This window comes from Lonchura striata, chromosome 4 (assembly GCF_046129695.1).
Source record: "Lonchura striata isolate bLonStr1 chromosome 4, bLonStr1.mat, whole genome shotgun sequence".
Lineage (NCBI taxonomy): Eukaryota > Metazoa > Chordata > Aves > Passeriformes > Estrildidae > Lonchura > Lonchura striata.
This window is the reverse complement of record NC_134606.1, coordinates 16426212-16913798: the sequence shown is the minus strand read 5'-3', so window position 1 is coordinate 16913798 and position 487587 is coordinate 16426212. Positions and strand designations below refer to the sequence as shown.

The following is a 487587-nucleotide window of genomic DNA, read 5'->3' as shown; positions in this document are numbered from 1 at the left end:
AAAGATTAGTGAAACTGAATCCCTCTAAAGAATCATATTACTTGCTAGAACAACTGTCAAATTGCCATTTTTATAATCACTAAAGTATTAGGATAGACTCAAATTGCCTTTTCCTGCAGTGTACTGTATTTCTAAGTAGTTTTCTTAGTTTTGGTATAAGTTCATCTGAGTTCATAATGCACAGACATTTTGAGATGTCACTGCCTCTAGGTGTAATTATTCCAAGTCAATTCCTTCTTCAGATTTTCAGCAAGGAATACACTAGATTCAGGGTTGGGTTTTATTCTTTTTTTTACCAAATATTCTTTGCAACAGATGTTTAATTAAAGGCTGCTAGACAATTTAAACTTATCAGAAGAATACAAATAAAAGCTGTTAATGAAGTAAATATCTGTTTAATTTACAAACATCAGTAGCATTACTGATATCAGTCCAAATATGACAAAGCACACTGCATTACACATGTACATCTAACTCTTTTGTAAAAAAAATAATAAAATAAAATTGAAAAAAACATCTGCATTTTTACAGGGTACCCTGGGTTTTGCTGAAAGAAGAACACAACCCACTATTGATTACCAGTTCTACATTATAATTTAGCAGCAACATGTTAACATGGGGAACATTAGGGCAGTAAAGTAGTTTTATTATTTGGGGAAAATCACAGTTTTTGATAGCACAGCCTTTTTTTCTTTTTTATAAAAAAGGTAAAGAGCTCCATGGGAATATTAATTTATAAAGATCTATCTTCTAATGGAATTTTCTACACTCCATCTTATTTTCTGTAAGTACTGTATATAGGGAAAATTAACTTCTCTACAATTGCCATCTAGTGTAAAGACATTTTCTGTAATATATTACAGGCCCTTGGAAGGTGTCCTGAATATCAGCTATATGTGAAACTGCAAATTGTCACCACTTTCTATTCAATGACACCAAGTGGTCAGATTCTAAGGAAAAGTAAAAGGGAATGGAAAGGAAAAAACAGACTGAAAACATTTACCCCAAGACGACATGCTACGTTAGTTCTATTGCAAAAAAATCCTGATTTTTAAGTCCTTTAAAAAAAATTACAAAAATACTGGGACAAATATAAATTAATATATATTAAAGCATTGAAAAACAGTAAAAGGGATGGCCTAAAAGGGTTAAGTACAATGTACTTTGATACAATAAATATTTCTCAATGAAACCCAATACTGTATAGAGTTGTTTAGAACTCATAGAAACAGAAATCCATATTATTACTAATTTATCCATCAATAATCTATTTTATCATCCCCAGAACATTTATATTACAAAAAAATTAATACTGTAAAAGGGAAGATAAACAATTTTTTACGCTTCTTTTGCTAACATGCTGATATAAAAGTACACATCATCAGGAGATTTCAGGATTATAGTATATTCTTGTATCTCCTATTTCCCATTCATTAAATGAGACCCCATCTTCTCAAGATGCTTAATAATTCCAAAAGACAAAATGTGTTTCGAACAATTGTTACTTCTGCATAATCTGATTCTTTTTGCTCATAAAGCTTCCTCATCCATAGGTAAGTGATTGGACTGGTCTGTCAAGACAATAAAATAGACTGATACGAAAGTGAAAAAACAAGCCTCGTGTTCTGGTCAGTATTTCATCTCTGAGCTGTTAAGTTGAAAGTCACATGTGTATAGTGTCAGTGTATCTTCAGCATGTTATAAAGAAGAATCCATGTTAAAAGCTGTTAAAGTTTCCCATTTCTGCTGCAATGTTACCAGGTCTTTTTTTTTTTTTTTCTTCAAAGCTCCTCTTGGGTATGAGAAGTCTCAGTTCAAGCACTTGAATCTTTTTTTCAATGAAGAAAAAGTCTTTATTCTCATAATAAAAATAAGTCTGTTCTGTATTTTACAATATATTTCAAATATTTCCACTATGAAGCATTAATTAGTCCGACACGGTCAATAAGTATACAACATTTTCAAAAGACAAGTGTGACAGGGACACTTAGGAGGGACAATTTGTACAGCCACACTTCACCACTTTTTCCACCTCGTCCACAAACGACGACCCGTCAGTGCACTCGAAGGAGTATTTCCGCCGCTTGCTGCGCAGCGGCCCGCAGCACTGCCCGGCCGAGCACCCGCCTTTACATTCTAGTCTCGAAACCTTCTTGGTCGTCTGGCACGCAGCATAGCCTTGCTGCTTTTGGTAGTAATCTCGGATTCGTTCCCCTCGACAAGAGATTTCTGTGGGAAACAACATTTTAAAATAAGAGATACAATTTTGAGACACAGGTCAAAGAATGTGTAACACAGGGAGATGTGTTACTATTGCAGTTGGGATCGGCATTTTAAATTTTGACTGACACTTTGTATTGGAAACTAGTGGTTCTTCCAAACGTAATGTGATTAATGCTGGGTTTCATTCCCTATACCTCCTATTTTCGGTAAAGCTTATATTATGTATATGTAAACCATAAATACGAAGGTATTACAATGACAAGAAAATTGGAAGCTTAAATCTTTTCCTCTTTTATAAAAATACACATCTTCTGTTGCTACACTGCTTGCAGCTGGTTCTGTTTACCATAGGGAAATGTTTCAGAGCGCATGCAATTTAATTTATTAGACCTGGAGTTTAATATTATTCAAACTCTTATTTAATATAAGTTACATTCCGCTAACTTCATAAATTACTGAGGTATAAAGGCAGCTAAAAATGAGACATCTGTTAAAAGTTCTACAACCATATTCTTCTATTCACATCTATGTACAATACAAAATAAATGCCATCTGGGGTAAGGGAAAAAGAGGGAGAGGGAGAGCTTTGATAGACAAAGGAAAAAGAAAAAGGTAGGGGGAAAAGTCATCCTGTTTTCATCCATCTCACCTGCATAATTCGCTGTGATAAATCAGTTGAAGCTGAGAGGTCAAAAGTAGAGTTTGTGATAAAACTAGGAGCAGAATCATTGGATTTGGCTTCTCAGTTGCAGAAGGTAGAGAAACAATAAATACAGAAAGATACAGCAGGTAAAAGGTAATAGTTAAATATAGTAAAAATGTGTTTCTGAATAAAGGCAAAAAAAAAAGAAATGTTTTCACAGCAAAACGTTTGATGAAAAAATCCTCAAAATGCAAACAAATGGGAAAGGCTTGGTTTTTCTCTCATCAAGATAAATTCATATGGTAGAAAAAAAAGCAACAAATGTGTGTGTTGTGGAAAAAAAAAACTGATCATGTTTTTGGTTGTTCATGTGTTTGGCTGCTCATGTTTTACTAAAAAAGCCTATTTTCTAAGACCACAACAACATGAATGACTTTTTTTTACCTTTATCACAACTGTCCCCCGTGTATCCGCTGCTGCATTCGCAATATGGTTTCCCAAGTCCTGAAAGCCTACATTTGCCATGTTTACACTTGATGGATTGGCAGGGGTTAAGCAGCATTTCCTCTTCATCACAGAGGACTCCCCCATGTCCCTGCAGGCATTTACAACTGTATGAAAATGCATTGATCGGCAAGCAGGTACCATGCACACATCTACAGGGGAAACAAGCCCAAGAGAATAAAAATAAATTATTCATCAAAGTTCAGGCTAAGCAACATTAACTACAAATACTTTGGACGGTACTTAGAAGAAATTGCTTTTGTTTCTAATGGACTTTTTCAGTGAGATGCAGTGAAGTGGTTTATAATTGGTATGCAGGTTTATACAAAACAAGCTGCAGTACAGAATTCCCTCTCACCAGAAAATTGCCACTGTAGATGTGTTATGGAAAAATTTTACAGGCCACTGTTATTAAAAACATTTCCTGTCTACCTAAATTTTCAGCATGCTTTTGAGAAGAACACAGCAAAATCAAGCAAAAGAAAAAAGAAACTCACCTGAAATTCTGGTTCGTTTATCATTTAAAAGAAACTCAATATTGTCACTTATGAAATACAGGGCTCCCAGCACAAAGACAGGTCAGGCACTTCCTAAGAAAAACTATTCTGACCCAAGCAATGGCAGTTTCAAGTTGAACATGTGTTTTCCCTTCAATTATATTAGTCTGTGTTGCCAACTGCAAGTAGCAGGGTATTGTAATGTCTGAGGCAGTTCTGTGCTTCCCTGCAAGGCAACAGCACTCCCCAGAATTCATACCAAACCTCACCCTAGGTGAGGCTGTGCATTGTCAAGTCTCACCCAAAGTAATTAAAGCAGCTAATTTCCCAGTTGAGCTTTGATAAACATTTGGGGCAGGCTCAAATCTTGTTAATACAAAAAAGATTGTGAATTAATCTGCATCTGCTAAGTTTTGATGTACAGTATGGGAACACACAGCTGGTCTTACTTCTCTTGGAGAGAGAGGTGGTGCTTCCCAAAAAAAGGATGCTTAATTATCTGTTCCTAGCTGTAAACTGAGCATCAGGGGATTTCATCTTCTGAAACCATCACAAATGACTTGGAATAAAATTACTTCCCTTTCCACATTTGGCAGCACAGGATCAATAACTTCCTTCCAAAAATAATTCTACTCTCTTTAACCTTTGTTTCCATAGAAAAAATTTCTATCTAAATACTGTTTCCTAGGGAGATCACAGTGAAAATTCCTCTGTGGGGAGGAATGCAACCCTAACATACAAATCACCCTTCCTGATGTTTGTGCTCTCAAATGTTTTTCCTCTCTGTAATGTACAACTCTTGAACTCACAACCTCCTTATTATGTTATGACAGTCACCTAAATAAATAAAAAATATAAAAATCCTATTTGATCTAAAATAAAATAATTAATTTCAATTTGAAGCCAGCAAAAATTAAGCTAAAATTACATGTCATCTTAAAAGAAGAATTCTATTAAGATACAATATCTCATTTTGAAAAACACAACATCTCATTTTGAAATTTTTAGGATAACATAACCAATCTGGGACTAAAAACTGCAAATATAAAACTATTAGGTTAAGCACCTCCTACTTCTCTATTAGTCTGTATTTTGAAGCAACTACATTCTCTACAAAAATTAAAAATTGCTCCTGTGGTTGAAGTCTGGTATTTCAAAACTGTTATTTGGCAATTCAAAATGGAAGGCTTAGACTGTATCATGGGGCAGATAGCTTTTGTTTATTTTTCATTATGTTCAGCATAAATGTTTTCACCATTTATAAAACATCCACTTTTAGGACATCTGATCTACAAAGTTACTCAGCTGGCACTGACATCCTGCTATACTCTATACAGACATTAGATATCAAAGCAATCTGTGTCAAGATCTTTGGTAAAATTTTGCTTTGACTTACAAGATGAAATTTTAGCTAATGCCAACTCTCATACTTTTGTTTCCACCTTCTCTTTGAAGCTCTACATTTCATCTTCAGACTGTACTGAAAGGAACATCAAGCTAAGTGCAAACTCTCAGGCACAGTTTCATCTCATCTAATTTTAGGTACCTGTGTCAGGCACTCAAGTTGGATGTATAATTGCCATAAGCTCCAGACACAGTCAGTCATGAGGAGAAATGAGCTTATCTAGAGGATGATTAGACAACCTGAGGTCTTATTCATTCTTTTGAAATGTGCTTATTCCTTTACTGACTAGAGAACAAACTTTGGTCACTATATTTTGCATTCAAGCACCTAGATGTAGGTGCTTGAATGCAAAATATAGTGACCAACATCTCTAAAAGATCACCTGCATTTTGAAACAGAGATCACAGTGACAATTCTGTTGCTCAGATAAAGCAGAATGTCAAATGGTATTATATGGAAAAAAAAAATTGTCTATTCAATAGACAATTTAGATAAATCAAGAAATACAGAATGAAAATCCTCAGGAAGTAAAGAACAATGAAGCCCTCCTCTACTCCAAATAAAAAAAAAAATTGGTTTGCCTTTCTTAAAAGCTCACAGCACTGTATAGAACTGAAACAAATCCAATACTTTAAAGAGCAAAAAAAAAATTAATATTGTGCTCACTTACTTCTGTCTTTGATACTGCTTACATTTGCTACTGATACTTTCATATTTTGCTGCAAAAAAGCACTCGGGTTGGATGATAATGTGCAGAGTTATAAGAAACAATGAGAAATCTAATATTTCAAGGACAGTTTAAAGAAATTCTCTGGCTTTTCTGACAATAGAACTTGTGGATACAGTTTGATGATTTTTTTAATCCTGAAGTATTGAAATAGAAAGTCACATTTGCCTTTTATAACCTGCTGTGACTACCTTTCTTAAAAGTCACTGTGAAAGAGGACAGCTTAAAAAAAAGACCAATAAAAAATTAAATGCTATAATGATATCCTTCAAAACCTGACTGCTCTAGCTCTGGGAAGAGTTCAAAACTTTAAAGGTACTGAAAGAGTCTATAACCAATATAAACAAAACTGTGCTGCAAAGCATGCTAATTGCTGTATAAAACTTTAAAGGGTCAGACTGTCCACTCACTATGTGAAAAGATGATTCAAACATCATTTTATATGGGAGTTGAAAATCATCTTATTAGAATCTCTTAGAAAACTTAAGGCCACTGGTCCTAAAAAGTCAAAAATTACATAGGCAAATGCTGCACTAAAGAAGCAGCAGCCAAAAGACCCAAGCAGGCTTGCTTTAAAAGAAAAAAAAAAAGGGAAAAAAAAAAACCCAAAAAAGTTTAGCAAGCTGTAATAAGGACAGTGGTAAGGGCAGACAGAATGGCATCTTGTTGCCCAAGATCAATAAGCACAAAATAACTTTGAAGTTCTGAAGTTTCTGATCTTCTTGTGCTGGGAGTCCATGGACCCAAATAGAATCTGTCTCTACAGTAAATATGAAAGATTAATATGCATAGAAATCAATACTATCATACACACAATTATATGTAACATATATATAACATATAATATCCCCACACATTTATATACAAGAATCTTTCTATAGACATATATAAATATTTAAACTAAAATTTTCTGCTCAAATCAGTAAACAGAATTGCCACATTCAGACTTAAACAGAAGTTCACCATAAAGACTGGAATCTATTTTCCTCCTAAAACCTGGGTATTCTGAAAATATAAAATATTAGGTACGTACATTGTATCATTTTTCAAAAACAAAGTAGATAATATTATTGTTATGAATATTAATGGTTTAATTACCTCATTCTTTAAAACTGAAAATCAGAAAATAGGGTTTTTTTCCATTTGCGACTACTTCAAAATTATTTTTGTACCAAGGGTCATACCCACAGTTGGATCAGTGCATCTCATTACAAAAGAAGCCCATACTGAAGTATGCAAGAGCACCTCCCAGGCTTTAGGCAGAACTTCAGTGGGATATGTGAATCTGCTCCCCTGAACTGGGGCCTTTCCCTCATTAGGTTTATGGAAAGAATATATGCTAAAACCTGGATGCTGTTTTCACTTTTACATGCCCAGGTTATGTTGCTTCTTGCAAATGTGAACTTTTATGAAAAAAAAAAAAAATACACATAACAGGAGACGTATGTGCATATTACACTACTACTTTTTCTTGAGGAAGGACATACTTATTTCCGATACACGGGTCGTTCGTTTGCTGATCACACAGTGGTCCGGTCCATCCTCCTTCGCACTCACAGGAGAAGCCTGACTGGCTGGTAGCATGGCATGTGCCATGCACACAAACCTTCTTATGGCAAGGCTCACACCCTGGCAGAATTCCCACTTGCAGGGGCACATTTCTGAAGTCCTGGAGTTCACTGTTGATATACAGATTACGGATGCAACCATGGAAGCTGGTGCCATTCTGCCCTGGCGACTGGCGCAAAGCTGCTATATTATTTTTCACAGGCATACCTAGGAAATTAATAATAGCAAATAATAATCACTGTAATAATCTCACAATTTTCTATACCATTTTCTCCATTTTTAAAACACTTTTAAAGGACTGTTTCTTCTAAATTAATTATTTTTAGCTATTCAAATTAGAAGCAAATTCCAAACAATTTTGTCAATTTTGTTTGTTTTGTCCAAACAAAATTGTCCTGGTTGTCAGGCATGCATATAAACCAGCTCCAAAACCTTAAGTCTCTAAGTCATGCTTAAGAGATGAATATAAGACTTCACCAGAAAGGAAACTCTGAGCTGTGAAAAGGTCAGCTTTACCTGGTTTTGACCTAGTGCATTTAAGTTCAGGATAGCACACAGCTTTTGAATCCCAGAAAAACAAAGGTTGTTAAATTTCAGCAGCTGATATGTCATTTTTTTATAAGCTAAGATACTCAAATCCAGAAGAATTTAGTAGGACCAGCTCATCAAAAGGGAACTAGCATACACATTTCAAATGTGAAGTTTTGCTATGGAAAATTTCTTGTAAAGGATAGTTTAACATATTGAGGTTCCAAAAACAAAAATATTTTTGTTTAGCATGTCGCAAAACCAGATTAATAAAACTAAAAGCCATTCACAGTTTGCCATTAGAGTCTAAAACAATCAATTAAAAAAACCAAAACATCCAACTACCATGTGTATACACTTTTAGATAATGCAAATGTCCCCGGCGTTGACATTTTCAGAGTAATTCCTCTGTCACAGTCTACAGTTGTTACAGGTGTAATTAGAGCAGTAGCTGTATGTGATGCACTTATCCTGCTATAATAATTTGAGAATAATTCAGAAGGAACATTACTATAAAACTTTTTCTTGTAAACATGAAGTTCTTCTGCTCCTACCCTCTGCTTTTTATTTTCTTTTAACTTATTGCCAACATACTAGCCTATAGCAGATAGTCCTTAAGATAATGCTTTCTAATAATGAATACACAAATGCCCAAATGAGTCCTGAGGTTCTCAAGTAAAAGAAATCAAAGTACACTGAGCCTTAAAAAGGATCTGTTTACCTGAAAATAAATATTCTTATTAGTAGCATAGGATTATTCCAAGACAAAATCAACAATTTTCATTCTGGTACTTAAATAATGACAAGAAAGACACAATGTTCTGCATAGTTGCTCCTCAACCATGTAAACTGGTTCTAATAACTTTCTATGTTCTTCTAATAACTTTCTATATTACTCTGAACAGTTAAGAGTCATGAAGAAATACTGTGTAACCTAATGAAGTCGACCTGCCTTTCATTTAGAGGTTATTGTATTTCGTTGTGCTAGGCTTCAGTGATTAAAGAAATGAACAGTATCCATACTGTTGAAGAGCCTAATCTTCTTTGATCTTATCAGTTAAGTGTATGGGGTTTGTGTGGCCAGGCTTCTCCGAGAAGCTGCCAGAAGTGTCCAGTGTCCAAGAGAGCCAATGCCAGCTGGCTCCAGGATGGACCTAAGTCTGCCTAGGCCAAGCCAGTCAGTGATGGTAGCAACAGCTATGTGATAACCTATCTATAAAGGGAAAAAGCCCAAAAGAGTAACTGTGTAGATGTGGCCAGAGAGGATATTTGAGGAACAGCTCTGCAGACGCTGAGGTCAGTGAAGCAGGAGGGGAGGAGGATCTCCAGGTACTGGAGCTGAGGTTCCAATGCAGCCCACGGTGCGGCAGCTGTGCCCCTGCAGCCCATGGACGTTCACAGGGAGCAGAGATCCACCTGCAGCCCATGGAGGAGACCATGCTGGAGCAGGTGGATGCTTGAGGGAAGACTGTGACTCCATGGGAAGCCTGTGCTGGAGCAGGCTTCTGGCAGGACCTGTGGAGAAAGGGGCCCCCACTGGAGCAGGTTTTCCTCGGACTTGTGGCCCTCTGGGGGACTCATGCTGGAGCAGCCTGTTCCTGAAGAACTGGACCCCATGGGAAACAAGGAAGCCGTGTAGAAGCAGTTTGTGGAGAACTGTCTCCCATGGGAGGGACCCCACACTGGAAGGACTCCTTTCTCTGAGGAGGAAGCAATGGCAGAAACAATGCAATGAACGGACTATACCCATATTCCTCATGTGCCTGCATTGCTTGTAGGAAGGAGATAGAGAGCTGAGGGGGAAAAAGTTAAGCCTGAGAAGGAGGGAAGGGTGGGGGGAAGGTTTCATTAAGAAATGTTTCACCTCTCCTTATCCTACTGTGATTTGGACTGGTAATACGTTAAATTAATTTCTTTAAGTTGAGTCTGTTTTGCCACATCAGTAATTGATGAGGCTTCTCTCCCTGTCTGCATCTCAACTTAAGAGCTTTTATTGCATTTTCTCTTCCCTGTCCCGTTGAGGAGGGGGTGATAGAGTGGCTTTGGTGGGCACCTGGCACCCAGGCAAGGTCAAACTGTAAAATAGGCTTTGAACTATTATATTAAAGGACTTGGACTGCAAACAATAATGAGTTTATATTTCTTCACATCTACTTGCCATATTCTCAAACCAGGGACAGGGCAGAGACATCAAGGCCCCTTCACCCAGCTTTCTCCCTTGAAAGCCACACTCAGCTAGTGTTCATCGAAAATGAATCTCAGCAGAAATGTATCTCAGCAGAATAGATGCACTGAAATTAATTTTTGTAAAAATACAAGGTTCATAAAACTAAGCACACCAATGCAATGATAAACTAGATGTTATACTTGAAAGTGTCAGGAAACTTAGATGTGATTTCTGGGAACCATATAAGCACATATGTATGGTACCAGGCAATAGGTGGTATATTACACATGATTCAGAATTTTTTGTCTATTTTCTCTAATAAGGGAGACATTTGGAAACACAATGCAAACATATGCACAAGCTTTCAGCCTATACACTTTTGCTTCTAGCAAGATACCAAATGTCAGAAGTCCAAAGTGTGTGTAAAACCTGCTTATATTCTTTAGCAATATTTCTTAGATAATTTTTATATCAAGATTCTTTACCAGTTAGGAAAAAACTAACACAGAAACAATAGAGAAAAATATTTCAGATCTATTTTTGGCAAGGTAAGAGAGTAGTTCCCCACCCCCTTTTAAGCTTTTGGACACTGAAATTACTGTTCAAGGAGATAAATGGTAGGAATCTCTCTTAAATAACAGTTACCCAGTAAAACTGTCGAAACAAGTACCTAATTCTAGAAGCTGCCAGAACAGAGCAGGCACAAATGAGAAGCAGCTGATACTCTACCTGTCTCAGAAATAGGGACATCCATGAAAGAAGGTGCCACTCTCAACTAGTAAAATATGCTCTAATTTCCAAGAGAAGAATGTGAAGTATCAGTGATGTCTATGACTCCTTTGAAGAGTTTTTGAGAAGAAACAGATTGTCCCTTAAGAATTCTTATACAAGCCATGCACTTTCAGTATGATTTACTAAAATGTGTTAGAAAAAAACTGCAAAAATAATAAGCACATGTATTCTGACCACACAAAAGAGCCATACACATGGAAAAGGCAAAAAACTCCAAAAGGTATAAATCAATAAGCTCATGTTTGGTAAAAATAATGTTAAATTACCCCTTTCAAACCAAGCTACATATTGTGACCCAAGAGTAACATTAAAAAAAAAAAAAAAAAAAAAAAGGGGAAGGCAGGTACAGAGGGAATGAGAGAGAATTACAGCAGACAGTGTACAAGGGCTTGCTGTTAAGTCTGAATTTCAGTCTGCCAGCTGAGGAGATGCTTATCAGAAATGCCATTTTAGCAGGAAAGTGGTAAGAGTAAGTGTAAGCTGCATGATGATTTAGGTGTCAAACTAAGACTTTGGCAAAGACAAAAATACTGCATAAAAACCTAGTGAGAATTTAAGTTCTTAACTGATAAAAATGCGTAATCAAATTCCCTAAAAAAATCCAGATATAGTTGGATAAGGAAAAAAATCATTGAATCTCAAAAAGATGGGTGATACAAAGACACAAGAGAGAAAATTACCCATTTTGAGAATTTTAAAAATCATAAACAGATAAATTAGATAAAGAAGAGGAAAGTTTAAGAGCTGAATGTCAACCTACTGGGTTTTTTCCTTTATTTTGTTACAATGTGCTTCTATGATTGGTTTTAATTATTTTTTGGATCAACATTTTCTGTGACAGCAGAAATAATTGCCTGTTTGGAGCCTGAATGTGAAGAATTATAACAGAATAAACATGAGAGGAACATGCATTAGATTGCAAAAGACTGCTGCTCTTAAGTATCAAACCACTAAGAGAAAATATTATTTCCAAAAGTTATTCTTCTGATCGTTGCAGATGACAATGCAGATTAGTATGGTTCTCCTAATGGAGATCTGCAGGGTGAAGAAGCAAGGAAGTCACAAATCAGCATCACAGTGGTAAGAATGTGCCCAGAACAAATGTTTACAGTTGGCAGCCTGTCCTCATTTCATCAAAAGGTGCTTTTAACAGACAGGAGGATTATTGTTCTGCACTAAGCTCAGCTTTCAAGTAGTACAATTAGCCTCAGCAGTCATTAAACAAAGTGATGTTGACAATACAAGTAAGCAAGCACGCAGTGTCCCATCAGATTCTAGGAGCCCTTCTTCCAAATGTGGCATAGGACACTATGTAAGCAGAAGTGATACACAGGAAAAAATGCAATTTGCTTCTACAAGCCAATCCTTGTTTGAAGGCATCAGTACATCCCACAAATGTACTCCTGATGGCACAGTTTTTTGCAAGGAGGCAAGATGCTTAAGTCTAAGGTTAAATTAAGTAGAATATTTTCATGTTCTACCATATGTAGCATTTAAAAAGTGTTTTAAAACCATGCTGAATCTCTGAACCCTAAGAACTTAGACTTGCTACCAAGTAAGGAGGCACTAAGTGTTGGCTGAATTTTCTGACTTTTACCTAGATTGCACAGGCCCATAGAAATCCATCAGGAACTGCTAGTGTTTGAACAATGTGTTTGAACTCATAGTTCTACAGAGTAAAATAGCATCAAATGATCAAAACTTTTCAAATACTTTAGCTGCCCAATTTAAACGATTAAATAAACAATTATTTCTTTTTTTTTTCCTCAAAACAAACAAAACCCAAGCCCTGACACATACAGGGAGGCAACTGTCTGGGCATATTCTTACCTAGTGTCCTAACTCTTATCAGCACTAAGCAGTAAGATCTCAGACATAAATTATACTTCATGGCTTTACACATTGCTACCATTTCCTGCAGATATCAGTACAGGGAAATAGGAATGTAAAATGAGCAAAACAGAATGCTACAATTCTACACTTTCTGAATGGGCATTACTAAATCTTCATGCAGCTAAACAATGTTAAGCACACTTATTTGGTATAATAAAAGGCTAAATAACAGTAGAAAATTACAAAATTTTACAGTCATAAAAGATAAAAATAATTATAAAAATGCAATCAGTGTAGTTTGAGGATATATTATTCCTTAAAATTGAAGCTATTGACATTAACTGCCAAAGTTTCATCTTAAAAGTGTTATGTCAATGTTATGTCAATGAATGAGTATTTAAGAAGCACAAGAATGTGTTTTGTAAAGCATGTTACCACTGTAAATTATCTATAGTACCTCTAGTAAGAAGCAGTAAAATCCTCTTACCTCCTACATACAGCGGAGAATCAAAATTCAGAGTTGATTGCTTGGACAAATTGGTAATTGTCTTGGGGCTTCCTCCATCAATAGATAAAGATAGAATCTGATCCATAGCTAGCAGTTCCACAATATGGAAATTGCCATCATTAATTGTTTCCACACTGCAAAATAAACATTAATAATAAATAGTTGATAGTCAGGTTAGAACAGTTTTTCCTTTTTCCCCTTTAAGAGTTCAATATGGTTTCAGAACAGAACTTCTCTAGGAGTGCATAGGAGTGTAAAGACATGCACATATGCTTAAAAGCCAAAACAATACAACATCCCTTCTTCTGGACTAATGATGACAAAGCTGGAATGCCTTTTCTATGGAGACAGGCTGAGGGAGTTGGGGTTGTTGAGCCTGGAGAAGAGAATGCTCTGGGAAGAGCTTAAAGCAGCTGTTAAATATTGAAAGGGGGCTTATAAGAAATATGGAGAAAGACTTTCTATCTGTAATAACAGGACACAGCCCAACTGTTTTAAAGTGAGAGAGGGTAGATACAGACCAGACAGAATCTAGTAAGTAAAAGAAGTGACATAAAAAAGAGTTCTTTAATATGAGGGTGGATTAATATGAAACACCGGGACAAGTTGCCAGCGAATTTGTGGACTTGTTACTGGAAATGCTCAGGATCAGTTTGGATGGGGCTTTGTACAACTTAATCTAGTGGAAGCTGTCCCTGCCCATCACAAAGAAGATGGAACTACATGATTGTTTGAGGTCCCTTCCAACCTAAACCACTATGTGATTCTAATGTTACTTACAGATCACATTTGCATGCAAGTCTGTGTGTATCTTACATTTTGCAGAGTATTGGGTTTACATATCTTGCAAGTATGAAGGTCTGAGTCAACTCCACTGATACATAAATCTATTTCATGGAATATGGACCTACATCTAACTTTACTCTTGCCAGAAAAAATTGTATTATTGGTCCAGACAGCTCCACTGACACTTGCAATAAAGTTATTTGTTGTCTTTATTGGGCATGGTTACTTAAGTGTGTTCACCTTCTGGCTAGTACAGTGAACGTGAATGTTGTGGTTTTTTTCCCATCCATTTTTTTTCCCATACCATTTCCTTCTGTTTACTAACAAGATATGAACTCGCTAGTAGGAGAATGCCTGAAGGTTCTCAAGGTGAAAAGGTTTGTTTCAAGCATGGGACTTACCCTGCATAAGGACAAGCTAACTCACGCTGCTAGGCACAAATAATGGCTGTACTTATCAGCCTCAATATCTATGTAGCAAGTGCTTAAGTGCAGGAACTACTCTGCACTTGAACACAGTTTAACTACATCAGAGAAGGAACAATATCATTATTCAATTCTGGAACAGAATATATCACTGTACTTGTATAACTTGTAGTTCAATTTCCACTGGAGAAACAGAGCTGAATATATGCATGCAAGGTCTGAGCTGTAGTCCAGAGACCAGGCATTAAAAGCATACCCATTAAAGCCTTTATTTGTTTCAGGGCACCATCAAATAAGTGAGCTTAATCCTTTGAAAAAAGTTATTTAAATGAATCAGTTGTATGATAGCCTGAAATGGACAGTCACACAGTCAATTAGCTCTTCTCATTGAGAAAGCAGGATAACTGGAAGGGATTAAGTTCCTAAGTCTCAAGGCAAAAATCAAGCAAATTACCTTAAGACATCTTTAGTGATGTTTTAATTAATCTAACTGCTTTTGTCCTGGAACAGATCAGCAGCACACTTGTTTGTTCACAGCTGTGACACATTAAATAGCTTCTTAGCCATTTATTACCAGCTCTGTGAACAGCCTTTGCTCACTGTGGATCAAAGATCTGCATGGTAGCATGCATTGCATGCTTTACATAAACCCAGCTCTAGTTGAGAGTGCAAACACACGACAGAGCAGCCACTGGCACAATAAACACTTTATGGGAAGGGGACTGCCAGTTTCCATGGGGGGAAAGGGAATGGTCAGGCCTTATCATTCCTACAGAGAAAGATTTATTCCAGGTATCAAGAGGTTTGTTTGATCTGATCAAGCAATACAAAAGATGCTATGATTAAGTTATTAAACGCATTTCAATGAATCCAGGCAAAAAAACGTGCTAAAAATCAAAGTGCAAATAACTTCTTGACTTCAGGAAGCAAGAAACCCTGATGTAGTCTTCTTGTTTCAAGGCAACTTATCTTACAACTTCTAAACCTTTTACTCAATAATATTTAGAAGAATAAGAGCAACACAGAAAATGCATTTTTAGAACAAGGGGTCATTCCAGGGGTATAGAAACCATAATGTGTAAAGGGAATGTGTCCCTGATAAGAGTGATTATTAGAAGCCTCTGCTTTAAACTGTTTCAATGGTAAAAATTTACTGCAGAAAGAGAAGCCCTCCTAGGTAAGTGTGGTTTAAATTGAAGAGGAAATAAACTCAAGGCATATCTGCAATATTTCCTGCCAATGCACTTACATTACTTCTAGCCCATTTCCCTTTGGAGATATGAGAGCTGAATGCATATATCGTAATGAAAAGCTGTAAGAAAAACTGATTTAAGGCTTTGGGTACTCTGTAGAAGAATAATGATCTGGGAAGAAATAGTCCCACATTTCCAATAAATATATGATGAAAACTAGTTTACAGAATGAAAAGATTTTTTTTCCTTCTTTGTTAACGTTTAAAAATGGATGCCCAGGCAGAATAAAACACAAGTGGATCTAATTTTTCCAAATAACCATCTCTAAAGAATTACTATTATTTATTGGCCTTGGCAGTGCCATCATCTTGTTTCTCTGATTGACGACTGCATTTGGGATGATGGCTCTTCCTGCAGTCAGTTCCCATGGACTGGGAGGACAGGACGGAATCAAAAGGGAGGGAGAAGGAGGGACTGGAAACATTCCAGGAGACAGTTTTAATAGGTAACAAAGGTACAGAAAGACAACTTCAAATGAATGAATAAAAAGAAGGTAAAGACCTTAAAAAGTGCAGGAGATATGACACAGATTCTGGGAGGGTAAAACAGTAAGAACTTGAAATAATGAAGGGATTTGAGTAAAATGTGTAAAAGATTATGTGCTACAACATAATCCTTTCTAGAACCTGAAACAGAAATTAAACAGTACACAATTTGTAGAGCTGTCACTAGAGGCATGTATATACCTATACACAAACTTGGAAATATAGAATGATGAAATCACAGACTCATTTAGGTTGGAAAAGACTCTTAAGATATCAAGTCTAGCAACTAAACCAGCACTGCCAAATCCACTGCCAATGTCCCTAAGTACCACATCTACACTTCTGTTAAATACCTCCATGAACGGTGACTACACCACTTCCCTGGGCAGTCTGTTCCAATGCTTGACAACCATGTACGTGATGAAATTTTTCTTAATATCCAATCTAAGCCTCTCCTGGTGCAACTTAAGGCCTTTTCCTCTTGTCCTATTGCTTGTTATTTGAGAGAGGAGTTTGACCTCACCTGGCTACAGTTTTCTTTCAGTTGTAGAAAGAGATGAGGTATGCCCTCAGCCTTGCCTCAACAACAGAAGACTTCACTACAGTTGGACTATTACACAATAGTTTTCAAATATCTCAGAAACTCACCATTATGCTTATCAGAAATGAAATGGAGGTTAATAACAATAACAGAAACAAAAATAATAACACTAATAGTGTGTATCTGCTTCACTAAATAATTCTGTAACTGTAACATGTCACTACATTTCCTGTCCCTTTCTTTACTACACTTGTATCCTTCATTTGTCACATAGTTGAAAAGAGATAATCAACTATGTAGGGGAGATGCTTCTTACTATTTTGTATCAATAACCTAATTGGGACTCTTGCTAATTGGTCACTTTGTTATTAACTCCTTCCATGCTTATGTTTAGTTTTTTTTCCTGTGTGAGTACTGTTTTTCAATCTTTCTCTAGATAACTATAATTGATAAGTGTGAATTACCAGTATTTATTATATTTCAATAATGCCAGAGAAAGCATTAAATTTATGAGAAGGAAATATATGTTATGAAAGGGAAGAAGTATTCTAAATAGATTAAAGAAATGGGAGCCAAAATAACTTGGAACTATATATGACCCATCCTACTGCTTCTTATTCTTAGAAAGATGTACCTATTGAAATCAAAATTAACAAAAATAATTAAACTGCTGAAAAAAGAATCTAGATTTCTTGTGGAGTCCTAACCCATATAGAAAAGTAAATTAGTATTATTTTGAATGGGAGTAGAATAATTGATTAAAATAGTTTGTTTTCGGTGAAATGTCCCTAATAGAATGCAGAACAGTGTCACTATTACAAACTCTAGAAAGCAAATATACTTATATATAATTTTACAATAAAAGGTGTAAATAGAGTAAAAAGAAGATTCAAGCAAAACTGATTTAATACTTCCCCTTTACTTCTGAAAGTAAAGGGGAAGTATTACTTCTGAAAGTAATTTTAGCACCAAGAGGCAGTCAAGGTCAGGAAGTGATGCCTGTCATCTTTCTGCTCACTCTTGCAATTCCTGTTTACTAATTCCTGTGAAGTTATACAATACTTTACTGTGAAGTTATACAATACTTCCCAAAAAATTTAGGTGGCAATTTTTCAGAGAACCAGAGAAATATGATTTAAAAAAAAAACCTTCAAAATTATGCTACAGAAGCAGCTGTAGATTCTTTCTCTTAATGATTTTGAAAGCAAAAGCCATTTCTTTTTCAAAGGTAGGGCCTTTTTTCAGAATCAAATTTTTAGCTTTCTCTTCAGTTGCCAGGGAAAAATCCCACATTATATGACTGCCTGAAGAGAAAAGAGAAGAGAAGAGAAGAGAAGAGAAGAGAAGAGAAGAGAAGAGAAGAGAAGAGAAGAGAAGCTTCTATTTAATTTCTGCTTATGCAGTGTAGATTTTCATGTTACTCAGAACATTAGGAAATTATTTGGCACTTACAACTAAGAAAAACCTCTACTGCTACATGGGAGCTTTACATATGTATAAATATTCTGCTGAAAGCTAACTCTTATTCTGTTTTAATGCATCAAATAATATATTATTTGTCTGACAGATCTGCATTAGAGTTACTTGCCAACCAAATCACATCTTTTGGCAAGAAGTTTTAAGTGTCTGACAACACATTAATTTGCATATATTTATTTTAGCCACATATTGAAAAATGTGGCTTTGGTAGAAGTAATGAATGTAGGTTTTGTTTCAGTTACAAATGTGTTTCATCCAGGTTCACCTGTAAATAGCAGAGGCTGGATATGATCCTGTGTCATAGCTGACCCTCACTCTACCCCGGTACAATTCCACTGCTATGTGATCTTTATCGCCTTTGTACAGCAGGATCCCACTGTCTTCATCTGTGGCAATCTAATCAAAAGATAGAAATATTTAGAAACCACAAAAATTAGGTATTTAATCAAAATGAGGTCTTAAGTGAACCTCTGAATTTACTGCCATACTCTGTTACTTCATTATAAAATTCTTTTTTGAAGGACAACCTGACAAAATCTTTCTCTTCCTATCAATAAGCTCATCTACTTCAATATGAATTGAAGTTATTGCATATATGAATAGAGTTATTGCATTAACTCTTCTAGATTTTTAGCTCAAACTGTGAAAAGCTCTTTAAGTGAGCCAATGACAACTTTGGGTCATTTCCCACATCATGAAAAGTCATTTACGCTCTTTTCCAGAAAAGAGAATCCACAAAACAAGCAAACTTACCTGTAGAGTGATATTGGTTTGGGGGCGTATCTTAGCTGAAGGGATTTGCAGATAGGATTCTTTGTTGATGAAGTTTATACTAATCAGCTTTTCACATTTCTCACCCTGGTAGCCTGATAAACACTGACAGATTGGTTCACTTTCTTTTATGATACACTGGGCCCCATTTTGACATTCATAATTATCACAAGGGCTGGTGCGAGGTAGAACCATTGGCGGCGAAAATTCACAGAACAAGCCACTAAATGAAAACAGAAAACAATCAGTATTTCCAACAAAAAACAAGTGTGACAGAAGACATCCATGTTTGTACTGCCTTAGGATCTTTCTCACCTGTACCCTTCTGGGCAAACACATGTATATCCATTCACTGCGTCAGTGCACTGCGCTCCGTTTTTACATTTGTTGTCCTGGCAGTCGTCAAAGTCAATATCACAATGCTCACCTACATATCCAGGTGTGCAATCACATCTGTAAAACAGGACAAATTGGATAGCGCAGTATGTTTTAATAACCAAAGTTAAGGAACTACTGTATTGTTTAAAAATCAAGGGGAAAAAGGCATTACTAATACTTTGTGTGCAAAGACTTTATAGCTTCATCATACTAATAGATGGGGAATCTACATATGCAATGAATACACGTTTGCTAGTTAAAATGTTTACACACCTGCCATTATATTGAAGAACTGTGTGCAAATCTAGAGAGCCCTCATGAATAATTTAGGCAGTTTTGTGAATTTATGAGCAACACAGAATGTTACAGGATGCTATACATGGCTGCAAACACTAAACATAATCAATATGCTTGGCTGGTGAAACCAAAACAAATATTCTGAAGGTTGTATTGATGGTTATGAACAGCTGAACACCTATGAACAGACCAATGGCCCATTTATGCAGTTTAAAGGTTATATATAATTTGTTTGCTCCTAAGGTTCCACCAGTCTGATTTACTAAAAATAGCTCCATGGTTGGTGAACTAACAGAAGTCTCAAAACCCATCATCTGTCCTCCCTGAAGCCCCACTGGTCCAGAAACAGCCCATCCTCAGGAGAGTATGTAATGATTTTTGTTTCTTAGTTTGTTTGGCTTATTTTTTCCATATGAAACTCATTGCTAATGCTAGTGGCATTCCTTCAGGGAATTCTCATATATAGGACAGAGTGAATGCTCAGAACTCTGTCAAAAATTAATGGAAAATATTACAAATCCATGCACCCATATGATATTTTTTAAAATTAATATGTCTTTAATTAATTTCATTTGATCTTGTAATTCCCTCCTCAGTGTTATTTCTTTTACTATCTAAAATTTTTTCTAAGCTGGAAAGAGTGATTTTAAATAGCCATATAGCTAAATAAATAGCTAAGTTTAAACTTAGCACTTCAATCAAATATGTTTCATGTTTTATTTGACAACAGGTATGAGCAAGATAAGGGTAAAAGAATATAAAGCAACCTAATAAAAGTCTGACTGAGATACATCTTGAGGTATACTGCATGTGCTATTTTATGATTTAAAAGTAAAGGAAAGATTAATGACCTGGACAGTAAAGTATAAGACACTAAACTAGGTGTATTGAAGTGATATTAAAAAAACAAACACAATGCACTACAGCAGAAACCAAACAATTTTTTCTATTTTCCAGTTGGAAGCTATCAACTTAATTTCACACTCAACTGAATATTTAATATTTTATGCGATAGTTTAAATAAAATGCCATTTCATAAGTAGTGGGAATGACAATCTGATTTTAGAACAAAAGCATGCTGTGCATAAAACAGGCACTTGTGAGAACAATTTGAATCTGCAGGTTTTCTGTATTTATTAACCTAAAGCCTATTAAAGCAACTTTCAATTGTGCATGCTAATTAATCATGAAAAGGATATGGTGTAATTAAAGATTAGCTTTCCTGGGGAGGGACTTCTTTACTTTATACCTTTCAGTCTGCCTTCCTAATAATCTCTTTCACAATTACTTCTTTAAAAGCAATATAATTATTCCACTTCAATTAAATGCAATTATTTTCCTACTGCTCAAACTCCTATAAGGGTTTTCCACAGACCATCATAAAGACTACCCTGTGTTTCTATTTAAAATCTGGTTGCAATTAGACCTTTGAAAAATCAGTGAAATTCAGTAAAACATACTTAAGATAAAAATGCAGCTTTACATGAAAATAATGGCCTGTTCTGCCATAAGGTTTAATAATAATCAAAATTAGTACTTGGAGAATAGAACTGGATTCCACTTAAACAGAAGGAAAGGAAACTAAGCTGGATAGAAAAATACAAACTTTGATTCAGTCAGACTCTAATAACATTTCAGACTCACTTGTATCCTTTGGGTGTTAAGATACACTTTGAATCATGCTGGCAAGGATTCAGGTTTTGGGCACAGAAATCTAATTTCTCCTCACAGAGTTCACCTGAAATACAATGTATGTTTTCAATTCAGTGAAAATATCACAGTGACCTGAAAATAGCAATGAACAGAATTTTAAAAGCAATGGCTATAAAATTCCTTTGCTAACTTTAAAATATGCATACTTCTTTACATAGCAATAAACACCTTTATAATAAATATTAATACATAAATAAATGGCAATACAGAAATAACAAAAATAAATAATAATATACCTGGTAACTCATTTATAAACAGTATCAAGTACAACTTCAATCATCTATATGTGGATATAAATGGTAATTTTATAATTATTTTTCTTTTACAATATTTATCTAGCTCTGCTATATAGCAAGACTAGTGATTGAACTCACTAGAACAAAAAGGCCATCAATATGCTTTTCTTTTTCTTATTTCTAAGCACACAACACAGATATATCCAGATTTGCACTATCACTATAAGTAGTCTATTACCTGAAAAAAACCTGTTAATATCACTGCATGTCAATACAATTCCAATTATCCAAAAATGAAAACTTGTTTTCTACTTTTCCTTAAATATGACTCCATTTTTTGCATTTGTTAATGTACCATAATTATCTATAATCTGTTCTGTGAAAAGAAAAGAAAAAGAAATCTATGTAAAATGTCTATCCTTCCCTGCTGATAGAGGCAGTGGCTCTAATTTCCAAAATGGTCTTATAATCCAGAAAGTATTTTAATATGGTTAATTTTTATTTTTATTTATAACTTTATGAAAAGGAAACACAGGTTTGTAAACAGATCAGCAATATCTTGTTCCCTGATTAACTTATCAGATGACACCATGGATTGTGCACTTCCTAAACTTGTACTCACTGGTTTTTAAGGTCAGCAAACTTATTCCAGCATCCATATGAAGAACATATGTGTAATAAACAGGTATAAACCCTGTGCTTACTGAATTCAGGGACTGACTGGTCTGTTAAGACTCTGAAACTATGGAAGGAGTAGGAATGTCCCTGTCCTTTATTTCCTTTCAGTAATAAAATATGAGCTGGCAAGCAAAAAGAAGTAGAGCTGTACATTGCAATAACAAACAAAAGAGCAGAAGAAAGGAGGGAATGATCAGACACTTTCACTGCTCAAACTGAACTTGCTGTCAGAGGTGATATTTGGCATCCCTGTTTTACTGAGCTGAGCATGGCAGTGGCTTACAATATAGCAGACAAATAAACAAACAAACATAAAAAGCTGAGGAACAGTCTATATCAAAGCAAGGATAGAGAAAAAAGGCAAAACTGAAGCAGGAGCAAAGACAGTTATTGCCAGTTAAAAACACAACTGAAAAATGTATACTAAGTGCAATAAGACATGGGACCTCTACATCTTCAAAAATGAGAGGACAAGCCAAAAAACAGCTAGACAAATATTTTGCAGCTTTTCAAAAGATCCAGACTGGTTCTACACAAAGATTTTTAAAAAAAAGAGCAATAAGTAAATAAATAAATAATTAAATAAATACTACATTCCTGATTTACAAGTAGTGTGTTTTCTCTACAAACCAAAGGTTTGTAAAGGTTTAAGATAACATAAGAAAATAGCCCTCATGAACAGGTCACTTAATAGCCTCAGGAAGACTGTCAGTAGCAACATGACTTAGTCAATATATGTAGGAAATTGAATGGAGATCAATTGGAGACCACTGAGGATGACAAATACAAAGGATTATAATTCTACCCTCAAAGCCTCTTCAAGCTCTCAATAGAATTATTAGTCTGGAAATCTGCAACTGTTATGACTAGGTCAGTGCACAAAGAATCCTGAAATACCAGGGATTGTTAGCATCCCATGATATATTAAACAAAACCCAAATCCCTTTCTCTTTTCAAAGGGTTTTGTCTTCACATAGGATTTAGTCAATTTGCAGAACTTGTAAAAGCTGAAATCTCTTCAAAGAGCAGCAGTGTTTAAGAGTGAGATGTAAGTATGGGAACAATGAGTTCAGATTTTAAGGATCATGGGAGTGGAATAAGCAAAAATTACTATTGTTTTAACCTAGTTTGTGCACATTCCCATAGTTTAGATACACACCTATAAAATAACTAATTATGGCATATATTGTATATTAAATTACATCCAGAACTGAAAACTACATGACACCCCAACTACAAGTAATAAAAAATGTGGTTGTACAGTACTAATAAAATTTCTATAGAAGCATCTCTAAATAGTCCCAAGATTATTAAATATGACAGCTTATCAGAGAGCTTCTGAAAGTGACACATTGAGCCTATCCCCCAAGCAGGGCTGGAGCTTGCTGTCTCTTATACATTCACAGAATTGCTTCAGTGAAAAAAAGATCAAACTACCTAGAAAAAGGCAATTTAGGAGTGGCATGATAGGAACAAGCATTCTTACCATTCCTGTCAATTTATTAAACTGATTTTGCTACAGGACATTAATTTGGCTTAGATCTATTTTCATTGGCACAGATTTCTGAAATAACTTGAGTGGCAAACAGTTTTACTCAGTAGTATCTAAGTCTGAACATTTTTGTAAATCCTCCCCCAGGTAAAATACAGGATTAAAATAAAATACAGCATTTCTTAGAGCACACTGCATTTTAGTATTCATAGGTTACTGGCCCTAATATCTTCAGAACTATACTGAAAGCTGAATCAGCTGAGGAGTGCTCAGGGGCACTTGAAATCTCCTTATTTCCCACTCTTTCTTGGCTGTGAATCCTACTGAATTATTTGGCATTTAAGTTTTAAATAGGTTTACTGTTTTGAAAAATGTTCACTTCAAATTATAAAATCAGTGTTACACTACCAGGCATGCTGCAGCCAAATGGCTTGCAAACACCATCAAACATCACCAGGCATTTTTGAGATTATGGTCAGAGTTTGATCTGAGTACCCTGTAGAAAAACACACAGAAGCAGAACTTTTTGTGCTGTGACAGCAGGAAAGTAAGGAAACTTTTCCCTTGCATTTGCAAATTGTATTGTGAATCATATTCTTGGAGTTTTAGTTAAACAGTCAGTAGCAAATAGGAAACAGGATGGTGGCCATGTAGCAGAAAACTAATGTAAAAAATACTATGACCATAAAAAAGTTAGCTTTACTTACAGTACAACCTTCAGTTATTAAAAAAAAGTAGCATTAAAGACAGACTTGTACACAAGATCAATAAAGAAAAAATCAAGATGGAATCCAAATATGTACATCAGATACTCAATTTCTGAATGAAGATGTAAATACCAGAATAACAAAGCAAGATAACCCAAATGCAAGGTGTTGTACAGCTAATAGATAATAACTGCTAATATTAATAAATGCTAATAGATCTTTTTCTGAATGGAGCATTCTCATGGCCAAAATAAAACTGTTTCTGAAAAAGTTAATAAAAAAGGTAAGTGAATTATGTGATATGGAATATGAACCACTGAAAAAATATAGTTTCATGGTAAAGAAACTCCTCCCTCAGCATACTGAACCACCATTGTGTTATTAAGAATTTAAATGAGACAAGGTGAAAAGAAGTGGTTAATTTTGTTGAAATGAAAAGATAGTGATGGAAGTGAAACACTCACTGGACAAAAACCCCACAGATTTACCAAGTTAGGCCCCTTGGCTTTACTGGAAGGAAATATTAGAGAGTTTTCCGATTTGAGAAACATTATACAATGTTTAAAGTGCATACTTCAAAATAATCAGAAAAGGTTGTGGAAAAAAGTCTCAATTCAAGGAAGCTTGACACCAGTGCGTGAGAACATTCTTTTATTCATCTAATAATATTGAAACTGAGGCCTCTGTAAGAGTTGGGCTAAGTAATTATGTTTTTGAAAGATGGGAACATTTCTATATGTAGGAGAATAAGGAACAGACTAGTTTGTTTAAAAAAATGTAGTGGATAAAGTGTCAAAAAACCTGTGAAAAGCTTCCAAAGTTTAATTAGAACCAGCAAGAACTCTTTTCACAAGACATCTGGCTTAATTAATCTAAGGAAGTCTGAATTCTGGTATAGAGTAGCATTGAAACCAGTGGAATTATGAATGAACGTGACCCTCCAAGCTCAAGACAAATATTTACTGAGATTTTGCATAGAGTATGATGTAGACTTAAACAGTCAGACAACATCATGAAATACTGTTATACAATGATGATACTTTAGATAGGTAACCACAGCTGTATGCTTGCTAGATTCAGTTTGTGTTTCCTGTGTGTGTTAATTCACTCTTATGTCTTGATAAGTTTATAAATCAGTAAAAACTTAATCACAGAATACCAGGTTTATCCCTCAAGGATCATCTCCTGGAAAAAGCAGAAGAGACAAGATGTCCCAGCACCCTTTCCAGCTGAATCCTAAAAGTGTCTGTTGGAGAATCCACCACTTTCCTGGGAAGATTATTCCAACGGCTCTGTGTCCTTATTGTAAAAACTTTCCCTCTTTTTTAATTCTAAATGGCATCTCCCCAGGAGTACCTTGTACCTGTTACCCTTCCCTTTTCCATGTCTCTCCTTGCAAAAAAAGGGAGTATCCATTTTCCTTGCAGCCATCCTTTTAAATACTGGAAGAGAGTGATAATGTCTCCCCAAGACTTCTTTTCTAAAGGTTGAACAGACCCTTAATTACGGATTTTCCATTATATAGATACATAGTACAACAAATAATGAGTAACAAGGCAATGAGGTGAAAAGGCTGTACATCTTTCTTATTTTGAATAATTGGCCAATAAATTAAAAAAAAAAAGCAATGTCAGTCATTACATTTCTGAATGAAGAGGACAGCTAGCTCTAACAAAAATGGACGTGGGCTTCTTAAAGTAATAGCACATTGCTAATTACAGGCAAGAAAAGCTGAGTTTGATATTCAAAAACAACAACAAAAAGCTAGACAGAGAATCCAAAAGCAACAGTAGTCAGTCAGTTTTAATTATCAAAAGCCAGGTTTTTCCTAGAAGACTTATTTCCACTTCCAAAGTCAAAATACCAAATATTTTGATACCACAGACTAGAATAGAAAAATTTTATGTGTGTGCTTATATATCCATTTCATCTTCTGAGCTTAGTTAAGATATATTGTGAGTCTGCACTGTTTATGTTTTATTAATTAGGTGTCACTATCTGAATCTGTGACTGGAGGTCTCACTTTAATACTGTGACTCAAACAGCCAATAGAGTGGAGAAGGGGTTGGAAAATGTCAGTGCCATTTAACAAATTATATACAGAAAACTGCTGCATTTTTATTAAGTCTTGAGTTTGATGTGCAGTATACAACACAAATTATTTTAGGTCTCAAGCTCATTATTCAGAAAATACAGACAAAATATTGACTATATGAGGGACAAAATTTCTTAGAATTAGCAAAAGTTCGCAGTGACAGTAGTATGCAGTTTATAATCATAATCTGAATATTTTTTGTAATTTAATTTTACAATCAAATTGCTGGACTATTCCCATCTTTCACGATTGCATTAAGTAATTTAGCTATCTCCAGTGCTTGTGGGTCTCAGTATAAGATGAGGCTTTGTTTAATTTAGTTTAGTTTAATATTTCCATTTGTTTTACATTCACTGTTCACAGCAAAATACCAGTAACTTTTAGGCAGGTAAGCTTTAAAAGACAATTAAAATAAACAGAAGGGTGGATCATCGACCTGAATGAGTAAAGACAGTGATTAAACCAGAAGCAGGTTGCTCAGCTTGCCATGAATATCATGTATATTTCCCCTTTATGCAAATGCAGTAAAATTATTTCAATACTTGAGCTTTTAATATAGAATAGTAATTTAACGTATATTAAGCTAGATGAAATAGAAATTTTATGAGTGATAAAAAGCAAGAATAACAAATGCATCTCTTTATTCTACGAATCTGTAACACATGCAGTTCTTACAAAGATAGAAATTATGATCTAATTTGATGAAATTACTAAACTTTTAATCAAGTTTGGTATCACATGATTTGCACTTGATAAGTTGCATGCTTAAATTTCAGGAAGGTGCTTATCTGATTACCAAGTGAATTCAAAGTACTAATGCAACTCCTTTATTGCAGTGGCAAGAAGGTTGTGTCTAAGGCTTGCATAAACTGAGATAATTGCTTGAAATGGCCCCTTTTCCCCCTAATACTGTAACAATTCAAAAGATGTCTTGCATGATAAAACTGACTGATGCTCCAAGTACCTTGTAGACTATCAGTAACTTTCATGTTCAGTTGTCAAGCGAATATAAACATGTATCACATATACATCTGCTTAGTTTTGGACCCAAACTTAGTTCACATCCCCTGGATGTTTGATAATTTGTGAGGAATTTGTTCTTTCTATAATCAGTAATTTTAATATGTTACAGTTCACACTTGATAATAAACAAGAAAAACAGCAGACTATTTTTGCTGTCTTGATGAGTAGTAATAAAATGCAAATACAGCAACATATCTAAATGGAAGACGGCTTAAGCATGGAAAACTTGTGGCTGGAATAATTTTCTGAAAATATCTTATACTCTGCTTCAGTTACAGAGAAAATTTACACTAGGAGTTTAAATTGTAGGAATTATTCATCAGATATCTAAATTAATCAACATAGATGTTATTAAGCAATATAGATTATATAACTGCAGTCTTGCACAACATGTGATTTCATGGATAATTAATATACTTTTATTACCATATGTAATATATTATATTGCTTCAAGAACTGAAAATATATGTATCAAATTAATGGCAAATATACCACAAAAATATTAATTTGTTTTTAAAACTAAATATGCAATTTTATAAACATGCTGCCATTGATTATGCTAGATCTCAGATTGTATATATGATCAGATTGCAGAGAAAATGGTTTATCTCTGTTAGTGCGATAGGTGCTAAGCAGAAACTTAAAAAAAATTAAAAATCAAACACCCAAAGTTAGTGTCATAAATCTCTTCAATATTACCTTTCTTCTACCATAGCCCCAGATTAATACGGTCATTTCATTTTCTTTAGATATTTACAGCAAATAAGAAGCCACAGAATTGAGGAGCAAGATGATTGCCATTTGATACTCCAGCATATTTTCTAGTAACACAATCTACTGAAAATATTAAAGCAGAACAGTGCTGTAAGACAGAGAATATATTAGCACAGAACCAAGGGATGGTTTTAAGGTGAGAAGAATAAGGATTTCAGAACACAATAATGTAAGCTCTTTTTCAGTCCTATATCAATGTCTGCACAAATTTTTAATACATCTGAACAAAAGACATTGAATGCAGTATTAAAGTATTGCTGCACAGTGATCTGCATCTTTGACAACATTTTTTTGACATGTATTCACAGCAACAGCCAAGTGCCTAATTTCAGGATTTGCAGTGAGCTTTCTAAGTTATATCTATATACAATTTGGTAATTTGTAATAAATTAAATCCATGCACCTTTAAGAAAAGGAAAGTGAGAAACCAAAGTAAGTGAAAATAGGCTTAAAAGACAACTGACCTTTCTCCACTTCATTCAGATTAGCAGCTTGCAGTGACAAAGACAGAAGAGACAAAAGACTTTTTACATTGTAATACAACAGCATAGCACATTCAGCTAATGCACAACTATAGCAGCAGAGAGGTTGATATAGCAAACAAAGCAAGCTTCAAAGTCTCACCTCTAGCAGAACAAAACAAACAGAAAGATAAGAAGTACATGCCACCAGTGGTGTAAGAGAGGTTTTACTTCTGGATCAGTTAGCTCTGTGATCTAATGACTGACGACAATGAGCAAGAGAAATGATTATCTGTAATCTATAGAATGTACATAAAATGACCTGAAGTTTACTAGACTGGGGGTAAAATAAAGGAGATGGTAATGTTAAGAGAATAGCAAGATTAAAGAGTGCAGGACATAGTGAGGTATTTTAAATGTTTTATTTCTCCAGGTTCCATCAGAAACCCTGAAAGTCTGTTGATTCCATTTGCTTACTGTTGTGTCACAGTTACAGTCTATGATCTTAAGAAAGCTCATATTATAGTGCAAATACCATTCTTTGTCTTCCCACTTGTAACTGTGGTTGCTGTAAAACTTAACTGAGGCAGAGCAAAAGAGATTCCTGATTCTTATGCAACAAAATAAGCTTTCTAATTGCTTGTTTTAAATTATACAATATAGCTGAGAAGTGCTGATTTTCACGGGATTGTTAGAAAAGACAAAAGGAGATTGTTAGGTTTTACACTGCAACATCCTTTGCAGTTCATTTTGGATTCTAACAAATCCTCCACATAAAAATAAGACTTTATAGAAGAATGATTTACATTTCATACCAGCATGTTTCAGGTGTTTTCTTCCTTATACTGTGCTGCTGAAATGTAAAGCATATTTGCAGGTTCACCCAGGAAAATATTCTAGGCTAGTGCAATTCCATGTTGAGTACGTATATGCTGTGACATGTTGAACAAGAACAATTGAGACTATTTTCAACTTAATTAAAAGAGTTTAGAACAAGCCTGCAGTAATATTTTCCTGGTATATACACTGTGCCACTTATGGCTCAGGGACTTTCTGAGCTAGAGATCAATACCTCTGAATTTAAAAATCTTTGTATATACTGAATATTAATATATAGCCTGTTTTCCTGATTGTTAAAGAAGGGAATGAATTAATTTAGTCAAAAATCCTTTCATAAAATGCAAACATTAGAAATATGCATATATGACTTTAACCTGTTAGAACAAATATCAAAATCCAAATGTTTACAAAGTTCCCCATGAAAATCACTCTATACATACTTGACAGGGATTCTGTTATTTATCTTTCAACTCGGGTTATAGGTCAGAGAAAAAGAAAAGTTCTACAAATTATTTGATAGCTCATACACACTTGAGGAAACTGTACAATTACTTTATATTCTGAACATTACCCTTTTGACATCCTGATGTGCCCAGACTACCTTCAGTCTAATTCTTAGTACTAAAGGTTATTTATTATGTAAGACTGTGGATGAGAGATATGAGGACCCCTTGGTTAGTTCAATGTTTTACATTTTCACCTTAAAACTAATTTCAAAAATCATTTAAGATCTCACACATTGTGTCCTATTCTTAGATGGTTTGTATGGTAGATTGCATGGTGTACTGTAGAATTTTGTACTTTGTGTAATGGAAAACCTAAATTTTTGCTACAACTACTGTAAAATGAGTTGAAGCTCTAGTGATGCATTTAAAAAAAGGTGTCCTTTTAAAAAATAGTGTTGAAAAAAGTCTGATGAGCACATTCTCAACAGTTTTTAACTGGAGGCTTAAACTTACTGATTAGAAATAGATTGTTTTGATTTCTTTTAGAGCTGGTGAGAAGACTCTCACCTACTCACGTGTCTTACTGACTTCAGTGGATATTATGGCAGGCATTATAGCTGTAAAACTCATTGTATGATTATAGTAAAATTATGCACAGATAGGAAAAAATTAAAAAATATATGTCTTGTATTTTGACTAAAGAAGCACAACTGTAATACAAACATCATCCCATGGCATACTGTGAATCCAACAACAAGACTCTAATAGTTAAAAGCACCTAAAGTAAGGCTGAAAATGTAGAAATGAGCAACACAGGTAAAAGCACCTGCAAAGCTGCAGAGGAGGAAATCACTTCCAAGTGAATCATCTACTATGAAATAGGTATATGAAACCTCTTAGCGTGAGGACACTGAAGAGCAATACTGGACTGATGTGACCTTGTTTTGCATTCTTCCAGCCTACACAAGAGAATACCTGAACCCATTCTTAAAGAAGACAGCAACTGATCCCAGGGGAGCTGAACCTGAGTCATGTACACCTGAAATATTAATTGTAGGAGAACTGCTGTTTCTACTTACTGAGGCTGTTACCTGTTATTCCTTTCCAAGGCTTGAATTGTCAGTTGCACTTAGGTATTAAGGTATCGGTACTTGGCAAAACAGTATTTTTTCTTACAATATTATGTCTGTCCTTCCACATATGGATCATCCACGTATTGTTTAGTGGATTTTTGGCTTTTGTATTGCTTTAGATATTGTAGCTTATCCTGCATAGAGGAATTTCTATCAAAAATTTACCCAGAATAAGTGCTGGATCAATACCTCTATGCAAATTTGAAGCTGTATTTCTTATGCTTGTGTTTTAACATTTTCACTTGCTGTGCACTCCCAATGTTTAAATACTGACTTTAAATTTGAATGCCCTGAAACAGGGGAGCAATCCAACAGTCTGTAGAACTACTGATGGAAACACTTTGGATGAGAAAGGACTTAGTTGGGTTTTCAATAAAGAAAATTAATTCATGCATTTACCCCTCCTTACAGCTTCCCAGAACTCAAATTTGATTGATTAAAGTAAACATATAGAATGGTTGAGTAGAATTAATTCCCAAGTTGTGGTAGATTTTACATTTATTTTTTATGTATTTCAAATCATAATGAATTCAAACTAAATGTTCTTCTAGTGGTCATCTATCTGATAGAAAATAGATCTAATTAGAAGTGCTATAAAAAATACCAATGCAAACAATAGATCCTACTTCCTCCATGCTGCTGTTCCAACTATCCTCCATTCCCACAGAGACCATGACAGCAAGCAAGAGATCCTCTGTCACAAAGAGAAGGATACTCTTTGGCTTGGCTGCCAACTGAAAGAAACAAAAGACTCTTGTATTTTTATTCTGCATAGGAAGCGTCACACTTGGTATTAATATTTCTAGTGGAGTACAGGACAGCATCCAGGGGTGCCAAATACAGTTCCCTAATGGCACAGACAAATTCTTTATAGTAAAATGGGGATTAAGTAGAAAAGCAGATTATTTTTCAGATTTCTACAGCTACAGAGGTCCTCCACTGGGGTGTCTAGGCAAAAAGTAAGGAGGGGCATATTTTGAATAACATTTAAAATACAAAAATGCTGTAATTTCAAAACTAAAAAAAAAGGAATTAATCAGTGGACATTAAATCTAGTTTTGACTACAAACCATACAGGAGAAAAATATGGAAGGACACCTGATATTAAGTCTGTTGTAGAGTAACTACTAATACACCTGCAAAGTGAAAATATTACTCTTCTGCTAGGAATTCTTGAATTATCTGTGCTTTCTCTTATACTCCTACCTGTATATTCAGGTGGACAAAGGCAAGTATAGTTATTAATTCCATCCACACAAGTAGAATTGTTTTCACAGTCATTGTCTTCACAGTCATCAACATTTACTTCACAGTTTTCACCTTCAAATCCATCTGCACAAGTGCACCTGTAATACAGAAAACCAAATAACCACATTTTAGGTGAGGAATCCAGACAAGTAGTTCTGTAATTAATTAAAGTAGTTCTGCAATTAATAGAATTACATTAGAATTATAATATTTCACAACAGAACATGGTTGATATAATGTAAAAAGCCCTTTTATCAAACAATCTCAAAGCAGATTTTGTGTTTTAAATTACAGAAAAATGCTTATAAAGTCATATCTTAGTCTTTAGTTTTAGGACCCTGATAAATTAAATCATGGAGGATTACTTTTGAAAAGCATTCTTCATTTACATTGTGAGATTATATTTCTTATGGAAAGTGATTATTTTGGTTTTTTAAAGTTAAATGCATGGAAAATATTGTGGAATCAGCGATTACCATGTAATAGTAGTTTTCCATAATCATTCAGTTAAATGCACCAATAGAAAACTCTCTTTAATATACATACATTCATATGAGAAACCAAAGCCTACATAAATTCGACAAAGCAGTAATTTATTTTTTTGCTTGTAATCATGTTTCTGCAAAACAAATACATCAAAATAGACAGTAAATGTAAAATACATTTTCATGTACTTTGCACTACCTATAATTTCTGAAGCTTTCACTATGAGATTGCTTTGGTTTTCAAAATATGTAGTGATCAAACAAATAAATGAAAAATATAAAATTCTAAGGCATGACTATGTCAATTTAAATTCTTTAGGTATAGTATTAAGACATATACACTTAATTTTTAATAGAAGACTATTTAATCCTTGGGCAGTATTTGGATTAAAAGTAAGAATAATGTCATAACAAATTGCAGGATAATGAATCGTATCTTTGTGAAGTGTCATTTCTAACAAGCTTGAGGTGTAGATTATTAAATGACTAATAATCTCACATAAGAATGCTAAAGAACTTTATTTCATAATTCATGAAGTACATCTGGAGTAATTGTACTGTGTGATTAAATAACTCAAGATTAAAAATGCTCACAGCATGTTTATCTGCTGGCATAGTGAGTTTCAAATGAATCATTAATTTTCTGTTTCACTGGGATTTACATTTTATCATTTACATGCTGTCTGTTGAAGTAATACACACAACAACAGATGAATTATGAGATTTTTTCAGCAGGGATCTAGCTAGCTATTAATTAACATAATGGAGTCAATACTATGCTGTCTTGACCTGATATGCCTCAACAAATCACAGTAATTTGTTATTGCTTTTAACAGATCCAAAGCTCTAGAAGCTTTCCAAGGATGACAACATGTTCTGAAAACATCTGAAGTGCTAAAATCTGTCTTTGTGGTGCTCTTACCAGCAAACCTAAAGATTAACATCAACATTACTTTACCATAAAAATCTCAGTAGTTTTTATCCTATTATTACAACTTAAAAACCTACCAGAAACCATCTTTTTCTCCTTCTTTCAAATGACAAGTTCCACCATGGTTGCACGGGTTACTAATGCAAGCATGAATGGGAATATCACAGTCTTGGCCCTACAATTATACAAGGGAACAACAATTATAATTTAAGAAGAAAATACAGACACTAGTGGAAGGGAGACAATGAATACTTAAAGGTTTTTAAGGATAAGCTTACATTTCAGTGAGCTTTTTTCCTTTTCATGCAATACCTACCTTGAAACCATATGGGCATGTACATCTATAGAACTCAACTGGGTCATTATTACAGGTTCCATCGTTTTTACATGGATTTGATAAACAGGGATTACACTTTGCAAGAATATTAACATCCACGGGCCCTTAAAAATACAAATTGGTAAGTCAGAAACAAGCAACTATTCATTTACATTGGACAGGATCTATCTGACATTGATTTAAATTATAAAATTTATATTTTTGACTTTATGGTGTTTCTATATTAATCAAGTGCTGAATTGCCCTCCATTCTTTTGATGGCCAGATAAAAATGGGATTGGATTTTTGATTGAATCATCACTTTTTAGTTTTTGTTAAGAGACTGACACCATATGATTCCCATATCCCTATCCTCTGAAAGCTGTACAGTTTTGATCCATGATAATTGCATTTCCTTTGTATTAGCAAAATGAAGAATAAAATTTCAGCTTTTGTTTTGTTATTATGTAGGAATTGCCAGTGAGAAAATGGGCTATCACAGTTTTCAATCCTTCCCATGATGGTGTTACTGAGAACACTTCTTTAAATGCATTTTTGCTCTAACATATTTTTTATCTGCAGCATCACCTAGATGGCAAAATGAAATGGTAAAATTACCTGTAAATTCCTTGAACATCTGCAAACTGCAATGTAAATTGCATTGTCCAGGCTATCTCATCATAAATAGATCTATACTATTTCTTCCTTATGGGTCAGCCATAGTTCTGTGCATTACTTTGTTAGTTGAGCCCACAAATAATAGACTGTACCTCAAACCTATGTGCAGTCTAGCTTCTTCTATTAATGATTATAATGGAAGAAATCAGAAATGGAAATTGACAAAATCCTAAGTTTCAGAACCCATACTTGAGCTTTGACTTAGACAAATCTTATCTCTGTTATACAGATATTTTTGGGGTTTTTTTCCACTGTAGTTTCCCGGTTTTACAGCCACTTTATGGTGAATTTTCAAGTTAGGAAGCTTTGTTTTTTTGTGTCAAACAACTGAAGAAATCACCGGTTGCTTGTTAAAAATTAGAAAACACCTGTCTGTGTATGAATAATTTAGCGAAGTTTGATTACTGTAAGAGAAAATGGGTGACTTTGTCAAATGCCTATTAAGAGAATGAAGATACATTCTATATCTCCAGCTCTATGGCCTGGTGAAAATACTGCCTTCAGTTTGATTTCAGATTTCCCCTACTACAAAGAGGTTCACAGATGAACTGCACCTTTGAAGGAACAAACAGTGATTTCTTCTAAATGGAAAAAAAAGAAACCAAAAAAAAAAAACAACTCCTGGTGCTTATTAGAGCAATTGTCTGATTGCTCTATAACAGGTTTTACAGAAAATGAGCCAAACTGCAGAGTTTTCAAAGCTAAAAAGGGCTTTTCTTAGATATAGGGCTTTGTTCTATTTTTAAACCTAGATTGCATAACTTTCTTGTTTTTCTCTGCAAATTAATCTCACATTAATTGTAAAGGAGCTGGTCTGGAAGGAAGCCATGTGATTGTATGGATTCAGTAGGGAGTGTTAGACAAAGAGTGGGTGACCTTTTAATTTTTTTTTGAATCTGCAGTTGCTGGTATCCTTCTGTGTCACAGCTTGCACACAGAACATGGTAATATGTGATGACACACTTATTGCCAAAGCCATAATTATTATGGACTATTAATTTTTTTTCTCTTCAAAATAATGTAAAATTATAAAAATAATTTTACATTATTTTGAAATAGAAAACTATACCTGGTCAAAGTATCTGTTAGATCAGCACACAGGAGAGGTAGAAAAGTTGAAACAAACATCATAGAATCAACAGCTAGAAAATCCTAACTGTACTCTAGACTATTGTTGATTATTGAGTATATTAAGAAGCTCTGTGAAAAAAAAAAAATAAATGAAAGAGGCATAGACATAGAAATTTGTAATACTGTGCTGTAGCCTGGAAGTCAATCCTTCCTTCTATTTATTCTGAATATTATATCCTCTTTGCAACTTTTCATGTAATAAAATGCTAATTAATTGGCACAAATTAAAAAACATTCAGTAACTAAGCTTTTGTTCCAAATGGATTAGCACTGTAAATTTCACTTCCAAAACAAAGGCAGAAAATGGGAACTCAAGTCTCAAAAAAGAGAGTAAGCAACATTATCAGATTTTGTACTTGATTTATTTCAAACAAATATATATGCAGTGCCAAATATGAATTAATATTTTGAGTTATCATTCTTCAGTTGTAAGATCAAAAAAAATGTAAAGGTAGTTTTGGAACCTATTTTCATTTTCACTATGCTGTTCCTTTTTTCTTCCTGCTTGCATGTGTTAAAAGACTTGTATATCAAAAATAATTTGGTTTATAACCTTTTGGTTAGTTTAGTTTTTCAAATTGTAGATATCTATGTTCCTGAGTAAGCTCTGAGGAAAAAATTCTTTTGTAAACCGAGAAAAACTAGCAGTATTTTATTAACATAGATATATACACATAGCTAAGATGTTTTAAGAAAAACCATGACACAAACAATCTCAAACCAGCTTCTAAAGAAACCTGTTGCAGGAAAAACTTTGAGCTCTGGCTCTCTTGCATGTGGCCTCTAAAGCAGTATTTACACTGATAATGAAATCACCAGTTTTAGTACAATGCAACGGAAGTAACAATTTCAGTTAGATAACTCAGCTTTTAAACCCAAACTTTTGAATTAAAAAAACTGCTCATACAATGTACTAATGATATATCATGAATAATCATCTGTAAATTCATCACGGGGGAAAACGAACAGTATGCATGCATGTCTTAGGAAAGAAGTCTGCTTGAGGTACACAAAAGGAAGGTCAGAAGGTCTGTTCTTAAGCAGATCACCCATTCCAGATCTACTTATAACCTTACCTGGTATCAGAAAACCACAAGGCCCTGGAATCTCTAGAAGCAGGGCAAGGATGATAAAGAGGTAAAAGTAAAACATTGAGAAGCTGTTAGAGGCCACATTAAAAAAAGGAAAGAAAAAACCCTCCCACATAGATAGAAAAAACAACAGGAAGAAGAAAATATTAATGGATGATTCCTGCAGTAAAAGAATTCATAAAATTAGAGTAAGGTAAAGTGATTTTTGTCAAGCTTTACGACTGAGATGAGACTTCATTGTAAAATGCCATTTGCACTGGGAACTATTCATTACGTAGGTAAAATTCAAGCACTCAATTCATTATCAGTTGTATGCATGGATAGTGGTAAGAGGGAATTGCACATTACTCTTCTGTAAATGCATATACAGTAGCAGACCATCAACAGATATTCTGAAAACAGCCCTTTTATTCATAGGCAAAAATTTTGGTTCTAATAGGAACATAGCATCTTCTAAATTTCTATTATTCAGCAGTTCACTTGTAGGCAAAAGATAAAATTACTTATCTTTGATCAACAGACTCAAAGTGCCTTACAGAACCATCATGTCATTGAAAAGCTGCTGATTTGCAATCTGTAATTATGAGCATCTTCACAGAACAGTGGCAGGAAAATTATTTTCTTTCAAAAGTATCCATAACACCAGATCTCCATTCTTGGAAGTGAAACAAATACACAGCTCTTACCCTGCACAAAATATAAAGGATCTTTTCTGATGGGCAAGAGGGAGTAAGATATAATTTCTGGATTGTCTGACAGAAACATAACAATAATTGTAGAGAGATGTGATACAGTTTGTAAAACTGACAAAGCTGGAAAATAATTAAACAGGTTCCTCAAATCCATGCAAATATTCTTTCAGTTGTATTCCTACGACAGCATATCTACAATACTGTTCAGTGGACACTGGTAAAGGAAATGATCAGACTGGCCAGCAAATGCCCTATCTAAAATGAGGCTAAGAGACTCAGCAACAGATGAGTGTCATATGCAATGAGCACTGGCATGACCTCAGAGATGTACTGCTTCAAGAAGGATTTCAAGAGGGAGAAAATTTCACTGGCATCACAAGTAACAAGATAGCTTCCAGTGGTATTTATATTAAAAAAAAAGCTTTTTGACAGGAAGTCTAAAGAGAAAAGACTGAATAGATTAAATATGCATTCAAGAACAATTTTGGATAAGACAAACTCTGACGAAGTCCCACTGCTTTGCATTTTTAAGAACAAAATGACAAAGGGATAAAGTTCACCTTTGAAGATACATTAAAAGATGAATAAGTCAAAACAGCTTCAAGATTACCTAGACACTGAGAATAAGTTACTTCTACAAGACTAAAGATCATATTCATCTGATGCCTCAGAAATCACAATGAGCTTAGTAATGGCTTACAAATATAAGAACACATATATATTTTTTTTAATTGGAGTTTCAATGTTTTTAAATCAGGACCATGAAAAATAAAGACACATGGAAGCCTTCTGTGTTTTCAAGATATTTAAGAATGGATGAATCAGTGGAATAGAGGAAGATTTAACAGCAAACAAACCAAGTTCTCGCTTGATGTAAGTAAAAGGGTACTTTTCTAAAAAGTAGTAGTACAGTTCAGAAAAAGAACTTGGGAAGTAATAGACAATAATATAAGTTGTGATATAAATGCCAGCAACACTGGTACCAACATGAACTGAAATGCCCTGAGACATTGCCTTTTTTGCAACATTTTAGATCAAGACCTCTATAGTGGTTATCACATTCCTTATCTACCTTTATCTTGGTTAGTTTTTGGTCTGGTTTTGTTCATGCTTTCTTCTGAAATATCAGAGACATATTATACATTTAATAGCAGACTGCAAGGATTACTGATGTATTGAGTTTTTATGGTGAACAGCTTGCAGGAAAAATGCTGAGGGAAGTGTACATGTTTAAACTCTATTCATGACTGAGGCAGTACAAGGCAGTACCTGTGTACATCCTGTACTTTGATGTACTATGTACATCATGAGGAATACTGTACTACAAGCCCAAAGACTTTTTTCTCTACTTATTTTAAAAGAGATAGGAATTAAAATCTTTAAAATAAATACATTTCCTGAATGGAACCAATGGCTATATCCTTAAGCATGAGTAATAATAATGACAAGGCTGAGTCATTAAGATACTATAATAAATGTATTTTGAGTACAAAACACTCTTAATTCACAGCTCAGCTATTTGTAAAAATTAAACACTGACACTTTGAAGAGAAAAAAACCAACAGTACCTTGGCAAGTAAATTTCTTAGAAGGAGTTGTGAGAAGAAGTTTATCTGCCATTTCTCCAGGACCAGCACAACGTGCAATACCAGGTTCTTTGTATTCTGATTTTACCCAGTCAGATAGCCACTGCATATTACAATCACAATAAAGAGGATTTGCACCAATAGCCCTATGGAAAAAAGACAAATGAAAAAGGGAATCAAGTTTTAAATGTCTGCTTTTTAAAAAAGCCAGAAAACGGGTGGCAAAAACTATTCAAGACAGAAACCTGCTCTCCCATGACAAAAATGTCTGGTACAGCACTAAGTGTTTGGATTTGGGTTCTAGATCAAGAAGTAATAGTTTTAGTAGAAACACAGTCCATAAATGTAGATATCCTTAACAAAACTATGTGTGAATTTTGGTGACCTAATACCAACTAGCTCTATTTTACTGTTGGTTTGAAACGGTGAAGATCAGCTGCACCAGCCGAGTGAAACTGGGCAATTTAACAAGATAACAAGAATAAAGTATTTCTTCTGAAGTAGTCAAGAAAATTCCACAGAATTCTGCCCTGATATTTTTCCTTTTCAATTTATGTCTCTCAGGCTAGTACAAACCATCTGTTTCTAAGCTTCCAAATTGATTTAATTATTTCCTCTTTGGAGCTGTCTCACTGAAGTTACAAATCTGTGCAGAATTCTGTAAGAGTTTTCTGCTGCATAAGTAAATAAAACCAAATTATCCTAGCTTTGTGGTAGTTACATAAGAACTGCTTAATTATGAAAGCAAATCCATTTCTTTAAATGATGATCCTTGTGATTTTTTTAAATTAAAAAATTAACTAGAGATTTTTAGAATTAATTTCTGTAACAGATTTTTAAGTGTTTATTTTCTCTGCTAGAAACTGGAAGTACTCTTAAAACTCTGAAAACAATGAGACATTGTGTAGTTAATTTGGAGGATTGAAGCCTTGTGCTAGTCTGTAAAGATGTACTCATGTTCCTTTCAAGAAATACAGTAATCACGTAACTTTTAACAAATAATCTCAACATGTGCAAACACTATCAGATGGCTGTATTAGAACATCCTCCTTCTCCAGATGTTTCAATACTTTCCACAGCTTTGAATCAGTGGGTCTTCAAGAGATACAAGAAAGTCTTTGGCAAGCAAAAGCAGTAGGAACTATCAGAGCTGAAACACTCTTTTCTGCCCCACTGAGCAGAAAGCCCTCTCATATTAACTTTTTAATACATTCAAGCTGTACTCGAGAAAATATACATATTTGTTCAGTCAGGCTTAAGTCAGAGCAGCAAAAAAAGGAACTTCCCATGCAAGCTGAAACACCTAGAATTTGTCCATTCTGTGTCTGCAAAAGTGGACGTCAGCCTGAACTAACACAATTCTTCTGCTAAAATCAAAACATTAACAAGGATAACTGGTATCCATAAAGATAAAAAGCCAAGCAAATCTATCCAAGTTTTACTGATATTTCATGCAGATAAATTGGTTTAATAGCAGAATTTGAGTGAATTATCAATGAGTGAAAGCTTAATCAGTATGAAATTTCTGAGAGCTAAATGTAAATGTCCAATACTGAATGAGAAACAGATAATTAAGTTTTTAACAACTTCTGCTACTCAGAAACTTAAGCCCCCAGGTATATCTAAAGGCACTAGTCAACATACTCCTCAAAGTCTTAATTATCCATAAACACCACAAGATTTGCAGAAGGTAGCTTTTTATAATTTAGGTTCACAATGAAAATTAAAAACTGGAAAACTATTGCCTCAAATTATGTTCTGAAATCAGATGTGATGTCTTTAGTTTCAATTTAAAAAGACACTGACAGAATAATAGAATCATTTTCATCTATTCTCACCCTCTGCACAAAGCAGGGCTACCTTTGGCAGTCACAGTTGCCACAGGGCTGTTTCCAACCGAGCTCTGAAAATCTCCAGGGATGGAGATTCTCCTGCTTCTTTGGGCAACCTGGCTGAATCATCCTCACAGTAAAGAATCTTTCATTATGTTCAATAGAATTTCCCTTGTTGCAGATTTTGATGCTTTACTCTCATTCTTCACTGTGCACCTCTGAGTCTCCATCACTGCTGTAATCGTTAGAGGCTTGAAGAGTTTTAGGTCTCTCATTGGCATCCCTTTCTTCAGGCTGGATAAGCCCAGTTCCTGTAGTTTTTCCTTACAGCTCATACAATCTAGCCACCTCCCAATCCTGCTTGCCCCTATACTCAATTTGCTGTAGTTCACAGGGATCTGCTTTTAAGGGAGAAACTGGACATACAGTCCAGATGTGGCCCTAGGAGGGCCAAGGAGAAAGGACTGATCAGTATTCTCAGTCCCAAATTTAGCCCAGAGTGTCTTTAGCCTTCATTGCCATAAGGACACAGGGCAGACAAGTTCAAATTGAAGCCCAAGCAGCAGGCCCAGGATTTTTCTGCTGAGCTGCTGCCAGCTCTCTGGCCAGTGGACATCCTCTGCACAAGCAGAAGCTTCTTCCAGAGAACTTCTTCACATTATGTCTTTGTTTGGCTCTATGAAATTGGCTAAGCATAATAATAATAAAAAAAACCACTACAGTATACCAGCTGAATACTCACAGGTGTGATAATGCTGAAAGATCATTAAAGGCTCCTTCAGGAACAACAGAAATATCATTGCCATGTAAAGACCTTAAAGAGAAAAGAAACACAATAACATCAATGCATAAAAAATCATCAGAATAACTTGGCAAATTTCATCTTCTTTCAACAGTTTTCATCTTTTCACATATTTTTTTCTTCTAGTTCCTCAGTGTTTCCAACTGTTTGTAGTTTCATTTTTTTATAAGCTCTAACTGGCAGCCTACTTGGCATTTGATTTTTTTCACCCTGGGTCTTCATAAGAAATCCAAGTAAAGTAATTATTTTAAAATTGAAAAATAAGCACAATTATACAAAGTAATGATTTGATTTAGAGATAGCAGAAGAGTTTCTGATTTTTTCAGCATCTCCCTGAAATTTGCATTAATTATGTTCATATGATCTTTTTAATCTTTAATGGATTCACAGAACATACAAACATTGACTGTTAATAAAAGTATTAACATTTTTGTCCAAATTTGATAGTAGAGATATAAAATGAAAGACTTCATTAAGCATCACTACTGTTACTGATATTTCTTTTGTAAAAAACCTGCTGGTTTCATCAGCCACATAAAGTTCAACAGGGGCAGGTGCTGGATTCTGCATCTGGCATGGGGCAATCCTGGATTCAAACGGAATCCAGGAATGAGATGCTGGAGTGCCAGGAAAGGCATCTGGGCATCCTGGTCAGTGGGAAGTTAAACTTGAGCCAGCAGTGCCCTGGCAGCCAGGAGAGCCAGCCCTGTCCTGGGGGCATCAGGCACAGCATGGCCAGTGGGCAAGGGAGGGGATTTTCCTGCTCTGAGCTGGGGCAGCCTCATCTTGAAAATTGTGTTTTTGGGTGCCACAGTATAAGAAAGATGGAAAGCTAATACAGAGTGTCCAGAGAAGACCAATGGTGGTGTGAAGGGCCTTCAGAGGAAGCTGTATGAACAGGGGCTGAGGTCACTTGGTCTGTTCATCCTGGAGGAGACTGAGGGGAGACCTCATTGCAGTCTGTAACTTTCTCATGAGAGGAAGAGAAGGGGCAAGCACTGATCTCTTCTCTCTGGTGACCAGTGGCAGTACCCCAGGAAATGAAGCTGAGTTAGGATATGTTGAGATTGGATATTAGGAAAAGATTCTTTACCCAAACACCAGAGGTTGGTTGGGCACTGGAACAGGCTCCCCAGGAGTCACAGCACCATGTCTGGTGGAGCTCAAGAAACATTTGGGCAATGCTCTCAGGCATATGGTGTGACTCTTGGGGATGATGCTTTGCAGGGCCAGGAGTTGGACCTAATGATCCTTGTGGGTCCCTTTCAACAGAGCTCATTCTGTAGTTCTGTGAAAAGTATCTCCATTTTCTATAAATTAAGTCATTTACATGAATATCTAACATGTACAGAATTACAGTTCTTGAAATTATCCATATTGTTATTGAATAACTGAAGTTATGAAAGCACACTTAAATAATGCCATGCTTTAGGTATTTAGTCCAAACAAGTACTTAAATGGTTTTAAATGACACACATGGAGGCAAAAATTGCATGTTCTACTGTGGACTTTTGAAAATAAATTTTTACAGGCTTTCTTCATAATGGCTAACTGAAACTGTAAATGAGACTGACTGTTCTTTATTTTCCTGTGTCCATTTTTTTGCCCTGTCAACCATGTTTTTCCTAGTGGTAAAATGGAAAGTTTTCTTGCAACCAAAAAGTAAAGTTACTGATTTTCAATACTTAATCATGACATCATGGATTTCGAAATACTCCTACATTAAATAAAGAAGACAAAGAAATTTACTGTTGGAATATAAATATTCAAAATTCAACTGCAAACACCCCTGATATATACTAAAGGAATGTATGCATATGGCATTTTTGCTAGACTTGAATGCTTACGACAGGGAAGAATATAATACAAAAAAAGAAATACAACTAACATTAAAAATCAGAAAAGTAAAAAGTGCATGTCTTAGATTTTTAAGGCTACATAATTATCAGTTCTGAAATGTTTGATAGGTTTTATAATCTGCCAACTTCCTATGGTTCTGCTATCTTCTGTACACAAATAAAATTATGGAAAATAGCAATGATTAAAAAATAATACTTACAACAACCTAAGTGATTTCAACCCATCAAAAGTCCGTGCAGGAATACATCTTAGGCGGTTGTAACTAAGAATTCTGAAAATACACAAAAATGCTGTCAGCAAGTGAATCAGTTATTCAGTAAACTATGCAGAGCATGACCAAAATCAGCTTTTGCACATGTAGCTAGTTAGGAAACAAGTTATTTTACAGCCTCCAAACCAAGCAAGTTTTAATATCAACTAAGCACCCTTTCTTTCCAAGACAAAAAAACCCCACTGTAATGCTTCCAAAGAGTCACTGTTAAACTTACAAGGTGAGCAGCTGAGTCATGTTGCTGAAGCTCTGATTAGAAAGAGTGCTGATTCTGTTGTTACTTAAATCTCTAAAAAATAAATTCAGAAATTCAGACCTTAAAATGACTGCCCTAGTCCCAAAACACTGTAAGTTAAACAGACACATTTTCATTAGTAGAAGTAGTATTATCATTGATATAGCTATTTAAAGCAGCACCTCTTTTTATTTTCACATGCCATATACAAGCCCAGCAAGCGTTTAGCTTGATGAATAAAAAGCATTTCCATTTCACGACAGATGAAAAAGCAACGCAATGCATTCTAATACATTAGCAATGTTCATCATGCTACCAAGTTAATAATGTAATCCTTCATGAACTCAAGCACAAAAATGAAAGTAATGTTTTAAAGTGGAAGTCATTCTAGTCATGTCCCTAATGACACCTAAGTAAATATAATTTAATACTCTACTTAACACTTACATGATGAAGACATCAAAGCCCAGAGCTATTATTATAAAGAACTTAGATTTCCAGGAAAGGCCCTAATGTCTTCTTTGTTTAAATGTCTTTGTTTAAAATTCTAATGAATAAAATCTTAAGCACAATTATGACAGAAGCTGTAGTGGTATGCTTGTAGCTTCAAAGATGCTGCATTATATGTGAATACTGTCTGTTCTTTATTCTCATATTCTGCTTTACTTCTTATTTTATGCTGACTATTTCAGTATTGTTTCATGTATTTTGTGGTGAAATAGTGCCCTTGTTTTTTGAGGGAACCTTGATATATTAAGAGCACTGTTGAATAGCCATGCAATACACATATTTCCCAACTTGAAATTTTCATGAAAGCATTAAAGACAACTGACTCATAATGAACATATAAGGCAACTATAACAGAGAAATACTTTCAAAAGAGAAAGAAAAATATAAAAATAAACAACTTTCTTTGTTAATCTGGAACTCAGGAGACTTCTTTTTTTGACCACAGGATTATGCACAGTGGTTTCTTATTCCAAACACAGCTGAGGAACATTCTCAACTACATAGCAGAAGTATGAGTAAATGTACAGAAGACTTTAAAATAATGTACCCTGCAGGTCTCATAAATGTAGACTGTTAATACTCATTTGCATTCTATTTACCATTCATCAATTCATAACTGCCCTAAACTATTCACAAAGATTTCCCACAAGTTCTACAAAGGATAGACCTGATAATATTGCAAGAGTTTTTTTGTTGTTTTTTTTTTCCCTGGTATTATTTGAAAAATACAAAAAGTTTTGAAAGTATGGGTTTTAAAAAATTTGTGACTGTTACTTCTTTTGTCTAGCATGAGGTAAATAAAGGAAATCAAGTTCTTGTTTCTGAATTGTACTAAACCCAGTGAAAAATCAAATTTAAGGGATTCTGTTACTCCCCTCCACTCTTCTTTCTGATTATAATGAACCCACAAAGTACTTTCAGAATGTAACACAGCTCAGCCTCAACTGGCATAAATTTTTATAGTCCTAACAAAGACCATAGAATTACAGCTGGGATTACAGGCATTTACATCTACAGTCTTCCTGTTTTTCCTCACTGTACACTTTAAAAGGTACAGAAATCTTATTCAACCCATCCGTGAGGTAGAGATAATAAACTTTAGAGCAACTACTGTTTTGCCTAAAATCAAATAGTGAGTCAGCAATAGAGTTGGCAGCAAGGCATTTTAGACAAGCTCTCTCCTTGGGTCATGAAAACCATATACTGCGGGAGAAAAAATTACTCTGACTTTAAAAGACCTTATGTATCTTTTGAGGTGAAATATAATTTTTGATTTGTTATTTTGTGATGTAATCACTGGCACAAAATACACATGCTCATAAAAGGTATGTATATTATATGTAGGATGTGATAAGTAGAATAGAATATCCTCAGTTATAAAATATGTTTGGGTATTTTCTGAAAGATATGATGCATTTTACATGCTTTTTCTTACAAATAAATTCAGGTATAATTGAGTAGGGCATTTTGTTTAGCTTTTAATTCTAGTAGAGAACATTGCTTTAAGACTACTTACATGAGTGTCAAATGCTTGTAGTTGGAAAGCTCTTTTGGAACAAGGGTAAACTGATTTCCATCCAAATAACTAAACCAGAAAAATGAAACAAAGAGCATTATGGATTTAATTAAAATAAGAGCATCTTCATCTAGTAATCTCAGAATCCGACAGGATAGTTAATAGCAAATGAATGCACACTCTTCCATTTTATGAGAAAACTTGCTTACAAATTTTGCTTTTTAGAGATACAACTGAGGATTTGTAGCATAAGATACAAATGCTACTGTATCATATATAATGCATATTATGAAGTAACATAATAAAAACCATCTCTTGCATTATAGTTTATATTATTTCAAAATTACTCCACAAAATGAGGTCTTTATCATCTCCATTTCCCACACATCTACAGAGAAAAGGTAAATCTCACTTCTGCAAATCATATTAATTGTGGATTTTTAGCTATCATAAAAAGAAACAGACTCTGGCATTGCACAGGTAGTCCTTTACACTGCAAACAGCAAGGTTTGGTTTTAGCTCTAACAGCAAATTGTTTGTCATGCCTGATCACTTGGTTCAGGTCACCTTTCTTATTTTATCCCTGTAAATTTCATGATACATCAGTACACCATTCCTATTCCCGTGAAGAATGTTAGTGACTGAAGACAGTAATCAATTACCCTTCATTAGAAAAGTTAGATTTTTACCCCCCTCTCTGAAGGTTCACAGCTGCTGTATTATATTGCTCACTCTTCTTCCATGCTCATAATTCTCAATAAGAGACCTTCTCATCCTTAGAGTTAATGGATTCAGAGCTATCAAACGGTACTGGGATTGGTGTTACAGAGAGAGGAAGGTAACAAGCCTTGCCTAAAAAGCTTCCAGGGTGCAGCCAGACATAACAAACTACAAGTGGAGAGGTTCTCCATGTAACCAGGGCAAGTAGTTTAGAGATTATAGGAAGTGCTGGATTTACCTGATGGTTTGAAATGAAGTAGATAGTGGCAAGAAGATTAAAGGTCATTGGTTTCTCAGCTGGGGAAAATGCTGATGGTGGTATTACTTATGTTTCTTGGAACCCAAGTGGAAACTACACCCTCATTATCCCTATACAAAGAAGATATTTTTGCCATCCAAATACTTGCAACATGCTTGAGCTAAGAGCAGTCTTTGATAGAGACATTTTTAGCTTTATTTTGAGCTTAATTTCTTTACGCATATTGCAGCATCTTTGGAAACTTCTGTCTTGACTAAGTGGATAAGCTGAAACACAGTTAAATTTCACAAAAAACGTATCTGCATCTAATCAAAAGGCTGTCTTTATTTCTTCCTTCCTTTTTTTTTCTTGGACTTTCTAGGGCTGCTTGCCAAATCCCAAATTTTTCGCAACAAGCTTTATACTTACGCTATAGTAATGCTTGTGAATGGAGTGTGGGCTTATGTAATTAATTATTAAAATTAATGTAATAAATTATTAAAAAACCCCCAACTTTAAAAATTTTTAAATAAATAAGTATTCAGAGGAAATTCTTTTATCAACGGATACATTAGGTTATATTATTAAGCTTCATTAGAACTGAAGTACCATAAGTATCCACTTGCCTGATTCCTTCTTGTTCAAATGAAGCAACTATTAAGATATTTTATAAAATACATGAAAAGTACATCTTAGAAGAGCTATGCATGCTAATAAGCAAGAAGAATCAATCAATGTGTAATCGTTAGCAGGAACCACCTCCTTTATTCTTCTGAAAAATATGCTAAATTGCATGCTTAGACACTAAAGCATACAAAATTGAGCACAAATGAATTTTCAGTCACAGAGTTCTGTTTGCAATTCCAAAAGTATCTCTCTTTAGCTGCTTTGTTTTACATTGCATTGATGACCTTATATTGCCAAATTGTATTTATACCAGAACTGTATTCAAGAAAGTCATCTTCTCTTTGAGGAAACAAAAAAAGCCACCAAACTCAAAATGTAATGAAGTTATAGGTTTATATACCTGTGTGCTAATTTGAAGTCTTAATAATTTCAATTTATCAATGGCTAAAGACTTTCAGATGCTATTAAGCACCACACTAATGGTGGACATCTCAGAATCTTCTATATAATACCAAATCGTAAAACAGTAGAATTTTTTAGTTACTTATGACACATAGTTATGAAGTTTTCTGAAAAAGCACTACAATAACCAGTCCTTATGAAACATTATTAAATACCTGCCATATGTAACAGCACTTTTTTCCTGTAAATAATTTCTATTTCTTTCAATATTGTGACCTATTTGATCAAGAATCAAAACCAACTAATATCTCAATTTTCAGGTTCATATTTTCCCTTTCTCAGTGCATAAAAGTTTTCTCGTATGATTTTAAGGGCAGCCTGTTCAGTTAATATCCTCAAACAATACCTGAGGTAGCAAGCTCTTTTTTTCTATCTTACTGTCCCCCTGCATATTCAAATAGTATCTTTCATAAAATGCAATCTTCACAATTTTTCTCATAGAAGAAATGTTTCAATAGATTGATAAAATAGTTCAGATTTTATAAAACTGCCTATGTGAAAAAGATCACATTATATGAAAACCAATATTTTTGCAATAACACAAAACTATCATACTCTGTGCATCACAGAATATCCTGAGTTGGAAGGATCACAGCATCACTGCAAGGGACCCCTGGAGATCATCCAGTCCAAACACCATGACAAGGCAGGGTTACCTAGAGCAGGTCTCACAGGAACCCATCCACGTGGATGTCTGCAGAGAAGACTCCACAACCTCCCTGGGCAGTTTTTTCCAGTGCTCTGACACCCTCAATACAAAGAAGTTCTTCCTCATGTTGAGGTGCAGCTCCTTGTGGCTTAGTTTATGGCCATTAGTCCTTGTCCGGTTGCTGGGCACTGTTCTGTTGACACCAGCCTTTGAAATATTTGCATGTATTGATGGGATCCCCTGTCAGTGTTCTCCAGACTAACCAGCTCCCACAGCCCTTCCTCACCTGAGGAGAGATTCTCAGCCCCTAATCACCTTTTGTGCCTCCACTGGACCCTCTCCAGTAACTTCTTGTCTTTTTTGAACTGTGGAGACCAGAAGTGAACACAATACTCTGGAAGTGGCCTCCCAAGGTTGAACAGTGAAGGAGGATCACTTCCTTTGACTTTTTGCTAATGCACCTCAGGATGGAGTCCAACTCCTGGCCCTGCTCAGGACAGCCCCTAGAGTAACTCCATGTGCCTGAGAGCGTTTTCCATACACTTCTTGGACTCTGGTAGGCTTGGTGCTGTTACCAGTTCCCTGGGGAGCCTGCTCCAGTGTCTGACCACCCTCTGAAGAAGAACCTTTCTCCACCATAATTTTACTTCACACTGAAGTGAAAGGGACTGGCTCGTAGTTACCATGGTCAATCCTCTTGTCCTTCTCAAAAGCTGTGACATTTGCCAGCTTCCAGTTGACTGGGACCTCTCTAGATTACCAAGAACAGACAAATCATTGATGCCTTGCAATGGCATCAGCCATCTCTTTGAGTATTTTTGAATTAATTTCATCAGGCCCTATAGACTTAGAGAAAGCCAGAAGCAGTAAATCCTATGCAAGTTTGGGGTTGGCTGGGTGTTAATCATTCTCACAGTCATGGTCCTCCAGCTCAGGGAATTGGGACCCTCAGAGCCAATCACTGGTACTGAAGATCTAAGTGAAGAAAGCATTAAACATCTCTGCTTTGTCTATGTCCCTGCTTGTGAGGTGACCATATTCATTGAAAAATGGACCAGTGTTGTTTCTGGGCTGCCTTTTGCTATTAAGATATTCAAAAAAAGCTCTTTTTATTGTCCCCATCAGTACTGGCCAGCTTCAGCTCTAACTGGGCCAATTTTCTTCCTACAGTGACAAGCAGCACCTCTGTATTCCTCCCATGTCACCCACTGGATGTGTTGCACTATGATGCAAAGTAACTTATGACTCACTCAAGATGTAAAAAAAGGAAAAGAGGAAGTTTTGGTTTTGACCTTGCAATATATAGAATTTTAAAAGTACCAGTGGATTGGAGGATGGAATTTCTACCTCTCCAACCACACTGGTTAGACTAATAGTTCATTAATTTTCTCTTCTTACAAAGAAGAATGTAAAACAATCATTATTTACATGAATAGTGTGTGAGAACTCTAGTGGAAATATGTAAACATTAGAAGGCATAGAAAACTTTTAAAAGAACAGGGCGACATGGATGTACATTTTTTATTTTTGCCTTAGCTCCAGAAGATCCTTGCTTAGCCAAGCTGGCATTCTGCCTCACCTGCTTCTGACATTTTCTACTTGCTTCCTCTTTAGCTCTTAAGAGGTGGTACTTAAAAAGTGACCAGCACTGATGCACTTCAGTACCTTCCAAAGCATTTTCCATGGACATCTTACTTCCTCCCTGAGCAGCCTGAAGTCTGCTCCCCTCATATCCAGAGTTGAAGTTTTACTGGCACTTTTCCTCCTCAACAGCAAGAGGAGAGATTTTAAACTCGACTGCTTTACGACCACTGTAGCCAAGACAGACACCAGATGCCACTTTACCCACAAGACTCTAATTTATTAGACATGCAACAAATCCACAAGAGCAGCTTTCCTAGTTTACTCCATTAGTACCATAAAGGCACTGTCCAGGTATTTTTAACTCCTCGACAAAGATGAAGGCCATTGATTTAGAGGATTAAGGTGCTTGATTTAGACATAAAAAGATTTAAAGTTATAAAAAATATGTTCATTATGAGAACACAATCATATTATTATTTTATTTTTGCTTTTTCATGTAATTGAACTTCATTCCTTTCTAACCAGCGATCAGAGATTAATCAGATTCACCGCTGCCCTTAATTTAACCCATTGTAACATGATATCCACACACTTATACAATGGTTCAGTGCTGGGGATATAAAGTGTGGGAGTGATTACAATTTTATACATATACCTTTTTAAAGATTTTCAGTAACAGATAGTTTTTAAGAGTGGTTTGGAACTTACAAAGCATTGCTAATTCAAACAACCTCTGGTTTCTCAAGATAATATGAAAGTCTTTATAAACCAGTAGATAAACAAATTTCAACTCATCTACTAAATTCAATTCTTCATTTTCTTTTGCCCTTATTCTTGACACTGACAATAAAAATCTGACATTAATTTTCATAAAAGGGAAAAAAAGCATGCCACTTACAGTTCAGTCACATCTTTTGGGATGCCTTTAGGCAAAGCTTTTAGACCTTTGTTGCTGCAGCGAACTACTGTGTCCAGACAAGTACATTCTGCAGGGCAGCGGGCCAGGGGAGAACAGCTATTGTCATCATTTCCTGGTTAATAAAAACAAACAGATACTAAGACTGCTAATAAATGTCTCTTCAGTATTAGCAATAATAGCCCACCTGGATTTTCTTCAAGTCAGACTATTATTTCAGCATTATAATATCTCAAGGTAGGGAAAAAATTACGTCATCTATGTAAATCATCATTCCAAAAATTTACATTTCAGGTGATGCTTTACTTCGTACAATGGGTTTTTTAGTAGGTAAGAATGCTATTATATGGATGGAAAAAATCATTAAAGAAAGAATAAATACTTAAAAAAGTATTATATTTTGAATATTATATAAAACCAGTCTCTTTAAAAAAAAAATACTTGAAAAGCCCTGAAAATTGACAAACAAGTAATGCAGTAAATGGAAGTACGTGTGAAATATGTGTGAGTATGCAAGACAGAAGCATTTCTTTTAATTAAGAGTTAATGAAGCCATAACATGTCATGTTATTTGATCAAGTAACCTGAAAATGTGCTTGATTCAAGCATAAGTGTTTTAAAATATTCTCATCTGTACAACAGCATATGATCAATTTTTTTATACTATTTCTAAATTATTAATTACAGTAGTGAAGATAGGCAAGGAAAACTTTTGAAGGCATATATACAACAGCCCGTGCTTGCTGATCATCTAAAATTGGGTGGAAAAATGTTAAACTGACATAGTAACTGAGCATGAAGGGCTTTAAGTGCAAATACTTTGGGATCTATGGGATTCATGCAGCTATCTGTAGGAAAGCTGAAATTATAAAAGGTTCAAATATTAATTTCCTTACCATCATCACATGTAAAATCCTGAATTGCCACATCCTGGATCGGAATCTCTTTGAGGAAGTAGGGTTTTTGGCAGCGAGGGTTCCCTGTCACAATGCGTTTCTTCCTTAGCCAGTCTCCAAGCCATGCAAGGTGGCAGTTGCAGTTGAAGGGATTGGCCAAGAGGTTTCTGAGAACCACAGAAAAGTTTAACTCAGATGACACCATCCTTTCATCCTAAGGATTCTACTTCTATTTTCAAAAAAACATACCTCAAACACTGTTCTTCAAAAAATCCTGTGTGTAAACCATGGGTGAAAGGTTTAATTTAGGCACTGTGTGGTGAATCTTGATACAACTTGTTTAGAAATAATTTAAAACTGTCTAAGACCTGACTTCATGTCAAGCCACTCCGTACCAATAACACAATAATTCCATACAGAGATGGAGGCTGGCTACTTTACATTATTGGCTTTAATCTGACAACAGGCAGTCCATTAATTTATCATTTCAAGATTTCCATCTTTTATTTGCTCCAGAGAATAAATTTCCTATCTGAAGTGACAGCTAAGTTGATTACATGCCAGTTACAAAAATGAATTTACTTCTAAAAGCCTCAGTACTTTTGGCATCTCCTTATTTCAGCACAAACATATCGACAATTCCATTATTTAAAAACATGTCATCCTTAATACGCAAAATTAGTAACTGGATGCAAAGTGTCACTTTTCTTGTAAAAGGAGCATTAAGTGTTTTCCTGAATGATGCTACCTACAACCAGCACTTCATGAAACTGAGGGGAAGCTTTGCTTACTCTTTTAAATTCCCTTAAATCATATTACATTTAAATTAAAAAAAGGATGCTTCTTTTTATAGAAAATGAGACTGAAACTTCCTTATAAAACACATGCTGATTAAGATTCTCAGCAGGCCAAGGAAATTTAAGCTAGTAATTGGGTAGCACAGGGCAGAAGGACAGACAGCATGGTAATCTAACCAGCTGTGATTGTACGCAGCCTACCCCGAAATGTGGATTTCTACTCTGGTTTAGATAAATGGGCTTCCATGAGGGGTGTGAGCAGGATGTTTTTCCTGCATTCTTAGACACTTCTGGAAACCATGAAAACATATCCTTCATGTGCCCAAGATCGTCCAGAAAACAGAATTTCTCGAAACTGACTCTATGAAATGCTTTTGTCCCTGAATGTTATTAAGTGCTGTGAAATCACACATCAAAGTTTTAAGGGAAAGCCCCCCAAAGGCTAGCGATGTAAATATGATAAAAGACGAGCGTGGCTTACAGCGTAGAGAGCGAATGCAGCGTGTCGAAGGAGCCGGGTGCCACGGTGGTGATCTGGTTGTCATACAGCGAGAGCAGGCGGACAGAGCTCAGCCCTGTGAAGCTGTCATTTCCCACACAGCTCACCCTGTTGCTCCTCAGCATCCTGAGAAAGAAGGATCAGCGTTTTTCAGCTTAGCCTGGGCAGGGACCAGGGCTGAAGCAGCTGCTGGAGTGAGGGCCAAGAACTATGACTACAAAGGGGCTGCTGCCAGCGAAGGGACCACCAGTGCAGTGACCCCTGTGCTGCTTGTCACCTCACTGAAGAGGCTGAGTGCAGTGTGTGTGGAGCAGGCTGGAAGACAAAGGTGGGTGGGTGGGTAGGTTTCACAGAGGCAAGGGGTGCTTCACAGAATCACAGAATGGGTAAGGTTGGAGGTCATCTGGTACAATCCTGCTCAAGCAGGGTTCCCTAGAGTTTTTCCCTAAAGAGTTAGTCAGGATTGTGTCCAGATAGCTTCTGTGTACCTCCAGATGAGACCTCACAACCTCTTTGCATAACCTGTTCTAGTTTTCCCTATATGTTCAGGTTGTTTTCTTTCTTTTTCTTTCAATACCAGAAGGAGTAACTATGAATTTTTAATTGACAAGAAATGAAACTGATTGAAATTCCCCAAATCAAAAAAACACAGTAGCCCTCTCTTGATGTTTCCAAGGATGATGACTCCAGAGCTGCTATTTATATAGAGCAGAGGCTTGTACCAGCTTACCTCTTCTTGAGGTCCCTTTCACATCATTTTTCTTAGGACAGATTCTAGAAACCACTTCTACTGCATTCAAAAGCATTTAATTCAAATGAAATCAGCATTCCTCCTCAGCATGACTCTAAGACAGTGCAGATTTCAGAATCCTAAGCTATTCTAAAATCTCTCCAATTTCTATAAAACTTAATAGCTTTGAAGTCTGTTGTTCTCCTCTCTGTCCACTAAAAGATGGCAATTTCCCCCCTTGCTCTTGTCTAGGACTAGCTGCTTTAAACAGTTTTAGCAGCTTTAACTGCAAGGTTAGAAAATGTAGACGTGATTTATTTTAAATACCTGATGTCTATAGACAGCTGAAACCCCAAAGACTATTTAATCTTGGCTCTGGTCTGCAGATCAGTAGGACAGACTCTCTGAAGAAGGCCAAGATGCTGTAGATTGTATAAACATCTTTTTTGAGTGGAAAGAACTAAACTGCTTCATGGAAAGAATGAAATTAGTTCAAGCAATAGTGCTTTTAATCTTGTCTTCACTGTTGAAATGACAAAAAAATTACTCAGGAGAGAATCTTTTCCCACATTTCAATACACACCAGAACAATTTCTTCCTCCAGCAAAATTCCCAGTAATGGTTGAGCTGAAATGAATCAGACTCCATTACGTAAAATGTGTAATTCCCATGCAAAATTCTGTTACTTTGACGATCATTCCCATTTCCATTCTGAAGTTGGATGTTTGCCCATTCTCCATGGCTTCATTGCTTTTGAGGACCCAGTATACCCATAATTAATAACTAATCAATTAGTATAATGTATAGCTTCTAGTAAAATAGGACTAAAAACCAAAATATTTTTGAATAATCCATAGCTAATTCTCCAAAATAATTTTTTAGGACAGATACACTTTTATTCTCAAAAATTCCTGTGAGAAAAGAAGAATAAAAACACATGAATAAATATACTTACAGTGTTTTGAGACTTTCTAGTCCTTTGAACATTTTGTGTTGAACACTCTCCAAGCGATTGCTTGTGAGCAATAGTTCATTCACACCAGAGGCCCCATCAAATGCTCCTTCTTCTATATCTGTAATCTTGTTATTGCTCAGGTTTCTATTACACATTAACACAAACAGACAAGAACTGAGGGGATTTTCTTTTATAAGTATCCTAAATTAACTGTTAAATGCTACAGTCTGAATAAATTCCAAGAAAGACTTAGAATCTTAGTTTTCCACTAAGCTTGGAAAAAACCTCCAAAATCATCAAATGCAATTTTGATGCAGTAGTCAAGTCGTAGTATAAAAGAACAAAATATAAATACATCATTGAATTTCAAACCAGTAAAAAAAACCAAAATCAATGCCCTTCTAATTAAGGAAGCAAAGATTTTAAAAGTAGTCTTTGGAAAATGGTTTTTTAATAGTGGCAATTACCCTGACTATGCTGCTGCCACATATCAACATATTTTCCTAATTTTGAATCTTGTCAGTAACTATATTTTTTTGGGTCTCAAGCCTTTGTAGAATTTTTAGATGAATTAATAACAAAATTATACTGTATGAGTACAGAATAACTAACCTCTGATTTATTTTATCTTGATAGACAAATATAAGAAAACAGTATAAACAGCAACATATGTAAAGGAAATGTGTGAATATAAACAGTACATGAAATGTTAATAATTTATGACATTAGTTACAGAGGAGGGTTTATAAACAAGATAATTGCATGTATCTGCAATTTGCTTGCAAAGTGGATCAAAATGTCGGGAAAACGACCTAAAATATTGCCAAAATACTTAGTGTTTACGATTTTAGTTGAAATATGGAAATTACATCCCAAATGTGTAGTATTTGTACTATATTTACACAAAAGCAAACATATGCAACAGCACACATTTCCTTAAATATTTTTCATATTAGTGCCCTTTTGTTTTGTTTCATATAATTATTTACACATATTACAGAAGTACATAGCTTCACATTAAAAGGTGTTATAATACACTAGTGACTTTTAAAAAGGTCTTAAAAATTCTCTGAGACAAAGCGAATAGAAGTAAAGCTAAAGACTATTTGATGGAATTAATGGTGTTGGGAACAAGATCATTGCATTATTTGATGCCATTTCTAGAACGGTGTTTAAATAATTCAAAACAAGAAAGATAATATTTGTAGGGAAAAAACCCTAAGTTGTGGCTTAATCTTCAGTGCTGACTACTCTCTCTAGCCTAGCTGAAATGTAAACTACACCTTGCCTGTGATGAAGTATATAAACATGTCATCAGTTAGGTGGGATAGGACTTTTAATATCACCAGGACCAAGCATCTAATCCAGTAGTGCAAAGTCCATTACAAAAATGTATCCGTAAGTCTTTTAAATTTCTGCAGGGATGGCAACACCTCCACTTCCCTGAGTGACCTGTTCCACTGCTTGACAGCCATGGAGAAAGCAAACTAAACCTCCTCTGCTGCGATTTGATATCATTTCCTCTCATCTTGTTACTTGTCACCTGGGAAAAATGGACAAGCCCCACCTCACTACAACCTCCTTTCAGATCAGTGTAAAAAGCTATAAGGTCCCTCCTGAACTTCCATTTCTCCAGGCTAAACAACCTATTTCCTTAGCTGCTCCTCACCACACTTGGGCTCCATACCCTCCAGCAGCTTTGTTACTCTTCTCTGGACACTTTCCAGCACCTCAATATCTCTTTGGTAGAGAGGAATCCAAAACTGAACAAAGTACTCAAGATATGCCCTCGCCAATGACAGCACTGAGGGACAATCACTGCCCTGGTCCCGCTGGCCACACTATTGCTGATACAGGCCAGGTGCCATTTGTCTTCTTGGCCACCTGGGCAAAAACTGGTTCATGTTCACCTGGCTGTTGACCAGCATCCCCGGGTCCTTTTCTGCTGGGCAATTTTCCAGCCACTCTTCCCCAAGTCTGAGCACTGCCGGGGGATGTTATGACAGTGTAGGACTCAGCACTTGGACTTGCTGAACCTCATACCCTTGGCCTTGGCCCATCTATCCAGACAGTCCAGATCCCTCTGCAGAACCTACCTACCCTCCAGAAGACCAACACTCCCACCCAATATGGTGCCATTTACAAACTTGTGGAGAGTGAATTTAATCCTCTCATGCAGATAATCGACACACAACCAATACTGAGCCCTAGGGAACACCACTTGTGACTGTCTGCCCACTTGATTTATCTTCATTCACCACCCTCTGGCCCAACCATCCAGCCATTCTTTTCCACAGAGAAGTACATGTTCGTCCAAGCCATGAACAGCCAGTTTATCAAGGAGAATGCTGTGGGAAAGGGTGTCAAAGGCTTGACTAAACTCTAAATAGACAACATCCACAATTACTGCTTTAATTTAGTTTCACAGTGGAGCTGTTCAGTCTGCAAGGTGCCATGGAGGACTGGAAGCAAGAAACTCATTATTTTAAATCTCAGATGGCTTGTCCATGTCAAGCCCTCAATTTCTAAAACCTTTTTTTGTTCTTGCTGTAACATGGATACTACTTCACCCACTTCACATAGGTATTTTAAAGATTAATGTTGCATAGCTAATCAATGTTGCAGTGCATACACAGGCTTTATTACTGATGAAGCATCAAATCAATGAAACATTTAGGCCTCAATTTTTCAATGTCATCTGTGCAGAAAGATCTTTGCACCTATTTTGAACCTCCAGAAGAAATACAAGCTTCACAAAAATATAGAATTCATTCATATTGGTGTCTCTGCAACATCAGTACTTCACTTTCTTCCAGTGATGCTTAAGCAGTCATTGTATTATTCTCTCAATGGAAGAATGTTGTAACAACTGATAACTATATTAGGAAGTTATGGAGCGGTATTATTAAAATAGTTAACTCTTCGTTATTTTTTTTTCATTTTTACCTTTTCAATTAACCAGAGTTTAAAGCCTTTAGGAGTTCCAACAGGTTCTACACCAAGACTGATTAATATTCATCCTTTTTTTTCCCTTTTGTCTTGAACACCTCCTCAAGTTAAAAGAAATCTTGTTAAATATGAAGATCTGATATATGTATAAATGTGTGTGTATGCATGTGCATGTATGACACATCAAGAAGTTTATTTATTTCATAGAATCCTGCAATCATAGAATGTCTTGGGTTGGAAAAGACCTTAAATATTATCTTGTTCTAACTCCTCTGCTGTAGGCAGGGACAACTTTCACTATATATTGGTGAAGACATTAAATACAGATCCTTAAGGGACACCATTTGTCATTGATGTCTTTGGAAATCTGAGCCACTGACCATTACCCTCTGGATGCTGCTGTCCAATTTCTTATCCATCAAGTCTACCCATTAAATCCATCTCTCTCCAGTTTAGAGAGAAGGATGCTGTGGGATCCCATGTCAAAGGCTTTACAGAAATCCTGATAAATGATATCTACAGCCCTTCCCTTGTCCACTGATACTTCATATTGATACTTGATGTTTCCAAAGTGCACTGTAAACATTAGTCACTAGGTGACTACTAATCTCTTTTTACTTGCATTTTTCTTAAAATTTATGTATGGTTTAATCTTGAAATGATTGAGCACAGAGTCACAAAGTCTAACTAAATTATCTACCTTCAAATGTGTCTTTACATAAGCTAAAGAAAAGTTTTCCATAGTCTTATTTTTAGCAACAATTGCAATTGGTAAGATTATAAAGTATTCTCAGAACATTAACTGTTAACGTGGACTTACATGGATGACCTATCAAACCACTGTTTCTTAGTCACTTAAATTTTGATATTCCCCTCACCTAATGACCATTTAATGAAGCACAGAATCAACAGCATGTCTTTAATGTGCTGAAAGAGGCAAAATCGTCTGGTAAGAGAATACAGGAAGTTACAAAAGATTACTGGAATCTTTTCTAAGCAGCTTATACTGTGATCTCCCTGCTGTGGCTGCATAAGAGACCAGCTGGCTGGATGCTGCTGTGAAGGTGCTGGGGCTATACACCATGGGAAGTGGCTGCTGGCAGTGCCAAGCCCCATACAGGAGAGCTGCCAACTCTAACCTACCTCAAGGATTAATTTAAACCCATTCTTGATTTTTGATTGGAATAAACTGAATCTTTTGTAGAGTAGAACTAAGAAAGGTGGAGAGTCACAGCAAGGAGCTAATACACTATCTGAATAGACAAGGTCATTGAATTTGGACTTACATTTTACGCAGCTGAGGAAGTTTCTTAAAGATTCCAGTAGCTTCCAGGACTGAAAATTCATTGTTATTTAGTCGCCTAAAAAAAAATTACATCAATTTCAGAAAAAAAAAATATTCAGGGATTGATACAGAATGTTCCACAATATGTGAACTTTTCAGTCTGGTTTCCCTGAACATCTGATATTTAACTGGTAGCTGCAGAACAATTCCTTATATAGTGACATTTCTAATTTTGATAATTCCTGTAAAAGAACATTCTCATTAGTTAAACTTAGGTGTACAAAGACATTTTCAAAACCTGATTACAAAATTTTACACAGCTAAAGCTGAAAAGGAATACAAGATGATGTTTTTAATTTTTCAAACAAAAATGTAACTAAGGGAGGATTCCATAGCAACTTATAAATAAAAGTCTTTAGAAGGACATATAAACCACTGAAGATTAGTCTTCTGTTCTTTAAAGGATATCAGGTGGAGTCTGCCAGACATCTGGAGGTACTCACAGAACACTATTTACAAGAATGAAAGAATTACTCTTCTTTTGAATAGGGAATGAAACCCACCGCATAGGTCTTCCCATGAATTTGAAAACACTTCCCTCACCATGATTTATCTTAATACCACTACAGCTGGCATACATACATTGCTTAAGGCAGCATCAAATGCTGACTTGTAACTCTGTAATAATGTATGCAATGAGTGACAAATACTAGCTGGGCATTTCTCCTTCCTGCACAGGTATCAAGGCTTACAGTACATTATACCTTTAAAAGCATCTAGGTTAGGGGACCATCTACATTTCAAAAAATACCTGCATTGACCCAGTACTCCTTATTTCCTCTCTTAGAAAGAAAATAGAAATTATGAGTCTCAAATCCTTTATATGCTCTAATGGAGCCGTATTATTAAGGGAGTCTGTCCAGCATTTATATGGAAATGTTAAATAGGAAGGAGATGATACGACTGACAAGATCACTGTGAAATGAAATTCAGCACAATTCTAAATCCAGAATTCTTTTCAGAATTGCCTTATTGCAAGACAAGTTAAAACAAAACAAAACGAAACCAAAACAAAACAAAAAAAAAACCCTAGAAAATTAAAGAAAGCTGTATGTTCATCCTTCCCTCCTGTTCATTCTCATTGATAGCCAGAAGGGAAATTAAGGTTGTAAATCTGAAGGTATGGTTGTAGAACAGTTTCAACACGGAACCAAACTGAAAGAAGACAGAAGTTTTTTGTATATACACAAAACATTCGTATAACACACTAAACTACAAGGAGCATGAATTTCAGAAGATGCTATCATCTCCAAAAATCAGACCTAATGTGATTTTTAGGGGGACCACATAAAATACTCTTGCACACTGTAAATTAATAAAGTTATTTCTACACTCTAAACAGACTATTCTTTACCCTATCAACAAAAGAACCACTGCTCATTCTATAAATGCTGACATCTTCAAATACTTTTCAAGTGCTATACCATCTAGAATGACTTGATAATGAAAACATTAACTGATTTTAATAATACTTACTTGCTTTACTGCAAACATGTCTAACCCCACTGAAAAATGCAAATAATTTGATCATTTATCCTTTGCAACAATTTTTTACCTATTAGAAATAATTTACAGTCTCTCCCTCAAGTTTCTTTCACACAAATGCCTTCAACCCTTCCAATCTTCGTTTCTACAATCCTTGTTCTCCTTGAATTTTTTCTGAGCAATTATATCCATCTTGAAAAATGAAGTCTTGAACACAGTATTCCAGCTGATCCTTTACTATTGCTATTCACAGTACAGTAATTATTTCCTATAATTTACATTCTACATTCCTTTTACATATATCCTGAAATGAAATTTCCATTAGTGCCCAATAGCATTCTTTCATCTTTAATATGTATGATAACCACATCCTTTTTTCTTTGCCTATTTGCTGCTTATGCCTCAATCTTGTATTTCCGGTGCTATAGTTCTATCTGATTTCATATATAGAATTTTAACTTAATTTTATTTAAATTGTATTTATTTTATTTCAATTAGTCCACACACAATAGAATCAAAATTATTACAGATAACTGGAATGTTTACAGATGTGATGGGATCTCCATTCTGTATCTTAACATTATTTTTTGAACCCAGTGCTCTTCATTGATAAAGACAGCAACTATAGTTATTACCCATCAATCACTAGATCAAGAAAATGATCTTAAAATTACTTTTACCTGGTTTATTCAAATAAAGTACTGAATACCATTGTCAAAATCAAAAGTAAACAGAAGCACTTGATCATAATGTTTACATATTCTGTTTGTCTGGATTATTTGATGATTTTTTTCTGTTTTAGTAGCACAATGGCTAAGATATTGCATGTTTTTGAACAATAGCTGAACCTTCCTGGAAGCCTATATACTATACTGCAGTGATATTCATGCTTTCTAAAACTACCTTGTTAGGTGATCATCTGCTGTAAAATCATTGTAAAAAAAATCAACATATAAGACTGAAATTATTTCTTATTTAACATTTCCCCTGGGGACTTTGAGTGATTTCTGAAATGCTTCCTGCATTTTCCTACATATTAGAAAGCTACCTGAAAAATATTTTATTTTTGGGGTGCAATTACAGACTTGTACTTTATATCAAATACTTTACTGTCAGATTAGACAGATCATTCAATGTTTCTCTGGAAGACAGTGAGCAAGTGACAAAATGGGAGGTTAGAGCAGCAGTTAGTTGGTTTGGTTATATTTTTTTTTAACATTTGCAATTAAGTACCTGTCTTGAACGATATTAATACTTTCAGATTAAAAAAAAAAAACAAAAACAAAACTACTAGCTACTTGGAGGAAACAGGGTATTTTCCCTGTGGTATTATTGCTGTTGTACTTTACACAATAGATACTTTTTTTTAGAGACTCATAGGATATGCTGAGTTGGAGGAGACCCACAAGGATCCCTGGGTTCACTTCCTGGCCCTGTCACTGTCACCACACAGGAGACATCAGTGCCTGCCCTCCTCTTCCCCTCACAAGGAAGTTGTAACTGCAATGAGGTCTCTACTCAGTCTCCTCTTCTCCAGAGTGAACAGACCAAGGGACCTCAGCTGCTCCTTGTGTGGTTTCTCCTCAAGGCCCTTCACCATCTTTGTTGCCCACCTTTGGACAACTTTCAACTTTTTTCCTTAGTTCTGATCTTCATTTCCAAGCTGAGATTCAACTCCAAACTCCACTCTGCAGAAATTAGTCTAGCTCTCCTCATCACCTTAACAAGTATCAATGTAGTTTGACTCTAACAACTGTTTTTATATCACATTTTGTGGATAAAAAAAAAAAAAAAAAAAAAAAAAAAAAGGCTAACTAGCTGCTATTCTCATACATGCCAGAAAATACACAAACTGGAAAGCAAGGAATGGTCCTAGAACTAGACTGGGAAGTGCCAGGACAAACAACAAAGACAGTGCATCAAAAGCCAGGAATAACAGGAGAAAACAAGAGGCAGAGCTGTAACTTTTGTATGAGTGAGGCAAATACAAAAAGAATGTATTTGGCTAGAGCAAATTGATTTTTTGCAGAAGAAAAAAAAAATTTAGAAATAATTTGTCTACCATCTCTAGAATATTTGTAAGACTGTTGAAATTTGTATTACATCAAATGACTTGAAGAACAATCTGTACAGCCTACAAGGAGAAGGTTGAATAATGATTTTGTTACAGCTAAGCACCATCTTACTTGGGAAGAGTGCTGAAAAGAAAAGGGCCCTTTAATAGCAAAAAAATATGAAGGAAGCAATGATGGAAACTGAAGAGAAGTAGAATACATCTCAAAGTAAAAGTTCCCATTAAAAAATTAACAGAAGTGAAAGAAAATAACTTCTATAACAGTCTCAGGAGAATGGTGGATTTTTAAATACACTAAAAGCTTGAAAGAAGACTGGCTATTTTCTGAAAGAAGTGCTGTAACTAAATACTTAATAAAAAAAAATTATCAACTGAAATTTGAGTGTTTAGAATATAGACTAGATGAGGCTTGATTATTTAACAAGTAGGAACTATAATTATAGAAAGAAAACACCTGACAATATCTTAAAAAACAATTAAAGTGGTAAATTAAGATTATTATTTCTTCAGAGAAGAGACAATGAAACATGATTCCTCCTAAATATCAAAGAAATGCATGCTTAATCATTTCAACAGCTCCATTCCTCTTCTCTTGGTTCAGTAATTTCATTTATGCAGCCCCTACTTTATTATCTCCTCCCACACTTTAACCCATTACTTATTCCATCAGATTTTATTCTTAAATTAAACAATTGTATCTCAAAATATCAGATAACATAAAACATATTTCTCTAATGAAATTGATCTCCCCTCACACAAGACTGTATCAATTTTTTTTTCTTGGATTGTAATTTTCAGAGTTGCAATAAGAACATGCTGTGGTTTAAACTCAGCATTCAACACAGCTACTTGCTCTCTCATCCACCATCAGGATCGGGAGAGAACCAGAAGGGTAAAAGCTGGAAAACTCATGGGTAGAGATAAAGATAGTTCAATAGGGAAATAAAAAGCCATGCACACAAGCAAAGAAAAACAAGAAATTAATTCATTATTCTCCATGGTCCCGCAGGTGTTCAGCCATCCCCAGGAGAGCAGAGCTCCTTCAATTGTGTCTTGAGAAGAGAAACGCCATCACTCCAAATGCCCCACTCTTCCTCCTTCTTCCTCCCCATTATACACTGAGCACAATGTCACATGGTCTAGAATATCTTTGGTCAGTTTGGGTCACCTGTCTGGCTGTGTCTTCTCCCAGCCTCCCATGCACCCCCAACTTCTTTGCCAGCACGGCAGTACAAAAAGTAGAAAAGGCCCTGGCTCCGTGTAAATCCTGCTCAGCAATAACAAAAATATCTCCATATTATCAACCCTCTGTTCAGCACAATTCCAAATCATAAGCCCATACTATCCACTGTGAAGGGAATTAACTCTATCCCAGACAAAATCAGCACAGAAAATAGTAATACTAAGTTCAACTCCTCCCAGCTTAGAGACAGAAAAAAGTCTCCATTTGTGTTTCAAAAATATTTCAGTTTTAAATCCCTTTTCTTGTCCAGATATTCAAATACTTAACAATAGTCTTATTATTTCATATCTGATTGCCATAGTGTTGCTTTGATGCCAGCTGTGGACTGCTCTTTTAAGAGGTGTGCCATCCTGGTGCTCATCTCACCCCTTCAGGTGACAACTTGATCACAAAATGTCTCCACATCTCTATACTTCTTTACTATATCAAATCAAAGTCTGGTTTTTGTCCCTCAGCATTTTGCCTTTTTCTTTAAACTGAATCTCCTAGGAAAACCAGCTATTTCCTTCCACCTTTGCCCTGCAACGACAGTCACTGTCATCTACCTTTCTGCCAATCCTTCAACCATCTCTGCGTTCCCTTTTATACTATTCTTTGCACATGGAAAAACCTTGTAAAGCTGCCTTAATTATATCTTTCACTCCCTCCTTAAAGATTACTTCGGTTGTAATGCCTAGAAATAATTCCCATACGGCACTTATTAAGCAAGTAATAATCTCAGTTATTCTCTCCCCACCTCTATTCATTGTATTATTGCCTCATCTTTTCAACTCTTTCCTGTTTGTCTGCCTTATCTCCCTCTGGTCTCCTGCCCAACAAACATAATGTATGCTTTGCATAAAAAGAATCATCTTTGTCTATTTAAACATTTAGGTAGTACTTTTTAAGACACAACTCTCTGGTTACTAGATGCCCTACTTTGTCCTGCAGTTAAAAGCAAAATAAACCCCACTATCTTTCAAAAAATCCAAGTGGATTGCTCAGGTCCTGAAGAACCAGAAACATAGAATAGTTATCTTATTTCTTTATAATGGATTTTTAAGGCTACATTGTATTGAAATAATGCATAAATTATTTTTATGAATACTTAATCCTTTGAAGTGCACCACAGAGGTTACTTTCAATTTTTGATATTCAAAAAAATAAAGCTGTTGTTTCATATTTAACAATTTTAGTTTTTCTTGGTAAGTAAATATTCCTTTATTATGTGATCAACTTACAACTCTGCTGTGTACTGGGGAATGTGATCAGGAATTTTGTTGAGTTTCTGATTGGAGCAGTCCACTGTGGTCCCTTCACAGCGACATTTCTCAGGGCAAGCCAAATCTGCAAAGCAGTCTCCACTTAATTTGGATCTGTAATCTTCAGTGCCTGTAGAAGATTCAAGTCAAAACACAGATACTAAGTCAATAAAGTATAACATTTTCTTCTTGTCAGAGGGTTGAAAAGACGTCTGCAATGCAGATAACGGGTGGGCAACTTGGGAAATGCATGATAAACTTTGTGATACTGAACAGACACAAGGGCTTCAAGAGAGGGTTAAATATAGGGACTTAAGATATGCTGGAAAAAGAAATTGAGACCAACTTCACATAGCAGGATAACATTAACTTGAGCTTTTCACAGCTGTACTTTCTGCTGATTATATTGTCAGCCAATCTAGCCTTGTTTATTGCTAATCAAACAAATGCCACTGTTTGTTTTAGAATTTGTTTTCTTTCTCTGTATCAAGAATAAATAGATCCTGAATGCCACCTTTTCTCTTTCTGTTGTTACAAATTTGTAATGTTGACTGGACTTTATTAACCTCTGTGATTTTTTTTAATAGTCCCGATACTCCACATCATCTCAACAAATAAGTTGAAAGCCCTGTTTTCAGCTTTAATTTAAAAAATGTGTGATCCTGACTTAAGCCTCAGCAGCTTGCCATGCTGTAGAAAGCTGCGTGACGTTCCATGGTGCTTGACAGAACCATGTTTTACTCATACCTCACAACCACATGGTTAGATCAAGCACAACAGAAAATCTCGCTACGTTATCAAAACTGCATCCATTAGGCCAAGGATAAGAGCAAGGGAAAAGAGGAAGGAGTAGGTATAAATTACAGAAGCATTTGAAGTTTAATACTTGCTTACATGACATGGCATTCTTATTATTGAATGTCCAGTGCCACAGTAACAGTATCACTGTCACAGATTAAATAAAAATACAATATATATAAAAAAAGAAAAAAAGGGAGAAAAAAAGAACCACATTGAAAGTTTCCTCCACCATTTCCCAGAGTCAGTCAAAGAAAACATCCTAAACATATCAGGAAAAAACATCTGGTAAGGAACTGAGGGTGGGTAACAAGGAAAACAAAGAGAAGCCAAAAGGACCTGTGGGTTCTTCTTGGACAAAGGTGAAAAGACTGAGACTAGTAGAAGGTGCATCAGGGCTGGGAGGTACACTGTGATTTAGTTCAGACACTGAACTTTACTTACAGCCAAAATGGTGAACTCCTGAAAAAGTAAAGATAGCCAAGAGGGAAAGAAAGACAGAGTAATGCCAATTAAGACAAAAACATGAACGGAGCTCTCATGTTCTCTACTTAACTTTCGTTTGATTAGAAGATGGTGCTAGGGCCATTGTCTTCAGTAGAAAGAAAGAATAATTCATTTTGAGTAGCATTTAAAAATGAAGATAAGATTGGGGTTTATTAGAGATTTCATCTAGGATGATGATTATGCCTCCCATGAATTATTCTTCACTATTTTGAATGTGTTCTTTAAAAGCTTCTCCCTGAACATATATAGGAGTTGCAGAATAATCTGAGTTAAGGATCATCGAGCCAAATACACATGCTATGCCACTTAAATCCTTAATAAACCAAACAAAGCAAGGAGAAACAGATTGCTCAGTGGAGGGGAAAAAATCCCAACAGTCATCAGATACTATGTTATCTACCACTGTAAATGTTTTAGTAATCCAAATGATGAAACTGCTATAGAGTAATTGAGGTAGCAGATAAATTATATTTTTCAAATAAATGATTTAATACTTGCAAACCTTTAGTCTTCCAAATTACTATAATGAAATTTTACTAGGACTTCATACTGTCTGTGGAGCAACATCTCCAAATGGTATATTTAAAACAAATACTAAAAATATTTAGGTGTTTAAAGAAATGTTAAGATTATTTTATAGTATCCATTTAAGTAAAAAGAAGTGTTTTTAGGACTATTTAATACACAGTAAACAAGTCTAAAAATAAGTTTTGGTTTTTTTTCCTCCTGCATCCAGAGTACATCAGTGTAAACAGTTTAAACAATTAAATATTCAGGGAAAATGGCTTCAACAACTAAAATATTTTTAGGTAGCCTCTCCCTGATAACCTGATAGAAAGAGAAACAACAGAAGCTGTATTTCAAGAAGCATGTATATACCCCATTTTTAAAAATGCAATTAAATTTCTTTTCCCCCCCCCACCCCCCAACCTTGCCCCAGGAATAGCATTTTTAAAGGGTACGTAAATAAGCCTAAACTGTGTGAGTGGCTATATAATAACCAGGCTGTGAAGACATTTGCTGGCAAGAGAATACTTCTAACTTACAAGCAAAAGTTGTGCTGGCAAGGTTGAGTAGAAGTCACTCTGTGGCAGGAATACAGCTGTTCTACACTCTAAGGAATTGAGTGGCACTACAGGTTTGTGAAATTGAATCCCCCTGTTTTATGCTGCTTTAAAACACATTTTTGTGGATGCTAGTGCTGACAAATTGCTGGCTGAGTTGGTATTTCATTTTGTCTTTTCTTCATATTCAAAACAACATATTAGTATAAGGGCCTGAAGAACTTCACGTGACCTCTGCAAATTTAAGTGTTACCTCACAGAGCATTTGGAGAAGAGCTAAATATACCAGCTGAAGAGACAACAACTAAGATAACTGCACAATGATGATATACCTTTAGTACTTGAAAGAAGGAGTGCACTGATGTCCTAATCAATTACTGTAGATATTTTCCTACATATAAAACCATGGCAGAATCCTGATTGCAAATTACATACTGTAACTCATCAATAAATGCATTATTCTCATTTGTTATTTATAATCTGTTATGAATATAATGTGAGTGAATAATTTTTTTTCAATTAAGAAAACAGTGCACAAACTGATAAGTCAGGTAAAAGAAAGAAATATCCATATTTCAAAGAGCTAGGGCCAACATTGGTAAATCTTTTGTAAAAATATCATAGACGTATTTTAGCTTAAAGCCATGTGCAAATTACTATTTCACCCCAACTCTAAAGTCATATTTTCTTTAATGGAAAGTATTTCTGGTCCACTGTATGCATGTGACCACGGAATTAATTATTACTTATTCTAATTAAGAATTTCAGCTTTCTTTTCCAAGCATTCCACTGTGATTTCCTAAACAAAAGGAGGGTGAGCAAGCAGCAGATGCAGCCAGCGTAGAGCAGGAAAGCAAGGCAAGAAAACGTTCATTTGCAGAATGTTTTAGTCTTTAAAGTTGTGCTAGCTCTTTGATGGCAGCATGGATCCCTGTGTTTAAAAGCAGCTCAGGAGCCACATTTTAAAAACAGTAGCAACAGAAAGGCAAGGTACAAGGTAAGTAAAAGTATTAGTTAAAATATGAACTAGCAGGTGCAACCTTCTAAATAATGTAAGTATAGGCATAACTTTGGTAGGTTGTGTGCAAGTCTGTGAGACAGAAAAAGGTAAACTGAGCTGCATGCTAAGCTCTTATTATTCAAAAAGCAGAATTACTAGTATTCTACAAAGGAAAACTATGTATAGCTACAGGTAATGACTAATGTTAATACACATGCATCAGTTTCCTAAAAGCGATGACAAATTTTGCTTTTGGGGTGAAGGGGAGAGAATATCTGCAGTTAGTCAATCTTACTGCAGAGCCAAACCTACCTGGAATGAAATACTGTTCTTTAGCTAAATAAAGAGAGAGAAAAAAAAAAAAAAAATAGAAGATGCACCTGAATGTCAGCAAGCAAAGAATGAGTTTTATTAGATTAAGTATGGACTGCAGTTAACTACAGATAATTTAGTGAAAAAAATGTGCATTCACAACAAGAGCTGATAAACAACAAAGTGTGAATAGTCATAAATGTATCCGGAACACGGATAACAACAGTTTTCATCTGGTATTTCCACTTGAGACTGAATAAACTGTAGAATGTGAAATGCACCTGGAACAGCTGGATACCATATGGCAAAAGTTAGGATTTAAAGAAATGTAAGTAGGAAATGGAATAAGATTAGAAAAAGAAAACAGTAACTTTCAGTATGAAGCAAACTCCATGTATAAAAGGAATATGTTTTGTTTCCATATTTAGCTTAGAAATTTTTAGATCTTTCACATAATCCAGAGCCCTGTGGAAATTTAAAAAAATGATTTATGGTGGTGATACTTGTAGTGAATAACTTCAGCATTTCATTCTGAAGTTTTATATATCACATTTACGTTGTTAGGTTTAATGCTACTCTGAAATAGTGCCAAATATGTTAACTACAGTAATGTTCCGTGATCCAACAGTCTATGACTTCCCAGATTTCCCTCTATTCAGTCAACGATCTAAAAAAAAAATTCTATGATGTTTAATAATTCTGTAGAGAGACAGCTGCTTTCATTAGAACTTCTATAACAACTATTTTTTTTTTTTTTTGCCAATAAAGGAAAAATAGCAGCTGAACTAAGAAAATTACCTGAGCAGCGGAATTTCTTGCTTTTGATCTGGCCGATCCTTTTGTTTGCCAGACGGCGGGGGCTGGTGCAACGGGCACCACTGGTCTCAATGGGGTTTGTGTGAAGGTAATCCGCCAGCCACTTCAGATGGCAGTCACAGATAAATGGGTTCTGAGCCAAATGCCTTTCATGAAGCAAAAAAACCAATAATATCACGCATTATTTCCCTTTGGTCTCAGCAGTACCCAGTGCTTTTACTGCATTGTAGAATATGAAGTCATACTTGAGAAAACCATAAACAAGAACACACGTACAAGGTCTGAATCGCACGTAGGGGTGAGAAGGTGCCTTTTGCAATGGTCTGAAGCTTGTTGTCATACAAAGAAAGAAGATTCAAGTTGTGCAGATCTTGAAATGCATCAACTCGCAGACAATTGATCTTGTTGGCATTCAATAACCTGTTTAATGAAAGATAATTATAAAACTGAAAGGAATAATTTTGTGTCGCAGCTTCAGCATTTTTAACAATTCTTTGTGCACCTTTGCAACCAGAACAAAAGATGTAGTAACAAATTATAATTGACAGTGACATAAGGAATTTCAGTGAAGTATTATTTAAGTTATATATTTGAAACTTGGAGTTTAAATGTTTGCATTTATTTAGCTAAAATCACATTTCTTGTATGTGCTAGTAGAATGTCTCTGTGGTATTTGTGTACTGTGCAAAGAAACAAGCCAAAAAAATCAAGTATATTCAAGGAAAACTAGTTTCTTTGCCAAATAAATAAACAAACAAAAAAGGAACTGAACACTGTGTTCATTAGCTGGAAGAGATGTGCAGTGGCACTTTTAATTATATGTTACTAATCAGCATGCTGCCACATTAACAGAGTTGTAGTAAAAACTGGTGGCATGGAATATATCCAAATCTCTCTTGGATCCTTTCTCCTCTGCATCTTCAAAGGGAACCTTTTCTTCCCTGTACCTCCCAGACTTTTAGTGTTAAAACAAACAAGTCAATCTAAACCAAGTCCTTTTGAAGAGAAAAAAAAAAAAAAAAAAAAAAAAAGCCATTCCTTTAAATGCATTTTTATAACCAAATACTTTTTACTTCTTTCCATTTTGAGCCAAAAATGGAATGAAATAGTGGACTTGAAACCTAATGCTCTGATAAAAAGTTTTGTCACACAAGCAGAAATTTACTTAGACCTAAATGTACTATCTGTAATGTATATTAAGATAGGGACATTTTTTTAATACAGACTTGAGAGTTAGGAAAGGTCTTTTACCTTTTTTTTTTTTTACCAGATCTGAAATATATTTTATTACTAAAACATCTTTAAAGGAAAACAGGAAAGCATAGCTTCCCACACTATACCAATTTTGTCACTAAAGTAAATTGAAATGCAAACCTCTAGGTGGTGCTAGAAGTTTCATTTTCTTTGTGTATATTTACTGTTTTGCCATCTTCAATTAGTTGACATTTTGCCAACCACTTCATGAAGTCTGGACATTAGATAATTCTAAACATGTGTGAAGATATTTTAAATTCTTTAAGAAGACTCTAACTCAACAAGTCTGTTATTGTGGGATAAGTTCTTTCAAAACCACCACTGTTGTTTTATTGTCTATTTAACACATTTATTTTACACAGTACATCTACTGCACAGCCTCTTCTGCTAAACATTGACAATCTTTGATAAACTTACTACCATGGCATTCTTTATTCCAGTATAAAATTTAAACAGCAATGGTTGAAAAGGTTACATGTGGTAATTTCCAAAGTGTTAAACAAATTAGCAGCTCAATCTCAAAGATTCAAATAATTGCATAGGGTGTCAGTAAACATTAGAAGTCATCAGTGTGATCCAATACTGTTCTTTCATGGGTGCAACTAGAAATGCAATTGCATAGCATTTCCACTATATATTTTCTCTTTTTAAAACACACAAATATTCCTTCTATGGTTCCCACACAACTATATACACCCCATTTGCCATTTACAGTGTATCATATGTTTATGAGTTTTATCCTTAGAAATTCCACATGGGAGAATAACTGCATTTGAGTCATTTTAGGCTGAAACATTAACTGATATGATCACATTTGTAGATGAATGGCAAGCTGGCCTACAAGAGTCTTGACTCTTTTGGTTTTAACATAATTTGGTTTTACTGTACTTTGATCTTACATATGGTATTTCCTGCCAGTTCTTCTTCTGGCATAAATCTCTCATCATGTTTACCCTTTTGAATGATCCTAAAATAGACTAAATAAAAAAATACTCACAGCAGTTGCAGAGAAAAGAGTCCTTCAAATAGGCCCTTTGGAAGTTCTGTGATTTTATTGCCATAGAGGACTCTGTACCAGGAGATAAAGCAGACAAAACTACCATTATGAAAGGCATATGCTATGGGATTTTGACTTCAAAAATAGAGGAATTCCCATTTTCCTGAAAGGAATTTAGTAACAACCATTTGATACTTGCAATATCCTTGTTGTCCTGTGAGGCAGAAGGATCACACACTTTCCCAAAAGGTGTGTAACCCAAAGAGCTCTCTGCAGGATCAGCACCTCACTGATTACAGACTTACCAAGGGACCCTGCAATGTGGATTTGCTGTTTGCAAGAACAACTAACCAGGGAATAAAAGACATGATTGGTTTTGCATTGAAGTCAATTTTTTAATAAAAAACACCACCCATTATTAGTGTCCAATTGTAAAAGAATATTCAATTACCATTATCATTCTGAAATTATTATTACAACTTTCAGAATTGATGGAATTTATAGCGAAATTTTGCACAGATCCAAAAGGGCAAAATAATTTCACTATAAGAGTAAGAGAAATTTGCTTCTGTTTACAGGTCAAACAGATACCTACAGTGAATTGAGTGAACGTAACCCCTGGAAAGCATCTGGAGCTGCTTCTGAGATCTGGTTATTGCTCAGGTCACTGAAACAAAAACAATTTGATTCAATTAATTCAAGTGATTTTCAAAATAATGAACTTTAAGATAATATGTAATTAGAATTAAGCATGGATGGGAGAGAGAAACTGAAATATTTACATGATACACTGCCAAAGAAATTTAATATAAAACCACTGAAATTTCCAACACACTGAAACAAAATGCATAGTTAAAAATAGTTCAAAACGCTTGGAGAAAAAGGACAAAATGTTTACTTTTCTTGATTGCTTAAGTACATTTTTTAATAATCCTCTGCTCGCTACAACCCCAGTGCTATACAGCCTCAAAAATAATCTGAAATTATCCTCATTCTTTTCTCTTTTACTAGAATTTTCACTACAGTAACATACTGCTTCTACGCAAAAGCACATTAGACAATTTCAATATTTGGTAAAAACCCAATTATTGTTAATATGACAAAGATGCTATATGATCTCAATCATCAGGCTGCTATATCAGTTTGCCTTCTAGCAGTCAAACTTTCTTAAGTGCTCACATATTAACTGCAGTTCCCCTGTACCATCTTGATTTTTTTTTTTAATATTGAGAGAGATATATACACGTATGTAAATAAATGCAAGTTATTTGGTACGCACATTCTTCGAAGCTTTTTATAGGGGGAGAAAGCTCCAGGAGGTATGACCTTGATTGAATTTTGTTCTAACCGTCTGCAAAAGAATAACAGCAACATAAAAATACAACCCCTGAGCTAAACAAGAATTAAAGCCATAAGAAACTAGAAGGGATAGACTTAAACAAAGAAGATAACTTTTTCTTTCTTTATCAGTATAATTTTGATTTCTTTCATTACCAAAAAAAACCCCAAACTAAACCAAAAAAACCTCAAAGCCCCCACCAAGCAACCAGCCAAACTTTTAAACCTGTAGAGAGTAATATTTTAAATGAAAACCAAATCCTTATTTAATATAAAAAAACCAACTTATTTTCAGAACATAAAAGCTTTTTCAAAAATTTAATTCAGAATTGTCATCAAGAGTTTCAATCTTGAATTAGTCTTAATTTACTCCCAAAGTATTATTCACATATAGCAGTTTGCATAGTAATTTTTATTCAGAAATGCATAAAGATTTCTATGAAATAATTGAAATATGCAAACCATGGGAATGGGGAGAGGAATGCTGCTACAGACCAAATAATATATGTTGCTACCTGCAACAACGCAACTGCCATGTTTTTAAAGATGCACACAATTTCTCCAGATGCTGTACACAAAATATTTTCTTTAATATATAATACTAGATTTGCACAGCCACACTTCTAACTTCTTTAAACAAATATTTTAATTTCAATTTGTAGCTAATGTTACTGGCCACGCTTGCTTTGTACGTATAGTGACTGTAATTGAAAATTCCCATGCTGTAAAGTGTGAATTTACTGATGGAAACCATTTTCCAAGAAGTTTTTGAACTTGTAGAGGTTTGCATATGGGAAATCAATGCAGATATAGACCAATGGCCCAGGTGCCCACGAGTCAAACCAGAAGCTGCTTCTTCACACACCCCAGCATATCATGGGTATGGCAGTGCAAACTTCTGCCATGTGGACAAAAGAAACTATAATAACAAAAAGTACTACAGGAAAAGCCATGATTATTCAAACTACATAGCACACATCAAATAAGCTATTGTCCTCTTTCATGCACAGGTATCAACTCTATGATTTATGTACATAAAGACAATGCCAAAGTCATATTACAAAAATTAATCAAAAATCTTTACGTTTACTGCATTATTCTAACTTACAAGGACCTTGCCTCAGAATTTAAGGTGAAAGGGCCTTTTAAAATCTATATGCAGATGTTGGCCCTCATTTTTTTAACTCTTGTCCTATTAATTGTCTTCTGTTTCACTTTTGTTTTGATTGAGACATATGAGTGTCTGTGTGTATGCAGTGTAAATAATAAGCTCATATATTCAGAGTAAGCTTTTCCAAGAAAATATTCTAACAGAAATTGCTTCTTTTTATAGTTTCTCAAGAGATCATGATACAGCTGAACTGAAGCTATTTTTTCCTGTCTTCATGAAGTCTCTTTCAGGTAGAGATATTTATATGTTTAATACTTAAAATCTCTTTACTCTGATAATGCTTTAACTTATCAGAACTTGCTTTTGAATGTCTTATGATGAACTCAAGGAAAAAACCCAAAAGCTCCAAAAAAATCTTCTAGATGACAAAAATCTCACTTCATCACCACTCTTTTAGTCCTTTTTAGGAAAATGTTGTCACCTTGCTGTAGATTTCAGGGGTATTTTAAGCACTGAGGGGAATCCCATGTCACAAGATGGAAAACGTTTTCCATAAACACAATGCTCATTCATACTCTTTGCCTTGACTGAGCCTTTTGGACCCCTGAAACACAGTTTGCATCAGACTGGGAGTGCTGATCAGGATACAAAGGAACAAGGTCACTTCTCTCCTATACCCCTGGCTAGATGCAGAAGGCAAACACCTGAATAAGCAAAAATTTGCTGAAATTAAGGCCAACACCAAGTTGGGCCACACCCAAGTATGTTCTGTCCTTACATTAAAATCTTAGCTTAGTTTTCCCAGAAAATAATGATTAGGCACGGTTATCAGCTAAGATAGTTTTTCCACTCAAGTGGCTAAATCAGGGAGAGGTAAACCCTCTAGATAACAAAACTTCCTCATTTTAGTAACTGGAAGGAGTTGAGAACTCAAATTAACCCAGCATGGCTGCCATACATCCATTCCTGTTACATATTCTGTTTGGCAGCAACCACCTGCCTAACCACCAGGGACTAACCTGTCAATGCTCGCATGTGGAGCTCTGAAAACCAGCCAAAGAAGTATCTAGCACAGGCAAACACATAAGGCATATGCAGAGGAGTGGAAAGGAGAGGGGTGGTGAAAAGGACAGGGAAGGATTAGGCCATAATACAGAGGAGGTCTTGGGTTGCCAGAGAGGGAAAAATGCTTCTGGGTATATGGGAAAGAATCACACAGAATCACAAAATAATGAGGTTGGAAGAGACCTCTAAGATCATCAAGTCCAACCTGTGCCCTATTACCACAACTAGACTATAGCACCAAGTGCCAAGTCCAGTCTTTTTTTAAACATATCCAGTGATGGTGATTCTACCACCTCCCTAGGAAGACCATTCCAGTATTTTATTAATCTTTTTTTTTATTAATGTATTCTTTTTATTAATCTATTCTTTTATTAATCTATTTTTTCCAAATATCCAACCTAAACTTTCCCTGACATAGCTTGAGACTGTGTCCTCTTGTATTGCCAGTTGCTGCCCGGTGGAAGGGATCGCCCCCCACCTGTCTAAAACCTCCCTTCAGGAAGCTGTAGAGAGCAATAAGGTCACCTCTAAGCCTCCTCTTCTCCAGGCTGATCAACCCCAACTTCCTCAAACGTTCCTTGTAGGGCTTGTGTTCCAAGCCCTTCACCAGCCTTATTGCCCTCCTCTGGACGTGCTCAAGCATCTCAATGTCCTTCCTGAACTGCGGGGCCCAGAAGTGGACCCAGCACTCAAGGTGTGGGCTCAGCAGTGCCGAGTATAGGGGAAGAATCACCTCCCTACTCCTGCTGGTCACACAATTCCTAATGCAGGCCAGGATGCCATTGGCTTTCTTGGCCATTGAAGCACATTGCTGGCTCATATCCAACCGGCTGTCGACCAGCACCCCCAGGTCCCTTTCTGTCTGCAAGAGATATTGCAGTAGTAATGGTCCCACACAAGGCTATCACAAGCCTCATTTATAAAAACTGTTTATTAGCCCAAAATATAGAGATTTGTAACCTAGTGCTGGAGTGGTTCCAGTCTACATTCACATATCTGTAAACATATAATGATCTTAACTAGGTAGGATAAGGCATGTAACTTGAGGTCTAGCATTAAATAAATTAGGACACAATGTATTTTCCAGTTTATTCTCTTACTTAAAAAGACATATTCTATAAACTGAAGTATTTTACAAGATCCATGTAGGCCATTTTTAATGAGAAGATGAAATAGCAGATTTCATTTACTGCAGTCCAATTTGGCTACAAATTACTTGGGCCGAAGAAAAGCTTGCTACAGCCTTGCTACAGCATATTTCTGAGAGCTAACTTCCCAGCAGCTCTAGCACCAATTCCATGGTGGATATGAAAATGAACTTTATGTCAACTTTACCTAACATCTCCTTTTAGTGAGACATGTACATTCTAGCAGACAGAATGTGCAGTGCAGGGATATATTTACAAGCTCTTCTGGATAAAGGATTTGTATGCATTTTCTTAACCTAAGCCGAAGTGTAGGCACTGAAAGACATCACATTTTAGAAAATGAGATTAACATAAGACAGGAAGAGTAAGATTATATAAATACAGAAGAAAAATATTTTATACCCCATTTTGTCTGTAAAGAAAGTAAATCAAATCCACATTTTCAAGCTTTGTTATCTTCTAATTTTCTGCTTTATCTTCATAGAATCAGCTGAATTTCACAGAGTGTAAATTTGTATCCACTATTCCAGAGAAAATCTAATTAGATATATTCCCGAGTCACAAAGTACAGATAGACTAATATCTAAAGGAAATTTGCATTCTACTGATAAAACCCATAACCCATAGTAATTAAAAGCTCCTTTATATTAATTCCTTATATTAAATGAAATATTTTAAATTCTGGAATAGGATGAGTTGTAATTACTGCTTACTGAAAAAGTCAGCCATTAAGTATTTGCAAATGACTTGGCCAGAAGTAGTATTATATCACCAAAGACAAAAAAAAAAATCCCTTGAGTCAATATTTTTCCATGAAATAATTTTTTTGTATGAATTAACATCATTTAACATAACATTTTCTTATGAATAAACAGTGCCTTGGTGGTTTCTTTTTCAAAAGTCACAGTCAATTTTAGTAGCATATTTAATAAGCAAAGATAATGGTTAAGTACACTCTTCATCAAAGCTTGCATTGCCTCATGTAAAAAGAAGTACTCTGCCCACCACCACACAAATGCTAATTAATACTTTTAATATGAAGTCTCTATCTCCTTTTAGAGTTTCACTTCAAAGAAGTCCTGCATCGATACATAAGTGTTTTACTGTCTTTTAATGCTGCCAAACTAGTTGAAACCTTTTTTGAAGACTATTCCCTAATCACTCCTATCTAGGAAATGTACTGTGAACATTTCTCTTTGGAAATCTTTCCCCTCTGCTTATCACTGCAGCACTGTAATGCACAACCACTTACTATTCTGAGAAACAAAGGTGCTTCTGCAGTTGTGACTTCCAACCTAATCAAATCAAATCAAAGTAGGTCCCCAGCCAGTAGACAGATTCTTCCCACACGGTCCCCAGAGAGCCCTGTGACATGTAAATCACTTGACACTTTCCAGGAGGATGCTGTTCTGTACCATGAGCCTGCAGCACACCATTACTGATTACTGCTTCCGCACTTACAGAGACAGACAACATGCTTATTTATACTGACACTTTTAAACTAGCCTATTTTCCCACCATAAAAAGTCATTTCTGTGAAAGGCTGCTGCACCAGGAAGGAGGGCAGACTGAGAATGGAGAACACCCTGTTCTCTACAGAATCATTTTTACTTTAAATCATGCAGATGGGGTACAAGATACTAAACCCTCTCAGTAGAGAATGGTAAAAAATATGTGCTGCACCTAAATATGTGAAGGGATCAGAGATGTATAAAAAGCATTTCATAATACTGAAATAAAATAAAACATCTTGCTTAAGAAAACGTGAATTTTAATACAGAGAGGCAAATTAGTCATTATTTTATAATTAAGGAATCAGAATCTAACATCTTGATTAAGTAAATTTGGATGACAGAAAAGTGACTTTAGCAGTTAATTAATCTATACTTTTAATTCCAGTATCTCCTAATTTACAAGAAGTCTTTCAAGAAAGTTGTCAAGAAATCCCAAAAGAATTCTACTACAGAGAGAAAGTGCAAACTGTGAAATAAGTCTGATGTATTGCACAGATGCTGATTATACATGGTAATAAAATTGACATCTCTTCTTTGCATTTTCCCCATCTGCTTTTAAAGTAAATGGCAAAAACAGCTGTCAAAAAACCAAAAAATAGATTTCAGTGATGGGATTGAGTACAGCCCCTGAATCTGAAGAACTGCAATACACAGCCAACACATCTTTCATCACATGCAACATCTGCCAGATTTTGGGTTTTCTTTATTTGTTTTTAAAATAAGGAAACAGTAATGATTTCTCTTGCTAGAGGAATCCTTAAGGCTACTAAACAAAGTACCTTTTTTGTGTCTCCATAACTGCACCTCTAGAGTGCTTAAATCCATTAAATGTCACTTCTAGCCTTAGCAGCAGAAGAATTCTGTTGAAATCTGTGATATCATCCACATCTAACAAAACAAAAGATGCATTTTGAATGACTACATTACTTGTATTTCTTACTTTCAGGCTCTAAGTCTGTGTATTAATAAATCTGTTTGACAGTCTCCTAAATATTTGTATATAAAGAATCACTGTCAATGTTGCCCTAAAGCTTGCTAAACTGTTAACATCCAGTCTAATTGTTCTATCAAATATTTCCTCAGGGGATTGATTTTAAATGACAGACAACTCCTTAGTCTGCATTGCATCAAGAAAGTAACAAGAACTGCAATTCTAAAGCTATTAAAAAATTCACCTTATTTACTCAAAAGGAAGTCTCAAACCTGCATTTCATTACAGAAAGGGCCATTTCATGCTCTGAACTCTAGAGCATCACTAATGATGATGGGCTTGACATTCCTCCCTTGTTACAGGTTCAGGTTGTAGCAAAATTCACCACTTGTTAAATAATTATTTGCTTAGTACTTTGGCTTCTGTCAGTGTGGCTCCAGTGCAATTAGCTTGAGTCACCCAGAGTCAAGTTAGTCTTGCTAATTAGCCCATTTCTGATGGGAGTTCTTATCTTATACTACCAAACCTAGTCAAGCTGTTCAGATAAGTGTTTTAAATTCACAAAAAAAAAAAAAAAAAAGATACAATCCTGCTATACTCTTGTCTCATCACAAGCAAGGTTCTAAAAGAGCAGAAACACTACCTTGAAAATCCTCCCATTGTGTGAGACCAACAGGGTGACAGGAGTCCTCATTACCTGCTAAATAGTATATGGTCTTACAAAATGAATTTGCCACAAAACTTAAAAAGTTTTTCTTACTGAGATTCTATGGTTGTTTACTTACTGTGTATTTAAAAATGTAATTGATAAAGAAACATTTGAATGATGACAAAACAGAAAATACTGAAAAGTCAGTATCCATAGTTTCTTTTCAAATTACTTCACTCACATAATTGCTGTGGAAAAGTAATCAGAAGTGAAGAACCACATGTGAAAATAAAATCTAAGATTAATAACACCTTTGGAGTGTGGTACAGCCGTCAGAGATCTACGAGGGTTTCTCTGGAAAAGTGACATGGGCCTTCTCCAGCTTCCCTTTATGCTAAATTTAAAATATTAATTTATTCCATGCTCGAGTTATTTTCTTTCCCTTGGCAGCATCAGAGAGATCCATCAAGGTGCCTCTTCTGCTTAAAACCCATGAAAAAATTGCACAAAACCCCGAGAGGTGGAATGGTGCTCATTCTGGCCAGTACCTACTGCTAGTTTCTGGAAAACAGCACTGTTTTCATACGTTTCTGTCTGGTTGTTTTGTTCTGTGGCTCTATGTTCTCTTGACTCCTGAAATCATCCTGTTGTCTGAATTTAATTAGTTTTCAAGATAGGACACAAGGGTATGAAGAAAGCCAAAGAACAATGGCAGCACAGAACACAGGCTAATAAGGAACAGACTGGATGTTAAACATACAGAAACATCTGACAACTCAAATGAAATAGCTGGTTTTTTTTGTTTTCCAAAAAGCGTAAAGCCACATGATTTACAGTAATTTTCAGATTAGGAAGATATTTGAGTAAAAGCATGACAAATCATTTCTCTTGTGTGTGCTAAGCAGACAGGATTAGCTATCAAATAGCAAAATCATCTATTTTTGAAGCAGTAAAATGGAATATGGTTTAAGTTTTGCCCAAGAAATATGAAGGTAGGACTACCAAAGATAAATTAGAGGTAGTTCAGAGAAATCTGCATTGGTAAATTAAACATTAAGGTGAAGAAATTAATACTTCAGCAGATTTCACTACCACATTTTAATTTGCTTCACATTTATTCAATACACTGCATTATGGATAATGCATTTTTTATTATTTACATGTAGTTATTCTGTGTTTATATGCATATATCATATTAAAGATATTTAAATTTTAGCATAGTTCCAAATTTTTGATTAAGCACACAAACCATTTGTTTTCTATTGCACTGAGCATAAACACTGCTTTAACTCAGAAATAATGACCATCCCAAGAGCACAGAAAAGCACAGCAAGAGAACTGTGATACATTGATACACAGATGAGTCTAGACAGAGGTCAGTGAGTGGCAAATCATAAAACCTTTCTAGTAAAATTATAATATACTATTATGTTTATTTTCATGAAATATTTTCAATGTTTATGGCCTTATTTGCAATATTTAGCCAACTAAACAGAGTCAGGGACTTTTTAAAATACAGTCGCCGTGCATATTGATACTAAAATTTTATTTTCATGTCAGCTATTCTGCAGCAGATATTTCCATCTCATTAGGAACCTTTTTGGTCCTCCTCCATATGTAAAGCCTACTCTTAGGAATTCTCATAAGCATGTAAGCACTACATTATAACTAATAATACTGCATCTGAAGATGATGTACTATTCTTATTTGATATAAGCTTTTGGATATCAAAATGCATTAAATTTTAGTCAAAACAGAAGCAAAAGCTCTAGGTGTCACTGCAAATTCACTATGCCTCCATAATCCACTGGTGTAAATCTGATTATCCAGTCCATTGCATTAGCCAGGAATGATTTTGAAAACATTGGCTTTAGAAACCTTTGGGTAGGGCAGAAGTTAAGGAAAGATTTGAGGAAAAAGACACATGAAATACAATTGAAGAGGAACATGTCTAAGAAAAGCTAATTCTAATATCAGGACAACTATATAATGTTGCTCAAAAGTTTGGAGTGTTAGAATAAAAGATGAGAAAATATTAGCCAGACCACATGAATTTATTAAGGGGCATTTAGTTACTTATGTGTCACTCAACACACTTTATTTTAATCCAGCACCTTCTGAAAATTCAAAACCTGACAATTTTCTGGCTTTCTACTATCAAAGTATGCAACACTGTTCAAAAGCAAATGAATGCTATAGCAATTACTTTAATTTTTCATCCATAAGTAGACATCATCTTTTCACTTGACACATGCAGGTGAAGAGCCATGTGTGAAGAATCTACGATTAACAATATCTTTGTTGTGTGGCACAGCTGTCATAATTTTGTTACGAGAGCAATTAAGAAAAGATCATGATAGAACAGAAAAGTTGCAAAAAGAGCCATAAAAATAATTAAATTATTTTGAAATATTTTATAGTTGAGACCAGAGAGATTTGTCTATTTCAAGTAACATCAGAAAGGTACATATATATATTTTTTCTCAAGAACAGAGGACATAGTTATAGAGAACTCTAGCAAACTACTAAAAAGCAATATTGTAAAGACTAGTGACTACATAAAGATATGCATATATAGAAACAACTTGGAAAAACCCTTCCTTCTGGATGTGTAACATTCTGGCTGATGGCTTAACTGTTTAAGAGGTAAATCACATGTATGAACTGGCATTCCAAGTCCTAAGAAGATGAATGTTTTTATTTAAACTAAAAAGCAGACACAAACCTAACTCAGAAAACCAATAATGAGTTTAATGCCTTGTAACTTATTGCATCCTCTCCACAGCATTCCTCATTCTTTTCAAGCTATGAAGATACAGGGTCCTGCTACACAGACAGCCAAATTATGCTTTGAGCTGTTTAAATAGAGAAAGCTGCCTTATGACTGATGTTTCAGAGCTTCCCTGTTATGAGTTTCTTTAAAATGTCTTCAATAAATGCACATAAACCATCTCCAGGTGACTTTCCTCTGTAGAAGGTCATCCTTACATCTTTGCATCTTGCTGTAAGAGTCTCTCTGTTCAATTGCTACTTATTTATGGCTGTACCTTGGACTTTTATCTAAGGATTAATATTAAAAGACAAAAGAAATGGTGAAACTGTACACATGCCAAGCGTCACTGGGAAAGATACAGACACAGAGGTCCCAGTACTCAAATAAAACTCCTCATGTATGTAAAGCACTTCCCCAGTGTCTGCAGTGTGATCAGATCACTTTATCTTGGTTAAGTCCATCTGTCAAAATCAGTTCTGCCAGATTTCATTTCCTTTTCCCTCCTTTCCTCTTCTTTTTCTTTTTTCTCTCCTTTCACTTCCTTTTTTCTTCCATCTCCTTTAATATAATCTGAGTGTTACTGTGAGAAGCAATCTCAGGAGCTTTTAATCCTGCTTAATTTCAAACACAGCTCACAAAAGTGTAGTTGAGTGCTTGGCATAACACACAATCATTAATCAACACTTATGAAAACAAAGTATATAAGAAAGCATATAAGAAAGAATGAGATGGGAAGATAAAAACAGGAAGAAAAATAGCCAGAAATCATAATAGCAAGATAAGACAAGACTTAGGGAAAAAATTAGGAAACTCATGGAAAATGTAAATAAAGTTGTCATGAAACAACTGTACAGTTTCTACTTTTGGTATTCAAACACTATAAAGCTCCATTCACACGAAACAAAAACTTTATCCTGAAGGCCATAGTAATAAGAAGTCAGGGGCTTTTCAGTACATTGGATTGTGAAAGTGAATTGTTAAAACCCCTGACTTCTATATGTTTTTTTTTTTTTCATTTCAAATATTATGTGGTTTAGGGTCTTTTCTGCCTGTTACAAAGACTAGAATTATCTATAAAACTGTTCCTTATTTAACAGTGCCATCCTCCAGACATCCCTCCCTCCAGCAAACCTCCCTTCTCCACAAAACGCCATGGTAGTGACTGCTACCCTTCTGAAAAAGAAAAATAATTTAATTAAGCCCTTTCTTTGACTAATGATTTTGTTAATATAAAAAAAGTGAAGGAATAATCAATCTTTTCTTAAATAGTCATCACTTGTACAAATTTATGGTCATTAGTACAGGTACTCCTTCCCCTGCTTCCCCTCTGCCACCCCTTAGAAACACTTATTGCAGAGCTATTTATTTTCACTTACACATAACACAGTGAGAAAAGTAGTTTTATTACCATTTTGACAGGTTCAAGCCATGGAAGAGAAAAGAAAATCAGAAGACTATAAGAGTAGCACTTTCATGAAGGTAGGTTTAACTCATTAATGGCTTTTCAGCCTTTTTTGAAATAAGAACCTGTCACAGCACTGTGGGATAAGGTACCAGTACAATTAATAGAATTGCTGCTGGGTTGATATTTGTAGGGCTTCTCACAGTCTGTTTGAACATGTGGCAAAAAATGAGTCTCTATTCAAAGGGAACCAGAATTATTTCTGCCAATCATTCTCAAAGAATTTTGAGAAGGTGAATCCTTCTGAAATTAAACCAAGCCAAAAGAGATTATCTTTGATGAAAAACTAAAATGTGGAAGGAATGCCAGCACAGAGGCTGAAAATGCTATTGCCATTAGAAAGGCTATAATTTCTAGCACCAATTAAAGTAATAGTTTTGAACCTTAATGACATTTAATTCCTTTAATACATGTGCTGCATGACAAAGGAGGAAAGCACTAGTTGTGTGAGGCCACTTAAATTGGTTATGTGTTACAGATTGAACATGCCCATGAAAGGGCATCTCCTAAAAACTTCTGTAAAAGAAGGGAGGTTCTAACAAAAAATCTAAACCAACTCAAATTATGATGTTTGAGATCAATTAAAGAATAATGTATCATAAGTTGCTTAAGTTGATGAAAAAAAGGCTGAAGTAAGGCATACTGGATAACCAAAGTTGGAAAAGTATTCATATTATTTATGGGCATTGAATTTTGCCTCACAATGTTACAATAGAGACATTAAAGTAACAAGTCTATGGGAAATTAAGTTCCCAAAATGTTTCCTACAGGTTACTTACAGTATGAAATCTATTCATTTGAACCAGAGGCAAAGGTATTATCTGTGCACCCTTTTAATTTTTGGGCTTTCTGTAGAATTCACAGAAATTAATAGGTTCTCTAAAACTGGAGCAGTTTTGGTGCTCAATCAATTTTTTTTTTAAATACATATGTAATATGAACTATTTCTTTCTCAAAAATTATCACATTGATTGCATAAATCCTGAAAAGAAAAGTTTAGGTATTCTTAATTTTCTGTGAGCTCATTTAGATAATAAAGTGAGGAATCATTTTGGAGAAAGGGTGTAACCAATACAGATACAATTGTATTAAGTCAATACAGATTAAGAAGTACATTTACTGAGATGCTGAATAATTAATTTTGCTCCAAGCTTTATCAAACAGAAGGAAAAAATAGAGGACACCACAGGTTTTATTCTTCTTCCATTTTCCTGGCAGCTACTTGGAGATAAGCAGTCCTGCTTCTAAAGGCATCTTCCCAGGAGACACTTGGCAGACAGTGCACTGCCTGCTGACTGCCTCCGTGCAGCGGGAATTGCTGCTTCCAGCCAACTGACTCGTGTATCAATTGAGAAGTCAGACAGAGTATGACAAAATCAGCTCAGCAACATCCTGACAGTCACCAGCAAATCCAACTGGAATGAAATGGCATTTTGGCAACTGGCTCTGCCTCCTCCTGCTCCCACCATCACAGGATGCCTGCTCATTCCTCAACCACTTCATCTTCCAATGCTAACAATTCTTCTCAGTGGTTTAGGCAACCAAACTCAGAGACAGAGAGGCTCCAGTGCAGTGCAAGCACATACTCCCCTTGCCAGCTCTGCTGCAGAGGCAGTAGCCATCAGCCTGAGAAGACAGCTCCTAATATCTTAAAACAGCATTCCAAGACAGTAGAGCTATCAAGGCAATGTAAAGCCACATCACTACTAGACTAATCATAAAGCCTTTTCTTGTACTTTTCCATAGAGAGCTAACTCAGAGCTTCAACATGCAAAATTTTACTCAATGGAAACTGCTGATGTATAATACTTAAAAAAATCAATATTCCATTTAAAGGGTTCTTTTTTTAACACATTATTTAAATAAAAGTTAATTTATCAAACCCCTATGGGGAAAAAAAAAAGCATACAATTGTCAACATTGAATATACACTTAAAACCTGTGATTTCATTAGATTTATCAAAAGGACAGAGAATAACAACATTATTAGTATTGCTTGGTTTTACACAACATTGTCCCAAACAGACTGACAATGTAATGAATTCAAAGTATTCTTGTGCAGAAACAGATCAGGCATTTTTTCAAAGTTAAGAAATCAGTGTTTTATAGAGTACTCAGGTGTTGATTGAGGTCAAGGTTTCCAGAGAGAGAAAGAACAGCAGAAATGGACAGGGAACTTGGCAAAATATCACAAAACCATGAGCTTGTTTTGAAGACAAACTTCAAAGGAACCTCAAAAAAGAAGAAAAAAGAATTATAGATATTTTAAAAGTAAATATGGATTACATTCTTATTAAAAATAATCTACTCTCCATATAAATACAAGAGGCAGAAACGGGTGGAAAAACAAAATCTCACAAAAATAATTTGTCAGATTTTAAACACCTCTATAAAGGAGAGTTGACAAAAAAGTTTAATGTCAGCTTCACAGGAAAACATTATTTATATGAGATACATTAAAAAAAGACAAGAGAATGATAAAATGTAAGCAACAGAGCTGTTTGTGTACCATGAAGCTGGCTGAAGCACAATATGACAGGCTGGTGGTACTCAGCACTGGATTCCTCAAATGAAGCTCATAAACAAGGGACAGAGGGCAGAGAAACATATTCAGAATAAGGGAATTTGAAAGTACTGTGGATTTTTCTAATGCCTCTATCAATAAAGTAGGAAATATTAATATGAAAATGCAGAAAAAGACTGGCAAAAAATGAAAAGTACTGAAAAGACTGGACAATATTTGGTGCAGGCAAATTAGAAATATAAAGCTAATTTTCTTGCAGTGTGCAAAGGAATCTGGTGGTATTATAAAGATGAGTGAATAAATAATGATTTGGCTGTTAAAGCCTGTACATCCTTCAGAAAACAACAGGGAGCCAGCAGATTTCTCTCTCTCCCTCTCGCTAGAACTGGGGAGCTCCTGCCAAAGCGTGTGCTTACACGGTGACTGAGGCGTGCCATGGCAAACACCGAGCTCACTGCAGCTCTGCCTCTGCCCTGCAGCCCCTGAGCCCCCCACGCTGCCCTCACAACACAGGCTCCTCTCTTCAAGCTCGGCATACTGACAACATTATCGCCTAGGAAATAAGTAAAAAACCAGATTATTTTGTGGGATACAATCATTCTTTTCAATCTAATCTCAAGGGGTTGCTATAAGCAACAGTTGCAGAGGACTTCTTAAAAAAAAAAGGAAGCTTTAAAACACTTATTGTATGATAACAATGCTGGAATGTCACAATCTTCCTGCAAGTTAAATTTAGTTAAAAGCAGAGAGGACTGAAGTTTTTCATAGAGCAGCTTTACAATGAAAACGTGACATACAATCTGATTCAATGTTAAAAATGTCTGTGGATGTGATAATAGGATTACATTTACCAACTTCTTATTCCTGACAAAATAGTAACAGCTAAAAAAAAACGCCTAGGGGTCTGCAGGGCTAGTTCAAGTTAAAACATGGTGCAACATGTACAGGCAATTAAATAACCCAAGAGATTATTAGGTTGCAAAAGGCAAATGAAAGAAAACTCAAATTCTGTTAATAAGAACCTGATGATTCACTGTCATCTGAAATATTGTATTCAACTCTGGTTGTTGAAGATAAAAAAAAAAAGTTACAAAACAAGTAATTCAGAGGAACAAAAGGAGATTAATTAAGACATGGAAGGTTTTGACATCCAAAAAGATTGAATGGAGTTGAAACAATAGTTCAGAGAAGAGACGAATGAAGATGGCATGCAAAATAGAAGGTGACAGGGCAAATTATGTATGTGACTACATTTTCCTTCCCTCTACAAAGACAAAGAAATATTATGAAACTTTAAAAAATGTATTTTAAACTGGAAGAGTTTGAACACAACTCCCTCCCCCAGATTTATTATCTTAACATGAACGGTTAAACATAGTTGTTTTAAAGCAGATTGGACACTTAAGAGAAAACCCTTCTTTTCCCCAAAAGATTTTCAAATTTTCTAGTTTCAGAGCAACCACAACACATATTGGGAGCAAAGAAAATATTTGTTCTACTGATGTTTTATTTTTGCAGTTGTATATTTCTGTTTCCAAAATATTCTTTAGGGACTACTGATGAGGGCCACTGGCCAGGGTGGAGTGCTGGTTCGATCCAGTGTCAAACTTCCCTCACCTCTTTATTGGTAAAACCTTTTTTGCTTCATAAACCACTCATTTTCCAACCTCTTCTCTCTCTCTCATAGTCTTTTATCCTATAAAGCTAAATACATCTCCCATCCATGAGACTCATAAGACAGCTACCACTATTTGTTGTCTTCACACTAAACCAGTAAGTATATCATAAAGCTTTCTCCATATAACCAGCAAAATGTATTGTGAAAACTTTAACTCCTCTTCAACATACTGATAAGAAAGCAGAAACGATCCTGTGATGCTCAGCAAATACATGATGCTTTAATTCTTCTACTCAGTTTATCCCTCAGTTTCAGAGCCCTTCCTTCCCTCCTTCCTTCCTTCGATTTCTTTCCCTACCTTCCATTCAACAGGAAAGTGTTACTCTCTCTATGGTAAGGTCAGTCTACCCCAATGGTTCAAATCATACCTCATATTGTATTCTCCTGACTTACTCAAAATCTATCACTGAAGTTCAGTTCTGTCACCATACCAACATTCACTGGTGTGCATTTGTTTAACACAAAATGATTACTAAAATTTGATTTTCTAATGTTCAAGCTCTTCTTACATCTCCTGAGCAAAATATTGTGATCTGCATTTTATTTAGCCAGAGCCTATGAACTAGACACAATACAGACAGATAACAGTGTACACTGTATCAGTATGAACTATATACACTGTACCTATGTATATGAGCACACATATATCTTGATATTCTAATGGATTATGGATCTCAGAATGAGAAAAAAACCTCACTCTGAAACCAAATGATGTCTACCCTGCCAGGAAACACCAGTTTGCAATCTGTTAAATGCTTAGCCTAATACTAATAGGTGTTGTTACACATTTACTTTTACTCTCCAGGACAATAAAATGCTGAAGAACACAGCATTCTATGCTTATAAGCCAAGAGCATTTCTTACATATCTAAGCAAAGTATAGTTGAAAAAAAAGTCAGTCTTCAGTGTCTGTAGTCCAGTGGTTAGCACCAGAAATATAGTGAGGAATATTTGACACATACTCCCTACTTCTTTCTTGCAAAATTTTTCCACCCGCACATTTTACTTTTATGCAAGTAAAAATGTTGGTATATTAAATAAACAAAACAGTTCTGTGCAGCCTTCCTGGTCACTGTGAATGGATTTTATGAAAGAGTAACTTTATTTGCAAGCAGAGGGGTTTTTCTGAGAGTGGTGAAAGGTAGAAGTGTTTGTATTACACAACTGAATGACTGCATTGGATCACATAGGGTCAGCCAGGTCAGTATTAAGAACAGTAATAATGAACTGACAGATGTGATTATTATCCACATCCTAAGAAGAAACCACAGAAGTTCCAACCCTGTAATGTTCAAAACCACAGGTCAGGTATCAACAAGCCAATTAAAATTTCATTGTGAAGCCCTAGTTTTCAACATTAAAGATCATCTTGTATCATCAAAATACTCAAAAGCTTTATATTCTGAATGTTTTCTCCAACTCATTTACTTCTAGTCAGACCTCACTTACCAGGTTGTCATCACAGCTACTTTCCCACTATTTCCCTGAAGGGAACTCCCAGCTTCCCTTCCAAAACACTGCCCCTGCCAATCCCAGAAAACAAAGGTGTTCGTGTTGCTGTGCCCCTGCCCATCTTGTCAGCAAGCTCACGTTTTGCTTTTGCTGCACACCTGCCCAGATGACAATGCAGCAGTAACTTACCTACTGTGCCCACCCAACCTCTCAGCCACCTTGCTTTTGGAGACTGTGGCCCCTCAGCACCTTTGCTGTGACTCTGCTCTACAGTGAGGACATGACAGCACTTTTTGTGTATGACATATCATGGGACACTAACGATGCTCATGCTCTTCCGTATAAAAGTACAAGGTATTAACACAATGACAACATTTTAGTCTTGCCTTCTCAGACTACTCTCTGAGGAGCAGAACACTTATTATTGGTGGTGTGGATTGCAGATCGTTCATACAAAGATATGCCTCTCTAGTAGGAAGTCTGATGAATAAACAGACTGAAGGTGAGTGGCACAGTTTAACTCCAGATGGCAACTAAGCCTCACAAAACTGCTCACTCACCTCTGCCACAACAGGATGGGGGAGAGAATCAGAAGGTTAAAACTGCAAAAACTCATGGGCTAAGACAGTGTAACAAGTAAAACAAAAGCTGCATGTGAAAAATGCAAAGCAAAGAACTGAATTAATTCACCACTTCCCAAGGGCAGGCAGGTGTTCAGCCATCTCCAGGAGAGCAGGGCTCTGTCACATGTAACAGTGACTTGGGAAGACAAACACCATCACTCCGAACCCCTCACCCTTCTTGTTCTTCCCCAAGTTTACATGCTGAGATGATACCACAAGGTATAGAATATACCTTAGGTCATCTGGGGCCAGCTGGGTCCCCTCCCAACTCATCATGCTTTCTAGCCTCTCTGGTGGAGTTGCATAAGGAGCAGAAAAGGCCTCGGTTCTGTGTAAGCACCACTCAACAGTACTGAAAATATCTGTTTCATCAACACTATTAGCCTCATACCAGCTACTATGAAGAAAACTGATCGTATCTCAGCCAAAATCAGAACAGAAAGCACCTCTCAAGGCAACAGGCTTTAAAGTCTGCAATGAAAAGCCATTGACTTGTAGAAGAACAAGGATTCCCAAACTCTTTTTAACCAATTCAGAATGCAGTTTACCCATGAAAGATGAGTAGCACATACAAAAATAACTCATAAGATAGCATAAAGGTCTTAAATGTCATACAACTACCTATTTGTTTTTATACCTGAGGTTGAGTATATACCAAAATTCCTACCCCATACCATGCATAAATATATACAAATAACATAGGGAAAAAATATTTTCTGGAAGCTAATGGAAAAGAAGAGAGATTACACACATTTCAGTGATGGTTTCTGGCAGGTTTGTTGGGATCTCAGTAAGGCCTTTGCCACGACAGTCCACAATGTTGTTGCTACAGGTGCATGCAGTAGGGCAGTGCAAGACACTGCAGGATGGAGCCATAAAGGACTGGTGACCTGTAAAGGAAAGCACAACATTTTACACTTACTTGAAAAATTTAAGGCAGAATTTCTAAAATAAATATTGTAGCCTATCAATACTTTCAAACTGTATTTATTTGAACACACATTTCATACTAACATGTTGATATGACCCAGAGAGGTGAAAGACAAATGCTTAACTATTGTGACAGCACTACATAATTTTCCAACTTCTTTAGCAACAACTATTGAAAATCATTTTGTTTAAGAAGATTGTGATCCATTATTCAGATATATTTTATTTATTGTATGCTATTGAAAACTAATTACTTATTTATTTAGTTTTCAGAATGTTGTATAGTATTAAAAAATGCATGTCAAGAGAGAGGAATAAACTTTGCTATGAGCAATGAATTTGACCTGACAGTTTCGTTCTGTTCCGGAAATATTTATTTGAATATGGTACTTGAGATAAGTATTGCTTGTAGACAATTTTGGAGTTTTCATTCATTTAATGACATTTTCATTCAGTCACACAAAGATACATAGAAGTTTTGACTTCACATCTCTCACTCTGTTTTAGCTCAACAGATTTCTTCCTCCCACAATCTGCCATTCTTACTAACTCAGGTGGCCAGTCTACATGAGTTCTCCCCTGATTTCTTATGTTAAAATCAAAAATTTTAATTAAAAAAAAATTAAACTTAAACTTATCCTTTTAAACTTAGTAATTTCACAGTTAGGTATGCTTTAAAAATTAAAAACCTTATTATATTTCCCTGCAAATAGATAGACTGCACATTTTATAATACATTCATGCACTCTTTCTTCTATCAATTAAATGACACAGAACAGTTGTTTCATAATGATACAGAATGACATAAAGGGATGAGAAAGGTACGACACCCTTTTCTTTCTTTTTTTCATTAAGTTATAAAAAGCTATAGACTGTTTAAATATTTTCAAGGGAAAAAAAAGAAACAACTTCTTGACTATGAAACCACAATTTAACATAAGATCTCTCTCAGAATAATGTCACATATTAATATAGGAAGGGTACAATGATAATGTAAATTGTAGCCAGTGCTATTCCCACTTAAAACTTCATACAACAACTGTCCAAGATCTAAATTGCTGAAAAGATATTTAGGCCAGGTTGGATGTGGCTTCGAGCAATTTAGTCTGGTGGAAGGTGTCCCTGCCCATGGCAGAGGAATTGGAAGATGATCTTTAAAGTCACTTCCAAGCCAAGCATTCTCTGCTTCTCTGAGACAGAATTTTACAATATAATAATTTGACTTCACTTTTTTGTTTGTGTTATGAAAGTACAAACAATAATAAAATCTAATAATACATTATTCTTTTCATACTACCAAGAAGGAAATGATTAACCTATCTTTATTGAGCAAAAATACAGTGATTCAGAGAGAAAACATGGTTATTCCCCTTGCTAATAGTCAGCATTATAATGTTCAAGTTATAAAACTGTTTTTGACATCCAGGCTCTGCAGCCATAACATTTACATGTAAGATATATGAAATTATCTTATTAGGAGCCCTTTTAAATGCACATAAAGGCAGAATTAGTGACAAGAATACAGTTAGCATTTGCCATGTGAAGATGGCAGTGCCTTACACTTCGATGTCAGAGGCTACTTAATAAGGACAGAATATTGTGCCTTCCATAAAACTCTTTTAGAAACATAGATCTGAGAAAATTTTGGCATACTTGGCAATAGGCTTCTGGGGTTTGCAGAAAATCAGCCAGCAGGAGAAACCCTGCTGAACCACTGAAAGGACAGCAATATTGCAGCTGGTTTTTAATGCTCTTGGCAAAACTTGAAACTAGACAAAATTTACAGAAAATTTTCAATCTGAGTGTAAAAATATTTAAATAAGAAAGATAAACTTGCCTTCTTCCTCATCTAGAAGATAGAAATAAAGGAAAAAAAATTGAATAGAGAAAATGTGATTAGTAATGAACTGTTAGTCATTTCATTATTTCATATTAAAAAATAACCTTCTGCATTAAAGCATAACAATAAAATTCAGAAAGTTACTTAGGGACACAGAGTAATACTTAAAAGTCAGAAAGTAACAACAAGTATACACCTGTAAAGTTAAAAAAAAAAAAAATCCTTAATACTAACAGGTTTATGCTCTCAATCACTACACCTTTTATTTAATTTCTGGTGTCTCTCTCCCACAATCATACTTTTAGAAGGCTATAAAATCTATGTGAACACAAAAATCACACAGAATTTGCAAGGACACGAGCACCCCCACAAACATCAATAAAAAACCGACTAGGTTTCTCTTAATAAGCTGGGATAATGCAAAAGCCAACACGCAGCGCTGGCAGTCAGCCCTGGGGTGTCAGCAGGTGTGGCTCAGGGCAGGACCGCGCTTCTCTTACCGCTGCAGACAAACTCGCGCTTCTGGACCTCGGCCACGTTGTGCCCGCGGAGGTGCGACGGGCCCATGCACTGCGTGTAGAGCCCCACGCGCGGCCGCTGCCGCAGCCAGTCCGACAGCCAGGCCAGGTGGCAGTCGCAGTACAGGTTGTTGGAGTGAAGGCGGCTGCACGGAACCAAACACGGCGACACCCGCCAGTCAGCAAGAACCAACAGCAAAGCGGCCAGTTTGCCCAGCCCTCCCTTCAGCAAGGAGCTGTCCCCATTTATTAATAAGATTGTTAATGAGGAACTTTTTACGTCTTTCACCGAAAGGCTGGGAGTTACAAGCTAATAAATAAAACCATACAATTACAATTTACTTTTTATTTGCGGTCTAATTAACTGGAAGAATAAAGAAGCCTTCCTAATAATTTAACTTTTCTGTAGTTTTCTGTTCCTTGTCTAAAAGAAAGAATTAAATATACGAAAGCTTGAAAGATGACATATAACTTTTTAGTCCACATGCCCATAAATACTGAGTAAGACAAAAATATCTCAAGAAAATTGCCCTAGAGTGGTAATACTATAATGTCATAAAAAAAAAGTTAATAAAAGATTTTGTTTCCAATTAGATATATCTGTAAGTCTGGCCATTATTAGTCTCTATAGAAACAGCCTGAAAGATCCCTTTAGCAGGTCACACTCATTTTCTTCTGAACAAGATAGAGTAATAACTCAATATAAAGTACCTTCTTTCATATCTCTTTTCTGATTTCCTCTCTAGTTGTTTAATAGCAGAAAATGGGATTAGCTGCTTTTGGCTGCTAGGGATCTACACTTTAAGCAATCCCTGAAATTAATTAAAGACCAAATGGAAGCAAGTGATGGAATTAAGAAAGTTGTCTCTTTGTTGGTGTGGTCTGACACAAGACCATGGCTCCTTGCCAAGTGGCAAAAAGCACTTTGCCATTGATAAAATATCAGACAAATGCATGCACTAAATTAGGTAAATTACTCTTCTCTGGCTCTTATATTTTCTTAAACTATCGAAAAGGATGTCCACAGCTATAAATCAAATCATTACTCAGAGTCATCCATAAAAGGGACATGCCATTTTGGTCCTTTTTAGCTGAGGTGCTTAATCCTGACTAAATAACTGGAAAGGAAGTGCAGGAAATTCAGAATGCAGACAAAGAGTCTAAGTAATCCATTAGAAAATAAATCTGCAAAGCAACATGAAATGTGCAACCAACATAAACTAAAATATTAACCAACACCTTTTCACCCCATAAATGGCTAGAAATTAAAGACAATATATTTTCCTGTACTAATTCTTGGTTGGGTGCTTTGCAAATACAACTCACAACTCATCCACCACAGTCTGTGGCCAGCTGTAGGCATGAAGACCATCCCAAATCAGAAGTAATACCACTGAAATCAATATAGTTATACAAGCATATTCTGACTCCAAATGAGATGTCACAGATATAATCCAGGATTCTGTGTGTCCAGTTAATTTCATTTCTAAAATATATTTTCAGAAAATGAAATATCCTAACCAAAGAAAATGCAAATATTGCTAATTTGATTAACTGTACTTTATGGTTCAAAACAGAAAGTGCATTTGAAAGTTCAAGAAAGGTAGAGACTTGGGCCTGGAAGAACAGAATGAAATTCTATTATCAAACTCTACCTGAGGTCACCAAAAGTTCATGGTCAGCACTATTTAAGTACTCTTGTATTTGTCCAAGCAAGAATAGTTGCAATTCTGTTATGAAATCAACAGAACTACTCACCTGTGTGAAGTTCTTCAGTTACAAGCCATATGTTAACCTGGGTGAATAGTCCTACTGATTTCAGAACAGTTGTGCAACCCAACATGGGTAAAAGAAACAAGACAGATTTTTTTGTAAAAGTAATTCTTTAACACTAACAGCTACTCTTGAGCTCTGTTTGAAACATTCCATTCATTCTTAATTCTCACTTCACTGGAACATTTGTTCAAAAGTGAAGTCTCTGGACTAAACCTAGTTTTGCCAGTCCACACAATCTAGATTTATCTGTAGTCAGTATAAAAATACCAAAACATAATTCCAGCCTGTATGACTTGCATACACAGATGGTCTTTTCACTGTGCTTCGTTTTAGAAGTGTTCCTCTGACAAAGTCATAACCTCTAAAAATGGGGACCTTATTGTAAATGCTGACACAACTTTAATTATAATAGCACTACCGGATGATGCTATAATTTTATGTTACAAAGAATGTTGGCAAGCCAGTTTAGTTTAATTAGGTCTGCTAGCAGTACAGTAATAAAAGAATAAAGATTTCCCATTTATCACATCTGACAGTCAATCAAAGAATCTCCAGTGTTCCAAAATGAAATGTGACCCATTCAAAAGCTCAAAGTAAAACAAATCTTTGACTTTCAAAAAACATCAATTTACTTCTTTATATAGCTGTAACATGTAAGATGAATTCCCCTGCCCTCACATTTTTCTGGTAAAAAGGTGAAGCTTTTCTGTCACTGAATGCAGCACTGTGGAAATCCCATTTGGGAAGAAGCCATAAAACCGATTTAAATACTTATTCATTTCATATCCTAAAAAAGTTGATGGAAAAGGAAACAACGTCTTCATTGTCTCCTGAACCCCCCGTGTAGCTTTGGAGTCACTTGTTAGGTTTACCTTTCAGAATGAGCCTCCACAGACACACACACACAGACTTCACACTTGTCAAACTCATGAGACATCAAGATTTTTTATTTGAGCTTATGCTTGCTTTGCCTGTATATGTATTGATAGATCCCTGACAAAACTTAATAGGAGTAAAAATAAAAATGATAAAAATGGCAGCCAGTTTCAGTGGGACTACTCACAATGTTCTGAGTTTGGGCATATGGTTGAAACTTGCCACGGATAGTCGAGTGATGTTGTTATTGTTGAGAGTGCTGCAAAGCCAAGAAGAAGTATATTAACATCTTAAGAGTTTTGTCACATTAAAAAAAGGCAAGTTAATGAAAGTCATGGTGTACTGTTCTTAGGGATGTGTATCAGGAAAAAAACTCCCTGCTTTTAGTTATATTTTTCCTCCCTGTTGAATCCCCAACAAAATATCATGGTTTTACCATTATCAATCCAAAGTAAGAGTCACAGTAGCCTAGAATTCAGCCAAAAGGAACTTCCACCAATATTGGTAACATCTATGGCATTCAAGCCAAACTTGACATCTTGAGGTACAAAAGAGAGTCCTTGGAGAAAATGTCTCAGTTCTAGGATACTGATTTCGCTTTCTAGCTTCTAAGAGTCTGATTTTTGACAGATGATACAAGAGCTGAATGTTTTTTTTCCAAGAATATTAGAAAATATTAATTCTGGGCTGAGCTTGAGTTTTACAGGGAATGAGTTACTACAGATAATCCAGAGCTGCATGAACAATGGGGGAGTCAGTAATTGCAACACTAGCAAACTGGTAATTTATATTTTAGACAAGGTGTTGGGAAATTGAGATAGGAACTAGAAACAAATCTTAGCCAATTCTTGGCTACACAGGCCCATAATATTAATTATATTTAGTTTGTAAAGATTCAGAAACTTTATGAATTAAATTGCAGTTAAATATTGTCTTCAGGCTACAAATAAAATGCAAACTCCAAAAAGCATGACTCCAAAAAAAGAAAGCAAGCAATAGAATTTACAGATTTGACTTAGAGATTACTCATCTGAGCAGAATGGATAATGAGCTCTATGTATCTAGAACAGTAATAAATAATAACACTCACTGAAAGAAAGCTTTTCTCCCTTTTGAAAAGTATTTTCTTTTTCCCTTTATTGTAATTGTTCTTATTTTGAACAAATTTTTCAGTACTGTTTGATCTTGAAACACAGAAAGGTAAAATCATAGCACCCTGACCAAGATCAGGATATATATCTCCACATTAACCAAGCAATTAATTACCAGTGCAATGTGCAGCATTTTACCTTTGTGTGCTTACTCATTCCATGTGCTAAATCTTTCCTTTGCTGTGCATAAGAGATCTCCCCTGTGTGTTCTCAGGGATACATATACAGAGAGAAGAATATTAAAAAACAAACAAACAAACAAAAAACAACAAACCAAAATAACCCGAACAAGTAAAATAGAGGAACCGTGCCCCTTTTCAAAACATAACAAAGTAAAACAACAAAAAATGGCCAAGGTACTGGGTACATACAGAAAAGGTGTCTTAATGAAGAAATATCAGTAAATTGTGGCAGAGTTTTCTTACATGTCCACATGGTAAATGATGACTCCTATAGTTCTTCCTGCATAACTTCTTACAAGATTTTAAAATAATATATTTTCAATGAAGGAAAGGGAAATCAGCCAGTATTTCCATAGCTACTAGGAAAAGGTGAATCTAAAAATGTTTTAATTTCCAATTTCACCTGTTTGATGTTTGCCTTGCTATTTTTTAATATATTATGCTTTTTTTATATATTAATTTTTTCAGGGTAAAGAAAACTACATATAGGAATTGATGTAAGGGATACATATGGAATTAAATTATTGTTATAACTATTTCTCTGAAATGATAAAAATGCTTAATTTCATTGCAGAGAAGTTGGCTCAATACTTTTACCTAAATGTTATATACCATAGCAAAGACTGTGACGACTGGCTTTTTGTAGACACTTTCCATTTTTTTTTTAACATGTCAATATTTTTTTAACATGGCAACATTCCCAAATACAGCAGATTTCCCTTAAAAAAAAAAATACAAAGGAAAACTAATACAGAAATTGATGGGGAGGAATATTCAGGCTATTTTGTATCTTTAAGACTAACAGCCTCTAAAATTCTATAATTATTTAACCAAATATATAAGACTTGCTATATATAAGCATTTCATACTGCTACTAAACAGGATTACAATCTATTTAAAAGCTTTTCCTCAAATTTGAAGTTTGAAGTAATATCCACTTTCTCTGCTCAGTTAGAACAATTGACTCCAAATGAAAACAATATGCATAGTCTTATTTGCTACTCAGTGCATATACTGTGTCGTCTGATGTACACAGCTTTCATTTTTAAGCCACATTGTAAAGGAAGCTTAATTTGATACAAAACCTTCAGCAGTATTTGAAATTTCTATCTCAATTTCTTAAAATGCCAAAAATCTTAACATAATTTTTATCACATAACATACTTCAAGAGAGCAAACATTCAGCTGTGTATTTGAACAATTCTAATAGACTATGTATTCTCATTCACAAAAATTCTACCTAGTTTTCAGCAGACTATTATTTTAGAGGTTTCTTTCTTCTTTTTTCCACTCATTGAAATCAATGAAAAAATTGTACCCTGACCTCAACTGCAAGGGTGACCTTTCAAGAACACTAAAATTGCAAGCATTAAAAAATGCAGAAGACATTTTGTTTATTTATTTTTTAATAACCATTTAACCCTTGCACTTGTAAAAAAAGGCTCATATTAACAAAAAACAAAAACCAAACCATAGTAAGCAGATTAAGCCATCACTGGAAAAAATATTCTCTCAAATATAAGAGTTCCAAACATAAAAATCTCAGAGAACATCACATTTACTGATAGACAACTAATCATCAACTTAACAATTAGATGTAGTATTGAACCTACACTATATTTTACATGGCTTTATACCAGAGAGTTAACAATAGGCTTATTACTCTATGATTGCAAAGTAAAAAAATAGTATCAAATTTGGCTGCCAGTTTCATTCACCCATAAGTAAAACCAACTAGTGTTTAATAATAAAAAACTTTTACCACCAGCTACTTACATATTTTTTGGTTTCTTAGACATGCAGACACTATTGCTAGATTAGCTTCTGTTCTTCAAAACATTTTTAGAAATACCCAAAAACCCTGAACACAACAAAACAAATTTCCTCACCCTCTTTAAGCTGTGATTTATCAGGTGTGATTCAAATTAACACGGTAACTCACTGATACACAAATTCTTTCACTTCTCTTAATGAATAAAATCTAAATAAAATGTGTCATTTTGACTGACAGAGCAAATATTTCAGGAATGTGTCCTGTGCCTTAGATTCTTTGAGAACTAAGGCACTATGCTCATTATAGTAACTATTCTCAGATGATAATTCTGTTACCTTTAACCTCACTGATAGCCACTTGAAGAAAGTGAAAAAAAAGTATGCATAGATGTGTTGCAATAATAATCTTCTGTGACACAATAAAATATTTTTTCCTACACATATAAATGTATTTATGCACATAAAACATAAAGTGTTTTAAAAAGAAGCTATTGACATGGATATGCTAAGTATCTTAACATATAGCACTAATGTTTGCTAGAAAGTGCCTCTTGAAAAACATTCAGATTGTCAAATAGATATAGCATATTGTTCCTTACACTGAGTCTCAGTGATCAAAAGATCAAATTGATGTTGAGTATACAACAAAAGCAATTCTGAAAATGTGCAGTACATCAACAGTAATGGATAATGTACAAAATTAAGTGGGTTCATTAATACTGTTGCCCTCCCCCTTTTTAAAATGAAATATATTCTTTTCTTACAGTTTCTGTCAATGGCTTTATTATTATTATTATTATTATGTTTAATGGCCATCTTGGCGAGTAAAGGAGTATCTATGCCTCTCCATATCTTCTTACCATTTTATAGCCCATCAGAGTGGATTATTTTAAGACATCTTTTCACTAGAGCATCCTGACACCAGGCTGCAGCTCGCAGATAAGCTGCTACATTAGTACTCCCCAGATACTGAGCTCTCGCTACAAGTAAGAGATACAAGGAATACTTACAGCACTTCCAGGTCACGCAGAGCCCTAAATGCCCCATCTTCAATACAGCTGATCTGGTTGTAATCCAGTTGCCTGTTAAACAGATTAGGAAGGCATTTGTAAGGAGAGGCGTGCTGGCAGGGCGAGGTGCAAGGGCAGCCTCCCGAAGGGGTGGCAGAGGCCGGCCACGCGAAGGGAAAGGCTCTGGCCATCGCTGCCGCCGCTGGCCTGCATTCTGCACAGAAATCCCTTTTTGTTCTCAACTGTCTGCGCACAACAGCAGCGCTGAGAGAGCTCCAGTAAATAATAACTGCACCTTATATTAAATGCCAAAGGAATGCAATTTCATTACATCAAGAAAAGCTATCCATTAAAAGCTCTCAGCGTCATCTTGCTGAAACAATTTCATTAAGGTAAAGGACGGTAAATCACTTAATGTCACACGCATCCCCTCGGTGACCTAACAGAATCCATTTATCAGAGCAGCCCAGCTGCATGTTAATTCCACCCGCCGCAGCAGGGACCAGGGACAGTTTTAGGGGTCTCCCCGTGTGTGTGCATGCCCGGAGCAGGTGGGAGGTGTTACCCCTGGGTATGCAGGGGATTTACAGTAATTACCTCCTGGAATAGGTCTACATGTGGAAATAACAGTGTCCGAGGCATTTACAGACCTGTTTACTAATCTCCTTTAGTTCTGCTTCAAATGAAAATACTGTAGCCTTCAGTATCTGGTTTTCTACAGACTTTGTGCTGTCTGCAATTATATGCAGATAGTATGTTGTAATGGAGCACTTGAATTCTAGACATAAAACTCAGCAATCCATCCCATACATTATTAATCCTTAAGTATGAAGTTATGAACAATTTTAATTCGTTTCTCTGAAGATGATTATTACCTTTTCAATTCAAAACATTGATATAGTACATATAGCTCAATTAAAAATGTCTACTTAAATTAACAACCATGCAGATATAAAATCACATTTTCTCTACTAATAAAAGCTTTCCGTATAAATTCTGAAACGTCTTATGAATTTCAGGGCATGACTTGCAAAGAAAAGGTGATAAAAAACCTCACTTTAAAAACTTCTCCAAGCTGGTAGCTTGTCAGTGTCAAATAATATATATGAGTAAATGTGTGTGAACAATACTAAGAAAATGAACAAAATACAAATGAACTCTGCCCTTCCTTCTTCAATTATATATTAGCTAGCAGGGCTAATGACACTTCTACTAAAGCATTTTCTGTGATTTTTCTGAATCTATGGTAACATTTTACTTCATTAATAAAACATCAGATCCACTGCTGAATGTAATGTACCAACTTCTATCAAGTTTTTCTAGTTTCATCTGAATTACTACTACAAGGGAATAAAATATTGTCATAATTGTAACAGTGCCTGTGTTTCTGTGTATTGAAAGCTAAATGCAAACTATCAGTTGCTGAATATGATCCTTAATCATTTTGGTGCAATGTTACAACACCAGTGCTGCAGTGTTGTAATACTTAGGTCTACTTTCTACGGCTTCTTCAATTTTTAGTAATGAATTTCATTTAATAATTAAGCTAATAGCCTTTTTATTTTAAAATGGTAAAATATATACACAGTATAACCTCTCAAACAATTTATCAAAGCTATTTAAATTACTCCAATGGCATGAAATGTTACCCTTGACACAATACAAAAGAGAACTTGTTTCCAGACAAATTGGAAAAATCTTTTAATGCCATCAAATTTGCCTAATGCAGTCTGCAGGTTAATCTGTAAAAGGGTGAGCTGTATGTTTGCCCATATCTTATTACCCTTAGCTGTCAATGTATAAATCAGTGCTGACACAGCTTCTTCTAAATCATCCATATTATACACAAAGGAAAATCTTTTAAAGCGGAGAAAGCACTTGAACAAATCTTGTCCTACACAAACTGAAAGGCAGATTTCTTCCACTAGACTGGCAACAGTTGTGATGATCCTGAAAACTTTTGGACTTCCTTTAATGAGTCACCATGATCACTGCCTTAGTGAAGGGTGAGTTGTTTCCATTTAAATCTTCTTACCAGAAAGATTACTCTGTTTGCACTGAGCTAATGAATTGGTTTCAGCATGAGGAAGGGAAGTTTGCAGATGGGAAAGGAAAAATACTCCCTAGTTTTAAAAATTACTGTCTTTGAAAGATGCTACTGTCTTTATGTTTTATATTATCTTCCATCAGTTACAACCATGATAAAAATGATTAGACACACACCATGAAGTACATATATCATTGGTGTGATATATATATATATATTTTTTTTTTTTTTAAGCTATGAAAGGGACATGAGTTTGAAGACTGTGTGACTGGCTTGAATAGCAATTTATGGTAAAAGTAAAGGTTAAGGGTAAGGATACACACTAAATTTACAAACCAAATGGAAAGGTGGACAATATTTCACAACCAATATAACATTAACTTATGGTGCCCTTCTAGCAGATGTACTGAAGCAATGTGATTGTGTTTTTTGATAAAACTGGTTCTCAATAGCAAGTATGTATTAAGCTACAAGGCAAGTATGTATTAAGCTACAAGGCTTAAGGCACAAGCAAGAATACTAGAAATTAAAAATTACATATTTATCTAATTTTAAATTATGTTCTATTGTTTAAGTATGATTTTCAAAACAACACATAAAAAACTCCAATTCATAATGAAACCTTTCTCACCACTAAACTATTGAGTACACCAATAACCCTAATTCCATTTTAGCTGTTTTTCCTGCATGAGCTGCTTTTCTTCTGTTCAAATTATTAGAACATTCTAAGGACCAAATCTGACCAGACATGGACGAACAACTCTGGCCCACTCTCATCCTTCCCCTCTCCCCAGTTTATCATCTTTCTGCCTGCTCCATCTCTGTTTTGGGTCTTTTCTATGTGGGATCTCCCCATGCTTTTGTAAAGCTGCTGTTCCTTTCTGCCTCCAACATTCACAAAGCTTCAGCAGTGCCATTCCTGTGAAGCTTTTAAGATACCAAACAACAGTTGTCACATTCAAAATCCTTCTATCATCACAGAGAATTAACTGGATTTTACACCTGTGTCTGCAGCATTACCTACCTGCAGCATTAATCTACTGCTGCTTAAAATGTCAATGTTTATGTGAGTTTAGCAGTAAGAGTTAGTAAGAATAATAAATATTCAACTAATAATATGCTTACTTTAAAATGTTTATTTATTGCTCTTATGGATATATCTCACGCTGTGGAAACATGTTGCTAACTTATATTTTCTTCCCTTCTGGCATATGTTGTCTACCAGATAATGATAAAAACATGTTTTAAAATAATTTTTGTTATCCCACAAGAAGAACATTTAATGGCTAACAGAAGATGCTGCATACATTTAAAAACTACTACCCTCATACAGGAAAATTTTGTCATCTGACTTTTGATAGAGGAAACCTCCTTTACTCATTCCTAGAAAGCTGAAAGTTGGAACAATTCAAACATTTGTCTGCTTTGCTCTCCTGCTCTTCACAGTTTGAAGAAACTGTGGTCTTGTGCGAGAACTACTTTTTTTCAACAGAACTGAGTTATGTTTCCTATTTCTTACTTCTCAATTTCAATTTCAAGACAAATCCAAAATTTCAGAGGAATTAGTTAAAAAATAGGCAAAAAATCATGCCAGAATTTATTCAGTTTTTATCAAACTTCAAAGAACTGCTTGTTTCCCATGACTATTAATACTTACTTCCAAGTAACACATACTCATTGAACAAACTAGAAGTTTTAGAAACTAAAAGGTTCATCGTTCAATTGCTCAATCGTCTGAAAATTGTCCAGCACTCTACTTGGTTAATACCAGAATTATCTTACAGGAGGAAAATAATATTAAAAAAAAGTAAAAATGAAACAGAAGAATGTCATCATGTCAGGAGGATGTATACAAAATAAAAAATTTTATGTGATTCAAAGATTCAAAAATCTAAATGTTATATGATTTAAAAGAAATAACTTTTTAAAAGAAAACAAAACTTTAAAAATAGTATTAAAATGCTATTTATTTTAACTATCAGTAAGAACAAGTTGGTTTTTCTTCCCCAAAGGCCACGGGGTCACAAACCTGCTTAGCAACAAGATGTTTAGGAGGCACTAAAAAACTGTACCTATTTTTTCTTCATGGCTTCACGGCTATTTTTTATTGTAATAAAAATCTTAATCATACACAGTTATCTGTATGTACACATACACAGTTATGTACACAGAGCTAGTTATAATTCACTACACCCTGTGAAAATCCTTCTTTATGTAAACTTGAAATGCTGGTGGCTGAATAGACTAGCAGTCCAATTGAGATTTCTTATTGAATTCTAGATTATTTAAGCATATCTTAGACAAGCAATGCATTTAGAACACACTTGTACAGATGAATAGACAACTATACTTCCAGTGGCAGTGGAATTTTATGCGTGATCTGAAAAGAAATAAGTAATGAGAACATCTTCAGCAGGAATCTCTTTTTCAACTACTAATAATTGAAATTTAAAAGGTCCAATAATTCCCAAAAATAATTAATACAAAATTAATTCATGTCTCTAGTGGCAGCTTTAAATGTTTCACAATCAGCATAAAATAGGCATAAGGGCAACAAGTAGTATCAATTAAAGTTTTGGACAAAACTTAGTATAATGGGAAGGTCTTAGATTGGATGTTGGTGACTGCCTCCCTCTTCACTAATTCTTCATTTTCCCAGGCAATTTAATGTGTGGAGCCACTACACTGCTCTGCAGCCTTTATCCCTGGCACAACAGCTACAGTCTCCCCCACTTGCTGGAAAGAAATGGACCCAAATGAACACAAAAAAGAGAGTAGTCAAAAAAAAGGCCAAGAGCATCTCAAATGGCAGAAAACAGGGCAGAAGATTCTTGCATGAGATATGATGAAAACATAGCCTAGTATTTTTGAGATTGCACATATTTAGCATCAAAATTCCACCATGATATTGGTATATTACTTTCCATTCTCTGCCAAGTATCAATTACACAGAGAAAGAGAAAATTGGAATCTTATAAAATTTTACATATTTGAAATAGAAAAGTCATAAGGCCAAAATCTACTCAAAAGGAGAGCATAGCACTATTTTTTCTTCAGTGGTGCCTTAAATTTGTTATTAAGTCAGTTATTTTTCTTCCTAATTCAACCAGTTTGAAAAACAATCCCATTTAAACTTGTAAACTGGCCACCAAAAGCATTTTTACCATCTTAAATATAAACAAAATTCCTGAGGTTGGGAAAAGTTAAATAATCTTTCCAGTACTCACATCCAATGTGAATACTAGATCACCAGTGAGGGTTATGAAACATTCATTAACATATATGTTGAAAAAATCTGTTTAGTTTCCCATTTATATGATAATTTCTGTTTATATTTTTAAAAAATGGGTGCCACTGTGCTCTCTGAAGAATCTAATGACACTTTTCTCCCTGAAAAATTAGCAAGTTAGAGGTAACTTTCAGAAATGTATTTCCAGAATTTCACCCTAATTGCTCTCAAGTCCCAGATCAATAGCTATCATGTATAGAGTATATTACTCTTGAAGTAATTCAAGAAAACTTCCTTGAATATAAAAATTGACACACTGTAGCTATTTTGTTTTTCTAAATTTGAACAGCCAAAATAATGGATACTGGGTTTCTAGTCTGGAGAGCTGCTACAACATAAGCTTCTCTCAATTTTTGTCATTTTTACTGAAGAACTTAATACTTTACAAACAACTGGGCTGCATTGGTGAGAGTGAAGCCAGGGACACTCTGGCATTTTTGAGATGACTTCTGAGTTTGTGAGATTGCACCTGGGGTGGGCTCCCCAGTAGAAGACAGAGTCCAAACAGGGCCAAAAGATGAGAGGGTTGAAGAAGGGAACATGAAGATGGCTTGCAAGAAATGCATTTGTTTGGACATCAGAGAGAGGGGAAAGGAGGCATCTTATTGCTGCCTAAGACTGCTCCAAGTGAGAGTTCAGACTGAGCCAAACCCTTCCCATTTATAAGACAAAAGGCATAACAAATTGGAAACTGGGTAATTCCAATTAGATGTAAATAACATTTCTGAGGCCTGAATGCTTCTCAGGGTTTGCTATTCATTTTACTACAAGGGTGTGGCAGGTTGCTCATGCTGCCAATTCTCATAATGCCTTGCCCATTTTCCTTTTATCTTCTACAGAATCTATACCATGAGCATGAAGACGTCCAGAAAGAAAGCACCATGGATGTATTTTATGGAAACTAGACAGATTCTTCTGAGAAACATCAAGAGGACTCTAAAGCTAACATGCTGCAGGAGGTTATAGTTGTAATATCAAACTTATAGGAAGCAGTTTCCTTCAGATTACCTGAGTTAACATCTCATTCCTTTTGCTCTGCAAAGACTAAGAAGTATACAAAGCTTTTCAAAATATTCTAATTCCTGATTCAGAATGAAGGTACTTGGTGGAAATGAGAGAATGGTGAGTCTCCATTCAGGAACATAAAATACTTTATTAGTCAAATTCTGTGATATTGGTTAACCACTTTTAAAGCAGCTTATGAGAGCTATGGTTCTGAATGGTTATTAATCATTCCATGTTTAATGAAAAGGCTCAGTAATTTAAACTGAAACTGATGTAATCAACTATTGTTACACACACATATATATATATATAAAAATATAAACATATATATATGTATATATGTATATGTATATGTATATGTATATGTATATGCATATGCATATGTATATGTATATATGTGTATATATATGCATATGTATATCTATGTATATATTACAGTATGCTCTAATACAGGTTTCTTTTCTCTTTTCACCTTTACCTATCTCATAGATGAGTTTGGAAGAGTTACATCTTTAACATTATGCTCAGCTACTAGGCTATTTCTAGAACAAATTTCCAAAACTAGAAAAAATATGGTATTTTGCTTATGACAATTCTTAGTAAGGATATGCAAGTATTTGGTTCCTGGACCTTAGGTTAATCACCTTCACAGACTCATAGAACCACTTAGGTTGGAAAAGACCTCTAAGATCATGGAGTTCAACCTGTCAGTAAACTTGACACTGCCAAGTCCACTGCTCAATCCTGTCTATTAGTGCCACATCTACATGTTTTTGAATACCTCCAGTTTATGGTGACTCAATCACTTCCCCTAGCCACCCATTCCAAAGCTTAAAATAATTTTTAGTATAGACTTATTTCCTCATATCCAAACTAAGCTTCCCCTAATGCCACTCTAGGGCATTTCCTCTTATTCTCTTGTTAATTGGGAAAGAGACTGACACATACCTGGCTACAATCTCCTGACAGATAGTTCAATTCCTATTTGAATAGCGATGCCTTCTATACCTATCACGTATCAGTATTCTCCTTAATTTTTTTAAAATAATGAAATACAAATTATAAAATTCTTGCTATAACTTTATTCTCTAAGTAATGGCCAACGCTAGATGGAAGGCTGGGGTTTGTCTCTCTGCACCAAATATTGTGGAAAGGCACAACAGTTGATCTAGCTACATAAATGCTGTCCTAGAATCCGCCCAATTCACCCTATGAACTCATTGGTCATTCTGCAGAGTGATTTTAGAGGGATCATGAAATTTTCAGATGAGGGGTTTGATAGCTTTTTTTTTTCTTTTTTTTTTTTTTTTTTTCTTTTTTTCTGGGACAAGTATGGAGGAGATATCTGTAGTATTTCTCCTATCACAATAAAAAAAAATGCCACAGATATGATTTGGAATTTGTGGCAATGCTACAGTGTTTATGATTTTATACTTTTTAAAAAATTATCTCCTGAAAAGAGAAACACTTTAAAGGGCAGAACTACTGTTTTAAGCAAGTTTCAGACATAATTCGGGATACTTAGCTTAGAAATTCACACTAAGACAAAAATAGTGTCTCAGATAAAGATTAGCATTCTAATGCAGTTTTTAGCTGGAATTTTCTTAGAATATATAAGTACACCTATATTCTAAACTACTGCTTTGCCACTAAAATATTTTCAATGATGCTGCTATTCTACTACCAAAGTTCCTTTCAGTGGCTTATAAATTTTCAAAAACAAAAGATCACGCAGAAAAATGCAGCCTTCTTGTAGCCAAACCACTTTTTGACCATGCATTGTGAAGGGACTAGTTTTGAATAAAAACTCATAAACTGTCAATTAAACAAAGTAACCAAGCTACTTTGAGAATCACAAGCACTTGCATGCTTTTGAACACAATAGAGTTGAACATAATTATTTTTTCCACTGAGGTATGATAGAATTTCACTGCAGGGAAGAACTATAGTAAGCCAAATTCTTAGACATACTGCTAAATCTTCAAAAAGACATTTTCCTCACCAATTTGTGTGCAGTGCTGCAGGCAGCAAAGTGAAGTGGATTCCATCACAGGCAGACAGAAAAGTGAAGGGCTTCCTGTCCCATCCTCTCCTACTGAGGATACATCACTACCCTCCCTTCACAATCACAGAGCACTCCTGTTTTCGAAGTAGTACAACTAGAATGCTTGTCTTTCTAGTTTAGCACTGGAAACTTCAATTAATAAAAATTATTTCAGCAGGAATTATATGAAAGCCTCCTATAACCTAATATTTCCCTATATTTATTGATGCCACATAAGATTAAGCAATCATTTTTTGTACAGTTGCATCATACTGGAAGCTCTGTAGTCTTTCTGAAACCTACTATTGTATGTCCTGTGTCTTTGTTGGTTGTTTATAAGTGATGAGTCCTTGGCTTACAGCAAGGGCTGCAGCTTTTGTGTGCATGACCTATTGTTTCCTACTACAGAAGTTCATCACAGTCTTCAGGTTGTTCGGCTTGTTCAATCCACTAAACTGCCTTACCACGCTGAACAGAAAGTAGAAGAGTCACTGCTTTGCTTTGTCTTGAAACTCACATATTTCCACATTTAGAAACCATAAGAATTCACAACCTGCCCATGAACTTCAAAATCACTATCTCTGGGAAAGCATCTTTCATTCAGAAAAGAGAACAGAAGAAAACTGAGCAAGTAAAATAGTCACACAAGTATAAAAACATATTCTAGCAAAACTAGATAATAGCATGACTTTTCTTTCTTTTATTCAAACAAACAAAATACAAACTTCTAAAAGCAAGGCAAAATGATTTTTTCCACATGAAACCATAAAATGTTTCAAATTACCTGACATTCAAATATTATACTCAGGTTTCATAAACTAATAGTAATAATGCCATGTTGTCTTCAACTCTATTTAAATGTTTTCAATCTCCATAAGGCAATTTGAGGATGTTTACGATATGCTGAAGTATTTTGCCAAAACAAATGATAAATATCAGTTTTATGCAGATATTCCTTAAGCAGCTATAACAGTTCTTAGAAAAAAGATATCTGATACAAAAAAAAGAACATTGTATCTACAAATCATTATCATCAAAATATATGGAAGGAAGAAAATACTTACAGATTTTTTATGTCTACTGCTCCTCGGAATGCCTTCCTTGGTATTGCTTGAATCTGATTTTCACTAAGATCACTAAGAAAAAAAAATAAATGTAAAAGTGCTATATATATTTAGTTTCGTGTATAATGAAAAGAGATTCAGCTATTATGGTTCAGTCAATATTTCCAATGAAGCTTATTTTATTACATTAACTGATTTGTAATTGAAGAAAAAAAGTAGCAATTATAGTCAAAATTGTTTATTTCTGTCACACTAAGCAGTTCCTTTAGAAAATAGCAACATATATACCAAAAAATAAAAAAAAAAACCAGCAGAAGTGTTTTTACTTTTCAAGCATTCCAAATCCATGTTTGATAGTATATTCAGCTTTATGTAAGGAAGATAGAAATCCAGCAAATAGAACAAATAGTAAGCTACTGAGAAACAACAATGGAGTCGTGTAATATCTTAGATCAATGTGTTTCTGACTTCAGTTTTAGTGTCAAGCATCATATATTTTAAAAGAAGGAATTAAAATATGTTCTGCAGCAGACTAATATTCCTCCCCAAAATCCCTCTACAATCAGCTGTACCATGTTATCTGAAATTATTATCTTTTCTAAAAGAGAATGATTATTAAAATGCTTATAAAATTAATGTTCAGTAGTGGTTTTTTGCTATCAGTATGAATTAACAGCCTTTTTTTTTTTTTTTTTTTGAAATCCAGACACATTTTTGTCCTTCACAGGTCAATACTGTAAATAAAATCTAGAGAACTGAGGATAGTAGTAGAGGACACAGGGAAAATGAGAAAAACAAAAGCTAACTAGGATGCAGAATTTCCATTTATGCTATGCACTATTAACAATGATGCAGTGCAATAGAAGTAGACCAATACATTAAAGTCTTTATTGCTGTATCTATACCACATGAAGCTTCAAGGTTTTACCTCAGACAATAGTTTGCTACCCTGGACCAAAAACACCTGTCATACGTAGTACATAAATATTTGAAGTTTTGCAAGGGGGCCCATCTACCTTGCTGTATTAAAATTACGAGAGCAGATCTTCTTTTGGAAGCCTTCCAAGACACACCTATCTATACACAATATGAAGAAGTTTTCTTGAACATCTGAATAAAAATGTACAAACAAATCAGATGTGTACAGGTGTCTCTACAGAGGGATTTTAAGTCCATTTTCACATCAGTTTTCTTGTGGTTAACTAGATTTCATTTCACTAAAACCAGTCCAGGACCTTTGTTCTAAAAGCACACCAAATGCAATCCAGATCCTAGAAGAAGTAAAGTTTCTCTATCTTAAGCCTAAGAGACATCTTTGGATGACCTTTATGAGAGAATTTTCAGAGGAACATTGCAAACCTGTGCTAAGAAATAAGAGATATAGCTCAAAGTGAGTGAATGAACAAGAATCATTAGACATAAGAAGCCATAGCTTTGATATATTCTTTCTCTAAATCATAATCTAGCATGAGCTCATACTTCCAGTTCTGAGCAATCACTCCTGAAGATCCCTTTCAGATTTATGAACTTGCAAAAAATAATTTGAGGACTTTATAAAATCCCATGCTGCCCAACTTTAATAAAATTTATATCAATGTAATTATTTTGAAAATAATTCCACATACATTGGCAGCAATTTTGTTTTATCCAATTCATTGTTAATTTATGGAAAATCACTTTCTATTTACTAAATCTTTCATAGTTCATGCATCTAATTGCACTGAAATATCTTGCAAAGTATACTTAGAACTAGACCCAATTTTTGTATTATTAATTGTGTATGAAAAAAGAGAATTTGTGAGGTGTGATTTAATTTTGAAGCCACCTAAGTAATCTTGAAATGGGATATGACTGTAGCGCTCTGACAATAAATTCAGTGGCAATGAATGAAAAAGCAGCCTTCAGCATTTGTTACGGTAACATGATTTAACAGCCTCCTTGCTTGGAAAAAAATCCTTTATAAGCATAAAAAACAAATATCTATATTTACATTTCTGTTTAATTGGCTAATACATTTTACCTATATAAAAATGGTGTGTGAAGTGGCTAAACTAGCAGTAGTGATTTGTATCATCGATGATTAGTTTATAACACAGATATATGTATATATCTATGTAAGCCACTGCTGTACTCTTAAATATATACTGCAGGAGATAATGGGTAATGGTGCATTAAGCTTTTCATGGTATTTGATAGAGTATCATCACTCACCATTTTATATAATTTAAAAAAAGTGAAAGATGAGTAATATTGAGGCCAATTGTGAATTATTTTTAAAAATCTAATAGAAAATGTCAGTGGTCAAAATCTTTGTTTCTGTGGGAAATCTTAGCACACATTCAAGGACTTACAAATGACAGCTACTGTGCCAGGTTCCTCAATGGACAATACACTGAGGCATCGAGCACAGGTATGTCTGTGTGTATGTAAATGCTAAAGACAGGAGACAAACAAATTGCATGCTAGATTTAGTGCTGGGTCAGCACAGGCAACACCATTTCTGTGTAGCACAAGCTCAAGTAGACTGAAGTACAGTGTTCCCTGGTAATTTTAGCTGATTTCAAATGTAAACTACTTGACTGCAAAGGTTCCCAACCTTGCTGAACAAGGCATTGTTTAAAGCATACATTTAAATATGGAGAGCTAAGTAAGGTTGGCAAATGCTGTTTTCCAAATGTAATTTTTTTGCAATGCATCAGCTGGTTTGGGAAACTTGGAACTGTTTCTGTAACAAAAGTGTAAGTTGATTTCTCCACTGCTAAATTCTACTTCTCACAAAAAAAAAAAAAAAAAAAAAAAAAATTCCTTATAGCAGGAAAAAAATTAGTAATTATTTATTGATTGCTTCAAGTTTTTATCTGCTCAATGTAAAAAGGTTTCCTTGTAAAAACCTCGAGGGGCTTAAACAAACATTCAACTTTTTCTTCTTGTATAAATTACAACTACATTTCACAACTCAGAAGCTGCGTGTGGTCTTTTTTATTGATCTTTGAAATCATTCCACCGCAATTCTTAGACTGTTAAAAAAAAAAAAAGGCCACAAGCAGCACAAGGTGCATTGTGACTTTCATAGGAAACGGGGCAAAAATCTATTTTGTATATAAAACCAGACAATTTTGCACGCCATTATATTATATTGATTTGACTTTGCAACTTATATTCTGTAGTGAAGAGAGGTGCAAAACTCCTTTTCCCTTTTCAGCCTGATGGTCATTATATTGCTGCACTTGTAACTATGTGGGCCTCATCTTCCATTTCAAAAATAGGCAGCCTTTGAATAGAGTCTCTATGATGGCAATTGATCCCCCTAAAATGAAAGAATATCTAAGAACAGCTAAGAATATTTAAGCCAAGATACAACAAAACATCCTACTTTTATAAGATGAGATCTGTATTTTTTTAAAAAAGGCATGAACCTGATTCACATTAGAAAGTAGCAATCTTACCAAGATATTTTCACTGGAACAAATTATTCTTCATTAACATTACAGCCTTACATTAAAATCCAGGTCCTACAGACCTTACATTAAAATCCAGGTCCTACAGACCTTACATTAAAATCCAGAATACCTCTGGAACAGCAGAATTGAATAAAAAATACAGCTAGAGTGAAAAAGCCAAGGCTATGTGAGAATTTCTTTCTTTAAATAGAGCACAATGATCTAGTGAGATGTTCTGAAAAATTCAACTTTATGCAGATTCTAGCTGTCATAGAGGCCTCTTTCAAATAAATTGTTCTGGACTTTATTCCATAACACCTAGAGAGATATACTCCAAATTATTAAGTCTGAAGGGGAATACCTTAGACACTGACCTTTCAAGAAAATTCCTTAGTGAAACTTTGTGTAACATTTATGTCATTCAGTGGTGGTCAGAGCATTCCTAGTCCTCCACTGCTCCTCCTTGCTCCAGCATCACCAAATCTGTGCTCAGGGCCAGGTGTAACTTCAGTCTCTCTGAATGTCAGATGTTCTCAAGGACAACTCTCAGATTTATTTCCTCAAGTTAAAAGGTAGTACAGGGGTTAAATAGCAGATTGGCACCAAAAGCCACCTGGGTGAGTAAGAGTGGCAGCAGCTGACAGACACTTTTTTAGAGGAGACACAAATGAGCATCGCCACTGCTCTAGATACACAAACCAGCCTGGGAGCAGTGGATTGTTTCAGATAAGTTTAATATGTAAATATGTCAAGCATTCTTCTGAGTTGTAATATTCTGCCTGCAACCCCATTCTCTCAAATGTAAAAACAGAAAACCAAGTCCATAAAGCAAACAAAGCTGAATTCCACTGTAAGTGAAGATACACAGTAAAGAATGCACAAAGATTTCTGAATTTTTGCCCAATTGCAGCAGTGTTTTGAAAAATTTGAATACTATTTTTTCTCTCTTTGAAGGTCAGGTGTGTATTTCTAAATCAAAGACTAAATATGCTGCATTTAAATAATTACTTTTTATAATTAACATAGTCTATCCAAGTATTCAAATGATCAATAAAAACAGAACAACTATAGATTCTCTAAGATTTGTGATGAAGTAAGTTCTGCAATTACTGTGCTTATGTAAAATATAATTTATTTTTAAATAAACTGGATAAAGGCAATTTACATGCAATGGATTCTGATAAGCACATATGCTTCAGCTTTTAAACCGATTTCCAAAGATTAAAGATTTAATTTGGATATTCTGACAAAGCAACTTAACTTGTCTAATTTGAAATTATGGCTAAAAGAATGTAGATTTCTGCATTTCACAAACCAATGAACTAAGAAAAAATATCAATAACAAAAACAACACCATCCAAAAAAGCCCAAACATCTCTTCCCCACCCTTCCTCCCCCAACAACTTCATTTTGTGTATGCAGACTTTTTATCTTCAAGAATACATTGGTAATGATAATGTATTTAGCTTGTAGAAATAGCAGGAAGACCTTGCAAAAATCTTGTTACTACTGAATCCTTCTTAAGAACAGGATGGAAATGGCACATTTATCATATTTACTGGTTAGTAGATAGAGGTGTATCAGGGAAAAAACTCACAGCTTAGAGTCCTGTGAACATTTGAAATTCATACCAATAGAAGATACTGACCTGTTCTCAGAAAAAAAAAAACCAAACTTGAAGACCTATATACAGTATTGCTTTCTTACCTGAAGATAAAGCCCTGAGATAACTGAAATTAATGATCCTGATGGAATGTTTCAGCTCTTAAAAAATGCAAACAGTACTGCATTGCAGTTATTTTATTACTCACCATATATGGCTCTCAGCTGAATATCCTATATACCCTTAAAAAGGAGTGCTCAATTTTTAATTATATAAATTGAAACATCACATAAAATATCTGCATCATGAACTTTTAAGGCTGTATCACAGTTTTGTTGTGTGGCTGAATCATTGCTCATTCTGAAACGCTAAATCTTTTGAAATGGCAAACCTGCTTGTAAATTTAATTACTTGTAATTTTATTTTCCTCAATGGTTTAACCTCCCTCTGTGTCTGACCACAGATATCATAAATCTATACTGCCATTCTGTACTTTGCAAAATACTGAGTACTGGGAATGAGTAATGTGCCCCGATATTTAAAGGAAAAGGCAGAAATACTCAGCTCAGCTAAGTACTGAATGCTTACTAGTTTATTTATGCTGGTTTATAAAAACATCTCAGAAAGTGGCTATTTCATAACTGGCATCCTTATAATTATTTACATATTAGTAACATGAATGAAGCCTTGCTAAGTACTTTTCTTTTACTGGAAAACAACACTTTTTACATTAGGTTACTATATTTTGCATTAAATCATCCATGCCTGTATAAAGTGGAAAAGTCTTATAGATAATGAGACTACCAGGTATTCAAAGAAATAAAAAGAATGAAAATGATTTATATTATTTGACTGGAAATCAAATATATGAATTTGGACACAGGGGATTTCACTTGGAATACAAAGATGGTGAAAAACTGAACAATATATTTTAAAATAGGATAGTTCAGTTGAATGGGACCTACAGATATCACCTAGGTCAATCAGATTATTTTGATGGAACAAGTAACAACTTTTTTTAAGGAAAATCAAATATCAGTTAGACATTTATCCTAAAACAGTAGAAAATAATCAAATTTATGAATATCCTATGGTCCTGTCCATTTCAGCTGTTTTGACTATCATTGGCTTTTTCTTCAGTACTGTTCAGTGTTCCTACAGTATTTCTGCATTTGAGTACACATTAAAAAATACAGGTGTTGGGGAGAAGGCATGCCCTACCTACTCACTAAGAAGCTCCTTGCAGAAAGGGCCTGTGAAACATGCTCTAGCACAGGCTACCCTCACTGGATCCTGGACTTCATGAAGATATCAGTGAGGTCTTGCATGGTCTGAGATACTTCTCTAGTCACAATCACATTAATGAGGCAGATCATCTAAAACCTCAAATCTATTCCAGAGCTATTATTTATTCCCCTGGCTTTGATCTTAGGGAAAACAAGTGCCTCAGTGGGAGGCACTGAAAACACCAGTAGTAAAATCTGAGATATGGAAGGTGTGAACATGCTGCAACATGACAGCATAAGACAAGGGAGCCACAGCCCCAAGTTTCAAGTGTGTCTTGAAATGTTTCCAGAGAAGTATGGCAAAAGGTTATTTCATGTTATCATGAACACTGGCAGCTGCCTCTGTTTGCAAAGCTGCCATAGCCATGGGCTTTCCAATGCAAAGAAGAGAGAATGAAATGCCAAAGTAGATTTTTTATGTTTCAATGAATCTCTGATTTGGATTTAATTCCTAAAATGCCAATTTTCTACTTCCAAAATTTGAATAAATATTTTTCTACTCTGTATTAGGTGTCTGGGTTTAACATAGGAAAGTTCTGATCAAGGCTTTTTCCCTGCTCATTAAACTTCACTTATCACTATACAAACAAACTGCAAAGGTCCAGCATGACTAGGAATTTAATCTAAGACCTTTTCTGGATGCTACAGAAATATGCTTTGACAACCACAAGTTTTATTGTATTAGGATAAAATATGTACATATGAAAATTATTTTCAAAACTATGTAATGAAAATGAAAGCAAAGTCCAAAGTCACCAAGAATACAGATGCTACTGAACATTGTGGTGTTAATGGAGGGGGAGCATCCTGCAGAGACAGTTCTTTAAATCAGTAGGTCAGGTGAACTGGAGCTACTGAAGCCTATTAGGAATTCCGTCATGGCAGCAATATATCATATTGCAACACAAGCTTACTAAACAAACACAAATGTTTTAATTATAATATAACATTTTTAATCCCATGTTCAGCAAATACATTAATGCATGCAAACAACTAAGTACCTTTCCCATCAGTCAAGCGAGGCTTAGCCAGTTAATTGTTAGAATACTGACACATGCTTGGCTTTAGCTTTACACAGTTACTGTATAACAAGTTACAGGATGGCATCACTTATTCATGAATATAATCTTATACCCAAATGGCTTGTCATGTCCTTTTAGTAGGCATAGCTTTCTGGCAGATCTACAGATCAATTATGATTGAAGAAGGAAATTTTTAAAAATATATACTTAAAAATTCAGTCTAAAGTCTTGTTCTGAAAAATCAATCAACAATTCTGTTCTACCATTATTTTTTGACTGTGAAATAAACTAGTTAGCTTCCCATCATTAATTTCAGTAAGTTTTTTTCTTCTGTTCTTTACTAAAACAATCATTGCAGATATTTCTCTTCATATTGAAGAGAAATATCTTCATATTGAAGATACAAAAGGTGTCCAATAATACCAGCAGTAGCTAATAGGTCTCTACGGCACACATATATCCCCTTATGAAGATAAAACCTATAAATTATAATTTCAAACATTAGTTCTGCAAATCATTATTGCTGCTGCTTCCCATAGGAGGATTAAAATTTCATGTATGAGAAAGCTACTATTAACCTCCTTTTACAGACAGGGAAACCATGGCAGTATGTATCAACAGTAGCATGGACCATGCTGAGGAGCACAAAACTGATGAGAATGATTTAGATGACAGAATTGCAGGTTCTCTCTGCATCACTAATTTCCATTTGCTCTGTTGACTCCCTAGAGATTCAGCTGCTGCATACAGTAGGCACATAACCTATTCTCACGCTAAAGCAGGATCACTCCCCGGGCCATGGTGTGCTACATTGCCCAAGTGAATATTTCACATTTCACAACACAGGGCAATCATCACTGAAACACAGACTGAATTATTAGAGTCACAGCAATTCCCATGGTAAGGAATGCTTTTTATTTTTTCTTTTTCCTAAGAATATTCAGACTGAATTTCCCTACCCACTTTCATGTCTCATTTTTTAATGATAGCACTTTTGATTGTATCATTCATGCTTCTTTCATTCTTAATGCTTGAGGTTTTGTAAATGTCATCCATTTATAAATCTGTTATGGAATCAAAATGTACTTCTTATTATAGCTTTTGGCATACTATTATCTGTATTATTTCAGCAGCAGATCTTTTAATCCACTTTATCTATTTATTTATTAAAGAGGAGAGATAATTTATGTATAAGTACAGTACATATCTAGCAAAAGAGAAAAAGTAACATACTACACAATAGTAGTACTGGTAGCCTGGCAATCTTCAGAGTTTATCAATACTTTCAACCTTAACATTTAGTATAAGTCATCCAAAATTTAAATTCTGCTAATCTTCTTTCTTTTGTTTGAGAAATAGCTTGACTTTTTATACCCATGCTATATAATACACAACATATTTATAATTTTAGTATCAGCAATCAATGATTTCTGCAGAATCTAAATAGCACAGAGTACAACTACTAGACCATTTACTTTTTAATAGGAATATATTTTGGGTTTGGACAAAGCCAAAACCTCCAATATCTGTCTTGGCAGAAAAGTTAACCCATGGGCTGCAAAATCAATTCCACTCTACAGTGTGTCCAAAAGTGTACTTAAATCAATTTGCAGGCTCTGATACTACTGAAAATAACTGCTTAAGGAGATTCGCCATTTATTTACTGTTCTAGAGTGGCCTAGCAGGGTAAATGCTAATTGTGCAATAAAATAGGAGTATTAGGACCACACATGTATTTTATTGGAGTCTTAGAAATTATTTTTAAAAAGGAAAGCATTCTTTAATGGTCTATTCCACTAAATTAACACATAATTCCCTTTTGTTTAGACTACAAAAACCCCAAAACAAAACAGCAAAGGAAATTACACGTTGTAGCTCTTACAGAGGAAAGGACCACCCACAGTTTCAGACAGAATTGCAATACTACTTCAAATTTGGCTTTGGCATAATCCTTTTCATAGAAAAACTTGAAGCTCTTAAGAAGCCCTCACCTCCCAAAGAAAAAAACGTGACAATTCTTTATCCTCCATACAGCCTCAAATGGGTCAAGCTACAGGAAGGCAGCGGGTGACATTTGCTGACTGCTGCTTATCGAGCCCCCAACAGCGCTGGGGACCCTGCCAGGGCGAGCAGCAGCACCCGGTGCTGTGCGAGCCGACCGCGCCCTGCAGGGCTGTGCGGGGTGGAGAGGACTCCTACCCACACGTGAGGCTGAGCTCCAGAGCTGTATGGGGTGGAGAGGACTCCTACCCACACGTGAGGCTGAGCTCCAGAGCTGTATGGGGTGGAGAGGACTCCTACCCACACGTGAGGCTGAGCTCCAGAGCTGTATGGGGTGGAGAGGACTCCTACCCACACGTGAGGCTGTGCTCCAGAGCTGTATGGGGTGGAGAGGACTCCTACCCACACGTGAGGCTGAGCTCCAGGGCTGTATGGGGTGGAGAGGACTCCTACCCACACGTGAGGCTGTGCTCCAGGGCTGTATGGGGTGGAGAGGACTCCTACCCACACGTGAGGCTGTGCTCCAGGGCTGTGCGGGGTGGAGAGGACTCCTACCCACACGTGAGGCTGTGCTCCAGGGCTGTGTGGGGTGGAGAGGACTCCTACCCACACGTGAGGCTGAGCTCCAGGGCTGTATGGGGTGGAGAGGACTCCTACCCACACGTGAGGCTGAGCTCCAGAGCTGTATGGGGTGGAGAGGACTCCTACCCACACGTGAGGCTGTGCCCAGTTCTTGGCCTGCACCACAACAAAGACGTGGAGGGGCTGGAGAGTGTCCAAAGGGCAGCTGGAGGTGCTGAAGGGTCTGGAGCACAACTCTGATGAGCGGCAGCTGAGGGTGTTTAGCCCAGAGAAAAAGAAGGGAAAACCTTATTGCTCTCTATGACTGTCTGGAAGGAAGCTGTGGTCGGGTGCGGATCAGTCTCCTCTCCTGCATGACAAGTGACAGGACAAGAGGAAATGGTTTCAAACTGTGCCAGGGGAGGTTTAGGTTAGATATGGGTTTCATTCATGGATTTTCCTCTCCTTTTCCTTTAACCATGTTGGAATTGAAGGAAAAGTAAAAAATAACTTAAATGTGTCATTTTTTTCATCCAAGGCCACAAAAGAGCGTTTCTAAGTAGGCAAAGAGTGAAGATTCTCCTATTTTCATTTTACTAGTCTCTGATAGGTGATTTGGTGATTAATCTTTAATCAACTATTACACTTGACAGACTTGAAAATGCACTGTAAGTTAAGAGCTTTAAAAGAATAAAACAAGATTCTGCTGGGTAACTTTCACTTCTTCTGGTACATTAGACACTCAGCATATGCATGGCTGAAACATCCATTTGGCTTGGCTGGGGATCTGTTCACATTAAGAATAGATGAGATGGCATATTTAATTTTCCAAAAGACCTCTTCAACAGTATCTAAAAAAAATCTATCACTACTTTTCCCTGTAACAAAACTTCTTTTTTAGAACAAGTTTGCAGCTGTCAACATGTCTTTAATATTTAATATTGTTTCACCTGCTTTGGAATTGAAACTGTATGCACTTTTAGGAACTGATTGAAAGGTTGTCTGGTACATAGTCTAGTTTCACTACACAGTCTACAACCCTGTATATTCTCTTCTGAAATATCACTCAGCAAGCTGTGGCAATTCCTGCTTCTTTAAAACAGCAGAGTGGACTCCTGATCCAATCCCATTATACAGAGCTGCAATTCCAATACAGAAAAGTAACAATTACATCCCTGGACACAGACATTTTTCATGAAGAATAGCTCCAAACTTTTACTCTGATAATAACCTGAGTAGTTCAAGTGTTTCCTGGCAGTAAAACTAACCTTGAACAATTTGTCAAGGGACAGGGAAAAATTTGGAGAAAAAACTAGAGAAGATCTTGTGGACCGTTAATGTTGAATAGCACTGTGCTCACTCTTCCTGCATTTGAGTTGAATGATGCAATTTGGGGATTGTCTCTCTAGATGGGTTGATTGCTTAATAAGACAGATTTATTGTATAGTTTTAGCTTTATATGATATTTGTAGGTGCATAACATATATGAAGCACTGATGCTTTAAGGCTGCTGCCTGTCAGTGCCAAAAACTATGCTAAAACAGTGAAAGAAACCAAAGCAAATTATTAAAAGAATTGCCACAGATGATTTAAAAAAACTGACAACAGCTAAGCTACAATCATTGCTGCTCATCAAGATGACCAATTTGATATCACTGTTTTTCTGGTCTTCATCCATCTGCTTATATCCACATGTAATTTCTTAGACTGTGATATCTTTCACAGAAACTATTTTGTTTTACTGGGTGCTGGTTCATTGGTGTTTTCATTATTCTGTGTAACAAAATACAGTGACTAGCACCACTGGGCTTCTGCACCAAAGAACTAGGACTTTGAGCTTTTCTGTAAGAAAATTATAAATGAAAGGACAAGAAATGTATGTTTGTATTTTCCTCCACTTCACTGACAATGATCTATAAAACAGTAATAACAAACTCAATTATTTGAGTAATGGAAAGACTGATTTTTTTTTGTTTGTTTGTTTATTCTGTTTCTTGTGTACTATATATGTGCTGGTTAATTCAAGTTAATTAAAAGCTCATAGGAAAAAAAATAAACTTTAATTGTTGAGAAACTTCAGGGTAATTACTGATAAATACATTCAGGTACCCTGGAAGTAAAACTTCCCATTGACCAGAATTAAATTTTAATACTCTAGCTGCAACATCCCAGAAGTGTCAAGCCTCAGGTTTCTTCTGTTCAAGGGCTCCAAGTTTTTCTTCCTTCTTGAGCCTGCCTTCTCTTTCTGTGACTGCTCCAACCTCTTCCCCCCAAATTTCTGTAACCACAACTTTTTCCTTTTCAGTGCCATACAAATAATCAGAATTTCAAGAGGTATTTTTCCTCTAACAAAAGGAGCTGAGAATATTGCAGAGGCAGTACAACTGGTTTGTAAAACAAGAGTGCATCCTAGCTGGATTCAGGGGCTATTTAAAGTTGAAAACCCTCATAAAAATGGTATAAATGTACATAAGCAATAAAAAGAAAATATGCCATTCCAGAATTAATTAATCACAAGTAATTTCTTAATCTTAAAATGAACAAACATGGGTAAGAAACTGAATCAGACTGCTCCATTCCATGTTTCAAGAGCGTGAAAAATCCAATTTCTTCTTAGTAGCCCTGTCTGTATGCTGTTGCTACAATACCAGTATGTAAATTACATTAAAAAGTTCTAGGAAAATGTAATCCACGCAAAATTTAAATTTTATTGCTACTTCTGCCACATTTATCCCTTTCCCCCCCTCGAACTTGCAAAAAAAAATTCAGCTGCTTGCACTAGAAAAAAGTTCCATTCAGACATTTTTTTGAGCTTGAAGTCTACAAAGCTGATTTTCTGTTCCAGGACTGCACTTTTCCACTGACAGCATCAAAAAGTAACTTCTCTTAACTGCACTTTAAAAACCCATCCTGCCTCTTTTAGATGTTTTTTCTCCATCTGTATGCTTTCAAGCCTTTTTTTTTCCAAATTGCTAAATTCTTTCCCTTCAACCAATATCCATACTCTCCCAAGTAGCTGATGGAAGTTTGCCTCAAGTAACTATCCAGAAAATTTCACTGAGAAGCTGTAATAATTAGGGAAAAGAGTGATTGTGTGTGGGGTGTGGTTGTTTTTTGTTGTTTGAGGGTTTTTTCGTTCAGGAGGATGGGTGCTGTGTTTTGCTATATGAGGGCACACAAGGCAGCTAGGTGGGATGGATGAGAGTTAAGCAATTGGAAAGCAATGAGAGCACAGCACACCCAGGATGAGCAAGGGTGACACTGATTTCTCCATTCACAAGGTACTACACACTCCTGCAGGGAGCCAAAGGGTAATTTCAGAAAAGAGAGGTCCAGGTGACCACATACACACTGAGAACAGTTATGGTAATGTTATGGTAGGAGACTACTGAATTTACTTAAAAAAACCCCAAAACCCAAACCAGCAAACAATGCATAAGCTTCTGTATTGCTTAAGGACTAATTCAGAAATATACTAAATACTGTTTACATACTTAGATTGACTGCATTTTGTTTGAAGCATAAAAGTTAAAAAGGGGTTTAAGAAATAAGGCTAAATACAAAAACACATGGCATTGTGCCTGTATCAATAATAGCCACTAAACAGATCAAGATCTCAGTACTATACATCCAGGCTTTTTGCTAAAGCATTCAGTGAGAATCCATTCTAGGGAATCCAGGAAGACTTCCACCCGCTCAAAATCCTAGGACACTCATCTTACAACAGGAGGAACATCTGTACTCACTCTTTTAACTGAGTATGAACAGATCTCCTCTTAGAATGGGACCAGCTCTGAGGTGATTGAATTCAAATTATATTTACACAGATAGCTGAGAAGGTGTGAGAATTTGCTTCTTCATTGGCTCCACTGCACTTGCTATCTCTTACCATATGGCTAATTCTTTCTCATGCTTATTCTTCTGTTTCAGTTCATATTACAGTACACTCTTTTTACAGACCTGCAGCTTCAAACATCTGTAGCAAAGGTCCCAGAAATTGATTTAGAGGCTGAAACACAAGCATATCCAATCCTGCTCCTACACAAAGCTATATATCTTTGTTGAAAGACTGACACATGGTCCCCATATGCATCAGTGATAACATAAGCCTGCCAGGCACAGAGGTACTTATAGCTCCAGAGAGATGCAATCTAATGATGGATAGGAATAACCCAATCATACAAACATTTGTATTTGTAAACCCTACCTAGTGCTACAGACAATATGTCTACATTTCACTGCCACATTTCTTCAAAGATATCAAGATGTTCCTAAGGTATGACAGGCATATGATGCAACTTAATGGTATGTAAAATACAGAGAGTGCTTTCTGAAGCACAGCTTCATAGTTGGAAGTTCTAAAAATTAATTGCTCTCCTGGCAAACCCAATGAAAATTAAATTAAATTAGATACTGGAACTTTTTCATTAGAAGGCTCTGGCAAAATAAAGTTTATAGATGGAAAGCTTTCTGCAATTAAAAGTGACAGGTGCATTGCTTTCTCTAAGCTTTTAAATCACATCTGTCAAAAAGCCTACTAAGATACATTTTTTAATATCTTTCCAATCTACTCAACTTTTTTGAATCAGAACACTGTGCAATTATTGAATATATATCACTTAAGTCACAGCTTTATGGCAGTAAAGAGCTAAAATTTCTATAGAATTCTACATCTAACGTATTTAGGACAATGTATAATGCCACAAAGTAACTCTGTCTCCTGTTTCCATTCACTTCATTGTCAGCATGATTTCCTGGTTCAAATCCTAACCACTGCACAAGAAACACACAACTTGATTTCCCTAATTTAAACCCAAGTTTATAGTAAATTCAGAATTCAGGCCAGTCACAGCTTTGTTTGAATTATCTATCCCATGTGTTTAAGGTGATTTACGAGAGAGGTGGTTAACAGTATTTATGCCTGTGAAGAAACTTTTTCTTCAAAGTGTCCTGGAAAGAGGCAGAAAAGTTTAAGGTCAAGTTTTGCTGTGATTTTCACAAGTGAAACTATTTTCAATGAACATGTGTTCCAACAGTGGGAGCAAAACCACTTATTGCACATCTTCACCCTGCCCTTCAGACATACCTGAGCCAATCCTCTGCCTCTCATTCCTCACTCACAAAAACAGGGAGTATTTAAGCCCAAAACTCAAAAATCTCCAAATTCTCTAATGATTATTCCCTGTTTTTTTGGAGTTTTTTTGCTTGTTTGTTTTGTTTCTTTTTGCTGTTTCTTTGTTTTGTTTCTGTTTGTTTGTTTTGTTTTTATTTTATTTTGCTTGCTGGTTTTTTTTTTGTGGGGGAGGGGCTTTGTTTCTTTGTTTTTAAATCAACCACCAATCCTAATTTTCATAGGTTAGGAATTAAGTTTACTTATGGAGTGCTTCTCATCCCCACTAATTCTGAAAATAAACAAAAGCATTACTCTTCAAAGGTCCCAATTATCAGCTAAAGGTAAAGCTATTACACATTGTAAGATGGCCTGTGACAATATGAATTGCATAGTCTGTGGCACAGCACCTTCAAAGACACAGGACGGAAAATTACACTAACTCAACTGAACATAACTCTTATTAACCACAAACATACAAATAATCTCATGCCAATTCAGGAGAGCACTGAAGCATGTATAATTTAATGTATGTGCTTAAATCCCATTACATTCACTGCAACTACTCACAAGTTAAGTGTTAAGTGTGTGAAGAAATATATCTTTGAATCACAAACTACTTACAGAAAATCATCACTAAACACATTTAAATCATAGGCTTCCCTAATTTAAGCATATCTGAAAAGGGACAAAATTCTCCTCAGATGGGGAAAGAAAACAAGCAAAATAAGAAAATTGTTTTCTGCAATCTATCTATAAATTTTCATCATGCCCCATAATTAATTATTGTGACACCAAAACTGGTATTTCAAACAACTGGACCATGCACAAGTCCTTAATATAATTATCTTTACTGTTTAAGAAAACTCAGGGGTTAGGGACTGCTTTTTTAGCTTTTTTTTGAGGAAAGGGGGTGAATCTTTCCAAGTTTTCAGTTACCCTCGTAAAAAAAATATTTCGGAAACTGCAAAGTCTCACATGCTTCTCCCTAGCACTCCTTATGAGTTCAAGAGATTTTCCTCAGAGATAGAAATCTCTTCCAGTGGCCAGGTAGATGAAAGCTTTGAGGTGGAAGATCAGTATTTCAGGAAGACTGACCATTCAACATAATACTATACTTCCAAATCATGTGTCAGTTCTGCATCCCTGTAGAACAACACAGGAACTGTGCTATCAAGAACAGCATTCTGAAGAGGAATCAAAAGCAGTTAACATATGCACTGGAAGAGTATATATATTCCTGGAAAAGTAAACACAGATAAGGATTCATCCCTGACTTGCAACTGAGTAAGTCTGAGAACTGAACTGCAATGCTACTGAGTGCTTCACATATGTAAACTAAAAATACACCAAAATCATCAAAGGAGCCAAGGTGTCATGAGGATATGTCTACAAACATTGGCTCCAAACAGGGAAATATTTAAATATTTTCCCTTAGTATCAATTTTAACTAGACTGTGGGTGAGAATGAAAGGTCTGCAATCTGTGAAAATGAAAAGATCAAATTCAGCATTCAGTAGGGATACAGAATATCTAATTAAACCCTGGATCTGCAGTATTTTTTTTTTCAGTTTCTCTTCTATATCTCTTTTGTCCTCTGTTAGCCATCTTCCCATCCATATCTATAAATAATTAAAGTAAGCCAAATTTTCCTTACTGATATGTTTTACATAAATATCTGAATTGAAAATGTGTCCAGAACTTTAATGAGCTGTATTAATTGAACAGTTTAAACAAACATAAAAGATTATATAGAAACTTATTCTAAATAGAACTTAAAATACTGGTACCTTAAGGAATAGGACCTACCAGATACAAAACCAGCATTCATGACATACAAAATGAAATCTGTGTGTTGGTGATATTGATTTTATTCAAGTGTTACATCTAAGCTAAAAAATAAATGTTCTGATGAACTTTAGCATATGTATTTTATTCTCCTGCATTTGTTTTCTCCTTTCCTTTAACTTAGCTGAAATTTCATTATAGATCCTTAATATTTATAATACTGATTAACACGTATTTTTTTACAGATCAGGAAGAAGAGACTTCTGCATACCTCTACCACTTTCTGCTTGTTGGGTTTTCATGTTTTGATTCTACTTTTTTAATTAGGGACATATCACTTCCAGTGGGAAATTACCCTCCTATGGAAACAAACGTATGTATGGTACAACCCCTGTCCTGAAGAACCAGAAAACATCTCACAGTGTCTGTTTCCCACAATATTTTTAATATGCATGATTTCCTTTCCCATGCATACAATAGTAAGCAACACAAAATAGAGATTCTTAGTTGAGGCAGAGATGACATATTAGCTTGCAGTTGTGAACACAGAAACACAGAAAAAGCATTTGAACAACAAAAAGTAACTGTCTTGTTTTTTTTTTTTTTTTTTTTTTTTTAAATAAATGTTGGGGTTTTTTTGTGTAAATGTGCTTAACAATGAAAATCACAACAGCCAGGATTACAGTATAAGGATTTAATATTGCTGCCAGGTAGGTACATGTCTAATAGTGAATGTCTTTGTTTTCCTTACATTTATGAACAGATAAAGATTATAGCAGTAAATCCCCATGCTGAAATAAAACTGAGACTAATCTCAAGATTAGGAATCTAATCTCCATTAGAAATAAGATATAGGTATTTAAATTGGATAGGAGGTCACTTTGCAACAAGCAAGATGACATTCTGTATTGTTCTGTATTGCATATGCAGTGCACACTGCTGCACCACAGCTGAAGTGTATTAAAATTTACAAGCTGACACACAAAGCAACAGATTGAAAGAAGAGTTTCATTAAAAGAAACCAAATGTGTCAGCAACCATCTTCAAGTTGAATTTTGGTCATACAGCTCCCTGGTATTTTTTGCTTTGCTTTTCTAACTAGTTCCCCTATGGATTAACCTCTTCTCACCTCTGGTTGTATATACACTGCAAGATAAAGCTGCTGGACAGTTCATTAGAGAAGCTCCTGCTGTTTCTTCCACTGGAGAGGAGGGACCTCTAAGTTATCATACACAGGCAGGCCCAAGTCGACATGTCTTCTAACAACTTCTGGCAGCTTTGATCACGCTGGTGGTTCATACAAGTTTCACAGGGCAAAAAAAAAAAAAGGCAGGAACTTTGAGGCATTTCCTGCTACTCCTTTGGAAACCAAATACCATCACTTAGTAATTCATGCACCATGCTAGTATCACCGGGTGGGGGCAGTGGGGGGCTGGATGTGGGGGCTTTTTCCGTCTGGCATATCTTAAACTAGAAAAATATATATTTAAATGCACTGCTAGAAAATTTATGTTTTAGATAATTCCTAGAGAGATGTTAAAACATTAAGTTTTTTGATTCAATATCTCAGTAGCCTGTTTCTGAAATATTATCCACCCCAAGGTTTACAAGATTTGCTTTTACAGCCTTAGCTTCGTAAACTGCTAAAGGCTGCCTCACTTTTCTGGAGTTGCTCTATGTGACTTAGTGGCAAAGAACCTTGAATTGCACTTAAGCACTTGAAACCAGCTCCTTCGTATCCAGCAACGCTTCCCACTGCTCAGCTCGGTCTCTTTCCTTGACACCTCTGGTGGCCAAGCCAAAAAAGTCAATGGTCTGCAGCAGTGAATGAACACTCCAGGATCCTTTCATCATGGTGCAGCTGACTGAAGCCCTGTTTGAGAGGCCTTACCTCATTTCCCACACATTTTCTGACCCATTTTGTCCGCCTTTCTCAGAGGGGTTTTGCCTGTTATATTGTGGGCTAGCAGTAAACTAATTATCCTGTTCAAATCCCTTTGCAACGCCTCTAATCCTATTAGTTATAAGAATGTGTGAATACTGATTGCACAACTTAAAACAGGGAGAAACAGAAAAAGAGACAGAGGCAGAGGGAAAAAGCCAAAAGGCAGGATCTGGGAAGATGTGCTAGCCACTTCAGCTTTTCAAGACTTGTCAGGACGCTCAAGACTTCCGTCCATCACAAGACAGGACAATTTGTAAGGTCCATATTTTCATTTTCTGTCAGTCTTTCGTGTCTGCCCCAGAAGTGCCGCTATTATCCAAGGCAGCTCTGAGTCTTTTGCTCGCAGCTGAACTTGCTGACCCTTGACTCCAGTTACCAGTTACATTTTCTCTCTTTCCCCTTTCATAATGAACATTTTAATGAAGGGGATGACAATATTACAATGTGTCAAAGAAGCCATATGAAGTACCGGAAATGAATGAATGTTAGTGTAGGCATCTCTAGGCCCTGTGAGTCGTACTTCTTTTCTTCAAAAAAGCCTCACAAGTCTTATTAAAGAGCCCTCTTGCCCTCTCCCTCAGCTGAAGGTACCAGAGCAGTTGCCTCCTGCCGTCCAGTACTGAGTGAACTTTAATCACTTTTCCTATTTTGTTCACACTGGGGAAGGAGCCAGACTTCAGTGAAAAGCCTGCAGTCACAGTTGATGTTAAAGAGCATGAAATTTATCTGACTTCCATAAAAGATGAGCTCTGCCCTTCCATTCCTGCTTTTGCTAAGCTGGCTGCTCCGGGGACAGCCATTCTCTGCTCTAAAAACAAATATTTGCTTTTAGCGTGGATGGATGCTGCTGCCTAGGAGTGCCTTTTCCCTTGCTTTTTAAACTGTACACTTAGTTGTTTCCACCTACAAAGAAGACTTGTGGTCTTGGGAAAGAAATTTAACTTTATCATTTAGACACGCTGTTTTGCAAATGAAGGTTTTAAAAATGCAAACAGTTCCTCTTTTACATGAGTAATAAGCTCTGGCTAACTGGTTACCATAGAAGCAAATCCACCAGAATTCTGAAAGTAAGAGATTTACCTTTATTTTTTGACCCTCCTTCCCTGCAGGAATGCCTATGTCAGTGAAAACTTAACTCTTAGGATAAAATACAAAGTTTCTTTTCTCACATACCATACTTGGAGATTTGAGACACCATTTATCTGGTGAAAACTCTAATAAATTGTAATAATACATAGCATTCCATCATTTGGTTTTAAAATCTTGCTATTGGGATTTTGCTCTACAATTCCATTATTAATGCTTGCTTTCCTCACAATGACAAATCAATGACACATTTTTTTGTACATCTCGCAGTGCACATCTTATTTAGGGATCACTGCTATATAAATAGGCATTTGCAAAACGACTGACTGTATAACTTTAGAAATGTGTATTTCAGAAGTAGTTACATTTCTGTGTCATTTAATTACTCACATATTTCAAATCCTGTAGCAAAATGGAATGCAAAGGATTCAAAAACAATTCCAGAGGCAATTTATCTCCAAAACATTTTATGTATATAAAAAACCTGAAAATCACTAACAAAATTGCATCATTGCTTGATAATAAAAAGATTATGCTAAAAAGGGATGAAAAGTGATACTGATCCACTGACCATCCACTCTGCATGTCATAACCCACTCTAATCCCCAATTGATACTGACAACTGCAATGACAAGGGCTAAATTGGAGCCATAAGTGGGAGTAATGATAGACTGCCACTTCAGTATGTCAGCAATTGCCTGATTAAAATTAATACCACACAAACGTTCTCCTGTAAAGCAGAGCATGAGCAAAAGGAAAAAAGTGCTTCTTTAACTGTAACGCCTCCCAAAAATGTGCCACCATGGGCAGGATGTGTGCCCAGTGCCCAGCAGAGGTGAGCTGTCCCTCAGCAGGAGCCAGGTGCACAGGGGAGGCTTTTCCTGCTGTACTTTTAGCTGTGACCACCTAGGGGCACTCAGTGTCCTACAAATCCATTGCAAATCTCAGCTTTTGATCCAGCCCCATTCCGGTGTAGAACACAAAACATATTTCCTGTCAAGCATCCTGCCTTATATTCAACTTGAACAACAATGATGAGTATTGTTTATTGATACTTTATTACTGGCAGATAACCAGCCAGACAGCCTTGTTCCCTCTAAATGCTTCTAAAGAGCTTTTTTTCATAAAGGCTTTAATATACCATGAAGATTTTCAATCAATAGGCAAAAATATACAGACCGTATCTTTTGAGAAAGCGATTTCAGATTTAAAGGCTGGATTTCTTCCAAACTGCCAAGAAACTTCCAAACTGTCTAAAAGCTGTCTAGAGGGAGTTCACTTACTTATGATTCACTACCGCTTGGAAAAGGACATGGCAAAAATGGACAGGAATATAAAACTGAGAAAGCACCACAAGGTCAAGAGAACTGCAATTTTTTCTTCTTAACATACATTCTTCCTTTCTACATTATATTTTTTATATATAAAATGTAAATGCAAATGTAACTGTATTCCTATATTTTCAGATTCTCTGAATTTTTTTTTTTAAATGATATAATTATTCTTCCAAATTTTTATCAAAAAAATCCTAAAGATTTTCAGTGAAGCAATCAGCAAAATAAAGTTTTAGATTGAAGCAAATGACTAGTTTAGGCTAAACTACAGCAGCCTACTAGCCAATCCTATCTGATATTTTATGGTCAAGTTTTATAGCATGAAAATTCTGACTTTCTGCCACATTTTTTTCCGTTCAAACAGGGTTCACTTAACAAGCAGAATGCAGACCTGCTGCTTTCCCTTGTGGCCAACTTCACTTGTTCAAAGTCTTTGAGAATCTTGGAACACGGCAATAGCTCTTAAAAGAACTTTGGCCTGCAGCTGTTATTAACTAGCTTTGGACGTATGGACCTCCGTTGACAAGCACCTCATGTAGAGAGGTTAAAAAATTGCTACCATATGCTTTCAGTTTTTTTAACCTACAATGTAAAGACTCAAAACAAAAAAAAAAAAAAACAACAAAAAAAATCCAAACAAACAGAAAAAAAAACTAACAAACAAAAAAAAAACAAACCCCTTCAGTACTTTAAAAATACAAATCAATTTACACATAAACCAACACTTCTATCTTCTAGTGCATTAGAGTTATGAAATACATATATGCAATTTTTTAAAGGGTACCACAGTGTTCCAAAAGGCAAGAGCTGATTTAAATGAAAGGAACAACTGGTACTGATAAGGTAAAAGGATCTCAACAGGCTTTATTACTGGATACAAATTAAAAGCCACCACACACACTTAAAACCAGCATTAAATAACAATAAAAATCCGTGTCATGAGAAAATGCCTACTGCACAGAAAAGCCTTCTCTCCTCAATGAAAGCTAAAGCTAGCACTGTTTATTACACCTTTACTTTAGCCTCATGTGTGTCTACCTTACATTAGCTTTCATTTCTGTGATCCAGTTCAGAGCAGAACGAAGAGCTGTGTGCTCAACTCCTTACTCCTTTTTTCCACACAGACCCACTGGTTAACTGAAACTTATTAACAGGGCCATCATGAGACCAGAGAACTTTTTTTATTCACTGAAGGAAGAAAGGTACCAGTACTGATACCATACATTCATTGCCTGACATGGATGTTCAGTATTTTTAACCTTGCTGGAATAAACACACCAATACAGTTAATTGCTGAACTCTTCTGTCTCTGTTCCGTAGATTCCCATTTCATTCTCTAAAAACACCTTAACACCATAGTGAAGATGTTAGTGAGCATGTGTCACATCTGGGTTTGAAGGTTTCAGATTCTAGAGGTACTGCACAGATTTCCTTAATTACCGGAGGATCCCCATGGGATCAACAAAATTTTATTTTTTAATTTTAATTTATCAGAAGGTTAAAATGCCTCCTCAGATTGCTAGATGAAAACAAAATATTAGCATTTAATCAATTGCCTTATATACAAGACAGTTCTGCCATTTGCAGTGTAGCCAAATACCCCAAGAAGTAATCAACCATCAATCAGAAATATGTTTAAAAATTCAAACTACTTTTCTAGGAGAGATGACATGAAAAGCCAAGGACACTTTCTCTTCTACCATAATAAGCTTTAATGTCATATATTAAAACCCAGGCCAGTCTTCCCAAAATCCAGGAATATTCCATGTGCCAGATATGTTTTTTAGTCAGGTTACAGAAAAATCCCTGGCAATAATCCTAAAACTACCAAGAATTATATCTAGCTAAATGGGCATGAAACTGTAGACCTGGAAGAAATGCAGTAACTAAAAAAAATATTTTCTGTGTATTTACAGAATTTCATTACCATGTTGCCTAAATACTATACATATTTAACACTTATAGTAAAATAATATTCACCCTGCAAAGTGCATAAATACAGTATAATAATTTCATTTTAAGATAGGGGAAAAAAGGGATCAGTACCAAGGGAATGGCAGTGGGAGTCATCTCACCCATGTTCAGCCAGATAAAAACCAGATAATCTAGTCTTAATTATCTACAGAAAAGTGAAGACGCCTTTAGAAGAAGAGTATCTTTGTCTCTGCATTTGACAATACAAGAAATTTTGAAAGGCAGTTTGGACTTAGCACCTCAGTTTTAGGGAAGGTAAGCTTGAAAACCACACAGACTGACCCTGGCATGCTGCCTAGTCAAGGTCAGAGAGCAGCCCATGTCAGCTGTGTACTGAACTGATGTCTCCCAAATCCCAGGTTGGTTCTCCAAGTAATTGTAGATGAGGATATGGCATTCTCTAATAACACTGCTTCATCCAGGATTTTTCTGAGTTCTGGAAAAAATCCAGCACTCCATTCTCTAGCCAAACTAGAGCATCTAGTAGAGCATCTGTGGGCATTTCCTGCGCTCCACAGTCTGCTCTGAATATGACAGACAGCCTGTATTACAAAACTTACAACTGCTTGAAGATAGAGTCAACTACTTCAATATCTCACTGCCTCTTTCTCTAAGAGACTTAATTAACTTTTCAATGTCAACAAACTCTATATATTTTTATGGTAATTACAAACAACACAGTCTATTTCCCAAGAGGTGACTGGAAAGGCATCCCACAGACTTTTGATACTATTTACCACTCAGACCTGCTCTCCCGCCACCAGCAGAGTCAATTTTTTCATTTAAATTATTAGCTGGATCAACAGCACTTAAACATGCAAATCTGCTTACCACTTCAGGCTCTAAAGCTTTAGTTGAATTCTACGCATATAAAAACGTGATAAGAAATTGCTAAGACTTAGAAAATACAATGCTACTGAATAGCCACATAAACTTTCACCTAAAGCTGACCAAAAAAACTTCTCAAAAGGGAAAACCTGTTATGTATTACTTATATTGCAGCATTTGTTAATTTACGGACACATTACCTTCTAATGAAATTGCACTAAAATATTAAGGTGGGACTGGGAGGGGTGGAGTGTGTGCATGAAGTTGATTTTGTGTGCTTGTTTAGCTCTGAAGCTTTTTTTAATTGGGCTTTTGGATAAATTCTTAGACCATGACTTCCAGAATTACACAGCTTTTCCACAGAGGCACCCCTAAGGGAGGGATCCCCATTCTCCACTAACGGCACAAAGACATCACAGGAGGTTGATGGAAGTGCTCCATCTCTGCTCACATTCCCTGGCACACAGCCAGGAGCCTGGCAGCCTCAGCCCAGGGAAGGGCTGGGGATGCTCCCTGAAGCTTTCCCTGCTGCCACTTCCCCAGCCCAGGAAGCCTGCTGGAGCAGGGCAGCCATGGGAGCCTCCACTTTCCCACCAAAAAAAGTCAAACGCATAAGTTGAATTTTTCCAGTTTGGAAAAAATTTAGGGTGGATTTTCAGAAGTGGTAAAAAGCCACTAGCTTATGTTTTGTCCTCATGGAAAAAAAAAAAAAAAAAGATGCAGGAAATCCATTAGTGCACAAGTCCACTTACTGAATAATACTCTATTTCTAAAACACCTCTCCCCCTATTTTGGTTCAATGCAACATCTGATCATTCAAAAACTAAACTTACATGATCAAGACAGAAAAAGATACATTTAAAAAAATGTATAAAAATATATAAGTGACCGACAGAAAAAAAATAATATCTTTCAAATCTTTCAATAAATCTCATGTAATTCTCTAACAGCAGTATCAACCAGCTAAAGCAACCAATTAAACTATATCTACCCTCCCATACTGATGAAGGCAGTAAACATAGGAGGGTTATCTGACTGGCATTCCTCCCCATATACTTTGAGGATTTAGCCAGTAGAACATGGCATAAGCCATCTCCTTTCACATTTCTTAAACACATCATTAATATTAAAAGTTTACTGTTTTTGAAATAGGGACCTTTTAACTAAATAAAAAGAAAATAAAATAATAAAAAGAAAATAAAAGTTCCTTTCTATACCACTGCTTTTATATGCTTTTCTATGTGAGACTATGGAGGGACACAATTATTTTATTCTAAAAGGTTGTCAGTATTTGCAGTAAGTTCTTTACAATTTATTCAGTATAAGTAATTTAGGGATTTTAATTAAGCTTGATAAAAATAGGCCACAGCTCTCTATTAATTTTGCCACCGTTAATAAGAGTGAAAGTGTTACAGAAGAGCAAAACATCTTGACTAGTTTCATAATATTTTTATATTTTAACTAAATAGGATTTAACTCTCTAATGGAAGTTTCAGTGATAAAGTATATTAGGTTTTAAACGTACTTGCAGGTGTGAAGCTAAGAATTTTTTAATTACAGTAAATATCAAATTCAAAATGCAATAAGCAAATCGGTGACTTGTTTACAGAACAGACCTTTTTATTACTATGTTCAACATGATCCTCTATATTATGATAAAATGGATATTTTAACAGTAACAGAGCTAAATATAGGAGAAATTTGTGATTTAGGAGGAACATTTGTTTTACCCAAATTTAATAAAGGCAACATGGCTTAGATACAGCTGTTTTATCAGTGAAAGCCAGACATTGATGTTTGGTTATTGCAAATTTAATTAATTTAGAGAACCCATTCCATTACCTTAACATACAGTACTATTTCCAGAATTTTTTATGAAGTTGCTTTGGCTGTTATCTATTAGCTCTCATAATCTGGTTGACAATTCACGAGTTCCTGGAAAGTATCAGTCCTGATGTGCATGTTCAAAAAAAGATAATGAGCAAAATGTTCTCAGATCAATAGGATTGTCATCACAGGGCTACTTGTGTGAACTTAACACATTTCCATTTGGATTTTGCACTACTAGTACCATTTCTAATGAACATCTGAAAAATATTTAAATTCGTGCATGATTTAGCTTCAGTACAAATTTGCAATTCTTGAATGAGAAAGCACAGTTCTTTAAAGAACAGGCATTCTTTCATGGATTATTTCTCTGTGTTGCTTCCTGGGTTTAGATTTAAATCACAGCAACTATTACAGCAGGCACCTCCATTCCCTGGGGATGCTAATTCCATCTCATGCAGCTAAACACCAGGCAGGTTTAGACTATTTATTTGGATGTCAATAGCATTGTACAGTGTCACACAACTGACTAAGCAAAGATTGAAAATCTGTTATTCAACAATCATATCTTCATGGTCACTTGCACAAGTATTATGTTTCATACCACAGATATTATAACAATTGTGCAAATATATTTTATGGGTAGCCAAGCACTTTTTGGAGTAAATGCAGCCCAATTACCTGTTCCAACAAGCAATAGGAAGGTATTTCACAGAGAGGTGATGAGTAAATATCATTAAGAAAATTTATGAGGGTTTTTTTTCAGTTATTGTTTTCTTATGTATAAATTCTTTTGTTACTTACTACATGTTAGCAATCAACTTTTCAGGATCCTGGTATGAAAGCTCTTTGGAGATTTCAGCAGTACTGCAAGGCATAATTATCCCTTGTATCTGCACAATGTTAAACTAATTGCCCTCACATTTCACATGCAACATCAGAAGCCACGTGATGGTTTCAATTGAGCTCTGCCTTACGAGGAGCGCTCAGCCCATCAGGTTGGCAATAGAGTACAAACTTTTTGTTTCTTGCAAATTGCTTTCATAGCTCTATCCTGAAGTACACTGATGAGCTATAAGGGAGAAGGGAAAAGAAAACACCAAGCAGAGTCATGTTAGCACCTTCAGCAACTGTCAAGGGTATTCTGCTTCATAAGAAAGCAAGTCTAATTTTGGCATGTATGTCCACAGAGTTATTTCTAAAGAAAAACAACAGAATTTTTAAAGAAGTGATCTTTCTGAAATTATCAGAGAAATACAAATTTTAAAAATGTATAAATAACAGTAACCAAACTCAAAATTCTGAATTTATCCTTTTAACATATTTCTTAGACAGACAAAAGCTTTGATGGAATACCAATAGCAAAACACTAAAAGCAATTTCTTCTAGATTCTGATACGTCATCTGTCCAGCACCTGAAAAGCAAAGCAATGATGAATTTTGAAATGAGAGCAAAAACATGTCATATATGCCAGGAGGGCATGTGCAAGTTTTACAAAAACAGCAAAAGAAACAGGAAACTACACCAAGGGGAATTTCAGATCACTTCACATCAATTTTTGCCTGTGGCAGATTTAATACACTCCATTTCTGAATCACAAGATGCTTATCAGGCTTTCCTGTTCTTGTCTACAACAGAATAAAACAAATCTATTTGTCATTTTTATTTTTGAAACCCTTAGAAAAATATACAACTTGAACTGGAAAGGTAAATGAAAGGCTGAAAATTAATAATTTTTATTTGTGTGCCTAGCATCTCTCCAACAAAAAGAACAGAGAGTCACAAACATTTCTTCAGATTAACTTAATTATAAACTTTTCACATGCAGGGACCTAGAGACAAAGTGCAATCAGTACAAGTTCTCACCTTTCTGTCTGCTCAGTTACAACCCTGTCTCCCACATAATTCAACCCAAGTGTATTCCTGCTAAAACATTTTAAACTTCAAATTTAGTCCAGTGTCAAGCAGCAGCAGTCAGCCTAGCAAGTACTGGCCTAAAGGATTCAATTTGTAATAAATTAAACACATTTTAATTAAGTAAATACAGTTAAATAAGTTTGAACTGAGAGACATTAAGGAAAAACGCCTTAAAATGAAGCTAGTTTTGAGGTATGATAGTGATTCCAAGGACATCATGTATACATATGTCAAGAGGAAAAGTTTTTGAAATGTTAAACAAAAGTAGTTTCTAAACATTAATATCAAAGTCTATAAACATTTGTAATCTAGCAAGCTAGAATGCTTCAGCTACTGGTCTCTCAGCTTTAATCTTACTTAAACTTAGTTTATAGGAGATGATACTTTATTCAAAAATTTCAAGGAAATATATTCTATATGATTGTAATAGGCCTCACTACTTCAAAAGTTTAGGAAATACTGAAATTCATTCTCTAACCGCATTCTATTTTAAAGAACACTATAACACCAATAAATAGAGGTTTTTAAGTTGTACTTCAGGGTAAAGAAGAATGAATTACAAGAATCTGTGTCTCTGAAAAAGGAATTTTCACACTCAGGAATTTAATTAATTAATTAATTAATTAATGACACTGTGAAGTGTAAGATGATGAGAATTTGAATCACATCAGAATTTTCCATCATAGAATTTTGTGCTTGATTTCTAGAAATGACCACCATTTTACTGAACAACTTAAAAAAACATACCAAAACCAACCAAAAGCTCTACTGCATGTAGAGACATTGACAATTAGGCTAACTACTTATATAAGAACCTTATTTAGTTAAAATGGAATCATATCTTATGCAAGTATATAGATTTGCTTAATATTGACTGAACTGTTTTCTGTAGCTTCATAAAAACTGGCTCAGAAACAGAAATTAAAAATATGTATTTCAAAGAAATGCCAGATAGTCCACCAGCAGTAACAATTAAGATGATGCAGCCTCCAGAATAAAATACTATTTTCAGAAGTTTTTAGTGTTTTAGTAATTTGTGTGAAGTCTTAAATAGGACAGATCCCCTGCCTCTCACAGGCTATAGAAAGGGATGAACAAAAACCTTGGAAGGAAAAGCAGAAGACTGAAGGGAAACACCTTTCTGGCATATATTGTCAATGAAAGCCTGAATCTACATTGCAAAATTTGGAAGCAGAGCTATCTACTAGTCTACTAATTCTAGTTGTTAAAAATCTCTTCTGCCTGGGAAATTATCTTGAATGGAAAACATCTTACCTACAAGCCACCATACGACTCTTGAAAGCACTGAGTATCTAAATTGGAATCATACAAGCTCTTGGTATTGAACTGAAATCAAGGTGTGCTTCAATCTGGCCCCCCAAAATGGCAAAGAGATTAGACAAATATTTACCAGCTCAAAGAAACTGAGAAAAAAGCACTGAAAAAATTATTGATTATGTGTCAACATGCAATCACAGGTAAACTGCTTACATGTGTAATCAGGAGGGACCTCACACATATTATCTGTATCAACCAAAAAAGAGACCTGTCTAAACCAGAGCTCCTATTAGATTCTGATGTATTATTAACAAAATTTGGGACTTATTCAAAGCATTAAGACAGCAGATGACTGCCACTGTCACAATAAAACTTTGAGGAACAATCCAACATCAATGTTTTTTTTGAGGATGTAACCAAAGTCATTAATCAAATACCATTTCAGCAGAGCATTAGGCCTCACTGACATTTTCTCCAGGAGCCCCAAGGCTACTAGGAAGAGGCAAGTATACTACATTTCACTAGTTTCTCCTTTAAGCCTAGATTACATCTCCTGGAAGTGCCTGACTGAAAATAAATTCTATATTTGTTTAGAGGAATCTAAAGGGAAAGCATGGGAAACAAATTCATAAACAAATTTGTCCAAGGGAGAGAGGCATAGACATAGAATGAAACAGCTGCTGAGAGGCTCCTTTGGACCACAAAACACACAAAAAGGAGGCTTTGAGCAGGGTTGTGGTTTCTAAGCTCCCACGGAACTTCTCAGGCAAGAGATGGAAAATGACAGGATCATGGACAGGAGGGCTTCAGAAGGAACAGCTCTTTGGAGGATGCTTGCAAGGCCTCAGTACTCCTTTCAAAAGGTTGAAGATCTAATAAATTGGAGAAAGTATTGTAAAATTGACAATGCTCCCCAAAACAAGCCACAGCTTCAGATTTCACAGTGCCATTGAGATTTCCCTTCTCCTTTTTCCAAGGATGAATGAGGAGGAAGGAAAACTTGGGAAAAGCACCCTTGTGCATCGTCCCCTTGTAAAACTGTCCATGGAAATCACTTCAGCATAGCTGGCCCTCCAAGCTGTTGGAATGCCTCCTCATACATCAAAGTAGGAATGAAAGGAGGTAGTAAGAAACTCTCTAACAAATTCCTACTGAGTCAAACCATGTATTTCCATACTAAATTACACAACATCTTTTAGTATAACTTTTCCTATTACAAAGAGGTGTCCCTAAAAATAACTGTGAGATTTTTAATATCTTTTCCTGGCCATTATTAACAGTCTTCACAGTTATTCTCTAAAAATAATATTCCACAAGGATTTATTTAACTATTTAAAAATCAAAATTTTAATTCGGGAGAATAGTCACCTGATCCTACCTTAAATAACATTTGAAAATTTCATGCCAGTGCAGAGTGGAAAGGAGTATTAATTTCCCTATGGAAAATACTTAACACACATAAGACAGTTAATGGAAACAGAACTGTGCTAATGTATTTTACATTTTGAATACACATACATATGTTATTACTTCACACTTACATCATGTCCCTTATCTGATAATCCTCAAATGTGTTTAAAACATTAATGACTTTATCCTCACAGAAGCTCTACTATGCTGGAAGCCTTTTCCTGTTGGTTTTATTTCTCTTGTGAGCTCTCTGGGCACACAATTTGTACCTGTTTGGACAGTGCCTATCAGTACCATGGAGAAACCATCATTGTCAAATTCACAGTAATTAAGAAGTCACTCTAGAACACTGAAATTGTGCAGTGTGCAGAAACCCAGGAATTATTTATTTGTCCCAACTTTTATAAAACCATAATTCCTATTTCTATCTATTTCATAACTCTACATCAGAGCTGTTTTTACTGTGTTACACACTGCACAAATCTAACAGAAAAGAAAAAATCCACTATTTCAGAGAATTTACATCTGAATTTAAAGCAAAAAAGACTAGGGAAGAGAAAAAAGACAACACATAATGTGACTGTAAAGCCACAGGTTAGTGGTATCTATAATTAAAGCTATTACCACACTGGCAAGTTCTCTTCTACCCTGCTTGCAAAGATCACTTATGTGTGAAAGCCACTTAACTTGACCCAAATGGCTGACTAACAAAGGGGATCTTAACAGGATAATAAAACACACACTTTTTGACAGGAAAAAACCATGCATTTCAATTATATAAATGGTTTAATTATATATGGTCTATTTAACTGAGCTTTATAGAGACTAGAAAAAGATTTTAAATATTAAAGGCATGACGTTTCCAGCCTATAAATAAAACTTTTTTCTAAGTCCCTAGTATATTTAAAATTTACATTATTCCTCATAGGATATCTATACAAGTACAAGACACTGGAAAAGTTGGAGTTGATAAACAAAATATAGTATTTTTTTAAAACACCCTGAACATCAGAAGTTAAAATACCAGCTGAGAGAGGATTTATGCTCCTCTTAGACTGAAAAAAATTTTGGTTGATAGAATTCAAAGAAAACTTGATATATGATGCACATACCAGTGAACTCAGAAAAGAGCTGTCTCTCCCTCAGCAATTCACATGCTTTGAGATTTAAATAAATATTTTTTTTTTTTTTACTTTAAGGATGCTATTTATAGTTCTTTTCCATAGGTTAAGATAGAATTCCCACCTCAGTAGACACCTTAGTGAAACATTTCATGAATTAGTTCTAGAAATAGATTTCCAAGCAGCTGTAAAGACCTCAGTCCTTCAATTATCTGGGAGGAAAAAAGTCACATATTATTTTGTTTCACTTTGTATTTGAAGTTGTTTTGTACAATATGTTCCCATCTTTATCACTACCAATGTATATGCCAAAAAAAGATAAACAGCTCTCTTATCATCCCCCTCAAATGTCAGTCTCCAGGAGGTTATCTTACATCTGGCTCTCAGTGTTCCTCATGGAAACTGTACACAAATGATTACCAGCAGCACTTGGAAAGCTTTGCTCAAGCAGCAGCTTGGGTCAGGCTTTAACACAAGCCTTCATCCCTCATGTCCAGAGTCAGAGTGTTCATCACCTGAACCCTGATGCCAAAAACTAGAAGGCTGAGAATCTGAGTGGATTGCACTGAATACTGCTGTGCCTTCAAAGCACAGGAAAGATTTCCACGCCAAGTATTCACTTTATTGCCAGTCCCTGGAAGCTACAGCTGAACTATTGCCCTGGCTCAGAAACTTATATTGCTTATACACATAAGTGAATTAACTGGACTAGTGTTCATTAGCTCATTTAGATTTGTAATAGGCACATGAGTATTTACTGGAAATAAGGAATATCATATCCATTTCATTAAAGACTAGGTAAAAATGCCCAGGCTGTGTTATTTCTTTGTGCTTCTGTATCAATTACTCCATTGAATGAAGGAGACCTGCACTTTGGGTTTCAAAATTTCTTTCTCATTTCCTAGTCTAGAAATCATTTCATAGTTGCCCTGTACCAATTCCAGTAGTACATAATTTGACTTTGCATTTGATTTTTAAACCAGATTATATTCCTGTTTCTACAGGATCCATCAGTTTCCAAGACACAAATTGAGGCATTGCACTTCTCAAACTGTCATGATTCAATGAGATTCCAAAGGTCCTCCCTTGCTGAGGCACTGAATGCGCAATTATTGTGATTTACTGCAGGGAACAGCATTGTTGGAAGATCACAGGAGGCAACACTTGTATTGTCATAAAATGAGTAAGTGGTATCAAAAGACAAGGAAGTGACTTGTCAAAACCCCAAAACAAAACAACACAATCTCAATATTTAAAAACCATGATTCTACACTCTAAAATAGTTTTGAAGTTCGATACAATTGTATGATATCCAAAGGCCCATACCCCAAACAGTTCACAGACTGTGAATCTGTGAACCATTATGGTATATTTTCCCACATGACAGGATATAGGCTTTCTAAGTTAGTGAGAAAGAATTAAGACTGAAGTGCTGCACTTGTTGGCCACAGAATTAGAATTGACCACAAGAACCTACATCATGTAGTCATGCAGAATTTTTTGTTATAAATGCAGATGCATCTGTATGTTTGTATTCAGCATGTCATAGCAAATGCATGCATTTACAATAGCTCAAAGATATTATTCCAAAACCTCATGATATTATTCCAAAACCTCACAAAAATGCACTTGTAAATTTACAATTCTTATTCTAAATAAATTTCAGATCTATCCAGACAGGATTGTACTTAAAGAATTATTTTACTCAAATATTTTGCAGTCCTTGCCAAGTCAGTCTCCAGCCATAAATCCATTCACTACAATTTTCTTTAAACTTATTCTTGACTTCAGGTGTTACATAATAATTGATGCAATCCATAAAACAGCTTACCTACAAACACAGTTGCAAGGAGGGGGTTTAGTAAAGCTTCTGCAACTGTCCACAAATTGAATATGCTAGGAATAACGAAAATCTGTTTGCAAAATCAATTTCTGTGGAAGAATAAAGAATCCTCTTCTCAAAGAGTTTAATTAGAAACCAGAATTTTTTTCTCTACAGAAAATACTATGACTGCATCTGCAATCTTTAGAATGCTATTTAATGGACATATGTGAGATACTTAAGTGTGGGGGAGAATGGGCAAGTAATACAAAGACAATGATTTTTCCATTCTGTAACTTGCCAGTTTTATCCTGGAGAAGAATTACCAAGCAAAGTCATAACAAATGCAGAATTCTGAAGATATTGAAAAATATCCATTTTAGAAGGAATAGCACAAGCAAGGATGTGACCATATGGGTTTCTGAAATCATATGCACAAAGAGAGGAGTTTTAGAAATACTAATGACCTAAGAGTCATGTGATACATACACATAATATAGTTTTGACATAATATAAATATATTTCACCCTGGAATTTGTTATTTTAAATTAGTTTCAGCAAAGAGAAGTCCTCACCTGACAATTAAATTAGTTAGGTGACTTAACACATTCTCCAGTGCTGTTTTGTATTATTTCAGCTTATAGAAATAGAATTATTTGGTCACGGAGGGACATTCGGTGGTCTCTACTCCAATTCTCTGCTCAGACCAGGGATCAGGTGGTGCAGGACCACATCCAGCTAGGTCTTGGAACACCTCCAAGGAAAGAGATCCCATAATCAATCTGGGCACCTGCTTCAGTGTTCAGCCATCCTCTGTGGTAAATTTCTGCCCTCTATTACCTAATCAGAATTGTATATATTCATCTTCCTTACTGCCTCTTGTTCCACTGCTGAGCAGTTGTGAGAGGAGAAGGCTCTGTCTTCTCCCCCAGTCACGATGCTGCACTCAGCAGCCAGGTGACAAGGTGACAACGTGACAAAGTGACAAGGTGTGCCTCCACCTGCTCCGCTCTGTGCTGAACAGACCCAGATCTCCCTGCCTCGTGTGCCCCAGCCTCCACTGCAGGGAAATCTTTCTCCAAGGAGAAGCCCAAACCTAATCACAGTTACCAAATTACTTGAGAATAGACAATGGAAAAGAGTGCTGCCTGAAATAAAGCTTTAAATCATGCTCTAAAAGGAAGGCAGCATTAATAGAAACTTTTTAACATCTGCATCCTCTTTCAGATTGTATTTTCATAGTTAAATATTTCAAAGATTCAAAGTTAATATAAAGAAAATTAAAATAGTGGTTAGAATTTTTGAATGAAATATTATGAGTGGTCATAAAAAATACAGTTCCAAACAATGCTATGGATGGTAATATGCCAGTAGAATTTTAATAAATCCCAGTTAGACATCTTTAAGGCACTAGATAAGCAAGACATCAAGATGACTATAAAATATTATGAAAGCCAAATAAAATCTCTATGGAGATCACTTCAAAGGCCAGTTTCCTGCATCCGTAAAATTAAGTTTAAATTATGTGCTGCATGGATCTTTTGTATGTGGTCTTGTTACCATGAACAACCAAGTTCTATTACAGATCTATGAGCAATTGTTTTCCATCTTTTCATGAGAGTAAGAAAAATTCTCATTGGATAGACTTTCATTTTTCTTTTGATCTTACAATATTGACAATATTCTGTGCTTTTTTTTTATTTCTATAACCAGTTTCATGACTATTATAAATTAACTTTAAAGCAAATAATGAAAGCAACACATTTGAACTGTCTTTTCCTTGGAAGTCAGCTTACATATTAACAGAAAATAAATTAATATTCTTAAATTACAATTTACTTATTACCAATTACAAATTACTACAATCTCATTAAAAGAAGAACAAAGTAATCCTCAAGCCTCAGTATTTGAACTTTTTGGAATTTGTTTTTTATCTGTTTTCTCACATCATGGGTCAACTTAAATAGAAGTAATTTCTCAGAACTACCTATAGTCATGAAACTAAACAGAAAAACATGAACATGCAGGACTTACAAGGCCCTTCAGTCTATTCCTGCTCTTCTTTAGGGCTGACCCTAAATAAGACTGACCTTTGCCAACATTATATGAGATTACATCAAGAACTTTCAGCAAGAATTGTCAAATTTTGCAGATTTTAAGATGTGTTTTACCCCAAATGATGCATTCCTCCCATGCACCTGGAAATGTACCAAGATTTAACTTTCAAGGTCATTAGAGTTTCTCACTTCAGTGATGCCAGACAAGGATAAATCAAAAGCATTTTGTTCCTTCTACTTTCAGTGGTGACTGACAGTGGATTAAAATGTTTCCTGTTTGCAGTGATTTCAATGTGCAATTCTCAGAGCTACAAAAAATTGTTGTACAATGATGAATTCAACCTACAGCAGATGATGAAGACCTTGGTATAGTAAAACATTCAAATTAATGCTAATTTTGACATTCTGTAGGTGTGTCATCAAATGATACCTTACAGATAGATGCTGAAATTTTCAAAATATTTTTTTCAGTGGCCTAATCCTGTAAGCATTTAAATGTATGCACTCAACAGGATTTCTATTACTGAATTCAACAGAACCAAGATTTCATCCTCTGATTCACAGCACCTATACTGGATTAATCACAGCAGCTAATTTTAGGCTCCTACACGTAACCTTGCAAGAACATCACACTCATTAATATTTATTAATGCAAGTTTTCCTACAAAATTGTTCCAATACTTTTTTTAAAGAGCAACAGAAAAAAAAAAATCTACTCTCTTGCATTCTCATTCTGTTGCTGTTTTTACTTTCTGTCACAGAAACAAACTGTCTTCACCAATACTTTTTTGACTAGATTTCTGCTGACATAACAGGACATGATTTAACAAACTTCAATTACAGGAAATGATGAGAAAGAAAATATGCAACATCTCTTTGGAAACCTCACTCAAATATCCTAATCCCTATTATTTTTGAAAATTTTTTCTTAACAAAAATCATAAGTACATATTATTCTTCCTTTCCCCTCACCCCTCATCTTCTTTTAAAAATTAATGCAGTGGCTTGCCTTTCCAAGTTAACCAAGCCCTTTTCATCAAGCCATGGTGACTATATCTTCCTCCTTTTTTTTATCCCCACAATGAAATTAGCATTTTGTAGAACTATTTCCTGACACACTCAGCTTAATAAATCTTGAAATGCATGCATTTCTTTTACAGACATGATTTTTCACTCTTTGAGTGACTGCTGTTCAGTGTCTAACTCAAGATTTAGAAAAATTTTATTTCCTGAAATTTAATAACCTCATGATGTTAGTATTCTTCTAGCCAACTTTGTGGAATGCCCATTTTCAGCTACTGGATCCATGTTTTTCTATTCTCACATTCTCAAGTTTTAGTAGCATGGAGAACTAAAATCTAACTTTTAATTGCCATGGATCATCTCACCAAGTTTATTTATGCTTAAATCAACCTGTCAGTGGATAACATTATGGAACTTTTTGTACTTCTATGTATGTATGCATGTATGTATGTATCATTTGAATTATAAAGCTATTAATTTTGACACAGCTGGGCTCTTCTTGGACCAACACCTGTGATAATCTCATTTGGTGTATCTGGTGGGTTTTCCATTCAAGATGCAACTTTCCTTGCTTCACCTACTCTTTCATGCCTCCTCAAGCATCTGCATGCCCCCTCAAGCTCTCGTACTTGAGCCAAAACCATTTTGAGGGCAAATTCTTCTCTACTAATGCAACCTTATGATCCCTTTCTTTACCCTCTACATATGTATGTGGACCTTAAACTGCCACTCTACGCACATGTGCCAAAAGCCACATGAACTTCCTATAATCTTCTTTCTGAACCTGTCTCCATATCCAGCTGCAGGCCAAATTAATCTTCACTATTTATGCATGTTTCAGGAAAGAAGTAAGCGGTAGGCAATCCTCGAAAATCAGCATGAATAAACAAAAATGTTATTTTCAGCCATTTACAGCTGAACTACTGAAACATACTAAAATGCATTGGTAGTATTCCACTTTCTTGTACACACAATAATCTGTATGGTCATACTCTTCTGATTTCACAGTACTGTCATCTACAGAAGTACATGCCTACAAATAAGGAATAGTCAAAAAATTGATGTTCTAAATTTTTTTTATAATTGAAATAGGACCATTTTTTTCATCAAGTTAATTAGCTTTCCTATTTACAAGGAAGCACCATATTTTTATAATCATGAAAAGATTATTACTCGGAAAAAATATCAAATAGAATTGAGTTGTAAAAGTGTTGTAAATAATTTCCCTAAAAATAACATTGGATATATTTTTCTTGGATACGGCCAAAAGCTTAAATGGACATTAAATTAACAATCTCTGAAGAGTTACACAAATGTTCAAATTTCTTTCAACTCCTGTGGGAGGCAAGAAAATAAGCACTGTTATTTCTATTTTATGGCTAAAGAAACACAGACAGAAGTTAAGTGACTTGCCCATAGCAATGCTGTGAATCAACGTCAGTGCCAGGACTAAAATTTATGAGTTCCTTTTTCCTACCGAGAATGCTAAGGCACACACTGCTTTTTAAAATATATACTACTTAATATTTATCACTACAAAAATATGCAGTGTGCACCTGGAATTGGATTAATACAAATATGAGTTCAAGGTTTACAGTCCTTTGCTATTAGTTAAGTTGGTAGACGGATAAAAATACTCATTTAGCTACTTCATTACAGCTTTACAGTAAAACATTTTAGGTCAAATCAATACTCTGCTGATCATCTGCCTTCCCTCAAAGCTCGTCCCCCCTTACTTGAATAACATTCAGTAACAATCACTGGAATTTGAAAATTGCTGCACTGGGTGGTCTTCATTCCTAATGCAGGTATAAATGTATTGGAAACAACTTAGTTTACTTCTGCTTAGATTAACATTCCTACTTCTAAATAATGTTAGGACTCTTTTTTCATGTGAACCCAGTAGTATCTGAAGACCAAAAACTGAAAGGAAGGCAGAATTGCTCAGCAGCACTTCACAAGGTACAGCAAGAAAGGACCTCAGGTAGACTAAAGTAAAAAAAGTGAAGAGGAAGCAAAGCAAATTTAACTTATTCATTCCAGAAGTCTCAAAGATGGTCAGGAATTCAACCCTACTTTTATTGCTGTTACTGTTGTTTAATAGACAGCTTTGCCCCTCATCTGACTTGCATGCTTCTCCCCTGAAGGCCCAGGTACCAAATTTTCCTTTCAAACCCAGGATGATCCCCACATCAGGGTGGCATGGAAAAGACCAAAATGCAGGTCTCATCATCAAAGCTGTGCCTGGATAACTCTCCAGTGCTGGTCCAAAGTCTATATACAGATTAACATAGGTATAACAAAATTTAGGTGGCAAAAAAGAGCTTTATCAACAACTAAAAAAATGCAAATCAAGGCAAAAGAGAGAACAAAATTCTATTAGCACAGAAAGCTGTAGCATGGTTTACTATGTCTAAAATTAAATGTACTTCAATGCATTATGTTCAGAATATTTCCATAAAACACATTCTTAAAACAAATTAACCTCCAACAAAGAATTATTTCATACAGCAACTGATACTTAATGTTGTATGAAAATGTAATTTGGAGTTTAAATTAAATCTTGTTAAAATGCTTATCTGAGATATTTACCCAATCAGTTGGAAACATCAGTTAATTGATGAAACAGTGATAGCAGTGTTGTATGAGTACAGAACCACCTACCAAAACTAAAGAAAGTACAAGATAAAAAAATCTGTGAGTACTACCTATTTCTGTATGAACCATTTAAATGTCTGTGGGAATTTCATCTTGCTACAGGGGATATGACATGTGATATGAAATATATTCCTCCAGACAACCAACAGGGATCTTCTCAGTACTGAATATTTGTGAGACTGAACAGAAGGAAAACAGGAGTTGTTAAAGCAACATTGAAGAAAGAGACAGCAAAGAATCATGTTCAGTTCAAGTCAAAACATGTAATGAAGTCCCAACAAAGTCTCAAAAAAACCATAAGCACTGCATCATAAATTTCTTTCCTACAATTTAAAAGTATGGAAAAACATTTGTGCAGTTTTGCTTGTCCATGCTATTTTGCATGAATTTAGGAATATTTTCTTCTTAAGTTCTATGCCTTACACGCTGTAAACTCTAAGGAGTGACAGCAGTAAAATCTATTTGTACTTACAACAATGCTATTTAAACCAAAATCTGCTGCTAATTTAGCAAAGCACAGATTTAAGCTCCTTTTGCTTTCATATCACTCTCCTCCACTTCTAAACCTATTCTTCTTCAACCCTGCTAAAAATCAATAAACAACTTTAATAGAAAGAAATAAAGATCCAAGAATAACTCTAAGAAATTAGTGCCTCATCATCTTTTCACTTAGATACTTTCTTTTTACTTGACTAAAATTACTCAAAATGCCTAAACCTTAAGCAGTTAGGTGTTAATGCAAAACAACATATCACTGGGGCTTGATATATGAGGTTTGGCCGAACACTTACATAGTGCAAGAAGCCCCTACACATAACATAGATTATGAACATTACCCAGTCTGTGGAGCTTCCGTGCAACCAAAGTCTTCCAAGAGAGCCAATGATGGTGCCCCAGGGGAAACAAAACTCTCACACTACAGAAAGATTGCATCTAAATGGAGAGACAATATGCTTGTGGTAGAGTAATTTTGAACAGTCTCAAGAGTATTGAACAAATCCCAAGAGTATTGTAATTTAACAATAAGGTTGTTTTGTTACATATAACCTATTCATAATGTTATATTAACTTATATTGGCCAGTAAGGCAGGAGGGAGGATTCAATGAATTGTACAAATGGCTATATAACATTTTAAAAGTCCTCTCAGACACACTAACACTCACATAACTGTAATTTTTAAAAACAATACTTCATACCTTTACTTTAGCAGAAATGTAATCCTGTTTTATAGATGAGTTGGTGAGGAACGTAAAATTAGAATTAAAAATGTCTTACAAAAAAGAAGTTGCAATTTTAATATGTATTTATACACATCATAAAAGATCCTCTTCTCTTTGACTTACTTCCCTTTATCAAACCAACAGCATACCAATCCTTTACAATACAGGAGAAAAAAAACACCCTAAACTAAATACCTGAAACAAAAAAAGTTTTACCGTAAATGACATGGACCTTATAGGAAAAATTACCTATCGCAGAAGGCCCTGCAATTATCCCACAAACATCAACAATTAATTCATTTCACAGCACTGTTTAAATATAGTTTTTCACCTCATTATGAGATGCTTCAAACTTAATTGCTTAATATTTTATGTTATTATTTCTGTTATAAATTAAAAAACTATTTGGCAACCTGCCTGCTTTGATCAAAGTATCTGATTTAAGAGAAGAAAAAAATGAAAATTGAACATTAAATACTTTGGCAACAAAAATTTCTGTGTGCACAAACACTGGATTTCTTAATAGCATTATTTACATTAATGTTTGTTTTTATACAATAGCAAGTATTTGCCTTTACTTTTCCTTTGCAATTTTTAAGAACTCTTATCCTGGTGCCTGAAAATTACTGGCATAAATTAAAACACAATTTCATGCAGATTTTTTCCAAGTAGCAAAAAGAGACAGTTTGGGAAATTTCATCACATGTGCAGAGGTTTCTTGTAGTTTACTACATGTTTTCTTTGCAGCTCTATAATCCAGCCATGCTGAATGCAGCATACAAATTATCAACGAGGAGGAGGTCTCTGCGTCTCCATCAGGGAAATGCCAAAGTCATGTTCAAAACTTCCATCAGAGAGTGTGCTACTGCTAGCCAGTTTCTCTCTCATTTCACATTTTCCAGCATTTGGAGCCAGATGTATCAGGAATACAAAAAACTACTTGGGACAGAAACACAGACAACGTAATGCTAAGGAATGTCTTCCCTAAATTTCACCAAGACCAGTCATGCCCCTGAGTATCCAGCAGCAAGTATAATTAAATATGTTTCAAACACATCATGCCTCATTCAAATGTGCCACGGTTCACCCACAGACTGTCTCAGGATCCGCAGATCCCAAAGGGGCATTTTGGACTGCGAATCTATTTGCTGAAAAAGTGAAATCATTTGTTTAATTTATCCACATAAACCCTAGAGATAATGATTTTTTAAATGAAACTGATAAATAACTTGATATAGGCAAAAATTCTTGCTCCACATGTTAAAAAATGGTGTGCCTATAAAGGTGTATTTTATATATATATTTAGATATATGTGTAAACAGACACAAAAACTCGTACATACATTCCCCTTCTTCACAAAAAGCCTAGATTAGCAACTTTCCCCAAATGAAAAAAAGGATTCTCTGATAAAAATGCATTCTCAAACCATGGCTTATTTGCTTAATAAGTTTCTGGATGTTTTTGCTCAACTTTCCTAAAATTAAAATCTTAAAAGACATTCAATGATTTTATTTAACAATAGACTTGCTTAGCCTTGAAGATGCATTTGAAGGGGATGAGTACATGGTACCACTTTATAAGAGTGAAAGCCTCCACTAATATTTAGAAAATTGAAGTGAATTTTCTCATACAAGAGAACCACTGGTTTCTGTACGATATGAATGGAATATCATTATTCTATACAAATATAATATAATTATTCAATACACGTAATTTCTGCAGTACCAATTCCTCACGTGGCAGCCAAAGAATTGTCATATTTTATGTCATTTTCGTTCAAGTAAAAAGAAAATTATAAGAACATTTTTGTAAGCAAAAAAAACATGATTAGTGGTCCCCATATATTGTATGTAACTCAGATAGGAAAAATTTATTGATCATGGCCAACAATTATGTTCTTCAGATGTTCTTTGAAAAGAAGGTTTCCCTGTGTGTGACATTCATAGATCTTTGTAAATACCACAAATCAAAATGAAAATCTGTTTAGCTAAAAGGTTCAAATACAGAGGAGTTTGCTTTAACACTAAGAGAAAGCTGCCCACCACATAGTTGGTGAGTCTTTTGAAACTCAACAGCAGACATATATTTGAAATAATAAAGGAAAAAAAAATAGAAACCAAATGCCATAGACCATAGCCATCACTAAATTCTAATCTTGTCTTCTGTTCCACATGCAGTTTTCCAGCCTTTTCAACCAAAGACATTTTTCAGATACACTCCTCCTTTGAAGTATCTGACTATTTTATGGATGAAATCCAGGAATTCAAGAGGAAGAGAACGATCAAGAAACCCACAGGATAGCTACCTACAAATTTCTGAAAATTGTTCTCCTTAAGCTATAACATCCAAATAAGCACATTTTCTTTTAGGCTATGGCAAATAACCATGGCAAAATAATGCTATGTTCCAGAAGCTAAGCTGTATCTTTATTCTTTGCCTTTGAAGAAAGGCATATTCTGTCTTCCTCAGGAATATCAAAAAACACAATCCTTTTGGAGACAGAGACGAGGCTGGCCTTGCTGACCATCCTACCCCTGCCTTCTCTGTTGTTGTCCCAGACCAGTACCACTGCACTTCCCTATTTCCTGTGCCTCACTGTCCTACTCCTTCCCCCAGCACAGCAGCTGGCACTCCACATATCACCTTAACAGTGATGGACACAAGTTAAGGGCTCTCTGGATGCCTTTTAGAATTTCTGTGCATGGCCACATCTAACATTCAGAAATTATGCTGAAATATTATTAAAAATACAAAACAAAACAGAATAAACAGATAATAAAGGGGAAACTAGAGCCATTTTCTGTATTTGGTATGATTTCTGAGTAAAATGAAAGCATTACTTGACTTTTGACTTCAACATCACATTACCACAGACTGAACTTGGGTACCAGAACAAACAAAATTAAGGTGTTTACCACTAACTTTAAATGATGGCTCTGCCCTTTTTCATGATGACAAAATCCTCCCTCATTGAGCTGCAGGGAATATCTTGGTTTCTATACCAGTCTCCATCCCATAACCTCTAAAAATCAACACAGAAATCAAAATTACATAACATCACAGTTTTCCTTCACTTAAAAGGAAATGTTTCCTTCCATAAGCTTAGCAATATGAACTTCTGTAAAACAAAATTTGATTCCTCCCTGTGAATTTCTTTTTACTATTACTACAGATTTGCAAATCAATGATATGTCCTTTCTAATGAGACCTTTCCTTACCTTTAGCCTCCTAGAACAAACCTAAAGGTATTATTTGATATTTGCTATTATTACTTCAGAATGTTAAATTTTGTATCTGAAAACAGAAAATGTTTATGCTGAAAAAACTGCCTCCACACTAAGATAGCTTTCTAGTGTTATTTCTCTTATGCTTTTTGCTTTGTAACTTGTTATTCTGAAAAGACTTGTCAGCATTAAACTTTAAAAAAGGAGAATTTATTCAATCGTTTCCTTAAAAGAATCCCAGGAATTTTTGATTTGACACAACAAAATCATTATTTTTCACCTGTACACAAAAGTGAACTTAAAATCACTGATGAAGAATAAGTCAAATACTGCAAAGATAAAAATTTATACATTTCATTTCAGCGTATTTTGATGGAATATAGTTCAGGGACAGAAAAAACAAGAGTTTTATAAATATGTGTGTCCTGTTAAGAAAAACGAGGCAGCCTTAAAATAATATCATTATTAATAATACCATCACACTGTCATAGGATTGCAGAGTCCAGAAAACTCTTAAAGTTTGCATCTTTTCACAGATAACTACGAACTCCTCCGAGCAAATAGCATTAATTATTGTTACTAATTAAGTCTAGACAAGCTAGATCTCTTCCCCTGGAATGTTTTACCTGCAGACTTCAGCCCGGGTGTGGGGCTGGTAACTCTTGATGAGTTTCCCCAGTGCAGCACCCCAAGCTGGCTGGAGCTTTGTGTCAGCTCCGCACCTGCGCAGGGCCCGGCCCGCGGGGCTCTGTGGGATCCAGCGCTCCTGCGACCGGGCTCAGTCAGCTGCATCAAAATCACAGCAGACTCCCTCCTAACAAAGTCTCTTTCTTGTTCTTAATTAAGACAGTACCAAAAAAAATAAAGTTACTTATTCAGTCATGAGGGCTGAATGCTCCCAGTAGGTAGTCTTTTCACAATTCAATTTCCCTGATGGGACTCGAAGAGGAAATGAAACAACAAATTGTGCTCCTGATGATCTAAGCAGAAGCTGCAATTCCACAGGGAGCCCTGCTAGGTCAATTAGTTCATCAGGCTAACAGAGTGCCAATCCAGAAACCAGTGTCCCACCAACAATGGCTTGAAAAAGTGAAGTTCAAGGCCCAGTTGCAAGGCAGTATCCAGTAGATATTATTGTTAGGCTTGCCAAAAGCACATATATTGAGTATAAAACCAGGGCAGCAGTACTCAATAGCCATGGGGATATGCCTGTCCTGCCAGATTCATTCTTTTGAATGCAACAGACGCAGCCCACCTTTGCAAGATCTCTAATGAATGCTCCTGAACAAAAGAAGTTCATCTCAACAAAATGTTTCCTCCTTAAATTAGTTATTGATGAGGTAAGTACCTTTAAGGAAGCCTTTCTCTGAAAAGTCAAAGTGCAGTGCTGCACCTGCTGGATTTTTCTTTTAAAGTGTTTTGATATTCTGGAAACTCAGTATTATTTCATGCTCCATTCTTAATGCATAGTATTGTTATACAAATCTGTGGCAAAAATAATTAACAGGAAATTTTTCCTACTATACCATGCAATAACATTATAATGCAACCAACAGCATTTAAATAGTTTTAAAGCCCCACTTCAAGCAAATATATAACTTCTGCCAAGTTTTTACCCTTTATATTTGGAATACGAACTGAATACTTCAATGGTAATTTTATAAATTGCAAGCATGGCTTCTGATGCTAAAGAATATGCTTCAAAAGTAAAGATGGTCTCACAGACTGTTTAAACTCTCAACTTGTACCTATAGTCCTGTGCATGTCCCCTAAATATTCAAGCACCCATTTTGTTGCCGCAACCTATAGGATCTGAATTACAGAACTCATTTTTACCAATCTTGCAGCAGGACTCTGGGATTAACAATTCTTCTCAGTTTGGGAACAGAAAGGACTATAAATTCTAGGCAGCTGTACTCCTTCCATCTGCATATATTGCTGCAATATAGTTGTCTTACTTGAATAGGTCAAACATGAGGCAGCTGAATCTACAAACTGTCATCAACCCTGCTATGTTTATAAATAATTATTGCATTTTCTGATGCAAAGCCACTCTAGATAGTCCAAGTTTTTTGCAAAAATAAAAATAAATAAATACTTTTTTTTTCCTTTACTGATCACAGTTGTAAACAAAGCTGTGTAAAGAAAAGTGGGTTATTTGGTTCTACTTTACTTTATTGTTATCAGCTACTGCAATATTAGACCTTGATGCTTTATTTACAGAACTCCCCACTGACAAAAAGTAGCGTTACATAATGAGTAGACAAATGTATTTCAAGAGCACATCTTGAAAGCTGTTTTTGTAAAACGCCTTCTGGCTGCAGTATTTGAATGTATTCTATGCTGACAGTCAGTAGGGACAACAACACAGATGTGCTTTGTTTGGCTCCTAATGGATTCAATCCTGAACAGCATTAAAAAGAAAGATCATGGAGAAAATTTAAGGTTTACCTTTTTATGAAACTCTGATCATGCACTCTCTCTCCAGCCATGTAGGTTGAAATAGGACAGAACAATAATACAGCCTATTTATGAGAGAATGCATTCTCATTTCCTTAGAAAAAATTAAAGCCACAATATATACCCACAGAAAACTATCCTTAGATTGTTATATTTAATTTTATTTTCATGAGAATTGGATAATTTTATTTTAATTTAAAATCACGCACTGATACATTTAGGTAAAGATTCTTTATATTGTCTTTCTAAAAATAATACTTCAATTTTTTGTAAGTCCTGTAGATGTTGTAAAATTTATTGTAATTAGTTTTTTATAATTCAAAATAACTGTGTTTATTTTCAGCATCTTGAAATAATTTGCGTGTTTTTACACAGTAAATATAAGTGGTGGCTAAAAGTAATTCAATGGATCAATGATGATCCATTGTAAAGTCAGTCCTAGCAGTTGGAGTATTAATTTTAATGCTGCTGCCAGTAAGATCATAATACAGAGAAGGTATCAAAGAAGCACCTTTGAACATGATTGTCTCATTTTAACCCAGAAATCTGCATTTTGATGCAAATACAGACTATGACTAGCTCTGATCAATTATCCAGTTGTTCTGACATAACACTGAAACTAGAAAATAAAGTAACGTTACAGGAGCAATTGCTAGTGATCACGTTTTATGAAAACCTGATCTCTGTTAAGACTGCTGTTTTGAACAACTCTTACCTTTTCAAGAGGTATTCAAGAGATGCTGACTTCAATTCCTTTTAAAACTTTCTGGCAAGAAGACTGGTGTGATAGTGCACACAAGATGGTAAGTTTAAAGTAAACTTTAGCTAGGCAACAAACTAAACTTATAGGACATCACAATTTTTTTCATATTTCTAGGCACCATGCTCAACTGTCAGCTCTAGGAGTGTGTGTCAGGTGAGACTGAGAATATAGGTATGGATTGCCTCATGTGAATCAAGAGAAAGTATGTAAATATAATAAAAGCATCATAATTGCAATGTAAAGTCTTCCAAAGAAGCAGAAATAATGCCACAGAAAGTTGTATGGAAAATCTTGCTAATAGCAGGTTATACTGTTAGTTTATATCAGATGATGGCTTTGTAAACATTGATACCTAATTCATTGTCACAGACCACAGCAGAAAGGATGGGAAGTGGAATAGTAACCTTAGGTCAATTATATCAATCCTGACAGAACCAGATCTTCTCTTCAAGTGAAAAAATATCAGTACAAAAATACCACAGGTTCTCTACCAATTCTCTTGAGTTTTCTTACAAGGAAGAGAAGAAGAGATTCCAGAAATTATAAAAAGGCTTCTGTCCTCACTGTAGGAATGTTCAACTGACCTTTTCAACTGGTATTTCCATATGACAGCTACCAGGAACACTAATTAATGCCCTATTAATGCCCTAATGTGAAGACATTTGTGTGCCTATTAACAATTATTAGCTCACCAGACTTCAGATGATTGCTTTATTTCTATCTACAATAGAATCTGCACTCCAAAGCTTCATCTGAGAACCACTCAAACAACTGTTTGAAAACATCTCTCATAAATGTCAGGCCACAATTCAATTGCATTTGGCATCATTTTAAATGACAGCTAAACCATGCAAGTGGAAACTTGCTCTAAATAACGAGGTAATCGTACGATGTTGGGTACTTAATTAGAAAATGCTATAGGTCCTAGATTCTTTGCTGCTTAGTAATGACCACAATTCCACCTGATTATGGACTTTAAATTCAGTCTAGCAGACAGAGAAATTCTATTAAAAGAACACAAACATGAAGCATGCTCTCATCAATGGACTTCTCAGGAAAAAAGTTCTTGTTAAAACATGATGCGTGATGGACTCATCAGATCAGTTGACAAAGGCAACGTCATTAATAGAAATTACTTCTGTAACCTCTGTAATGCAGGCAGTGATATTACTTTGACCTAGAGCATAAAATAAACTGTTCTGAAAATACATTATTTCTAGTTCCAGTACTTAAAAATACTGCTTTAGAAAAGTGGAAAGAAGAAAACTAAATGAAATAAGAAAGCAGGCTCTTTAATGACAGTACTTCAGATGTTCATGTTGCATACTCAGCAGACATTCTGAAAGTTAACTGAGCACTGACACTGCAAAAAATTTAAAAGAAGATCCTATACTTAGAATATGGAGATAGATAACCTACAGGAAGCAAGGTACATTTTTAACAGTAAACAATAAAAAACAATTGGAAAAGCTACTGGGGAAAAAGCAGATTTTCATGATGTCTTTACATGAAAAAAAAAGCCTTTTTAATAAAATTTTATTTTTAACATCCCTTTTGAAAGATAAGAACCACTAAGGTGCTTGAGAAAAACATACTAGCCAATTCTGCAACTTTATTCTCCTTATTACCTAAAACATCCAGTAAAACTGAATTATGCCAAAATATATTATCTGTCATGCTTATAAATTTTGCAGCAATGAGACAAGTGGGATTTCACTTAGTGCTCTCAGCTCTTCTCTGTTTTCCTGTCTGCCTACATGTCCACATCACATAGTGTTCTTATTGTTCACACAAGTAATTTCATGTGTCAAGAATACTGTGATGGTTCTTGGATGAGTCAATAAATTATACTGATTTACTTTAAGAGAAAACTGAAACACTGATATAAATGACAGTTTGCAATATATAGATTATTTCACAATATAATATGGAAAATATCTGCCTTTGTTATATGATTACCATGCTACCTATTCTTGCAATATAAACTCCAACAAAGGAGTCAAAATTAAAAATATGCTTTAAATTTATATTGAGATTTTAAATTTGGAGCCTGAAGTACCTCCACAAAATTAGATGTGTCATAGTAGAAGAGAAAAGAAGAAAAACCCAAAGTAAACCCCCAATATCATTACACTTTCTGCAACTACCAATGATGCAGAGTAATAACTTTTTATGATTTCAGTGTGAATGATGTGAACCACTGTATATGCCCCAGGAAAAATTTGTAGGTCTTCCTCACACCCATCTCAAACTGGATTTATTCAGTCTACTGCTGTCAATGATAGCAGCCATGTAATTTGGTGCCATACAATCTTCAGATAGCTTTACAGAATATGCCATATCTTATTCCCCATTTCACATGGAACTGGTAAAACCTCCCTCTTCCTTGGATTTCATATACACACTTGCATCTTCATTTCTCTCAGAATATAATCAGAATTATATTAAAAGAATGCAGAAGATTACTACATTTCAGAGGCACCTACACTCTTTTTCAGGAAAGGAAACGGTGCATTTATCCATAACTTTTTACAAGCTATTTTTAAAGATGCAGAAGTAAAAGGAAAGAAATCTAATACTAAGTTTTTGACTTTGATTTTACTTTAAAAGAGTTAGAGCAAAATGCTAAGTAATAATTAGTATTTTAACAAAGAATTGTCAAAATACTTTTAGAATTCAGAAATGTTTGTGGGTTAAGAATCACTGAACAGAACACTACACCAGTTCTTTTATTCTGTGCATAAGTATCCCCTGCAGTGCCATAGGAACTTTTTGATGTATTTTTCAAAAGGTTTTCAACTCAACCAACCAGGTGGTTTTAGAAACTCAAATTCTTGTGCTGAAGCCCTGTGCCAGCAGTTATCAAAGAATGTGTGGCATGCATCCTAATATTCTTGTTGTGTGATCAGTCTGTTTCTATATTTGTGTGCATATGTATGTGTATTCCCATATTTGAGGTCCAAATCCTGTGACATTGAAAATGAAATGGTAATGTTTACTTCAGCTAAATACATTGCAGTGTCTCACCAACAGAAGCTTTTCAAGCAACCATTAACTGACTTCACTAGAATGGTTTGAAAAGCAGTCTTTTCATTTCTAATAGTTTCATAATAATGGTTTTTTTCCAAAAGAGATGTAAAGTTCGGTTTAGTGCTAAAACAGATTAATTCTCTCAGGTTTCTACTTCCACACCATGGGAGATTTGACTAGGTTAAATATTGCCATGGTTTATGCCCAGCTGGAAGTTAAGCACCACACAGCTGCTCACTCAACCCTCCCTCTCTTCCTGGCCCAGCAGAATGGGGAGGAGAATAAAACTTGTATGTGGAGATAAGAACTGTTTAATAATTTAAAATAAAGTAAGATACAATAATAATGGTAAGTTATAACATTAATGATAGTAAAAAGGGAAAATCAATTGTTGCACAATGCAATTGCTCACCACCCAGTGACCAATGCCAGACTCTCCTTTCCCAAATTCAGATCAGCACCTCTTCCAGGTAACTCCCACCAGATCTCATAGATAGATAGATCTAAAGCATATCTTAATTTAAATTATTAAAAGGAAAATATCTAGTAATCTAGTATTCTGTTCTTGAGCTCTTGTAGTTACCTGAGCTTCCAATAAATGCATATACAAATATTAAAAACGAGAACTGTGAAATATTAAAGGAAACCTTGGTCTTTATGCTTTATCATTGGATACTGATCATGTTACAGAAAGTAATTATTACAACCTACTTTTAATTGGTTCTAGAATATAGTCACAGCCAACAATCAACTCTCATACAACAAATATCTAACTCCTTGACTTCAATCTGAACAGGAATGGGGATGAAGGAGAGCTCCATGATGCCACATCAAGGGGAGTGCATGTTGTGAAAAGCTTCTTGCTGCTCACTCTCTGCAGATACTGCAATTCAGCTCCTTTAATTGCCTCAAAAATGGCTCTCAGTGAAGCTACACTACAATAATTGTGTTTGCTCTTGAAATTTTGACTGCTGACTGCTAAGCCTAAGCAGCTGGGATCAAAATTTACTGCTACACCCATTATTGCTCTGTACCAACTTTGTCTTTGCACTTCCATCAGTTAATAAAAAAAATACTTCATTTGACCTTATTCAAGTAATTTTGTTTAATGATCAAGTCATCTAAAGTTGGACAATTAGAAAGTGCTTCTTCACTTCCAAAGCTGCAGATATTTGAGGTGCTAGAGGACAGCACATTATCACTCTAAAAGCTGACAGAAGAGTACTCAGTATCCAAAAGTCTATGAATAAGACACCTTCTCCCCTCTCCCTTTTCATGCTTATATTCTTTTGTATAAAAAATAGTATAAAGTTTCTACTAATAAACATAAGTTTTACAAACTAGTCCTCTGCATTTTAATACATGTAAAATTTTATCAAGTGTATTCTATATATCAAGTATATATATCTGTTAAAGTGTGCAGAGTCAATGCATCATTTTTGGCTATGTGAAAACTTAAATTGTATACTACATTTCATAACAGGTTTGTGTTGGAACTCAAAATGTCTCTCAGACATTTTTACAGGTTCCAGGCCTTGGTCAGAAGCATTTTAGATCCTGTCAGGCAGCTGCATACAGCTGTGATTTTGAGTTTGAGCCATGGAATGAATTACCAACTTTGAAGGTAGAATAAGCAGTCACAAAGGGTTAGATAGTATAGTAGAAGTAGTTACAAGCTAGAGGGGAAAATTTTTTAGTATTGTACAGGGGGGTTTTAGCACCTGTACAGGGGGGTTTTTACTTTGTACATGGGGGTCAGAAGTTCTAAGATGGAAGAAAGTGGGCTGATCCTGTTCCTCCTCCTTCTTCTTCCTTACCTCCATGATCTTGGTGATGTTGGCACTCACAGATTGGTTTAGAGTAGAAAAGCACTTTGTAATATAGGTAGTAGGTATTGGGGGAAAACTATAAACATGTAATACATAATATATCATATAAAAGATAGCAGCAGCCCTGGGCGGGGGGAGAGAAGAAGAAGACAGCAGACAGAGAGGATGTCAGGGTGTGTGTGTGCCTCTGCCTGAGCTGCTGACAAACCACAGCAGCTAGAGAAGGCAATCTTTTAGATAACTCACAATAAACTGCCTTGAGACCAAACAACAAGAGGCTGTGGAGTTTTTCTTTGGAAGCACGGGTTGGAGGAGAGACTTTACCACCACATGAGACCCCTGATCAAACCCGGGATTCCCACAGGTTTGAAAAATTACTATCAAGTATTCTCAGGTGAGACAGAGAAAAAACACACACACACTAGAGAATAAAGCTTTTCACCCATAACTGCAAATAACACTGCTTAATCCCATTCACCTGCCAACCATGTGGGCTCTTTGAGGCAACTGTCTTTATGAGTTCTACCTCTTGCCAAAGTTCACTATTTTTCTCCAACACTGTAATTTTTTTCCACTACTTTAAGATATGTTGTCCTTTCACCTAGTGACAAAATCAGCATGCATCTGGCTGACAGTTAATACAGGCATGTGTGGCTGACTTAGGGAAATCACTTCTAACACACAGAGAAATCCACTCTACACTATCAACATGTCTTTCTGCCTAAAGTCAGCTCTTAAGAGCTGCAAAAGGTAGTTTAAATGCCTCTAAGAGTAATGATTTCTCAACAGATAATAATTTCAGGTCTATGAGGGTGTGCTCCAGAACCAGGATCAGTAATTAAAACCAAAAAACAACCATTGTTCAGCCTCCTCCCAGTGCTCTTATCTGTGTGCCATCATTGTTGCTTACAATGCAGCATGGAACAGGAAAATGGGAAAATCTGATACGAATCATGACTGATGTAATTCTTAAAAAAGAAAAATCTAACTATGGATAGCAGAAAGTACTAGGCAGGCTTATAAGGAAGTGTAAGCAGAAATAAAAAGTTGAAAATTGTGTGCAAGACTCTCTGGACAACTAAGTATCTTAAAGTATAAAAGTGCATAAGCCTTGCAAAAAAAAAAAAAATTCTCAGGTAGGATTGAGTTAGAAATTTCAGTGGTTAAATTCTATTTAGAGTGGGACAGAAGCAGTCCATAGTCAGTCCACCTTACAGTTTCCTTTAGCTTAGCACAAATCCTGATGAGTGCTTACACAAAGAATCACCAGCCACTTGAATAAGGTGCCTGCTCTGCTCTGTACTCTGCTCACCCTGAGTGCTGCATGCAGGTGGCTGCCACCATAAAAGAGGGATATAAAGCCATGAGAGAGCATCCAACAGAGGCCATGAGGACAGGGAAGGCTCTGAAGGGGAAGCTGTGTGTAGAGCTGCTGAGGTCACTGGCTGTATTTAGCCTGGAGAAGACTTAAGGGAGAGCTCATTATTTAATGCAGTTACATTAAATGCAGTTACAGCTTCCTTATGAGGGGAAGAGGAGGGGCAGGCACTGATCTCTTCCCTGTGGTGGCCACTGACAGGACCACCACAGGGAAGAGACAAATGGAATGGGCTGAAGCTGTGCCAGTGGAGGTTCAAGTTGGATATTGGGAAGTGGTTCTTCACCCAGAAGGTGGCTGGGCATTGGAACTGGCTCCCCAGGCCTAACAGAACTCAAAAAGCATTTGGACAGCACTCACAATGATGGGCTGGACAAAGCTCTCAGCAACTAGGTCTAGTGAAAGGTCTCCCTTGAAACAGTGAAAATTTAACAAGGTGGAAGTTCATGTCACAGTGGTTGCATCTAGGTGATCTTTAAAGCCTTTTCCAACCCAGACCATTCTATGATTCTGTGATCACTATGGGTCCCCCTCCAACTCAGGATATTCTATGATTCTAGGAATTATTCAGTTCAAATATTACGGCATACTGTGTAACGTGCTCTGAAACCAACCCAAAACTTTTAAATAAATATCAAAAAAGGCAGCACACATGTATATACATGAAAGACATTGTAAAAAGAGAGGTGAAAAGAGGTGAAAATTATGTATTCTGCTTTCCCAAGTACCTAATAATATGCAACACAAATCATACCATTCACAGCCATTTAGAGGTGATTCAGAATCATTTTACCTTGCTCTTTAGGTATTCTAAAGAATGAACCATGCACACATTAAGAATTCTCAGTATAAAACACAAGCTGTTGAAAACCAATCTTTCAATATTTATGTTTCACTATTATGCCGCAAAAACTGGAAAAAAATGCACATACATCTACGGCAAAAATAGGAGTATGCAAAATAATACTGAATTATATTAACCTCTTTTCAGAGAGCACAAAAGGTCTTAAGATATATTTCAATCTTATTTATATAGCAGAATATTTAATCAATCATAAAAATAAAAGTCATGCTTATTTGAGCTCCCTTCACTAGACAGATTTCACATATGCAATTTTTTCAACTATCAGTGTTGAAGCTTTATTCTTACCTAGGTGATTTGAAATATAAAGATATGTGATCTGTATATACAGCTGTGTATATAGATATCCACAGTCAACATCAGCTCAGGTTTTACATCAGTAACACAAAACTAAAGAAACAGGCATGAGGATGCACAAATATGTCTGCATGTCTACAGACTACTAATAAAGATAGACAGTGTTACACTGGCATCTAATTGTTGGCAGCTTTTATTTAATTACAGAGAGCAAATCTTCATGCCATGCTTAATCCGTCTCACGGTGGACTATTCCCTCCAGTGTCCATCCACAAATGTATATCAAATGTGCATGAGGTGTAACAAATAGGCTCATCAGACTGGTGATCTATAGAAAAACTAATCATGTTTCCGTTTGGATTGTCTGTGGGTCCATCTCAGTGTGTGCCACCTTCTCTGTATCAGGAACTCAACCAGAGATCAAGAAGCAAGCAGAACTGCACCATTTAGAATAAAAATTCCTTTATTTTGGATCTACCACTATGCGAAATTATATCCTTAGCAAGAATGAACCAGACCAAATGTGACCACAGAAGTACATGGTAGCAAATCATGTGAACATGGGATCAACAGCAATGATGTGCTAATGCACCCTGTGCTCCCAGCATTATCCACTGAAATGCAATTCATAAAACCATGCATTAGAACAACGTCATCCCTGTGGCCTCAGGACCACACAGATTTACAGTCTTTCCTTTCTGAAATCAAGTGCAAATCACATTATTCAGGTAATGTTAGCTGGACCTAATTCTCCCATGAGTGCCTAACTTGATCCAGCTTTTACCCTGCTTGTGCCTTACTGCCAGAACTTAAAACAGATTGTGTTTTTTTAGCGTGAGTACCTACAATGTATGTTGTGAGCTGTTAATATCAATAAATGAGAACAAAATACCACATTATTTTCAGACCCCAACTGTCTGGATTTAAGTCAGTATACTCATGGGAGAGGCTTTATGGAATAATCAATAAAGAAACAAAAAAGACAGCACAGCATCTTCTCTAAAGGAGACAACAGAGGGCACACAGCAATTTAAAAACCATGCCAATAACAAGAAAGGAAAAACTAAAGTGGAAAAGGAAACCCAAAACACATCCTCTTAACAGAGCTCTCAGCAGAGTAGAAGACAAATCCATAAAATATAATTTTTGGTATCCAGCTGAGATGCAGTAGCAAGCCCTTAAGTACTCCATGCTCTGCCTCAGACAGGTACCGAACAAACACAGCTGTTCAAAATCTTCCACCATGTGAACAGTGATCTGCAATATAATCACCTACTGGTCTGTTCTGCTGCAGGAATAACCAGCAAGTCGTATTCCCAATCTAGGCAGGTTATCCTCTAAGAGCAGATTTATTCCCCTCTTAACAAAGTGCACAGCAACTCTTAAACTTTCTTGCACATCACGTTATTCTGATCAGAGCTGTTCCCAGCTCCAACCTCTGCCCACTACTTAGACACTAACAAAGTGCACCCAAATCACAGTGCTGCTACTACTGTCCTCTCAAATATGGAAAGGTCAGAAAATAATTGCTGGAACATCCATACAAAACAGAACCGTGAAATGACACAGAAGCTCATAAAGCTACTCGGATTACAGAAATACAGAAGGATGGTTATAATCATCAAAAACGTCTAAATATAGAGATGAGGATGACACTGAAGTAAAATAACAGACTTGAAAAAAGTTAGATTTGCTAACACATACTGTAGTGACCTCAGCTTGTTTTGTACATTCAGCGTTGAAAAAAGGAAGGTCATGATGAGCTGTCAGAACCTAACAGCACACAGGCACGGGAGTGCTGCATCACAGGCCTCATCCTTACTCCAATTAAATGGTGACACAGCAACATTGATTTTAATAGGCTCAGTGTGGGATCTCTGTTGGAGTTTCTGTCACCATTGACCCAAATCAGAACTCAGCTGCTTTGCTTGAAGCAAAAAAAGCTGGTGTCTACTAGTCCCTGATGCCCTTCTCTTCACTGTAATGCATTTTACAGGAACATTTTCTGTGTAAATATATCTTTTGTTCGACCTGTACCCTTTTTCAGTACTCTTTAAAAAGATCAATAAATTTTCTGCAGCATATAATGATAATATCCTTGTGAACTTTTAAATAATTTTAAATTTTACGTATTTAAAATATTCTGGAGGATTTAAACATGTATCAGAAATTATTAAAGGAGAAGCCAATTTTAAAAATAAACACAAAATCAAGACATTACATTCTATTTATACTTCAATGTAATTTCTCCAGAGCTAAGCTTCCAATACATGCAACACCTACACAAGATGGATGAGTTAGAAAAAAACAATACTTACTTCTCTGGTTTTCACCATATGTCTAAACAATCACTACCAATTTTTGTCATTTAAAGATCTAAACTCCTGAGGAGGTACAATGGAAATATCCAGTACTCAAATGTAATCAGCACTCACGTACAGATTTAACAAACTGTATTTCAATGATTTGAGGTCCCAGTACAATGAACAAACAAAATGAAATTATTAACGGAGTTTTTCACAGTTATTTGTTAATTAACCATTGTATTCAGAGACGAAAACTAGTGCCACAGGACATTACCAGAACACTATATCTGATGCATATGCATAGTTTTTTTCATAGATTCCTTGTGGCAGTGCTACCTTTTCAAATCCTGCTCATGTTTCATATCACTGCACATCAATGCACAACTACAATTGTGCTATTCTTTGTACATACTAAGGGACATAGATAAAGTCTATACAGTAATCTTCTGGTATTTTTAATATTACAAATTGTAGAAGGAAAAAGCCCACTGTGATCACTGAACCATGTCGTGATCTTTCCTAGGAAATCTCTACAGAGATAAAGATAACACAGACTGACCTTTAGAAATCAGATGAGGGACACAGCTATCATAACAACGGTAGCTGAGTTCAAATGCTCAGTCTACAGAGAAAAGGAATATAGCATACTTTACAAATAATTTTTTATTTCTTTATTTAGTTAATCCAAGGGAAATTTTTTTTTTTTCAAATCTCCATTTGAAACCTGGAGGCGAAAGCAAAGATAAATATGCCCAATGACTTCATTAGACATAGCATTTTTTGATTTTTTTGAAATTTAAATTAAAAGATACTTCCAAGATCTCCATTCAAATTAGGAGATCACTGTTGTACTAAAGGTTTCATCATTGTCAACAGCAACTTAGATGCAATTTCTACTTAAACATTATGCTGGAGACCAAAAACATGCAGCAGAAGCATGGGATTCTGCCTTCTATGCACTTTTAGAGACAGGATGACATGACAGCATGTGTAGAAGTTCTGCCTTATCTGCTTTTTAAAGCAAAAAGTATAATGGAAAAAGCAGTCTGTTTTTTTTTTTTTATTTTCCAAGAGTAATTGTTCTCCCTACAAGCTGATACCCTGAAAAATGGAACATCCACAGAAAAAACATATATTTGGCAATCTGAGTAATTTTTATATGGACTAACCAGGGGTGGGGCATTAAGCAATCATATAAATGTGTTTGTAGTACATTCACAGCTGGCCAGAATGAGAATATTGGTAAACATAAATTTTTGCATCCACACTACTTGATTCTGAGTGGTGCTGAGCATGTGCATGCAATGAATAAAACCATACAAGATGTGACATGAAAAATAAGATGCAAGTAGTAAAATGCCAGAAAAATGCCAGAAAATGCCAGGAAAAAAAAATCACTTCCTGTAAATAAAAGCGTCTAATAATTACAATCTGGGTTTTGTTAATATGTATTACTATACATTAGAAATACTTCATCTTGTCTTAACTATGATTATATTGACAATTTGTGATTTAAATTTAAAAGGTACACAGATATCTTAACCTTTTATCTTTATTAATATTAATATTTAGCTTACAGCAGTGAAAGATTTTTTATGCATGTCCATCAGCATATTTATAGGTGCCTAAATATAAGCAGCTCAATGGCTTTTTTTTCATAGTGCCATCAAATTCTTTTTTCAGCAGCAAGTATTCAGTGCCTAAAAAAAATTAATAATATAAGATATATGAATTTGGAGTTGGAAATAACAGTCATATTGAAATATTCTCTTATTCTATTTTGAAGCGTGCATTTGAATCAAATTCCAGTTTGCTAACTGAAATGCTATAGATAGACCATGAGTAAAATGCTACTGGTTGACACATGAATGACTGTACATAAAGGAGCTCTTTTCAGAGACCAAAAGGAGATTTCTTTCTTGAACAAAAAAAAGTATCATTTTCATAGAGAAGAGAAGTTGCTACAAGTTTTAAGAACCTTCATCAATGAGAGACATATCTGTTTAGACAGCACATGTGAATGCCTTCAGGAGAAAAGATAAAAAATTCCATCTTTTTGGTTAAGCATTTCTATTTTCCTTCTGACCTCTCTCCTGTAATAATGACATCATGGGTTTTGAAAGAAGTCAGAGTGACCTATGTAATGGAGAAATACTGTAGAAAAAATTGCTATACTTCTTCTTTTTATTTCTTTGCCAGATCTACCTTGCACACTCATGTCTCCCAATGCTCCACAGCATTATGAATACATAAACAGTGTATTTAAGATTCGAGCAGATGATCTGAGAAGAGTTAAAACAAAGCATAATGCAGGAAAAAAAATTGCATCTCATGTTACTCTGACACTGAAGAGTCCTCTTGGTGATCTGAGGCATTTTGCATTTTATAAAACTTGAGGATATTTTGTCAATTGAGTTTGCAGATAATATAAAGGCTTGGTAAAAGGACTATATTTTTTAAAAAATTAACTAATATTGCTCTATGAACACTGCACAAATTGAATTTTTATTGGAGAAAATGTGTTGGGATTTTTTTCCTTCAGGTCAGGCAACAAAATGAAGCCCTATAGGAAGACTTACCTTCCCCTCATAGATTTTGCTGGAGCTATGTCAATTTATGCAATCTAATGATTAGGGTTTTTTCCCTATGTTGAAAGAGTTTACAGATTTTAAAAAAAAGTGCTTTTAGCCTCAAATTATATTTTTGGAGTAGACTTTATCTCTTCTGCCAAGCATTTCATCACATTGTTATAATGTTTTGTAAGGTTGCCAGATCCACACCAAAATGAAGATCAGACAACCCTCAGACAATTAAGCATTCCTTGAAATATCATTAAATAAATTAACTTAATTGACTGTGAGATAAATATAGGACAAAGAACCACAAATTAATAGCAGAAAAGTTTCAGGTATCAGGCTTTTACTATTTTTCCTGTTCAGTCTTCATCAGAGTGAAAGAAGTTAATAAGTAGTTTAAGTGCTTTTATCGAAAAATCCCAAGTATTTCATATTCTCTCCATGACCCTGAAAGACAGCCTTACATGCTATAAAGCCAAAGGGACCAATCTTCTCATGACACACTCATTTCCAATGAAGTCCTCTGTTGTTTGCAAACTGCCTAATGCTAAGGAGGCATGCCACTTACAATCCTGATTTTAAGTTAAAATCTATTTATCTTTTAAAAATTAGATTGCTTACTACAACCTCCAAGGGTTTTATGATTTATCTAACAGTTACAGACCTCCTCAGAAAAGTACTAAAAACCTTAGATACAAGTAATCTGTATTTGGAGATTAAAAGTACCTTTTTTAGCAGTAACCTCTGGCCTACCACGATCCTCAGTTATCAACTAAATAAAAAGCAGGTTGAAAAGTACCACTGATTTTCTGATGTCAAATGAACAAGGTTAGGCCATTTACAGTTTGGATTTTGTAGGTAGTATTAGCCATTGACCACTGTATAATATTGCATGTAACCGCATTTAAAGCACAGATTCCTACACTTTTAAGATTATTTGCTTCTGAGCTATCATGACTAATATAATGTCATTTTAGATTCAGAAGGCCACTTTCTCTTTTGTTGACTCTGTTCTGGGCCTCTGTGACTCATGAGCATTGAATTTTGCGAGGACAGAAAGCTCACTTACAAAGCTGCTGGGATACAAGGAAAGCCATCATCTCCCTTCGTTTTCTCCCCAAACCACTTTTCAAAACCAGAAATAGCCAAATCCTCTCGCAAGGAGCACACTCCCATGAAAGAGCTTCCTGGCCCCATTACAGTGTTTGGAGCAAAAAGGTGAAATGAATGTGTCCAGTCTCTGTAAGCTTTTTATCACCAGCATAGACCTGCTCATTGCTGAGCAAGTTGATGACGACGACGCAGAAATATAACAAAAAGTAAGTAATCACTCCTAAACATTCCTCCCTTTCCAGAATTCCTGGTAAAGGGGTTTGTTTGCTAACAGATATGAACCCCTAAACAAAAAAAAAAAAAAAAAAGAAAAAAAAAAGAAAAAAAAAAAAAAAAGAAAAAAAGGTTTTGAAAATGTCAGTAAGAAAAATCAACATACAGTGGCCATGAAATGGAACACAAGGGTTAGAGAAAACTGGATTTTGTTGGCACAATGTACAGAGCAGAGAACTAAGAGCCGATTAAGTAAATTAATCACTTATGCAACGAAGTGGAACTTTAGCTATGGAGCAATAAAAACACCTCATATAAAGGGCAAAGGCATTCAGGATGTCTACTAATTCAAAAGACTGTTAATCTTCAAACTTGATAGTTAGAATGAACCTCCCCTCTGTAAACCCTGGGGGTTAGATATAGCTCATATGAACTGCTGAAATGAGAAAATGCAAGGCATGTATTAAATATCCCAGAGGCAGCAGTACTCAGTCCTCCAACAGCCATTCAGACTAGCTCTTTATACCTGAATGCTCCAGTGAACTCTTTGTGTTTGCTATACTAGATGGTATTTATTTTAACCATGACATCAACAACTATATATCATCCCTTTTTTACTCATCTTAGGTGGACTCTAATTTTCTGCAATCAATACAGATTGATCTGTAAACCTTCTTTTTTAAAAAATGCTTTCATTCTCTTCAGGAAGCAAAAGATTTTTTTAAAAATCAAGCTTATACTAAAACTAAGAAAAACTGAAAACTTGCACTTTAGATCAGAAAAAAACTGAAACCAAAAAAACCAAAACAGAAAACCCAAACAATAACCAACAAAACAAAAAACCAAAAAACCCTACAAAACAAAAACACCTAAAGAAAACCCCACCAAAACTAACCACAAATATTTAGAGGGAAACCGGACCACTGAGTTCAAGATAATATTTAGTGACAAAAATAAGGGAGCAGCAAAGGTAGCTTGCTGAGCTTCCACTGAATATGTGCACTTCTACAGGAGACTAATCTATGCTTCTTTTATAGTCAGAGAGCAACAAAAATTTATGGGATGCAAATGATCAAAGCAATTTCAGATTTTATCAGCATCAGAGAAATTATACCCATTATTCATGTATACCTTTGACTCCTTTTTCTATCAATTGATTTAAAGGGAGCTTAGATGAATAGCTGTAATTCAGATGTCTTTGTTGCAGAGAACAGCTCTGGTCCTTAGGCTTCACAGGGGCTTGTCTTTCCAGTCCAGCAATTAAATTCAGATGCAATGTACAACAACACTTGGTTAAGGAAATTTTTATTCCATTTCAACAGGACTTTGACATCAATGGGTCTTAGTGCAATCACACTTCAGGACCACTAACTTTATCAGCTCCCAGATCTGCTCAGGGCCATACACATACAGAAACAGAGAATAATATTCAAATACAGCAGAGTGTTAAGAACAAAAAAATTGAAGCACAACCTTTATATCAGGTGTTACCTACCACTTATATGGGCTAAAGGAAAGTTTTGTATATACTTTTAAGGGTAAATTAAATTATATAAATAAAGAGGTTATAATGACCAGAGGTTCTTGTTTGTAACCTGCAGATAAAGAAATTCCTTAAATATTCAAATTCTCATTGCACTAATCCTACTTAATTCTAATATGTTCAAAACATTTAAGCTCATAGATATTTATTAATATAATTTACAGCTACTAAGTAAATTTATGTCTTAATGCAACGAGTTTTCACACCTGTTTTAGCAGCAGTCAAATCTTAGGAGACATAAAATTTTAAAAATGTCCTAGAAATCTCTGAAGAGGTGGTTGCTATTTTATCCTATATGAAAAGAAAAACAACCTACAATTACTTTAATATAAAAATACAAAGCCTTCAAAGATTTCAAGAGTAGAGGGAGACAGGCCTACATATTTTTTGCTCAATCTCAACTCCAGCTCATATAACTATCGGTGATACTTCCCTCATTAACTTCACAGGAGATACATCCCCTGTAATGTAAAACATTTTGTACAAATAAATAGATATTGAAAAAAAAAAAAAAAAAAAAAAAAAGATGAATATGTGTTATTCTCTAAATACAGCATGACAAAGGCACCTGGATTTCACCCTTTAAATCTTACCCCAGATATTTCTGTAAAAACCTCTTTGCAAAATAGATGGGAGAAAACACGTGGTGACAGTAAATTTCTCATCCCTGGATATACATAGATGCACATATCTATGCTTTACTGAAACAAACAAAAAAAAACCACCCTTCAACAAAATTTTCAGCAAAATAGGCTGTGATCATAAATATCAATGAAAACTAATCTTTCAGTTTTAACATTAGCTGAAGATGCCATTTTAAAAATGTAGTTTACCATCTAAATAAGAATCAGTATAGAGTCCAAAGATTATCACTGGCTTTTGGGAAATTTTTGATTATGATCTAAAAATGTAAAAATATATGTGAAAGCAAACCAAACTGAATATTGATGGACAAAACAGAACAAAACGGCCAATTACAACATGCTGTGCTGAGGCCAAATCCTTCCCTGCAACAATCCACTTGCCTTTACTCATGGACAGGAAAGGGAGCCATGAACAGGGATTTGTGAAATACAAAACTGGCTGAAGCTGCTTTTAGCTGATCTGCAACTGCCACAACATCCCACATCTTATCTAATGCAAGCATTCATCAAAAGGGGGCTTGTAAGAAAGGAGGAATGAAACTTTTCACCAAGGCTGTAGTGACAGGACAAGAGGTAATGGCTTCAAATGGAAAGAGGGCAGATTTAGACTGATAGAAGGAAGAAACTTGTTTTTAATGAGGGTTGTGAGACAGTGCAAAAAGTTGGCCAGAGAAGTTATGGATACTCCACCCTACAGGTGTTCAAGGCCACGATGAAAGTGGCTTTGAGCAACTTGGTCTAGTGGAAAGTGTCCTTGCACATGGCAGGGGAGTTAGAACTAGATGATCATAAGAGGTGTCTTTAAGCCCAAACCAAATTCTGTGATTCTACAGCACTACAGAACACATGCTCCTTCAAGAAACAATAACTGATGGGAAACAAAACTGCAAAAATGCCCATAAGTTAAAGTTCCATTTTAAAAAGCATTATTTTAACTAAACCTAGCTTTATTTTAAAATAGGATTCGAGTGTTCTTGATGGCTAAATTAAATTTTCAGTGAAATTTCTGTTTTCAAAACATACGACAGATACACTTCAAAGTTCTTTTTTCCATGTGATAAGATGTAGTTTAAGTGCTTTTATCGAAAAACTCCAAGTATTCCTTTATAACCAAGCCTTTCTTTATAACCACAGTAATAACAACATTTTGAAAGTAATGCTATTTCTAAATTTAGGAAAAAATATAGAAATATTCTCTCTCAACTCGTGATTTATCTTTTTTTCTACCTTTGATTCTTCCTCACATCCTTCTCTCCATGTCTGTGAGAGTAACACTACCTGCCTCCTTGAGCTTCTTTCTTTAATTTCAAAATTATGTCCAGGGTATAGCACTACCCTGCAAAAAAAGTACAGTAAACGAAGAACTATCCTGCAAAAAAAGTGTAGCAAATGACATTTATGCAGTTGACTTAATATTCCTCACATAAACCTTACATGCACATGACTCTTCCTCCTTTCTTTTCCTCAAGATAAAGGTTTGTGTTTCAGACTACCAAAAAATCTTTTCAACAGTTTTTATTTACATATCCCTAACTTTTCAATAAAGATGTGATCCTATATTAATTCTGCATAGGTCATTTACTGGAAGCAGACCAAGGTCTTCCTTTTCTTGTGTGATTTCATAGTAGACTGCCTTTTCCATGGGCACTCTAGGAGAGGAGAAAGCCATTTCTTCGCTTTGTTGGGCAAGAGAAGCCTCCAACCCATCCTGCAGAATGCCAAGGAAAGCCTTTTCCTGCACGGACTTGAAGCTCACACAGCCTGGAAACACAAACTGCCCCATGAGCTACCAGGAATCCTTTGGCTTTTAACTGACCAGTGCAACAGCATTCACAACCAGCCAGCTTGTTTTTTTACCCAACATCATCCAAAAACATGAGTGTTGAGGTTTAAGCCCAGCTGGCAAGTGAGCACCACAGACTACTCCTTCACTCCCCCTCTGCCCTCTCCCATGGGGAGAACTGGAAAGGAAAACTCAGGGGTTGAGAGAATAGCTTAATAATTGAAACAAAGTCAACAATACTACCAATAATAACAGCAATATTAGTAAATGTAATGGAAAGTGGAAAGGAGGAATAAAACTGAAGCAAAATAACTGCTGTACACTGCTCACCACCCAGTGACTGACCCCGAGCAGTGACTGGCTCCCTTCCTGGTAACTCCCCCAGATTTTATTCTGGCCATGACATTCTGTGGAATATGCCTTTGGTAAATTAGGGAGGCTGAGAAGCTTCACATTAAAGCTTTGGCAACATAAACGCAAAAGAAGTAGGTCAGTAAAACAACATAGTTTAACCTAATTTTTAAAGCACTCTGCATCTTTTGTATGACAGTGAGCAAGTTCCTTCACAAAACATCACTATTTTCCACCATAAAACAGTCATTTTTGTAGGGCTTTCCCTGCCACCTAGAAAGAATAGTGGGTTTTTATTTCTTTTATTTAATATTTATTAACTCACAACAGCTTTCCAAATAATTCTGATAAGAATACTTGCATGTTGTATAACTAAGTTACAGAAACTAAAAAAGGCCCAATGGAAAACAGGTGGCCCCAATTTTATTCATCACTCTGGGACACAACTAAAACTCAAGAGAAAAACAGAATAAAATTAAGTAAAGCAGATACAAATTCTTCCAAATTTACTTTCTTTGCTAGTGCAAAATCTAAAGCAATGATGATAAATATATGACCCAAATTATTTTCTCATTTTTTATGTACAGACTGGTAGAATAAATATACCTTCCATTTTTTAAACCTACAGAGTATGCTATACATTATGCAAGTGTTTTACATTATAAAAAAATTACCACACATATTGGATTCTGTTTTATAGCCTTGTCATTGTTTAGTCTGTACAGCTAATAGTTCTCTAATATTTCTCTCTCACTTAATAAAAAAACTTAATCCCAAAGATTTCCTTTTATTTTTAAGCAGGACATTTCAAAATTGTATATGACATCTGAGCAAGAGCTATCCACAAAATTTCACTTCGTTTTACTGTTCATAATATCCATTTTTCTAGTTGTTTTATATTCATATGCATTTAAATACATTTTTCCCAACAAATGTGCTGTACTTGCAATATTCTCCATCAGAAAGCTTCCTCACTGTACCAAATATTACAATAAAAACAGAAGTATGACATTAAAAAATTCAAATTCCAGCTAATAATGGAGGCCAAATCCAAGAGCAAAATCTGTGGCTTGGTTTTTATTCACTGCTATTTGGAATCTGTATTAATGCAGATTTTTTCCTCCTTACATCTTTTGATTACTGAGAATTTTGCTTCCCACTGTTTCAGACAATGGAGGCTTAGAGAGCAGAAACAGTTTAAAGGGGAGGTGCACATTTAACTACCACTTTTCAGCCCTAAAAGCACACACTGGCTTTTCTCTTCCTTTGGACAAAAAGACAAGGAGGCTAATTGAAAACTCTTATCTTGGCCTGTTTTTACTGCTTTATCTCATTTAAGTACAAAATTCAGTTTAACGCAGGAATCACTTCATAAAATTCTGGTCTCTGAATACAGTTATACTTAATGACAATTCTTTGATCTGGCCTTCATCATCTATAACTCTAGTTAAAAACGAACCTTTTAATTTGGCACACAATGAATCTTTAACTGCAGTTGTATTTTAAAAACAGAGCATTAATGGAACTTCATTCCTAACTATGCAGTTATTACTGCCTTCCTTAAAACTCCTCTTCTATAACAGTTCAGAATCTATATGCTTTTGGGTGCAGAGTGACTCATTTTTCTTTCAAATTTATAATGAGTAGTCTGTGATTTACAAGATATTATTTCTGCAATGAAATACACACTTTTTCTTCTTTTTTTTTTTTTTTTGGTGATAGTTTGATACATTTATATGTCATTTTTTCCCCACAGCATTCCTACTAATCCCATTCTATCCTACAAGGATGTCAGCTGAATCTATTCAGAATTCAAAACACTAGTGTAGGTCAAGTCCACGAATAAACTCAATAGCAAGGAATAGAAGAGGTAAATTCTCCTTCCCTTGACAAAATCAAGTATTTTCAAGGATATGTATGTATGTGACAGAAAAAAATGAAGTAACTGTGATCTCCTATTTTCAGTGAATAAATTATTGCAGGTTTTCCTTTCCAATAGGCAGAAAAATTAACTTGGGGTTTTTTAGTAAATGGAAGTGAAATCACTTAATAATAAATGACTCATTTACAAAAGTATCCTGAATTTGTTTTGAGCAGATTTTTTCTACTACATAAAAAATTTATTAGATTTTTTTTTCACATTATTGCTGTATTTATTCTTGACCAATTTTACTTGTTGTTACTCTATGGGATACTTTGTCATGCTTAGGTAATCCAGTTGGAATAAACGGAATAAGACCTTGTGAGACGTCGGTGCAAAACATTTCCTAAAATGTTAGACTGCTACTGACCCTTTTGCTTGTTCCAATCCTTGCTGACATTCAGGACTTAAATCTCCTTGTATCTACTTGTACTTCTTCAAACTAAGAGCATTACATACACACTCCTCCTGGACTCTGAGCTTGTCTGTGGATGATGCCGTGAAGCTCATGACACATGAGAATTTCCCAAGTGTTAATAAAGTACCATTGAAGCCTCCGTGCAGGTTAAGACTTTCCTTGATAGATAATCAGAAACAAAGCTGGCTTGTATGAATAGACACAGTGCTACTCAGAGGTTGTACTTGACAATAAAAGTAAATTCATCTAGGACCTATGTGTCATATAAGACCTAATGCCAGAGGGCTAAAGAACCTTTATGACAGGAAATTCTTAAAGAAACTCAGGAACACATATATATATAATCATGTAATATACTACATATTACCATGATAATTCTAGAAATTTTTAAAATAAAAGAAGTGTATGAGACATAGCTGAAAACAATCACCAAATGCCAAGATATTCTTAGGTTAATGACTAAGTTGTGACTAAAAAAAGAACACCTTTAAATAATGTTTTATCTTGCAAACATGACTTGATTGCTGCAAATACACCTGATTTGCCACAAAGCAGGGCAAAAAGAGAGATTTTTCTGCACTTTTATAGAGCGTGACAATTTTATTCTCATGTGTTTACATGCATACAAAGCAATGATGAGAAATAATATTCAGTGTTCAAAGTGTGAGTCTGGGCACTCAAAACTACACTTTCCTTTTGAGAAATCACAGTAAGTGACTCAACTCCCAATACAAAATGGTACTTCACCCAGCAGTCGTGTGGTTTGCTATACTACCTCCTTTTTCTTATCCTTAGTTCATTTAATACCCTTTCTCTTTCCCACACTGTCATTCTTTGTGAATGCCAGTATGTCATTCTCATACACTCCATACTCTTGCCATTGTGCTCTCCTACATTCTAATATATAAATGCCTTTGTTATCTCTCCTCCTGTACCATTCCTATCAGGTGTACCTTATGCTCAGTGCACCATCTCACCCCTCTTGCAGATGCATAAAGCATGTTCTCTTCTCACCTGGGTCATCACTAGATTCTGATCTGAAATCCTCAATACTGAATGTCTTAGTTTGAGCTACTTATACTATCAAGTTCTCTCAAATATTCTTTTAATAATTAAAAATAATAAAGATGGATCCTGACAATTAGTTCAAGAATATAAAAATAAACAATGGGTCAGACTGATTAAAGACCTAGGGATCTTCATCCCCTCCTTGAGTTCTTGTTCACTCAAGAGTGCATTTTTCTAAGCAAAAATATTTAATGTATGCATATAGTCTATAATACTTTCAGTGACTCTGGAGAAGAGATATGCCATTTTGATATGGACTATCACTTTAGCTGGGTTTATACAAAAGTCCAAGTACAAATAGCTTCCTGTGCTGTATTTACTCTGAAAGTAAGGCGGTTTTGTGAAGAATTAGACTTATAGCTTAACTCTTTTCACAAACTACTTTTTGGGAAAAAAAGCCTCAACAAAGTCTAAGAAAAGCTAAAAAGCAAAACAAACATTAAAATAGAAAAGCTACTAGAACAAAAATTTAAACTGTATTCCTACACTGAGCTTTCCAAAGACTGTTACATAAAATGGTATGAAGACAAAAAATGTTTTTAAAAATAATTCATTTTAACAGAAGTAGCTTTAATACAAGATAAATTTACTGAATACTCTTAAAAAAAAACGCCACCAAAAAACTAAAGCTAAATTGTTTTTCAAAACAATAATCTCTATCTCCTTTATTATTTAATGCTGGAGACGTCTGCTGTTTCTGATTTTCCAAAAATATCTCTGAACTCCCTCAAATCTAAAGGCATATTATCTATGTTTTGAGATCAAGAACTATTCAACAGTTTCCTTGTTGAATCACATAATCCTCTGCATCAATTATTTTTCTTTTCTTAGTTTCACCTCTTTTGTGTACTTTTACATTACTGCATTATCTCCCTTGACTAGTGTGAACAGTACACTGCCCCTTGACCATCTTTTAAAATTTCTTGCCCATTCTGCACTAAATTTTCTATCTCTAAGGTCCAGCCTCTGTACTTCTGTTGAGCAGCTAATCCTGTTGGACTGATAGGATTATATTACAGTTTTTGTAGTATACTACACTCACTGCAGTTCTTCCCTGCACAGCCTCCAAAGCAGCTATAGAAGCAGTAAATACAGCTTCCATGTGGTGCCTGTCCCATTCCCAGTAAGTCCTGCCAGGTCTGCATTTCATGTGTATATTTCTTCTTTCCCCTCAAGAGTGAGTCCCTAATTCCCAGTATGGAGTGGATTTCTGCCCATTTAGCTCAGCTGCTCCATGATGGTTCACAGGCTAGAACTACTGTTGAATATTTTCTGTATTAGACTGAATTTAGCACTTGTGGGTTCTTGAAGCAGTAGTGATAAAATCCATCCAAGTTTGCTAAAACTGAAACTGTATTTTCCAATACTGAAAACTCTTGTCCATTTGAAGCAGGAAAAAAAAATTAAATTAATTTGGATGAAGAAGTAAATATGTCTAGATCTCATAAATATACAGAACAAGCAGAGAGAAAATTGTAATCTTTTAAGAATCTAACAGGCACCACTCAGGAGCAAAGAGGTTCCAAATTTTATAATGTTACTCTTTGCAGTTGAGCACAGCCTGTTACATTGCCAGCCTCATACAATACTGATTAAGCTATCAGTTTCATAGGGCTTGAAAGACCAGTTAAAAGACCTGAGTAAAGATTTTGCAAGTCTATCTATAGCAAAACAAAATGCTACTACTACAGGTATAGACTGAAAACACAAAAATCTATACTCAAAATTAGCCGAATTATAGTAGGGGAAAAAAAAAAAAAAAGAAAAAAAAGAAAAAGAAGATGACCCTAAAAAGCCAAAGAATAGCATTTTATCCATACACATTTACAGAAATTGCTGGTTATTCCAGTAACCTGGAGCTATGCTCTGGGCAATATCACCAGCAAATCACTTTGGAAGATAGCAAAATCCAGTTTTCAGATAGCAAAACCACTTTGGAGTTCCTACTGACACAAAAGATGTTCTTATAAGTCAGGCTTCTGATTTGAGAACTTAGCAGTATTTGGTGAAACAGCCATGAATCTCATTCTGTAGCAAGACTGAATCTGCTCTGCTTAGGGACCCCCACTTATTGAATTGCATCAATGAGGAATTGCCAGACAGCTTCCAGCATGCTGACAGAGGGACAGTTAGCTCTGTTGTATCTTTTAAAAAAGATACAAAAAAGCATTTTAAAATGCTTTTGCTTTTATTATACAGTTATTGGCTTAAATATGATTAGACTTTCCATGTGACTATGTAAACTTGGGGGTTAACAACCCAAACACACAATCCTTATTCTATCAAGTAAGATGGAAAGAAACAAGCACATCCTAAATCTACTTCTGTCTTTCATTTTACGCAGTGCTTATAACCGGACTAGGAAGTCTCAGAGCCCCTCTGCTCTCCTTCATATCCTAGAGAACTCTTATTATTTCAGTCCAACTTGCTATCTTAAGTTTAAAACTGGCCTAAACTCTTTTGGGAAAAGACACAATTGCTTTGGTTCTGTGAGCTAATTAAAAAAATTGGGTGCAGATGAAAAGAGAGAGTACATGAAATTTATCTTTTAGTGCCAATCCTTCAAGTATTATTCATTCATTTTTTTTAATAACTTCAGAACTCAATGTCCAACATCATGCAGTGTTCAGAAAAGTTTAAGGGATGTATAAAAAATAAACATTTGTCAGTTACATCAGTAAAAGTTTAGTATTAAGAAGAATGGAGAAGGCTGGCTGTCAGGCAAAAGAGAAAGGCACAGGGTAAATATATTCCAAGGGAACCTAAATAGCCTAGGGTTTGTGCCAACATGATATTACTCATAAAATCTCATGGAGCCAAGTCAGCAGAGACATCCCAATACACAGGGCAATGTATAATGTAATACTTAAATTATTATCTCAAAGTAGTGGCAGAGAGAGAATTGAAAACTATCAGAATAGAAAACAGATTAAATTATCATGTAGCAACCTTTTTTCCCCCCACAGATCTTTAGCTCATGCTACTTGGAGAACAGTGATGGCAATATTCAATTCCCCAGCAAGAAAATACAATACCAGCCAATGATTCACATAATATTACAGCAGACTGTTTGTATCCTTTGTATTAAGGAAATACCTACAACCAAGAAGGCATCCATCTCAGCACTTCTCACATACATAAATAACATGGTTTATAAACCAACTGAAAAGATTTAGCATATTAGCTGCTCAAAAGAGTAATTGGTTTTACATAACAGACAAAGAAGCAAGATTGTTTAGGTCACTTATTTGTGGACCAAACTAAATGATATAAATAAGCATGGGATTTGATTTATCCTGTTCTCCAGCTTGTTCAAGTTAATACTGATTCACTCTGAAATGCTGATCAAATACAATTGATTTCTGCAATGTGAGCAAAGGAAATAGCATGATAAAATGAAGTGCATGCTAGGGAAAACCTAGGCATATTGAGCATCAGGTTTGTTTAGAATTGATCACATGGCATGTGAGATGAACCAGCACAGCATAATTTAATGTGTTTCTCAATGGTTTAACCTAAAGCAGAACATAATGACTAGCTAGGCCTTTTCCTTAGTCCAGGATTTTTTAAATCACCAGGTAACTGCTTTTGTGGATGACATTACCTCTTGGCTTAGCGCAGTGTTTGTTTTTTAGCCAGACAGTTGTGCATGCTACAATGCTGCATTTAAGAGGTCATTGGTTTAACATCAAAAAGGTCACAAAAAGCAACCACACTGACTGTGATCCTCCTCTGAATCCCTAAGCACTCAACTGGTATGACCTGGGAGGTAAAGGAAAATGATTGGAAGGTTTTACTCAGTAGAAGGTTTCCAAGCAACCTTGCACAGTTGAGCAACCTCAAGCAATGGGAACAATGGCTATCTTTGGCAAGGATCCATTAAAGAGAAGCCTGCAGCAACACCATTGTATTCCCACCACCAGCAGCTATAAATACAGGCTATATTAAATAGGATAAGAAATAAAATAAAAACAAACCTGAAAATGGGGTGGGCAGAGGGCAGGGCAGACTGACTAATTTTTGCATCACTTTAACTCCAATTTTTTCATAATACAGTAAAGGGACTAAGAACCTTTGTTTAAAGCAATAAACTTTGCACTGTGATATTTGGAATACATTTGCTGTATTGGTCTAGGCCCAGTCCTGGCATACAGCAAAGATAACAAGGTGCTGGGAGATTGCTAGTCATTCACAACTCCTAACCAGTTCAACCCCTTGAAGCTATAATTTAGATCTTTGCTGGGATAGTTTAAGGTAGGTCAAGCTTGGTCTTTTTCACATTCTTATCACATGCTTACAGAGGATTTTCTCAAAATCTAAGAATTCCAGCCCACACATCTGAGTGACTTGGTGGTGGTTCTGAAGACACATCTTGGATGCCAGACAGCTACTCAGTGGTTTTAGACTTCAAATTGCACGATAGGTAGAAAACATAAGAATATGGCAAAATATTTTTTGTTATTTCTTACAGCTAGGTTTTTAATGAAACGGCTAAAAAAGCATTTTCTTTTGAATACTGCCTCCATATGATTCATGTTATGTAGGGCGACCAGAAATGAAATTGTACAATTTTATGCCATTAGCATTTATGACCCATTTGTATAAGCCTTAAAGCTTGTGTCATTCTTTTTAAAAAGAAGCCTGATGTTTTAATTAAAGTGTTTGTTAAGGAAATTCAGTATGTACGGAAATAATATAGTAGATTTCATTAAATAAATTAATCTGACTGGACTTCTTTGAACTCTTGCAGCTTCTGTACAATTGATTTTCTTTTCAGCAAATAAGCAACCATAATTAAGGTTTTTTTTGAGCTTTGCAGAAACACACAACCTTGTAATAGCAAACAAATAACTGAAAATTCACAGTATATTTGGTACTGCCAGGAGTTATATATTTAGCACTAAATACCCTAGTTTATTTCCTATAATATCAATAGAATTACATTTCCAAGAATAAATCATCAAGTATATGTCCTATTTTCAGCAGATATTTTTGTGATACCTCTAACTACAACAGTAAAATACCTTGAGGGAAAAAAAACACATTGTGAAGGTGGAGATCATAAAACTAAAGCTATAACAGATTTGCCTTTGAAAATAAAGTACTGGACTGATAGACTTGGAAAGGGAACAAATTACTCAACTGCTGTGCAGCAAAAATAATCTGTAGATAAGTAGGCAAATATACAAGCCAGGCTCAAAGCATTGTTCTTGTACCAGGAGGTGTTGAGCAGTATAATTTAACATTCATTCAGCCAAAACCAATAAAGATGTACAATGCTGAATACTTACACCTGTTGCCATAACATTTTTTGAAAGTTCAATATTCTGCTTTTAAAAATTCAGAACAAAAAAAAAATCAAATAATTTTAGCAACGGTTTCCTTATTTTTACAAAGTCAAAACAATAATAAATTAAATTTATCTTAGATATTTACCATTATAATAATAAAGAGCATAATTTCTGATTAAGTTCCCCATTATGCAAACAAGTTATCCTTATATGTATATACATTGAAAGTGTAATATAATGAAGTTTTTCCATTTTTCCAAATAAAGGTAGACTATATCTTTGTCTTCCTTTCTATTATCCTGCTACAGCAGATGGTGATGATGCATAATCAGATTTCAGTGTCTCATTCAGATCAATTTCTGTATTTTCTACCGTCATGTAACCACTTGGATTGTTTGCAAATTCTCTTCAATATACAGAAAAAAACCTTTTGCATCAAGCTCTGCTCATTCAGTGACACAAAGAAAAGCTTCACACCAACTGAAGTTATTGTATAGATAGCTCATCAGTTATACTTGAAAATTTAACATATTTGTACATGTACAGAATCTTTAGTCTAAACTTAGGATGCAGGGCTTTTCTTAGTGTCTTTCATCAGAGTAAATGGTTATCTTGCACTTGAGTTTCTCCCCTGCTTTGCACTCTTACCATCTAATCAGCCCAGGACCTAGATTAGGACTGTCAAATTGCATCAGGAGTTTACAGTGAGTGCTCACTAGACTGCCTTTAATCCTCCAAGGTTTACTCAAATGTCACAACCATCTGGAGGAAAAGGCGGCTCCTTGCTGGGTCCGGCTGACCACTAATTATTTGTAAAGAGAGGAAAAAAAAGACAATAAGAAAGAAAAATGCTAAGTATTTTCTCCCCTCCCTGTCAAATACACCTATAGAAGTACTTTTGATATCATGAGCAAAATCAGGAACAACTTCACAACTTCAATTTAACTTCTAAAATTTATTAGATGCCTAAGGCAATTTTGTTGTCACAGGTCCTGAAGAACAAATAACACAATATAATGGAAATATGTCAATGAGAAATCATCTTATGAGTTTATAATCAATTTTGCAATAAATAGACATCTTGTTTGAACTAGGGTTACATTATATCACATTCTTTATCAAACACTATTTATATTCCATATAGGGAACAATTTATAATTCTTTATTCCAGATTTTTTATTCCTTTGTAACTCATACTTTGATACTCATAAAATGCCTGTGACAATCTTAAAATAAATATATGTTAAGTAGTGAGAAAATCATATTGCCTTTATCAAATTGCAGTAATACAATTGCAAATTTGCCACAGTTTTTATTATAAATCTGGCATAGAATAAAAATACACAGCATTATAGCTTTGCTCAAAGCTTTTACTTCAGAGCAATAATGAGGAGGTTGTACACCCAATGTAAACTTTTGCTTCTTGTAAGAAAAGTCTGTGTCTAGTTTTAATTTTGAGAAGATGCTTTCCTAATCCTCTCCTCCAAGGAAAGCCACTTCCTAATAGCATGGACAAGACTAGGAATGCAGCTGCATGCCCATCTTTAAATAGCTGCATTTGCCACTGAATTTACTTCCCATGCACCACCTGGAAGAGTTTACCTGTGTTTACTGTTAGTCATCCATTTAAAAATTAAGAAAAACAGGAAAGAAATAGGTTTTGTAGGTACTTTAGCTCCACATCTTCTATGATTGTCAAAATAGCATTCCTGTCCTTTCTGCTTCTCTGCATAGTATTTCAGCTAAAAACTTAAGGGGGTATGAAAACACAGAAGTGTGAAGCCATCATGAAGCCATAACCATCATCTAAACAGAAAGAGCTTTTTGCAATTAACAAGGCACAGTTCAAATTTAGCCTGATCAGCCTAATTAGTTACTTTAAAAAATTCAGAAGTAAAAGCCCTATTGCTTCCATAAGGTATATCAACAGCATCTTTGACCATTGATTTTCTGTAAGCTCACTTTCATGTTTGCACACTTTGATGTTTGCTCTTTTAGATGCAAGGGTATTGTTTTATATCCAGAACTGACAAGCTAAATATTAGAGTTGATTACTCAAAGTGTCACTGATGACTTGTAGCTGCAATGAAGCGCCCTTTTTTCCTATTAATATATCTATTTGGTAAAAATTCAGCCAAATTTTATACCTATTTTCAATACATTAATTTACAGTTTTATTCTCTTCAGTGAAGCCTTGATGTCCAGTATTTGCATTCATAAGCTTGTAAATACCTCAGTAAAAGCTGGAGAAAAAAAAAATCACTATTATTTCAGAAATACTGCCCACTAAGTCTTGTCACTTCTAAGTTTTTTTTTTCTTTGCAAGCTGTAGGCTCTACTTGAAATTAATTTCCGATACTTCATGATAAACAGTGCTTATGTGCTTTGTAGGGAGAAAGCTCTATTCCTTTTCTTGCAGATACATGACATGTTCAGTTCTCATTATATAACAACACATGACATTTTAATTTTTGTCCATAGTTGATTACTTTATTTACTCATAAGGAAGTACTACCTTCAGCACTGAATTTGAATTAATCATTAAAGCCAAAAAATGTTTTGTTGTAAGAAACATAAAAATGTCAGCTGAATTCAAAACACAAGAAAAACAAATCTAATGTGTTCAGTGCTTTGCTTTGAACTGGATACGGCAACATGACAATTCCATCCTTAGATCCTTCAAAATAAATAGAGCAGAGGTTTACTTTGAGTTTTATATCCTATTTTGCAAATATCAGTTTTATTTATATTCTTTATTCTTTTCCCAGAAGAGAATTGCAATCTTCACTCTCTTGCCTTATATCCTCCTACCAAACACCAGGCAGCCAACTCAATCTAAGGAGGAAGACGTGCTAGGTCATCAAAATTATTCAGAAATATAAAGCTCTACAAACTATAAAATAAGATTTTCTCTGAATTGTTTATAAAAGAGAAAAGTTTTTCTTGTGAAAAACTTCTTTCCTGCTACTGTGCTTCTTGTACCTGACACCATGTGTCAATGGTTTACAGAAGGTACTCAAGGCCAGTCAAAACTCAGAGTAAAGTGATGAGAACTAATTGAGAATTACCTCTCAAAGTTACTTTCTAATATTGAGTATTTTGCAAAGATAACACAGTGCTCAGAAGTCAATAAAGGTATTACATGCTATCAGCAAGCTTCTAAGTAAAATTAAAACACAGAAATGGCTTAAGCTTATAATTTATGGGAACTATTTCTTTAAAGAACAGCACATTTTCTTTTTTCTAATTTGTCATATTTGTATAGCACAAAATCTTTAGGTGCAATCGCTACACCTCATTTTACATACTTACAAAATCACATACCCCTTTTAGACTTTTACCTAGTACAGTTGTGACTATCTCTATGAATGGGAAAAAATGTCATCAGAGAAGAATTATGCATTAAATTAATCCAGTTAATCCACTGAATTTGTAAATGCAATGTGGAGGAAAAAAAATATCTCTCCTACATTCTGAGCAGGAATGAGACAGATTCAGCAGAGAAAGAACAAAACAATCTACAATAATACTTTTTTCAGATCTGTGAACTCACAAGAAGTACCAATCACTATGACATACTAATTCAATCAAGCACCAAAGCTGGAAGGGAATTGACAGAGAACAAGCAAATAAAAATCTCACACAGTTATCATTCATAGACACCTATACTGTGCCAGCAGCAATGGGGAGACCAGTCAGCAAACATGGGCAGATGTTATATCCTTTAGATTTTGTACAAAAATTAAAGATACGAGCAATACAAAAGTGATAGCACAACATAATGATAGATAATACTATCATGTTCCCAAAGTAACATGCTCTCTGTAATTAATAAACTTCAGAAACTTCTTGAATGGCTATGTCAACATAGAAAGTTAATTATCTTTTCTCCAAAACCTATTGACAGAAATGTCACCATTAAGTTGTGCTATAATCCAAACAGTATAGACAGAAATCAAAATTTATTTTTGTAGTAAGTAATTTTACATATATAATACAAACATTGATTACAGAGATCTCAGGGCAAAGTTAGTGTCTGCTTCACTGATGCTTTACTAGAACAAGGCAAGGCTTTGGGCTACCTGTGTGTGCCAGGGTTCAGGTGAGAGCAAAGCCTCATCTCACAGACTTCCAGTCATTCATTCACGAGCCCACAAATGGGAAATTAGAAAACAAAAACCCCATCCTACATCATGTCCAAATTGTGATGATTCAGTACCAACTTAGGTACTTGAAAAATGCACTCACTAAAAAAAAAAACTACAAGCAACAAATATTGCAGTTATTTTTCACAGGACAAATGGCATTGTGTTCTTCCTTAAAGCAAATTCAAAATTTCCAAACAGAGAGGTGGAACAGATGAAACACAGACTGACCTTGTCTGTAGAAGTCAGAAAGGAAAACCGCCAAGGAGATACTAATAAAATTCAGTAAGATTAAAGATTATGCTTTTCAGCTAGTCTCCATTTGGAAATAACCAGTCATAATAAATGAAATTATAGGATGCTTTAAAGCACAAATAATGTTTAGGGCCTCTAGTAATTAAGGTTTGCTACACTGATAAAGAGTGCATACTGCATAAATGTACCAACCACAGGCAGGAGGATTACTGCTTAAAAGCTTCATGGCCTGAACAGAAAAAGACAAAGCAATCAAGAAATTTAAAGACATGTACTAAATCCTCAAGAAATACTGCTGGCTGCAGAAGAGGGGACTCAATTTCTCAATACAATTTAAGGAAATTTATAATATTTCCTTGAGCAGTTGACTGGCAGGCATGCACTGTTCCTACCATACTTTCAAAATCTGTTCCAGTCATTGCATTTACCAACATGTTTATACTGCAAATTTCTAGCATTTCTTAACTTCACCAGTTGTTTTTTGGACTACTTATTTGCTTAATTTCTTGAGAATAAATTATAAATATTATATGATTAGGCCTTTATTTCTGCATATACTAAAAGCACTTGATAAAAGCACAAAAGAGTTTGCACATCTTAATGTTAAAGATAATTAATGCACAATATTGAGCTATGTTTTTATAAAATACTTAATGCCCAAAATGTTCAAACATTTTGCTTATGCATCCTGTTAACTTTGAAAAAGAAATAATCCCAGATGTTTATTTTTTGGTAATCCACACTGACATAAATTAAATCATCTTAAATGTAATATTTCCATATGAATGGCATCATTAGACATTTGTATAAAGCTCATGAAAAGAAACAGATCAACAGTCACATCATCAATCAGATTCAGATTACTGCAGCATGAATATTTTAAAATCTGTTTAGTCACCAGATGCACAACCTATTTGTTTCTTCAAGCATACAACAAATCCGTTAATCGTATTAGCCCCAAAAATCTGCAGTGCCCCCCACCCAGGTGTCAAACCTTCAATATAGTGAGCAAATACACCAACACACCAGGTAGTATGTACTATAATCAACTGCTCATAGAAAGAAATTTAGGATTTCAAAATTCTTCTATCTTTTCCACACTAAAATGAAGAAAAGGTAGTCACTAGCACAGAATTACTGTTTCTTTGGGAAAATGAAAATATACTGAGAGTCCTCTTAAAATAGTTTATATAAACATGTACTATTTCCATCTCATTTATATGTAAAAGTAAATGTGTGGAATGTGTAAAGCTGCTTTTAAAAATATTTTTTTAAAAAGAAAGGCCAAAATGCTTACAAAAAGAGGTTGGTTATCTAAAAGAAAACAAACAAACAAACAAAAAAACCTAGTTCAAGAACATCAAGTAAAGAGAATCAAGACTACATGTTCAGCCACTCAAGAGATGTCAGATGGGAGTACTTGGGAGAAAAAACAATCCATGCTAAGTTTCTCCCAGAAAGAGTCGTCTGCTCTTCATCAGGTGTTAGCATGTACTGTCAGTCATCTCTACCTATTGAAACTGAAAGACAGTTGAGAAATAAAGGAAGAGGAAAATAAGTTTTCTTTATTTCACTTTATTAATGTAAGCAAAATCATATTATTTATATGTACATTTTCATTTATCAAAGATTTCAAATGTGGGGAAGAAAAACCTTATGGTCTAGGTAAAACAGAATGGGGGTTTGACCCTAGCTGGACACCAGGCACTCACCAGAGCCACTCTATCCCTCCCTTCCTCAATTGCACAGGGGAGAGAAAAGACAACAGGCTCCTGGGTCGAGGTAAGGGTAGGGGAGATCAATCATCAATTACTGTCATGAGCAAAACAGACTTGACTTGGGGAAATTAGTTTAATTTATTACCAGTTGAATCAGAGGAAGATAATGACAAATCAAATCAAATCTTAATACACTTTCCTCTCATTCCTCCACAGGCTGAATTTAACTCTGAAATTCTAGTTCTTCCTCTCCCTCAAGGACACAGGGGAACAGTGCATGGGGGCTGGGGTCAGCTCATCAAATGGTATCTTGGCTGCTGCTTTTCTACTCAATTCACAGGACTCCTTCCCCTGCTGCAGCACGGGGTCTCTCTCATGGAAACAGTCCTTCATTAATTCTCCAGCCCGAGTCCTTTGCATGGACTGCAGTTCTCCATGAACTGCTCCAGTGGGGTCCCTTCCACTGGGTGCAGTCCTCCAGGAACAGCGTGGGTCCCCCATGGGGGGCTCAAGTTCTGCCACCAAAGCTGCTCCAGAGCAGCTTTTTCTCTCCACAGGGTCACAGGTCCTGCCAGGAGCCTGCTCCAGCACAGGTTTCTCACAGGACACTGATGGGCTTGGCCCTGGCCAGCAGCAGGTCCATCCTGGGCAGTGGTGGCACTGGCTCAGACATGGCAGCAGCCTCTGGCAGTTTCTAGCAGAAGCCGCCCCTGCAGCCCCTCTATCCCCCTCATTACCAAACCCTGGCCACACAAACCCCATACAGACAAAACTGACATCCAACAATTCCAAATGATACCTATCCATCACCAAATCATCAGGAATTACTTCTGATGTGCAATGGGAACTAAACAGAAGAAGAGGTGATTTATTGTATCATTTTAGAACCTGTGGTAAGTCTGTGAATTAAGGGATATATAAATACATATATGTTTAAATGTCTTTGCTTCAAAATGCAACTTGGCTTACTGAATTCATGTGTCTGTGAAAAGCTTCTTTTGTAATGTAGTGTGCCTTTTTATATAAAATTTCATCTATTTTCTAGTAAAATAGAACTTTCACAGAACAGAAAAACACCCATCAAAAAGTAAAATACAAAAATGTACAGAGAAAATGGGTTTAGCTTTATGCAAAGAAAGGAGCTTTGATTTTTTTTTACTTATGTTACACAAGAAGTGAATTCTGATTCCTTTAAATTACTTCTACTGACTGTTAAATCATTGTGCTTGGGCTTTTTCTTGATCTTAACTATTACTTTATTGCAACAACAATAGAAAGTAATGGATTCACTAATGTTACCTCCTTCTGGAATCACTTCACAGGTGTTAAATTCCTTACACATTTTGATTTCAGGAAAGAGAGACCGACAGCAAAGAGCACACCAGCCAAAAGACACATTATGCTGGACTAAAATTAAGACAGCCCAGATGGGTAAACACTGTCAACACAAAAGACTACAAAAGGTACTCATAAATCATGCAACAGAAAACCAAATATTGGTTGGAAAAGGGAGAAGGAACAGAATAATGACACAGTTGTTTTTGATTAAAATGGAAAAAAGCCTGAAAACTCTGGGTGTTCAACACATATGTATAATTTCAGAAATCTATGTGACATCAGTTGCTACAAACCATAATGGTTGCCCAGAGAGTATCAGATTCCACTAGGAACTTCAACTTTGTTTTTAGACTATTACAATACAAAAAAGGGCCAATTTTTGCAACAAAAATCAGCAAACCTTTATTTTATGCAGCATGGCAGAAAGAAACAATATGCCTTCTCTAAATATAATTACTAACCCTGTCAAGTTAATACAATCAGTAGTGTTCCGCTAGATTAAACTTTCAGCTGGATGAAAACAGCTCATTCTATCCACTTGCTATTCTGCTGAAGTTAATTCCTGTCTAAATAAATAATGACAAATAGTGAGACCACTTCTTATTTTCCAAACTCGTGCAAAGAATTATATTAAATTGCAAAGAAATTCTTGCCAAGGAGGTAATAATCATTTGGCAAAAAGTTTACACTGATAAATCTGAAGGTAAATAATAAATTATAATCAGTAATATAGTGTTGGGGTTAAGTTAAAGATTTGAAAGTAGGAAAAAATATGCAAGATAGATAAAAATATCACTGATAAGTGGCATCCCTCAAGGTTCTGTCTTGGAAGCAGCATCCTCAGAAAGTTTGCAGGTGACCTGAAGTTTAGCAGTGCAGTTAATACAATTGAAGGACAGGATGCCATCCAGAGGGAAAACTTGAGAAGTGGGTGTATTAGAGTCTCAAGTTCAACAAGTCCAAGTGCAATGTGCTGCACCCAGATCATGGCACTCCAGACATGGGTATAGACTGAGAGAAAAAGTCATTGGCAGAAGCCCAGTGGAGAAGGACATGGTCATGGACCAGCTTGTCTGTGTGCTTGCAGCCCAGAAGACCAAATGTATCCTGGGCTGCATCAAAACCAGCATGGCCAGTAGGTAAAGAGAGGGGATTCTCCACCCTGGTGAGACCCCACCTGGAGTACTGCATCCAGTTCTGGAGTCCTCAGCACAGAAAGGACATGGATTTATTGGAGCAAGTCCAGAGGAGGGCATGAAGATAATCAGAGGGATGGTGCATCCTCTCTCATGAAGATGGGCTGAGAGAGATGGGGCCTTTTAGGCTGGAGCAAAGAATAAAACCTCATTGCAGCCTTTTCAGTACTTGAAGAGAGCTTAGAAAAAAGAGGGAGACTGACATTTTACATGGGAACACAAAGTTGGAAAAAGGAGGAAGAGGAGAAATTTGGATTAGCTAATAGGAAGAAATACTTTCCTATAAGAGTGGTGAGGTACTGGAACAGGGTGCCCAGAGAAGCTGTGGAGACTCTATCCCTGGAACTGTTCAAGGCCTGGCTGGACAGGGCTTTGAACAACCTGATTTAGTGAAAGACATCTCTTCCTGTGGCAGGAGGAATAAACCTAGATCATCTTTGACTTCCATATGATTTACTAGTCAGATTTTGAATGTGTTGCTTTACAAGCATAAGCTATAAATAGGGTATTAAATTAATTTCAATAAAATGTTATTTGAAGGCAGATGGTTAGAAGAATTGAGATGGGTATGTCCTTACTCTTTGTATATATCTATATAAATGTATATTTATAATATTAAAGTATTAAAGTATCTGGCACTCTAGACTGATAATATGTATCTGCTTCTCTGTAGCAATTATTATGAAATTAAAACAGTTCTGGAACCAGTAAGGCTAGAACCCGCTATGTAAGTACAAATGGCTGATAGTGAACACCTTGACTGAAAGCAATTTTTCAAATGTTCTGTGAGATACAGCATTGAAGTTCATGTACATGAAAAAAATCAAAACAGAGCAGTATTAATAGTTTCCCATGGGAAGTAAAGAGTATAAGTTGAATGGTACCCTTTCAGAAGGTGTCCTTAAGTTGTTAAACACAGTGTTTGGGAAACAGAAACTTTTGACAGCAATCAAGCAAAAACTTTCAGAATTAGTGGGATAGAAGTAGATGCTAAAATTAGCTGTTTTCATCTCAGGTACTCTGTCAAATCACTACATGCAATTGCTTAAGATTTATTTATCCTGTTTATTTATTATAGATTTAATTGCATTTTGAAGGCACAGATCTGCTTTACATGGTAAATTCCCCCATATAATTCCCAAAAAGCTCATCTTGCAGAAATAGCTCTGCTCTAAATTGTATTACTAGGCAGCTATGCTGTGAGCTGATGAATGTTTGAAAGCCTAAGTGTGTTATCAATACATAAAAAGAGACTCTTGGCACAGCTAAGAATTCTGCCCATTTTCCATAACATCTTTTCCAAGCAATAGGCTGTGATGGTGGGGAATGTGAGAATAACAACCACCATTCATGGATCAAAAGCCCCATCTAATTCCTTGCCCCATACTTTTTATCCATACATGGATACTTTTGCACCACCTCTGTGATTTGTCATATAAATGCTGTAAGCCAATTTCCAGGTATGTTCGTTTTGCTTAAAAAAAGAGCAAAAGCATTAATATATTGAAGAAGCTAGGCTTGAATGTTTTGTTGTCATAAGATGATCTATCCCATGGATCAAATGAACACTTGATCAAAGAGGAAAAACTATTGTAGTTCTAACTGAATCAAGAGAAATATTCAACTCACTAGGAGAACCTTAACCTCCTTTCAAGTTAGGTGATTTTATAAAGTAAGAGTGAAAATGAAAGCTGTTAAAAGCAAGCATGTAAAAACAGCTGGGTACAAAATTGACTCAGTTTATCTAGGACTAAGAAGACTATTGGGAAAATTATAAACTTAGCACCTGCTACTAGCAAGCTCCAAATAAATGCAATCAAACAGCAGTAATGGCTCTAGTAGCACTTATTTGATTTAAACAGCAGCAGTGTTGGTCTGTCTCCAGACATCAACTTCAAAAGGCTACCTTAAAAATATAACCCAGATTCTGAGATAGACTATTACTTCTACAACCTAACCATTGTTCATCCTTCAAAAAATTCAAGTATTTGGATCCATGGTAAACTTATTTATTAAGCATAGCATTGCTAATTGCAGAGATAAATATACACTCAAAAGGCAATTACAATTTTTCTTTAATCTGATCATTTAAGAGGGCAAATTATGCCACATAGGGCCTTTGTATCAGATCTGCTTCTTCATGATTCTCTTACTGAAGAAAAAACAATTTTAAAAAATCCAATATTTTTTTTTCTTCTTGTAATAAAGACTGATCACTAACATTTTTTAATGAAAGTTCACACCAAACAAATCAAATACAAAACCCTTATTGAAGGGGTACACTGATCAAGCATAATTTGTCAAGGAGGATATGCTATAAAAAATATTACCTAAATACACAAAATGCTTTAGTAGATACCATACCTCAATTGTAATTGTCAGAATTTGGTTGTTTACTATCGTGAACATTTCATGAATTGTCTTTCAAAACAGAAAGAAAGATACTCAATAAATGTCTTCAATTTCAGAATTAATAGATTACTGAATATTATATAAAACTATTCTTGTTTATATCAGATGAAAAGTTTCCTGCTCTAAGAACCAAAACTTCATTTTACAGAGGGCAGGTTTTTTTCATGCCCTGGTTGCTTCATTGGTTTTAAATTGAGGGAATTTTGACATACCTGTCACAATTAATACCTATAAAAACAAATCTAAGGTAATAATAAAGTCCACCCATAGCACTGAAAGCATATTTCACCTAAGGAAATGCAAAATTCCTCAGATTGCTGTGATAGCCAATGTGAACATCAGCCAAATTGGTTATTAAAGACTAACATGATTAAGTTGCAGACAAGAAAATATTACTATTTCAATGACACATTAAAGTACAGTAATTCTAATAATCAGTTATATTTGATATTGTCTTTTTCTCATCCTGTGTTGATGAGACCACCAGGATTTATTTTTTTTTGGGGGGGGGAGGGGGACCTGGAAAGTAAGGAGAATGGGAGATTAGGTTAAGTTAAATTGTTTCCTGAATAATTTGCTAAAAGCTAGATCCGAGAAGATAATCAGGGAGAAAAAAATCAGAGCTTCCTTTCTCCATATAGAAAAAGACAGAGTAATAGAGAGAGATGACCAACACGTAGCATAAAAGAAAAAATTAAGAATAAAAAGATCAGTAAATCAGAATAAAAAAATAATAATGGAGTGGAGAATTCAGACTCATGTACCTAACCTGTAGAGTTGATACCAAAGAAAAAAAGAAACCAGAATCTGTAAGCATAAAGAAAAGGGAAGAAAAATAAATTCATAAGGGGTATTTACTGTTTACAATATCTACATTCCACAAACCCAGTCACTGAGATTTTATCATCTGTGGGAGACTAAAATCAGGTTCCTGCAAAATTATGTGATAAGAACACAGTATTTCAAACATGCCAAACACCTAGAAAATCCTTCTGAGCTGGGCAGTTTTGGTTGGTTTGGTTTATTTATTTATTTTTACTTATGTACTTGCTACTCCCAGATTTTTATCACTTGAAATCAAGACATGGGCCTAAATATATTTTGGACTAATGTCAAGCCAACTTGACCAATCTGCTTCAAGTCAATGCCTCTTCTTCAAGATGCAATAAAGACCACTTCCAACTGATGTTGCTGCTACTACTGGTTTACAAAACATGTCAAAACAAAAAGCATGCAGAAAGACAGAGACTAAAATCTGGGAACACAGCTATATCCCAAGCTGCATTTCAAAAGAAAGACTAAAATTCTTACTATGACAAAACCAAAGTATCTCAGTTTCTATAGAGTGTAAGAAACAAGAACTGACAAGTAACTTTTTGACTAGCAGACTACTACCAGGTGTCTTGAAAACCAATGAATTCTCACCCCATTCAATGAACTCTCACCTTCTCCTTGAAGGGAATATAGTTCCTCAACTTCTAAAAATGACAACAATTTGTGTATGTAGTGTTACCTTTTTTTTTCTTTTTCAGACACTGCAATTTCATCTTGTCAGCAGAACTGCATTATTTTCAGCCTGAAAATCTGACTCCATAGTAGACTCCACAGTAGTAAACTGTGAAGAACATGAGCACTTCTGACCAGCATGAATGAGCAGCATGACACTGAGCAAGTCAACATGTTTCTCTGTGCTCTACTTCCCATATTATCTATGCATGCACTGTATGGCTGCCAAGTGCTTAGAAAACCACTTTTCTCTAAAAACCCACTGGCGTCTAAAGCATAATACAAATAATATAGTAATGATTTGTGCTTAAAAGAGGGGAAAAAACTGGGTTACATTCTTGCAATGCAAGAGGAGATTTATTCCCAGTATCTGCAGATAAATTGCATCTGACAAAGCAGTACTTATGGAAATACAAGTCACCAACACATAGTCTCCTCTGGTATGCCACTAAGACAGAAAAATTTTTGGATCATGTCCAAATCATCCAGCTACTAAAGTTGTGAGAGTCACAGACTTTCTTTGGAAAGTCTACTGGCTAGGGTGAGCAGTCACCAGCTCTACACTTTCACCCCTACTTTTTGAGACAGTAAAATAAAGATTATACCCACTGTCTAGCAAATCACTGCTGAAATTCTTCTGCACCTCATATTAACATGCAATTACCTCCTAGAAAATCACAACACTGTTTTGAAAATGTATGGTAAAAATTTTGTATTCAGTAATTTTTTCACCTCGCACTCATGTTTACTGACAAATGTAGACCAGACAAGGGAATCAAAGGAATAAGGCACACTAAATAGGTTACTGTCTTACAGGTCTATACTTCCTAATAAACAGTCACAATGTAGCGAGTGTCAAGTGGTTTTTAATATTTATAAATGAACAAAATGCCCTAAATAAGTAATTGTTCTTTTTCAAGCCCTGATATACAATTATCCCCATAAATTAACTCTTCTCCCTGGCAGATGCAAGAGCTAATGCACATTGAAGATCTTAATTCTCTCTTCTAATTATTCTGAAACGTCAGGTACATATGCCATCCATCTGATAAGGCTTTTCCCTATTTGTATGCCCAGAAAATCTGCTTGACAGTTCTGACATTAAAATGATTAATTAATAAGGAATGCTAGGAGAAACAGTATAACCATTGCTATCCTCTAGTTTACTAGTATTTGCTGCTTCTTTAAGAAAAATCATAGCATACATCATCTGACTTTGAATTTATCTTAGTATGTATTTCTTAGTGAAGAATTAACTCTCTTCTATGTGTTCATATGGTCATTTATAGCACTGCTTCATCACCTGCACTGATGCTTTGTCTAAAATTACCTGGTTTGGTTTGAACAGAGATTAGAGATGTGATCAAGAACAGTTCCTGATGGATGAAAAATGAAGATGGAATTATTTGGGATTTGTCCAAAATTGTTCAATTTCTAATAAACAAGAAGTGTTAAACAGGCACTTTCCAACTTTAGTAAAAGTTTCCTGAACTAATTTTCATTCAGATACTATGAATTGAAATGATGATCAAGCTTCTTACTGGGCTTCTGGTTGACAGGTATGGAAAACCCATTTTATAAATTCAATTAAATTTATTATTTTTCAATTTATTAATATTGTGAATGCACAATTCTTCAGTACAGGAATATACAGAAAAGGTGCCCTTTTTTTAAGCTTTGACCATCTGTATGATTTATAATAAAAATGAGTGCAAAATAAGAGACAAGACTTTTCCATGTATTAACACTTTCTCCAATCTGAGCTAAGGACACCCATAAACACTCTCACTATAACGCTTTACCAAAATCAAGAACCTCTCCCATGTCCATTCCATGCCATTCATGCCTATCCCAAGATAAACAATGGCAAGAGAAACCAACCAGAAACTTGCCAGCCTCTGAGACAGAACTGTGTCAGAATAGTACTGAATAAGCTATGCAGATTGTTTATATAAGTACACATATTTATACATCTGTATTTAACACTATTTTACCTGGTCCATTTGTAATTTAACTTTGCTCAAAGATGCTGGACAGACTATGCTATACAAATGGCACATCAATACTTTCAACCAAGCTAAACGTCTCTAAATGGCATATTAGGATGGGCGCCTATTTTGAACTGCTACAATTCTCTATCCTTTCTACTGGAATATCGATTTCTACAGCATGTGAAGAAAGAAATCTATATGCAGTTAATGAACAGAGTAGTGCCACAGAATACACAGGATTTATATAAATTTACCAGCATCTGTACTTCAAAGAAAGCTTGATAAAAAGGAGAGTGATAGCAGATAGGATCTCATGGTAGCCAGACTAAAGCAACAATAGGAAGAAAAGAGACATTTAAAAGTTGTAGTTTAAGAGGAAAAAGAAAGAAAAAGTTAAAAAATCTAACATCCAGTCCACGATTTGCTCTGATGATTCCTATTCCCTCAAAAAAGTTCAACATCATTGCATTGGTATACACATAATCTTTGAAACTCCATCTATTTGAGATGACAAATTCTTATTCTTCAAGGAAATCTTAGAGGAACAGGCCATACCCATGTTCTGAAAGACAAGCTAGTGGGAAAGAATGATCTGGCAGAAACTTAAAGGAAAAAGGAGAGTTTGTGACCTTTAGAAGAAGGGGCAGGCCACAAGGATGTTGTGAGGCTGTGCAGGGAAAACATTACAAGGGGCAAAGCCCAACCCAAACAATCTGGCTAGTGGTGCAAAAGGCAATAAAAAAATCCTTCTGTTAATACATCAGCAACAAAAGTAGGCTAAGTGGGGGGAAACACTGACAAAGGATGAGGAAAAGGCTGAGGTACTTAATGCCTTCTTCACCTCTCCGCTAGGTTAACAGACTCTGTGATCTCAAAGGCCTTTTTCAACCTAAATGATTCTTTGATTCTATTCCTCTGCTGCTTTTTTGCTAGTGCCTCATTTGGAAAAAAAGGAAGGGCACTGTAGATCAGCAGTCACTTTCAACCAGTCTGTGGACCTCTAGATTATGCAGCTAGAAACAGTTCACAGTAAGTATGCCAAGCTCCCAGCTGGAAAAACACCAGGGATGTTGAATCCATATGTTCTGTAACAGAACGCTTTGCAAATGTTTCTAATACTGTAATTCTTCTTCAGTGCTAGCTAAGAAGGCCTCTTTCCGATTTGCTTTAAAACCTTTCATATTCTTCCTGAGTAATACCTTTATAACTCATTCTTTACTGCATATAATAAATAGCTGTATAATTAAAAATCATAATTTGAAGTCCTTACTGCAACAATATCCTACTGTATGACTCCTAAGTTATAATGCAATACCTACAATATGCAAATAAAGGACTTGGAAGGAACTAAAGAGCATCCCAGCATATCTTACCCATTCTACAGACCAGCCAGTGATCAACCATTTCTGAAGTCTCCAGTAGTTTTTGACCTTATGGAACCCCAGATTATCACTTTCAGGTAATCAGATTTCCTCCATGAGTAATCCTTTGTTTGTGTGGGATAACAACTAAGCAGTTATCTGTCTATGCAGTTACTAGCAAATCATACAAGGCTGAACCCACATAATTAAGTTCATCACACTTTAACAATTTCTATTATTGGCTTTGAATAACTGCCCTTAGGAACACAATAAAGAGTGGGCATTCAAAAAAAGCAGAAAAGTAATGTATTTATTTGTATTCTCTTTTACACACAGAGTTTCTAATGAATATACATAAAAAATCAAACAATTCACTACTCATCACCCTTGGCTATACTTTCCAAAATATCCCTATCTTCTGCATCTTTCACCAAAGGCTGTAGCAACTTGGAAGACTTTAAGGAACTGAAAACCATTTTGAGTGGTACTACATAAATCTTTACTCAGAATAAACAGACTCCGAAAATAATCTTTACTTCAAATATATAGACTGGATGGAGCAACAAGGGACAAAAAATGTACAATATCCATGCTTACAGTAACAGTAAATTCAGAAATCCTATCATAGAGATTCACACAGACCACAAAATTCCAAGGTTTGATCTTTCTCATATTTAAGTTGTTCTGGACCAGTGTCACCCAGATCAGAAGTTCTCTAATATTTCCAACTACTGTCAATGCTTCCATAACCTATGTCCTTTCAGGTTGCATTGTAAAATAGGCATGGCATCTTTATCTTAACTGGCATTCAAATTGCATGTGTTTTCAGAAATAAAATCATAAAGTATTAACAGTAGCAAAATTCTTAACTATACTCTTGTTTCCTAAAATTAAATCATGAGATTCAAACAACTCAGAATTGCCTGACATTAATAATCCTTGGCTAAAAGAATAACATTTATACAGTTAATGAACAGATGCTTATTTCAATTGTTTTATTTCTCTTCTTGAAACTAAAATTTAAAGAAATAATGATTTACTGATATTTACACTGTAAGGATTGTTTCTTTCCCATAATCACCAGAATGCTCAAGTTTCACTCAAGTGTGAAAGTATATATGGTCCTAAACAGAACTTACTTTTGGGTGAGTGTGTGTGTGGAATCTTTCATTAAATCCTAATTGGTTTCTATTACATTTAATTTTTGAAAATTCCATGGGCATATGCTACGGGCACAACCACCTGACAACCATCTAATGCAGCAGCACTTTCATTAAACACACACAGGTTTTTTTAATATATATTTTCAGTTTCTACAGTGTAGAAGGAGCTGTAAAATTATTCTGTCCAGGTATCTGAGAAATGAATTCTATCTTGACATTTTTTAATATGTTCTGTAACTAGTTTTAAAAGCTGTTTAAATGTAATGCACATATCCATCAGACAGTTTTTGCTTTCCAACTTGGACTCTGAAAATTCTGCTTCAAAGGGATGAGCCAGTTGCTTCTTTTTGAAAAATAATTCTCTCTCCTTCAAATACTTACTCACTGTAGTCAGAAGCCAAAAACTTTATGTGTTAGCATACAATTATTGCTAATTGTGTTCTTGGCTGCTTATTGCACTTTTCCTCTAAGATCCCTCTGTTCCATTAATTTTTTGCAGTCTATCTTCGTAAATCCAGATCTTTTAGTACCTTAACCTAAAATGTTTACTGTTTTTTTAAACATTATTTTTCTTTTGACTATATTAAAAAACACCAAGTGGTTGCTACGATAACAGATAAAATTAACACATTTCAGAAGACAGTTACTGTAATACTGTTTATTCCACAGTCCAATGATTCCTTCAAACCAATGCACACACAAGAGCCTGCCATCAGCATATGAAATCACTTCTCTTAGAGGTGAAATAAACTCTCCTTGCTTTGGTTCATTGCAGAGTTAAGCATTTGTATTTATGATCACAGCATTGAAGCTGAAGTTAGAAAGGACCTCTGGAGGTCATCCAGTCAACCCACCTCAGAACAGAGTCTGCTCGAGCGCATTGCTTAGCACTGGGCCCAGTCAGGCATTGAATTCCCCAAGGATGGAGACCCCAGTGCCTCCCCAGGTGACCTGTTCCACAGCTTATCCCACTCACCTTATTGTAAAGAACTTTATATTCTCTAAATGGACTTTCTCATGTTCTGAATCATGCCTTTTAAAGAAGTATTTTTTGTTCTAAAGTTCAGAAAAAATAGTAAGTATTATTCATTATACAATAATGGAAAAGTAAGGAAAACCTTTTCAAAGTACCTATGCTTTGGCACTCATACTCCATTTTGGTTTTTTGTTTTGACAATTTCTCAGTTCCATATTTTACTATTTTCTTAAACCAAGTGACAGAATATTATTAAGCATTCCCTATACATTTACACAGGATCTAAAACCTAAACAGTCCATTGGATTTAGGAAGCAAAATGCACTTGTAATGTTCAATTTATCACTATGAAACAACAATTTCAAAACATTCAAGCAAGACTCAAAAAAACTTGCCCAAAAACATTCAATATGCTTACGTAAAAAATATGCCCTTTTAAAAGCAACATTTTACACTGGTCCACAGACATATCTTTAGAGCAAATAATAAGACCAGAACTTCTAAACTAATTCTACCCAGCTCTGTAATGGAACTTGAGTTTTCAATAACTGCAAGTAGCAAACAGCCAAGTCACTTCATGTAGACCCAGTTATGGAAGGACAAAAATTCATTGCTCACCCAGGCAGTAATTCTCCAACTGTGAATACTGTATTATGGAAAAAAGTCTGACTGAATTCCCTTTTTCTGCCGTCAGCTGTTCCATTACAAGCCACTATAAAATAAAACCTATTAGTTGACTCTATTGCAGACTCCTTGATTGTTTATTTCAAGATGACTATCCTTTTTGGAGCAGTCTGCTTGGGGAAGAAGCCTTATTCCTAGCATATCTTTTGTGCCTTCTCAATCGTCCAGCTGGTTTAAAGGAACTGTAAAACCAGGACTACTCAGGCTGACATTGTCCTTGGAAGATTTTATACTCGTTTCTAAAAACACTACAATAATGCTTTTTCTTACATTTTTTTGAAGGTGCATGTTGTCTTGAGTTGTTCTTTAAGCTGTAAGACCACTGTAAAAGCCTGCACTAAGTAACACTATGTTTCTTGATGAATTGGTCCCCCTCTTGCACTACTCCTAATCTCTTCCAAAACACAAAAAACATACTAAATTGTGATGTTCAACAAAGCCAGGTGGTTTTGGTGGGGGGTTTTTTGTTTTTGTTTTTATTGTGGTGCCAACTCACAAAACTGAGTTACTAATTTTGCAGAGAGAATGTTAGCTAAGTGACTGACATTGTTAATAACCCTTCAGCAATACCTCATAAAACCTTGATCTCACGAAACATGGAGCAGTTTTCACACAGTGCACTGAAACAGAAGAGAGCTCTTCATCTTACTGACACACAAGAGATATCCAAAATACTCCAAGGGGAGACAGCAAACACAGATTAATTTTGATAGATCTTTGCAATGGGACTATTGATACACAGTGCAGTAATTCTGATTGCTAACACACAAAATTCAATCATCCATGTTCTTTTTTATAATAAAGGTCATACACACTGTAATCACATCAATTTTTACTTGGCTTATCAGTTTTCCCAAAAAAAGAACAGAGGTAGATAAGGAGAACAGTCAGTATGTAAGGATAAAAAAATGGAGCAAAATTACAATTTAAAAAATTGCATTAGGCGCAAAGAAAAATTTTTTTATCTGCTACTAAGACATAACAGAACTAATTAAAGGAAAATGAACGCCATAAATAGTTGTCCTATATTAGAAACAAAAAAATGTTCTCACAGGTTAATAAAATCATGACTGAATATTTTTAACAACAGCAGGTTTTTCAGTAGGTAATATTACCTAGTTTAAAGAGAAAAACTCAAGCAGTTTAAGAAGTCTACTACTGACAAATAAAAATAATTTAAATAGCAAACAAAAGCAAGGGACAGAAGAATCCTCAAGTAGCATTTAATTGCAAAGGGCATTTCAAGGATTTTTTTTTTATATTTTCCCAAAGAAATCCTTTGCAAAGTCTTATTTCAGCATCAACTTCCCAATCAACTATTTTATATTGAATACAGTACAAATCAAGTTCAACATCAGCTCAGCAATTCACTGTGACTAGACTAAGGAATGTAAATGCCATTAAGTGTCCTTCAAGTCTTATGTTAAGCTTGAGCACCAAATGCCTTTGTAGTTCTTCTAGGGTATTACCATTAGTATAGAAGGGTTAATAGCAAAGGGTGATGATTGTTTAAAAATTCACATTACCAAAGTGGATTACATTGCATCTACTGAGGGGATCAACAATGTAAGCCTACACTAAGCCATTATTGCAGAAACAAAGCTTGCATTTTAAGCCTTTGGAAACAAGCATAAAATGGACAAAAGAAAAAATTCTTCTGATGTAAGAACAAGGCAAGCACTACATGCTTTTCATAAAGACTCACATTTTCAGACCCATACAGAATACATGAAAATAGCCAAATAGTCTCCCCTAAAAGCTCATCATGAACTCCTGACAAGATCAGCAAACTCGAAGAAAGGACAAAATGGATAACTGTAAGTGATCAAATGGTATAAAGGAAGACTTGTCTTCTCTTTTATTCTAGACACAACAAAATTAATTATCTTGAATTTAGGAATGACTGCTAGAAGAATCAAGTATGCTTGTTAAAAGCTGAGGGTTTAGATCTTTAGTTCAATGCTTGACTTTCAAAGGCACTAAGAGCTGTAAATTTCTGTTAAGGTCAGTGGAAACTGAGGTTTCTCAACACATTCATTTATCTAGTCAGAATTCAAACCTCATTCATTTAAGTTTAAAAATACTAATAGAATCCTTTGGCCTTTTTTCCATTCTTCCTCTTAAAGCTCTCTGAATCCACCACTAAATTTTATCTTATCATACAAAATTAAAAATGAACACTTTTTTAAAAAATAAAAATTAACAAATCCCAGGTTGAGCATGCTTTGTTATCTGGAATGCTACCCCAGCTAGTTTCTAAGTACCTCTTTTCAAACACTCTCCTATGGATGAAGATGCTTATTGCTGTTTGCAGTTGTAAATACAAGAGTTCAAGTTTTCTGACACAGCAGTAAGCGTAACTCTAATGTTATGAAAGTAAATAGGATATATTTAGGAGTAAAGCACTGCATACACTATCTATATTACAGAAAACATCCTAACTTTTTTCAGAAACCCTATTCTTCAGCAGAGAAGATTGTTTTATATTAATAGCATGAAACAGCTTATTTTAAACCCCAATGCTAAGCTTCTTCAGAACCCACCTAAACAGGAAAGCATTATTCAACATTTCCATAGTTTAGCTTTCTAAATATAGCTTGCTTTTGTTTTAATTCTGTCATGATGAACTGAAATTGGATCAGCTACTGAAAAGCTGTGCAAATCTAATACTTAACATTAATCATACTTGACACAGACTACTGCAGGCAGGTTCTGTTTTCTGAAGTGTTTTTAAACTGTTAACAGGAACAGGATTTATTACATTTGTCTTCTATGTTTACTTTTAAAAGAGCATCATTATTTAAACTATCCTTTTTATGACTACAACAGTTCACATATAAGTATAATAAAGTTCACACATGGAACAATAATTTTCCTAGAACAGGAAAAACTAATTCAGTGAATTTTGTTAGTTCTTAGGGGTTTATTTGAAAGACTCAGACTAAGTACTGACAACTAATTTGTAAATTTGGCAATTAATTTAAACAAAGGCAGAAGATCTTTATACAAACTTCAATTTCAAAGCTCTTAAAACTAGGATGATCTTGGTATCTCCTGTAACATTTTGCACCTCTGGCTCTGGATCCTCTCAAGGATGGACAAAAGACAACAGTCACCAGAGTTTTATGTTCTAGCAAGTTGGAGCAGGGACAAGTTTCTCAGCATTCTTCCTCCTCCCATCTGTGATAAGGTGTCTTGTTTACATTTTCTCCTTCACCCTATTTAGAAGCTGATCTTCATGTTGTATTTTCAATATATATAACCAGGTTTGTCCTTTCTCTGCCTGATGGCTTTTTTCTTTTTTAAGGGAGGGGAATGGATACAGTTGCATTTATAAGTCTACCTTTTTCTCACTCAGGATGCTTCAATATTTTCTTAAAATAAGTTAGCTTTTCCTGAATTGAAAAAACATATTTAACAGAACAGCAAAAATACTAACAACAAACAGAAGAAAAAAATTGTTATGCAGGAAGATGATGTGCAACTAAATTTCTTTAAAATACATTGTGCACCCAGCTACCTTTTCATCTACTGATGAGATAAATATTAACTGTGAGAATAATGTAGTTAAGAAAATGGGAAAGGCAGAATATAACCTCTTTGATTTGGTTTCATTCCATTCACTCCATTTGGTTTCATTCTTAGATTTCATGGCTCAGAACAGTCTCACACTTGAAATACACAGAAGACAATTTTTTTAAAAAAGAAAAGGAGAAAAAAAAAAGATTTCTTAAGATCTAGTAAGTTTTTTGCAAGTGATAGGGAAAAAATTGTCTATATGCTATCATGTTTCCTTTGTTCTTGCTACATTTTCTAAAAAACTGAACAGAAAAGAAGAAACTGGTTGCAGTAGCCAAGAGCATTTTTTCTGACATAGAATCAATTCTTTGCCCTATGAACCACTGTGACATCTCATATGTAGTACACATACAAATAGACCAAGATGTGTCATTGACACTGACCTAATATCCTCGTTTCTCTGATTACGGATACACTCTATGTTGTAAAGCTACTCACAAATTTTTGCAAGCAAAAAAACTCAAAAAGTAACAATGAAACAAAAATCATAAAGTATCTATATTCCAATATGTAGGAGCTGAGGAGCAGAAACACAATTCTGTTCCAAAAGAATAATACCTATGCTTGGTTTTCAAGGACACATTTTGGACACAAGCATGCATAACAGAAAAGAGATAGTACAGTTACATAGCATTTTTAGTGTTAATATGTTAATAAACGTAATTCCCTCCACAACAATTTTTCATATGTAGCTTGGGAGGCTTAAAAGCTCACACCCAGGGATCTACATCCATTCTGCAGTGTCCCTCTGAAAAGGATGCATTAGTACTAATGGCAAGAGACAGCAAGAGGCTCTGGAGGGAGGTACTGCCTGTCTCTTTGATACTCCCCTTTATACTATTCCTCTTCAATATACCTGAGCAGTCCTGTTCATTTGTCTTCAAGCAGCATACTAACTTTCTCCAAGTAACACAGAAAAGGCTAAAATACATGTACTGATAAAACCCTTAAACATTCCTGTAATTAAAATTCACTATTTTCCCTCCTTGCTTCAATTCTGTTGCATTCATTAATCATTTAGTTATTTACTAACATGAAAAAAATCAATTTTATTAAAAGTAAAAATAACATAAAAATGTAATTTTCTACTGGAGCAATTTCCACTTATCTGACATTAAAACGCCATCATATTAAGGTGCTTTTTTCCTCTAAGTGTTCCTACTATTCTTTAAAATAATTTTCTACAATATTTGTATGAAAAAACATACTTCTCTTTCCTAATCTCTTTCAATCAGAAGTAGAACTGACATGCAGGAGTAATATGGACTCCTCTTTTGTACCTTAATTAAATAATTAATTGCTTACAAGGGCAAGAAGAAAGGCCAAAACTATTTCCAACAATAGCAAGAGAAAGCAGAACTTAACTTTCATTCATGTTAGGGAAGTGTGACTGAACTTAATATGCTCATCTCTGAAGGAAGAGTGGGTGAGTATACATATTGCATACCAGAAAGAGATAGATTAAACACAGTTCTGTGGGAAAATACATATACTGTCTATTTTTCAGGTATCTGTCAAATATCTCCTATTATTTCTTTGAACAAGAGAATGTTCCATCTGCTGAAGTGGCCATAGTGTGAAAAGGAACCCACTGGGCTTTGTTAGCGTTCAGCACACAATTTCTGATAGCTGGAAAACGAGCAACAAGCTCCTCTTCAGGTCTGAGCATAGAGAAATACAAGTCCTACATGACAAAACTATTTGAAATGAAAAAATGAATTGTGTAGATTGTAAATAATACAGACAAAATCAATCAAGACAGATTGCAAGGCAGAAGAACAAAAACTCCTTGTATTGCTGATCCCTTGGCACAAAGCACTGAACTAACTCAATAAAGATAATGAACAGAAACAACTCCAGCATAACTCTTTCTGGTACCTACAGATCAAACTTACAAGTTGGTAGCAAAAAGAATAAAATGGAATTTAGTAATCCCTAGTCTAAGGAGTTTTACCTGTTGATCCCAATTAGCACCTGACCATGAATACAAGCTGGGACATGCATTGTCCTGTGGGATGAAGGGAAGTCAGGGAAGCAAAGGGTATCCCACCAGCCAAGAACACCTTCCTACTCTAAGCTCAGAACCTGGTGAAAAGAAGACTGCAGCCCCATCCTGCCTAGTGTGTCCTGGCCAAAAATCTAAAGAAGCATTCATAATAGAGAGGTTTTCCATGCTGCCTCATCTCAAATCCTGCCTAGAGATATATTAGTTTAGGACTTTTTACTGAATTATTACAAAGGGTTACAAAACATACATTAATAGCCTGGCAGAGGAAATTAAGACAAATCCTTAAGAGGGTATGTAATTCACACACATGAACTTTTAGTGAATAAGTAGTCTCTCTAAAGTCTGTATGGACAGTGTCTCTGGGGATGAGGCTGGGGCTGCACTGGTCCTCAGCACCTGCCTGGGCACAGCTTTGAGGAAACTGCTTCAAATTCAATGTTGCTCCACTATAAGCAAAAGCCCCCTGTGATTTATCCTACAAATTCTCTGATTGCTTTACATTTGTGGGCAGGATTCAACAACATTTAATAAACCTAAACTTTCTTGGTTTGATTTTGTATTCTGCAATCAGTCTTAAATGATAAAATACTTACTGAAAACAATTTCCACTGAAGTAACACAAAGTATTACTCCTGAAATATGGTTCTAGTCTGAACAACAATAGTACTCAGACGCTCCAAAGAGATGGTGAACAAATAGTTACTCTGCTTGTTATTTTGCCTTCATAAAACAAGTCATTATTACAAGCATACTTTATAATGGCACTGTATAAGCAAAAAAAAAATGTGATTCAACTTGACAAAAATGTAAACATTTAATTAAAATAGATGAGTTAATCACAAAACAAGATTACTTATCATGTAATGTAAAAAGATGAAGTAAATCATTAGACTATAAATAAAGGTACATAACACGTGCTCACGCATGCTATTCCCAGTGCTTTCCTTTTAATATTCATGCAAGGATTGTTCACCACAAGGACTGATTCAATTAAAAAAAAAAAAAGTTCCATCTTCAAATTTCACTGCTTTAAGACATTACACAAAGTAAAATGAATAGCTTAACATTTTGAAGCTTCCTCTTGCTCACACTGAAACTCCTCCAATTTGAAACTATTCTAATTAGGCACCTACTGTTTAACATAAAAGAATATCTGAATTTCAGAGCCATCTGCCAAAAAAATTGGATAGTGTTTAAAAAATCAAACTGTGTTCAAGTATTAGTATTTCTACAGCAGTCCTTAGATGGTTTTAATCAAAATACTTGCGTCAGATTGAAAATGTGATTTTTTTCATATATATATGATAGAGCTAACCATTTTATTTTCTTCCCTTTTCAACCTTTGTATTTTTCCCCTAATTGTTTTTGAGCTGCTTAGCCTTTGCACATGAAGTGTATTGTCAAAAACTCCCTACTTCCATTTGTGTGTTCGCTTCAGTTTTATGCTATAAAACCTGCATATAAATTGACTTGTGACAATACATCCAGTCACTAGTACGCCTGAAAATTTCAGTCACATGTTAACTGACTCTTATGTGAAAAAGGAACATAAAACCACACTTAAGTGTTCAGAGATGCCGTGTTTCCTGAAATACAATGAACACTGTGTTTGGATGCATATACATTTATACATACTTTTAATAAATAAATCAAATATATATTTGCTTTATACATATTTTATTGATTTATACATACTTTTAATAAACAATCAAAATAAAGGCAGTATTTTGATTGTAATAGTGATTTTAGTCATGCAATTAACATTACAACTATCTTTTAAGTTCTTAGCCTTTAAGAACTACTATCTGACTCTTTCAAATAATTATACATTCCAACAGAGTCAATGCAGTACCTGGCTGCTGGCCACACATTCCAAGAGAAAGACTCCTATTCCACAGTTACAGTAATTACTACACATCTCTCAATATTTCAGCGCATCTGCATATTTGGAGTGTACAGATCTGCAGACTGTGCAAATTCCTGCACTTGGTGGAGGCAGCCCCCAGTATCAGTACAGGCTGAGGGATGAAGGGATTGAGAGCAGCCCTGCAGAGAAGGACGTGGGGTACTGGTGGGTAAAAAGCTGGACACGACCCAGCAATGTGCACTTGCAGCCTAGAAAAGCAACAGCAAAAGTAGCAGGACGGAGTTTGAGGAGGCAATTCTGCCCCTCTGCTCCATCCTGGTGAGACCCCACCTGAAGTACTACATTCAGTACTACATCAGGCATTTTCAGTACAGGAAAAACAGATCTGTTAGAGCAGGTCTAGATAGGAAGGGCAACAAAATCCATCAGAGGGATGAACACCTCTCCTGTGATGCCAAGCTGAAGGAGTTGGGGTTGTTCAGTCTGGGGAAGAGAGGCTGCAAGCAGATATAATTATTTCTTTTCAGTTCTTCAAGAGAGCTTATATGAAAGATTAAGATAGACTTTTTAGTACTGCCTTCAGAAACAGGACAAGAGTAATGGTTTTAAACTGAAAGACTATAAATTCAGAGTAGGTAAAAGGAAGAAATTCTTACAGTGATGGTGGTGAAACACTGGAATGGAAAGCCCAAAGAGGTGGTAGATTCTGGAAATGTTTCATATCAGGCTGGTTGGGGCTCTGAGAAATCTGATCTAGTTGAAAATGTCCTGATCATTGCAGGGGGGTTGGACTACATGACATTCAAAGGTCTCTTTCAATCCAAACCATTCTGTTATTGTACGATGGACGGAGCCAAAAGGATTCAAGCCACACACATCCAGCAATGACAAACTGCATTCATATTCCAGGCATGCAAATTACTGCAGCCTACAAATGGTCAAAAGTAATCTCCTGTGTTACAGCTCCACAAGAATTCCACCTGATAAAACTGAATTTGTCAGTTAAGAACTGACAGAATCACAGAGTCACTTTGGTTAGGAAAAAACTCTACGATCATTGAGTCAAACATTTGACCGATCACCAGCTAGACCATGGCACAAAGTGCCACCTCCAGCCACTAAAAACACAGAGAAAGCCACAGAAAGCCATCCTCGTTCCCTTCTGGGTTCCCACTGTCCAGGCAGATCTTCACTGTCTATGACTGTAAAATCAAAACCACTGTAAATAACTGTAATCACAACAACAATCTGTTGAAGAAAAAGACTGGAATAAAAGACAATGAATCATTATGTTTATCTAGACAGTAGTTACCTATTTTTCCTTTTTTCTTTTTTTTTATTTAAAGGAATTAAACTGTCTTATCAATTTGACACACAACACTACATGGCCTAAAGATACTTCCATTTACAGGTTTCAGCAATAAAACATCCACATCTGTGCTCATGCCCACAGAAACAATGAATTTTCATGTAAACTAGGAAAAAAGTAAAATTTTGGACTAGGAATGACATTTCCCTTTTTCTTTCCCTTAAAACCTTCTAAAAATTCAGATTACTCTTCATGTATGTCCTTATTTGAATTGTTATCTCTACATCCCTACAAAAGTGAGGATTTTCAACCAACATAATTTGAAGTCAGCATTTTTTAAAGTAAATTGCATTAAAATAAAAAAAAAGCATAAAAATTTCTGCATATAGGGATCTAGAATCCCTAGCATGTGGCAGAGAAGACTTGAGACCAGACCAGATATATAGCCTGCTCTCAGAAATCTTAAAGACTTTGGTATTACTCATCTTGCTCATCCAAAAAAACAGATGCAGATCAAAGACTCACCTGGCAGAGAAATGGCAAATATTTACTGAGATTGCAAATATTCATCTACTTGCACAATTTCCTACTAATTGAACAATCTGAAATAATTTGATGGGGGGACACACATTGAGCTATAAGAAAATAGTCATACTACAAGTTAGTGTTTCTATAATTTCTCAGACTTCCACAAATTATTTATTTAACTACACCAAAAACGTTATAGCAAAGCCTCAAGTACATACATTTTTTCACTGGCAAATATAAGTGAAAGTGATCTCTGAAAAATACATGTATTTCTTGTAATACTTCCAGGAAACCAGGCTCCATCATGTCATTCTGAAGCGTTACAATTACTTGAAAATAATTTTGATAACATTTTTGAATAAAGTAAGTAGTATCAAAATTTCTGAATTAATTTAGGAAGAGAAAGAAAGATGAGCTCTCAGACCAAATCCACTCATCTTTGACTACAACCAGACATGTTTTCTCATATGGTGATCTCTGTACATGTCAGTGGATTTGAATCACATCTTTTCTACCTGTTCTACTTCTATATTTGAACTCATTTTATACCACAATGCTCTGGGTATTTGGGGTTTTCATTTGTTTTGGGGTTTTTTGAGGTTTTGTATTGTAAGGGAGTTATGCAGAGAATAACTTGCTTTTTTGATCTTATGCCCTAGAGAAGGAAACAGAATCAGCCCAAATTACTGCATCCTATCAGCATATCATTTCAGTTAGTTCCTACTGAAAAGGGTGCCAAGGGTCAGTTTGCAATGCAATTCCAGCTAGGATAAACACTTTATTTAAGCTACAACTTCACAAGAAAATATCACCCTATAATACCTGAGGATGCTAACTGGAGTGACACCATGCTGAAAGGCTGTTCTCAGCCTTTCTGTCAACTCAAATTGCTTAAAATGTGCAACTAATCCATATTTTAATGGCACTGAATAGGGGATATCATTAAGAGTGACATTTACTACACAACTCCGCTGGCATCAGAGTATCCAAATAGTACCCGAATGTACACCCACATAATTTGGATTACACCTAAAAATTTAGTATTAAGATACCAAAATATGATCAGTTCAAGCCAATGCAATTTATCCAGAAATACCTATTGCAAAATACTACCATTTAATCTAGCAAGCTGGATAAATCACTGGACTAAATTAATTCTGAATTTTCAAGTGTGGTCCTAAGCACCATCTATTTACACAAAACCTCTGTTTTAGTAGGGGAGAATCAATATTATGACAAGTTACCACTTGTCAAATCCTTCCAGGAGATGTATCCATTTTCCAGGTACGAGTCTACTGGGATTGCTTGTTAACCATGGCAGCTCTGGTGGTCTAAGCAGGCAACCTGTCAGCTTGCTTACTACTTAAATTGGTTTCTGTTTTTTACAAATGTTTCCACTAACAAAAAAATAGATAAAGTCAATGCATGTGTGTATAGTTAAAAACATTTTCCTAAAGGTGGAAGTTCAATAACTGAGAAGCAAAGATACCTGAAGTTAGCTTGGTAACACAAGAAGAGACAAAGTCAGACAAATCTTTCTTTGAGAATATATATTACAAAGTTAATTATATTATATAGATATAATATTATATATATACTTGTATATTTTACATTATTTATTATATAAGGTATAGTATAATATATAATTATATACTATAGCTATTATACAGATTGTGGCTGAGAATCAGATCTGTGTGGAGCTCTTGATCAGTTGCTTAAGTCTTCATACTTTGGTAAAGTCGATTTACTTACTTCACAAAAATAAGTAAACCAGGTCTCAAAGTGATTTATTACTGTTACCTACATCAATAAGATGGATGCTGTGAGGCTAATGTTGCTTCTACGCTTGAAAATGCAGGGATGAAAGGCACAGCGAAAGTGTGAAGTAGTAGTAGCATAATTAAGTGTTCAATGTCAAAGCTATCCCCGTCTTTGAAAAACTATCTTTTGCTTTGAAACGTGTGAATATCAACTCATTTCTGTATTAACTGGCTCTGCAAAGTTATCCCACACCACCATAAAAATTCCAGATGTGATACAGTACTTATATTTAGAAACACTACCCTTTGTCAAGGTAATGGTAATTTCCAATTTTTGGAGGAAAAATTACTTTGATATAACATTTAATAGGATTGCTTATATTAAGAGAGTGATTATATATGAAGATACACGCATAATGGTCTAACTCATTCATGTGAGCAGAAGGAACTGCAATTTAAATACAAAACTTGTCAGCTGCTGCCGAGTGAAGATGGGAGCTGCTGCCTATTTTTGAAGTTAGCAAAAATCAAGTGTTAGGATTGGCCTCTGCATCTCTGACTTCTGATGTCTTTCAGTGATGCTATTTAAAGAGCATTAAAAAGTTTTGAGGGGAGAAGGAGGGAAACACTACACCTTTTCTATAAATTCTTAGGCATTATAAAAAAATTCAGACACCTAATTTCATACAAAATCACAGATATTTAGCTATTTCTTATACATATATTGAAAAAACACCAACCCTTTCAATACCTAAAAAACACTCTAACTAGTAGTTCTATTTCTAACACTGCATCACAGATATTACATCTTGGCTTGACTATAACAAATTTCTCCTCATAAAATTCAAGATGGCCTTCTTCCAAAAGTAGTTAAAAAAAAAAAGGCAAAAAAAAGTGCAAGCTCTTAATAAATCTAGCACCTGAAAGCTCTCTGTCAAATTCCAGCATTTTACTAGTAGTATTAAAAACACAGAGTGAACTGTTATTATAAATAAGTTCTATATGGGTTTTTTTTGAGAAATGCTCTTATTAAATATGGGGGGAAAAAACTCCTGCTTAAAAAAAAAAATCTGGATCTAAATTATTAGATCATGAGATTTTTTTAAAAAATATATTCCAATAAAGGATGAATGTATGATAACAGTCTGGTAAGTCATGAATTCCATAGCCACCAAAACCATTCTATTAAATAAAAGAAACATGAGAAAGACAGAAATCTGGTATCTTAAAGCTATAATATATTAAGATGGCATCATCTTTCAGGTAAGCTATTTAAATCTTTTAATATGACAAACATAAAAAGTTATTTTAATCTTAATAATGAAATAATGAAGACTCTTAGGTAGAAAAGACTGCAACTACTGGGCTTTAAAAAATAATATCAATTAGTTAGAAACACCAGGTGCTAAATCCACAAAATTAGTTCCAGGTACCAACATCAGATGTCACCGATATCCTCAAATTTCCAACTCAGCTGCAACCTAATCCTTTACACAGCTAAAACCTCCACAACAAGGGCATTTATGTACAAGACCACCTAAGTTCTAACATTCAGACACTTGCACCCACACTAATGCCTTATAAAATGAAGCAATTTCTTCCCCAAACTACCAATCTGGGGCAAAATATAGCTAGGCATAAGAAAATCACTCTGTTTCAAGGATGCAGTTATTCTCACATTGCTGTTTTCAAAAAGTTATTTAAAATTAGATGCTCTTCATCCCAGGAGGTTGCCCTAGCCACCAGGCTGTTTCTGAGCTAAATTTCTCCTTTTCTACAAACTACTCTCTAGGACCAAGCAAATACTCAGTATAAGGAATGGGGAAAAGGAGATACCAATAGTATTGCAATGTCAGAGAGAAGGATTAAAACCACTTCGCAGCCACAGGTACATTTCTCCTGAGAAGCACAACTTTTGCAAAACTGAACATGACGACAATATAGATGCCAACCATTGAGTATGTGAGTAGAGCCTTGTCCAGGCACACACGGTGGGGCTCTGCCAAGATACAAGAATATCTATAAAGAAATCTTCAATGGCAATGTTCCATTTGTCTTGTGAGTAAATCTAAGCCATTTCTCCTGTTAAGAAAACTTTTGTTTAGCTTTCTCTTATTTCTCTTAACAAAAGCCTGGCCATCCAAATATCAAAAGAAACTATACCAGTAAGAAAGCAAAGGAGAGAGAATCACTCAATTATCTGCAGGGAGAGAAAACAAACTGGGCTGCTGGCCTCAGCATTTCCTACTGTCTTTCTAAATTCAATCCCTGACAGATTGCAAGTTTCTAGGAAATATGGGGACCTGGGCACCAACTCAAGACTTGTGAGAATTTAAATCCATAAAATTACAGGATTTCCAGAAAAAGTCATGTAGGTGCAAACTACAAACCTTAATCATTCTCAGCTGGCACTTCAACTTTGTAGGCACTACATTCCCTGTAATATATAATGCAATGACACTCCTGCCTTTCTTCATGTCAGCATCATCCCAACTTTGAAAAAACTGAGGAGCATAGACCCAATCTTGTACCCTACACACTAAAATATGAATCCCAGATCTGTTTCATTTCTGTGACATAATTTCTGGTTTATGCCCTCCATATCAATCCATGATCAGAAATTCTCCCTCACCTTCACACTTCAGGGAAGAAGTCAAATCACAGCAGTATACTGTATACAGTTTCATCAATAGCCAGCTACTTAACTAACCACAACCCTTCCCATCAAAACTCTCCCACTAAAATTAAAAACAATTATTGCTAAAGCCATGTGGCAGAGAGATTATTTTATCTTTCCAGGTATTCTGGAGACTAAATGTAAAGATGAGATCACAATCCAAAATAATTGTTAAGGAATTAAAACAGAAGAATTGACTTCTGGCTAGTACAAAAGATATCAGGATCACAATGCAACTAGAACATCACAAGTCAAGATCTAAGTTACACCATGTTTGCTGTAATAAAATGTTACTTAAAGCCCACAAGACAGGTACCTCTCATCATCCTAAGAAGCTTAAAATCTCATGCTTGGACAAGCAAACCAATAAGGAAAGAGGCCATAAAAGTGCTACAGAGAGAAAAGGAAAATAATTAATTAAAAAAATTAATTTGTAAGCAAGTAAAATAAATTAATCTGAAAACACTGAGTTCTCTGCTTTTCTGGAAACAGTCCTACATGCTAGACCATAAAAAATCTGAAACAGATAACCAGTGATACAAAACATATCACAGTTCAAAAGTACTTGGGGAAGAACATGATACATTTGCATGTCTCTGAGTGAAATATCCTGAAGGATGAAAACAGAATACTCTATATACAAATTAATACGAGAAGTTGTGTTGTTTTGTATTCTAGGGACTTTTTTCCTCATTACAGAAATTGCCATATCTAGAACTTACTTCAAACAGCCTAAAAATTATCAAATTCTTCAGTGGTACATGCTGCATTACTTACAAGTGAGATTTTAAAAGTAAAAGGCCAGTAAATATTAAAAACACTAGATTTTTTTATGGTTCTAATGTCAATTTATATTATCTGTTTGGGTTTTTTTCCCCTAATATATATATAAAAGGCATAGCAGAAAAGTATAGAAGTATATATTATTCTACTTTATAAGAATAATTCTACTAAATACTAAGCCTTTTTTATATTAGTAAAGCCTTTCTTTTGACTTTTACCCTCTTTTTCACTGTTGAAGTACTCCAGAAAGTTTTAATTTCTGCACTACTCAAAGTAAAATGCAGTCTTCTTTGTTAATGATGTTGCCTCTGTCAAAAGCAGGAGCTTGATGAAGGGGTTGAAAAGCCACCTAATTTCAATGTTGCTGCTGGAACACTAACTTTGCTGTGAAAAACTATAGAATGGCTTTTGACAAAGCTAATTTCAATGAAAGAAATGTTCCACCTACTAAACTGATCATTACTTTGTGAAGGTAGAGTTCATTTATTCAACAACAGAATGAAAATATGACAAACCAGAGCACTTAAGACAGTGATGCTGTAACTTACATGCAGATCAAAAATGAATAGCCATTAAGGGAAGAAATGTTGGTGAAGACTTTTTAAAAGCTCAAGAAATAAATTTGTGTTCTTCTGTTACATTATTAACAAGAGCAATAAGAATGAAGTCACAGTAAAATAAATAATTTAGCTTTTTCTGTAACCTAGTTTATAGCTTAGCAGGATGAAACTAAAAAAGAAATAAAAATAATTTTTAATCCAAAATATCTCAGTGTTACTGAATTAACTGAATTTCTTGTAGAAAGCATTTCACAATAATTATGATGAAATATAATTTAGTATTAAATATGGTAACAATTATTAAAATTACAACATTCTTCTTATAATTAAAAAAAAATATGTTGACAAGACCTTTCTAAATGCTTAGCTTGTGAAAGCATCACTGAGTCAGAATCAGTTCACACAGCTAAATAAGCCCCTACTAGATGTTATCAACCCAGTCTTTAAAATATCCATTTTCCAAAAGCTTTGTTAGCCTTGGTAGAAAAAGTTTACCTCGTTATCAAATTAAACTCAACATTCCAAATAAAGCTGATGGAGAGAAGCAAAACAACAAAAACAAAACAAAAAAAAACCAAACAAAAAAAAAAAAAAAAAAAAAAAAAACAATTAGTTGCTAATAGCTCTGTAACATTCTTCTGTTACTGTCCAGTCCTCTTCCACGTAGTATAAGCAAACTGAACTATTTTAAGATTTTAGGGAGCTACATTTCCTAAACTCTGTAGATGTCATTTATAGCTCTTTTTAAAGGCTTTTTCTTCTATAGTTTCCATAATACTATAATAATTTTTAAAAAAGGTTTCCCAAACTTGACACAGATAAACACCAAACCGAAGATGATCCAGCCTTATTACAGCAGGAGCTTTAGAGCGATCACATGCCTTTTCTGCAACAGAACCGTGACTCAACTTATGCTGTGACCTCCAAAACCATTCACAAGTTCTATTTTGCCATGCTACCTTGTGTATGCTTTCTGCATTAATTTATCCTTCTCAACACTGGTCTTCACTGTATTTTATGAGTGGATTTCAGACTACCTATGTAATACCCTAAAGACATCATGAACCCCAGTGTCAGGCGAGGTGCCTGCAGCACCCACTCACTGACCACCTACCCCAACCCCACATGTTAAAGGTAGAATAACTCCAATACCTGGCTAGTGAGAGCAGAGTAGACCTAGGTCTACTAGGTACTTGTAGCACTTGTGCCACCTTCTCAGCCTAACAATGAACTGGCTGTTAAGCAGTTGCCAAGAGAGTAGTTTCAGCTAGGAAGATAAGTAAAGATTTATCTAATCCTATTTCCTTACACAATTTATGAGAATGCAGTAGAAAACAGAATAATAAAAAAAGATACACAGGTCATATTTGTTGTTCAACATTTATCCTGAAGGCTAGACTCCTTGTCCCATTTCCACACAATACACACTTAAATGTAGGGCATAAACCAAGGACTGTGCACTGATTTCCTAGAGTGCAACATGGCCTTGCACTGTTAAGACAAACGTGAAAAACATTAGGCTGCATCACCCTGAGGAGAAAAACTTAGTAACAACACAAGCTCTCCACAGCCTTACCCTCATTCTGACTACCCTACTGAGCTTCCAGCAGAAATACACACTTACTTACCACATCAGCACACTCGAGCTACCAAACTCATTTGAACTATTTGAGTTCCATTATTTATTTTAAAAATATGTCACCATCACTTAGATAGATGGTGGCAAAGAAAGCTCAATCAAATAATATACTGTAGGGAATAGCTCATTTGTCTTGGCTTCCATCTCCTTAAATGTGTTTAAAGAGTCAGAAGGAAGCTTTTATGACATGATCCTTACAGCCTTGCCCTTTTCATCTGGATCTCTGAGAACAGATCTCTCAAATACACACAGAAAATAGTTTCAGTCAGTTACCTAACTCAAAGCACAGCCTGGCAGAAGTGGTGGCTCAGGAGACAGGAACAAGGAAAGCTAAAATTAGAGGGGTACAAACAATTTTTTGCTGTCAGGATACCCCCTAGACTTCCAGAAAGGTAGCAGGTATATTAGCCCCTGGAGTAGGCAAAATGAAATGAGAGGCCATTAAAACCGAAGAAAAGTTTAAAAAATTACCTTTTTTTTTTAACCTTCTGCCCCACCCCGTTCTAACTACGCTGTTCCTACAGTGGTAACTGTAACAATCTGCTTTATTCTCCACCTCTCTATAGAGTTCAGGGCATTTTTCTCCAAAAAACAAATTTTAGAATGCTCCACTGGAGAAAAAGAAAAAAAAGGCATTTTAAGGGCATGTTTTATCAAAGGTAATTTTACATTACCAAGAATAAACTAAGAGAAGATTAACATAATTCATCAGACAATTAAATACTATTGTAATTAGAGCTACCTTCCCCCCAAACACTTCAAACTACACAACAATAAATTTTTTATTCAAAATCAGGCAGATATTTACATGAACATGATAAGACAATACAGTTTTATATTGATGTATCTAATTGATAGAACTAGTGATACAAAGAACAATTTTTTTTTTAGAACAGAATACCAGTTGCTACCTATTAGATCTTTTCCACAGGCATAAACACAGACTAAAAAGCATAGGAGCACAGTTCTGAGGCATACAAATTCTAGAACTAAATTACTTCTATTCTAAAAGAAATAAATTAATTCTCTAAGGAAACAGCTTCTGTTGAGATCATTTTTCAGGCAACCTGATTCTACTAACTCAGATAAAACAGATTCTGAGAGCATTTTTAAAATTTCATCCAATTTGTGAATTTCTGATTCATTTACCAATTAAATGCCCAGTTTAACCAATGCAATCAGAATCAAGTGATGTCAAGAATTACTAGTATTTCCAGCATTACCCATACTAATTCCACCTTCTACATTCATATACATTTTTTAAATTTTGCTAGTTCCTGTTCCTTTATGGCACATTATGTATAATTTTGGATATACGGCTTAAAACCTTTTGCAGACTTTTCATATTAAATTATATATTTGGATAATAGAGGCATTAAAGCACACAATGCAGAAAAAATATACAAAATCCTTCTGGAGGTCTAGGTTATTAGAGGAAGCATAATAATTTTGTCATTCAAATACTTGGAATCTTTCATGAAAGATTTAACAACGCTTGAATAAAAATTCTCCAAATATCTACTGCCAAAGTAAAAAGTATTCAAGAGGCTGAGGCTCTAGCTAAACCACAAAAAATATACCCAGAACTTAACTGCCATGTGTATTCTCAATTCAGTAATTTCCACTTGTAGTTTGATTGGTCTTTTCTATTTCCCATCTCTTATGAAAAATCCCTCATCCTACAATGAGCTCATTTATTTAAGCCACTCTGTTCTTGTTGTCCACAGCCTTTCTCTTCCAGTTTCTAGAAGCAGCCTTGCTTCCCCAGCAGTGGAAAGGGCCTGAATTCTAGTGTATTTCTTTGCTTTCTACTTGAAATCCCCACCCTCCAGAGAGCTCCAGACACTGGTTCTGTTCAGCAGTTTCCAGAAAATGAGCAGAACAACCCTGACCCAGTTCTACAGGTATTACCAATGCTTAACAAAACACTTGGACAAAGTAACAGACATGTCCAACTGAAGATAGTAGAACATACTGTGTTAAGAAAAAAATTTATTTCACTCTTAAAATACATTTTTACATTTTCACAACACATTTTGCTGCTATTTGTTCTGCACTATACTCAGAGTTCTCCAGTCTATGCTGAATCATTTATCACAACCACAAAAGCTACAATTTTTAAGGCAAAGTCCACTATGGAGGTGGAAATGCCTTAAATTATACGGTAAGGTTACAACAGCTCACTGACACTTTAGGAAGCAAGGTGAAATCACTATATTTAATATAGAGATAAAAAACCTAAATATAATGTTTGGCTTTTTTTAAACAGTAGCATCCTAAGATGGTTCTGGTCACTTGACTTTACTGCACCAAAAAAAAGGATGAAAGTTTTCATCCTGACTACAAGGTCTCTTATCACAGACTTACCATAGTTTAACACAGTTGGCATAGTCCATTTGGTTCACATTCAACCGGAGAAAAAAAGTAAGTTGACAACTGGGTAAAATCTCCAGGCAGTATGGAAAAAGAGGGCCACTTGTCAGAAAGGTAGGCTTAGTCTAAGAACAGATAAAGAGCCTGTTTCACAGAAAAGATCCAGTCAGCAAGGTAAGAGCATGAGCCACCTCACCCAGATGTGAGTGATGCGATAGATGTGCCTGTGTGACCCACATGGGACACCTCAAGACCAAACTGCAGCATTGTGCCAATATTTACAGTAGCTCTCTTTGATCTCCCACTAAAAAATATAGGCATTATGTTAAAGCTGCAAAGCTTTCAAAAGATGTGAATTATCTTTCTTTACTCAAATATCAGTAACAGTCTTCAGCTGAAAAACTAATTATTTGTCATTATTGTCTTTGTATCCTCAAGTTTACCAATATTGTCTTGAAGCTACAAAACAAGGGCAAACCAAATGAAGTTATCTGTCTTTCCAGAGGGTTTTTTAATTTGTTTTTTTCTTTCTTTGGTGCACTGCAGAGAACAGATGGCGGGGTAAATGAGAGAGTGAGAAAGGTAAAACTGTCTCTGTTGGTGAGTATGAAGAGCTACATAAAATTAATGTTCATTTTCTAGATGGATCTTGTTTTTGAAGGAATAGGTGTTATTCTGCAGAATCACACCAAACATAGCTTTTGTCATTTAAAGATTTTTCACATTACAGAAATAATAAAGTGTTATGGAAAACATGGGAGAAAGTGCAATGTCTTAACTTCCTCTTGCCAAAACTGTATTTTACTAATACAAACAAATAGATCACTCTTGAGTTATGTCACACTAAAGTTTTCTAGGAATGCCAGATAACAGTGAAGGTTTCTAAAGAAATTAAGAAAAAGACAACAGTGGCACATTTAGTTTCCCAATTAACAATAATGTCAAAATACATTAGCAATAAAAGTTTAATAAAAATTGGATTGCAGCTACTTCCTGAGGCTTATGAGGTGTCTGTAGCATTGCACCACAGCATAGCACATCAGAACACAGTGAGACTGTTTACCCTGCCAATCACTTGTCAATCTATCCAGCTTTCTACAAATACCCCTTGTATTTGGAAGAAGTTTCACAAACCTAAGTAATTAAAATTTTTAACACAATAATAGACACATTTAGCAAATCTACCAAACTAAAGCAGCTAGCATGCACAAGGAACAAAATGTAATGTCATGGTTACCTTTGGGCAATTAGTTAGATATAAAAATCCCATACAGCTATAATAAATGTTTATTTTTTAGGTACTATTTTCATTTGTCTTGGGGGATTTTTAAAACATTTTATTGATAAGCCTGTGTAATTGTGTGTGATTTCAAAGTGAGCAAGTAATTTGTTTTTCTCCTGCACTGCATGTTTCCCATAGGAGAAATAAGAAAACACCCTCTTTAACACAAAGCATCTTGGAATCATTTACAGTAAAGAAAGCTAGACTAACTAGATTTTTCATTAAGAATGCAGAAATGAATTTTCAGGAGAAAATGCCATATTCTGTAGAAAAGACAGCAATATAGGCATCACAATGTCTATCAGCTGAGCTCACAGTACAAGTCACCAACAAGTAATGGCATGCTGAGGTTCAGGACAGTGATGAGAAATAACATACTGAAGATATTGAGAAGACAAAAACCTTTCACTGCATCTAAGAATTGGATGAATTTGATAACAGAAGTATGGAAGAAGCATGACTAAACATGATATCCCCTGGTATCTGACAAGTTACACACGAACAAATGTCATCAGAAATTACTGTTGATATCTATTAAATGATCCTCTATTTCTTTGCACACAATTTCTTTCATTGATCCATGAGGTGTAAAACAGGGATTTGACCAGCATAAAGCTCCTCCTGACTGCCCAGGAAAGTTCATCCAACACTCTGTCAAATTACAGGTTTGACTGCAATATGCAGTCAGTGTCTGTATTGGTGAGGAAATAAAAATTTCTGTACTGAATTACTCCATCCTGTGACTCTGGGTTCAGGTTTGGCAAGCTCACATTTCCCAAAGAAACAAAACCACCTGCAGCTGACCAAACAAAATAATGTTCCACAAAAGCAGGAGAAACAGTAGCATTTTTTTTCCCAATATCAATCTAATGATGGTTTTGTAAGCAATAGCCATCTTAATTCAGACATGCAAGGATTTCTTCATTTTATACACAAAGCACATATCCGGGAATTATAATCTGTATTTTCAAGTGACTATATACAAAAAAGTAGTTACATAATTTGCCAAATTTCTTGGTGCTAATTCATTATGCAGTTTCACTGTTCGGTGAAGCTGCACCATGAACAGTCTGCAATTTCCTTCTTAGAGTCATCTTATCCATTTCACACTGAGAAAATGATTGAAATTAGCAAACAACAACTCAGCAATTGAGAATAATCTGAGAACAAACAAGTAGCTCTGTCAGCCAGGAAACCATGTGTACATTATAACAGTACTAGCTAGTACTGTGATAGGAAAAAGGGAATCTGGAAGGACCAAAAGGTTTCTGAATTTCAAAAAAAGCATATTCCAACAAGACTGTAATTGTCAACTACTAGGACATTGATAAAGTCATCAGATCAATTAATTGTAGACCATTAAGAATCTTCAGGGGTAGAGCTGGCACTATGGAAGAGTGAGGAAGATTGAGTTCTTCATTATGAAAAACACACATCTTCCATCTACAGACACATCACTATTTTTCAAGATTCACATGCAATTTACAATATTGTTTCCTACATTTTTCATATGCTTCCCTTGGAACCATATTTCATTAAGATGCTGGCAGTGCCATCTGCAGCTCCAAAAGCACCTCCTCTGTCAACAGTTTGATCTCAGATGAGTCTTTCAGCCTGGGCTAGTGAGCAAGCAGAAAAGCCTCCTAAGCCTGTGTAAATAAGTCTACTCAATGAGCTGCATTAAACACCTTGCAAGAAACAGGCACTCAAATGAAGAGGGTAAAAAAATTACCTTTACCACAGTTTGAAATTCTAACCTTGAAATTTTGAATTTTAAATTCCAAAAGGTGCCACAGCCCACATTCCATTGCAAACTCCTGCACTGTCATTCAAGACAAGCAGAAGAAACATCATTCCACCCAGCAATACAGCTGCCCTAATCTTTGCTAGAGTTACATGGAGAACCTGATGGAAATAACCTCCCAGTTGCCAGTGCTCACAGTGGTATCAGTATCCTCTGTTAGACATCCACTATTGGACATAACTTCATTTAGCAGAGAAGCTAAGCAGAACATTTTAAAAAAGCGAACAGAATATGTCTATATGGAAATTTCTTTTATCAAAAAGAAGCAGCAAAGGCTGCATCAAAAACAGGATTCACAAAAAAGTTAAGACCTTTCTGTTCTAACAATAGTTTTCCTACTCTCAAACCTTCTTTCCGAGTTATGACTTTTCAGGTCAGTCTGACTTGAAAATTACTTGAGGATACAAAATAAAACCCAAACAGACAAAAAAAAAAAAAACAAAGAAAAAAAAAAACAGCTTCTGAATTATATACAGATACAAACTTTAAAAAACCCCACGTGGAATTGCAGGTTAAGTTAGCACAAGGCTAGGAAGCTGAGGGGAGCGGGCAGCGGCTGGCTCAGCGTCCACAAGGGGGAGCCTGCCCTTGGGGACGAGCGAACTCCTGCTCCTCCTGCGGCTACGGCGGTCGGACAGCCCACCAGCCCGCAACCTGGTACAGAACACCTTCCGAAAGCTTTAGACTTTAATCAGGGCTGATGTTTGCATAAGAGGCGATTCACAGAGGGAAAGGAAGGAAGCTGAAACAAATCAAGAAATGGGGATGTGACCTTTGCAAAGGGAATATATATAACCTGTCTAAATACACTGATTTTTAAAAGGAAAAACCAGCCCAGGGAAACAGGAATGGAACATATGCACACAAAAGATATATTTTTATTTATCTTGGTTCCTGCAGTATGTCTATTTTCCCTTCTAATCTGCTTGGAAATGACTAAATATTTGTTAGTATTTCCATTTTGGAACTATTTATCTTCATAGCCATAGTAATACGTTCACATAAAGGCATCAGAGCTGCCAAATTCCTTCATTATGATCTGGATCGTGGTGTAGAGGCTGGGGTGCTGGCACTTGCATCTCACTGGACCCATAACAGCAGACACTCATCATCATCAAGTCATTATCACATTTTCCCTTCAAGGCTGTGTTTATTTTAAGAAATTCCCCTGTGTTCAAACACTACCTAGGTTTATTTCAGGGTACAAATTCTATATAAAAGTTCAGCACAAACATGTATTTCTTTACTTTTCCTTTACAGTTTATACATTCTGGAGCAGTTCCTACACATTCGTATCTTGAATAAAACAAAAAAAAAACAAACAAAAAAAAAAAAAAAACCAAAAAAAAAGCAGAAAACAGACAGAAAAGAATGTTTATCACAAATGGTTTAACCACACCCCCTGCTTTCCAGCCTCCCCCCCAAAAAAAAGTTACTAAGTTTCCTTTTGAAACTAGCTAATTTACGCCACATTTTCTTTTTAAAAAAATTCTCATATTTGGAAAGTTTTACATAGTGTAATCCTCTCTAAGCATTACACAACCTCAAAAGCACTGCTGATAAAAACTACACAGAGCGGGATATTGTTATTAAGCAAATAAAGCAAAACAAAACATCAATTAAAATGTGATTTCTGATTATACAATATTTTCTTCCAGTAAAGGAGCAGAAACCAAATTCAGAACATCTTTTCAATCTTCTGGACCACCCAACTGAAACACTGCGCATAATTCAAGTTGTTTGGGTTTTTTTATTACTAGTTGTAGCTTTCTGTACAGTGTTTATTCTCCTTTCTATATGAAAAGAAAGATATAGGTTTTCCATATCGTTATTTAGAAAGACATTCCTAGCATACCCAGGGAAATTCATTAACCAGGACATGACAAAATGATGATGACCTTACACTTGAGCAGTACAGTGATTATCTTCTGTTGGTATCTTTCTTTAGGCATATCAAAACTACTTGCCCTTTTTTAAATACTTACCAAATTTATAGGGGACCTGCACTATTATTGTGAAGAATGAGATTACACCATTGAAGACTTTTCAGCAACATTCACATGTAGCAAATTATTTGAAAATTAATCTCAAGTTTTGAGGCCAAAATAAAACACAATGAACAAATACAGTCATACAGCTGTAATTAAAAGATGCAAGTGAACAAAACATTAATAGCAGACTTTCTTACAACACAATTCCACACACAGCTAATCATGCAAAAAGGGAGGCTCTGAACACTGTTACAGGAATCTAGTTTAAGCTTCATTTTCAATAAAGTACAGTTAAAAAGCTATACATTTCTAAAGAACTATAAACTGAAACTACAGCATCACATTCTTATTCACTATATGAAGATATTAAGCTAAGTTCCAAATTTATGTCTCTAATTCATCAAATAATAATGCAACATTTAATGGTTACCAATTTTTTTTTAACTATTGTCTTTAGGAGAAAATGAGAAATTTTTTCAAGACAGACATCGCCACCTTCATTAGAATTTTCTCTTTGCTTCTCAAAGACTGGGATTTGTTTTATTTCTTTGGGGGGGCTGTTGCTTTTGTTTATCTTAAAATGTTGGTATTTTAAACAGTAATAGTGAAGGCCCAATTACCAGTGCTAATGCATCTGCACACCCACACATCACACACTGATGCCTTGCTGTGTGCAGGAATGGCAGAGTTGTGAACGCTCAAATTCCTATTCCATGGAATACACAAAACTGAGTGGTTATGCTAATAGTGCTTTACTTCAGGAAACAGACTTTGAAGACTTCTACAGCAAGAGGAACAAAACTATGTTTTTTTAATACAAAATGTTTTCTACTTTTGTTTAATATATGCAACAATTCTTATGCACCTTAATCTAAATTTCTCTAGAGTAAGCATGTGAAATAATACACTCTTCTGCCAGCCCTGAAAGGCTCTCTAGGCCTCAATCCCACACTACAATTATGGTAATCTGCAGCTCTTGTAAAACATTCTTCCCTGGACAAAAAGACAAATCAGCAATCAGCAGATCTGCAAGTATTTGTGACTTTCAGTTAAAAGTTAGCTTTTTCATGTTTCAGAATTTACTCCCTACTACCAACTCATGTCTAGAGTCTATGGCCAGCACTGCCAGCTCCATCTGAATCCTTTTCACCACCCCAGTCAAATACAGCACATAGAACACAACACTGCAAGCTGGCATTCATACTGCAAAAACAAATTATGCTCCTCTTCCCACTTGGCACCTTTGTGGATAAAATCACGATGAAGAGAGCTTGTAACAATGGCTTGGGGACCAGCAATGAACAAAACAAATCACAGAAAATGCTTTGATCTTCAGCTACTACAGGGAAAATCCAACACCCCTGTTACTCCTAAATGTTAAATCTTGTGAATTTATTATTCCAGCAAATTGTACAGTTCCATTTCTTTAATAAGAATTTGTGGATCTGGTAGTATTATTATTTTTTTATTTCAATGCTGAATATACACCAAGCAATCATTCTTAGATCACCCATCTCAAAAACTTGCAACTCCCTGAAGAAATCTTTTCTTGACCAATCAGCTTCTTAATTCAACTACATTTCTCCCAGTTTTGCTGTTTGTTCTTCCCAATATACATGCACATATGATATTGACAGTATTCTGCTATTCCATTCATATAATAGGCTAACATCACATACTAATTTTAAAGCCTTCCCTACAACTCAAATCCATTTCAATTTTCTTTCATTTGAGGAAAAAATATTTTGCAACCTGATTCACAAAAACAGAAAAAACTTCAGTTTAGACAAAATGTTACTGAAATATTTTTAATTTTGCAACAAAATGGAAAATACCCATTTGAAGTGAACTTCCCATGAGATTAACTAGCAAAGCAAATCACATCACCACCAGTTTTGCAAAACTCCATAACAAAGTTAGAAATATTTTCTTTTCTGCTTCATGCAGTGCCTTTGATACATGAAGTAGAGTGATGCTGTTGTTCTATGCTGCACATTTACAGCTATTATATAAAGTCTCTCCCAATAGTTTTTTCCCCAGTGATTACAATCTTTAGTTTGCCATATTTTGTATTTTCCCATATTGTCCAGTTCATATCCACAGAAGAAATAATTCCGGTATACTTTTTTTTAATTTAAATCCCTTTAAATTTAAATCCCTTAATTTCCTCTACCAAAATTTACATTGTGCTGTTTAAACAGTTTACATCAGCAATCAACAGAGTACAAAACAATGAACCAAATAAATACTTCACCCCAATACCTAAAACTTCAGGAATACGTCACAACTGGCCATACCCCAGCAGCTTTGAACAGAGTATATAGTTTTATATGCAAAACTTCCAAGGTGATAGTGCACTGCATGTTGTAAAACTGTTTCATCTTAATATAGCACACTAGTTGAACAAATTTTACTAACAGTAATCTTAATTATAGATCAGAAAAACTGTTGTACAGTTTTCTGATTATTTCCTAGTCCAAGACGTACAGCATGGTGAAAGATTCTCTTATTTTAGAGCCACTGTTATCAGCCAGAACAGTGGAGATGATCTGATTGGCATTTAGACTAATGCTGAAATCTGAATGTGTGTGGCTGTCCTCACTGATGAGCCAAGGAAAAGCAACACTGTGGTTATGATTTTTTTTATAGTTGAAATTTAAATTTGGCATCTGCTAAATTTACACAGAAGACTAAAATTTTGCCATGTGACATCTCTGTACTCTGTGCCAAATGAGCGGTCTTGGCTTCTGCACCTCTGACATGAACACTGTCATAGAGATCAAGTGGCAAAGCATTCCTCTACAGATTTGGTAGGCTGTCCACAAAAGCTCTGTTTTGTCATTTTTAGAAATGACTCTGACATAAAAAAGTAATGCTTTTAATGTTGTTTTTATTGTGTTGCAGGCACATAAGTGATGAGGATAGTATTATTGCTATAAGATTTTATGGCATAGGAGAGTTACACAGAAGTATTTGCTCTATTGAATTTACAGACGTTATTAAAATCTAGAAGGGAATTAAGCCTCTTGCCTTTTGCAAAGAATTCACAAATCATAAAGAACACAGAGAATATGACAGAATCACTTAATCATTGACTAGATTTAACGTTAACACAGAAGTAGTCCCTACCAAATAGGAATTTTCTCCAGTCACATAAATGATCACTGCTTTCATGATGCATACATGTGTGTCAGTGCCATTTTTTTAACTTCATATAAATACCTTTCTTTAGCTCTGCTAAGCTCTTCAAATTCTTTTTTCTTTATTTTAGATGCACATTTACATTTTTTTTCTCTCTAATAAGCCTGCCATACATTTGCATTCAGAGAAGCTGCTATTACAAATCCACCTTCATTATATTAGCTGTTATCCTATCTTCAGTGCAACTCTTCCCTGTGGGTCTTATCCCACTCCATATGCAACCTTTGTAGTTTCAGGGTCAACTATCTAAATCCCTGCCAGCTATCCACCACTCCTACGAAAAGCTACAAAGTGGAAGAAGAAGAGTTGGTGTTTCTTCTATCTTCCCCATTTTAAAGTATCAAAAGCACTGAACAACTGCCACCAAACCTCTCCTTGTACACACTAACTTAAAAAGTACGAGCAGCCCTTCCTTACAATTGTATGGATTACACATTCATAGCAAAAATAAAACTACCATTGAACTGTCTGGACAGAAGAAGAAATGAAAAGAGGCAAAGATTTTCTCTCTTGTACATGTTACCCTGAAAATCCTCAAGGAGTGCTTAGCTGAAAGGATTGCCCCCTCAGTTCAGCCCCCTTATTTCTTCCCCCTAAAGACTAAGGGCCCTGGAAAGAAGCCTTCAGAGTGTGGTCCTTTAAACACCCTTGAGCCAGGGAGGGCCTGCACCTGGGCTTGGCTGTAAAGATGAAAAGAGCTCTGCAAGTCCCAGCTTTATTCTCGCTGAGGTGGGTCTGAACAGCCATTAGCAGAGCAGGCCTCTCAAGTGTCTGGGGGAGAGAATACGCCCGCTCAGCATTCATGAGCAGCCTTTCCCAAGTAAAGCCACCAGCCCTGGCTCCAAGAGCCCTTACAACAGCTACAAGGATCGGGACAACAGTCTGGGTTGTTCATCCCTGCAGCCCTGGCTTCAGTTCTTCTCCAAGACTAAGCATTGCACTTTGAATATTGGCACTTTCCTTACCATAATGAGAGTCCCTTTAATTAGTACTTAGATAATGTATGTGACCTTCCCACCAGCCCTCTGAGTCCCAAACAGTTCAGTGCTTCAGCTGAAGCTCACTGGTCTGCATAGCAAGTGTAGCCTAAATCTTCCTGCATGCATTGCTTGCCTTCATCACTCACCAGCACAGCAAACCTACAAACCCTACCAGGACTGAGAGGAGAGCAAGCTCTGCATAGGACAGGGTAAGCCTTTCTTATCTATCCTAAGCATATCCTAAGGTTCCTTCATCCAACATGTCAATTAAGAAACGGATACTGCAGAATTATTTTTCAATTGAAAACACCAAAGAAAGGACTGAAATTGCAATACACTGTTTTAACTCTAAACGCTCAAATATTTGAGACAAAAGAAAATGCAAGTCTCTATCTGAATATCAAATTTCAACTTAATAAATATATTCAGAAAAGTTTGAAAAACATTAAAATTCCACTGGCAGATAGAAGTCTCACTGCAGCTGTAATATTTCATCAAGTGTTAGATAGTTATGTCAGTTGCATGGAAAAAAAAGGAATATTTACTATATCTGCAGAGTCCATCTGTGTTTTCTAACTCAGTTAATGAAATGTGGGAAGGATATGATCATCAGGAAAAAATAAAAAGAACACAACAAAATTTGTAGATCATCAATAATTGACTTAAGATGTGCCAGGCTTTTTCTTACTATTCTTTTAACATGATTTAAGACTGTGGAGTTTATTCCCTGAGCAAAGACCAAATAATAAACAAACAACCCCCAAAACAACCTCTAAATCTATATGTAATTTCAATTTTTTACTACATTGTGTTTGCAAAAGCACATCAATTGAAAAGCATCTGCTCTTTAACAAAGAGCATTTAATCTAACATTAGATCTAGGATGAAAAAAAACCTACTCAAACATGCTTTCTAGGGTGACATTATTGCAGAAAGCATTTGTAGATCAACATTACAACAAAATGCATTATGAAGGACCCAGAGCAAATTAAATCTTTTAGATAGCCTTGACTTTGATACAATGGAACATATGGAAATAGATCTATACTGGGTAAAGTGGATATGCAATTTTGTAGCAATGTTCTTTCCCTTGCCAATTTCCTATTCGTTTTGAAGAACTCAGACAGCAGCTACTACAACCAGAACACAATATGATGTCTGTTTCAAACTTCCTTTTTGTTTTTTTCTTACAGAAGCTTGTATATCCTTATCAAGAACACATAGATAAATCTGCCAAAATAAGAACTTTTTTTTAACTGAAGTAAAATTTTTGTTGATAAATTCTATATACATTAGTTATTTTCTGAGAAAAACTGTGCTCTGTATACAAATATATACTTTGGGTGGAAAAATATTGTGTTGTTTGAATGATGTGTGAGTAACTTTAAAGAAGCTTTAAAACAAATTCAATGCATTTAAAATGCTATATAAATCAACATTCAGGATGAAGGGTCAAAAGGGGTTAAACTGTCTGTCCTTCTTGATTGCCTTCATAAATGTCTTTTCTAGCTGTATTATAGAAGCAACCACAGCATAACTTGGATATTAAAGCCTCCACGGAAACCAACAATAAAGGCTGCTAAGAATTTCACAAGGTTTTTTTTTTTTTTTTTCTCTTAGGTGTTAATTAAATGATCATTTAACACTGAAATGTAAACACAACATTTTCATCTGCTGACAGCATAGCCCATTATAAATCCAGGGTAATAAACGTCCTGGTGTTAATACTCTGAACCAGGTTCCCACAACACACTAAGATGCCTTGTCGTGTCTAAGGTTAAGCATCTAGACACAAAACAAAGATTGTGCCTACTCGACTTCCAGTTCAATTTTCCCATCGCCCAGTGACCTAGGTAACACTTTGAGCAATAAAGAATAAATTTAATTTCTCCAGCATTTTGTGAGGATTAGGAACAATTGTTGGCCTGCAATGACTTTTTATCCTTGGGGTCTTTCTCTTCCAGAGCATTCCCCCAGTTTTAAAAGAAAATTCTGATGGTTTAAGACACAGAACAAACAGAACTTTAAATTAGGCTTTTTCAAATCAATTGGAACTCTTGGAGGGGAAGCAATCAACTTTTCTTTGGACTTTTCTCAGCTATTCAGTTACTTTAGGCTTTAATCTTCCACTTGTAGAAGAAACCTACCATCACAGGGACAAGCCTCTATACTTTCAGATTTTCCCTTGGCTTGATTTATTCCTCTTTTCTGTTCTTTTTTTTTTAATCAAGATGACACGGCTGCACTTAAAATGTCCACTCTGTGCAAGCCAAGACTTCTCCTCTTTATAACATTTTACACCATTTTTCTGCACCACATAATAATGGCAATTCCTCTGATATGCTTTTTTACTTTTCATTACTTCTTTCACTGAGTTTCAGTTTTCTGCTTAACTCCTGACTAAATGATTTCCTGTATCATGATTTACCAAAGCTTTCAAGGTCAACCCTCCAGGAACAACCCAGGGACTGATTCAGACTGGACATTAGTATGATTACAGGTGATCCAAAACCAGCCACTCTCATTTTCATATTCAAACAATTCTTAGCTTTAACTGCTCTGATTCCAACAAAAACACAGAAGATAATTATTTATTCTTGGTGTCAAAGCACCAAAACCACAATAGCTAAAGTAGACCTCTCAATTGCTCTGAATACCACCACACTATTTAAATAGAGCTATGGATTGAGTAATTAATAGGATTAATATTTCCATATATTTAAATGCCAGCAGCTAATAGCATAAAAAAAATTAAATAACACATATTTATGTTGCTTGAGAAGAATTGCTGTAAGTCATATTTTTGTTTGTTTGTAGTTTAACATGAATTTCCAATTAAGGTTAAAAGTGACGGAACAGTTTTGGAGTGTTTGTTATAATAAAAAAGCCCCAAAAATTATAAGCATCACAGAATCACAGAGTATTCTGGAGTTGGGAAGGACTCATGAGGATCAAAGTCCAACTCATGGATATCCCTATAGATGCCTTTTGCTGAAATTAATCAACTATATCACTTACTACTGCAGCTTACACAAAGAGTGAAAATTCTTTCACTAATTCTTCCCAGATCAAAATTAGCTTACAGCCCCAGCAGTCCATCCAATTGACCATTTTATCCCATAGCAAAAGAAATATAACTTGTAAAATACCAACAAAATTATCCTTTTATGATTAAATAAAGGAAAATTCAACCACAATTCAAAGAGAGCTTCCAATTATCTCAAAAGTAAAAAATATAAACATCCATATAGAAAACATCATTTCCCAAAAAAATAGTTTGTTTCCAATTTCAAAAATCTCCTACTATTATTTCCAGTAACAACAAATCACTTGATTTCTGTATATTTGGTACGCCATATTTTTTTTTCCTGCACAGCACCATAGCAGGTGACATGCAAATCCTAAAGAAAGCATAGCTCAGGAAAGGCCAACAGATTAAGAGATTCTATAACAAAGGGCAGGAAGAGTAACATAGTGAAGTTTGAAGTCTAATAATTGCACAGAGTGATAACTCATTTCACTTCTATTTTTCTAACTACATTTTAAAAGATAATTCTGGTTCTATTAACATTTCCATTCAGCTGAATGTTTGCTGTTGCTAGGATATAGCTACTGCAAGTTGTACACCAAATGCATATATGCAATACTTGTTCCTTTGCTAAAAAATCAATTACCTGATAAATTGTAAACATTTTTGTAACACTTCCAAAAATCTCTAAGATGCCATCCTGCCATATTTGTAATGCTTATGTCTGAAGCAAAGCTACAGTAGTGTTTTTTGTTTTATTCAGTACCTTGAGATTACAGAATTTTCAATTTTGAAACATTATAGCAGAGAATAAAAGCTTAAAGTAGAAGCAAGTAGTCATAGGACCAGAAAAAAGATGGACATGCAAGTCAAACTGCATAAAGCATTTGAGCTCCCAATTCTCTTTTGTCTTTACACTAAAAATGAGCAGGTAACAGAAGTAACAGTTTTTATAATGTCTCACAAAAGTTTATCTTATAATTCTTCCATGTCAGAAATTAATGCCAGAAATTAGGTATTACAAACCTAGCACAGAGGGAACATGTTCTCAGTTACTTTGGTTTATACTTACAAGCAATGAACCTTAACAAGTGTATTTTTAATATACAATAATTCTTTTACTTATTAGATAGGTCTGTCTACTGACTTGGATTATACAAAAATAAACTCCCGGAAATGTAACTGGCAGTGGCCATGCAGCATAAGGGACCACATTCACCCTGAAAACTTTCCATACTGGAGCAATAGGAACTCCTGTTAGCAAAAATGCAGTGATGCAGCAAACCAGTAAGTGTGCCTGCACACTACAAATAAGATTAGTAATTACTCATATTAAAAATATCTTTTTAATTACTGGCTTACAATACCACCAAGCCATATACCTATACTCGTTATAGTTATCTTAATATGCCATATGTCTTTGCTAAATAATAATTTTGAAAAATAGTTACATTCTGAGATCTATGGTCAGTTTAAGAGTAGTGCTAACAAAATAATGCTAGTATTTAAAAACTAGCTAGCAGTAGAATAACTACATTCTTGCCAACTGAATTGTCTAGAAAAAAACAATTCAAACATTCTTGTAGTTGAACTAAGCAACTTTGTTAAAAAAAATAATATACAAGTCAAAACACAAGCCAGATTGACACCATATAGGGAAGACTTATTTGCTTCCATTTAGCCCTAAAATGATAAGACTTAATTCTATCACATTAAAAAAAAAAAAAAATGGAGTTGTGTTGTGTGCATGCTGCTAGAACACACCATACCAAATCATAAAAACTCAAACAAGTGAGTAAAATACCTCAACACACTATCATGGGGAGCATATAGCAACAAGACAGCTTTATAATTCGTATGTGAATAACTGTTTCTTAAATGTTTTGTCCATTCAGTCCACCTCTGCAATAAAGTGGACCACACTGTAATGTAAATGTAGCACAGTGGAAACCAGCCCACTGCACTTACCTGACAGCAGTTCCATTAACAATCTAATCTCAACATGAGAAAAATTCTTCAATATTGCCTTTTGAAAAGGGGAAACTACTTTTTGCTCCTCATTGGATTTAACCAGAGCAGTTGTTTGCAGTTGGAATATTTCAGAGGCTTTGAGCTAATGAGCATTTTTCTAATAAGTGATTCCTTTATGAAGTTGTTAAAATGGATTCAGACTGAAGTGTCTTTTCTACAAAATTATAACCATAGTCTCACTTACCGTTATTACAGTTAAAAGAAATATGACAAAATCATTAATTACACCTTAACAATAGGTGCTGTATTGCACTAAATAGGGAGTGCAGCACTTGAAAATATTTTTTAAGACCTTGTTCTGTTGCCTTACACGCACCATCTTACTTCCCTTCCTATCTGATGTGGTTTGTTTAACGATTTTTTTTTTTCGTTTTTTCTCTCTCTCGGCAGAAGTAAAAGCAGCACAAGGCTCAGCGAGGGATGCGGCGGCACCTCCGGCAGCAGCCGCCCCGAGCGCCGGGCAGGACCGCCCGGGCCGGCCGGCGGCGGGCGGGACACGACCGGCGCGCCCGGGCGGCGGTCACCCGGCAACGGCAGCCTGCCATCCCTGCCCGGCGCTCTGCGATTTATTGCGGCGAGGGCCACAGAGGCCAGGAGCAAAATGAAGCAGAGAACTATGGAGAGACACATCTAGTACCACACACTTTAATCATAGCTGGCAGAAATTAATTCGGGAGGAATTTTTGCAAGGGCCCCCCGTACGGCATGTTTTGTCGTTGCTGTTGCCACTGTTGCTCTGGCCTAAGATAATCCTTTAAAGTTTTTTTGATGTTTGGTACCTTTTCCCTGTAATTATTTATCGTTAGGAATTTTTTTAGTGACTAACAGACATCTCAAAATTGATGTTTATTAATCAGACTACACTAAGTTTTGGAGGTTTTTCCCTTTAGATAAGAAATAGTCACAGCGTGTACTCTCAAGTACACGTATTAAAAGAAAAACATACATAAGACAACATTCACTACAAAGGTTGATTTTTTTTTTTTCAAGGCCAACATTGCCTAACTTCTATGTATATTAGTCAGTAAAGAAACTTAACCACATTCCAAGCACAAGAAATGTAAATCAGAAGGGACAAGCTTTCTGCATGTAATTCAATAACCTTTACATGCCACCGATTAATAAAGGTATTTTTTAAAACTGAGTTTTCAAACAGCTTGGATCCAAGCTGCAGCTCAGTATCCTGCAGCAAACAGCAATCAATGAAGTGTGATCTAACCAGCCAAAGTAAGCAGTCAAAATCTATTTGCCTCAGATAAGCACTCACTAGGCTGTGGTCATTGTCTGTGCTAAGGTGCCATCCCTGACTTTACACAACATAGCATGAGTGGGCATACAGGTCAGCCAAGAATGCTCCTCCTTGCAGCAATGCTACTTTGTTGAGCAAGAACTTAAATTATCATCCCAGGGGATTTCAAACAGCACCTTTATTTTAATGATACTGCACCAAAACAGAGGTTCATGTATATTGTGCTTTAAGAGATTGCTTGCAAGGTAAAATTAATATACCTTACAGCACTCTTCATACTATTTTTGGAATTAACTACTTCCTACTGAAATATTTATGTCAAAACACCTTTGTAGATAGCTATTAATGGGAAAATCAGCCTCTGTTTTGACTAAAATTATCCATTTTAACTAGTTCCAGGAGATTTCTTGGAAGGCTGCTAAACTGGAAAGAAAGTAGCCTGAAAAATAATTTAACTACCTTTGAAATTAAGTGTCTTTAGACACAGAAAATAATGCACTGTCTCTTTTAAATTCTCAGCCTATTGCTTTCCTTTACTTACACTTCCCATCTGTCAACAAGTGCTTGTAATTTTATTACACTGTCCTGTAGTTTATGCAGAGTTGGTATTATTTTACAGAGTTCTGTTAATGGACTGGATAAATGGTAATGCTATTTAAACTAGTCTCCTGCTCCAGCAAACACAGCTGCAACTGTACTACTATTTCTAGGCAAACATCTTGACCTGAACACGCAGTGCTCTCTCAACCCATCCAAAGAGAAATTGGAGCAGACAGCAAAGGGAAAGCATAGCTGGCCACTGGCGGCAACCAACTGTGTCGAATCATAATTCATATACAGTGTAACCTCCTTCTTTTATATTGCATTTAGCCTACACAACAAGCATATGTGCTTCTTCACCTGGCATCTCATTTACAGCCAAGGGTCAAATGGTAATTATTATTCACAGCAGCTCAATAGTATGTTGAAACCTCGCAGTACACACATTGTTTGATTAGCTGTTAAATGCCAAAAATAAATACTAAACCCAAAGCAAAAAAAAAAGTATATATAATTGATCATGTTTAGCGAACTTTAATTATCCTTATAAAAATATTTATTTGGATGTAAATACATCTAAGCTTATACAATGATACATGTAAAAAGCCAAATCACTTTATACACTTCAAAAAGAACAAACTACATATTATCTGGAAACTAACCACAAACATTTTACTAATATCAGTGCCTTTGCTGGCCTGGCATTTTTAAATTACAAATTTAGCGTTAAGCAGCTGTAATTTTTTACTACCATTCATATTTTCTTTTAAACATGAATACATTATAACCAGACATTCACTTTCATGGTCTGATCAACAATAACCCTTAGGCAGAGGAAATTTAATACTGTGAAGCCAGTGATCTCTTACTCTCCTCCCTATCCACTATGAGCACTTGTGTGCTTTTTGTCAAAGGACATTATAGATTTAAGACTAGCATCTATCAAATACACAATTCTGAAAAAAACATATTCAAATATGATTTTGACTGATGTGTGTATCCATTTTTTGCCTGCAAATAATGTCTCATTTGTATTATATATGTATCTAGGTAGCAACCATTACACTGTAGGTGGAATAATAAAATGACCATAAATCCCTTTAATCTCCTTCCTGCTAAAGGTAATGTCTTTATCCCAGCTGATGGAAATTATAAGAGACTAAATTGTTAATATACAATAAAATATTTGAATATATTATAATACTTCAGCAGAGCAAAATATTTTTGTTTGTCAGGAAAAAAGCCTTCAGCAGCTTTCTGGCCTAGTCATTTAAAAACTCATTAGATCTACAGGGAATTTCTGGAAACAAAATATACATCTAAACCAGTGGAATAAAAATACACAAAAATAAATGTTTACAATAATAGGAGTAATTTTCAGTTTGCTATTGTATATTGCTATAAGAAATAAGAAAATAACTTATTTCACAATAGTAAAATAAAAATCAACTAAAAAAAGCCTCATATTTTTCCTCAAACATAATTCCATCTACTAAGGGGAAACAAGGAATCCTGCTTTCCTCCAACTTCACTTTTCTTTTTCTAAGCACACAAGTGAGGAAACCCAGTATTTACCAGCAAATTTGACAGCAGAAACCTCACCTGGAGTCTGAAGAAATGTATCAAACATATATCTAAATTAAAACAGGCTGAACTGGTACAACCCTGCAAAAGCCTGTCATGTGTTATTCCTCCCGTAACACATACTGTAACTTAAAGGCCCCTTACAATTTATTTTGTTCAAAGCAGATTCTAAACTTTATTCCACATTTCAACTGCAACAGAATTAAGTGGCTTCTTAAAAAGGACAATGGTAAAATATTGCCTAGAGTAAAACATCATCAAACCAAGTAATACAATCAAAACAAAAAACTCATTCCTCAATTTGTTGCCATTTTTATTTAAGGTAAAGCATTTCATCATTTTTTCTTCCCAGAGCTTGAGTTCCTAGCTTTGTTTTCTCTGTGAAAGGACACAGGAGAGACTTCTGTACAGACCTAGCATTTGCCAATGCTATTTTTTTTCTGGCCAAATGTGTATAGCCACAAAAGTAGAACATCACAAAACCAAAGCACTTATACAGTGCTGCATCTCTGGATCAGAATCTCCAAAGGCATTTTTTAGTTCTTTTAACACAGAAACAATTTTTAGAAAAACCAAACAGGAGATAAGGAAAATCAAAATATTCTTTCAGAAAAACTTCCTTACAGAAGTGGGAATAAATGACAATATTCTCATACAAGTATCAGTATCTCACCTAGATGCTAACACAAAATTTAAAAACAAATCTTGCAAAGCAGTCAAAGAAAGTACTCAGTTTAAACTAAATACCAATGTTCCAAGACACATTCTAGCACAATGTGAGGCAAAAGATAAAAATTGTAATGCAAGACACAATAACAGACCAAGTTCAAATTTTCCCAAATAATAGTTATTGGGCCATGCCTACTTACAGCCTGTATAACTTTGGCGTCCCCAGAAAGAGCAGCTCAGAAAGCAACTGGAGGTTATTTCTGTTTAGGCGCCTTTGGAAAGAAAAAGAAAAAGTTGTGTTAAATTACAAATGCTACAGCAATGCAATGAAACCACTTTGAGTTGGAATCCCAGTGCTGTAACAAGCTGATTTTAAAGACCAGAAAGGTCCATTAGCGGAGACATGGTCCAGTAGTAAATTTACCATGGACTAATTACATTTTCTGGTTCCCCCAACCGACCATATTACCTATTTTATGAAAGATTTTGAATCTCTGCAGTGTGAACCAATCACTAAGTCAGGACTCCACCCTGTGTAAACAATATAAAAGCTAAAAATACAAAATCAGCAGTGTAAATTCAATTCCCCACCAACTCTGTGTTCCTCTTAGTATAATGGACCAGATAGACATTTTGGGAGCATGAAAATGTTCAGGGGAGCATGTATCAAATGTATATACTTTCAGTAACAAGATAATATTAGGTCTAATGACCCACATAACCTATTTATATAAATTTTAAAAAGCAAAGGAAGCTGTTACAGAAACCCTGATCAAATAGAAGTCAAAAAACCCCAAGGAGTCACAGCTTATATCTGGCATTACAAGGAGGTTTTTTCATTCATTTTTTTCTCTTTAACTGTAAAGATAGGAACTTTGAGGAAGCTAAAATAAAGAAATAGAGCTCGATCAGTGTGTACAACAGAAAAAAATGCAAATGAAATCTGGAAGGTGCCCATTTGTCTGTGAAGATTCTCACTGAGCATGCTGCCCAGGGTCACAGCTGCTCAGACTGAGGTGACAAGATCAAAGCCTTCTGTATTATACACATAGTCAACAGAACAACCACTAGCCAAGGCAAATATATTCTATCTTCATGTTTTTTTCTAAACATACGATAAAGATTATTCTTTCTACTGTGTCTAACAGCCCTGGAGGACACAGACATCCCAGTCAAGAAGTTAAATTCAAAACAGTCTTTTGGTTGTTTTTAACAAATGCATCCACCACATGTGCCACCTGCCATTCAAGCAAAGCAACTGACTAGAACAAACTGTTGTGTCCCATAAAATTTATCACAGGTCACAATTTGCAATGCACTATTCCTCAATAATTCAGGGCACTCATGGAAACTAGACTGCATGGGACTATCCGATATATACATATATACACACACATATATATAAATATAATCGTAACAGTGGTTAGACCACATCAATAAACTGCTATCAACAAATTCCACAAGGTGAAAAAATACACTGGGCATCAGTCTTGAAAAATTAAGTTTTAGAATTTCATAAAGGCTCGGATTTTCCTGTTTGTTACTCTTAGACCTGAACCCAAATAATTAACTGTTTAGCCTCTCTGGGCTAATTTCCCCTAAATATTGTTCCATATAATGGTCTTTCCAGAAATTCTCATGTAGATACATAGAGACATTCAAAATCAAATTTTACATCGCTCCATGGTTTAGTTCACTTAGTTTTTTCTCCTTTAAAGCTCAATGTGACTACTGATGAGAGTGAAATAATCTGAGAAATATTTTTATGCACTCAGAGGGTTGCTATCACACTTCATAAGCAAGCAGTCAGCTTCTTGAGTTCTAGACATCCATAATTCTCCAGGGTTAACTTCAGGTTCTCGTCTGTTAGTCAACCATCAGAAATCCTGATTTCTCTAAGTAGAAGAAACCTAAATCACATCCTTAGAGATTAAAAAACTAAGAGTGAAAGAAAATAAAAGACTAAAATGAAAGACCAAAAAATAAAAGACTACATTGCTGAGATAAGAAAGGTGAGTGACAATGCATTTTAACAATTAGGGAAAAAAAAAAATCTTAATCCAGCAACAAAAAAAACCTAAATTGTGATCTTACAAGTCACATGTCCAAATCAGTAGAATGAAAATCTTCCATATAAAAGAAAGAGTTATAATTTAATGATTACTGGAAGACTTCAGATTTGAACACTACTTAAAAAGAAAACCATCCCAACATAAATAAAGTGATACATGTTACTGTTTCTGCATCTACTACATTAAAAAAATATTTATATAAATAGACCTTTTCTAGCCTTTAGTAAGTTTATGTATAAAAGTACATGCCAAGACCATAAAACTGAAGTAGAAAACAATTATTTTAAACTAAACTATATTTGCAATCCAACAAGATTTTGAAAATGAAACAAATGAAGAAAAGAGTAAGTAAAAAAAATAAAGTTAATTCACTGCTTCTCTTAGCTAAATAAAGACTTAAATCTGTAAATCCATTTTTACAGATCCAAAATTACATGGAAAAGCACGTAGGGTAAAGACTAAAAAGTCAGTTTCTAATCAGTTTCTCAGGACAAAAATCTCTGTTGACACTTTTTAATAAATCTATTAAGTTTGAACATTGGACCATAATGATGAGCTGTTACAGGGTAATTTCACTGCCCTTTCTGTATTTTTGTAGAACTTTTGTATATTACATAAAAGCCTCTCTAGTACAATGACAATATTAATTGATGATCAAGTTAATCAGGCAGGCTGCCTTTCACTAAATGCAGTCTCACAAGGACACACAGGATCACTCAGAAGGATATTTCACAGGTGAAACGCTTGCTCTGCTATTTAGCATCCTACACTCCTCCTTTGATGAGGAGTTTGTTATTACTGCACATACCCCACACAGCTGAGTATACCTTTAACATACTGGTGCATCTCCCACTCTATAGACTTTCAAATCTAAGTTATGGACAGTAAATCAAGTTGCACTAATTAAACTAGCAATAAACAGCACTACCCTCATGTCTCAACAGTTTCTACGCCATGAGCTTGGAACTTCAAAATTGGTGTTTTGATATTTGTTCTTTGAGCTCTACATAGATTGAAGGAATACACAAATTACTGATCCCTTATGAATTTTGTAACTTTTACTTTGAATAGCTTTATCCAACTCCCTAAATATTCTTTTAGAACTAAGCTTTCTCTAGCAAGAATTTGACTATTCCTTATTGTCTGTGACCAAGAAGATAAAACATGGCTAATTTTCATAAAGGCAATAATGGGAAATACAACTTTTACTATACTTCTAAAAGAGACTTCAGCTACTCTTTACACCTATCAAGTTATAGCAGATGCTTTTACAAGAGTAAATTTGCTAAATTTTCTATATGGAGATTTTAAGAACTAGACTTCACTGAAATACATTTTTCAAGACTACAGCAGGTAGTTCTGTCTAAAAAAATTATATGAAAATGTAAGTGAATGGGAAAAATATATGCAGAGCAAGTCTGAAACAACAGCCTGGTATCACAGTATGCAACAGTTTCCCATTCAACGATCACCATGAAGAGTTTCTAATCTTTGGAAAGAGCCACACAAGGAGTCCAGAAAATACATTACTATTTTAAAATGGTTCACTATTTTACATGGTTCCCCAACAGGTCCACTTTTTCAGGTAATCTGATGCTTCATTATGTCTGAAATAATACCTATCTAGAATGCACGAACATACTGAAACAAGGGTGAGTGAAAAAGATACAACGCCTTTTCTCTCTCAAGCTGAAATCCAAGGTAAGCACAGTGGATCATGGAATCCAAGACTGTAGATTTTAAAGAACTCCAGTTGTTTTGAGTAAAAAGAGCCATAAACATTCCAGCACACCTTTCAAGGTGTGGTGGCAGACACTTAGCACAGTTACCTAGCAGGCCATGTTTCCCCTGGGGCAATGCGAGAAATTTCAATTCCACCAACTGAACTGCTCTCCCAGAACTTACATGGAGCTCAAACTGAAGCACTGAAGAAACAGTGATGAGATGTTCCATACCATGACTATTAATTTTCCAACTGAGCTACAAATATTTGTGTTTCTCAAGCAGAGAGCTCAGAGGAGACGAAGCATTAGTGCTGTGAGCAACAGAAAGTGCACCAAAGAATCTCTGCTAATACTGTATTAACTTGGACTGTAAAGTCCTTTTGTAATGTCCAGAAATAAACAGATGAGGCACCAATATAATATAATTTTTCAAGCTGCAATTCAAATATACATATTTTTTTTCTTCTGTTGCTGAATGCATCTTTAGAAAGAGATTGGGCAAACTTACATGGGTACATTTTCGAGCTCTTCACAACAAATTCAAGCAAAGCCCACATACTACCTAAAGTATACAAAGTATTTCAAACACTTCAAACTCCCAGAGCTCAGTCTTCTAGACACAGTAAAGACTAGAAAAGCATCTTCAAAGTAAAATGATGGCAGAAGTATACAAAAGGATTTAAGGACAAAGAAAAAAAATACCTTTGACAAATGAGCAGGTGAAAACACTCATTAAAGGAAGTTCAATACCAACAGGCAGATAAAAAGTAAGACCTGACAAAGAACAAGTAACTCTTTGAAGAAGACAACATTAAGCTAAGCAAAAACATGTGGCTAGATTTGAGCTAGTGGTTCTGAGCAACAAGCTGTTTTAGTTGGAATTGGGATATATCTGTTTTACATTGCCTTCTGCACGCAGCCAGAGTACATGTAGATGATGACAGATAGAGGTACACTGCAGGGAGAGCACACTATGCTCCCAGTAGCAACATATCCTAACCCACTTTAGTCTGGCCATGCCACAAATCCATCCCAATGTGTCCCTCAAGTTTTCAAGCCACAATAACCATGATTGCACTGGGTACAATGTAGTAAGCTACAATTGCTATAATTCACATCCATTTGCTTCAGACTTCTTGCAGCCTTCACTGTAACTTGTTTCTGATCCCACTGTAGCAACTATACACAGCCAGAGAAGGTGGAGGAGACTGTAAGGCCTCTCTGGGAAAATGAGCTGTTCCAGAGCTTGACTGTCCTCCCAGTGAAGAAGTTTTGCCCTTACATGCAGCTACACTTCCCACTTTGATTTATGCTTGATGGCTCACGACAGCAATGAGCCTGGCTTAAGGTTTCTCATAACCACCTCACAAGTAGTGGAAGGTTGCTCTTTTGTCCCACCTAAGTTTCCAATGGATTTTAGTTCAAGTGGATGCAATTCTACCCATAGACCCTGTAGAACAAAAGAAACCCTCAAAGATAACTTGAGAGCTGATTGAAGTTAAAAGCTGTTTTAAGTAAGTTATAAATCAGCTGTGCTCTTTAATTAGAAACAGCCTATCCCATTGGGTGCACAGAGAATGAAAGCCTTCCAAAACCCTAAATACAGGCACAGATGCATTTTATCCAACTGCCACTGCTTCGGAAAAAGGATTGAATGCTTCCAACACACAAAGATTATTGACAGTAGAATTCATTCTTTTTCATTCCTCCTTCAAAATTAGCCTAGAGAAGTAAATACACTATCTGCACATAGTAGCACACAGCACCATATAGCTTAGAAATTGTATTCTTCAAAGGAGCGTATCCACACCTTCTGTTTGTCAGCAGAGGAAATAACTACTACACTCATTTAAAAATAGCATGCAACAGCTCAGTGAAACTCATTTGCAAAATATATATAAACTTTAAAAACATAAAAGCCTGTTTACATTACATTTCAATTTAAAATGGAAGAACATGTCAGTGATCAAACCTCTGTGTGTTCTCACAGGAGGACTTTCTACTCACAACTGAATCCACAAAGCTCCTTAAGTAGTTTCAAGATGCATCCCAGGGATATGCATCCTCTGGAAAGGTCTATATGAGGCTATATGAGCTCAGGAAATACAGGAGCCACCTACAAAATTATCCAAGTTCTTCAAAACAGAAAGCTAGTGCACAGCACCCAAATCATTGCAATCAGCTGGTTTAAGTATGATGTCCAGAAATTTTAATATATAGAGTGAGAATAACAGATCAGAATAAGTGATTACTACTGCCTCAACAGAAGAAATTATAACTTCGACTTCCATCTGAAAGGAAGGCAACACTACTTTTCTACAAAAAACATTGTGCTATATCTGCCAGAGGCAGAAAATATTTGTACATCCATATCCAAAGCCACAATCTGCTGAACTTCAACACATCTGGCAACTGCTGTCTCTGAATGTGACTTGCATGTCATCAAGTGAGAGGAAAGCCCAAGAATTAAGAGCTAAGCAAAAGATTGTGCCAGTTTTTCCATTAAGAATTCTCTGCAAAGAAAATTTCTCTAGCAAACTACTCATAATCTCATTAAGCCTAACAATATCAAGTTTACCAACCACATGAGTAAAAACTGAAATCTGAGAAGTTCAAGGCTGTTCTTACATCATTTGGACGTCCAAGGTTTTCCCCAGGTCAAGAACCACTTAAACAGGATTCCACTTTCCAGGCTAAATAATGACTAGCTAAAAAAAACATCTAAGTTATTTCCCATTTAATTTCAAATATAAACTAGTTATTTGTTTCAGTAAGAAAAAAAATAAATTCTGAACAGTAGCAGGACACTACTGCAAACTCAGTTTCTTATTTGTGTAGGAAGCAGTGAAAGGTGCTTCTCAATTATAGCACTACATTGTGCAGTACTTGAAACCTAAGGTATTTGCTGTCCTTCATTTTCTTTTCCTGTGAGTTTGATGTCAAGTCCAAAATTACCACACTGCTCTCCTACTCCAATCAATTCTCCCTACATTATGCAGAACAGTATTTTGTGCTGCCAAGAGTCTATACTCAAAGTCTATACTTTGCCTTTTTAAAGAATTTTTTTCACTACAAAGGAAAGACAGAAACTAAGGCTGCTGTTTTCTGTATTCCTTACTGTTTCAACAGAAAAGATATTTCTATATTTAGTCATTATCCTTAATTCTACCTACAAAAAGCACTAGAAATCATGAAAAACACTGTAAAAACCAGGAAACTGCAGGCTAGGAAGCCTCATCTCAATACCTGGGGAAGCGATTGGGCAAAATAAAAGCTATTTCTATTCTAGACACAGTAAGGACATGATGGCTGGGAGTGGTCAGCATAGATATAACACTGATAAAATGGTGCCTGACCAGCCTGTTAGCCTCCTACAATGAATAAGAAACTTGGCAGATATGGGGAAGGCAGTAGATGTTTACCTCGACTTCAGTAAAGATTCTGACACTGCCATTCATAATGGTTGTCCTCACAGACAAACTGATAGAGTACAGACCACAAAAGCAGATGGTGAAGTGGACTGAAAACTGCCAAAAGTACCAAGTTCAAAGAGTTGTGGTCAGGGGCACGAAGTCCATTTGGAGAACAGTCACAAGTGATATACTCCAAGGGTCAGCAATGGAACCAGTACTATTCAAAACTTCATTCACCATCTGGGAGATGGGACATATTGCACCCTCAGCATATTTGCAGATGATACAAAACTGGAAAGAATGACTGATGCACTAGGTCTGTGCACTGTCTGAGAGTAACACAAACAGGATGGAGAATTGCTTGAAAAGGAAACTTGGAAAGGCAAACGGGAAATGGAAAGCCCTGAACCTGGAGAAGAGCTAACCCCATGAACCAGAACACACTGGAGAACCACCAGTAGGACAAACCATCACAGAGAACAGGTTAGTGTGCATGTGAATAAGAAATTCAAATGAAGCCAGCAATGTACTCTTGCACAGAAGGCCTGGGCTGTAATCCTAAAATTGTTACCAGCAGGCAACAAAGGCACATGGTCCTCCCTGTAAAGGACATCAGCACTGGTGAGTCATCTGGAGAGCTGTGCCCAGAGCTGGACTCCCCACTACAAGAGACTGGACCAAGTCCAGGGAAGAACTGTTAAGATGATGGAGGCAAACTGAAGCACCTGTCACATTGGAAGAAGTTGAGAGAGCTGGGACTGTTTAGCCTGAAGAGGAAAAGTCTCAGAGATCTCATTGTGTACAAATACTTCCTGTGTATAAATAAGTGATGCACTTCCTTCCCAAGTAAGGAAAACTGAGCCAGAAGTGCACCGTGAAAGGACAAGAGGCAACTGGAAACAGCCTTCAGACACCTGCTCTGATGGATGCTTAGTTCATCAGTAGCATGGGATTAGTCAATCTACAGAGACTTCTTCAAGCCTCCACAATCTTGTGAAGCTCACTCATAGGATTCTATTTTATAAAGTACAACATAAAGAAGGAAACAGAAGTTATAAAACATACTACATATTTAAAACCTGTTACTCCGTAGAGTAACAGAGATTCAAGTATCTGACAAAACAAGAATGATTTTGACAACACCTGGGATTACTTCCAAGAAAGGAGAAAAAAGGCAAAGAAAGAGGGGAGGTGAAGCTGATCTAGTAGGTAGAATTTAGCTAGGGTTTGAACAGATTCCTTAGAAAGACAAGAAAGGCCTGCAGATAGTACTGATAGGCTTGTAACTGTCTTTCTGGCATGAAGTTACCACAGTAAATTCTCACTCAAGTATTTTTCTAGAGCACCTGTACAGACATCCTGCCAAACTAAATCAGAATGGCTGGTGTGCCTTAAAAAATGAAGGGAGACTTTGCCATGTTGTATTTGACTATCAGTCTAGACTATTATTAAAGACAAGCCAGCACAATGAACACATACTATGAAAGAAAATAGGAAAATAAAATGTTTCTTCTGATGAAGTTTCAGCCAGGCTCTTCATAGTAAATGACATACTATAACAGTATGGGTCATTGAAGTTGCAGCCAGATCCCTCATATATTTTGGAATTTATCTGTAAAACTTCAGATAGAAGCATGATTTCTGCAGTCAAAATAGGGAGCATCTTAGATAATCTTTTAAATATTCTATACTAAAATGTAATGACAAGTCAATTTTCACCTGTTGCCACCTAATAAATCAGTATTTAAAAAAATATAGAACTTCCTCTGCGAGAAATAAATATGATTTTTAAAGAGCAAAACTAAAATGTGCAGTTTTAAGTTTAATATCAGTGCTCTATAGAATCTATTTTAAACAGCTTCTGAACAAAAAACACCATTTGAAACAAAATCCTTGGTACAACAGCTCTACAGAACCAGATTTAGTTTTACCATTTTGCAACAGTGCAAATTACCCATTTCAGAGGAAGCAAGAAAGAAGAGCATCCAGCAAACAATGCCACAAAGGATGAGCACAAAACAGATGTGGGAAAAATAAACAGCCTTCCTGCCCTGGAATTTGTAAAAAGGTCTGCAAAGAGCAAACAGGACTTCTTACTGCAATTTGACTTCTAGACCTATAAAAGGAGTCCCATGAGAAAAGACACAGACAAATAAAATATAATAAAAATAAATAGGGGGAATTGACAAGTCTTTTAGAAGAACATTACTCTTGGAATTAGTTTTATCAAATATTTTGTAGTGTTCTATAATCAAAATTTAGCTAAAATTTATTTTTCTAACAATCCATTAGAGTACTGCATGCTTTTATATACTGTCTTCAAAAACAGCCTTTGTCTATCTGATTCAACAGACATTTTTAAAGAAGATATTCGATGTTGCTTTCGCAAAAGCCTGCTAATACCAAATAACTACAGCAGTATTTTTTAATTCTTTTCCTTAAAAAATTATAAATCCACATGGACAGTATAATTCATGTAATATAGTCCCACATTCCACTGGTAAGTGATTAACACCACGGGCTTCGTGGTCTCCTCCCTGTCCTAAGAGAAGGAATGTGTGGTTCATTGCCCTTAAACTACATAAAACTAGGTAAAAGAAGGATTTTTTCACATCCATGATTAACAAGGAATAACTCTTCACCCCCTTCAGGGCTGTTCAAAACCAGGTCTCTCTACCTGAGCTCATTATTCTTCCATTACCTGTGACACACCTGTGTGAAGGAATTAACTCTTCAGATGCTCACATGCTCAGACTGAAGCCACACAGGCAATTAATTACCAACACCACAGGGAGGGGACAACTTTAACATCAAGCAGCCTTAAAAAGCAAGCACATGATTAGCCCCACGGGTTTGAGGCAGTCCATCCTAGACTTTCCCAATAGCTGTAGTCAGAACTGCTCACAATGTACCCCAAATGAAAAAAATTACTTCTCAGACTTCAGTAAGGAACTTGCACACCACACTGAAGACCAGCATTCAGTGAAAAAAGAAACTTGAGACTAACTTTCAGCTAAAGAGCTAAGAACACAATCTAAGAGCTCAGTAAAACTTCTATACTATATAACACAATATTTTATCCCTATAAAACTGATCTCATTGACACAATTTATAATCAAGCACAAGATGAAATATTGTTCATCAGCTGTGCTTTTAGGACAGAGTGACAGAAATGATTCCTGGAATGAATAGTAGTTATACTGCTAACACAGAATTTTTGCCAGGGATCCTAAAACTCCACATTAGCCTTTACATCTAAGTGTCTGTAAACTGGGGGGGGGGGGGGGGGGGGGGGGGGGGAAGTAATATTTTTCTTCAGCTAAAAAACCAAAACTGCATCATAAAACCAGATGACATTTAACATTTTATCCAGAAGTACCTGCTGCTAAATTTTAATCATATAGCTTCAGAGAAGTGAAATCTAAATATTTCTAACACTTCTCTTCTGTAACTGACTATATGCTATGAGATTCAAAACTCAAAAAGTTCAGCCCAAACCTGCTTATTCTAGGATTAATTTATTGACACAGCTCACATTTAAAGAATCAGAGAATATATTGCCATTCCTCTTTTAAAAGTATTTTTCTACTTGGAATTTACATTTTATTGATAGAGTTAGTCAATTGGGAATAAAACTGTAATCTCATGCTACACATCAATACAGAATGAAAAATTAGCACATAGGTTTATTTTAATCTCTGGACAGCATGCTTTTTCCCATCAGAGTAAGTCTGTAGTAAGTCTTTCCCACGTGCAGTAAGTCTGTACCCTAAGAAAGAGCACACATAACACAGCCCTTTTCTAGACTAGACAGAAAGGATAGTATTTGTTCATCCTGTCTATTTTGAAGCAGCTGCTAATGCCCTTGATAAATGCCCAGGCCTGCTGGGCAGTTATGCCCAAGACAAACTCTATTTGTCTTTACCCTCGATGGAACATTTCACTTCTTGCTTTACCCTGTGATGCATGACTTTGTTAGATGAGATGCTCTGTAAAACCCCATACATTCAGAGATCATGTTAACTCCCAAGTCAGACTTGATTTTGTAATTTCAAAACCTACTAATGCAGTGTAATAGTTTACCACGTTTACCTAAGTTAGAGCTCAAATGGATAACCCTAACCCTGCAATACATGAAATACAACTAAACATCACTTTATTTTACTGAAGCCCATTTAATATTTTTGACAAGATGATCTTCTTTATATTGAGGTTATAATTAAACCCTTACTGCAGCTGCACACAGTAATTTCACATACTGATTTGTATCTTGTGAAGAAATTCACCTAGTACTACAGTTTGTTTACTAAGCAGAAAATTTTTTCTTGAAACTACAGAGTTGAAATATACTTTTCCTTCGATGCTATGGCACGTCTATAAATTTCAAATTATTCATCCACAGCATGTACAAAACAATACTACTACTACAGTAGTAGAGTACTACTACAGTACTACTCAAACACCTTTAAGTACACACCTAAGTAAGTGTTCTCTTCATGTTAACTTTGAATAACTTGTTTTAATGCATTCATGGAGATGGAGCCCAAATAAATAGCAAGTAGGGACAATTCCTCAGTTTGTCATCATAGAACTGTATTGCAAAAATTTAGAAAATTCAATAAACCCTAATAAAACATTTAGTTCTTGAAATATTCTATTCTACATCAATAGGTATTGTAAGAAAAAAAAATATATTTCAGTTTAAAAACTACTTCATGTACTAACTTGATGTTCAGCATTCTTTTCTTGAACTCATGATTCCAGCTTACTCATATCATGTAGCAAAGGGGGGCTGTTTTTTGGGGAGGTATGGTGGGGGTATTTAACTTAGACACCAACTCGGAAGTTGAAGTTATTCCTTTAAGAGTAACATTCCATCTACACACTAGTTTTCAGCAGAAATAGGTTTGGTGAGGGGATTGGTGGGTTATTTTTCCTTGGTTTGTGGGGTTTGGTTTTCCCCCCCTTGTTTGTCTTTTTAAGTCTACACAGATAACACTTTAGAACTATTAACATAATAAATAGACATTTTAAAAATAAAATTTGCTAATTCAACTATCAAAAATAGAAAGTCCTGGCCTGGAAACTTTTTAGGCCACACAGTAACCTTTCTCACAGGAGTAATCAGTGAGACTACTCATGCAAACCAAATTATTCACATGGTAAATGTCTGCAGAATCAGACTCTAAATTAGCATTTTAGGGACATACTGCTCCCTCAATGGATTATTCATAAATATAGGAAGAAAAAAGTGACTAGTTTTGAAACTATTGCTGTAAATTCCTCCTATTCTGACATTTTTTCCATGTCATAACCCTAGCATAATAGAGATGGAACCCCAACTACTAGGCTTAAAAAACATGCTAAAAAAATTATGATTGAAAAGTTTTCCTATCTGCCAATTTTTTTTTATAAATGAAAAGGTAACTGCTCTTCTCTGTAAATATGTGAAGAGTATATTTAGCCCTCAAAAACCTGACAATCCTCTATTTCTAGAGTACATGGAACTGTAAAGAAATTTTAGATTTAAGTGGCTTCTTACAGAACTGGTTCAACAGTCTATGGCAGCTGTCTTCAACAAAATTTTATACTTCCCTCCAGATGACAATAGTTTATAAAAACACTGGCATATTTTGAGAAGTATTTTCAACACTAGAGAATGAGGTGAACTTGGGGATAACAATGGCCTACACTTACTAAAATCTATTTTTAAAGCTGCATCTAACAGTGTCAGTTTTCATAAAGTGGAAACTTTCAGTTTATCTTCATCTCTTGCTGTCTTAATATACTATTTCAACTAGTATAAACACCACACCCAAGATGACAGCTTTATGAAGAAAGAAGAAACAAGTGTTTAATTTCACTCTCATAAGGAATTGTTTCAAAAGGTTTTGTTCCCCAATAATAAGCAGTGGTTCCTGGAAATCCATAAGTGTTGTGAAAATCCTCCATGTCTTGACCCTTTCTGTCTTCCTGCCATGAAGCATATTGAAAACCACAGCTGACACATGACTGTGGTCTCTGTAAGAGAGTTCACAAAACCTAAGAAGCCACATCCAACCCTCTCTCTATGGCACTTGCCATTTCCTGAAGAGCCATATACTCTTTAGGGGCCCTGCTCAAGAACATGGGCTCACACAAGTTATAGATAATAAAGGAAGTCTTGCAGATGGCAAATAATGTAATTATTGCAGATGTCAAGACTGTAATTAATCCAAGAGTTTTTAGCACTGCTTCAGGATGTACTCAGAGGTACAAGCTATCCCAACTGAACTTCAGTGCATACAGCCCATTTCTCAAAGAGGGTTGTTTCAGCAGACAGAGCATCTACACAACAAAACAGACCATGCAATTCTTCTGTTCAGTATCCAGTCTGTGAAAAAATCATGCAGACATGCCAGCTCAGGTGGTGCTGTACAAAACTGGCTTGGACTGGAGCCTTAAGAGCTCAGTACTTAAGAGCCTTCAAGGCTGTCAGAGATTGGAACTAAAGTGAACACTGCACTGTATAGACATTTATTTGACTTGAAGACTTCTCACAGAAGCATCCATCTAAAAGGTTTACAGCAGTATCAACTTCACCAGTGTTTCGCCAGCCACTAAAGTTTCCACAAACCTAAAACTTAGCAAGTTGCTAATTTCCACCTTGTTTTTTTCCTTTTATTCCTTAAGTAGCAGACAAGTACAGAACTGTTTATTGCAAACTGAAAACTTTTACTTTAAATCAGGCTGCTATAATAATGATCACTTTTTACAGCAATATTTACTGTAGCCTTGGGTTCTGTTTCACTTGTACGATTACACTGGTGTGACACAAATTCCCATTGCATAGCATATTAGGTCTATAGGTGAGAAATAGTTTTGTGCACATACTAACCTACAAACTATACTAAAAGTATTAATTTTCTTAAGCTATAGGAGAAACCACCTGATATATTTTTATGGATTTAATAAAATTCCATCTTAAGCAGATCGCTTCTGAAGAGGTCAAAAGTTTCTTTTCTCCGAGATTAATTTTGCAAAGCATTTCAGGTCTTTCCTTCCATTAAAGGGAGCAGAGGATATCCAGCATTTTGAATTATGAGACCTATAAGTCAGTATTCACAAGTAATTCATTAACCAACCAAACAGTTCCTTGGAAATCAGAGTTACTGGTCTAAGAAAAAATTTAACTGAGACTGCAGTTAAAAACAAACAAAAAAGCCAAGAAACAAACAACAAACTACCACCCAAACAAACAAACCCCCAGGATATCACTTGGAGAGATGGGCATTTCTTTTTTTCCCAAAAGAGAAGATACTGTGAAAGCCTGTTGTACACATGAAGAGTATTGAAGAACAGGAAATATCTTTCAATATTAAATCTGTATACACTAGCACAAGATATTTCAACATAAGCAGCATTACATGTAAACAATCTTATAAAACAAATTGAGTTAATTTAAGCTGCCATGAAGTTCTCTTACACCCTATGCTTGCATGCTAAAAGGTCTGTTTCAGGTATTCTTTGACAGCAGCTTGGCACATTACACTTGGAGTAAAAATGTGACACGCTACACTCACACATTGAAAAGAAATTAAAAAGCTTTAAAGTGCTTGCTATTTAATGTATAAAAGAAAATACTTGAAATAAGTACCCACAGGTTTCCTGAGAAATCATTTTGGATTTCAAAACCCCAAGGAGATGAATTGGCTGCCAGATAACAATGTGCCTTCATCAGATGGACTTGGCAGTTGTAAACAAGAAGAATTTTCTCAGCTTTTCCCCGCAAATATGAAATATTTGCTCTTGGCCAACAGCTGGGCAGTTTAAAGACATCCTGCATATATATTCAAATTACAAGTCACCCACACACCTTACACAAACTGAATTCCAGCAAATTAAGGAAACTGACAAGCTTTGGAGCAGATGCAATATAACTCTGAAGACAAAATATAATCTAACTTTGAAGGTCTAAATAACTAAATTTTCAGATAGTATAGTTTGCCTGCTGAAGGGTGAACAAATACAACTCACAACGTAGCCAAAAGTATCACAATGTCTCTTTAGAACTAGTATTTTATGTAAATGGAAAAGAGCTCTTGTTTTCCAAGTATCAAGGGAAAACCAAAGAAAAATGAAACAATGTAATGGCAAAATACAAACACATCAGACAAGTAAGCCATAACTACTGAATCTCATTTTTCTCTGGTAAACAATTCTATACTTCAGAAATAAAAATCAAAATCCTTGAATTTTGAAATTTGTTAATAAATCACATAGCAGAATCCTACTCTGAAATAATTAAGAAATAAGGCTGCTGATAAACTGTTTTAAAACTTGGTAAGCATTTGGTATCTTAGTGTCAAACCACATTCAAAGTGAAAGTGTGGCCCTCAATGTTTTTTCATGTTTTGTATATGTGTATTTACTTTGCAATATGAACTACACTGATGTTTAATTTTTTATCTAGACACCATAAACCAAATTTAAGAATATGCATATATTATTCCAATACATCTTTAAGTCCCTATAATTTGTACAAAATTGAGAATATATTGTAAAAAAGCACTGAATTAAGTGTTTTAATACGACTTAGAAATGCACAGCCAGTTTTTGTTCCAAAGAGCAATCAATCCCATTAAAATTTATTTAAAAAAAAATTTGCACTATATTCATTTTTTAGGTCAAAAAGTTTCTTTGGCTTATTTGAAAAAATGAGGTAATGATCTCAAGTACATGATATTTTAACTATTATAGAAATATCATAATTACACTGGTGGTTACTAATTCTCTTGAACAGCTTTGTCTATGACCAACCAAACCATAATGGTTTGAGAGGTTTTTGTTTTAAACACACAGCAGCTGTGGATACAAAGCAACTATAAGGCAAACTATGTTCAGACCAGTGCTGCTTTTCAATTGAGAATAGTATAAATACTTTTATATAGGTTAAAGCAGCAGCAAATGAAACATTGAGCAAGACCTCAGAAGCATGCTTAAAGAAAAGGTGATATAGTGAGAATGCAACAACTACAATGCCTAATAATGAAGACAAAAGTTCTACAGAAATATATATATATTAATACTTTCTAGGCTCCACACTATGTCCAACAAGCAGCATCCTGCCTTTAAGAAGTCCGATATCCCAAGTCGTAAAATACATTTAAAAATGTTTTCATTTCACGTGTAATAACATAAGAAGGCACATATTGAAAACTAGCTTGAGAATTACTCATTTTCTAGGTCTCACTGCAACCAAGCAGGTGTTTGTACTTCAACTTCACCAGATAAGGTCCTCTCATCTCTGTTCCATCTTCTCTTGCCACAGTACTTCTCTCCCCACAGTATTCAATCTTTTTCTTCAATCCAAATGCAAATTTTTGAAAACTAATTGTTCATATTTTTTCTAAGCCTTTGTAAAAGCTTTCATCATATAAAAACTGGAGGAGAACTGAATCACTTATGTAACAAGAAAACATTTTATAGCCAGTAGTTACCTCCAATAAGGCATTGCATAAAACATCTAACACAGGTCAGAGAACATCCTACTTTTAGTGCATCCGAGTTCTCAAAAGTCCTTATGTATTCAAGATTTACATTAAAATTTTAGATAGTATTCAGACTATATCCGACGGGACAATTGCAGTTTGCACTTTGAATCCAGACTGCTTTTGAATGCTCCCTCCCAACCGAGTCCCTTAAATACTGCTTGAGAATTTCTTACTTCTCTTGTAAGGCTAGAAGTCCCAAATTTAAAAAAAAAGCACTTAAAAAACCTGAAGCCTGATACCTTTACACACAACTAATTTGACCCCCCAAAAGTTGATACTTTTAGAATTAAATATACTTACAGCCTCTCCAGTTCTTTTAAATCTTGGAATGCTCCTCTTTCAATAGTACTAATCTTGTTCTCCATGAGCTGACTGAAATACAGAAATTTTAGATGTAAGTTTTAATATCTCTAAGATAACTTGTTGCATTAACAAAGGCAGACACATTCTTTCAAACAATCCAAGAGCTATTGTAGACTGACATCCACTTTAACTTTCTGTCTCCCTGTCACCAACAATTTACATGGGCCCAAATAACCAAAAGAAGAAAAATAAGCTTAGGTAAAAAACAGGAATAGATATTAGATTTGCTCATTTACTTAAGGAGTCACAAGTTAAAAAGCTATACACATGCCTACAGGCTGCATGTACACACATCACTGCCCTTCGGCAAGTTGCGAGACTCCAGTCTAACAGCACGAAGGTGATACTAGTCTCACATGAGAATAACAAAACAAACTCTGAACCGTGGTGTTGGGAGAAACATCAGCGAAAGACTGCACAGAGATTGTAACTGTAAGAGTATCTCTGTTTTGTAACAAAATTTAAAATTACTACAATGTTATATTTACTTCAGAGAGAAAAGGAGAAGGATTTTACAAGACTACTCACTCAAATTAAACCAGCCTTAACAAATAAGCTAAGTAGTTAGATATTTCCTTCAGAAAATAACAGAAAAACCCAACCAAAAAACAAAACCAAACAAAAAAAAAAGCCCCACAAACTACAACCACATTTAAAAAGCTCGATAAGGCTTGAAAAAAAAAATTAAACAAAAAAACAAAAACCCATTCAAACAAACCAACCAAACAATTGCTCCCTCAACTTCAGCAGTAAAGTTTCTTTTTTGTCCAGAAACTACTGAAGAGCAATAATAAACCACCTAGGACTTGCTTTCGCATTCACTAAAGGAATAACATTTTTGTTAATTAACTCTCTTATAGTTCTGGTTGAGAGTGCCCATTTTGAGTGTGAACTACAAATTTTACAGCCTTAAAGTAACTCCAATGGTTATTCAACCAATTTTAGCAACTCTTACTCATAAGCTATGTGCTAAATTAAGTCCTCAATTCTCCTAATCTTAAATCATAATTTAAATATTTTGAGGGAATTTCTCACTTGTGCATAACAGTGTATTACACATGGCAGAGCAGTTTTAGGTTCAGATATAGTGATACAGTAGCTAAAAAGTGACAACCCATCCAGCTAATGAACTGAAATGTAACTACAACCTGTAGCATCAGTCCTAAGAGTTATCAATGAGAGAAAGAGAAAACTTACAGAACTCGAAGGTGCCTTAGACCAGCAAAGTCAGTCTTCGTGATTCTTGTGATGTTATTTCCATTAAGATCCCTAAGAAGAATAATTTGTAAGCAGCAAAATTAAAACATTCAAAAGCTATTTTTAAATAGTTTTGTTTGTTTTCACAGGCACAGCTTTTTCAGAAGTTAGGAGACATAAATGAATGCAACAAACCATTGTTACAATTAACACCATGTGAGTCCCTAATTTCCAAGCAGCTGAAATCCAATTTACCTTGAAAACAGTAGTTTGAAACTTTGTAGCAGGAGAGTTTTGGAAAGTCAGTTCCGCTTGCCATTACAAAGCTCATATCTATCTTTAACTACAATCTCTACCAATAGAAGAGTTCAAGGCTCTATAAATGGGGTTACAACTGCATTTAGAAAAACCACAAGACTTAATACATATATATGGTTATACCATATAGATATGCTACAACTGTTATTTGACTGCTACAAAAACTAAGTGACTGAAAAAATACCCCAATTTTCACCATTTCAAGCAATTTTCAGATTTCCCAGTATGGCTAAAAAGGTGGCATAGGGTTTAAATACCTATAACAAATATTAGGTTTCAAATAAGCATTAAGGTTTCAAACTGCTGGAGTAAGTGACAGGAAATAAGATTTCACCAAAACTAAGCTCTCCACTTGCTGCACAGAAAGCTATACTGACTGCAGAATGCAAAGCAAGTTCAGAAGCAACAGAAACCCGTATTTAGGCCCTAGCATTTCAGATCATACTTCTATACTACTTTTTCTTCTGGAGTATATGCCTCTTTTTCGTAACTTTTTGGGCTTAAGAAATAAACGTCTTTCAATTCCAATCACTACAAGTAAAACCAGACTTGTCAATTCACAAGATAAATCTTTAAGAAAGAGTATTATATGGAAGCTATTCTAAAAATTATAGCTCATTCTCAACGTAGCTAGGGGAAAAAAAAAAAAAAAAGAGTAGTATGTTTTTAAGCACTTTAATACCACATATGGCCAAAACACCACTGTAAAGAAACCACACAAGCCCCAGGAGTAAAGTGTCCCTGATACTCTTCCGAGTGAAATTCACCACTCCAGACGCGCGTTCACATGCCAACATTTAAATGACTTATCAGAGAGTAAGAAATAATGCGCACACCACTTCCACTCTCAGGACCCCTCTGGAAGGCAGCCTGATACAATAAATAACCGGCCACATCCAGAAGACAGCCCAGCCGCGGGTGGAGGGAGGGAGGGATCAGCGTTACGGCAGGACCCGGTGCCCTGCGAGCGCGGCTCTCGCACCCCGGCAGATGCGCGCTGGCGCCGGGGCAGCGCCCCCGCCCGCCGCTCCGCGCCGGCCACCGCAGCTCCGCGGCGCAGGGAGCGCTGCGCGCCCGCGCCTCCCTGCCCACGCCCGCGGAGCGCGGCGGGGCCGCGGCCCGGCTCTGCCCCGGGGAAGGCGAGCCGTAATAGCCAAGTTTGACGGGAAATGGGCGCCGGCGGGGGGAGAGGCCGCTCCGCCGCCGCCCCGGGGCGCTCCCCGGCCGCGGTGGTGCCCGCCCCCGCTCCCCGCGGAGGCGGGAACCGCGCTGCTCACCGCGGCTTCCCGGGATGAAAGGCAGCGGCTGGGAATAGCGCCCACCTCTTCCGTGTCTCCGCGCATCGCTGTGAAACGGGCACGGCCAGCAGCAAGAGAAGGGAACAGAAAACCCCCACCCAAAGGGCGTCGGGACCCTAAAGCAGGCCGAGGCCGGGGGCCACCTCAGCCCGACAGGCGGCCGGAGCCCTGAAGGGAGCAGGGGGCCGAGGGGCGCTCGCCGCCACCCCGGCCGGGTTACTTACAGCCTCTCGGTGTTGCGGGGGATGTTCCTCGGGACGCCGCGCAGCGCCAGCCCGTGACAGTCCACGGTGCTCCCCGAGCAGGAGCACTGCGCCGGGCACGGCTGCGGCGCCACCGCGCCCGCCATCGCCAGCAGCAGCCCCAGGGGCAGGGTGAGCTTCCCCCAGCCGCACATCATCACCGCCCGCTGCAGCCCAGCCGGGCCCACCGGCCTCGGCCCCGGGGAGGCGCGGGGCGCGCCGCCCTCCTCCTCGCCGCGGGGAGCGCTCGGGCAACTTTCACGGTGCGGAGACAGCGAAGTCCTTTCTATCCAAAGCCAAGTCAAGAAAACAACCCCGGCAAAGCGAGGCGGGTGGCACCGATCGGCGGCTGAAGGCAACTTCGCTAGGCGCAGAACCGCGCCCGGGTCGTCCCTTGCTAGCCCGTCGGTGGCCGGGAGAGGCGGCACTCGGGTCTCGTCTTCACACGCTCCCTGCGATGGCGAAGCAAACCCAGGGTCTCAGGGTGCGGTAGAGTTGGGCGAGCTACTTATGTTCCTCTTCGCCCCTTTCAAAGCCGTGACTCCCCGCTGACCCCCCGGCGAGAGGCCGCGGAGCCCCGTCCGCCCCAGCAGCGCTTCCTGCGCGGCGGCCCGCGCAGCGCTGCAGCCGCTCCCACGCGCGTCCCCCGCCGCGGGCCGCTCACAGCCCCACGGGGGGCGGCGGCGGGGCTGACACCGCGCACACACCGCCCTGCCAGAGGCGCCTCAGCAAATCATACCCCTCTCGCAGGCATTCATCAAACTGTCTCACGGAAGGAGGAGGGAGGGGAAAAAAAAGTCAAACACACAAGATGCTGTGGGGCTTGGCTCTCCACCCCCCGCGCCCCCTCCTGCTGTACGCTCCCAAGCCAAGTTTAGCAGGAAAGGGCTGGTCCTAGACCACGGTAATAACAAGCAGTCGAGAAGTGATTCGTTGCCCTGCTGGAAGGGAGTTCATCCACGACCTTCTCCTCGGTGACAGACCACAGTTATAGATCCTCCTGTGATCCCGGGAGCACGGCGAGACAAGAGCAGATAACGAGCGAAGTGCGGCGAGAGCGGGAGGGGCGGGGAGGGGTGTTATTCTGCTCCCTGTGGTCTCCCGGATACCGTGGCTTTGCTGCGGCAAAGGCACCTGATGGAAGAGATGGGAACTGCTCAGTCCTTCCAGGTGAGGCCAGTTCAGCAGCTCCTGGGCTTGCTGCAGGAAAGGGAGCAACTTTCCTCCTCTCCCGGAGCCCTCCGAGGCACAGCACCTCGGGAAGGGTTGGCGCCTCTTTCCCCGATCCCACCGCTGCACCTGAGCTGTCGGTGCTGGTGCCGAACAGCCCGGCCCTCGGCTCCCTGGCGGCGGCGCTCCTCCGGCGCGGAGGGGAGCGGGAGAATGGAGGCGACACGCCGGGCTCCTTCCCTCGCACCCCGAGTCTTTCCGCTTGAACAATGGGCCAGCACCGCCGCTCGCAGGCCGGCCGGCTCTCCTCCCCGCCGCAAGGTGCCTGCCGCCGACCGCCGAAAGTGCTCCCCGAGCGCGGCCGCCGGCCGAACGAGCCGCCGGCACCTCGCCGAGAGCTCCCCACGCGGCCGCCCGGCGCCCCCCGCGCTGCGCGCCGCGGCGCCCCTCGCCCGCTCCCACGGAGCCGGGTGCGCCCCCCGCGCCGCCCTATATAGGGCCGGCCTGGCCGCGCCCCCCCGGCCCCGCCCGCGGCGCCCCGCGCCCGCTCACTGGCTGCGCCGCCGCCCGCCCCGGCCCGCCCGGCGCGGCCCCGGCGCGGCCCCGGCACCGCCGCCGCGGGCGGGGGGTGCGCGGCGGCGCCGGCGATGGGTGAAAGTTGGGGGAGCGCGGCGGCGGGGGAGGCGGGGGAGGCGGGTTCCCTCAGCCCGGCCGGGGAGCGCCTCTCCGCTCCCCGCCGCACGGAGCGTGGAGTTGCTACGCGGAGTTTGCCACGCTGCCCTGGCCTGCGCGTGTCAGGCGCTCCACGAGGGAGAAGGGAGGGAAGGGAGCGGGACCAGGGTCCTGCTGGAGAGGGAGGGGGCGGAAACGCCACTGGCTGCACTTGGAAATGTCTTGGGAGTCTCGACGAGGGTCCTCTTGTCTGGGAAAGAGGACAAGGATTGTAGTGGCATGTTCTTTGGTTGCAAATTTAGCGTGAATCACACCAGGATCTCTCATAGGTTACTTTCGAAAATCAAATAAAAGGGGCAAACGTTATTCCATACATTAAAATATGTCGAGTAGCAACGTTAACACTTCTCCTTTAAAAAACATCTTCCATTAAAAAAAAAAAAAATTGTATTCTTAATACATACACTGTTTCTAATAAAATTTCCCAGCGTGTTGTTTATTATCAGCACAACTGCTGCAATCCTAGGAAAATACTATGTGCATCTTAACATTTTAACTCATTTTGCTCTTCCTTGCTTGTGAATTCAGTTCCATGCGATTTATAACAGCTCTTGAGACTCCAGTAATAGGTGAAAGTGATTTGTCTTTCATTAGAAAGACAAACCCCAGCAGGGATGACTAAGCCTTCAGCAAGGTGTAGTTTGGAAATGCCCAAGGGAGTCTATCGTTTCTTCCATATGGCTGGGTCCAGCTGAGTCTCTTCATCCCTGGGGTCTCTGCTGCACAATCCCTGCAAGAGGCTTACTGTGTCTTTTTGCCCGTTACCAAGAGGACAAATTCTGTTCTCAGAAATGCTATTCTAGAGCTGAGTTAATCTGCTGAAGTGGAAGCCAACAAAGTTACTCCTGGCTTCTCTTAGTGTAGAATGTGAGCCCAAAGGAAAATTGCTAAAGGTGCACATGCCTATAAATGCTTTATAGTTTTTGATCCATTTGTTGAGACAGCACTCAGTAAATATGATTATTGCACTGTTTTCAAATGCTGATAATGGCATCTTTCCTCTTACAGAGATGCAGATACTCCAGTTTTTACACTGATGAAGGAAAAAGAATTCAGTGAGTGTAAGGGGAGTGCATCAGCTTCTGTGTATAAATGCTTTTTATTCTTTTCTCCCTTTTGGTTGTTTTAAGTCTTTACAAAGGATTTCAAAAAGAATTTGCAAATTTCTAGTAAGCAGCAGAAAATTTTAAAAAACGCTTATTCTAACATAGTGCTTTTATACCTCTACTAAAATCCTTTAAAAATATAACTCGAGGCAGGCAAAAACCAGAAGATAGAAATGTTAACCATTCCACACTTTTCATTATTTGTTTCAAGTACCATCAATGTGCTTAGTGCTGCAGAAGACAGAAAGAGAAGAAACAGCGAATCTTTTTAATGTAGTAATTCTCAGAAAATCTAAATCAATTTTTAGAGCATTAAATATTGCTGAACTACTTTATGCAGACCTGATTCAAAATCTAAATTGGTCTTAATTTAATATACTTTGTTTTCAAAGAGAAGCATTCTAAGTATAAACAAGATAATATTTTTATTCCTTTTTAGAGGGGGGAGTTCATTGATTTTCAACATGTCCACCTTTGAAACATACCTTTCAGTCATTCAGATTGATTTTCTTGAGTGTCTTGCCTGCCAGCATATTGAAACTCTCCCTTTGTGATCTAAACACTTCCATGGGAGAGCTCCCAATGTCTGGATTTGTCTGAAGACGAGGCCTGTCAGACACACTCTACTATCATTGCTGGAATATGAACCTGCAGAGTGCCCTGTGGTTGCAGAATTAACTGTCAACCGCTTCCATAATTTGGAGGGAAAATATTTCCATAGAGGAAGAAGCTGGGGAAAAAAAAAGAACTACATAACATATTAAAAGAAAAAGAGTTAGAAACATTCATCAGTGGAAGAGCAAAAATATTACTGCAGCCATTTCAGAAAATACTGACAGTTTTCTCTGCTCTGGATTTCTTTGTACAACATTCCACTCTTTGAAAGGTAATCTAAGGGGATACTCAAAAAGCTAAGAAGATCAGAACTATTAGCATAAGGAGATCAAAGTCAATAATAATAGGTAACATCTTCAGAACAGGATCCAGACATCAAAAAAGAAAAAGCTGCTACTCCCAGCTGAGGTTGGTAACAGTGACTGTGGCTGCGCACAAAGCTCCGTGCTCTGCAGAAACATCTGACTGAGCTCGACGAGCGTAATCAGCTCTGTGAACATCACTGTAGCTTTACAAGGTGCCTGAAAGATACTGAACCAAATGACTCATCAATTTGTAAATACCTGGAGGTCAATAAGGTGAGAGAAAAATGGCCAACAGAGGTTTATCAAGAAAAAACATTACAAACTAATCTGTTTTCCTTCTTTGACAATGTAACTAGCTTCTGGGTAAGGGGAAAGTATGATAGATGGTGATATTAACAGGCCATTTGCCACCATGCACATTAACATTCTCCTAAGCAATCTGCTTAAATATAGTCAAAATCTAATTGCTGGAACGTGGACACTTAACTGGGTAAAAAAATTCCAAAGCCTATATATCCAGTGTATGGTCAATCTGAGATCCAAAGAAAGTACACTCTTTTAAAAAGCTGTTAAGACTGTTAAGAAACTGTTAAGAATTATTCCATTAGTGATTGAAAATTAAGTATAACTATTAACAGATGATAGCAGAATGGAAAGGGATACAAGGAGCTTGCAAAGCAGAATGACAATTCAAAATGATTTTGATAAAACTGGAAAAAGTGTAATTAGTACATCTTAAGGAAGATGTGAACATTACATTCAGAAAAGAATTTCAAATGCATAAAAGCAAAATGACCAGCTGGGCAGCAGTACTCCTGAGGTGGATATGGAGATGAAAACATATCATCATAAACTTATGATAAAGGAGATTCCATTACAGAAAAGCAGATATCATTCTGATGAGGCATATATTGCATAAGGAAGGTAAGCATTCTTAATTTCCTACTGATTACTAAAATTTAATGTAAGCTTTTGTCAGCTTTCATGAGTAGGATAAAGCGTTCAGTTTTGGACATAATTCCTAAAATATGCTGTAAATATACCAGAGACAATTCAAGGAAAAATACAAAGAGTATAAATTTAAGCAAACATGAACTGTGAAAAGAAGTTTGAAAAAAAGTGAAGTTTCCTATTTTAAAAACAAACAAGCAAAATACTGCAGACCAAATAAACAACAGAGGCAAAGACATGATAATACTTTCCCAAATTAAAAGGTTTCTGTAAGAAGAAAAATGTTCAGTTAATATTCACAACCAGTAAAGGGCTTAATTTTCAGGAAGGAAGATTTATAGATCAGGAAAGCTGGTAGTAAATAACAGTCTGTAAAGCAAAGAATGATAATGGTATTTTTTTCATTGTCCCTAAGACAAATTTTTACTGAAACTTTTAAAAGAGATTCAGCGCATACTAAACAAGAATTATCCAGATGTGCTGTATTTAGTGTCTGAGTGAGGACATTATATAATTGTCTTTTCACATTCTTTTTAGCTGTGATTTTTCATGAGCATGAAAGAAGTAGCAGTATTAATAACTGTTGAAATGTACATTTGGCTCTGTGTATTACTGTGCTTGGAAGTGAAGTGATACAACAAAGATATTCTCTCAATCCCCTGGCTTTTCATTTTTATGTCTATATGATGTATGAAAGCAGAGGCAAAAATATACAATTTTTTAAAACTGTCAAATAGATAATTTTGTCGATCAAGCTAATGTGAAGTTCATTCATTATTTACCTGTAAGCAAGTGGAGATCTTCAGGAACAAGGAATGCAGAGATGATGCTAGCACTCAAATAAGAAGAGAAGGGGAATATTGTGCTATGATAGGTGCAAAAAAGTCATGAGTAGAACACAAAAATAATGTAGGATAGAAAAAGGATGCTGGAGAAAAGAAAACATATGCAGTGAGAATAAAAACTTGAACTTGCAGCAAAAGAATGGGGTAACTATGTATTGTTTTGCTAAATAAACATGAAGAAAACCCCCATGCTTTTCTGTAACTCTCTATTGAAACAGAAACAGAGGGATAGGTGTAATCCACTGGAAGCCCTGTTTAAATATTATTTAAATAATATTTTGCTTCTATTGCTTCCAAACATTTTTTTTTTACAGTCTCTTTGATGAATTTGAGCTTGTATTTTCCAAGATTTAAATGTGTTGGTATTTCACAGCCTAAAGAGCAACTTGGACATTATAAGTGTACCTACACAATATTTTCGTTCATGAGATTTTATTTAGTTGCTAGCAATCTTCTTTAGTTGTTATCTAGCCAAATTTAGAACCAAAGTGACTCCAAATTAAATACAGGATTAAAGAAAACTCAAGGTGGCAGGGAGGGGGTACAGGACCATGTCTGTGTTTGTAGAACTTCTCCAAGGCAGCTAAGGATCAAACTTCATGACTTCTCTGAAACAGCACCCATAATAAACATTACAACTGGTAGTAAATATTTCAGAAATGTATCCTTAATCTAAAGCTGAGAGACCTAAGGTTTATCCAATATCAAAGGGAAACTATCAAATTTTTAAGATCATGGATTTCACACATGTAAAACCTTTAGGCTCCTGTGAAGCTATCTAGAGTCTCAGAATGCTTTACCATAAATCACGATTGGAAATTTATTTGAAAATTTTCCTGAGTTTTAGGAACTTAAAATGTAAACCTTGAAGCCCTCCACTATCATTCTAATGGAATAGGGTGTATTTATTAATTTCTCAAAGAAGTATAATTTCAAGTACTTTGTGCAGATCTGTTGTATAGCAAGACTGTCTTTAGAATTTACCCCTTCAGAGGAAACATTTACAATACCTCATGACTTGGTCTAGAAAAATCTGGGAAGGAAAGAAATGGAAGTGTTGGGGCCAGGTGAAGGCAGTCATATCACAAGACTTGGACTATGCACACTTCTTTTTTCAGGTTCTGTTTGCTTCACTTGTGCTTAGATTACATGGCAGCATGTCATTATTTCAAGATAGCTAGGCTAAATTTGCTTAGAAAATGAAGGAGTTATATGAAAGGCTGTCCAACCAGCATCTGATGACTACTACATAAATGGATAAATCTACCTCTATTAAGAAGATAAATTTCCAAATAATATTTGGAAATTTTAAAAAATGGAATACTGAAATGGGATAGGGAGAATGGAAGAAATGCTGCTGCAGAGAAAAAAAAAACAGAAAACATTGCCAATCCTTTCCCCAAGTTCTTATGCAACAAATAAATAAATTAATTTTATTATTTATCTGAAACCCAGATTTAAGTGATTATTTATTGTGGTGCATCTTCACCTAGCAGTAAGTCCCATAATTTGTGCTAGTAAAGTCTGTAACCCTTAGCAGTGACCTCTCAGGTGCTATCAAATGCAGAAAATGTGATAGCTGTTGTATGTTCAATACTCCTATGACATAGATTAATGAACACAATATATTACTTACCTTGCATGTGATGACACAGGGGACCTCATCCACCTAATGCAGTTTAAAAACTTTCATTAAGAATTATTATTTCAATGAAAAAATAATCTGTAATAATTTAAGTGGAATTTGTATCTGAGAATCCAAATCCCAGTTTAGAGTGTGCAAATTCTTAGACTTCATTCTACTTTAGTTAAAAGGGATTATTCAAATTATTGAGCCTGACATTTTGCATGGGGCAGACCACTGCAGCTGATATTTCTGCATGAAGACTGGTAATCTGTGCTAAACAAATAGCATCCTTGCAGGGTGAAGGATCTAGTCTCTTACTATGGAAAGTAACCAGTAAAACTCAGTCTTTAAATGAGTTGGGTTTGGCTTTGTTTTGGCTTTTTGCAAACAGAAAACTGATTTTCACAGCAAGCACAGTCATGCTACTTTATCCTCATTTGTTTCAGTGTTAATGTCTAGACTTTAAATTAAATTGCTATTTTCCTTCCCTGGGGATTACCACCCTGATATAGTTATAAACAGACAACACATCCTTTCTCACAGCATTCGTTTTGTCAGGCTTCCTCTGTTGTAACTGAATCTGAGGGTAAAATGGCTTTTCTTCTTGAGATTAACTTTTGCCTGTTCCAACAATGCAACTCACAACTTGTTTTCACTGTCATCTAGCAGCAGAGGTAGAATACTTATTCCTGGCACAAGGGAATAAGCTGCAACTATTTGTTTAGGTATATGGTAGTCTGTTTTGCTTTGGGTTTTTTTAATCTTTTCATAATGACTGTTCCAAGTCTTTCTGAGCTTCTCCTCACAGTAGTGTAGAAACATATCTTCCCCAAAGTAATTGAAGAGTTTCTCCAGGTTCACCACATGGTTGACTAAAGGTTTTTTATCTTTCCTTTCAGGATGTATAACAATCTAATGGATGGATATGTTAATAGCACAAAGGATGTTTTTCTGCAAGTTCAAATAAGATTAATATTTCTCTTAAAAAAAAAAAAAGTGGAAAATATTTTTAACCAGCAAGGACAGACTTTGTGTTATTCCTTTTTGCCTCTCTGTAAGGGAAAGCTGGTCTGTTTGCTGATCACCCTTCTGTTGGCCCTACCAGACCTGCTCTTCTGTCTGGCCTCTCTGAAGACTCAACCAAAAAAAAGGAAACTAAAACCCACACCATAACTCAAAGTCCACTGGACATTTCAGAGGTGAAGGTTTGGTTTCAGGGGTGAGTTCATTTTGGAGAAAGGGAGGCTTGTAAAATGTCACAGTTGAGTACTGAGTTCTCTCAAACTTTTCTGGCAATTATCCTTGAAGAAGTTGTTATAACCTGATTTTGTCTAACCATATAAAAACTTACTAGAACATGATATTTTCCTTATGTACGTAATCTTTGTTTTGTTCCTTTATCACCACAAAGGATGGCATAAAGTACTTAAATTATATCTGATTAGGATTGAAATTTTGTCAATTCTAGAGAGAACATTGCTAAACTTTTGTTTTCTCTTATTACTTAAAATTGTTATGGTGAGGACATACTTCTGGAAACAAGTTTCTTTCCATAACAAAATAAATTTTCTATAGAAATAAAATTTAGCTATAAAAGCTGGTATGTATTTTCAGCTGGATGTATTCTATTCAGAAACAAATATTAACTCCTCAGTCACAGCCTGAATGAAGTTTAAAAAGGGCAAGTGCTGCATTCTGCACCTGGGATAAGGTGGTGCTGGGTGTAGGTTGAGACTGGGGAATGAGATGTTGGAAAGCAGTGCCAGGAAAGGGACCTGGTCGATGGAAAGTTGAACCTGAGCCAGCAGTGCCCTGGCAGCCAGCAGGGCCAGCCCTGTCCTGGGGGCATCAGGCACAGCATGGCCAGTGGGCAAGGGAGGGATTGTCCTGCTCTGCTCTGAGCTGGGGCAGCCTCATCTCGAGTGCTGGGGTAGTTCTGGGCACTGCAATAAAAGATATTAAACTATTAGAGAGCATCCAAAGGACAGCAATGAGGGTGATGAAGGGTCTAAAGGGGAAGCTCTTTGAGGAGCTGCTAAGGTCACTTGGCTTGCTCAGCCTGGGCAAGAGGAGACAGAGGTGAGACTTCACTGCAGTTACAGATTTCTCATGAAGGAAGAGGAGGGGCAGACACTGATCTCTTCTCTGTGATGACCAGTGATAGGACCCAAGTGAATGGCCTGAAGCTGTGTCAGGGGAGATACAGGTTACATAACAAGAGAAGATTTAGGTTACATCAGGAGAAGGTTTTTATCAGAAGTGCCCAGAAGGTTGTTGGGCACTGGAACAGACTCTCCAGGGTAGTGGTCATAGCACCAAGCTTGTCAAAGAAGTATTTGGACAACGCTCTCATGCACATGGTGTGATTCTTGGGGTGTTCTGTTCAGGGCCAGGAGCTGATCTTCGATGATCCTTGTGGGTGCCTTTCAACTCAAATATTCTGGGACTCTGTGATTTTGTTGCCATTTATCTAGGAAGAACATGAAATATATTCCTGCTCATGTTGGTGACTCAGTGTTCTCACCAAAATATTTTTGCCTCTCCCCCTCTCATTGTTTCTGTGTATGTGGCACTTCGCTCTGTTCTCTAAAAGCACAACATGCAAGCAACAGGGAATCAGAAAAATCAAAAAACAAAGAGCTCACACTGACCCAAATTTTCATGTGAAATATCTGCTCCAGTTTTGGTATAATCAATGAATGCAAAATTAATTAGTCATGTAAATCCAGTCTCCAGATTCCTGAGGCATCTATAAGCAGAACCTTTGGATACCTGGGAGAAATATATAAAGTGAACTTTTACTATGTTATTGGTGAGAGCTTTTTACAATCACCTAGGGTGCTAGTCAGAAATGGATAAAGATCTTCAGAACTATGAAAATGATTGTCCCTGAAAACTTTGTGGTTCTAGTACAGCTTTAAACTAGTATTCTGAAGAAAGAAATATTCCTGAATGCAATGGGAGCAAATTTAATTGTGAAACAATTCCTAAACAACCATGTGGCTATTTAGCTGGTTTAGAATGGTTTTCAATTTTACAAAGTAAGGATAGAAAAAAAAATGGTCATAGAATATAATTTTAGATTGAATTATCAATTTCCAAATATTGAAATGAAGAGACACAAAACCAACTGGTTTTGCTTTTCTCAATTAAGGGCAAAATACTTATATAAATGAAATAAAGAGAGAGGAAGGACTGAGGTTCCAGTGAGAGTGAGGTGAAACTGAAGTTCTACTAAATATTCTTGAGAAAATGACCAAGTTGTCTATACTAGTACGTAAAGGTTAGCACAGGTATGAAAACAGACAGGTGCACAAAAGAATTTAAGATATAAGAAAAAGGACCAGAATGGTTGTGGAACCACAATTCAATGTGCAGGGAAAAAAAAAGAAACAACAAATAGATAAGAAAGGTTCAATGATACATTGAGAAAGGTAATTTGAAAAAACTCTTAAGCTCCTTGACTGAACAATATTGTCTGCCTATCTCTGTATGTTAACTTCTAGGAGTAACTTGCAGATGTACCTAAAGAATACTGAGTTTGCCAAAGAGGATTACAAGTAGTTTTGTCAATGTAGGATATAATAATGAATATTATTTCATCCACTTGAGGCGGCAATATTTTATTTAGGTTTGGGTGTTTTGTTTGTTGGGTTTAGGGATTTTTTTAGGTAAGAATGGAGGGTTCAAACATAGGTTTTAAACATGGAAGGATTGAAACACTTCATGTTTCAAAGGCTAAGATAATTGCATAACTCTAAACATAGGAATACTTTTGTAGAAATCTAGATTTTCTACCTTTTTTTTTTCCTGAAAATATAGACAAATCTGGTTCCTCTCATGTAGGATTAGAGATCATGTATTAATTTCACTCATCATTTGAAATACTCCAGTGTTCTGATAATGTGATCATGGTATAATTTCACTCATCATTTGAAATACTCCAGTGTTCTGATAACATGGGCACTTCTCATCAGAATTTAGTTATGCAAAACAATGTGTCTCATCTGAAATATATCACTTCCACCATCCCAGTGGGCCTGGTACTAAGGCAGAATACTAATTCAATTCTGAGTAAGAGGCTCCTCTTTTGGCTCTCCTGCTAACATTCAGAGAATCATAAATATACATAACTTCATATAAAGTACAAAAGAGGAGTTCCATCACTTGGAAAGAAATACTTCCATTTTCTCTTTATAAGTGTATAAAATTTAACAATCAAAACCAAGTACAGCTTAACCACACAGCTTGTTTGCAAAGAAATTCCTGTTGCCAGTGCAGAACACTTTTTGCCACATCAGAGAAATTCCTAGCTCTCCATTCAACACTATGTTGAGGAATGAAAAGAACTTAACATCTACATTTGAAGCAGGAAGAAAGTTTTATGAAATGCAAGACATTATTTACTGTATATATACAGCAAATTAAATTCTGTAAAATATTTGCTCCTTAATACCATTTTTAACTATTTCTATAAATGCTGACTTTCCCAGAACTAATCTTTTAGTATCTACAGAACAAATAATGCCTTTGATCAGGATGGAGCTTATTAGAACAAGAATAAGACAGAGTTGGGAAATTATTTTCAAGCTGCTAAGAGTCCTGAGTTATTTTAACCTGGAAACAGTATTTTATCACTCACTCTCATTTTGCAGCCTGAGTTGCACTAAATAATTTCCTCAAGTTAATAAATGGTGAATTTATATGTCAGTCTTCACCTTGATCCTTCTCTCAGTGCAGTAACTGCTGCTCTTGCAGGAGCTTGCTGGTTTGTTGTGGTTTCTCTATCCTACTGTGGGATTTATGTATTTAAACATGCTGGTTTCTTGTATTATTAAATTTTCTCATTGGGACAATATTATTGTACAGGAGTGTTGATTTAAAGAGAAGCTTTTCTGAGCAGAAAAATTCACTGTCAGTAGCCAGCAGAAGGTGGAACAAAATATTCAACACTTTATAGTAAATTGAAAGCAATACTTTGATATTCTATCTAGCCCAGAAATCCTAAGTGGAAGCCATGAATTATAGATCACCAGCACAGAGGTTAACAGCTGGAAAACAAACATACCTGCAATCAGTAGATTCTGAATCATCACAGTTTTGTTTGTTTGAATCATAGGAAAAACTCCAGTGCCTGTGTTTCTTCAAAGTATATGCATTGTGATAACAAAAGCAAAGAGATTCTCCTCAGGACTCCACTTATTTCAGTACTCAAGATCAGTGGTATTAAGCCAATAACAGTATTTTTCTTTTCCCATGTTTTTTGTCATGTGGTCAGTGTTTTTTTCTCAGTCTCTGTGTTGTTTTTGTGTGTACAGACTGAAATGAAAATGGTGAATTTTGTCCTGAGTTTTTGCATGCTGTTTGTCATCCTAAGATCTAACACAGTTCTCCAATATTTACAACTATATGAGGAGCTATTATTTAATCACCATTCTTTATGCACTAAGAAATTAGGGTATGAAGTTTTCACTACATCTTTGGTGCCCAACCTGAGGTGCCTATGACTTGAGGCTTTAGTCATTATTACACAACTTGTGCTCCACTTTGTCTGTACTTTATTACGGCCCCACACAACTCATCAGCCTCCTTTCTATTCAGAGATTCAAAATTGCAGTAGACAAGATTTGCATCAATTCAGTGTTGTCTGAGGGATAAACCTCCCCCATTTTTAAAAATATTTATCACGTCTGATTCCCATCCAGATTCAGACAGAGGATATATACTCTTGGCATGGCTCTGATAAGGACAACTCCAAGACTGAAATTCAAGATGATTCTTCAAATCATGGATGGCAAATTTTTTCAATAGAGATCCACTCTTACTGCCCCTCATCCTCCCAAAAAACCAAATCAAACCAAAACCTAAAAAGAAAACAAAGAAAGAAACAAAAATAAACAACAAAATAAGCAAATCCCCAAACAACTAACATGCTCTTCATCTGCTAATCATGGAATCCATCTAAATCTCATTCCTATGGAAAATCGATGTACCTCATTCTCTTTTCATCCACTCATGTTTTGCTTTTACAAGCTGTCCTGGCAGACCACTGTTGATACAGCTAAGGAGGAAAAAAGGCATCAAATTTCTGAAGAGAAGTAAGTCATTAAACTTCAGGTGAAAGAGGATATGGTGTAAAACAGATCATTGTTTTTGCTTATAAATATAAATTATGCATTTCCCTGTAGTTCCAAAAACAATGACATTAAATCCTCAGCTGCCAGGGCTGATAACTAAGGAGTGATATTAGAAGGACAGAAAAACAAAAATAAGAGCTAAATACCAGAAGAAGATAAGGAAGAGAGAGCAAAGATGTAGCTGGAAGAGGAGATGGAAAAATATTTTTAATAGACTTTCCAGAAGAAAAATCAGAGTAACTCCTTGCTCAGCTCAAGAAGTGACTAACATGAAAGAAGAAAAAGCTTATCCAAGTGTTGCAAGGTTTTAGGAAATGCACAGAAATGACTGCTCTTGTCCATTAGTTCTCTTTTGCCTGTTCCAGTTATACTTCATACTGCCCATTTCAAACCAATCAAAGTCACTGGACCATTTAAGCAAGTGTTTAAGTTAATTTTTATTCCTCATTTAATAAAGATTACACAAGATTGCATAAATATTATGCAACATACTTCTATTTCCCGTAATTCAGTGTAGTTCTTATCTTCTTGGTTTAAGAGGAGTGTTTCAGAGTTATAACATAGAAGGATGTCAATTCTTGGCCTTATTGAGGTCAGTGGTAAAACCCTCATCATTCATGGAAAGAGAATTTCTTCAGAGTACTTAGCCTAATTTCTAGCTGTTGAAATTCATGTGCATTTCAGATATTTCACTAGCAGATAAATCTATAAAACAGTTTTGTAGTAGTAAGTTTTTCACACTCCAAATCTTTATTTTAAATGAAAACTTTGTAAGAAGCTACATTAAAGCCATAAAGTAAAATAAAATTAAATGACAAATTACTTGTAAAAATAAATACTAAAACATGGAAAAATGCTAAAATATTTTAATAATTTAGAAACCTCACAGAGGTTACAGCATATTTTTTCAGCCAAAATATTTTTAAAACTGGCAGCCTAGAAGAACCCTGGAACACCCATGTGGAAACATGTTTTTAATTTTGGAGTAAATAGTTTTTCCTCATACACAGAAGTACTTTCTTGAAATAGCATAAGATGGCTCAAAATAGTGAGGAAGCTAAGCATTTTTGTTGTGCAGTTAGACATTAAATATACGTAGTTAGAATCAAAGTTATTTCTAAGCTACATCTGAAAAGTCTAGAAAAATAGATATTTTAGAAAGCAAAGCTTATAAACTCAGGTCTCTGTTATTGCAGTCATTAGTAGGTTAGTTTTCCAAGTACCATTCTTCTGATCATTGTGTTTGGGCACCCAGAGGTGTGAACCTGCTGACAGGGGCCTTCACATGCCATGATTACACACTCACAGACAGTAAAACATGGAAACTTGTCAGTGTTCTGTGTTGCCAGGGATGTCACAGAAGCCTCAGATCATGACAAAGGAGGTTTTTCTCAAAGTACAAAAAGAATCTGTAGAAGAATGGTTATTTTAATTGAAAGTTATAAACTGTTCCTAATCTGTGTTGTTCTTCTGCAATGTAGCTAACATTAGGACTGCCAGTGTAGCTAACATTAGCAGTGACTTTCAACACTTTGTCTGTATACTGTGGTTGAAGAGGACAAATTAGAAGTCTTAAAGAAGAAAGTTTTTTTCCAAAAATAAAATCCAGTACCAGAACGAGCAAAGCTAGTGAGTCTAGCAAGCCTGTTGTTTTTTTTATCTTCAAACACATTAAAGATAAGCACCTATTTCACTCACTTTTCCTGTCATTAACCTTTTGTGCTCTGCACCTCTTGGGTATGAAAGTCTTCTCACAGCCCAAATACTGGCATTTTCTGTCCCTGCAATGGGCAGAACAAATCAGTGGATAACATCTACCGTATCACCAAGCAATAATATCAGTCACTGAATCTTACTTTTCATCTTCAAATGATCTGATAGCTATACCAGGCTTTTCCTAGAGGTCAAATGATACATTTCTAATTTTTAATGGGTTTTTTTTCTGCTCAGTTGCATGTGAGATACTGTCGGTTTACATGATAAGAATAATTGATCACAAGCTTCCCAACTACAACCTAGAAAACATTAAGAGAAGGCTAACAGTAGCAATTAAGAGTATGAAAAAATGTACATGAAGTATGGTGAAAAGATTGCCGATACATGGAAAATAATGTGTAAAATTTTTGTAATAAAATAGGAGAAAAATAATGAATAGTGGAAAAAAAAGGCATGCTGTGAGGTTCTTTTCTAGCAAAGGAATATAGCATATTCAAGTAAAGATTGGAAATCAATTAAAAGAACTAATTTTTTATAGTACATAATTATTCACCAGCACTGTTAGCATCAGGAAGTTCCAAGAGGTGGACACTGGAGAGACAAGAGGGTTGGAGAGCTGCTGCTGGAGGAAGCAGGAGGTCCTGGAGGGACTGGTCCAGGGTCAGCTTCCAGGAAGATCCATTTGCACCATGAGCTCGCAAGTCAACTGCAAAGCAGCCCAGTATTGACCAGAGCTGGGCACAGGCAGCAGTGGCAGCCATGCCTCTGCTGAGCTGTGACCATCAGCAGGTTCAACAGAAGATTTCACCACAGCAGTAGAAAATGCAAAATAAAAATAGTTTTCTCCCATGATGTCCTATATAAATACTGGCCAACAAGAAGAAATTCTGATGATCATTATTGGATTTTGCTTCGTCATAAAAATTTGAAACGGTCTTTTTCATCTACTGTGTTTTTATATACTTATGTTGAGTTGTCCTTTGAATGCTACTATTTTTTGAAAATTTTCAGTTTCAGAATACATTACTAACATGAAAAATACGATAATTGTTGCTGAAAATAAACCTGTATTTACCTCGTAGTTTTGCTTTCATTTATGATCTCTATATTTGCCTCTGACATTCTGAATATCTTCATGGCATAAATTAGCAATATAATTGTAAAAACTGAAAGCTGCTCTGGAGCTTTTCAGAGGAGATCACATTTACTTTACAGTTGCTTGTTAATTGCTTTAGTGCCTAAGGATGTACAACATATGTCCTGCAAAGAGACACCCATATGGTTGTACAGTGTATGTCCTGGCACTCTGTTGCCACAGACTAGCAAACAGACTTCTGTTTAAAATGCATGGCCCATTGCATGATTGAAGGTGTGACATATAAAGGATTATAACTGACAACATTGAAGCCCTACACCTGTCACAGTGCTGTGTTAGGAGGATATCTATGTTGTTTGCCTGAGAAGGGGAAAGAAGATTGCCTTCGGTGAGGAAACAATTAAAAGATATTTCAGAGTTTCGTACGGAGAGATTTTGTTTCTCAACTGTATGATTTATTTCTGTAATGTATAACTCAGCTAATAATAGCTCAATTTTGATTCAAAAACTATAAAGTGAAAGAAATTAGTAGAGAAAAAAAATATAAGGGCATTAATTGGCCGTATGTAACCACATTTTGAAAGGTCATTAAAACTTATAAGAAGCAGAGAGGTGATTAAGGATGTCTTTTACAAGTAGCTACATTTATAGAGGCCTGAACATTTTGAATAGCTTTGTTTTTTAGGCTTGCACTTTTCTGGTATTATAGGCATGCTTGAATACTTGAAAAAATGCAAGAATATGCATGACCCTCAGAAACTCAACAGTCACTGTGGATGGATCCCTTAAATCAAAGCAAACCTCTTCCAACAAAGTGATTGAACTCTAGCACTTGCACCGTATGTGAGGTTCATTCCCCTTAGCTTCAGCTTCAGTGAAGCACTTGGGTAAGAAACTAGTCTAAGGAAAATGTTAGTCTCACCTAACTTTAGCTATTTAATGTATAGTGCTACTAGAGCCTGAACTAATCATCTTGGCCTCCCCTGCACAACTGTAGAGCTGAGCATTTCTAGAGTGTGTCTTAGAAATCTTTCCCAGAGTAGAAGGAATCATCCCGTGGAAAGGCTCAGCTCTTTTCTTTGGCTGCCTAGATACTTAAGTAAGGGATTTCTCTCATCTACTTTCAGACAGCAAATTTACAACACTGGTGCTTCCTTAAATAGTTAACAAAAAGTGAAATATATGACTTTACAGTGAGTCATCTTATCTGAAACCTGAGTCATGTTTCAGTGATGCCTTTCTTTCTTCATTGACTAGAGGGGAAGCGTAGGAGTACTCCTACACTTAAATAATCTCCTACCTCAGGTGTCTAATTTAAATGGCTAGATTATGTCAGACTAATTAAGGTTTATGTGACATTTGACAGCAACTTGAGTACTTTGCTGGAGTACCTCTTTCTCTTGAAGGGTACATTCTACATTGTGATCCTTTCTGGGTTTTTGCTGATGAAGAGAATAACAGTGAGAGAATTAATTTCTTCTGCTTAATTTTCCCCATCGGTGTAAATTTTCTGAGGTAGCTTATAATGTAACAAATTAATCCTATTACTTTCCTATTAGTATGAATTAATATTCATAGCTGGATAGCTAAAAATCATAAACAATGTAACAATAGCTAAGGGTGCAACAGTTAAGAAAGCCATTTCCAAATTCTCCAGTTGATCCAGAAAAATATGTTATTTCTTTTTCTATTATACTTTTGGTTGTACTAATTTACTAATTGAAGAGTTGGAACACATTTTAATTAAAAAGGATCCTTGTAAGAGTTTATTTTAAAATGCTATGAGTAAAATTTGATTACTCAAAAACGTTTTTATCTACAGTTTCCAGAATTTTAATGATAAGAAGTCTGATAAAATTCAGAGAACTGTATCAGAAGAAACAAATGAAATAAGAGTCACTTAAGAGAGCAATGAGTTAAATCAGCTAATTGTCTTCTTGCAGTCTTTTGCTGTCTTTCTATATAAATGCTTTTTAGAATAAACAAACTCTTCAGCTTTATTCAGAGGCTCCACATCAAAATGCATTTCTTTATTTAAAAATATGCTCATAACTAATCATAGGTTATATAAATGTTTTAATAGCTACACACAGAATTTCCTCTGGTAATATAAAAGCATTCTTTTCCCTTCAGGTAGCCCCCTTTTTTTTTTTTTTTTCTAGGTTCAGTCATTTATAGATGTAATATCTTTCTGTTAAGGATTTTTTCCTTATTTTTCACTTCATGTAATTTGTGAAGCCTTTCCAAGATTATGCCACTAAAATAAATTATTTAGCAGAACTCATAGGAACTCATACCAAGAACATTCTCTTGAAAATGCTCAGAGAAAGCATCTCATATGAGCAGATTATTCCATCACTGCATTACTGAATTCTTGCACTTCTCTCTGAGCCATATGGTAATACCTACTGCTAGACATAAGGTTTCTAGGAATCTCATCTATCTCAGTTAGGATGCTAGAAGCACATGGGGTTCAATGTTTGTTGGTTCAACACTTCACTGGTGCAAAGCAAACCATCCTCATAGCATTCCTGTTGGGCAAGCTGTTGTCACCAAAGAACCTTTGCTGGGCATTGAGCTTAAATGCTTGGCAAATCCATCTCATTCCTTCCATCCCAATGGCCACTTGTGCAAAGAATTTGAAGAAAAGGGACAGGTGACTTAAAGTAAGTATGCCACCCATATATTTTTTCCAAACATATTTTATTTACAATCATTTCCTGTCAAATGCAACTTAATCAAATTTACAAAGCAAGGCTGCTTTGATCCTTACAATGAAGTTGTAATATCAGTTTTAAAGCCTTGAGATTCAGCATTTGTGATTATTTCTGTTTCAGTAAGAAAACATATTTTTAGTCCATCAGCTGTGAAAGCCCTGGCACTATTGCAGACTAACATTTTTGGCAAGGTTCACCGTAAAGAGCAAAGCAGGGTTTCACAACTGCTGGCTCCAAGGAAAGCCAGCAGTATACAAAACAAACTTTACTCAATATGCATTTTTAAAGATTTGAACCAAAGAACAGCAAAATACAGAGATGACAAAGTTTCATACATGGCAGTGACTAATTAGATACATATATGCATTCAGAATGGCAAATTTTCCCTTGAAGGACACAAACAGGACACAGTTTACTTGAGAAAAAAATATGATTTAATACAGGTCAGTGATTTCATTTCAAAACTGGTCATGGGTAGTTTTCAGGAGCGAAATGGTGCATAAATATTACTGCCATGCAAGAGAAACATAAAAGGGAAACTTCTTTCCCATTTTTTTTTTCAGACAAAGTTGTTTAAAGTGATTTAAAGCAAATGCACACACATATAAACATTTCTATATATGAATATGTATATATGTACTTTTGCAGTCAACCAGCTTAATGCAAAAAGTACATAAATGTCACTCGCAATGTTTTTCATTTTTTTTTTATTTTTTAGTTTTTATTTATCAAAGCAAATATATCTTGGACTATCTGTATTTTATTCTTATTCTTCTAAATTTTATCTGTTTAAGTTATTCTCTTTGGGGTGCTATTAATATATTGCAATCTGCTACTTAAGTTAAAATTCACTGCTAGCTTTAATTAAATGTTAGATTTGAATGAAAAAGGATGCAATACTATACATGATGCTTGTAGAAATTGAAATTAGCTTATAGGGAAAAAATATTGTTGTCAATGAAGCATATTAAAACTGTGTAAGTTTGCACCATTAGTCTGTGATTTGCTTTTACATGTAATTTTGAGCTCTACAAAGCTGTAATCACACAGTAGAGAGCTCAAGGAAGGAAAGGAAATAATCAACTGAGACTGGATATTTATAAGATCTTACCTTCTTGAAATCAGATTTATTGTATTTAAAATTGGTATATATATTTTAAGAAAATATATTTAGAATGATTTATTAAAAATTGTAGAATTGAATTTTTAAAGAATTAGCAACAAGAAATTTTGTGAGAGGAGGAAAAAATAGAAATTTTACAGAGCAAGGCATAAAGTTGAAGATGATGTATTTGTGCTTCTGAACAAGTTTTCATTTATAAACATGCCTAGATGTGACTTTAATTAAGTAACCTATATAAACCAATGGAACTACCTCTCCTTTAAATTATGCAGGTGCTTAATCTCTTCACACAGTCTCCTAGGAATGGGAAATGTTTTATTTGTGAAACAAAGTTAGATCCCTGCCTTATTTATATCTTGAGACATGGCCTTAATTAATTCATGGTAACCCACATGATTCTTTGGTGACAATACACTAAAGCCTGCTAATATTTATTCTATAACTGTACCTATATTTTTATTTATGTATTTACATATTTCAGTTTACGGTTTCACAACTTTTCAATAAAGATTCATTTAATATTTTCACTCTGAGTAGATTTTTTTTTTTTCTGGGAAATCAAGCATAATTTTTAGCAAGTTTATTTCAGATTATGAGCTTGCAAAATAAACAATACCAAGATATATTTTTCATTTTCTGCAAATAATTAGCTTCATAAAATCACCAAACAGTGGATGATGGATGCTATCTCTGGAAATTATCTAGTCCTTCTGCTCAAGAATGGTCATCTAGAGCAGTTAGTCTGGGAATATTCCCAGTCAGGTTTTTAATGTCTCCACAACCTTTCTGGGCAACTTGCTCCAGTGTTTGACCACTGAAAAAAGTGAAATGGAGGCATTTACTTCCATTTAAACAACTTTTTTTCTGCTTTGCTTTGTGCCCATTGCCTCCTGTCCATTCACTGAGTATTTGATCCCATACTCTATCTTCATCCTCTGATGCATTTATACACACTGATAAGGCTCCCTGAGCTCATTCTCCTCCACACTGTGCAGTTTTAGCTCTCTCATCCTCTCCTTATACAATGGATGGTCCAAGCCCTTAATCATTTGCATGGGTCTTCTCTGGACTTGGTCCACTACGTCCACATCTCTCCTGACAAAGAGCACAGCTCTGGGCATGGCTTTCCACATGTGGTTAAAGTGGAAGGATCTACCTCATCCAGCTGGAAACTCTCTTTCTTGTAGACTCTAGGATGCTGATAGACCCCTCTTGCAAAAAGACACATTGCTATTGCTATTGCTATTGCTACTGCTATTGCTATTCCTATTGCTATTGCTATTGCAATCTCATGATCGACCTCTTGCTCTACAGAACCCCCAGATCCTTTACAGAGCTGCTTTTGGCCAGTTGGCCCCCAGCATGTAGTGCTGAAGACCTGAACTGCTTATGTTCTGGAAGCTGCTTGTGTTCCGGGAATGCTCCAGCAGTTCTCAGGGTTAAAGGTCCCCAGGAAGACCTGGACTTATGAATGTGAGGCCTCCTCCAGTTGTCTGAAGAAGGCTTCATCCACTTCTTCCTGATCAGGCAGCTGGTAGCAGACAGCTCTCACTGACTGTTCTGCTGGCTAATCCTGGTCACACTTCCACAGGCAGAAGATGCATCTCAGTTGCTTGTTCATGTGAAGGGTGTGCATTTGTGTACAGGCATGTCAGATCACCTCCATCCATTCCAATTTCCCAAGAAAAGTGCAGAAATATTTCCTTTGTGTGCAACACTTAGGAGGGCCTACTTTTCAGAGTAGTTTTTTTGATTAAGAGGTTTCTCTTGTCCACACTTGCACCCTTTGGTAGCAACTCTGTTCACCACTTTCTTACTGAACTGGGCATCAGCATCATTATTTTTTATTCCCAATTTCAAACTCTCTTCAGGTAGGCTAGTCTATTGGCAAAGACACTTTCAGCTCACTTGCTCTGAAAGATCCCTTCTCTTTAAAGCAATCTTTGGTTCTCAAAGTGTGAAAATTAAGTCCCTGATGTCAACATGAGTTGCACATTTCTATAGTTATAGATCTACAGGTGAGGCAGGAGTCTCACAGAAGGTCCAGTCAATTAAACAGATAGGCAAAAATGTAAATCAGGTTCTTAGTTATAAGTAGTTTCTCTTCTCAAAGTACATTAAAATTTTAAACAGCTCTGCATATTATGTTGCCCCTCCCAATCCATAAAATGTGAATGGGAAGAAAAAGCCTAGATAAGACCCATAATATTTAACATCTCTTTTTTAAAATGTGTAATCAGAAAGTATGTGTATCCAAGCACAGTCAATAAAAATTGTGTTGAATAGAGTCTTATTTTGACACTATTTACCATTCTCTTCTCATATACTCCTAAAGGTGGAATTTAGGACCTTGAAATTACAATGCACAGCAATTAATTTTTAGTGAGCTATTGTTTGATCCACAGTCCTAATTTCTTTTGTATTCTAAAAGCCTAAAGCACATAATCTCATCCGGGTACAACATGTAGGGGTTTTGTTTTGTTTTTTCTTCTTCTAAGTTCTCACAGGCAAATGAGTTAATGGATCTAAAATTTTTGGAAGTATCTTCACAAGAATTACTTTGCAATTAAAAGTAAACTCATATACCTGCATTTTAATCAAGAAATCCTATTGTACTCTTAATAAAGAAGTCATTGTCTTCAGATGTAAAGATTCCATCAGAAGCCACAGTCATATTCTACAAGATTTACTGAAATGACGTTGGGTTTCCCTGTAGTGCAAATAGAAGGCAGCCATATTAATTTTTCAGGAATTCTTTTCAAAGACTAACTCCAGTAGGGGCACCTCAAGTCTCTTTCTGTCTACTAATCTCACTCCACACTGTATATCAAAACAAAGGTTCCTGCTAAGGGAAAATATAGAACAAGAATCAGTATCAATCCATTGTCATTTCTTATAGTTAATTTTTTTATTTGGTGAAGAATATAATTCATTACAACAAGCAAAATAAGAAGATCTTTGTGAAACATCAGAGTTTCTCCATGTGATCACTAGACAGAGAAATAAAAGTAGATTATTCAACTGTGTTTGTTCAGTAGCACTGCACGCCCATGACAGTCTTAAAAAAATAGTATAGTTTGGACTGTATTCTGTCTCATGTGCTTTTATAAAGTTTTGGATCCAGAGGTCTTAATTACAAATATGAATTTATTATCAAAGAAATTATTTGCTGCACAGTAAACAGATGCCAGATAAAAGAAAGGAAATTTGCATTAAGCAAGTAAATGCTCTACCATCCAAAGAACATAATAAAGCTGTCACAGGGGGGGAAATTTCCCAAGTAAAATAGCAAAAGTATGTTTGCTCCTCCAAACCTCTGAAGACTTGAAATAAGTAATTAGCTCAAAATTGAAAACATAAAAGATTAGGAAACAAAATAAAAAACTATAAAAAAAATAGATTTCCCTGAAACCGAGGGGCTAACTCAGTAATCACACAGAAAAGCACTTTACATTTCACTACATCTAAGAATCATACTGTGGATAAAGTAGTCCCTTCCTCATCTTATACAAAATTCATGGATAATCACTGAAGAAATTGGGGAAAATTACTTATGGTCTAGGGAACAGTGGTTTCCCTAAACTAAATGTGAATCTTGCTGCATGGAAAAGAACAGCATAAAAGTTATCAGTCTGAGGGAATTGCACTGCTTTCATATTATATATGAATAAAGTATACATAACTGTGATATAGTAGAAGATACCAAAATCTATTCAGTGTTTAGTCAAACTGTTAGTCTAAGCCAAATCTTAAGAAAATTGCATAGAACAATCAGAGCATATGATGTTGTGAACATATAGCAAAGGCAATATGACCAATTATCTAAAAGTAAAGAAAGCAAATAGTAATTCTCATCTAAAAATTCTCAAGTACTTAATAATCATTTACATGACATACAACTCAAATACAAACCCTTTGAACAAAACACTAATCCAAAGTTTTATTTTTAGGAATAGGTCACCTGACAAATAAAGACATACACTGAGATGTTGTACACTGAAAAGAGCTTTTAAAGGAACATGTTCGTAATTCCCTATATGTGCAAACGTTGTTCAAACCTTAATTTAAGTATTTTTCAGGGCAGCAGAAGCAATACTACTCTAGGAAATGGATGAACAGCTTAACAGTGTAATTGTGAAATGCACCAAGTTACCAAGTGAGCATCAGCCATCAAGAAGGTGTTCTCTAAGTGTCAAAAGCTTCAAAGGTAATAGTGATGGAAGATAAACAAAGAATCCAGTCTGAATTTTCCAGATTGGCTTGATTTTTCTGAGGTACCAGTTAAGGGAATATCATGATTTTAATGAAAATTTAAGTTATTTTACAAGGAACTAGGAAGTCCAAAAAAGCATAAAACTGCATAATACCATTTTTAAGCTCATGACATACATCTAAGTCCTCTGATGAAAAGGTACCTCAGACCAAATGGGCAACCATTTCTCTCAAAAACATAGTTCAAGCATAGACAGACAGAGTAACACTGAGGAACACAGAAACTGAAGATGTTTCTTCCAAGGGTGTCTGAATCCTAAAGACCACAGAGTCACTTAAAGAGATTGGTCAAGTCAAAGAGCAAAGAAATAGTTTATAGTTGCAGAAGACATTACTTTCCAGCTGAAAGAGAAGGTGATAAAATATCTTTGGTAATACATCTTTGGCTAGATAAGAAATAAGTTAATTAAAACAAATAACCAACCAGCCTCAAAAAAAACCACAAACCAAAAAAAAGTCCGTAAACACCCCCTACAACCCACAAACTAATAATAAGATGCCTGCAAAAAATTTATTTTAAATTATCAAAGACAAACCAATAATAATATTATCAAATGTAATACACACATCAAAGAAAATAATATCAGCACAGACATAAGTATTGATACATTTTTAACAAACATTTTCATCAGTTACCTGGATGATCAAACCAAATGTATCCTATGAATTATTTTAATTTAAGGCAACAGTTTACTTGAACATTATGAGAGCCTCAGTCTAAAATTACCCTGAGAAATATGTGGTCCACACTTATGGAAAGCCCTTGAAGTTTTTAAGGTGCTGCATTCAGCACAGTAAATCCCATGCATCTGCACATGTTTGAGAAGTGACTGGCAGAAAAGGAGGTGGCTGAAAAGGGTCTGAAGAATGAAACAACCTCCAGGTTGAGTATCATAAAGCAAGGACACTCTCATTGCAAGTGAGGCTAATCAGACACTGAGTTATGTTTTGAATTTAAAAAATTCCAAAGTTTTCTTTAGGCTTACAGAAAAAGATTTTGTATTAAAGTTGTGAATATATAATCATAAACCTTTTGTTTTTCCACTTTGTATGATACCAAGTTTTAGAAATTTCTTTACCCAAAGCGATTTTCTATGCTGATTTGCTCTCAGCACAGGGCTAATCCCTCACTTCCATGCAGAAGGTTCTATCCCCCAGAGCATTACAGAGTACAGTATCTGAAAAATTCAACAGACAACTTTCCTCTTCACTTCCTAGGTGCTGTCTGTGAACAGACTTTATAAGTGGAATAAGAATCATCCATAACAATATCTGAAAAACTAAATCTGATAAAAATTCAGAAAGACCTAAATACAAAAAATACTTAGTGTCTTGCCTACTGTACATGTGAATGAGCATATCTAGACCACCTCAAGTATGGGCATGCACAAGCCAGTGTGGATGGTTTATCTGGAATAAAAATTGTTCCATATATACAGAAATTGCTACAAAAGTACTAACTTCATGCAAAACTGTGCCATCTCCACTGAGGCTTATCAGCCCAAGTGCAGCACTGCAACCAACCAGAGCCATCTCAGATAGTCTTCACTGGATGCTGAGGCTGGGATTGAGGTCAAGCATAGAGAAACATTGCCATTTATTCCACAAAGTGTTGCCCCAGCTGAGTTCACAAACAGATTACAAAAAGAGTATCTCTCCTCTTCACCATCTGTTTCTGGTATGCAGCAGTGACTAACAGCTGAAAGGCAGTTAGGAACGGATGCAATTTTTTCACCATTAAAATTCATGATAAAAGTAAGCCAACCCAATGTGCCAGAAGTCTGGCCCCATGTCCAATGAGTGCTTCAAGATTATAGCTTTGGTTCAAATATGTAAAAAATTATCATGCTCTGGATCAGGCTTAACATACAATACAGTATATGTTGGGTATGGATTTAAGGAGCCAGATGCAGCCTGTAGTGCTGAGCCAGAGCTAATATATTGAATATATAAAACCACCAGCTGGGTGGGAGGTAAGCAGATTGGAAATACAATGAACATATACACATTGCACCACCTTCTCTTTTTGTCCTGCTAGTTGCATCAAAGCAATATTAAGATTATTAGAAGTTCAGGGACTCAATTAATTTTATTTCTTAAGGAAGTTACTGGATTTCCTGTGATATAAGCTGTATCTAACATCTTTATCATTTGTATAAGAAAAACAGGAATTCTTCATTATATTGTGATAGTGTCTATTATTCTCTTGGATAGATCAGTTTCAGTGTTGAAAATCATAGCGTTAAACAACCTCTGTTGTCTGGATAAATAAAACCAGGTAGAATGCTCCTGTAAAATACCATTTCTATTATAATTTGATTATACTACTATGCAAATGTTTCTGGAGAATATTTAGTTCTATAAGTTTCTTTCCTGATTACTAGCTTTTATTTCAAGAAAGGTCATGAAAACTGAATCTACTGGACCACTTTGCCATTTACCTAGAAAAAAAAATCATTTTAGCAATGTGTGTTTGAGTTACAGTAGTCTAATTTTGTCACTGCCTGATACAAATTTCTTTGATATAGTTTTTGAGAAATCCAGAGGCTTGGACCAGCTGCATTTTAATGATCTTTCTGTGGGGACCTCTCCCACTTCTTCTTTTCCATAAGAGCTTTTGCCACTAGATATCTAGTGTATCTGTACAGAGCAATCTTTTAACTATTAAATTGACTCCTGCTTGAATATTTCTACTCTATTTTAATTATATCTTCATTATTTGAATTTAGAAAGGTTAATGACATGCTAAAAAACAATCCTTGAGAAAAACAAATGCAAAGCAATTATGCTCCCTCAGAAGAGGTAAGCGTGGAGTCCTTCAAGTTCTTTTTTCTTAATCATATTGTTAATGAGTTTGCTAGGCAATAGAATGAATAAGTCTGAAAGGCTTTTGCCTACAATTAAAATATTAAGGTTATTATGTTAATGTTAGTTACTGTAAGGTGCTCCAAGTTACTGTGTATTAGCAAACTCTGTAGAGACAATGGAAGCTTCATTGTTCCTAATTTTGAATAAGAACACTTCACATAAAGTGATTAAGAGATACTATAGTTCTATGGGTTTAAATAAACTGAGTATAGTCAATATGTTGAGAAAGACAAACTGCTCTTGTACATAAAATTTTTGTACTACAAATTTGTACTACAATTTTTTACTACATAGCTGTGAATTTATTCAAATGCTTGGAAAAAAGCTTTATGTCATTGGAGGGTTATGAAGTACATAGATTACATGCAGTGAAAAGTGGTAGGCCATTCATACCTTCCATAATAAGGATTCTAGGTGGGTGAAAAGAAACAAGTGCCAGACTCTTCCCCTTGTGTTTCAGATTCTTTGATCTGAATAAGTGTTGCAGTACTATAAATCAGAGAAGAAAAAGATAGCTGATACCCACAGTTGGGAAATAGTGCTTTTTGACTACAGCAGTTTTTCCTGGGGTCTCCATAGAGTTTTTATTTACACCAAATGTCTAGAATACAACACCCTTTTGCTACTGCCCCTGTCATATTAGGCTATTCATATGCACAGATCAGCATCCCTTAGTGGCATATCTGGCCACACATTTGACAAAATACTTGTTTATTATGGACTAAATCCAGCTCTGACTGAAATAAGTGGAAAGACTCATGTGGATTTAAGCAAGAGGTGGTTTAGACTCCTTCTGAGCACTAAGATTTATGGCATCCTTAACATTTCATTTCCTCAATTTTAAGCATTTGGGTTTTGTAAATGACGTGCTGGATAAATACACTGTTGTCACTTAGCAGACTTTACTGGTGTGTGAAAAGAAGTCTTTTACTTTCTGATAAACTGAGAGATGGTGGATTATGGTCTGTTACTCAGCTGGCATAAACTTGCATATATCCATGAATCTCAACTGGGTTCCAAATATCTGATCTGTCAGCAAATGAAATTCAAGAAGAAAATTTATATATATTTGAAGACAGCATCTATATAGTTGCAGGTCAATTACCTTAGGATATAGCCTGAACAAAAAAATAGTAGACTACAGGCTTTCTAGATAAAGTGCCTATTATCGGACCCAAAATTTTCCCCTCTAAAGCACAGAAATCACAGAATACACATTACAGAATAATTTTGAGAAGCTCGTGAAAAACTAATGTTTTGAAAGTTCAATTGAAAAATTCATTTGAAATTGAAAAAATTATGTTGAAAGAAAGTTTTGAATTTCTGGCTAATACCTGAATGGAATGATACTTATCAATTGTAATATTTAATGTTAGGGCATTATTGAAGTAGTTTCTGTGCTGTTGTTGTTTTCTTCATTCCAGAAAGACATCTGTATTATATACATCAAAACAATAAAATTATTGTAATAATTTCCATTCAAAATGGAGGGTTTTAAAGTCCTGAATTCTAAAACTTAGTTTTGCGAACCAGGAAGAAAATCTTCCTGAAAAAAGTTTTCATCATAATAGTTTCAACAGCTTTTTGAGTTACAGGAGATTAAACTGCAAAAAACACTCACTTTATTACATTTTTCTTTCTATACAAGCCTATTTGAAAAGTGGATGTTGCATGAAGGTATTACAAGGACCCTTCTGCCTCCCTTGCTAGTTGCACAAGAAAGGAGCTAAAGAAGCTGATCTGACCTATCAAAGTGAAACAAAGTTAGTGTCTTAGCTCAATAGGAATAGGTTTCCTTGACAGATGGAGCCAATCAGTGCAGGAATATTTTTACAGAAGCAGGCATTACCAAAATGATTTCTGAGAGTAAGTATTTGAATAACACTTATAGATTTTTTTTTTTTAAGTTGTTGTGCTTGTACAGTTTAGATGTAATTAAAATATCTGTATGCCTTTAAAATATATTCAGGCAGTAATTTTTACTTCACTCCAACTACTTAGAATAAGCTAATTGCAAAATTTCATCAGCAATGTATACACAGTTCAGAATACTGGATTAGCATTTCTCCTTTAAAAAAATTATTTCTGTGTTTTGTACTCCTTCCTTTTTTAAGAGACAATTTAATCATGACAGAAAGCTGTGAATAACAATTACTATAAGGGATAAGATTGACCCTGTTTCCACAGATCTTGGCCAAAGTCTCCTTATGGACTTCAGCATAAGCAGGGACAGCTGCTAGGGTAAACACATACATTAATTTAATTTTTCATAAGGACACATTCAATGCTTACTGATTTGAGATGAGGCAGCTGCCTAACCCTTCTCAAGTTGTAGGGAAGAATGTTATCAAAACATTTACATATGGCTTTTCACCCTCAGTTTCATTACCTGTAAAATCTGATATAGTAAAGTCAGGAGAGCTAAGGCTCGGTATCATTTATCTTTTTTCACTTGAAGTATGGAACATATTGTAAACTATCTAATCAATTTTAAAGCTGCAGAGGATTTTCTGTATAGCAGGGGAAAAGTTTAGTCAATTTTGGTGTACACAGAAATGAAAGAAAGGAATGTATTCAGCTCTTGCATATGATTAACACAGCCATCTGTTTCACCTACCTGCATAATTGTCAGCTAATCAATTGCTAATTGCAAGTGTCCAGTTGCTTAACAGCATTGTACCTGCAATTGCAATTCATTATCCTAAACACTTTAGAGATCTTCACTTCCTGAATTATTTATTTCCATGAGAAAACAGTGAAAGGAAGATGTCAAAGGAAAGCGAGCAAGGAATGGAGGTACAGGTAAGAAGGGAGGAGGGTAGGGAATACAGATGTGGGTAACTATAAAATGCAGATATGTAAAAGATTTGAGAGTAAGTAAGGCACAATGACATAGACATTTTTATTATGCTTTGATGGAATAGGTATGAAATAGAGAAGGTGACAGGTGGAAACTGGGAGTGGCAAACAAGCTTCTAGCAAGAGTAGGCAAAAGAGATGAAGGATTATTGAAAGAGGAATTGGGAACTCTGGCACAGAAGGGCAAGGCTGCAGAAAATGCAGTGGATGTGGTCAGTGCTGGTTAGATTGTCAATGCAGTTACCATTTTGGTTTCTAACAGTAATTTCTTCATTACCCTGAAATTTAGATTTACTTTCTCAAAGTCTTTGGTGAATGGTTTAGCATGATGTAACAATGTATTTCTCTGGTATTATAAGACCAGTGACCTTTGTGACTCCAAAATATGAACGTGACAGGTGCCATTATCTCAGAAATGTCTTGTAATGAGATTCTGATCTTTTCAAAGAAGAATTTTGAAATTTTATTCTTAACGCATAAGAAATTATAAAGTAAAGAGAATAAAAATGGAATTTAATCTCTGCTGCACTACTTAAATGCATTATTATTTTGGAAAATATACCTCATGAAAGAATAATGCATCTGTGATTATTCTGGTATAATACATTTGTGTATTATAAGAGATGTAATTTTCTTTACCCTATCTCCTTTCTCTCAGCAATTTACTTACATGCAAGGGAAAAGTTCATGTTAAGTTCATCAGAAAGATACTGGATGAATATTTAAAGAAAATCCATAAAAAAAGATATTTATACATTGATACCAACTGACTCAACTGTCGTTGAATACAAAGAAAAAGAAATTTTAGGAGAGCAATAAAAAATAATCTAATACTCTTAACAGTTTTATCAGATATTCCCATTATATTTACATCACTTTGGAGATAATCCATTAAATAGTCTTCTGATTCCTAATTTATTTGTACCCATTTGTATTAATATTTGTTACATGGTAAAAGGAATGAAATACTTATATGATATAAAAAGTCACTTCATTGACCAACTGGAGGCTAAAACAACAGGTTATAGACTCAATGAACTAAAGCAAAAAACGTTTAATGGAATAATGGAATTATTAAAGCTGGAAAAGACTTTAAAAGTTTAAGTCCACCTACCAACCTAGTACCACCACCACATTCACCATTAAGACATATCCACAAGTACCACATCCACTCATGACAATGTTCATATGATAGTATCTAGCCCTGCCCTGGAAGCAATCCAGCATTTGTTAAAATGGAAAGAATAATCTCTGTTGCCTGTAGCGTTTCATATGAGAAAATGAACAGGAGAACTGAATTAGCAATATTTAGTTAATTTCTTATATTTTCAAAATATGTTGTTTTAATCACAATTATTACAATATGTTTAGCATCACTACATCCAACTTCTAGGAACACCTTCCTTGGGAACACAGAGACACAGTATTTTACCAGGAATCCATTTCTTTAAGAATCCATTCTTCATTACTGACTTGAATTATATTCTGGTTTCAAATATATGTAGGACATATAGCATGAATTTCCTGTGTGGAATTAAGTAGCCTTTTCTGGACAATGTTGGACATGGAAAATGTTGCAAAACGTAGTCTAGTTTGATTTTAGTTTTCACATTTACAGTATGCTGCACTTGATTTTGTAAAATTATGTCTAATTTCTTGCAGTTTATTTGGTTTAGGAACAGAGTTGATATTCAAGAAATTTGGTTTTGGATAAATAGAAATGGCTAAACAAATTTTGCTCCTGTACTCATTCTCACTTCTCTTTGGGTGGTTTTTTTTTGTTTGTTTGTTTTGTTTTTGTTTTTTTTTTTTGTTTTTGTTTTTGTTTTTGTTTTGATTTGTTTTGATTTTAATAGGCTTTGTGAAATCATGCTTCAGCTATTTTAATAGAAGAAATTAATTACCTAATTTGCTCAAATTTTAAAGATTCAGTCAATGACAACAAGCATCCTTTCCTGTGATTCACCTAGGCTAATAAAATTTGGAAAAACTAGAAAATATGAATATATATTTATCATAATCTCTCTTGTTTATAGAAAATTTTCCAAAAATACACATAAAGAAATGTCAATTGCTAATGAAGAAAGAGATTTTTGCCAGAACACAATTACAATCCCAGCAATAATCAGATATTACTTATACTGTTCTTCACTAAAGTGACTTTATGTTGGCACTATAATGTGTCAGAGAATTTTTATATCTATCTATATATCATTCTTCTATGTAGCTGATAAAAACCATTAAGAGTAGAACTGAGCCAGTGGCCTTAAAAACAAACAGCAAAGCTACCTGAGATATGAATGCCTGAGTGAAAGTTACTAGCATTCCAGAATGTTTTTATTTCTGCTTCTATGTTGAATGCAATTTTTAAAAGGGTTTTATAACTTAGATCATAGAAAGAAAGGAACAAATTTGTGAATACCAGCGTGAGTGCAGAGGTAACATGAAGAAGAAAAGATACAAAAGTATTTCTGAACTGATGGTTCTCCTACACAACATTCAGTGTCTGAGATTTCCAGCTGCATGCAAATATGAATGGCTATCCCATAAACTTGGACAGCATTATCATTTCTGAGTCAGATCAGTCTCTCCACAGGTAGAAATGGTTCTAAGTTTTGCCGTCCTGATTTCAGAGCCCTGGAACCATTTAATATCCGCAGTATAAACCAAAGCAGCCTGGAAACCACTGTATGTCAACTTTTAATGGTCTCTGAGGAACATTTTATTGTCTTGAGACACTGCAACAAGGCAATCCAACCACAGTGTCTTATATCCGTTCTTCCTTTGGATATGTGAATATATAGAGAAATTATATTTGGGTCATTTACATTAATAACTTGTTCAATGAGAAGTACTCCATAAAAACAACTGCAATTTTGTATAAGATATCATTAGTATTCATTCCTCCATAATCTGTTAGTGAGCTGTTCCAATCATGCTCTAATTAGGTCTTGATTTTATAGCAGTATCTGTAGCTCATTTTTCTCTTTCTGTAGCTCTACTTACACCCAAAAAATCTGCTACAATTTAGTATATATTTGAAAAACTACATAGATAAAAGATAGTCTATATAATATCTACTATTACATATCTGAATAGGAAGAATGAAAATTTATCATACACAACAGAAAGCTCAGATGCTGTCCAGACTGACTTGGAAGAGCTATGAAATGTTTGTTTGGATTTTTAGTTTGTTTGGTTGTTTTGGGTGTTTTTAAGATTAATCTGATAATGCAATAATTGGTTTCTAAATACAAAATGACACCAAAAGAAAATAATCTTGACCTAATCCTAAGCATTTAATTCTTCAGACTTAAGTGTTTTTGTTTGGTCAATACAGTAACAGAATTAACAAAACAGATCCAGAGGGCACCACTAGGGTTAGAACTGGAATGTGGTATTTGTGTGAGTTAGATGAGAAACAGCAACCTTGTGGAAAAAATACTTAATATCCCTTTCCCTTCTACTTTGTAGAAGCAACTATAGAATCATCTATTTCCTCATGAACAATACTAACAATAATACAGCAAGACTACTGAAACAGAGGAGATAAGAGTTTGTATTAATTAAATAGTGGCATTAAAATGAGATTAGATCAATGGCAACAGCTTGCAAGTTTGCTTTAAAAAAAAAAAATTAATCTAAATTAGTCCCATATAAATCAGGTGAAATTACATTAAAACACTGCTCTCTGTATATGTAATACATAGCTAAAATGTCTCTTTCCAAAATATGCAACTCAGGGTATATTCATAATCCCAGATTTAATGATAATGGCAGGCCTGAAAGAAACACACCTGAAAGTCTCCACATCTTCTATTAACCACAGAAAGATATTGAAAAATCAAGTAACTTTTTCAATAGTTGAATTATTAATATGGGTAAATAAAATGCTAAGGGAAAATTGTGGGAGATTGCAAGGAAAAAGTGGAGGGAAGGAGATTGGATAATCTTTTCTTTACAAAAGAATATAAATATGAAAAGTTTATAAGATGGACTGGTAGCAACATAAAAATATTTAATGGGGGAGAGAAATTGATTTGAATGTTCTTTATCAGATAAATGCATAAAATATTTATATGGCTTACAGTTTAAAATAGTCAATTTCAGACTAGGATAAAACTGTGTTTTATTATAGCACTGAGATTAATTAAGAATTGGAATAGTTTATGTATGTGCATCTCTGCCACACATTTTAAAAAACAGATTGAAGCTTTTTCTTCTAAAAAACAGAGTTAAAACATCTTCCAGCTCTTGCCAAGCAATCAGAGATTATTTCAGACTGAATTATAAAAAGGATTTTTTTTCAAGCTTTGGAATCTGTGATGTATTTGAACCATGACTTACCTTTCTACAAACTTTTTGCTACCTCTTTTCCTTCCAAATTACATCTTTTCACATCATATTCACTGTTGTTCAAGTTTTATTTTCAGGTGTAACATTATACAAATTCTTTAAAAAAAAACTAAAACAAAAAAGCCCACCAACCAAAAGGTTTATATTGTATAAAAAGAAAGTATGGGCAAAGAAAGAGACCAGAACAAGGGATAAAAATAACAAAACAAATGGATAAACCCAAAAAAATGTTGGAGATTATAGCAGGCCAATGTCACCAACAGTCTGTCTATAAATTTGATGATTTGATTATAGTTTTCAAGGATGGAAAATAAGATAGATGAATGCTAATGAGGTGATCAGAACTGAAATGAGAGGGGGAAGGATTAAAAGAATGAGGAGCAGATTGGGAAAGCCAACAGAAGGGGGAGAAGAAGGTCTCTGATGATAACAAAGGGCAATTCCCCAGTGGAAACAGAGATCGGGAAAAAAATGTCAAGTGTTTGGGAAAATATCCAAGATCTGGATTTTACTGATGAGATTAAGAGATCACAGTTGCTTCCTGGCTCCTGCTCATCTCTGTATGGAGGCAGGCCATGAAGCCAATGGCCACAGTTATTAAGCAAGGCCTAGTAGCTTCCATGTCTGAGTTTCCCAATCACACTTCCACAGTTTCATCATTTGTCCATTTTCAGAGTTTAACACTGCCTCAGGTTTCTTTCAGTAAAAATTTACCACACCTGTTTGTCTGTTATACATCTTATTTTAATGCCTTATGGGACTATTTGAGTTCAGGCATTAATCAGAATCAGAGTTAGCCTTTCTGTTAACTCTAACCCTGGCTGAACGTGTGTGTCTCTAGAACCCAAGGACCATTCCTCCTTATTTTGTCTGACATTTTGTCACCAGGACCCTCCTCCCATCCCCTGGCTGCAGGTGATTCTGTGCAAATAAATGCATCTGCTGTAAGCATCTCTTCCAGTCATATCCAAGATTAGGTCTCTTACAAATTTGACTTCTAAGTAGTGTCAGTTACTTGTTTTGCACATGTAGGCAGATTCCATCAATCTAAAACAGTCAGCTGGGCCTAAATATTTCATTGTGACTGTATTACCTGTAATGGACTTAATTTCTTTTACAGTGTCACTTTGATGTGGTTTCTTAGTTACAGAAACCAACTAATCCTAATTAAATTAGGGATTTTAAGATAAGACATGCTCCTAGCCAATAGTATCTAACTATGTACTTTTGTACTTTTTCAGGAATGCCTTAATACATTTCTGTGATGTAACTATAACCCATCTTCCAGTTTTATCATGCTTTTAAGTCATATGAAGTTATTTCATTCCTTTTTTGCCAAAGGAAAAAAAAAAAAAACTCCTACAAACCCTGCACTTTCCCATTATCATTGCTACGAGACAGGTGAAAAATCTATACATTTATGAAAAATGGATCAAAGTCTTCCTGTATTGATCATAGGACACTCTCATTCATCAGTGTAATTAAGTTAAAAAATGTTATGATATTTAAAAATCTGTACTTGCCAAAAGTAAGTGAGCATGTCTCAGGACATTGTGAGTCTCCTACACTCACCTGCAAGCACTAGCATTGTCCCCTCAGACATCATGGGTCTGGCTTGACTGAAAGTTGTCAACCAGCTTCACCTTCCAGAATTTTTTGGATCCTTCTCAGAAAACCATCTGAAGTAATCAAAACTGAAACAGAAGCAAACAATTCAATAAAAAAAAACCCACACAAAAACCAAAATCCAATAGCCCATAAGTGTGGATTGCCACTATTCCAGGTTCCCAAAGAGGTCTGGATAGCTAATTTAAACGGGGCATTGTGGGTTAGCCTTGTCAAACAGGCAGACTTCCACCCAGCCGTTCAGTCAGTTGTTTTGCTCACTCACTGACCCAATCACTCGTCCCCTTAAGTGGGGAGAGACAGAAAACAGGGTGAGACAGATCATTGGTTGAGATAAAAACAGGGAGATTGATTACAGCTACTACTGTGGGTGAAACGCTTGGCATCAGGAAAATTAATTCAATGAATTCAATTTATTGTCACTTCAAATAGCGTTGGATTGTGAGAAGTGGAGACAAGCATTAAAATAAGAATTTTTCTCATCTTTCTTCCAGACTCAGCTTCACTTCAGGGTTCTCTTCTCAGCCCTGAGTGGTGCGGGGGGACTGGAGATCAGTGGGCACCATCTGTCAGTTCTCCACTGCAGCTACTTCATCCTCACACTTTTAACTTGCTCTAGTGTGGCATCTCCAGTGGCTGCAGTTCCTTAGAAAACATCTCCCTGCTCCAGGGTGGGTCCTTCATGGACCATAGTGTGGATATCTATTCTGGCTGTACAGAATGCCCAGCTAGACCCACAAGGGCAGGAGCTCTTGGGAGAGGAGGGTTGTTTCCGAGGGCAGGGGATATCTCAGTGACTCTCACTCTTGGCACTACTATTTGCCTTGTTTTAGGAATATAACTCTTTCCCTCATTCACCCACAGGATTCAGAAGGGTCACAGCCACCACTTCACGTTACCACTCCTGGGTGAGGGTAGCTGATTCAGGACAGAGCATCCCCAGGAGCTGCCCCTTGGCTTCTGCAGTTTGTGTGTGGCTTTATTTCTGCATGGAGCATTTTGGGTCACAGCTGAAGGAGGGTACACTGGATTTAAAGAAGAGAGTCTACAGGACCTGTCCTGACTGGCTGCTTGCCTTAAGCCCCATCAAACAGCAAATTTGTGTAAAATTTTAGGCTGTCCTGGGACTTGAGTACAAATAGTCCATGGCTTGAAAGAAAAGCAGAGTGGTCCTCTCCATGAGCTACAGGGAAATATCTGCTCCCAAGTCTGAAGTGCCTCCTTCCTTCCTCTCATCCTGGGATCCATGCTTTTGTTTCTCCCTCTTTATTCCCTCCTTCTCTCTCCCCTGATGTTTTTTGTCCTTTTTTCAGTATTTCACCTGTAGTGGGTCCATTGCAGACCTGATTGTGCAGTCTGGGGCAGCCCTAGTGCCCCCTCCCAAGGGCCATCCCTGCAGACCACCACTTGCCAGCACCTCTGCACAGATGCCCATTGTGCCTGCCATGCAGGGCACAGTGAATTGAATTGACAGGGGCAAAGGATCATGTAATGGAATGTTAGAGGATGATATTCAATCCTAATTGAAATTTTAAAATTGAATATTTAAAATAATGGTAATTTAAATGTGTGCATGTGTTTCTGTCCATGGAGCAATATTAATAGCAGCTATAATGGACCTGCATGGAAACGAGCTGCCCCTCACGAAATGTCCTCTCCTCTCTGGTCTTTGTGCACAAGTATTGTGTGGTGAGGACAAGCCCCTTTAACACTATATAACAGATTCTGGTGTTAAAGGCCATATTACTTGGAAATGTATGTGAAATTTATGGGCTGGCTGTCTTCACAAAGAAACCAAATTTCTGCTGAACAGCAAATGCAAGAGAAGGTCTCCAGTGTCCTCCAACATTTTGAAGTGGTGATGCAGCTAAAGTAGTTCAGCCCAGGCAGCTTCACGGGGACAAGTTCTGGGCAAACATCTTGAGTGTTGGGTATTGTAATGTGCAAATCAAAAGCATTTCTTGGCTGATTTCAACTAAAAATTAGAAAATTCTTAGTTAATTCTCAAGGCTTGATGGGAAAAAAAAATGTTCAGAAGGAATCAGTAGAGAGAAAATTTAAAAAATTCCTCCAATCTGAATAAAAGCTTTTATTTATACTGAGACAATATAAAAAGACTTTGGTGAGATAAAAAAGGAAACATTAAATAAAAGCTTTTAAAATTATAAAGGAATAAAAGATGACAACTATAATCTAGAAATGGAAAACAAAAGGCAGAAAGAAACAACTTTAAAAGTAAAATAAGATCATAATTTTTTTTTCTTGGTCTAGAATGGCATTTGTATAATTCTTAAGGTTTCAACCAAATTCTTTTGTCAGAAAATGACATTAGATACATCTGTGTAAAACATATTTTTCAGTTTAACCAGGTTAGAACACGACTTCTACTTCACTGCAACGTTAAGTAATAAGGCAAGTTTTTTTTAAATATAATGATGCAGCGTAGTTATAGTGTTACTAGAGGTAACACAATTTTGTACCCTGCACAATATCTACAGGGGAATATTAAAAAAACAAGAAAACACCACTCTTGTTGTTGAAAAACAAGCAAATAAAATTGAAATAGTAGTCAAGTTATAATTAAATTATCTTTGTTGACATGTTTAATCACTGATGGAATGTTTAAAGAAAATTATAATTCTTTTGCTCCCAAATTTTACACATAGATGATGTGAATTATTAATCAGATAAGAGAAGAGGATGCATCTAGAATCAATCTTACAATGATATATACATAGAAAATAGGAAAGTGATATGACATGAATTAATAATTTGATATATACATATATAGGTATAATTAGTTTGTAACATGTATCAAGGAGTTTCTTTTAGGCTGAGCTATTCTAATATCTGAGATTATATTCCATAGATATGTGATTGGTTATTTCCTCAGGAGATTTTTTTGTCTGCAACTGTAGAATCCAGGATTTTGAAAAGTAACAAACCTGAAAATAAACTTCATTAAAAAGAGATGTAAGTCTCTTCCACAGGTTTCCTGTTTCATCTTTGATGTTTGTTTGAGTTTCAGGAGAGACTGGAATATAGAAAAGTACTGAGTATGTTAACAGTGTTAAGTAGAGAACAGAGTAAGTGAAGTGTTTCCAGTATTTCCAGTCTCAGGGCTTATCTGAAATAAGTAAAATTACTAGTGATATACAAATATACCGTAAGAACAGCATTGGCACTTATAAGTTATTATATCAGTAAACTACTCAGTCTCAGTAAATGCTTGGCCCTATGCACTCTTCCAAAAGCTATTTTTTCATTTTTCATGATATTGAAACCAGATGAAACTGTTGTCCTGCATCCATCTGACCCTAAGCAACTATTTTCCTTGTCATTTTAATTGAATAATTCTGTGGTTTTCACTTGTCTCCTAAAGCTTCAGATTACTCCAAAAAATATTTCCCCAGACCAAAAAGTGCACACTAAACTGAAGTGTACATGTTTGTGCACATTTTGATATTTTTTTGGTGTTTGACTTTGGGGTAAGAATTGATGACAGAACATAAAGTCATTATTGAATGCTGTTTATCATATCCAAAGTCTTTCTTCAGTTAGTGCATGTAAAAGTAAAAGCTTTCAGTAGATATCATCATTCTATTCAATTTAATACTTCCACCTCAATCAATGAAAAAACAGTTTAGAAAGTCTGAGGATTATGAAAGCTGGGATAAAAAATAAAAACAAAACACTTCCAGATGTCAAGGGAAAAGCAACCAAGAATCACTTTGTTCTTTATATTGAGACTATCTTTAATTAAAAACATGGTTCTGATGGCTTCATTTGAATTTGAAATTTTTCAATAAAAAGAGTATTTATTAAGATGTACACAATAAATTAACGTATTGCATTCTTAAATTACTTTTTTTTTCAAAAATCCTTCCTCAGAGATATTAAATTTTTTCATTGTCCAGGTTCTCTGAAATACTTCTGAATTTTGTAAAGGGAAGATCATACTACTCCACATCAAGCAGAGCACCAAGCAGTAGTTGTCTCAACTGGAAAAATGTCTTGTTACAGAAGATCAGTACCATTAGTTTTATTATAGTCACCTTCTCTGCTATTAACCTTCTTCCCTCTTTAACACACAAGAAAACTTTAACTTGGTCTATTTCTATTGGGATTGTAGGATATATGAATGTAACTAAATTATCTAACAAAAATTATCATACCCTTTTTGCAGTTTGTGCAGTGGTATATAATAGCAAGAGTATTAGATTCAAAGTGTCACAGCTTATTTTCTCTGGAAATTCTGAGGCTCACCTAGAAAAGATGAGTCCTGGGTCATTTAAAGCTTAGAAACCTTCTCACAATGAGGAATTATGAAAGGACAAATTCCAGCCTCCTGAAATTTCTCAGGCCCAGTGGTGGCCAGTTTCTGTGATGTAGCATTTTGTAGCTTTGCAGTTTGGCAGACAATACTTGTAAGACCTTTGGTCCTGGTTCTGTTCTCATTGCTCTTTGTGTAAACCAAGAGCGACCCGAAGTTATCCCTGCTTTACAGCATTTTCAAAGAGAGGAGAGATAAGGCTGTACATATCACTTACCAGGGATCTTGAAAGCAAAGAGATTGTTTGGTGCAATGAAGATGTTGTCATAGCTATTATGCATACCAATCTCAGTCCATTTTAAGTTGACTAATTAGGGAAAAGTTGAATACAAAAATAAATGCTTGAGGGCCTCCTAATCTGAAATAATATCAGGCTGAGCTTTATCAACTCACCAGGGCCTGTTTGTGAAGATTATATGCATGCTTCTATCTGCTTTGGAGGCAGAGCTAAACCAGAGTGAGCTCTGTGCACTGGTAGGAAAAAAGTGCTACTCTATGTGTTTTTTGGGTGAGCTGATTCAGACCCCTCTAACATGAAAAGATCTGTTTTTATATAAATACAAGGAGACATATAGGCTCTCAAAATATCTGTTCAATCCTTATAGTATTTTTCTTGTAACTGTTCCAGCTCTGTGGAGGTATCTGAGAATTTCAGATTCTTAAATATAATTTTATTAATTGTCTGTATAAGAGTAAAACTTAAGGCTCTTAGTTCATTTTCTGTTTAGCCTTCTCTTACATCTGAATATACAGTTTTTAAGAATTTTTAAGAGCCTATAGATTTGACAAATCTGATATTAGACTTGGCTTAAAGAAGTCTTTGAAATGTAATATTTTAGACATGGAATACATTCATATTACTTTGCTAACCTGCCAAAGGCATGATTTCATCTGGGTTTTGTTTGGATTCTGCAAAATCTCACAGGAAGCAACTGCAGAAAACTGCTGGAGGACACCTACATTTAAAAAACGTATGCTGCTCTGAGATAAGTTCTCTGTTTCCCTATTCTTCCCCTTTAAAGCTTGTACATAAATGAGAAATACATTGTCATTCAGGGCTGCCTCAACCCAACCACAAGTTCTGTGACTGACATTTATGCAAAATGTTGATAGACAAATTCCGTAGTTATTTATCAACACTAAGCAGTCCCTGCAGACATCACTCAGCAGCCATATCCCATCATGCAAGCATTCCTATTTCCTTTCAAGTCATTCATCTGTATATGGGAGCTATTTAAACAAATAAACTTACCTAGATATGAAAACAGTTGCCACATTCATACATATATAAAAGGCAAACATTTAATAAAAGACTTTCATTTGGATATATGAGAAACGCCCTGCAATATGTGAAGAAGCAGAGAAATAATACCTCCTTCCTATGTACAACCTTTTTCTTATACAGAGAACTAAGTTAAAAAGTTCAAAAGGTAGAATTTTTTAACCCATGCACATGCAGCTTTATCTGTGTGTAAGACTTATGAATAAGAAATGGGCATAATGACTTGTGTTACCTATTTGCTTTTAAGAAAAATGGATTTTATTGCCATAAGTATAGTTTTAAAGGCAAAGCTCTTTCTGTTCTGTACAAATTCACTAGAAAAAACTCAACTTATTATTCTTCCTCTGAAGTTTTTACAGAAACGAGAGTTTTGTTTTGTTTTGTTTTGTTTTGTTTTGTTTTGTTTTTTCTGGGACATTAATAAGAATTTCAGATTGTAGAGTAATTTTAAATACTTGGAGTATTTAAGACTGTGCAACATTTCCTTGTGTGTCCCACCTATTTATGAAAATACAATATAATGTATTTTGTGCAATATTTTTTAGTATCATGAATTGGCATTTACATTTAGAAAATCTTCATTTGATAGTTCAATATGCTGATAGCAAATGAAAAAGAAAAAAAAGAAACATACAATAGAGCTTTCCTGATCAATTACTTGCCAGCAAGCTGGACTCGTATTTGTGCCAGTACTCCTCAATAACAAATTAAGTATTCCTTAATGATGATTCTGTCCATTTATTTTTTATGAGATGATTCAATTCAGAGTACATAAGACATTCCTTCACTACCTACTTTTAAGACTCAAAAAATGCTGACCTCGATGTGAATCAGATGCACATGTCTAGGAGCAGAATTCATCCCAGACAGCTATACTGGAGACCTCTTCTTCAACTTTGGGATGTTACAACAGCAGTGGGAAGTAGCTTTGCAAGAAGGGCTTTTTTTGAAAAGCGAGTGGAGGGAATTTCAGGTACTGTAGTAATTTACAAGGGGTGTGTTCTAAGCCCTGCCTTATGTCAGCTCAGCTCCACAGGCAGTAGGTGCTTGTCTGCTCCTCTCTAATGCAGTGGAAATGGCAACTGTGGGGGAATAGATGAGATTAATCTTTCCAGATGTCCTAAGTCCCTCTGTAGCCTCCTTCAGCTACACAGCTATCTTGCCTCTAGTAATTGGCTCTGATATCAATTTTTTCTTGAAGATCAGGGTCAGGTGCCAAAGTACAAAAATGAACCCCTAACAGAGTTTTGGAGAATTATAAGAAAAAAAAAAAATCCAATTCTGATAACCCTGGTATTGACAAAGGAAGTTTAAACAACCTGCCTAAAGAAAGAAATCCTAAATCCTAAAGTCTCATAAAATTCAGCTTGTAAGAAAAGACAAGATTCAGAGCCCTAACAAATGAAGCTTTTTCTGATATCTGCAAACAGAAGCCAACAGTGCCAGAGAAAGAGTTTCATAACAGAAAACATTAGTTTGATTTTTTTTTATTAATATACAAATATATTGGGTAGTTTTACCAGTTTCATTACTTACTTCATGGTTAAAACAGGGCGCAGCAATTCTCAGTTAATTCCTTGTGATTAAAAAAAATCTGACAATGGACAAAGGATTTATCACTCCACTTGCTTCTGTTTCCCTGATATCTTCTTCTGTCTTGCCTTGTGATAAAAGCCTGAAGTTATACTTGGAAAATCTATATTTAGAAACCCTATTAAAGGTCTACATCAATTTCACTACTTTATGAATTAGAAAAGGTGCTGTACATCACCAACCTAGACATCAGTTTTTATCCCTCTTCTCTCATCATTGTTCATCAGTTATGACACACACAGCTTACATCAAGCTGGCTGAGTTAAAACAGACAAATCCTTCCAGTAATATAGCATAACAATATTTCAGTCACTTTGCCCCCTGTAATATGTTAGGAGGCATACCAGATCATCACTCAAGCACTCTGTGGGATATTTATTCTCAGCTGGGTAAAAGAAACATGCCCAATTAGTTCATTTTTTAGAGTGGCCAGTCAGTTAATGTGACTTTCTGTGGCTGATTAATTGGGTCCTCTTCCAAGAAGAGGAATTGCTGCTATGATGCATTTGGGAAAATGTGATTTAGAAGGTAAATTTCCCAACAGCAAGCTCTATCTTTAACATGTGATTTAAGGAAAACAACCTTGTGACAATACAAAACTTGTATTTAGATACAAGTTTTCCAAGAAAATATTTTTTGATGTATAAACCTCACTCTTCATGTTGCTAGAACTTATCAAGTCTGATTTTCTAATGCATGCAGTTATGTTTTAAAATTAAATACTACATGAAGTTATTTTCTTTCTCTACCTTCCCAAATTTCAGATAAAATCAAGTACAATAATTATGAGTGTATATACTTATGCTGCTGGAAAATATCTGATTCCCTCACACTTAAGAAATATGTGATTCATTCAAATCTCATCAGCTCATTAGAGAACATGTGAATTTTACCCAGAGGGCAACAAATTATATGTTGATAAATCCAATTATCATAATTTTGTTAGATGGACTGTCACAATGGGAAAATACCTTACTAAAAATACAATACTTTAAAAGAGAAATATAAAGCCAATCTTCTATAATGAGGCTATAAAATATGTATGTGCATTTTAAGAACCATCCATTCCACTGCAGTTGTGCAGTGTATTTATTATTTCAGGAAGTTAGTGATGCATACATATGTCAGAGAAGCATGTCGTGCCATCTTCTCATTTCAGTCCACAAGAGACTAAAGTAAGTCAGCACTAAGTGAAGAAAATGACGTATTCATGTAGAGTGGATTTTTTATTTAGATGGTACCACAGATTACAGTGGGTCTCTTTGGAGCTCACAGCTCAGTTATCTCACAGGCAGTAGTAGTTCTCACAGCAAACTTACAGGTTCCACTCTGAGGAATGTTGTGCCTTCTTCACGGTGGTATGGAATACTGTAACAACTGCAGCTGAAAGTTGGCTATTTCTTAGCACAACTGTCTACATCTCAGCCTCTCACTTGGTGGAATGGAACAAGCAGAGCCTTAAGGAAACCACAGTTTCTGTTTTCTGCCTCTGTCACAGCCTTCCCTATATGGTGTGAATTCTCCTGGTGCATAAATGTCTGTGTTTGGAAAAGATTGAATAATGGTGGAAAGTTGACTATAAACTAGAGTTTACCTCATCTTTAGTCATCTGGGACTGAATAACCCCAAAACAAACCAGGAGTTTCAGATTTGATGGCAAACTTTGGTGAGAAGCTACAAAAAAAGTACCTCCTCAGATACAAAGGTGTACAAAAACAATCATAGAAGTAAGTGTAAGAAAAATTTTAGCAAACTTAATTGTTTTTATATTTTCTTTTAAGTTGTATTTGGATTAAAAAATCCCATGTAATTCAGAAAAAAAAGGTATGAATATATGTCAGTATATCTAGTACATCTGTGTCTCATGTGGCATATTTTTATATCCCTGTTGCAAATTACAAAGGACTTAAACTGGTGTCCTTGTTACTCAGTGCAAATTTCTGAATCACCAGGGTTTTGATTTTCATAAGATCTCACCGTGCTTCATATGAAAATCCTTCCTTAGAAGAGCAGTAGGCCTCTAATAAATATTCTGAGTTTGACAAACTGCCATTTCCAATTAAAAAAAAAAAAAGTAATGCACTGGAAAATTTCCAGCTAGCATACAACAGAAATTAAAGGTTCATTTTCTTTCCCTCTCTCTCTTCCTCCCTCCTTCCCTCCCTCCCTTCTTCTGTTTAAACAAGAGGACTCAGGATCTCCATCATCCAACTCTTCTTTCCAGAACAGCTCATTTTAAAAACTTGTTTTACATCAAAACAGAAGATAAGGCCTTCTGAGTAAGAATCAGATATTTGTATCAGACAAGAATTTAGACTACAATTAAAATAGTTTATTTTGGGTCTAACATAGAGAAAAAATACTGTGAATTTATTTTGCCAAGTCTTTGACCTCTTATTTGCCAAAAAAAAAACACTCAAAAATTTCCTAAAAAACCTCACAAAAACCGATTGCATGGAAAATGCTGGTTTTACAAAAACTTAAGGCCAATATGGCATATATTTAAATTTTACAAAAGTAGCTGAACTTCACAGTTTTCAGCTCGTCCATATAACCTGATGGGAAGTATTTGGCCATTCTACATCACTGCCATTCACCTGATAGCAAATTAAAACCATGTTAGAATGTTATGATTCTCATTAATATTGATTGCCATGAAAACAATTCTATTTTCTGCTCGTACTCAAACTGGCTGTTCCAGTATTATGTTAAAAAACTTGAAACTATCTTTATGGCCTGGTTCCATAAATTGTAAGACCATCTAAAATGGCACAGGAAAAGCCAAAGTGAAGTAGTAGAATAATGGTGGATACCATTCTTCAAATCCCTTGTCACAATGAGATTGTCTGTCACATACTCAAAGGAATTTGCTGAGACCCCACAAGGGATTATGGAATAAATTCTTCAACATTTCAACACACCATATGTTTCATTAATCACAACTCTAATGGGAGCTCTACTTTGATCTTCCCTCTCCCCCACCCCCATAACTTGGAAAAATATTTTTGTACTTCTGATTTCTTCTCTGTAGAGATAGAAGAAAATGAAAGAATGGCTTTTGTCAATTTTTTCATTTGTGCTGCTGCAAAACCTTTTTATACCATGTTCATAAGTGTAACAATTTGAGCAGCACAGAAAAATAAGTCAACAAAAGTCCAAGGAAAACTCAAGACGTGCAAATCTGACAGTGACAATATAGTGCTGGAAGGCAGATTGCAAGGTGAATAATTTTATGTCTGCAGTTTCCTTTCTTGTTCAGTGAATGGACACACTGTTTGATTTCACTGAAAAAGGACCCAAATGAAACCATACTCCCTCTTTAATCAAAGATGGAGCATTATATTGTGCTTATCTACTAAACTAATCACTGTCTTACAGTTCAGAGGTGGAAAGAGTAACTATACAGCTCTAATTACTGCAGTGCTGTACTATTCACCTCATCATGGTCTGCATAATCTTCTCTCTGAATATCAATTTCCTTACCAGAATGTTTTCTGTCTAAATTTCCAACAGTTCCAATAAGTTTTCTTCTAAAAAATTATGTCTACCACAGAGCATCACATCTCGCTGGTGACCCAGTGGACATCACTGGGACACAGATCTGGGCCAGTTGGAGTTTTTTTGGACATAATGGCAGCCTCATGTAAAAGTCATATACCAGTCGCCCATGCTGGGTTTGAAAATGAAATTTTATCTAGTGAGACAGAGGAGATTTCAGAAACTAGCTTCAGGTCTGATCAAGTTTTTAAATTTATAATTTAAGATGTGGAAGAAAATAGCTAGTTTAGGCAAATTAAAGAAGCTTTATGAGTCCTTTATATTTTTACAATTTGGATTCATTTTAACAATGAATTTGCAGGTGTGGATTTACAAGCAGTACTGCTATTCTTTTATTTCTATTAGAATTTTTAAAATCTTATAAAGTATTCCAGAATGTCACATTTCTAGAAAGTACATGGTAACTATGTAATAAAAAATGGACTTTGTGTATCTTGTGTATTATATTTTCTGAAATTATTTTGGCATTCCTGTTTAACTAGTTTTTGATTCTTAAATAACTTTTTTTTACCAAAAACTACCACCCATCAGGTATTCATGCATATAGTGATTTTTTATTTTTAAGCTTTTGATAATATGCCCACAGACACTTGCACAACATACATCCATTATACGTAAAATTTAGCATTCAGCACATCAGTGCATCCAGTTTCACTACTCCTGTCAGTTGCAGTCATACTCCAAGTTGAGATTCCTAAAACTGAGTAAGGTGAGAAAAATACCTGTAAAGTCCATTTGAATCAAATGATCAATAAATTAGTTGTGCTATGAATGTAATGAACATGGATGGTAAGAAAAAATTTGTAATAGATATTTACTTACACAGGCATTAGCTATCCCTTTTGTTTTCAAAGCTTGTTTTCATTTAGATTGTATTGCTTGCCATTATGCTAAAATAAGTTACTGGAGTAAATAAAAAGGAATTGTAATGAAAATGGTAATTGGCCTACTAATATTTCTCTCCTTCTTCCCCAGTCATTGCACTGAGGTTGACCAGAGAAATCTTTTTCTATGTAATCTGATCTCAGGATGTCACCAGCAGGATAGTTTTCAGGATTTTAAATAGCCTGCTTATTTCATAGGATTGTTTTATAAAATGAAACTCAGTGCCAATGTTCTCTTACCTATGCTACATCCAGAGAAAGCAGTATGAGGGGCGTAACACTGTATGTATTTGAAATCACACATGGATAAAAGCAGGAACTTCCTACAACTAGAAACATAAAGACAGTTTGAGGCATTAGACCAGAAATGTCATAATATTTTATTTTCTACAAAAGTGATAGAAGACTGCAGGAGAGGAAGAGAACTCAAATACTGTCCAGTGCAACATGGTTTAGCTCCAGCTGGCAACTAAGCACCATGCAGCTGTCACTGTTGGAGTTTAGATACAGTATTTCAGCATGTCCCAAAGAGTATGTGTTAAATTGTTCTATTGGAAGAGTTAGCAGTTTATTGCCATTTGCTGTAGACTTCAGAATTTTATACATTCTAAACCTGAACTCTGAGGCATATTTATGAGAGCAAATAAATACTTAAGATAATGCTCAAACAAAGTTTTCTAACTGGTATAGTACTCACAGTTTTTTTTTATCAGACTGACAAGATTATATTTTTCTTATGTACTTACTAGAATTAGTATGTGGCTGGCTGATCTATCTAGGGAACCTATCCCCAGCATAATGTGACACTTGCCTTTAAAATAAGGAATTACGAGATTTTTTATGGACAAAGAGACACAGCTGATAGACTAATTTCCTGGCACGCTCTTGAGAAATGGATGAATATTTGAACAGGATAAATATTTCATCCTCCCCTTTCTGAAGCAATGGTCTCAGTAGGATCAGGAAATCCTCTTCCTCCTCTCAGCCCTTACTCTACTGACATCATCATAGTCACACTATCCTGAAAGCTTCCTCTGAGGGTGAGTTCAGGCCTGAAAAAAGCCAAGTCCAATCAAGCTTTGAATATCTTCAGTTTCCACAACCTTTCCCAAAACTTAATTACCCTTAGTGTAAAAAATATGTCCTTATATTTAAGCAGAATCCCCATCTTGCACCTTGTGACTGCTGCCTCATGCCCCTCACTGTGCCTCTCTGAGGAGAGCAGGCTCTGCCTGCCCTATGCCCAGCCAGGTGGTTGAAGCTCTCCAGCATCTTCTTGTACATCTTTCAGTGCCTTCACCCTCTTGGGAGCCCTTGACTGCACTGGCTGCAGCATGGCATGGTCCATGCAGTACTGGAGAGCCCAGAACTGAGCACAGGACTGAAGGTCATCCTTCAGAAGCCGGGAAGGGACTATTCCTCCCTGAGTGCTGGCTGCACTCCTACCACTACAGCCCACTGTGCTGCTGGCCATCTTCACTGCAAAGGCAAATTCCTGACTTTCAACTGCTTTAACCTCGGGTACTGGGTAAACATTGAGTACAGGATATTCTATATTTTATATGTATAACACATATATGTATAACATATATATTTTATACATATATATACATATAGAACATATAGAAATATTGATGTTTATACATATATGTATAACATATATGTTTTATATTCATTATATTTTGATATTTAATTAGGTGAAAAAAAAAAAAACTAGGTGAAGAAAAAACAGTTTGTCAATAACTGAATGGTGTAGCACAATGCTTTTGCTCCATAAAACTGCATAGGATCTGAGTGGCCCAGCTGATGGCCCATCCCCTGCTCTTGGGGCTTGTGCTTTTCCTCTACTCTGTGTGTTTAAGTAGGATATGGATTTAAGGACACCCAAAGAAAAAATTCTCTGTTCCCTACTTTTAAGGAAAACAGAACCAGTCTTAATTGCTTGCAGGTCTGCAGGAGTCTTTCCATTGGATTGGGATCAAGATCTGTAAATTTAATAGGCATTACCACAGATCTCCAGGCACAATCTGATATTAGGCTGTTACTAAATCAAACTATTGTTTGTTTGTGCAAAACTTTGGAAGAAACTTGGATCAAAAACATTTAATTCTCTCAAGAAAACAAAGGAGTTGTAGATTGCTTTGCTACTTGCCTTAGGCTTTGAAAGTAGTCTGTATTGTGTCTCTTCTATAGCTTAAAGAAAGTAAAACAGGATAAAGATTCTAGGCATAAACATTAATAACATACTGATTTTTAGAAATATTTCACAAAAGGTATGCTATAAAGAAAACCATGTCTAATTGTTTTTCAAAAGCTATTAATATTAGTTGAAAGTTTGGGGTTTTTGTTTGCTTGGTTTTCATTGTTGTATTTTTTCTTATTGAATTTTTTCTTGGGGGGTTATAGGGTTTTTTGCTTGTTTTGTTGTTTGGTTTGGGTTTTTTTGTTGTTTTGTTTTGTTTTGGTTTTGGTTTTGATTTTGATTTTGGATTCAGTTTCCCTCAGATCCATCAGATTATTTAATATTAAACAGAGTTTGAAGATTTTTTTGTCTCAGTTTAATTCTGCTGGAAATATTGGTCACAGTTCAGCAAAAGCTAGCATAGAAATAAATGCTTTTGTCAATACTGTAGTTTGACTTATACGTGGAATAATCAGACCTATACAGTCCAAGGTCTGTGACTCTTTCATATCAGCTGAGCATAGTCACACATCTCTGGGAAGGCAGAGCTGTGCAACAGATCAGTGCATCATCTTACACTGGGGACCACAGACATAGAGTACGAAGAAATTCATATGGACTGATGTTTAACTTTGGTTATGAGACCTATCCTGCATGAAGGAATAGAATCTGGCATAGCCTATACACTACAGAAATAAGAAAGGGAAATAACAGAATATACTAGGACTGAAGCTTTTGAGGAGCTTTCTAAGAAGGGCTGTGTGCTTCAAATGATATTCAAAACAGACAGCTTTTTGAAAGGAAATAGCTCACATTATACTTTTATCCATAATCTGAATCAGAGCTAATATAATTATTATATATTTAAGTTATTGAACATCCTATAAGAGGTCAAATATTATTGTTTCAAATGTTGCTTTATTAATGCATCTTCTTAGCCTATCTAATTTCTCCAATTTCTCCTTAATGTATATTAAATGTATTTTATTTGTGATAAAGTTTAACATGGAGTACATCATCAGTATTCTATGGATTAATTTTCTTTCTTTAAGTGATCTCTGAAGCCTGAGAAGAACTGCTGTACTGATGTGTTTTGTATATCATAAATCATATATGATGCATTCTATGTTTGGCTTAGTATAACGTTATTTTATTTATGTATTTATTTATTTATTTTAAACACTTAACCTTTTTTAAAGTGACTGTTATTGTCCATTTCATCCAATTAAAGTAAGAGTTATATTACAGCAACTACTAAACATGCTCCTTACATCCACTGCTGCATATACATCTGTAACAGAGACAACAGGCTAATGCTTTCTCACATCTGTGTCAATATACTTGTTCAGGATACCACAATCTTGCATGAGCTCTGTGTGTGTACTGGGTTTGCGTGGAAAGGTTTTACAAGTGGGGACTTCAGAGGGGGCTTCTTGAGAAACTGCAAGAAGGTGCCCACATGTCCCGTAGAGCCAGGGCCATTGCTGGCCAAGGCTGAGCCCATCAGGTGGTCGTGCCTCTGGGATAACAAAAGAAGGTAAAAAGAGCTGCTGTGCAACAGCTACTGGAAGTGTGGAGTGAGAATATTTGAGGAACAGCTCTGTAGACACCAAGGTCAGTGAAGGAGGAGGGGCAAGAGTTATTGCAGGCATTGGAGCAGAGGGAGCTGAGATTCCCTTGCAGCCCATGGAGGAGTCCCATGCTGGAGCAGACAAGCCTGAAGGAGACTGTGATCCCATGGGAAGTTCACACTGGACCTGTGGAGCTGTGCAGGATCCACACTGCAGCAGTTTGTGAAGAAATGCAACCTGTGGCAAGGACCCACATTGGAAAAGTTTATGGAGGACTGTCTACCATACGCTGCAACAGGAGAAGAGTTTGAGAAGGAAGGAGTGGCAAAGATGTGTGAAGTTACTACAGCTCACATTCCACATCTATCTGAGATGTCTGGGGGAGAAAGATGCAAAATCATAAGTGAAACTGAGCCTGGGAAGAAGGGAGAGGAGGGTGTTTTAAGATTTGGGTTTATTTCTCATTATCCTATGCTGATTTGATTGTTAAGAAAGTAATTTTCCAAGATTGAGTTTGCTTTGCCTGAAATGGTAATTCTTCAGTGATGTCCCTGTCCTTATCTCAATCTATGAGTTTTTGTCATATTTTTTCCTTCTGTCAGTTGAGGAAGAGAGTGACCTGGCATCCAGCACAGGTCAACCCACTGCAGTGTGCAGGGGGCCGTTGTTATTCTTAAAGTAAACAATTAATAGTTTTAAATATGTATCCTTACATATACATCACACACATAAACTTCTAATTCTTGATAAATATATTGGTAGAATAATGTTCTACTTCAAAATATCTAAAATTCACTACATCATCACCAAAATGAGAAGTGAGATGAATATCAACAAACAGAAAATAAAGAGAATTTATTATGTTCATGGGGAAAAAATGGTAAACAATGTTTTATATAGCATGTGTTTGCTTGTTTCTTTGGTTATCTATGAAAGAAACAATAGCAAAAAGATCCTGAGCCTTTAATCCTGATCTCTGTTAATTATAGATTTATCCTTCCATCATCACTTTTCCAGTAACTTCTGTAGGTCTGATACTTGCAAATCTCCCTTACAAATGAAACAGACAAGATCTCTTACCCGTAATTAGGGTCTTGCACAGCATCATGTTCTCTGAATAATTATCAGAAAAGTATCAGGGAAGGTCAAAAGATCTGCCTTTCAAATTATCTTCTCTGCTTAGTGACACAGAAAGTGAAAAACCATCAGATCTTTCTGTGTTTGTAGCTTTGCTGCTTGAGTCTTCAACAGTGCAAAGTATTTCCCCTCCATTACTTACACTGAAGAGGGAAGCTACAACACTGAAAACTCACCATGAATCTGGACAGTAGCAGTACCTGCTCATGCAGCTAACCAATTTTAGGATCATTTCAATAAGCAGAGGCTTTAGAGTTGGAAACAGAATAACAAAGCCCTTCACATAAGGGAAATATGTAATCTGTAAAGTGTTTACTTAGGAGAATAATGGGATATTATTATTTGGATAAATGTATTCAGAGAAAAGTTAGTGCAGCCTGTTTCCAAGAAGTTTAAATCTGACAACAAAATTATAGGCAGTACCTGGATAATCAATGATACTATAGATGGTTTTAGAGACATATAGAGACATTCCTGGGTATGAGTCTCAACATCCAGGAAAGAGCATAATAATTTATATGGAATTGTCCTGTTAAGAAGAAGAAATGTTTTCTCTTCATTTTTTTAGGCAGATTCTTTGCTCCTCACCCCCACCAGCCTTCATCTACTCTCCCCCCGTCGAACACGCACAAGTTGCACGCCCGAAGCAGGAGAGGAATAGTCGTTTCCTCCTCAATCTCCACCAATTTTCCTGACGTTGTAATTAAAGGGCTGACAGGGAAAGTGCAGTACTTGCTGTGAAATGAAATTGTTACACTAAAGAGAGTCCTAGACAGCTCAGTGATAAGATAATTTAGATGGCAAGGGAAAGCAGCTAACATATATGTGGGTATAAATGACAAAGAGTGGAGATTTGAGCTTTTGAAAATGTGGTTCAGACATCTTGAGACAGTGGGGAGAAGGTGCAGAGCTAGCTGTACCTAGCTCATCCTTCAGCTTTCCTGCCAGTCAGAGGTAGAAGCTGAGAGTTATTGAACAGGAACTGCATCTGAATGAGAAAGTAAGAGACAGCACCAAATTGATGGCAGGTAAGTGTTGTTAAAGCAGAACCTGGTAGTGAGGGAGAAAAGTAACAAGTAGAAAAAAAAAAATCCATGGTGGTTTCATGAAGAAAGAGTTTTTTAATCTTTCTTTAGGAAAAAAACCTATACATTCATTTCAGATACAAGAAGGGATAATGAGTACACAAAAGTTGAACTGTATGTATAAACTAACAATCTTTATAAGTATTTTTTTTAAGCAAAACAAGATGAATGATATAGAAATTACTTCTGACTTCTTATGAAAAGAGACCTAATATAAAGATATAAAACCTATTATATCTTCAGGAGGACTGAGGCATGAGGTATTGTATGTATAAAAGGAGAATATTAGAAGAAAGGAATGACATTTGCAAATTTCCTGCCAGCATAAACGATTTGCACTGCAGTGAAAGATAGAAATGCCAAGAAAATAATTGGAGGAAATTTTGAAGACTTTGTAGGACTGAATGTCAATCTAAACTAGGAAGTTAAACCACTACAATGTCCATAATAAAGGATCTCCTTTACTCTGACATTTCAAAAATATGAAACCATGAAGTGGTTCATGGAAGAAGCTAATTTGAGTGCCTGTAAGATGTACTGCCTGAACAGCCAGAAAGACCAGAAGCTTTATTTGTTTACTTCAAAGAAAGGAGTCATATAGACAAACTATTGGTATGTGAATTGACAATGGTAATGAAAAGTGAAGATACCCTAAAAATGAAGATACCCTAAAAATTTGAAGTAGTAAGAATTTTAAAATTCTTTAAAGATTTTAATTTGAAAATGTAAAGAACTGAATGAGACTTAAAAAACAAAGATGTATCTACAATACTCTAAAAGTTCAAAAAATTTGTAAGCTATTGCTTCTTTTCTTTTCTTTTTTTTTGCTTTTAATCAATATTTTAGTTTCATGTTTTTGCATGACCAGAATATCAGATCACCAGCTGTAGAATCAGAGTCTGAAGGACTATCTTCTTTATATTACAGCCAAAATAAGGACACACACATCTTGTAAGAAAGCTTACTGCTAAGAGATTTTTCATTTATACTTTTGTAATACTGGGTTTGAACAAAGATAAAAATGAATTCTGAGAATCTTCAAGGTCATGTCCAAGCTATGTATACAGCTTTTAAAATTTACTGTAATAAAAGATATTTACAAAAATCACAGTTGAATGATGGCCTGCTTATGAAATATAGCTAAATATCAGTTTTGTACATACAAAGGATGGACCAGTAAATATGGGTAGATATATCCTCTAAAAATCAAGTCAGTATCCACTGAACATTAATAAAGAGCTGCTGGAGAACTGAAAGACTATTAATGAACTTTCATACAGAGAATGTCTGATGTCCACAGGCTAATGAACAATGAAATGTTGAAGAAATCTGTTAATAAAGCATAAGTGAATTTCCACCAAATAATTTTTTCTTGTTAATGGAACAATGCTTGAGGACATAATGATTATTTGTTTGTTATGTTTTGTATCTATCATTTGATAATGGTTTCAATGTCAAATTTAGTGAAACAGATTCCAAAATGCAATCTGCTCCTAATATCTTTGCATTATCACCCATCTTGCTTTTTTCTTAGACTTTTTCAATTTTAAAGTCACCATTGTATATCTTCTCATCGGACTGCTGAAATTCATTGTACTTTCTTGTTTAGCGTCTCTGCATTATTCCTTTGTTAATGAAGTGCAATAATCCTGAAATATTTCCTCATTATAGTTGATGGCATCAAATCAGATTACCTAACATAGCAACCGTTACCAAGAAAGTCAACATCTCAAACTATATAATCCATGTTAGCATTGTTAAATGTTTTATTTTATTTTATTTTAAAGAGTCATCTAACCTTCCTTCTTCAGAGGCAAGATTTAGCATTTTTTTCCATGTAGTTAATTGTGATCTCTTAGCAGTAAAAAACCCCCGATTTTGCTAAGTGAAGGACTCAATAGTTCTCATGCTCTCAAACAATTCTGAACAGCAGTCAAATGAGACCAAAGTCATGTTTCTTTGCTAGGGTGGCTTGTTAATAAACAGAGAATTATAGGACAAACTAATTTGTAAAGTGTTTACTGTGTTTATACGCAAATTTAGATAGGTGTCTGGCATAGATGGTTCTGCACATATAAAACAGCACCCATAAAGAATATGGCAGAGAAAGGACTTGATTAATGAAAAAAACCATTCCTTTATGCCTGTCATTTTCAGCACTTAAAAATGTCAGTACTTATTAATGGTTCCATGTAAGTATTTTTTTCTACAATAAGCAGAAACAATATGTATTTTTTCTTTTTTAATGATCTCTAATTTTTTCCCAGTGACTAATGATGTTAGCCAAGAGAGATGGTCGAGTCATTGACCCTGGAGGTGTTAAAAAAAAACTTGGATGTGGTAATTAGTGCCATGGCCTAGTTGTCAAGGTGGTATTAGATCATAGGTTGGACTTGATGATCTCAAAGACTTTTTCTAACTTAGTTAATTCCATGATTCTGTGGGTCTCTGATTCAGAATGAAGTACAGTTCATTGTACGTGATGTCCTATAGAGAAATAGGGAAAGAGACAGAAGGATTCACCCTGAGCTTTCAACATAATTTGCAAAATATTTGGAGGAGGCAATGGCTGCACATAGCCTATAAGGTTACTGGAGCACTTATCTGCTCTGCTGAAGTGCTGGGACCAAAACTCTCTACATTTGATTTAGAGCAGACTTGAATTTGGCTTTTTTAGGTCTCAAGAGACTATGATACCTTCTAGCTTGAAGGGTACTCTGGAATGAGTAAATATCAATATCAATCTCCTTTTGAAGAGGTTCTACTTCTTGTAACCAATATTAATTCAGGAAGAGAATATGAATGACTGCATAATGTAATCATTACAGTACTCAACTGGATGTAACCACAGCTGGATTCCAGCCTGATTCACTGCGTTCCCTCTGTAGCCCATTGTGTTGGTTTCCCTTCATTTTGTATTTACAAAATACAAAATTCCCCCATGCCTTTGTCTATTCAGGAACTTTTAACATCCTGAAAAGAACTGGCTTGACACTTCTTCAATTTTTCTCTATGTTTTGCTTTGCTAGAAATGTAAAAATCATATCTGAAGTTGTTTTGACTGTTTCAGAGATGCAAATTTCAGCAACAAATGCATACTCCAAAGGGTTAGTTCTTTGGGCACTTTTTCTTGTCAAAGCTTGCTGAAGAGTTGAAATACAAATCAAATTACAGATGTTTCCTATTAATTTGGCAAGAGTCATTGTTATTTTTGTTATTGTTATTTTTGGTTTTCATCCTTAAACACCTTAGCCAGTGACTGTTTATTTAGTACAGAAAGTCTGCCTGGCTTCCTCTGACAGTAGGAAAAATTAAAATCAAAGTTTTTTAGGCTTTCTCATGCTTTAAAAATATTTGTTGTGCTTTAATTAAAAGCAGATTAGATTCACACCATATTAAACTTGCCTATTTTAATTTGTTAGAAGATTGAAAAATGTCCTAAATCAGAACTGGCAAGAAAAATCCCTTCCTCTTCCTCTCCCAGATTTTTAGTAATCTAATGGATTTTCTTAGCGGAATTTCAAAATGTTCTAAGGTCATATGAATCAAAATAACCCCTTTCACCCTGGTGCTCCTTCAGAGCTAATCTCAATTTCTTTGGACTATGAAGTTCTACTTTATTGCTGTGAATACCACTTTCACTTTATTTTTGGGATATAAGGAGATTATTTAAATTTCTGTGACTCTCAAGTGTGCCATTCTCTCTAAGGCTTAATATGCCTTTTGGCAAATCTTCTGGCAGCCAGAGTATTAAATATGGCAAGCAGATACAAAGATGATTAAGGACTGGTTTGGCATTTGTACTTAATATTTTTAAGTGTGTATTTATTTAATAATAGTTCAAAATCTCCACTTTTACTGTATCTGATATAGCAGTTTAAATTTGAATTATGTGTGAAAATAAATAATAAATAAATAAATAAAATTATCTATGACAATGATTATTTCTTTGATGGAAAACTTTTGCTGAAAAGTGGAAAAAAGTAAAAAGTAAAGAGTGGAAAAGTGAAATAAAGGTGAAGCTTTAAAGAGAGTAAGGAATTTCTGTGGCCAAAGGAGGGTTTCATAAAAGAGCACTTAACAACCAGCTTTGTTGCTTCTCAACGTTTCCTTTGACAGTCATAAATTCCTAATGCTAGTGCATGAGAGAATATAGGGGTGATCTTCCTTAACTATTGAATTATATTTCAAGTTTTGTTTTGTTTCTTTTTTCATCAAGTATCAGCTCTCATTCCACTACTTTCTCTATTCCAACAATAGTGACTATCTGAATCAACCATGTTTTAGGAATAAAAAAAACAACTACAATTTTTTCTTGTTAATATTAAAAACATTGCTTAGTTTCAGAAACTTTTAGATCGTTCCTTTTTTCCATATAAACTCCCATCAACTGCTTTCACAGTGGAAGGATGTGGAATCATAAAACAAACACAAGCATTCTGTAACACTTAAATTCTATATACACAGACTTTCTGCAGACTTCAAAACCAGGGCTTAGTTACAAGTGCACTGAACTCAGAGAATCCACTTGACTTTAGAAGTTTTTGATTGCTTTTATATTTCCTAAGTAATTTTGGCAGTTTTCACTGTATTAAAAAGATTCACATCTCTTAACCAGAGATTAATTGTGAATGGTCATATCACAATCACAGTTTTTTATAATATCTGCTATAAAGAAATTGTAGGGAAAGTAGGAGTATTCAATAACTTGGTTTTGAGTAAAAATAAGGAACTCTTCAAAGTTAGACTTATAGTCCTGGTTTTGGGGAATCATTTGACTGCCTCTCTAAGAGATTCATCCTTGCTCTTCTGTTGTCTACAATATTTCTGACCACACTGCTCATCTTTCCAGAGTTTTCATTGTCTTGTAGCTCAAGTGTAAATTCAATAGTTCCAAACTAACATTTACTGGATTACATGAATTACCAATGTGAATTAACATTTACATGAATTACCAACATTTTAAATAACCTAAGTTTCAGTCCTATCCTTTGGGTTGTTTTCCTCCCAGGATGAATTTCTTCAAAACCATTTTCCACTCTTTCATGGTAGCCACAGTAGCTTGCTTGTGTCAGTAAGAGTGTACTGTGCACTCTTAGAGTGGTAGAAGAACATTCCAGATATTTATCTTAATATAATGCTTCTGGTATCTCTATTTTAATACTGTTTTCTGCTACAAAGTAGTTGTATTGCGTTAATTTCAAAACCATTTGAAGAATTACATGGGTCAGAAAAGTATTTCTGGAGAAGTTATGTAATTTAGAAGGTAAAACAAATGTTTCTATTGTGCATCTTTCCCATTCAGCTATGTCACCTTCTTCATGCTGATTTTCCTTTCCCAAAATATTTGCACAATTCACTTGACATTTTAGATAACTACTCTCACAAGAATGAAAAAAACATAACTGAGAATAAGCAACAAAAATTAGGATTTAATCTCCGTGTGCTCAGATTTCTCAAAATTTTAGTTCACATTTCTAGGATATAAACATTTTAAAGAATTAATTTTACTATCATTAAAATTAATGACATTTTTATTGTCAATCCCAAGTGGAACAAAATTGTTGAGAACAACAACAAAAGAATTTTAAATTACTTGACCAATATTAAAAATATTAAAGACAAGAAATTTAAAAAATACCCCTTTTACTAGTACACCCTTGATATTTCTTGATATCTGTGAGTCAGTTAAACTTTTGTTCCCTTATTGCATAAACAGCTCCTAAAATATTTGTTATTTCATTTCTATGAATAGAACTGTAGGATGTACATTAAGTCCTTAATGCTTATTCCAGTACAGAAGAAATGCCGTGTGTTTATTCCAAAGATAGTTATATCATCTATCTACTTTTTAGTTACTTTTAGTACTTCTGTTCTTCAGGTACAGATCTCCAAATAGCTCTCAAATGTTTGTTTGTTTGGAATATCTTCCCAAGAAAAGTGGTGAAAATTTTATCAGTAATATCACCTAAAATTACAAGACCAAATGCTGTCCAACTGGCCCTTTACTGGCCAAATAATTAACTAATTTTTATAGGAAAAAATTACAAGGGATTTTATACCACACTGCCTTTCTTTGAAAACCATTTTTTAAAATCCCTCAGACACTATTAGAGAGCTTACTTTGCAATTTTAATGTGAAAATAGCAATGCAACATATTAAGTATTTCTAAAATTCTGGTTGGATCATGAACTATTCTTCTCAGAAGCTTTTCTTTTTCGTGCCTCATTTTTGATGAGTTTCTCTATACAATCCTCTTTTCCTACATGAGAAAGTGCTTTGCTAAGTTTTTCCACTTTTTAAAATTCAAACTCATTTGTTTTAGAGTAGAATTGACTAATTAAAACTTTTTGTAATTATATACTGTGGATTTTTATTTCAACTTGTTGATGGAAGAAAGTGCAAACTAAAATTTTGTTGTGCTGAGATTTTTCACAACATTCCTCAATAATTTTTAAAATTTATTTATTTTTATATTGGAAGCATGCTATTTTAGGTAAAAAAAATATTAAATGCATTAATCTATTTACAAGATATATTCTTTTCCTCTGAAAGAAATGGCATTTCCCTACAGTGACCATACAGCTGCATCTAAAATACCACATTTCTTTTTCAGTGCTACCAATAGGAAACAGCAATTTTGTATCAAATGCCTTTGTTTATTTATTAGCAACAGCAAGGGCATAGAAAGATAAACTGCTCTGCTGTCACTTTTTGATTGTTCATTTATATTTCAAAGAGATATAATACCAATAACATAAGTTTCCATATCTGAACAAAATTAAATAATGGTCCTGTCTATTTTTCCCTATCATTTTTGTTTACTCTCTCAACTTTGCCAAAGGAATACACCCAGGATATCACTACCTAACAGTTAATCAATTTTTTTTAGACTAATGGTTTTCATGTCCTTTTGTTGGAGGTTCCCCCTCCCTTTTCTCAAGCAGCTGCTGTTTTCTCTGAACCATAGCAACCAGTCATGTAGGCAGAATAAGTAGCTCCCTGAGAAAACAGCACCAGCTCTGCTCCATAGGTGATCTAGTGAAGAGAGCTTCATAGCAACCACTCCTGTCCTCCATTACCAGGCTTGGAAATTCGATTTCTCATCAGTGAGGAGTATGATCAGGAAGGGAAGCAAAATCAGTAACTGCACCAGGGCTAGTCTGCGGTCTGCAAGGAGATGGAGTAAAAAAATTCTTTCAGTGGTCTTCTATGTATTTTGGATCCAAATAGCTATAAGATTAAGTATTTTTGTGCTAGGAAGAGGCCAGTTTGTAGTAGTAGAGAGCTTTAGAAAAGGCTGTATGGCTGGAAGAGGGCAGCCTAGCTGAGCTCCTCCACTTTGGATTCCTCCAGCTGGTGTTGCAGCAGCCCAGCAGAGATGGAGCGTGAGGCAGGGATTGTCAGTAGTCACCTCACAGGAACCGGCCCCAGCGTTTTCCACACTGTGCTGAAGCTCACCTGTCCCACCTGGAGAGAACATTGCTTTAGTTTCACACTAGCCATTGGAGGCAGAGTAAGAAGCACTGCTGAGTTTCAGATTTTCCTGCCTTGTAAGGGAATGTTAATGCGTCAAAGTAACAGACAATTCTTAAGAATTTTTTTGGAAGGAAAGGAAGTAAATCTAAATCTACTATTTTGTTACTTCTCTTCTATGAGCAACTGGTTTTAGAGCACAAATATTTAAAAAGCACAAGATTAAAAGTCAAGAAAAGAAAGAATGATGAATTACCTAAACTTACATAATGTTTAAAATATAATTTGTATTTTTTTTTTATTAGATATCATAACTTTTTGTAATTCCTACAATGATAAATGACAGTGAAGAAGATAGACATTTACAGTTTTTGGAATAAAATCAAGTAACTAACTGAACAGAAGTATTGTTATGCTTTTATTTTTATGCAAAACATGATTTAAAATTTATAAGAATAATTAAGTAGTCCATGTATACTGTTGACTGAATATAAATGTCACTCCACTGGGACAAGGCTTGTATCTCTTGTTATCTATTTGCAGATTGGAAATATAACAAAAATGCCTACCTGTTTTAAAAGTTTTCAAGAAATTCCATTATTAAAAATTAAAATAACATCTGATTTAAGGTAAGAGGCAACTAATTTTTAAAGCATCCAAAAAAATTCCTCGTCACCTGAAAGCCTGTTATTACAGCCAATGAACACAAAGTGAATGTATCAAATTAGCAAAAGAAAAAAAAATCTCTGAATTCCCTCTGGGAAATAAAATGATGGTTTTATATGTGGAATTTTTGGCAAGGTTTCATTGAGGGAACACTAATAGTTCATCAAGATGAAGGGTTAGAACAGTTCACAAGATATTTGAATTTTGTACAGTTTTAGTTTTCAACCTTTATTTTCTCAGCCTGAAAGCTTTTGAACACTGAATAAAATATATTTTACTGTCTTCAACCTGCATTTTAGATGCACAGCTGTATTTTGCCATTTTCAATGCAAGATATTAATGAACCTTGTATTAGCATCCTATGTCATTCTGATATTGAAAAAAGAAAAGGAAAAGAAGGCTATGAGACCAACACCATGCTAATAAAAATAAAGATCACTTTCCTAAAAATCCCTCTTCTGTGCCTAAATCTCAAAAAAAAAGAAACCTAGCTGTGATACCTTTGCATAGTCTGAGGTTTCCAAAGCACACTGCAAGGAATAATTAATTATACCAGTTGCCAGTGAGGTGTAGCTTTGCTCCTCAGTCAGCTGTTTGTGGAAATGCTGTTCCACTAATTGAAGAAACACAAGAAAGTCGTTTCCCTGGGTTACTGCAGCTGGCAAAGATATTGCCATTCACTGAGGAGTATTGTTATAGGAAGTTTCAACAGAGTGCAGACAGACTTTCAAAGCTGAAGGGAAACTTCAGGACCTTTCAATTAATACATAATAGTATAGCTGGAATGTGAGATAATAAGAATAAACAGTTCATTGAAGTATTTTATTCACATACGAAACTTTTCCTCCATTTACCTTAATTTTCAGACTAAAAAGTAGCTGTTACTTTTCAGTTTTCTTTCAAGACTTTTTATTCCACTGATGCTTGTGTCCTGAGTTTAATTAAGCTTTATGAATTCCTTACAGCTGGAAGACTTAGCAAAGGCTCAGATATGCTTTCCTGGCATGAATACTGTTATTTTCAGACTGAAGCTGTTTTTAATTGGATGGTGGAATAAATACTTTATTGCAATAATTGAATAAAAGTCATGTAGGAAACTACTGAAATATTTACAGCATAAAGAAGAAATAAATTATCTGGTAAGATGCTATATTACTTGATGTGAAGTTAGCTATATATGAGAGAGAATAACCATAAAAAAGGGAAGCAAAAAGGGATTTGACTAACCCTTAGTCAGATCTCAGTATCTGAACCATCTATACTGTGCTGTCTTTACTCAGTAAATTACACATACCACCATGATGACATCACTCCAAGGTCCTCAATTAATCTACTCCTTTTTATGATCTTTCACACCTTTCATTGTGGTCAAGAACCTTGTGAAGGATGAAGTGGATGCTAATATTTATACAGCACTTAATGTAATTGGGTCCTGACCTGGCTAAGCACAACAGTTATATAAACACATATGGAAAAAAAAAAAGAGAATCCCTGCAGGGCTCAGCATACATTTGTTCCTAAAACTCAGTTTTTGTTGGTCCTCTGGGCACAGGAAATATCAGATTATTATGACACAATGACTGTGGTCTGTCAATAAATTAATATTTAACAATCAAGAGAGATTAGGAACTCAATGTTAGCTTTAGAAAAACACTCCAAAATTCCAAACTAAGCTGCTTCCTTGAAAACAATAGACGAAGTCCAACAGAAACCAATTAACTTGAAGGGTTAAATAGACATTTGGAGAAGTGCTATACTTAAGATTTGAAAAATACAGGTTTAGGAAGAGGAGTGACCTAATATAGAAATATTAAACATAGAGTTTGTAAAAAACACCTCAGCAGCTGAATGGTGTGGTGTTGGGCTACATTTTTTTCTTTCTAGATATGGAGTGTAACTAGAATATTGAAAGCCAAATCTTGATCTTTATTGGAAAAAAAAGTAAAAACGTATGTTAACAGACCTTGGATATAAGTTGGAGAGGTGCACAGGTAGATCTTAGGAAAGTTGTTAATTTCCTTAAATAGTTTGTTTTAAGGAAGTACATAGCTTTCTGGGTGTTTTAAAAATGTTTTTTCTAACTCTACATCACCACTGTAGAAATACATGTGAGTGAAGAACCAACAAAAAAAAAAAAAAAAAAGAGCCTTTCTGCCTCACTCAAAAGACTTAACAGGTTTTTTTCTACCTGCCAGTGAGGGATACTTAAAAAAAAACTGCAGTTGGCAAGTAAAAAGAGAGGCTGAGCGGTAAAGGCCAAAATGTTTGTGCAAAACCATCTCAAATTCAGTGCCTGAGTTTATAAGCTATTTTCTTTCTAATAATTTAGCAATTTTTATCTCCTTATCACTGCAAATGATATATTCATCAGTATAAAAGTGACTGCATTTCCTATTTCTATTCAGGGGGTTTATTCTCTAGCTGTTTTTTTTTTACCTTTTGTTTATATGTTTACAAACCTAAGATTGAGTGAATGCAGAATGAAATATGAATTATTAAACGTATTATAAGACTGCTAAATATCTTAGCCATTGCTTTTCTAAACTTTCAGTATTTGTGGTCATAAATTTTTATTAGAACAATGAAACTTTGTGTATTGGATTAACTGGACCTTTGTGGAATGCCAGCCTCAGCTCATTTTTGTTTACTACAGAAATATAGTAGACCCAATTAGAGAATGTAGCCCATTCTAATGACATTTCAAGGTGACAATCTTCTAATTCCCTTTTTGAGTTTTAATCAGCTTTTCTCACCTGAGATTGTTTTACACTGCTGCTAGAAAATTGGCTTAGATTTTAAAAATTATCAATCCACTACTAGGGAAGATTTCAAGGCAAATTAATAATTTAGTGATACTTTTTTTTTTTGAGCTGGGTTTTTTTTTTTTTTTTTTTTTTTTTAATTCCTGAATAGATATAGCACAAATTGAATTCAATAGGCTTTGTCACTTGGGTTCTATCTATAGTAAAAAAAAAAAAGCAGCTACTGCTCAAAAGAACAGTAGAGCTTCTCATACACCACCCCAATCAGAACCAGTATAAAAAGGTGGAAAAAATACCAAAGGAGAAACAAACCAGCATTTTAAAGGAAAGATACTATCCTAGACAAGTTGAGGTAAAGCCTTTAATGTTACACCAGGGTTAAACTGTACAAGAAATTGTAGTTGTCTAAAATAGTGCAGGTGTCTGTACAGGAACACATGCAGCATGGGAAACAAGCATGAGGAACTCGAGCTCCAGAGTGACAGAATGATGACACTGAATTAGGTGGAGGGACAACTACCCTGATTGTAGTGGTGCACTAGATGGGAAGCTGAAAGACATATTTCAGGTATATTTTTGCCTTCTGCATCAATAACTTGTTTTTCATAGATATTTATATCCATATAGAATCAGATGTTGGAGGTCAGAAAACATACATAATCACATCCCCTTAGCTTCAGCCTTAAGCTGCATTATTAATCAGCAAAGTGGTCTGATCCTGACTGAAAAGCTGTTCTAAGGAGCATGTGGTGTCAGGTGCATCAGATGGATCAGCTGTCATTTTCCTGACTCCAGTGTTTTCCATCCCTTCCTAAAGGGTGAGCTGTAACAACTAAAAATTTTCTGAGAGAACACTTTGGAAAACATGGAAATGAACTTGTGAGAAAATATCTCCAAGTTCCTCTTGCAACAGCTTTTGCATTGCTGAAGTATTTATTATGGTATGCTGTATAGAACAGTTTAAGGGAAGCTGTAATACTGAAAAGAAGCTTCAGGTAATTAAATTCCTCTACACTGTGTAGGAACTCCTAGAACAGAACAAGTTTGGAGACATGGCAAATTCTGCAGTGTGGGTTTATCTACAGCTTTCATGTTGAGGTCCCAACTATTCTATTCATCTGTTTTTTCACTTACCTTCAGTCATCCCCCGACACACACGCTGGCTAGATATCTTCCCCTTGTGAAGACAAATTAAGAGGTGATTTGGAACAAAGCAGGAGAGCTGTGCTATCTGACAGATGAATTTTCTGTGCTGAATTCTGTGAGTGAAGGCACTCAACCTTATCCATTATTTGGTTTCCTCAGGAGGAGAGTAATCATCAGGACAAAGGGTGGGGGGAAAGTTGCGCTTGCAGTGGAATCTTATTTTCCTAAAGAATATTAGATCTGCAGAGGGCAATTTGAGGCACACAGAGGAGTCTAAGCTTTAGTAAACAATCATATTTATATAGAATCTGGCTGTGAAAATATTGCAAAGTATAGAAATCCCTAGAACAATAAATCTTCTTGTTCTTCCTGATGGAGATAGATTCTAAGGTCATCAACTATAAGGATCAGATGAGTCTCACATGAATGCTTTGGCCCCAAGCTGCACTGGTAATAAACAGGATTTTTATTACATTTCTAAGTGCTTCATGACGTGTTAAATTACTGTAGGCTTCACAAACTGCAGCACAGAAGTATTGTGCAATTGGATAGTTCAAATATGTTCCCTTTGTTCCATTTCAACACAGTGGCTCTGCTTCTCTTGCAGAACAAAAAATGCTATTTGCTTATTTTATACACTCTGATCCAAACTGTTCAACTTTTGCATGATTATAGTAAATGAACTAAAGATTATTCATGTAAGTATAGAGTGAAATACTTTCTCAATTGTATTTTTTAGCTGATGGACCCTTCTATTTTATATCAGTTAGTCTCTCTGTACTCTAAGCTTGCACCTAAAGTGCAGGATGTATAAGCCCATCTCAGGCTGTGATAACTCGATACATCTGAGCTTTCCATCAGCCAGGATGGTGACGTGCAACCACCTTCTCCTGGCCATTCTGTCCATGCTAGATCAGGTCTTAGTCTACAGCTTGTAATTTAGATTATAAACTTTTTTTAAAATCAGTGAGTCTATCTTTGACAGGGTCTCTTTATTATTTATTATTTTTCATAGGGTCACTTCAAAGCCTGGTGAATCCATGCATGTATTTAAACTGATGTTAAGTCAGACTGTTAACTCCATTTCTGTGTTTGGACATGTGCACTCCATTTCACAAATCAAGACTGAAAGAATTATTATGATTCATTGTGAAGCAGAGCTTCCACCTCTCAATCAAGCCTCTCAAAGAAAAGACACAAAACAATAAGCATTGTGTGTAAATTCAGTGCAAAACTGAAGTAAATGAGTTATGGCATTTTTGTTTTATCACTACAGGGGAAGCTATGGAAATATTCAAGTCTCTGTTTTTAATGAACAAGTATGTCCAAGTTTCCTCAGAAGAGCTGACTGCCTAGTCTTCAGCTTAATCTACCATTTCATTAAGTACTTGGAATGAATAATGATAAAAATTAAATAAAAACAATTCATGCATTCTTGCATATAAATCAGCTGTCTAAAAGTTAAAGCAGCAATATTAAAGGGTGAATATTCTACTAGTAAAATGAGAGGAAACTTTAAATGCAGAAACGTAACTTCTCCCTAAAATATGAAGTGCTTCCCTAAATACTTCAGTGTTTCTCTCTAAAATACTAAGAAATATTAAGAAATATTTGGTTTTATTCATTTATTAATGGTAAACATCTACCTTCACATCTTTGCAGTAATATTCCAAAACCATAATTTGACCTTGAGGTAGGTGGTGTCTTATCCTGGACAAGATATTTTTGTGTGAGATGAATATTGTCCCTTGTAGTTCTTCTTTTAAGAATTCTGAAAACCAATGCAGAGGAAAGAACATCTATAATTTATATTCAGAATAGCAACTCAATAATTAAAGGTTAACAGCCTAGAGAAATTGCAACAAAAAAGCCTTAGCAAATTGTTAGTGAAGTAACCTTATACTAAAGGGAATATTTTTATAATTAGTGCTAGTTTAAAGGGAGAAATTCTGGAAAGTTACTAAAAAATAACTAAGATGAGAATTTAAAGTAAAATAGTAGCTGATCAGATCTCTTTCTTTTCCTAGAAGTAGGCCTTTAAGGTTTGCATTATAGCTGATCAGTTAATTTGATGTTATTTATATCTGAAATCTGTAATGTTTATTTTCATTTAATTCTGACAGTATTTCAAATATTATTTTGGGGGTTATTTTTAGCTGCCAGTTGATAAATTTTCTAGGTGAAAATATAAAATTCCATCATGTAATTTATATTCCGCTGAGATATTTTTTTTTCTTTTTCAAATATCCATGTTTGGTAACTCTTCTAATTGAGCTAAATTCTTAGTTAGTATCAAGCAAATTTTCTTAACATGTTTGTATATATTTTTATTTCAGGAATAAAAAAGGCAGGAAGCTTTTATTATTAAAATGGCCACCATTCCATGCTCTTTTTCCTATCATTTTTTCTTTAAAATTAGGGCTCAAATTATAAAGCAGCATTTTTTTATGAGAATCACAATAGATTAAAGGACGCTTCTGTCATAGTGTCCTTGGGTAATTTTTTTTTTTCCTACCAAACCACATCTCCTATACATTGTCTATTTGACAGATGGCTTCACTTCCATGGCAGTTTTCCCTTGTAGCCATATTTTGGTCATGGCTCATATTGTTTCAGCTATTTGTTTCTATTTAAGAGTTCAATATCTCTGCATTTATTCTAAGCTGCTATTATGCCTACCAGCTTCAAAGAGATTTAACCCACCTATTAGCACAAGGGGGCTTCATAACTACAGAATTATGTTTCATTAGTCCTATCCATCAAAACATGATTGTCTGCATCATGGGGAGGTTAAGACACTGGACATATCAAGTTCTAAGGTCATGCAAACAGATTCTTCTCCTAGAGCTGTCAGGTGTATCCAGCTGGAACACCCAAGGATCAGGGACAATACCACACCTGTTATAGTCTGGAAAGAAATATCTACTGTTGAGTAGAGAAGGAGCGTATATTTGTGAAAACAGAACATATTTTTGGAAAGAAGAAGAAGCAAATTTCAAAGAAGTCTGAACACTGGATTTTGAGCAAGGTAAAAGCATTTGTCTGCTGCAGGCCAAGCAGCCAGAAGCAAGCTTTTACTTATTTATGTTACAATTTGGTCCTATATTCTGTGTAAAAATCATAAAAGTTTTCTCCTTTTGATTATTAAAAACTTTTGTATTATCTGTGTTGCAAAACAGTTTTATAAGCCTGGAACAGGTTAATATTGTCACCTGTATGGAACCTCTTATTTAATGAGAAAATTTAAAATTAAGCCATATTCCCACAACTTTTTATTGTACATGTTTAAAAAAAAGTAAGTGTCCACCAGTAACTAAATACAAAGAGAATTAATAAGATGTTTCAAGCACCAAATTTCATAAAAACACGGCCAGACTAAATTTTCAAGGGTAGGCTGTTATGTTGGTCTCTTGCATCCTTTTATATGTAATTTTAACTCAAAAACAAACTCAGAAGGTAGATAAGATTAAGTGGGAAATGAAGCAAACCAGAATTGCACTTCTTTTACTGAAGAAGCTCAGGAAGAGGTGATGCTATGTAATTTTATTTTTTTTTTTTTGCCAACTTCACATGCATCTACTTGCCTTCCAAGCACGTAAGAGCATTTCCAGCTACCTGCCATGGGCAATCAGCTTATTAGCACAATATTACTCCTTCAACCTTAAAGGCAGATGGAATCCATATTTCTAGGATATTTTCTGTCAATTTGTCAGCAGTTTGATAGTTGATACAAACACTCTTTGATTGGAAAGAAGACAGAAATTGATGATAAGGGCTTGTTTATAGTCCTCACTGTACCAGCACAATGCTGGTGCTTCATTTGGTGCTGCACAGAGTCAATCCTCTCTGAAACAAGACACTTTTATAACCAGGTGTATGATACTAAGACTGACTGAAGAAACTGCTCTGAGGCCAGCGCTGAATTCCTGGGTACTGTAAATACAGACAGTTCTATCAGCACACTCAGAATCAGCACCAAAATAAAAAAAAATAAAACCACATATGCCTATAATGCCCAAAAGCTGGTACTCAAAATGGTATTGAACAGTCTGGCATTGTGTCTGATTTTACTGAGAGCCCAACAGATTTCTGATTGTCTTCATTAAGTGGTTTAGTTTTGAAAGGAAACCTGGACAGACACTTTAAATGTCAATTTACTTACACAATCCAAGTTTTTAAGGTCTGCTAAGGCACTAATCATGAAATAGTTAATGGCATCTAAACAAGTAAACAATAATTGTTCCAAAAGGAAATAAACCTCTATTTGTATAGTAATTTATGATTCTTCTAAATATAGCCAATTCAGGGGCAAACCCAGGGTTTTTTTTTTTTCCACTCAGAATCAAATACTGATATATGAAATTTCAGTTGCAAATATGTTGCAGGGTTTAAAGGGGTACATTTGAGAAAGGCTATATCATTGCATAAATAAAAAAAATGTTCAAGTCTGGACACTTTGGCACACAACCTTAAATATGAAATGAATCCAGGCACTGTTACATGAAAATCTGGGCTTATAAATTTGAATGATCCCCTGGTAAAAAACTAAGAAATAATTCAATATATTTATGAAATATTAGTGATAGAGCAGTCTTTGATGGTTTGTGTATTTTGATCTCTTTGAATTTGAATATGATAATCTTTCATTTTAAGTCGTGTTTATGAAATGGAACAAAATTATTCTAAGATGCATGCCAGACTCTCTTCCCATAGGATGTTTGTGAGTAGGTTTTCTGCAGAAACATGGTAATTATGCTGTATTTACTATTTTTACTGTTTATGATGCTATTTGTGGGTGGGTGTGAGTGGAATAGCTTCATGTGATAATGACTGTATTTTTTATATATGCAGCTTGTTGCAGTAGCAAGGCATCTCCCTGTTATAAAAGGATATTAAAGTTATCATCTGCCAGCCAACATTAAATTCCCATAACTCCCAGCAGCTGAATTTGTTAAAGAAGTTAATACCCTTCTAGGTCTCTGGTGAGGGTATATGCTGCACCATGATACACTGTTTATCTCCAGGCATAGCTATGCAAACAATGGCTTTGTAAAGGATTTACTTCTCTGACTGGGAGAACACTGAATACAAGTTATTTTTTGTTACATATTAAAGAACCTGTTATTGTTGAACACAGAGAAAAAAACTGAAAAAAAAAAAGACTGTGTCTGGGTTCTTGTATGGTCCACAGTCTTATTGGGGTTATGAGATTATTTTCATTTGCTAGCCAAAACAAACTTTTTTCTTCCAAAATCAACAACAACAACAACAACAACAACAACAAGTCACTTTAAATAAATGAAAATGTCCTTTGTTTGGAGCTTCTTTTTATCCCCTGGTCACAGTGTTAGGACCTTTCTGCCAGATTTGCCTGCTGCAGCTGAAACCCCAGGAAAACCAGGCTGTCCCTGTTCCAGGCTGAGCCCAGAAGAGCAGCCACTCATTGGGACCTCAGGCTCTGCTCTGCTCCCCTGAGGCACTACTGCACTCTGTGCCTCTCCTCTTTGTCCCTGAATCCTGAGTGTTCTCATTTCATTGGACTTCAATGACTCTTTGATATTCCTTCTGCCAAATGATCCCCCATTACAGGACTGCTTTCTGTTAAGTCCCAGGATAAGTAAGAAAGCAAAATAGAACCATGCTGTCTTGAAGACTACACTGAAACTATTGGTAAATTAAATATTCTATTCTATGTATTTATGCTTGTCTCTTAATTAAAATGGTAACACATCTTTTCCTGGGAAATCTACAATCTGTGCAATTTCCCCCCTAAATCTAAAGTTAAATTAAATTGAAAGCAGACAACAGATGAACAGCTGTCAGTAATAATAGGTTTGTAAGTGTTTTAGTAGACACATCAACAGTTTTTGGTATACAGATAGGGAAATGGGACATATGGCAATTGTGAAGAGCAATTATAACATTTTTCTGAACATGCTAATAATTCATACATTTAATCACTTTAAAGCTTCACTTGTTTGAAGTTCTTTATCTTCAAGTTGTTTTCTACAATTACATCCTAGCAATGATGCAATATATTACCATATGAAGTGTGACTACTATTGTACCTCTTAAATGTCTATCAGAAGCAATGCTTTAATGATATAAATTACCTCAGGGTTGAAAGCATATTTTGCAATGACTCTGTCTAGCTGTCTAAATCTTTATTGCTACACATAAAAAATGACAGAGTTATATTTGCAAGACCATGGCACTTATGAAGCCTTTGCAGTCTATTCAATAATTTTTCTGCATCAAATATTCATTTTATTTTCAGTTCTTACCTCATTTTCTGCCACTACTATTAAATCTAGCCGTGTTAGATCTTCAGTCTTCCCTTACATTTGAGATTTCTGTACATCTGATTAAAAATATGGCAGGAAAGTATTATGTGTGATTCAGATTCATGTGAATTTACCAGTATTCTTGCTAGACTGATTGCACATTTTTTCTTGTGATTACCTCTGTAATGTTTCCTCTTTGTGGCTGCCAGATAAAAGCTTGATCACAGTTCAGAAAAGATGGGTGAAAGAGTGATGGGCTAGGTTTCCTGCGCATGAATTGTCATCAGATTTGACTTCGGGAAAACTAGATTGATTGTAAGCAGAAAGTAATCGTGCCCTCAACAGTATGACACACTGACTTAAGACATTGTCATATTAACCAAGCTGAATAATTTATATTATATGCAGTGTCATATATTTTCTGATTGTTATCCCCTTTTAAGAGCCATTTTCCTCATTGTGATCAAAAAAAGAATGAAAAAGAAAATATTTTTCTTTGTAAATACATACATGTATTTTTATCTCCTTTTCAGAGATAAACCTAGTATAAAGTGAATTTACATTATTTCAATTATAATCTGTACTAGTGACAAATTATAGCAGTGATAAATATCAATCAGTTAGAATTGGCTGCATGCATGTTAGGCAGAGGTCCCTGAAACAGAGGAATTTCCTGCTGGATTGGGCATGATCTAAGTACAAAATCTTCCTTTACAAAGATTTTTTAAGTATCCTGAAGACTAAGGAGTTGGTGCCTGTGTGTCAAGAAAGCATGTTCATTAATTTCTTATCAACATTTGATATACATGTGCCCATGAAGAGGTGGTCTTATGTGATGAAAAAGCCCTGTTGGTTTCATAAATACTATAAAATGCTTTAATAAATTCCTTTGCCAAAAAACTCTAAAATCTGTTCTATTTTGTACTGTGAGCCTGTGAGTGGAATAAAAGATTATTTATGTAGGGTACTAGCTCTAGCTCTTACTACTCTACATTTACAGAGCTCTGCTTCAACAGAACACTCCACCTTACTATGGAAAACTGCATTTGAAGGTAAGGAGGGGAAGTGGCACTATATTTCATTCAAGAGAATTTTAGGAAAAGGTAAAGTGAGGAAAGAAAATATTTTTCCATGTTAATTTATATGGTTTCTATGTGATATTAAAGCTAGTATGAGAGTAAAAAAAAAAAAAACCCTCAACCAATAAAAACTCCTTTTTAAATAAAATTCAGTCTGAAAGATGGCTGAAGCATGTAAAAAACCACAGTATTACACAGTATTACAAAAACAAAAAAAAAAAAAAAAAAAGGAGCGTTGCTGTGCTCTGAAAATTTTACATACATCTAGTACTTTACAATTTTGGAAATCTTTTCAAAATTAACTTCCTGTAAAATGTTTACAGGTAGGAGAACATAAAAGTAACTCAACAGATCACAAAGTCATTATCAAAAAAGGTTATAAAATCCTGTATTGTGATGCATTAGCAGTTTTCACAAGTTCTTTTGTAGGTGCTTCACAGAATAATATGAGACAATTGTCCAGGGCAGTAGGAGGCAAGAAATTATGTTCCCTGGGTAAGAAAATGAGGTAAAGAGCCCACATTTTTTCATTGTCAAAAAAGGACCACCATTTCAAACATATTTTAAAAGCATGTAATATTCTTTTATTTAACTGAATCCTGAGCCATGTGAGATATAGTATATTTGTGTTTATTGTAACAAAGCAGACTAATCACGATTCCATTTATCTGTGAAAGTTTCTATATAAAAACATTAACAGAAAATCATAGTCATCATGGTTTCATACAACTGGAAAGAAACGGCCTGGTTAAACCTTCATTTAAAGAAAGTAAGAACAAAATCTACAAATATGTCTACGTCAGAAATTAAACCATTTCTACCACCATATGAAAAAGAATTCTATTGAAATTCTATTGAAAAAAAATTTGATCAGTTCCTGAATATTGGCCATACTTAATTAAAGTTGAGGGGAATCAGTATTTTCAGAAAGTTATCTTTTTCTAATAAGTAATGTAAAATTTCTTTGCTAATTAAAAGGCCTATAGCTGATTTTGTTATTTTCACTCTGACAGTACATAAGTGTCCCCACCCAGATTTTCCCAAAGCAGACACTGCTTGCTTGCTCCCCCCTTCCCAGCTTCCTTCTCCAGAAGGATGAAGCTGAGAACTGTAGGCAGGTGGAAATCACAGGTTAAGATAAGAACAATTTACTGAAATCAGTGATGAGATAAGAAAAGGAACTGTAACAGTAGCAATATTAGTAACAAAAGGTATAAGATAAAGAAAAAAGTTGACAAGGAAAGCCTATGACAAATACTAACTGCTCTCTTCTTTCTCCCCAGCTGTGTTTTCTCCCACCAGAAGGAGATCTCATCCCTTTCCTAGTGCCCAACAATGAGGTGAGGGGGTAAGGAATAATCTACAGGCCACGTCCATGGCCCCAGCCTCTGCCCTCTCATGGTTACTGCAAAAAATTAACTTTCTTCTGGATGAAAGTAGAACAAACCCCAAGTCAACCATTTTTGCTGTTTGGAGGAAAAAGAACTAAACAAATGACAAAGAGTATAAAGAGATTTATCCAGCTATGAAGATGGCATTAGCTGTGCAATTGCAGAATAGAAAATTAACCTTTTTTGTCCAAAAACTATTCTACATATATATTGTTGAAAATATTTTTTCTGAATTCCCATCCCATGTGTATGGATTTTATCTTGGGTCCCTTAAAATTTTCTACTCCAAATTACTATATTTGTAATTTTTAATCATGCAAACCAGTAATTTAATAAATAACTATATCTGTGTTTATGATTAATAATCATGGTAATTTGAAATTCAGATATGATCATGTGGTTTCCTTACACTATAATTGGTGTATACATCCCAGATAGTGAAGGTGAGGATCTATTCTAGGAAGATAGCAAGGAAAGAAACAAACACAGAAGTGAAGGATAGCATTTACAAAACTGTAGCAGTAACACTTGAATGTTGGTGGAAAGATTTAAATATCTTTTCTGAGGGAGCACTGGATTAATGACATCTGAGTGAAAGACTTGTCCATTTATAATATGAGGTTTGAACAATAGTAGCTAATGGAATGGTGGTATGAAGAGTAGGCAGATTCTATTAGGAGTTAAAACCTATAATCAGCTACACATCTTAATGACTTGGTTAGCAAAGAAAGCAGGTATTGTAGGAATCCTGTAACACAAGCTGTCCCAAGCTCTTAATGTCTGCAGAACTATAGAATTTTTAAGACTGAATAGAGAAAAAATGCAGCTATAACTTTCTGGGACTCAACTGCAGAAAGTAACAAAGTGTAGCTGTGACACTTTAAAGCATTGTGCAGGCAAAAATGGAAAAAATTAGTTTAAGTAGCTTAAAAAACATATGCTGGTGATTGAGACTGAAAGGACACTAAAACAAACATAAGATAATTATTTTTGACTAAGGGTATCAGAGAACTGCAACAGCATCACAGCCTCTGTGGAAGAAATAAACATTCACCAGAAACTGTACATTTGAATGTCAGGCATGGTTTAATAATATATATAGATCAAGAACAAAATAGTGAAAAATAAGGAGAAATAAATTATGTAACTGTCTGCAAAATGTAACTACTGTCCCTTGAGAACTACTGGAGATCTGTAAATTCATCACTTTGCAAATGACAAAACACGATTTTCATGCAATTATTTATTAATTGATTGGAAAGAATATTTTGTCTGTCTCTATTGGCTCTGGGTGGCTGTACTTAAGGCCATCTCAAATGTGTTGGAGTTTTATTGGCCTTGAGAAACAGATTACTTAATTTTTTCTATAGAGCAAGTGTGAACAGGTCAGTAAGCAGCTTGAACAACTATGGACATTTTGTTTAAGACCCAACATATTTGTACAAACACAAGATTAATGTACAGATATTTTATTCCATCATTAGAGCAGTCAGTAGTTTTTTACACCTGGCTGTAACCTTTAGCTCCATCTTGTCATTTAGAAAAATCTCTTAAATATGGAGGTCCCAGTGAGAACAACTTCTTTTGCTTTCCTGCTTTTTAAAGAAAAAGTATGACAGTTATGGAGGAAAACAGCTTGTCTTGCCACAAGCACTTTAATCTCATAGAATCATGTAATCATGAAGGTTAGAGAAGATCTTTAATATTAGGGTTTAACAATTAACCCAGTGCTGCCAAGTCCACCACTAAACCATTTCCCTAATGCCACAATTACCCGTCTTTTAAATACCTCCAGAGATGGTGATTCCACCACTTCCCTAGGCAGCCAGTTTTTGTCTTTGACTACACTTTCAGGAAAGAAAGTTTTACTAATATTCCATCTAAACTTCTCCTGGACCAACTTGAGGCCATTTCCTCTTGTCCTGCTACTTGTTGTTTGGGATCATGAACAATCCAGAATAAAGGCTCACAGAAGGAGGTCAGTGTGACAATGTATGCTCGGACAAGTATTCTGAACCAAAGTTTGAGGAGGAATTTAAGATGAAACTATGTGTAAAGAATGGAATTGTTATTTTATCTGGAATGTAGATATCATATGCTTATGTCTTCACTGAGAACATAGGATGAGTAAAATCCAGGAACATCTGGTTCCTGCAATCTGCCTATCCACAGACATCTATACTATTGATTTTGATGACAGTGTTCACTGTGGGATGCTCACTGTGCTGAAGAAGGATTTCTTCAGTGATGTAGATACAAATCATGCATACCAGGCTGTCATGGTTTTATCTATTGTCTTCAAGAAAATTATCACATGTGCTACCAGATGAAGACGGTTTAGAATGGATGAAATTAATTCATCATTTTTTCATTCAACAATTTTGTACTTACTCCTTGCCAGAATCTTTGCTATTTCCCAAGATTTGATCAGAAGTTGATCTCACAGTAAATTTTTATGCATCAGGACTGAGGTATTTTCTAGGCATACTAATGCACATGTAACAGAAAATTCTTATATGAGAATTTATAAGAATTTATTACAAAATTTTTACAGGGAAATTCAGTTTATTCTGTATATGATGATGGTCTTGCATGTGACATCCTCACTTCAGTGTCTCTTGGGAGCATGTATTTCCCATTTTTACTCTAAGTTACTGAACTTGTCTAATTTTTTGCATTCTACATAAAAGATGTCTCTTCGGATTAATTTTGGCTATTTAGAGTCACTAGGGAAGTCCTTCACAAAAAAAGAAGGGAGTTGTAGCTGCTGAGAACTGCCCAGAAATACAACTGCTTATTTTATAAGCCCATGGAGCAATCAGCACAACATAGAGCCTGCTTCTCTACCTCCAGTTCAAAGTCCTGATAATTAGTTCTCAAACTGAGCATAATCCTATGATCCCAGTATCTCAGAGACTGGTTCTTTCTGTTGACACATTAGGACTGTCAGGATTAAAAGGAATTCTTTAGCTAAATGTATATAATGTGAATATTTGTCACATGTAATGTCACTCTGTCCATGTCGGACAGGCAGCGATTGAGAGGGTCGCCCCTCCAACAAGGAGCAATCCCAACTTACATACATTAACATGGAACATTGTGGCAACATTCCAACCAACCATAAGGGGCAATGCAACCTATATGAGCATGGTAACACCCACGATCCTGTTTGAACAAACTTTAACTCTCCCTAATTTGAAACAGCGTCCCCAAATTTAGGGTGTTGCTTTCCATGGCTTCCGGTTGATCTCACCTATGGCTGGTTTGCTGGCCAGGCCAGGCCATTGGACCTCCACGATATGTAAACTAAGAATTGAGTATTTTCTTTCTCTTTCAAACCAGATTTTTTCAGATTAATGTAAACAACATTTTTCACATGGCATAAGTTGCAATCTTTTAGAAATATTTAGAATATATTTTCTCCTTTCATTTTTAGAGAAATATGCGTGATCAAATTCTCATTTTGTATTAAGCTTCTTAAAAATAATGGCTGATAATCTCTAATGAGAATTCTTAGACTACCTTTTAAACATGAAAGTAGTTCCCTAAATACAATGTCAAAGGAATCAAAGAGCAGTTTGCAATTCTGCATCTAAGCATTGCCATCCTACATCTTTGGATTGGGTTTCACATATTTTGTGCATTTTAGTTCAGTTTCCACTGTTCATCAGGAGAGTAAGAGTGAAATATAAATTACTCCAGTGTTCACTAATAATTATGATAAATTACTTTTTCCTTCTAGAAAAATATATGCTGTAATATTCAAGAAAATTATTTTATAGAACACAAGCTATTTTATAGCAGACATTTGCATAGTGTTTTCATATGTCTTTTTTATTCATTGATTATGCAAATAAAACAAATAAAACTAAAAAAAGTCACTGTGTGTTTCTGATTTGACACTGTCTTCCAGTTCCATAATATATATATAATACCTCCAAAAACACTTAAGTCTGTTCTGTTCAGTTTCTTGAATTATATAAAAAAATATATTAACTTGTCCTTCATGCTAGGTGTTCTGATCAGCATAAATGTATTCATGGGCAATAAACTTCTTTAGTAGAGAGTACTATTAAAGCAGTAATAGAGAAGAAAATAAAATATTTTATTCCTCATCTTTATTCACTCTTCAGCATTTGGGAGCTTATTGATTAAGGTGCTGAACTTGCAGTCCTGAGGGAAAATCCCTCTTTTCATCTGCACAACGCTATCAATTTTTCCATATTGTTTTAGGTAGGACCTAAATCTAGGAAATGACTTTAAATTTAAGTAGTCTCTTCTCAAGTAGATTACTTATGTGCCTAAAATTCAGCAGTATAAGGGGCTTCAGGTTTGAATTGTAACAGTCTAAGTATAGCAGGCATGGAAATGGAGAGGTAGCTTAACTAAATTCTCTATTACAGAAATTGGATTTTGATCAGAGTAGCTGCACCCTCCTCAATGAAAGCAGTGATACTAAGGGCAGATTCACTGACCACTCTGCTAACCAACATCACCTTCACAGGCATATGTAACAATTAGGAGAACAGTAAAGGAAGGTGTGAAAGAACTGAGTACACATTACAAAACCAAATAATCCTGGGGATTTATGTTATGCATTTTCTTTTTCATTGTTGGAAAAAAATTTGAAAAGGAATTCAAAGTTCTTTTACTTTAAAGTATAACAGTGATCAAGTTTGTGATGCAGCTACTTTGTGACTGATCTAATACAATCAATATCTAGTGGATATTAATAATTCACATCTGTGAGTCATTTCACCATTGTTTCATGTAATTAGGGAAGGCACTGAGACTCTGAGATGTTCTATCCTCTGCTTTGCTTCATATTCTATCCCAAACAGAGCTATGCCAGGTCTGACCCTGTCACACACATCATCTGTGTGTCTATATCTGTCTGTCTGACTGTCCTCAAATAAATAGACAAAAATCTACATATATTTGTGTGTGGATGTATACATATTTATTTACATAGAGACATTTACTAGGGAATACAAGGAGCTACTTACCTTTCAATTACTGGCTCAGTGTATAGAGACTTTCTAATTCATGCCATTTCCTAGAAATCTCAAGCCATAATTAGCACAGTGGAAACACCCTTTTCATCTTCTTTTCCACCTATTGTGTGAAGAGATTTTTTTTCACTTTAATGAAAAAATGAAAAAAAAGGTTTTTAGATAATTGCCTATAGAGAATATTAAATCCATCTGAAACACATTCCAATGGTCAAAACTTTAAAATATTTACTAATAACTAAGCTACAGGAAACAACATGTGAGCTTTGTTATGAGTTTTGACTAGAAAGTCTTGCTTTATTTTAGGCTGGCATTCTGACTGAGAAATATTGTAGGGAAAATAAATTTATTGACACAACTGAAAGATTCAATTTTTCCTTTCAGACTGTTCGACATATAAATCTACAAGGTGTGTAGTAATCACATATATTAAAAAAATTGTCTGATCTACACTTTTAAGAGTGAGCAGTACTGAAAACTTAATCACACTTGAATTATGATGAACCCCTTTCTCTTTCTTAGTCCTATTTTACATTCACAGAGTATTATTAATTATTATTATGATTATACATTTTTTCAGCAACAAAAAAAACTTCCTCTCTATGTATTTTTCTTTCAGGTTCTATATATCTGCCTTTCATATAAATAAATATAGAACTACAACACATTTGCTTTTGATTGTCACTTCAGTATCCTTTTCACTAGAAAGCTAATCCAGGTTAACCAAGGAACTCTAATTTTGGTTAGTCTGAGTTAACATTATCATGCCAGTAAATACCACGTGAACTGTACTTGGATGGTTTTTTTAGCTTTTGGAATTTATTGCTAAAGTTTCTATTATTTCCAGATGACAGGACATGGTGATGAAAAGTATGGGAAAATATGGTTAAATTAATGGGCTTCCTGAAAACTAAATCATTCTGAATCATTGAACATGGCTTCTGCATTACTGCATTGTTGTTTGAAAGCAAAAAGGCAAATTGCAGTGCTGGAATTTCCTTAAAAAGATTATCTGATGAACTGATTCCTGCAGAGGTGGAGAAATGTCATATATTCTTGGGCTTGATATGCATACCTTCTCCAGAAGATCTTTATATCTGTGACAAAGTCCCAGGCAGTGAATTTATATTCCCTCTGGTTATGTTACCATTATCATAACATGCATGTGTAGAGATTCTGTCTAGACTGAATATTGTTCAGCTTTCGTCATTTTAAATAATATTCTACAGTATATTAAAGCTCAAAATCAGAACACCATTGGAAAAAGAGGTTTATTTTCTTCACACAGGAAATTAAGACTGGCTGTTATTAATTTTCAGATATTAGAGGGATGCAAGAAAAAGCAGACAGGAACTTGTTAATTATTGTATCTTAGCAGTGTACACACCCTAAATGATAGCCTGTAACAAATTTATCAGAAAATTATTTAAAATATATTTTTCATTATTTGAATACTTGAGGAATATATATCTCCTAATTGCGATTGATGAGTGGGTCTTTTCTGTTAGATTTGGCATGAAAATATTTTTTAAAAGAAAGGTAAACATATTACTGTAATTTTTGTCTTCTTATATTTCTGCAGTGCTAAAATTTACTGGTGTTCTAGTGCTTTTAAAAGGTGCTTTGAGAAGATTACTGAGATGCCAAAGAAAATGCATGCTGTGCCTACAGGAACATCCTGTCTATACCTGGATTAACTAGGAAATCCTGCATTGCTGCAGGTTTTTTCCTACTCTTTCATCTCTACATTGTTCTCTCTTCAAATTTTGTATAGACCCTTGTATCTGGGTGAAATTACCCAGCAAGGGTGTTGTGCTTGGTGCTTGCAGGTATATTGCAGAATCTTAAATTTATATCCAGATTTTGAGCAAGTACTGAAGGCATCATCTGCTGAAAGCTACCAACACCGGCTGCAGGGTGTCTCCTTATCAGCACTCCCTCTGCAGAAGGTTTTTACAGAAGGGATGAAGAATGCTTCAGAGCTGGCAGGAAGGAGCTGTGAGAGAGTGGAGCATATGGTGATCCTGTCATGCATTCCTGCATCTCAGCTGGATTCTCACGTAGGAGAGCAATACGCATTTGCCTCTTAGCTGCTGAAGGTGGCTGCAATAGCTTCTGGGTAGACATAAAATCATAAGATTGGAGGCATGAAGCCACAGAACATCTTTCAGCCCATTGATATGTCCAAGACAGAATTGTGTAGGTCAGTGATGACAAACTTGTTCAGACTGAAGACACTGTTTCATGAAATTGGAAAGATACAAACTTCCCAGACAAATTCAATTTAAATGTTTTTACTATTCATAACTAAATAAATCTAAATAAATCTAAATCTCTTTTACATTACGTTCTTTTCTATTTATAATGAACACCAAATACTGGCAATTCTGCTGTTTCCTACAGCAAACCTGAAAATGGTTTCAAACAGTTACTTACTGCTACTGCCTAGCTGGTATTTTCCTCTTGCATTAATACCTAGGAGCTGTCTTTCAAATGACACCTTGCACTTAGTCTTGATTGTTGTGAGTCCTAGGTATATCCTCAGCTATACTGGCAGTCTTCCCACCCACGTACGATCTATATATTTAATAAAAATATAAGCTCATAACTAATGAGAGCTCATAACTAACTCAGGACAGACCCTAGCAGAATTTCACAATTGCATTCCTTTGTTTTGTCTCAGAGCTCATCATAACTGTTTTCAGAATTTAATACAACTTGCTTTGTATCTTTCTTCTTATATTTTCATTGGGCCCATTCTTTCCTTCCTAAGATTTTACTAGTGCTGAGAATTTGCTGAAGTCAAGCTATGTATCAGCTGGTTTTCTTCTAGCCATATAGTTTGCTAGCCTGTGGGAGAGAGATATTAAATTGATTTGGTATTATTTCTGGTTGAAAATATGCCAGCTGTTATTAATTCTTGTGTTTCTGTCTTGGTTAAAAAAAACAAAATAGCTCTTCCAGTACTTTTCCAGAGGCTGATGTTAAGCTGGTTAGTCTGTTATTTTCTGCCTTCTTCTTTTCACATTTCTATTTCTTCTACTGTGTTTGTGTCTCCATTCTAATTTCTCAGAGATAAAAATGATACCATAATTTCATCAGCCAGCTTTTTAATTGCACTACAGTGAAGGCCAGCTGCTTCAACTGTTTTGAGAATATTCAGATACTGTCTGACCTGTTCCTTCTTTATTAGATAAAGATGTCTTACCCTCTGATAATTGCATTAATTAGAACTGCCCTATGACATTTTCAGGAGTAAGTTGCAAGAAAATTAATAACTCCTCACTTTTCTTGTATCAGCCTTCAATAACACTATACTATACCAAGTAGTCAACAAGTAGTCAACCAGTCTTTCCTCTTCTGGAAGGATTTATTTATATAATTTAGCTTCCTAGTTAAAGGTTTTCAGTTTTGTGTTGTATCTTCCTGCTCTCTCTATATGCACTTATTCTGCTTTTTGTATTTGACCTTAGTAACAAAACCTAGTTTCCACTTTCTTTTTATGTTTGAAATTCACAAAAAAGCCCATGATTTCATCAAGCCCATCTCTTACTGCACCTCTAATCTTTTTTCTGTTATAGTATATTTCACACTGGTGACCTTAATATTATTTCTTTATGGAACTGGCAGTTCACTTTAATTTCTTTTTATTCTCCTAGGACTCCTTGTTTACCAGTTCTATGAACTGATAGAAACCCACTTTCTGTAAATGCCTCATTTTTGCTTTGTTATAGTCCCTCTTTTCTTTTCCTAAAGATCATGAACTTCATAATTTCACTCTCCCTATAGATATTTTCTATTTAGGTATTATTAACCATTTTTCTGTACTTTCTGTCCATTGATGTCTCCTATTCTTATATTTAGAAGTTGTTAAAATGCATACAAATTAACCAAGAATTGGCCCCTTTGCCATCTTCCTTTTCAGAGAGTGAGTGTTTATATTGAGTCTGAGTTAATTTTCCCATAGCAGCCCTCACAGTGCTGTGCTTTGCAATAGCATTGAGTTTGTGTGGGTTTTGGTAGGAAGGGAGTTACAGGGGTGGCTTTCTGTGGGAAGCTGTCAGAATCTTCCCTTATGTCCAGCAGAGGCAATGCCCCCTGGTTCCAAGGCAAACTGGCTGCTGGCCAATCAGGAATTATAGTAATGACTCTGTGGCAACATATTTAAGAAGGAAAAAAAAAATAATTGTGAATATTTAATTACAGACAGAGAAAAGCAGTGTGAGAACACGTGAAAGGAACAACTCTGAAGACACCAAGGTAAGTGGAGAAAGAAAAGGATGAGGTGCTCCCGGCACCAGAGCTGAAATTCCCCTGCAGTCCATGGTGAAGACCATGGAGAAGCAGCTGCATCACTGTAGCTCATGAAGATCCACAAGGATGCAGAATCCACCCTCAGCTCATGGATGACACCTGCACTGGAGCAGGTGGATGCCTGAAAGCAGGTTTTGGAGCTGTGGGAAACCTGCTCTAGAACAAGCTCCTGCCTGGACTTGTGGGCCCATAAAAGGAGCAGCCTCCACTGGAGATTTCCTGGTAGGACTTGTGACCCTGTTGGGGGACCCACATGGGAGCAGGCTGTGCCTGAGGGATTGTACCCCACGGAAGAGTGACCCATGCTGCAGAAGCTTGCAGAGATCTGTTGCTCATGAGATGGACTCACACTAAAGGAGCTAATGGAGGACTGTGTCCCATGGGAGGAATCTCCTGCTGCAGCTGGAGAAGGGCTCCTCTCCCTGAGCAGTGCAAGAAACAATGTGTGATGAACTGACCATGAATGCCAATCCTTGACTCCCTGTGCCACTGGGGAAGGAGGAGGAACTCAGGAAGAAGGGAGAGGTAAGAAGTTGTTTTAACATTTATTTTACTTCACATTACCTGCTCTGATTTTATTAGTAATATAGTCAATTAATATCTCCAAGCTGAGTCTGTTCTGCCATTGATATTTGCTGAGTGATCTCTTCTGGTCTTTGTCTCAAGTCATGAACTTTTCATTATATTTTCTTTCCTCTGTCCACTTGGAGGGGAGTGATAGAGTAGCTTTGGTGGGTGCTTGGCATCCAGACAGGGTCAATGTACTGCAATGGACTGTACAAATTCACATTTATTTGTAAACCTGGTGGTTTGAATGGCTTCTCTTTTTGCTCACAAAATTCATCATTCCCTTCTTCTGGCTCTGGTGATATACAGTGGATGATTCCATTATAGCAACACCTTACTTTCACCTTTGCCATTGCCCATGATTTTTTTGGCACTTCAGAGACAAAATGTTCTTGAGATATAACATATATTGCCATCACTATCCCTTGCTTTGTTCCTCTTTGTCTTTGCAGGACAAGTTCCTCCCTCATATAATAGTATTTCAGTTGTCTTGTTATTTCAGCTCTTAGCTCTCTCGGCCTAAATCCTCAGACTCCATTTTGTTCTGCTTTACCTGTCTGCACATGGCAGATTTGAACAACCAGGTTCAGTGGCCAGTTTAAGGGACAGAAGAACCAGCATCAAAAAAAAAAAAAAAAAATTTCTGCACCATGAGTACCTCACATTGAATTTCTTCCTCCCTGCTATAAACTGGCTTAGGCACTAGGCACAAAACCTAGCTGCTGTAATATAATTTCTTTTAACAGAAGTCTCCTACTTTATATGAGTGGTCTCTTTTGGAAGCTGTCGGCTGCATATTTCCAAGCCTTCACCTGCTCACAGTGAGTTAATCTATTCCTCAGCAATCCTTACATTGCCTAGTCTTGCACTCACATGATTCATTGACATGACTTAAGCTGCTGACTTTACAACTGACCTTGCATGGTTGAACATGTACTTTAACTATTGCTAATGTTGTGGTCTGTTTGGAGAAGAGTATTGATCACAACCTTAAACAAAGGGCCATATGTAAAATAGACCTATATCTTAGATTTCGGTCCTTATATCATATGTCTGTGTCAATGGCTCCAGGCTAGCTCTTTGCACCTTGTGACGTGAATCCCTTGCTTATTCTTGCCTAGTAGTACATATATCTCTTGTAAATGTCTTTTTCTCTCCTTTAGTCAGATCTTATCCTCTCTGGTGGTGATGGTGCTCTGTTCTTCCAGTCAGTTGTAGTTGTACAACTTATACACCTCCCACCCTCTTGCAAACCCTCCAGAAAAGCCAATCTAAAAAAAAAAACCAAACCCCCAACAAAACCCAACAAAAAACATGAAACTGGTCTAAGGTTTAGTGGACTCAACATGTTTTATGGTATTCCTTGTCAGAACAATTCACTTCTCTGACTGTCTTGGCCATCAGGATATAGAAGTGGTTTATTAAGTAAAATAAATATGAGAAAATCAAGGAAAATTCTCCCCTTGGCAAATTTGAAAAAGTGAAATAACGTATAAGTGATATCATCTTCATGTGATGTGATGTCACCACTGGCATCAAGAAATCCTGTCAATAATGATTTTTTTACATTACTACACCTTTATATCCTAATTTAAAGCCAAACTAAGGAATTGAAGTATATTAGGCTGCATTGCAAGTGCATGATGTTTAGCAGTATAGCCATAAAATGTTCCAACCCCTATGGCGTTTTTTTCCATCATGCAGTATAGATTTTCTCAGCACATGCTGCTTGGTAGTATCCTCTTCAGTTTTTCCAGTGGTTTAGAGTGGACATACTTTCCTCAGCTCACACAGGCACTTCAGCATGTGAGAGTGATGCAGAATTCCACTCTATACCAGAAACTGATTTACTAGAGGATTTAGCCTGGGCAGAAAAGACCTTTGCTACTTCCCCTCTGGAAAAAAAAAAAAGTAAGAAAGCTAAAAAGTCTTATGTCTTGCTTTTTTGCTCAAATTATCCATTGGTAGGCTGTACTGAAACTTGAGATATTTCATATACATATAGATAGTGTACTCATAGAGAAACAGCCTGAACCATTTGGAGGACAGCCTGAGTGCATACAAATCTGAGTTTGCATGCTGAAGTTTTATATTGTAGGAGTGTAGTTGTGGCTAGGGACAGAAGAAAAGAGGGACACAAGAGAAGGTTTATCCTGGGAATAACTTTGAGCATGTTAAATGTGTTATTACTGTGTGTGGGTGAAGGAGAGTTTTGAGTGATTTGTTTATTGGAGTTGTGCCAGCCTCACTTCTTATCTTCACAAAATCTGCAATAGGGCTTTTACTGGAGGGCATAGGGAGTGTAAAGTAGGGGACAAAAGGAACAATGTGTTCTAACTACTCTGGTTTTAGCCTCTGCATTTTTCTTTCAGTGTCTCCTTTTGCATCTGTTTGATATTCCATGAATGTAAGACTGGTGGTTAAAGGGGGAGATGATGGCACTAGGCGGTACCCATATTTCACACAAAAACTAGGAGTGACCAACCACTAGCTCACTTGTACCTGGCTTTAATGAAAGTCTCCATCATTGATCCCACAAACCTTTTGCGATTCAAGATTTTATGAACACAGCTCTGAATTTTTTTTAGCTGATTGATCTCTTTATGACAAATATATTTAATCAAAAAGATTCTGCTTAATTCCAAGGAGAACTGTTACTATTCCATTTACTCGTGAGAACAAATTGCCACAGGCTTTATATACTAAGAGAACAATGGGAGACTTACTGGTACTGCACATCAAATGGTCTGAGCATGTTTTTTATAATCACAATTTTGAATACTCTCAGACACATCTACCACTCCAATATGTGTGTTTAAAGGTTCTGTTTTAAACTCCCCAGAGGTCAATAATATCCATAATTAATAACATAGTATGAGGGTATGTGTAATACAGAGAGGTGAAACTATCATTAGATTTTGATAATAGAACTATCCCCTTCCTTCTAAGTTTGAGCTTCTGCCATAGTATTTAAGTTTCTTATGAAATTGCTGTTGAATTATTTTAAAATAAATTTTTAAGTCTTCTGTGAACAAATTGCATAAAAGAGACTATATAATTATATAGATGAGACTGTATTGCTTTTTATTAATTTTCTCAATTGGGACAAAAGCCTCTACTCAACCTCCACTCATGACTTTACTTCTGGCTCAAAATTAGACATATGTCTGCTACTTTAAGTCATGGAATATTTACTCCTAATTTACATTGAGATCATATGCAAGTGACAAATCCTAATGATTTATATGAAATCATTCCTCCTACGGTTTAAATAAATAACAAATATTTGGGGATGTATTTTGTTTCTCACTTCCTAATGAGATCCAGTAACATTTACTGACACCTGAAAATTAAGAGAGACCCAGAAATAAATGTATCTGTTCTATATTCTAAAATACTGTTTCATAAGGAATGGTAGATGATTACATGTAGATATTAAAACACTTCAATACTGGTTAACCAACACTAGCCCTTTCAGAACAGAATAAACTATTCCATTATAGAATTTAGAAAGTGGAACAAGGGACAGTGATATCTAGTTCCTGTTCTCAAATATGATTTTGCAAGCAAGAATTTAAAAAAGAAAAAATCCCATTGATTTCAGATTTTTTTTCTTTGCAAGCCTAGTATAGGAAATCTCAGAGAACTCAGCAGAGGTTCCACATTTTTTTTCTCCTCCATGTCCACTTGGTAGCTTTACTGAACATTCCATGCTAAGAGCCATAAACTCGTTTTTCTGAATGTATATGAACTTGTCTATTCCATAAAACAGCTTTGCCAGCTCAAAGCCATTTGCAATTCTAAGAGGGTGTCTTCCTCCAGAATGAGGGCAGGGAACAGGAGAATGTGTCTGGGAACCTTGTTCTTATTTAAAAACCTCAAGAAAACATTAATTTAGAAACATCCCCTAGATGAAGATTCCTAAGCTTGTAATGATGCAGAAGCCTGCTCTGCAGAGCAGCATGAAAGAACTGTCATTCAACAGTCTTGATGGGAATCTGTAAGATCAGCAGCAGGAACTGTTAGAGGATATATTGATACCAAGAAAACTCTATATTGTAATGCTCTTAAGCACAAAATTCTGACTCTACCTATACAATCTTCACTGGACATGCAAGCAGTGTTTCCATTTTTTCGTTTGTACCAGTAGCTGTGATTTTCTGTCTTCCCCCTGAGTTTTGAGATCTGCTTTGTCTCTTGTCAAGGGCTGTGTTACAATCTGCAGCAGTAAAACTACGTAAATCAACATATGGAAATAGTTTAGTTAACATGCTTTCAACAACAAAAAAGCACCATCTGTGTTACTAAAACCTACTTACATGCTAAAACAATTGCTTCACTTGCTAGTTTCTCTTCTGTTACAAACTATCTATTAATCTATCTGTTCATCTATCTACCTATCTAGCGAATCTTAGGGACAGGATTCAAATATTGTTTGTATAAAACAATATCATACCATTTATGAAGATGAAAGCATTTCTATCTGTGGTACTGCTGCATCCAAAACTTCTTACTTCATACTAATGTAGATCCATCCTAAATACTCTATTGCCCTTTGCTTGTAATTGTGTATAATACATTATAGTCTATGATATATATTATAGTATAATAATATAATTTTTATATATATATCAAAGGTTAATTTTATTTTTCTGTTTATTTTGGATGCTTTAGTACTAACTAGCTGCTTGCAACTGAAACATAGTTAAAGTTATCATTTCAAGTTGTTTGTTTTCATTATTTTTTTTTGGTTTCGGGTCTGTGAATTTTATGATATTACATGACTTCAAATGCTGAAACTTTGAAATATAGATGCTTGCTTTAATCATTATTTTTTTAAAGCAAATGGTTAAGATTAAATAAATTTGACAAAACCTTTAGAGTTGAGAATACCACTCATTAAAAAGATGCTCTGCAAATTTTTCCTTTCCAATGAATGCTCTCCATTGTACCTTTGCAAGAAAATAATTTTTTTCTAGTTGGCTTGTAAGACTTTCTGAAGATATAAAGCTTAAATTTTCTCAGGGTCTAAAAAATAGTTCTTCTCTTTTCTTGCCCTGAGATTTATCTGTGGCTTTATTGCAAACAAGTCTACAACCAATGAACTCTAAACTGTCTTTTCTTTCACCCTGCTTAGCTAACCTGTCTGGCCAATTCTCAAATTCAGCATTCTCAGGTTCTCAGGTGGAAGCAATCTTCCTTCCTGCCAGAATGGCTCACCTGATCCGAAGTGCAGCAGCCCAAGTCCCATAGTCAGTCCAGCTTTTCTTATTGCTGCTCAACTCATCCTCCTTTTACAAAACATAAAAAGCTACTGATATATAGCAAACTGTGTACTATAAAAATTATCTTATTGTCCAGAATGACCACTCATTTTTGATTATTCTCATCCTGGTTTGTAGCTGTAGCATGCAAAAGTAAAGAATATCTTGACTCCATGAACAAGTTTTGTATATCTTGTATTCAGAGAAAAAAAAAGTTGTATTTATTACTCACTTAGTCTTTGCTACCTTCCTTTGAATCTTTACTGCTCCTAAAGTACAGAGGAACTGTTCCCACAAACCTTGACTCTACTCAGATGTTCCTCCTTCCAATGAAGCCCCATATCCAGAGAGCCATTCCATATTATCCAGGAGAGGCATTCTCGGAGCAGATGGGAAGCCCTCTATTCATCTGTTACCATGCCTGTCTGACATTTGGGCTGTGACCACCAGTGCAGAACAGAGTTTGTGTGAGGTGGATTCCTCAAAGGTCTCCTGAGAAGTACACCTTGGCTGGACTAGGTGGACTCGAGTAATTCAATGAGTTGCCTGTTTCCGAATAAGGATGGCAACAAAGCATTTGTAGAGCAAAATTGCTAAGCAGACTTTTAGACTGGGTTAATATCCATGTCATCTTTATGTATCCTCTCACACTCAGGTGCTCTGGGGTTTGACTTGAAGGGGTAGAAGCATTTGTTACAGCATGGTTCAGTGATAAAATGTGGGTCATGAGGTAGTAACCAGGTCTTGTTTGCATTCTAGCACTTGTTCATTCTAAAGTGGGGGGTTAGAGATATTGAGCAATCATGGCTGTCTGCAGCATGACTCTGAAGACACAGTGTGTGGGGTTGTTTCTGCTCCAGCCTTGTCACCTCCAAAATTCAAGAAGGCATGTGTGTCAGGTCGCTGAGCCTGGACCTTACCAATTTTATGCATAGGGATACACACATCCTTATCACTTACTTGCTTTTGCTCCCATAGCCAGGCTATCAACAGAGCCATTGAATACATGATTCCTGTTCAACCTGCAAGTTAATGCCTGTGGAAGAAGAAATCTGATAAAAGCTCCAAAATGTGGTCTATTAACTACATAGAATTCATTGCCTTAGGATAACCATCTTTTGACCTCAGTTTCCCAACACAGTTATTGTGAAGTCAACTCAGAATTTAAAACAATAGTATTGCAATGAAAAAAAATGTAATTATCTTTTTTCCTTACCATAAATAGGTAGTAGAAATATATATTAACATATTCAGATAGAAGGAAAATAACTTTAATTAGAAGCTTCAGCAGAATATTTAGCAGGTCTCTGCAATCTCAGCAAGTCTATTTATATAAGGAACATATGTATGTATGCATGTGTAGCTATTATATATATTTCACTGCTGAGTTTGTGACAGCAGTGAATATAATAAATATCACAAGTTTTAAGGTATTGAGAGCATATTTCTATCATTAAGCTGAAGAAGCATACCTACATACATCCTTAAATCTTTCATGACACAATATTTCTCAAGCATTCTATATTTAACTTTTCGACAAGCTTCAACCCTTCTGTAACAATTATGACTTCTTTAAAAGTCACACTTTTTACTGAGAAAGTGACTGAATCAGATGATGAAAATACGTACTATTGACTGTAAATTCCTTATATCTTTCTCCTATGACTTTGCATATCCTTAATTTAGTAGTTGCACTTATTAATAGTATTTTCAGTGTTTCCCTTTTCTGAAAAAACAGTGATATATACTTCAATGCATTCAATATTATATGGTTTGTGCATTTTTTTTTTTAATTTACAACAAACAGGCTGCTTAATTAAATACTAAACCCTGAAAATGTTTCTCTAGCGTCTCCAATTTTGTCATGCATAAGGAATCCAAAGCTGCAGATGAGAAATCCTAAAAAAGTAGTTCTAATAACTGGAAAATATTTTAGGATCCTTTCATCTGTAAAGTAGAGAACCATTCTACATTTCCATATAAGCATGACAAAATGCAATATAATTCTCCAACTTTTTTGGCATTTGAAACAAGGAGAAGAAAACTATTTTCCTCTGTCTTCAGACCAATTGATGATACAGCTATAGTATATTCTTCTTTACTAGGCATCCTAAGAAACTTTTCATAGATTGCATTGCTTTTGTGAAGATGCGCTGACAATAGATTATTCCTCACTCAGTAGTCCTGTAAGGAATAAATAGCAAAATATGGTTTAAAACTATTATTTGAGATCTCAGCAACCATAGAAAAAAATCTATAATTTCTGTGTAGGGGATATATGGTGTCTGATAATGTTTGGTGGGGGATACTTGGAGAAACAGTTGAATTGCTGGGAGACAAGGAGCTGTAGGATCTGTGTGCTCCCAAAGGTCATGAAGGTTATGAAGTGGAAGCAAAACAAACAATAAAGCAGTTTATGCTCTTAGTTGAAACTCTCCACTAAGAAATCTGTGCTATTATTTGGAAAGTTGACATTTTTAGATAGATTGCCTTGATTCTGCAAAGTTAGAGTATGTACAGTTGAAGTTAAGCATGTCCCTCCTTTTGAAGCAACTCCTACCCTGTTTCTCTGCTGAAAGGGCAATGCTTTTCATTTATTTAGATATGTGATAGGATTATCATCAGGAATGATGACATGCCTATATGAAGCTTTTGAAATAACAAATACTACAGAAATACTTCATGATTAGTGAGGAAATCATCAGTTCAAATAATAGAGATTAAGATGGAGTAGATTCACATTGCTTTGGGAGCTAACATTTTTTATTCCAAGACCCCTGTAATGAGGTTCCTTCACTCTCCTCCCTTTATCCTTTCTTCACATGCCTTCGCCTGCCTTTGGCATTGTTATCAGCAGTGAAATACTGAATTGTATCTTCCTGACTACAACTGCTGACATGAATACAACTGCTAACAGTGCAATCACTGATGGAGTCTGCTGAATTGGGATCATAACAGTAAAGTCCACAGTGCTGAGTTTATGTTCATGCAAATCTACCCTTAACACAGCTGAAGAGAGGGGAAAGAATACCATTTCCCAAATGGCAAATCTTTCAGAAAATACAACATTACAATTTCTGAATTGTAGATATAGATATACAAAGTGATAGAAGCCATATTGCACTTTGAATATAGAAGTTCTGAGCTGGAACGGAAATGGTGATGAAAAAATGGGCTAGTGAATGGTGGAATGGCTCAGGAACATTGCCTGGGAAGACACACAATCACCATATATTTAGAAGCCAGAAAAAAGCTTGTTTTCTTCATCCTGTTTACCATCTTGATGCTAATCAGAATGAGGCTGCAATTCCTCTGCTGCCAGGATCTTCTGGCCTTACTCTGACTGGCTAAACAACACTGTTAGCACACACACCCCTCATGAAAATGTCCCAGAGGTTGAAAAATTTCTGACCATATTGTTATTTACAGTTTTCTCTGCTCTAGTTGGTGACTCATGGCTAATAATTATCAAATGTCAGTAAAATATCATTAAAATTCTGTTAAATGAATTTCATATAAGCTCATGGCAGATTATTTTGCTAAAGTGGACACTGTAGTCCTGAGACATTTTTCACATGGAATGGAGAAAGAATAAAGGCTCATTGAATCAACCATACCACTTGTATTTTTTGCTCTTTTTAAATTATCAAGCATTCTGGGAATGCACAATCAGTTTACAACCATTCTTACTCCAAGTGCTTAGGATGTTTTACTTTGTCTTTGCTGCAAGTCATTCCATAAATGTGATTTTCATATGTTCCTTAAATTCATTGTTTATTTGATTTTTTTTTCACAATTACATGGGTTGTTTTCTGAAGTGGCATTAAATTCACATCTAAATCTCTCTAAATGAATTGATTGTGAGAATTTGAACTGAATTTAGTAACATGTTTTACTGAATTTTTAATTTTCTGATATCAACCATAAAACTTAGTGACTTGCTAGAGATCAAATTCAGTTCACTCTCTGAGAAGTGTGATTTTGGGAGTGGATAGTGTCAAAGACAGCACACTGTCTTTGAAATGACAGAAAACTTTGCTTAGATTTAGTTTTTAAACAGTATTATTTTCCAGAAAAGACCTATCTGTCCACTTCTCTGACAAGTTTTATTATTAGAGTATTTGGTTGTTGTTTTATTTTAGCTCCTGGGAGATCAGGGAAGAGGACCGCATGAATTTGAAGTAAAACAGAATATATGCTTGTGAAACTCACACTTTCAAAAGCAATGAGATATATAAATATTTGTTATGTTAATCTACAAAATTACTTTTATTATTTGACCCATATGGCTATGCGGATACCAGTGTATATAATTCAATCATATGTCCCAGTGTTACAAAAAATGCAGCCTTAGAACTTAAACACATTTTTCTCTTGTGTCAAAGGTGAATCATTTCCTTATGTCTGAGATATCAGGATATGAAGGAAGATTACTTTCACAGACAAACAAGAGACAGCTGCCCTTGATAATGTAAGATTTATTCTTAACATTCTTTTCAAAGGATCCATTTATGTCAAGATTTTTATAATGAAACAGAGCTTTTCAAAACTAGAAGATAGGCAAAGCAAGGCAAGAATATAATCTTTTTGCTCTTACTTTTGGTGAACTGAAATTCATTCATCATGGACGGAATTCAGATACATGCAATAATACAGACAAATGTAATACAGAGTTTACAAAGGGAAAACTGAGTTTCTCAGTTTAGGAGTACAGTATCTTCCTGTTGAATAAGCACTAAAGGTATATGTATACACAAATTCAATTTTAGGAAACCTTAATTGAACTGTATAATAATAATCATAGTTATAATGATAATCATGGAATTTTGGTCAAGTGGACACAAGAAATTTGTGTCAGATTTATTTATGTAGATGTGTAACATATAGCAGGAGTCCATATCTTCTAAGTCACAGAGAATGAAATTAAAGATTTGCATATTTTGTCTGGTTGCTCAATGATATTTGAACTTTAGATATAAAGAAATAATTCCTTACATTTCAAGAGCACACTGTGATGAGAATGATTTGGAACAAAAGATGGATAATTTATGTCTCTTTTGAGCTTTTACATGAGAATAATGAAAGCTTGAGGAGTTGCAAAATTATTCTAATAGAAATATTGTGCCATAGTATGCCTGTGTATTAATTTATTTGCTAGCTGCACGTGATTAGTTTGTAGTCAGTTTATGTATAACCATGCAACAATTTATAACTAGAGCAACTGTAACAACATGTAATTTAATCTGCATTGGTTTTGTGAACATGAATATCAAATAAACTTTTAAAATTGTGTTCTGACTACCAGGTTCTGCTCCTATCTGACAACCCAACAGTGTCTCTGGGTTTGGGATGTCTGCACATTGTCCCCAGGAACTTATTATGGATTTAGGATGTCTGCACATTGTCCCCAGGAACTTATTATGGCTGTGTTCTGTGGAGCTCACAAATGGAAGTGTGGCTGTTCTGACATACATCTTAGTGTTGTTCCAAACTCTAAAGTATTTCATTTATTCTAAACACTTTTCATTATCATAGTCAAAAGCTATTCATGACTGTTTTATTGCCTGGAAGAAGCCACTCTAGCTAAATATCTTAACATTCCTATCAATGGGTAAGATTACTAAAGGCATTTGTGTGTTGTACCATCCTCATCACTATTGATGTTTTCTTTCACTCCTCGTTACCACAATGGGACAACTGACTGCCTGGTTAATGTTCTTTTCATGTTATTGCTTATGTCTTTATCACTCTAATACTAATAACTCTCAGATATACCTTTGGTTTAAAATAAAATACCTCCTCTTTAGTCATATCTGTTTCATTTTGATGAGGATATTGAAGAGATTTTGCTCCTAAAATAGTCATGGGATGATAAAGAATATAGCAAAAAGTAAAAATTGTTCTAAATGTGCTTGGTTTAAGATGTAGGAAATGAAGAGCAGAAATAAAGTGGTAGTTTTCATAGAGGATAGAATGAAGTCCCACAGGGATCTGTTCTGTGTATGTGCCCTTCTAAATGTGGAAAAAGGAAATAAAAATTATTTAAATATTTTTTCTAGAAATATAAAGTTATCAAGGTAATAAATTGAGGTGTTATCAAAAATTTGCAGAGGATATATACAAATTTCAATGAGTCATAAAATGGAATAAAAATTTTAAATAAATTCTTATGTAAAACAGTGGACAAGAATCTCAATTTTATGTACACAATAGTCTCAGATCTGATCTATATTTCAGTAATTAAATACTGGATTTATAATGGTTCTGTGAAAAATTAGCACAAGAAAAAATACAGATCATAATGAAAAATCAGTAAGAATTACAAAAATGGCAAAAAACTCCCAGAATAGTAAACATTGTAATTTCACTGGGTACATGCATTGTTACATGCACATCTTGCATATTATGCATAGTTTTCATCCTGCATCTCAAAAATGTGGGTGTGAGAATTGAAAAAGTTTGGACAAGGAAAATAAGAAAAACAACAAAGAACAGCTGACTGGATATGGGTTCTATTTAGATTTCCTAGATCTCTTATTTTAGAATGAAAATGAAATAATCAGTGAAGAATTTAACATATTTTTCAAAAACAAATTAACATGGAGAAGAGGCTAAGGAAAGGACTGCTCCTTGTGCCCCAAACTACTAAATCGAGGGAGGCATCAAGTGAATTCAGTAAAGCACAGTTTGAAGCAAATCAAAATTAAAAATGAGGTACCTTTTCACATTAATTTAACTAAAGGGCATGACATATATTAATAACTTAGTATGGGTTGAAAAAGTATGGGTCTAATATTTTATGGAAGAACTATTCTTTGGCATCTACCTTGGGTCTCTAATTCACTGGGAAAAAGCTCTGGGAACTTGTCCAGTTCTTTTGATTTTCCATATGCATCCTTCACCAATCCTCTGTACTATGTGCTTTGGGTGTGGTGTGATATCAAAACGTTCCAATAATTTTCTCAAACATTTATGGGATATAGTTAAGCTTTCATCCCAGTTTAAAATAAAGTGCAGAAAGAAAAACCTTTTGCCAAGGTCTCATAGCTAAGGTCTGGAAAAAAGAATCACTTGATGTGCACCTGCACACGTATTGTTGCACATTATCAGTGTTTCACCCTTCTTAGGGCCTCAGATGTACTTCTGCCTCTTACCTTCAAAGTTTAAATTTAAGTCATTCACGTTTTTCCTGTGGGCATGTTGACTCTGCAGACTCTCACATATTTTACACATAATAAGAAATGGTTTAACCAAGGCAGCAAAAAACTCATTACTGGATAATTTGTTCTGCTTCTCATATGGGCTGAACTGGACATGTGATTTGAAGTCCATGTTGCCTCAGCACTCCTGGCGTGTCATCTAGCTGCTTTTAAGGTGGCTTAGCAGTACCCCTGCATCACTCTCAGCAGCACAGATGTAATGTTTGTGCCTACTTTTCTTTAAACCTTCCATCCCAACCCCAAAAGAATCAGTTTTAACTTCACTGGTTTGCTTGTCTTGAACATCTCAAGGTTCTGAGCAGGAAATTGACTGCTTCTCTGGGACTGTAGTTTTGAGCTGCAGTCATGGCTACACCCACTGTTTGGACCTAGGGAGCCATAAATCTGTGTTTTGGAGTCAAACCAATGGAACTCTAGCCTGTGTTTTCAGAAATCACTCAGAGCTGATGAAGTTAGATTAATTTGAATTCAAAGCTTTTCATCTTCTTTGTAATATCTCTCAAATTTTCCTGTGAAAGCAAGAAAAGTAATAGAAGAGAGAAGAAAATGACCACCTGCAGTTTTTCTTCATTTTATCAAGTACTTGAAAGAAGTAAATCCACTGTGGGGAAGTTGAAATGACCTTGCTAGCAGCAGGAGGGAGCTTGAGGGCAAAAGATCCAGTGACTATTTTGACTACAAATTTCCCTGCATCCACTGGATTATCCATCTCTGTTGGCCATATTAAGAGAATTTTTTTGAACAAAAGTATTGTTGGTTTAGACTTCCACTACACTGAATTTTCAGACTAGAATACCATGAATACCAGAATACTATGCTGTCCCTTTATCCTTTTTAAAGTAGTTAGTTCCTATATGGGCTGTCTGATCTCACAACATGTAACATTGGTTCTGTGGCTGGATAAGGGTTTCTACTGCAGTACATCCTGTACCTCCTGTGAAGTTAAAATATCATCCATATTCATAACTCAGACTGTTTTTTCACTGTTTGCCACTATAGGGATGAACAAAAATAACTAAACCTAATTATTCTCTTCTCACTGTTTATTCTCATTTGCGAGTTGTTGTCACACTCTTGGTTTTATTGAAAAAGAATACATAAAAGACATAAATATGAATTCAGCCTGGTTTATCAGCAAAGAAAGTTTCCAAGCTGGTGTTTAGTTTTTCAGGGTTTTTTTGGTAAATACATTGAAATGATAAAATATTCAGTGAGTGACATAATGAAAAAGTTTTCAATATGGTATTGATATTTCAGTATTTCAATCACTCTTTTGATACTTCATTCCTCCATCAAATATCCTTTAATGGAATGGTGGTGGAAAATATCTAGTATAATAAATTATTGGCTCCAGTTCACTGCCAGTACCATGTTTGTAGGTTTATTGCTGTTATTTTTGTTATCCAATCTAGATTGTAATTACTCTGTAACAAGAACCCAGTTTGAAGAATTTCCTATAACATAATTACTATAATTGTCAGCAGTTTCTTTGTGATATATTCTAATTTATTTTCATTATTTCTAGCTATACACTCTTCTGTTATAAAATACACATTTAATCAAACTTAATAATTTATTTCACTCTACAGTGATTACAAATGTAAAATATTTGCAGTCTGTTATCATACTCTTCATGAACATATTGCTTGCCTTCAGACTATTCAGACTATTAGTTCTGTTCTGTAGATTGCCTCACTGCCTCTAGAAAAATCCTTATTCATTTTGAGTGAAGATGCCAGAATGTGGCCTTTTAAATCTTTCTTGAGTTATATTTTAATGTCAAATATCCAGTTTAGCAAATTGAATTGCCACAATATACAACATAAATAACATTCTTGTTTGGGCTGAATGGTGACTGCAAATCTTGTCATGCCTTTGAATGTTTTGTTCTTTGACAGATTTAAAGAATCAATTTACCTGTAACTGGAAACAGCTTACACTTCTGTTTATTCTCTCCTGCATCTGCCTGATCAATAGGTCTGCAGTGAAGGGGGCATGATGAATGGCTGTAAGAGGCTGCTGTTCATACACAGCCCAGAAGCAAAACTCTCAGCTCCAATGTACATCTTCAGTGAATTTTTCAATATACAATGTACACGGCATTTCAGTGTTTGTTTTTCGTAGCAAAGAAACTACATGGGAACAGTAAATGGCATTCTAGAGACACGGGAATGGCAGGGAATGGCACTGCCATCACTGATCATCACTGAGGTCCACTAGACCCAGAAAAAATATAACTTTTCAGACTACTATTTCAGCTTCATACTCCCAAAACACTTGTTTAATGAATGCTAGAAGATTATATTGAGGGTGCAGTTGAAATATATCTAGATTTTAATTTCTGCAGATGCCATGCTGGAAAATTTAGTCCATTTGAAACATTATTTTTTCTCATTCTTAAATCATTCTAGTTGAACGAAAGGAAGAAATAGATATCAGTCTTTTATATGAAATGAGAAGGCTTCTGGAAATGTATTCCATGCTAATGGTTTACTATGTTATAATTTTGAGCCCTGTATCTTCTGCACACCTGTTTCCTGGTTTCTAATAACTGCAACAAGAAAAAAACATTGCCAAATTATATTCTGCTATGCATCAAAATTTTAATTAAAAAATTCAGTTTTTTTTCTGTTCATTTAGAAAAATTATTTTATTCTTTTTCCCAGACAGAGCTGAAATGATAAAGCATGACTATGTTTCTATTTGCTGATATCTGAATTTCTGAGCTCAGTGAGCAATATTTAATATTTTATAACTGTGGTCTTTAGCAAAAATATACTTTTTTCCCCTTTCCATTTATATTGTAAAATAAATTTTCAATAATTGTTTCATCTGCAGATAAAAAGATTGTGTTTAAATTTTACTGTGCCTTGATAATAGCAGAGGCATGAGGTGAGAGTTTGCTCAAGTGCACTGTCAAATGGCACTGTAAATACCTACTCAGTGGCAATGCATGAGGGAACATGCCAGGGTACAAAGGATGACTCTTAAAGAAATCAGCCTAATTTTTCTACAGAATTCTGAATAACTACAATCTGGTAAAAAACCCTACAGATCAGAAGTAATGCTAAATGTTTTAGTTAAATAGCAATTACTAATTTTTTATTTAATTATAACTTCTACTATTTTTTATTATAAATTATAAAAAATTATTTCCATATCCTTAAAAAAAAGACAAAAAAAACAAAACAAAACAAAAAACTAAGTAAGGCACCCTGATAAGAGCTGAACAATGCAATACATATAGAAAAAAATTCTTCACACATTTTCCATCAGAAGGATGGAACTGATAATGTGTCTGTTAAAATGAGATTTTCACCATAATCATGGGATTCAAGAAAGCAGCCATCTTTCTAAGGTTAGAAATCTCTTTCTTCCTCAGGACAGAAATGATCATACTACAGCAAACTTATTGTGCAACACAGATGGTCCATAAAGGGAAGGTGTACTGTGTATTAAAGTTGTACTGCCATGTTATTGGATAAGTCACAGCCCTTTGCAAGTGAGTGCTGCAGCCTGTTATTTTGTTCTTCATACAAATCCTGGAATACATAAATATTTTTAAATTTATATATCTGTAAGAAACTGCCTTAACAGAGGCTGGAACATAAATCCAAGATTATGTCCATATTTTGACTTTATTTTTGTTCACATCTTTTGACTTCATGACATTTCTTAAATAGGAAGGAAGACTTCAGTAGATTAATTTTTGAAATTTCCTTTCAGCAGATGAATATTTACTGGAGCAGTAATGGTTTATATTAAATACTATCTATTCAATAGAATAATTTGAGGGAACCAGAACTCCTGGTTCCCTCAAATTATTCTGAGAATATAGGAGACTTTCAGGGTGGTTTCCCTACTTTGGTGAAAGTTAGACACCATATCAGAGAGTGGTTACTGGCCTTGGAGAGGAAGGAGCTCTTAAATTTGTCAAGGCAAAGATGAAAGACAATGCTAATCTCTTATCTGGAGAAGAGGTTACTTGTGCCAGACTAGAAAAAAACCTCTTGCTGCCTCCAGTGCCCATAGGAAAAAAAAAAATCATGGTGAAGGTTATTACAATTTTCCTTCTGTGGTGGATGATTACAGTGGAATACTTGTAGGAAATCTCATTGCTATGTCTATTAGCTAAGGCAAAAGGCCAGCACTGTCCCCATGCCTCCCATAGGCTCTCCCAGGGTGGCAATTCGCTGCTTTCTCACTGAGTGGATTTTCAAAGGTGTTTTTACTCTCCTTGAAAGAGCTATTAAACATTTACATTTCAAAGAGTTGGTGCTGCAGTGTTAGACAGGCATGGCAGTGTGCAGAACCACCCCCTTGTCCTTCCTCATGTATACAGTATATATCTATTTCTTTAGTTTCAGCTTCATTGGCATAAAGATCTGTTTGGACATCACCAACAAACACCACCAACTTGAGTAATGACAATTTTGATGAAAGCTAATAGGAACTGCAAGTGCTTTATAAATGAGGCCAATGTTAGAATTGATATATAACTGCAGCCATCCAGGAGGAAAATAGTACAGGCTTGTAATTTTTAATAGATGCTTTTTTCTACATTCAAAATAATGGATTTAAAGCCAAGAATTCCCACAGGATTTAGGTTGCCAAAAGCACTGCCATTTAGTGGGTGGTATTTATTCTAATGATTTCACTCTGCTAGGAATGCTCCATCTTCATGGCCCTATTGCTTGCAGAGCTTTGCATGCTTGTTTTCCCCCTGTTAGAATACATCACTGATTCTATAGTTCTTTGAAACATCTGGTATGTTACCTTCTACTTTAAAAAAATTGCTTCCTAATAGGAAGAGTAAGAATCCTCATTATACTTGTTTGTTCATGTGAATTTTTGCTCTTAATAAGGAGTTATGCCAACTAGGGTCTACAGGATGCAATGAGAAAACAGGGAAATTGCTTTCTATTTCTCCACAAGTAACATGAGATTTTAGAGTTATTTGTGGACAGTGCAGAGTTACCTTCAGTATGAATGGGAAGCTACTATTCTTACTCTAGTCATTTGAAGGGAATTGCCCTTTCTTAAACGGAAAAAAAAAATCAGGCTCAGAAACAGGCATAAATGCAGACTCGGACACAACCTTGCTGTATGCTACCATGCAAACATTTACTTTTTCTGTCTATGCTTTTTTACTTGTGATAGAATTACTTCTTTCTTGGTTTCTTCACTGGCTTGCTCTTTTCCTAGTTATTGCAGTTCTGGGCTGCTTTCAAAGTCTATAGTACCTGTGCTATAGCATTCCTCTTTAAACCCACTTTGAGATATTTTCTAGTAAGAAAATCACCTTTGGTCAATTTTTTTTTAATTACTTCAGAAAATATCCTGTGAAAACAGGTAGAAGGTTTAGGATAAGGGATTTGGTGTCCAGATGATGCTAGTTTTGAATTATCCATGGGCAGTTTGATTCACTAAATAATTCACTAGCCATGCTGTACAATGACATTAAAAAAATCAGGAACCCTTGTACTATAATTCTGACAAGTTTCTTACAGATCATTTTCAGTGCTTGAAGACACCATGTGAGTACTCTTTGTCTTTTTAAAAACAAATAATATATATATATTAATGTTCTTTCTTAGTATATTTATTAGAACTGAATTTTAATTTCACTGTAGCATGTACCTAAAAATTAATTTTTCACCATGAGTTGATGGAATGCATTTTAGTTCACATTATTTACATCTAGAAAAATTGCTTTAATTATAGGGATCTTAGCTGGGGAAACCAACTGAAACTCAGCAAGCTAGCTTTTCTTACTGGGGTCTTTTGGTTCTTGTGAAACTGCAAAAGCAAAATAGAATTCTGTCAGAGACTGAATTAGATCAATGTTTTCAGATTCAATCCTCAAATTTCCTTTTTCCTCAAATTTCCTTTTTCCTCAAATTTCCTTTTTGCTCCTTTATCAATCTCAGAAGCTGCAATCCTTAGACTTGTACATGCCTCAGTAAAATGAAGAATGTGAAATCAAAGAAATATCCAGTTGGTGAAAACAATGTTTTGATGGTCATGATTTCATTATTTGGGAGACAGCTTTTTTTCCTTAACAAAACATACAGAGGAACAGAAAACGTGGAGATCACAAATAAATTCTATGCTTTCTCCTGTGGTTTTGGTTGGAGGAGATGATGCATGACTGAAGCTTCGATAATGGGACAGGTTTAGCATGGCTTACAGCAAGCTAAGAAATGCTTTGTTATTTATTAGACAAGAAGATTAGTGGTACCTGATCAGAAATGTCTATCTCAGCAGAAATAACCTTTGGAAAATGTAGCTTCAGGTGATGCAGTAGGAACTGTTGGTTGCTGCAGCTGTATAACCTGGCTATGAACTTTGCATGACTGTAACTCGGGTCCCGCCAGAATCACTCTGGTAACTCTAGTACTGCTCTCAAGAAAAATGGTGACCAACCTAGAAGTCCTGGTTATTGAAATGCTTACTTAAACATTCCTTGTTCTGAGGGGATTTTCTAGAATGATCCATCATCTTGTTGTTCCTTGCTCCTTTTGGAGATATTCCAAATGTAAACTTTTATTTCAAGGATGAGTGTATAGGCTGGTGAATTATAGAAAGCATGGCAAGCATCCCAATGCTGTCTGCCTGCAACCTGAATAAATCTGGAATCCCAGTTAAGAGACTGGGAACACGTGAGGCAACTGTGGATATATTCTGTGACATTTTGCTTACTTGGAAATCTGTGTCTCTTTTGCAGAATGACCTGGTGGTGGAAAGGTTTGGGAAAGGTCTTACAAGATTTTTGCAGTTAATCAACCACATACTAGAAAGCAGAGTCATGGGGTAGGCCTTGAATGAATCATATTTTTCAAATAACAAACTTTTTTTTATTCCAGAACAAATCACTTTGATGTTTTCAACTAAAAATAAAAATAATAAAAAGTAAAAATAAAATAAATAAAAATTTGTGGATGCTCCTATAAAAGTTTTATCCTTACTGCTGCCTAAATAAATGTTGGAAATTTGGCCTCTTGTGGTTCTGAATATATTGAATTTCTGCTTTCCTTCAGGAAGAAAAATGAAAATCAAGTCCTCACAGGGAACCTTGAAGCAGCTATCTGAGGACTTCTGAAGGTTTTGTTCATTACCCAGTCTACTTATTTGGTACACTGCTCTCTACAGGTCTAACTCAAACTCATAGGACAATCTCACTCAGAGGCGTATATTAACTTGTGAACTCTAATGTCACATTGAGTTATGTCATATGTGACAAAACATGACCCTAAAAAAATATGATAGATAGTGATGAGCAGAAAAGGACATTTCAAAAACTTCTGTCAAAGTAAACTTTTATTATTATTACTTTTAAAGATGGCCTTGAAAAGAGCCATATTTAAAAAAATAAGATTTTATTAGGGGGCAGGGATTTGCCCACAGTATAATTAGATTCAAGTAATTAGTGAAAAAGCAAATATTTCCCATAAGGTAATATATTCCATCCACAAAAGGTAGAACTACTATGACTATACATGTCCAGCTGTGCTGTCTGCTAGAGGAAACCAACTTCCCTTCAGTCTGATGTGCGAGGTTTTTTACAAATCTGGAGAGATTATGCTAGATATATATCATATGCTCCCTCTAGCTGAGATTGTTTTATACATATACATGTATGCTTTCTCTTAAATTCCCTTCTTCAAATTGATGGCTCCCTAGTGGGCTTTTTAACACTTATGTGGTGTTTATCATCTTTAAAACATCTTTTAAATATATGTGATTGTACTTAGCTTCATGAGGTGAGAGTGAACTGAATGGACAACAGATCTGTCAATGCTGTTTAAGGTTAGTTTTACAGGTCTCAATTTTTGATTATGCAGTGAAACTTCCTGCATGTTAACATCTGATATAAATCCCATGGCACGTGTTTCAGGGTCATGCTCCTGAATGATATAAGTGCTGTGTATGGAATCAATGGCTCTGGGAGAAGTAATGCTTGTGGCTGTGCAGTTGTTGCTTGTAGTGCCAAAGACTGAAAGGTGATTTGTGTTGCTATGAGCGAGTTAAAATGTATTTATTATTTTGAAAATTGCCTTTCTGTAGTTCACCCTTCTGCTCTTGCGCCCTCAAGGCATTGTTTAACTTCTATATAATACAAATCCACTGATTTTTAAATTTGATTTTTCCATTGGCAAGTAGGATCCACTTCGTACCCAGTTTGTCTCTATATCAGACACATCTTCAGAAAAAGAAATGATTGTAAGATTTAATTGCCTTGGAAAAAATGTGTATGGCTTAAGATATTTAGCATATTTTGTAAGTCTGAAGCTTTCTTTGTGACACAAACATTTATGCTGGTCTTTGCTATCAATAACTGATAAAAGCTAAGTTAGAGGTCAATGCAGTGTTCTAGTTTTTGTTGCCTCCTTCTTAAAAGCATTGTGATTTGGCATTTAGTAATAGGAAAAAAGCTTCTTTCCTCTTATAAAATTATGAATGCGTCTTTCAGAATTAGAAATGTTATATTGGACTTTAGTAAGTTTTGGACCATATTAAAAAAAACCCTAAACATATTTAGTTCACATAACTTTTAAAGGGAGGTAGGGATTGTGTTTTCAGATGTCATGGGTTTTAGTATGAAGGGAAAATATTTCTTCAAATTTTGGAGTTTTCAGTATCCTAAAACTAGTAATGTCCTCCGATGTTTTAGAATACAGTCTGTATGCTGTGGGTATATTTTTCTTCTGGAAGGGAGGTCAAAAATCCCCACATAACTTGATTGACATCTGTAGTGAAATTGGCATTGCTCATTCTAGTTCTGGGGTTAAAAAATATGAGTTTTGGGAAGCAAATGTGTATTTTGGGCTTTGGGCTTAAATATCCTCAAAGGAATTCTCACTATTTGAATCTGAAATGATTTGTCAAATTAGCACATGACTGACATTGCATGAAACAAGTTCTGACATTCTGCAATGTGGAGTACAACAGAGTCATTGAATTGAATTACTACTGCTAGGTGAGGCATGAAAAGGCTTGAACAGCATTGCATGAGTGTGAAGTTGCAAACCCAGTAGTAGAACATGAAGGAATTGATTCAAGGTGTTTTTTTCTATTTTTTTTTAATAAGAGAAAAGGGATTTAATTGTCATTAAATTATAGCAAATTTTATGAAGTATTGTTCTCACATGTGTATTTAAAAGATCCAAAAGTGTATGAAAATTATGAAGGCTGGTTTGAATCAACTGTTTCTTCCTCTAGAGTACAAATACAGTAACAGTTTACCTTACACAGAAAAATAATTTAGTCATACTTTGTCTTAGTGTTTGTAATACCAGATCTGATGTTTGCACTAGCACATTCAGTACTCAAGACAAAAGTATGCTTTAACCTGATTGCCATGGACTGTATATGGAAGATTTTTTTTTTTTTTTGAATGCATGTTAATAGTGCCCTTCCATGCCTTTTTAATTTGATCAGCTACTGAGATTTGAAATGTTCCTTTTTTTTTTTTTTTTTTCTGAAGAGAGGTTGTTGATAAACAATGAGTACTGTGATGAGAATCACCACATAGTAATCAAATCACTTTCCCTATACTCTATGTCCATATGCTAAAACATTAAACAGGTTTTGGCCACAGGGGATGAAATTCATTGAAGAATCCAGGCTTAGTAGCAAATAAAGAACTGAAGAATTGACAACAATCAATAATGTTTCCCAGTGTGGAAAGAAGTAAGTTCTGGCTCTTTTGGCCTTGAGGAGAGAGGTTGTTTCAACTGCAGGAGATGCATTAAAGTTCTGATACTTCTCTCTGGTTTAATCTGAGATAATAAGTTTTGATTGTAATATACATAAATATATTTCCCAAACACCTGGAAGAGGGGCCAAATTTCTGGCAAATTCAAGGAAAAAACCCGATGACTAAGGCTCTGCTTTCAACTCAATAGTGGCTCTGACAGTCTCCTGTAAATAATAGAATTGAGTCTCTTCTCACACTAAAGTATTACCTCCAGGCCACTACACTTGATATCAAAATAAGTAGGCAGGTTTACATCTTCCACTTAATTTGTGATTCATCTATCAGATGACAAAACACATCACTGGTTCTGTGAAGGGGTTTAAAATCGTTTGGACCCATATTTCTGGACACTGAAAGATGTTGCTCTGGCGTAAGTGGAGTTTTGTGTCCCAGTGAATTAAGTCTTTAAACAAGGTGTGCAACAAAATTAGGTACATAAGGATTGATTCAAGGCAAAAGAGATTGCAAGTTTAGCTAACTTTTACTGTCTTAAGTTAAAAAAGCCTAATAATTTAAATACACATATTAAAAGTCACATCCATAATGTATTAAAAATTAAAGCTAGATTAAACTCAGGCACAGGTCCTGCAGCAATCACCATTCCATATATCCTAGTGTAAAAACATATATTTAACCTCATCTCCAGATTCTCAAAACTTCTTAGCAAAACTCTTCAAAGCTCAAACTTCAGATGACCCAGTACCCACTTTAAGCTCAAATGAAGTCTGGCTGCCAAAAAAAATCATTATGACTTTAAATGTTAGTCTTCCTAAAATCTGACCTTAAGTATGTGTATTGTATATGCTTAAATCTGTCCTTCAGTGATGCCAAACAATGAATTGTCTTGGAACTACACACTGATGAAATGATTACTTACCTTGCAGGTAACCAGCACGTATATGCTCTGGAGGCAAGCATCTGGTAATGTTTTCAAAACCACTAATTTGTTATAAATTTTCTATAAAGTGCTCCCTTTGAGTGAATGTGTTAGCTGTTATACTGTAATGACCAAAAATTGAAGAGACAGGGGAAAACATTTTATTCACACTGATGATTAGTTACTTACATAAACAACTGCATTTGAAATCAAAATAGATATCTAAATGCATAAAGTATCTTGTGATGCCTGCACACATTATTAGCTGATAAATATTCTGAATTTTTTTAACAACCCTCAATTTCAAAAAACTTAGATTAGATGTCATCTTTTCCCTTTTTAAGTCATTCTTTCTTGTGTGTTTGTTTGACAAGATTACATCATCACTGAATAAATGTTTAATTTAGGTGTCCTCCTTAGTGTTGTAATCTTTCCGGTCCATTTGGTCCTGAATGTTTCATGTATGTACTCTAGTTCCTTGCACAGGTCTCTAGTGAATGTAAAAATGAAAACACATTGAAACTGGATGTTCTTTAAAGAACTAAATATCCAGCTAACACAGGAAAAAAATCCATACTTGACTGAATTGTGAAAGGCACCATGTTGAAAGTTTAATGTGTTTATCATGCATCATCCAAAATAAATTGTCCTACTTTAATGCTGGTTTCTTAAAATGTACATTAGGAGTTTTAGGCATTAAATGGACATTGTCAGATAGGTAGCCATGCAGTGTTTTACTAATTTGGTTTTTTTGATTTTTTTTTGTGTATTCAAGTGTATTTTGCTATTTATTGTAGAGGTTTTTTCACTAGTTACTACATGAATAACCCTACTAAGTTAATTGCCCTTCTAAACCTACTGCAGGCTGCTCTGAGGAAAATGGTTACATATATAGGGCAGGTATAGTCTGAGTTGAATCATCAACCTGAAGAGATTACAGATCCCAGTCAAAGACCCTATCTTATAATTCTTTGCTAGCCAGAGTTAACTGAGACAAGAGAAGTAGAGATCATGTATTACTGATAAAAGCCTTCAGAAAATTACTATTTCCTTTTCCATAACTGTACAGATGCGGCTTCTTCAGACTATAAACTAGCCAAATTAGACTTGGAAGATTGTCAAATCCATAACAAAAAATTCTGCATATTTTATTTAAGATATAAAGCCTTGCAGCTATTATTCCTTGCTACAGGTCAACTGCAGACACAGGAAAGTTAAGCCATGAAAAGTCACAGCCTAAAAAATCACACCTAATTCCTCAGTACTTGAACTACTATTGGTGTACAAAAGTACTGCCCACTCTCTGAAGGGAATTAAGCAAAGTTAGCTTTCTAGAATGGCACAAATAGGGAAATGTTGTTACTGTATGCATGGAAAAAATATGGAGTTCATCAGGTCATGACCTAGGTTTAGAAATCTTAGTTTAAATCAAACAGAATTGTCCTTTATAAGAAATAACATGAAAATTTTTTGTTTTCAAGGCAAGAAAGACTTTATTACCCTCCTTATGTGATGAACACATAAGCATAGCAATCAATTATTTCTGAGATTTTCTTGCAGTAGAATCTATTCAAGAAACTGAAAAAAACCCCCAGAAAACCAACAACCTGGACAGAATTATTGCTGTTACACTATGAGTTATTTTTGGTAAGGAAAACAAGTGGACACAAGGGATCACAGACCTGTAAATTGCATTGTTGTACTGAGCAAGCTGAATGATTAATACACCAGTAGTTGTCAGTCTGTAAGCAATTAAAGGATATGTTGATCAGTTCTAGGCACAGTGGATTTATGAAAAAGAAAAAAATACAATACATAAGTGTCCCTCTTCTAACCAGATCTGTTTTAGAATAGAATAAGCATATGTACTTTATGAAATGGACATTTGGGTACAGAATAGATTTTAATTGCAAAATTGTGTACATTTTAACAAGTAGGATCTATCCTGGAAGGTGATAAAATGTTATATTTTATCTCAAATCATTACTGGATGTGGGAAATGTATCAGCATGTTGAATTACTCGAAAAGTTCATGTATGTCACATGCCCAGAAGGCAGTGATCTGTTGACAGGAAATCAAAAGGAGTCAAATAATTTTACCTTGATTTAAATTTCAACTAGGTTAAATTTTCACAGCTTATTGGGGCAACTTCCCACCATTTACAAAATTTTCCAAGGGTTACATGGTTAATTGTTTTAACATCTACAGATATAAACCACTGAAGATATAAAAACACAGTTTAGAGGCCCTTCTCTATTTAACAAAACACTTACTTCCTGGCACTTTTGTGCTTCTTATATTCTGTAAGAGAACATGAACTAATTTTCCCTTTCCATGTTCCTCATTTATGAGAATAGTTTTCTCTTCTCCCCACTCCTGCCTGTGGGATAGCTAAAGGAATTCTGCTCCTAATCTGCTTCTCATTGTACAGTCTGTAAAATCTACTGGTTTATGTGCACCATGAAACATGGGAAACTTTTGCTGCAAACAGCTTTTACTTAATCTATTCTCAGTGCCAGCCATTCTCAGATTGATTTACTAGTCCCAGTTCTTGTGACTTGCTTATGACATTTATCTCTTTCTGTAAGAAGTTTGGAAATATGTTGCCTCTGAATGTCACTTCTGAAATGGAGTAGCCTAGAGACATTGTTCATACTGTGGTTTATTATTATCACCTTTTATTAACATTGTTAGCATAATGTAAGAAGTATTTTTTTTCAAAAGAAATATGACTACATAGTTGGACGCATTAAAAATCAATGTTGGGAAAGATTTAGAAATTTATTTTCCTGTTTAATTGCACTCATAAAGTCAACTAGTACAGGGTGAATTTATCACATATCATTGTTAATTTATCTTTGGTGAGTATTAGATGGTTGAAGCTTAAAATTTAGTTTTGCCAGTAAATTCAGTCACTAACATTTTAATTGCAAGTGGAGAGGAAAAGTCTGTGTACATGAACAAATTCAATGGTTTTGAAATTCTAATATGTATGCATAGGAAATGTTAATTTCTACTTTTCCAGGAGTACCATTTGCACAGTTCTGCCACAGTTCTACATTCTACTGGAATGAGGAGGCTTAACTTTTTATAGGGTAACCAACATTACAGGTATTGAAAACAGTGCTTGAAACAGAATGACAAACAATTATTTCCTGAGTCAGAGACATTCTTTATATAAATACTATAGCACAGACCTATACACATCAGAAGACTTGGGCAGGGGTTTATAACGTAGTGAGTGAACCTGTAGAGATCTTTTCCAATCTAAAAAAATTCTTCAAATTTTGAGAAAGAGCTCAGTCTTCTGTGCAAGTCACACTCTGATGGCAAGCATCATGCTAGAGCAAGACCAGCTCAACATTAAGCATCTGGGGTCATTTAAATGGAAAGCTGATTTGTTTAGATGCTTTAGCATGAGTGGTAGAGGTTGCCAGACTCACATAAACATTTACCTTTATTTAGTGATAAGCCCGTGGCTGGGAAGCTTGTGGGTATTTATATTTGGCTGTGGCAGTCTTGTAATTATTTAATAAGGCACACTAAAGATAAGGTTATCATGATATAAGTGCCTGTAATCCCTCTGGGGTGTAATTGCCTCATGATAACCTCATCCCTTGAAGTTGTCTCTATTGCTAATATGAAAAATGTTTGTTTTCAGTGGGAACATATATTTTGTGATGGAACAGCATTAAACTGTCAGATCAAAAAGTTAAATAGTATTTGGAATGAGCAGAAGGGTTCAGATGGATTAACTCAGCCCTTATAGATGGTTGACTGGAAGAATTGAAATAATCCAAAACCATTTTAAATGAGTGAGGTTTTAAGTCTGGAAGCATCTGAAGAGAAATAGCTATTTTCCCAGAAACATGCTTTAGGTATCTTAGCCTCTACTAATGAACCTTGGGATTCATAAGAATCAGGAAATATGTTTCGAAAGACATAGATGGGCGGGTTTCTTAGGAGAAGTTGGTTTGTTCTGTTTTGTTTTTTTTTTTTTTTTTCCTTTCTTTTCCCTTTGATTTTGTTTTGCTTTCTTGTTTGGTTATTTTTGGTTTTGCCTTTTTTTTTTTTTTTTTTGGTAATGTTAATGTCTGTATTTTTTCTTCAACATTCAGCATTTCAAATAGTTGATCAGCCATTCAGTAACACAACATTGTGTATGGCATTGTAAATCATGAGACAAGCTTTAATGAAATGCACATGCTTCACAAATAGGTCTTGGAGGACAGCTGTTATACTTGTTGCTACAAGGAGTTTTCAAAACACAGACATACATTGACTCACTTGAAATGAACCACCTGAAAACTAGGTGAGTCTGTCATAAAGACCCCAGAATATACAAATAGCACTTTCCACAAGACTAGAGAAGTGTATGGGTAAGAACACTCCTTAGAGAGGCAGAGACATACTGTTCCTGAAGGACACAAGTCCAGGTCAGGGACTCTGCTTTTCTCTTGCTTCAAGCATCAGCTGACATAAATTTGCACCTCTGAGCAGTTGCTCACAGATGAGTGCATGACAGGCATGCACATTTTGTGTCCCATTTTGCTTTCATAAGAAGCCCTGTGGCCTGCTTCTACAAGCTGCTATGTACATTCTTGTGACAAATTCACTGTGAGGTCCAGCAGACAGTCACCCCCTGCAGCTCCAGAGGCTGGAGGGACTGCATGGAGAAACCTTTCCCATCACATGAAGGGTGTTACAAATGGGAGGTCATCATGGCAGGCTCAGTGTTTAGGTTTCTGCACTTTTTATATGCTCTGGCTAGTTATGTGCCAGAAGATGGAAAATATTTGGAAGTAAACCAAAAAATTCAAAACTAACCTTTTATTTCCTTGGGATTTTTGGCATCAGTGGCTCTTTTGGCTGCATATGAGTGGAATAAGCTGTGTCTCTGAGTTTAGTACATTATACAGTAACATATTACACTTCTCTATTTTTTGTGCCTGGGAATTTCACCTCATCCATCTTTCACAATGTTCAGCAGAGACTTTTAAAAATCCCTGAACCAGCTTTACGCAATTAATTGGAGACAGAGCCAAACCCTAGATCCTGATTTCAAACCTAAATCCTTGTTCCGCTTGAATCTGATGCTATGCCGGGCCTAAATTAAATACAGAATCAAAACACTGAACATCTAACAAAATTTGAATTTAAATGTTATTTGCTTGGCTAAGACTGAATATCCTTAGTGCAAATTTTGGCCATTCAATACCTATGCTTAAAACAAATCTTAAACTCTATGGTAAAAGAATTAGTGAGTAAAAATGGCATGCTTTAAATTATTTCATTTCAGTTAAATCTATGTCCCATTTAAATGTTTAAAGTATTGAAGCATTTGAAGGTATATTTCATTTGAAGGTTTAACTATTATTTTGGTTTAATCATTAGCTAAAACTCTTCAAATATCTCATATGTATATCTGGATCCCTTGGTCTTCCCTCTTTCCAGATGAAGTGTTGACTACAGTCTAGTCACCTGTTATTCCCCTAGAAGAACTAGACAGCTTTTGTTTACACAGAAATATATGTCTTAGGGACATATATGGGCAATAATTGTTTTCTTATTTTATATTACTTATTCTTTATGTTACTTATATATATTTATGTTATTTATATATACATATTATACTATTTAAAATAGTAATGAGGGTTTATTATGATTTTTATCCCTTTTTTATATTTCCATTTTAGCTGCTAAGTCAAAACATTAACAGCCCATGTTAGCTCATAGCTTTCATTTTTCCATATTAGTGTAAGCCGCACTCAAATTTGTAGGCAGAAAGAGCATGAGACCTATAATTAATCTAAAATTAATTAACTGTTTCTCAACGTGGGACAGTGACGTCTGGGCAGTTTCCCTTGAGTACTAGTGTTGTTTTGGAGCCCTCTCCTGGAAGTTCTACTTGTGAATTGGGAAGCAATTAATGAATTGTATTTCATTTGGAACTTTAAGAGTATGAATTTGAAGGTTTACAGCTGGTAAATAGCTGTAGGAATAGTAATAAAATAGGAACAAAAGATTTTTTTTTTTTCCTTCAGGTTTGACTATTTTTTTATCTCTTTATAATTAATAGTGGGAAGGCAGTGATAGTCATGATTGTTAATGGTGTTGACTATATCGTTCCTTTCTTGATGTTTGGCTCGCTCCTTTCAAGTGTCCTGATCTGCCCAGAGAGATTCCAGGAATCTCAGTTCTAGTAGATGTTTTAGCCTGATTCATCTTCTAACACTGATATCCTGACTTCCAAGACACTAAAAAAACCAACTCATTTTATAACCTTTTTCATCTAGTATTTCCAGTATTTGTTTTACTGTTTCATCCTACTTGTTTCTGTAATTGATCAGGTAATGTATTACTATTTTACCCTAGTCTTAAGATTCATTCTGTAGACACAAGATTTATTACTGGTATCAGTTTACTCAGTGTTTAACCTGATTGCATATTTTCCCACACATGAAATAAACAGGGATTTTGAAAGGCAAATATAGTGAAACTTAAAAAAAAACCAAACAAAAAACCCAGAAACAAACAAAAACCACACAACACTCTGTGCTGTCAGCGATTGTTAAAGTATTTGTGATTTATCTTGCTTTCTAAGCCAAACTCGAAATACCAGCAAAATTCACCAAACCTTTAGATTTGAAATTAACAATTCTTGAGGCTTCCAGAAAGACAAGATTCATGAGTTCATGTGGAGAAGAGGTAATTGATCCTGTCATTGTCTTCTGTTTCATTGCCATGTACATAGTAGTCACTGTGCTGCTTCTGCATCTCTTATACTGTGTCATAGCATCTCCTTGCAGTCTCAGAAAAAACAGGGTAGGGTTAATTATTTTATCCATTTTCTTACTTTCTTCAGGTCAAAACTGAGCAGAAACATAGCTCTCATCAGGAAAATATGAACTGATTAGTGTTCCATCTGTGGCACGCCTTGACTGCCAATGGATTTTTTAATTATATTAAAATGATGGACTTTGTACTTTGATATAAGAAGTGAAATAGGAAGCTAGTTTCTAATAATTGCTTTAAAATGTACTTTGGAGGAAATATGGAAATATTAGCATTACCAGTAATACAATCTGAAAGAGCTAAATGGGAGGTGTAATGAAAAGTTCAAGGCAGGAGGGAGCAGGAAGAATATTGAAAATGTCATTGTATGCTGGCTGAGATATCATTTCCCAAATTATACTTTGGCCTGCCCCTGCTGTATCTGAATACCAAAAAAATGGCTCAGCAGTGAGTCTGCTGATATTGATTTACTCATTGCTATTGCTCCTCCTGGTGCATAGCAATATCCTTGATATGTGTTTACAGATTATATCCGCAGCATAATTTTATTAATGTCTAAATTAAAATTGACTTTTCCATGCCTGTTCTTCCTTCCAAGATAGTTCTTTACTCCTAGATTTCATTTTGGAACTCAATGTACAGTTCATAGCCTGTGTTATATTGTTCTAAACAGCCAAAGTCACTGGAAAAATACAGCTTAATTTGCATTTTTGACAATACGCTACAACAAGAAAAAAGAATTATTTTTTTGATCTTTGAGATTAAGTCCTCCAGCCTTAGGACAAGAGCTGTACATCTGAGAGCCACAGGAGACTCTTTTGGCTGCACCTTCAGAATTTTCCCTTTCCAGCATTTTAACTTTTTCAGATTTTACTTTTTATTTTAATACATCTTGGTGAAAAAAAAAGTAAAATAAGAAAGTGTACCTCTTCCTTTGTGCTCTTTCCTATGATCTTCACTATAGAAAAAGTACTGCAAATAGCTTAAAAAATTATTTTAGCTCTTTAAAGAACACTATTAAAGAGACTGACTTGGAAAACCCAAAAGTGACTTGGTTATAGTAACAATGAATGAATTAAAATTAGGGTCAGACACTGAAGAACAAATGTGTGTGATCAGATGTATAAAACTAAGTTCCTAAGGATTTGACAGTTATGAGATTTTTGCTGTTTGCATGTTTGTGTGTTGTGTGTAGGATTCAATTCAGGAAAGTATCTTGTGTTCCATGAACTCAGATAGTTTATCAGACAGAAAGATTCTTTGTGGGAGAAAACTGCTGTGAACATCAAACCTTGTGTGACAATGGATAAGCCATATATAGGATGTAAACCTGCAGGAAACTTTGTTAGCTTTGTTGCTCATGAAAATACTTGCAATTTTTATAAATTGATAAAGTTCATAATCTAGCTGTTTCTAACTGTATGAATTTTCAGTTTTCTGCAAACTGTGTTTCTCTGATTCCAAGGAAAGCGAGATTTAAGAAAAAAACAATGCTCTGAAATGGAGTTTAAGAAATAGCTGCATTTACAAAAGCTTACAACTACAACAGTTTTAGTATTTAATACTTCTAGTACTACTTAAAGTCTTATTACTTTGGATAAACAGAATGCATCTCCAAGAACCTACTTTCTATTTATTTATTCATCATTTTCATTAAAGTCCCAATCCCAAATTTTCTGGCAAAATCTATACCCACTTTCTTCAATACAGGTTTGCTTTTGTCAGCCTAAAATTTAAAATCCATTACTTTTTCAGAGGAATATTTGAAATTGAAGTAACCAATTGATACAAAAGTAGGACATATATAGCATCTAGCTTCAAATGTCAAGAGAAGACTTCAACACACCATAGCTGTCCCAAATTTTCTGTTCATTTTCTAAAAATGGATAGCGAGCAGTGCAGAACATAGGCTTGTTTGTAGTGTTATTAGCCTTTGAGTCCCTATAGTCCTGACTGGCCCATAGCCAATCTGAAGCCCCAATTAGGCAAGCACAGAATTACATTCATGCTTAAAATTCATAAAACATACAGTACATATGTTGAAACTCTACAAAAATAGTGTGGCTTACTTTTATTACACCCTGATCTCTTGTTTTCTACCTTCTATTGCTGTCACTTACTGCCTTTATGAGTAAGTGACTTAATGATACTTTATCTGCAAACAGTTCTCTTGTGTCTTGTTTTATTTTTACTAACATAAACCTTTCTATAACTGTGGCTTTCTGTTTTAGTGAGCACAACCCTACAGCACTGTCTCATTATATGACCTCATAATGCTGAAAAATGTTAGGGGTAAGTTTAACTGTAAAGAGACTGTGAAGGTTCTGTTCTATTTCATAAACATGGTGAAATCCATATTAGTGAGATTCTCTATTTTATTGCTTGCTCTAGTATCTATGTCATCACTGACATCAGCATTAAATTTGATCTGAGTGCTTCCATAAGGATTGAATTTCCTTAAATAAGACCATAATCCGAAGAATCAGCAAACAACCTTAAAATATAATTACACATTGCATAACAGATAAAATTATGGCATTGTGCATTTTCAATAAGATATTCACAAATATATGTTGTGAGAAAACAATTGGGAATGTTGTTTCTTCCTTAGTTTAGGGTTTTCCTCTAAGGATATGTCTCAGACCTCCACCAGGCTCTCCAGAAAGGCATGGGTATCCTGAGGGGCCCATGGCCTATCTGCCAGTTCTTTGCAGATATTCTGGATACCCTAGAGGGTAAAAATGGCATAAGGTGCCTGCATTTAGGCAACTGAATATCACCCTTGATGAAGTCCATTAACATGATTTGATCTTGGGTCAACATTGCCCATATAAAATTATCTAAGCAAATGCCAGAAAATTGGCAACGTGTAGCAGGAAGCCAAAAATGGGGGATAAAAAAAAAGAAATAAGTAATGCTCTTACTGTCAACTCACAGTAGTCATTGTATGGAAAGACAGAATTATGTGTAAGGAATCTTTTGGAGAATGGTGGTGAAAGGATGCAATTAAAATATGCTTTTCAAATGTTGCTCTCAACATTTGAGAGTGTTGAGATTTTCAATCTATGCAGAAATTCTCTATGGAGTTAGTAAATTGATACCTTCTGAAAGAAAGCATTCCTCAAAGGAATGCTTTCTCATCTATTGCATGTTATTGATGGAGCAGTTTAAATCTAGAAAATAGGGATAAAATATTCTCAGAAAATAGCCTAAGCTGCAAAGCCATGAAAAAAATACAAGATTTACAGAAAAAAAAAATTTTACATTGTATAGAGTCAACAGAAATCCTCTTGGTGAGACAAATATAAACATATCTCAGGCATAACAAATTGAAACCTAATTCAGCTTTCAACCCTTTTAAAAATTAGCTGTAGGTAACCTTACATGAAAATGAAATGACAAAATGACACTTTTTTTGACAGACATTCTTTTAGACTAAATTATTTAATAATTTTTATGTAAATTTATTGGTAATTTGGACTGACTGAAAGCTGTAGTTCTTGCATTAACTCAGGTGCAATCAAGTTAACATTTCTCTTTCACAGCATAAAAAATAGTACTATTTTTTAAGGAAAAAGCCCATAGCTATTTTTCAGCCAATCATACAATGTAAACATTTTTTCCAACTCATTAATATGTCTTGGGAACAGAAATGAATATTTGTAAATAATTATTTCAAAATAAATTAATAAGTTCACTCTTGCATATCTTTGTATATATTGCCTCACCAAATTAATTACATTTATTAATAATATTTTTCTCTAAGGAGACATATCAACCACTGAAGTGATTTAGACAATGTTTTAGCAGTGAATGTTTCACAAATTTAAAAATATTGTTCCATATTTTAAGATGTTTGCTTGCAAGGGTAGCTACAGGTGACAATGTTTTGAGAGGGTGATGAGGAAGTTTTAAAATATCAAAACTGGTAAAATGTTCTATATTTGTTATTTTACCATTGGCACCTCAAAAATCAGATGAGAATCTTAAGAAAGTCACATCAAACAAGAAGATTTCTAAGTACTGACACATCTTTTGTCATAGGTGGCTGTGTTGAAGTTATGTTACTAGTGCAATATAAATTAATTTCTAGCTAATTAAATAATGCTGTACCTATATTAAAATTGATAAGAAAGGTAGAATAAATACTCCAGATATCCCCCATTTTTCATTGGGATAAATGAAAATTTAAACCTTTTTTATGGTTAAATGGCTGGCTAAATTTAAATATTTTTATATGTGTGTACAATTAAAAATGCACCTACATTCTGTGTGTGATTGTATATGTTTATGAATGTGGGATACCATATGTAAGGCACATATAGGAAGTGAACACTGGAAACAAAATTTTATTAAAAAGTTTTTATAAAAATATTATCCCAAGATGTACAAGATGAAAGATGTTCACAGGAGAGGGATTGTACCCCTAATTCATCATTTCTCAATTGTTGCTCTGAGGAGCTGGGAGAAGAACTTCATTCCTAAAATACAAGATTGCTGAAAGGACAACCAACAAACCACTACTGTGAAAAATGATTGAAAATAACACCAAAGTTTTTAGGGGGAAATCAACAGCACATCTCATATTTGTAGGGGCATTAATAGATGGTGAAAATTTGTGTGAATATTTAACTTACTATTTTTTTCTATTTTATTCTACTTATGTGCCCCAGGCAAACAGTTAAAAGGTCAGTTGGGTGGTTAACACCAAACTGACCATCTCAAAGCATCATTTCATTGACAGAAAAACTAAACTATAGAGAAGGCATTTTGTTCAGAAAAGGTGAGTGACCACATTCCAGATGAAGTCACTGGGATCTCTGGACACTCACCTTCAGGAGCTGTAAATTACCCATGGATACTGAAAAAGTCAGTGCCCAGACCAAAAATAGAAAGCACTTTTCCTGTGTTGCAGGTTTACATTAAAACCACGAGGCCCTTACTTGTACTTATCTGCCAAACCACTACTGTAGTGATTTCTCGTTATAATGTCTTAAATTACAGAGCACAGCAGAACTAGATCATTTTGGTTTTGCTAAATGTTTTTTATATAGATTGTCAGATTGGACAGACAATTCATGTCTTATTTAGCCGGAACCTTCTTTTTTCAGAGTTCCTGTGGATGCTACATTTAAGGTTGCTGATTGACCCAAAGGACAACTTATTTTGAACAAAAATATATGTAAGTTCAATTAAGCTCTTTTGTGGCTATTTCCCTTGTTTATATAGCAAGGGGGTTATTTCAGGTTAAAATGTATTTCTTTCAACAAATTCAGAGATTCTTACCAGGAAAATAATGTCATCATAGTTGAAACAAGAGCTTCTGATAAACATAGCTAAGATTCAAATGAAGACAAATGAGTTTAAAATATGAAAAGTGGTGGCAGACATATCACAGTTGTACTAACATTATTCAAAAATATTGTTGGTTTTGTATGCAATCCACTGTACAGCTCTCAATGAATATGCCATCCAAGTACTCCTGAGAATATTCATGACACTGCTGCTAGACTGTATAAAGTCACTGTCACTAAACTACAAAGGGGAACAAAGAAGGTTGACATTCTCACGTGCAGCTCTGCAAATCACATCGTATTTGACACAGATTTCAGCTGATACAATCATTTATACTTTGAGTCCGACAAAGTATTTAACTCTTTCCTTGCTTGATAGGATGTTCATAGTTATTGTGCCTTCAGTAGATTTTTAAAAGTATTTACCCAGTTATCACCAACAATATCAAATGAGTGATTTCAGATCTTATGCATACACAGAATATACAAAGCCCAAGAAGGATGACAGCAGAGTAACTTTTTATTTTGAAATTAGAATAATGATGCAGCATGATATGGTATAATATGATATGATATGATATGATATTACGATAATATCATATCATATCATATCATATCATATATCATATCATATCATAAATAATATCCCCCTATATTATGGTGCATTTTAATAGGCATTCTAATAATGAAGGCTCTAATAAAATCCTTTAAGATCCCCCAGTGCAGAAGTGAAGGCCTGCACAGCACAAGGTGCTGAGGGGATGGGAATTGGAGGGGTGTGCTGTGATTGAAGGTCCCTCTGCTGATGGGCATCTTGCAAAATCTTGCTGGTGTAAACAAAGTTCTAGAGGATGATATTAACTTTTCACTGAATTGTTTCTCTCAATCAAAATCTAAACCTTTTCTTTTTTTTTGTTTGTTTGCTTGCTTGCTTTGTTCAGATATAATTAGGATTTAACCACAGTGTCAAACACACGCATAGGAATTAATTTGTCAAACACAGGCATGGGAATTAATTATACCTTGAAAAAAAATGATGTCTTGAATGGGTTTTCAGGTAGCATTTAGGCAGAGCATGACAATTTAAATGGTGCAGCTATATTTAAATGGGAATAATAATGAGGAAATGCATGTGTCCCTTGAAATTTGACTCTGAGTTTTCAGTTTGCCTTTGCCTACTGTTCAAAATACTGATAATAACTGAAAAAACTCCTCCCCCACCCCCCCCCTCAAAAAAAAAAAAAAAGAAAAAAGAAAAAAAAAAAAAGCAAGCACTAATGGCTGGTCTGGAATGCGGCTACCTGGCTTGAAGTGAATGATCTTTCACCATGTCACACCTTTGGGGAACTCAATTTGTCTTGTATGATCTTGTCATCTCTGTCTGAAATTTAACTCCACTATTACCAGGAGGGCAAATGAGAGATGTCTCTCATCTTTGAAACTCATGAAATATTTATCAGAATATGTGTATTTAGATTAGCCTATTCATGGGTTCTTATAATCCTTGTGAAAATGGTATAAACTCTCTGAATGTAAGATTAATACTAATGTCTAATCATCCAGTATGGTCTTAAAAATAATTGTGCATCACGAAACTTTCATGTGAAGAAGACAATAGAAGCAAAGAAAATAAATACATAAGAAAACAGAACCAGTATGAAGAATGTGAATCCCCAAGCTCTGGGTCTGTGAGAGGAACAGATCTTTTTGAAAAGCCAGAGAGGAAGAAAAGTAAGAAGAAAATGTGATTTATGCAGTCTTTTCTGGACTGCAGAATAAGTTTAGAATCTGTGCATAAGAAGTCTGTCCAGAAAACATTTTCTTACATGCTGCTGACCAAAGTGCCACTGTCAATCAGATGCCAAAAACCCAAACTGAATTGGTAGAGACAGAGTATTTTAAATTAGTGCCCTATGTTCTGAGCATCAACTTAGACGCAGCACAATATGACTTTAATTTGCAGAGAATGTCAGAGATTATTACCTTATTGTTTTAAAAATGTGTTTTCTTTTGTGTATCAAAAAAAGGACTAAAATATTGTCTGACAAATAATAGGAAAAAGTTGCTAATATAATTTATTCTTGAGAAATATCAATTCAGAAAACATCTAATTACAAAAGATCCAGTCTTTAACTGTGTAAATTGGTCATTGAAGACTTGGGACCTCATTGTGCCCCATTAATTACATGCTCTAATGTGTTTCTCAACCTGGTAATGTTGTTTATTTTTTTCCCAGAAAAGAGCAAGTAAGAAAGATTTTATTATATATCTCTTCTTTTAAAGACTATTTTAAAAACTTTTGTGTTTCAGTATGAAACTTAGGATAGGGACAGGATTCATCCCACTTAACTCTTAAGTACTCAACTGAGGCAGCTGGAGTGCTTCCAGTTATCCAAGGTTCTATGAAAGAGATGGGAATTTCCTGAGGGCAAGTCAGTTGACTTAGGATCTCTCCCTCTAGTTCCACTGTTATTATAATATTTTAAAATGTTATATAATATTTATGTCTGTTTACATAAATTATCCAAATGGTTCTCTATAGAGTTGGGTACCAAGCACTCATTATGGTGAACTGGTCTGAAACAACAGCCTGGGAAAAACAGAATGAGTGTTGATGACTTTTCAGAGTTTTAAAAGGAAATTAAATATGGATTTTTTTTTAAACAAATACTAGTAAGACTGCAAGTTTTAAAATAAAATATAGGATCTTTAAGCCTGGGAGAAGAATAAAGAGGATTTGTTAACAGCAAAAAAAAAAAAGAAAAATAAAATAAATAGAAAATCATTTGTTGTGTAGAAAACAGAAGTTGATCTCACTGGCACAAAGTGAAGAAATCTGTGGCCTTTTGTTTGCTTTCTTGTTATAAAATCTAAGACTGAAATTTTAAGCCTCTCATACATAGCAATAAGATTTAGAGATTTTTCTGTTCCACTTTGTCAGCCTAAACTAAACTACAGAAAGTCCAGTGAAAATGAGTGTCATTCACATCTTTCAAACCAGTGATAAAAAAAAGTCATACTTCCTCCTGTTGGTAAAGTAACTAGTGTGTTTGGGCATTCTGTTTTTCTTGTTCAATTTGCTTCCATATATATTTTTGTCAATATTCTGGAAATAATTAAAGAGTCCTTGGAACCCTTTGAATGTCAGGTTAAAATCCCTGGGACACCATCTTCCCAGTAAGTAGTGTAAGTAAATTACAGGGCTCAGAATGTGGCTTATGGTTAAAGATTCCCATAAAACAGGCTGCAGCTTTTAGCTTAAAAAACAGTCAGGTTTCTTGTATGTTGTTTAGTTTCACCTTCCAAATCATGGGAAGAGAACTGGAACTATGGCAAAATTACTGTTTTGGATGTTGGGCTTTTTTTGTTGTTTCTGTTTCGTTTGGGTTTTTTAATGCGTGTGTGTGTGTGTGTGTGTGTGTGTGTGTGTGTTTTGTTTGTTTGTTGTTGTTGTTGTTTGGTTTAGTTTGTTTTATTTTTTTGGCTTGATGTTTGTGTCTTTGTTGGTTTTTTTTCTTTTTTTTTTTATATCACAATAGCTCTTGTTAATCAATTAATTGGTAATGTACTGACATAATTACCTCTTTCTGTGTGAATGCTCTGATAAAACCAGCATGTACAAGCACCAGTCATGCTGACTAGGTCAGAAAGACAAGTGAGTCACATATCAAGGTAGGTTAAAATATCTCATTAAAAAAAAATCTTCAAATCAAATAATGAATAACATATCTTAGCTCAGATAGCAAATCCACATAGTTTTGCTGAGGATCATGGAGAGTGAGCAACTTATGGCACTTGATATTTATGTTACAAGGTGTTACTGAACAGAAGGCATGGATGCCTTGTGAAAACAAAATTATGGATGATGATATAACCACCACCTTTTGTAAGATGTACTGTTGACCTGGGGACCTAAAGAAGTGAAGGTCTATTTTCCATACATAAGAGCAACATATTAAAAGATATGTGGCATGAGCTTTTCAGGAGCAAGAACCCTTAAAGGGCAAGCATATTTTGTTTTTTTTTACATATTTTTTTAATAGTTCAGGCAGTCTTGTCTGAGTCACAAGAGGTGTAAGGACAGACACTGAGTGCAAACTATTCACTGCTGTGTAAAGAGAATGAAAAGGAAAACCAAGAAAAACCCCATGAAACCCCTACTGGTGCTTGGGCTTCAATTGTAGTTCTAGGTGAGCATCTGCAGCTTGCTAAGACTAATGAGATGTTAGAGGGGCGTCTGAAGATGAACTCTGAGAAGTTCAACAGAGCTTATTTCCTCATGCTTGTTGCTAACCTAACATTTGTGGGTTGGAGTGTTTAGACTTTATTTCAGTGTGGCATTTGAAGATGATTTCATATGTAAATGAGTCTTGGGACAGCATCATGCCTGTGTGTTTGAAACTGTTGACAGATTTAAACAAAATTTGACAGACAAAAGTTTCAGATGTATTAGGTTTCTGCAAGTTTCAAAAAAACCTTGATTAGATGGAGGAGAGAGGCTTTAGGGCACAATTTACTTGCCTGAGCATAGACTGTACTAATATTTGTGCTATCCTAGAGCTGTACAGAAGGGCCCTCTCTGACTGTATCAGGTATAAAGATATCCCAAAGAGCATTAGATACTTTTGTTTAGGCAAACTCTGTAAATCTCCAACACAACTTTCCAAACTAATGGAAAACTGGCATTATACCACTTTCAAGTATTATTAAAAACTAGAGAATCTACACAAAACAGACTACTTAGAAGTACTGCAACTAGCCAGACGTCTTCTGGTTAGAATTTGCAGCCTAGTTTTAATGTGTAAAGAAAATCCTGCTTCCAGCTTTATGTAGAATTTTAATAAGGAGATTAATAAATTTAAAAATATTCTGTTTTTAAAACAAAGATTATAAAATATCACAAAATTTCCAGATTCACAAATATATCTTGGAACTTTCCCATAATAAAGTTGACATTTATTTACTTTCAATTTATTGCATATAAGTATTCATTAAGCTACTTTTTGCTTTTAACTAGCTGACTTTCTTCAATGAAACCTCTCTTTGAATTTGTTCAGTTTTTTTTTCCCTAGTTTGTTATTTACAGGCAGCTTACTACATTTATATTTTTATTCTGAGTTGAGATTGCCTTGTTTAAGGACCACCTTGAGTAAATTGTTTTAAACACATACCACCACACATACAAGTAGTGAAGTTTGCTGGGAAGACTTGCAGCATGGATTCATTTGAGAGGAAGGTCAGGTTTTTCCAGAGTATGCATCATGAAGATTTTTTTATAGACAAGCCCCTCTATAATAGGTTGAATTAAAACCAGCTTGCATAAAGCTGTCCAGTACAGGACATTTTAATAAATATTATGGAACCTTTCCAATTTTTGCAGCATTCTGTAAGATGTGGTGATTTTTAATAAAATAAAAAAATAAATACTCTAGAGAAAGTTTTAAATGAGAAGATTTGGGGGGGGGGGTGTGGTGAGTTTCTAAGTTAGTATTATTTATAAAATATTTATTACATGTTTATTACATTATGTGGTTGTTACTGCAACAGTTCTATGGAGACATTCCTGCATTGATTTGTGCCACAGCACAGGGGTGTGACACTGGTTTTACTCTGATGCCAGAGGACACATTTGGGGTTACTACTAACTTCAAGCAAGCAACAAAATTTTGCTGAAATGCCAGACCCTGAAGAATCTCAGGGGATTTTCTATTAGAAGAATCTCTATTTTCTTAGTAAATAGATTTTTCTTCAAATCTGATGACTAAATTTTTGTCAATGGAGTATTTACACCTGGGTTCTCTATTGTGGGTTTCTCTACATGGAAATAAGATTATTAATGCTTTTTTCCTTCTGGGAAATTTAATGTGCTCTCTACAAGACATGAAAGCTTTAGTTAAAACATTAATTGTAGTGATTTTTCATACTTTCTAGAGGTTGCTTTTGTTCTGGTACAAGAAAGAGGATGTTTTCCTTGAATGTTTCAGTGTTCATGCTGTTGCTTTTAGGGAAAAGGGGAAAGAATAGGATGTGTCCTACCTGGAATTCGATGAAAAAGCAGGCAAAGATGGGAACCTAAAGCAGACTGATGTTAATGTGACAGATTTAAGACTGAAAGACACTCTACTCACTTTTTAATCCTTTGAAGTTCCTCAGATATGCAGATTGCATTGGCACCACACTGACACCACCAAGTTTCAAGAGAAGGATGCTCACAATTCACATTGCTTTTGTTTTTGTTCACAGCAACAGAGCAGACAGAGAGAGCAGAGGGGCACTCTCTCTTGCTTGCAAACCAGATGAAGTTGGTAGACTTAATTTTAGGCTTACCAGTCTCTTCCATATTTATAAGGCTGGTACAAGTTAGAGCAAGTTAAAGAAAAAGAGATTGAGAGGAAATTTGTCCATCAAGCTGAGCTGGAAAGAATGATTTTTTGTAGTCTGCATCTTAAGGGATGGGACAAGGTCTTAGTGTAGTCATATCCTGGAATTCTTGCAGAGTGGTAATGCTGTGACAAGAAGCAAGAATTATTAACAGGACCTGTGAAAGCTGGTATCTTTCCAGCTCTCTATACTTTAATCTTCTGTCCATTGACTGCTGCAAATTCTGCCTTGGCATATATTACAGCCACATGTCAATTTCTCATTTCTCTCTAGCAACATCCCCAATGGGATGTAATACAATATTGCTATTTTACCTGGCTGCGACATGAAAAGATGGATCATACCCTTCAGTTGCCTGAAATTCCCAAAAAGGTTGAGGAAAATAACATGAATCATTAATTGCTAAAGTATCCATGAAGAGGAAGCAGATTGGCTTGTTACACTGGGTTACTTCTAGTTTAGTAAAGAACAGAAAAGGTACCTCAAGGATTCAGATTTGGTCTCTTTAGTTCAGTTTTGTGCAGAACATCTCCAGTGTGAGCTGGCAAATAAAACATCATTTCTGGGAAAAAAATCACATGTTCTACAACTTGATCTTAATGAAGCACAGATTTGTGATGAAGTAGTGAATTGTATAGCTAAAAGACAAAACTATATTACTTTCTTGGATCACCTAACGAACTAGATTCTTTCCTTATTTATTTACAGAGCAAGATAAAACCAGAATTGAATAAATTATCTAGATCTTTAATTTAAAAAAATAAAGCAATTTGAGTTTTTTTCCTCTAAATCTTTTCATTGAATGAAACTTTCAGGTAAAATTGGTATGAATTCAGCATTTCACTCAACTGATCTCTTCCTTTTACAGGTTAAAATTAGGCATTACTTGGATACCCTCTAAGTGCACTGTGCTTTGAAAAAAAAGTTACAGTTGCACACTTGTTGAAAGGAAAGGTGTTAAGTGTCATAAGAACATTCAAATACATATTTTGGATATCTAATATTATTAATAATAAATATGACAGGGTTCAGATAATGTTGTCTAATTCTGTAGTATAATGAAATGGTTTGAGAGAAGATTTGTGTCATACTGTTTTTTGATAATGATTTTAGACAGATATTGTTCAGACTTGACAGGGAAGAAAGACCCAAAATTGGTGTCTAGTGGCTAGGTCAGGTATTTTCTGGGGACTTGGGAAAGGTTTCTATGTGTGCTTATCTATCTACAGACATGCTTATGAGTACACACATATATACATATCAATTGTCATGCTCACCAAATTGCAGAGCAATTATGTGGACATGATAATGTAAACTATATTTTCATTCACAAAATCAAGATGTTATTAATATAGGATTTTTATGACCAATAATGGATCTGATGGAGCTATCTATTAATAAATACCCTAATTCTGTGGGCCTGCTGAGTAACATAAGTAATATTTTAAATATATTATTATGAATACTGTCAAAGTAAATCTATATCTATGTTGAAGTTGGAGAGAGTTGAATATTCCTTATCTGGTGGTGCATAGCGGTGACTGTTAAAGTATTCTAATCCTATTGAGGACTTGTGGTAGTTAAAGCTTCATATATGCTGGCTGGGTTCTTTATTGAAAAATCATCCTAGCATATGATGGCATAGCAGGGAAAAATGAAGACATCAAAGAAATCACTAGAACTACATGACTCAGGGAAGACAACAGGTATGAATGAATTTAAATAGCATTGACTCAATATCAGTCCTGCTGTCTTTCTCCCTTGAAATTCCAACATTTGTAGGATCATATATCTCTCATTCTAGAAGTTTCATTTTTAGACCCTCAGAGATTCACAGAAGTTGTATCTTAGGAAAGCCTTTCATTTGAGTTCACCATCTTTATTTAAATTTTCTTCTGAAGGCAAAGTCCATATCTTTTTACTATGGATAGTCATTGCCTCAAACATAGAGAAGCAGCATCGCCAGACAATAAAAAACAAAAGCAAGTGCAATGACAATACTAACAAAATTACAAAGGTGTATTTCAATATCTTGGTGGAAAAAAACCCATATGCACAAATACAAACTGAAGTCCTCTAGTTTATGTTAAATTTCACTCTTTGGAAATATATTAAACATCTATTACAAAAAATTTAATTAATTAATGATTAACAAATTAATAAGCAACATTTCTGTTAAAAGAAGGGAAGTAATGAATTCCACCAAGATAAATTATTACTTTTTGATTTCAATAGCTTGGAGGAAGCCTTTTAACCACAAGCCACTTCTTAGTTTTTTTTTCTATTACATTTGAACATTTTATAATGAGCATTTATGTCTCCACAGCCAGCATACTACTAATATGGTCTCTATTGTTTTTACCATGTTAGTAATTGCAGATACAGATGTGCTTCTTAGATCAGTGATGTTTCACTCAAATAATTGCATTGGGTTTGGGCTGAGTGGGCAAAGCCTGCTGGCAGGCTGGGCAGCCCTCCTCCCCCCACTGCTGCAGGTATCACTGAGAGAATGGCAGCACGCCTTGGGAAGTGAGCCCTGTGTCACTCCTGCTTGCCATGCCCAGGAGTGCAACAGCTGTTTGCCCAGGAGTTCATTGCATTCGTTCTGGCAGGCTTTTGAGGACTGAAAATTAAAATTTACTTTTGTACTCTGTGCATCTGTAAGAACAGTGGGAGAATCCAGGACAGTACAGAAGGGTGACTGAAGTCTCCATTTGGAACAGAGATGGGCTTAGGGTCAAACTCCAAGGCTGAGTTTGAATCTAAATGTTCCCCCTTGCCGAGTGCTCAGGACAATCACTGTCTAATGGGTTAAAACATAAAATAAAAACAAAAACTATGTTTTGTCTGTAGTTCAAATTACTATTTTCTAATTTTCTTCCTGTCTTCCTTTCTGTTAATGGTTTCTTTTCTAGCCTACTCCTTCACCTGCCCTTCAGTGTAGTTTTACAGTGCAGGGTAGCATTACAGAAGACGACTTTTCAATGGGATATAGGTGAATATAGTGAATTGTAAACTTTCTTACCAGAAGTATTGAATTTAACCCAGGATATGGAATTTTTTTTTGGTGGATAAAAAGATTAAAAAGAGAAAGGCAGCAAAGACATTAACAGAAGTTAAGAACTCGCTGAACTCAGGATAGTGGAGAGTTCCCAGGAGAGCTCTTCATATTCTTCTAAGACTAAAAGCCACAAAAAAAAATTATTAAATAGAAAGCTTAGAAACTTCTGATCAGAAAAAGATTGGTGTGGTGTAGTGCAACACCAGTTTTGCTACCAAGCTTTAACTGAACTAGAAAAATTAACACAGGCGATCTTGTTTTTCCAGTGTTGTGCCTTTAATACTCCAATTACTTCACTTTGTTAAAACCAAAGGCATAACTTTTGCCCAAGATTAAGACATAGAAATAAAAGCTCAAATGAATGCAGGTTCACTATCACTTGTGAGTCATTGAGAGTGTTATTTCCGAAGAAAATTATATTCAACCCAAACCTGTTTTTTGAGCAAAAAGGTAAAAATGTAAACCCAAATTAATAGATATTTCCTGTGGGTTTACTATAATAACACAAATAAGAAAGATATTTTTTAAAGTATATTTTGTCATACTGAAAGCTGTGTAAAATAAAAATCAATTTATCTGAAGGAATAAAATTATTAAAGTAACACTTGGATTTCTCATGTTTTCCTTAGGGTGACAAAGTTTACCATGAGAGCATTTTGCTTTTTACTTCACCCCATCATTTACACTTAGTGTCTTGCCACATTTATTCTTAAATTCTAGCTAAGGAGAATTAATATAATCCTTTTAGATAAGAAGCTCCAGGTCCATGAATATAGCTTTTTTAATAAAGATGTCTAGATTTTATTTTAAAATGTATATATTTTATCTTTATGCCTCATGGAAGAGAACATATTTTCAGGCTCTACTAAGTACAAAACAAAATATATTGAAACTACTCTCATATACTGTTGCAAATCTGGGTCTAAGTGGCTGTTCACTTAAATAGATATCAGTTCTCTTCTTTATTTCAGAGTGATGGATCTTCCTGCTGTGGAAAATTCCTTGATTGCCAAGTTTTTTCTCCCAAAAGCACTTAAAAGTTTTAGACATCTATTTAAATAAAAAAAATGTGGTTTTAGGTAAACTAAGGGTTAGATCAAATACAAATATGCATTTTCCAGTTCTTTTTACTATGCCATGAGTGTGAATTTTTTATTTTAGGAAAAACATATCTGGGACAGTCAATCCAGAATGCTTACTCTTCCACAGTGCAATTAACAGTCTATTGAATACCTTTGATAAACACTGTCATGTGAATCCTGTGCAAGGTTTGTTATGTATATAACATTTAACAGCTTCATGGCCTTTGCTCTGTCCCTCTTCAGGAAAAAACCCAAACCCACAGCTCTTGGGAGTTTCACAAATCAGTCACATCTGAGCTGAAGTTTGAAAGGGGTTGGCCTTGGCTGGCTGCCAGATGCCCACCTCGCTGCTCTCTCACTCACTCTACTCAACAAGGCAGGGGGAGAAAATAACGTGAAAAACTGTGTATCAGGATAAAGAGAGGGAGATCACCTGCCAATTACTGTCATGGGCAAAACAGACTTGCCTTATTAATTTAATTTATTGCCATTTAAAATAGATGAAAAAATAATGAGAAACAAAAGACAAACTTCAAAGCACATTCCCTCATTCTTTGCTTTTTTTACTAGGCTTGACTTCACTCCTTCATTCCCAACTCCACTACTTCCCTGAGCAGAGCAGGGAGACAGGTAATTTCATGTCATAAACTGGAGTAGAAGGCAGACAGACAGATCTATAGCACTGGTCTCAGGGAATTTCAAACTATTGACAAGCCTAAGTGTTATGCTTGAGCAGTCCTGAGACCAGTGATGCGCATGCTCACAAATTCAGTAATTATTGTGTAGCTGTTTAAGTATTCCTGCTGGAGAGTAGACATCTGATGCACTTTTTTATGAATGCCAAATATTTACCTTTGTAAATCTGTGCTTATAACCAAAAAAAAAAAAAAAAAAAAAAAATTATAAGTTTGAACAAAACTTAAATGATAAAATATTTTTATGCCTTTTTTTGTTGTTGTTTGGTTTTGTTTTGTTGGTTTGTTTTTGTGGGGCATTGTATTGGGCTTGAAGAGTACTGTGAGGGCTGCCAAGGGTATTTGTGGGTTTTTTAATGGCTGGTAACCTTTGAAGATGTATACATTTAATTTATCATTTGTAATAGTATAAAATGGAATATTTTAGGAACAAAAAGGAAATTCAGAAAGTGTAAGTAAAGTTTTCTTTTAATTTCTGCATAGCATTACAGAGAGATATTTACTTCTGTGAATGCATTTCTAGGACGTACTTTTTCCCTTTTGGTTTCTCTCTTCTGACTGGAGTGTTAAGTTCAAGTAAAAGAAACATATTTCCTTATTTGTATGTATAAATGTTAGCAAGAAGTATTCAATGAAATTAATAGCTTCTATGTCTCAGAGATGATTTACCTTTCAAGTATTTAAATATGTAATCATTCTGAGTGATTAGAGCATTTTTTAAATTGTTTAGACTATGAGTAAAATCATCTGTCATACTTAAACTCCAAAATCTACTTGTCCCTTAGGTAACAACTGGGTAAGGCTTTCCAAAGAGACATCTATTCTGGGAAACCTGAAAAAAACACCAAAATTGAACTAGGCAATATCTCACAGAACCACTTTTTCAGCTGTTTGTGCTCATATTTTTTATTATTTTTTTTTAGAAATTTGAAGAAGGACTATGTTAGGCTCTTATTCCACATGTAGTAAAGAGAATTCCTGATAATACCTCTCATGTCTTCATTACCACATTAAAAATAATAATAATATCTATAAAGTATTATATTGATGAGTATTTCACAAAATCTCATCTAGGATAAACACACTATATTTTTATTTCATATTTAATTTCCTTTTATCTGGGAAAAAATCCTTCACATGACACTATTTTTGATAGATGATTAACATTATGGAGTTGAACTTTGGTGGCAAAGAACACAAGAGAGAACCTGCATCAAAGGACTTATCAGTCATAGGCAACAATGTAAAATATTTCTAACTTAGGAAGAACTACAAAACATATACTTCACTTAGCATCAAACAAGATTGGCCATGAAGCAAGGCTGAATATCCTATAACAAATTTAAACCTACAATAAAAGACCAAAATCAGAACTCTAATGTATCTTAGGAAGACAGAGTAGATGGCAGTTATAATTTATGTTCTAGATCCCAGAAAAGGTGAAGAATTTGTTAACATATCTTGCAGACTAACTGAGGAAGTAGACTATGCTCTACACAGATTTATACCATCTTCTAATATTTGTTGACTGTGACACCAGTGTCCCATACTTCAAATTAAACCCTTGACTTACATTTTCTATTTGAGGATTGACTCTACACTTTATTTATTACCTCTTTTCATCCTTTTCATAAGCATATAAAACTTTGTCTTGAGCTCATTAAGATTTTTTCTTATGTAGTTGAAACACTTATTGTTCACATTGTTAGAAACTGTCTTCCAATTTGTCATCAAAATATATTCAGGACTTATTCATAATGTTTTTGATCTTGTGGTGCTGTTATTTTGTAACATAAGTAGTTCACCTGAATCTTGGTATTTATCCTCCAAAATTGTTTGAAATGTCATCATAATGTCTTCTTACAAGAAGCAAACCCATGGAAGCCTGTAAATCTCCCTCCACAAAATAGAAAGAATGCACATCTTTTCACTTTGTATTATTAAATTTCATTCTATTTTGCACTGTTCAACACTCGCATTTAATTCATCCTATTCAGTGATCCTGTCATTTGCTATATTAGAGGAAAGTCCTAACCAGTATAGTCCAAAATTACAAAAACTCTCACCTATTTCCTTTCTCTGTTTTGTAGCACTCATATAAAGGCTGACATTGAAACTTGAAATAAGAACCTCCTATGGGGCACTAATTTCTGTAACTAAATTTAAATAGATTGATTACACAGCATTAAGCTTTCTAACACATCTTGTCAGAGAAAGTTATGCTATTTGATACAATGTAGACTCCATAAAATCATGCTTAAAATGTGTCATGCTCTATTTACCATCGTATTCTGAATGACTCTTTACCAAAAAATTCATTGTGATTTAAAATAATGTTGAAGTAAAAAAAAAAGCTTTAAAACTTGAAGAACCTTTTTTTGTACTTTGTTTATGAATAGAGGTATTGCTCTTCTTCCACCATAGAATATTTGCAGATCAGTTAAAAATCATGCAACTCTGGTAGTTTGATCCTGACCAACACCCACTCAGCTGCACCAAGCAACTCTTCTTTGAGGACAAGAGAAAATAGAAGGTAGAAGATGAGATTTGCGCATTGACATAAGAAAGTTTAGTAGAGAAAGAGAATATCTGAATATTTGGGTTAAATATTCAGAAAATATTCACTCTTCTGGCAACAAGTAGAAAACACAGCACCATAGAGAGTGCTGTGATGGAGATGAGCTCAGTCCCAGCCACACAAGTAGCACAGAGTAAATCCTCCAGCCAGCACAGTCCTGAGAAGAGGAGGACTTGTGTCAGTAACATTAGAAATCAAGTGCTTGAAGTAATCACGTATTCTATACCTAGGAATTAACAGATTATTTCTATATAAATGTATTTGTTCATTGTTTTTAAGAAAAATGTTCTTTCCCTGTCACCTTTGAGTAGATGGAATTTAAAGCTTATGGTCAATAGCAGAAATTTTAAGATTGGTAAGAAAGGGACCTAATCTTTATAAAGAGTATTGCAAGTGCGAGTTCATTAGAAGATGTAACACAGCAAGTGATATGCAGCCCTTGTAACTGAAGATATTTAAAATGTGTTCCAGTCTTCCTTGTTTTAGGCAGAAATATGTTACAATTGTATTCATACTTCATATTCAAACAAAGCATTCTCATTTAAGGGGGAAACTAGACATAGTTTATATTCAATTTTTATATTATTTTTCCATTTTATATGAGATAAACAAGGGAGTACATTCTACTACAGTTGCTCCCACAGAAATGTAATAAATAAATACTATAAATAAATAAATGTATAAATAAATACTATGTATGAATAAATGCATCCTCATATATAGACAATTTTTGGAAACCAAATCCTTTGTAGAAATGTAATAAGGAATGTGAACTTGTTTATAATGGATATGTCATGAAATAAAATACATCAAACGAAGAGTAACTTTCACCTTTGTTATTCAGAGGAATACTTATCAAATTGTTTTACTCTGCACTTGACTGTCTTCTGTTAAACCTTATTTCACAATAAGGATTTTGCACTACTTATTTGTAACTCTGGCTTAGCTTCTACTCCTGTTTCGTCTGTGTTTTTGTAAAAAGTGTTAATTTTTATGTTAAATTCCCTTATTTTAAGGTGTAGATAACTCTAAATTATACCATTTTATTTTAAAAGTTCTTGAATGTATTGTTTATCTGTTCAAAAAGGGCCATTCTCAGATGAACTGCCCCGATTTCAACTTTCAAGAAGAGTAATTTAAAACTTGTCTTTCTTTGCTTTTAAAATTTCCTGACCTGACTGGCTACACATACAGGATTCTGGATTTAATAGGTTTTACTTTCCTTCAGCTAAAAATTCTTTTGAAATACTTTCTGTCAGATAAAACTCCTTCACCAATAAAGTGATAAAAAATTTTGCAGATTTCTCTTGCAGTAAAAACATATAAATTTTGTTTATTTCCTTCAAAACTTTTATTGTACAGCTTTGGGAATAGTAATACTGGTTAACTAAATTTGTGTCTCCAGGTTACAGAAGTTCTAGATTTCTAAAGGCAAGTTTCCCATCCTGGCTTCTTTTATAACTTCTTTCTGAACCAATAATTTCTGAGGTTTGAATTAGAAATATTAGTTTGGAAGTGAACATGACAGTGCTCGATCAACAGAGTGTCTAGCTGACAATAATGTTTCTGCACTAGATTATTATGAATAATACATAATAATACATAGTTAACTTATTCTGCAAAATCTGAAAAGTTATGCAAATCACATTAGTAAATTGCCTACAATTTTACTTGTTTTGACAAAGAAGGTAAATTGTCTTGGCTGTTACCGCACAAAATTGATATGCAGGTTGCTCACACTAAATCTTTATCATTATTTTTAATTAAAAGATCTGGATCTTCCTTATTGAAAGATATTTTCGTATAAAATGTGTATACAGTTGGAAACACATTGCTCTTAGCAGTATTTTATCAGTGTATCAGAAAACCATTGAATCTGGCTATCTAAACCTTCTGTTACCTGGAAATCAGAACTGCAGCAGGGATGGGAAATGCCAACTTAACAGCATGGACATTTGCAGCGTGTTCAGAATTCAGGTCAGCAAGCTAAGCATGGCCTAGCTATTTGCTCACATCCCCAGTGTCACTGAGACAGGAAGAGCAAAATAAAGTCAAGGTAAAGATAGTTTTATACATGAAGGAAAGAGGAAGGAAAATTATTGTGCAAAGGTAGTCACCTCCATAAGCAGACTGACACCCAAACAGCCTCCAAGTAACTTTTACCTACCTCGAAACCATCTCCCCTCAGTGTTTATTGCTGAGCATCACAGTATATGGCATGGAATACTTTGGCCAATTTAGATCAGTTCTTCAGGTGGTGTCCCCTCTGAACATTTTGTCCACTCTTGGCCTATTCTCTGGGATGTGTGAGAAAAGGGGAAAACTTTGTTGCTGTACAAGTACTGCTCAACACCAAAACAGCCGTGGCACATTAAGATTGTTTTAGACACATACCCGAAACACAGAAAACAACAGTGTCTTGGGCTGCTTGATGAAGGAAGTTGTCAGCAGATTGAGGGAAATGATCTGCTCAGTATTTCTGGAAACATCTGTAGTGCTGTGCCCTTTTCTGGGATCCCCAGGACAAGAAAGACTTGACTGGGCTGATAATATGGTTAAGAACTGAAGTATCTGTCAGATAAGGAGAGGTTGAGAAAATGGGGACTGATACTGGCACTGGTTGAGAGTACTGGCAGTTCAGCCTGGACTCTTTTCAGTAGGGACAAGTAGCAAGAAACACAGATTAAAATATATGAGATTCCATTGTGCACTAGGATGTTTTGGTTTTTTAAATTGAGTGGGCTGTTACCACTGGCACAAGTTGCCCAGAGATGTGGAGTTTCCAGCCATGGAGATATTCATCATCAATCTGGACACACTCCTGGACAGCCTACATTAGTTGTCCTTGTTTGGACAGCAGAAGGTTTGGATTACATGATCTTAAGAGGTATGTACAAATCTAAATGACTGTCTGATTCTATAAATTCAGACATTAGAAGGAGTTACCATAGACATGCAATTGTTGCCTCAGAACAGTAATAAAGAACATAAATTTTATTTCATAAATTAATATTTAAATTTAATATTTATATTGCTGTTATTGTTGTTCTCTAAAATAAAAAAAAAAAAAAATATTGTCCAAGCTTTTTTAGATTCAGCTGTAAGAAAACTCGCACATATATTCTATGTGTAAGTGATAAACTGTTCAAATAATCTGAAGTCAATTGCAGGTATGAAAAGGTTACTTTAAAAAAAAATAAAGAAAGAAAGACAAAATTAAAAGAAATATGCTTACTCTTGTTAGCAAGGAGGAAAAAATGACCACATTATTTTGCAAAATATATTGTTAGAAATATCTCCTGCTATAACTCATTTAATGCTATTACATGTGGAAAAGAGAACCATAGACTGAAATCACCTTTATTCTTGCTTACATAAAGAGCTATTTTAAGTGGTGTTGAAATAAGCATAACCAATTGCTGTGCCAAGTATTACAGCAGTGAATTTGGCATATAGAGTTATTGCATGTGATATGCAATCTAACAAATTTCCAAACAAACTTTCTGGAAACAATTACAAGTAAGCAAGTAACCCTGAGCAAAGATCATTGAAGTTTTAAATTGCATTTTGGTCACCCACGACTATGTTAAAAAATGTTCCACAGAATTTTTATGCCTTGAGCAATGAAAAGGGAGTCTTGATTGTCTTTCCAAGTGAGAGTTTAATGTTGTGAATCATTAAGAAGCATACACATTAGTCTCAAAAATAATTGTTTGGTTTATAGTCACTTGAGGCTATAGTCTCAATCAGACCTCAGCTGTGGTGGGCTAGGAGAACATACAATTCAGAATAAATACAGTTTGTTGATCTATCACTGACAGAAGCATATGTTGCGCCATTAAATTCCAAAACAAACATTCAAAATCATTACCAAAGAAGGAAAAATTATATAGCATTTAAAAAATATATTTCAAGTTACTTTGAAAATAATCTGATAAGTTCTTAGATGCATATTTTAATTTTTTATATCCCTGTAATTTAAAAATATTAATAAAATAATAAATATTTTAACAATAAATATTTGTCACAGAACCTAACCCAGTATTTTTTACCAGGGCTGGGCATATTCTTGGGAGGTCTAAAATTATGTCTATTCCTATTTATTCAACACACAGTCCTTCAAATATATGCAAGGTTATTAGTAAAAAAATAAAACAAGAATTTCTTTGTTGTTTTGAGTACACATAGCTTCTTTCCTCTGTAGAAAGAGTTTGTCTCTTTTTTTAAGTCATCAGGCTCAAAAGACCATTTTCATGAGAAATGTTGTGGGATTGTGATATAAAGAGGACCAAAAACTTTAAAGTTGAATCCCAGGGTATAGAAAGAATCTTGTGTTCCTACATAAATCAAACAACTATTAAGCAAACATTTGTTAATGTTGGCATCTTCAGCAGCAGAGTTCTGAAAGAAGCCTCTCTACAAAACTAGAATATTATTATTACTAACAGTATTACTTTTAAATAAGCCCACCAGTTCAGGAAAAAAACCCTAACAAACAAATGAACAAACATAGTCTAGTAAAAGATGAAATTATACTACTGTCAAAGCCATAACTGGTAGAATGATTTTAAAATATAAATCCAGTCCAAATCATCTTATTGCCATCGGGTTTAGTGTATGTAGGACAAGGCAGCCAATTGTGCTATGGCATTTTCTAATTATGAAAATCCCTCTCTGAACTATGACTATCAATGTGTCTCCCTGTGCATTCTTTTGTAGAAATGACCTTGGAGTGCTGTTGTAACTCTTATGCAGAAGGAAGGATTTATTTTCTCTGTATGGAAATTTTGGCTCTGGTAAAGCATGCAATTGATTTTGGTCCTAACAATAAATTTATAGCTGATTTCCATTAGAAAAACTTTCAAAATATCCCTGTCTGTTCCTACTATGAAAACAAAGGCTAATATAAATCAAATTATACTACACCAATTCCCCAAAATTATTTAATTACTTTATGAATTGAATAAATTTTTAATCTACCATTTCTTGAAGAGGAAATGTGGTGTCTACCTTCTAAGATGGATCAACAAATGAATGACTATGGTTTTCTGATATTACACTTCAGTAAACCTGTCTTACCTATATTAGTGTACCAAAATAGCAAACAGGAGCACAGGAATGGAACAGAACATAGGAATACCAAATCTGGTTCCATTACAGTAATCACTGTATTATTAATTTTTTAATAATATTAATTATTAATTATATTGCAATATATTAATAGTTCACAATGTTTGAAACAGTAAATATTTCATATTCCATGCCTTACAGGCAACAAAATATTTCCTAAAAAACCAAAGGCAAGTATATTGGTATAACCACTAATAGGCAAAGATGTTAAGTCCAGCATTCTATGAGTATTTAACATTCTGTTATGACTATAAACCAACAGATAAAAACACAAAGTGTGAGATGCTGTAAACAGATGGTATTAATTTGTTCATTTTAAATTTCACCTTTGTCTAGTAAAAAGTAGGCATAATATATTTTCCCTCATGTTTACAAAATCTTGTGGAGTGAACTAGAAGTCAAAAAGGCTATCTTATTATTAATGTTTTTAATGCAACAGTTGTGTTTGTTTCTAAAACACTACTTTAAAGCTATCCTTTATAAATAACAAACACAACTGGGTCACAAAACTGTAATATCATTCATTGTAATACCAGCAAGCTTTTTCACAGTTCTCCTCTTTCCTTTTACCCTTTATCATCAAGCCAAGGTTGTGGTTTCTGAATCTTAGCACTACAAGAAGAAAGGAAACATATACAGGACATTTAGATGATCCCCCTTCCACCATTATAACCCTGCTAAACTCATCATTCTGTTGCTCTTTATTTTAACCATTATATGATACATTTGCAGCTAATCTGGTTTTTCAAGAACCAAAGAAGAGAGTTTAGAGCAAAAGGAGTCAGCTAGATAACCACAAAACAAAAAAGTAGCATTTTTTTTTAAAGTGTGCTTTTATCTGCTTGTCCTGTATTCTGGCCATTAAGAGAAGAAAAGGCAGGAAGCTCTATGGCACTCATGGAAAGCTGCACTTCTGAAACACAGAATCCTCACTGTCAGTTCTTGAACACTTGCCCTACTGCCGACCCAGAGGTGATGCAGCAGTGGAGAAATATTCCCTTATCAAAATAGGAATGTCCTCTGTTCATCTCAGTGAGTGTAATGGTATAGAGGCCAGGTGAGGAAATGGTTTGGCATTTTTAAGAGCTCTTATCCTTGCTCTGCAATATGAGAAATTTCTTCTCTTTTTCCATTCATGCAGCTCAGTGGGAAGAAATCTCTTGGTGCTTAATTATCCAGAACTCACTGATGCTGCTGTACATTGCCTGTGTTATTCTCGGCTGAAGTGAAGTCTCATTCACTCTTCTTCTGGGGCCTTTCCTATTTCTAGCTCTACAAGATTAGCAGTTGAGGGTCTGCTGAAGGACAAGGCTTCAGGGTGATCATTGCTCAACAGCTGCTGGAAGCTGTTTGAAGTAAGGACATTCCTTTTTCCCTCATAATTTCTCTGTCATACATTTGGACCTTTTTATCAAGCAACACTTTTTACATCTAAGAATATTTATGAAGTAACAGTTCATCTTAATCATGCTGTAGTTTAACCTCATTTAAGAAAATATCCCATAAGGTTTCTCACAACTATAGCAGAAACACTTGTGACAAATATTTCCTTCACTTCAGCAATCACATACCAAAGGCAATAAACTACCTCGTCAGATCTGCATTTTTTCAGTTTATAATGTTTTTATTGTGAATTGCTGTGTAGAGAACATGCATCTTGGGTGGAAGAGTAAGTACGATGTAAATAACTTAATTTCCTAAAACATAAATTCATTAATAAAACATAAGAAAGGTTAAAACCCCCAAATTTTCCTACTTCTGTATCTAGTCAAAAATTAGTAGTTAAACAACCCCAGAAAGCCAAAATGAAATTAAAAATTCTGCAGAACTAAGGTCTGTGTGAGGTTTAGTGGCTGCATACCCAGCCCTAAACTCAAAAGATTTTTCTAAGTTCACACAGAGGCAACTTGAAGTGAAGTAGATAAACATCTCTGCTCCTGGTAGCTTCAAAGGACCTGGACTAGTGTGCCAGGGAGAATGAGTTCCAGGCTGCTCAGTGAGGGAAGATGGGCCAGAAGCCAAGGGTGATCCACCAAAGTGGTGCCCACTGCAAGAAGCATCTGAGCATGATGGGTAGAGAAGGGTGCCAGGCACAAGGGTCCACAGCAGAAACAGCAAGGTGAGAAACCAGGCTCAGGGCCTGTGCAGGAGAAGCAGAAGACAAGAATCAAACATTAACATTCTACCAGCATCACTAGGGATTTGACGACTATACTGAGATGGTGTTGATTCAGCTGGAGTGGCAATTATGTACTCTGTATAACTATTTTCAAATGAATTGCTTTTCTTCTTAATGTAATGATACTATAATGTGAATCATCTTTTAAATGTGGAGTTGCATATAAGTACCTAGAATAATTATTTTGAAATAGACCACATATACTTCAGTTGAGAATTTGTCACAAGCCTTATAAGGGAGAATTTGTATTCCTTACTAAATTCTATTGCTACAAAACCACATGTATGTCACAACCTTATGCCAAACACTCTTCCTTGCAACAGGGTTGAGATCTTGCATTGTTTGGGAGATGGCCTGCCAGTCCATGATATTCTGTTATTTCCAGCAACATTCTATCTCTTGAATGCTGCCATGGGTATCATCAATAAGAAATCTGGACCTATTCACAATATTATGTCTTGTAAGTGCACACCAGAAAAAAGACCTGGGACCCCTTTGTTTATCATTGCATGAAGTTATACTGGATTACTTTGTCATCTCTTCATATCAGGGCTTGCTGGGACAAAGATCAATATAGTCTCTCTTTAGTAGTTCAAGAAGCAGGAGACATATGAGTTTACATTGCCTTTCATAAAGAATTTAAACTCAGGACAGCTCTCTGCTGCTTTTAATGAAGATACAGTGCAATACATCTTTCAGCTTTTGGAGCTTCTAACTGGAAATTCCAATATGTCACATAACTTTACCATATTATCTTTGACTTCCTTATTGCCAGACTAAAAAAAATCAACATGGAGATATAGTTTTCAAAACATTCCCACCTTTATGCTCTTCTGCAATGCACCATCTTTAGCTTGAGCTAAGGATTCCTATGTGACCACATAACACAATGTTTTGGTATCCAAACTGGGTATCCTTCCATCAGCAACTGGTTTTGCTATGATGTATAAAGTACACAGCCTAAGGAGTAGACTTTCTTCTGTTTCCATACTACTGAAGTGGTATAGAGCCCAAACACCAAAGCTTTGTCAGTTCTCCTTTTATATCAACATATTTGTGCACTTTTTGATCCTACATAATTCTAAAGTACTCTTCTGAGATTGTGCAAGACGTGTGTCGTCTGGAAGTTTGGAAATGAATGAGAGTCTCCTATTAGGCCTGAGGGAAGTAATGGACTCTGTGTTTGCAGGTATTTGGTGTAAGAAGCATCTCTTTGAATCACAGTTTAAGTGCTACTTGGTATTCCTTCACCACTGGCTGAATGCCAAAAATCCTCAAGATTTGTTTAGATGTATTTTTAGCATTATTTGGGTGGAGGTAAATTTTTTATTGTAAAAATTAGTAGTCTGGCCTAGTTATCTAAACAGAGACAAAGCTACATACATGAAAGATACTTCAGGAAGTTATCTGTGGATGTAGTAGTTATGGACTTCTCAGTTCAGGGTCAGCCATGATTAGCTGAGATTTTAAGTGGTGTTTACAGTAGATTTCCTCTTCAGCTTGGATGAAGATCATGCATGTAATGCACCATCAAACTATAATCTCATTTGCTAGCCTAACATATTAAACAGTTAATTCCAGATTCTGATTATTATAATCAGTCTGCAACTCAAACTGTTTCAAGATTAGGCACACCAAGATGGATTACCACATTTTCTCGAGAGGAAGAGTAGAACAGCTGGAAATCAAAAGCTCAAAATCAGAGTCTGCCTCTAAAATGGTATAACATAGATCTGTGTTGGCAGTACATAAGGAAATTAAATTTGGACACTATGGTCTACCACAATATTTTCTCAAACCTAGATCCTCTCTTTGGCTTTACTTGCACAAAGTGAAATCAATCCTATGGCAGCAAAAAAGAATATATTAAAGGAAAAAAAGTTTCTGAGTTTGTATGGTGAAATGGGATAAAATCAAGGACAATTTTGGTCTCCAATTTTACTGTTCTTGTAGTCAAATTACATATTTTAGGACAGCTAAGCTCATGAGGTCATGAATCATTCCAGCAGTTCCTGAAAATTATAATAGAAATAATAGGTAGATTTACATTAAAAAAAAAAAAACTCTTTTGCTTTCATGTTACTTATTAAGCCTTGCCATAAAAATTAAGAAACAGAAGTTCAATTAGTCAGTTTAATCACTCTCTATAAATGTAAAGTGATGCCAGATGTCAATTGCATTAGTCATTAATATTACGGATTTTTAATTGTATTTTACTTTACTTTTCCTATTTAATTATGGTCTTACATGTTTTTGTTCTTTTTTACTGGCAATTAATACCATGACATGCTGATCCTGGGCCTACAGGGACAACAGATGAGTGTGGGTCTCCTTGTCTCATTTTTTTCTCTGGGAGCAGCTTGTGGATCCCTTGTGGATCCCCTCACAGAAACAATGCAATGCAATAAAAATAAGGAGAACTCACCACACTTCTCTCTTTCTCCTCTCCTGCCTTTCATCTTTTGGCAGAAAAGCCATGGTACTTCCATTCATTCTACATAAATACTTGCAGGCCTAACTGGTATCAGTGGTGATCTATAAGCACACAGCTAGTCAATTTAAGACAATTAAAATACAAGATTAAAGGCTGCATTTCTAAGCTGTGCTTAAGAAAATATATTCCCAAAGTGAAGCAAAATTCTGTGGCCCTTAATACAGCTGAAAATTTTCTACCTACTTGAAAAATTAGTGTGTTCACATAACCTGTTTAATAAAAATGTTCACTGGTGGTTTTACTCCTCCATTAAATACCATTTTGGACTTGTTTTAGAATGGGAATGTATCCACTCTGGCGAATTCTGGACATTTCCATGGACAAATAGTTTTGTCATTTTACTATTTCTGCTCATGGTTTGTCATAACAGAGCACAGCAGGATAAAATATGATCTGTCCTCCAATGTGTCTTTCTACCTTTTTCATTGGTATCTCTAGATTTGCATTTTTTTTTTTTTTTTCCCACTGTAAACCCTGATGTTTCTTCTATTCTGCAATGAGGGCATCTCTAAGAAACTGCTTTTCTGTCTTTTACTTACAACCAGGTGTTCTTGCTAATTGCTACTAAGTGCAAAATTTTCATAACTGAGTCATTAGATTCCTCTAGACTTTTTAATGTAACGGGCTGTCATCAAACAAATGATATGAGATTAAACAGTCACAAGGCTTATAATTGAGTAATCTAAAAAATGTTCAAAATGATTTAATACCTTATATCAAACGTCTGACATAGTGATAAGTGAGGTATGAGACCTATCAACAGGAAGAAAAGACATTAATTCATGACCAGTCAAATCACTGAGTGTCATTTAATATCTAATTAATCAAAGTTGTATCCTGGCACCTCAGTAAAATCTTACAACCTTCTCTTCACAGTCGATTAGTTTCCACAAGTCTTTATTGGATGTGGTTTAAACAAAGTTTAACATTGATGTTTCTGTGAAGAAAATTACAGAGAAATTCACATAATTCACTTCTATCAGTCTTATACACTACCTTAGAAATCTGAAGCCCTAAAAAAAGTGCAACAATTGAAGTGTTCCTGGTCTCTGCTCTACATCTTTGGTGACCATTGAAAGAATTGTTACTTCCTTCATTTTCCCTCTCCTGCAGACTGTTGCGAAAGACAATTTTCTGTTCCTACACAGCTAATTTGGAATTAGTCTCTCTCTCACTTTGTATTGGACATATTTTCCAATTTTATGCCATGTAAATTTTTCCCTGCTTATTAACATATTTAAAAATCCTGCTTAAAGCATAACCAAAACTAGTTAGAATTAATCAAAAATCTCTTTATTATTTTCAATGGAATTTTGAAATCCTCTATCAGGTGAACTCTTTTCTGCAACTAAAGAATCACATCATGCTTTCATATTTCCCAGGTATTGAGAATAAATTTTTGTTTTCTGCATTTTTCTTCTTTTTCTCATTGGAAAAGTAAGTTCTGCACATCATCTACAACCATATTTTTAACATGTCTTGTTAAAAATGTGCTGCTTGTAGATTCCCTTGCTTGCTGATTTGAAAAGCCAGATGTAGAAATAGCTGGATAATATTTAGTAGAGAAATTCCTGTCTGCTCTGACTTTTAATTGAAAGCTGTTTTGGTTTCTTTAAGCAAACTCAATAGAATAACTCTCTTTCTTTTTGCTTTTCATTCAAAATGATTTCAAATAATCTCTTATGTTTTTGGGAAATTCCATTCATTCCTTAGTCTTTCATCATTCTTTGGACAGATCTACTTTTTTTCAAGTCTTTATTTTCTACCAACTTTTGCCATTCCAATCCCAGTTTTGCCTGTAGCATTTCCTCTCCTTTACAGGTATTATGTAATGCCTGTAAATTAAGGCACACTAAAGAAATTTTGGAATGTGTGAAATTTTTTAGCTGCATGAAATTAAGTTTGCTTTGATAACTATTTAAAAATATAATAGTTTAATTTTAATTGCTGCTCATTTGATATCGTAATGCAAATATCATGTAGAGGTTGACAGTTAAAAAACCCAATTAATCACATATTATTCCACCTTTTCTTTACAAATTTTTCTCACAACTCTCTGTCACCCACAAATGTATGTGTTTAAGATCAAGGGATCTCATTAATTCATTGAATGATCATTATCACCATGTACTTTTGCAATGCAATGCATGTGTTTGCCTGGGAAGAAGCAAGTCCTCAGCATATCCTCATCCCCTGTTTCTGCTCATTTTGCTGCTGTGTGAGCTCTCTTGTAAATATGATGGCCCCATGTACCCACATCTCAGCTTGCTCTGAGAGACTAAGGAGCAGTGACATTGAATGTTTCACAGAGAGAAACATATCTCTGGCACTTGCCACATCCTTGAAACTGTGCTTTGTGGGGGTAATATAGAGGAAGAGAATGGTAGATTGTTTCACGGGTTAAAGCACCAAAAATGGTAATTAAACTTGTTAATACCTGAACTTCAATGGTTTCAATTCATATTTTAATGAACATGCAGAATTCAGAAATTATCTTCAGAAGCAGTTTTTTGTTCTAACACTGGGTACTTAGGCCTCTCATTATATTTAATGGTGAGATGTGAGCAATATTACCCAGATTCCTCTGATATAGTGTTATCAAATGCTAATTTATCGGTTCATACCAATGACAGGTTATAAGGCTTTAAGGAAAAAGATATACCAGGTAATTATCAATGAAGCTTAACATGTACATACTCATCTTTTCCTTAGTGTTGTTATTAGACATGCTTTTAACTATGAGAGCTGAAAAGTCTGCATTCACTTTATCCACTTCATTTAAAAGAAAACAATTTCTGAATGAGTTACAGAAATCTGACAACCTAACAAAACATGCAGTGAAGCAAGCATTACTGAAATGCTTGAGAGACTGACCAATGCAAAAGAAAAAAAGTGCAGTCATGCACAAATGAGCAGAAGATAAGAAAGACGGATGTTGTGTTGACCTCCCACTCACTGGAATCATGTTCCCAGTTTTGTTACTTCTCTGCAGCTGTTGGCAGTGGTCAGGTGGGAAGTCACTGCCTAATTGCATCAGACCAGGTTCTGCCATGGTACACAGAATGGGTAAAGTTAGAAGGCACTGCAATGTGTCATCTGGAACAACCTCCCTGCTCATGTTTGTTTGACATGTTTTGCAGATTTCTGGCTTAAGTAAACTGCCTCATTCTCCAGTCTAGCAGGGGCTAGCTGCTAGTCTCATATCCAAAAGGTGGGCATTACTACCATTATTTCTCTACCAGAGAATAGAGAAATTATGTTTTCAGGACATCCTTATTAATTTCACATCTTTGTTGTGGTCACATTCAAGCACCATTATGCTGTAAACTCCACAAAGACCTAGCTAAATATGAAATTAAGAGCAAGGCAGGCAACATGCAAAATGAGATGTAGATCATCATGAACAATGATGAACGCAAAGAAAAGGGTAGATTTTAGTCTCCAGATGGTAGGAAAATGGGTAACAAAGAAGACAAACTGGAATTCTTATTGGCAAGAAAAGTGATACATGAATGGGGCCAGTGAAATCAGTTGGGGGGGGCTGATTCAGTTTTTATTCTAAAATCATGTAAGTTTTATAGAAAAAAATGGAATGTACAGAGGACATAACAGATGGCATTACTTACAACAGGCATTCTCTATTGTAAAACTATGAATAGTTTGGGTGGTTGGATCCTAGAATAATTGCAAATAAGCACACTCATGATCATTGCCTGGAAAGCAAGATCTGTAGGAGTTTGTGACAGACCATACGCTCATATGGAAACCATGATCTATTCATTGTCCAGACTGTGCAGAAAGAAAAAAATATTTAATGGAGGACTCGCATTCAGGAAAATATCGAAGGTTTCAGGCAGGCAGTAATAAAACAGCATTAAAGTATTTAAATATTATAGAGGATAATTTTTTAACACAAAAGGTATTGTAAGGTATTTGCATGGATCACACAGTATTGAATTCCATCACAAAAGATAATGACAATGTAATAATCACTCAGATAGAAATTGATGGTTGAATAGTGGTCAAAACTTCTATTCTAATGTAAGAAAATAAATTAAAATCAGCAGAAATAGCAGAAATAGGCCACGATTCGAAGGCAGATTCCCACATCTGATGAAAATTAGGAATATAATTGATGCAGAGGATCACTTAAATGGAAAAGCGTGAATAAGAAGTAGGAATTTTTCAATATGACTTCAAGATGAATTTCAAGTAATTTAACTTCAGTGAAGGCATGTTTTACAGCAGAACTGGGAATCCAAAGTGGGCTTCTTGAGCCAAGGGAATGCTAGGGGAGTGCCAAGACCTGCCAGGAATTGGCAGCATGCACAAGAGAAGCCGTCAAGCTGTGTGGTCAAGAGTGATGGTGGCTGCCCCTCACTCCTACAGAGGCAGCCCTGGGGAGCACAAGCAACCAGGACCACCATGACCAGACTGGGCAAATGGTGTGGCACATCAGCCAGGGAGGTTCACACAGCAGTTTGAGTAAGAGGGAACCTCTATGAAGAAGGAACATTCCATGGTACAAGTGCAGTAGGAAAGACGTGAAGTACATACAACCCAGTAGCTGAACACCATGCTGTGACCATCTGCACAGGTCAAGGGCACTTCTGCAGGATGAGGTCTGACCATCAGCTTCTTCCTTCAGCAGGTCTATCTGAACGTAGACATCAGCCATGGCCAGGTAGATGGTGCAAAGTTGCCCGATAGAACAGTGGCTTTGATCTCAGACATGTGCCCATCATTCTGCTGAGATGGCCGGGTAGGATGACCTGGGCCAAAACCTTTCTCTTGGGGTCAGGGACACATGGAGGACCAGCAGATGACTGAACTGCAGGAGGTGGTGAGAAGAATGTTGCAACAGGGAGGCTGAGAAGGACTGAGATAGCAGGTTCCGAGCTTGTGGAACCTGCAGTTCCACGAGCAGCAAACATCCAAAAACTCTCCTCTCCCACCAGCACACCCAGGACAATAACCTGCAGAATGGAAACTTGCAATGGCAAAGACCTTCACGAGGGAGCAACTTCCTCCCAAAGCCTGAGATGCCCTTGCAAACTCACTTCACTGGTCTGCAGAAGGAAGACAAAAAACTTTTCATTTCAGAAGAGAAGCTGTAGCAGCCCCATCTGCTCCCCACATTACAGGTAGCCCAACTAAGAAAGGGCGATGGGTGATAGCTGAAAGGTGTGAAAGTCCCCATTTGATGGCATGCCTCACTATCTAGAGAGCTGTGCTGTTCACCAGGGGTTTGTTTCAGAGATGTTGTCAAGAAGCTATGAAGGGTCACACAGCTTGCTGGTCATTATCTGTTGCTGTTGTTTCACATAGACACCGGTGATACAGCCAGGAAGAGTCTGAGTTATAGCAAGAAGAATTCTGGGTGGGAAAGGTACAGACTCTAGAATGTAGGAAGTGTTGTCATCAAACCTCCCAGTCAAAGATAAGGGTTTAAAAGGCCAACATAATCTAGCAAATCAACAAATGGATGCAGGACTGGGGCTGCAAACAGGACTTCAGCTACTTAGACCATGGGACTTGCTTTGAAAAGTTGGTCTACTGAGGGGTGATGTGGTCTCTCCAACAGAGAGGAGGAAGAGAAGAATCATAGAATGATTTGGGGTGGAAGGGATCTTATATCACCTAATACCAACCCCCTGACCATGGGCAGAGACACCCTTTGCCAGACCAGATTACTCAATACCTTCTTCAACTTGATCTTGAGCACTTCCAGGAATGGGCCATCTACAGCTTCTCTGAGCATCCTGTTCTAGTGCCTCACCACCCTCACAGTGAGGTATTTCTTTACAAATTCAATTTAAACCCATCCTCTGCCAGTTTAAAGCCATTACTCCTTGTCCTATGACTTTAGGTCCTTGTAAAAATGTCTCTCCAGCGTTCTCGTCAGTCTTCTTTAGGTACAGGGTCATTAAAACATTTGCCTGGAGCTTTCTCTTCTCCAGTCTGAACAATGCAACTCTCAGGTGGTCTTCATAGGAGAGGCACTCCAGACCTCTGATCGTCTTTGTGGCCTTCCTCTGGACTTGTTCCAGCAGGTCCACATTCTTATATGAGTAGCCCCAGGCCTGATGCAGTATTCCAGATGGCTTCTGATGCCACGAGAGAAAAGGGATACAAACACCTCCATCAACCTGCTGGCTGCCTTGCTTTTGATGCAGCCCAGGACATGGCTGGTTTTCTGGGCTGTGACTGCACGTCACCAGATCATGTTGAACTTGTTGTCAACAAACACCCCAAGTCTTTCTCCTCAGGACTGCTCTCAATCCATTCTTTACCCCAGCCTGTATTTATGCCTTTTATTGCCCTGTCCTAGATTCAGAACCTTGCACTTTGCCTTGTTAAATGTCATGAGGCTTGCAGAGACCCACCTCTTAAGCCTGCCCAGGTCCATTTAGATGGTGTTCCTTCTTTCCAGAGTGTCAACCACACCACACAGTCTGGTATCATCAGCAAACTGGCTCAGGGTGCACTCAGTGTCACCCTGTTTTACCAACAATGATGTCAAACAGTTTCAGTCCCTATACCAACACCTGAGGAACGCCGCTCATTGCTGCTCTCCACTTGGATATGGAGCTGTTGACCTCAAGATTTAAGTGTGAACATCCAGCCAGTTCTGTATCCACTGAGTGGTCTATCAATCAAATCTCTTTATTTATGGTTTAGAGAAAAAGATGTCGCACAAAAGTGTCAAATGCTTTGCACAAGTCCAAGTAGATGGTGTCACTTTCTTGTCCCTTACCAAACAAAACCAGAACCATGCTGAAGAAGGGTGACAAAGTCTGTCAGGCATGAATTACCCATAGTTAAGCCATTCTGGCTGTCACCAATCATCTCCCTACTTCCTGTGTGCCTTAGAACAGCTTACAGTAGGATGTATTTGCTCCATGATTTTGCCAGGCCCCAAGATGAGTCTGACTGGTCGAGGGTCTTCCTTTTCTCAATTTTAAAATTTGTGGTTACATATAAACAAATTGTCAAAAGAAACAGTGGATTCTGTACAGGACTTCTTTATTGTCTTCAGATCAAGGGAGGATGTGTTTCTGGATGAGATGCCTTATGAAAATGAAATTTAACTAAAGTGAAGAAGCAGGGTTGAAAATAATGTCCCTATATGAAAGGTAATGGTTTATGATGGAAAGCAGGTCAGACAAGATGATCTTTTGATTTCTACTAGCATTAATATCTAGAATCTACTAAAAAATGAAGAAAATATAATAACCATCCATTTTATTACATTTCTCTGAAGTTAGGAAACACAGATTGCCAAAGGTGTGATAAGACTGAGCTGACATTTGTGCTGCTGTAAACCTTTATTGTTAAAGATGACAGGAAAAAGAGGAGTTTTAATTGCTGAAGTGATTCCACAGAGTCTGACTTAATTACTTATTTATTTATTTTAAAATGTGATAGCAAAACTTATATTGTATCTACAGGAAAGCAACATTAAATACTTTATTACACTGGCATTTGTTTCATTATGCCCCCTGCTATATTTCTCTAACATCAGGGTAATTTGTCTTTTGCTTAATAAATAAGACAGAAAGTGAAATTCTGCAGTGACTTGGAGCAAGCAATGAAAACACTTCATGTCTTTCATTCATTTTCTTTCTAATGCCCTAATGCCCTTCAGCCATGAATATTAATAATAAACTTTTATTGCCTTTGCATGCCTATGGTATTCATGTGCCTAAGATATTAGGGGAGAAAGAAAATATTTACTTTAATTGTTTATTTAAAGTGTTGATTACTTGTTATTGATTGATTAATTTACTGATTGTTAGCTTTACCGATTGTTAGCTTTTTACTTAGGATACTGCATTGACAACTCTGGATAACAAAGTTCTCTATCTGATTGGAGACTAAAATTGCTGTTCAATCATTAAAGAAATGTTAATACTAAATGTTCATATCATGATAGTGAGTGAGGACTGCAATAAAGGCTTTGTAACTCCAAGAGTTGGATGATAAATTACTCTCTGTTGTGCAGCAAGGATTTCAAAAAATAAAAATGAAATAAGGTCTAGATGATGAGGGTATAAATATGAAGGCAGGTATGAGGAAAAACAGGAACAGTTCTGTGCATATTTAGTGTTTTTTTAATACATTTTAGTTCTTGTTTATATAATTTTTTATTTGTTTTGAAGAAGATACAAGAACATTTTTAATTTTTTAGGAGTGGGAAGAATAAGGGAGACAAACACTACAAAGGGATAGTTGATGCTTGCCAGTTTCTGAGTACCAATCAATAATTAGGTTAGTCTTGAGGAAATGTCATTAAGAAATATTTGAAGGTGAATATATGAAAGCTGACTAATGTTAAGACCTGTACTAATTAATTAGATACTGGAAGGAAAGACAAAAGAAATACAGAGATCATTGTTCTGAGAAGTAGTTAATTATGTGTGTAAATTTTTTTCAGTATAAGTTTTCACTTTGTACTTTGTCATGTGAAGAGGGGAGGTTTCCTTGACCCATAATGTTTAATTTGTCTGTCAATGCCTCAAGATAAGCAGAGACCCTTGCAGCCAACCAATGTCAGCATCCTTTTGGGAGGACTCTGCCCTGAGCATAAAGGAGAGTCCTCAGCAGGTCTTAGTTTTAGTTTGAGTATGGTATCTGCTGCCAGCAACTGTTACCGCCCATGAAGGACTCACAGTTTAAGGAATAAGACTCCTTCTTAATATAAAATCGAGGCAGGTTAAGATTCAAGGATTGTTGGTGATAATATCTGATTGCAAAAATGTATTCAAAGCAGTGTACAGACAATCTCTAATCCACAATAAAATATTCAACCTGCACAGAGTATGATTCTTTCCCAAAAGGCTGTGGGGGAGAAGATAGGTTCAGCCCATCGACCAGCCCCAGCAGTTACAGGGGAGTTTTCCCTAACTTTTCCCCCATTCTCAACTTTTATACTATTTCTTTGTGTTCAGGTGGAACCTGAGGGACTCTAGGCATACATAGCTTTGATACTGATTGCTGTACTATCATCTCACTTTGCTTTTAAAGACACAGTAAAAAAAAATATACAGCACATGCCTGGTAAGGGGTGATAGTAACTTGGAGACAGGTAACTTTGAGATGGAGGTATGTGTTAAATTATTTCAAATTACTTGGATATTCTGAGATTCAGGGATTCTCTCTTGTAAGCATTTTTCAAATGTTGTTATCTGATCAACTATTCATATACCAATATAGAGAAGTTTGCCAGAATAAAATAATTCAATCAGAAGACAGAATGTATCTTCTATATTCCTAAAATACTTCAGGAAGAAGGCCAAATTTGAATGAAAGATTCTGACTAAAAATCATGGTTCTTTTCCTACTGTGCAGTTCTGCTGGTTTCCCAACGCAGCAGAGTCACCAATTTTAAGGCCTCCTGGGTCTACATATTGTCTTCTTTTTTTCTTAGCTTAGTCCTCAAGACTGAAGGTTTTGGAGAGGGTCTTCCTTAAAAAAAATTCTAACCTTCTTCATCACTGTCTTTCATCATCATCTCCTTGGGAGGGCTACTGAGGGCCCCTCCAAAGAAGAATCAAAGAAAACTCCTGGAGTTCTTTTTAGCTGGAAATTCTTGGACCTGGAGCCAGACATCTCTGTAACAATGTTTTGGGTAGTGTTGAAGAGAAATCTGGCATGTCTCTCTAAAGTCTCCTTGTTAATATCTTCAGGCTGTGTGGACAACTGCCAAATGGAACTTTCACCTATAGCCATTATCTTCAATGTGTGCGTTTGTGTTACTTTCGCTGGAGAAATCCTAGATGTTTGTACGCAGCACTTTTTGAGTAACGACTATAAAGAACCACATGTGTAAATAAACATTTTTGTTCTCTCTGTGCATAGATAAAGACAAGGCTCCAATTGAAAAGCAGCTTAAAGAACAGCCTTTCCTTTGTTACATTGCAGTAATTTGTTTGATACACAAGAGAAGACAGACGGGAATGGGAGTTGCCCTTGTAAAATGTTTATATCTGTGGTCTGTGAATATATGTTTTTGTTATACTTGTAATGTATTTTGTTAGGCAAGTATGCAAGACCTTTTTGAGAAAAAACTTTAATTCACATATCAACTTTTCTCAGGGCATGTAATGAACTGCAACAAACAGGCAGTTGTTCATTGATTGATAAAAATCAAAAAAACACATATAATCCTTTTGTATAAAAAGATACCTTTGAAAAATTGTAAGTAAATTCCTTCAAAGGAAACAAAGAAAGAAAAAGTCACAGCTGAGATTAAATATTTTTTTATCATGCTCAAAGAACTGAAATTTATTTATTGCTCTGCATATATCTTTTTCCAATAAATACTACAGGAACTACGAAATTTTTGAACTACATTAATTTCATCCTGTGTTTTTATGTCTTTAAATTTTTGGAGAAGCCATTAACACTTATTTTCATGGGACAATGCAGTAAAGTCCTTCCAGAAAATTTCAAAATATATAGTTTTAGAAGCACAACCATGAAGCTAGACAATACCACGTGAAATGAGTGATTCCAACAGCTGTGATGAAACAGAGAGAAAATTTAGAAAACTTAGTTGCACATAGGAGTACTCAATACATGCAGAAATCTGTATATAAAAACCAGATTGTTTGGGTTCATAGCCTCAGATATATTACAAAAAAGGTTATGTCTATTTAGAGACAATTAACAAATAGAAAAAGCAAGTAAGCTTGTACTTTTCTAAAGTTTACTCAGCCTTGATCTTAGAACTAGTGTCAAACTAAGAACTAAGAAAATAGTATATACAAAATCATAATAAATAGTCAATAATCCAAGATCATATTTCCTATAAAGAATGAAAAAAAATCCAAGAGGATGGAGCACATTTTTAGAGCAGAATTCCTTTGACAAAGCCCAACTCCTGAATCATTACTTCATGTTTCTTAATCTTGGCAGTAGAATAAAGTCTTTAGCAGAATAACTTTTAAAGTCCAGATACACAACACTTCAGAGTTCTTATCATAACTTCTCTTTTTATGTCTACAAAATTTACAGCGTTTGCAGATGGAAGTAATTTAATACCATGATGATCTTCCATCTAGCCTGTTTCCTCTCAGTGACCTTATGTTTACTATAAGAAAACACCAACAAGGTGTCTGATTTCTCTTTTAAAAAATGGCAACTATTTTAAACAAAGAGATTTTATCCCACAGAATCATAATTCTTCCACCATCCTCATGCTTTAGCAAAAATGTTCATTTGTTCTAGGGGAGTGTTTAAGTAGAACAGAGAGATGGTTTGGCTTTGCAGCAAAAGATCAATTTAAAATAAAATAAAAAGAAAAAACAGTCATAAGAACCACAGGTTTTATGTTTTAAATGGATAGAGTTCTAGCTGGAAAGGAGCTGATTACATACTTCATATCATGACCTCACATTCAACCAGCCCTTCCTCACATGCCCCCTGAAAACATCCTGCTGTGGTTCCTGGCATCAATGAAAAGTTGGTTGAAAGTTGCAAATTAAGCATATTTCCCAAGGGTTTGGACAGAGAATAATGGAAATAGGATCTCAGAATCCTTCTACCCATGCTGGAGCTGCAGTCCAAAGGCTAAATTGAACCGATCCCAATATTATAATGTGCAATTTTAGTAACATAATAGGATTTTGTGGGACATCTCTAGAGTACTTTATTGTTGATAAGAAAGTTGAATCCTTTAGAAAAATATTTGTCTGGCTTTTTCTTAAACTAAAACAAGCCACAGTATCACACTTAACAGAAATGTAATTGTTTTTTTTTTTTTTTTGTAAATGAGACGTGAATGTCACTTAGGCATTCAAGTATAGTAGTTCACAGAATGACAGAATATGCTGAATTGGAAGGGTTCTCTGAGTTCAACTCAGAGACCTCACAGGTCCCTGTGCAGGACCACCACAAGAATCATACCATGTACTCGAGAGCATTGTCCAAATGCTTCTTGAGCTCTGTCAGGCTTGGTGCTGTGACCACTGCCCTGTGGAGCCTGTTCCAGTGCCCAACCACCCTCTGGGTGAAGAATCTTTTTCTAATATCCAAGTTAAACCTCCCAAGACAAAACTTCAGGCCATTCCCTCACATCTGGCCCTAGTCACCAGAGAGAAGAGATCGGTGCCTGCGACTCCTCTTCCTGTCACAAGGAACCTAGGGAATGCAATGAGGTCTCCTCAATTTCCTCTTCTCCAGGCTGAACAGCCCAAGACTCTCCACATACATCAGCCTCTCCACATGCATCTTTCCCTCAAAGCCCTTCACCACCTCGCTTGCTCTCCTTTGGATGCTCTCTAATAATTTATTATCTCTTATTGCAGCACCCAACACTGCCCCCAGGACTCGAGGTGAGGCTGCCCCAGCTCAGAGCAGGACAATTCCTCCCTTGCCCACTGGCCATGCTGTGCCTGATGCTCCCTAGGACAGGGCTGGCCCTTCTGGCTGCCAGGGCACTGCTGGCTCATGCCCAACTTGCCATTGGCCAGGATCCATCTCATTCCATCTCAGTCTGTACATGCATCCAGGATTAGCCCTTCCCAGGAGCATGGTAGTGATTGCCCAGCCCTCTGATTTATCTGGGTCTCTCTCCAGGGCATACCTTACACCATCCTCAGAGCCATGAGATCTGCCTATTCCTATCAATATTGTTCCTTGTTACCAGAAAGATCAAGGAAATCACTACCTGTGCTCCTCATCCTTATTGTGTTCAGAAATCAATAACAGAGCTGTTAAGGAAGAAATTTGGCAGAAGAGGGTTACATAATTGAGCAGACACCCAAGTTTATGGCAGCAAGGCTATAGGTAACCCGGGTATTGCATAGACGGCTCTGGAATTCAACAAGTACATTTACATTTCAACAGGTACAGCTACATTTATCAGAACTTTAGTAAGTACTGATTATATCATATTATATCAGCTGTGATTATTCTCCATATTTGAACTGACAGTAAATGATGAGAAACTTTGGTATTTTTAAAGGAAAGTAAATTTATATGTGGCAACTATAAAAGAATATTACTCTTAAAAGTTTCTCTTTGTTAGGAAGGTCTGCCTATCTCTTTTTCCCACTGACCAAAGGAAGTATCTCATGGCAGGACACTTAACATGCCTGACTAGACTGGGAAGACCTGTGAATCAAAGTGTTTCATAATCAAGATTTTGTGGACAACTAGAGTTTAGGGATTCTCATGCCCAAACCCACAGCATGTCTATGACAGTGGCAAGGACAGGAAAATCAGAAAGCTCCTGCTTAGACACAGTATTTTATATCTTCATTATTATAAAGTAAAAAGCTGCAAAAACACATAAAAAAATTGCCTGCTCTACCACAATCATAATTTCCACAAATGATAAAATGGTGCTTTTGTAATTTTCCCTGAAAGGTGAAAAGAAAACAGTAAGCATACTTTTTGTGGTAGGAGATAAAAACACCCCACTTTCTTTTTCGTATTTTCCATTTCTTTTTCTTTTCACACTTTTAAATCAACACCATCATTCTTACAAGAAAAATGTATTGTATAGATAGGACAGTAAGGCCCTCATAATTCACTTGTAGTCTTTTCTCTGAGATTTATTGGCTTTTCTATCCCAAATAGAGATAAGAATCGCATTCCATTTCTTGCTCTTTCCATGATACACTACAGGATCCATGCTGATAAGAACAGGGATCATGTAGTTTGACAGAGGACGTAGAATGTATTAAGAAATGGTTTCAATTGACGTCTGTAAACTGTGTGAGCTTTTTCTTCAGGCAAACTATCCTTCAGTCAGTTGTTTTCAGCAGTCACTATAGTGTTATTTATGTTTATTTATGAAGGTTTCATAATCTTGGTATAACTGATTTTCCTGGAATTCACCTCCTCCCATATTCTGCTTGAGAAATAGTCCTCACCTACCCGGCCTTTTGAAAAAACCTTGTGTGGAGTCTGGATAGTAACTAATTTTCCTAGTCTCTGGTTTCAGTTCATTTGTTTATATTGATGCAGATTCCATGGACTTTGGCAGGCTTGAAAGAAAAAAAGGTCATAGAAAATGCAATGCATTTTAGCATTAGATAGAGAAGATTTTCAATCAAATTACCAGATGCAGCTGCATTGAAGAAATTTAGATCTGATTTTCATCTCTGCTGTAAGAGGAGTAACCTCCCAGATTCAAACTGGAGTGCTCAGATTAAGAAGTATAGGGTAGGAACTGTCTTTTTCCTTGTTTGTTTATTTTCTTCAACATGACTTGCACTGTGGTTTTGGTATGTCAGATCTGGCCTGAAGTCCTCAAACAGGAAAAACTGTCATTCTTCTGCAAATCATGCCTCAAGGTTGTATGGAGATGAGAGTATTCCAGTTATTTGACAAGGAACTGGCCACAAACCCAGGGTGTTGCCATTTTGTTGCTCATATATCTTACTATATCTGTGAGATAATAGTGGGTTTTATCAAGACCCCCAAAAACCTGCACTGTATAAGCTATTTCAGAGTGCAAAAACAAACGAAGGACGAGCTCAGTCACGCTCGAGAAATGTAAATCCACTTCAGACTCATTCACCTTGAACATCAGAGACCTAATCCAAAGAAGATTTGGATGGAGCTGTTTCCTAGGAAGCATCACAAGGACTATACCTGAAGGTGCAAGTTATTTCTTTAATATCTTTTCTCATATGCATTAGAGTAATTTCCTGCATAATGATTTTGTGAGTCATATTTATATGTGGTACTTCATGGATTTCACCTTAATCCCCATTCAGGATTCACACATATTTTACATACATCCACAGAGATAGATAGGTTTTTGCACATACAAGTATATACAGACTGCTGATGAGTGATATTTGCTCTCTTCCCTATACTTTGTGCCTTAATCAGAAACAAGCAGCATATGTTCAGATTCACATATTGTAGCATTTTGCTACTGATCTTATCAGTCCTTGTCTCCCAGAGGAATAGGCCAAAACCAGGCAAAGTGTTTATATTTATTTCTACCTATTAGTTAGAACCACCCACCAGTTAAGGCTAATACATTTCAGATGATGTCTGCAGAGGTTCATTATGCTTTCAGTGAAGTTCTTATGTGAAAGAAGATATCAAGGGTGGGTGGACAAATTAATGTAATAAAAGGGTAATTATAATTTATTATATATATGATATGATATATTCCTTCAAAAAAAAGAACTTTTATTATTATTATAAAAAAAATCTGAACAATAATGGAACACTTGTGTTTATTGATGGATCAAAACAGCTCTGCAAATATATTGTATCTTAATGTTTTGAGCATGTTTTAGGTTAATGTTACCTATACAACTGATTCATGATATTGCACATGAGGAAGATCAATTAGAGTTGAATATAGGTCTATTAATTTTTGTTCTTTGATTGTATCTTCACTTGCAGATTCAAACACCAGCTTTCTCCACAGTAGTTTTGTGCAGATTCCTGCTGGTCTTGTACTGCCTCAGTAGTTCATAAATAGATTACATGACTTAAGAAAAAGATAAAATCCTCAGTGTAAATTATATTAGATTGATTCAATATAAGTACCATGTTCTCATTCAGAAATGTATGCAGAAATGCACAAAGGAAACATTCCCTTATTATTATTTTTTAAAAACAATTATTAGTTGCATTTTCAGATAGGTATGCATATGGCATCTCAGTTTCATTTTTCTCCGTGGTATTATGCCCTAAATTCATCCACTTTGTATAGCAATCAGAAACAGATAAATCTGCTCTAGAAAATTTGACTCTGCTTATGATGCTGGAATGGGAACCTCACATGCTGGACCTTGTTAGAATGCACTTCTATGTCTGGTTAGGTTTAGACTTTGAAATGGTTGATATTATCAACCTCATATAAAATTATTCTTTTCTCAATTATTATGCATAAAATAAAATTTAATAGCAGGCTTCTTTGACATTTATTAGATTAATAAGTTAATTAAAAGGTGAGATTAGCACACGTCTGTTAACTAGACTTTAACAAGCCCTGTCACATTCTGTGGTTTTGGTTAAAACAAAAACCATATAAGTTTTTCTCAATCTATTCAGGGACAAAACCTAAAATGGAAGATTAAATGATCAACACTAAGAAAATAAACTTCACAAGGCAGAACAATCTGAAAGCAAAAACATTTAAAATGAGAAACAAATGTTTCCAGTAAAATAAATATTGTGGTTTTTAAAAAATCAGGCATTCTTAATCATTTTTTAGGATGAGAATTTACATCAGTATTTGATTCAAGAACTCCTAACCTTAATAAAAGCTGCATGTTACAAAGAATTCCCACCAGAAAGCAGTGATTCTTAGGTATCTGGAACACACAAGCACCATATACAGGTCAGATTTGGCTGAGAACAGAAAGCATTTAACTCCCAGAGGCAGCATTTTTACTTTGAACATGATTAATCTATTCACATTTTGTTAATAAATCCATATTAAAAATGTGTTCCTTAAGTAAGATGTGTCTGTATCAGAAGCTTAAAATGTCTCATGGCTTCTAGCAGAGCTTTGGGAAGTGGCAATACTTATATTTTCCTGTGTGTAACCCATAACTTCACATAATTCTTTCCTATGACCAACTAGGCAGGACTCCAGCTGGTCAAATATCATAGTTCCTCTCGACAGCCCATCCTGCAGATGAAATGTACCTTTTCAAAGTACATCTTACCAAGATGTTTTGAAGACTATCTCACTGAAAAATGCCCTAACATTGTTACCTATCTTTCCTTGAGTCTGGAGAGGATAGAATGAAAAAAAAAATTCTACAGCTGCATTTTAACTATGTAAAGGTTTTGATTTAGCTGTAGAAGAAAAAATGAGAACTAAATAGCTATATATAATTGTGTTCAGTGGATATTAACTTGGAAATCCTTTTTGCTTAAAGTTCTTTTTAAAAGTTACCTTACTGAAACCCTGCCCTCAGCCCAGGGCTGAAGCTTTCCACCACCCTCTGAAGGAAGATAAGCCTTGAGCCAACACCCAGCTGTGATGTTTCCAAGGGGAGAGATATATTGATTTCCAGCTATGATTGAAATAGATGGAATTGAAATAGTTTAAACAGGCATCTAGTGCTGCTTGAGCTGGCAGGTCCAGTACAGTACTTGTCCAAGATCTGAGCTCTACACTGCAGCCAGACACTTGGTAGGATATGCTGGAGTATCTCAAATGTAACAGACAGGGAAAAAACCCAAAACCTTGAAGAGCTATTCTTCCCTGCTTACCCTTGTCCTTCTGCCTTGCTGAAGTGTAAATATATTGTGATCTCTTTCCTCCAAAGGAGGAATCTCCTACTTGTTTGATCAGCATACATGAAGTCACAGTAAACTGAACCATGCCACTAGTCAGAACTACTCAGGAAAATTACAAGCCTAGTCATGTCAATGTTTGGGTGGTTTTATATGTATTTACACATTTCTGCATAAATCAGCTCAGCAAGTTTTCTCACAGATATATCACACCAGTTTAAAGCCAGATATTAATTTTCTTCTCATCCATACGAACACACCAAAATGAAAATACTAAATATTTAGTGCATCCTGATTCCTAGAATGAAATAAATGCTTCCTCTCTGCTATCTAATAAGTTAAAATATATTTCATTAAAATATATTGCAATTAAAAATATACAAGTATGCACAGAGTGCAGTATTATACTGCCCCCCCAACTCCCCTAAAGACAAAGCAAAAGGAAAAGAGACTGACGTACAATAAATGATACTCCTGCAAATTAGCAAGGAAGACAGAGCTTCTGTCAGAGAAAATTCATTTGTGCAAGGTTTTGTTCTGAGGAAGTACCACCCATCTTCTTTGTATCTCATACTACCCAGCAAATCAAATTTTGTTGCCAGTAACATTTATATTGCAAAAAAAGGAGACCATGTTAACAGTGCTGAATTGTGGTCCTTCTTTTGCATGGGGTATCTTTTATTTTTTTTTTCCACCAGAATATATTATTTTGCTTTGATGACAAATATTTGGAGTCCATTCCCACAAACATCTATGTATGGCACACAGTTAAACCCAAAGGTTAAATCCTTGTGGAATTAAAAAATACGCTTCATAGTGGTGAAGAGGATTGAAGAGTTTTCCTCTTTCATATGGCACAAGTCAGACACAGAAATGCATTGATAATAATTTTAGTGGTTCTTGACAAATCCAAGACCGTAATGTCGGCTGCACCCTGTCCAAGTGTGTGTAACTCACCAGTGAACATGTATTACAGGTCTCCATCTGTGCCTACTCTCCACAGGACGTGATTGTACTAATCCATACCAGAAAGCTTGATTACAAGCTTCAGCAGGTTCTGCTCTGAGTGCTGGAGCTCTTCTTCCAGTGCCCTGTATGACAGCCAGGATAGCAGCTGTCACCCTCGGTGTATGGCACAGCAGATTTCCTCACTTCCAGTGAAAGCCCAGAGACCCTGGTTTGTGAGGTGGCCTGTGTCCTCCCTGCAGAAATCTTCACAGGACAAATTGAAGAAAATCCACATGTATGTTCTACACCCACTCCTTTTGGGGCCACTTGAAAGTCTACCATTCTCTTTCACAGTGTCACCCCTTGACCATCACACTGACAGTGTATGTCTGCTTACAGATTTGTGCTTTTAATTTGCTTTCTCAGACCTTAAATCCCTTTAAAGCATTCCCACTGACTTCAGGGGGCTATACATGAGGCACTGGAACAGTTACCCAGCTATTTTCTTGTGCTGGCCGATCTCCAGTGAACTGTCTTTACACTCTCCAGCCATACCCTTTTCTATGATTTAATCTTTGGCTACATATACATCCAAATTTTTAATATCTAAAAAGTTAATTTAAAATGTTAAAAATTAATTTTCTATACAGTTGGGGCCTTATCAGCTTGACTTCTCCAGACAAGTTTTCAGCAACTATTCCTAAACTGTAGGAAGCTACTGTGCTGCCCAAGCCTGGGCAATATTAAATTCTTTGCCAAGACTTAGAGTTTCTCCATTCACAGTCCCATATCTCACTACAAGACAGTAATAGGGCAACAAAGCTGGTGAAATATCTGGAGCACAAGACTTAGGAGAAGTGGCTGAGGGAGCTGGGGGTGCTCAGCCTGGAGAGAAGGAGGCTGAGAGGAGTTTTCCCAAGACTCCCAAACAATTTTGTTCTCCAAAATTGTGACAAGTGAGGTCGTAGTAAGGTGTGACTTGGATTCTTCCCTTAGGTAGCAAGTGACGGGATGAGAGGAGATGTCCCAAGCTGCTCCAGGGGAGGTTCAGATTAGATTCTTTTCATGAAAAGTTCTGCCAAGCATTGGGACAGACTGCCCTGGAAATGTTCAAAAACATGTAGATAATGAGACTTGAGGACATAATTCAATGGTAAACGTGGTGGTACTGGGTTGATGGTTGAATTTGATGATCTTAAAGGTCTTTTCTGCCCTTAAAGATTCTATGATAATTTCCAGTCTCTCAGCTTTTACCACTGTTCCCATGGACTTAAGGAAACTAAGGCATCAGAGAGCTAGTGCTTTCCTCAGCATCTGGAATAGGTTAAAGTGTTGGTCATGGAATTTTTTGTGGTGACAACCTCCTGCTTCCAAACATGAGAACAAAATGTAGTATCCTGTTACTGAGTAGTAACTGTGGGCAATTCAAATTATTCATGGCAAGTAGAGGGGCAGGGAATCACCTAAGATAGTCCCTCATGAGATTTCTTTTTCAAATTGCAGATTCATTTAATCTGTCTGCATTTTGAGTGATTTGCCTATGATAGTTTATGCATCAAAACTTTTGAAATTCTTTTCATATGCAAATTAGAAAAGATAATTCCATATAATATAGTATTTTTCATTTGAAAAATATCTTTCTCTTTTTGTAAAATGTACCAGAATAGTCATTCATGTATTTATTGTGCCTAATTGCACTAGAGTGAACATATTATTCTGAAGTGCTGAGCTAAAGGTTACCAAGAAAGAGAAATGTATTTTTTTTCAGTCTTGACAGTGCCTGGATAATTGAACTAGCATGTGAATCCACAATAAATTAGAAAGAAAAAATTGTAGGTGTTTTTTGGTCTTGTTTTTCTGTTAAAGATAAGAGAAATTGGCATTAAATTACCAATTTGATACCATGGTTACTTCTAGTTATTCAGATTGTTTTAATGAACAGACATGTTGATTTTGCTTTAACCTGTTCCTACTCAACTACCACTATAACTACAAATTCTGCAGGGAGGTGGGAGTTGGGGTTTTGGTGTGGGTTTTTTTCTAACTTTGCTTCTTATATTTAGATAATTTTCATGTCTCATAGACCATATTAGCATTACAGAGATTGCAAGAAGAATAGTTTATTAACCATGCAAATGGTTGCAAATGTATTGGCACAGAGGGAAAAAACATATTTAAAAGTCATTATCAGAGGCTATAAGCTAAGGTCAATATGATTTATTTCAATTTTCAGAATGTATTTTGCAAAATCCTTTTGAATAAAAAAGTCTTCTGTGTAATTCCAATAACATAAAAATTATAAATGAAGAGAAGAATCAAGTTCACAGGCTAAAAACCCATTATTAATTTCCAACTCATTATCCATTTCCAGGTTGACAGTGGAAAATCTTATGTATTAAGTACAATGTTATTTGTTACATTGAACAAGCATCAGGGAAAGATAGTGACTAATAAAATATATACATATAATAGAAGATATCTCTAAAGTATTCAAGTCTTAAGAGAAACTGCATGGTTTCTGAGCATTTTGGCTAAGGTCCAATAAAGCTCTTAGCACTTGCTTAATTCTAAGTGCCTCAGAGGTCTCACTGCAAAAATTCTAGCTATGCAGCATTCTGTTTTGTGCTTGTTAGATGTTGTCAAAAGTCAAGATTCCTTTTTCATAAAAGTTTGCTAGCAATTTTCTTTCTGTTAACATGTGATTAGCTGTTTATTCAGATGATGATTTTTATTTCTTTGAAGTCCCCACTTTAAAAACATAACTGACCTAATCTCTTCCTCAAAAATTCCTAGGATCAATTTTTACAGAAATTAATGAATTCTTCCAAATTCCCTAATTTGGGAAGGAAAGGTTCCTGATAATATTGTCAGTGAGAGCTGCAGTTTGAAACTGTCTACCAAATGAAATGATCATAGGAAAAGCATATGTGGTTCCAACAATATAATTGTTCATTTGGAGGGTTCTGCAGCATAGTTGGCCTGTCACAGAACTAATCCTGGTCCCATTTATATCAGCATAATTCCACTGACATCAGTGCAAACAGCACCACTGGCATTACCAAGGAGACCGTTGCTGAAAACAGTGAAAAGACAAAGAGCACAAAAAAGAGGTTAAAATTAAATGAGATGCCTACTATTGACTCATAAATAATATTTCTTCCAAAGGATAATGTTTTTCATTTACAATCCATGATTACATACTAAGACAGGGATTTAGTGGAAAAGTTTCATCATCTCAAGTACTGCTCAGTCCATGTGGTAATACATACATATTCTGAAGGCATGACAGGATTTTGTGTTATATATTTTGCCACGAATACTTGGTTTGGCCCCATGAATTGACATGAATTTGTCTTGGAAATATCTACAGTAACTTGTTTTATTATTTTCTACTTTTAATACATTTGTCTACAGTGAAGAGAAGCAAGGGCAAATGCATATTACTTAATGTTCTACCCAAACCTAATAAAGATGACTTTTGCTCTCAGAGTTCTGCATGAGAGAGTCACAGATGGGGAGGAGTAATTCTTGGGAGCTTCTGCTCTGAGCATTTCTGGACATGCTGCATAAGGGCAGCAGAGGATGCTGTCTGTCCCTTGAAATGTCTGCTGGAGCTGCTGACATTTGTCCACTCATTGCCATGGAGTTCTTTGGGCATATCAAACAAGACTCTGTATTTTCATAGCCAAATTTGGTCTGTGGCTGATCTGGTGATGCTGTTACACTCTTGGTTTTCTAACAGGGAAAAGTCCTGTGTGTGTATTTGCAAGTATAAATGTTTTAACAGAATACATCTCATTATATTTCAGTGCTGTGACAGCATGCAAAATAAATAAATATTGAAGTCAGAAAACTCAGAGACTAGGTTTTGTGCATGTAGGAAAGAGAGCTATAAAAAAACCTCTTACTCTCCAGGAGACATAGATAGGCTTCTATGAAGTCCCACTTACTGTTAACCTGAGGAGCTAATTTTTTATTTATTCTATTTTTGAAGGAATTTATTTCGAATTACCATGCTGCATTAAAAGATTTTACAAAAAATCTGGAGAACTTTATGGATACTCATTTAAAATTATTTTTAGAGCTCACAGAGCACCTCAATGCTTTTTTCAGAGCATCTCGGTGCAAAATGCCATAAATTTTCACATATTTCTCCACTGTGAAATGAGATCTGAGGTAGCTATAATTTTCCTGTTGCCAGAGATTCATTTCTTGCCTGAGATCCTTTGAATGCTGCAGCTTTCTCACAACACTAAGAACTTTACATTTAGTCAAGGATCGTTATTTTATACAAGTAGTCAGGTACATCACCATGTAGTACATATTGGATGTCTACTGATAAGGAGCTATGAATTACAGCTCTTTAGATCTCTCTCTGCCCCAGCTTTCTGGCTCAGCATTTGTAGCATAGTATTACACATAGTACATTAAGATCATTTTGCTACCTGCAGCAATTTAGTTAATAAACATTTTTGTATTTGTGTGTGTTTCTACTGCGTATGTTATCTAGTAGTTTTTCAGTCAATTATAAAAATCAGCTATGAAGCTATATAGGTGATTTTGAAGATATGAAAAGAAATCTTATTTAGCATCAATTAAATGAGTAGAAGGAAAAATGATGACTAGAGATATGAAACAGAACTTCAGTGTGATTGTTTCTTACACTTTTTCACTTGCCCTACATACCTGAACCATGATTGTGGTCCAATTATGATATTGATTCTAGGATAGAAGTACACAAAAATGCAGGCTGGAGACATTCCTCTTATTCACATAACTGTGCTTTCAGAAGAGTAAATACTATGAAACAGTCTGTTCCAAGACCTTCATATGGTCACTTATGCAAATCTGTTACAATATTTCACTAGATACAGCTGCATTTGCATATACAAAGCAGATGCAGAATTTCCAATGGGAAAAAAAATTCAGTGGATGGAATTCAGTGAAGGCCGTGACTTCTAATCTTGACTAATGCTTTGTGAAACATGGTCTGCTATTGGCTAAGAGAGTAGATTCATAGTTTCACATCTGAACTAAACTGATTGGTTATATTTTTCACTTTATAAAAATGATATTAGTAGTTTCAAAATTTTTTAAGATTTGGGCAGACAGTGTGCAAATGCTGAAATTTTGCTGGATGAAGTTTTGGTATAGTTAAATAGCTATTAATTGTTGTTTGGCTTTTATTTTTCCTCTGATTTGCATTAGGCAAATCAGAGTCTACTTTTTTTTCCTATTTCTTGTTGAAATATTTTTAAACACAATTGCAAAACGAATTCTTGCTCTCAGATTTAAAAAAGAAAAAATATGTTTGTTGCTTTCAGCTAAAATCAGAAGTTTTTTGTAAAAGGTCTTACACAATATATTTAAATACAATATTTTTAAATAATTTTAAATACTTTGCATGGACAGAAAATATCTCATATTCATTATAACAGAGAATTATGGAAAGACTAGTTACATAAAAATATTTTAAAAGGTATTTCAGTCTTTTCTCTGTTAAAAAACAGTGATTAAAAAAAGAATACTTGTGCATTAGCCATCTAATATTAAAATAAATTAATTAAATTCGTTATCTATGTGCTTTAAGTAGCTGGTTCCAAAAATATATCTCCAATATTTTTTTATGCAATTGAATTGTTTAAAAGTTTTATTTAACATGCATGAAAATCAATATGGAGATAAAAAGATATTTTCAGATAGTAAAGTGTTTTAAATCAATACTGATCAATAAAGTATATAATTTTTTCCCAATATCCATTTCTTCATTGGAAAAAGCCAACAGCATATTAAGGACATAAATCTCTGCACCACAACAATGTGCAACTTTAATATAAAATATTCAGGTAAAATATTAACTATCAGGGAAGGTACAGGCTTGCTATGTTGTATATGATTACTATCTTTCTTTTCATGTTTGTTTTTCTGGTACCTGAAAGAAATCAATAATTTCCAATACATTTTGAAACAAGTTTATCCATTGCCTGGTTTTATTTTGCTGCCTGATACAATTTTATCTCAAAGCATACCTTTGTAAATAAATATCTTCCTTGTAAAGACAGCCACTAGAACAGCTAAAATTCTTGATTTTTAATATAATGGATTTACCCCAAAACTGCAGAGTTCAAATAAATTGGATTTTAATTCTAACAAACGTAGAACCTTAAGGTAAAGAAACAAAATATATGTTTCCATTCTAATGCAAATGTCAGTCACTCGGCCGGATTGCAAGGATAATCAAAGGAAGACATGAGGATGATGATCTGACAGTAACTTATTCCTTCCCACAGATAGTGCCCTGGAGAACAAGAACACAGTGAAAATCTGTTGGATTCTGAGAGAAAGCTCACTATCACCTGGATTAAAAATCAAATCAAACTAAACCAATTTAATTCTCTTGAAAACATATCTACCTTGAGGATCACCCAAGTCAGGGTAGTGTTTGTAGCCCCTGCAGGTCATGTCTGAGCTGTTGATTTCAGGAGTCATATCAAGTCCTTATACTTGCTGAGACATTCAGTTAATGTTGCTCTCTATATTGCTATTGATGCTCAAACATTTTTAAAAGTAACTCAGGTTTGTCTTCAAGCCATAGCCAGATATCTCGGCTGCAGCAGAGGCAGGGAAGAAGCTAAAGAATGGAACATCTGTGAGAATTAAGTGTGGAGGCAGCCGTTTCTAATCAATCTCAGGGCATGTCTGCACTGTCAGACTGCAGCATGATGGAGAGATACTGAAAATAACAAAGGTTCTGCAATGAGAACAGTAACAGCATGTGCCAGTATCTACATGGATGCAAGCTGCCTAGTAATGTGGCATTTAATTCATGCTTTTAATATAATCTTAACTGTATTTTTCTGTGGTAGATAAATCAGGAAGGAATACTCTTATGAGGAGAGTCTTAATAGCTACAAGTCCATGACTAAGGAGAAAAAAACTCTTGGGAAAAGAAGAATCTGAATGGAGAAGAATTTGGGCCAAATATAGCTGGGCCTTGGTGTCATAAAAAAACCTCTGGGCTCTTTACACTGGAAGAACACTAAAAATGCTTTGCAAAGCAGATGCTATGGGGAAGAGAGATGAAAAATAAATGGGTGGGAAGGAAAAAAATATCTTTTCATCAACTACAATAGTCTTTATTCCTTCTTCCCCTTGTTTGTGAGATGGTTGGGGTTACTCTGGTCCACAGAGCAGTAACATAATGACACTGATAATGCAGTGGCAGCTTGCTGTGCAGTCTGTGTCTGTCTTCCTCCAGCAAAACTTTCTATCGGAAGGCTGCCATTTTGGCATTTCATACACTTTCTGCTGCTGTTTGTTTTACAGTTCAAAATATTTCTCATGGCAAGTTTATGAATTCAAATTATTTTTTGTACTCTGTCGTCTGAGGGTCTATTATTTCTGAAGTGCTCTTCCTCTGAAGTTCTGAAAGTTCAATCATATTACCAGAGAAGTCAGGACTTTTTGGAGCCTTATAATATGGTCAGCCTGGAACATGTTGATAATAATTTCTGAGCTGTTGATAAGTATTGCCAGTTTGTAGTCTCCAGAAGCAGTGCATATTTTGGGCAGAGAGAAAAAAATAGAGAATTTTCTAGGCAATACCACCATACATGCAGCAAATCTTTTCATTTTGAATAGTCAGGAAAATAGCTCAATGGCTAGTATATCAAAAAAGTTTATATTTGTATATCTGAATGAGTAAATTACTACATGAAATTATTTTTAAAATATGCAGCAATTTCTCTATTTTGTCCTGCAAGTATTCATGAACTCCAAAGAAACCTTAGCCCTTTGCTGAACTTTGTGAGAAGAAAATACAAAATTCCTCTGACCAGATAGTCCTATAGGGAGCCAAGTGATTTAAAAGTTCCAGGAGGTAGTTCTAAACATTTACAAGTCAGAAGATAATTTTAGAAGACTTTCATGCTTTATGTCCAAACACATTTTCCAAGATCAATTGAAGAGTTAATTCTGTCCTCTAAGCCGCAGTCTTACTCAAATTAGTGCCATACTACTGTTTTACTCAGTTAAGAAAATACAGAAAGAAAGTATTTTTCCTGAAAACTGGGCTAAATTTGGTGTTTTGTGGGTTTTGCATCACGTGTAGATAAAAATTGGTAAGAATCTGTGAGAAATAGAAATCTGAACATTGATTTGCTCTTGCTTCCTTTAACATGTTTTCTAAAACAATGGAAGCATGCTGGGACTGTTAGCAAATACTTTTTTCTGAATGAATAAATTCTGCTATGGTCTAGCAATCCTTAAATGTTGCACCTTCAGGGAATTAATCCACCTTTGCTATTATTTTATAATCTTCAGTCAAGTTGAACTTAATGACCTGATCAGTTATTTCTATGCCCCAGAGGGGGAAAAAATAGCAACGTAGAGAGTGTTTATAGAAAAAAAAATTAAGGTAGAAAGACTTATATTTTACTCTACTTTGTTCTCATGCAGACATTACTGTAATTCATATATTTTATTACTTGATGAGATGGAATACCATGCATGGGTCTCAAAATCTTGTGTGAAGCCGCCTGTGAAATGACAGTGGTGGGGAGCGCTGGGGTCTGTAGGGTTAAGTGCACTGTCTCAAAGCAACAGGATAGTCTTCCATCTGCCACAGAGGAACCCTATACAAAACTGCTATAAAACACAGATATTCAGCCATGACCAGAGTCAGAACCCCTCTCATTTTCCCAAGGATAGCTTGAGAACTGCCCAAATGATGAACAGCACAGCTATAGCTCTCAAATAGTGCTGGCCCTTTGGCTTTTCAGTCGCAGCTCCTTCTTTCACTTGAAGTCTCTCTGATGCTACTGGCAAGTCCTCAAGACAAGAACTGCCAGCAGATAAAAATCTCCCATCTATAAGCCATAGGGAGAGCCTAGGATTGCCTTGCCAGGCATAGTGCTCCAGCTGGCTGCTCTGCACACATGAATGCTTCTGTCACCATCAGACCACTTGGAAAACTACCCAGTGTGGCTGTGCTTGTTCATCTAACCAATTCCTGCCCTTCCTCTCTTGCCACAGTGAAAAAAGGCTGCTTCAGAGAGCAGGAATATTTCTGAGGCACTAGTGATGGAAGCACAACCTTTCTCCAAAAAACCCAAGACCTAACAAAATCCAGAAGGAAAAGTCTGTAAAGCTTACATGAGCTTCTCATTTTGTCTGTACTGAATGCAAATCATTCTTCAGACTGTTCTCTTCCCCTAGCATTGAGCATACACTCCTGATCTTGGCTGCAGTTTCAGCAATCTATGAGAGAAGCAACATAATTCCTACAAGCTGGATAAGCCACTGCTCATATTTTGTTCCTCCACAAGAATCACAAGTCAGTGCGTATCCTGTTTTGCCCCAGTCATGTATAATTTTAGGACATACATGAGCAACCTTATGGACAACCCCCAGTATCTTCTTATAAAAATGCCTTGGTTCTCTCATGCTGCTGTTACACACTTGATCTCTACTGTGAACATGCCTACCCACAGGTACTGCAATGTTCATTAAAATATTTAGCAATGATCACAAAGAAAATTTCTAGAGATGCATGAAATAATGTCAACAGGTATGGGAACTCAGGATAGGATTTCTCAGGATGGGATGAGACTGGAAAAGATTGAAAGGGGAAAGAAGCCCAGACCCGATATTCCTTGAAGACTGTTTGCTAAATTGCTGGGCATACATGCTAAATTAATTTGAAAATTAAGCTGAACAGTGGAAGAAGCTTCCTTGTTTTTCACATCTGAACAAATCTCAAACTCTGATCATTTGGCCATTTTTAATTAAATGAGTTTTCAAGCAGTGCAAACACAATGTTAGTCAGTGATGAACAATACTATCAATAGAGATAATGTTGTTTAGCAGCCAAATGCAATTCAATTCTGACAGGTAGTCAGTTATAATGTCAATTATAACTGTTTTAAAATGTCAAGCATAAGTAAAGAAAACCCAAGCAGAACAGTTATCATTCTTGAAAACTGCATGGCATTTTTAAGGAGAGCTATTGCCTTTTTATATTTCAGCACTATTAAAGTACAAAACAACTGCTCAGTCACAAAGTGTGTTGCTTTTTGAACATTCTTTATGGTCTTAAACTGTGGAGATGTTTATCTGTCTCACAGAAACATATAATAAAAAGTAGTTTTCCAGTTAGTTGCTAAGTGCCATCTTTTGGAAGCACAATCTATAAGTGAACTTACTAGACATAACCACCATCTGTATTTTTCTTTTACATAAACAGAAAAAAAAAATCCTTTCTATATTGCAGTTAAAATCATTAATGTTATGTAGAAGTAATGGATCCTTCTTGCACTTTTTAGTTTTCTCCTCTGTAAGCTAATACAATACTCAAAACAGAACCTACTGAAAGAATATACTAAGTCACATTAAATGAAACGATGAATTACAAAAGAGATGTGAAGGTAAACTGCCCCACATTTGGAAGCACTTTGACACAAAGCAAACACCTGGTGGATAATTTCAAGTCAGACCCAAAGGTACAGACTAAGCTGAAAATAGCTTTTGCCAGTTTTGTGCTTTGCTATGCAGAACATAGCCAATTCATAAAAAGGAATTTCTGCAGCCAATTCATAAAAATGAGTGAGAGAAGAATGAGATTATTATCTGTGAGGTTTTCAGTAATGAAGTGTGTCCTCGGTTTGTTGCAACATGTCAGTTGAAAGTTGCAGAGGTGTGAAAAAATTAACAATTTTCTTACTCTTAACATAAATGTTTTGCTTCTAAGTTGCATTTGATCCTCATAGCACATTATAACACAAAAAAGGTTTTCAGATACTCTAGCACCTTAAACATTTTTAAAAAAGACAGGTAGATAAATTGGGACATGCACTAAAGTTCAGTATCTTAGAGATGGTTTAGAACAATGGTCTAAAAATTCTATCTTTACATGCCTTTCTTTTCACAGTTTTGAAGTTCCCAAGTCCAGTATTTCAGAGTCAAGAAGTTCAATATTTATCGTATACCCCAATTGCTCTGGTTCTGATCCTGATCCCTCATCCAGCTGCTTCTTTTGAGAGGATCATTAAAACAGATGAGGTATTTAAACTACTTTTTTTCTGCTTTAGTCTGAACCAACAGCTTTTACATGCTGTTAGATTCAGCACTTATACAGGTGTGGAAGTTCCATGTCATGTATCCTTTTGTTATCTTAAAGGATTAAATGTCATTTCAACACTTCCCTGAGGAAAACAGTACTCATCATGAAATGATCCATTCTAAACGTGCAGCTCTTGTGTGGATTTCTTTAAAGTTTGGGTTCAGTGTAGAAAGATTGTGAGCTGAGAGGAAAGGATGAGAATACTCTTCTACATGGCTTTTGCCTTAGAGCATGTCAGTAGAATGGAAGTAAGGAATTTTACACATGGATTAATTTCAGAGTTCCCTCAGTTTTGGGAACTTTCTTCACCTAATGGGTTACCTCTAAGGAATCCTGCTACTTCTTGTGGTTTTTTTCTGTTGCAGCAAATTTGTATAAGTTTTGTCAGAATGTGAGAGCTCCAGCATGGAAGTATTTTGCATTCACATTTATCTATAGATGCGTGTAAGGCAATAGGTTCAAGGAGAGATTAGTTGCAGAGGTTAGTCCTAGACGTTCAAGAAAGGGAAATAAATTGCAATGAGAGTCAGTTCGAACAATTTGCTCTGGAAAGTAAGCAAAAATGATGGTGCCATCCCAAGGATAGTAATATATATTTCAGGCTTGTTGCTTTGCAGCGTCAAGTTTGTAACAGCAACAGAACAAAAATTAATTTACACAGAGTTTTTAAGCTGTGGTAAAAGTTGTTTGAAATGGGAGGAACCATTAGAGATAGGAAAGCTAGATCAGGATCAGTTTAGGGTTCAGTAAATCTCTTACTCATCTACGTGGCTCCTTTGTAGTCAAGTTGGGCCCTTTTTGCAGGACACCCTGCTTGATTCTCTCATAGAATCGAGGAATCGACAATGTTCCACTACACAGCTATAATAGAACCAAGATATGGGGTTAAAGAAAAAAATAATTTCCCTACAATCCTGAGAAAACAATCTAAATCAGAGAAGGGGAATTTAGACACACCTGACTTCAGTACTTCTCTACCACATAACAGCAGTTTGCCTTTCTGCCCTCCTGGTATTTTAGATATTTTTTCTCAGCTGATTAGCTTGCCACATGCACAGCAAAAAGAACCTTACTCTGGATTCTGTAATGTCCCTGAGGCCCAGATAGCCTTTCAGTATGTCTTTTACTTTATATACTATGCTATTCTAAATTAAAATATCTTTGTAGTGTTCAGGAGTTTCATTGCCCAGGTTCCTGTGAAATAACTAAGATGTTGAATAGTAAGTATTCCAATTCTCTCAGTGATATGCGCTTATTGACAGAATAACTTATTTCCACCACTGCAAAAGAGCCCTACTTCTAAAGTATCTTTGAAGCCAGGAAAAGAAAATCTACAGATTAGCATCTATCAGGACTAAGTAGATAATAAACACATAAAGAGACAAAGCATTTCTCCGCACATTCTTCAAAAAGGATAAGAAAGAATGCAAATAAATAGAAATAGAAATAGAATACCTTTAAAAAGAATCAAAAATGCCTTGTTAGACTTTTCACTGATTCTTTTCTTGGCCTTCTATGGAATGAAAGCAATAGTATAATATATAAATTTTGAAGATCTCTATAGATCCTTTTGCACATTGTGTTTTAGAAAATTTAAACTCTACATAGCACTGTAAAAAATTTATGTCTTCCTGTCATCTATCCAGGAGAAATCAATACAAAATCCCATTTCTTTTCCAATTGGAATAGGAAATATAATGAAGAATTCCAGGGAAAATGACCTTTATACTGACTATTACAGTCAGCAGTTACTTTTGGGACAGCTGTTATTTTTTTTTCCTGTGCTGTTACAAGACCTCTAGTTATCTACCTAGGAGAGCACAAATGCATTCATATATGCAAAAAGAATATTTATTTTTAAAAATACAACAACCCTGAAGATGCATGTTTGGCTTCTGATGGTCAGTTTGATCTCAGGTGCTACTACATGAACACTGTGTGATACAATGATTCAAGACATGTCTTATTGGAAAGATTAAATTAAGATTTGATAATTTGGGGTTCTTTCTTAATCAAAGGTGTCAAGGAGCTGAAGTTAGGACATTTCATAATTTTGTTGACCCAACAATCTATCCAGTTGAAACATCTGCACAACATGGCTGCACAGTTATTTATTTATCCTCACATCAGTCTTAGCTACCACTTTTAGACAATTTCAATCCAGAAACTTCTTATAGCTATGAGTTTTTGGTTCTGGGCTTAGTCCTCTTGTGTAAAAGAAGCTCACTGATGTTATCTTGGCTTTTAGTGGACACTTAGCAGCACTGCAAAACTTTGCTTTGTAGGATAGACTGGCAGCCTGATGAAGAGAAGCCCAGAACATGAACAGCCAGAGTGAAAGTCAGGATTTTTACTGTCTGGCTGTGCTGGAGAGCTTATACAGTATATTTGCATAATTTCCTGTGGAAACTACTCAGTTCTCACAAATAGTTTGAAAGAAAAGGGATGTCTGGATATTAGCGGATTTACGAGAAATATTCACTAATTTCATGCCTTGAGATTTAGGTTTGCAAAATACTGTTTGAATAAAGGGATTTTAAACCCTCGTTAAACCCAGGAAGTAGACTTTGAATAGAAATGCAAGAGCCTTTTGTTCTGTCTGTAAAATCAGGGTGAATGGGACACGTTTCCCACTTGAAATCATATTGTGTGTAATAATAACAAAATAATAAAACCAATAATGTAATAATAAAATCAGGACTTTTTCCAATAATTTTACTAAAGGATCAATACCCAGGAAAATTTAGAAGGAATTAAAAGAGAGAGTGACAAAGTAGCTTATAGCTTTTTTTTTTTCTTACAGAGACTGCTTCTGGACACTAAGGTAGACATTTTAAAGCTACCATTGTGCCTTATTCAGTATACTCTTCAGGATCTAACCTGAGAAAAACTGATAGTATGGAGAAGAACTGTGAAGGAATGGTCATGAAATGAAGGAATCCATTGGTATGAGATACTATGAAGGGCAAAATATGAATTTACTCAAAAATGTGGTAGAGAAAACAGTGGTAAAATTTTAAACTTCATGGTCTGGATAAAACTCCAGATCTTTGATGAGTGATTTCTTGAAGGTTTAGCATCAGTCATGGGGAATGTTTTTATTTTCCATTCCATATAAACTTTCCCTATTCATTCATTTCTGACCACAATAAGAAAAAGGATATTAGGCTATATGGATTTTTAATGTGACCTAATCTGACAGTTCTTATGTTTTCTGCAGCTTTTTGCCCTCATATCATGGCGCTTCCTAGTTATGCTAGTTTTGATTTCTTGTTTGTTTGTGACTGTGTCTGCAGATAGTTTTAAAATCACAGGTACAACAATGTATTCATATATTCATGCAATTTACTCTGCTTCTGGAGTAAATTGGTGGTGGGGCAATCATATTTCCCACAAATAGCTGAATGAGCAGCAAAGTAGTAAGTAGCACAAGGAGGACTTGCAAATTATTTTGATATATTTTCCCACTATGTATCCCAGCTATGGACTATAACCTACAACAAAAAAAAAAAAAAAGCATCTGAAAGTTTCTAAGTATCAAAATAATATGATCAAGACACGGTAGGATTCACTGGTTATGAATTAATCTGCCCAGCTCTTTGCCAAATGAAGCATGATCCCAGTTTGTTTTGCAGCACAGCTTGGAAAGGATGGCATAACCAATATGTCGTTAATAGGATAGAAGATGAAATATGATCAGGATTACAGGCATTGTATCAGTCTTTGTGAAAATTTGTGATTTAAAATTTCCTCTACAATTATATAATCTCTCCTGTGTGATGCAGCCTTTTTTTTTCTTTCTCCCTGTTGCAGTTTCTCCATATGTATTTAGAAATGAACCTGGGAATTTCAACCCTGTGTTTAGGAGAAAAAGTGAGCTCTTATTCTAATTAGCTCCTGTACAGGTATTTGCTTAAAAAAACTTTTTAGACCATTTACTTTTCAAATCTAGTTTTTATTTATCACAGAGCAACCGCAGAAAACATTATTTATGAGTTATTACAAGATTGCATGTAGGACAACACAAAAAAAAAAACAAAAACAAACAAACAAAAAAATTGAAACCACACCAAAGACACTGTATGAGAAACAGTGCCCTAAAGGCAGATCTCTCCTCAGACTCAGCAGTGAGTATCTCACATTTGACCATTTACAGAGGATTATGAGATTGTTTCTGTGCAGCTGACTTTCACACAAAATTTTTTCCAAGGCTGGAATTTTTAACCTTCTTCTCCAGCCTTGAAAGCAGTTTGCTGAGATGATCTTAGAAGTCATATCTCACCTAATCAATTCCCTAACACCAGAGCAGCCATGGAAATTAATGGCATCTTAATCAACCATAGTTTTGCCTGAGAAATAGAGTTCTCTCATTTTCTAAGGACTGAAAATAGGTTTTGTCTACCCAAAATCTGATTTTGAATAGAGGCAAGTAAGGGAAATGTAGCACTCTGTAAAATATAGGAAGTAATCTTTCTGGCTCTCAACCCTTTTCCTCAATGTTTCAGGAAAAGTCAGAGCAAAGTTTTTGTTTCTTTATTCTCAGGCACAGATACTTTACACAAAAAAAAAAAAAAAATCAAAAGGTGCTATTTTGGGATAGGTAAAAAAGAAATAGAGCTATGGGGCACCTGAAGTGTCAGCAGATTAAATCCTACTGTTTTTTGTGGAGATGGAGGAGAATACTTTTTCCTACTTGACCTTTTGGATCCTGAATTTTAGAGTGTGTTAAATAGTCATCATAAGCAGAAGGTGCCTCTGAGAGTGCATGGTGAAATCCACTGGTGAGACACAATATATTTATTTAATCATCATAACTTATATTAGATATCAGGGCTGGAAACCATAGCTTCAAGAAATGCCTAAAGGAGGGAAGTACATTTATTTTAAATATTTACATATGCCAGGGGTTCACTGCAGGCATGAGATTCTTCTGTGGGAGTGCAAAGGAAAATTGTGTATTATGTATTCCAAACCTGTCACTGAAAAAATCTAGCCCCCTACTAGATCTCTGGCTTAAGAATAGGGAAATAAGGATGACAAGGCCTTATTTGAAGACAGCTGAGTGTCATGTTATGTAATGTCACAGTAAGGTTTCCTATCAGACATATTTGTATGAGTTCTGACTACTGGGCATATAAAAATATAGCAATAAAATAAAAAATTGTTTAATCTGAGGAATTTTTGTCCATTTATATGATTTGGAAGTGAACACATTTTTTTATGTTGATGTGTTTTCACAAGTGGAAGCAAAAACAAACCCCTAGTTTCTGAGAATACAGATGATTTCTTTTCGAATGAAAATCCATCTAATTTTGAGAAATAAATATCCCTTTTGGAGGGAAAAATAGTGAAAAAATTTAAATTTGCCTAATTCTATAGCAATAAAATTGTAATAAAGCTCAGAAAATTTGCAAATCATAGGAGATCACATAGTACACTTTGCAAGACAAGTTTCATAAAGAAAATACTGTACAGCTTTATTAATTACATTAGAAAAGATAGCTGAACAACAGGCCTGCAGTAGACCATGTCTTGTACACTCTACAAGAAGTAAACTATACTCAGTGGCTCATTTTATACACTGAAAAATCAAACAAGATCAGTGGTTGCCCATTGATTCCTAATAAAGGCTCTCATTCAAAATGCAGTGCATCTGAGGATTGTGTGCATACTTGTGATCAGAATGGGATTTATATATGCAACCACTATTATTGTCTCCCCAGTTACCTGAAAAGCATTCTATTCCACTAATACTAGTATTTCCTTTCTCATGTTAGTATAAGGGTTTGTGTCTCACTGGTTTATTCTTCAACGTTATTTCTGTATGTACCCATATTTCTAACACAGTACAGTTAACATTTTTAAATGATGTGTCTTAGTACTCATATTTGGTTCTCATGGGTTTAATTGTGTGCATGGGGAGTTTACTTTCTTTGTGGAGACCAAAGAGATGAAGCAAGAGATTTTATATTACTTGTGGAATGCTTTTTGCATCTTTTAAACAATGGTGATATGCATTACTGGAAAAGTTGTCATTTCCAGTTGTAATCGATTTGCATGGCTGCCATGGTGTAACATGTAAAATCACAACAGCAGGGAAATATGGGAACAGGCAAGCCATTACTGTGCTTAATCTGGGATTGTTTGTTCATCATATTTTAAAGTCTAAGTTGCACTTGTCAGTTGGGATCATGGACTGTCTGATCCATTAACTACCCCCAAGCTTTTCACTTTCTAGAGGTTCTTGGCATTGTTGCAGTATGGTGAATTTACTAGAGGACATTCTTGCCCTTCAGGATTATGAAGACTGCAGGGAACCCTCACTTGGTTATTCTTGTTAAGGGATAAAGAAAGAGTTTCAGTGTACTTCAAATACTTTAAAAGAGAAGTGGGTGTGGATCACTGGCAATGTTGCTGCTGAAGACATGTCAGTCACTCCACAAAGTTTTCTGCCATGTTCTAAATGTCATCTCATTTCCCACACATTCTTAAATTCTCAAACTGATCCTGCGACTTACAATACTGAGTCAGACTGACACAGTTTTTCCTGAATATGCAGCTCTAATCTGTCTAGCTCCCTGCTACATTGAATGTCATTCTGTTGTGTTAGCAAGTGACAGTAATATCAGTATACTTCATATCCCTACTTGGTTCCACTTTATGGAAGCATGGCTAACAATAATGTTGGTAACAGCAAGCTGTCCATAAAGGCAGACTAAAGATGTAAACTATTTACATACATCTTCTGTACTTGTATGATTTCTTACCAGCTGTAAGAAATCTTACCAGATTCCTTACTAGTTCCTCCTAGCCAGACCTCAGACACTCCCAGTAATTTGGCAGAGAAATGTGGAGTATTGCAAAATATTCAGTTTCTCTGATTTCATTTAAATAATAAAATTCTCTGAAGGAACAATAGTAGGAACCAACGAAATAGGGTGATCCAGTCAATGCTGGAAGGTTTATGACTTATTTATGACTTTAACTAATTTTTTAGAGAGGCTCTATGTTCTGTGGCAGTGCACTTATTGGAAATAACACATAGGTAGTAGAGCTTCAGTGAAGCACACTTTCACTTCCAAGTATCACTGACTTCTGTTCCCCTCAAAGCTCCATGTTTGCATCTGTTTGAGTTTTTGCCCCATAGCTGAAAACTGTGGCTGCACCATCATAGTTGGTTTGTTGCTGTTGGTTCATCAGGGTGAGTTTATGTCAGTTTAGGATAACCAGGTTTTCCCTTCTCTAGAGCCCAATCTTTACAAGTTGTATGATACAATCCAATGACCTCAGCTTTTCCCTTGTAGGTCCCACAAATCTGATGTCTCCTAAAGCATTGCCCCAAGGCACAGAATGAGGCTGGACAAACAGGGGTAGTTGGGGCTTCTCAGGCACTTGCAGACATCTGGCTCTTCCATTGCCAACCTCCTGGCATCACAGCTGGAATGTGAGCACCCACCTCTGGGAGGGCCACAGAAAAGAGACCAGGAGGCAACTGGAGTTGGCTGAGAGGTGACCAAGGGAGGAGGAAGCAGAAATTCCTGATTTCCTAGCAATATGTGATTGTCCTTCCAAAACATTACAGACCATAGCTGGAAACAAAAAGAAAATCCAGGAGCTCTGCATTCCCATTTTGCCAATTCATGCTGTGCTTTTGTCTCGCTCTCTACTTATAAACAGAAAAAATTTCAAGGAATAAATAAAATTTTATAGATTAAAGCAACATGTCTTTTTCATATCTGAGTATAGTAGTTTTAACATAAATAAATGGAAAACATTTGATGATGACATCCATACTAGAATAAAAGTAAAAATCCAGAAATGCAGAGGTGAAAAACAAAATATCCTTCAGGACAGGAGTCAAGGGAGGGAGGAGAAAAAATTAAATAAATTTTTTCTTCCAATGAGAGGAAGAAACAAATATAGTATTTGAAAATATATTATTCTGTTATTTTTGATTTCTAAAATATTTTTAAATTACTCTGAATGCTTAAAAATTTAGTTACAAAATATTAAAAATAAAAGCAAATTTAAATTTCAGTTGACTCATTAAACAGTTTTTTTTGTTGTTTTATTTTGCTCAGGACAGACATTCCTGTGATGCTAAAATCCCTGCTTTTTACAAACTCATCCATGGCACAAGTTCCTACTAAAAAGGTAAAGATGAATTGTGCAGCACATTCCTCAGGTTCAGCAAATCAAAGATTTGGATCAAAAGGAAGCTACAGAGTTGAGGACACTAAAAATATTTCTTCTTCTGATCTCCTCTAACTGAAGTGCAGAATCACACAAAAAGAAGCACAATCACCCACATAAGCAAATATCAGAATTACTGTGTCTGTGAAATCTGATTTCAAGACTCTAAACTGCAGCTAGAAAAAAATCTGTGGCATTCACTGCAGAGTAGGTAAATTTGCTAAATGGAAATGATGGGAACTATGTCCTACTGCTTCCAAATGACAGCAGGCAATTTAATGTAAAGTGCACTACAACAATCTAGTTATGTGGTGATCAAGATATCGGTACTATGTATCTTAAAGAATGAGGTTCAGTCATCTCACCCAATCAAATGAATGAACTTGTGATAAAAAAGCTATGGTAGCTTTCAGGAAAAATTAGGAATTTAGGAGCACTTAAATAATCTGGGAATTGTTAGTACAAAAATAAATCTGTGAAAGTAAAAATATACTATTAAAATTGTTGAGCTCTCTAATCCATCTCCAGAGTTTGAGTTTGTATTTTTGATTAGATTGATTTTGTTGTGGTGGTGGTTTTTTATTTGTTTGGGTTTGTTTTTTTTTTTTTTTTTAAGTACCGGGGGAAAAATCAGAAAGGTGGTATAATTTACTTGTTTCCCTTTCCTCCTCCCTCCTCCAAACAATTCCCAGCCTTTTGAACAATCTCCCCTCCTGTGTGAGCTATTATGACTCATCTCTTTTTCTCTTTTCCTCATCCATATCCTCTGCTGTTTTTCACAATATGAGTTTTGATACTACCCTGAGAACTGGGAAGTTGCTCTCAGTTTCAAGGCAGTTAAGAGGAATGTTTATGATCTTAGCTAGAGAAGACATGGCTAAAATATCCAGAAATTATTTAAAATAATAAAAATAGAAAACCTGAGCAGAAAAGGGGGAGGGAAAACAGGTTAAACATAAACCTTGAATAACTTGAAATATTTGTTGACAAAATTTATAACCCTTCTGTTTAATTTCATTGGTGAACCAATGTAAACCTCTCTTTCTTCTTCCTTCCTCTTTGCAAATAGTTGTGAAAATCAATAACAGGGGGAGAGAGAGAGAGAAAAAAAAAAATAACAGTTATAATTTCCTCAATTCCTTCTGTAAGAATCTGTGCCAGTCTTCATGCTGGTTGATTGCTGGGAGAAGTGGAGATGACAATCAGACAGAGAGCAGAACGGAGTGTTAAACTGAGATTTGAGAACAGAATGTTTAGTTAAGATTTGGCACTGTGTTCCTTTGAATTTGTTTGGAATTAAGATTTTGTAAAAGACACCTGTCTTTAGGATAAAATACCTCAGGAAATTAATACTCATTTCTTGCTAATGTGTCTGTATTTGTAAAAATTAATGTTGTTATCTACAAAGTCATAATACAAAAGCACAGTGTGATAGGGCAATGAGACAGTCATGATACTTACCATTCTTGCTCTCAATCAAATTGTTTCAGATATTAAGTTCACATTTTTGTAATTTGAAATGATATAACAATGTTAGGATTGTAAGAGTATTTCAAGTCACATGTACTGGGATTGGGATAAAGACCCACTGAAGAACAAGCAGGGTTTAAATAAATAGAAATACAATAAAACAAGTGTTGGATTGGCCTGGTATATCTCAGTTAACACTGAACCCTCTGTTTTGAGCTGATGCTGACATTTTTATAATGTATTTCTGTGGGAGAAATTGTAACATCTTTCAAGGTCAGTGTCATTTTACAATATTCTCCCATTACCTGTCACCATTCTAGTAATTCCTTTCATGTCATCCTTCCTCCATGCCTCCCTAATGCTGGTGCCCCCTAATTCCATGCATGGGTGAAGTCCTCACCCTGCATTTGTGTGTGTTGTGACAGTTATAACTACCTCTGTGGTGCTCACCATTACAAAGTTATCCATACCATTGCAACCTCCAGATTCTGTCACTGTAATGCACTCGATGTGGGATTACACTTGAAGGCCAAGCAGAAGTCACAGCTGCTGTGCCATGCAGAGGCCAGGTTGCTTGGTGATGATGTCTATAGAGAGAATGTAAAACTTTGGCTCCAGATTTGCTTTCAGGATGTTGCTGTGGTCTGTAAATAGCTTCTAGGTTTGAGTATGTATTGTCTGAGAACCTCTACTCTCCCTGTACACTGCTGCCACAATCAAGGACAGCTGCCCATCAGGACATACTTTCATGCAGCTCACACAGAACTTTGAACACCTTCATTTTACACAGATACAACCATATATGTTCCCTAAAAGCTAATTCTGTGTTTTATTAATGTAAGTTCTAATTACTGCTTGTGCTCATAGGAATAATTAAACTCTTGGTTTTTAAGAAACCTGTGTTTGTTGTACTACATCCTAGTGGTGTTTGTACTCAAGTGTTATAAAGTATAAGCTTGTCAATGCTTATAAACAGGGAAACCCATGTTAGTGCTGCTAATCTTCATGAGTTTTGTTATACTATTTAAAGCAGTGTGTTCTTAGACTTACCAACAAGACTGAAAGGAAGCAGCAGTCAGTGATGCAAACAGATTGCTTTATAGATATTAGATTTGGCAGTATATTTTTGTATCCATGGATTACACTGATAATTAAAAAAAAGTCCTTAATATGGTCAGGCAAGCCTACAAATTTCAAATCACACTGGGGTATTGATTTCAAGTTTCAATAGTCCATGTTTTGATACTAATTTAGTAACTATTACACTTGAAAAACAGCAAATTGGGTAGAAGTACATCTCGGGTTCTGGTCTGCTTATTTAACTAGGCACTCATGCATTCCTGCCAAACCTGGTTCTCATGAAAGTCAATTTATTTGTTCATTATGTGACATTTGAAACCATTCAAGTGATTGTGAGATGGGATTAAAGTCTCTGATGAAATATTTCACTGATTGGAATATTTTGGCCATTTTTGAAGGCAATGTGAGATATGGGGATAGGGTGTGAAAATGCCCTGAAATATGAAAGTCACATTATTGATAACATTGGAATTTACTTATGTTGGCACATTATAGAGATATTTTTTTTGCAGGAATGGCTCTGACTTATTTAGAACCTGTGGATCTGGAAGACTGAAATTTAAGCCATTTTCAAAAGAAAATTATCTGATAACATTAGCTCTGTTCCCTTGCCAAACAACATTCCATTAACTAGCTGAAATGGGACTTAATAACAATCACGTAAACCAATTAGTCTCGATTTATAACTCCATTAGGGGTGTTATTCATCACTGCATGGCTTCATGGAACTGCGGTTCCTTCTGACATTAGCAGATTAAATAACAAATACGGCCTGGGGTGCTAAACAAAAATGTAAATGCAGATGACTAAGAAAGATTTATGTCTCTAAAAACAGATTATTTTGAAATCTCATACTTTTTACACATTCAAAAGAGATATTCTAAACTTTAAAATCAAAATATATCTGTGTCTAAAAGTATAGACAACAGCTGGATTAATAGTTTCATAACATTTAAGATCAGAGAGTTACAAAAAAATCTGAATGTTGTCTAAATCACAGACCATTCACTCAGATGCTAATGTAGTGATCGTAACAACAGTAGTAAGAAGAAAATCCACATTTTAAGTAGAATAATTTTGGTTGTTTGTATAGAGACTGTTGCTACCATCAGCCCTGGCAAATGATTAATCTTATTCTGGGATGTTCCTACTTAGTGAATCATTGTTGTTTTCACACTAGAAGATACAATAAAATCCCTTACAGATACCTGCCAAATTAGGTTCAGAATCTGTCCCTTTCATGATCTAGTGATCTGTTTGCTTCTGATTCATTTAGATTTTACTAAAAAACCTGGCAACAAATTGTCAAAATACCTCTGCCTTAAAATATTTTAAAAACAAATGTTGTGTATACTGTATCAATTTCAGTGTTTTAGAGAAGATATAAATGACTACAAAGTTATTTACTTTGCTTTTGGAATAGTTATTCCAAAAAGCATCCAAAATTTCAAATTTTTTTTCTGTTTAATTTATTAACATCCTCATCCAGTGTTTTTTTCACTTGAAACATTGATATAGAGGTCTGTTTGGAAAACATTTTTAAATTTTGATGAATTGTTTTAATCTGATGCTTTTTTTCTTCTTCATATTTTCACAAAACTGATCATATAATAGTGACATATTACAAAAGATTTTGGAGTACAGATTTTGATGTTTAGACTATTCCTTCAAAATATTTCTTCATTTAGAAATATTTGAGTTTTAAAGTATTAATAGCTATAAATTATAATTTAATGACTGTAATCTACTCTACCCAAAGCTTGTTGATGACAACTATGAGATAAATGGAAAATTTCTAAATGTAATTGAATGTGAAGTCCTATACATGATGTTCTGAAGTTATGGATTCATGTAGAATAAATGAAAGCTGTGGGCATTTTTTTACTATTTTCCAGTGGTAATGTAGATATACATTTTATACATTTTTAAGATATTGGCATTAGACCTAACTCCACCAATAAATATTATGTATGCAAACAAATTGTCTTAGATGAAGAAAAGGGAAACTAAGAACTAGAACAGTGAATACTGATGGTCTGGAAAAGCCAAAGTAAAGATCAGCTGGTTAATATAATGTTCTATGTATTAGAGTGACATATGCAAAAATTAGTTTAAAGCTCGTGAACTTTCTTTAAACTTGACACAAATAGAATTTAAGAGAATTTTACCTCTGCTGGTACAAAGTAGTAAACATTTCTTTTACTTATTCCTACCAGATCTCCAAAATATCTTGTGGTAATTTAGTTTTTTCTATTTTTTTTTTTCCAAATGGCACTCTTCAAATAGAGACAAAAATGCATTTTTGTTTTAAGAGATGTAAGATGCTGTATTAATCTAAAACATTACATATGAGAAATAATGTAATCGGGAGATCTAATTTTATTTAGTGTTATGACAGAGCTGCCTCGTTTAGCTTTAGGTTTAGTTCATAGTTGACTTGAAAGGAATGAAAATTAAATGACAATATTTTTCAATAAATATTGTAGGATATTCAGGGAAGAACAAAGAGCATGGCTGAAGCAAGAGGAGAATATGAGGGCAGGATGGAAAGAAGGAGAGAAGTGGACACAGGCAGCTGAATCCTTAGAGTGGTGGAGAGCCTCCCAATAGCTCTGTTTCTCATATGCACTATTTAAGAGGACATCACATCTCATCCACAAAAAATTGTAGCTACAACATGTATGACCACCAATTATAAAATTCTTTCAGATACATCAGTACTAGTGTCTCTTAATTTTTGCGCACAGTTACACAAAAAGTATAAATCTGGAAACTGTCATTTTTTTTAAATGTCCAACTATATAAAGAGAGATCACAGACAATCCCACACATTTCTTTGTATACTATTTAATGCTTCAGCAATGCACAAAATGCCTAAAATATCTTGAACTGAATATTTTTCAACCAGTATCTTCATATAGTTTTATTCCTTGGGACTAAAGCCACAGGTAAAATTGCAGTGAAAAGTTAATGCGTGGTGGATTCAAAGCATGTTGGATGGAAATGTGAGTGACATTTCCTTTAACTGAGGCATGTAAAAAGATAACTTTTTTCTTTTTTTTTTTCCTCCTTTGCATTATGTATTTTCCTTTGAATACTGAATTTCATTTTCACTTTAGTATTTAAGAACAAATTGAGATAATCTTCCCAAGTTTTGCCACTTACAGCTATGAAATAGAATAATGTGTTAATTTCAGGTTTTGTTTTATTGATATGAAGATTAGTTGCCTAGGATGGAGGAGAATTTCTTTGCACTCTTTTCTGTTCTTTTTTGTCTTCACTGAAAGTCTAATCAAGGATTTTAAGGTATAAGGATAATTTCTATGGTGGACTAACCTCACCTTTAACTATAATTACTTCAAAACTGAAAATATCTGCTGATAAATGACTTAATATTTGACTGATTTTTTTATTTCCCTTTTAATTTCTGTAGTAATTTCATACTATATACATCTGCTTTTAGTATGCATTTGATCATGCTGCACAATCAGTTCTATACTATTTCTGTTACAAAATATTGAACTCTTCTTCTCTGCCCTGTCTGTAAATAACTTTCTAGCAGAAATGAAATGTGAGGCTCTTCCCAAAGAGCTATTCTTTTCAGTTTCCTCTGCTGCATAAATATACATTTATAGGGCTTCCATGAACATATAATCTTTCAAGCCAGAAAATTTGTCTTGACTTAGAGAATATCTGTTTGTCTATAATCTCCATCCATTTGAATGCATAATACAGACAAGGCTAGGATACTCACATGTCTAGAATACCAAGATATGCTGGATCTATTCTATGTGTCAGTTAAGTTTAACATTTGGCTTGTGTGATATTTGCTGTGTGAGAACTGACCCCTTGTCCGCAATACCCTACATAGTACTGAAACACCTTTCCATGTCTTTCCAAGCAGCTCTACATCCAGGAGATGCACAAAAGCCAGAGAGAGCTTTCAGGAGAAAGTTCTTCTGGAAGAGTTTGGATCAACTTTTTTTTTTTTTTTTTTTAGCAAGTAGACTTAGGAGAAAACCAGAGTTCATGGAGATTAATATTCTTTAAGGTCTTGATAATGGAAAATAAATGAAGACATTGATGATTTTAGTTGAGACCTGATAACTCTTTCAACAGTATTTGAAAGACTGTAAACTGTTTGCTCTGTGGAAGATGCCCTCCACTTGACCTGGTTTTGGTAGTGTTTCCACAGGTTTCCCTCTTTCTTGTCTCTAGCTATAATTCATCAGTCTCTAAGATGGACTGAGACACACTCAGCTACTCTTCAAAGGTTCTGCCACCAGTGTAATGCATATGAAATATTTGGCTTTGATATTTAGAAATGTGAGAAATTGATAAAGAAATTGAATGAATGCATTAATAGTACTTAAAATCTTTGCATCACCTCTAACAGTTTTCTTGTAGACATTTAATATTATTGACGCAAGTCTGACTTGCCATCAGGTAAATGAAAAACACAGTTTCACTGTCCCAACTATCAAGATGCATGAGAACTTAATTCTTTGAGCAGAGTCACTGTAGAGGAGTAAAATATAGGCTTTTACTCTCTTTAAAATCTCTATGTGTTGAGATGGGACAATGACCTCACAGCTCAAGGTTTAGGAGTGATACTCCTCAGTTTAGTGTTCCCACTGAGACTCTACAAACCACTGCTGCTTTCTCACTCCCTGCTCCCCTGTGGCAGACTGGAGAGGAGAATTTGGGGTGCAAAAAGAGAAGGTCATGGATTAAGAGAATTTATTGGAAAAAGAAATAAGAAAATTAACAGTAACAGCAACAATATTCATTAAAGAATACAAAAGACAGAGTGATTCACGTGCAAAATGCTCACTGTGGAGCTTGACCTGACCCCGTCCACCTGTAGACACTTTACCCCAGCTGCTCCCTCCAGCTCCAAACCTGGGAAACCTACCAAACCCAACCCCTCCCTCTGACACGTTTGCTCTGCTGGAAGGAGCCCCTTCTCAAAAGAGACTCTTCTCCCCCTGCCCCTGGAAATGAGGTGAGCTTGTACAGAAAACCTCCAGGTCCTATCCATGCCCCCACTGTTGACTTCTGCAAAAATTAACTCTGTTCTGGCCAGAATCAAGACACGGCTTTATAAAAATAGCTATCAATTCACAGCATTCTATCATTATAGCTAATAAATAGACAGCTGGATGTAGTAATCTAATTGCTATAAAATTAAAATATATTTAAATAATAACACAAATCTTTTCTTCTATTTGGGCTGGGTAAGTGTCTTAAAATTAATGGGCAAATATCATACACTGGAAATATCCAAAATTAATGTATTCCCAAATTCAGATTATGCCATTTCTTAGGACATACTTTGTTGGTTATTACCAGCTCCATCATTCTCTCTTGTGCTCACTTGGGAATGATCAACCCTTTCCTTTCTCAGGCAAATTAGATATATTCCTCTCTATACTGCAATGATATATTCATGAGATAATGGGACAGCTCAATAGAAACCTGTGCTAACTTCAATGCATCATCTAAATCTCATTTTTAAGAACAAAGAATTACTAATAAGACATAATGACATTCTTTCTCAGATTTATGGCTCAACTCTGTGCTTGGAGAGAAAGGATGCCTTTATCCTCAATCTATTTCTTGTCTTCTAGAGAGCAAATATTCCAACCTACCTCTTCAATTCCTTGTCAGATCATATTCAGTTTTCATTTTAGACGATGATGAATTGATGCCATAGTCTCAATTCTGTGTAAACATCTTTCCTCTGAATGTGACAATAAGGAATAATCTAGGAATACCATTCATATTATAATTCAAGTCTGAAGTATTCACTTTATTTTTAACTACTTTCTGCAATATTAATGTTAAGGAATAATTAACACTCTTTTGAAGCAACATAGGCTGGCCACTTTAATATATTCTGGACTATGTCAAGAAAAGCTTAGATAGTACTGGTAAATCACCTGTTGTTGTAACCAATTATAGCTTAAGATGAATAAACTGCGATCATATTTTTTCTGATGTTATCTAAGCTATATATATATGAATAATTATATGCTTGAAGTGCAAACTGTAGCTTGCTCATTGCATTTGATCCCAGGGTGAATGACATCAATTAAAAGCCTCTTTTCCCTTACATTATGTTTTGGAGCAAGCTTAATGACATCAATTGAGATACTAATTTCCCTTATATTATGCTTTGGAGCAAGTCTTAAATTATAAAAATGTACTTAATCCAGTTTTAATTTGACAATATAGAGGTAAAAATTAGACCTAGCATATTAGCAAGCATTCTGCAGTTCTGGGTCACAGAAATGGGTGGGTACAAGTCAGCCTTTCATTACCACTGCCCAAAGGTAAGTAGTCTATTCATTATTACTTTTCCCAGGACAAGAAACAAAATAAGAAGTCTTTACTAAGGTGAGAAATATTAATTTATTTTTTTACAGATAAATAGAAGAAGGTCAAATAAAACAATGGATTTTAATTTGGTTGGATAGTTACACTGGATCATGAACACAAACTGCATCATTTACTGTCAATGCACTTGTCACTCAGTTTTAACTGCTTTGTAGCTATGAAAGGTCGGAAATTTACATGTATTATAATTTTAATTTCATATGATGTTACAGCAATGTTTACATGTCTTATTATGGGAAAGATTATGGCAACATTTTTTCTTTATAATACCTACAATTTTAATTCCTACTGAAATGGATGCTTTTGTGCTGGGATGTCTCATTTCCTGCATGAGAGAGTGAGTGCATGAGCTGCCTCCTCCTAGCTTCATGCACTTTTATACTCTTTGTCCTGCCACAACATAGGGTCTTTGGATCTTTTCTACTTTTCACTAATTGCTTCTCCCTGGCAGAAGGAAGTACCTTATTTCACACACCAATGGGCAGCCTTCTTTAAGCTGCCTGAACCCAATGTTCCAGTCAGCACTTGCAGCTTCAAAAGTTTCCACTTTATGAGTAGAAGGTGTGAAATTTGCACTTGTTCCATGTCTTTTTACTTGACAATTTGAAATTGCTAGAACAGGCTCAATTGGAAACAGCCCTAAAGGAAAAGAGAGGATGCTCTTGTGGCTCTTGATACATAGAATGGCAAGAAAGTCCTTTTTCCTCTCTTTGTCCATATCAAAATGCTGAGGAAGAAATGGACAAGGAAGCAACAGGTCTGGGGTTCAGTTGTAGGGTGACAGAGTTTTATGTGAATCTAGTAGGTTGTGGATATAGTTACAGAAGAATTCATGACCTATACTGTACAGGCTATTGCTGCTTGTTTGCATAGCAGTTAAATTAATAAAGTTATGTCCTAAACTCATGCTTTGAACCTTAGCTTTCTTCCTGTGCATCTAGGACAATGAGGCACTTTGTGGAGCAATATGTTGGTGTCTGGTTTGACCCATGGGTTGAATTTTAAACTCCGAAAAAACTAATTGTCAAAAATAGCTTGTCTGCAAAACATGTGTTTACTTCTACAGTTAGTTATGTTCAGAAAATAAAGTGAGGGTGGAATGACAAGCAGGAATATTTCTTTATTTTTCCAGTGACTATTCTCTGGTTCATCTAAACCAGCCTTTTCTCAGACCCACCAGAGACAGCAGGAACTGAAGTGCATGGCGTGCCTTCGCTGGAGGACATTTTTCTGGTCTCTTGGGAATTTGCCACCTAAATCCAGTGGGTCTAAATGCAAATTAAGTGGTAACAAATGCAGAGAAATTAAGACTAGTCTGAATACTATCTAAAGATGACAGCAATAAAGACACTTCTTTCTTATCTAGCTTATTCTGATGAATTCTGTGAAAATATTAGCAGGCACTTTCATAGATAATAGTTGGATGAAGTATCGTTTCTTCGCACTAATACTGCTAGAAATAGGAGTAGTTTAATCTTAGGAACAACAACTTGTTTGTGGAGAGTTTGAATTTTTAGAACAAAGTACAAAAAACTAATTTCCCATGCTATCCACAAAGTGTGTGAATCTGCTGAATATTTTCTTTGCTAAATGTAGCTCAAACATAAAAATCAGCCAACATCTAGCTGCAGTGTTTTGAGCTACTCAAACTGTTGGGTCAATCTGGCTTGCAATGTCTAGATTCCCTTGGTGGGAAAAATAAAAACAAAATCCCAAAAGATAGTGTTAAGGTGTGAAAAATCCTTATTTAGATAAGAGGACATCACATCTCATCCACAAAAAAATTGCAGGTACAGCATTTAAGATTGTTCAGATCAAATGAGGTTTGTTTTTTTTTTTTTTTTTTTTTTGTGCTCAGTGAATTTCTCACATTTCTTTTTTATCCTCTAATAAGATGAGTAAAGAATTTTCCCATATAATTTACTTTATTTAGAAATGAGTGCCTTAAATCCCAGAAGTCCAGATCTCATAAAAAAAAATACCCACTGTTGTTGGCTGTTGAATGACAAGACTGAGCATATTGATCATAGAAGGTGGTCATACTTTGCTCTCTTATTAGTTTCAGTTTTATCTTTTTAATTTCCTGTATGAGCAACAAAAGTCAGAGGATTTGGCAAACACTGATAAAAAGGATTAAATCCTCAGTGGCTGTTGGAGATACTGCAGTTACGAAAACTGCAGTGCGCACGCTTGTTCTCACTGACAGCACTAATATTTGATTTTCTTTTTTGGGATAAATCTGTGTGGTCTACTCAATGGGTGTTGCTGAAACTCAGGTACCAACATCTTTACAGACCTGTGCCTGGTTTGATCAGTAACGGTGTAAGTGTAGTTACCAAACCCTGCATTTATCTTGTGAGGCTTTCAAGACTGTGTTCAACTCAGTTCTGCTGTAAGTGTTGCAGTCATATTATTATTTTAATCAGAGACTCCTAGCACAAGAACCACACAAAACACTATATGGATAATTATGCTGCCTATTTTTTTTTCCTTTTTTTATTTTTTTTTTTTATTCAGAGTGCTATTGTGTCATGTTATTTGTTTACATGGTTACACCTGGCAAAGTCAATCTGTAGGCATCTCATTCTGTTATGATGTGAAATAGAAACAATCAAAACTGAATATGATAAACCACATCTGTTGGGACTCATTCAAAACAAATTTCTTTTACAGATAATTAGTTATTGATTTCAAACAAGCTTTGGTGAAACCAAATATTTATCTTAAAAAAATAGAGGATGACAAAAAAGTAAAACAGATTTTGTTAATGAAGGTCAACAAAATGATTTACCTAACTTAGAACATGAAGCAAACCTATGTCTATTCTTATTTGATTGTCTACAATGCATAAATACAGTTATATTATATATAAATACAGTTATATTATAAGTGCAGTTATATTATAACCCTTCTCTTGTTGTCTTTATTGAAAATGTATAATCTTGTATAATACTGCTGCAGTTTTCAGTCCAGTCTTTCTGGACCTGGACTTGTTCATAGTGTCATATTAATGATTTTTGTATTTATAGCAAAGAGTTAATATAGAATATAGAAAAACTATGATGGATTATCCTAGCATAGTTATAAAATATTAATTCCTGTTTAAAAATACAGCTGCAGAAAAAGTAGAAAAAGTAAGGAAAAAAATTAAAAAGTTGAAAGAGGAAAGTAAAAAAAAAAAGAAAGGAAAACAAAAATTTTAAAAATTAAATTATTTGCCCTATATCTGGGGCTTCCTGGTTACTGGCCAGATACAGCAGTGCTGTGCAGCTGGGGCAATGGAGGTGCTGCCTTTTCATGTTTTATCAGGAGCAAACACAGTCAGATCCTCCTCAGGTCTGTTAATCTTGGGATGTTTTGCTTCTTCATACACTGAACATGCTTAAGCAGTGTAAAATGCTAAAGCTAAACAACAACTTGTTAAAAATAGATTCTGTGTTTGGAAAAGCTTTTCATTTTGACTGTGTAAATTGTCTTAAATATTTGCAATAAATCCAGATCTACTATCAACTTGACATTCAGGCTAGGATAATACAAACACTTGTGAAGGTCTAAGCAAGCCATGAAGGTATTTATCATTTTAAAATCAAAGTTACATGGTCATTTAATTTTGCATTGTTTTGATTCAAAACTAAGTGGAGCTTACTAAGTATTACAAAATTTTATAAACCCATCAAATCAAGGAAATAAGTTGTATCTGAGTGCTTTTTGAAAGAACTAATTTCTTTAATTCTGAAACTAATCCATGTTTAAAAGGATTTGCCACAGAAAGAGCTACACTTCCAATTGCCTTAAATGCAGCAAATACGAAAATCTACCTAATCTCTTGCTTGAAGGCACACCTTTAATTGACTGTATTCTTCCACTTTGTCATTAGGGAAATATAAATACTATCCTAGCCGAATTATCATGCTGGTCTCATGCTCCTCCTAGTCATACTTCACATAGCATAATATGGATTTATACAGTGATTTTATTTGCTTAAAATTTTTCCAAAAATTTAAGATATTTATCACTGTTTTTTACATAAACACCAGAATTTATACCTAATGTATTTATTTTCACTGTACATAGAAATATATACAATACCCCTCCGAAAAGGGGTATTTGTAATTCTAAACAATTTGTCTCAATAAACCACTGTTAAATCTACATTCACATATTAAAATGCAGTAGGAAAATGTAGTTAATTTGATAATTTACATCAAAATATCTACAATTTTTATTCTGTTAGGCATTTTCTTCCAAAAGAGTGAAAGACGGGAAGTAAAGTAGAGCCACACAATAGATCTTTCATCCATAATTATTATGAACAAATATGTAGAAGATCATGAAGCTGATGCGATGGCTGGAACAGCCCTCCTATGACAGCAGTCTGAGAGGGTTGCATTGCTCAGCCTGCAGCAGAGAAGGTTCTGGAAGACATTTTTTGCTGTCTTTCAGTACCTAAAAGAGACCTACAAGAAAGAGGGAGAGGGACTATTTACCAGGATGTAGTGCCAGCTCAAGGGAGAATGGTTTTGAACTGACAGAGTAGGTTACTATTAGATATCAGGGAGAAATTCCTCACTGTGAACGTGGTAAGGCCCTGGAGCAGGTTCACCAGAGGAGCTACAGCTGCCCCATCCCTGGAGGTGTTAAAGGTCAGTTTGGAAGGGCCTTTGAGCAACCTGGTCTAATAAAAGGTGTCCCCCTAGTAGGGAAGTTGGAGCAAGGTGATCTTTAAGGTCTTTTTCAAACCCATAACATTCTATGCTTCTATGATTAATAAGTCCAATTTATTAGTTTATTATTCTTGATAAGTGTTTCTTCACATGGCACTCTTTTAACAAATCTAATCTGTTTAATTAATATGTACATTGTTCTTTCCAAGTTACCTTTAGGGGATAACTTAAGATTGTTATTTTCAAATTTCCCATTAATTTTATTTTTTTCCCTTTTTCCTTCTTAGTTATATGTTTTTTCCTGAGTCACTTTATTAATACAATATCTCACTGCACTGTCCATAAAAAAGTTTTTCTTTGCAAATTTTTTATTTAGTGAAATTTAACTTAATTTAGGCCTTATTCACATCAGCGCAGCCCATTGTTTCATTACAATGAACAGTGATGATGTTAATTTGATCCTCCGCACTTACTCCAATTAATTTATCAAAATTCTCTGAATTTTTCTGTCCTTCTGCTAAATACTGCTACTCAGCTATGATTTTTGCTGCTTCATGATCTCAAATTCTTGCATACACATACTTAATTTCACACAATCTTATCCTTATTGCTGCCCAGTTGGTTCCCTTATATATTTTCACACTGGTAATTGGCAGTATAATGCAAATTCTTCACATACATCAATGCTTTTAATTCACAGATACAGTTTACCTCTCCTTTTTGTGAAAATGAGCTTGAAACAAATATCTGAGTGATTTTTACAAAAGAGAATTTGAAATAACACATTATAACTACTTAGTCTAAATATCTACGGTAATCATTATTTCCTCAAAAGAGCTCATTTCCTCAAAAGAAATAATTTTTCTTTGCAGTTTTTACACATCTCTTATTGTTCTGTAAGAGTTCTATTGAAGAAAAAATTTCTTCAATTATTACCTCATTATAAAGAAAACTAATCAATGAATTCTATTCTATTCTATTCTATTCTATTCTATTCTATTCTATTCTATTCTATTCTATTCATTAATTTTTTCAGAGGTTTGTGCCTTGAAGTGGGATTCTTGCCTTCTGATACAGCACTTGATCAGAGTATTTTGAGGGCATAGGAAGGCTCAGGACTTTCAGATGGATATTAAGGAGTCCTGGTGACTTATTGCAATAACTCACTGCATATTGTTTTAGCAATATCATTTCTTGTATTAGGTTTCTGTTAATGTGTAGCAGCACAGTCATTCACTATAAATTTGCTGTTCTAAAGAGAGTGCACAGCATAAAAATATCCAAGAATGTAGGGAAGGAGTACTACGAAGTGTTTGAGGTCAAGGCTTTCCATACAGCACAGCAGTTTGCAGAATTAAATTAAGGCAACTCCTGAGTGAATGGTGCAATTCAGACATATTTGACAAATGTATCTACATGCATCTTTGAATTACACATTGTTTATTCCTGTTTTTGTATGTTTAAATGCTGGTATAAATGACTTTGCTAACACAATTCTTTCTAATACTTATCCAGCATGACAACCAACACCAAAAGATGTGACTCGCACCTGGGAAAGTGTGTGTGCTGAGAATCATCTTAGCACAGTACACAAAGAGTATGTAAGGTGGAAAAAATGTAAATACCTCAGAATGACAACAAGTAATAAGGAAGCTGAAGGTGAAGTGATGTCTTCACATTGTAACATTAACTGCTCATAGAGGGCTCAATTATGAATTCATTGAACCTCTAGGACCTTAACTACAGTGTTCATCCAAATACAAATTCTGGAAATCAAAACCCAACCCAAACCCAGAAGATTTTTGAAAAATAAAAAGCAGTAATGGGCAATAAATTTACCAGAATTCCCTGTTTCTATTTTTATTCCAAGAGGATAAGTGACACATCAGGAATTTTTAATAGGAAGAAACCCTCAGGAATTTATATGATCAGATAAAATAGGTGACCTGAAAAATGTCATCTGAAAACATTCTTAGTCAGAGGACATCCATACCACAGAGCAGCTATGGCAATACATGCATGACAGCTTGGAATACACAGACTCTTGCTGATATTCACAATATAAAATAAGGCAGGAAGGATTCAGAGTCAGCCTTGTCCTGAAGCATCAGTCTGTTTAACAAAACAGTTGTAACTGTACTGTTCCCATACCATCGTCTTATATCTGACAAAGCCTCACTCTAAATATTTGCAAAAAAATTGCTCAAGGATTTGCTAATGGCTCATCAAAATTTGCTGAAGGCTGACATAAAACAATAACCTTGTTGCTTAACAAGGTCCCCACATCCCTTAAGCATGCCATCCTGCACATTACCCTATTATCTCTGAGGACTCCTATGGAATATTAAAATATTGTAAAAGTTCCTCTTGATATTTTTCTGGATTTTTTTCATTCATTTTTCAAAGTCTTGTATTCTACTTGCTGTAACTTGTACCTGTCCTTTTTCTCATTCTGTTCCTCACCACTCAACTTTCTGGATTTTTTTATTTCTTCTATAATATTATTTTATTAATTGCTGTATTGTACTAACTTTCAGTGTGTAAGTGCAGTTGAGGGGTTTGAAATCTGTATTAATTGTTAGTAACATTCTTAGGAAACGTGATCTGTTTGTCATTGAGGGTTTTTTTTTTTTCTCCAAAGATATTAGCTAGACTACAACCAATTGCAAAATCATTCTGATGTATTAGCCCCAGGTTTTTGGAATGTCTCAGACTGTTGTCTTTTCTACATTATCTTGTCAACTGCTTTAATGAATGCTGAATTTTTCAATAAGTAGATTAGTAAAACTGGTGGATAGGGAAAGGTGTTCATGAACCTGTGTGACAAGATGTTGTAAAATAACTAGTCTTATTGAGTCTTTTCATGCCACCCACCCATAGAATGGAAAATCTGTGAACATCCTGGAGGACAAATAAACTAACAAATTCAGAAACACAAAAGGAGAAAAAGAAAGATAACCTTTTGTTACAGCTAAATACAAGATCCTACTAGAGGGATGAATGGCAGGTAGCTGGGATCTCTTTCCAGACAGCAGCTGCACTGGACTGTATTTACTGCATGGGGATGGGCAAACAGGACCTCACAGCCCAATTTGACTTTCAGTACAAGCAAGCTTTAGTAGTCAGAACTTAGGACCCTAAAGGAAGATCAGCTTTTACAGCTTTTTTTCAATGAAACTCAGGTGATTCTCTATGAGGAATTGAAAATCTGGCTCCCCAAATACAAGGATTTTAATTTACAATCATCTAGCTACCCTGTGTTTTTAGTGTTCACTGACAGTGACTAGGGAATAGCAATCCCATCTGGATATAATAAGAAATTACTTGACATTTCCTCAGATTCAAGATTTTTGGTTGGGTTTTTTTTTCCATTTTTCATGAACTACAAATTTTGGCAGGGATTGTATCAGAAGTACCTCAAAATACTTCGTCTCACACAGGCTGGTTTTCAAGCCAGATTGGTTTGGCTAAATTCAACTTTTCTCTGACTATTCTAATTTGAAGATGAATATTATGAATGAAGGAGCATTGATTAAATTTCTTTATCCATCCGTCTATGTAGCAGTTTCACCCATCCATGTGAAACACATCCATGCAGTGGGTTTCTTGATAAAGTAAGATACTAGAAAAGATAATAAGACAAGTAGAGCTAATGTGAGAGATGGCTACTATTTACCTGTTTGAATCTGAATTTGCAAAATGATATTGAGATAAATGCCTTGGATTACACAGTCCAGCAGGAATATAGAGGGAGAGCAATAACTTTTCTGACCTGTAGTGCTCTCGCAGACACATGGGAATATATAAATTATAAGTATGATAATGTTGTGTGCACTGTATGTAGGCAGCTGGGAATAGGATGATGAACTACAATCTTGACTTTTCCATTATATATTAGTATTATGACTCCATGCTCAACAACAAAAGCTATATGCTTTTCCGCCACATTCAGGTAGAATGAAGACTTTAATCATATTACTTTCATGAAATATGCCTGGGACGGCAAGGTTTTTACTGCTAGGTGTGATAGTAAATTTCAGTTTGTAGATGCAGTGACTAGGAAGTAATCCATGGGTCCTTGCATGGACTTTGCATTTGCCTATGTGAGCAAAGACTGCAGTGCAACTGGGAGAAAAAGCCTGGCCTGATACATGCAGTCAGCTGCCATGGTTAAAGCTTCCAATTCAACAATGCAAACACTTTTCCAAGCCACACTCTGAGCCAGTGCATTTGGACTTTCCAGATGCTGGTTGCAGGGAAGTTTACGCTTGAAGGTGTGTAATGGGAATATCCAAAGTACTATGAAAGCTGCCAGGTGGCGACAAACAACTGGAGCACATGTGGAGTGCTGAGTCTCAAGGAAGGAGACCTGTTCCCTACTAGGTGGCTGCTGAGCATCTTAGACAGATGATTCATGCCCTTCAAGTGATCATTATGGAGTTTTCAAATTCTAAACCTGAATCTGTGTCCACTGGCCAAAATATCCCATTTTCCCTGGGCCTTGAAGCATTCTGCATGTTCCTGTAATAGCAGCCTCAGTTACCACTGCTTTCACCTCCAGGTGAGTCTTCACCCCCAGGTTACCCATGCTGGCCATTGTACAAAATGAATCTTACCCAATTTCAGTCATATTTTTGGTCTTGGTACTCTTTCTTTACTACCACTTGGAGTTTTCCAAATTGCAGATAGGAAAGAATCACAGGGTGCATTTTCAGTACTTATAAAAATGTCCATTGTGGTTCTGTTTTGGTGTGTTTACTTCAGTCATAAGAAAATTGAAAAAATGAAACAAAAATGAGTGTATAGTCAAATAACAAACAAATTTATTTTTTAACAGGAAAGGAAAATGCCAAAAATCTAAGCAATAAAGCCAAGTAAACTTCTAATGTGTTTCTGTGGTTCAGACAGGAGATGGGGAGTTGTTCTTGGCACTGTTGTATTTTTTCTGAGAATTTGGTTGGGAAACGTATAACTCAGCTATGCATTTAAGTCACAGCACATTGTAGAGAGTGCGGAGGCGGGTCATTTTTTCAGTTTCATTCCCTGGATTAAAGCAACCACATAAACTGGGTTTATGAGGTCAGTTCCATTTTTTCCCCTCATATCTTAGTGTCCCAGGAATGTCTGAAAACATCTTGTTTTTCATTTCATCAGTGAAAACATTTGGGTTTTGCTTAAAAACCAAACCATTTAATTAAGACTTTTGCTACTTTGGGTGTTTTCTTTGACCAAGATTATTCAAAAAAAAAGACTAGTGATTTCAGATTTTTTATAGGACAATTTTTTCTTCTCTTCCAAGGCATATTTAGGTCTCTCTAAAAGATCTCAACTGAGAAACCAAAGATCATTAGCCAGTTTTTAAGATCTTAGCATAATTTTTACCAAGCACAATCAGCTCTGAGGAATGAATATGTAAGGCTGTCGACACCTCATGTTCTGGGGGAAAAAACATCAAAAAGTCTCTCAAATCTGTGGTTTGGTTTGATTCTGTCTAGTTTTTAACTCGGAAAATGAATGCAGGCATAATGTATCTATTCATTGCATCTAAAAAACTCATTGCTTTTATTTTGACTGCCATTTATTTTTTATTTCAGTGGTGTGAAGAAGCCCTAATCAGGAAGCAGCATGAGATATAACAGGTGGCTACTAACAGATGGGGAAAATACGGAGTAACAGCAAGACAATTGAGCTTGATGAAGTAAGCCTCAGTCTCAGTACAGCCCTTGCTACCTAGAAATACAGTAACTTGCCAGTCCTCCTCTTGCTAAAATAAGTGGCCTCTAATTATTCAGGACACCATTCAGAATATTTTGAGCATGTACTCAAGGCTAAAATGGTTTAAAGAAACTGGGAATTAGAAAGTAAAGAAAGAAAAAAAGTAAAGAATCTGCCAATGTAGTTTCCTGATATGCCTACAAGTAAGGATTTGCCTTACTTTCCTCTCCTTGTGAGTGTCTGTACCACACACACAAGCTAGCCGAGGTGCTCACACATTTGTGGAATTTATTGTAGCTTAACCAGTTACAGCAATTTGGCTGAGCCACAGGAACTGCACATTTGCAACATTTTTGCCAGGAGCAAAAGCAGGACTATATGATTTCTTGTAATTCTTTTTCCTAAACCATTTTAGTTATTTCATAGTTGTTGTTGGGTGATGGAACAAACACAGGGGCTTCCAAGGCTACTTAACTCATAGCAATTTTGTAAACAAGTAGAAAATTATTAATTAATATTAAATCTTAGTTCAAATGAGTTCAGAAAAGATTGGCTCAATGTTCCTGTATGCATGCTCATTGGTTTTTTTTTAATAGCAAAACATCAGCTGTTAACTTGCTTATCTCATCCTACTCATCTTAGCCTGCTTTTCCTCATCCTACTCTGACCCTCTTCTACCTAAACCCCTGCTTGCAATATGTGAACAAGGTCAGTCTCTTTCTTCTCTACTTGATGTGTCGTTTTGGTGACTATAATAGAAGAAAAAACTCAGAAGAAAGGAGAATGAGTAAAATTAAAGGAGATCAGAGAGAAGGCCTCACTAAGAGATCTGCTTCTGGGTAAGGGAAAGCAAGTATTTCCAAGGGAACAAAGTGAAATTAGAAAGACAATTTAAAAATTATTACCAGTGATACATATTGTAAGCTGAGGAAAAAAATTCTTTTTTAATCAATGACTTTTACTGTAAGTAAATTTACAGGTTTAGTAAATGTAACAATAAACAAAGTCCATTTTCCAAGGTCTTCTGAAATTTGACAAGTGTAGTTTAAAATGCTGTTACAGCACTTCAGAGAAAACTTGAGAACTAATGCCAAGTCTTAGGGTCAGATCTCGAGTTTTTGTGGGAGTTCATGTTAAAATGACTGAAAATGCTGAAGTACACAGCAAGATGCTTTAATTATTGGGTTTTTTTGTTTACAGATGTTAGTTTTGCCTGTCATTCCGCTGCTCACAAACTACTTGGAAGCCTTAAATCATGTTATATAGTGTTTTTCTCTTCCAAAAAAGGAGTAGCAGTAAACTGGTGGTAAGTTCCCTTACATTTACAACAGTAGGTTGGATGTCAGTCACAGCACCAAATGTCAAACTGTGGAAGATATTTTTGCAGCAGCATCTGGCTCTTCACAGGTTTCCAGATGCTGCTGCATTGGTGGTTTTGGAGTTGTTTCTGGGTCATTTATTTTGGGACATGGGTTGTCTGACTGTTTTGTCCTCTCAAAAATTGTTTTCTTTTGATTTAAGCTATGATACTTGAGATTTACATGTGCAGTTCTATATATAATTATTTTATAATATAAAAACACTTAGGGAGCTGCACAGAGCAATATAGTATACATAACTCATGCAGATTCCTTTTTGTGCATTTGTTTAGAGCTATGACCCATTGTACTCCTAGAACATTTCAGAAAACAGCGATCTGTAACTACTAAATGGCATCAGCAAAGTGCTTAAACAGCAATGAGACTTAAGCAGGAATTAGTATAAAAGTCATTGTGGTCATGCTGCTGGCAAAAATAATGCTATTCTTAGTAATGGGAAAACAGATGATGCTTTAAAATCCAAACCACAAAAAATGTTAAATAAGGTGCTTGAACTCGTCTGTGGATTTGGTCCTCAGCAAGGGACTGTGGGCAGTTGCATTTCACAAGGCAAAGGGCAAGGCATGAACATTCAGGATAGGATATATAGGTAAGGACAAGCTGAGATAACAAAAGTCTTTGGCACTTGTGATGCCAAAATAATGCCAGTGCCAACATGAATTTTGGTGCACAGGATATCTAACACAATGATGCAGTTATTTCTTTTACAAAATGCATTTCAGAAAGACCACATTTAGGTCACAATTTTCATTTCACAGTTCATCAGCAAGGCTATAGAACATGCTACATATACTACAGAAAAACTGTCTTGGACTGTTTGGGAGAGTCTTTAGACTCTATGGGAATTGTTTAATGTATCCTTATGCTTGCAAAACCACTTCCTTTCATTAAGAGTGAGACAAATAGACAAAGAATAAACAAGCTTTGTAACATAAAAATCTCCCAAATTATCCCAAACTTCATGACATGTTGTTATTAATGTTAGTATTTAAGATACCAAATGTCTTGGGCCCTTCCAAAAGTTAAATACAGTCCTGGTTCACATAGGTGAACCACATATCATCTGTTTTCTGCTATATATAACCATGTTTTAGAGCTTGGACTCTAAAGCAAGGATTTCATGTATGCAGAAAATCACACTTGTCTATGACTATCTTTCAGCCAACATCAAGTGTACTAGTATGATAAAACAATGTGAATTTGGAATAAAGGAAGAAAAAGTTATTTTGTAATGTTAATTATCAGAAACATTCTTTTGTTCAGCGATGGTAAGAAATCTGAAATATAAGAATTTGTCTCAGAAATAAATGCTCACAGAGAATTGACGAAATGAGCAAATGTTATCACGAGCTTGTAGATCACCAAGTTGTCCAGCAGCTCATCATAGAGATGTTTGGCAGAGCTCCATTTTTATGCTTGTAACTATCTCAAGCTATGCCATCTTGATCCCTAATAAGGGCTCCAACCTTTGAGATATACTTGCATGTTTGTTTCTGCATATGTTCATACAGACACCACTTGATTATTCTCATGTGCAGTCTGGAGGTTACTGTTTACTTCAAGATTATTTTTACCATTCACTGAATATTGCAGGGGAAAGGAGACATGCTGACTTATGTCAATTAGTGCAAGAATATCCAAATTATGTAGCCACAGAGCAACATACACGTCAATAATAGACACATCTCTCTGCAGCCTATAACTGTACAAAAGGGTAATTCAAATAGCAATCTTAAATATGCCAATCACATGTTATTTCTAGGGTAATAAACAGTTTGGAAGGAGTAAAATAAGGAATATATTTTCAGAATACCAAACAGAAATAGTTCTGTAAAATACTGTCTATTAAATGTTTAATCAATAGCTATTAAAGTTACTGTACAGGTTCTTACAGGATTCTAATGGGCTTTGGAATAGGACATCGATGGTAACCCAGTCAATGTAAAGAATTTTTAAAACATAATGATTAAAATCAGATTAAAATCAGACTTATTTTTCTTGAAGGAATAGATAAAGTAACTATTTCTTTTTCCATCTCTATCCCACACCCTGTCACCCAACAACATTTGCATTACAGTGCCACCATGCAAAGAATGAACAGGTGTATAAAAAATAACATTTCATATCATAGATAGATTAATTCATTCCAAGGAATAAAGCAGCAGATTATTTTGTCTTAAAAAGAATACTTCATGACAACAATACTATAAGAAAATATTATTTTGAGCACAAAATATTTCAGAAGGAAAGATAAAGTTATAATATACATAACAAGGTGCATTGAAAATGTTCAAGTAGTAGACAACTGAAAAAAGTAGAAAAAAATATTTCTGTTTCATTTATATCAGGTGGCCAGGCTTTTATAATACTGCAAAATATAACATGTCTGGACCCAAAAGACTACAGATATGGTTTTTTTAAGAAATAACTTGTAAGGTACTCACAGACACAATTTTAATCTGTGAATGTATTAAATTGATAACTTCAATAATTTGAGAAGTGCTGGAATATATTTAAAGAAGGAATTTGAAAGAAGAAACTAGCAATGAGTTTTTTTTTTCCAGGGCAGGAAGCAAATCTACATGTACACCCTAAGTCTGCAATTCAATTTTATATTCTATAAACCACCTACACATGCTTTAAGCTAAGAATGTATTTAAAACACCTCTCCTAACTGAGACATAGTTTTGCATTTACTGAACTGAGGGCAGCCAAATTGATAGCAAATTTATGTCAAAAGTAGAAGAAAGCAAAAGAAATAGTGGCGTTTATAGAAAAATGAGTGAAAATTTATGACTGAGGAAAACGAGTAAAGAACACATTTATTTCAGTATTTCTAAATTCTGAAAATCCCTCATGTTAAAATTATTGTAGGAATAAGAGATTTATGTTCTTCATTTTGTTTTCTAAAACAAACAACAAGATTTACACAAGGAAAATGAGAGATCAGTTCTAATCTTATGTATTTGATGCAAAAAAACTATGCTTAAAATACATTTAAAAAATAATGCACTCTAATTTGTACCAAAACAATTAGAAAATTTAATACAGCTTGCTAGTAGGAATGACCTAATAACAGTTGATGCTGAAATATAGAAATTTTTAAAATATCTAAATTAAACTGAAAGAGTTCCCATTTTTTCTCCTGCTCTTTCCAACACTATACTAACAAGGGAGACTTTCTTTTGACTTCATCTGACACTGACTTCTTCTTTCTTTGCCTCAATTTCCCCATTTGCACAATGAATCCTGTGGTATTTATAACCCTGGAAAGTCCTTTATGATCAGCTGAAAACAAGATTTTAGGTAGCTGCTAGACTCCCTCAGCACAGCCTCCCCCTATGCAATACTCGCTATGGAGAACATCTGTAGCCTTAATCATAACGAAAAATGCAACATTTTGCGTTACTGAGCAAAAGTAGAGCCACGTACAATAGAATCACAGTCATTTGTATTCCAGTGACACCCACGACGTGCTAGCCACTGCTCTTGCCCACACATACAGTCAGACAGGCCCTAAAGACCAGGTTCTTAGGAAGTGACAGCAGTGCTTTAATGACGTGTCAGTAGCTGACAGCATCAGAGACAACAGCATGATACATGCTTTGAGGCACAATACATCCCAAGCCTTCCACATCTATTCAGAGACAAATCTAGATAAGCCTTTTCATTTATGGGGAAGTAGAATCATAAACTGTGTTTAATTGGAAGTACTTGTAAATATATAATTGTAAAGGCTAATAAATTCTAATTAATAATGTTGATTCCTAAAAACTATAACCATATCAATTTACCATTATATGAGATTAAATATATGCATGTAATGAAAGACAATCAATAGTCCTAAAAAATTCACCTGGTAAATGAAATTTATGGGGTAGATGGGAAAATGGAGTCATAATGGCATGTTTTTCCACATTTTTTTGGTTTAGATGATCCATTTTTAGTGGCCCATTTTCAGGTAGAAATCAGTTTTGCTAAGAGATACAAAAGCAAAAATTGATAGAATTAGCTCGGGCATTGTCAACTTACAGGCAGCATTTTGTGAACACTTCTGTTCTAGTGATTTTTATAGGGGACTGTAAAGCTTCTTCTCCAAATATACTTACTATGTCTCACAACTATTCTTTCTTTGAATGAAGGGTATGTTCTGCCTAAGGGCAAAGCATGCCTTGTGTATATATTAGTTAACATTCTCTCCATTACTAAGTGAAGATTTGGTTCTCTCCAAATATTATTGAGTAGAATGAAGCTTCCAAACACAGGAAGGTTTTTTTGTGATTTTTTGAAAGAAAACATTAATAGAATTTGAAGGGGGGGAAAAAGAAAAAATATTTTCATTTCCTACAGCTTAATGAAACAATCAAAATGACACAGGAGCTCCAGTTTCTGAACACCAATTGTAAAATATTCTCTTAAAACTCATGGCTGTATGAGGAATTGAGGAAGAAATAGGATTCTTAATGCTGGAAGCATTTATGAATAAAGAGTATCTGGGGAGAATAAAAGATTGACATAATATATGAAAACCTGTTCTTTGATAATATGTTTTGAAAAGAAAATATATTTTATACACATTCAGTAAATTTGTTTAGGGTTTGAGTTTTTGTTTTGGTTTTTTTGTTTGTTTGCTTGTGGGAGTTTTTTGTTTGGGTGGTTGTTTTGTTTTGTATTTTGATTTGGTTTGGTTTTGTTTTTGGGAAAGTGTCATTATAGAGATCAGTGAACTCTTTCTTTGCCATTATTTCTGTATTACTCCTCTACTAGATATTCACATGTTCATTCTCCCACATTTTCAAAATGACAGACTGCAGGTTACCTATAATTTTTTTAATTACATCTGTAAATACCTTGTGAGATTTTCTAATGTAACACTTCTTCTCCTTCTTTGATCCTTCCATTTAATGGCTAAGCCCATAAGCCCAGTTAAATCATCTTTATGTTGTGTTCACACTGACTGCAGCATGTTCAGGGCATAGCTGATTTTGGCTATATCCATTACTCACCTTGATCTTTATATAAGCTATGATTGTTTTCTGTAACTGCTGAGAAACAAAATTGAATGGTCCTGGACTACATACAGAAACAGTATTAGGAAGTTCTGTCATTAGTAAGAATTACTGGTTTAAGAAAATTTGGAAGGGTTACTTCCTGTTGTGTTCAGATGGAAGCCGAGCTGGAATAAAACCAATGCATGTATTGTAACAACTGACATGTTAGGAAGAACCATCCAAGGCTTCTCTTGTCAGAATATTGTTTTTGCTGATAAGCAACTACCATAAATGAATCATTAAACAGGAATCAATTTGTGGAAACAAAATGAATATGAAAAAATTAAAAGTTGTGGAAGAATTCCAGTAGCCAAAGGTGCCTTTACTATCTCTCCTGTGGTGAATGAATCACTTAGCCAAAGAAAGCACAAATTCACACGTTATATCAAAATTCTCAGAAAGACTAGAATGGTGCACAACAAGGCATCATTCTCTTTTGCCCTTGGCAATCTGATTTGGAACTGCTTTGTATAATGCTGGCACACTGTTGATGAAAGAATATTCAAAGCCCTAAATCTTCATTACCTGGAGAACTGAGCATTTCTTACTTGTATGCTGCACAGTTTCTAGGGCACAAGGGTACCCTCCTTATTTCTTTACTATACATACCTCAAATTAGGGTTTTTTTCACCTCAGTTTTCCAAAAATCCTCTATTAAATTTTCCCTTTGTAGTAACTCTAGTTCCTTTTCTCTCTGATAAGAAAAAGAAGAAAAAGCAGATGTCCCCCCAGTCTTTATAAAGGCAAGAAGAAGAACCCAGGGAACTATCTGCCAGTCAGCCTCACCTCAATCCCCGGAAAGGTGACAGAATGCCTCATTCTGGAGGCCATTTCTAATCATGGGGATGACAATAAGGTGATTAAGGGTAGTCAACATACATTAATTGGAGGTAAATCATAATTGGCCAACCAGATTGCCTTTTAGAATGAAAAAAATCACCTGGATGGATGAGTGGAAAATTGTGGGCATTGTCTACCTCAACTTCAGCACTGTCTCTACAGCATCCTCATAGGCGAACTCAGGAAGTGTGGGTTGCACAAGTGGGGAGTGAGGTGAACTGAGACCTGGCTGAACAGCAGATCCCAGAGGGTCGTAATCAGGTAATCAACCTGGGGGCCTGTCATGAGTGGGGTTCCCCAAGGTTCAGTACTGGGCCCACTATTGTTTAACTTCTTCATCAGTGACTGAGATGAAGGTCCAGATCCTCCTCAGCAAGTTCACTGACAACACAAAGCTGGGAGGAGTGGACAACACCCCTGCGTGCTGTGCAGCCCATCAGAAGGACCTGGGCATGTTGGAGAGATGGGCAGAAAGGAATCCATTTGAATTCAGCAAAAGCAAATGCAGGATCCTGCACCAGGGGAGGAATTAGGACTCCTAATTCCCCTAGGGTATGTGATCCCCTTTATAGCTACAATTTTGGGGGTTTTTCTGTGTGACATCATTAACATGCATAAAATATGTTTTCCTAGTTTTTATAAAAGCTGTTACAGAACTGATGATTAAGCAAAATTTACTTTTCAGTAAGCCTGTCAGAAGCTCCTCTGCATAATTTAATAGTAATTTATAAAGTGACAGTTGTAAGGTAGTCCCATAAGATGAAAAAGCATCAGAGGAAATAAAGTTTTTCAGGAAGAAGATCTTGTGCACTGGTGTGACTTGCATTATTAACAAGATTATCTCGTAAGATAGTCTTGGTAATAATAAACATAGCCATATTTTTCACACTGCATTGGAATGGTGATTCTTAGCTTCAGTCACGCAAAGAAAAATTATTAACAGACATGAAACTAGCCTCTTTGGAAAAGGCCTTAAAAGGATAATGCAGCACAGATAAAATGCAAACCCACAGACCTCACAAATTTTAAGTCTGGAAAGCCTGACCATTCAAGAGGAAGTTTTTACTTAAGTAAACAAATTTTTGAAAGAAAGAAATATAAAATTAATGGCATGCAGACAACACACATCTGCTGTCATACTCCTTCCACAGCCAGAGAGTTTGAGAAAACTTTCCAGTATTGAATCTCTGATTTTTTAACCTTACAGACTGCTTAACCAAAGAATTTTGACTTTTTTTTCCAGCTTAAATGCTGAATATTGACTGTCTATTATCTTGGTTGCAGACTAGATGAGAAAACAAGACAACATAAGACAAGTATATTTATAGAAAGTTCCCAGGAGCAGAGATAAAGATCTAAGATTTTCTGCACTTTAGAGGAGATGTGTCACTTAACAATATGCAGAGGACATAGTCAAAACAGGACAAATAGAAGTTAGTGCCTAGCTGCATACAGATATCTTATCTAAGATCTGGAATTCTGACCAAACTATTCAGAGCAATTCAACATCCACACTCGAGGGGACAAAACAAACTTATTAGGTAATAGTTGGGTTTTCTCATGTAATTTTTAAAATAACATTGTTCAAAATGAGGAAAATGAATAAAGAGCATATTGTCTTTCATGGTCTGCAAAATTGTGCATCGTGTTAGATTTGGCTTATGATGCAAGTTATACTTCAAAGCTTTTGTAATAAAGAACACTTGTTTATGTCACGTGTGTTTGATTTACTATTAAGCCATTATCCAAATGGAACTTGTGATTTGGAATTGGTTCATAACCAATATGGTTTTTCATACCAGTTGGATACATGAAGTTTCTCACTTTTAGAGAGCTAATTAAGTACTGAACAAGACAGAATACCTTCCCCCATTTTCTCCATTAAAAATAAAAAGCTACAATTCTTCTGTCTACATAGGACGTGTTGTAATAATTTTAACAGATGCTAAGGGTGGTAAGAACTGACAGCATGTTTTATTGTGTACAATGAAAGTCTCCAACTTTTCAATTACATTTTCGGTTTGTCTTATCACTAGTAATAAGTAATTCATATGGACATTAAAAATCTCTAATTTCATATTGCAAATCAGGCAGAAAACCAAAAAATATAAACAAAGTGGAACAATATGAGAACCCATCCCTCCCTTTACATACACACTTTCTGAACGGAGTTTCAATTTGAAATATTGTCCCAGTCAGTTTAGAATGCTGCACAGTATCTAGACTAAGAAAGAGGCTGGAGCTGGTGTTGGGTTTGACTTGTTTCCAAGAGGTATTTTATGTATCCTTTCTACTAACAGTGGGTTGATCTCAGCCTTTTGCCCAATAACACATTTTTGTATAGCTGATTGATTTGGCACAGGTCTTCAGGAAAGCAGCCTTGTGTTGCTGGCTACACATATTTTGAGTAAATTTGTGTCTTCCATAGTATCAATCAAGTATGAAGATGGAACAGAATATGCACAAATTTTTTACACTGAAGATGCGAGGGATGGGGGACAGAAAGATGAAAGATGAAAGATGAAAAGCTGAAAAGCTGAAAAGTACAGAATTGTATACTACAACTAAATATTGCTGTGTACAATCCTTCTCCCTATATTTCAGCCCTTGACAAAAACCATGATATTTAAAACATGGATTTAAAAAAAAATGCTTAACCTTCCATGAAGATTTAATTAGTGATGTGCTCTCTCTGCATACTTGTCATGTCTTTGCCATCTTGCTTTATGTGGTATAGCTGTTTTCTCTAGAGAAAAAGGTTTTTTAAAAAAAGCTTTACATACACAGTTGGAAATACATTTCAAGTCAGGCCTATCCATCCTCTTTACACGTCAAATGAGTCCCTTTGGATTCAACACAAAATGTCCATTTTTCATTACATGTGCACATGTAACACATCCTTTTAATCCTAGTGACTTACTATCTCTGTAAGAGCACTGTCTCCAATGAAATAACAAAAGACAGAAACTAAGAAAAAATGCTCCATTATACAAGAATGGCTCAACATATTTGAAGTGAGCATTTTATAGAAATCATTGTGAGGTTGTAAACATTTAAATAAAACCCTTCTTTTTCTGCTTTGTTCGTGGCAATGAGCTAAAGAGGCAAAAGGTCCTGGAGACACTGGGAAGAAAATACATAATAATAAATAAATTCTTCCATACAGTCTATGGATTGTTGTGATAACTTGATTCAGGAAAGGCCCTTGAATGGATACATAAGCACTCCAAAGGGAAGAAGAGAGAAGTAGGTATAAAATCATCTAGGCAGGAGCTCACAACATCCTCTACAAATATCTGTATTAAGGTCTAATTAGTCATTCATGTCCATTAGCACAAGACAGGAAGCAATGAGTTGAATTGTTAAAAGAAGGATGTTGTCCAAGAGTAGAAGGAAATGCCCTAACTGTAATGGCAGCTCAGTCCATTTGACTGCCTAATGCTTCGCTGCTGCTTTCAGGTCACAGAAAGACCATATTAGAAAGAGTGCCTTCTATTTATTAAATTTTTTTCTATTGAAATATTCAAACTTCCTTCTTGAGCCATCAAGAATCATTCTATCAGTTTTCTCACTGATCAGCACTAACTGATGTTCATAGATTATTTTTAGGTGACAACAGGCAAAGAAATAGTTCATGTACTAAAGCAAGTTTTGATACTAATAGAATTAGTATTAATATTACTGCTGCTCTGACTGATACCACTACTACTATTTTTTTAGGCTTTGTCTGACCAGTACAAATATTTTCTTTTTTCTAGATGATTTTAGGATTTTAATTTAAAATACAAGCAGGAAATCAAAAGGTAGACAAAACTTAAGGGTCAACCAGTTCAAGAATCAATAAAGAATTATAATCAGACTGCAAATTACATCATGTGATCCTCAAAAAGTCATCCTGGTGAGCTTAGTGCACCTCTTCTTCTCTCAAAACAAAGAGATAGCAACGTAACAGTATATGCCTGTAACAGTTTAACATGCAGCAATGTATGTTATACTTTATTTCACATACATAATGACAATTACAAAAGTTCTTAATAAACTTTACCCATGAGGTAATGTAAGATTTAGGGAATGACCCTTATTTTCAAAGCAGGTTATAGTCTCAGTACCAGCAATTTATTTGACTTACAGTATACTTATATAGAGACATGTTAATGTAATATGTAATCCTTAATATCAACTGAAAGTGTACATTCATCCATATTGTTTTAAAATCATGAATATTGCACTAAAAGTATAGATTTTTTTTTTTTAGCAAGGCATTATTAACTGCATTAAGCACAAAAATCTCATTTTATTCTACAAATTATAGCATATGAAAACACTGGAAAAGTAAGCAAATGGGGTCTTTGAAGTCCTAAACAAAGGAAAGTTATAAAACTTCCATGGGAAAATAAGCACCTATTTACTGTAGGGTATTGCTCAAACCTGCCTTATTTTTACAGGCAAGAAGGCAACTGTAATATTTTAAAGCTCTTGTTACAGTAGCAGGACATGCTTTTGCTTTCATAGCCTCCTTTCTCAGGTGGTTGCCACATGTTTGGCTTCTGTGCAAAGGTATATTATTTCATTACTTACCTCTCTGGCATACAGTTTGGTTGAGAATGGGAAGATTTCTTTTAGAATTAGAATGTTTAGCTATTCTGCAGAATAAATATAAACCAGCACAGCAGAGGCTAAACTGTGGATTACAGAAGAGAAAGGAAACAATTGAAGAATGAATCAAAATATAGGTTCTGGCCACTATTCAGAGAAGCCTGGATGCATAGAAGCAGCTACACACTTGAATTGAGGGACTGTTCCAAAATTGCTTGTTGTGGAATCTTAGGATCTTTTGGGTTGGAAGGGACCTTAAAAACCATCAAGTTCTGACCCTCCTGCCACGGGGGTGGGTTTTCTTTTCTAGAAGGGAATTTTCAGTTGTAAAGATGAATGCTAAAAAATCAGAAACTCATGCAAGTAATGTACAAGATCCAGTAACAGCTACCCAAAAACCTTAAGAACCAGCCTTAAAACTCCAAAAAGTTCATAAATTCTCCTTTCCATTACTAGTAAATATTAGAGCCAAAACAGCAATTTACCCTCCACACACCAAATATGTCTTCTAAATTAATCTCATGGATATCTTCCCTGATGTCTAAAATTTTAGTAATTTTGTTTATTCATTTTGCTCTTTTGAGATTTCTTTGGGACCACAAACAAGTCAGGTCAGAAAAACACCGTGAGAGGCTGATTTTATGGTATTTACCAGCTGACCAGAAAGAATTACAGAAATCTCCCAGAGGTTGTTTACAATCAAGAGGTTGGCAGAGCAAAATAACTTATGAGTTCTTTCACTGAAACAGTCCATTTGCCAACCTTTTTAAGTTTCACCCTCAACAGAACTGAAATTACCTCAATTCAAAACCAAAAACACCAGTGCAAAAATAAATGCCTACCACTGTATGGTAATATCATGATGTGAGACATCCTTTACTTTCAATAGATGAGCATGTAGTGGCTGGCGTACTATTTTCTTCTGCAACAAAAGCACAGTTCCTGATTACTTTTTCTAGCCCTGTATTTTTAGCATATTTCTTGTTTCATCCACAAGTAACTCAAACTCAATATGTTAAAATTATGTAAAATTTACTGCGTTGCTCTTTTCTTCTGCATTTCCTAACTGTGCTGCTGTTTAAAATAATATTGATTGTGCCATTCAGAGGGAAGGAATCAGAAAAGTGAGAGAAGACTGAGATATGCACCATGTTCTCTTCTGGGTTTGACTCTTGCTGCTCTGCCTGCTTTCTTTGATGGCTTCACCACTGGGAACTTTGAGCCACACACATGCAGAGGTCAGTTGTGCTAACCTCCATGGGACAGATTTTGTCTGGCATGGCAGTTCAGACTCCTAAGCAGCTGCTAGTTCATGTCATCAGCACATCTGGCTCCATATATCCTGAATTTTCCTTTTAACAGTGTAGCTGGATGTATATGAAAGACTAAGCATAGAGTCATCTGCTCATGAGGTGTTAGACTTACTGTGAGCCACAGAAATGGTTCCTCTATTTTCTTTTCCTAGGGACAGGACTTAAGTCTGCCTTGGATGCAGTTTTTTCATCCAGGGCAAAATCCTGTCTCCACTGCTAGCAATTAGCATTTTGCTATTGATTTCCATAAAGGCAGAAATTTTTCTTAGATGCACAGTATAGGGAGCTGAGGAACACTGAGAAAATTAAGCTGGTGGCCACTGTAAGCATAATACTTCTGGGAAGAAATATGAAACTTAATAATATTTTGCTAATCTTGTAATTAATATAATTATATAATATATAATAGAAAACTGTATACAATTTAATGTACTATAATTAGTTATGTAATTTATTCCTAATTAATTTTTATTCAAGTTCTTATGACAATATCGTCATTCATAACTGTCAGGATAATCTTCTTGCAGATTATTTTTTGATTAACACTTTTCTTCCCTTGAATATTGCCAGGAAGATATAGCTTCTATATCTGTATAGATATGTTATATAGATATAGAATATATTCCATTCTTTATAGAATTAATTGTTATATGTAAAGAGAAGAACAGTCTCTTTTTGTACACATTTTAACTCCTTGTGTGGATTTACATGTTCATCCTTGAAATATGCTTCAATGAGTAATTTCTTATGATTATTTAGATGCACAATTTTATTGATTTGCAGAAGGTACTAATTTAAGGAAATATTCTTGACTAACTATTTATTAAAGAAGTGCCATAGGACTTATTACAAATAATCTGAAAATAAAATCTTAGCATCAAAATTTGTTATAAGCACTTCTTTCTTCAAAAATGTCAAAAGTAAGCAGATTAAATTACTACTTACTACCTCGTTCAATAAACAAGATTCTGCATTATGCTGTTCTTACTGGAGCTCAGAGAAGAATTTAAAAAGTTACATTCACACTGAAATACTTTGCTGAGTCAAGGCCTAGATGGATAATCGATATTTCATATATATAGTGGAAGGTTAGGTCTTAGAGGTCAGCTTGATCCCTTGATTTTGGAATTTAATACAAAAAAGTTTACTTACAAAACTTGCCAGAGTATGTTAAGTATTCAAGAGAGTACTTCTTTATACAGTTTATTATAAATTCACTTCTCTGTGTACTTGTATTCACTAGAGATTCACGTTCTACTCATAAATCCTGTTATAAATTTTTTATTTCTGATTTCAATACTGCAATACTTTTTCTAATAATAAATGTTATCCCAAAGGGACTGTGAATATGCTGATCACATAAAGCATCTCATGGGAGCTTCTATAACAATGAGATGAAAACCCTCTGGCTTCTCACAAGAAAGTGAGAAGAATCTCCCTTTAATATCTGTGTCTACTGATCATTTTTCACACAACATAGTGACATATTTATCTTCATGAAGCAGCATATTTTGCTGTTATAATCAGAAAAATTCAATTTCCCATGTGTATGGTTTAGTGGCAGATAATATATTAACAAATTACAAAATGTAGTTGCTTATTACTTTAAAATACAATGCAATGTTTCTTCTAAATATTTTTCCTTCAATTCCTCTCTCAAATAGGAATCTCAAAGGAATCTTGAATAATGAAAACATAGTTCTAGGTATAATTTTAAGTCAGTGTCACACTGATGTGTCTCCTCTGATTTTTGACCAAAATTTACCTTCTTATATATTTCAGATCCATATTACCCAGCTAGACTAGCTGCACTGCTAAATTTGGAAATAGATACCTGCAGGTTGGATTCCACTTCAAGCTCTGTTGATGGATGCCTTTTTTCTCCTGTGTGTATAAGTTACCCATATTGGCCCTGCTATTAGAGTATCTGTCTTCCTCATAATCTTCAGTTTATTTATCCTCGCAGTCCAGAAAAGATATTTTATTGTCCAAAGAAATGCAGCAAAAAGAAATAAAAGAATTAATCTGAGGCCATGGTAGTGACCCTTCAGTACAGGGGAGGGAGATGACATATAACTGCTCTCCTGAATTACTGAAGACTGCCTTTAACATTACACTGCTGGCATTCTTCCTTTACTTTGTGTATCCCAGCCTTAATATAACTACTGAATTTTTTCATTCCTTATTTTTCCTTTCTTAGTCTCAGTTACATACTCCACCTGGCAATCTGCCCTGCCCTTGAAGTCAGAACTCTTCTTGCCTCAGCGTGCCCTTGGCTTAATCTTTTCCTATAACCAAAATCACCTGCCATTCCTATCCTGTGTTATGGATAGTGTTTTTTAAGGTCTAAATACAGCTCTACTTGGCCCAAAGTGTTACTTGCTATTCACAAGATACCATTTCTTTCAAGACGAGTTGTACGAGGACTCTGTTTAATAAAATTCATTATCAAAAATGCTGTTTTAGAAGAATATCTGTTATTCTTCACATATCAGGAGAAAAAAAGGAATGAAAAGCCTCTTTTTCAATCAAAATCTTCAAACCCAGGCCATGTAACATTCAGCAGTGATCTGAATAGCCAGACCCAAGAGTATCTGGTGTGTTTTTGTCATTGTGCTGATCAGTGTTGCAGCAGTTTCATGACGGTGTGCACTGGTGCAATGCAGGGCAGGGTGTGTTGCTTTTGGCAGGGACAGGTGAGGTGACAACCCAGAGGAGGGAACATCATGAACCACAGAACCAACAAATCTATGAACACTGATGATGAAAGGCAAGTTTTCAACCCACTTGCCAGAGAGTGGGTTGTAGTGAGTAGCTGAATAGTTAAACCTGCAGCACCAAGGGAGAGGTTACTTCTGGGTTAACCCAGAGCCTCTGCAGACAGAATAATGAAATTATTCATTTTCTCTGGCTATGCCCTAACTGAACACACAGGGAATAACACCTCTGAGACTCAAACAGAAAAATGCTCCCAGCATTTTGGAATTTCAGCCATAATTTTTTGCTATCAATGTGAAAACCACATATATCTAAAAGTTATCATTTTAGGATCAGAGGCTCACTTCCCATGATACTCATGTATTTTAAAGTCTGAATCTGTGTATGGTCTGTGTTGGAATAGTTTCATATGCTTAGATAAGTAATTTGAATTATGAAGATGAAGAAAAAACTGCCTATGGCAAGTAACAAAAGAACTCTCATCGACAGAATTTATCTTCATTTAGCTAAAATTGCAATAATTTCTGACTGGAATTTAAATAGACAAAAAAAAAAACTTAATAGACATATCCAAAATGTGGTGTCATACATTCAATTCTATTATAAATTATTTATATTACAAATCAGATATAGGAATTCCAAATATATTATTAATTTATTAATAATATATTTTAAGATATTTTCCAGAAAGAATAAGAAGGATATGAAGGGAGTTTGGCTTTGTAGAATTACATGCTAGTATATAGAATTGCCAGAAATATTTTTTATTTAAAGTGGTTTGTACTTCCTCTAATAGCAGTCATGGGATTGCACATTGATGTAAACACATCAGTTTGATTCTCCAGTCCAGTGCAGCTACGAAAGACCAGTTTTCACACTACCATCATTACTGGACTTGCTGAACTAATGCCTAGGTCTGTTATAATAGAATTATTTGGTGCTTGGATATGTACATATCCACTAAATATATGTGCTAGTTTATATTATGCAAGTACTAAAGAAACAACCATATTATAAAAATCAACTAGGTGGTTAAACGTATGAAGAAAATTGGAAAAAGAATTATTTCTATTAAGGGAAAACAGAGTGCCAGCTATCTTTTTTCATTATCTCAATTTTAGTATACAAACAGTTATATTTTTTCAATATCTCAATTTAGTAAGTTAGTAATATAACAGAGATCATGAGCATAAATGGAGTATGTGTTCCTTAACATGTTTTATTAATTTTCTATGTTTGATTTATAAGTAAAGATTAAACACATCAGACTGGATAGTATTAGCCCATGGACTGAATAAGAAACATTACTTGCCTAAGACATCAGAAACAGAGGAATTATTCTAATATATTTACATCTATTTTATACCTACCCACTGATTAGATGAAATATGCCATGGTACTTGTCTCCAAGCACAACCATCAAGATTATTTGGGTACAAGACAGACAGGTTGATTTGTGGTTGCTGAATTGTTAGGTGGGAGGGAACCAGGATAAAACAGTGGAACTGAGAGGATCAGGAGTGAGGCATCCAATGACAAGAGTACTCCCTCCACATGTCATTAGCTCTTGAATTCTACAGGTACTAAACAAAATGAGTGAAATCCAGAACAGTAAATAACACTAGAAAAAGGCAATGCTGATTCTACTACTGCATCCCCAAGCGTCTCAGGAACTATCAGCAGACTCTTTATCAGTCCTTGTGAAGCTTATCTGTAAATTGAACAACAATTTGCCTTCGGGGGTTTGCCAGGGCGGTCATGATGCCAGTGACACCAGAACTGACTTTGGACAAACAGGAGAAGCTGTCACCTGCCTTAGGGATGAAGTGGATACAGTTAAGATTAAGGAACTTGCAACTTCAGGCCACAGTTTACTTTTTTGATTCCAGCTGTAGACCACTCCTTCTCTTCCTTGAACAGGAGCTCATCACACCCTGGTAGGAGCCAGTAACACCTGCCCAGGGAAAGCTTTTTCAACATATGTGCTGCTATTTTATTTTCCCCCATCTGTACACAATATTTTCCAGATTCATTTGTTAGGTCCCGCTGAATAAACATATCTCATGTTTATGCCCCAGTCACCCTGGAGGACACCTTCACAATGATTTCAAGATGCAATTCCTTGTTTCTTACTATTTTTCAACATACGCAAAAAGACAACACATTCCATAAATCTATTAAAGCCACATTGCTAAGAGCAGCCATCATCGCTGTTCCTGTGAAGTTGAACACACGATTATTCTTTGATTGTGCCTGTACAATTACTGATAGAGCAACCAAAATGTGAACGAGACAAAAGATGATTGTGTTTCTGAGCAAAATTGAAGTTTATAGGTCATTTGGGATTACAGCAAGCAACCTCAGTGCAGTACAGCTTGCTGGGAGATGACTGCTAAGCTGACACTAGTCAGTAAACACTGAAGAAAGTATTTCACAGATGTATCCTCAACTTGGATTTATAACATCACTTTTATGATATTTTCAAACTTTTTTGTTTTGAAAGATGCTTGTGCTTTTGATTTTTTATTTATTTTTTAATTTGCATAGAAAACAATGTGGCCAGAAAGATTCATGACTAATCTGCAGGAAGTTTCAGGCTAGTAATGTCCAAGTTCATCTATTTAGAGGTTTACTCTATTTACTCTATTTACTCTACATAAGAAGGAAAGGTTATAACACATGAAAAAAAGAAAACAAAACCCACAAATCAGCAGATTATAAAATAAGATCAAACACATAATTTAGGAAAGCAATTTTTGACCAAGTAACAATGAAATGTCTACTGAACTCATAAAGAAATAGGGATTGGTGGGAGACAGGTGTAGGAATGCAGACATTAAATATCAATCATATAGGTTACTGGGGTGGGGAAGTCTTCATGTCAATCCAACTGTCATATCTGACAAGTCAGACTCTTGCTTTTTGAAAAAAAGTCATTGAAGTTCCACTCCAAACAGTTACTTCCTGGAGAAGAAAAGTAGACTTATGGAGTTGAAGGTGTCCAGCCCCTAAAGGCCATAAACAAAGTGAGCCATACTGTTTAGTAGTTGGAATTAGGAAATGAAGTTTCAGTACCATGTTCAGACACATCAAGAGCCTCAAAACAGTTCTTAAAATGGTACCTATATTTCAAGACCCTAAATTCCTCTACTAAAAAAGGACAAATAGCCTCATGCCAGTGACCTTGCATCTTTCCATCAGCTAATACTATTTTTTACATAGCTAACTCCTGTCCTACACCCTGTACAGAGCAGGATTTCCACTCCCAGCTCTTTCTGCTGGAGAAAGAAAAAACTGAGGGCAGGAGATTGATAAGTCAAATTGCAATCTTGCTTTATTGTCTACATAAAGATTTAAGGTTGCTGTTTTACTCTTCCCATGTCAGGAGATTTCACTACAGGATTTTTGAGTTTGGTTAATAATAATTGGGGTATTTATTCTAATAATATGTGGGCTTATAGCATTTATGAATAATTCTCACCCCTGCAAACTTCAGGACAACATTGATTTGACGGTTTGCAGTTTTCAAAGTAGTTTAATTCTCCAAATAATACAAAGGGACAGTCATGGATTTAGTTTTCTACCTGTTTGAATGCTTCATTTATATGTTTGGGGTTTTTTTCACAAATGGCCCATTTTTAAGCAGCACATCTCAGCTTGATAAGAGTGGAGAAAGTAAACTTACATGAATTGACCTACAGGGCATTAATTAGGCTTAGATTATTTTAGTAAACACAAAATCCCTTCGACTTAGTTTGGCCTAAGCAAAACAGTTCAACATAGACTCACCTATGCAGGAGCATGTGAGAGATGCATTCAGGACTGTAGAGCTGTTCTTTCCATTTCCTCTGCCTTTCTGCCTTAGTTGATAGCACTTGCAGGATATGCTAATGCCATCATTACACAGCCCCTGACTCTGCCTTCAGGGAAGAAAAAACACAGGCTAGAGTGAAAGATTTGTCTCTGAAAGCCCATTTGAAAGGTCACCTGAGAGTAACAAACAGAACTTCACTGTGTTTTCTAACTTGGATAATTTGTAAATTTATGAAAGGACCACGGAGACATACAGCTACCAAGCCATAGCATTTCCATTAGAAAACATAGAGGGGTCTCAGGGGTTAAAATTCAAGGGCTGAATAGAAGTCGGTCAAAGCTGTGAGAGAAGAGCAAGGAAAGCAAAAGGCAGCTGGAGCTGGGCTGGACTCCAAGGGCAAAGCAGTAGTGATTGATAATTATAAAGACCTTATTGTATCCTTGTATTTGTCTGAGAATTTTTTAATAGGATATTAATTACTTCTTTATTGCATATGGAACCTGCATGTTAAAAAGTGTCTGGGAAGCACTGAGTTATTCACTGTGATTATTCATTATCCATCAGGCAACTTCCCAGATTATGATGACTCTTCAGCATTCTCCCAAACACCAGATGTACTCCTAAAAGGCAAGATGTCAGTAACATTGACAAAATGCCCTGCACAGAAGTTGTCAGCACTGGGCAGCAGGGATCCCTCCTGCAGCGCAGCATGCTGATGCCTGGGAGCCAGCTACCTGCCCTCTCGTTAGCACAAGGGCACTCACTGGTGCTGTCAACAGTAATGAACATGACAGGGGACTGCCTGCAGGACACATGCCATTGACAAGGTGCCCTTCCCTACCAAACAGTCTGCAACCACTGGGTGATCAAATGAATGTGGTAGAGGCAACGTCTGGCTTCAGACTGCCTAGAGCTGCTCTTCTTGTGTCTGTCTTGGAACACTGTGGGCATGGGGTCTCAAGACATTGCCTTACATATGCTCCATCTTCTTACAAATGCAGCACTGGCACTAAAACATTAATTAACCATCAGTAGTGATTAATGAAAGGCTCTGCCACAGTAACTTAATGTGTTCTATTCATTTTGGAGGTACATCATCTTATGTCTTCATTTGACATTTACGAAAGTGTATTTGCTACAAGGATTGTATTGCAAGCAACAGTACCTCTCCAATTAAATGCACATTTTGAGACCAGAATAGAACTAATACAAAAGTATTCATAACATAATGTCATTGCAATGGATTCGTAAACACACTCCTAGCATTACAATGATGCCAGCTCAATAGATTTGTAAAGTACTGAAAAGAAAAATACCAGTACAAACACTTCAAGCAGGCAGATAGGTTTCAAACAATTCAAATTTGAGACTCTTTGTAAAATTCTTTCCCCCGTTACCTGTACTCTCCTACTTTAGATTCAGCTACAAAAAGGGCTTCTGTATATCCTGACATCCTCCTCTGCTTCAAAGCAGACATAAGCTAAAATATTTGTTGAATTTCTTCCAGTGTTTTGTGCTAGAGAAAGTTTTGTCTCATGGTTACTCATCCCTTCCAAAGTAGAGTTTTCAGTTTTAGGCTTTCTTTTAAGTTTTATTCTGGGAGAATGAAAACAAACACACAAGGATATCCCATGTTTGCAATCTTGGCTCTGTCACCAACTCAATGTGTGGCCTTTTGGATGTCACTTTGCAAAGAGCTACTGGTGGTTTCCTGAGGCTTGGGGAGAGGAGTTGGCCCTGCAGGAATCTTGTTTTGGAGGAAGGCTCTTTGCAAAGCATCTTTCCCAGGAAAATAAACCTTTTAGCAAATTACTTTATTTTACAGGATGAACTTTATACCCAAGTCTCAAGTGGATTTGGAATCTGCTTCAAGCAAACAGTTCAAAACGTCAGGGTATAATTAAATGTCTTTGTTTGGGATGAATGTGCTCTCATGATAATTCTCCTATTAATGAATTTTACTAGTCTCTGAAGATCTTCACAGAGCTGGGTGAGCTTATTGAGATCTGATGATTTCTACTTTTCTTTTTTTATTTGTTTTGTCAGGTGCAAGACACTGAACAGAAAACATTATATGCCTATTATTTTATGGAAATTAAAATTCTGAACACTTTCTAAATTTAATTGATCTCTCAACAAATTTTCATTAATTCACAATGTCTTTTAAGGGTACTGTGTTCATAACAGCAAAAAATTGAAACCAGCTCTTGCTGGTGTGGAATCATATCATGATGCACGTTCAGAAAATACTCATTAGGGAAGGAAACAGCAGAACAGATATGCTATGCTGTATCTTGCTTTTCATGCTTTTTTATAATCTTTTACTAAGCATTGCATTTTCAAGGTAGGATAAAACAAAGGGAAACGTTAGAAACCCTCTTTCTTCTACAAATTTGCACTATGAAGCCGGTCAAACACTAATAGAACACTGAGAGATGTGGTGTCAAAGTGGCATGATGAAATGAAGTATCTGGACTAAGGATGCATAGTAGGTCAACTGTAGATATGAAAAGAGGACCCAATACAAAATGAAGTGCTTGGCAGTTTTATAGTTGCCCTCTTTTTCTGTAATTTCACTTTAGCAATCTAAAATTAAAGTTAGATTTGGATTACTTAATTTCCTGCTAGTTTTCAGCAAGAGATAGTCAGAAAACCTAACATTTCTTCCTTTGAGCACCAGCTGTCTTTAGAGAATTGATTATAGAGGGTAACCTGGAATGAGAATTTAATCTATAATCACACCTCCTGAGCACTGTTATGTTCAGGGAGTTTTACACCACCTCTGTGTGAACAGTGGCAACACTTGCATAGAAAACCTCTCACCTTCTTTGCATCTCAGGGAAGCCAAGTTCTACTTTAAGTCAGTTTAATTCTATTACCTCTCTTCTGCCAGAATGAGAACTTCCTGAACATCTTAAGTGGGGAAAATATAGTAATATAACTAGAAAGTTTTGGTAAAAAGTTTAGGCAATTTGTACATTTGTTTATTAGAAAAACTGTATCTGATTCTGTCCTTGGATTGCTAAAAGTATAATGTGTATTACTTTCATAAAATGAGAACATATTTTTTTTATATGTGCAGATTTATACTTCAATTCTGTTTACTCAATGAAACTCATTTCCATGTTTTTGAGATAGCTAAACTGGAAGTTTAGCCTCAATCTTGGAGTGAACTTTTCACCCTCCCTTGAAAATTTCTGGACATTTTGGACAAATATTTGTTTCCAACTTCTCCTCTTATGGCCAAGATTTGGGACTGTAGATCCTACCCAGTGTACAGGACATTTGTAGTTGCCTGTCTGTCACACCACCGCACCTGTCTATTCTGGTTACATTAATGTTTCTAGGATAAAAAATACTTTCTAAGCTGAAAGTAATTGATTTATGGAAATTGGAGCAGTCTTAAGAATGTATGTGATGCAGACCGCTTCCTAAACTATCAAAAATGATCACAAATTATTTTCTGTAGTGACTATGAAAAAATTTAGTTATGATGCTTTCCCAAAGGCCAGTGAGCATGTGCATTGTATGAGCACCTGCGTGAGTAGACACTGCACACTGACTGCATCGACTTGTTCTCAGAGATAAAGCAGGTGCAGGTTCACCAATTTATGTGATACCATGCTTTTCCCACACACATGGCACCTCTACAGGTTTTAGCTGGTGCAGAGCTCAAAAGGAAATTTTTGTAGCAGAAGGGTGAGTGGGTGTGTGTGTGTGTTTGTGTTTGTCTCTGTGTGTCAGCTTGTGTGTGTTTATAACACAGCAGAGGTTTAAGGCAGTACTGTAAAAGTCATAGACAGCATGTTATTAATTAGCAAGAAAAATAATTTTTTTAAAAAATTGACCACATAAAGCATTTTGTTGTACACTGGAAAAGAGGAGAAACTAGCCAGTAGTAAAGGACTGCTTTTTGTAGTGCCACAGAGCAGTGTAGTTTTAGGGACATCCAGGGAAATCCCTTTTGTGCTACTGCTCAGGTAAAAGGTACTGCCCATTCAGGGCTGAGCTGTGTTTTAGGTGCACCCATTTTTAGTATTGATATGAATGGCACTAAAAATTTAAAAATATGGAATAATATTTTAAATAATAATTACTGTGTTATGTGTCATGGCAGACTTGCAATTATATAAAAACTACTTCTCTAAGGAAAAGTAAACTGGATATACCTGTGTCCTGGGTTGTAAGATAAGCTTGTATTCTATTTGCCTTCTGTTGAAGGTTGGGCAGGTTTGTTATCTTTTCCAATAACCGGTTTTGCTCCGAAGAGGTAATGGTTTGTTAGTGGGCCATTGTCTGATTCAATGCAGGGCTGGTAACGTAACACCATCCTATTGTGAGATGTTTCACCCAGAGGGGGAAGCCAAGCATTCTTTTATTGGATATAAGGGGGTACCTTTTTGGGGACAGAGCAGCTCTTTACTTTGGGGGATTGCCAGAGAAGCAGCTCTCTTCGGCGGCACTCGCAGAGAAGCAGCCGGAGCGCGCTGAGGCGACGGCGGCGGAGCTCGGAGGCAACCCCGGCGCAGAGGAAGACCGGCCCCACTGCCACCAGATCTTCAGAGGAAAACTGTACCCTTCTAAAGATCACCACTGCAGCTGCAATTCATCAGTCACTGCAAGAGGAGCAGCTATCATTGCCACCGGACTACTACCAGCACCCCGACTCCTCAGGTTGTGGACATTATCACTAGTTTTTTTGTTTGTACCAATTGCATTTGCCTTTTTAAATTGTTATCTAGTTTTCTCCTAGTAAAGAATTGTTACTCCCATTCCCATATCTTTGCCTGAGAGCCTTTTAATTTAAAACTCCTGGTAATTCGGAGGGAGGGGGTTTACCTTCTCCATTGCACAGGAGGCTTTAGCCCTCCTTCACAGACTCCTGTCTTGTCGAACCAAGACAACCTGGTTTACGTTGACCGTTGAGAGTTTTTTTTCATTTTCTGAAAGATCTGAGATTCTGAAATCAATATTTTGTGAGAAAAGGCTCTAGTCTTTGTAGTAAGCTCTTTGTTTTCATAGTGTATTTAGTGATATACCATGCACATACTATTTCAAGCAGCATATCAGGTCCATTCAGAAATAAAGGCACTGAGCCTTTTGCTTTAGAAGACCCCATTTAAGTTGCTGCTGTGTGACCTTAGATAAGTCACCAGTCCTCCGAGTCCTGTTTTCTCATCTCATAAAACAGGAATAAGTGGGTTTATTCTGTCTCACAGGGTAATTTGGCAGCTAAATACATAGGAAATGCTTGAGAGAGCTGCAATAATAGGGGCCACGTAAGTCCATAATGCTTCAGTAAGGAAATAGAAATGCTAGCACTGAGAAGTACTGTGCTAAGTAATGATTGTTTGGAGTTAATGTACCTACTTCATGGCTTTTTCAGTGAAGAAAGAACTGAATGTGTAATGTTATAGTGGTGAAGTTCTGTTTTAAATTCCATATGCCCAAGGCTTAAACTGTGAAATTACTGCAGCCACATCTGTAGTGCATTTAATCTAAAAAGTCACTGCATATCTGCTCTACTAATAGAATGTTTTAAGAATTTACATGGATGTAAAAGGATTTACGCAATGCTATTGATGTCCAAGTTTTAGTACCTAATTTTCATTCCACAAACATTCATATACTCTTACTTTTGGTTTATTTACACTAGATTGGACAGGACTGAAAAATGCTTGAATGTGTGTACATTAGTTTCAGCTCATGTTTCTGGGCTTTGCTATTTGCTTCACCCTTTATTAACCTTTTCCCAACTGTTTAAATTTTAAATATTTTTCTGAAGAACCCATATTGTTAATTTTTATAATGTGAGAATCTGACCATTGTCTCATTGCCTCAGTTCTCTAAATCTTCCTACATCTTTTCAGGTTTTCTGTTGATGCCAACAGCCTGAGTCCAGAGGCATGTCTTATTCTGGTTCCTGTTTTGCAAAGCTTTTAAATAAAGCTATGTCATTTAAAAGAAGCAGCCAGACTGAAGATTAAAAATACTCCATGAATCAAAATGAACAAAACAAGGTCATGTTTTCACGGACAAAACAATAGTAATGAATTGTTCTTCTCTATGACTTTTTAAGTACTATGAAAGCTGCATTTTAAAACCATTTTACTCTGGTACTACAGATATATCTATGGAAAGGCAAATTTTATGGAAAGAAAATATCACAGACCTTGGATGGTCTAATAATATATATCCAGAGAGAAATGTGTTCCTTCACAACCTTTCTCTGAATGTGTGACATAATGCAGCTACTGCATGGAAAGTGACTTTTTTTTTAAATTTCACTATTTCTTTAGTTACAGAAGGCACCAAAACTGCCATGAAGAGAGATACTTAGAAAACACAGAATACTGACATATTCTAATACAATTTTTATGGCAAGTAAATACCTTTCAATTCTTAAGGGCATCTGTTGATTTTCCAAAGAAAAGGTTTTATTGAAAAGGGAAATCCTTAAAGAGAGCTATTTTCATTAAAAATACATTTTGTTCTAAAAACTCAAACAAACCTTAAAATGGTAAAAAGCTTTTGTTTTTCTTTAAGAGTTTTACTTCTCCTTTTGTTAAAAAGATGTAGAAAATGTTTTCTGAAGTAAGAATTTAATTTTTCATTTTTAACTTATTATTTATTGCCAAAAAAAGAAAACATTAATATGGGAAGAGAGATTTTCTCTTTTCCTAAATTTTTACCTAAAACTGACCTAAATTTTGAAGTAACCAATGTGAGGGCACAGCATATCCTGTATTTGTACATAACCATAGTACAAGACATTGAAAAGTAATTTTCATATGCAAAAAACTTTTAACACAGCTATAGACTTGCCTTCCAAAGAAGTGGGCCCATTAGTCTGAAATATTGCAAGAAGATGAGAATGGAAACAAATGATGTTCAAATTGTAGTGTTTTCCTTTCCTCTGTGACAAGATGGATAGAATGACCTAATATGCATTTTGCATCTCTGAATTTAATTCCACTGACATAAACTGTCCCCCAAGAGTAGATGTCTCTCTCTCTGTAGCCATTATACTTTCCAAGCATACACCCTGGAAAGGTCTAAAAGCCTCTGAAGCAGAGACATCAGGACTGCAAATCCAGCAAACTTTTGTTTTCTCGGCAGCAGCCAGATTTTATTCCTGGTAATTTTTCAGCCACTCTGGCTCTTGAGAATTGTTTTTACCAAATCAGCTTGTGTAGCTAACAGCTTTCTGCTCTGTACCACAGTCAGTGTGTTGTCTAAACAGACCATTATCCCTAGCCCTTGCACACAGAAGGCTGCTACCATGGAGCTGACAAGAGGCCAAATGGTAGGCTGGACATCTGCCAAAGCTCTCCTTCCCAGCAAAGCCTGGAGGAACCTTTGACATTTTTTCACTTACAGGATAGTAAGACATCAATCAGGTCTAATCTCACTACTAAAATGATCAGAGCAAGGCTGGAGCACCTCTGAAGGCAGCTGTGACAGTTGGGGTTGTTCAGGTTGGAGAAAAGAAGGCCCTAGGAAGACCTTAGAGCACCTTCCAGTTCTGAAGGTGCCCTGCGAGAGACAC

General features: G+C 35.5%; 1 protein-coding gene across 4 annotated transcripts; it reads right to left on the bottom strand.

Annotated features, from left to right (window-relative positions):
* Positions 1–266: 266 nt before the first annotated feature.
* On the bottom strand, positions 267–260852 carry SLIT2 (slit guidance ligand 2). 4 transcript variants are annotated; one of them, XM_077782787.1, is made up of 39 exons: positions 260238–260852; positions 258398–258469; positions 257138–257209; positions 240296–240367; positions 110525–110596; positions 101076–101147; positions 97147–97218; positions 94290–94453; positions 91771–91909; positions 74031–74102; positions 73347–73418; positions 72752–72823; positions 70777–70920; positions 70483–70646; positions 69685–69708; positions 67246–67263; positions 65983–66133; positions 59902–59976; positions 55667–55810; positions 53964–54107; positions 52686–52852; positions 51772–51904; positions 46594–46662; positions 44550–44621; positions 44261–44332; positions 42142–42213; positions 39550–39713; positions 34390–34514; positions 34151–34248; positions 32616–32755; positions 28994–29020; positions 21456–21549; positions 19452–19589; positions 19119–19359; positions 18631–18761; positions 13376–13530; positions 7487–7775; positions 3311–3522; positions 267–2229 (listed from the first exon to the last, which is right to left on the bottom strand). In XM_077782787.1, the coding sequence occupies exons 1-39, from the start codon at positions 260411–260413 to the stop codon at positions 1988–1990; spliced, it is 4632 nt and encodes a 1543-aa protein (XP_077638913.1). In that variant the 5' UTR covers positions 260414–260852; the 3' UTR covers positions 267–1987. The 4 variants fall into 4 exon arrangements, with proteins under 4 accessions (XP_077638913.1, XP_077638914.1, XP_077638915.1 ...); XM_077782788.1 differs by lacking the exon at positions 67246–67263; XM_077782789.1 differs by lacking the exons at positions 28994–29020; positions 67246–67263.
* Positions 260853–487587: the final 226735 nt, after the last annotated feature.

Excerpts from the sequence above, each read along its gene's own strand:
- SLIT2 (XM_077782787.1), bottom strand. The coding sequence starts at position 260,413 with ATGATGTGCGGCTGGGGGAAGCTCACCCTGCCCCTGGGGCTGCTGCTG. Across the intron at positions 94,454-97,146 it reads ATGCCCAAACTCAGAACATT|CCGCCTTCACTCCAACAACC; the intron begins GTGAGTAGTCCC and ends GGTTCCGTGCAG. Across the intron at positions 44,333-44,549 it reads ATGACTCAGCTGCTCACCTT|AATTCTTAGTTACAACCGCC; the intron begins GTAAGTTTAACA and ends GTGTATTTTCAG.